The sequence below is a fragment of the Astatotilapia calliptera genome, chromosome 2 (genome assembly GCF_964374335.1).
Source record: "Astatotilapia calliptera chromosome 2, fAstCal68.1, whole genome shotgun sequence".
NCBI classification, from domain to species: Eukaryota; Metazoa; Chordata; class Actinopteri; order Cichliformes; family Cichlidae; genus Astatotilapia; species Astatotilapia calliptera.
Genome location: NC_137423.1, coordinates 34,959,820 through 35,440,914, shown reverse-complemented (window position 1 = coordinate 35,440,914; position 481,095 = coordinate 34,959,820). Strand labels below are relative to the sequence as shown.

General features: G+C 39.8%; 21 protein-coding genes, 1 long non-coding RNA gene and 1 other non-coding gene across 59 annotated transcripts; 14 read left to right on the top strand and 9 right to left on the bottom strand.

The window, feature by feature from the left end:
* Positions 1–16,293: 16,293 nt before the first annotated feature.
* bcorl1 (BCL6 corepressor-like 1) lies at positions 16,294–51,039 on the bottom strand. 5 transcript variants are annotated; one of them, XR_003269994.2, is made up of 13 exons: positions 35,495–35,726; positions 31,107–31,192; positions 28,395–31,004; positions 28,004–28,133; positions 27,313–27,777; positions 24,987–25,174; positions 24,541–24,807; positions 24,276–24,442; positions 23,641–23,786; positions 20,326–20,403; positions 18,994–19,165; positions 17,460–18,043; positions 16,294–16,999 (listed from the first exon to the last, which is right to left on the bottom strand). XR_003269994.2 is itself a non-coding variant. In XM_026145432.2 (12 exons), exons 2-12 carry the CDS (start codon positions 31,110–31,112, stop codon positions 17,698–17,700), a joined length of 4,575 nt encoding a protein of 1,524 aa, XP_026001217.1. In that variant the 5' UTR covers positions 31,113–31,192; positions 50,901–51,039; the 3' UTR covers positions 16,294–17,697. The 5 variants fall into 5 exon arrangements, 4 of the variants coding, with proteins under 4 accessions (XP_026001217.1, XP_026001201.1, XP_026001209.1 ...); XM_026145432.2 differs by lacking the exon at positions 35,495–35,726 and adding an exon at positions 50,901–51,039 and having other exon boundaries at positions 16,294–18,043; XM_026145416.2 differs by lacking the exon at positions 35,495–35,726 and adding an exon at positions 39,139–39,967 and having other exon boundaries at positions 16,294–18,043.
* LOC145420535 (uncharacterized) lies at positions 46,611–48,241 on the top strand. The gene is made up of 2 exons (XR_013901861.1): positions 46,611–47,223; positions 47,597–48,241. It is a non-coding gene; the product is annotated as an uncharacterized LOC145420535 (long non-coding RNA).
* On the top strand, positions 47,106–47,178 carry trnav-uac (transfer RNA valine (anticodon UAC)). Its single transcript has one exon. It is a non-coding gene; the product is annotated as a tRNA-Val (tRNA).
* Positions 51,040–51,054: 15 nt separating the features above from the next.
* cstf2 (cleavage stimulation factor, 3' pre-RNA, subunit 2) lies at positions 51,055–66,595 on the top strand. Of its 6 annotated transcripts, none has more exons than XM_026145530.2 (14): positions 51,055–51,208; positions 51,457–51,535; positions 51,651–51,820; positions 51,909–52,045; positions 52,925–53,044; positions 53,176–53,292; positions 55,900–56,017; positions 58,208–58,267; positions 63,951–64,050; positions 64,595–64,791; positions 64,875–64,999; positions 65,584–65,667; positions 66,057–66,199; positions 66,321–66,595. In XM_026145530.2, the coding sequence occupies exons 1-13, from the start codon at positions 51,055–51,057 to the stop codon at positions 66,180–66,182; spliced, it is 1,587 nt and encodes a 528-aa protein (XP_026001315.2). In that variant the 3' UTR covers positions 66,183–66,199; positions 66,321–66,595. The 6 variants fall into 6 exon arrangements, with proteins under 6 accessions (XP_026001315.2, XP_026001308.2, XP_080164493.1 ...); XM_026145523.2 differs by having other exon boundaries at positions 66,057–66,209; XM_080308367.1 differs by lacking the exon at positions 58,208–58,267.
* nox1 (NADPH oxidase 1) lies at positions 66,055–74,926 on the bottom strand. The gene is made up of 13 exons (XM_026145500.2): positions 74,647–74,926; positions 74,375–74,470; positions 73,355–73,465; positions 72,591–72,675; positions 71,713–71,858; positions 71,137–71,330; positions 70,921–71,047; positions 70,748–70,840; positions 70,427–70,668; positions 68,849–69,011; positions 68,411–68,557; positions 68,171–68,295; positions 66,055–67,547 (listed from the first exon to the last, which is right to left on the bottom strand). The coding sequence occupies exons 1-13, from the start codon at positions 74,689–74,691 to the stop codon at positions 67,421–67,423; spliced, it is 1,701 nt and encodes a 566-aa protein (XP_026001285.1). The 5' UTR covers positions 74,692–74,926; the 3' UTR covers positions 66,055–67,420.
* Positions 74,927–75,063: 137 nt separating this feature from the next.
* Positions 75,064–87,142, bottom strand: xkrx (XK related X-linked). Its single transcript, XM_026145551.2, has 3 exons — positions 86,793–87,142; positions 80,490–80,749; positions 75,064–76,736 (listed from the first exon to the last, which is right to left on the bottom strand). The coding sequence occupies exons 1-3, from the start codon at positions 87,140–87,142 to the stop codon at positions 75,871–75,873; spliced, it is 1,476 nt and encodes a 491-aa protein (XP_026001336.2). The 3' UTR covers positions 75,064–75,870.
* A 445-nt stretch (positions 87,143–87,587) lies between these two features.
* On the top strand, positions 87,588–98,107 carry arl13a (ADP-ribosylation factor-like 13A). 3 transcript variants are annotated; one of them, XM_080308373.1, is made up of 10 exons: positions 87,588–87,722; positions 95,083–95,199; positions 95,375–95,445; positions 95,532–95,784; positions 95,918–96,023; positions 96,151–96,356; positions 96,433–96,541; positions 97,053–97,320; positions 97,408–97,524; positions 97,638–98,107. In XM_080308373.1, the coding sequence occupies exons 2-10, from the start codon at positions 95,141–95,143 to the stop codon at positions 97,691–97,693; spliced, it is 1,245 nt and encodes a 414-aa protein (XP_080164499.1). In that variant the 5' UTR covers positions 87,588–87,722; positions 95,083–95,140; the 3' UTR covers positions 97,694–98,107. The 3 variants fall into 3 exon arrangements, with proteins under 3 accessions (XP_080164499.1, XP_026001353.2, XP_026001344.2); XM_026145568.2 differs by lacking the exon at positions 87,588–87,722 and adding an exon at positions 89,163–89,181; XM_026145559.2 differs by lacking the exon at positions 87,588–87,722 and adding an exon at positions 92,705–93,358.
* A 2,760-nt stretch (positions 98,108–100,867) lies between these two features.
* tmem35 (transmembrane protein 35) lies at positions 100,868–103,447 on the top strand. The gene is made up of 2 exons (XM_026180582.2): positions 100,868–101,183; positions 102,120–103,447. Exons 1-2 carry the CDS (start codon positions 101,064–101,066, stop codon positions 102,483–102,485), a joined length of 486 nt encoding a protein of 161 aa, XP_026036367.1. The 5' UTR covers positions 100,868–101,063; the 3' UTR covers positions 102,486–103,447.
* Positions 103,448–105,601: 2,154 nt separating this feature from the next.
* On the top strand, positions 105,602–120,195 carry cenpi (centromere protein I). 2 transcript variants are annotated; one of them, XM_026145397.2, is made up of 20 exons: positions 105,602–105,882; positions 109,067–109,204; positions 109,691–109,809; positions 110,362–110,469; positions 110,649–110,697; positions 110,840–110,886; positions 111,113–111,202; positions 111,290–111,418; positions 111,752–111,895; positions 114,254–114,374; positions 114,642–114,736; positions 114,884–115,001; positions 115,250–115,314; positions 115,491–115,600; positions 117,410–117,545; positions 117,915–118,039; positions 118,510–118,558; positions 118,993–119,208; positions 119,555–119,596; positions 119,760–120,195. In XM_026145397.2, exons 1-20 carry the CDS (start codon positions 105,720–105,722, stop codon positions 119,892–119,894), a joined length of 2,199 nt encoding a protein of 732 aa, XP_026001182.2. In that variant the 5' UTR covers positions 105,602–105,719; the 3' UTR covers positions 119,895–120,195. The 2 variants fall into 2 exon arrangements, with proteins under 2 accessions (XP_026001182.2, XP_026001172.2); XM_026145387.2 differs by having other exon boundaries at positions 105,604–105,882; positions 118,990–119,208.
* A 335-nt stretch (positions 120,196–120,530) lies between these two features.
* drp2 (dystrophin related protein 2) lies at positions 120,531–296,556 on the top strand. 5 transcript variants are annotated; one of them, XM_080308321.1, is made up of 25 exons: positions 120,531–122,025; positions 183,933–184,104; positions 222,735–222,909; positions 241,781–241,937; positions 249,747–249,867; positions 250,433–250,544; positions 253,751–253,907; positions 256,148–256,294; positions 262,575–262,653; positions 264,498–264,558; positions 266,845–266,906; positions 267,419–267,493; positions 268,825–269,026; positions 272,504–272,589; positions 274,319–274,476; positions 276,476–276,642; positions 277,870–277,981; positions 278,828–278,964; positions 280,163–280,228; positions 286,124–286,189; positions 288,013–288,159; positions 290,095–290,347; positions 292,307–292,424; positions 292,603–292,689; positions 293,128–296,556. In XM_080308321.1, the coding sequence occupies exons 3-25, from the start codon at positions 222,863–222,865 to the stop codon at positions 293,145–293,147; spliced, it is 2,637 nt and encodes an 878-aa protein (XP_080164447.1). In that variant the 5' UTR covers positions 120,531–122,025; positions 183,933–184,104; positions 222,735–222,862; the 3' UTR covers positions 293,148–296,556. The 5 variants fall into 5 exon arrangements, with proteins under 5 accessions (XP_080164447.1, XP_080164438.1, XP_080164448.1 ...); XM_080308312.1 differs by having other exon boundaries at positions 292,304–292,424; XM_026145315.2 differs by lacking the exons at positions 120,531–122,025; positions 183,933–184,104 and adding an exon at positions 217,795–217,921 and having other exon boundaries at positions 292,304–292,424.
* LOC113008155 (uncharacterized) lies at positions 295,581–308,469 on the bottom strand. The gene is made up of 8 exons (XM_026145365.2): positions 308,240–308,469; positions 305,478–305,657; positions 304,919–305,107; positions 304,118–304,294; positions 303,359–303,500; positions 298,995–299,605; positions 298,168–298,309; positions 295,581–297,560 (listed from the first exon to the last, which is right to left on the bottom strand). The coding sequence occupies exons 1-8, from the start codon at positions 308,333–308,335 to the stop codon at positions 296,827–296,829; spliced, it is 2,271 nt and encodes a 756-aa protein (XP_026001150.2). The 5' UTR covers positions 308,336–308,469; the 3' UTR covers positions 295,581–296,826.
* Positions 308,470–314,114: 5,645 nt separating this feature from the next.
* On the bottom strand, positions 314,115–324,036 carry taf7 (TAF7 RNA polymerase II, TATA box binding protein (TBP)-associated factor). The gene is made up of 12 exons (XM_026145297.2): positions 323,468–324,036; positions 322,008–322,084; positions 321,834–321,912; positions 321,476–321,609; positions 321,172–321,292; positions 320,970–321,028; positions 320,330–320,402; positions 319,192–319,305; positions 316,845–317,039; positions 315,440–315,552; positions 314,778–314,837; positions 314,115–314,384 (listed from the first exon to the last, which is right to left on the bottom strand). The coding sequence occupies exons 1-12, from the start codon at positions 323,484–323,486 to the stop codon at positions 314,340–314,342; spliced, it is 1,089 nt and encodes a 362-aa protein (XP_026001082.1). The 5' UTR covers positions 323,487–324,036; the 3' UTR covers positions 314,115–314,339.
* Positions 324,037–324,499: 463 nt separating this feature from the next.
* Positions 324,500–338,215, top strand: slc9a6a (solute carrier family 9 member A6a). Its single transcript, XM_026145255.2, has 16 exons — positions 324,500–324,914; positions 326,246–326,439; positions 327,626–327,703; positions 327,902–327,978; positions 328,156–328,268; positions 329,247–329,352; positions 333,004–333,145; positions 334,217–334,322; positions 334,534–334,622; positions 334,985–335,098; positions 335,546–335,657; positions 335,799–335,952; positions 336,287–336,317; positions 336,419–336,504; positions 336,877–336,982; positions 337,275–338,215. The coding sequence occupies exons 1-16, from the start codon at positions 324,623–324,625 to the stop codon at positions 337,545–337,547; spliced, it is 2,073 nt and encodes a 690-aa protein (XP_026001040.1). The 5' UTR covers positions 324,500–324,622; the 3' UTR covers positions 337,548–338,215.
* A 5,455-nt stretch (positions 338,216–343,670) lies between these two features.
* Positions 343,671–356,018, top strand: fhl1a (four and a half LIM domains 1a). 2 transcript variants are annotated; one of them, XM_026145274.2, is made up of 6 exons: positions 343,671–343,770; positions 352,434–352,615; positions 353,579–353,756; positions 354,087–354,256; positions 354,343–354,529; positions 355,398–356,018. In XM_026145274.2, the coding sequence occupies exons 2-6, from the start codon at positions 352,460–352,462 to the stop codon at positions 355,550–355,552; spliced, it is 846 nt and encodes a 281-aa protein (XP_026001059.1). In that variant the 5' UTR covers positions 343,671–343,770; positions 352,434–352,459; the 3' UTR covers positions 355,553–356,018. The 2 variants fall into 2 exon arrangements, with proteins under 2 accessions (XP_026001059.1, XP_026001051.1); XM_026145266.2 differs by lacking the exon at positions 343,671–343,770 and adding an exon at positions 349,692–349,838.
* A 2,133-nt stretch (positions 356,019–358,151) lies between these two features.
* On the bottom strand, positions 358,152–386,265 carry map7d3 (MAP7 domain containing 3). Of its 15 annotated transcripts, none has more exons than XM_026145172.2 (20): positions 386,110–386,265; positions 374,287–374,388; positions 373,871–373,951; positions 373,304–373,467; positions 372,926–373,037; positions 372,400–372,483; positions 369,993–370,100; positions 369,155–369,256; positions 368,632–368,730; positions 366,746–366,871; positions 364,830–364,969; positions 362,743–362,870; positions 362,431–362,648; positions 360,924–361,053; positions 360,324–360,609; positions 360,068–360,121; positions 359,903–359,972; positions 359,568–359,715; positions 358,915–359,201; positions 358,152–358,828 (listed from the first exon to the last, which is right to left on the bottom strand). In XM_026145172.2, exons 1-20 carry the CDS (start codon positions 386,153–386,155, stop codon positions 358,821–358,823), a joined length of 2,493 nt encoding a protein of 830 aa, XP_026000957.1. In that variant the 5' UTR covers positions 386,156–386,265; the 3' UTR covers positions 358,152–358,820. The 15 variants fall into 15 exon arrangements, with proteins under 15 accessions (XP_026000957.1, XP_026000966.1, XP_080164392.1 ...); XM_026145181.2 differs by having other exon boundaries at positions 364,830–364,945; XM_080308266.1 differs by having other exon boundaries at positions 372,400–372,423.
* Positions 386,266–394,195: 7,930 nt separating this feature from the next.
* On the top strand, positions 394,196–406,169 carry adgrg4a (adhesion G protein-coupled receptor G4a). The gene is made up of 29 exons (XM_026180567.2): positions 394,196–394,431; positions 394,539–394,659; positions 394,895–395,515; positions 396,557–396,654; positions 396,733–396,791; positions 397,016–397,061; positions 397,256–397,293; positions 397,384–397,532; positions 397,751–397,795; positions 397,941–398,012; positions 398,360–398,442; positions 398,530–398,600; positions 398,691–398,718; positions 398,842–398,864; positions 399,009–399,151; positions 399,223–399,352; positions 400,123–400,229; positions 400,321–400,537; positions 400,647–400,812; positions 401,152–401,304; positions 402,267–402,401; positions 402,485–402,530; positions 402,697–402,800; positions 403,087–403,208; positions 403,739–404,007; positions 404,236–404,341; positions 404,631–404,911; positions 405,212–405,313; positions 405,422–406,169. The coding sequence occupies exons 2-29, from the start codon at positions 394,584–394,586 to the stop codon at positions 405,508–405,510; spliced, it is 3,579 nt and encodes a 1,192-aa protein (XP_026036352.1). The 5' UTR covers positions 394,196–394,431; positions 394,539–394,583; the 3' UTR covers positions 405,511–406,169.
* vgll1l (vestigial like family member 1-like) lies at positions 405,568–410,111 on the top strand. Its single transcript, XM_080308256.1, has 4 exons — positions 405,568–406,796; positions 407,538–407,740; positions 407,837–408,193; positions 409,238–410,111. Exons 2-4 carry the CDS (start codon positions 407,551–407,553, stop codon positions 409,273–409,275), a joined length of 585 nt encoding a protein of 194 aa, XP_080164382.1. The 5' UTR covers positions 405,568–406,796; positions 407,538–407,550; the 3' UTR covers positions 409,276–410,111.
* A 5,331-nt stretch (positions 410,112–415,442) lies between these two features.
* Positions 415,443–421,041, top strand: tmtops3a (teleost multiple tissue opsin 3a). The gene is made up of 4 exons (XM_026145146.2): positions 415,443–415,942; positions 416,519–416,847; positions 419,851–420,084; positions 420,702–421,041. The coding sequence occupies exons 1-4, from the start codon at positions 415,558–415,560 to the stop codon at positions 420,912–420,914; spliced, it is 1,161 nt and encodes a 386-aa protein (XP_026000931.2). The 5' UTR covers positions 415,443–415,557; the 3' UTR covers positions 420,915–421,041.
* A 1,733-nt stretch (positions 421,042–422,774) lies between these two features.
* Positions 422,775–424,479, top strand: cd40lg (CD40 ligand). Its single transcript, XM_026145161.2, has 4 exons — positions 422,775–423,195; positions 423,540–423,567; positions 423,667–423,768; positions 423,871–424,479. The coding sequence occupies exons 1-4, from the start codon at positions 422,833–422,835 to the stop codon at positions 424,236–424,238; spliced, it is 861 nt and encodes a 286-aa protein (XP_026000946.2). The 5' UTR covers positions 422,775–422,832; the 3' UTR covers positions 424,239–424,479.
* Positions 424,480–426,640: 2,161 nt separating this feature from the next.
* On the bottom strand, positions 426,641–452,874 carry arhgef6 (Rac/Cdc42 guanine nucleotide exchange factor (GEF) 6). 3 transcript variants are annotated; one of them, XM_026145098.2, is made up of 22 exons: positions 452,498–452,874; positions 451,351–451,434; positions 449,576–449,660; positions 446,230–446,345; positions 445,237–445,441; positions 444,018–444,070; positions 443,545–443,639; positions 443,289–443,384; positions 441,601–441,723; positions 439,299–439,437; positions 438,960–439,019; positions 436,796–436,942; positions 435,819–435,905; positions 435,286–435,367; positions 433,808–433,923; positions 433,452–433,631; positions 431,281–431,301; positions 429,548–429,641; positions 429,173–429,259; positions 428,954–429,053; positions 428,639–428,693; positions 426,641–428,144 (listed from the first exon to the last, which is right to left on the bottom strand). In XM_026145098.2, exons 1-22 carry the CDS (start codon positions 452,660–452,662, stop codon positions 428,022–428,024), a joined length of 2,313 nt encoding a protein of 770 aa, XP_026000883.1. In that variant the 5' UTR covers positions 452,663–452,874; the 3' UTR covers positions 426,641–428,021. The 3 variants fall into 3 exon arrangements, with proteins under 3 accessions (XP_026000883.1, XP_026000892.1, XP_026000901.1); XM_026145107.2 differs by lacking the exon at positions 431,281–431,301; XM_026145116.2 differs by lacking the exons at positions 426,641–428,144; positions 428,639–428,693; positions 428,954–429,053; positions 429,173–429,259; positions 431,281–431,301 and having other exon boundaries at positions 429,569–429,695.
* A 358-nt stretch (positions 452,875–453,232) lies between these two features.
* Positions 453,233–458,953, bottom strand: rbmx (RNA binding motif protein X-linked). 3 transcript variants are annotated; one of them, XR_013912216.1, is made up of 10 exons: positions 458,863–458,950; positions 458,414–458,539; positions 457,770–457,876; positions 457,519–457,684; positions 457,234–457,374; positions 456,913–457,030; positions 456,585–456,710; positions 456,412–456,503; positions 454,062–454,167; positions 453,233–453,359 (listed from the first exon to the last, which is right to left on the bottom strand). XR_013912216.1 is itself a non-coding variant. In XM_026145134.2 (9 exons), the coding sequence occupies exons 2-9, from the start codon at positions 458,520–458,522 to the stop codon at positions 455,349–455,351; spliced, it is 1,176 nt and encodes a 391-aa protein (XP_026000919.2). In that variant the 5' UTR covers positions 458,523–458,539; positions 458,649–458,953; the 3' UTR covers positions 455,049–455,348. The 3 variants fall into 3 exon arrangements, 2 of the variants coding, with proteins under 2 accessions (XP_026000919.2, XP_026000911.2); XM_026145134.2 differs by lacking the exons at positions 453,233–453,359; positions 454,062–454,167 and adding an exon at positions 455,049–455,665 and having other exon boundaries at positions 458,649–458,953; XM_026145126.2 differs by lacking the exons at positions 453,233–453,359; positions 454,062–454,167 and adding an exon at positions 455,049–455,665.
* Positions 458,954–463,943: 4,990 nt separating this feature from the next.
* On the top strand, positions 463,944–476,073 carry tm9sf5 (transmembrane 9 superfamily protein member 5). 2 transcript variants are annotated; one of them, XM_026145071.2, is made up of 18 exons: positions 463,944–464,257; positions 465,401–465,468; positions 465,575–465,668; positions 465,764–465,894; positions 466,068–466,197; positions 469,434–469,561; positions 469,716–469,830; positions 469,947–470,026; positions 470,132–470,237; positions 470,756–470,803; positions 471,153–471,285; positions 471,528–471,647; positions 471,755–471,812; positions 471,964–472,123; positions 472,205–472,356; positions 472,442–472,553; positions 472,657–472,828; positions 475,061–476,073. In XM_026145071.2, the coding sequence occupies exons 1-18, from the start codon at positions 464,117–464,119 to the stop codon at positions 475,126–475,128; spliced, it is 2,016 nt and encodes a 671-aa protein (XP_026000856.1). In that variant the 5' UTR covers positions 463,944–464,116; the 3' UTR covers positions 475,129–476,073. The 2 variants fall into 2 exon arrangements, with proteins under 2 accessions (XP_026000856.1, XP_026000862.1); XM_026145077.2 differs by lacking the exon at positions 470,756–470,803.
* A 573-nt stretch (positions 476,074–476,646) lies between these two features.
* gpr101 (G protein-coupled receptor 101) lies at positions 476,647–479,686 on the bottom strand. Its single transcript, XM_026145088.2, has one exon. It carries the CDS (start codon positions 479,545–479,547, stop codon positions 478,204–478,206), a length of 1,344 nt encoding a protein of 447 aa, XP_026000873.1. The 5' UTR covers positions 479,548–479,686; the 3' UTR covers positions 476,647–478,203.
* Between the last annotated feature and the right edge of the window lie 1,409 nt (positions 479,687–481,095).

Here is a 481,095-nt window from a genome sequence, read left to right as displayed (position 1 = left end):
CTTAGCAACAGCTCCACCAAGAGCAGCCAATCCAGTTGCAGAGACTCCCTCCCCCTCCCTCTTTTCTCTCTCAAAGGCACAGCAGTGATTAAGAGATTGTAATGTGGTGAGGGCCATCCAGGAAGCAATGGGTCCAACACACTGGCGCTCCTCTGGCGAGCAGCAGCGAGGACGCTGGGGTCAGGGAGTTTGCATGGAAAGTGCTGTGGCGAGAGGCTGCAGTTCTCCTCTGTCTCCTCTCACAATGGGCCTCACAGATGGCTGCGAATCAAAATGGCTGTGCTGGTCAGTGTGCCTCAGCCCACTCAGATAAACTGGGTTAACCCAACTGGTGACAGCTGGCCACATGGGGAATTAAAAAAAAAGAAATGCAACCTTTACACTGATCTAATTTATAACTAAGAAATAAATCCATGGGCATGTTTGCCTGTCTGTTCATTTATTTTTATTCTATTTCTAACTTTGCTTTAATTTGATGCTTGTAAAAATCCACTGTACACACCATCAAATGATTAGAGATTAGCTTTTAATATAATGGAGTTCTTAGCTGGTACACAGTAAACAGCTGGTGGAGACCGAAAACTGAGCTTTAAGAGTAGATATTGGAATTACAATGTCCAGTTATATACAGTTAGGTCCATAATTTGTTGGACAAAGACACAGTTTTCATAGTTTTACCTTTGTAACCCAAATCTGGAGGTTTTGCAAATGTTTTGAATTAACTGTTCAGGAGTTATTGCACAGCACTCCATTTTTAGAGGCTCAAAATTAATTGGACAAACTAATATATTAAATATGAGGACTGGTTTTAATTCTTGGATGAAAATCATTTGCAGACAATGACTACCCAATGTTTGAAATCCATGGACATGACCAATTGCTGTGCTTCCTCCATTGAGGTGCTCCTTTTCCTCTGCCCGGCTTCAGTTGTTGCTTGAATTTGGGTCTCTCGGCATTCACTTTTGTATTTAATGACTGAAAAGCTGTTCTACTGGCCTCAGATCAGGTGAGTGACTTAACTATTGAGTATTATCCCAGTTCTTTAATTGAAAAATTCCTGTTTTGCTCCGTGTGCTCCTGTGGTGGTGAACAGTAGCACCAACAAATTGGTGTCTTTTGCCTGGCAACAAATTAGTGATCTAACTGTGCAAACACAGCTACAGTAATGTTGCTCTGTGCCCATGCAGACTTCTGAATGTCTATATAAGCAAATGTTTGCTCAGAAGTTTGCTTGTTTTAACAGCTTTGCATGTGGCTACAAAACAAGTGTTACAGGTTTACACTATGCCGGCCACTTGGTTATGGTGTTCCATGTATGCCCTGCCTGCTAGCATCTTGCACCCTGCGGGTATGTGCAGGATTGTCTCAGGGGCATCTTTACACAGCCTGCACCTGGGGTCTTGCATCGTGTGGTAGACCCCAGCCTCTATGGATCTTGTCTTCAGAGCTTGTTCCTGTGCTGTCTTTGAGTCCAGCTCTGTCCAGCCACTGGTACATTGAAGATATTTATATTTAACCCACCCTCCATCATCCATCCTTTTAACCATTTATCTACTTATCCTGTTGTGGACAAGAGGCAGGGTACATCCTGGACATCACAGATTTTTCAGATTTTAAGGATTTAGCTTGTGAAATATTTTAATCTCTTAGGTAGGAGCAGGTCTTAAGTAACCTCTGACACCAGGGAAACTATCTTTTAGCACTCAAACTGTCTGAAACATATTCTATTTTAAAAAATCAAGGGTTTACTACACTAAATTATTTGTTTAGTCAGACATTTCTTCCTGTAAACTAGTGAAATCCTTGTAATGTTGTTTTCCAGCCAAACAAATCTCCAATGGTCTGAACCATGACACTGATATTCTGTAATACAGCTCGGACTGCAAAAGTCTCCCAGGTCACGTTAATGTCTTGAGAAACCCGAGAGCAAATGGTTGTGACCGCTGAGTACACTGCAGATTTCAAGATGCTCCACAGCGGTGATGAGGAAGTGCTGTTTCACCAGGCGGTGACACTTTATGCTTCACTGGCTGGGTTATATTTCAAATGTTAGATGGCTCTTTGTGTTATATAATCTGTTTTAATTCATCATAGTTGTGTCTATAAAAAGGAACCCCAGTGTAAATGTTCTTCAGATATCTGATATTTTTGGCACAGGTGGGGTGTTCCAACGTGTTTTTGGCAACGTGACCGGCAGACCTAGGGACATGGCAGTCATTTGGTGTTGAAAGGACTGCTTGGATGGCAGATCTCTGCCCAGCTCCGCTTGCCAGCATGAGGCTGCGTGACTGGAGACGTGGCAGCGGCTGCTGTCACTTCTCCCAGGAGCAATTTCTATTGCTCAACAGCTGTAAAACTCCAGTCTGACGCGAATAAAGAGCCAGACAGAGCAGGTCAATTTAACCTCACACAGGCACAGGAGCACCAATGATCACAAATATAGCCTTAGATCTGCTCTTACAGTACCATTATATACAATATCTCCCTGGCGCACCTACAACATGTTTGCTCTTATCACTTCCTTACCTGCATGTTGACGTTTTTATGGTGACAACATTGCTCCCTGAGCAAACACCTTAGCACATTCACTGTAATGTTTGCTTTAATAGGCCAGCACGTTTCAAAACCTCTGAGTTCTCACCAAGGAAGCATTTATTTAAGTCAAAGAAAAGGCCTCACACAGGCTCTCACCTTTCTATCAATGGTGGAAGAAACATTGTGATTTGCTCAAAAAGAACCCACGCTGTAGTTTTATTCTTCATGGGGGTTTTTTGTAATATATATGCAACTCTATTTTTAATTTTGCAATATGACCCACAGCATGCAGCTTCAAATGAACATAAAATAAAATAAAAGGCTGTAAAAATACGAGATGCAGATATGAAAATAAGTACGAGGTATCAAAGTATAAATATGAATCACACAAAATATCTTCACAATACAAGTATATTTACAATTATTACAAGCTTTTGAACCCCAAGTTAATCACACATCATTACTTTGAGTGCTCAGTAAGATTAGAAAAAGCACAATATAAATGCAATTATGTCACCAGGAGAAACTAACGAGAGGTTAAAAGCAGTGTTACCAGCATCTACAAATACTCTGCCGTTCAGGTTTGAACTCAGGTAGAGGTACAAAAAGTACAGAAAGTAAAAGTGTTCATCAGACAGCAGAAGGTGCGAGATTACTGCCGCTGAGACTTCAAGCTGAAATCAGTGTATTTATTGTTCCAGCAGGTTATAGGTTAACCTGCATCACGCCAGCTGATCTTGCACGTAACCCTGCAATAAAAAGGCAATCTCGGCGGCTATATCTACTGTCAGCATGTGACCCACGTCACAAACCTCGCTAAGATATCCACGAGGACATATTTTAACTCTGAGTTTAAAACATCAATGATAAATAAATGTGTGAAAAAGTGTTCAAATTAAAATTAAAGTGCGTATGCTGCACCTTAACTCAGGTGCTTGAGTCATTGAGACTACATTTGAAGAAGCCCTCCAGCATGTTTGCAGCTGGTCCCAAAGGTAACAGTTGCTTGTTATCCAAACAAGTTGGCTGTTGTTGATGCGATGCGGTTGTATGTTGCCTGCATGCAGCAGAATTACGGTTGCTAGGCATTGCCCTGACGTAAAATCGTCTCATGTGAAGCCCGCGTCGAGACCTACAATGCTCTGCCTTGTGCTGCAGAGATAATGTGAACCGGCACGTTCACTGATGTCATTAACATTTCTGCGTGTGCGACTTCTGCCTGACTGCACAAGAGGAGCGTGGTCGGAGAAAACATCCACGAGGGGGGAAAGCGGGCATCTCTAAAAAGTAACATTGTTCATAACTCACGACAGCGCTCTTGATCAAGTTTGCACGATGTTGAGCAAAAAGGAAGTTACCACAGTCGCAGTCGGTCAGTCATTCAAGGAGGTTTGTATGAAAGTGCAGCTTTGGAACCAGGCCACAGTCAACACTGTAACCACAGAACTGATTAACATGCACAAGGTCATGAAAAAACGTGACTTCTGTTGTTTACCTTTATGTTATCTTTGAACTGTTGTTAATTAGGATATCAGTGTTTTAATGTCTGAATATATTCACCTTCAGTTAATGGCTACGGCTTGTAGGCTCAAGACTATTTTCAGTTATATATTAGGCCCTGGTGCATTCAGGGACATTATTACTGGTTACACTGTTTGTTCAGCATCATGAATTTATGTCAAATGGAGACATCGGAGTTCCTCTGTAGTTGTTTTTTGTTGTTTGAAGACATTTTGTGTAACTTTGTGATCATTTTTCTGTGTTTTTGTGGATATGTGTGGCTGTTTTGTGTGTCATGGAAATCATTTTATGTCTATAGTTATAATACGTATTTTTTATTGTCATTTCACTTCTCTTTGTTGTTGTTTTTTTCATGTATCTTTAAAGTTATGTGTTGCTTTGTGGTTGCTCTATGTCACTTTAAGACATTTTGTGTCCCTATGTGGTTCTGTGTAACTTTGTTGCACATTTGTGTCTTATTTGTAGTCATTTTTGCGTAACCCTGCGGTTGTTTTTTCTCTTTGTGTTCCTTTTTTTTTTTAATAAAGTCATCATTTCACGATATTTTTTTTCTTTTTGTGGTCACTTTACATATTTTTTGAAGCTTTTTTCACATTTTTTCTGGCTGTAAAGTCAAAGTTGAAGTTTGTCGTTGTTTTCTGTAACTTTATGGTAGATTTGTTTGTCTGTTAAAAGGTTTTGTCTAACTTTGAAGTTATTTTGTGTCATGTGAAGTGGTTTTGCGTTTGTGGGTTTTTTGGGGGTCTCTTTGTGGTCATTTTTGGTGTTTTTTATTTTGTAAAGTCATTTTGTTGGTTGTGGTTGTTTTGTGTTTTTTGTGGGGATTTTTGTCTGTATAAAATCCTTTTCTGGTCTTTTTTGTGTAACTTTATGGGAGCCTTGTGTGTCCTTGAATAAGCTTTGAGTCACTTTTGTGGTTTTGTTTTATTTTGTGGTCAATTTCTTTAACTTTGTGGACGCTTTGTGTCTCTTTGAAGCCTTTTTGCTTTACTTTGGAGTCGTTTTGTATCTTTGAGGTCAGTTTTTGTGTCTGTGAACCTAGTGTGTCTTTTTGTGTCATACTGTGTGAATAACTTACAGAAATACTGGTTTTAGCAGTCTGTTCACGCAGACGTTTGGTCCAGAGACCTTTGGCCTAAACCCAAAAGCCCTGTTTAACAATCCATGCACAATGCTATCAAGACAGTTCTGGGAGAGAGTCACTGGGGACACGCTCTGATCCCAGTCCACACTAAATGAGATGAATTCAGTAAAATGGTGCTTTCACAGCCATCAGGTAACAAGATGGGTTAGGCAGGTTTACATTAGAGATGTATGGAGCCAAATGTACAAAACATGGCCACAAAATGGCAAATTGATGGTGTGATGCTCAAAAAGAGACGGGATGTGGGAACGCTGGAGCTGAAGCTTGTAGCCAGAGGCCTGAGGTGAAATAAGGACAGAGGACTGAGGATGGTGGCAGGCAGAGAGTTAGGGGAAGTGTGAATGGTAGACGGAAAGCTCACACTGATGAACCACAGAGCATGTTTATGACTCACATACACAAAAACAAAACAAGGCAAAAAGAGGACCACAAGATTCACAAGGAGGAGATGTGAAGTGTGTAAGACATTACAAACATTAACCACAGCTCTCTGATTTGTCAGCATGTGACGTTGGGAACACCATGTTCTTTAGGCGGAGGCTTACAGAAGTACCATCCACTTCCTGTTTTTTTCTTCAGCTGCATCGAAACCCTTGCGGTTGATCTGGTTAGATGCGTTTGCCGATTTGTAGGGCAAAATATCAACCTTTGTGTTGTTTGGGTTACGAACGCTGCTGCTGCTGGTGAAACTGACACACGAAGTGAAAATTCCTTAGAGCAGGTTAAAGATTGTTTTAGTTTTACTCGGAATACAGCTCTCATGGTGCTGCACTACTAAACCACATAGTAGACGCCACTCTGCCTTTTATCACTGATTCCCACAACATGATTAGTATGTGCCAGCCCTGCACAGAACACACTGGGAAGGATCGTATGAGGTTACATAAGAGCCAAGTGGGTGGGTGTCGAGTCCAGCTGGAGCAGCTTACAGCCTGACACAGAGTGTCTCTGTGAGTGAACAATCCCCTCCACCCGGCCGTGTCTGCTGCTCATACACGCTTATTACTCTGTCGCTTTATATGCTGCTTATGTAGGTCAATACAGGCTTCTGTCGTGCATATATGCATGTAATATCAGAAAACGTTTGCCAGCTTCCGTGTATCAGGCAGGTTTTAAGATGCTCTGGATGCTGTAGTAAGCTTCCTGTGATAGAATCAGACTGCGATATCAGTCAGATATCACAAACCACAGAAGCATAATCAGCAGAAATGTACTTAAGCATTTAAAAATAAAGCATTCGCTGGGCAAAATGTCCCTGTTTGTCTGTTCTGCATGAGACGTTTTATTCTGTGCAGCTATCAGATAAATGTAGAGAACTAAGTAAAAAGCAAAAAGTTCAGTATGTGCTTGTTTCAATGTGGTCAAGTAGAAGTGAAGAGAAGAAATGGAAAAACTACAGTGGGAAGGCTTTTTCCAGCTTTTGTCCGGTGCTCTGTTAAACAAAGAGTAGCTGAATGGATGGCTTAGCTTTGTACAAAAGGAGTTGAATGAGTGGGAAAAGAACTCCTCCTTACGCCCTTGAGTGTTTTACTTTGAAAGTCTTTGTATGCTTTCTGTAGATGATAAAGGTTTAACCATCAAGTGACTAAGCTAGGTCATTCATGATTCACATAAAGAGTCATATACTATTTTCATTTTGTGATTGCAAATATACTGCACCTTGCATTTTTTTTAATTAATTAATTTCACAGGAATAAACTCAGTGGTGTGGAAAGGATCATGGAAAGCTGTATGACCCTTGAAATATTAATAACATTTTCCATTACACTGTCATGTTTTATTGTGAAATATGGCTAGAGTACATGTCAGGGTAACATGCTGTTGTAGAAACTTTGAGGGGGACCCAAAATGCCCCAAAACACTTCAGTTGACAGAATCAGGTTAACCTGTTTTCCATAACAATGATTGAAAAGCAGAATTATTTCCCATTAGGTGTGAAAAAGACAAAGAAGTATTCCTCTGTCATTTTAGTCTCTTTAGTTACTAAATTAAATATATAAAATATAAAATATATAAAAGAGACAGTTACAGTAAATACAGCTGAGGAGTACAGTTTAGTCAGTCATAAAGGGCAGCGATAAGATTAAAGCTGCCACTTTATCCACCAATCAGAACTGCTCCAAGTCTAATCAGTTAATCAGAACGATCAGTATTTTAATAAATGTTACAGACTCTCATAGTGTGTGAGTCTCTAAACTGACCACCTAATGACTCCTGAGCAAAGCTGCACTAAAGCAGTATTCAACAGTTTAAACGTTTTAGCTTCAACTTTGGCTATGCACTCAAAAAACTGGACTTTGTGCTGCAATGTAGAAAATAGAGGCAGTTAACCTCTTAACCTCCATCAGGACATCACTGCCCTGTTTACAAATGCAGGACTTGTGGTACCAGGTCTGCGGTTGTCTGTATATACATTTAAAAAGAAGGATTCTGGGTAATCAGCCTAATCAGACTGCCACTAAAAAAGCGGTTTAAAACAGTTAAAAACAGCTAGTCTATGGGCTCCTCTTTCTTGTGCTGTTATAAGAGCAAAGTTCTAACAAAAATCTGAAACCACTGTCTGCGCGTATCATGTTGTGTTCTTTGATTTCTGATGTTTCTCCTGTTTGTGATCAAATCCATTGTAGCTCCTATTTGCATTCCTGTCCATTTTTTGAACCAATCAGCACTTGTCCTATAGTGTCAGCCACTCTGAGCTATGTGCCGCTGGGTTTTTGGACTACACAGACGCACAAGAGCATGTTTACCTAAGCTGAAGACCCCTTTCCATTGGCTCTGTATGAGCAAATAGCGATTGCAGTGCTTTATGTTAAGCAGCAGTCAAGTGCTAACAGGTTAAAACGTGGGCATAAACAGGAAAAGGAGCGACAGCTGAGTTCACCCATGAGACATCTTTTCAGAGCTTTCACATTGTGTATGATTTCACCACATAGAGAGACATGTGCAAAAAATAAATAAAAAAATACAAAAAAACCCCAACAAATATTAAAAAGGAAGCATGCAAAACACAGACAGTGATTGTACCTGTTATTGGTGTTAACACTGCCGGCTGTTCCCTATATTTGGGACAATGGCTCCTGATCACAGTAACACACCTCTTATCCTTTATATAACATTCAGATCCTTTTCATCTTCATGGTTTTCCCAAATTGAAACCACAGCACTCTAAGAGACAAAAGTTCTTTCAGTTTTTCACAAACAACCTCAAGGCTAAACATTACTCTTGTTACTCTTCCGAGGGTTTTTGCTCAAAAGGTGTCAATATGTCTGCTTAGAGGGTTGCCCTCTGACAAAAGACACATTTTAATGGCTATGGTGGAAAAGGTCATTCATCCAGAGTGAAAAGAGTCTATCCTTGCAAATTCCTCCTCATGGTCAGCACTGAGCATTTAATTTTGAAGATAGTTTCAATGCTCAAACCATTTGTTTGGTTTGGCAAATTTTTTTATACCATCTTGATTCAGCCCTTCTTTGAACTGAAGACCTCACATATTAAGAAAATATCAGTATCTATTATCTATTACTCAAAGTAAAGATATATTCTACAGTTATTGAGTCTTTCTCATGTCTCCAGTTTACTCTAATTATAAGTTAGGCAGGTGATAGCAATCCTGCCAGTGAGCTAAAAGAGCTGAGTTCTGTGAAGGTTGTGCATCCATCGCTGGTTCTTTTGAATTAAACTGGGGGTGGGACAACAGCATGGCTGTTTGTGTGAGTGTATTCACTGACATGAAGGCATCTATTGTCAGTGGAGCCGGTGCAAACCCATACATACCTCAGAAAACCCATGATCAGATTTCAAACATCAGTGTTTGTAACATGTGGCTGTTTTAAGCTAAAATTTTTCAGAATCTCAGCTGCTTTTGTTTTCTACAGAGAAACGTGACGTCAAATATGATGCAAACAACAGAAGTGCCTTTGTGTATTGAATTCATTTAAACTTGTAGCTATGAATACAGCGTGCAGTCTCTCAGGTTTACTCGGATGGCACTTTAGTTAGTTTTGAGATTGGTAAAATTAAATTAAGGGTTTTTATGAGTTAAAATAAGGAACGTCATCCAAGTGCAAGCAATATACAGTGTAACCCATTTGAAGTTTTTTCTGTTCTATTATAGGCTCTTCTGGTAACCTTTGTCTTCTATTTGTACTTTTGTCTTGCCAGTATGTGACTGTATTCTAATTTCCCTTTATAATGACACCTTCTGTACTGTTTCTAACAGCCTGTGGATTTATTTCCATGTAAAATCCGGAGGATGTTTGGTTTATACTCACCTCAGAGCCCCTTGTCTCAGTGCTTCTCTTTCACTCCCCCACAGGGCCTCAAGCAATACTAGCATACATGTCACTGATGGACTCCAACCCAAACTTAAGGACAGAGAACAAAAACCTGATCTGGCTTCAAAGAGTATTATGCTTGCTGAACAAAGGAAACTAAGGTCAGCTTCTATATTACGTATGAGGACTGCATTTAAAAGATGGACATCACCCGCTGGTTTGTGAAGTCCTACTTTTGAAACTCAAGCTGAGCATTTGGGCTGTCGCCATGACCATTTTTTAAAATCAGGTAAACCAAGGACACGTCACACATGTATGGTTTTCATAAACAAGCTAACCTGACCGAAATGATACCCTGCTTTGGTGATAGTTTTTACACTACTGTGTACCATAATTTACTAAATGAATGTGTTGTATTAAACATGATGAAGACCATAAAATAAACAGGTAAGTGTTTACTGTAGCATGGATCAAGGCAGCAGTATTTTCATATATTTCTAGCTAATGTTACTGCTAGCAAAATGTATATGCTAATTGGTTAGCTTGCTAAATAACTTCAAAACTTATAACTCAACTAGCTTACCAACTTATTTTTTACTGTATGCCAAACAGTTTGTATTTAGCCAACATTAATTATGTAAAGGTACCAATAAAAGGTATAATCACTGCAGCTCTCTATAGTGCAAGTGGAAAGATCCCATCTAGCTGTAACCTGTATACCATGTTTTTGTCATTGTCATTAGCTTTATTGTCATTTTACTAAATACATGTCTGGTGGAAAAAAAGAAAGTTCCAACCCTCATTTAATTGAATAAATATAAAATTAAAATCAATATGTTTGGTCTGGCATCAGGTTACTTAATGTTAACTAATACAGCGAGAAGGTTCTCATTTCTTTAACAACCATCTCGCAGGACATATCGAGTGGCTGTTCAAAAGATGGTAATCCATGGGTTGGAAGGATAGTGGTAAATCACCATCTCCGAGGAAAAAATGTGGTTGTAAAAAAAATCTTGATTGATTGTGATTGGAGATTGCTTAATCAACATCTGAACTTGTGACTAATAATAAAAGTTAAAATATTTCCACTTGAACAGTGATGCACCCATCATAAATGTGGGGGCAGCGTTGTGATCTGGAGTCACTCCAGTTGGTCAGGCGTAGGTTCAACGTTATGTGCCTGAAAAAATTAAGAATACCTGAATATACTGAATGTCCAGGTTTTCCATCAGTGGATTTCTTCTTCTCTAATAGACGTATTCCAGGGTGACAATGCCAGGATTTATTGGGCTCAGTTTGTGAAAGTGTGTTTCAACATCACTTTTCCATATGGATTGCCCATCACAGTCCAGAGCTTAAACCCATTAGAAATCCTAGGAATGTGCTGTCGAAGACTTTACGCTGGGATCCGACTCTTCCATCATCAATATAAGATCATGCTGTCATCAAATCTGAAGGAAGTCCAATGGCTTTGTTAGGTGAGGCAGTGTACTTGGATATATATACTACATTGGCCTCACAGTCATAGCGCAACATATATGGCATACAGCACAAGTAATACTGCAGCAGTACAGCACAGTATTGCAGATGTCTCAGTGCTTGCTCACGTAATGGTCACAGTGATTGTGATGTCGAGTTCATTTGTGGAGATTTGAGACTACCATTATCTACCATAAAACCACTGGACTGGCCAAATGATTGCCAGTACTCAATAAAATGCACGATAGCTCACTGGGAGTTTGCCAAAAGGTTTCTGAACTAATCTGATCTGATGAAATAAAGGATGAACTTTGTCCAACTTTTCAATGCTGTAAGAGACAGGGCAATAAGATGGACTCAGCAATACCGTCTACAGTCAAGCGAGGTGGTGGCGGCATCATGCTGTGAACATGTTTTACTCTGAACGGGCCTGAAAGAGTAGTCAGGACTATTAGTCACAGAGCAATTCCAAGTGGAAACCTTTACCACCATGCTGCGGATTTCAGGCTCAGGCTGAGATTAACATTTCAATAAGCTAACGACCTGAAGCATACCACCAAAAAGTACAGGTGTGGTTTTTGAAAAGCTCCTGGTTCATTCCTGATATTATTCTGTGTCTGGGGTGATAAGACTGCTGGTCATCCAAACCAGTACACCTACATAGGTCCTACTACCATCACCAAGTCACTAGGTGCAATAAACTTCATGTTAAATCCACACCTGTGGCCTACAACGCCACAAGAAATTAAATACAAAGAATACCTAGTAAAATATATTACATTCTTCTTACATCCAGTGACTTTGAGCACCTCCAGTATAAAAACATTCAACATTTACGATGCAGGAATTGACAGATCACATTTTATTTCATACTTTAGTCCTCGTTTCACAAGATGGAGAAATCTAGGCAGCGGTAAACTACCCTCTACTAACTAAAACTTTTGCAATGACTGTGCACTAACACTATTCTGACATAACTTCCAGAAGAAATGTGTGCCAAACTTGTATTAAGATTCCCAAGAAGACTCAATGCACTGCTGACAAAGGTGCTTTCACTGAGTTCCAAGTGAAGAGTCTGAATACAGATGTAGATTGCATAACTCTAAGGATTTATTCCTAACAAATCTGATGAAGAATTGTCTTATTTTAGTCTGTTGTCTACAGACTGAAAGACAAACACATTTTTTTGTATTTTAAGATGAATCTGAAACATAAACTGGGCAAAATGTGACACAATATTCAGGATGAGTCACCACACTGTAGTCTCCTGGCTTATTTGACCTTTATGTAGCTAAAAGTTCAAAGTTCATGGTTTCTAAATTGTAACCATATTTCATTAATACGTCTGGGTGACTGTGTTCCAGACGTGCATGCAGCCTGAAGTGTTGGCTGCATGCAGAAGCAGACTCAGATATCTGGACAAGGTCAATCTCTTTGCAACACAGCAAAGGGGCAATGCACGACAGTGCTATTTTCCCCATTGGATTATATTTAGAACCGCAGGGCTCAAAGCACTGAGTCGGGAATTAAACACCACTGGATGTCTTCACATCAGCGCACAGGACATTTAACACCTGTTCTTAGAGAGTCGTTTCAAAATAGGCCTACTACAATTTATCAGTACGCTTCAACACGGCCATATACAGACACACGGAGAAGACTCAGACTGCAGACAGTGAACACGTTAATTTAAATCCTACTGATCATAACAAAAGGCCTGGCTGTGCAGTCTCACGGGATGAAAGCAGGTTTGATCTGTCTTGAACACTAAAACAATCGCCAGATAATCAAAGCACCACTTGGACAGATTAAAACATTTATTCCTGCACCTTTAAGATTCTGGTCAGCAGTTTTGTTTTGTTTTGTTTTTTAAAGCAATCTTTTAAGGAACCTATTTCAATGGGGACCGAGAGAAAAGGAAGTATCGAGACAGAGCCTTACATGCAGACTCATTGAGAAGGACTTCCCTCTTGTGCCTTTTTGAAAGAGGGCTGTTACATAACCTGATGGAGGCACTGTTAACAGACAACAGATGTCCTCAGTGAACCCAAAGGGAGGCAAGACACTTTCATGGGAACTCATTTTCATTACAAATAATACACAGGAGGGCAAAATAATCACCAACCTGAAAAGGGGCATGCTGGCAGAAGGATCATGCTGTAATTTAAATTAAATAGAAAGACCACCCAGCCCCCTGACATTCACACAGTTAACTCGTAATCATGTACCTTTTCTGTCATGTCCCTTTGTGTTTCCATGTATAAACCTGGCCTTGCTTCCACTTTCCAAGTTTGTGAGTAGGTCTTGTCCTGACTTGCCCTCTTTTTTTATCCAATCAGTTTGCTGGTGCACAACGGGAGCCCAATGAGCATTAGGGGCATGGCAGGGGCTTGGTGAAGAAGGCGGACCTGAGGAGAGGCAGCTCCAGCATGATGCAAGGAGGCCTGATTTACAAGATTCCCCAATACTCCAGAAAGGCTCTGTGAAAGGATCACTTGGAATGCAGTGAGTCATCCAGATAAAGTTTCCATGACGTGACAAGTAAAACGGTTAAAAAGTCTAAATTCTGAAACTTCAATTTCAAACCCACAAAGCATTTTCTTTTCACTGGTGTCAGATTTCAGTCTTCATTTTTAAAAAGAACATTACCAGAAAAAACTTATAGTTATGAACGCACACAGAACGTGCTGTAAGTCTGGCAGCCGCCACATGCTGTCACTGCTGGGAGATAAAGCCCAGTCGCAGCAGTATTTGAACTACAGTAACCCTGTACAGGACTGTACAGGTTACAGTGCAGTTAGGACCATCTGTACCCAGAGGCCCTGCAAGGGGCTGCAACTGGCACGCTGAATATCAGTATAATAAAATATATCTGCACCGAGACTTGAAACGGAGTCCCATATGCTCCAGGCAAACATTCAGTTGCTGTATTATATTAGTTCTGATATTCTAATATTCTTATCAGTGCTGTAGCAAGAATAAATATGGCCCTTATTAACTAACCTTTGATTTCCATTCTTTCATTTTATTCAGATTTTTAAGAGTAAGTAGCTGTAATCTCATAAAGATTAAAGTGATGACTTGGATTAAATTAGATTTAATGGCTCTTTTATGTCAGTTTTAAGCATTTTTGCTGCTGCTTTTCAGTACTGCAGGGCTGATAATAGAAACATGTGCCCACTCCCTTATGGAAATGGAAGTTGTTGTTAGATCCATTTTATCTGGAGTTCAGTGACCCAGTGCAGGCGTTCCCATCATGAACAGCTACCCTACAGGCTAAGCAGAAGTTGTGGCACGTCTCGCACGATGCCACCTTCTGGTATTTTGGCTCAGCTGCGTCATAGCACAAGCACCACCATGTCCTCAAAAGCAGCGTTAGAAGAGATAAGATGTGGTTTAAAGAAGTTTCTGTCTGAAATGTACTGTTTTCATATGGTCCTGTGATCATGCTGAATGAGGAGGGAGCACAGACGTCGGCAGGATGGTTGTTTTCACAAAGGCTTCTTTTTGCTGTTGTGGTCTTAAGTTTGCATTCACTGATCATTTTTTTAAACAGTTTTTAGCTTTTTTCCGGGTGGAATGATTGTACAGCCGATATTGGGAAAACCAAGCTTGAAGGTGTTGATTTTGTAGCAGGAGCATCTTTCTTTGTCAGCACCTTCTCAGTACACAGATGTAAAACTTGCTTCACTCTGGACAGTGACGCTGGTGATCCAGCAATTTCCACTTCCAATTTCCTCTAATCCGAGGGTGACAGTTTGGGACGTCTTTCCAGATATTGGGAAAGTGATGACACATCAGAATAAAATGTACTTACGTACAATTGCTTGAACTGATGATCTTGGAATCTGCAGTTGTTTAGAAAGGTCTCCAAGAGATCTTCAATTCTCCAAGAGAATTAATCAATCAACCAATTGATTCCTAATTCAAAAACTTCTCAGAGCTTCACAGAGGCCTTGTCGAGTTAAAAGACAGTGGTGCTGAGGGTTCTACTATAATTAAAACATTTAAATGGGTTTATGTAACATTTGAACTTCTGTTGATGTGAGAAAAGCCCAAATAAAGTCAAACCTGCGCACCCAATCATTCCACCTTGATAACAGAGCATTTAAAATAAATCTTTAAAAGCTCAAAGTCCCACGATATTCATGCCCCTGATGACTGTTTGACAACTGCATCTAAGCCCTATGATTAAAAAACAAAAAGAAAAAAACACAACATATGCACACAAATCATAAAGTGCTAGTCAATCGAAATCTTACATTTAAATGTATTACTGGGAACAGCTTTAAGAGACAGTAGATTGCTGCTTTCAGCTTTAGTACTGACAGACTTGCTGACATTTGTTTATCAGCATCAAATGACTAAACCTGCAGCTCTGTTACAGACCAGGAATACTATTACAGCAACAGATCACCAGCAGGGTGACAAAGTCTTTCTACAAGCAAGTCAAAACAACCCCGGGAAATTATTCTGATCAGTTATCCAGTTAGATTTAGTTTTTAAAAGATTATTATTCGCCCCTGGAAGTTATACATCAACCGCTGTGTAAAAACCAAACAGCTTTTACACATTTTTCCATATTCTTTACTGTGATGTTGTTAATTTTTGGTGAAACATAGCTATAAATTGGTTGCCATATAGCATATACTGTATAAACAGAATAGGTGTATCCACACCTTTTTAGTCAATAATTTATTCTTTCCACCTAATTAAATTCTTTGTTGTCAGTTATTTATTTTTATGAGCATTTTTAAGTTGTTGTTGTTGTTGCAAAAACATGTTAATAGCCAGAAAAAAAATCATGATCACTGCAGCCCACAATGATGGGAACAACCATCACTGGACGGGTCAAAGAGCAGCCTGCTAGAAAGCATGCAGTCACTTATCCCTTCCCACACTGACACTTGTAAACAGAAGTTACCAGAACAAACTGAAGCTGAGGTCAGCTGAGTGGTTTACAGCTTTGAAACTATCCCTCACCGTTTGCTCAGCTGTCATTAAACTGTAAACTTGTTCATGATTTTGAGCACACAAATGACTTTTTAACAACTTAAAAGGTGACAATACAACAATTCAGCTACAGGATAATCTTAGGTGCAATAAATAAATACAAATGCTATATTAAGATACTACGAGGGCAGGCAGGGCTTTATTGTTTGCTGAACAAAGGGAGGAAAAGCTTATTACCGAGCTAAACTCAACTGTAAAGCAGGTGAAGCCCCTTTCTTGACTCAAAATTCTTATTAATATTGGTATTATTATCATTATTATTAGTCGCACCAGGAAATATGTCAAAATTGGACTTTATACATAAATTTGACATAAAAGACATTAAGTTGTGATTCACAATCATGCTTTATTCTTGTTTATTTCTTATAAAAGAATCAAATAAAAGGCTCTCTGAAGATCTCACACTTGTTGTATCCCATTTTCTTTAACTAAACTATACTTTTCTTTACACCTTAAGTCTCTTCATCTTAAATATCTTTTGTTAGTTTGTGACTTCAAACCAAAACTTCATTGATTGTCAACACAAAATCTAGTGTAGCACCAGTACAATAAAACTGTACTTTTGCTTTTTTTCGCTCTCTTTTTTTCTCCTTTGTTTTTGAAATACTGTTTTTGAATGAAGGAGGGAAATCTCAGAATAAAGGGATCCTAATAATAAGTACATTTCAGAATGAAGCACCAACCATAGAAAGTATTTTTCATAGATAGGGTTGTCAGATACACAAGAGATCAAATATATTAATGACTATTAAATTAAGCACAACAAACAGTGTAAATAAAACACTGCAACACAAAGCACTCTGGGAGCTGGAAACACCATATTGGGAAGTTGGGGGACCGTCGTGGCTCCTCTGGACTCCAGAGATGGTAGAAAGTTTCCTCTGAGAGAGATCCACAGGATTCTGTATTAGGACGCGTAGAGAAGACTACTGTCTGTCCAGTTCTGTAAACAAACTCTGCGCCTCAATGTCCGAAACAGCCTTATTTGATACTGCAACCAGGGACCGGAACAGCTTTCGTGGGCCTGCCTCACTATGTGAAATGCACAGGAAAAAAAATCAACACTTTAAATTATCAGGTCCATTCAGAAATGATCTCGAGGACACCGGAAGTGAAAAATGGAAAGGAGGCTCTGAGCAGGTGATTAGGTCTGAATGTTATGTGCCACGATCTCTTCTCTGCAGGTCTCCAGATCTCTCAGGTTGACAGAGAAACCATCTGGGCCAATGGCCTCCCTGACTTAAGCGTCTTAGCTGTACGCAAGACTTCACCAAGATAAAAGCCTTGGATTATCTCCCGTCGAAAAATATCGCTTTCCCTCAGGAACAAACTAAAACAAAAAAGTCCTAAACATTATCCGTCCTCTGCCACAAGAATACATTTATAGAATCAAATGTGTTTACCCTGATGGCAAGATATACATATACACTACCATGTACATACATAATTAATAAAAAGGTTTACTCAATAGTTCTCATGTATTCAAATATACCTATAGATAGGAACCTGAAAGCTGCTATCCAGCATCGACAACTCCTGTGTGCAGGTCCTTCAGATGACTTCTGCCAAAGGTCAGAGGTCATCGGTGGAGTGTCAGTCGTTACTGTAGCTGGAGATAAAATCTTTGACCCTCGTTACAACGGACGGAGAGGTTTCCACTGAGCTGCTGCCTGGAGGGAAGGCTGACAAAATGACAGTTTGCGTGGTGCTGGGGCGCAGCTCAAGAGAGGCTATCGGCTGTGAGGCTTCCCTGTGTTTGTCACTACCTCTTCCTCTTCCTCCTCCTCGTCCTCTTGTAGGATGTGAATCGAGGAACCCAGTAGTCTCTGGAGCTCCGGTACACAACGCACCAGATCCACAAGTCCGTCTTCGTCCTCCTCTTCTTTCTCTTCCTCCTTAGTTTTGCTTTTGTAGGGAGAAACCAAAGCGGAGCTCACCTGGCTGACCGATACCTGCCTCCAGAGCTCAGCGTGCGACAAACTCACCACCTCCAAGTGTGGATACCGCGCCCGGAAAATCCGCGCAGACATCTTCAGGCGCTTCAGGACATCCGTCAGCAGGAACCAGTTGCAAAAACTGCAAAAGCAAAACATCAGACATCAGCTGAAGGTGGCATGCACAACACGAGAGCTGGCAGTTTAGGTGTAAGCGTCGTCAAATGAACAAACATGAAACTACAGTCCAGTTTTTTGTCCAGACAGACAACAAAAGCAACAATATATTAATGCACCACAGAGACACTTATTAAGTATCATATCGTTTCAAGTGTCACAAAGCAGTGGCATAACCTGAAAAAAATATGGTTGCCCCAAAATGATGGGAAATATCCAACTTTGCCCGCTTGCACACTGGTTAAGAATCCTTCCAAAAAGTCCTGGATCCAGATCAGCTTCAAAACCAAATCATTACTAAGCTGGGCCAAGCCCCAACTCTGGTAAATGCCCCATGTAAATCCCTCAAATTTCTGAGTAATCCTACAAAAATGCAACAAACTGAACTAAACCCATAACCTATTTGCCAAAGGTAACACATGCTGAGGCAATGACCTGATCTATTAAGGTTTTCTTTGCAGAAATAACATCTCCCCATACTAGCATCACCATCTGATAGTAATTAAAGTACCTGACCAATGAAACGGAAGCTTAAATATTGTGTTTTTGAAGACAAAAAAGCAGAAATATTTCATATCATCCTGTACTTGTTCCCCTTTACACGCAGGAACAATAACAACTCATGACATTAAAGATGTTGGGTTGGAACATCATGCAGATATCTTTAGTACATTTCCAATAAATGTTTATGTACCAGAAGCTGAAGCAACTGCTGTTTACTTATAAGTCTTAACCATCAGTATCTGCTATCATCATAGCCTATCTGCCCTAAATTGCTGTAATTCTTAGGCATATTGCAGAGCGGTGACCAAATTTAGATGACATTTGAGTGGCCTGATATTGTATCACCCCCCAAAAATCTGATTTATTACCGTGTGGTTTGTCGCCAGTAAACTCTCATCGTTATGAACTTACCCCTGTGTTAATGACACCTGCACGTGATAGCAGGGTAGCAGAGGCTCCGAGGAGAACTCGAACATAAGACAATCTTTGTCCGACTCTTGCTCGGTCTTCCCCGTTACATTCTCCTCCAACTCCTGGTTCTGCTCAGACAGCAGGAAGTCCCAGCACGGCTCCTGGTCAGTCTCTGTGAAGGGAAGAGTTCACTGAGGTGAGAAAGGGAGGAAGAGCGGACAAGCTGGCTGTTACTGTACTAATGAACGAGGTCTGCATGCCCTCTAGTGGGCAGTATATACCAACAGTTACACACATACAACTGGTGACATATAAAAATACACATAAACACACTTCATGGTGTCAGTCACAGCTTCAAATATAAAAGCAGATGAAAAAAAAGAAGAAATTTTTTTTATATATATATATATATATATACATATATATATACATACATACATATATATATATATATATATATATATATATATATATATATATATACATATACATACATATACATATACATACATATATATATATATATATATATATATATATATATATATATATATATATATATATATATATATATATATATATATATATATATATATATATATATATATATATATATATATATATATATATACACATATACACACACACACACACATATATATACGCGCCAGTTAGAAGACAGTTGGCTTAAAGGGAGAGGAGCTAAAACAGCTTTTTTTCCAGGCAGGATGAAGCACATGTTCAGTCAATGAATAGAAACACTGAACTGGAAATGAACATAAAAGTCTCCTTTAAACCTGTATGGAAACAAAATACAAACCTCTACAGTGGATATATAAAGTGCACAATGACAACTATAATATCCATGCTGCCATTGACTGGCAGATTTTGATAAAATGACTGAAATAGCTGGCATTACTCAATGAAAAACAAAAAAAACTAAAAGTTAACAAACCGCTGCAGTTATAAAACCTGATTATCTTTTGTGACTCAGACTGTTCAGAAGCTGTAGACCACTTTGTCTTTAGTCTCCTTCAGTCCTTCCATGCAACTCTAATCCTGCTTTCCTTCCACTAGATAACAGGCTCCCTGTGGCTGTTTACAACAAAACACGGATGCTAATACTCAAAGCTAACACCCCCTCCACGTGCCAGTGGTCAAGCTGGAGCCCAGTCTATAAACTGGCTTCCATTCCCTGTGACTCAGGAGCAGCATAGGAATGCAATTTCAATTACTTTTATGCCACCATGCTTACAAATTAAAGCTGGGTATTTGATTGATCAATGGGCTGACATTCAGCAGACTGACAGGTTCAGCGTGAAGGTTACTCACCGAACAGCGAGCTGCTGTAGAAATCCCAGGGTAAACTAGGATCCTGTTCATTGCGGCCTTCCAGGTCTGTGAAATATTCTGGAGAAAAGAAAAAATACGTGGTATTATTTTTTTTTTATGACTCTGGCTGTTTGCATGTTATGACTTCTACGTGGAAATATGTAGATGAAGGCTGATGCTAGTGCTTGTTCTGGACCAAGCAAAACGTACAATGGTATAAGGGTGAAAGAAAAGTGGACTAAATTAAGACCATCAGCAAAGAAAACAAAGTTAGAGCTTGTGCATGTGATACGGTCCATTGTGTAGCTCTGTGCAGCTACCAGTGCAAGGAGAAAACAGGCCATCAGAGCTGCATGTCTGTCTTTCTGTACCAACTACTGAGCCTTCATCTCTCTGTTTATCTGTAGCCACTTTCACACATGCACTGCAGCAGAGCTGCTTGATTATGGCAAATATAAACACAGTTATTTTAGTCAAAACTGAGATCACAATTATTTAACACCACTAGTCACAGACTTACAGAAAAAACTCAATAAAAATAACCAAGTTGTCTTCTTTACTGTGGCTTTCATTAAATTTTAACACGAATTCTACAAAAAATTATTTGATAAAACACAACGAAAGAGATATGAGCTGAACTAAACAAGCCACAGCCTGGTGGAGTGTAATTGTGAGCTCGTAGAGAGCAACAAAATTAAAAGTTTGGCGAACTGAAAGACGAAACAAAGACGGGGACCTCTAACTTCACTGTGAAATAGAATGCAAACAATTTACCCTGATTATTTTTAATAATTGTGAGAACCCAAAATTGTAAGTAATCTTGTGTCTATGACAATCAAAGTGCCCTAATAAATGAGATCGGACAATAAATGGTGTTTGCTCGGTAGGCAGGGGTGATGTCTGACAGTCTGAATTCACAGCGAGTGAAAATGCGTCATGTGGCCTGCCTCGTGCATGCTCATCTGAGCTGCCACCCTTCACCTCAACCAGACAGTACAGTGAGAACGTGGCTGACATCATCCATCTCCTGTTGTGTGGTGCAACTCTGGATAATATCCGCACTCTATTCTCTCAACACTGTTGATGTGTAAAAACTGCCTGGAGATGCACGTACGACGTGAGACTAATATGCTACCCAGATTCAGCAGCAAGCAAACACTGACTTATGTGAATTATTTATTGTTTAACCTGGCAAAGTGCTGAAAAGACACCTTTAGCATTGCATGAAAGTGGTCATGTTTATTAGGGGTGCAACAATACTCGTATCGATATTGAACCGTTCGATACTGTGCTTTCGGTTCGGTACGCATATGTATGAACAATACAACATTTTTTATTTATTTTATCAACTTACGATGCTGTCTGTGTTGAGCGCTCAGTGGATCTGCGTTCGACTACTCCGCCTAGGCTGCACTGTCGAGTGCAGATCCACTGAGCGCAGCGCAAGCTGGCAAGACAGAAGCTAAGCTCGTTGCAACATGGCAACTGCCTCAACGCTACCCGAAATTGAACCTCCCCCACCCTCATTCAGATCTGGCGTTTGGAACTATCTTGGTTTTCATGTGAAGCATGACCCTGATGGTAAGCGAGTCATGGACTAAAGTAAAACAGTATGTCGGATGTGCCACGCAATGCTCAATTTGTGGGAACTAGTGCGTCAGCGCAGTTAGCTTGTGTTGACACCGTCCAACCCCCCACGGTAACTTCTTAACGGAGATTTGCCGCGTTATGGCGTTAATGTCATTTCAACGGGATTAACGCTGACAGCACTAGTGGGAACACAACGAATATGACTGCACATTTACTCCGACATCATCCTAGTGCAAAGACAAGTGGAAGCAGACAAAAACAACAAGCAAGCATGCTACAAACTTTGCCCGACTCATTTAGACAGCCGTTAGCACAGGATTCTCCTTATGTGACCTGATATGTTTAATATGCTGCTGAGAATATAGCCCAGAAGAAGCGTATAGTATAGCTTTTATTTTGGAAAGAGACGTTTCTCTGTAATAAACTCTCTTTTCCAAAGATGAGTGATTCCTCAATCAGATTTCAGCAACATTAAATTTAAAAACTGTACTTTTGAGTTAAAATATATATTTATAATTTTAATAAATGATAAATTAAAAAGGCATGAACATTTTTTGTATCGAAAAAAATATCGAACCGTGATACCAAAGTATCGAACTGAACCGAACCGTGAATTTTGTGTATCGTTGCACCCCTAATGTTTATAACAAGCTGGCTTTGGTTTTTTTTCTTGCAGCCACACAAAGCAGTAACTTTGGATGGGGAACAGTTTCTGAGGAAAGCAGATTTTAACTGATTCCAGGGAGGCAACTTACAGCAATCATATGTCATCCTTCCAAATGCTTATTTATAAAAATGAATTAAAAGCTTACGGCACAAAAAATGATTTGTTCAGAAAAGTTTTTCTTCTGTTTTTACAGAACAGCAATCTATTAAAAAGTCCTTCCAAATTTAACAGACATGTCAGAGCTCATCACCGCAGCTTTTTACTTAAATTCTCCTTGTTACTTAAAAAAACAACAACAAAAAAACCCCTAAGGATCCTGGTTCTTATAACAAACACACAGTGATGTCTCCTAATTGTTTTCTAACATCCAAACACACAAACACTCTCTTGGATGTGTTGTGGTTCAGCATCTTGCCCAAGGATACTTCAGCACATTACCAGGAAAAGTCAGGCAGGCATCTGTCCACAGGTTTGTAGATGACCCACTCAGCCACCTGAGCCACAGCCACACCCATATGTTGCTGATTTTCTCCAACTCACAAGTGCACTGGACTGTTATCTAATGTCATATCTGCTTTGTGTGATATCAGTTGACAAACCATTCCTAACAGGATTAAGCATAAATCAATCAACACCTAATCAGTCACAAGACATATTTGATGAGCTCAGTTTGTTTCAGTTTAGTAGTACACAACCAAATTCAACTGGAAGACAACAAAAACAATGATTTAAACAACTGTCAGGCTCTTTGTGGATGTGGAAGAAGATTTGACTGAAATTCTTATGTATTCTTCATGTAACCTGTATTGTTCAATTCTCAAAAGCGATGCAGTGGGAGTGGGCGCAGAGTTTACTAATGTGTTGACACACTGCTTGATGGATGACTGTAAAGTTACAACTTCAATGATTTATTTTCCCGTCTCATTCTAAATAGCTTTATGAAAGCATTTGCTGTGTCACCAAATGTTTGTTGATGATTAAAAAAAATGAATTTAACAAAGAATAAACTGTTAATCTCTTGTCCAGTGGTGTAAAGGTGAATAAGAAGGGTGAACTACCTGTGAGGAACTTCTTCATGCTTGCACTATGTGCCAATTTGACTGGTGTATGTCCAGAGTAGGTCGCCAGAGTTGGGTCTGCACCGTGGTTCAGAAGCAACCAGACTATTGGTAAGTTATCACTTGCTACTGCATCGTGAAGTGGGCTGAGGGGAAGAACAGACAAAACACAAAAGACTTTTAGCATTTGCACAACTTTACATTACACAGAAAATATTGAAGACTGTAGGACAATGACATCTAACTTTAGTTATACATGCTGTTTCCAGGGGTCATGCTTAGATTTATTACAAAGGTTACACATATGACAAGTAACTCAAGAAGAGTCCTGCTAGAAGAAACTTTTGCAATGAAAGACCTCTGGGCAGATATTTTGAAGCATTATCTAAATAGTTTAACTTCAATGGTCATGAGGACATAAAAATGTCATGTAGACAATCCCCAGTTTAATCTTAAAAAATTACTAATATGCCCCAAATTAAGTCTTTAAAAAGCTTATCTTTAAATAGGTTTTTAAGAAACTTCCACCACCATCTTTTCTGTGGTTGAATCTCATTTCAAGATTTTTCAAGTAACACATCTCTCTGTTATAAAGTCTCTGATGAAAGCCACTGTCATGCTGCCTGAAGCCTCACCGTGTTCCATCCTGAGCACTACAATTGACATCTGCACCATTGTTCAGCAGCATCTGGACAATCTGAGTCCAGCCCCGGGAGGACGCCTCATGGAGAGCTGTGTAACCGGCATTATCACGCCGATTGACCTCCCGGATGTCCTTTTCAAGACAATACTGGACTACGTCCTGCAGAACACCGGAAGGAAAGATAAACTGTCAGATTATCATGCATTTTTTCCACTGATGTCAAAATTCCTGTTACCAGTAAACGTGTCGGGTTGTACCTGATAGCCCAAGCGCGCAGCACGTTGCAGCAACGTCTCCCCTGCATTTTTATTGACAATCAGCCGGCGAACCTCTGGCGGAACGGGCCTTTTGGTCAGAGAATCTGGACCGCTGCTTCTTCCTGACGAGCTTTTCTTTTTAGATGGAGAGGATGGCAAACTTTTTGGAGCTGGTGATGGGCTAACTGGTACTTTTGCATCAGCTCCATCATCATCCAAGGTGAGGGAGGCGCTACTCTTGCCCAAACTGCAGCGTTTGGTCTTATTCTAAAACACAGATTTACTGATTAGAGAACTTCCAGCTGCCATCACAAACGTGAGAAACATAGATTTCAATCAGGCCACAGGGGGGCACTGTAAGCTTGTATATCCATTGTACCTTGTTTCTATCAACTATGCATGATCTGTGATGGGCTATCCTCCCACAAGCAGCATCGGCAGCTTACCTTCGGCTCATCACTGTCACATAGGTGTTTGCTTTTGCACTTCCTCTTCCCTGAAGGCTTATCATTGCACTCTGGAGATTCTTCACTCTCCTGGTAGCGAACCGATCCTGAGCGAGTGACTGACGGTCTCTTGGGAAGAGGCTCTGGACTGGGGGCAGCGGGACTCGGACAATGTTCCACCTGTGGAACTGAAATGGCAAATTAGACCTGCCGTTATACTGAGTGGTAGACAGGAGATACACCAACAATCCTAATCTTTACACACCACTCATTTATCAACACTGCACTGATGCAGCTTTGTGCTCATCCCCATCTGCCAAGCCTAACATGGAGAATGGAATAATTTAGGTGCTGATATCAGACTGTCTGGTACTTCCGGAAGCTTAGCCATCTTATCCACGTAAACAAGAAAACTGCTGTTTGCCAGCTACTCTACCCTGATTTTACAATCTTATGCTCAAATCTGCCATGTCCTAGCTTTTTCTCTACATATACACTCACGATGCATGTCATTTCCACACTAACAGATAGATGATGTGGATCTTCTGAGAGAAATATATAGATATAGACAGACAGACCCCAAGCTGGTCTCTGTATTATTGTGAGGTTTTACCTTACAATATAATATAAAACACCTTGATTTGGTGCTATAGATAAAACTGAATTTAATTGAATAGAACATATATTAAACATAGGAAAAATTTAAAATAATGACATCTGTAAATACATAAATAAATAATACCTGTGAGTCAAAATCTCAAGATTCAGACAGTCTTTTCTACTTTTTCCTCAGTGGGACAGAGCTGCTCGATGAAGTTCAACTTTTTAACCATAATTTATTTGTGTAATTTCTTCAGAAAAACCAAACCAAGGTGATTCCTAACAGCTGATGGTTTTGCTACTCACCAAAGCCTCTCTTTCCATCATCTTGCCTGGAGCTGAACTAAACATGCCACAGATTAATTGCACAGTCCTACTGTATCATGTCAGCGAGAGGGAATATCATTATTAACATCATCCTCCCAGGCGCTCAGCTCTAGCTGTGAGCACAGATTCTCACCCTCACCTGCCTGCTCTCTACATCTTTGGTTTTCGAGGGGCAGCCAATCAGAAGAAAGTTATTGCAAAGGTAGCGGAGCTAAAACATCTTATTACTGCGAAAAAACAGCCAGAGACGCAATGTGAGCGGGTCCCAAGCAAAACCTTTGTGAACCTAAGTACTGAAGTGACTACCTATCACACGGTATTAAATACGTTAGACGGTTACCTTGGCAACCGTAGACTGGAATGTCTGCTAGCGACCAGCTGTCAGCGACAACGCAGTGCGCAACAAGCATGGACACAGCTTGAGTCTCCAAGCTAAGTGACAGTTTGGAGTCATTCATTCTTAAATTCATTAAACAGAAATTTCTTTCATGAACAATCTCAGAACTCAGGGAAAACCAGCATCGTCACCTGTGAGTAACTAAGTTATCTACGAATATGTGTATTTTATTTAACATTTACCTTAAATGCCATAACATCTGGAGGATTTTGGCTTTTTAAAGCTTTACTCAGCTCTATTTTGACCAAATAAATATGGAATTATAATGGAAGAAAAACATCAAAGCAACATGAATTGGTCATTTTTGTTACTTCTGTACTAAAACCAACCATCAGAAAAGATTAAAGTGAATACACAGCAAACTAGTTTTTTGTTGCTAAATTTATATGTATATGTATACTGACTACTTCACAGAGTAGAACAGAGCTTTACATTATTGTCTGTACCGATTCATTCATCAGATTTTTTTTTTTAAAGAATGAATAATCACTTAGTCTATGAAACGTCAGAAAAGATGACAAATACTCGTCACGAGCCAACAGAGCCAAATGTTTTGTCGCTTTTTATGGTCAGCAGCCAAAAAAGGATTAATGTATAATGGTATTAAAAGAGAATGATTCAGGCTTTTTTGTGAGGCTGTTTCTAACTAATGTTTGATGTGCTTGAAGGACTAAAAAACAAGTAACAATAATTTTTATTTTCAATTACACTTCTGACTATTTTCACTGATGTTTTTGAAAAATAAATGAATTAAAACAATTAATAATTTAAATAGCTGAAAATCAATTTTTTAGCAATTAAGTAGTCAGTTGATTAACTGATTAGATGCCTACTTACTACCGGTCATTTAGTGAGCTTTGGATTGCATAAAAATATTCAACAGCTGCTGTATTCAAATGTTGAACTTCATTGATTCTCAAGTCATTCTCTTTTAATACTGTAATATGTGAATCTTTTTCTTTTTTAACCTTCTGACCAGGATAACTTTTAACTGATCTCTACCTTCTGGGACTCCAGCGTCCTTTATCAGAGAGTTCGATTCTTCGAGGTGTTCTCCATCTTCCAGCTTGTCTTTCTCTGTGATGTAGTCCCCAGTCTGATACTTCTTATTACGACATCGCCGACGTTTCTTACGAGATGGCGTATCGCCCTCAGCGCCAGATGTTTTTCCCTTGCCCTGTAGCGTACGTTCCGGCAGAGGATTTGATCGAGGCCTCCCTCTCGGACGGCGAACAGGTTGGGGCAGAGTCAGAGAGGGCGAAGGGGATATTGGGGGAGGAGGCATTGGCGGGGGTGGAGGGGAGGGCGTCGCAAAGCCCCAGAGGTCAAGTCGAGCGTCATCAACTCGCCGCCGCCTTCGCCTCAGTCTTGGGAAGGAGCACTCTGTGGCTTCGGCCTCCTTGGTGGATACGGCGGGACTAATGAGAGACGCTGAAGTCTCCAAAGTCTGAGGACTGCTATCTGGAACTGATTAAATCACATCTGATTGTCACATTCACACCAGACTCTATGCTGAGAGTAAGACTGAGACACTGACTGCAGGTTACTTAGCTCTAAAACTGAAACTGAACCCAGAGTAATCAAACCATATACTACAACAAAACTTTTTTTAACTAAATAAAAGTATCATTAAATTTACATTTTTGTAAAAAATGTAAAAGCTATAGGATTAAGGAAGAAACAAAGACTCTACCTGATTTGTTGCAGGTTTGCTGCTCGGCCTTGCTGGGACTGATCTTTTCCCTTGGAATCGCCTCTTTAGTTGGAGGGGAAGGTTTTCCCGCTGACAGACTCTGCTCCAGCACAGGTGCACATTGTTTCTTCTGCAGAAATACACAGGGGACAGAGTGAGCACGCTCTATTGGAGGTTATTGATCATGAGCCTCTCGTGGTGACAGAGAGGATGCAAGAGACTCACAATAAGCCCTCGAAAGTGAAACCATCAGTCATAACTTAATAATATGAAAGGGAGCTCTGAATAGCCTTTTCGCTCTTTAAACTCTTAAAAGACGATTGCTACCTTAAATATTTCTTCAAATTTAACCAAAGAGAAATAATGAGAGTAATAGGAATTAATAATTTACCTTCTTTTTAGGGGACACTTTGGTTGGAGTATTTTCTGTCTCTTGCTTTTTCCTTCTTGCAGCCTTCTGTAATGCATCTGTTGGAGATTTCTCTTTTGCTGGCTTCTTAGGACTGTTCTTCTTTTGTTTGACGGCAGCAGCTTTTGCTTTGGTTGGCGACTCCTCTTTGGTTCCGTTTGTTTTCTTCTCAAACTTGTCGCCTCCCCCTGCACACTGGCCTGTAAGAATAGATGCAGCCATGCCCTCCAATTTGTCACCAGGAGGACTGTCTGACGGCCCACTTTCTTTCCTCAATATCTCCCCCTCTAACACCTGGGCTAGTTTACTCTCCATCCTGTTCCCATTTGTTGATGCACTGCTCCCGTAGAGATGAGACTGGCCTGCGGGCTTTGAGGAGCCTTGCTTCACCTGAAGTCCCATGTGCTCTCCCTGACTGGTGTGCATGTCAGTGTTATTCTCCAAAAGCTCAGCGGCATTTGCCTTGTCATGTCTTTTCATAGCTTGAGTGAAATCCCCTTGAGATGGTGCACTAGGCCACTTTTCCACAGACCAGCATGGTGGGTATTCAAAAGTAGAGGTATGCTTAGATTGTATGTCTTGATTTCCCGTGAGTGTATTCAGACCATCAGCTTTTCGTGATGCAACAGGCGATGCTTGGGAATTACCTTCATCCGTCAGTGTTGTTGTATCAAGAGCTTGCTGCTTTACAATGGACGCAAGGTTAGACAGAGGAGACTTCATTCTCTCCCACTTATCATCCTCAAGTTTGGACGGGCTGTGATGGGCACTTGGAAACTTACAACTGTCTGTAACTGCGGTGCCCTTAGTCTTTGGAGATCCTTGTGTGATTTTTCGATGATTAGAAGAAGCTTGATGTGATGATGTGAGATGAGATGCCTGCTGCCAAGCTGGACTGACAAGGGGAGCAGAGTATGGTACCGCTGTTTTGCCAGGCCCACATTTCTGAGGAATTTGAGCATTGGTTGAGCTTAACAACGCAGTGGTTAGGGCTCCTTTTGAGGGACAGTTCTTAGTTATGGTTGTGCTGGTGTTTTTAACATGCTTGACACTGTGAGTGTGTTGGTTACCCTTCATCAGACAGGATGGCTTCTTTCCTCCTGTGGCCAGATGTTCTCCCTGGTCAATTATAGATATAAACTCCTGCTTTGCAAAACTCTGAAATTCATCCACAAACGTCCCTTTTCCATCTTTGCCCCTTAGAGTAGAAGCCAATATTGGACTAGCAACTCCCACATATGTACCAGGGATGTTTTTTATTGAATCTTGTGAAGATCCCTTACCCCAGGCTGGTTTGACCTCTGGGATCTGGTGATTCTGAGACCTATTTAATTGCTTTTGATGAGATCCATTTCGGTGGGTGTTTGGTAAGATGGGGTATTGCAGAGCGGAGCCGTAATTTGCAGAATGAGTCTTCTTTGAATTCAGAAATTCTCTCTGATTTGACTCATTATTGTGGGATTCCATCATAGTAACAGGAGGGTCATTTAAGCATTTAGGGCGTTTTGATTTGGCGGACAAATCAAGAGGTACATCTCTTGATTCAACTGAGCAGACTGTGTGGTCGTCTGTTGCAGGAGGTGTGGTTTTTAGAGAGCCCATGGTTGTCTTATCTATGCTGTTGCTTTTCTCTACATGGTTCAGCATTCTGCTCTGTGAGGCGATGTTGGCCAGAGCAGAGCCACAGCAAATGGCAGCAGTCGGAGACAAGGTGTAGTGAGTGGGTGCAGCTGAAGTTAATGATGGATGTTGCAATGGTAGGGCAATAGCTGGTGAGGCTACCACAGAAGCTAAAGATTTATGTTCTCCAACAGATTTAGCATTCTTACTTGATGCGTGGTTAGATCTGAGTTTTGAGGTCGACGTGCCCGTCTTTTTCTCTGCAGCCGGAGTCCGGGCCACAGACAACGGGTAGGGATAGGTCCGCATGAGAGGTGGCCCAGCAACACCTGAGCTTTGAGGCTGGCTTTCTTTCTGAAACTGCGTGGCTGGGGCTTCTCTCAATGCTGCAATCTGACCTAATGCTGGTGGAAGATTCATTTTACAAAGTGGAGAGGAAAAATTTGCTGTGGGAAGGAAGGCAACAGGCTGGGCTGGTTTAAACATGGCAGAGCACTGAAACCCAGGTGGGACACTTTGCACAGATTGTGTTTGTGAATGGGATTTCTTATTGGATGTCACATTGCTGTGACAGGGGCTGAGTGAATCCTCCTGGCTAACTTTTACACCACTCGACCACTGAGGAGTGGGGAAGACCCCAGAACCATCAGCTTTGAGCTTAGAGGTTTCTGCTCTTTTGTCTGTTCTCTTTTCTGAGCTGGTGAGGACCAAGCCGGACATTGGTGCATTGTTGGGCAGTTGCGGTGGAGAAAGTTCGGGGCTGTGGTTGTAGTTGTCCGGGCAGGCTTTTACAGTCTTACAGTCTTTTGTTGGAGTTGTCTTATTTTGCTGACTGAGAGCAACATCTCCTCTGAACTCAGGGGGGAGCGTCTGGGGGGGATTTCCCACCATGCTAGCAGACGCTTTATTTGGAGCACTGATCTCTCTGCTCACCGTGCCTCCATCCCCTACATTCATTAGTGTGGGATCCACCTGAGTAATAAGAAAAGTTCATGAGGCTGGTGTTAATTAGATAAGAGGACAGGATGCGCTATTCAAGCAATACAACTTCAGCAGAAAAAAAAAGCCAATTACCTGCATAGGTGTTTCTTTAGCACAACATGCCTTAGGGGGTATCTGCGTCAGTCAGGTGAGAGTTCTCCTTCAAATACAGTGATATGCTGCAAAACACACAAGAGAAAAAACATAAAACCACTTGCTGTGATTACTTTAGCACCGTTCTCCTTTCAGCTACAGAAAATATCTGTTCGACTAAACCTTCGAGAAGAAGAAATAAGTAACTAACTTTGGGCAACTGAAAACTTCCTTTCTTTAAGATATGCTTGGAGTTCAGCTGTGTTACAATTTCCTAAGAACAAGGAGACAATCTAGAGCAGCAGAGAGAAGTGTGGTAAACTGATGGCACGTATTCGTTGTGTTATTCCCTTTGATTTTATTTTGTTGCACATAGGGGATGTGGAAAGCTGCCAGTGCTCATCCATTTGAAATGTGAACTCTCTTCACTAAAAGAACATTGTACATTCACTGCGTAAAATGAGATCTAATGCATTAATTGAAGCATAGAAGGATTAGGATCCAATGAACCCTTGGCAGAGACACGTAAGAAACTACCACAAATGATGTCTTGATGCATTCTCGATCATCCAGGAAAGTAAATCTCCAAAAGTTGATTCTGTTCATCTGGACGTAGCGTTTTGTGGGAGAAACGTTTCGTCACTCATCCAAGTGACGTCAAAATCAAATTCTCACGACCATTGATCAACAACCACTGACCAAAACCCACTGATCAAAGACCACTGATCAAAGACCATAAGTACCATTCACAGAGAGTTGGGGAATGGCTGGGCCAGGACTCTGCAGTCTATTTACACCTACAGGCCAGTGGACACTCTTTCAATGATGAGGATGTTCACATCCTGGACAGGGAGGAACGCTGGTTTGAGTGCGGAATCAAGGAGGCCATTTACGTGAAAAGGGAAAGACCATCTCTGAATCGAGGAGGGGGCCTGAGGGTACATCTTTCGCCATCTTACAATGCTGTGATTGCAGCCATTCCCCAACTCTCGGTGAATGGTACTCATGGCCATTGATCAGTGGTCTTTGATCAGTGGGTTTTGGTCAGTGGTTGTTGATCAATGGTCATGAGAATTTGCATAATTATGATTAAGGAACTGACCTCTCAGCCCATTGTTCCTTCAGTGGGCTGGTTTCAGTCATTATGCAAATGTACTGTTTATAAGGCTGGGGAAACCTGCAGTCAGCTGAGACTGAAGAAGTCACTTGGATGAGTGACGAAACGTTTCTCCCACTGAAAACGCTACGTCCAGATGAACAGAATCAACTTTTGGAGGAGTACCACAAATGATCACCTCTTTCATGTTCCATTTCATTTCTGCAAGTTAACCTTAAATATGATGTACTCCTGAAACTTTTTATGTTGGAAATTAAAGGAGATGGTTTTAATCCTTCTGACAACCTCCCTGCCACAGAGTCCATAACATACAAAATATCACATCATACAAAAAAGAAAATTATGAGAAACCATCAAAGTTTTTTTGAGCCAAAAAGTTGAATCGTGTTCAAATAATTATTACTGTCTTCAGTAATAAAAATGGGCATAACAATTTCTACGTCTACATGTTCACTGGAGGTTCTCGCTCAAGCTTGTGACTTTACAAAATCGTCCTGGTTGAACACAGAGGAGGTTTCCCCTTCAGCAGGTGTACACAATAGGAACAATAATACCGAGCCACATCTCTCAGGTGTTTTCAGTCTCATTGCCACAAAACCAAGCACCTCGCCATGCAAACTGCCTTTACAAACATTTGTCAAAAAATAGGTTGTTCTAAAGAGTTCAATTAATTTGAGAGTGGTACTGTAATAGGATGCCATCACTGCAACGAATGTGAAATTTCTTCCCTCCTAGACAATTCACAGTCAACTGTAAGTGGTATTATTGCAAAGTGCAACTCGGCCACCATGTACAACTACACTATGCAATATGTCATCAACACTCTACTCACTCAGTAACTGCAGAGCTCAAAACCTCCTTATTTGACATTAACATCAGCACAAAAACTGTGCCAGAAGCTTCATTAATAAGCAAAAATATCTATTACACTTGAGAACATCAAGGGACAATTAGCAAAAAAAGCGAAAATTATGTAGGATAACATGTGCTAACTTTAATGCAGCCTGGGCATACACGCGCATTAGGGGAAAATGTGCAAAAAATAAATATCAATGCTAGATTAGACCTGGAATCAGCGAAATCTCAATATTACAAGATTGGGATTAAAAAAAACATGAATGGGATACCCCTGGTTTTTACTGCAGGAGCCCAGTGAGAAATGCTTTTAACAGTCACTTCAAATAGAGGCTCTTCCTAAGGCGACCCAGGGCCTGTCCCCAGCAGGCTCATTCAGTAATCCATGAGGCAATCAGCTGTTACTGCTCAAATGATCTTTTGTTAGAGCCGACATCAGTGTGTGTGTTTTGTGTTGATTAAGTCATGCACACCCACGAGTGACAAGAAACGAGCAAAGGTTTTTGCATGTGCGCATATAGTTAATGATTATGCATAACTGGACCAGTTACTGGCATGCAGCCTTAAATGCTCAACAGCCAGATTTAATGACCAGACAATCCCACTCACTGCTTTTCTATTGAAAACTCGCACAAGACAAGTTAAAAAGCACTGATGGCCATACACACGATTAGGAATTATAATTAAAGCGTGAATCAACTTCATATCATATAAGTACACAGCTTACACTGGGGACACACGCTGGAACTGACCCTAGTATTTACTGTAGATAGAGGTGAGCGCAGACGAGCGCATCTGCAAGCAAATGAGACGACTACAAAAGGGACTGTGCAACAAGAAAATCTGTGCCAAAGCTTTGGGGGGAAATGCTTCACCCTTGAATCAGTGAAACATAACGAAGATGATGCACATAATGACTGACAAGCCAATCTCTGCTGGAATCTGCGAGCACGACTGAAAAAAGGGAAATCCAGCGATGCAGATGCCGCTGTGTGCAGCGACGGTCTGCATACATTACCGTACAACAGTTGCTTACAGCTACTTTGTCTTTGTGCTGCGATCGCGGTCGACTCCGCCACTAAACATTTGAATTCATCCGCTCTGATGTAGGCCAGTAAATATATGCAGCAGTCCGCGCATACGCACACAGACAGCCTCACACACACACCGTGGACAACACAAAGTCGAGCCTGGGAGAAAAGAGAGAAAGAAAGAAAAAGCCTTTGAGGAAAAACAGCCGCGAAGAAGCCAAATTGTTCCGATGTAGCCTACTTCCACCCGGTCAGCTCGCTGCCCAGCCCACGTACACGGCACAAAAGACACACGTTCCCAATGTCACATCTGAAAAGTGCACAATAACAACACATGCCCACTGAAGCGTTAGGGAACCCCGAAAACAACACGTTTACCTCTGCTATAATTATCAGCAAGAAAAAACTCTGGAGAGCTCCGGGTCGCTCCCTCCTCTCGCTCTCGCTGGAGATGGCGAGCAGTCACCATAATGAGAGAATGGCAACTGGCTCTCAGGTGATCGGTCCATCCGCACAAAAACACGGGCGCAAACTGAGCAGACAGGCTGTCTGCGTCTCTGAACCTCGTCTAAATAACCCGGAGAGGATGGGATGGAAAGGTCCAGAGATGAAAGACAGATGTTTGAGGAAAATATAGCAAAGTGACACGAGAGATTCCGCTCCTGTCTAGTGGCTGCCTGGGCTACGACGTAGGAGCACACAATGTGTCACATCTCCCCCTGATAAGGTAAGTGAACATCAATGCGAAGACGCGGGGAGAACAACGGGAGAGCCAAACAAACTAAACTCCTGGCCCGTTTCATCAGCCTACAAAGTAACCCTGCCGGTAGACGTTTTTACAAACAAATAATCCGTTTCTGCCGCTGATAGCACAGAAAACTGGAGGCGCAGACTTACTGGCAGATAAGTGTGTGTGGGGGGGAAGAAAAGTAACCAGCAGGAGAACGACCATAGGGGTGGGTGGCACAACTTATTGTGCAGCTGGAGTGGCCATGAAAAGGGGGCAAACAATATAGTTAACTCCGCTGACCACCACTACCACCACCACCTCCAGCAACGTTAGGTTTCCAGCTTCCCTGCGCAGCGGATTCTCCGCGAAGCCCTCGCAGCTCTCCCGGCGGTTTGCATGTTGAGGCAAGCTACTGTTATTTATCCCCGACCTAATGCGAAGTGCTCCCGTCCCTCTTATCGGCCCTTTAGCGGACCGACTGAGCCACTTCGGCGTGGAAAGGCATTCATCAGAGCCCCCGACCCACCGAGCCTGTCCTCTGCTCTCCTCTCCGGCCCCTTTCGGGCTTTCTCTTTCTACGCAAAATACTGAATAGTCCCCAAGACAATCAGCTGTAGGGATAAAAAGATTTCTAATGACACAAACAGTTACGAACCTGCTCGTCCAGATGGCATGTGAACCACCGTGCAGGCACGACTGTGATACGGCCGTGTCCAGCCTTTCGCCTCTACAGTCCGCGGCTGCTCACTGATCTCGACGGTTTTCGGTCCTAAAAGTCCGAGGGGCTGGGGGAGGGAGGAGGGGAGGGTAGGAGAGGGGGGGTCGCCAAGACGGTCCGTTCCGTATCTCCAGTCTCCAGTCTGGTGTGAGAGAGAGCGAGAGAGGGGGTGGGGGGGAGCAGAAGGGTGCACGGTGACAGCATGGGAGATGTAGTGCTCGGCTATCCACGCCCAGGATTAAACGCTGGAGAGGCAGGGAGCGGTGAGGACTGCAGGTACCGGCATGCAACGCGAGCTCCAGCCGCTCAAGGGGAATGGGGGGGATCGCGACCAAAAGAGTGTAACGGTGCGCTAAACTGAAAAGGCTTATCGGGGTAACGAAGTAATAAACCTCGTTTAAAAAACAAAAACATTTTATTCAAACCCACAACAACAACAAATTTAGCCCCGAGTATCGCTGGATGTCCGTGCGCGCCTGGGTGTCAGCGGGTCAATTAACAGTCAGCTGTGGGTGATGGTTTCTAAACGGCCACAATATGAATTAAAAAAAAAGAGTGGGAGAGGTTTGGGTCCGTTGCAGGGGAATTAACGCGAGGAAGAAAGACTCCGGGGTGTTGGAGGCTCTCCAGTTACATGCTGTAGGCTGCAGACTGGCGGACTATAGCTGGGTGAAGATGTGGAGGGGAAAGCTTTACTTTTTTCCTTTTTTATTTTACTGGATTCTTTTGAAATAGATACGCATGAAACCTATGATCCTCACATACATTTTTTCGTTATTTGTGACGATACCATGCATCCAACCTTACCAGTGAATGAGATTAAGCTTCCAGCACTGACCTCTGTCAGCTCAGCTCAAACCCAACTTTTTCTTGCAAGCTCTTTTGGAAATTTTACACCTGTGTTTTCATCGTGTTTAATCGAACTGATTTTAAACTATCTGCATAACTATTTTCACATTGCTTTACAAACCAAAAGTGATGTTATTAAAGTGCTGAGTTAGGATTATTCACATCAACAATTTGCTCGCAGATGCTTGCTCTCTTTCATAGAAAACACCAAGAACACAACTCATTCTTCTTTGCAAATTTACTTCCTTTTTGCCATGCACAGTCACCACATGTATTATGCTGAAAACATCCCAACTGAAGCATGTGATTTTTATTATTATTAATATTTTATGTGACACTTGGAATGAGCCAGTCCAGGCCTCATGCTGTGAAGCAATTCTATAAACACGGCCGCTAATAAACATTTATAATGAATATATGAACAAACAGAGTGCCATTCCCTCAGCGGTGCCTCTTCAGTTCCCTGTCATTCACCTCTTGCAGTGCTGTGTGTCAAAATCACATTTCCTGTTACTATCAGGTCAGCTCAGGTTTTAACTGGATAGAGAGAAGTGGTTTTAAGACAAGTTCAAGGCATAACTACAATATGGATGAGGCTTGGGTTTTGAATGTTAATGTTAGCCCTCAGATTTCTTCTCTGTATAAAAATCCAGACAGCTGACCCAATGCACAAGGACAAGAGCCTACAACCTACTGACAACAATCCAAACATGCTTAATATAGAAGCCACACTGTGTTTAACACAACCGAAGAGGGTCAGGATACAAAACAAGACACGTTATTGCAAAGGTAATATCATCTACAACCTTCTCTAGAAGGTTGTGTGCCTCATTTGTAATAGAACAAAATCCCCATTCGTTTACAACCATTTGTAGCCTGTTGTGAATTGGAACAAGTTCACACTGAAACATGAGCAGCCTCCTCCTTCTCTGACTGCAGGGAGCTGGATATCTGTCGACCACCAGCTCATGTGTGCAGTTATGAACTGAATGACAACACATCTGCAGCTTCCATTCAAACAAAGGCAAACAAACAAACAAACAAAAAAAACCTTAAAGTTTCAACCCAGCCTGTGGAGCAGGAGGTTTACACTTGGTCCTGCCCGATTCTCTCCCCTCAAAAGATAAACAACCACAGGATATTTAGCCCTCTCACTCCATAATCACATTTTGGCTCAGTAGTTAAGCGGTACAGGTTACCCTGCTGTAATTAGGCCACTTGTCTTACCTGAATCCTGAAAGCAGCGCAGGCCTGCTGTTTACAAGGGTATCCGCTCCTTTAGGCCAACAAATTTCCTACTTTTCTCAATACTTGCGATGGTGAGGAAATAACCGTGCATGCATACACACGGGGGGACCCTGACATCGTCGCGCCACTGAAAAAGAGTTTGTTTACTACCATGCACGATCTGTGTCGGATCCTGACCAGCACGGCGGTGCAGGACAAACGATCGCGTCCATCCGCCGAGAGCACCGCGAGCAGAAACTACTTCGCTGCTGCTCTCCTATCGCGGAGTGGATCGGTGTGTGAGAGCCTCTAACATGCCCTTCGCCATTCGCTCAGTAATGGCTGCGTGCAGGCAGCCAAATCGTTGACAGATGGCCAAACGTGAAATTGGGAAACAAAAAAAACGCCGATCAGTAAAAAAGAAAGAAGGAAAAACGGAGGAAGAACGCCGAAGAGGACCGAGCATAAAGCACGAGTATCACAAAGTCGCCTGCTGACACATCGCATTGTGTCTGAGTCGGGGTAACCCGGAGACCTCAACGACCGCGCAAGAGCTATCCCGGTAGTGGCCGGCCGCTCGGCGCTTCACCAATTATAGACGAGTTTGGTTCACGGGCTGCACATCGGACATCTGAGGGCTTCAAAAAAAAAAAAAAAAACTTGTTATACGTGCATTTGTAAATCAGTCGAGCAGGGATGTAGCAGTCCGCACATGCACTATGACAACTGCGATATAGATGAAGGCACGTTGTTTATATCGAAGGCCCGATCTCTTTTTATGAAAGAATACACCGTCTTCAAAGTGGGCATTCACAGTCATCTATCTGTGAGTCATATTGGAGATTATCGACCCTACCTATTTAGGCCGCCATGCTCTCCAGCAGCGACGAGGATGTCCCGTCTGAGTTGGTGGTTCACCTGGTCAGTGTTGAATGTCGAGGCTGGGAGGATGGAAGAATAACGCGCTTGAGTGAAAATCAAGCGCATTATTCTTCCATCTTGGTCTAAGTAATGAATTATTCCACAGCGAACGAAAGGAGGAAGGCAGCCGATCACAGAAACAGTCAGGGTGATGTTCTTATTTTCCAGGTTAATGGATGGCCCGATGCGCCGTCCACATCGCCTTTTAAATCTGCCTGAAATTAAAACATATCTCTTTGCCTTCAGTTACCGTGTCCGCGTTTGGGTAACCGACTGCATCCACTGCCGGCACGCTTGGACTGCACACTCAGATGTCATCTCGACACACAAGTTGGCTTGTCCATAGGCTACATGTGACACGATCCTACATAATGCCGTGGGATAACAGCGAAACATCTCCGCAACTACAGGCTCCGGTAGCGGCTCCCGCAAGACAGCGACAACTAGAAAATGCAGATATCCAGGTCAAAGTTTGGCAGAGTTTTGCTCGCCCTCAATAGCATTGTGCAATGCCCCCTTTAATGCCCCCTGCTCGCCCGTAACGCCTTTGTTATTAGTAATCGCATGGTATTGCACCGTCTTACCTTGCGCTCCGAGCCGTCTACAGCCACAAAGCCTTCACACACAGCGCAACAAGCTATTGTTGTCTCCACGGTGGCTTCGCTGCGGGTCCGGGGATGTGATTTTGAAGTAGAATGAATACAGTATGTAATTTTGGCTTGTCCTCGCGATCTTCCCTTATTGCCAGTTTTCGGTCTGCAGCAGCTGGAGATGAAAATCGCGCACCCTGGGTCCTAGCGCCGGGTAAAGCCCTACAGGTGAATAACAAACACGCTGGGTGCTCGGTGGGCTTGAATCTTTAAATGAACGATCCTCGGCGAGTCAGACATACAGTCCTTATAAAGCAGCTTCTCACAGCAGATTTAGATGTTCTGCTTAGAGGTCACTTAAAAAAAGAAAAGAAAAAGGTGTGATCTAAATTTTGATTAAGCGTGTCTTCAAGTCCAATTAAGCTGCCCACGCATTACTTTAACATTCTAATGATGGTTTAGCGTCAGACCCGTGCAGCCCAATTAATCACGGCACGCTGCAGTCTCCTACGAGGCCATCCAGCTCACTGCAGATGTGCAAAAAGAAGTAAAAAGCCAAAAATCAAAGTGACCAGTTTTCACTGTAAAGGTTCATTCATTGTTTGTTAAAACGTAGCCACTTACATGAAGTGTAAATACATTTTCTTTGCCACTGCTGCACAGTTTACCCAATAAGTTTTTACATGTTTAGCAGTGGAGACAAAATGGTTAGAAACTACCTTTACTGGTGGGCTTTATATTTGCTGATATTAGCTCACAGCAGATATACCGCAACTGCAATTTCAGATGCTAAATACTGAATACTGTTTATGTCGTGTCACTGTTTCATGGTCTGTCCATCATTTAAAACATCCTATATTGCTCGGGCTGTAGCTTTACCATTCTGTGTGGTGCTGTAAAATAAAGGTATTGAGTAATACCTTTTCTAGAGCGGGTGTTAATATGAATCTGCTAAGGCAGGAAGCTTTGGACACGAGTTAGACAGCCTATATATATTTCCTGTGTGAATGAAATATCGTAGTTCAGATGCAGTCTCTAAACAACAGCACTTGAGGGCAGTGAGTGTTATGATGAATCTGCAAACTGATACAGCATAATACTAAAAAGGTTAAGGGCATACCATATTATTCTAACTGTAACTGTTTAACTCCACGCTGGGTGGCATTTGTTGCATGCCACACCTCCCTCTCTCTGCCAGTTCACTGTCTCTGGATTGTGAACAGATGAAGTAACAAAACCAAAAAAAAAAAAGAACCAAAATATGCACAAGCAAGATGGAGGGCCTGTGTCCTAAATGTCACCCACACAGGCTAATAAAGAGTCTGACATCATCTGTAGATATGACGGCCAAAGGTTTTGCTTTACAAACCAAACCTGTGGATAAATATATTGTTGAGTTACTAATGAATCACTTTAAAAGTCTTGAAAGAAGCTCACAGAGGCTAATTAAAAACAGAAATAGCTTGTTCTCTTGGCAACATGACAGACAAGACAGAATAAATATTACAACAGCACAAATATAGATGTTAGAAAAATAAAGTTTAAAAAGCAAGTGAGTGAGATTCACATAACACAATGTCTATTTTATTTCAGTTAACAAATTCATTTTAGTTAAATTCATTTAAAGCATTTTGCTGCATTGCTATGCCTGGACCTCCCAAAGGGCCAGAAAGGTCGGGACACCCAGGCAACTTATTAGAGGCTGTAAAAGTAGCTTAAGTCAGTGAACAAATCATCACTGCTGTTAAAGTACCACATTTTCCAGGATACAAACCTTCAACGGATCAAAACTTAACCAGTAGGTAAAGCGCTAAAAGCAAACACAAGCGAAAATGGATGGATTGAATGTGTGTTAGTGGAAGTTTATGATATAGGGCCCGTGGTCTATTTGCCAAATGAGGCTTGTCTGCAGATTTAGGGAGGAGACATACTTCTTTTTCTTGAAGAGAGGAACTGGGGAGCAGTACCTGAGATCTTTCATAAAGGATCTGACCGAGCAAAACTGTCAGAGATGCTATAAAAGCCTCATCAGACAACTGCTACACACACTGCACAGTAGGACAGCTGTCTGTGCCAGTAATGGCCACTGCTTCCACTGAATTCATGTTCACACAATTATCTATTTAGGGGACTGACTGCAGGCTAACCTGAGCTGGTTATTTTTTAGACACCATCATATCGGTTAAATTGTAAGCCCAAATACAAAATGACATACATGCTTACTGCACATGAAAGCTTTAGGATTTCACAGTTTAGATTTTATCTGCCCAGATTTTGAGATATCTGACTGATAATGGACAGTCTGGATGATCTAAAGACCTTGCTGTGAGCAGTTGTCACTGAAAATACACAACTTCACACTGATGGACAGAGTCTATGGAAACTGCTGACAGTGACATCTAAGAATTATCCAGAGTAAGTGGGACACTGCAGCTGATTTTTTAAAAACACATTTTATATTAATATGCATCATTTTGGGATGGGGGACCTAAAACTTAACAAGAAACACTAGCACAACATCCGCAACCCACAACACTAGGGCTAAATGAAATGTTCTTGAGCAATTCTGACAACCAGCCAGATGTTCATGTGGCATGTGATCAATTTAAGGTGTTTCATGAGGAGAAAAGACAAATAGACAGACAAGAACATAAAAGGAAGATGATTCAGAATGAGAAAACCGTAGATGTCGCTTATAGATATGGCACAAACCTTCGACTGAGACATAGACGGCTCTGCAGGTCACACTCTCCAGGGCTCCGGGTCTACAGTCACTGGAATCATGCGTAAGTCCGAGAAGATGACCATCAAAATGGCCACAGGCATCTAACAGCAAATGACATTGCTTGTAAAACTGGGAACACGCTGCAGAGATTAAAGTCCAACTGAAACAGCAATTTAGTTCCAGTGACTGATTTTCAAGATGGTACAACATCTGCATTGGTCTGCACCAAATCAGGCCGTCTACTCTTGATGGCGGGTACACATTATTGTGTAGAAGAAGATTAGGAGTAAATTCTTTCACCCACTTGAAGCTTACATTTTTCTAATCAGTTATGATTGACTCAAAGCATCACAAACCTTTTATACAAGACAGCTGTCACTCTGTTAACAGACCGGTCTGCAGCGTAGCACTACACGCTTCGCTATAAATCACACAAGTGCACTGCATCAAATAATTATCAGTTTCAGTTTCACCTCTATGTGTCCACATTCTCTCTGTTTATCACAAGTGCATTTGTGATTTCAGTTTTTTATGGCCGGCCTCTTTCTGTTGTTAGAACACATCATCATAAAGGAAGAGCTTCATCCACACATCCATGCATTCTCCTAACTATTTATCCAATTCAGGGTCACTGGGAAGCTGTAGCCTATACCAGCTGTCACTGGGAGAGAGGTGAGGTATACCAAGGTCACATCACCAGTCTATCATAGGGCTAACATAGAGACAGATAATCATTCATGCTCACATTCCGACCTACAATAATCACCAAGTATGTGGACTTTGTGAGGAAGCCGGAGTCCATAACAGAACCCACACAGACAGAAGATACTCTCCCCAGAAAGGAAGGCTCTATATAGCTGCCAGATTCAAGCCTAGGACCTTGTTGCTGTAAGGGGGGGGAGAATAGTTTCATTGCCATGCTGTCTTCAATACAAATATATCCAAAATGCATTGTTTTCAGTCCTGTGTTAAAGGCATGCTTTGGAATATTTGACCACAAGTGACACTACGGAGCAATATTCCACAACAAGACGCCCTGTGGAGATTTCTTGTAAACAAACAAAATATATATTTTTTTACATTTAACATTAACACTAAGCCAATTTTAAAGCATTTCAAATCGAGCACTGTTTTGATCCATATCTGCTCACTGGCAAACATATTCCAATCTTTTGTTTATTTCAGGACTCAGATTGCTCTCTCGCTTTGTACTAAGGCCCCTGGTTTGAACCTTATGGTCGGCTGCGGCCTTTGTGTGTGAAGTTTGCATGCTTTTCCTGTGGCAATGTGGGTTTCCCCTGGGTATTCTGGTTTCCACTCACTGTGAAAGTGTTTTTACCTGTCTCTGATCTAGCCCAAAGTCAGATAGGATAAGGTCCAGCCAGTCATCCTTGTCCTAAGTGCTTGAGAAAAAAGCTACTGGCCTTCTTTTTATAACGTTCATGAAGACATTCTGATCTGAAAGGCTTCTTTAGTTCTAAAAGGTGATATGATTCCCAGGTATTTAACCTTAACTGAAGTTGTCACCTTGGAGGTGATACTGACCCACCCAGTCATCCAGTGAGTCTTTAGGGTGACATGAGCCAAGGTGTGAATTCTCTGTGAGACAGTGCCACAACCTGCCATTGTGTGAGTCATTAAGGTCACATGGGTCAAGGTGTGAATGGGAGTTGAATTGCCTCGGAAGGGATCGTAAGACTGCATTATAAAAGGGCTGATAGTTTGTGGCATCGGTCAGTTTCAGACGTATGCAGATAGCCCCCTTTACCTCTCACTCCCGCTGTTTGTCTTCTCTGCCCAGAATTTGAACATTTGTATCCTGAAAGGAGCGTCCCTAACAGGGGTTTCCTTGGCAGAGAGTACTGATGATTTAAACCTTCTCTTACTGTGATCACATTACTTGTAAATATAAATCTAAAATTACAACACAGACCTTACTTTTAACTTCTGTGTATCTTAATTTATTTATTTTTAGAAAATTTTGCTGGTGCAACTCTCGGCAATAATCCAAATTTTTTTTTTTAAGTTGCAGTTTATTACAAGTCCAAGAAATGGCATTTGGAACTGCCTAGCATCAATAGTGGACATGTAAGTACATGCAGATATGTCCTCATTTGACAAAAAACTTGGTCCCAAACCTTGATCCTGTTTCATTCCACGCACTATTAAGGTGATTGACAGCTGGTGAAGTTAAAATTCAAGCCAAAAAAGAAGCAATTTTAAATAATCTTTACAAATGTGCTACAAAGAAAACAATGCTTTCAGTATCTCTGTTTGACACCAGAAACACAAAATGTCCTTTAAAATGAACATAGCTCTAAGATAATTCAATCTGATCTATAAATGGAAATTAATATAAGACTTAATTTCAAAATTGTACATAGGTGAGATAAGCCAATTCCTATATACAGAGTACATAGGAAATGGCTTAGCTGACCCTTTTGCCCAGCATTTTAAACATCTGTAACTGCTTAAGTAGAGGACATATCCACATAAAATTTTCAGGGATGACTAACACATTTGACGTCTGTTAAAAACTGAAACCAAATCTGTTTGACGACAATTTCGTCCTATGAATAACTATGAGCATCGATTCCACTAGATACATTATAGCTTCAATAACAAAACTGCATCAATTGAATGTTCATGGTCCAGAGTAACAGAGCCCAGCAATGGTGCCCTGGATGTTCTATCACTTGAGAAAACTTTGAAAAGTGCATCATATAATGTGGGATAAATAGCTATAACAACTCACAGCATTTTTTAACAGTCATGAATTTGGAGCCTCTGGTGTACTTCTAGGGTCTTTGACTCAGAAAGTATGCATATTGTGAAGGTAAAAATTTGGATTAATTCAGTAAATTAAATCATTCCGAAGCACGGTACTGTGAAAGAATGTTTGTGGGGTCTAAACACTGAGTAAAGCTGTTTTAATGCATCCATTTAACTCGCTGATGAATTTTAGCATCGCTATTGCCCCAGTTAGAGTCAACACACTTTCTGGATTCCTCCATCAGCTGATGAGGAGGTCATCCAAATGAGTGAAGATGTAGTGAATGGCTACGGATAGTTAATGGATCCTCACCACCTTCTGCAGCACTTGTTGGACACGCAGCTGAACACTTTCTCTGTTGCACTCTGCTGCCACAAGGACACGTACAAAAGGTCTTCACCAAATCATCAGATTTAAGGCACTTATTATATTATATTTACATTTATTGAGCTCTTAACTTATTGTTTTTTCTATTTAAAACTTTTCAAGCTATTTTCTTTTGTGATACTGTACACATGTTACTGAGCTAAGTTGCTTTTCATGTTTTAGCTGCTTTAACACAGTGATTTCTCATTTGGGGGATAAAGATTTTTTTTTTAAATCTTACATACATACTTTAAAAAAAACCCTGCTCATTGTAAAGAGGTCAGGTAGGAAATTGTGTAGAAAATTAATATTTATAAGACTGAAATTGTTTGAAAATGACTATTTAAAAACTGTTAAATAGTCTAGGCTACAAGGTGTTTAGATGAATAACTCTATTTACTTTACAAGAGAGTTTAAACATAAAAAAACAATTTTTATTAAAAAGTTCTTTTATGAAAGGTAATTCTGCTATCTTATTTGAGTTTTGTGTCATACTTTAAGTTTCTATCAGACAAAGATAATACACTGGGATTCAGGGAACTGAGCAGAAAATGTAAGCAATTTAAGCTTTTCAGTGTTTTTAACAAAATAATTTAAAATATCTCCTTAGCAATTTAACTTTTAACTTCCAAGTTTACTTTGTGATACTGTATGGCCTGTCTAGCGTCATACACAGATACCATTTGGTCAAATGAAGTCTGTGGCACAGATCTAGCATGTCTTGCATTTTGATCCTGCCCACATATGAATCTATATGATTAATTCTGGCCTGCTGTGTTGGATCAGTGAGAATACAAGCTCTGGCTGGCTCTCAAGGTGTGCTATTGTACCCCACATGATAAACAGACGCAGCTGTCATCCCCACGTTGTTCAGCCAGCCTGACTCCCCTTCCCTCATTGGCACCGAAGAAAGCTGGAGTCAAAACAGCTAAAAATGGAAGAATGAGATGCTGAGGCGATTTCAAGAGGCCAGCGAAAGGAAAACCTCTGGAACAAATAACTTATAGTGTGCATGATTGAAGATCAAGTCATTGCAAAGAACATAAATATGAATACATATTTCAGACCCCACAGGAGCATAAAAAAAACAGGAGGGACCGGCCATTTGAACAGAAGCCTGATTGAGGAGCCTCACCAATCAGCAGCAAACACACTTATCACAATTTAGCAAGAGGATGAGAGCGCTTAGGAATTTATATTTGAACCCTCTGATGGGCACCTCTGGAGCTCTTGAGATGAATAATGCACAATAGATACAACAGATACAGATAAGCAGGACAGCGTTAAAAAAGCTAGATTGCTTCTGCTGGACATGTTTAAATACCCTGCTTGTTGCTGCTCTCTGCCTCGTTATTCTGCTTGTCTAAATGTCACATACAGCCATGTGTAATGATTAAACCTGCTAAGTAGTGTAAATATTACAGCATTAAATGTGTGTTTTTAACACATGGCCAAGGTAAATAATAACTTTCAGTGTTAGTCTTTGATCTAACATCGTGCCTGCTTCCTCTTTTCACAATACACTGAAGTACAGTTACAGTGTTCAGCTATGTGGCAAAAGAGGTTTTCAAGACTGGAATCACATGTTTGAGCAACAAACACACTTGAGCCATGCTAGCCGGATAAGCCAAGAGTGCTTCCTAAGCTAGAAACGCTAATCCTGACTTGGTATGTTGTTAGTTCATGCAGTCGGAAGGCTGGACACACGGACAAATGGAGGCGACACGCCCCGCTCGATTATTTCCAGCTCACAAGTAGCACCTCGGTGCTAGCTACCATAACGTGTGATCGGTCAAACAAGCAAAAAGAAAAGGGGGGCTCCACTGGCGCTGGAACTAAAAACAGCAGCAGCTAGGTTAGATTAGGACGTAGTTAGGTTAGTATCCGAGCGAGATGACTTACTGGGAGAGACTGACACTCATCGTCACTTTGTCTAAAAAGCAGCGAAGCACAGGGAACCGCTTGAAAGAGCAGCGAATACCAGCGGACTCTCGAAGCGGCTTTCCTACATCATATTGGAAAAACAAGCAATTATTAGCCACGTTAGATGTATCGCGTATTCTTTATTATGCTACACTTCGGAAAGGACAATCAGCTGGTTCCATAGTGTAGCGGTTATCACGTCTGCTTTACACGCAGAAGGTCCTGGGTTCGAGCCCCAGTGGAACCAGGAATAATTTTCTGCTTCGAAACTGAGTGGAAGCCTCTGCAGTAGGTAGGTTACTATGCTGATAAATTATTAAAATGAAACTAATGTACACTTACTCTATACTTCTAAAACTTTGCAAATATACAAACTTCAGGCTGGACTCCACTTAAAAATACATAGCAATATTCTCTGAATGGCAAAAAAGCATATATGAAGCAAGGGTAACAGGACAACCTGTCTAAAGACTAACAGGTTGTCCTGTTACTCTTTGAAAACAGGTAGATCTTCTATACGTCTGTCATTCTGGCCTAATGTGTCCACTTGTTGGCCGTGATATGACCGAGTTGAGTGTGTAAGTTTCTTGTTGGTGTGAGATTATTTACACTCTAATGGTGAAAAATACTGGTTTGAAAGGCTACCTGTAAATTTTCTTTTTAAGGCCCCAACAGGCCCAACAGAAATATGATTCTGCAGTGTCTGGATGAATAAGTGATGGGCAAGAGGAAGCTACACACCACTAGTGGATGGTTTTGTGCCGTGGTCTAACAAGAATCATGTTTCTAAATGTAAATAACAGCAGAAAGCTGGGGATCAACTTCAGAAGGAAGATGAAGACTACATGGCCTGTGTCTATCCTGGGGTAAGATGTTGGCGTGGTGGACGACTACAAGTAACACATCGACAACAGGCTGAACTAGAAGAGGCTGTATACAAGAAGAGGGTGAGCAGGCACTGGCTGGAAGGTGGACACTTCTAAAACTGCGGTGGACAGGAGGTCACTTAACAAACTGCTTTCTATCTGGGATAATTCTAACCACCCTCTACAAGACTTACTGGAGAACCTTCTCTACCAGACCAATTCAGCTCTGCTGCCACGAGGACAGAAATGGAAAACCCTTCATACCGCAGGCAATAACTACAGTACAACACGTGTAAAGCAGAAAATCATCTGAATGTTCTGTATGCTCATTTAGACATTTTATTTGAATCCTATGTGGTAACAAAACTTTATTTACTGAATTTTAGAATTTTACTTTTGCTTTGTTGATTCTGAAATGCTTAATTATTATAATTTTTAATGCTATTATCATTGTTGCTGTTTTTATTATTGAAGTGGTGTAACAAAAGAATTTCCCACACCTGAGATAAATATAGTATATTTTATCTTATTGTTATCTTTTAACAGCATTAATTTAGTAATTAGTATTGTGATTCTGCAAACACATACCTACAAAAACTCCCATTAACTCCCATTTCTCAAGACCATATTTTCAGTGTCCTAAACTGAATCAATCATCCTTTTGGCAAAACAAGTTTCACCTACTTAGACACAATTTGCAGATCCTATTTAACTGTATTTCAAAATGATAAACATGCGATCACTCCCTAAACACATTTTTCCACAGTGATTCGCATGCAATGCATAACTTCTAATAACACGAGGCAGAAGTAGATATCAATACAGCACAGACGTCATTTATCAAACACAACGCAAAATTTTTCTGAGGTAATTAAACTGCAACAAGACAGTTTAGAGGACTCAGAAAGCAAGCGAGAGCTGAAGGTTGATACCAATAACTGGTGAAAGCAATGTGACGTAAAGGAGGAAGAAGTAGGACGATGCGGAAGAACAATATCAAAAATAGTAATTTAAGTAGAACTGTGAGACCATGGTTTGACATTAAATGACAGCCCATATGAAAAGAAACTTCTAGACTTCATTAGACTTCCACTCACATCATTAGGTACAATGTTTCAGCTGTTCGTTAACACAAATATTTAACTGGCAAATCATATGACACCAACTCTTTGCAAATCAAAACAACCTGCTGAAGTTCAAACAAAGTATCAGAATGGGGAAGTAAAGTGCTTTAAGTGACTCTGATTGTAACTCTGACACTCTGGTTGTTGGTGCCAGACAGGCTTTTCCTTCAGAAACTGCTAATCCACTGGGATTTTTCCACAGAATATATCTACAGAGTTTACAGAGAATGATCCAATAGAGAGGAAATACCCAGTGAGTGGCAGTTCTCTAAGTGATGTTGATGCCAGACGTCACAGGAGAGTGACCCGGCAGCATTAGGCTGATAGGAAGGCAACAGCAACTCAAATAACCACTCATTACAATCCAGGTATGCAGAAGAGCATCTATGAAAGTTTTTCCATATTTCCCACACTTACAGGTTTTAAATCATCAAACAAATTTTAAAATTAGACAAAGATAACCTGAGTAAATACAGACATTTAATGATGATTTCATGTATTTTAAAAAAAAGCTATCCAAACCTAAGTGGCCCTACGTGAAAAGTAATTGCTTGTTAAACCACTTGACAGCAACAACTGCAATCAAGCATTTGCAATAACTGGCGATGAGTCTTTTACATCGCTGTGGAGGAATTTTGGCCCTATCTTATTTGCAGAATTGTTTTAATTCAGTGACACTGGAGTTTTGAGCATTACTGGGCTGTTCACAGTCATGTCAAAGCATCTCAATGTGATTGGATAGCCAGACCTTGATAAGGTGACTTCAAAATCTTAATTTAGCTTCTTTTTTTTTGAGCCACTCAGAGGTGGAGGTGTGCTTGAGGTTCAGGGCACAAACCGACTGCAGGACATTTTCCTTCAGGATTTTCTGTTACAGAGATGAATTCATGGCTCCATCAATTACAGCATCCTGAAGCAGCAAAGTGGCTCCAGACCATCACTTTAACAGCACCAAAAAAGTTCAACTTTTGTTGTCTTTTGGCAGCCTTTGTGTTCTTTTTGGTCATTAATGGTCTTTCCTATTGTTGAATCATGAACACCGACCTTAACTGAGGCAAGTGATGCCTGCAATTCTTTACATGTTTTTCTGGGTTCTTTTGTGATCTCTGGGATGAGTCAACAATGTGCTCTTGGAGTAAATTTGGTAGGTTGCTCTGGTTAAGGTTCACCACTGTTCCAAGTTGTCTCCATTTGTGGGTAATGGCTGTCACTGTAGTTTGCTGGATCCTGAATCCCTAGAAACTAGTTTGCAACATCTTTGTAATAGATGCCAATGACTTTGTTTCCCTTCAGTTCTTGAGTTTCTTTAGATTGTGGCATGATGTGTTGCTTTTTGAGATCCTTTAGCTTCTTTCGCTTTATCAGACAGCTTCTATATAAGTGACTTCTTCATTCAACAGGTCTGGGAGTAATAAGGACTGTGTGTGAACTAGTGTAATTGAACTCAGGTTTAAAAAAAAATTGTGGCTATTTACAGTTCATTCATGATTTCACAGGAAGTGCAGTACCTTTTTCACACAGAGGCAGGTAGGTTTGGGTAGTTTACCCCTCCCCCCAACAACAATGGCTTGTCTCCCACGCTGGGAGTTTTGTTTTTCTCTGGGTTGTTGCACTTATTACTATTTTAATTATACTTTTTAATTAATGAAATAACAGGATAAAAATAATATTCAACAGTTTAAAGTATCTAAGGCTGCTTTTGCATTCTCTTACTGTAACCCATTAATTAATAATAACAATTAATAATGGCAACAGGTGTGTGATTATCCAGGTGCACCAGAAATTATACGTTACGACAGTTTTACTACATAAAATAAAATGGAAATAAAACAAAATAAAATAGTTGAACAAATAATAATTAATAATCGCTGACAATAAAGCCTCGCTATTCAGTTAGCCAGGTGTTGCCAGTTTACTATCAACAGTCCTATAATAACCCTCAACCGTTATAAAGTAAGCAGTTTTTAAGAATCACTCACCAAACCTCCTTCTTCTTTGCCTACAAACAAGTGCTAATACTTATAAATAAAAACCTTTTTCAATACGTTAGGAATGGTTGCGCTGCTGGGATTTTAATTTGGCCTTTCCCCCACCCACCGCCCTGCCCCCCTTTCTTTCTTTCTTTTTTTTTTTATGAACGGATGTTGTCTCCTTCTAGTTTCCGGTGTAACATTAAATTCTGTCCCCAAAATGGCGAACGTATCTGTTGCCAACGCCGCTGCTGCGGCCGCAGCTGCAGCCGCGAATAGAGACCCAGCCGTTGACCGGTCACTACGATCGGTGTTCGGTAAGTTTGTTGCTTTTAGGTCGCTGTGTTTGGGTAAGTTTATCCTCTGGGTGCTCAGGAAGAATGTAAGGAAGCGGGTTGTGAATCAAAACTTGCTAACATGGATGTCAGGCTAGTGTTGCTGTTAGCTGAACACCGCGCGAGGGAAAGTTAAAAAGAAATAGCAAGCAAAGGAGCCTCGAATTACAAATCCTTCTTCTGTTTATTGTCATACTAACACTAAATATTGTGTGTATTAATTGTTTTAGTGGGAAATATTCCGTATGAAGCCACAGAAGAACAGCTGAAAGACATCTTCTCTGAAGTCGGACTTGTTGTCAGTTTCAGGTGAGTGAAGGAACGCGCTAGACCTGGTCCTCTCTGAACTAAGATGTTTTATAGGGTTTTAATAAGTCCTTTTAGACAGTCTTAAATGTGGATTGTTCCCTTTTCTTGTACTCAGGTTAGTGTATGACAGGGAGACAGGAAAGCCAAAGGGATATGGTTTCTGTGAATACCAAGACCAGGAGACTGCCCTCAGTGCCATGCGAAACTTGAATGGGAGAGAGTTTAGTGGTCGGGCTCTCCGTGTTGACAACGCAGCCAGTGAGAAGAACAAGGAAGAGCTGAAAAGTAAGTTTTTAATTTCCTCTCGAGTTTGTTTAGGTAAGCTTCTGGTCATAATCTGTTTCAATACCCAAGCTATTTTTGTCTTGCACAGGTTTGGGAACAGGAGCCCCCATTATTGAGTCTCCTTATGGAGACAGCATCCAGCCAGAGGAGGCCCCAGAGTCCATCAGCAGAGCAGTAGCCAGTCTGCCACCTGAGCAGATGTTTGAACTCATGAAACAAATGAAGGTAGGGTGTGTCCCCCCCCCCTATACACTTATAACCATCTCCAGAGAGGTGATTGAGGTTTCTTTACTGTACTCTCGGTGAGAGGTGAACTTATCAATAGTAGAATCATCTGCCAAATGGGTAGTCTGTGGTGCATTTAAGAATTAATTTGATGACTTTATGTTCAGCTCTATGTAAAACGTTATGGTCTCCTGTACACAGCCAAATTTAATAAAACCTCTCGCGTTTGAGCGTTTAATAAATGCATGAAACAACAGTGAGTCTTTTAAAGTAAAAAATTAGTTTTCCCAAATGACATCATCTAAAACTGTATGTATGAGGCTCCTTACTCTTTTTTTTTTCTTTTTTTTTTATTGTCAGTAGTAAGGATGGTGACAAATGTTTCACACAGTCTGAATCACCTCCAGCTTAACTGTATGCAGATGCTCCACCTTCCCTTTCATTAACAGAGGCTGTGCTGTGCAGCCTGCCACTCTCAGCTCTGCCAGTGAAGCCTCGTCTTTGTACAGCTGGTAGTCTGCTTCATTAAGCCCAAAGAAACGCCACACTGCAGACGTCTTTTGCTTTACTCAGAAAGTCATTTGTTTCACCAAAAGCTTGTGTCAGTAGGAACGCTCCAGATGCTGATTGGAGTCAGTGGCTCCAGATTTAATAGTAGTGGTATTTCTGCAGATTGTGGTCTAATGCCTGTTTGTTAGGGAGTTATGTCTGAGTCATGAGTGGGTAGTAAAAAGTGGTGGTGGGATTAAAAACTAGAGTGTTTTTTCTTTGTTTGTTTGTTTTTTAAGTCTTTTAGGATGTAGTCAGAGATTTTTCTAGTAGTTTCTAAAATCAGATCCCTTTGGTTTCAAAAAAATGTTTTTCTCTCTCTCCCTCCAGCTGTGTGTGCAGAACAGTCCTCAGGAGGCACGGAACATGCTGCTGCAGAACCCTCAGCTGGCCTACGCTCTGCTGCAGGCCCAAGTGGTCATGCGGATTGTTGATCCTGAGATAGCCTTGGTGAGAATGAAGAGATGAGTCACAGTCAGAAGACAGTTGTTCTCGACTCAGTAAATGTTTATTCTGTCCTGCATTTTAAAGCCAAAGCAAGCAGTATTTTTTTTTTTATGTTCCCCTCACTCCTTGTATAGAAAATGCTCCATCGTCAAACAACAGTCCAGCCTCTGATTCCCAGTGGACAGGGCGGAGGAGCACCGACAGTCACTTCTCCACCTACACAGCCGACCATGCCCGTGTCTCAACCTGTGGTAAGCAGAACATATCTTTTGTCATATTACTGTGTATTCTCTTCAACAAAATGTTCCCATTGTGTGTCCTGAAAAATGTGCACGCATGCAAGGGTTGCTGGGATGGCTGTAGCCCAGGAGGTAGAGCAGTAACCTTTTACTAATCAAAAGGTTAGAAGTTCAGTCTGGCTTCTCCAGTCTCCAGCCTGCATGGCTAGTATCCTCTGGCAAGATACTGAGCCACAAGTTGGTCTCTGATGCATTCATTGATGTATGAATGTGTGAATGTTAGATAGAAAGCAATTAGGTGTTGAAAAAGTGCTTGTATGAATGGGCAAATAAGGCATGTTGTATAAAGTGCTTTGCCTAGAAAAGCATTGTATATGAACCAGTTAATTTACCATGGAGTGAATAAATACTGGTGAAAGGATCACAAAGTCTGGCCCACCAAAAGTCCTGGTCTGGCTTCAGGAAGTGTTAAAATGTGCGGGGTGAAAAGTTTAAAATATTTCTAGATCTCAACAAGTAGTTTGCTTGAGGTGTTTAAGTCTGTCCCAGCTGAGAGTGGGTGATAGGCCGGGTACATCCCGGACACGCACCAAGTCTATCACCGGGCTAACACAGAAAGACCATAATTCACGCTCACACTAACACCTACAGCCAGTTTAGAATCATCAGTTAACCTACGATACAATTCATTTTGCTTATGAAGTTTCCAAACTGAGGAACGTAGTCCGTGGTGATCCGAATTCTCAAAATGATAAGGAACGGCTTCAGTGCTTCTTTTATTACCCCCTTTAGTAGATCATACGCTGAAGCAACCTTTATGAAAGGAAAGTAGATCAATTTTATCTCATAAGTCATAGCGAAGGACCATCTGAGCGTTCCTGAAAAACGATCAACATAACTGATAAAGTAGGCCTGATCATGCAAATGTTATTTGTAAGTGCATTTTCCATTTCCATAACCTGATGATATGTTTTTAATTTTTCTGTTAAACCCACTGGTTGTCTGTGAATAGGAGTTGGTTTGCATGAGAAGTGCAGATTTATATGTTCTCTAAATCCTGATCATACGCTGCATTAATTGATCTCAGTGCATTTGTTGTTTTGCCAGCTTTTAGGATTATCATCAATGAATTTTCTCTTAGAGCCACCTTGGATAAGTGCTGGATACAGGGAATTTCATAGAAATCCTAAACAAGGAGGAGGGGATGAGTTGGATCAGTCTCCAGTAGGAAAAATAAGAAAATAAGATGCTTTTCATTTTATAGGCTTTAAAGTTCCAGCACCTGTAATGATATGATGTTTTTTCCCAGTGGTTCTTCTTCAACAATATAAGAACACTCTGGGGTGAAGTAAAATGTGCATTTTTAATACATCTTTTGGACATTGTAGTTTCAACACTGCACCATCACATTGTTAAAGAGCCTAATGTATGTGCATTTGGATTCTCTGAGCACCACGCTTCTCCATTTCTAAGTCCTTATAACTTCCCCTTCACACCTCGTAGCGTTTTCACCGAGGTTAGAGAAAGGTGATTAGGAAAAGGACACAGGAGGTTATATGAGGGGATGTGGGAGGAAACAAGAGAAACCGTGCAGGGAGAACACAAACTCCACACAGAAAGGCCCCAGATGACTTGAAGGTTTGAACCAAGAATCTTATTGTTGTGAGGCAACCGTGGCAACGTCTGCACCACCATGTGGCATGGCAGTTTGTGGGTTAGTCCATTAATACATTTTAGAACAAGAATTTTCTGCTTTGGTTTAAAAAGAAAGTCACATCCACACAAGCGCTGTATTGAAAAAAACAAAACAAAACCAGTGTCCATTACTGTCAAGCAGCAGACGGCGATATAACCATTAACCGTGTAGAAATGTTGGCCAATCAGATGCCTTGGGGCAACAATAACACAGGGTAGATTATGATACCAAAAAGGAGATAAAGGCACACACCTTTGACGGTGCAAGAGAAGATTTTTGGTTTCCTTGTTTACGCAGAAACTGAGATTTGTTTGAGATTTGTTAATTTTTCAGTGACCTAAAATGGCTCTATGTGTGGGGAAACGCCCAAAGCGCATAGAAAAAGCTACGTTTTTATAAAATACCTGTGTCGGTGTGGTCAGGGTGGAATTATAGAAAGGTACATGTAAAGTTGTTGTTCCTTTGTAGATCCACTGTGAGCTGTAAATTTTAATAGCAGCAGTCTAACTCTGAAAACACCAATATCAATAAATGTGACTATACTTTGTGCTGTAGGAGAGGAGGTCCGGCCCATTTGTTGTCAAACAGTGTGAACATGGCCCATTAACTAAAATGAGTTTGACACCCCTGCTGTAAGCAGTGCCTGATGGCAGTGCTACTGCTTGTAGATTGGATGTTTTGCTACAAGGTTTGTCCAGAGCTGGCAGGAGTTCCAGCTCCATGCTTGAATTCATTCGTCTGATCTCAAACGACTTTGAAATGGAGCAAACATGCAGACAGAAATGTAACATAAATGTCACTTAACATGTTTTTGTCCTCAATGAGGGGATCAAGCACCATATGTTCTCTTCTTTATAGATACAGTTTCAGGAGATATTATTTCCATTCATTTCTTAATCATTTTTATTTTGTTATGTCCTCAGCCTGGAATGCATGTCAATGGAGCGCCCCAGATGATGCAGCCCCCTAACATGGGAGTTGTCCCTGGACCCATGCCTGTACCAGGACCTGGGCCTGGACCGGGACCAGTTGGACCTCCAGGTAATCATCAGACCACATGCACGCTTGAAATGGCAAAAGTTGTGAAATTGGTTGTGGTAGTGTGACTCTGGCCACTTGTAGTATAAAGTTACACAAACAAACCATAAATACAGGGCAGGTATCTATCTCTAAGACATTAACTTTATAAAATCATTAAACATTCGATAATCTAGAATTGTTACAAATGTTCCAAGCATGTAAATGAATAAGCTGCATGAAGGCATGTCTTAAATTTGAAAACCTGTCATATTTTATTAGCTGTTTTCTTTGGCGTATAAAACAATCACCAATAATGCTAATGTTTGTCGGTAGACAGCAGTAATTGAAAAGCAGTTTTTCAGTGCAGTGTTTCCAATTAGACAAAAGTGGATTCAAAAAGTATTTACCCCCTTTCTGTTTTTGCATACATTTTAATTTAAAGTGGATACAATTAGCATTATTTCTAGATTGGTCTTTGTAAAACGGTAATCTCAAAAGCTGAGATCTGTCGTTTATATTAGTTATCGCATGATTACTGTGGCAGTCATACTGTAGCCGGTAATTACTATTACCACACATCCACATGTGAATACGTAGAATGTGAAGAATTTTGGTACCCAAAGCTTTCTGGTGTCCAGTTGTTATTAGAGGGTTTTTGTTCAGTCACCACTCCATGTGGTGAGTAGATTGGTTCAGGATTCAGAGGAGCACTCTGTGTGCCTCATGATGATTTAGCCTTATATTTGCTTTTTAAAATTCATCTCCATTCATAATCTGACACAGCCAGCACATGTAATGGGAAGTCGTGGCCTGGATATCTGTTATCTCGAGATCAGCTGGCTAATCCGGAAGCCTGAAACATTGACCCCAGACATTAGCTGATGGGTTCCCAGATTCTGTGCGTCTTATTTGCTTTAATTATTCTTGAGGTGTGTCTTTTTCTGTGTTTTTTAAAGTGGTTCGTTTTCATGTGTTTTGGCCTTCGTCCACATGCAAACACAGTTTTTGGTCTGAAAGTGACCTTTGGGAAATGCCTTCCTTTGTTTCATTGATGCGCAGAGTTTTTGGCACGTGATGTCAGAGACTGTGGTCTTACCTTTTTTATTTACATTAATTAAAAAAAGGACATTTACGTTTATTTACACATGAAGTGTCCAACAGGTTCTCACTGGCCAAAGTTTGTGGCCCACAAACTCTGGGGCAGTGAGAACCGCTGGTGGGGCTTAGAGCCACCACAGATAGAGCATGCACGACCAAGGGCAAAATATAAACTGGAGTTAACTTTAGGTTGAGTTTGTTGATTGTGAAATGTTGGCCATGTTTTTTTTTGTTAATAGCAATTCACCAAATTGAAAAATATCTACAAAATCTAAAATTTGTGAAACTGCACAGTGAGGACTTTTTTCCCACCTTCTGAAGTGGGGCAGCCAAAACTGTGTTGTGTTTACATGCTTTTGACAGCACCCAAACACATTTACATGTGGCCTGCGTCTAGAACTTGATTTGAAGTCCATCTATAGCATGGATTAGAAAGGCACACCTGTTTTTACTGGATCCTGAAATCCAAACTGTTTGCTAGGATGAGGGGAAAAAAAGATAAGACATGAGGTCGATTTAACTCTCTATAGACCACTGTGATAAAATTGTTCCAAGGCATTGATTGAAAACAGGGGTTTCTTCTGTGTAACACAACAAGAAGAGCCTCATTATTTGAGGTGACCACGAACCCAACAATCAGTTTGCATTTCCGCCCAGAGAGTTCAGGTTTTGTCTCATCAGACCAGAAAATCTTTTCCTTCATGCTGATGGAGTCCTTTTAAATGCAGTTCCATGCAACTCTAGTGGAAGATTAAATCTACATGACAATTTCTTGCAAAAAAGGAAGGGGATCCGAATACTTACAGAATCCACTTGCGTCCAAACTTTGCACGTGTCATGGCTCATTTGGATCAGCAGGTGTCACCACAGTCATATAAATAGTGGAGGTTTATCCACAACGATATACGCCATGTGTCCTCGTTATCGTCTTCTCTTTTTGTGTTTTATCTTAAATCTTGGATGTATGCCATCTTGATGATTTTGTAAAAGTTCCCTCTTCTTCACCCTTCTGTACCTTTATTTGTGCATGAGATGATTTCACGAGCGTGCTAAAATGGTGCTTTGCCCTCTTGAGTCTTGTCTCCTGTTCTTCTCACTTTAATGCTGGCTCAGGAAACCTTCAGCATTCTCCCACAGGATCGTCTGGTCAAGCTGCTATCGAGCGGCCTCAAGGTATCACTGTACCTCCTCGGTTCTCCAGTCAGGTCGCAGCCCTGCTAAGCAGTGACACTTTTCAAATATACAGCATATATTTTTGACAGCATTTCCGCTGTAAATAAAAATGACTCATCACACATGCAGCCTTTAGAGAAGTTCATAAGTCTGTGTATATAATTATTACAATCTCAGAGCACTACCACAGCTACACAGGAATATACCAGGTCATGAGTACAATCAATGTTTAGTTTTTTGTTGTTGTAAAGATATGCACAGTTGGGCTGATCAGCTCCAGGTAGCAGCTGGGGCCAGTTTGTGCAGATGGTGCAGGTGTTCAGCCTTCAGCCTACTTGTCAGCCTGCACGGGGGAGCTTGATGGATATCATGACAAGGAGTACTGATGCGATTTCATGGAGCATTTATGTGATACAAAAGGAAGTTTAGACCGCCTCATAGTGACCTGCAGGTGCATCTGACGTCCCAGTTTATTGTTCCTACAACCATGTAATTAATGTTGTTCCAGGATCGTCATCACAGCCGCTTCAAAGTGTAAAATGCAACATTGCACGTGTAAAGAGGAGACTGGGGCGGATCAGTGGATCCATCTCACTTGGGATACCTGGGTTTATGTGCTGTTTGAATTTTTTATGAGTTATTATATTTATTTATTTATTTAATCTCTCTCTCTCTGTTGTAGTTTGGTTACTTTTAGGCACCAGAACAGTGCTGAAAGTTTCAGTAAAAGTTGTTTGGGTTACATTTTCACTAACTATAAAAATCTGCAGAAACCCCTGAAGACAAATGTGTCAACAAATCCTAGTTGACAGCTTTGTGACACACCCCGCCCACATTATGTGAATTGTTTTTTTTATTCTTTTTGTCTGCTTTCTGGAAGCCTAACTTAAACTAATGACGTCACGGCAGTGTAATGGGGAATTTATATTTGTAGTCCTCGAGCAACATTAATCATGATGTTGTAGGAACAACAGTAACACGGGAATATCAGATAGCGGTACAAGTTCAGGTGTAATTGCAAGGCGGGTCATCTGAGTTTGGATCTAAACACTGGTCAGACAGGGTACACGGCCAGGTAATGGCTACAGAGTAAGACCTTGAATCCTAAAGGGTGTTATCTGATTTCCACAGAACTGCAGCTTCTTCTGTACTTCTTGTCCTCGACATGTTTTTAGCTAGTTTTATATGTCTCCTTCGTTTTTCTGCTTCTCTGTTCGAAATTTAACAGAATACAAATGAAGTTAAAACCTTTCAGTCACTACTTTATTTGGGCGATTACAGAGTGATCAGCAGATTCTGCTGTTTGAGATTTGGCAAAGTTGGAAGGAGACTTGAGCTCCCGTTGATCCAGACTGATGGATGTCAGAGGAGATCTCCTGCTCGACACTTGCGCGATCTTAGTTTTTGAGGGGGTGGCGGGACATTTTTCTTTTCTTCCCAAAAGGCCCGCTTATTCTAATTTTCTCTATTTATGTTACATTTTTAGCCGTGGCGCTGTTGCTATGGCAGTGTGGGTAAATTTGGGTCAGCGAGCCAGTGGCGTGGTGTTTCTCATCCATACACCTGTGTGCTTGCAGATATCTGATTTGATTTTAATTATCAAACGAGATCTGTTTCTAAAATTGTAATAAATGATATTCACTGACTGCTGACTTTTACAGAGCTACCACTCGTTTCTGTAGAGTTGAGCCTGAAGGGTAACGAGTTCAGATGTGAGATGTTTATTATTGATAGAGACGGTTTATGGATGTTGCTAAAGATAAAGATGAAAGCGGTGAAATATCTCATACAGTGAGAGCTCTCTGTGTTAGCAGCATTCATTATTTGAAAAGGCACGTGTCATTTGCACTAATGGAAAGAGACTACTTGGCCTTCTTTTTACTCCAGGATCAGCTTAGTCACTTGATAATGACATGAAATTGCTGGCTTTGCTTTCAAGCTGGACGGTACGGTATAACAATGAAGCTGCTTTGCTACTCTCTTGATTGGCTTTTGTTTGTGTTTGTCAGCATCACTTATCGCTTATGAAGTGAGGCTGAAGCCAGTTCAGTTTAAAAAAACAAACCAAAAATCCACATTTTTAACAGGCTGTGCTGTAGTTTATAGCTTTTACTGCACTGGAGAGTGACTGGAGTGATGTCACCATTTGTATCCCAACGATACAAAGAGACACGCTTCCATGCAGTCCTCCAAGAATCCTCACTGCATGTCTCTGGAACCAGATGATGTAAGCAACTGGCGAATATTGATTGGCTGACAAGTGGGCGTAATAGAGAAGGGAACAATAGTGGAGTTGATCTAGAATGGGAGAATGACGAAATTTAAAAAACTTCAAAGATCCAGGAAATAAAGCATGATAAGCACAGGCGATGGTTGATTTGGACACTCTTCATTGGGTTTAACTACCTGTTTTACTTCAGCTCCTTGAATGTTGGTCAGTCAGATGTAGCGCAGAGCTCAGTTCAAACATACAAGTACCCTCAGACCGGTTGTAGCACATACTTTGTACACTGCCTCCATCTGAGAACAGAGCTCACTGCAGGCAAAGGGGCAGCACCTGGAGTGGAGCAGACGGCATACACGCCACCTTTGCAAGACCATAAATTCTGCTTGAGACGATTCGAGCCCCAGCTGGGGCCTTTCTGTGTTGCATGTCCTCTCTGTGCCTCTGGGTGCTCCAGGCACGGTCCAAAAGCATGCATCGGCTGTAGAAGTGAAGTAGATAAAGAGCTTTACATGTATAGAATAAAGTGTTTTATTAACATATAGTTATGCATGATTCATAGTCTGCTGTACTTGGTCAGTTAGACTAGAAAATTTATAAATACAATTAAACTGGATTACATTACAAGCGCACCCTTGTGTGCGCACCTCCCCCTTCACACATCAAGCACGGTTTAGTCGAAATATGAGAACTGCTCATTCAAACCAGCGCAGACACGGCGTTGCTCTTACTCGGGTGCCCAGCAATAATCTTGACATGTTTGAAGGTGAATATATGACCAGTTGCTGTTGTTCTATATAATATAAACACATTACATACGTGTATACAGAGCTTCACAGTTAACAATGCTGTATGTGAGGAACTAGTTGGCAGAGGTGGGACCAAGTCATTGTTTTGCAAGTCTCAAGTAAGTCTCAAGTCTTTATCCTCAAGTCTCAAGTCAAGTCTCAAGTAATGTCAGGCAAGTCAGAGTCGAGTCTCAAGTCACTGGTGTAAAAGTCCGAGTCAAGTCACAAGTCTGAAACTTTGAATTTCAAGTCCTTTCGAGTCTTTAAAAAAAAAAAAAAAAACGAAAAAATAATGTTGCAGTTATGCTAAATGTAAATATTAGACCATGTAATTTTAAAATCTGTGTTTTTCTCAACACATGACAAAATAGTGAACTTAGAAAATATACACAAATTGTGAAATTGCACCTCTTTAAAATGCAGCTCAATTAAACCTAGCTCCAAGAATAATTTTCACCGACAGTTCTGAGATAAGCTGCATGTTATTCTTGGATGCGGTTGTAGGACCAGCTTTAAAATCGCATGACAAAAATATCATACACATTAAAAAAAAACTGTATCACCAACGTAGCCTGGACAACATTTGCTAGTTAGATGAAGTCAGTTATCTCATCTTAGCATATTTATATGCATATTTATAATCATACGGTTCTTGGAGTGAGTGCATACACTCATGAAGTTTAGTAACTTCAGGTCACTGCAACAAGCCCAGGTACAGTTTACCGACGGATGGGTGCAGGACCTTGAAATGCACCGTGTAGAACGAAAGACCATCGTACGTATCATAAGTTTACCAGTCTCACAAATCGTCGTCATAAATACACATTCGTTAACCGTTTATTAATAGGACCTTTGAGCTCAACGGTAATTAATTAGTAGTGGAAATAATTTCTGGTAGCATCACAGAAATGTAGCAGTGACAATAATATTGTATGCTGTAATCGTACTGGGCAATTAGTGATACAAAAAACCTGTTTTATCCTGTGAATAAAAGTATATGTTTTTGTCAGTGTACCATAATAACAGAAGCGAAACGCAATATTGTGTCAGGACAATTCACTATTTATGCACAATAAACAAAGGAGCATAGCGCGACAATTTCTGTTCAGCGCCAGACTTGCTTGTAACCTATATCACCAATTATGTTATGAAAATGACGTATTAACTACTAAAAAACACTGACCTTCGTGTAAATGCTTGGAGCAGACTAACCTGTGAGCTGGAGTGTTCTGGGACGTTATATTTGATCTTTGAATGGCTGCAATCCAGGCCATCCGTCGCCTCTTTGTTACTTCGGAAACATGACTTGAACAATTTCTCTTCAACGACGTAATCCGATAACAACCGATCTCTTTACCCGTCGGCTTCCCGTGGCTGTCATGCGACCGGCTATTGCAGTTAATAATACAACAGCTTCTTGACATTTTTGTGTTTCTTTTTATTGCTGTATAACTGATTTTAATTGAAAGCCTGCGTGCGCTAGTACCGCTTGCCACGAGTTCCCAGAATCCTTTGCGGTTCTACCCGTGAATGACGTCACATTTTCAATCTCTATATAATATGCATGTTAAATTTTATATTTGGGGTAAAATATCAAGTCTTTTCAAGTAAACCGGTTCAAGTCCAATTCAAGTCCCAGGTCATTGGTGTAAAAGTCCAAGTCAAGTCACAAGTCTTAGAACATTTTTTCAAGTCAAGTCTAAAGTCATAAAATTAATGACTCGAGTCTGACTCGAGTCCAAGTCATGTGACTCGAGTCCACACCTCTGCTAGTTGGCACTGCTTGACATCTGGAATACCATCTGCTTAGCTGTCATGACACTCTTCTACAAGTGCCACTGAGAGGACTGTAAACAATGGAGTTGGTGCTGCTCTGCTGCACAAACACAGTAGCGTTACACTGACAAGGAGCCCAGATGATCTTTATCTTATCAGTTTCTTCTAAATTCGTTTTCCTTAGAGTAAATCAGAAGACGTTAACTTTCCCAGATCAACAGAAAAAGATCTATTCATTTGTGATGAATATATTTCTGCTTAAGTGCAGTAAATTAGCCTAATTTGCACTGAGCTAACTGATGGCATCATTATAGGTTGTTGCCTTAATGCTGTAACGCCGTATAAATGGAATATGAGACATCCATTGTTCTTGATCTTTTCTATGCATGCCTCTGTTCGCCATGCTTTCATGGCCAAATAATGTCAGACTTAGAAGACACAAGTAGGCGAACACTCTCAAACGTGTGGGAGCAGAGTTTTTCTTCTTCTTGTTTTGTGTTTATATAAATTTGCTTTCAAATCTTTAGATCTGCATATTAATGCTGATGAGACCACAATGCTCTACCCTTCCTCCTCTTTGTGTGTGTGTGTGTGTGTGTGTCCCTGATGTATCTGTGTGTTGTGACCTTGTTCTGTGGCAGTTTGCTGTGGCCTTTGTGCAGTTTGAGCTAACTGTGTAGGTTTTTTTCTTCTGAGCAAACACTCATCTTTTTAGGAGTGTGCGTGGTTCTTCTTAACTGGAATTTCAGCTTTGAAAGTCATTCGATATGATGACACATCTCCATTTCTTTTCACTAATTAACTGGCAGATGTTTCGTGTATCATCTGTATTGTGTGTGTGTGTGTGTGTGTGTGTGTGTGTGTTGTGGTTAAATTTATGAATTCTTCCTCTAAGGACCAGGTGGTATCCCCCCAAGAGGCCTGCTGGGAGATGGTCCCAATGACCCCAGAGGAGGAACTCTGCTGTCTGTCACTGGAGAGGTCATAGACCCCAAGTAAGACATCCCATTTTACCTTAACGATACATTTGGGTGTGACTTTTAGGAGTGTCTGTTCCAGTCATTGATGTTGCAAGACTAAAGTCTTTATTTTGTCCTGGCTGATTTGGGGGAAATGTAATGTTAAAGAAAGGTAAACAACAACTGAAACGCAAGTCTGGTCTCTGGCTGCACAAAACAGCAGGACATGGAAGATGGATGTGTCAGCTTGTCAACAGAGATGCTCACTGTGTCTGCTGCCGTCTGCTTTAATAATTCCCCAGGTGGAAAAATATAAATTAAAAGATGTATATTTTGTTGGTTTCTTTTTCACGATTCACTAACAAATGCATCTAATTTCCTGTGACTGGTTTTCTGATGATAAAGCCCTACTCTACTCTACTACTGACCAGAAATACTACTATATAGTAAAATCTTTGCTTAATATCGTTTGAGTTTTAATGCTAGACTATATCAAAGACCACTTTATGGTCTAAAAACTATGACTTGTGCTGCGTTAGTTTTAAAAATGTTTAACTTCTCTTATTTTGTGTGCGTTTAGCCGGGGTTACATGGGACCTCCACCCCCCCACCAAGTTCCGCCTGTACACATGCCACAGTTGGGAGTTGCACCCCCTCCAGATATGAGGCCTCCAATGGACATGAGAGGCCCACCCATGGGTGAACCACGGAACATGATGGTTGACCCCAGGGCGGCCCCCATGATGGAGCCACGGGGACCCCCTATGGAAGCCAGAGGTACCTGCCCCTATGAGGCGTCATAGTTTGCGAAAGTCTCGTACTTTGAGGGTAAATTCATCTAATTATGTGTCCTTACACAGGCCGTGATCCAAGGGCAATGGATGCTCGTGTTCCAGTTACGGGTCAGAGGGTTCCCATAGCACCAGGAATGCAAGGCCCTGTCCCTCATGCAATGGGTCCGAATGCTCCGCCACCTGCAAGACCGGTACGTTTGCATCTCTGCATGTCTGTGTCAGCTGTGTGTTTTGGTTTAACTGGAATTGGCCAGGATAGGCATGGTTAGAAGTCAGAGGGTTAGCTCAGGTTTTTGGAGCGTTTTGGAGACAAACTTAAAGAGACAGGGCTGAGATGTCAAATGGAGGGAGAGTGGACAGGATTTCTAGAAAAAGATGAATTCCTCAGGAGGTTCATGGATGTAGTGACAGAGGAGGATGCTAAAGCCTGGGTGAGATGGATATTGAAGATCTGCTGTTGCGATCCTTAAAGGGAACTACCGAAAGAAGACCACTCGTGCGTGTGTGTGTGTGTGTGTGTGTGTGTGTGTCTGTCTTGATATTGTTATGACATCAGTTGTACGATTTGCGTTACTTCATTCTTATTTTAATTTTTTCCCATGTTTTCATCTATACTTCAGGGCATTCAGGGAGTCAGAATGCTCTAAATTGTTTCATAGGCAGCTTTTACAAAAGCACGAAAATCTGCAAAATACAAGAGAAATCTGTGCTGTCTGGATAATCATTGATGGGTGAAGAACTGTGATCTTACAGTAACACTGTATTTGATCTGCAGGGTGCTGGTATTTCTGGGGTTCCTCCATCAGGAGGAGGCTTCAGTCCAGGTCAGAATCAGGTTTCCACACAGGATCAAGAGAAGGTGAGTGTCACTCTTTGTCACTGCTGCATTTTTATCAGTCAGGATGATGAGTCGGTTAAAAATATCTCGGTATAATTACTTCTGAAGTATTTTATACCAACCGAGTTGCAGGTACATGCAGGTAACATGTAAAATGACCTGTTTTTATTATCAGCTTGCTGAAAGCCTCCTTTCTGCATTCCTGATCATTGATTGCCTTACCTGAGAACAGTAACTATTGTTATTCTGGAACAATAGCTGGCAAAGTATAAACGCTTTTGGCAAAGCTGTATGATTTCTGTGTTATCGAACACTATCATTAGACTGTTGTTCTAGACTGTTCTGTTCAGCTTGTTGGCCAGAAAAACACGTTTAACATCCTCAGCAACATTTTCATTTTCCTCTTTCAGGCTGCCCTCATCATGCAGGTCTTGCAGTTGACTCCAGAACAGATCGCAATGTTGCCGCCGGAGCAGCGGCAGAGCATCCTTATCCTCAAAGAGCAGATTCAGAAGACGGCGAGTGGGGCCCCTTGATGGTCTGACTGATTAAAGTACTGAAAAGTCAGAGCTTCTTTCTTTCCAGTCGCAAATAAAACCTTAGCGCTAGAGTCAAAGGTTTTTGAAATGTTGTGACATCCTCCTTTTTTCCCCCCCCCCATTTCATCATGTCAGAATTTCCTGTCTGCCCCACTCGGACCAGGCTGCAAAGTGTGAACAGATCTGAAGATATCCCATCTTAGTCTGGAATATTGTACCTGTTCTTTTTGTTTTAAATCATAATGTTTGTTTTGTGTAACATTGATTCACGTGGAGGCAAGAAAAAGTCACTTTCTATGGTGAATGTTGAACTTGAATAAAAGCTCGAGCAAGAATGTCACGTTTTTCCCCTAGAAAAGCCAACTGTTGTTATGTTGTAGCTGTTTTGTGAATAAAACAACAAAAACACACCAATTGCCTTTATTTTCTTTTATTCATGAGAAATTATTTACAAGAAAAACAGCAGGTGAATTGTTTTCTTCCACATCTTTAGAGGATCATTGACCACTAACTTTAATGACTGGCATGGTTTTATCTTTCACGTTTTTCTGATAAGGAAACGCTCGAATACAGGAGGTCGTAATTGCGCCTCATATTTTTCCAGTAAACCTGTTTCCTGGTAAACTCCTGCCAAGAAAAATATTTTTTTTTGTGTCCTGTTACATGCATGCATTCAAACAATGGGTTATATACAGTAGAAACCGTGCATCAGCCGTGTAATCAGTTGTCTTGAGTGGAAGATAAACGATTATAAGATCATAATGAATAGTAAATATACTCCATTTGTGAGTATTTTGTAAAGTAAAAGTTTTTCACGTTCTGTCAACACCTTCATATTCAGTAGATCTAAGAACCAAGGTCCTCATCTTAATAACAGCATAAATCGTCCCTGTAACTTTAGTCAAGTACTACAATAATGCAGCCTAATATGACACAAATATATACATATATATATAATATATATATGTAGCCTCAGTGATTCCTTACTTCACAATGGTAAAAATGGGGCAAATCCCTGAGCACCACTGATTAAAATGACCCAACATGCCTCTGTACTCCCTTCAGAGTAGATGGAGGAAGGTCTGTAAACACTCGTCCTGTCACGCTGGTTTTCCTCGATGTTTTGACATTTCTCTTCTGAAGCGAGACAAAGTTCCAACTGATTGTTATCCTTTGAATATGTAAACGTGCGCTTCCTGTTTTTCTCTCGTTTGCTTATTTATTTATTTTTTTGCTCAGAAGTTCTCCTTGTTGAAGTAAAATCTGGTCTTGCGAGGATCCACGTCTGAGTATTTGGCACATTTCTTCTCCAGGACTTTCCCCAGAGCTTCAGGGCCGCACAAGAAAGTTCCCACAATGGACCTAAAACACACAGAAAAATAAAACAAAGCTGCTTTATCATTCAAACTTTTATTCCATTCATTTATTTTACAGCTATGAAAACGTGCTCGTTTTCAGATTCTACATGCTGTTACAATCAATAAAACACACAGTGGATTCAGCCTCCTGCAGTTTTTGTGTAGTTGAGGTTGTAGGCTTTATATTTAAGCAGTTTAAAAGGTCAAAGTCTATTAATTCAGACTTAATAATCCATAATGACAAAATTAAACTTTTTTAGTCTTTCCCTCAAGTGTAATGCACAATATATTAAATATTATTTCATTATTAAGATGACATTTGAGACAATATCATCTTTACATTAATATTATTAGACCCAACATATTGAAATAAGCAGATTTCACTGTGCGAGAATTTATAAAATCATTATCTTTATTATCAGTGAAATGAAAAAGTAGGTAGTTCAGGCCATATAAATGCAACAGAGTTGAGCTATTTTAGTTAACTGGAGAAATATACAGAACTAATGGCATTTTCGCTCTGAAATATTTACATTTTCAAAGCTTTAAGGTAACTTTTGAAAAGTTCTTGTTCTTCTGAGTCTTTTTAAGCACTTGTTTGAATCCAGAGAATTTTTTTAAGCTTACGTGGGGTTCTCTTTGCGGACTTGTTCAAACTCCTTGTCCCAGATGGGCCGGCCATAGTGAGTCTTCTGTTTGAGCCCAGTGACTACATCAGTGTCCTTATCAAAGTGAACCATAACGTGAGTAGCCTGTGGAGGGAGAGAAAAAAAACCCCCACTGAGCTTGAGATGAAATGACATCAAACTGCGGTTGTGGACTTTGGTCTGAGGGTGGAGTAGGTTGATGACTGATTCACACACGTACGTGACTCTGATCCCATCCAGTCAAGTAGAGTTTATAGGTGAGGAAATCCCCCATGCCTCTCTCCTCCATCTCTTTCTCCAGCACCTGTAGAAGGTCGGCAAACCACTCAAAGGCGTGCGTTTCCCGACAGAGCCAGTAGAAATAAATCTGAAACCAGGAAGCAAATGCATGTTAAACAATGACTCATCCTCTGGCATGGGTGTGCTGTTTCAAACACAAGCGTCTTTATTTACAGGACAATTGAAGGCCCTGTGTTAGGTTTGAATAGAAGAAGTGAGCTGGTTTGATCTCACACAAACATAAGGTCAAAAGCATTTAGTAACTAACACTAAGGTTATTGTTGTCCCAACCTTGGGGATAAAGAAATAATCTTTATATGAATTGGTTTCATCCATTTCATAATAAACAGGCTGATGGGGAGCAGTTGGGTTAAGTTACCTTCCTGGTGCGCAGTTTAGGATCAGAGTCTTTGAACTTGTACCAGATGGACTTGAGGATGGAGGCAAATGGAGTGACGCCGATGCCAGCACCGATCAGCATGCTGACCTCGTAGTCGAACACATCCTCGCTGGCTGTGCCAAAAGGTCCATCCACGCCCAACCTGAGGGAAAAAAGAATTTTTTTTAACAAGAAAAATAAACTACAGGTTTTGAGACGTCTTCAAAGAGCTAGTTGTAGGTCGTCAAGAAACGAGTTGCTGGATGTGACTTTGGACGTCAGTATCAGTTTGTAAAGGTTTTGATTTTTTTGCAGTTTCCTGTGGCGCACTCCAAGGCTCCCACTTAGGCTTGTTATAGTTTAAATATACATGTATTGTTGCTTATTGCTACGCTATAATCTTCAGTTTTTGTTTGTTTGTTTGGAGGATGTACTATTTTGAATGGCAACACAATTTTTCCAGTTACATAACAGAATGGCAAATTTTTTTTAGCAATAATCAAAAACAATTAAAGTACTAGTAGTACTCGTTAAACCAACTCTTTGGTGTAACTAGGGAATTTGTCTGAAACATGAGTGTCATTTATGACTGTGTCAAAATTCACAAATTCATTTGCAATATGCATTTATTAGCATCTGTCTTTGTTATATTAGCTAACTAACATGACAATCATAGCCATAAGTGAGCCTTGCAACACACGAGTCATGTCAGACTTAGCAGTCCCATTTAATTAAAGCCCTTTATTTCAGACCAAATTTCATTGTAAAGTTGATGTTGCTATGTCGTGCACTTATTGTGCATTTTTGTGGGCGACTCTGTCCGTCTCACCTAAGTTTCAAACTGCATTCCTGAACTTTGGAGACGACTGCTGGGAAATCGGTTTTTAAATTTGTATAAGTAGGTAATCTGGATAAATGCCACATACCAATCCACACCCTTTTTAACCTCAGCTAAATTGCAGTGGCTGTTTCTTTTTATGCATGCACAATACTCATTCATACAAAGAGTGAAACTGTAATCTCACTGCAAAGATTTCAAAAATACCGTTTGATCCTTGGCTCTAAAAGACAACACTGTAACAAAGTGCAAACTGGAATCTGGTACAATAAAAACCCTTGAAAAAAGCTGCAATGTTGATCTTGTGAGAAAACTTAGTTACCATGGATCTCATTACAGTGAATAAACGTTCCATATATGTGGGTTAGTTGGCTTAACAGCCTCCATTAAAGTATCTGGAAACATGAAATTTGATTTCTCCTAAAAATGTTTAATAATGGCATCAGTCCGGATACTTTGTACACAGTTATGCACGCTTACACTGTATACAAGTTGAAGCTGGGATCACCTGATGCAATCCGAGTTTGTTATCTTGCTCAGAGATGCTTTGACATTTGGACTCTTTCTTCAGAGTCACGTATTTGCGTGTTGTTACAGTTTTAGACAAAAACAATAGTTTTGATTTTACCCAGAAAAATTAGAAGCTTAAAAAAAACAAAACAAATTACAGGTAGTAATAGTTACCTCCTCATGAAACATCTACAGTAACAGATTGGATAAGGTCAGATTGTTTGACTCACTTGGGTCCCTCTGCTCCCTCTGGTACCTTCTTCATGATTTCAATGAGTTTGTCGGTCCAGTCGCCTGCCGAGCGGATGTGGACGCTGAAGAAATCCTCCTCGGGCGCAGACGTCATGGTGAACGGGTGCCACTCCAGCTGTGAGATGGCTGGGCAGTTGACGAAGACATACTGACCCACCTCCATTTTGAAACCATTCTTTATCAGCTGCAGCTCCAGCACTTTAGAGGGTCGCATGACAATCTGAAGACAAAGCACATGGATTAGGATCACATGCAAAAAAAGTGGAAGAAGCAGCAGGTGAAATGTGAGTCTAGCATACCTTCTTGTATTGTACTCTCTGCATGTAACGAATGAAACGAACCAGGCGCTCACAGAGATAAATAACCATCGGGCCAATCACATACATCCAGGTCTGAATAAAACCAAGAAGAGGTTAACGAGGTTTCACTGATGAAGGTTTTAATTTACTACTCTCTGTACAAAAGGACAAACCTGTGGAAACCCTCCTGCAAACTGAGGGATGGGACACTCAGGAATCTGTCCCCAGTCATCAGGGTGATCTTTACAGAAAGTTGTGTTGTGTGGTGGATTTGTCCTCTGCTGGCTCCTCACAATGCGCCTGCAGGTGCAAATTGCACAAATGAAACCTGCTTGCAAAAATAACAACACGCAAGCCAAAGTCAACAAAGGCTGAAGCCTGTCTCGTACCCGGCTCCGTGGAAGACGAGACCAGCGAAGAAGATGATGAAGAGGTGGTGCGTGTACCAGAACACTTCAAAGTAGCTGCGTCTGATGACCTCCATGGAGGAGGTGATGATGAGGATGAGCGCGAGAGTGATGACGACACCAGTGAGGCCGGCGATGGTGGTGAAGGCAAAGTAGGTGGGAATCTGCTGAGGATCCTGAGACACAAGCAGACGCGTGAGCTTTCAGGTCTTGGTCACAGTGTTCACATGTCCAGCTGATCCATTAGCAGAGCAGAACTCCCCTTTAAGTTTGCAAGCGGCACATTTATAAGTTGCTTTATTTAAATTGTATTATTATTTTGTCTTCATTAGACACAGTAAAAGGGTCTCAGGTCAAAAATGAACCTGGGTTACCTACATTAAGTCATGAGACACGCGGTCATCTGCTCCACCTGTGAGCGAAAGCGGCACCCCCACATTTTGCAGTTTGATAAATGATAAGTATGAGTCCTGTTATTTGTTTTATGCAAAGCTCTGTATTTGTTGAGAGATGCGTTTCATTTCATGTCAGTTTCGGAGAAATCCGTAGATGACTTACAAGGTTGGTTATACGGACTGGATTCAGGTAGGTGGTGTTTTCTGTGTCAGCCAGATCGGACAGAGCGGTGCTGAGCTCGTCGTCAAGACCTTGTCTACTGTTGTTGTACCGCTCCAGGTTGAACAAGTGAGCGATCGTATGAACAGCTGTGACAAGACACAGAGGAGACACGTCACGGCTGCTTTATGTAGTTTTGTATTTGTTTGCAAAAAAAAAAAAAAGTGTTTTTAACAAGTTGATCAAAGGAAACAGTTCAAGCTTTCTGAGTTTCAAATATTTGCAGTCGCTCGTTTGAGAAAAGGTTTTTGTTATCATATGTTCTTAGTCATTTCCCTGTAACTTGTCTTGCCAAAATTAATTCCAGATCTTTACATATCACTTGTTGACTTGTTGTGTGTGTTGTGTGTGTGGCTGCGTGATTGAGGGAAGGAAGGGAGAAAAATTAATCTTTCTGTCAGTTTTACTGTAACTTCACAATAGACTGAGATACGTGTTACTGTGAGACTTGAGTAAACATGTGCTTATCACTCATGTAGGCACATTTGCAGAGTGTGGCGAATAGTTAACCACACCCATGCACGGGTGTCATTTTCTTTTCAAAAACACATTTTTGAAAAGAAAATGAGAAGTTTGTCTCTTTGTCTTTTATTGTTGGAGCATAATTCATGTCGCTATGACTATAGCACAACTATAGCACCTGAAAAACAAAACAAAAATAGACAGAAACAACATTGAAATGTCATCTTTAAACGGAAGAATATTGCCAGATTTTATTCCAATATCTACTTAAAAGAGACATAAGATACATAAGGAGGAACAGACGCACAATTTCACCTTACATTGCGTTTACTATATAAATTAAATTCACCATTACATACCTGTCATCAGAGCGATCATGTATGCCACCAGCTTGTGGAAAGTCAAATTCTTGTCCAATTGTTTCCTCATTGTTCTGCTGCAACGCTGAAAAGACAAAGAAAGAAAGGGAGTGAATGGCAAAACATGGGAGTGACATTCTTACAAAACAGAAAGCTACTCAACCTGATGAGTTATCCTTTCTCTGTAATAATCTCAGCGAGCAGTAAAAAGTAACTTAAGCTCTAAGCACAAAGCAAATTGAACCTTACATAGTTTGACAGCATGAGAAACCTGCACAAGCATGCAGAGAACATGCAAACTCATCACAAAACAGACATGAGATGTCAGGGGTTTGATTCCAGGACGCCTTACGAGTGCACCACATTGTTATGCTGGTTAATGGTGTCTGAGGTTGTGGGTGGCCACCTGACCAGTTTTGGGGGTTTATTTTTGCAGCCAGCACAGATGGTACCTTCCCAAAGAAAAACGTACTATAGCCTACGAACTATTAGACTTAATCGTTACTATATACAATAATGGACTTCTATACATTTTACATCAGATGAAAACTTTGGTTGTTAGATTCAGATAATTATTTATTAAAAGCTAGACATGAGAATAACAAAAAAAAAAAAAAAAAAGAGTATTTCTTTGTACCCCCCCTTCCCTGTTAATGCAGATTACATTTTTACATAGCCAATCCAGTAATTTAGGTCAGTATCGGACCGATGTCGATACATAATATCGGATCGGTCCATCCTTAATGAAAGCATGAGGAACTTACCACAAAAGAGCCTCGGAGCAGAGACAGCAGGTTCCTGCACACTGGGAGGAGGATGAGCATGCAGTTAAAGTTGAGAACAGCTGCAGGAGCTCTGGCCCAAGGCAAAGCAGACTAAAATAAAAAGCATCTTCATATGAGCATCATTTCACAAAAATCACAGAGGGTAATAGTCATTGCATTTTTTAATATACTTAAGTTCCTATTTCCATTTAAAGGCGTTACCCTCCACCACATTTGCCTTATTGCTGGACCTGGCCTCTCACTGTTGCTAAAAAAAAAAAAGTCTGCTGTCAGTTAGAGAAATTTCCCCCTTAAATTTTACACATTGCTTATTTAAATAACCATTTGGGGTCCAACGATATTGAATTTTTAATATGGCAACATTCTAAGAAGTACTTCTGTGTGATTGCATGGGGCTTGAACACATCAAGTTGCAGTTTACATGAATTAAAATACATTCGGTGTGTAATAAAGACATTTATGCAAAAAGAAGAATATTTTGCCTCCACATCTCACAACTTATGGGCAGATCAAGGTACATGCTTCTGAGTCATATGGGGTTTTAATTAATACACTGTATTTAAAAATCAGTTGAGATCGAAGTTACAAACAAACGTACTTTTATTGCTATATTATATGTTTCTCTGACAGTTTAGCTTAATCTCTTGGAGATGAACGGTTGAAGACACGTTCAAAAACCATCATCTTTACAAGAATGGGACAGACAACACTCTCCAAACGACGCACTATACATAAAGGGGAAAACATATATATACAAATAGTCTATGTGTGACTTAAAGTCGCTTTTCTTCTATATTATTGCAATTCGTACTTGTCAGGGTTGATGCAGTTTAACATAGTTTCGACACAGAGCATTTAAGTTAAAAGCTCAACACCATTGCTGTTCTCAGCTATTTACATCCCCGTTCGTCTGAACTTAAGTTCACTTAAAGAAGAGAAGCAGTAATTGTTTTTGGTAAAAGTAATGAACCGAGCATCATAACAAAGATCTTTACTCACCCCTAAAAGATGACGCGTGTAGAAGAACTGCGGCCCCAAGTCGTAGAAGAAATAAAAATACACAAAAAGGAAGATGTTGATGGCCATCCACACAAACTGCAAACATAACCAGAACAATGTTTCCATCACACAATGGTTGCAAGCATTGAAAAAATGTATTTGAAATACGTGACTTTGCGCGCAAAAGCTGTGCGTAAATGTCCCACATCTGCGTTTACAAAACCCCTCCGTTGAAAACTGAAATCGCAAACGTGTGAATATGAAAAACTTACCAGTATGAAGGCTGAAAAGCCGTAGTTGACAATGCAGTTCGCCATGTTCAGCTCTTTATCTCGACTCGAGCAGCTTCACTGCATCCTTTAAGCTGCTGGCACTTTTATTTCATCCCTGCTTGTCTGGACTCCTCCTTCATTTACAGGTGTGTGATGGTGATGAGACAAGGAAACAAAAGCAGCAGAGGCTGAAATTGCGCTGTTCAGGAAGTTTTCCTGAGTCTTGCTGATCGCATTCCTACCTCCCGGAAACTGGATCAACTGTCATGGATGGCAGGAATGAGGAAGTATATGTTGCACAATACGATATATCTCACTTCGCTGATCGGCTATGCAAGTTGTTCTATGGCAAGAAAAGGTGTACTGCTGTATATGTAAATGTAATAAAAGAAAAATAAACAAAAGCAAGCCTGAATATTCAGATATAATTTTATTTATTGTTCAAGTAACACAGTAGTAGCAGTGAAGGCACTGTTTTAACAGGACAAAACATTAAAAAATAAGAATGACTTTTAAAGCACTTCAATAAAATAGAAGCTCATCAGTGTCAGTCTCCTTAATGCAACATCAAAAATAAGGCTAGTTCTCAGTTTCCTGTGTGTTACACAAGACACAAAAATATTCTCATAGGCTTTTAGACATCTGTAATTTTCTGTTTCACAACACAAAGCCCCCCCTCCTTTTCTTTTTAAACAAAAGCCAGCCACAGTGGACAATGAACAAGACGAGGTATTCATCACAGCAGTTGGTATGAGGAAGATAAATTCATCTTCTGACCTTTACTTGTCATCCTCCTGTTAGTGTGTTTTTACTTTTTTTCCCTGTTAATAAGTCTCCTACTTCAGATGCAAACCTGTGCAAAAGGGCCTTCATGCTATGAAAACCCTGAGATTAAGTAAACAGTGTGGTCTCCTGGTCGATGTTTGGGACACTCCACTTGGCACGTTTCCCCTCACACCTGGCTCAGGCGGCCCTCTCAACAGCGGCCTTTGTGTGTCGCTGCATATCTCGGCACGCTACATTATTTCGTGTACCGACCTTTGTGGGGCCCTCAGTGTATGGGACACCAGGAGTCACCCTAAATACCTTACAGAACGAGAAGTTTGAACTGAAGAGAAAAAGGCAAAAGTTTGTTCTCTGACATGCCACCTCACTTTCTCTGAAAAAACACACATATTAGCTACTCCAGACTTTGTTCAGCGATGCACCTTTATATTAGATTACTTAGGCCGCCTCCATCATATCGTCAACAATAGCCATCTCCCGCTCTCCAAGCTGGCTGGTGAGGTCAGGAGGTTGTGAACCCTGAGTGTCCAGCAGCTCCACCGGCTCCTCCGCCCCAACCACCATGGTGGCTGACGTAGAGTACGAGTGTGCCGGCTTCCCTCGACTCCCCTGCTCTCCACGCCTTTTTTTATGGCAGCAGACGCAGTGCAGGCAGTCGTGGACGTTGTACTTGAAGAGGCGTCTGAAAGGGTGGAAAAACTGGTAGAAGAGCAGCATGAAGAGCACAGCCAGGCTGTAGCAGACCAGCAGCTGGACCACCAACAGCGGGGCGCACACATACTCATAAAAGTCTGACTTGAAGAAGTACCAGAGCGTGATGAGGAGGAAGTTCTCAATAAAGCGCCCACAGTAGTACATGGCCAGGCGGCCCCATTGCTGCCTTTTCTCGATGAGCTCTTGATGGGTGAGGTCAAGCTGCACCGCCGACCAGCAGAAGATGTTTATGCAGGCGTACAGCAACGTGAACATGCACAGCACCACCACAGTGTCCAGCTTAGAAAAGTTGTTCTCCACATTCTCAGTTAGAGAGCCTTTCCTGGCCCAGAACTCAACCCAGGGGAGGAAGAAGAAGAAAAGAAGGTTAACCATGCCGACAAGGATCATCCAATGAGTGAGTGCCGTGCTGAAGAGGACCAGTGCCGTGACCCGGGTAGCAATCTCCAAGCCTCTCCAGACAATCATGCACAGGTAAGCACAGGGGCGCAGCTGTAATTTGTAGTCATCGAATCTGATCTGGATGGCCAGAACGCTGCACACGAGGGCCCCGTAGGTGATGGAGATCAGGGTGATGACCATCAGCACCACTGGAAACACAGACACAAGTGACCTGTTAGACTTCTCAAAAATCACAAGAAACTATAAACTGTTACAAAGTAGGTTTATTAACAGTTTGGGCACAGAGAACATGATTTATTCACTTAAAAGGATCAGAATTTAACAGACGTACAGCAGGGTCTGACACCGCATCAAAATTTCATGTCAACCTGGAAATTCTCAGGAAGTTCATTGACACGAAAATAAGAAATATACTGCAGAGTCTGCAGTGCAATAACTAGAGCATTGCAAAGAGGGAAGCATCAGGTGTTAGAACTAAGTGAAGGTGTCAGAGATCGATCGGTTATTGCAAGGAAAGAGGGGCTCAGCATTAATCTAGTCTTTGTAGGAGCTGAATTTGTTGGCTCCAAATCGAAAGTGTTCACACCATCACTGAAAAAAAAAAAAAGCACAAGAGCGCCTTCATCAGAAAAACAGTGATTTTCTCAACAAAGAAAAACTTCAATCAGTAAAAGTTCATTGGAGAAATGCTCTCTGATACTGCTCTCTGAGACGAGCAGCATCAAGATGGGAAACCAAATCTAATGGTCAGCTGAGACAAAGCAGCATTTCATTGTGAATGATGGAGAAAAGTTCATGCTGCTGATAAAATGTGAGATTTGTTGAAGTAGCAGAAAAAGAACCGGAGAATGGTGGTGAAACATGATGGGGTAAAGCCTTCACTGGATTTAGGGAGATCAACACCAGTCTTTCAAGCAGACATCCATTCATCAGAGACCTGCTTCATTCTCTCGAATGCATTTTTTGGGGAAAGGATTCCCACTAAAGCAGGATAATGAGCACAAAACTTTGAAGGACTACTTGAAATCACTGTTAAGTCACTTGACTTGAACTCCCTCAGAATATTTATGGGACACTAAGAGTGAAAAAGGCAACTTTTCCAGAAATATCCAGATGGATTATCAGGTTTTCCAGAAATGTGTCAAGTCCAAGAAACAACTAAGAAGCACTTATATATTCTGAAGGTCACGATGTAGCTTGCAATTCTGCCAATTCAACAAGATGATATTAGCATTTGAGTTAAAAACAAACAAACTGTTCTTTAACTGCACCAGCAGCATGGCAGGAGGGGAGGAGAAGTTGGGCTGTTGGCCTGGGTATCATTCTCTTCCACTCTGAACAATCTCAACTACTTTTAGATGGACAGAGGGAAAAAAAAAGTCTTTCCTCTAGTGCCATCATCAGGTCAAAATTTCAAGTTGTCCTAAAAGCAGTGCAAAGACTGACGTGTTAACAAGCTAAACAGTGAGAATGTGCTTTCTTACATGCTCCGTAGACCTTCTGTGTTGTCTGTCTGTGGCTTATTTACTGCTCTTGCACATAATATACCTCCTACTTCCAGAACATCATGAAAAAAATGTTTTAATTGCAAAACACAGGTTGAATTTTAGTTATTTTTAGTTTGTTAATTTTAGCCACAGGACATCTATACTTTGCCACACATACCTAAAAATAATGTTTAATAAAACAAAATTAAATTTTATTATTTTTTTTAGTCACTATTCTTTGGTAAAGGGCAAAATAATATAATCATGTCCAGATGTTTTGGCAGAGGCAGATGAGAAACTGGGACTACTGTGGACGGCTGCACAAGTTAAGGACGTCCACAACAGTCCCAATTTCTCGTGTGGCCCCTCAGGAGCAACGTGGTGACAATCTGAACACTTTCCAACATGATAGTGATGTCTAAAGGGCTCAGAGATGATCAATTAACATTCTGAATTAATGACTAGTAACCTCCCCACATCTTCATCTGCTTAAGAATCCATGGTCGTTTCTTAAAAAGCAAGTGGAAAGGCAGACGCCTACAAATTGATCAGCTCTCAGTCCTGATAAAACTTGAATCGGAATCAATTAGAATTTAGCACAGAAGCTTAAATCCACCATGCAAAAGAGAACTGCATAAATTGTAAAGAAGGACCAACATTGACTCTTTGCATAAATGTAGAAGTCTACAAACCTATGACTTGCTTATGAATGTTCTTCACTTTATTATAAAATCATGTAAAAATAAAAATGGAAACGGCAAAGTGTCAAAAAAGAAGAAACGAGCACAGACAACAGACTGCACACCTCCAGCTTCTCAGCAGCTTTACATTTGCCGTTTTTACGCTTAAGCAGTGTGCAGAAAAAAATCTAGATCTCAATTATTCACAGAAAACAAACAACAACATTTATGCCTGAAAACATGCCTGAAGCTGTAAATAAAAAAAACCCAGAACACCAGTTTGCTTTGGGTCCCAGGAGTTCTTTAAAAACTATTACACCACATCTGCTTGTAAGCACAGATGTCACCAAGCTTAAAGTTAGAGCATCCGTTTTATATTTGCATATTTTCAATTGTGTAAAATTAGAAAGTAAAAAAAGTTTAAATATACATTGTTAAGAATACATGCCCCAAAGCAACAAAAGTCAGTACACGTTTGAACTATTGCGGTTTAAATCTTGTTTTTTTCCGCCCCCTCCACACTTCTCATCTCTACCTTTTACTTTTTAATGCAAACCCCGTCCTGCTTGGCGTGGAAGTGTAGTTCTTTAACACCGATTTCTATTATTTATCAGGCAATGTTGTTTCCAGTTTGTGTTTTTCTGTCATTTTAGTTTGAAAAACCCAAAATGTTTTCTAAACTTAAGCCAGACAACGCGTCCGGGTCAAAGTTTGACTTGACAATTTTTTCAAGGTGCTTTGGATCACTGTCATGCCTGATCCTTCTCCTTCTGCCAGATTTGTTTTAAAAATGGCAGCAATCCTGTGAGCCAGCATTTTTACACATTCACAGACATTTACGGCGCCATCCATGAATATCATTAACGTAACATCTTTTGCACTTTAACGGCTCCTTACCGTCCAACACCCACCTCTGTGGGTTGACAGCCGACACGATAAGCTAAAATCTGAGCCTAACAAATCCATCTTAACCTCATCTGACAAAAGAACGCACTCTCAATATTCTGCAGACATCAGTTCAGATTATTTTGCGAAGTTTTCCAATAATATTTTGTGTCAAAATGCAAGCAACGGGCATTTTGTGCATAAAAGGTCGACTCTTTGTGGTTTCTTTCACCACGTCTGAGCTGTCACAGAAACTCAGATTTACACAGAGCTTTTGCTTTTTTGAAATCTCAGAGACAGACTGCACCACTCTCAAGATTCATCCAAGTATTTCCAGAAACACAGCCAACGTGTATCAGATTACTCATGCCATGACTGGTTCTATGCGGTTTGATTCATTTATCCATTTATTTTTAGCTGCTAAACAAACTTCCTGCATGTTTCTCTCTCTTTATGAAGTCGTACAACAACTTTTTTTCAAACTCTGCTGGCATCCTCCTCCGCAGGGTGTCTGCACAGGCGTCTTCCTCAAGGAGCTCAGTTACAACACACACTGAATTACAAAGTCTTGGCTGGCTTGGGAAAACCTTGCCATACTCGACAACTTATCTACAGATATTGTAATTACTAAAGGTGATACAACTGTTAACAATGTGACATTTAAATAACATTTTATAGCTCTGCTGTAAATCTCCCAGTATTTGTGGACTGCATTTACATAAACTAACACTGGCAGTTTCTTTGATACACTATCAAATCAAAGTGATGACTCATAGTTATAAAGAGCTGCCAACCTGAATGATTTTCATCATTTTAATATTATTAAGATTTTCTTTTAAAGATACCCTCATACTGGAATAATCATCTGAAACCCCCCCGTGATTCTTACTTCTTGTAGGGAGGATGTATTTCTCCTGGATGGTGGCGTACAGCTGGAGCGTCAGCTGCGGCGTGGAGCCCAGAAAAGCCTGGATGACCGCGGTGCGTTTGAAGGCATTCCTGTGCGTGGCCAGGATGCGCTCCGTTTGGCCAATTTCCCACTCCATCTCTGTCCCCGTTCCCTTCTTCAGCTTGATCTTTCTGGAGATGGTGACATAAGGCTCTTCCTTTTTACCTGCCTTAAAATAGATCACCAGAGCCTCAAAACACCTGAGGAAGAGAGAGAGGCGTGTGTGAGAGTGAGCGAAGTAATGTTTTCACACCAACAGAGGGCAGTGCGATGTTGGGTTTAACTTAGAGGACGCCACGCTGGTATGTTGTGATGTCTGTGTTGTGGAATCAGCACATGAGAGTGTGAGCGCTGAAGGGCAGCAGAGGATCCAAATCAGACGTGTGAGAGGAAAGAAGGGAAAGGATTGGGGCTCATGTGTCGGGAATTTGTTTTTAAAGGTTGGGACATTACGGCACTGACACAACACTGCTCTTATGCATGTCACAGAAGAATGAGCAAGCCTTTGTTTGCAAATCACAGCTATAAATGCACACAGCACTGAGAGTCCAGCAGGGGGCACTCAGCAGGAGGACTACCCTGCTCCACAAGGCCTGGATGGATTACCAGAAAGTCTCAGGGTGTGGTTCCCTTAAGGTTTGCAAGGTAAATGCTCTCAGTGTTTGGTCACAGAGGGGGGGGAAAAAAGCAGTATTCATAAAGAGGGGAAAACAGGTTTTGCACTGAAAAGGATTTCTGTGGAAAATGTATAGCTGCTTGCTTCAAATAAAGCCTCTGAATGCTCAACAAACGTCATGAAAAGGAAAAATAAACTGAATGTGGACTTAGGTGATATAGCCAAAGTGCAAGTATGCCAACACTGTAATAATATTCATTTGAAATAACCAGGAACGGACAGCGCTGTACATCTGTATTCAAAACACAGCCCTCTGAGTATTCCCACCGGAGCACTAAATCTCACATCACTCTATTGGAATGCCTTTTCCGACACTGTTGCTTCAGCTGCTTTTTTCTAGGAAAGCTGTAGTGTTTATGTGATCCACTGTTCAATGCCTGAACTGTGTTTGACCCACACTTAGATGGCAAGTAGGAAAAAAGATCGCATAGTCACTCAGCCTCACACAAGCACACGCATACTTTATTCTTTATGCTGGCAGTCACAGGAAAGCCACTTGACTTTCATGTACAGGATTTGCCACAGCGTTACGGAGAAGACACAATCTGATATCATTTCCTGGAACTCTGGCAGTACAGTAGACTCGGGATGCAAAATGATGGCACTGAACCTGAGCCAGTCTCCACTTAGGAGTCTGTAAAACGACCAAGAGGCAGGCTGAATTTCACTTAGAGAAAGGAAAAAAACAACAACAGCATGACATACAAATGAACCTGCAAAGAGGATCAATACCCCGACTTCAACAGAAGCATCTTATAGATTTATAGAAGGAAACATTGGTTGCTGCTCTGTATTTGCAGTCTAAACATGCAATCTGTCCCCTCAGTGTACAAATACAGCAGCACTGCGGGCCACATACCCCACGAAAGAAGAGGAACTGCCTTTAAAAAACACAAGGTCGTGCAACTCAAGAAATGCTGACATTCCTGACTATATAGGGAAGAAGAGCATTCAGGAAGTTCTTTCAGTAAGTCTTTAGCAACATCCTCCTGTTTTGGTCACTTGGGATTATGCCATCAGCTTCAGTGGCAAAGCCTCCTCAGACTGTTAAGGTTGAGACACATAAGACGCTCAGCATGTTTCAACTAGTCCTGGTTGACAAAAAAGCAATTATGTGTTGTGTATCCCTGGTTTGGTTTCATACACTTAAAGAGACAAGTCAAGACAAGTTTCTCATTAGATAACGTCTTTGTTTTACGTTGACTGTCAGAGTATTTTCAGATGCATGCACCAGTAATACAAGGCTCTGAAAAAAATGGACCATCTATACAGTTATCTGTGAACATCAAGGGTTGAGATTCCTCTCTTGACAGCAGATATGGTATGTCTGACGGTGTGGCCACGAGATCAGCAATTACGCCATCCCTAAGTCACACAGGAAGCCTCCCATCTGAGCCAAGAAGCACCAGAGGTGATTTATTCACAGCAGCGCGGTCCATAATGATGCAGAACAGGATGAGCTGTACTGCAGAAACAATCATGGTGTCTGTTTTCCGGCCTCACTGCTGCACTACCGGCAGGCATCAGATACACAATGGATGATAACTGAAAAGCATTAGACATGCAGTCAGCAGAAAACTGCTTCAAAGGCCATTTTGAATCACTGGCATGAGCAAAGCTTTTTTAGGTGGAGGTGAGATGTGTGCTGGATAGACAGCAACTTATACAGCTGACAGACCCAGCTGTTTTTTGTTAAGGTCGGCAGCAGGACCATCCTTGATATTTTCTCCTTTTAATCAGTCACTCTAAGCTCCTTTAAAACACAATCTGAAACTGTTAACATGATCAGGACCCATTTATTAAAGCGCCAAATGTGAAATTATCTATGCCTATTAATTAGAAGGTCCCAATCATGGTTTTTCCCCCTTTTATGTTTTATGCGTACAGTCTACTATAACTTTTGTGCATAACTCACAGTTCTAATATCCTTTAGATGTAATACTTTAAACCAGATTGTTATTTAAAACAATGTCTTCTTCTGATTGGTTCCTTTCATAATCCAGCTACAGGGGTGTTTGAAGTTATTTAGCTGTGACGTGGAAGCAACAACAAACACTTCCTGGCCACTTTGCTAGGTACACCTGTTCAACTGCTTTAAAAATGCAAATGCAAAAACACACAAGGCAGCAGCTCAGTGCATTTAGGAATGTAGATATGACCAGGATGACCTGCTGAAGTTCAAACCAAGCATCAGAATGTGAAAGAAAGGTGATTTAAGTGACTTTGAATGTGGCATGGTTGTTGGTGCCAGGCAGGCTGGTCTGAGTATCTCGGAAACTGCTGATCTACTGGAATTTTCCCCAAACAAACATCTCTAGGGTTTACAGAGGATTGTCTGAAGAAGAGAAAATATGCAGTAAGCATCAGTTCTCTCGCCAAAAAGCCTTTGCTGATTCCAGACAACAGGGGACAATGGCGAGACTGCTTTAAGCTAACAGGAAGGCAGCAGTAACTCAAATTCAACAAAAGGAATGCAGAAGAACATCTCTGAACATGAATCAGATAGGCTACAGCAGCAGAAGACCACACTGGGTGCCGCTTCTGCCAGCTAAGAACCGAAAGTTGAGGCTAGCGTTCACACAGGCTTAACAAAAATCAGACAAGAGAAGATTAGAAAAAGTCTGTCTGGTCCGACCAGTCTGATCATGTCTGCAGCGCCTTTTCAGATGGCAGGGTCAGAATTTGGTGTTAACAACATGAAAGCATCAATCCATCCGACCTTGTGTTATAGTTCAGGCTTCTGCTGCTGCTGGTGGTGATGCAATGGTGTGGGGGATAATGTTTTGGCAGACTTTGGGACTCTTAGTGCCAACTGAGCATCAAGCAAACCAACAGCCTGACTCTGTACTAGTGCTGACCACAGCTACTCCGTTCTGGACACAGTGTGCCCGTCTTCTGATAGCAGCCTCCATAATGGAGGCTTCTCTATCGTCCAGCTCACTCAAGAGAATCAATAAGTCATTAATTAAGATTGTTTTGTCAGGTTACTAAAGCTTGAGTTCATCACCAAGACTCAAAAACACCACATTTGGAGACACATAGTGTGTTGACTGTTTGTCTTAAAGACAGTGTAAAGTTTTTTGTGCAACTTGTAAAAAGTACAGTACTTGAGTAAATGTAGTTAAATTTTTACCAATGTTAAGTTGTGCTTCCTGCTGCTAACATCTCCCAATATCATTCTGTATTACTCTTTCGTGTGGCTTTATCTCTTATATATGTTAATAATTAGATACTAGTGGCTGGATGCCAGATACTGTGGCCTTACTTCATTTACAGTAAGAACCACTGCTCTATTTTGCAATCCAGCATGCAAGTAGATACTCTTTATATGTCGCTGCTACATTGTTATGATTTGCGATGCAATTTTCACTTACTAAAACTGGTAAAACAGGAACAACGTGAGTCTTGAATTCTTTTACCATATTTGAACACTACACTACATAATATAAGCTTAGATCAATAGTGTTGTCTCAGCACTTGAGATTTCCTGACTTTTGATTGGCATTACAAAGCATTGCCTGTGACTGTCATTTATTTATAATTTAATCACAATCTGTTTTTAAATATGTAAATTATGCTCAAATATATTTAAACTGGGATTTTTTTAGGCTTTGCTGAAAGCTGAGCCATAAATTAAGGCAACTTTTAGCCGTGCCTCCTTCTGCAAACTGTTCTTTCCAGGGCACCTAATCTGCAACAGAAGACAAAAGGGTACACGCCCTATAGTTTCACTGTAAATGCACGTCATTACGTCTGAGCACTCCAGAGACAAATCAAAGTTCAGGGAGAGAAACAGGGACGGAAGCATAGGTTTGAAGTTCATGCATGTTTCCTTTCATACATGGTACGCCTCCACCTGTGTTTTCTTACATCAGTCAACATGTGCCAAACAGGTATCTCAGCTCAGATCAACGGACATGGAAGTGCAAGCTGAGCATATTTAAACAGAACTCCTCCCTCTAAAAACGAACTAGCTTTATCAAAGCTAGCATACACTCATTGTTGCTTGACTGAAATGTATGCACTGGTGTTATTTTTTCCTAGATGTGCTCATTTGTCTCACCTACAAGAATAGAATAAAGCATGCGTTATTTCAAGAAACCTTTGCAGCAACATCCAAAACCCCTTTCCTCTTTCTCTTGCCTGACTGGTCTGCAGCACAGAGACCTTTGGATGCCATTAACATAAGATGAGGTCATACTATCGAGTGGCATCAAGTCATAAGTGTGAAACATGTGCTACAAAGGCATGAGTAAGTGTTGTGCAGTCATTTGACAGAGTGACCACAACCGTCGAGCGGTTGGCCATCAGGGAGACTTTCATTTAAAAAAGGCGACGGATATCATCGGACAAGCTGTTTGTTCTGAAGTCTATTACTAGTCAACACACTGAAGGATGTGGGAGGTTGTGATGTTCACTCATCTAGCCTCTTCGTCACAATGGACGCGCTTTCCATCTGGAGTGTGATTCGGTTACCAAACCTGCAAATCTTTATTCAGTGCAAAAACACTGGTTCAACCATAGTGCTGCAAGAGTGAACAGCAAGGGACTGACATCAGTAGATGTGGATATATTTAAGCGTGGCCAGATTAGAGTTCATTACAGCTTTGCAGAGTCAAAGATGACTTCCTGTCGTGTTTGATGAAATGTCAAAAAACAGATATTACAAGAAAAAAGGCAGCTTAAACTCATCTGAGAGGGTAGATTATATCTGCCTTACAACCACAGGAGATTATGAGCTATCAAAAATGACTGATAGTCCTATGCAGTTTTCAGTTTACTGGGTACGCGAGCAAAAGCTAATGAAATTTTCCAACGTTTGCAACTGTTAGACTTGTTAGATTTAATTAAAGTGGCAGTTTGTTTGTAGTTCATGAAGGTACTGAACCCTAACCGGTGTTACTTTTCATTTATATCATGCATCTTACGTCTTTAAGCAACTTGTCTCCATAGTTTTCTCCTGCTGCAGAGTCATTCCAGCTCTCAGAGGTTGCTGCCAGGCTTTAATGCATTCTGCAGAACTTGTCAATTTGTAGACCATTAACTGTCCTGCACTGTTCATGGAAACTGGAAGTTGCATGCCCACTTAGGACTTAAGGAGAACTAATGAGATTCAACATGCAAGTTTCCTCTGTTAACTGCTTTGTCTCGAACATGTCAGCAATCAGTGAAAAACCGCTCTTGTTTTTTCAGTTTTAAAAGTCGTACGGTGTTTATATACTGCACTGCAGATAAAGAAACATCAAGTCTGTAAAAATCTGTAACATTATTGCTAAAACATATATTTAACTGTCTGTTTATGTGCTACTTGTCACCGTTTCATGCAGTCAGCAGTGGCTGACATCTAGTGAACTTCCCTACAGTGTAAAATCAAAAATGGAATGACTGGAAATTAAACTGGATTCATGGGTACTGGGGGTGTTTTCTTCTGCTTTTAAATGCCCCTAAAATGGTAATTTATCACAGACGAACCTTATTATTGTGGGTAAAAAGGTGTAATAACAAAAATGACAAGCAGTAAAGTATCCTGATTTCAAGCGCACACACTGGCCACGTTTCCCAATTACCTGATAACCGGGCCCAGCAGCAGCAGGTGCAGGAAGAGGACCAGAGGACGGTCCCGACCCAGGTCTCTGTGGATGAAAGTTAAGGCTAGCTGAATGAGCACAGCGGGCACCAGCATGAAGACGATGGTGAAGCTCATCCAGATCACATCCTCGGTGTGATGGTACATGCTGCAGAGCACGGCGGCCGTGATGAACTCAGCGCAGTAGAGCACGGTGGCCAGCACGACGCTGAGGGGAGGACGGGCCCGGCTGTGATTGACCACCAACATGACCCCGTTCTCCGCCACAGAGGAGCACTGCTCCACGTCCGAGATCTCCCCGTCCTGCTCCCCCATGGCCACTTCGCACATAGTAATTTTGATGTTTACGCCACTGAAGTCAGAGTGCCACTTTAATAGGAACCTGCCTCCAAAATATTTCCTTTGATGCGCTGTCCCTCCAAACTTTCCTCATTACGTATAACTTGACTATCCGACTGCAGGCATTCACTCATCCCCGACTCCCCCCGGAGGCTTTTGTATTCTGTTTTCCTGTCGTCGTCGTCGTCGTCGTCTTATATTGCGTTTCGGTGTCTCCGCGTTTGGCCAAATGGAAATCACCTCACTGTCCGTTTGTGCAGCGTCAGTGTGCAGGATTGGCAAAGTTCAGCCCAGTCATACACCCTCACAATAACTCCAACCGCCCGACGATCGTCTAAACTCGGCGGTGATCTGAAGCGTTCCGATCGCTCGTACTTGTTCCTGGTTAAACAGAGAGGACTTGGCTCCGGGCTGGAGGTTTTTTGAGTGCCTCCGTGTTGGCGTGTGGCTGTTGTCGGGTCATGTTTTCAGTGTTTCATGCAACAGCTGCGTCAAGTCAGGCCGAAACTCAGAGAGGCACCGGAAATGATGGGTGGCAGCTTTCAAAATAAATAAGACGAGCTCATTGAAGGTAAGATGGGGTTATAGGTAAACTCCCCCAAATATGGGCAATACACGGGTACAAGGAAGACTATTCAACATGCTGAGTGTGTGCACAAATGAGTACACGAGGTGGAAGGAAAGGAAATGAGAAGTGGTGACATATACTCATATTAAAAACAGTGTTGGGGAGCAACGGAATACATGTACCGCCTTACGTATTTAAAATACAAAATATGAGTAACTGTATTCCGTTACAGTTACCGTTTAAAAAGGTGGTATTTAGAATACAGTTACTTTGTTGAAATAAATGGATTACACGGTGGTATTTTCCTGTTTCATATTGTTGCGGGTCAGGACTGTTTGGGTTTTGTTTGACAGTTATGTGCCGTTGTTCCAGGCAGGGCGGCAGCGTTATGGTTGCCGTGGTTACAGGGTGACGCTCTCTCTGCGACTGTGTGTTTCCTGGGTGAGAGAGGCCTTTTTGTTGTTGTTGTTGTTGTTGTTGTTGTGCTAAGCTAATAGGCAGAATGCTACAGGCATAGCCCTAAAGAATGTAGCCTCGTGGGCAGTGTAGTCCGTGTTGCAGGGAGAATGGACTGCGACACGTTATGTGTCTGTGAGTGCGAGGACGAAGAAGAAGGAGAGTGGAAAAGTATGAGCTGTCATCGAGCAGAAACGGGAGCTGGAAGCATGTAAATATAATAATAACCACTGCAGCCAAGAAGAGAGCCTGACGAGCCCAGTTGTAAGTAAGCTATTAAGACTCGACTGTACGCTGTGTTCGTGTTTTCCTCTGAAACAATAAGTTCCGTTGGAGCAGCCTTTCAACGCCTCTCTCTGTCTCTGGCTAGAAAAGTTGACCCAGACAACAAAGTAAAGCTAGTTTTCGGCTACTAGCCCAACTCGAACCGAGTATTAGCCAGAAGTCCTTTACTACGGTTCGGAGCCGCGGACCTTCAGTAATAGTAATAAATCACACAGCAATAGTACATTCATGTAGTTGTAAAAAGCATGAAAATATAGTATGTAATCCAAAGTATTCAGAATACATTACTCTCATTGAGTAACGTAATGGAATACGTTACAAAATACATTTTGGGGCATGTAATCTGTAATCTGTAGTGGAATACATTTTAAAAGTAACCTTCCCAACACTGTTAAAAAATATAGGCTACACACACACAATATGGGAATATTATAAAGATTATTTGTAATTGTTAAAGTGCAGTTTACTCTGTCAATGAAATACAGTATGGTTCACGATTAATCAAACGAGTATGTACCTAATTAGTAGATATCAGAGATAAGAAACTTTTAATGATAGTCAGCCTTTGTGTAAAATATAGCAAAACAAAGGAGATAGAAGTTTTAAAAAGTGTTTAAGGTTTAATTTCAGTGGGCAAACATGTGGCTGGCTGCATAGGAAAACTCCCACTGGCACTAGAGCTACTACAACTGAAGGAGGAGTGCATCAGTGTTCATCTTCAGTAAGTACTAATAATCTGTTAGAAAATGTTATACAAACCCTAACAATTGTTGTGTTTTATTCTCAGACTAACCTCTCCTCTCTCACACACAGAGGTAAAACAGTGAGAAACAGCACTACACTTTTATTGCATAGAGTATACAAATGGAAAAACACTGTGAGGGCGAGAGCACAGAGATCATTTTCACTTCCATTTTTAGTTGCCACATGCAGGCCGGGCTTGGTTCTATTGTAGTAACCTTCAGGCCTGAGAGTGGAGCAGGCACACAAACAGCTGCAGGGAACTCCTAAAACTGCACTCAGTCTCACAGAGATATTTCCCCCCTATGTAACTGTTAGTTAGAAGGGCACTCATTAGTCAATGCGCTCTGCAGTACAAGTGGGAACCATTTGGTTGTTTGCTCATCTATTCACGCAAACAAGGGTTATCACTGTTCAAGGAGCATGAGAAAGCCACAAGCTGGAGTGAACTGCCTGACACCTCCACTCAACCACACATTTAGGTTTCAGTGTGGGGGTTCATTTCAGTTAGTATCTGAGCCTTTTTCTGGGATTTTCACCTTTTCTGATCAATTAGATTAAAAAGCTGGTGGACCAAAAGCTTTTAAATAAGCCCCCACCCTCCTTTTTTATTTTGCTGAACTAGAAAAGAAAAGAAGCTCAGTTTACACCATTGTGGTTATAGCATTGTGCCATAATTTCCTCTTCTCTACAAAAAAAACAAACAAAAAACCAGAGGAAGTTTTTCCAGTTTTTCAACACAGCTCACCCAAACGTGACCTCTTCTCGTCTAATCAGCTGCCCTGTAACTAATCATGCCTGGCATTGCGAAAGGGACCTAACATTACATTACCGTGTTATTGGTCAGTCAGGTCAGGAAAAGGGTGCGCCGCTGGTTGTCTGTTTACAGTTTTTTAACAGTCACCCTGGGTCTGTCCAAATGTGTACATAAGAAAGAGCAATGCAATCCCAAGCATACATTCATTAATACACTGATTACTTTCCAAAATATCTAACAGTTCGCTCGACAGTTTTTCAAACCAGAATGTGAAAAGCAGCCTAATGTAAGCTGAGAAGCAGTAGCAATATTGGAAGTTGGGGGTCTTTGAAACATGATAGCAGTGTGGACAACAGGAGGAGATAGGGGTGTGGTGCTGAACTGCTGCTGTTTATCACTGTGTGCGTGTGTGTATGTGTGTGTCAGCTGACGCAGGGCTGTGGTCAGAGCTTTGGATGAGTTTACTCAGCAGAGGGAGGCAGTGGCTGATTGGAAGTCGGTTTAATGACATAATGAGATAAAGCTCTCACAGAAGCCACTGATCCCAGTCTCTGAAAGAAGCCATTACATATTTATTTGCTCACAAATTAAATCATGGCTGCAGAAACCCCACCTCTTTCACTCACCCTTAACTATGTGTGGGTTTTTCGCTGAGCATCGGGCTTTGGGGGAATCTTTAAGGTGACTTGTTTTGAGATTAATTTATAGTATTGAAGGCTTTTACCTGCACTGAGGAATTTTTCATAACTAATTCCGCCAAAGAGTTTTATCTACTAAAGACAAAGAACAAAATTTGGTTGTCATTTACTCATTCACACTTTTGTTTACAAATGGTCAGAAACAACAAGAAAATATATCGATTTGATTAAAACAAGACAACACAGCCTTTAATATACTCGGAGTGATTGTGCTTGTGTGGATTCTGAGCCAATGCTGAGCCAGGAAAAACTCTGGATTTAGATTGTATGGTGCACAGCAGTCACAGGCAACAATAATAGATCCGGTGTCTATGACGCCATCTAGCGGATGATGTTACACACAAACTGTATCGGGCGGCTTAATTAGGGTATTAATACCATTATGTAATATATTCAGATGATGCTTTCCTAATGTTAGAATGAATGGCTGTTACATAAATAAATATGTAAACAAACTTGACTTTGCTGTTTTTTAAAAAGAAAAAAAAAACATAAATAAAATAACACGTTATTTATTTCCTCCTAATTATTCACACTCAATACATTTTTTATCTTTATCTGTTTGCTGTTGTTGTGCTCTTTGAGAAATGGAATAAATTAAGACAAAAAGATCTCAAAAGTCACAAGTAATATCCCAGCCGACATGGTAAAAAGTCACCCTAAAAATAAAAGAAAGAAAATGAAAAACAAAATCATATGCACAATATTATGCACACAGATATGCATAAAGGAGCATACATCCGCTAATAATTGTTGCATTTTTTATTATCCAGCCTCATCTACAGTTCCCCTTTAATTCCCTAGAATATTTTCCCATGTATTCCTTTTATAAATAGAATCATGGTCACTATAATTTGGCTTTAAAAAGTAGAAAAAATCCCTCTTTAATGTCAAAGTAAAAAGAAAGACTTCTACATTAATTTCACTTAAAATAACATTTATCATGTAAAGTAACTGGCTGCAGAAATATTCACCCCTTTCCAGTATAGCCATATTTTTCCACAATAGAAGCATTAACCTCACACGTGTGAACGCCAGTTTTGCTCTATTTTTGCATGGGGATCAGGTGTGAATAACTCTTTTTGATTTGATTGAAAACATTCATCTTGTTGTTTTTAAACCATTTCTGCATAGCTGTGTAGCTTTTGCTGAATAAAAGCTAATGATTCTTAGTTCCCTCGGAGACTCAATCAGACGGTCCTCCAGGATTTCCCTCTACTTTTACAAGCCTTTGAATGCCTGCTGCTGCCACCGCCCTGTTTCACAGTGGAGATGGTGTGCATGGCTTGATGTGCACCAAAACATAGCATCTAGTCTGAAGGCTAAACAACCTTCTTCCAGTCAACAGCGGAGTCTCCCACATGCCCTTGGATGAATGCGAGATTTGGGTCTTTCTTTGCAACGAAGAGATTTTTCTACCTTTTTTTTAAGCACTAGCAAATAATTTTCTAGGCACTTCTGACTGGTCATAGGTGTCCTGTCTTGGTGGCCTCCCTCACCACTCTTCTTCTTGCACAGTCACTCAGTTTTAGGAGGATGACCTGCTCTAGGCTGACTTACACATGTGCCGCTTTACATTTCCATTACCTGAGCTCCAGGGAATGTTCAGTGACTTGGATTTTTTTTGTACCCATTCCTTGAATTATACTTTTCAATAACTTTTTCTTTGAGTTGCTTTAGGTCTTCTTTTATGTTCATGGTGTAACTGTAGCCAGAAATATTGATTAACCAGTGACTGGACCTTCCAGACATGGGTGCCTTTGTACTAAAATCACTTGAGACACATTCACTGCACTTAGGTGATATCCATTTCACAAATTGTGCAGTTGCTGCAACCATCTGGCTGGACCGCTTTTGAATTAGATCGGTCACTTTAAAAGAGGGGAAATATTTATGCAGTAACTTATTTTACATGATATATTTTTATTTAATTGTATAAATCTGTTTTTACTTTCACATTAAAGAGAATTTTTTTCAGGTAAGTTCTTGTCATAAAAGCTAAAAGATATCAAAGGAGAGCCAAAAAAGGAGAAAACATCCAAATGGCATTTTATGTTTTCCTGATAAACCTTCAGTAGGGTTCCCAAGGATGTTATTTTTACAAGACCCAAGCAATAAAAACATTGCTGCCTATAAAGCACCCTCTCCTAGTGCACTTGCACCCCCAATAGCTGCCTATCCCACTAGGACACCCCCAGGCATCCTCTGTCCAAGCACTGATGGGTCTGATCTGCTCTCAAGCCACAAGGAGGCACAACACAATATTAGGTGGCTGTAATCTTTCTGTTTTAATTGTAAATTCAGTGTGACACTAAACGGCCCTCATAGTGTCATTATCTCACTGAGAGACTGAGATTGTGCAGCCTAAATCCATCTCTGCTACCACTTTCTGTCTTGACCAAGAAAAGGAGATCACAGCACGCCACAGATCACACCACTCGACAAATTTAGTTTTCCGGGGGTGGATATAAGCGCCTTCATTTGGTCGAGTTCCAGAAGGACCACGCCATCCAATGGGATTAGAAGTTGGTTCAGAGAGCTCTGGGATTGGTTGAAAAGCCAATACAACATTTTCCAGATTGCACCTCCCACATGGGGTGACCAAAGGCTTAGTGTGAGCCTGATTAGTTCTGTAGCCGATGGGTACAAGATGTCAGTGAAGACGAGCACCCAAACAAATGCATGGACATAGACATACTTCTGTGAGTATTCATTGAGCAGAAGGCTAAATCTTTCAAATTTGCAACTTTTATATGTAGTGGTGTCAGCTAATAGCTCCTGCTGAATTTAAAATGCTTTTCTGTGAGTTATAGAGTCACTGCATTTTACCAGGCATGTGACACTGTTGGTGTTTGTATGAAAAATGATTTTTTTCAGGGCAGTTTTTCCCATGTAGAAAAAATATCAGTCATAACTGCTGCTTTGTTTTAGTGGGGAATCCAAATTGATTAACCGTTCTTTTATGGTAGATTAAAACTTTTCATAAAAAGTTGTTTTTTTAAATCTTTTGTTCTGATTATTTGGGATTTTTATCAAATTAGATAAAACTGTTTCTTATTTTCCATTGTTAGTAGTCCAGTTTCTTCTTTATTTATGCCTCTTAAAATGATAAAACTTAACTGATGTTTTGTATTTTATAAACAATTTAATGTTATGTTTTGTGCGCTACATGGGTGTGATGCCTAAAATGTACTGAAGTCATTGAAATTAATACATGCAACATGCACATTTAGTACCCTGGATTGGTGATTCCCTTGTGTTTCAAAACTACTCATGACTAACTAATCTGGTTTAAATGTCTAAAACAATGAGATATGAAAACCAGTCCTCTTTACACCATAGCAGAAACAGGGGCGGCCTCTTCTACAGCCAGTACAAACATGGGGCAGCTTGTTAACAACACTGTAAAAGCAGGCCATTCTAAACTGGCTTTAGCAGATTACAGGACCTGAACAGATGCACTTGACAAAGGAAGATCTGCTTGTGTGTGTGTTTTTAGCACATGCCCTACCTCAGATGCACCTGCTGTGTGTTTATTGGGAAGTTTCAGGATGACTGGATGACTGCTCATGCATCCAATGACATGTTAGAGAGCTTCTATGAGGCAAACACACATTCAGTGGCATAAAGACAATATCAAGAGAAGTTACTGAGAAACATCATGCAATACTTGCTTGTAATGGCCTATCTCAGGGGTACTTGGAGAGGCTTGAGCCCATATGTTAGATATGTTAGCAATTAAGAAAGTATTTGTGAAGAGTGTGGCTGTTGAGAAATCCTTGATGTAGTTCTGATAGATCATCGGTTCCAGAAGGAAAAGAAAAAAAAAGCTTTCAAAATTAGATTAGCTATTATGGTGGACTAACTGGTGTTAGTGGTGGGATTCTCAGAACTGTGATGCCCAGGAGGCTAAATGAGAGGACGACATGGATAAGTTGCATCATAATGGACATTTTAGTTGGAGTAGAGAGCATGGTGTTTCATGTTTTCAATTATGACTTGGTTTACGGTTGTTTACCTGTTAATGAGGGGGCTGTTATATGTCTTCACATCAAATTTAGGAAATTTTATCTGCTTCAGTGGACAGAAGAGTTTATGTTAAAGACAAATGTGCCTGCAGTCTTGCTTTTTGCAACTATCATGCATAGACATGAACTGTTTAAAGTAGTGCATTCTTTCCTTCTCATGAAGGGCCATATAAAATTCCAATGAGGGCTTCTACTGGCCCGGAAGCCGCGCCCTGGATAACCCTGGGCAGTGAATGCACTGTCGCGAGTGACCATCTGTAAACGTCTCCTAAGTCCACAGGAGACAGACACAAAGCATCTTTGCGATGGATCTGGCCTCGTTCCCAAGTGACTCAACCTTCCAGCCTTATCTGCGTATGTGTGTGTGAGTCACACTGAGATTTACCATCTGTCTGCAGGTACCAGTTCCAGAAAAGATGGTGGCCACTGTGCACACCTTGCTCACCTCAAGTAAACATGTTCAACCTGATGAGCAACTGCTGCAACTGGGTCTCCAAAATACAGGAGCCAATCAGGTACAGATATTACACTTTCGCAATCTTCCTGCTGAACTTACTAAAAATAAAACGCTTCCTCTCTCAATCACTCGAGGAGATTATTTTTAGACATTCTTGTAGCATCAGCTCATTGATTGTTCCTAAAATCCACAGAAGTCATCTTAAGCTAATATCAATATGCATTCGTCTGCAGGAAAGTGACCATTCTTGTGGTTGGTCTTGACAAAGCGGGAAAAACATCCTCCATCAGAGGCATGCTAAGAGGTATGCATGTGGCTTTACCAAGGGTTCAACCTCAAGTGTTTATTTCAGAAATACAACAAGTAACCACCTGTGTTTCCCCCCTTCAGTCGCCAATGTTGTCGAATCAGGATCCACACATGGCTGCATTAGACATGAGCTGAGGGTGGAGAATTACCTGGTCACACTCTTGGATGTTGGAGGATCAGCAGAGTCCCGTGGCACCTGGAGGGAGCTCTATGGAGAGGCTCATGGCATCATCTTTGTTGTGGACTCTGGTGACAGGCAGAGGATAAAGGAAGTCAGGGAGGTTCTTTCGGACCTGTTGAAGCAGCCGAGGGTAGCAGGAAAACCTCTACTAGTGTAATTACACTCTGTTTTATATGTCTGAATTTTACATCAGATCTCAAATCATGTGCAAACAATGCCCCCTGGTGGCTCACATGTAAAAATACAGAACAAAATATTAATTGTGACACTTCTCTTTTGCTTTCAGATTGGCCAACAAACAGGATAAAATGAATGCTTTGCTGGGTAGTGAATTGATTGAGATATTGTCTTTAGAGAAGTTGGTCAACCAGAGCCGCTCTCTGTGCCATATTGTAAGTAATATTTCAAAATGATCTAATCAGGCTTAAATCTTATTTAATAAAATATAGACAGCGCTGCATTAAAGGGGGACTCCTTAGATGTGCAAAGAAACTGAGCTTTCTTTCTGTTTCCACTCAGGAGCCTTGTTCAGCCTTAATGGACCTGCGGCGCTGGTCAGACAGAAAGACTCTGCGAGGTCTTCGCTGGTTGCTGCGAGCTGTTTGTCTGGATTATCCAGAGCTGTGTGCTCGTGTAGCTCAGGACAGCAAAAGGCCTCTGGAGCCAAGAGAGAGGGAGAGGAATGGAAAAGCAGAGAAAGTGCAAAGAAAAACCAAGGTCGAACGGTAAGAAAGGCCTTCAGAGCTCAAATATTGCAGATAAAGGCATTAATGTTTTAACATGAATTTGTTATTACCTCAGAATAAGATCCAGCAAGTCAGATCTGCGCAAGGTTCATCGGCCCAAAGACAAGGAGAAAAAACCCAAGAGCGAAGGAAAGCTGCAACCCATTCGGAATATGCTGCAAAAGGTCAGAAAAATGTCTTGCATTCTTTATAAAACCTTATAAAATGTAATGCGATCAGCAGCTAGGCCATAAATTCTTCATAGAATAATGATGGTACCATCGCAAATAATGATGGTGATTCTCAAAGAAACACACTAAAACTTGTATAAGCAAAAACTCCTAAATTTGTTTCTGTGGCATATCTGTTGTATTGGGTTGTATTAAACCGCACATGTAGATGCTGTCTGTCTTCATGTGTTTGCTCTACTATGATTTTATCTGTTGCATTAAATGTTCTGTTTTAAATTCATTTCAATAGGGCTACGATTAATGATTAATCTGCCAATTCTATTGATGATAAGTCTAAATGTCGGGATGCACAATTCGTTTAATAGTCTGCATTTTCAGAAATACAGAAAAATGCCCACCTCAGCTTTGGAGAACAAATTCTCCCATTCTCTTCTTTTGAATTTTCATTTTGGTGATGTGGCAGGTGTATAAACTGCACTTTGCTTTAAATTAAATCTATTTCCAGGACACTTCGCTGAAAAAGAAGCTAAAGACAAAGAAGAAGAAGAAGACAGTTAAGGTGAAGGAAGGTGAAAAAGATGAGGGACCGCCGAACGAAGAGGAAGAGGACGGTGACGCCAATGAAGGAGAGCAAGATAACTCTGGTCACAGAGACAAAGCCAGCAGTGCTCTGATCCCTCCAAAAAAGGACAAACTTAAATGCAAAACAAAGGTGAAAGAAGAGACGCTGGATGTGCCAGAATCACCAGAGAATGACGAGAAACCACTGAAAGGTTCCCAAAAGCAGTGATTGGATTACACTCAGTTTTAGTGGTTAGCTGTTTAAGAATCTCAAATCTACTTTTTTGTCTTCTGTCTAGTTAAAGGAGAAAAGAAGAAGAAGAAGAGAGTTGTGAAAGTGAAAAGAAAAAACAAGATCAACACAGAGGAGATGCCAGCAGCTTATTCGCAGCCCGTGGACCTTTCTGCAACCTTTGGTGAGCCTCATCCACTTCTTCCACCCAACAATAAAACACACTAACCACACTTTGGACTCTGACAGCATGAAATCGCAGTTTTAATATTATAAGTTCAACCTGTCTCCTGACAGATCTTTACCGGAAAGCAATACTAGCTCTGAAAGAGCGTCAGGATCAGGGACAGTGAGAGTGAATCGTGCGTGTGTCCTGCCACCTGAGTGTGAGGATGTGGGTCCACAGCAGACGTACACAACACATTGCATCCCTTCACACACACACTACTATTTCTGTATCTCTTTCCATATTGTAGACTTTCAACCTGATTCCTGAACCTTTGGAGGGAATTTGCAGACTCCGAAGTGTAGTGAAGGGCAGGTCTGAAGAGTTGTGCTTTGATAAAATAATATCACATTGTAAAAATAAAATGTGTTAAATATAAACTTGTGTACACGGCCAATACATCTAAGAGGATTTTGTTTATATACATTTTTGCAGTTTTGAATGAAAAGAAAACTGGATTTTTAAACTGTTTGTCTGTTTTGTTTTTTGTAATTATTGTTTAAACATTTTCCCATAATAAACAGTGTACTGGGGAACGTTCTGCATATTGTTGAGTGGATCACTTGCATAATACACTAGTATATATTATATAATAAACATTTGTTAATACATTTGCATAATTTCAGGAAACTGGCTCGTGCTGGGCAGCGGCTGCACAATCCTCCTCTGTTTTCTCCCACAGTCCAGAAACATTCACGTGATGTTAACTGGTGTGAAGATAAGGTGGTTGAACGGCTTAAATGTAGTATAAGGTGCTGAATCTGTACTTTTAGGTGTCGTTTGATAATTAGTCATGCATTTTTCCACCTTTCTTCCATCTGGAGAAACTGTTTACCAGATTGCTCGACAGATTTGAGACTTAGCTCTGCAGTTTCTGGCTTTGGCAGAATGATTTGTGAGTTTCATCCATATCAGCTGCACTTCAATAGCTTTCAGCAAAACCTACTAAAGGAACAAAAGATGTAGATAATTGTGATTTGTTCGGTGGTCCTGATCATCAGTTATGATGAAGCTTGTGGTTTCTTCATTTCTTACTGATAAATTTTGGACCTTTTCATATTAAACTGGTGAAAGTGCTGTCCTAAAATATGTCACAGCATTATTACTGCAAGGAGAAAAGTATAATAAATCCAATCAAATATGATGAAATAAGCTGAACAGCTCTCATAGAAATATGGGTGTTCGCTTAAGGAGTGGTTGAATGGTAAATTAAATACATTATAGACTCACATTTTACATTAAACAGATATTTCTTTTGTCTTTTATAAAAACCTGCTCAATTTGTAAGAGAAACTAGTGACTATATAAAAGGGATATTTAGGGAAGCTTTTCTTTTTAGGATCCTAAAATACCACCCGGTGCTCTGATCATCAAATGCCAAAGTCTGGCGACATTAGCAACATATGCTTTATTTTTCATTTAATTGTAACTCAATCTTTAAAATCTACAAAAATCCTATTTCTAAAGCTGTGCAGACAAAAGAAAATTGCCAATTAACGCAGGAGGAAATGGCTGCAAAATCCACTTAATAAGTGAAAGAGCTGTGTCAACATTTCATGTCTAATTTCTTTAACATGTGCAAATATGATGTGTGAAAACATGAATTTGCATTAGCAGCCATGTCCTCCACAGGAGGCAGGACTGTCGCGCTTCCACAGCTGCTCGCAGTTTGCGGATCGCTGAGTGCAGCTTTCACTGACAGCCTGTCAATGGTTCACTCACTGAAAGCTGATGTTAAACCAATCATCAGATTGCAATGATACCACATTTTCATAGTGGAATTTATTTTCCTTTTGTCTGGTGGTGGGGGGTGGGGGTGGGGGCAGTATCAGAGATGCCAGTGGCGTCAACAAACTAATACACAAGGGTGGATTCATTATTGCCCAGAATCCGGAGGCATTTCAGTCAGTGAGCGACAGGAGGTCACTCGACAAACTGCTCTCCATCATGGACTCATCTCATCTCGTTCCATACAGAAGGGAGCAGAGCACCTTCTCGCACAGACTCATTCAACCCTGCTGCCTTAGTTCCTACTACTCCCTATGAAACTCTACAACTGCTCTCCTTTTTGTCCGTTGTGTGACCAGTGATCCCCGTTTTTACTCTTTACACCCATGACTGCAGTCCAGCCTATACCAGTAACACCATCAGCACATTACCAAATGATAACACAGTTTGTGGACACATCTCAGATAGTGACAAGTCTACCAAAAGAGATAAGATCCTGAAATTGTTAGTTTGGATTTCAGCAAACAACCTGACACTGAACACCAGGAAAACAAAGCAAATCATCTTTGACATCGGGAAGATGTCAGTGCAGACCAGCTCCCTGTCTACATCAGTGGTGACTGTGAGGGCTTATGCTGGTCTGTCCTGGACTACAAAGACCTCAGCAGTCACCAAAAAGATGTACAATTGTATAAGTCCTTTAGATGTGACCTTCACCAAGGTCAGGAAGAATATCTGGCACCCAGATATGAGAGAAAATTTGTCAGGATATTCAGGAGCAACCCAGCGACCAGCAAGGCTCAAGCCTGTTATGAAATGGAAATTGCTGGAACACCAGTGTCACTATTGACAGTGAAGCAAGGTTTTCTTCACCATGGGCTGAGAGGGTGCCAACCATGAAAGAAGCCCCTGCTACATCTTCAAGCTCGACTGAAATTTGGAGGATGGATTTGGAATGGATAAAGCAGGCCAACTTTAAGCTTCTCAACCTGAACCCTGTTAAACCCTACTGAATTTGTGGACTGCACTTATAAGCTGGGCCCATGCCAGGAAACCCACCAATTTAAATAAACTTCAAATTCTCCCAAGAGGAGTGGTCAAATATCCAACCAGAACTATGTCAGAGGCTAGTTGATGGCTCCCACAAGCATCTAGTTGAGGTGCAACTTATTAAGGGACATTCAAGCAAATATCAGTGGTGATGCAGATTTACATTTGAGCCACTTCAAATCTGTGCACCCATTTGTTGTTTTTTAAAATCATTAAAGGCGCATGCTGCATAACCATTCACACTCTGGAAATAATTGAAAGCACAAAATTACCATGTCATTCATGCCCATGATAATGCATGCAAACATTTATCTCAGCATATAGCACAGAAGTGGGTTTTATATGTTACCTCTTTTCGTTAAAATCGCAGAGAGGCACAAAACTCATATATAAAGTTGTTGTTAAGCAACTTGAACCCAGAGCTTTTATCTTGGCTGTGAGCTAATGCCATAATTCAGCACTATGAGTGTTTCACGTAGGATGCGTGTCCCTTCCCTTTAATCTTATTCTTAAACTAAGATGAGAAGTGGGTCTTCTGCCTGCTCCGCATCCAGCAGCTCCCTTCCTGCTGCTGCTGGATGCTGAGCAGGCAGGGACCCCGGTCGCCATTTTTATGGTAGATCCAGAAGCCCATCCCCCTCGCGCATCTTCACTGGGAAACGTTCCGACTTTCATTCAGCTCAGCGGGAAGCGCCCGGCCGCATGCACGGTACTGAAAAATGGCTTCACCAAGGACAATAACCATTGTGGCTCTTTCTTTTGCTCTGGGTTTATTTTTCGTGTTTATGGGGACCATTAAGCTCACCCCGAGACTAAGCAAAGATGCATACGACGAAATGGTGAGTAGCGTTGAGTCTTACCCGTGAAGTGTCCGCATCTTTGGGGGGGGGGGTAAAGGCCATTGTTCTGCGGTGACTACAGACTCAATGTGTAGGGAAGCTGACCTAAATAGTAAAAGGACGGGAAAATGAGTGTTTTAGATGCTGGGTTGCTCTTTTAATAGGCCTGTCTGTTGCTTGTTTTCCCAGTGGAGAGTCCTGTACGGTTATACAAATGACCTGCTATTATTGCCTGCAACAATACTTTTAGCACGCATGCTAAGCCACCGTGTTTTAGGATAAGACTCAAATTATTTTAGCAGTCATCCCTGTAAACAGATAGCATACATAAAATAGTTTAAAACGGGCCTATCCTTAGCTGAATATGGATGAATAATGAATGAATGAAAGCACTTCCTTTTTCTTTCTTCTTAAAACATGCTGTAATTCAGCTTAAAGATACAAAGAAGCATGCGGGATAATTAACAGTTTTGGAAGTGAGAGATTGGCCTTTATAACCTAAAATGTCTTGTAGCTCCCATGGATGGATGGATAGATAAGATAGATAGAGAAGCAACTTAGCAGTTGGAGAGCAATGGTGGCGCATTCGAGCAATTTCTGTGAGATGCACCTGCGGGTGCTGATGTTGAACTATCCTGTGGAAGATCATCGATGGCATGCCTGTTGGTTTAATTACTGCATTCCCAAGCTCACTGAATATCATAATTGGATGAGTTTGCAGGTTTTCTTGAGCAGTGAGCAATAGTGAGCAATAGGCTGGAGAGTCATTGTGCAGCCACAGTGATGATAAACTGTCATCTAGATGTTGTACCTGCTGACCTGAGTGTGGTGACTCCACCTGGTCCTTACATGGCCTCACTAAAGGACATTCATAGCAGCCTGTAGGCCAAAGTTACACACTATAGGTATTCATGAAGATTTCTTTTTTCTTTCTAGAAAAGGGCATACAAGAGTTATGCCAAAGCATTGCCGGGCCTGAAGAAGATCGGGATCAGCTCAGTCCTGCTACGTAAGATCATTGGCTCTCTGGAGGTGGGCTGTGGGGTGGTTCTCACCCTTGTACCAGGCCGGCCAAAGGACGTAGCCAACTTCTTGCTGCTGCTTGTCATGCTGGCTGTGCTCTTCTTTCACCAGCTAGTAGGAGACCCCCTGAAACGGTACGCCCACGCTCTAGTCTTTGGTATTCTGCTCACCTGCCGATTGCTCATTGCTCGCCAGAGTGATGACCGGCCAGAAAGAGAGGACAGCAGAGAGGAACAGCACATCAACGATCAGGAAAAGAACAAGGTCAAGCAGTCTTAAGGTCTTTCCTCTTGGTCTATGGATTGTAGTCATTCAAATTTTGAAGGAAACATTCACTCCTAGTAATAATACTACACACACACACATCCTCTGTCCCATCCAGCTGCTGACTGATGACTCTCACCTACTCCTCTACACTCTTACTGTGAAACTGAGAACTCCTGACCCATCCATCCTCTACATAACCGTGGACAATCGTACCTTTGGAAACTGATGAGCTCAGCTCATTGTCACGTTTATCCATCCCTGTTTCCCTATTTATTTCAGTCCTACACTGTGTTCAATGTTTTACTCTACTAAGAATCTCTGTTATGTTTTAGGTTGATTTGAGAATGCTGTTTTTCATTGAAGAATCTTTGTTGTTTTTCTTTCTAATTTGTTTTTATATTGTAGGTAGGAGAGGTTAATGATGAATTTCAAGCATGTTTAATTTGGTCAAATTTACAGAGTTTAAACTAAAAAAGGCACTGATAAGGGGAATTTTGGACTTGCTGTACTTTTTTAATTCGTCTTACATATCCAGGTCTGATGTTGATGCAGTGTTACCCAGTGACTCCTTCAGTTAAAAAAACAACCTATAAATCCTTTTTCATTTTTCATCTCAGTAGACTTTTGCAGAAGTACGCATGAAATCTTCTCAAAGTAAAATAAGCTGAATATCATCCTTTCAGTTCTGTTATTACACTGAAGTTGTTTAGCTGGGAATGATGGTGCTCGCTGCCTCAGACGTCGGCAGCCTGCTTGTACTGCAGAACACAACCAAATCAGAAGAGTATTTTCTCATTGAAACTCAATTTTACCATTTGTAATTCACAGTTGGAAGTCTTAAATTCTAATCACGGGTTTGTTTCTTCTTCTCTAAAGATATGAAAATAATTCCTACTGCGGTTGAAAATACTGTCAATTTTGAGACTCACAATATTTCTGTAAATGATATACTTAAAATAAAGAATTGGAGCTCAGCCTGACTAGTGCATTTCATTCCATTAAAGTTAACTAAAAATACCTTAAATATGAATCACGAGCTGCCCCCCCCCCCCCCCCCCCCCCCCGCCTTGTTATATAACTTCAGCCAGTCCCTGTCAAAGTAATTCCTTCATATTAGCACATATCCTACATACTACCTAGAAAAGTACTGTGTGCAACAGCTCTGCAAGAGAAGTCTTGGTCATTTTATTCTGTCCATTACACATAGATTGGTTTATTATAAAATGCTGCTTAACTCAGGCTGGCATTAAGTTATTATTGTCAGAAGGGACTGACTTTCGCACCTTTTTTTGTTTATGTGAATTTTCTCATAAGATGACTCCTGATGGCCTAAACTCAAAGCTGTGTCTGACACAGCAAAAAAAAAAAAAAGCCCTCATATGAGCAACAATCAAACAGGCTCACTGTACAGACTGGCTCTGATGGTTGTTTGTCTTAAGCCACTTTTCCTCCTGCTGAGCATGAAAGCTGGATGGGATATTTGTTACAGTTTGGATGAATGTTATAAGAAGAAGACACGCTTTAAAAATCATGCATTATGCATTCCCCAAAGGGCAAATTATGACAGATGTTTGCAGAACAGCTTTGTCCACATGAAAAGAGAAATTTGTTTGTGAGTTGTAGCTGAGATTTCTGGCATACTGAAGAAAATATTAGGTAAATGAAATATAATATGATCTCTGGAAAACTAATTCAATCCCTGCAAAATGGCATAGGCATCTTAGATCCTTTGCCCTGCGTGTTCTTAGATATGGACATGTCTTTTACAGGCATATTTACTAACATAGATACATATAACTATGGAAAAAAAAAATTCAGGATAGACATAGCATTTTGGGTTTTGCTGCTGAATTAAAGGAGGGCATTATTTTCTCTTGCAAAAGATGTTTTTCTAAAGGGGATAAATAAGGAGGCACTGAAGCACCACACTTTCACAAGCTGTTATCGTGGTTGCCACATTGATATTTTGGGATGAGCTACAATCTTTGTTCCAAAAGTTCATACGAAGTCCCACTTGATGTTTGTCGACTGTGCTTTTGATTTAAATTGTAAATGACAGATTTAAAAAAGAAATTCCATTTGACAAGGCTGATTTCTGCAAGGCTTGATCTGAAGATTTTCTGTGCCAGTTTTGGAAAAGACTGGAAAAAGGGCGAGTTATCAAAAATATTCTAACCAATCCATAAAGTCCAATATGGCTGTTACATTAATTAGTTAAGCATCAATATTCCATGGAAATTATGCCACAGAATATATGTGAGATGATCTATAGTGTAATGGTTTACAGATTTGCCTAAAACAATCAAAAGATGCCAAGTTTGATACAGGGAGGAGAAATAAATCCCTCTGGAGTTGAGTCAAGAAGGGCATTAAAATAGCTTTGTTCTACAAAAAAAAAAGATTGTATACATCTGGGATATTGTCCTCCCACTGTAGACTGCATTCGACTAAGGATCTGGCGTCTATATGTAGGAAGACTCAGAAGTGTTGGTATTTAATTTTGGACAAAGCGTTTGAAGGCTACAGGATTCAAGAATGGCTGGCAAGATATGAGGTGCTAAAATGTAACTTCATTAATGAAGTGAGATTTTTTGCTGTGAGCACCAAAGTAAATTAAAAGACTGATATAGCCTATATATCAGCTATTTCTAGGTTGATATGAAGGCTTCTAACCCTCCTTAAGTTCATTATCTGTAATTAATCTGTAATTTGTAGTTCTTTATAAGTGTCATATGAATGTAAACTGCATTTTCACAAAAAATGTGCTTTACAAACATATAACGGATTGAAAACAGAGTGAGCAGTAGTGGCTTGCTATGCATACAGTTAGGGTAAACACACAGCATTATTTTTGCTTTCTCAAAATAGGGTCCAGTTTTTTTAGGCCTGCGGCTCTTAAATAAATGCAACCCATAGATACCTGAGTAATTTTAGAGTGTCAGCTTCTTTGTTCACAGAGTGTTTAAGATATCTGACCGGTCCCTTTGTATTCTGTTCATCACTTTATTAAAAATGTAAAACATTTATTATGAAGAACAAATCTACACCAGTGACTATGAGGCACAGAATAACGATGGGCACTCAGCGAGGTGGAAGACGAAAGGACTACAACTCCCGCGAAGCAACAGAACGGGAAGCCCAGACTGCGCAAGCGCAGGGCAAACGGTCGCGCGGATGATTTGAGTTTTGTTTGAATGGCCGAAGACGAAGGGGGTTACCGTGTTTTTAAGTTTTGGCAATGTAGAGATGGCAGCAACGCAAAATCTGTCGGATTCAGACCAATCGTCTGTAAGCGACCAATCTGCGTCCAGTCGGAGCGGTAACAGAAGTATAAGAGTTGCAGAAAAGGAGAGGAGGAAGAACGAGGCGGAGGACCCGTTTGTTTTAGCTCTGAAATACTTCTCTGACGGTACGTCTAAATATAAACCTCCGCCCAACAACAGGCTGTGGCGTTACTGTTACTAACTATACAGTGTTTAACCTCAGCAGAAAACAGATGGAGAAAATCCAACGAGGCCTGAAAAAAAAAGTGTATGATTTCGTTACTTTTGTATTTAATGTGGCGTGTAACGCAGCTAGCTAGCATACGCCTCCCCTGTATTAGCATTGGGACCCCGGGGAAGCCAAAATACCAGCGTCTTTGGCTATTAGGTAACAGGCATTGTGTCGTGCCAAAACACAAAGGGGTCAGCAAGCTCGCTTAAACCTCTCACTTGATTGCATGGATATTCTTTTAAAACAAGAAAGAATGAGGAAAATACTCTAATACGTCTGTGGGACTCGTATTATCTCGAAGCTCTACTTCAAGCAATTTTAAGTCAGTCATAGTCGTTGTGAGCTAAACAAATTAAAATATGTATTTCACTGGATTTGATTAAAGTCTCTACTCATCACCCAAAGTTTGTTACTGTATGTTTTGCAGTAATATAATCTAATCTTTTATTTTGAAAAAACGTCTTCCCACTTCCCCTAAGCAGGTTTTGGTTCGGTGTAGTTATGCCATATTTAGAAGTTAATTGACTGCTGCTCATGTCAATGAAGATGGCCTTGATGTTTATATGTGGTGCACATATAGTTCTTTATTAGGGTACGCGTGTTGTCTAATCAGGTAATACAGCTCTGGAATATTTTCCACTTTTATGAATCTCCTGCAGTTCAGTTTTTAAGGAGGTTGCCAGAAAGCTGATTGTCTTACTTACTGGGATCACAGTGGGCTTTGGAATTCTGCATATTTTAAAGCGCTTCTAATATTTTATGTTAACATATGTAAAAGGGAGCATTTGGAGTAGAGCTTTAGGATTTTGAAGCGACTTGGATTCATCCTGAAATCATGGACGAAAAGTTGATACATGACCTGAGAGGTTTCGCTGAATTGAGATGGAAAAATAGTCACTCTTACTATCCATCTCATCCAATCATTTCCTTAACAACTTGCCCCTTTCCGTGTCATAGCTGACAGCGAGTGAGTCACAACTGTATCACAGGGCTATTATTCTTACATTCTCAGTGAAAACATAGATTAATTTGTTCTAAAAGATTTATGTGGTTAAACCAACCATCCATCGGGGCATCTATCGATTTATCGTCTGCTTACCCAATTCATTGTCACGGGGCCTGAAGCCTATCCCTGGTGTCATAAGGTGACAGGTGTGGTACACCCTGGACAGACCACCAGTTTGCTACAGGGTTAATGCATTAAATCAATAACCCAGACAAATATAGTAGATTGATAGCTTTCTTTTGAACTAAGTATTTCAAAATCTGTTGACTTATGTGGAGGATTTCCTTCAAATAGGTGGTTAGAAGAGTCTTATAGTAATTTTAAACAACCTAAGATGTAAATATTCAACTAAAATATCACTTGCAGCCAATGGAGTGGTGATGTAACTTGTAGTTACTGACGGGTAATCATCATTATTTTTAAACAAGCAGGTAAGCAATCTTCTGTCAGACCTAGTATTAAGCCAGCATTGAAAACACAAACATTCCAGTATTTACATGAACAGGAAAGTATAGACCTACGGCAGTCACAAGTAACTTTAACTGGGTAAAAAGGCTTTCAACACACTACATTATGCTTTACTACATGTCAGAAATTTGATTAACTTCATCATTTTTAATAATTGAGCACAACCTTTATTATAGTCTTTTAGCCGATTAGACATTAGTGTAGCATTTCTTAACCAGAAAGAATATGTGGAGCTGCAGTTCTTTCCAGTACAAGTGGATTTCCCATGATTTGGTTTTTGCATGACTTTGAACATTTGTGGTGCATGACAACAGGACTGAAAAACTGTGTTGTATTGAATTTTGAACCATCTCATGTGATTTTCAAGAGTCTTTATATTTCTTTAATTGTGCTCTTTTGACTCTTTGCTTTATTTTTCCCTCCAGAAATTAGTATCTCTCATAAATATTTAGATATGAGTTAATTATTCATCCAGGATTCTCTTCCATATCTTCACCATCTGTGTTCTTATTCTTGTTATTTTATGTTAGTTCTATTTAGTGCTAGTGATGAAGTGGTTAAAGGCACTGTTAGTGATGCATTCCTGAATTACTTGCCTACAGTGACCCTGGTTCCTGCAACTTATTAAACATCTTAAAAGGCATTGGATGCATTAATTAATTAACTTGGCATAAAAGGATTCAAGGATGAAATGATTCAAGAGACTGACATCACTTGGATGTTTTATTTTAGATCATTTTAGTTGTTTTTGTCTTCACATTTTTAATGTATTTTTTGTTATTTTCTTGAAAATGCAGAAAAAGGAATGTACCACACACCTTCTGATTAAATACTTTAGCATGTAAGCAATAAAGCATCAAACATTGTCTAGCATCAGCCAACTAATTTGTTATTACTTTTAACTAATCTGACAAATATTTTCACCCTGGAGCTGTGTTGTATCTAAATAACCCCCAATGTCCTTGTAACCAGGAAAAGTCTAAATTATTTCTGTGATTTGACTCTAGATGACAGCAGCGCTGTGGTGTGTTTTTGTTATTCTTAATGAGAAGCCAGCAAATGCGTGAATATTTGATGATGGATTTAACACTGAGCTAAATTGCGAAAACAGACAGTTTTTATGTCGCAGTGAGTAAACATGTAATAAACTGTTTTTCTGGGGGGTCTGATGAAGCAAACTGTTTATATCAGCTCATACCCTGTCATCCGATATCAAAGTTGCTGACTTATTCTAGTGTGTGAAACTGTTTTGTTTATGTTTTTGTTTTGTTTTGTTTGCTTCTCAGCTCATTAACACATTCCATTTTAAGGCCCTGCAAGTCACTTCTTTACATAAAACTGTTTACATCCATCTATCCATTCTCTTCCGCTGGTCCTTATGAGGGTAGGCTGGAGCCTATCCCAGCTACCATAGGGCGAGAGGCAGGGTACACCCTGGACAGATTGACAGTCTGTCGCATGGCTAACGCATCGAGACGGACAACCTTTCATACTCACATTCATACTTATGGGCAATTTAGAATCATGTCTTTCCTGAAGTCTTTTAGGAAATATCAGTGTAAGTGTTTTTTCCATTTATATAAATGTACACATTTTAATACAATGTCACCTCTCCTCCGTGTAGTTGAAGCAGGGACTCCTGTTCTGGGGAATGATGAGCTGGAGAAGAACCTGGTGCAAGTGGAAAAGGTGGCCTATAGTCAGGGACTTCCCCCAGAAGCAGTTTCTATTATGCTGGAGTTTGCCATGAGCCTCCGTATGGGTAAGACTGTCTTTGCATCAGCCTCAAACTGGGTAAATTGGGGAATTTCCAGCAGGGAGGATGGGCTTGTGTAACAGAATTATAGAGAGCAGGAGTCTGTCAGATTGAGGACCTAGCAAATGTACTTTTGGTTACACTTTTCACACTTAACTGAAGACACACTTAATTGAAAACAACAATTCACCAAACCTGCCAGTCTTTGTACTGTCAATAGAAAAAGAGAGCATAAGCACAACAGATCTATTGTAGTCTTCCACAATATAATATTGTGAAGGTTAATTGAAAAGATCTATATAGTAATATAATATTAATTGTATAGTTTATAAAGAATTATTATTTCTAATCGATGTGATGTGAGTTTCATTCTTTTAATTGTACAGTCATTTGGACAGTGTGAAAAAATGTGTGGTAATGTCTTTGATATTACGTCGTTCTGCACTCTTTAAGGCTTCTTTTGATAAATTTTGCTCTGAATTTTCTGTGCAGGGACTTCTCCATGTGTCCGGGTGCTCAAGTGTCTGATTCCTGCCTCTGTGGTGCCACAGGAGGCTGTTGTTCGAGCAGTGGTTTGGCTCAGCGTTGGCAAGATGCCCATCAGCACTCAAGTAAGTGCACGTAAAATATTTGCACTAAAGGAAATATTATAACTTCCAATCCTTCTTTAGGGATTCAGTTAACTTTTGGGGCAGTAAAACTTTGTTTGATGTGCCTAAAGCTTCTTCTCATTTTCTGTTCATTAATTATTGTCTGGAGGAATATTTGTCCAGGGAACGCGTGAGTCTGGCTGTGTTGCAGCTCTGTTTGAGCTCCAGTCGTGTCTGTTTAGTATAATGATTGTAAATCCACCAAGTCCAACTTTTCAGCTCTGCCACACTAAAATTAGCACAAGGTATATTTTGGGATTCCAAAGAGCAGCTGAAAAGCGCAGGAAGTGAGATGTAGGAGCAGTTAAGAGATACCAGCCAATTTTCAAAATAAAATGCAACTCAGGCTCAAATACTCCACTTCTGAAGTTCTTCTGGTGTGTTTTGAAGTTCAGACTTGTTTAGTTTTATGCCTTGTTTATTCCTGGGGTCACACTGAAGACATAATTTCATTGTTCTATTTGATAAGAGTGTGACATTAACGACCATCAAACTTACTTCTCTTCCATGCAGGTTCTTTTCATAAAGTGGGTATTGACTGTATTTGATATGATTGATGCAAAGGACCAGCTACGAGCAATTTATGGCTTCATCTTCAACTTTGTCACAGATGAAAATCTGGTAAGTGCTGGCGATCTTTATAATAATGGGTTGAAATGACTGTTTAGACAAATCCGATGGCATTTACACATGTCAGGCACGCTTTTCACTAAGCTGGACTGTGTTTTTAACAGCTGGCAAGATAAATAGTTATGTTTTAAAGGTGTGAATTGATTAATCATGTTGTCAAAATTTTTCAGTGTCCTTTCATCTGCCATCTCTTGTACCTTTTGACCCGAAAGGAAAGCGGTAAGCCAAATACTTTTATCCTTGAAATCAGATCCCTATACTATGAAAATACTATTCTCCCTTTTTTCAGTTTACTTCTTTGTTTCACCTTTTTCCTCATCACTTTTCTGAGGTTTTTTAACATCTCATTTTGTCGCGGTAGTGCGAGTCTTCAGAGTCAGGAAGCTACTGGAACTACAATCTAAACTGGTAAGCATCCTGCAGTTTTGATGTCGTCATTAATCAAGTGAATTTCATTATTTCCTTCCTCAGTGTGAGAATCATTTTGGAATTTAATTGCAGAAATGCAACGGCACAATTTTCCCATAAACAGTTACCCTCCAGTTGCCCATGTCGCGCATCTCATTATGAAAGAAACAAAAAATGTGATGCAGAGTACAAAGATGGGACTGATTGTTTATTGTTTTCTTCTCAGGGAAGACAGCCTTTCCTCCTGCACCTACTGTCACTTTACAAAGTGTTTTGCCCTGAACTGGTGACACTCTCCATTCCATCACGGATGAAGGTTTGTACCTAAAACATACTTGCTCTTGGAATACGACCATTCTCTGGAAAACAAAGCAAACATGGTGGTTTTCATCTTTTGTTGCAGAGTGGGTTTAGGAACCACATTTCTCCCTGGCAATCAGCATTGATTGCTGTCCAGAAGAGGAACGGTTTGCAAGGCGCTTCCAGCATGAGTCTGGTCACAAACAAGGATAAAACCAACCCAAGAAAAAGGGTATGCATCTTTTAATTGGGTTTGTAGCCAACCGTCAGCTACTGCTGCTGCCTGACAGTACCTTCCCAGCTTTTCATTTGTTGGAGGTTCACATTAGTGTGTACTTTATTTGTGCCAGCAAAAAAAATTGGCATATTTTCATTCAGATGTACACTGCAGATCATTTTCTTGATTACTTTGTACATTTTCTTGTGCTGCCTGATGCTTTTTTCCCTTCCGTTCATTATCATTGTGTTTTGAACTGTTAGTCAAAGGAGATACATAATTATTTGTATTCAAGCAGTTTATCATGATTTTAACTCCTTTGCTTTTTACTTTCTGCTTCTTTCTTAGAAACACTGCCACCTGGAATTTCCTGCTTTGATTCCTGCACTGAACAAAGAAGCTCAGTCTGAGCAGTCCTCCAGCAGAAGGATGGTCCCACTGGTGGAGCTCCACTCTTTTGCTCAGCTGTTGGAAAATATGCATCGTATAGAGGTAATTTCTCCTGTGATAAATCTCAGAGTTCTGCATCTGTCAAGTGCCGACACTCTTTCGCTGTGTTGCTTCCTCTTATCTAGTTCAATTTTACAGATCAGCTGTAAATCATTTCAGCAACAGAATATAATGTATTCTAGTTGGCCACTGAAGTGTCCCAGTAAATCAGATGCAGCAGGAAAATGAGAATCCCTTCTTCCTAACTACCAAGAAACACCAGCAGTGATGACAGCTGTCAAAGGAACACTGCGGTCTCAGGATGGCCTAATAGTGAAGCAAAAGACAAATCTATGATCTAAACTACTAACATGGAATTAAGAGAAAAGAGAATATATAATGAAAATTACTTTTTCACTTTTAGAACAAGTACACTGGCTACTTGAATGGATGGCAAGAACTTGTGGCTTAAACGGGTTTTATACGTTTTGTGTCTGCTTGGGTCCCTATCATGTAAATTTCGTCATTGAAGAGTGAGTGCAAGGAACTCACCTGTGGAGAACTGATATTATAACTCGTCAACTATGCATGCGCCCAGGCAGCAAGTTTAAAGTGGACTTGGACGAAGTAAAACAGGAGAGAATACTCTGTCGTGAGGACTCCAGCTGTCTGTGGCTTTAAACAGGCTTTTTCATAAGGAATATATATGTAAAGATGCAGCATCTCATACTGAGCCCCCACAGCAGGTTCACAAGAAAGGCAAAAGAGAAGGAGAAGTCCTTTTAAGGGGTCTCATAACAGGCGTATAACAAAAATACCAACTTCCTCAGGTGACTACTTACATTACAGAAGTTTTTTTTTGTATTAGGAATTTTCTTTTATGTTTAAATATGCAAACTGGGCATTGCCAGTTAAATTATGCGTGTAAATTGGCAAGAAATCCCGATCTTGGATCAAATCACATTTAAGTCACCAGTTCAGCAGGCTTTGAGTGACTCAGTAAAAACTTTGGGCGCATAGATATCAAATTGGAAAGTTTGGATATGCTACTGAAGTGAGGATTTTTGGATCAGAGTACAAGTATTTATAGAATGTTATACAATTATAATGTACTAGTAAAATAAATTCTTTACTTAAACATACACTTGAAGCGTCACCATTTGATTACATACACAAAATCCAACATTATTACTTTGCTTAAACAGCAGAGAAAGTGCAGTAAAAATATCTAAATGTGTATTTTGGGCTTTTATTTTCACAAGTGGGAAAGAAGACATGTTATTGATGCAAAATGGCACAACACCTCAAGTCTGACTGGTCCATAAGAATTTTTTTCCCTTTAGTAGCTGTGTTTAAATTGTGATATATCCTCTGGGCCACAGGGTGGCGCTGTGTTACTGTTGTATTTGTATGAGTTTATTGTGCTTGGCCATTAAAAACTTTGACCTAGAGAAACCACAGCGTAAGTGGCCTGTGGCTGTTTATTATATTAGAGCACAAACTGACTTCATGAGCAGAGTGCTTGTCATTTGTTTTTTAAACAGGCTGTTGCTTTTTTATTTTTACAGATATCATCAGCGTGTTATTTGTCCTTTATGAGTAATGAAAGCAAGGGATGTTAGTGGAGATGTATCCGAGTAATGCATTGGACAAAGTTGCAAAGCAAATGGTCATTTAGAGAGGCCTCTCCATAAATGTCTATTTGCCCTGCAGATTCAGTGACCTGATAAACCAATGTAAGTCATTTTAAAAGGATTGCAGGGTTTTATGCGTCATGCTACATAAATTCACCTCTTTCACTGCCCACAAAGCAAACGTGGACAATAAGGCTTGGAGGGCGTTGGTGCCAAATGTGTTTATGGCAGGGAGAGTGGTGCTTTGCCACGTGTTAGGAAAGACAGATGAGTACAATCAATTTCCCTCATAAAACTATTCGGTTACGGCATTGACAAAGGATCATTGATTATTTCCCTCACGGCCGGCGTTCTTGTTGTCAAAAGCAGAATGGTGCTTTTTCAGTTTAACGATACAGTTGCTCCATAATTACTGAAGAGCTGAGTTGTGTCCATTTACAGTCTGTCTTTCTCTCATTCTAATTCGTGTATTAAATTGACAAAGTCCCCATATTGAGAGGCAGCTGTTCAGCCACAATAAGGGACTGTATAAACTATCCAGTGTGGTGGAAGAAGTGTCCCAGTACTGCCATTATGGGGATTACCAGATACCGAGGAACTGGCTTAAAATTAGATTGGTGGCCAACCCTGTGATAAGGACACGATCATCTGTTGGTTCTTACACTCTTATTTATTTCAGCTTCTGTGTTTGTTTATTTGTTTTTTGCTTCTGTGTACCTGTTGTCTTTATGTGTCTTTCTGGTTATTTTAGTTTCTTAATCATAATTTTGCTTTGTGTTTCCACCAGCTGCCTGCTCAGATGGGCTCGCTGCTGGGTTCCAGTCTGGCGCTGCAGTACCTGGACTGTGTGCAGGATGAGTCTGCCCTCCTTCGCCTCAATTTCTGGTTAGGCTACGCTTTTCACGAAGGTAAGTCGGGAACGCACACTACACACTACATAACTGCTGTGACATGTTCTTTCTAGAAGTTAGAGGAAAAGCAGAGCTGACCTTGAGCTGAACCCCAACATAACTTTGTTGCCATGTTAAAGGGATTCTTTTACAGAAGGGTTTAAAGACATATGAGAATATGTCTCCGTGTGAAGATGCAGTGCATCTGAAATCTCCTGCTGTCCTCTTTGTAGTGCTCTGAATTTTTCACGCAGTAAATACCCTTTTTGACTGTATTTTTTAAAGAGTTTTTATTCTGTGGCGATGGAGGACCCAGTCAGACTTCAGAAGAAGCTCTCCAGTTTTTGAACAAGTTGCTGTCTGCACAGCACTTTCTGCAGGTGAGCCCCTGATAGCGACGTCCACAGCTCACTGACATCGTCATTATTTCTGATGCTCATTAACCTGGCGCCACACGCGTACCTGATACGTGCTGTGTACCAACGCTGAGCCAAAGATTTATTTCACATCATAATTTTCTCCAACAGGAGGGCTTTTCCAGTTCAGAGGTTTTCCTCTATAAATTTCTGAATGTTTGGGACGGCTCACTACTCCGTCCGCAGATCCTCGGCCTGCTGAGCAACATTCCGGTTGTTCCAAGTTCCCGTGAGTGTTGCCTCCACAGATCACTGCTTTCTATGACCGTCTTTCTTCACAGCTCAATTTTCTCTCCTTATGTCTGTCAACGTACACTTACATAACACAGGTTTTCTCTCTGATCTTGTCGTGCACTTGAATAAAATCACAGTCATGTTCTCATCTTAGCAAGCTGTCATTTTGTCCTTTATGTAGGGAACTGTAACGCATTGAATTGTACGTCAGGTACAATAGTGACCTTTTGTCTCCCCCTTCAGAGATCAGAAGGCTTCTGTTTGAGCCTCTCATGCAGCTTTTCTTCACATCCTCGCTGTTTTTCAAGGTAGGCTTTTCTTTCGCAGACACAAACAGATCAAACTTGCTCCCATTACTGTTCAAAGTTATTAGGAAAAAAAATGCAGTAGTGAAAAACAGCGCAACAAAGCCCTTGAGTAGTTCAGTGTTTAACAAGCTGCATAATTGGTTCTTTTTCTCTCTTTCGTGTTTGTATCTCTGCAGTGTGGACTGATGGAGTGTCTTAACAATATGCTGTTGAAGTGGTTGACCTGGCACTCCATTTATGCTCTGGAAGACGACCTGGACATCAGCCTCAACAGCCACACGTCCATGTGAGTTTCACATCTGTTCAGTTATATTTAGTTCCATGTATATAGCGTGTTTTCTGAGCAATAGTCACTTCAAGGGAAGTAAACCTGGATGATTTAGCAATCTGACGTTAGCATGCAGTAGAAAGTAGGGAGGAAGACAGAGTCCTGCAGCAGAATCGTATGTATGAGTGTGTCAGTGCCTCGCTGCAACACTCCATGAAGCACATCAAACTCCACTCTCTGTGTTCCCCCGTGGGGCTCAGTCAGCTCACCGCGCTCATCCATAGTACTGTCCAAACACCTCACATTCTCCACGATGATCGCTGGAACAGCTCCTGCTCTGAGACCCCGTTGTTTTCTCCGTAGCTTCTCCAGGATTACAGGCTTTGCTCGTGGAAGTAAAAACTGTCAGCACGACCAACAGCTGAAGACAAGGCAGAGGAAAATACAAACACCAGGAACAGCAAACAGAACAAAACACAAACTACAGGAGAGTGCAGACAGAAGTTAATGGCTTACAATAGTGAGAAATTCGTAGAGGAAAGAAAAGAGAGGTACCGAAACAAAACACTCAGTACATCATGGGAGGTTCCGCCTGAGCCTGTAGGAGTATAAGCAGTGGATGGTTCGGTTTAAACCATAACTATAGGCTTTATCAGAAAGGAAAGTTCGAAATTATTAAGAGGTCTTTAAAATATGATGATGTAATTTGATCATTCAAGGCTTTGTATGTAAATGATTTTGAATGTAATCCTAGATTTGGAAAGCCTTTAGAACAACCTGATGATATGGAATTATAGATTTTCAGCCTAGAAGTTAAAAAAAAAAATCCATGATATAGTTTTTCACTGTTGCTTTGAGATGGGATTTTTTGAATATTGGTAGAACTGTAAAGAGAAAGAAGCCAGACCTCAAGCTTAAGTTTATTAGGGAGTGAATGACACATCCTGCAGGCCAAGTAATGTAATACATAGCGGATATCTGGTTAGACACCCATGTTCTGAGAACTTAAAGTGCCAAATATGATAACCTAATTATAAAATTACATCTGCTTCCTGCTTTCTTGATGCTTGAAACTTGTACTTTGTGTCACGAAATGCTTTCTCATAGAAGTTGGCTTTTTATTTATTGTGCCTTAATTGACTAATTACTTTTCCCCAAGGACAAAACAGTAGTTTTAATTTTGATTATTGGCAAATTAAGTTAAATGTCAAGTCTCTTGTTGCAACTTTTTTTTTTTAATTTTTGATTACGTTAAATCTTGAAAGACAACTGACATTTGTATATGTTGCAACTATTTATCTTGAATTGAATCCATCTGTTATCCACTGGCAGCTAAAGCAAATCAGTCTTTATTGTATGTTTTCCCTTTGGGTTTTGAGCTCGTTTATACAAGTCCTTTATTTGAAATTTGTTTGGGAACAAGTGGCACCTTAATATTCCAGGGAAACGATTTTCTAGCTTCCAAATTGAAGGGTGGCGTACGAGTCAATTATGTTTAAATGCCTGAGCTTCATCACTTGTTTAATCCTGCAATAAATGCCTTCAGTCAGTGGAAAGATCCATTTTACTCAGTGCCATTTCCAAGTTCACCTGTGGTATTTACCCAGTGTACAACTCATTGAAGAAATCATTGATCACGCATTGTGTTTGTATCTGTTTGATTCAGTGTTTGTCATTTGTGTTTGCAGTGAGCTGCTTTGGATAGATTCCTGTGTTTTTATATGAAAAACTGCAACAAAGTTTCAAAGGACATGAGTTAAAGGCTGTCACAGGTGTCATTTAACATCCGTTTTGGGTAAAGTGACTCTCTTTTGCCCTGTGTTCCAGAAACATGACTCTGTCGGGGTTTAAGGATTCGGTGATGGAGCTGATTCACTTTGTGGGTCGACTGGCCTCTGTGGGCCTTCAGCTTGAAGGCTGTCACTGTCTCCTCCTCAGCTTCGTCCTGGACTTCTATGAGACGGTAAAAAGAAGAAGAAGCTGGAGTTAATGATTTTATCTGTTTTGTCATAATCTGTGTTTGCGATTTGTTATTGTCTCTATATAGTGACACAAAAAATAAAACATCCTCGAGATGTTTCACCACCCCTACCTTGCAGAATGATGGTATTTGTAGGGTCTGACACCTTAAAAACACAAGCCCAGTCTTATTTAGCAAAATGCAAGTAGAGGGAGAGAACATGAGATTCCCTGAACAGCTTTAAAGATCAACTTGTAGCAGAGCACACTCTTTCTAAAAGGTTCAGCGGGGATGCATATTCTATGTCTGAGCCTCTGCTTTAACGTTTTTAATCTCTGTGGGTGTTTGTTACATGTTTTTCTCCTCCCGCAGGTTTGTGACACATTTCTGAAGTATGGCCTCCCTCTCATAGTGATGCCTCCAGCTGGAGTCTTTTACCCAGCCCTGTTTGCCACTGACCCCGTCAGCGTGGACCGACTGGCCTACATCATGCACAGGTGGGTGCTCAGCACCTCTATGGGAAGCTGCCATAAGCTTATCTTAATGCATACATTAGCAATGCCCTAAATGTAGTATGTCATATGCTGCTTATACATATTTGATAAAGGGACTGAATTGGAATCAAATGGCTTAATTGAACTTGCATGTTAAGGCATTATTAATGATGGAGGCCAGGGGGCAATACCCTAAAGCCCAGATTCTTTCCTTACGTGGAATTCTAGTATCATTTATAACTCCAGGCTTTAATAACACACGTCCTTATAGCCTAACTAATTGAGTACACCCTGGGGTTTTAAAATAATTTTACCAAAGCTAAGAGTAAAAAGCCGTGACTCCAAAATTAAAACGTAATTGCACGGTGTGTTTTGACTGACCATAGAGAACTGGCTGTTGTGCAGTGATTTATGATCACAGAGGCCACTGGTCCATTGCTTTTATTTATTTATTTTTCTTCTATTTTCATCAGGTACAAAGTGAACTTGACATCAGCCAAGAGCCAAGAGAAAGTGACAGAGGTAAAGATTGATGCTTATTGTTTTTGTTATGTGAAAATGAACATGTGAACAATATTATACATTAATTTTCTGCTTTAATGTTTTAGTCGATGCTCTCTCTGTGTTTTGCCCCTTCATTCACTTTCGTAGATTTAATAGTAAAGCTCCTTAGGAGTCTACAAGCATCTACTTAAACCTGGTGACTTTAATATCTTCTCAGATGTGAACTTAAAGTTGTCCTTTATTACAGCAGTCACTGTGAGCTGCGAATTTGAAAGTACATGTCAGTCAAGCCAGTATGTGTGCCTGAAAATGTCATTGGCAGCCTTTATTAAGTAAAACAGCCTTGGTAAATGGTATTCAGATTAATCATCGCAGCATCAGATCTCTGTAGTTCGGCTATACTCTTACTCCACTTTCTTAGTTTCTCCTTTTGGAAATGTGCTTCTCAGCAGGCCTTTCACATCAGCCGCCAGACTTTCCGTGAGTTCAACCACTACGTCGTCATCATGGTCAACTGCCTGTGGAACTCCAGAATGTTTTATCCAGGGATGGGCGTACAGCTGGGAGAGGAGCTGCTTCTCAAGAGTAACGTGCCACAGTACGGGTCGAGCTTCGACCTCGTCCACCATCCTGCCTTCATGAGCTACGCGGTCAACTTTCACCAGAAGGTGAGTGCGCGTCATTTGTCTTGATTTGGATTGAATCCTACATTCTACAGTAAAACCCATGCTTATTTTCATACCGCACAGGGAATTTGAATCAGCAGGCAGCGCGGTTATTCATCTTACAGACCAGCTAAATGTGGTGTTAATGTATCTTTCACAGATGATGCATTAATACAGAAGGAGATTTTATTATTAATGAGTGCAGCGTGAGATGGGGTTTTTCATCAAGTTTAATAATATCCGCACCTTTTTTATTTTTTGGTTGGGTCCAACTGCATCATCCAGCAGTGATCCTGTGAGATTCGCGAAGGCTGGCTGTCGATAAATATTAATGTTCTCTTTTCATCAGTGTTGGCCGGGGAAAAAGGACATGGACCTCAATTCCATAAAGGTATGAGAGGTTCCTTTTCATTTCCCTGCATTTATAATAAAGTTCAGGTGTAGTTTGATGTGCATCGGTCATGTTTCATAGATTAATAGAGACATCTTTGATCACACAAATCTTCAGATGTCTGCAATCTGACCTGACATGTTTCTGTGTGTGTGTGTTTCAGCACTCCAAGCCATGGAATTGGTACCTGGAGTATTTGTTCACTCAGGGCTATGACGGCCTTAAACATTTTGTTCAGAGTAACATCAGCTGGCAGCTGAAAGCAGACGATGGTCAGGTTGACGCACAGCGGAGGTAGAAGCTGAACCCGGCAGAGAAGAAAAAAAGCACCAACTCGCTTCTTATATCCCCCCTTTTTAAAAAAAGACTTGTACATATTTTTCCCCTCGCCTCTTCCAAGTGTGCGAGTCGTTTTTATGTAAATACATTTATCTGTCCTTATTGTCTTGTACATTTAACAATGATGGCATAATGTGTTTTTTTTTCCCCCTTGTACAGCTTGTCAGCTGCAAACCTATTAATTGCACTCTTGAAAAATAAATAAGTGTAAGACTTTTCCTTTTTTATGCAAATAAATAACACCTGTTGTTTCTAAAGAACACAGCACTCACAGTTCATAGTTTATTTTAAAATAATTTAAATCCCTGAGTTTTGCTTCTTTCTCGTGAATTCTAGTCCACCATTATAAAATGGTATTTGTCTAATTTCGGTGCGAGCCAACCTGGATCATACCCTACTTGTATTTTTTTTTAAATGCTTTAAAACAAAACAAAAGCACTACGTGGACTTGAAGTTTCTTCTTTTTTTATTTTATCCTAAGTCAGAATCTTGAATGTTTAACTTCTGTTGTGCACGTGTGTGTATATTGTCCACATTTCTTCATTTCAGGATAATTTTGAAGTTTATTGAAGAAAATACTTTCTAAAAGCAATTGAAAAAAACTCCCACATACTCAGTGCTGAATTCTTTTTTTTTTTTTCTTTTTATTTCAGTTTTTTGGTTATACCCTATGAAGGTTGGATAGAACCCAGTTTGCAGGATAATTTAAAAGATTCAGAGAACTGCCTGAGCTCAAGTGGACCCTTGGGAAAATTTTTTCGAACTGAGCACAGTGTATCTTGGTTATGCAACAAATTATTAATTTCATCATTTGTTGAGGAAATGAAAGCTCACTGACTCAAACCCCGTGGTTGCATCCTTGGAGTGCTGTGCATGGTGCAGTGTGTTGCGCTCTCCAGTACTTTATATTTTCTTTCATTTTTTTCTTGTACCTTTACAGACCACACACTGATATAAACATGGCCAAAGTTTTGAATAATAAGGTCAGTTTATATGAAAATAATCCCTAAATGCTAAGTTTATCTATGGTTTGTTCTACAGAATGTTTAGAGAGGAATACCCTTTTTTTAAGGTAGATTCTTGGCCTTTATTGCAATAACATAAAAAAATCTGGGCAAAGGATCGAGCAAGGTAAATTCAAACCAGGTGTCCGAATTAGCCTTTGCCATATGGGTCACCTGCGCTACCAAATGAGCTAAACCGGCATCCAAGTGGGGATATATTTACTGTGACCCTCTCAGGCACACAGCAAACTCCAACTACAGAAGCCCCGCCCACCTGCTGTTCAAATCTTCTGTTTGACAGGGGCAGCCAATCAGAGAAAAGTTGGTTTAAAGGGTGACTAGCGTTTATTTTGAACTGTTGATCATGCAAAGCTAATCTGTTGGTTTCCAAGAATAAAATATAAGGCTGGAAATGAGCATAGTAGTTCTCCATTAATGTTAGAAGTGCGCCATCCTTTCCGTACTTATGGACCTATAACAGAAAGGTTTATGCTCATTGTTTGCTGATATTTTGTGGCTGACATAACCCAGAACTGGGTTGGAAGGAAAAACCGAAAGTCGGAATTTTGTTTCACATCTTCCAGGCTTGACTGAAGTTTTGGGTTTGCTGTAAAATGATGAAGAGTTGCGGAGCTGTGCGCGCGCTCTCTCAACCTTGAGCTAAATGACTTCCTGAGCTCTCTTTGGACGGCTCCCATTCAGCTCCCACCGATCCCCCACCTCAGCTCCAACAACGCAAGTTTTCTATTACAGTTTCATTTTATTCGCAGCTTATAATCTTTACTGCGATAGTTAAACCGGGCGCCTGGAAGCCTCCCTGCGTGTGCCGTGTCGCTGATGTGAACGAGCGGAGCCACCTTAAAGCAGCCCTCTGATGTCAGCGTCAGAGGCACAGTCTCCGCCGCCGGTACAGCGCTGCGCTGCTCCGCCGTTTCAAATCTTCTGCGCTGCTGCTCTCCTCACTTTCTTCAGCTCATGTCGCGGCTGCATCCACCGGAGTAGCTCATTTATTTCAGCGTCTTCTTCGCCAGCAGCTGAGCCGTGTCAGTCCAAGCTGAGCCAAATCCTCGCTCCAGGGAGAGAAAGGTAAGATTGTTGTTCAAGGGTTCTTCTTCTTCTTAAGTGATTACTGCAGGAAATGTGTTCAACCGGTTACCCTCACATTCAGAGCAAACAGAGGAACGCGGTGTTGACAGTAACTGGCTTCTTAAATTGCCTTTGGGTTACTCTTGTGCGTGTTGAGATGGAAACTGGCTGTGCTGCTGCAGTTGAGTACTGGCCATCGTCCTGGTCGCAGTCTGCCAGATGTATTTTTAAAACCAGACATCTGTGTGATGGATGAGGTTTGCCGGATGAGCTTCAGGGCTACAACCTGTGTATGCACCGTGTACGCGCTCTTCTGACCGGTGGAGCTGCCAGATCAAAAGGTGTCGGGCGTTTAGGCAACCTCTACTGTTCTTTCGACTTTTCTCGCCTCTTCTTCTTTTGAATGAATGAATGAATGAGGCTGTGCACAGACCACATTTTTATCAATTCATTAACTGCGAAGGAAAGGAAGTAATTTCAAAGACAGTGATTAAGTGTGCGCTCAGCGCTTGTTTTGTGGAGCTCACAGGAAAAGAGCCTGTCAGATCCCTCTCCTCTTCCCCTGCAAGTTGCCTCTCGAGTGTCGCTTTCTGCAGGGAAAAAGAAAGAAAGAAAAATTTATAGGGCTTTTCTGCCTCATCAGTTTGTATGGGTGGAGACTGACGTGTGATGGCAGGCTGAGGTGTTGAGCCGGATTTGAACTCTGGATGTCGCGAGTAATTATGGTTACAATTACACGGTGTGCGTCTTAAGCCCCGAGACTCCTTTCAGGGCCCCAGAATGCAACACAGTGTGGGATAATTTAGGGAATATATTTGGAGGAGAGGAAGGTAATCCTGTGCGCTTCCGTGGACGTGACAGCAGCAGCAGCAGCCTATATTTAAACCCAAATGTCAACCAAATGAAATCCCCACTAACTAAATGACATCTGAACCCGCTCTTACTCCCGAGCTGACTGACAGGTGTCAACACAAACTATGCTAAAGTTTATTTTTTCGATTTTATGACACGTTTGGCATATTTTGGCCTCAATTTTAGTTTTCATTTATGGATATTCTGCATTATTACTGACTGACATTGCCTCAAAAATCTGCCATATTATCACTGCTCCTGTGTCCACATTCTGGCTGTGATGGCTATTCTAAGAATCAGTTAAATATAAAAAAAAGAATCTTGGTTTTCAACATCAAAAGCCTTGCTCTCCCTCATTCTTACAAGGCCCGTGATATTTTCTTTTATTCCTTTCCTTTCATCTGTGATCATAAAGCCCGGTAACTCTTATTCATGGCCCAGTCCAGGTTGAAACTGAATGTCTCTCTGAGCTTTAAATGGTTTATTTTGCTGGTAAAGAAAAAGAGCCGCACAATATTTCTCTCCCAAAAGGGCTTGGAGTGACGTCCTATCTCAAAGAGGAATTTCATCTTAAAATGGCTTTAATGTTGTCATTCTGCAGGACCTTCCAGCTATATCAATCTGCATTCACTTGGAGCATTTTTATGGTCAGTAACCTTCCTGTACTTACACTGAAAGAGCATTTTCCTCCAAGCACAAAGGCTATCAGAAGCCCATCAGATGTTTTTTTTCTTTCCCGAAATCCAATTTGATTTGATGACAGGATTGCACAGCTTTTGATCTTGAGCACAGCTGCAAAACATCTGTAATATTAAAAAATAAATCCACGTAGCGGGTTTAATAATGGTAGCATGTGCCCTAGCAGCTCACATATCGTGTGCTTCTCTTTTGTAGTCAGATTTGGCAGAACTCTTAAGGCTCCACGCAGTGATGAGCTATAATTGTGAAAGACTCTAAAAGGACTATGAGCGTGTTCTATTTTCAGCGCCTTTCTTCTTCTACATGCCTGCTGGTCATGTTTCATGTTATGCATTTTCCACACTCTCCCTCAAGCTGTTTTCAGCGGAATATAGATGAAATCATTCAGCGTCTTCCTGTTTTAATGTCATTTATTCATTCTGGAGAGGACGGCGCCACTGCCGCTGTGTCAGATAATGTAAAGGTTGGGGTTCCCAACCTTTTATGTCTGCTACGCACTCGCAGCCCTGTCAGCTGAAGTACTTCTGAAGTACCTCTTCCCTGACACCAGCCGTCATGTTGCATGCAAATATGTGGATTTGAATTCATGTCAAACAATTGGTTTGGCCACATTTACAACCGCTTGGCTGTACAGTCTCTTGGAAAGCTATCTTATTCAATCAGTGAATCACGACTGTTACAGTTGTTAATCCATTTGGGATGCTTTTAGTAGCGTTTAGAAACATTTATGCATTCGTTTTTAGACATCAAACAGAAACAATTTTCATTACTTTTGGGGAATTTTTTGAGACATTTGACTTTTATCCTTTTTAGAAGTCTACATTAACAGGTTTGGTAAATGGCCTGCATTTGTATAGCGCTTTTCTAGTCCATAGGACCCCAAAGCGCTTTACACTACATTCAGTCATTCACCCATTCACACACACATTCACACACTGGCGATAGCAAGCTACATTGTAGCCACAGCTGCCCTGGGGCGCACTGACAGAGGCGAGGCTGCCGGACACAGGCGCCACCGGGTCCTCTGACCACCACCAGGTTTGACACTCTCAACAGCATGTGATGGATAAATTGTAAAAGGTTGTAAATTCTTTTATTTCCATACATCCATGCTCAGTAGCACACCAACCCTGGCTGGGAATTAGCATTTTTCCCTTCTGATTTGTACAACTTTTCACAGTTTTGGGAGGGTGCAAGGTTAATCCAAAATCAAAGTGGAAAGCTGATGCCTTTCATGGTTTGTTTAAATCTCCTCTCATGAATCCTAAGAATGCATTTCGGGATTGCATTATTTATAATGTTATGTAGGAAGCAAACTGTGTTAAAGATTGTCTCGGGCGTGTTTTTTATTCTCTCTCCTTTTTTAATTCAGGAGAGTGATCTGAAAATGTCATCCTCTGTTAAAGTCTGCCCCGGGTCTCCAGTAACTCTAGCAGAGCGTTAAGAATTAGCAACCTACCAAGTGCTGTAGTGACATTGCATATTCTTATCCAGAAGATTTTTCTTTGTTTACAATGAACAAGGGACTGTAGGTCAGATTCAGATGCTGTGATCATGAATAATCAGTCTGGTCTCGTATTTTCTTCCTACAAAGAGGAACATTGAGATGAATTTACAGGTTGAGACCTCAATAGTACCTCGTGGAGTTGAATTGGACAGAGTGCTTTTGTGATTTTATTAGCACTGACCACATTTCTGACCTTATTGATATCACCTTGCTCTCCAGTGGGCAAGATGAGGACCTCAGTGATTTGTTTTCCATGCAGCCAGACTGAATATCTTTAGCAATGGCACTTTTGTGACTAAATTTTTCAGTATTTAAAGTGACATTAATGTGGGCTGCCTTTCATTTTTACATAAGTATAATTAGCAATAATGTACTGTAATCCCATTGGAATCTGCACACAGATACCATAGCTGCAGACATAAGGGCTCATTTTCCTCCAGTCAGATGAAACCATTTCATACTACTCCTTCTTGCACAGCATGAAAAACAGCTTTGACTAAACAACAAAAATCCATTCAGTTTGCAGTTTGTAAATTACATTTGTGTCTTCTTTTTTCAGTTTAAGGTTTTCGTTTGCATGCGGAGAACATGTGAGACTATCTGACTGGAAGAGATGTCATCTGTGACAGTATAGAAGAAGAAGAAGGCGAATATACTCAGTAAGAAGTGGCACCTTGATCGCCACTTCTGCGTCTTCTTCTTTAGGGCAGCTTTGTTAGCTGACAGCACTGTTAAAATTAAGTGCAGTGAAATTGTAGTACATTCCTACAATGAAAATGCAAATCCAACACTGAACTGATCCTAACAACAATAACTGTCTGTGTAGCTGAGTCTTAGTCGTAGACTTGCAACAGTTGCCAGGCTCCTGTCTATTGAGTGTTAAGTTAATTAATCATTGATCATTGTTTTTGACTGAATACTTTGAATGCCGTGCTAAACTTCCTTAGTGGTTGGATACCACAGCATGACCAAAATTTCTGTGACTGTGGGCAATGAATTTGGTGTGTCTCCTGCCACCCTCAGACACTGTGCAAACGAGCTGGCCCCAGTGTTTTCTGGCATTTTCAACTTCTCACTGCAGGCATGTCATGTGCCTGCCTGCTTCAAGTCCTCCACCATAATCCCTGTCCCCAAGAAACCTAGGATCACTGGACTAAACGACTACAGACCCGTGGCTCTGACATCTGTGGTCATGAAGTCATTTGAGCGCCTAGTTCTCTCCCATCTCAAGACCCTCACGGCCCCCCTCCTGGACCCCCTGCAGTTTGCATATAGAGCCAACAGGTCTGTAGACGACGCCATCAACATGGCCCTACACTTCATCCTGCAGCATCTGGACTCCCCAGGAACCTACGCCAGGATCCTGTTTGTGGACTTCAGCTCTGCCTTCAACACCATCCTTCCAGACCATCTCCGAGGCAAGCTTTCCCAGATGAATGTGCCTGATCCCATCTGCCGGTGGATCACTGACTTCCTGACGGACAGGAAGCAGCATGTGAGGCTGGGAAAGAATGTCTCGGACTCCCGGACCATCAGCACCGGCTCCCCTCAGGGCTGTGTTCTTTCTCCTCTGCTCTTCTCCCTGTACACCAACTGCTGCACCTCCACCCACCAGTCTGTCAAGCTAATCAAGTTTGCAGATGACACCACCGTTATCGGACTCATCTCGGACGGGGATGAGTCTGCCTACAGGAGGGAGGTTGAACGTCTGGTGTCCTGGTGCAGCCACAACAACCTGGTGCTGAATGCCCAGAAGACAGTGGAGATTATTGTGGACTTCAGGAAGCACACAGCTCCACTCCCCCCCATCATCCTGACTGACACCCCCATCACCTCTGTGGACTCATTCCACTTCCTGGGTACCACCATCACCCAGGACCTGAAGTGGGAGCCCACCATCACTTCCGTCATTAAGAAAGCCCAGCAGAGGATGTACTTCCTGAGGCAGCTGAAGAAATTCAACCTGCCAACACGGACGATGATGCAGTTCTACACTGCAATCATCGAGTCCATCCTCACCTCCTCCATCACCGTGTGGTACGCTGGAGCCACTATCAGGGACAAACAGAGACTGCAGCGTGTTGTGCGCTCTGCTGAGAAGGTGATTGGCTGCAGACTCCCATCTCTGCAGGACCTGTACACCTCCAGGACATTGCGGCGTGCAGCTCGGATCTCAGCTGACCCTTCTCACCCTGGACACAGTCTGTTTGACCTGCTCCCCTCAGGCAGGAGGCTCCGGTCCATTCGCACCAGAACCTCTTGCCACAAGAACAGTTTCTTCCCCTCTGCTGTTGAACACATGAACAATAACCGTATGACTGTTCCCACCACTAACACATGACCCTACGCTGTGTTCACTGCATCATTCCATGTTTGGCACTGATCACCACCTGCACTCATGTATATATCATGTATATATCTATCCACTTAGCACTTTTAATTCTTATTCTTATTTTTATATTTTTATGACACTATGTTTGCACTGAAGCACCGCAGCAATTTCCTAATGTTGTAAACCTGCTCAACATTTGGCAATAAAACCCTTTCTGATTCTGATTCTGATTCTGATTTGCAGCCTTGGTTTCCTTGAAAAGGGGAGACCAGATCTGCAACCTTCAAAGTAACTTTGGTGCGTCTAGGCGACGATGAAATGGTGATAAGTTTGATGTCATTTTGCAATTACATGACATCTTTTTGTAATAATGTAATAATTGGAATACATGAGTCTACTATTGCAAAGAGACATGTCACAGGTAAGTTGTACTAATCCGTGCAGACCGACTTGGAAATGATTGCAGTTTGTTGCTTTGATATGTTACATGTCAGTATTTTGCAAACCTTTGTCAACCTGTCTGAGAGCGACTGCCGTCGGTTCAAGTCAGATTGCGATTGGAGACAGGTTTCCTCCTACCGGGCGACCTGTGCTGTCTCCTTGCAATTGAAAGTGGACGCTCAGAGGTCGAGGTTGTCGCACAATCAATTTTTGGGTGACTGAACCTTGTCCTTCACTGTCAAAATGAAGGAGAAGTTGATTATTATGGTGAGCAACCATCCTTGTTGTGACAGAGGCAAAGTTACCCCCTAAATGTCGGGCACACCCACCGTTTGTTTTAGCACAATATGCACATGTGAACGCTGCTTAAATGCATCTGACAGTGATTTCACAAAGTATTGAATCTCACTGCAACAAGGTAAGAAAAAAGGATTTTCAGCAGGTGTTAAGATCTCAAAGACAGCAGGATGCCAAAGACAGGGTGGAGAAGTCAGAAAGTATTAAGAGACAGACTGACATGTTTTTGCCTCTGATGTTTGTATGATATTTGTTGACAGTAAAGGAACTGAAAATAGTCTATTGGCACCACATCGCTTCTTTTTTTGTGACACTGTAAAGTAAAAACAAAGAAACAGGTGTAATTCTATTTTTCAGACATTTAATTAGGTAGAAAATTGCAAAATAACAGACAGATCCATCATCAGTCTTTAAAACCTTCAATAAACAGTTGAAAATGACATTTATTGGGCTCACATAACAATGCCAAGCATATTCAAATTGAGCAGTGTGTATACACAATTCTTGTCCAAGAAATAAAAGTGCCAGCAGTCACACTGAAACACCTCAGGCCCTGCTGGAATAAAAATATCTCAGCAGCCTGTCAAGTGGCTGTCTCTCCTGAGACCCAGACGGAATGATAGCTGTTGTACACCTAGGAGCATCATCATCCCGAGCTATGTGGCCGTAGGACAGGTGTGCTCAGTCAGGCAGGCTGCAGCAGTCCCGTCATCTCCCTGCACTGCTCCATCATCCCCGTCCTGCGCTGAGAGATGGCAAAACGGACAAATGGGGAAGAATGGGGATAGAAAAGCAATTTGCTGACTCCATAAATTCCTGCGCCTGTGGTAACTATCCTTGGCCATGGTGACTGCGAGCTATTATTTAGAATCTGGTAACCGATGCTTTCCTATTAACATTAAATGGGTTGGTGTCTGTGGGGTGTCTCCCATGACACGTTTATGCTGGTTATTTACTGCCTGCCACTGCAGGCCTTGCTCTTGGAGCTGCTTTGAGGGCCAGCTCACAGCCAGGCCCCGTGTGGCAAGTCATCTGTAATATGGCACGATGGGTGAGGGAGGGAATGGCCGACCAGTTGCTTCATTTAATTTGCAGAGAATGTTGTGCCGGATTTTTCAATTTGCATAGGTGCAATATTGTGCGAGCTGCTAAATTTCTCTCTGTGGTATTCTGGTTTATGCCATCCTGGTGGCAAGGCTGCAGGGGCAGCAGTGTAAGTCAGTCACTTTGTTATAGTCTGAAATATCTTGACACATTCTGGATGTATTGAATGAAATTTGGAATCGAGAATCTCTGACTTATTATCCAGTTACGCTGCAGGTTAAATTTGTCACACACCCTGTGAGATATCGTAAAATGTGCTTGATGGATTGGCACAAAATTGAATGCAGACATCTGTGGTTCTCAGATGATACATCTAGTTACTCTAACTCTAGCATATACAGTATGTGCTATGTAGTGGTGTTTTTCCTTGAAACTGGATTAGCTTCTTTTTTTAAAGGAAATTATATAAAAAATAATTTTCAGTTATTTTACTTTACGACCAAATTACTGCAAACTAAACTAGATCTTATGTTGCAGTTGCATTTTGATGTCAGCTGCAAACATGTTTTGTGCCTGCAGCTTGCATGGTTATAGCTCTACTGCACAGGAAATATCACAGGCAGATGGTACAAACCCCTGAAAACATACTCAGAACTACCCTTGTGGTAATTCCTTCTACAATAGGTGTCCACTGATACCTGGTGAGGCTGCCTGTCTGCTATGCAGGCTTGTGCCAAAATTCCCTTGGGTACACACAACCCCAAGTTGCTTCCAAGTTGCTCCCAGTGGCACTCTGCGTGGCACAGCTGCCAGAACTGAGTGTATGACATGATATAAATGATGCAGTTCTCTCAGCTGCACAGCTAGTTTGCACACCCGAAGCCCCGAGTCATCTCTTATGAGGAGCTCAATTATGTAGCGAGGAGTTTTTTGCAGGAGTTTGTGAATAGGTGACTGCAAAACAAACTGTAAAGCGCCTTGTAGGACCTAGTTGAGGTTTAAAGACACTATACAAGCGCACGCAATTTAAGATTTAGGCTCCGCACAGACAGACCGACTAGGAAATAAAGTATTAAAAACAGCAAAGCTTGCATAGTCAGAAAATGTTATATGTAAATGAAACAAATAATAATACGTCATATTACAAAAAAGATTCCGCCTGTGTGTCGTGTTGTGTGTCAGCATCATTATTGAGAGGATGCTGGGAATCTCTATTCAATGCACAGCTTTAGAGTCGCCTCGCTCACTAGCTTCAGACTTGCGTTTAATACATTTCATGGTAAATTTACAGTGAAAAATCCACATTGTTAAAAGATAATTAAACAGTTTTGGGAGAGTTCAAAATGCGAAGGTGACATCTTAATCTTTTCAGCCTTTCCACCAGAGATGCTGGCTTTGGTTATCCCGCTTTTTATATGCATTTGTCAGCGTGCAGGGCAGGAGTTTGTTGTTTGTTGCCCAGCGACAACTCCAATGATTTAATGATCTTTTCCTGCTAAAGTGTATCATTTAAATGCAAAGCTCCATCTAATCTTTTTCAAAAAGACTGAAATAACGGCTCTTCAGGATGGATCTTCAGACTGTAGTAGACACTCTGGTCAATAACATAACTTCAGCAGTCTCCTCCAGCTGCTACCCTCTAATTGGAGTTAATGGCTCCTGCACTGAGTGCAACATACTTCTTGTGGCTGCTGCAGAGTGTGCTTCGCCACTTGCAGCTTCTTTCCCAAGCTGTGTTAAATAACTTATGTGCTTCCTTACAGTTTCCAGTAAATTTTATTCTCAGGTGGAGTGATCACTCTTGTGTCAGCTCTGGTTAGGGTAACGTGGCGCCGCCGCTCGTCTGGTCACACTTCATATTCTGCTTATGCGCTTCTAATTGGAGCCGACAAGTTCTGATGTTCTGATCGGTGCTTGGCAGTGTGACCCTCTTTTGGGCTTTATTCTCTTCTGCAACCCATGTTGGCTTCCCTCAGCTCACTCCAGAACATTCACGGAGGACATGAATGGGGATGCATTATGGGTGTGTGTTGGGTATTCTGGCACTGACGGCCACTACATCAAATTTGAAACACGCACACTGTGACTTGCAGAAATAGATCATCTTCGCCTGTGTTAATTTTAGCACTTTTCACTCATCAAAAGAAACATAATACTTGTGACTCATGCAACAGCACTGGAGGCAGATTTATCTGCAATTTGTCAGTGAAACTGGATGCCATTTGTAATTTGCATGTGAGTAGTTTGTTTGTGAAACAGGCCCCTGGCCTACACCTCAATCGGGTCTGGTATTTTTTTTTTATTTTTTATCCCTTATTTTTAGATTCAGGAAATAGGATTGACTGAGCTGGGTGACAGTCATTTCATGTCATTTTGCAGACATAATGGCATATTTATGGCAATTTGAAAACCCTCTTTACCATACACAAGGTGGTGAACTCATTCGAAATGACTCATGATGTTCGCCCTCCTTAGTCTAACCTTCAGGCTGTGAAAAGGAGGGAAAACGTAGTGCTAGAGATGATTCTTATTCAGTTCTTCCACTCCGTCTTTTCACTGCATGTTTTCTATGTGTTGTTCTCAGGTAGCTTATGTTCAATATACCGAATGAGCTCACAGTCTGAAGAAATTAAACATTATGAGGCGTTTTTCTTCAAAAGGTTTGACATTTATTTTATTTTGTTTTAATCTGTGAATTTATATTTATCTGTATAAGTATTAGAGGGAATATATTTCTTCATTTCTTTCAGTAAACCTCTGTTTAAATGTTTTTTTTATCACTTTGTTGTGACAACATTTTTACTCTCCTCCATCACATAATTACTGTGCAAAAAGTCTTGAGTCGCCCTTCATTTCTTCTTATTTCTCAAGAAAAATTGGAAATACCTGCAGCAATTTACTGTAACATATGCAAACATGCATGGAAATAAAGCAAAGAATGCAATTATTTTTTACAGTTAACTTGAGCTTGAAATTGAATATTCGGTATGAACACCTTTATTCTTTAACACAGTCTGAACTGTCTTCGGCAAACTTTACTGTAATTTCTTTAAGTAGTCTTTAAATAATAGTGCTCCAGGTTTCTTGAAGGACATTCAAAGCTCTTCTTTGGATGTTGGCTGCTTTTTGTTCTATTCTCTGTAAAGATGATCCCACACTGCTTCAACAGTCTGGGCTCTGGCGAGGTCAGTCCATGACTGATAGTGTAGCAGGCATGCTTTTACTGCACTGGCTCTTCGATTGGGATCATCGTCATGCTGAAAAATTAAGCTGTTGGCAATAAGAATCTTTCCAGATGGTAGATCGACATCTGACAATACTTTTCTTTGTTCGTAATTTCAACAATTTAGAAACGATCCCCATCACCACTGACTCTAACGAAGACTCAAATGACGACTGTTTCAATATACCTTTCATCTACGTAGATGCTTTTTCAGGCCTGACACTTTTTTCTCAGTATTTATTTTTAAGGAGACACTGCACATCATTCTGAAACATGGAAAGTTTTTGGCTAATAGCACTTTGTTGGTGCAACAATACTATTTTATGCTATATTTATATGTTATCTTTGATATCTTTAATAGATTCAGATTCAAAACATGGGAACAAATGATGTGTTTTTGCAACAGGCTGCTAGTTACAAAGTGCCTGCAGATACAATTTAAAATAGTTTCTTTGCTAAGGTATGTATAGATGCAGCACTGGTTCAGCCCTGGAGTTCGGTGTCTTTTTTATGCTTGAATCATTTATAGATTGATGTTAAGTGGCTAAACAAAGCGAAAAACACATTCCTCTGAAAATGGTCAGGTACAAAGACTGTAGCAAAATATTCATTGTCCAAAGAAAAGCTTTGAAACCCTTCATAAAGCCTGTTTCTTAAGACCGTTTTAAAAAAAGCACCAGAAAGTCTGGCTCTTTAGAAACAAAATATAAAGAAATAAAAATGTGGCTGAAGACTTTTGTTAATCATGTGGGCCAAGCCCCCCTTATCAGTGATGCTCTCTCCTTTTCAATCAGCTACAGGGTCTCCTCAAGTACACGCAGGAATCGCTCATTTGATTGTGTTGCATTGATGTTTAAATATCATTAAAATGAAATGTCTAAGATTTCTTAGTTGTCTGCTCTGCGTCATGAGGAGCATTTAACGCAGAGGTGAGTCACACACAGTAAAGCAGTGCATTCTGCCGAATGTGATCACTAGTTCATTCTGACTGCTGAAATGGAAATTGAGCAGCAACGCATCTGAGAACTTTACCGTCATTTTCATTTGCTGGTGGAAACTCATCAGCGTAATGAGGCTGAAAGACAAACCGCATGGTGTAACTGGACAAACTGAGGGAATCATTTTTAGAATGTGCAAATTGTAATTATGCTAGTCGTAAAGGTTTTCAAAGAGTGAGGCCTGGTTGTAACGGGGGAAAAAACGAGCCCAGAAATGTTCACGTGAAACTCGTGAGACTGATTTATTTATTTAAAATTAGCCTTTAACAAAGAAAAAGAAGATCCAGGTGAGTTAAAGTGAAATAAAGGTGATCATGATACTCCTTCCCTTCAGAATAAAATCAAAATAAATCCCAAAATGAAAAGTCAAAGCTGTTGATGTCATCGATAAAGCCTCGGCAGGGAATACAGTTTAAAATGACCAGTGTGGTACATGTACAAGTTGAGCCCATTTTCACATTACCTCGGCGCAGATTTCCCCTCAAAGAGGTAAACGATTGCATAACCCAAAAATCCATACTTTTCTCTTTTGTAGTCTTTTCACTTCCACCCCACCAGCAGACAGCCTTCTGTTTTTGTGCTGAGTTCCACCTGTTTGTTTATTATTGTATTCCAGGAACATGTAATAACACGAGTTTTTATGTTTATTCTAACACTCCGCTGAGATAATTAATCATTTTTTCAAGACACCAAAGGCCGATGCAGACACGCTCAGCTGTAAGGCGGCTCCTTCATCATGGATCAGTGTGTGCATTTGGAGGAAAAAAAACACATTGCGTGTACGTTCTACTCGAATATAATGACAGTGCTATGAATCTGTGCAGAGCTGAGCTTTGATGGAGTGACACGGCTGCTCAGATTTTATACAATACAGATTCATATTGTACAGAAGGTAATAGATAATAGAGCAAAAACTACTTTGTGTACATGATGAAATCCCCCAGAAATCACCCTTGACTCTTTAAACTCGCGTTTCACCTTGAAAATAATTACTCTTCTCTAAAACTGTGCTTACCTGATTAGTTAAAAGTGTTGTCTTGGCTCTGACTCGTCTCCCATTTTTGAAATTTTTATTTAAAAGCTACAGATTTAAAAAAAAAAAAGAAAAAGTCGGAAGAGTTCGGGAAGTTCAAAAGCCTCTGTGTCTCGAAAAGCCAATGAAATGTGGTTTCCTCTTAAAATGGATCAGAAAATAACCTAATGACTGTCTACATTATGCACAGTCCAGAGACTAGTGTGGCTCCTGCTGTTGAAGTTTAATTGAGCGCCTTGGGAATGCTTCCCTTTACTAAATGATGAAACAGGAATTTGACTTCTTCTCAGACAATAAAGCACCAGTGTCTCTATCCCATTTCAAGTGAGTAGGATAGGGTACTACAAATTTTGCATGCAAGCGTGGGTGTGTTCTGTATGTGTGCTTCAAGCACAGAGTGGCCGGTCGATACCGCTTTGGATCCTGAGAATTTGAGATCATTTCTCAAACCTGCGTATTTTCCCTCTATAAGACTAATGGCAGTCTCTTAGGCTTTATGATTTATCAAACAGAAAAGGTCACTACAGCGAGCTGCAATTAATTCTGTCTGCTTTTATTTGGAGTGCTCGCTCCTGTAGTGACAGATATCATTACATGGGCTGTCTTCAGAGTGAGGCTTCAGGAAGGGATGGCAGGTATATAAAGACAGCGCAGTTCTATATTGGGCCTAAGCGACTGCATATGTTCAGTTCTATGTTCAACTGAAATTACATTTTTAAAGAAACTGCTTTGAAGAAAAGTTACAGTGTTCGTGTTTACCATTAGAATCTGGTGTACTAATATAAGCAGGCTACAGCTGTGGTGAGCTGGGATTTTATTAGTTTTACTGGAGGTTGTTCAAATATTAGACCTGATGGTGGAACTAGAGAACAAGTTGTTCTAAGAATTCATCATAAGGACATAAATATGCATGCAGAACTGGACCAAAATAACATTATATACCACTTTTACATTAATACAGTTCTTCCTCTGTGGCTTTTTGATAACCAGCCCACATTTCAGGTAATAATGAAAGTTGCACAATGATGCTAGCAGTTGGCATAATTTCCGTAGGAAGTACTGCATGCATCTGCAGGCTGCATATCTTTTGTGTTTTTCTTGCAGTACCCTCTCTCATAGTTGAAATCAGTGGCTTTAACTTTGGCTCCAACAAGTTGTGCCATGTCATCGCTGTGGGAAATTTCCTTTTTTTGATAGAAGAGCATTGCACTGGTTCTACTGTGGATTGGATACATCATTGGAAAAAGGATATCCTTTCGTGCCTGGCACCATACCATTATATGGCATAGCCTTTGGGAACCATAAAGGACTGCAATATTGATCTCTGTAAGACTTGTTGAGATATGTTGGTTAAGACTACAATGGTGGGCTGTTCCTAAAGTTATGTCACCAGCATGGATGAACATTGAATTTTACATATGACAAATGGTAAAATAAGTATATATTTGTGCATGCAAAATAACAAAAACAAAACAAACAAAAAAACACGGAAGAGTTGAGCTTACCTAAAACACAGAATACGTCTTGAGTGTGAATGTTCATAATTAAAAGTTAAGTCAATTAAATGCCTGTTGTGGATTTTCTCCCCTCGGCAAATCCAGCAGCTTCTTTTCCTTTTGCAGTTCTGTTTTCGGAAAAGGTTTTCCATCTCAGATTAGGCACCTTGCCTTAGGCAGTGTTTATTTTTGTGATATTTATACTGCATTATGGCAAAATTTCAAGATTTTCCAACATGTTTCATAAAATGGTTTATAATCCTTCTTAATCAGTTCCCAAATCATTTTGTTTGCCTTTTTTTGGTTCTGTTTTGAACATCAGTACTCTTTCTCATGCACTTAAAAATGTCTCACCAATCTGTCTTATGTGCTGATAGCTGTATCACACAGTTCCTATGGAAACTGCAGTGTTAAGAGTTCACTCTTATTGGTATGCAAAACAATCCAATAGGCAGAGAAATCTTGCAAAGCTGCAGAACTCTTTGCCCGGGCAGAAAATTCTTCTTCATGACAAACCTTGCTTTTTTGGCACAAGGCAGCAGGGCATTGAACTGAAGGTAGCTAGTCTTTTAAAGCTTTTTTCCCCTTTTGTGCTTTTTTCTTCAAGATCCAGCAGCTTTGGAACAAACTTTGACTAAACTACAGTAATTTGGATATCTGATCATTTTACTGGCTTGACCTTTCAAATTTCCTCCAATCATGTTGACCTTTCCATGTGCCAGCACAAGCCTCTCGTCTTATCATATTAAATGCTGACATATACTCCAGACATCCTTGTTCACGTCACCAAATTTGCACCAAAATTATTTCGTGACTATGTCTGTGAAATTAGCATGCACTCCTACTACCTTGCTTTTTTTTTAACCCCAGTTTGACTGGTTCAGTACCAGGACAAGATGTATAGAATGAGAGGAAATGCTGATAGTGCCTCTTTATTTTTAGATTCAGTCTCCCGTTGATGCTCACTGTTAGCAAGGAAGCAGTGAGTCATGCTAAAACCAATGGATGTGAACTGCCAAGCCACAGGGGCTTGGCAGTATATATTGTTTGGTAGCATTAAAACCGCTCTTTACCCCACCAGATACAATATGTCGTTCTGATCAGTAAACATCCAGCTGGCGGATCCTTTGCCGGTGTTTTGCCGTGGTGTGACTCTGGTTGGCTTCGTTTGGCTTTCTGCATCACAGATTAGTTGGAGCAGGATGTTCGCTAAACACTTCATACACCCACTCAGTCATCAAAGCAGTACATTCTTATTTCTCACGGTGAAGCATATTTTCTGCTTACCAACCAGGAGTCTGGAGACATGCATGTATTGCTGATGCATTTGAACACCCAAAATGCAAATTTTAGTGAACCTATGTTTTGAGCTTTTACTGTCCTCTGATTTTATTGGGTCATTCTTAGGCTTTTTTTTCTTTACCGGTGCTGGGCGGGTCCATGTGTCTGCTCAGGGCTGCTGGAGTCATGAAGAACAACGATGTGCTATATACCGAAAGTGCTGAAAGTGAAGAAAATATACAGCAAACTGCACATGGTATTGACCATACCATGTGCAGTTTGCTGTATATTTTCTTTGACTTATGAGTTGCGTATTTGCTTAGTCTTGTGTTGAGTATTGTTAATTTGAAGTAACTATTTAACTGTTTTTTTTTTCTTTTTTCAACCTGGTCTGACAACCAGTATTTAAAGTCACCTTTGTTTGTTGTGTGTTAGATCAGTTTTATGTTGTTCAGCAGTTAGCTTGGAGTTCTGTTAAGTTGCAATTTGGCTTCTGATCAAAGTCGCGTATTGTTCATTTTTTTTGTATATTTTTGCATCTTTGGGTAAATAAAACCCACTTTTTTCAAAATCCCCACCGTGTCCTCATGTCTTACCAGTCCCTCACATATCTCTTAGTTTTAATTATTGTAACTCAAGCTAATTTTGTAAATTGTAAATTCTTTGTGGGCCAAACTTGCACAAACTTGTGTTTCCAGGTAAAAAAGGTGCACATGTGCACCACTTCCAGAGTTTTCAGTGAATAGTACTGTTGTCTCACAGCAGGAAGGGTCTGGTTTTGAACCTGCCTTTGTTCTTCCATTGCCTGGTGGACATACAGTAGGTACAGATGTAGATGGAGAGTAAGATGGGAAAAGCACTCTGCATATCCTAGCCCATTTCCAAGTCTATGATTTTTAAAAAATATATAAATAATATTCAGCACTCAATGATTAATGTAGATAATTGTTGTCACAGGTTCAGGACCACTTACCGTTGGGTAAACCATAAGGGTAGAAATAAGGCTCATCTGTCAAGTAGGATCTCCAAGGAACAAATGTACCTCTAAGGGTACGATAGGGCACGTTATTTTAAAACAATATGGCTAAAATATGAAAAAAATATACTTATTCCAACTGTGTGAGTAAAGTTTCTCCATATGTTATATGACTCTCAGTTAAACCTGAAAGTCACTTGGGTAATCATCAGTGCAAAATATATTTAGCACTGCGTTATCTGCTTCTTTGAAGCTACTAAGTATGCCTCCCAATGCTCCAGTCACCAAGCTTTATATTCTGTGTAATGCAGTTACAAGTGTGTAGGAGCTGAAGATGGTGGTGAACACAGTGTGCAGCATAAATCAATAGAAAGATTAAATTCTGGTGTAATTGTTTGTGAATTCACAAGTATCATGTATTTTGTTGTCAGCAACAGTCGAATTTACGTCCCTGCCCGACCTCTTCTCGTGTCTAGAATGGCCAAAGCTTATGGTTAGCAGTCTGAGCTTTAAGCTCTACTAAAATGACAAAACAGGATTTCTTAGAAATTGCCCCACGTGTCAGTAAAGGAGAATAGAGAACTTAACTGCACTTGTGGAGAAAAATGAAGTAGGTGGACTTTTTTTTTTGTTTAATGACAGTTCAAATAGACAAGTGAGAAACCAGCTCAAAGGAGCAAAAAAGAAACTTTGTGGGGTGAGGGAGACAGCTAGGTCATAACACAGGAAGGACGACAGGAAAAAGGTGGGAACAGGAACTGGTTACAGGCAGGAAGGCTAGAGCGTTATGACAAGCTGGCGTCACTGACAGTGTGGCGATGTGGCAGGGAGCAGGTGGAAATGGGTGGTATAAATACTGAAGAGGTGATTGGGGAATGAGGAACAGATGAGCAGGTGGGTGGAAATCAGGTGAGTGAGACTGGCCAGGGAGAGCCAGAGACAGAGACAGCCATGCACCAGAAACAAAAGCTGAAATAATTAAATGTGCAACAGAGTAAGAATAACTCTTTTGAGCTTGAGCTTCGCTGTTCATACCTGCAGTGGCCAAAACGTAGAAAAAAACGTGCATACGCTGGTGGATTCAGATGTAAATAACATTACAGAAGAAGAATGAGGAGGTAAGGGTCGTAGTTTCCGGTTACTGTGCAGGAATGGTTGCCAGACTTTATTGCCTTCAGATCATCATCTTCTTCTGTGTGAATTAGTTATGTAACAGCTAGATTGCCACTTATTTAAAATGTGGAATCTCTGTAAAGATCCAACACATCACTGCCAAAATATTCTGGGCTTTAGGGAGATTCTGATTACTTTGTAGTCTTTCAAGTCTGAAAGTTAAACAAAATTTTCATCCCAGAAATAATTCCAACATGAAGAGGCAGAATGAACAAAGAAAGTTTGCTGGACAACTTAAATTAAACTCTAGATAAACTTACAAAAGATTACTCCTCCAGAGATGTAGTCTGCAGAATCTATTATTAAATATTCAAAATATATTCACTATCTTTAAGTTCGAGACCGCTGACATCGGAAGAAATATCTGCAAGCTAATTTCCAATTTTCAAATATTTGTCTGCGGTCTAAACAAACTCCCCACAGACTGCTTTTTACTTGCTGGAGTGATTAACGTATTAATCTGAGCTAGTTATGCAACAATTTGTCATCACTGATTGAAATTACATGGAGCGATCAGAAAACACTCCACAGTCTCTGGTAATTATGTAGCCACCTCAGCGAGAAAGATGTGTGTGTGTGTGTATGTGTGTGTGTTTCCTTTTAAGCCTTGGCTTATGATAGAAAATGCCTTGGTTACACTTCTGGATGAAATTGGATTTGAAGAATGCACGCAATGAAAGAAGTTTCGAAGTTTTGGACTAGAGAATAATTTCCAAAAGAAAAAACTACTCCAGTGTTATGAGTCACATACAAGAATAATGAAAAAAAGACAAGGTATTTAAAGGCATTTTCTGAAGAGTATTGAATAATGAGAGCATGCTTATTTTTCAGTTGGAGGAGAATAGCATCATGCTGTGTCCTATGTAAAGACTATTTATAATTAGATAATGTAGCTATTTGTTAGTGCTAAGTTGTTTTAAAAGTATTCCCATTGTACAAGCTGCTCAGTTTACACAACACTGTTCAAATATCTTGAGCCAAATCTAATTTCTTTATATTTTGCTTCCAAGGAGACAGACTTTTATTGTAATTTTTTAAAATATAAAGAAAGCAGTAGCAGTAGGTCACTAAAAAGGCATCTAACTCCAGGGATGAACCAGTGTTGAGGCTACACATAACAGACGACTTAGCAAAGACACACTTTTAACTCATACATTTGGGCATTGTTGCAAAAACATAAAATTTTTTCCTATTTCTTTGCTGTTTATCCTGAGGAAAAAACTGCATTTTTGCACCAACAAGGTAAGTCCCAAAGAGCTGTTAGCTGAAAATTTGTCGAGTGATGATTTCAAATTTTGAATCTTTTCTTTGAATCATCATTAATATTTACAGAAGAGGTCAGGAGAGAGGGTCAACTGAGTGCCTACAGCAATCTGTAAAACACACTGGAGTTTCTGTTGTGGTTTGGGGCTGTTGGAGATCTGGTCAGAATTGACTGAATTATTTTTTTGAATTGAAATTGAAATTTTTTTTAAATTTTATTTCAGTCAACAACAACAACAGATTATAACATGAATGCACAGAAGTATCTTCAGCTCTTTATATACAATTTTTAGCATGACAAGCATCCCAAACACAATGCCAATGCAATAAAAGCACACCACACAATCAAACACTATCAATCATCAGCTGGCCTCTGAAAATCCAGACTGTCAACATTTTTAAGCAGTGCAGAATAATCATCTTGGAAGAGAATGAAACAAAAGGAGGCCAACATCCAAATAAGAGTTGTGAATGTCCTTCAAGAAGCCCAACAAACAGTTTTTGAAGACTAAAAGAAATGGCAGGAAAGCTTGTCTAAGAGAGTTCAGGTTGTGCTGAAGATTAAAGGGGGTCATACCAAATATCGACTGTCAAATTTAAGTATACTGTTTCCCCAAGCATGTTTGTGCATGACAGCACTTTGCCTATTTCCCATTTTCCTTTTAAAATATACAGAAATGACAGTTGCAGAGTACCATACATTCTTGTGTGAAAGACAGTCGATTGTCCTTAAAATACCTGTCTACTTTTTATAAATGCTCAGTAGAGGCACTAAAGGTGTTGTTTTTTTTTAGCTTAATCGCTAACACCTCTTGGCGGTACTTTGGCACTTGACAGACAGATATGTGGTATTGATCCTCTCACCTAACCCTCTACAAGAACACAAATGGCTGCATTTGAAAACTGTCACACTGTGTAACCACAAAGTCGACCTAGTTCATCACCTGAAAAGAAATGAACCAGCAAAGAGTGGCAGAGAAGAACCGAGGACAAAAAGGCATCCTTGGATTTGTCTTTAAGTTAATGTGGTGTCACAAGCTTTTCTCCAGTTTTTTAAAGCGTCTATTCTAACGCAACTCATCAAAAAAAGCAAACGTTTTATTTATGAGACTAATTTCTGAACACCTTGTAGTCTAAGTCTTTCAGAAGATTTAATTTGAAACACTGTTTTCGTTAGTAAACTGATACAAAAATCCATCTCTTACCTTGCACTGCAGCATCAGCCCACGGAGGTTGACTACCATAAGTCTAATAACCATCCTTCCAATCAAATACAGACACAAGGTAGTGGCTTTTAGCTACAATGCTGCACAGATCCAGAATAAATGTTCAGAAAATGTCACACAGGACTGACCTATTAATCTTTTTAACTTTTAATTAAAAAGCAACATTTAAACATTCCCATCAGTCTTCTTTCTGTTGTTTGACTTTTACCTGTCATTTAATAAAATTCATACCTGTAACTTTCTAGTTGCCAAGTCTTATGCAAATAAATGTGGTGCATATGTGCCTCATCTTGCCTTGTGTGAGGAACTTGAGTACCCCTGCAAACTATGAGATTTGTGCACAGTTAGACCTGGCCCAGGAGCTTCTTCTTGTGAGGCAGTAGTGTTATTTCAGTCCAGTTACTGGTTAAGATAAAGTATTCAAAGTTTCAACTCTCTGTCTAATAGATTGGCAGAACTAAGCGAGTGCTTCAAAGAGTCATTTGTTCTTAGAGCTCAGTCTATATGCAAATGAGCCTGAAGAATAAAAGACACGAACTTTAGATTGCTGCAAAGATCAATCAGCAGTGTTTAATCAGCTGAGTAGTGCAGGGCTGCAGATAGATGCATAGATGACAGACTGAAGCAGGTGCTGAGCTAGAAGGACACTGACCTCCATTGGAACTGACTGTTTATCTAAGGCTGTCTTGACTGCTATTATTCTGAATGCCAGACTTGTGTTTGCTGTGTACTCCAGAGCCTGATTTCGTCTTCCATAGATACAGCCTTAACATCAAAACTTATCTGTGGAATTCAGACTGACAGTCCTTATCCCTGTACTCTTTCATGCCGTTATTCAAAACACAAGAGATTTGGTGAGGCTTGTTTCATTCTAGCTCTTTAATATGGTTCTGAGAGGAAATTCAAAGAATCAGGCTAGTGTCTTTTTTTTTTTCATCATTTTGAGTAAGGGTTAGTTTTTCATCTGTAGAGAGGGAACAAAAAGAAAAAGATACAAAGAAAAGACAGAGGGACAACCCTGGAATTATGCTTCTTGGGAGATGAGACGGCGTTTGGTTCTGCCTGTGGGACTGTGTGTGCTACATCTCGTTAGTCTAAAATGCAGCTGGGAGTTTGCAAATGTTGTCATGGGAAAACTCAAGTGCATCGTGGGAAGCCTTAGGCGGTCCAGGTGAAAGATAAAGTGCAAAATAAGGACATCCAGGAGGTGAAATTAAAAGGAATTCCACAGTTGACCGTGTTAGTTATTATTATTATTATTGCATTCAGCATACACATTTATAAACTTTTAATTACATTTGGATTAGTTCTACACTTCAGAGAACAGCTGAAAAACACAATGCCACTTTTCATTATTATGGAAATTGTTATTTGGATCCATATCTCACAGTCTGGTGGAGGGAGGATTTTGTGGAAATGAATGCAGCAAATGAAGAACAATGCTGTAGCTGGTGTTCAGTTTTTAAAGTTTTCATGGTCTCATACACCTACTGGAAATAATGCCTCAGTATTAACACAAAGAGCATAAGTAGTAATATATATATATATATATAATATATGGTATATTTTTGTTTATCACTCAGAGTAAAAAAAAAAAGAAGGAAAAAAAAAACCTTTGACCTTTTGTGACTCTACCAGATACTCAAACAACCCGAGAAAAGAACAGGTCATGAAGGGTGGCAGTTATGCGCACTTGTGGAAGGAAATTATGCATCCCTCCAGGAACAGTAGCATTTTACTGGAATCACCCTGTAAAAATCTCTTTTGAAAAGCTGATGCCAGAGGGATGATAACTGATGGGCTCCAGCCAGTTTTCCAATTCAGATTCAGATGGAAAAATGCTAATTTCATTATTTCATGTAGTACACTTGAGCAGACCTTTCCTCTTGCTCTCAGATTGTCATGGAAAATTCTTAATCTGGTTCATCTAATTTATCTTTGTTTTGGAGTTCATGCAGCTGTTCCCAACAAGCTCAAGAGTAAATGACATGTTTGCCTTTCGTCTCTACAATGACTCCAGACTGAATCTCTCCTGTTTGCTGATAACACTGTTTTTAAAGCTTTTTATTAGTAGAAGCTCTGATTAGGATCTGCAGTGTGACACTATGACGTCATAAACACTTCAGTAGAGGTTGAAGGTGAGAAGTTAATAGGGTTTACAAAATGAGAAGAGATGATTGAATCTTTGGACTGTTGGGGGAGGGGCAGCGTACAACCTGAATAGAAAGAAAGCAATCATTCATGCTCACATACAGGTCATTTAAAACCATCAATAAACCAAGCATGCATGTCTTTGGTATGGTAACAGCTTTATTGCTTACATTTCTCGAGAAGCATTAAAAAAACAAAAAAACAAAAAAAAAAAAAACGGGCACTAGCTAGTCTATGTCTCACAAAAGAAACCAGGAGGACGCAGTTATGATGGAGAACACAACAAGAACACGAGCAAACTGAGGGGTTAAATACTCAAGAGGAAATGAGGCCAGAATGGAGACACCTGGGGAGAAACACAGTGAACTGAACCCAGCTAATGAGGCAAGGGAAGCAAAACTGAACATAATGCACATGAGATAAGAGACTATCAAAATAGAACAGGAAGCATAAACACTAAGAGACAAAGACTAGAAGACTAAACAATGTAAACTAGAAGGCAATCATAATAACTCAGAACTGGATAGATAAACAGGAGAAAAAAACTTGGAACCACGACGGACATATTACAAAGAGCATTTCATTCGAAACTGTAATAATCTGAGTAACATAACTCTTTAACGTATGCACAAAAGGCATTGTAGGAGCCTAGATGCAGTTTGTGGAGTTTATATGATTCAAACTATAAAGTTATGGCTCACTTGCTTAGTGTTGTATTATATTGGACGTAATACTTACAGATTGACATATTACGAATAATGGAATAAGTTTCAAGTTTGATTTCTTGTGCTTAAAATGTATACTTTTATTTTGATAGTCTGGCAGAGCCAGGAAGTTAGGCGAGAGGAGAGTGGAGCCACACAGATTTTTGACCTCTCAATCTCAATGCGTCCGTTTTGAACTGAACTGAAGTTTTGATCACTCTGGCTTCAGTTACTGTGTACCTGTTTGGACATTCGTAAGTAAATATTTAAAAACTGTACCAAGGACTCTTGTCGATTTTTGGAAAAAAGGAAAAGAGCGACTAAGTGGAGCGTCGAGCTAAGGCTTCATTCACTGGAAAGCTATGGGCATTATGTTATTCACTCAATATTTTTATTATATTATAGTGAGATTGTGACCTTACCTTATTTAAAGTCTATATTGCATTATCTACAGCTGTGACGTTAACCTTTTAGTTGCGATATTGCTGTTGAGAGCCTCAGCGCCCTTTATTACTGTTCCAAAGTGAACAGCAGCATCAAAATGGATTAATTGAAAATCTAAATTTTAAATTTGATCTTGTAAACAGGTGTTCTTCAACCACATTGAAGAGGAAAACCCTTATCTCTAATCTCCTAAAAAGTGTGTTTCCAGTTAACTAAAATGTTGCTACATTTCTCTCAAAAATATTACCTTACGTTTAGCCATTATTTAGACCAACATAAGACACACATGCTATCCTTAGGAAATTGCACATAAGACTACCATAAACAAGTGTAGGGTTCTACTCCGATTTGGGAATATGTCTATTAGAGCTTTTGTCTTTTATCACGTTGCACGTGATTTTCGACCTCTGAACACCTTTGTTACACCGACATTTGTGTGGTTCCATCCACACGTCTGTCTGACAGCCTCAAATGGAGAGAGCAGTGTTATTATTATCGCAGAGTCCTGTAAAATTTAAAGGTCGTCCCCTGCACTGCAGTTACAAATTAAATTTCATTTAGTGGTTTCTGGTATATCTCTTTCATATCCCATTCCCTTTGTGTTTACCTCTTTATCACACAAAGAGGGACTAAACACAGAGAAGTGTTTTTTTTTATAATCCTGTAATCTCCAAAGCAGATATGTCAAGAAATGACAAAATAGGCAGAATCAGAGGTTTTTATTTTATTTTATTTTATTTTTTGTACAAAGCAACGGGATGCACCACACATCTTTTCAACTCGGTGTAGAGGAGGTGGAGCACAGTTGAGAGTGAACTGCTTGACCCAACAGGCATTTCTTGGGCGGTGAATGAAATGAAAACTGTCAGAGAAAAAGGTGTTATTTAGGTATTTGTATTCCCAGTGAATACAATAGCAGAATGAGCTCTTGCCTGCAGTATTTGAGATTTTAACCCACAAGTCAAAAATGCACACACATCTCAATTTTGAGCTGCTGGCTGTTATTTCTTCTTCTTCTTTTTTTTTCTCTTTTACTTCAGTTCTGGTTCAGAATGAAACAGGCACAACTCTTTTGTTCGGTTAGTTGCTTTTAGAACAAGCCTTTGTCAGAGTGACTGTAATTAAATGAACTCAAACCTTTTTCTGGGTCTGATTATTAAGCATTGTGCTTAACCTGTTAGCAATCAGCCATACTGTTCACTAATAATAACCACCCTGATGAAAGCTTCAACAACTGAATAATATGTGATGCCTTCCAGTGAATTTGTTTTTCTTACCTTTTCTAATCACATATCTCGGTGACAACCACTTCATCATCAAGGTAAGAAGATGCTTTCAGTTAACCTTAACATTTTTTCTTGCTTAGTCTTCATGTAAATGCTTGAAGAAAGTGTTGAGTGTGGGAGGCATAAAGGAACAGGAGGAGGTTGATGCAAGGTCACGAGGGGGGTGCGTGTGCCCTTATCAAAGTCTTGTCTCATACCTGGGTAGAACTGTAGAGATGAAGCTTCGATTGTGGTGAGTGCTTCCCATGTGGCCTTTTCATCCCCCCACCGCGTCTTTTCCCCATTTCCTCCTCCCAGTGGTCTGTGATAAAATAGCCTTAGGCAGGGCTGGCTAATTAGACCTGACATCGCACCATAACTTACTCTCACGGCTCCTCTGGACACTTTTTACTCATGCAGATATTCATAGACAGAAACACACAGACTTAAAACACGGACACGCGGCTGTCTTAAGAGGTTGTTTGTGTACACGCACGCTCACACGAACAAACACCTTCCCGTGTTTCCGTGAGGCTGTCAGGCCCCATGCTGCACTCATCTGAGTGTTAAACCTGCGAACGTCCCCATTTTCACTCCCTTATCTGTCGTTAAGTCTTATGACATACAGAGAGGGCCATGGGTGGGAACGAGGGGGTGAATGTCAGATCTCTAACCTCAGAGGCAGCACGGCATGTCTCAAGGCGCGGATGTACTAAAAAAGAACTAGTTTGAAATGAGATCAACTAATTTGCTGTCCAACTAAGCGAGAAAACACACTAAAGGTTTAAAGGTTTCCTAAACACCCACATTTGAGAACAGGGTGAGATTCAAAGATCATGTAGGGGAATTGTGTTGTTCCTTTTGCACTGGGTTGTTGACATTAAGAGAAAAGAAATAGCCGTGTAAAGAACATAATTTCTTTCTTGCATCTACACATCCATAGTGAATGTTAGACTGTCAATCACAGTTGCAGCAGTCACAGTTCTGACTTTGGTGACTGTGTAAGAGAGAGGCTGAGATAATGCTGAAGTATCTGATCAGTGTGTTGGAAGGACTGACGTCTGTGAAGCGTTATACACATTATATACATCCAATGACAGTTGGATACTTTTTCATCAATAAAATAGTGAATTAATTCATTAGTTATTGTCATTGTCTAAATATTATTTTAATGAGTTCAGCTGGTTATAATTTGCACTTTTGTTGAGAATTATAATAACATCCAAAAGATGAAAATCAGTCACGTTATCTGATGTTTCTGTTTTTCTGTCACCCCTCTCTTTTGCCTTCAGAGCTACTTTTGTGTCATAGATTCAACAAAGTTTTGGAAACTTTCCTCAGAGATTTTGGTCAGTGTTGACATGATAACATCACACAGTTGCTGCAGATCTGTGATGTGAATGTCCTGTTCCATTACCTCCCAAAGGTGCACTGTTGGATTGAAACCTGGTGGCTGTGGATGCCATTTGTGTATAGAAAAGTGAATATCCTGTTAAAGAAGCCAGAGGTGATGTGAGCTTTGTGATATAGCAGGTGTGGTCATATAGAACATGGTCAGCAACAATACTCAGGTGGACTGTGGCATTTCAACAATGTTCAGTTCACTAATCAGACCAGGAAATGTTTTTGCACTGTTCTGTTGTCACATTTTAGTGAGCCCCTGCAAACTGTGCCCTCGTGATCTTAGCTGACCGAGCGTGTTCTTCTGCTGCTGTAGCCCATCTGATTTAAGACTGGAGATGTTGTGCAGTTGTTGGTGTGACCATTCTCTGTGACATCTATAAAGCATTTTCCGTCCAGAGAACTACCAAGCACAGGATATTTTCTGCTTTTACAACAATTTTCTGTAAACCCTAGAGATGGTTGTGTGAATATCTGAAATACTCGCTCCAGCCCATCAATACCAACAACATTCAACCGCATTCAAAGTCACTTAAATCCACTTTATTGCCTATTATGATCCTCACTTCTTCAGGTCGTCTTGACCATGTCTACTTGTGCAGTTGACCAGGTGTACAGAGAGAGTACAGTTCACTATAAATCTGAAAGTGGAATTAATTAATTAATTGTAGTTTTGTTGAAGAATCCCATAGCTGACTGCAAAAGTATCAGTGGTATGTATATAATTTCTTTTTTCTGTATTGTATTCGAGCATGAGACTAAAATATAATACTAGTTATTGTTTTTTAACTTAATGATAGGTAGTCGCAGTGAAATTGACCTGCCTTAAACTGTCTTCAGTGCCTTGTCTTTAACATTTTTAAATCTAGTATCATTTATGCGGTAATTCAGATATTGAAAACGAGCCAGAAGGTGTCTGCAGATATCAATTTAAGGTTATTACAATTAGGAAGGGAAACCTATGTGAAAGTTGATCTATAGAGTAGCTGTCACGGCTTCTCAGTCCTCCTGTGTGGCTCTGCCAGTTTCTGTCTTGCTCTCTCTCTTTTGATCTGTTGTTTCTCCAGCGTGATTTGAAAGATAGCTCATGCTACATATCACGTAACAAGAATAATTACTCGTTCCATAAATATATTTTGTGAATGCCGACGAAGTGGATAATTGCTATATAAAGTAAGAGACCAGCTGGGTTAGAAGTGAACAGAGGCTCACTCTTATGTTAGTTTGTGTGTGGGCGAGAGGTAACTGAAATGTTCGGCCTGTAGCGATGAGGGCAGAGTTGTTGTGACAGGCCGTGTGGAGGACTGAAGTTTATTTGAATCAGCCACTGTGGGGAGGGCTGTGTATTTGTGTGTGTGTGTGATACTGCAGGGACTTACCATACCGTAAATATTATCATCACTGCATGCGACTGCTTGAGTTAGGTGATGTTCTTTTAAAACATGACTAGGTTTTCTTGTTGTCATTGACACTAATGGCTTCTGATTTGCGTAGTAAGGAGGTGGATGATCCACAGCAGTGCTTTGATACGCACCCGCCCTGCTGTGTCTCCTGCTATGTTTATATTTCAGATTCCAGTATAGCTAGGATTATTGTGGATTATAAAGAAACCGAGAAAGCGTAATTAACGTAGTATTTAAATCTATTAAATAGTAATACTGAATTAAGTCTAGTTTTTTCCCCAAAATCATTTAAATCTTAATTAAGAAGGTAATTCATGCTTTTTTGGAAATGCTCTGAAATATTTTGGACTCGTACACCTTTTAAGTGACACTCCGCTGAGTGCTCTACAGTATTTTAAGGCCACACTTTGCTACTTGAACACAGGGCCGGGCAACACTTTTTCCTGAGGGCCATACCGACTTAGATAACACTGGCAATACTGGTTACATAAAAGGGAAATCCACCTAACTGCTTTACGGACATTTAATTTAACCCACTTCTTAACAATTGTCTAGCACACATTTTATTTTTAAATTCAATTAAGTAGCAGTGTAGACACTATAGTCATGCCCCTTGAGATTATTTAGCATAATTCTCTCTCTCATGGATTGAGAGGTCTACTATTTTTCCCATGTGTGACTAATTGGACTGGAATAAGTGAGCCCGTGGTGGGAATCAACGTGTTTATGATTGTTTCAAATGGCCAATGAAGACTGAAAAGCAGACTGACCCAGAAAAGGAGGGCGATTAGTATTGTTTAAATATGGGAAAGCACGTTGTGCCGACTCAGCACATGATGAGGTACACTGCCCAAGTTTCACTTTATGAACCAGTATATCTTTTAAATACGAAAATTGCTACAAATGTCCGTCTTTTAAGCTATTTTATCAGCAACATTCATCTTAGACTTCTGGGTTTTGCTGCTATTTCTTGCTACATCAAGACAGTATACACACTCAGTAAGACATCAAATGCACTCAGAAAATGCCAAAGCAGCAGGAGTGCTGCTGGAATTAGTAAATGTAATGTAATAACTGAATTTTAAATTATATTCCTTCAGGCTACTGAAAACATAATCACATTTTACAGATTATTGTGTTACTAACCAGCACTGACCATGAAACATCAACAAACATTTAAAGCATTTAAAAGTTTTTAAAACTTTTCTTCAAACTGGCATTTAAAGCACTCTATGATTAAATAAAAACATGACACATGGCAATCAACTTGGTTTTGGCTTCTTGTTAGTCAACCATACATAACATTATCTCTTTTTATATATGAACTGAGTCAGTCTTTGCTAGACTTGCTTCTAAACAGTTATTGTGAAAACAGTTATTTGGTCCTATTTCTGCTCAGCAAATGTTAAGCAGCCATGTCTAAGCGGCGCATAATAAGGCGCTGGAGCGTTGTATATTCTTGCATGACAAAAAACCCTCTTCATAATATCTGTGACCTCTCTTCTGCCAGCTGCCAATGCGTCAGTGCTATAGCTATTGATTTGTAAAGCACAGGGTAAATCACTGCAAAAAATGCTTTTCAGCATTGATTTTTAACTGCGCCACAACTAGTATCTGCAAAAATACTGTCACTTATTACAGTTACAGTTACTAACTCATAGCCTAAAGCAGAGGTGTGGACTCGAGTCACATGACTTGGACTCGAGTCAGACTCGAGTCATTAATTTTATGACTTTAGACTTGACTTGAAAAAATGTTCTAAGACTTGTGACTTGACTTGGACTTTTACACCAATGACTTGGGACTTGAATTGGACTTGAACCGGTTTACTTGAAAAGACTTGATATTTCACCCCAAATATAAAATTTAACATGCATATTATATAGAGATTGAAAATGTGACGTCATTCACGGGTAGAACCGCAAAGGATTCTGGGAACTCGTGGCAAGCGGTACTAGCGCACGCAGGCTTTCAATTAAAATCAGTTATACAGCGATAAAAAGAAACACAAAAATGTCAAGAAGCCGTTGTATTATTAACTGCAATAGCCGGTGAAGGAAACTGTTTCCAGGGCCTACTCCGTGGATCGGCTTCCTCCGAGGCGTGGACGTCTATCAGCAGAGAATGTACCTTCACCTATCAGCAGAGAATGTCCCTTAGTCTGTAACACAGTCAAATATATTCTCAAGTAATATTCAAGCATGCCATTCAGCGTGTTAGTACGAGCTCGGGAGCAGCTTGGGAGAACAAGAAAACAGAGACTGCTTTAGATTGTCTTCCCAAAGTGACTCAACTTTATTCACAAGTACAACAGTTTATATAGAGGGTAAAATTCATGAGACAGCAGATTATCAGTTTAAACCAGTACAGACCAAGATAAGGCAGCGTCTTCCTGCCCTTGGGTGAAGAAGCATCCTTTGTGTAGTTTATTAGTTCAGCTACAATTGTGATTATCTCAGCGACATATTTTCAAGGCACAAAACGAAGAGTTCTTACATTAGTGAAATCTGAAACAAACCATTTGGCCTTCAACAGGCGTCTAAAAGATTAAGAAACTAATGTAGCTGAGGGAGTGATCTCTGTGGTATTTCAACCTTGTACCAGCCTGTGATTCTCACACATCAATTCTTGGGTCAAAGAGAAAAACACTGAAACAAAGGGGCCTTATTGAATGACAGAGTTTTCCTGCATAATGTCACTATAAAACAATATCCAGTAAATGCTCCCATGGTACTAAAATACCTAACAGCCGGTCGCATGACAGCCACGGGAAGCCGACGGGTAAAGAGATCGGTTGTTATCGGATTACGTCGTTGAAGAGAAATTGTTCGAGCCATGTTTCCGAAGTAACAAAGAGGCGACTGGATTGCAGCCATTCAAAGCCCAAATATAACGTCCCAGAACACTCCAGCTCACAGGTTAGTCTGCTCCAAGCATTTACACAAAGGTCAGTCTGCTGTTGTAGTTAATGGGTCATTTTTCTTAACATAACTGGTGATATAGGTTACAAGCAAGTCTGGCGCTGAACAGAAATTGTCGCGCTATGCTCCTTTGTTTATTGTGCATAAATAGTGAATTGTCCTGACACAATATTGCGTTTCGCTTCTGTTATTATGGTACACTGACAAAAACATATACTTTTATTCACAGGATAAAACAGGTTTTTTGTATCACTAATTGCCCAGTACGATTACAGCATACAGTATTATTGTCACTGCTACATTTCTGTGATGGGTACCAGAAATTATTTCCACTACTAATTAATTACCGTTGAGCTTAAAGGTCCTATTAATAAACGGTTAACGAATGTGTATTTATGAAGACGATTTGTGAGACTGGTAAACTTATGATACGTACGATGGTCTTTCGTTCTACACGGTGCATTTCAAGGTCCTGCACCCATCCGTCGGTAAACTGTACCTGGGCTTGTTGCAGTGACCGGAAGTTACTAAACTTCATGAGTGTATGCACTCACTCCAAGAAGCGTATAATTATAAATATGCATATAAATATGCTAAGATGAGATAGCTGACTTCATCTAACTAGCAAATGTTTTCCAGGCTACGTTGGTGATAGTTTTTTTTAATGTGTATGATATTTTTGTCATGCGATTTTAAAGCTGGTCCTACAACCGCATCCAAGAATAACATGCAGCTTATCTCAGAACTGTCGGTGAAAATTATTCTTGGAGCTAAGTTTAATTGAGCTGCATTTTAAAGAGGTGCAATTTCACAATTTGTGTATATTTTCTAAGTTCACTATTTTGTATGTGTTGAGAAAAACACAGATTTTAAAATTACATGGTCTAATATTTACATTTAGCATAACTGCAACATTATTTTTTCGTTTGTTTTTTTTAAAGACTCGAAAGGACTTGAAATTCAAAGTTTCAGACTTGTGACTTGACTCGGACTTTTACACCAGTGACTTGAGACTCGACTCTGACTTGCCTGACATTACTTGAGACTTGACTTGAGACTTGAGGATAAAGACTTGAGACTTACTTGAGACTTGCAAAACAATGACTTGGTCCCACCTCTGGCCTAAAGACAATGGAAGCCAAATAGGCCAAAAAAGCAAGTGTGTGAGAGTATGATTGTTCTATGAGCGTTTGGGGTAAATTTGCTGTATTGAGGACCGGCAGTGCCGTCCGTTCTTTCATCATAGCAGGATACCTAATGAGTGTGACAGTGGGCATGCCATTGATTCCTGCTGCGCTAGCTTCAAAGCCCCAATCAAGACAACAAGGGGGAGAGTAAAGAAGACACCTACGGCACCATCTGCCGCTGCAGGATGCCGAGAGGCAACAAAGGAGGCAGGGAGGTTGCTACAGACAAGGAGAAAGGGGAGAGAGTGGGGGTGGCTTCTGCTCCCAGTGATAAAGGTGCATCTCCTGTGGTCTGTATCTGTGCAGGAGGCTGACACCTGATTGAATAATGTGCTTGCTTGTTGCCGCTCGGTGGAGGTGCTGGCTGCCTGAGCTTGAGGCTGTGTATACATGTGTTTGCATATTTGTATGTATATACAGGAGAAAAATGATAAAGTGGTATTCTCCTGCTCACGCTTGTTTGCAGTTTTGCTTCTCTCTGTGTGAGTGTGCTTGTGTTTGTGAGGTCACTATGCAAATTTACACCAGTCTGAAGGATTTCCAAGCACAGCTCAGCCATGGTCAGCAACTCTGTTCATGGCAGGACTTCCCGATATGCTGAATATAATTAAACTGTGGCATGTAGGGGGGGGGAGAAAAAAAATTCAAGTGTTTTTAAATGAAACTAAATGTTCTAATTACATCTTATGCTTTTAAATACAACAGTGGGGATTTAATTAGAGGGAGAGACGTCCCAGTCTGTGCCATCCACAGGGAATGCTCCGTAGAACTTGAAAGCAATTTGTTCCTCCTTCCTTCATTCCACAACCCTGAAACGGCTTTGATAGTGCAGTGAAATTAATGTTTGGAATAAATGTTGGTAGAATTGAATAAAGGCACCCCTCCACCCCCACTTCCCCCCGCCCCGTTGTCCATTTTCCTCTCTTACACACACTTTTCCATTTGTATGACTTCACCACCTCCACATCCTCCACCACCCCCAACCCCCCCCCCCCCCCCCCCCCACACACACACACCTTCCCCTCCTCATTCGGTCAATACATCAAAATGTGTCATTAGGTTTGTGGATGCCTGCTCTCCTTCGCAGATTAGTCTCTGCTGTGTGAAAATGACGAGGCATTGTTCAGCATTTTTTTGGCCTGGGGTGAAGATGAGTTTGGAGTTCAATTTTCATAAGCGCCAAACCCTGACATCTCACAGAGCTGTGAATGAGCAATAGCAGCCTATGGGGAGTTGCCAGGCAATGAGGGGCTGCAGTCTGCTCGGTGCAGTGCTTCCTATTTACAAAAAAGCTCCTTTCTTATTGAGACCTTTGAAGTGAGATATACTGGCTCATCAAATATGAATGTCATACCCCTGCTGCAGTAGAATTGCATTTGTCATTAGGAAATTAAACTTAATTTACAGCTTGCTCATTTGCTCTGCTGGGATGTGACTTTGGGATTCACTCCAGGAGAAGCGATCAATTGGCAAACATCTTGAACAGGGAATAGAAAAGAAACAAAAGATAATCTGCACATGGCTGCAGGGTGAAGCAGAAATACACAGCAAATAAAATGTTCATGTTGTCTTAATGCAATTACTTCACTGAATATTCTACCCACCCTAAAGCTATCAAGGCTCAGTTCATTTCAGTTACTCTACATTATACATTCACATCATTTCATTATGCAGGACTATTTAAATATACAGTTATGTGAAAAAGAAAGTACAGCTTCTTTCGGTTGCAACTTCATGCGTTAGGAAATAGTAATAGCAGCTAGGTGCTGCTAATCAAATGCACTTGAATAACTGTTCATCAGCATGCGTGAGCACCACTGGAAAAGCAGATGTTTTATGAGTGTTGCGGTCTGGAATGTTCAGATGTGTTTTAACACAATGCCAAGACTGCTAAAAACCCCAAGAGCTACATCTCATGCCTCAGTTAGCATGTTAAATGTTAAAGTTCATGACAATACAAATAGAACAGGAGTAAACAAGTTTGGCTTCGTTGGAAGTTTTCTTCTCTTTAAAAAAGGAACATAGCAGCATGGCTTGTTTGCCACGTTGCATCTGGACAAACCACAAGACTTGGAAAAAGACACAGCATGTCAACGCAACCCAATACTAACAGTCAAACACAATAGTGGAGGGGTGATGATTTGGCCTGAACACTGCCCTTTGTCCTGCTGCTGGAATAGGCTCTAGGCGCCCACAACCCTGAACCAGATAAGCAAACAAAAATGGCTCATACAAAAAACCTTATGAGCCATTTTTAAAAGGTGTACTTTCTTTTTCATGTGACTATAATATAAAAATGAATCATCACCTCATAGTATGCATACCCAATCTGGCAAAACTTCACTGCAAATGCAAGTATATTTTTCTTATTTTATATATAGAATTTGGGTTTTCTTTTCTCACTTTGCTTCCATAACGTCTCGCGCATTTTACAAAGTGTTACTCCATAATGATCATCACTTGCATCTACTCTTTGCAAAAGTGCCAGATCATTATATAACAATGCTTTGTGTATATTCTCAACATTGATACGACTGTGAAAAGACTAAAAGTGAAACAAAAATAATGAAACAAAAATAATGACTACACTAAATTCCTTGTGACTGTTTCTGTCAAGGTTTAAAGAATGTGATTTTCTTTTAAAGTTTCCCTCTGGCTCAATAAATAACACATTAAATGGACTGGAGACGGGATGAGATCTGTTCCAGAGGCTGTTTGCTTTCCTGACAGGATAAGTCATGAAAGCGTGATCTTTATTCTCTTGAAGGGTCATGCACTAGCCTTTTGATACCATATTTCGTTCTTTTCCCAACCTCCCCACAGAAGGCTTGGGCCAGTTTTCTTTTTTTGTTTGAAAGTCTTATTTCTGACAAAGTCAAGCTTCATACCATCAAGAAATGTATGAACCATGACTGCGCTATCAAAGGAAACTAGAAGGACTTGCTTGATGGTCTGTCTTTGCTTGCACTCCTGCTAAAAATGGTTCCTTGTGAATAAAATGACATATCCTTGGCCGTTATCCCATCCTCCCTCTAAAGAATCAGGATGTTCTCCACAGGGTTGCAAGGAGAGCCTGCCGTGCAAGCTAATTCATCAGATGCTGTAACTGTGTTGACTAAAAATGTCGCCTTGTATGTTCTGGCATTCTCTCTCCACTCAGCACGTTATGGCACCATAAGCTGCCACTAATGAGCGATTCACTGACTTGTGTGCAGTGCGCCACACAAAACAACAATAATGGAATAATGAGAAATAAAAGAAGAGTGTGTGTGGGGGGATGGTAATGCCGGAGGCTGTGAAAATGGAAGTTAAGTGCTGACCTTGGTGGCCTAATGGCTCTAAATAGCATCTGAATGTCAGTGTGGTCCAGGGAAGGGCAGCTCTTGCCCAAGGGTAATGGGTAAGGTGGAGCTTTAAAGTTGTCAAAGGGAAGCAAGGCGCTGTTAGATGGATTAGGAAGATGGGATAGCTGCATGGCGATGGTGTGGTAATGCTCTTGTTCCCCATGAGAGTAACTAGATCACTATTCAGTCTCAGCAAAGAACATGAAGCTGGCAGAAATCTAGAATTTCCCTGAGTGAATGTAAAATGAGATGTGGGCTACAAAGTGCTGTTAATGTATAATCTCTTTTGGGTTGGGGATAGACGGATGTGTCAGGTTTATGTTGGGTTCTTGGTTCTTTACACAGACAAGACATCGTTGTTGTTTTTTTATTAGTTTCTTTGTTTCTTTGTCTCAATAAGGAGAGAACATTTGAAGGAAATGAACATGATTTATTGATATACAGAATTCAATTATGCTATTTGGTGATAGGAATTAGAGCAAGACCCCCCTGAATCTAGGCACTGGTGGTGGGGAAGATGGAGACTTTGATGAAGTGATTTGCGTGAGGCGGTGGTGGGTTGCATGAAGGAGTCTGCAAGGGACAATGACAGATGAGCAGTGTGATTTAAAGTACACAGATTCGGAGCTTAATTGGTTTGATGAAGGCTGGCAGAAAGATGATAGACTATAGCAATGACGTCAGCATTGAGTTTTACACTGTGGGGAAGTGTTGTACTGAATAGACTAGCAGCCAAGCACTTGAAAGCAGACAGATGAGGGAAGGAGTGAACATATGCATGAGCTTTGTTAAAAACAGCAGATGCAGGAAAAGGTCTTTTTTGGCAAATACCAGTTTCTGTAGGATATAGAGTACAATGCACAGTGATGTCAGCGTCTAGCTGGACTTGTTTTTTCTTTTGTAGGATACATGTTCTCAAGTTTAGCTTTAAGTACTAACAAATATAGTGTCAGTTTCTTTTTAACTCTTTTAACTGCTTCTTTCTTTTTTTACTCTTTTCATTTTCAGATACCATATTTGCTTTGCTCTAGACTCTAGACTTTGAATTTGCTCTATATTTTTGAGTAATATAGAAAATCATTATAGAGTGATTTTTGAAAAAATGAGACGGAAAAAGGGCAATGGGAAAAGGTCTGCCGAAAGTGAGCAGACGTGCCTAATGCTGTTATCAAACTGTTTTTAAGAAATGTCAAGCTGTGTGGTGGAACCATAATAATGGTGGTGCCGTGTATCCAGTGCTGCCTGACCCCACTCTTAAAATCTGAACAAAATCAGTGCGTTTGCATGACTTTGTATCAGTGTTGACTTAAAATGACAAAGATTCACTCGAGCTGCTTGGAACAAATTGGTTAGGCCCTGCCCAACAGAAATCATGGAGGCAATGGCTGATTGAAGATGAATACTAAGTGCATGCCTGGATCATCAAGTTAAAAACCCCTAGGCACTCACCAGCCCGGATACATATACACACAACACCTTTACAAGGATACCATGTTTAATGTGTACATACTCTCCCTGACAATCTTCTACTTTTCCACCTTTCAGTGTCACTTGTCAGTACCACTTCTCTCCCTCTATCTGTTGCACCCGTTTACAACCTCAAGTGTTGTAACAATATATGATTGTTGGAAAAATAATTAATGTGCAAGTAGAGCTTGGAGAGCTTTTCTCAGGAAAAGTACTCTTTCTGAATGTATCTACTTAGAAAAGGAATCCATTTTTTTAATCCAATAAAAAAGCTATTTTGTGCTTTTCATTTGGCAACCCTGTTTCTGTTATAAATTGCATGTCGCACACCTAAATGGAGATTTCTTTAACAAAAACGCGTTTGTTGAGGTGAAGCAAATAATCCAAAAGCTGACAAAGAACATAAATTTACAGAATGAACACACGAGGAAAAGGAAACAGAAAACAGAAGATGATGCAACAAAGATTGAAAGCAAACTGAGGCTTTAAATAGACTCATTATGTAATCAGGGAGATGGGAAACACTACAGTAAGATTTTGTAGCTGAAATTAATTAAGGCAACAAAGGAAGTATAAGTAAAAGCAAATCACAAGAGACAGAGAAGTAACAAAAGAAAACAGGAAGACTTAACAAGATATAATATTGTGCTATAACACTGTTATGATCATATATGGTTTCAAAATCAAAGGTTTTAGGGCAGTGGTTCTTAACCTGGGTTCGATCGAACCCTAGGGGTTCGGTGAGTCGGTCTCAGGGGTTCGGCAGAGCCTTCGCCATGACATGCATGGCTCATTTTGTGCACCAGTAAAAAAAATCACATTTTATTTTTCACTAAAGAGGGGTTCAGTGAATGCGCATATGAAGCTGGTGGGGTTCGGTACCTCCAACAAGGTTAAGAACCACTGTTTTAGGGAATTAAATTGTGTTTTTTTTGCTATTTTTTTTTCTCATTTACTTCTTGGGTGGGCCTCCAACTGTGTGTGAGCCTCTTGGCACATGCTCAGGCTGCCCATTGGATAATCTGGCCCGCTGATAACCCTGTCTGATAAAATAGTCTTAATTAAGTGGCTGACTTACTCAGTGACTTAATAGACTCATCCAGCTTACATTTCTCTTCATAGTTTTTTTAATTTTTTTATTTATCTACTTTTTTACAATAACAAAATTATTTTGAACATTGTTATAAACCCAGCAACCTACTACACCCATGGTGTCACAGCGTCACTAATCTCATGTGAAGGTTATTTAAAAGCAGCTAGATGGTAATAAATATGGATCAGCTAAAAATATTTGTTCCCCCTTCTTTGGTAGCTACACCACAGGGTTATGTAGGAGATGAAGCTTCTATAAAAGTAGTAATATTGAAAGCTTCATTTCTTTCCTCATACCTAATTCCTTTAAAAAATACTCGAACACTCGTACTTGAACAACAGATCCAGGGTGATTAATTCTTCATTCTTTATATTTTTGTTGTTTAAGACTGTTTAAGAATCACAAATGGCACATAAAGGACATATTACATACTCCAGAGACAGTCCATGAATATTCATATCCAAACTTCAAGATGTACACACCTATGGTTATTACACTTTCGCTTTTTAGGGAGTTTAGTGAACATTGTGAGGCTCATAAAAACAGTTTCCTCATATCATTGCTGTTTTTACTGAACTGCCTGCCTGTCTTAATGAGCCACTGGGTGCCGAGGTACTGGATGAGGGTGGCATGAAAAGCAGTTGGGACTCTGAGGCAACTTTTCAAAGTGCCCTTTAATTTAGCAATCTTTTCTTTTGGTCCCCAGAAAGGCTGCCAAGGGATGAGGTCTACCAACCAGGGTTTTTGAATTCATTCTGTGCTCGGCTGGTGGAATTGATGACACTGGATACACCACGAAGCTTCCAGATGTGAGCTCTTAATCAAAATGAAAGCTCACAAGATCAGTAAAACTCAATGAGGTGGAGGCCTGTGATTCACACTAAATAATCCATCTCATTTTCCCATGCATGAGGCTATAAAAGCAAGCATTTATTTGCCAGTGATGTCTTTTTATTCATCAATAAAGAGCATGAGTGGAACATGGAAATGAAGTGAGCTACATTCATTGACAGAAATTGAGTGGGGTGTGGATGAGAGGGCGACAGGTGCGGGGCTCTAGTGCCATTGTGTCAGATCCTCTTCACACGCCTAATAGACCTAATCAGTAGCATTTAGAGCAGTGATGTGCCCACAGCTTGAATCATTCAATAACCAAAACATGATCAGATTTTTAGCAGGACTGCTTCAGCCACACATGCCAGGCAATTTGTTTGAAGTGTGTGTGTGTGGGTGTTCGATGCCGGAGTTTTTGTTGGCTATTTCTGTTCCACTGTTCAGTTAGGCTTGGTTGTATTTGGGACATTGATGAAAAGGATGGGGACAAAACGTGGCTTTTTCCTATCTGAAGGCATTGTCTGTGTCATTGGGCTTTCAGAGTGTTTTATCAGCAGAGCACAAAATGGTTGTGTGAAATTTGCTGTGCAGGCTTTAGTAAATTGGCAGTAGAAGAAGTCCATTCTTCTCAAGATGTATAGCTCACGGGCCTGGAATTTCCTTCATTCTTACTTTGCTGGCTACGTATTTCTTATTTAAATTAAAGAGGACTATTGATGTGGATCTTATTGAGCCTTTGGTCACAGAAGGGGTTTTTCATGCTTTATGTCTGTCTTTCTTCTCTCTGATACTAGATGACTTTGAAGTGTGACATTAAAATGAAAATCTTCCACCGGAATCTCACTTTTAAGCACAATATTGTCTCATCTTAAATATGATGGCTAATTTATTGCTTAGATGATCTGTTAGGCACATATATGTTGAAATAGGGTTAGTGCAGTTTAGCTATTTTTTAATGATTAAGAAATATAAATGACTGGAAACAGTTCCTCGCTTCTTTGGATACTACGCATTTATCTGCCCCCCCCCCCCCCCCCCCCCACCCCCCACCCCCCACTCCCATTTCTGCTTTCAAGGAGTCAGACTTTCTTGAATGTTTTAAAGGAGTCTTGAGCAATAGTTTTGCAGGCTTACTGACATAGACATTGGCTGTTTTTTTTCAGTCTGAACTTGACCATTTTCAGAGGAATTATTATTAGTACTATTATTATTATTATTTTGCTAAGCCTCTTGGCAACACTAACCTATGAAGCACTGAGGCAAAACTGAAGTGAAAGTCAGGCTGTCACAAAATCATGATTTGTTTCAATTTCTTTGTTGAATCTACAAAAAAACAAAAAAAAAAACAAATAGTATTTTTCACACCAATAATGTGATTCCCAAATTGGTGAATGAGCTGTCACAGCTCAAAAACTTTAGAGAAATAGGAAGTGGCACGACTAAAAAATAAACTATCTACAGAAGATTAGTAGTATCTATAAGTAATTTAGTTAAGAAACAGGAAAAAATCCAGCAAAGACCTGACAGAGGACCTGAGAGATGCATCTGGTTCAGTTGGTCCATCTACTGTGGATCTACTCATCAGAAATGGTCTCAGTGGAAGGGTGGTTGTCACGAGGTCATTCTTGAGGAAGGGAAACAAAAGGGAAAAAAGGCTGAGGTATGCCAAACTATACAACGGACTGATGTCTACAGAGTCCAGACCTCAGCATTATTTAGATGGTTTAGGATCATCTTGAAATGAAAAAGCAACCAACCTCCAAAAGAAGAGCTTCGAAATGTCTTTCATGAAGTCTGGAGAAATATTCCTTCAGTCTATAATTAAAGACAGTTTTGCCTAAGAGAGTTCAGGTTGTGTTGGAGAATAAAGGTTGTCACAAATGCACAAACTGTTTTTGTCTTCTTTTCTGTGTTACATTCATATCTTTGTACATTTAAGACATTTTTTGCAGTTATTTCTATTGTTCCTAGATGAGTAGCTCAAGACTCTTCTGCAGTAAAGTATGACAGCAATGCCAGGTGGCTCTTTATCTGCGAACAAATTTTATTACAAAATACACTCTCATAACTATGTCTAGGTTGGATTGTGATGGGGCTAATTTAACTGATTCAAATATTTCTATGTGCTCATATAATAGTTAGAATAATTACCATTTAGCAATATAAATATTAGGCTACAGAACCACACACCAACACGAAGCCCTATCCTAATGAAGACATACAAACAATATTTTTTTTCAGTTTTTACATATGAACACAAAGCAAAGAAGCAGTTGTTTCTATCCTGGATATAGTTTACACTTTACTTTTATTTTTATTGCAAGGAAGGACACAAGGACATTTATCTCCTCCTGCACATGACTTGTAATCAGCTGACTGTGTTAATAAAACATGGACCCAACACTGCTAATAAGCAAAGTTACACTGCAGCGGAAATGGTTCACTGCACCCTGCTGCGAACAATATGCCAATATCATATTGGCATACGCTAAAAGGAACAAAAGTATTAGGCCACCTGTGTACTAATACCTTTGCCAGTATAATGTATCAAAGTTTCTATTGGCCCAGAGATAATGTTTGAAGGAGTTATAGAAATCATATTCTTGTTGCATTGGTATAAATGTCCCCATCTGTATAGACGCACTTTTTAATGATACAACACAAATTTACAAGCTTGTTTGTGGCCCCCTTGGCTATGACTACAAGGCCCACTTTGAGAACCTGTTTCCCCTTGTTTCTGCTTATTATGTGAAGCTAAGCTGTCCCCTGATTTTTAACTTAACTATATTTGTCAGTCATCTGTTATATCCATCCATAGAGTTTTGAATACTTGGTTGATGTTGCGCTTCTTACATCTCATTACACAGGTGTAAAAGCAGTGTACAGAGGACATAAAGACTGACAAGGACAGGTAGCAATTTTCCAGTGGTTGAGCTTGTTGCTTACCAGGTGACAGATGAATTGTGTTTTTCTGCAGCAGGCGTGATGACTTGAGGGTTCAAGTAAAATGCTGAACTGTCATAGAAGATATGAACTTAATAAAATGCTTGCAAGAAAGGTTAGGGGTTTTTTTTTTTTTTTGCTGCAAAGATTCTGGTTAAGCGGCATTCTTTATTCTGACTGATGCATTTTTTTTAAGTAAAAATAAAAGCTCAGTAATGTAGTATTGTTACAGTGCATGAAGGCAGATACACTGCTCTGTGTTGTGGGCTCCCTTGTTTATGGCCTTTTTTTTTATTACTCCAAATTGATCTCTGCATAGTTGCTTTCTGCCTGAAAATCAATGCCCTGATTGGACTTGCTTTTCTTTCATTAACCTTGGCTAATTTCATTTCTCAAAATAAAGCTCCTAAATATCATTCATCTTGAAATGTCACCTTGTTTTGTAGGGAGGTGTCGGGGATGCTGGAGGGTTTAGAGGTAACAGAGGGAGCCATGTTTCTGTCAACATAACTCAGCCACATTAAGCTTAGCGCTGCCACGGTTTGCCACTGAACTCTGGCATTTCAAGGACCTAAGCAAGGAATGGGAAGCGTTGGTAAACATATGATGGACGTCAGGAGACAACAACCTTGTGATTTGTGGAAGTCAGCCCCCAGGAAGTCTCGTAACATCAGTGCTTTAGTGGCAACTAGCACAGTTAGCACAAGGACAAGGTTAGCTGAGATCTGTTTGTCCTCGTGACAGGTTCAGGCAGGAGGTGGTGGAAAGGGAGTGCAGCATCCTGATAAGGAGCAGCTCTTTTCAAATTCAGCATGACAGCCATGGTTGGATTTAAACATTAGAAAGTAAACACAAGAGATGGATTGTGGAACCCACATAGCAGGAAATCTGTGTGATTTTTTTTTTTTTAAAGAAAAGTGTGTATGTGTGTGTAGCTGTCCAAAAATTTACATTTTAAGATTGCCCCAATTTTATAATCTCTGTGTGTTGACTGTACAGTGTACTTTGTACACTCACTGGGCACATCATTAGGTACAGTAGTGCGGTGCTCTGAACGGATAATTGGAGGTGAGCTTCCCTCCCTCCAAGACATCTACAGGAAGCGCTGCCTGAGGAAAGCGGGGAGGATCATCAAGGACTCCAGTCACCCCAGCCATAAACTGTTCAGACTGCTTCCATCAGGAAGGAGGTTCTGCAGCATCCGGTCCCGTACCAGCAGACTGAGAGACAGCTTCTTCCATCAGGCCATCAGACTGCTGAACACGTCATAGACACCTCAGCTTCACTACTGGAACTTCAACATTATGCACTCCACACTGTATATAAATGCCACTTGTTTTGCACATATTCAACTCTGTATATTCTATATATTTTATTATTATTATTATTATTATTTTTTTTACTATTTACTATTTCATTTGTAAAAATGTGTATACACACACACACACACACACACACACACACGTAGGAAAATATTTAGTATACACATCCAGAAATGCATACACTATTATATATTGTACATATATTTATTAGTTTCAGGTTGGCCATTCTTGTATTTTGCTCGTTTGTGTTGTTGTGTTTGCACATCTCTGTTGCTTGTGGGGCTCGCACACAAGAATTTCACTCGCATGTGCTGTGCCAGTGTGCCTGCACATGTGATGTGACAATAAAAGTGATTTGATTTGATTTGATTTGACACCTTGCTAGTACTGCATTGGACCAACTTTAATTTTTAGAATTGCCTTAATTCCTTGTGGCATAGTTTCAACAAGCTGCTGTAAATGTTGCATTATTGAATTGAATCTGGTGACTGTGGAGGCCACAGTGAACTCATAGTCATGTTCAAGAAAAGAGTTTGAGATGAGTGAGCTTTGTGACGAGGTTTGTTATGGACATGGTCAGCAGCAGCAATACGCAGGTAGGGTGTGGTGTTAAAATGATGCTCACTTAGTAAGTAAGTAAGTAAGTAAAATTTTATTTATATAGCACATTTCTAGATAGAGATCACAAAGTGCTTTACAAGATATAACAGATTAAAAAGACAAAATACAAACAAAGTTAGCAAAAGGCAGTTTTAAAAAGATGTGTTTTTAGCTGTTTTTTAAAAGTAATCAATGAATCAGCGGATCGTAAGTCCAGAGGAAGGGAATTCCACAGTCTGGCGGCCACAGTAGCAAAAGCTCTATCACCCCTAGTTTTCAGTCTCGTATACTGAATGACAAGTAGGCCCTGACTACTCGACCTCAGAGACCTACTAGGGGCATAGGGCTGTAAAAGTTCAATGATATATGGTGGTGCTTGTTGTTGAAGAGCCTTGAAAGTTAAAACCAAAATCTTAAGCTGGACTCTAAAGTCAACAGGAAGCCAATGTAACTGCATGAGCAACGGTGTTATATGTGAAAATTTAGAAGCTTTCGTCAAAAGTCTTGCTGCAGCATTCTGAACGATCTGCAGACGCTCCAAAGAACCTTTATTTAAACAAGTAAACAGGGAATTGCAATAGTCCAGTCGTGAAGAGATAAAAGCATGAATAACAATCTCCAGTTCGGTATAGGATATAATAGAGCTCAATTTAGAAATATTTCTTAAATGATAAAAGCAAGACCGAACAAGAGATTTAACATGACTATCTAACGTAAGAGCAGGATCAAGGATAATCCCTAAGTTCCTGACAGATGGTTTTACAAACGTTGAAAGAGGACCAAGAGCATTTATTATACTGGGTATATGTCTATCTGGGGCACATAAGAGGACTTCGGTTTTACTTTCATTTAGTTGGAGGAAGTTTTCAGCCATCCAGCCTTTAATGGTTTCCAAGCACACATTTAAAAGCCGCAGCTTAGAAGCCTCTTCCGGTTTAAAAGATATATAGAGTTGGATATCGTCTACATAACAATGGTAACAAATATCCTCAAAAGGGCTCAAAATGTGCTGAAGAGGGAGTAAATAAACTAAAAACAGTAATGGCCCTAGCACAGAGCCTTGTGGCACACCAAAAGACAGGGACGCAGAAGATGATCTATACTTAGAAACTGCCACAGAAGAATATCGTTCAGAGAGATACGAGGAGAACCATTTCAATGCAGTCCCAGAGACACCAACCCAGTGTTTCAGCCTGTTAAGTAAAATATAGTGGTCAACAGTATCAAAGGCCGCCGTAAGATCCAACATTAAGAGAACAGAACATTTACCTGCATCGCTTTGTAACAAAATGTCATTAGAAACTCTAAGAAGGGCTGTTTCAGTGGAATGAACTTTACGAAAGCCAGATTGAAATTTGTCGAAAATACTATATTTATCTAAAACTGCTGTAAGCTGCTTAGCCACGATCTTCTCTAGAATCTTAGCAATTAACGGAATTTTTGAGATCGGTCTATAATTGCTAGTGAGAGATGGGTCCAGCATAGGCTTTTTTAACAAGGGATGTATAACAGCAGTTTTAAAATAGGCAGGGACTATGCCCGAGGCCAAGGAGGTATTAATTATAGTAAGAATACAGGGACCAGTAGAGTAAAAGACATTTTTAAATAATGATGCAGGTAAAAAATCAAGAGAGCAAGAGGATAATTTTGTTGCACTAACTATTTTTCCCAGCTCTGGTAGTGAAACAGGTGAAAAACCTTCTAAAACAACAGGCCGAGCTGGCGTGGGAACAGACAGCGCAGACGCTGAAAAAGACAGGTTTTTCCTTATGTTGCTAATTTTTTCTAAAAAGAAAGCAAGAAAAGTTTCACAATCTTCAACAAAAGAAATAATAGCAGCAGGTGGAGCAGGAGTAATAATATTAGTAATAGTATCAAATAAAACTTTAGGATTACCTCTGCTCCTTGCAACCAACTGAGAAGTACTAAGAAGCCCTGTGCATGCCAAGAAAATGTCCCCACCCATCACGCCTGAAGCATTGATACGGTGCAGGATAGATACATGTTTTTGTGTAGTTTATGCCAAATTCTGACCCATCCATCCAAATTCTGCAGCAGAAATTGAAACTCATCAGACCAGAAAAGAGTTTTTGCCTGCTATTGTAAAATTTTTGTGAGCTCGTGTGAATTGGAGACTAAATTTTCTGCTCTTAGTTGACAGGAGTGTTGCCTGGTGTGCTCTTCTGCTGCTGTAACTCGTCTGCTTCAATGCTGGATGTTTTGTACACTCACAGATGCTTTATTGCATACTTTGGTTTTAATGAGTGGCTATTTAAGTTACTGTTGCCTTCCTGGTAGCCTGAAGTGTACTGGCCATTCTCCTCTGATCTCTGGCATCAACACAGCGTTTTCACCTAGAAAGCTGCAGCTCAATGGATATTTTCACCTCTTTAGTTAATTCTGTACAAAACTTAGAGATAGATATGTGGAAAACATGTAACAAATATACCACAAAACCATTTAAATCACCTTTCTTCCACAATTTGATGCTTGGTTTGAACTTCAGCAGGGCATCTTGAACATCTGTGTCTACTTGTGCAGTTAAACAGGTGTGCTGAGTGTTGAATTTTTGGATGGATCGATGGATTTCTCTTGCTGACTGCAATAATATTCATGGCATACATGCAACGTTTTGGTTTTGTATCCCAAAAAAGTTATGTGAAAAGGACCGCAACTTATTAAAGAATGAAACTAAAATATAATACCGGTTACTTTTTCCTGAAAGATTGGTAGGTAGTGAACATCCCCTTCTTAAAATTGTCTTCACTGCTTTGTCTTTATCTGATTTAAAAAAAAATAGTTATAAAAATTAGCTATAAGCTAAAAATAAAATATTGAAAAGGATCCAGAAAAGTGTAATATGTATGTAACCTGATCTGTTAAGTACCTGCTGCTTGTTGTTAAACGCCTTCCTCAGAGGCAACTGTGATAGTAAAAAGGAGTCAATTTAACATATTAACATTTTTATTACTTTGCCCTCTTCTTAGACTATGAGGGATATTCAACAATGTTCAGAGGGACCATACTGATGTATGAAAGAAGGGGCTACAATGACAAAAATTATCCTGGTTTTTAATTTTAGCATCCCATTTCTAAAAGAAAAAGACTTGAAGGGCATAATAAGTGGTGCGTGTCTCTGTATGTGCGTGTGTGTCAGCGGGAGTTGTAAAAGTTGTAAAAGGGCCTCCTACTTGTCTGGGCTAAATCTCGGTAAGACGAAAGTTAGAAAAATGACTGCAAAGTATTCCTCTGTGCTTGTTTTGAGGCTGTTTTAGTTCAACAGTTTTGCTAACAATTAGATCAGTTTATTTTGCATCCCCCTCTCTGCCCTTCACTGATGAGGAGGAGGCTCTCTCTGGCCTGCATTAATCTGACACATAGTATAACACCACTCCTCTTAGATCATTTTCACTCATTTTATTGCAAACTGTGGAGGAGGAAGATGACTGATATTCGACAACTAATTCCTGGAATCTGGACAAGCACTTCACACTTGCTTGTTTTCTCTCTCTGGGGTTGCGGAGGCTTTCTCTGGCCTGCATAAATCAAGCTCTTCTTGTTATTATATTGTGACCACGAGTATAAATTAAGATTGCTTGCTCTTGCACAGCAAACATGAACAGAAGACACAGAAAGGGAGCTTAATTTCACTTGCAAGGATAATTAACATTAATAATAAGTGGTTTACTGACATATTTCTCCTGCATATGTGGGTGATGTGGCTACTGTGGAGTGGTGCTAAAATCAAGTGTGAAAAATAAGAACAGTGCAGATGGTTTGGCATTTGCACTTGAATTCTATTTTACACATATCAAGTGGTGAATATTTGCATTTTTGAGCTACTGTTTAAGGTTGTAACACTTAGCACTTAAAGTAATATATTAAATTAAAAAGATCTGATTGTGTTTGTTTATTTATTTTTTTTGCCTTTTGGGTTCATCATAAACTATCCATATATACCTAAGATCTTAGTGACAATATCAATAATGTTTAATATTTTATCTTAACCATGTCTGTGTGATGCACAGTATGCAAATGACAACTGTAGTATGAACTGGAGCCAAACAGACTTCCTTTGCAAACATTTGTGAAACAATGGGTCATTTTAACAAACTCGCTGAATTCGAGTGCGGTATTGTGACAGGATGCCGCTGTTGCAGAAAGCCAGTTTGTGATGATTGCAAAGTGGAATCGATGAGGAACCACAACAACCCTGAAGTTACAGAGCAGGTCACTGAGCGTTGAGGCACATTTTGTGTAAAAGTCTCTGCTGACTCAATAACCGCACAGCTCCAAACCTCCTCTGGCATTAAAATCAACAGAAAAACTCTGTGCTCAGAGCCTAACGGCATTGGTCTCCATGGCCAGGCAGCTCCTGTAAATTTAGCAGGTGATCAATCCTTTGGTCGTCTTCATATTCACACAATCACAATTACAGCAGAATGGGCCTATCATATCCCCTCGTACAAACCTAGAAATAATGATCATAGCACTTCTACAAAAATTAAAATTCATTTGTCTTCATTTCATTGTGACCATTAGAATCAGACAGATGCAATGCGCCACAGTTATCAGGCGTCCATTTATTAAAATATAAAACACATTTATGCTATTTACTTGTAAATGATTATCCTGACTTGTTGGATGTTGGGATTAATTGATTGGGTTCTCTGTTCCTTTATGCTTCCAGTATAAACACCCTAAACCTGTGCTATATTAAAGAGTTCCCTTTGTGTCATGCTTGGTCATCTGAGTACCAGATAACCAAGCATGTTTGTGTAGGTCCTCAGTCATCCAGGTCATGGAAGTCTAGATAACTCATAGATAACTAGAAAAAGAGGGCAACTGGTCTTCTTTAAGTTCTAAATCAGGGGTCCCCAATCCCAGTCCACGAGGGCCGGTGTCCCTGCAGGTTTTAGATCTCACCCTGGGTCAACACACCTGAATCACATGATTAGTTCATTACCAGGCCTCTGGAGAACTTCAAGACATGTTGAGGAGGTCATTTATCCATTGAAATCAGCTGTGATGGATCAAGGAGACATCTAAAACCTGCAGGGACACCGGCCCTCGTGGACTGGGATTGGGGACCCCTGTTCTAAATCAACCTAAATAAGTACCTACTGTAAATCAGGTATTTAACTCCTTGTTGAAGTCGTCCCTTTGGGCGCGCTGCTGATCATGTGAGTCATCACATGAGCCAAGGTGTGAAAAAATCTGTGGTTCATTACCATAAGTGTAGTGACGTGACCTATTGAGCTCATCTGATTTGTTTTTAGATCTGATCTCTTGGATTTCTCCACAAACTTAAAGAAGTCCAGTTGCTTTCTTTTTTCCAGCCAACTGTAGTTACAATATCTAAAAAGTTTCTCTCTGCTATTTTAGAAGATGGCAGTGATCGGCAGTAGTAATGTCAAGAACCTTTTGATAAGACTTGATCCTGACACATATCAAAACTATACTGAAGTGGAGGATGTGGTATGGAGGATAAACTTAAGTAAATCACCTGATGTTGACAACATTACAGCAGAACTTTAAAAAAAAACTGAGAAAAAAATTCCTTGTGCATCTGGCAAGTTATAGAAAACTACACAATGTTCTACGAATCGAAAACTATAGTTAACTATCATTGTCCTAAAGAAAAATAAATTTAAGACTTTGCCAGAATTGCAGATTAATCAGCTTTATCTGTGATGCAGAGTAATTCTTTGGATTATCCTGAGTAGGCTGAAGAAGGTAGATTTAATTCTTTCAGAAGAACAGCCAAATTTAGACCAAAACAGAGGTATCACTAAGCAGATTCCCAGCATCTTTCTTGGAAAATATTGGAAAAAAGGAGATGTGACACGAAAAGATATTCATTGCCTCTTAACTTCTTTTAATTTTATTTAATTTAATAACGTTTTTGATAACTATTGTCCTTGATGTAAATATGTACAAATTGTGTATGTTTCTGTTCTGTGTCTTGTGTACTGTTTGTTTGTATATGTGTCTTTCTTGCTGCTGTTACACCCAAATTTCCCCTTGCGGGACAATTAAAGGATTAATCTATTCTATTCTATTTCACCAATTCTCCATTGGAAGATTACCCATATGCAGCCTATTCCTCACTGATAACGCTGACATTATGGGAATAAATAGAATAAAACTTACTACCAGGCTGCAAAAGGTAGTTAGTGTGTATGGAATAAAGCCAAAGGCAAAAACAACTGATTTTAGTCAAAAGCCAAAATAAATAGGAACCATCAGTCATCTGGTTAAATGTGCAGAAACTGGAAGAGATGTAGGACAGGGTTGTGTTTAATAAAAACACAAATTTTAATTGTCTGTCTTTCATGTTAGGTTAATGCCTCTCTTGTGAATGAAAGTCCGGCGTTCTGTGTCAGGGGTGGTTAATACCTTTTCACAACCTTGAAGTTAACACCCTTACCTTTGGCCTTGCTAAATTAAGGTCACCAACCCTTCAGTGATAGCACTCAACCTTGAAAATGGACGTAAGTCATGAGGTGAAAAATCACCTAATATGGATGTAATTCTCGCGGATACTTGGCTGAGTTGACAGAAACTGCAGAGTGGGGTGATAACTCCCTGTGGGTTCAATCACAATAAGCAACATATTATAACATAATTTAAGTAATATTCATTTGTGCAATTATGATTGTTCTAAGATGAAAGCGTGAAGCATTGCACAATAGTGTTTTAGCTTTATGCATAAGGAAGAGAGTCACTATTAAAGGTTTCTGGAAGGAGCTACAATATATTTTTTATATGTTTTGTTTTGGGGTTTTTAATGGGTCAACTTAGCAGATGTGTTCCCTGTGGTGTCCCTGTTTCCTGCAGCTTGGGACATGGGTGGAAGATAATAGCAATGGTGAAGTAATGTTGTGCTTGTCTTGGGATTATGGCAAGGTCGCTGTGGATGGTTTTTATTCTATGGAAATTGTTAATTTTTCTTAGTCCACGTGCACCTAAAATTCAATATTAACCCCATCCATGATGGTCAATATGGCCTAAAGATACCATGTTGTAATCAATCGGTGAGAACACGATAACAATCTACCAGAGTCAACAGAAAGCCTATTACAGCATGTTGGATGATTGTAAAACCAGATAACAACTTGCAGAGAAAGGAGTGATTATCTGGATGTGGCATGATGCTAACCTGCAGGGTAATAGACCTGGATGACCCTTCCAGGACTGTAAGATAACCTCTCATGAAGCCAGGGACATCCCCTGAAAATGAAAGCCCTCTCATTGATTAAACAATGGAAGCTTCTATGGGCTCTTCATAAAAAATGCAATTATATCTAATGGCTTTTACTGTGCAGTAGTGAATAATGCCGATGTAAGAGGCTCGACTGTGCCAGGATTTGTGTGATACAATGTTAGAACTCACCTTAAAACCTTTTTTATCCCAATAAATGTGGAGGAAGGTTATGGATGCGATGAATGGTTGGTTAATGGAGGGAGGGGGGTGAATGCGTGTATGAGCTGATACCAGAACAGTGCCCGAGGGGAACAGTTTCCAGAAGCTTGCAATAAGAGAGGAATTCTAAATAGGGCAAATTCACAAGTTATAGAGAATAATAAACATTCTTCATGTGGAAATCGCTTGAAGAATTGTCTTTTAAACCACACTTTTTTTGGTCCAAGAGAGAGTTACAAGCAGAGTTCATGAGTGGGGTTCACTGGATGTATGTGTCAAGCTTGCATGGTTGCTCAGTAAAATTGCTATTCTGTCTCTGTTTATACAGGGCACTGTTAATGCAGATGAAAACAGATGTAATGGTCATATTTGTTGGCCATTTCAATGAAGACGAGTGCTACAACATAGGTATCATCATAATTATTCATAAGTAGCTGTAAAGTTTTGTGGTTGTGTCTCCCAAGTGCAGGAAAAAAAAGTTATTTAAGATGGGCAGTCACCATGAGGGAGCTTGTTATGGCCGCTGTGCCCCTTCAGCTACATCTTGGTACCGCGACAGGGTTCATTACCAGAGAAGATGGCGTGCAAGTAATCTCAACACTTAGCCCTCAAGAGAGCCCCATTCACTAGAAACTCAGGGGCACAAATTTCACATCTGACTGGATACATGGGTACTGTATAATGCCCTCCCATTCGGAAACTGAAATCATTCAAAGTGTAGTTTTGCAGTGGAGCCAGGGCCCGGTCAACATATTCCCAAAGGCTTGCTGAAAAGAGGCGACAACTGAAGTAATAACTGCACATGTGAAATATTACTACAAGCTGTACTGCACAACCAACCTCTAGATGCTACATGCTAGTTCATAACACAGAATAATTTATCCATGATTGGTGTTGTTGCAATACTTAAATCTTTGCTTAATAGATCTTTGCCCCAAAATTGAGGTATAATTCTGCGGTTTTCTCATATTTTTTTACTGAATTAGCTCTTCATCACATATTAATTTTCAGATACTAAGTTTATGATAATTGCATTTTTAAAATAACACTAATCAAACACAGCAGTGTGCCTGTTTGCCATATTAAAAAGCTATGCTGTTACGAACAGACTTTTTTTTATTGTTAAATGAGAAACAGATTAAAACGAGAACTTATTACCAAGGAAAACCTATTGAAGCACAGCAGGACCGCCAGCTTACTGGAGCTGCAGATGGTTGGAAACACACATTCAGTCCTGCTGCCTCTTTGTCGTCACTGTTGTCTTTATATAAAAGATGGCCATTGCCTCTGAGGCTGAAAGGTAAAGCCATTGTGGAAGTGCTATAAACGTGCAGTCTTTCTCAAGGTAAGCATGGCACGACTCTACAGCTCACTTGACTGATGACCTTTAAGGGTGTGGCTACATTATGGTTGATTTTGGTGCTGTGTGATCATGCAGCGTCTCCTGGTTTCTCATTTGTAGGGTCTGGTTTCAAAAACCCAAGATGGTAAGGACTTCAAATGGTCATGTCTGTTGTTTATATACAGTCTATGATGCTTACAGTTTCCGCATATGTTGTCTTGTGCAGTTTTGCATTCCATAGAAATATTTTTCTGGCACTACATAGAACATAGTTTTGCATTTTAAGATGACTGACTGCAGCGCTGCAATCACGGTATGCTTGAGTAACTGTATCAAAGCTGGAATAAACTTTCTGCTGGGGATCCAGCGGCTCAGTGTGTTAAGCACAACCCGACACTCTAAGGGTTATGATTCTGATTCATGCCGCAGCCAGCCATGCTGAAGTGTGTGCACCATACTGCCATTATTCATCAGCTTATGTACCTCGGGGACAAGCCCCTGCAGCACTTACACTAAAGTATGCGGCTCCAGCAGAATTAAGAAACTCTGAGACTTTCTTGCCTTTACCTTTAGCCAAGTCTTGGTCATTCTTGAGCATGAATAATGGAGTGTGAGCAAAGTGAGAGTGAGGTGGTAGCAAGGGCACAGAAATGGAGAGGACACACTCATAGATGGCCTCTCTTTGTGTTTGTGCTTCCTCTACTGGGCACCAAGCTGTTGCTCTGGGGTGGGCAGATACTGTATTTATTCCACCTGTATTCCACTTTTAAAGCTCTGTTAAAGACGAGTAAGAACGGGCAGAGGTGATCTCTTTAAAGAAATCCCGTACATGTCAATAAAGTGCTACATCATGTCTGTTTGAAATGTGAAAATTTCAGGTGTTGTGGTTGTGTTGTGAAAGGCTGATTGCGTAGGCGGATCCAGCCACATGCAGTGGGGTTTTGCTTTCTCTTATTGTTCTGCATTTCTGTTGCCTGGCAAGACTGACAACTTGGCAACTACAGAAATTGATTGAAGTTGAAGCTGGAGAGGTAATTTTCACACTTCGGTGCCACATGGAAACAAAAGAGCACAATTCTGGGAGCTCTACTTAAGCACACTGCAGACACAGGTGTTTACTATGCTCACAATTTTACTCGCAACTAAACTAAAATGGGACTGCAGGAAATGTCATGTGCAGCCACTTGATTGTATAGCCACAAGTATCTGATTACACATGCACACACTGAGTGAATGTTGAACATCTATTTCCAGACCTATGGGCAGTAAGATTCTGCTATAACTGCAGCCACAGATGGAAGGATTTGTTCCCCTTCAAATTCAAAAGCATTGGCCCGACACTGATTCTGGATGGTTCAGGTATTGAACTGGTGCTGAAAACCTTGACTGGCCAGCACAGAAATAAAAAAATAATCTTTATGGACCTTCTTTATGGTGCCAGCAAGTTGGAAACATCTTTTTTTTTTAATGGAATTACTTAGAAGAGCCATAAAACTTTCCTTGACTGAAACAAAAAGGGCCAGATCAAGAAAAAAGACCACAAGACTGCTTTGATGGCTATTTTAGTGCATCTTTCTATTCTTATTGCTTATAAGTTTGTTGCAGTTGTTGTAGTTTTGGTTTTTTTTACTTTGCTTTATTTACTCTTTTTATCAAGTCGAAGGAGAGGATTGCACAGCAGTTCTCAATACTCTAAAAGAAACTATTTAACTGCCCTGCTAGGGATGAATACAGTTAACTGCAGTTCAATAAATGTAGTTCACTTAAACTGGAAAAAAAAAGCTTTGGAAAAACGATAATGTTTTCAAGCCATGATCCAGAAGACAAACCTGCACTGCTGGCACTATTAAGTTTAGCTCAGCAGAAAAAAAGTTAGTTGGCAATAATGTTATCTTAACTATACATTATAGTGAAGCTACAGTCATTACAATACAGTAGACTTGGAGGTCAGCTAAGTGGCTCCGTTTTTATTGTTTTTGGCTGGTCTGTGTGCAGTGTAACTGTAATACAACATAGCTCTAGACTAGTAAGTATGCAGAGATTACGTTACCATTTTCACACATGAACTTCAGGCAATTTCAGGAGAATCTGGTGAGGACATTGTCCCAGTTACCCTTCCTCACATGCAGTACCCAACGTAAGATTGTGCTCCTCAGACAGGTTCTCACTGCTAGAAATACTCCACTTGTAGGTTTGCAGGTGTAAGAACTCATAACATGCACTGGCTCGCTTTGAATTCAGCAGAAAATTACATTCACCATGCTCACACAGACTTTGTTGCTGGGAATTGGAAGGGTGAAGACTGTTTAATATCTGATTTGACTGAGTCAGACATTTGCATACTTGCATATAGCTCCTCTGATCAGTGTTTAGAGAAATTCTGCACTATGGTGTGTGTGAAAGTGACCCTTTTGATCTATATATTGGTAAGGATATCTTTTTCCCCTCCAAATTCTGACTGCAGGGACATGCTATGGGAATACTGACATGCTTGTAAATGAGTGTGAATGACAGTCAGTCCTCCCAGCTTTTCATATCTCATTCCACCCACTTGATGGGAAATATTGGACTAAAACTCCTGCTGTGCTCTTGGGATGTCTTGTTGAGTGTTTTCAGTGTTTATCTGTCTTACTCTCTGTCTCAGCATAAAGGATATCCGGCTTATTCATCTGTCATTCAGTTTTTCCTCTGATTCTACATTTTGTAGTTCAATATTCCTGTATTTTTGTCCACCGGCCCAATACTTCATAAAAGAAAGGTTTTATCTTTCTTCTTTCTTTCTCCCCCCACTGTATTATGCTGTACCGTGTTTACATGTATAAACATCCCATTCTCCTTGTTGAAAGGCACTGTGTTATTGCTGGTGACCAAAAAAAACAGATTTTAATTAAGTTTGATATAATTAGTTCCATCCATGTGGACATCTCAACATTTACGTTCATCTCTCTCAAACATGAATGCAACATTTGAAGGGTGCACAATTATTTCCAATCAAAAATCCCTCGTTGTCCAACTAGCATGATGAATGGGTGAATAAAACTGTAGATCGTAAACTGTGTCAAATTCTAAGGTTGAATTCCACTTCACTGTCCTATTTATATTGACAAGCAGCCACTGAAGCTACACTACTAAACACTCATGCCCCTATATTGGTAAGGGCAAGCTGGCAGGAGCATGTGTGAAAATGGCCCAAGGCAGTGAGTGCCCCTTACCCACCTTGAAGAGTGAGACGCTTTGACAACTCGAAGGCCTGAACGCACTGAATCCCCTTTGAAATGTTGTTGTTTGAGGCGGCTAAACGCTGAGGGTCAGTGGGGTGGCCACAGGGGAAGTGAAGAAGAAACAGAAAGGGAATGTTAGTATTCAGTAACACATCGTGTTAGTGTCAGCGCTGTACTTCTGTGAATGAGTGACAGAGCTGCACTTAAGGTCTAACCATCACTCTGTCTGGCTGTCTGTTTATCTAGCTCGCTGTCAGTACGTATCCGTCATTGACACAAGATTTGGCTCGACCACTTTCATGACGCAAAAAATATCTGGAGTACAGGAAACATACACTTACAGGCAGAGATGGGCAGTAATCTGATTACTTTTTTCAGGTAACGAGTAAAGTAAGGGATTACTGTTGCAAAAACGGTAATTAGATTACCGCTACTTTCCCGTAGGAACGCTGTGTTACTGCGTTACTAAAACTGTGATTTTTTTGCGAGAATGTGTCATGACAGTGACGTTAGCAAGTGCAACGTTCGTGACAACAGCTGTGTGCAGATCAACAGTGGATCATATATCGATTGTGGGAGAGAGTATGAGCGTGCAGCGTTTAAAGCGTGGAAGTACTGACCTTACTTTGAGTTTGATTCCATAAAAAGTGACAAAAACATTAGTGTCCGTTGTGCGTGGGAAGAAAACTTCTTTTTACAGCGAAAAAAACCCTAAACTTCCAAGCAAGCACTGAGTGCGCAATGACGTAATGGGAAACTCACAGAGAAACTCGCGGATTCTTCCACTGACCGCTGCGGCACACCTGCACCAGGGCAAACCTCCGCCTACGCCACTCCTGCTTTACAGGTGAAAATAGAGCAACAGGCCTGCTAGTCCTTTGATGTTATTTATTTTCTGCTGTGTTTTACTTGCATCTATTTGAAAGACTGAGTGTAAACACAAAAAATATATATATATTTTATGTGCTGGAATGTGCAGAAAATAGGTTTAAATGTTAAACAAATTTCTTCCAGTCAGAGAATGTTGCATATAATTACATTTTTGCTTGATGCATAAAGTTAAAAGGTTAAAACTGATAAAACAAGATTTAAAAAGAGACTTTTCCATTTGATTACATTTTGTATGATGGATTATGCAGAAAAAGTAGAATTGGGCTGAAAGATCTATCGCTTTATCACCTATTCAGGTTGTAAATCGTGTTTTTAAAAAGTAACTAAGTAACTAAGTAATTAATTACTTTTGAAAATAAGTAATCAGTAAAGTAACAGGATTACTTTTTTGGGGGAGTAATCGGTAATTAGTTACTGATTACTTTTTTCAAGTAACTTGACCAACACTGCTTACAGGACAGTTTTCAAAGGAGCTGGCATGCGAAAGGTGGGGCCAGGTTTCACAAAGAGCTCACCCGAAACCCTGGCTGATTGGGACCCACACCCAGTTTCACACCTTGGCTCAGGCGATTAGAGGATCATCAGGAGGTCCTTTTGTCCCTCTGTGGGGGAAACTCCCACTAGGTTTATATCTGGGACTCTCCACCATTTGACCTTAGAACTGAAGAAGCTTCTCGGATGAGAGGTGAAACGTCTTCAAGCAACTTAAAGAAGTCCAGACGCTTTTCTTTGCAAGCTCCTTTGACTACAATGACCTGGATGACTGAGAACCTTCACAGACATACAGGACAGTTTGTTAGGTGTACCTATTCAGCTGCTCATTAACATGGAATTCTCATCAACCAATCACGTGGCAGCAAGTAGACATGGTCATGAAAACTTGAAGTTCAAACTGAGCATCAGAATGGGGAAGGAAAGGTGATTTAAAGAGACCTTGAATGTGGCGTGGTCGTTAATGCCAGACGGTTTATCTTAGCAAACAAACACAATGATGGCTAACATTATTATAAAGCTTAACAGTGTAACTTTAAGCCCCTCTATGGTTCTATAAGAGAACTAAGTGTTCTACCCACCAAAGATAAGATGCTTTATGGAATTATAAGATAGGGCAGGTTGCCATTTTGCAAAGAACCTCTTCATGCTACTTTTAACTGTATGTGTAATCTTTTCCGTTTTTAAAAAAAGACAGAACATCTCTGAGCCACTGAATTTTCTGGATTTCCAATAGCAGAACATGTCTCGCCAACAATGAAGTAATTGATAAAATAAATCAATGTTTATTTGTCCACTGGGAGCCCAACTATTGGAATCTGAGGAGAAATTGAAGAGTTAGTTGTAGTAGGCGTGTGGTCTTCTGGGCATTTTTGCGACATAGCTCTCTCAAAATAGAAATAAAACACAAGTAAAGTTACAGAAAGGAGCACTACACTTGTCAAATACATGAATATTGTTTCTAACCATGTCGATTTAATTCAATTTTATTTATATAGTGCCGATTCAAGTTTAAATAATCTTGTTTCTTTAACATGACAGTACGTCCACTACTCACATGGCCTCCACAGGCACCAGATTTCAATCCAACAGAGTACATTTGGATGTGTCAAAATGGGAGATTCACATCATGGATGTGTAGCATATGTGGGATGTTATCATTATCAATATGGACCAGAGTGTTTTCCAGTTTGAAGACAAAAGTGGGTCCAACTTGATACTAACAAAGTGTACCTGTAACAAAGTAGCTGCTAAATCTATGAATGCTTTTATATCGGTCTGTTCTACTGTTTTAAGTGTCATTGTTGATTTTGAGGTTTTTATCACATTTTTTGTTTTTAAATAAGTTTGAAAAAGTCAAATTCAAATGCAATCATGATTCCACACATCTCTGTTTCTGCAAATGTTAAGAACTGGGGCGCTAAAGAAGAAGTCTAACAGTTTTGGGAAGTCTGCAGTTTTCTCAGTATGCTGCACAGATCTGATGTTTTTGTCTGCCAGTGTTTTTCCAGTGAAGTGGGAGTGTGAGTGACAGATAAATCATATGCTTCATGTATGTCCACATTAATTTTCAATGTCTGTTTCCATTGCACTTTTTCACATTTTGTTTTTATTGCTAAACCAACTTACCCACCTCTGCCAAGTGAAAAAGCTGCCGTATTTTCATGATTGGATACTGGACTTTGCTGTGGGCTGAAAAAGCTGTGTACAGTCTTTCTGCCCCGAGCCAAGCGTTTGCTCTCAATAGCTCAAAAAGGACTCAGGACTGTTCTACTATGAAAATGGCAGGTGCTTCAGGACTGTTTCTCAGGTCGCTCCACATAAATTTCTCTGTTGTTTATGCATCGAATGATCTTATTTACATACCACTCTTGACTCTTTTTAAAAATAAATAAAGTTAATGTCCAAACCTGCTAAAAAGATTAGCACATGCATATGCAAGAAATAAAGAGATATGCAGAGGTTCCCTTTGAAAATTGACTCAATTGATTGGAAAAATTAAAAAAATATATTTTTAAAGTATGCAGCTGCTGGCACCAAAGTGCTGTTGAGAGAAAGCTAGTAATTACATACAGGTCATGGTGATGAAAAAGTCTATCAAAAAATACATGAATAAATACATACATATACTGCAAATATCTTTTGCTGTCTAAATTTGTACACGATATCTTTCCAGCAGCCTTCTTATTGGGTTTGTAGGACACGCATTTTATGAATGAAAGGGTTAGTCAGCCACATGGGGTTTTTATCCACAATCGTAAATAGCTGTCTAGTTACAGCAATAGATTAAAAAAAAGATCTCTAAAGGCTGTGATCTGGGTTATGATCTGCTGCCCTAGTTCTTGTCCGAGTCCTATTAAATATTTTACAGATTATATATAGTTGATACTGTTTCCATTCCATACTCTAAGAAAAATACCCTATTATTTGGTCACCAGCTGTGTTAAATTAAGTGGCTGGTTGAAAAATCAGATGGTAATTTAAAGTAACACATGGATGAACAGGAAATGTATTATTGGTTGACCTGGACATGATCAAACATAGTGATTCAAACATGGTGAACGTTGAAACAAAAGGCAATGACAGTATTTTCTTTTGCTAATTTTCCAACACTGCGGTGACGGGTAGCTGATAGTGTCGACCTTCCAGAGTGCTTTTGTAACAGCATGGTGGCTGTATTTGCTTAGCAACAAAGGTTAGCTCAGCTTAAAAAAATATATAAATGCTTATTTATATTTTTATTTTAAAGAACACTGGGTCAAAGTGGCACTTCTGCACAGCACAATGCCTACTATGGTTACTCTCTCACTGTGAGAAGCGAGAATGGCATCAGGGAATTTATTTTCCATGTCCAGCATGAAGAGAAAGTGCTGTAGGCCATACCAGCATTAGCTCACAGAACCATGGTAAACCTTGTGGTGAATGACCAAGCCTACCCTAAAAGCTATCAGCTAAAGAGGTGTAATTGTATTAAGTCATGACATTTGCTTTTTTTATGTTTAGCTTTTCAAGCGTATTTACCAATAACAAGAATAAGATGTCTAATGAGGTGCATTAGGTAAATTAAGTTTTTAGATAAAAGTTCCTTATCTATGTGTCCACTAAGGCTGTTGGGAGGGTGGCATTCATCCTGGATGCATCGCTTGTCTATTGTAGGGCATACAGAGAGGGAGACAACCATCCACACTCATATCTATGTGCAATTTAAAATCACCAGTTAACCTAAGAAACACAGGTTCCATTGTGTGGTGGTTTACACATTTGCCTTACCAGCAAAAGATCCCTAGAATGGCATCTGCCAAATCAAATATGCAGCGCTACCTTCTGTGGCGTCTGTTTGTGATAAAGGGAGCAGCAGAAAGGTTAACGAAAAAACAAAAGATACTAATATGGATGCCTTTGGATTGTGGGGGGGGGACTGAAGCACCCCGAGAAAACAGATAAACTCTACCAGCTCCAGCCGACTGATTGTTTTCCTTGCTGTGATGTGCCAGTGTTTACCACTCAATGGTAAAAATAAATAAATAAAAATTATACACAAAAACATGTGAAAATTGCCTCAAGGCATAGGTCTGGCAGAGGGTCAACTAAATCAGGCAACCCACTGAGCTTGAAACCCTGCATTTCTTTATATGGAGTTTCTCTATTTTCATTGTTTGGTTTTGTTTTTGTATTTTTATATAGGAAGGATGAAGCAAAATAAAACTTACTTTTACTTATGCTGCTTACAAAATCTATCATGTGCAGTATTAGCACTGTTTTCCATCTCCAGTATTAAGAAGGCTCAGTGATTTCTTATGGTTTAATGTTCTAATTCATAAAGCGATTATTTGTTGTGAGGGGTCTGTTTTTGCCATTTATGCTGTTATGGTTTCATGGCTTCGTTTTTTATTCAGTTAAAAGTGGCACAGGTGTTGTTATCCAGGCTTTTTCTCAGTGGCAAAAGCAGATGTCCTTGTAGATTTAGCTGAATAATATGTGGATGTCTGTGTGTATCTTATATCTCTGTAGTTCGAGATATTTGACATTTTCAGATCTGATTAACCTTTCTCTCTTTTTGCTGTTGTCTTTACATTTCATTAACATTTAACAGTTTCACAGTTGAGGAGAGGAATACTGCGGTAATAGCTCGGTATAGTTTTAAATGCTGTATTGTCAGGGTTTATTTGTGCACACATGGATGCATGTATCGAACATTTTATTTATTCCACGCTGTGTTTATTCTGTCTAGCTGGTCCTGCTGTAACTACATGGATATCCGTGACACTGTTTAATCGTATTAATATCCCCACGTTATTGCATTTCTTTATTAGCAAACAAAGATAGTTAATTTATTGAGATTCAGAGTCTGATGTAGCCGTTGTGCTGGATTATGGCTGTCTTATTGGAAAATGAAAACTGTCTCTCACATTGTCTCTAGCAGTTGTTGGTGCACTTATTTCATGTAGCTTTCATTTTGACACCCTTCAGGATGCTGCGCAGAAATTTAGCATATTGAGTCTATTAAACCAATGAAATATTCTGTCACTCAAGCGAATATAAACAAACACGCCTTCCTACACAAACACATAGTGGCTACAGTGCAGCCATCAATGCTGTAGATGTACTACAGGCACAGAAACAGTCTAAAGGAATATTCTGCTTCCTCATATAAAACTATAATGTGAATTATGAATGCCACTTACTTCTTTGAAAATAGTTCAGCTCATTCCCTTTCTGCCTGCTGCTTGCTTCCAGCTTGGAATTAAACTTTCATATCTGTTTTGAACTGTTAGGGAGTGCGCTCTTTCTTCTGCCAACCTCTGCACTGAACCCTCGCTAGATTTATTGGAAATGTGACACACCTCTAAGGCAACCTGTTTGCTGACAAAATTTCTCAAAATGTGTTCCTGTTATTTTTTTTCTTTTTCTTTTTTGGTGAAGCTGCTTCTATGTCTCTCTGTACTCAGTCAAACGGGTAAAGCAAACTAATGTGGTGTTTATTGCTAGTCACTATATGAGGCTCAGAATTAGAGAAAATACTACAGTTAATGTTAACACTCCTATCTAACCTGAGGCCATGATAGAGTTCCTTTGCAGGGTAGTTTTGTGGCAGAGTCGAAAATGAAATCTCTTGGAAGAGAGGGGATACTTATTGGCATTCCGTGTGCAACGCCTTGCTCCCTGTTTCTTGCCAGTGGCCAGCACCCAGTGTCTCAGTAGTCCTATATTCCAGACCCGAGTGTGCTCTCTGCCGATAATAAACAACCGAACAACCACGCTGGAGTCATAGAGGTTTACTGACTTACAATCCGACCACCTTGCTCTGTCTATCTCGCTCAACGGTTGGGTGCAACCTTTGCTTTATGTTCAGTGTTGACATGTTTTAAAACCCCTGCTGTTTCTGCTTTGCTCCCAGGTCTGAATGTCATTGGGCTTGTTTAAAAAAAAAAAAGAGAGGGGGGTGGGACTGGTTAGACTGAGGGAGGGACGGGATCTTTGGCATTTGGCCCAATGTCAATAAAGGATTAAACTCCAAAAGACATCTGTTAAATGATGTGTCTTTTTTCAGCTTCTTATCAAATCTCCTTCTGTCCACTGGGGAGCAGTTTCTGACCCTGTCTCATGTATTGTAGGTTTCACCCGTGTGAGGAGATTGCTGCTGCTGCTGCTGCTTCTGTCCTTCCTCCACACCCAGGCCTCCCCCCCTCCTCCCTCTTCACCAGAGCAGGGCAGCCACGGAAGGCTTGGCTCGATTTCAGGGAGGCTCAGATCCTGCAGCCACGTCAATCACGTCTTCACCGCTGGGTAACTATCAAGCATGCTATGAAACTACTGCTGCCTTTGAATTTTTCTGGCATGAGAAGCACAGACATTTGAGATTATGTAGTCTTGTTTTTGGAATTGTTTTTTATGCTTGTTTGTTACTTCTGGAGTCGGTCATGTGTGCATTTCTCATGTAAAGAGGCATTTTCTCCATCCAAGCGTGCAATAAACACACACACTTGCTCTCAACCGCACAAACAGAGATGCCAGAGGGTACAGGAGATATCTTTAGGCGGTTGATAATTTATTTATTTGTTTTTTTTAATTTAATCCTATTGACTAGTTTGACGGGGTGCCATGGTGATGCACTGTCACAGCAACAAGGTTCTGGGTTTAAGCCTGATGGTTAACTGGGCCTTTTTGTGTGGACTTTCTATGTTCTTCTTGTGTTTTTTCAGGGTACTCTGGCTTCTTCCTGCAGTACAGAGGTGCATAGTAGGTAGGTTAACTGGTAATTCTGAATTGGCCGTAAATGTGAGCGTGAGCCTACAGGTTAGGCTGTGTCCTTGTGTTACAGTAGCTCTGGGAGGGACTGGCACTTTGTCTAGGGGTTACATTGCCTCTTGCCCAACGGCAGCTGGCACAGGCTTTAGGTGCTTGCAACCCTCTACAGCAGGGTTATTAACCATGCAGCACACTGAATAGCTTTCCAAAGTGTAACAATTGTAAAGAAGAAGGGAGAAGCCTTGGAATATTTCACTGTATTTTGCAAAAGGTAGCACTATTTTGCCAGTTGTCAAGAGTGGTTGTCTGAATTGTTGATTTCATGTAGGCCAGAGGTTTGAATCATTGTCAATTTAACAACCTTCTGTCCAGCCGGTACCTCATAGGTTTAAAACAGAAATTCTTCTATAGATACTGAAGTTGTTGCTGCAGGGCAGTGATTTAACTGAAAAATGACATAGGCACTAAACAACCTTGCTTTTCTACAGGAATATAACAAGAATGCAACTAGTTGGCAACCATTTGTGTCGTGTCCCCTGTTTCTGTCGTATTTCAATCTCGTGTGACTAAATAATTAGTAAAATTGCTCATGGCCTGCCATGCCACACCAAAGTTAGATTACTAAACCAAGAGCTTTGTGCAACCATTAATTTGATAGATGACAGCAGTATTTGTCCGTGATTATAGAAAACTGACACTTACGAATGTTTTATAGGTTATTATATGGGTGGCTGTAGCTCAGGTGGCAGAGCAGGTCAGCCACTAACCAGAAGGTCGGTGGTTCGATCCCAGGCTGCCTCCTAGCTGCATGCCAAATATCCTTGGGCAAGATACTAACCCCGTGTTTGCCTACTGGTGGTGGTCAGGCAGCCTCGCCGGACAACTGTCAGTGTGCCCCAGGGCAGCTGTGGCTACCATGTAGCTGCCATCACCAGTGTGTGAATGTGTGTGGGTGAATGACTGAATGTAGTGTAAAGCACTTTGGGGTCCTTAGGGACTGAGTAAAGCGCTATACAAATGCAGGCCATTTATTATGCAGTGGTGGCCATAGACTACTACAGTCGTCACATTGTCTTTGGACAATATATTAGTGCTCTGTTTATAGCTTGCTCTGTTAGAAAAAAAAATTTGGATACATATTTATGTCACAGTTATACTTTAGTAATTTTCGGCTAGTGTCCACTGAGTTCTGAGGTCTGCTGGTGACCTCGCTACCCTGTCTCAGTTGACACGTTGAACTAGTTCTGCATAATACGTCTCTAAACTTCCATTTTTGCCCATTATTTTAACTTTCTAAATTCAGATTTGTACATATTCTACTGAATTCTTCAGGTAAATAGTGAAAAAAAAAAAAGACAAATGAATGCACATTTCCAATGTGTGGTGTTATGCAAATGTTGGGTGCATCAAGACGAACAGCTGGCTGAGCTAATTCTCCAGGTGGGTGCCGTTAAACCATTATACACAAATTAAATGTAGTTAAAAAAAGAAGATGAATGGACATGGAGTTTGTTAATAGTTTAATGCATCTGTTCTCATCTCCTTTTTTGTTTCCATTTCCCCCTTTTTCATCACAGTTTTTAAAATTTTGTTGCCTTCTCCTCAACTCCAGAAAACCTTTAAATTACCTGAGTGAAATTATGTACCTGTAGGTTTAGCCTACTTACTACACATAAATTGGACTCACACTAGAAACATGTAATCTATGCATCCTTTTATTTTCCTTCTTGCTTTCCACGAAGCTCTACTATATGCATTTGATAACCGTGTCCACCTACACTCAGTTATTGAAGGCCCATCGTTCCAGACTTAAATAAATGGGTCTTAGGTTTCTGCCGTGCAGTCACCCTCCAGAGCCAGTTCAATCACTGTCTAACCAGGAGTTACATCCTTTCCCTGCCCTTATCTCTAACTCCAAATTACGGAGTTTCAGCCCAGTTGTCACATCAGAGAGTCACAGGAGGACGTCAGGGAACCAGGGGCCAGCTTAGACAAGGTTATAAAAGACAGAAAAAAGGCAGAAGGTGGTTTGTAAATACACAATGAGGATTATGCGGACGTAGCGCCAGCCCACTGCCCTGCCTTGGCAGGGAAATAGTTCACTCAGTCATCCAACTGGTGTGCCATGAGGGAATATTGCCTTGCTTTGGCTGCTGCACATAAGAGATGTGGTTTTAGAGTTACAGCCTGCTATCTTGCTAAAAGACATTTGAGAAAGGGTTTACTGCTATACTTTGTCAGCGATGGAAATTTTGCTCGCTTTTTCTCCCCCCCTCTCTTATCTGCGGGCTGCTGCATTATAGTCTGAGTCCATGATTGGCATTCTGCAAGTGTGGTCCGCTACTTTGATTAAAAAAAAGAAGTAAAATAAAAATATGTCAGCTATACATATAAGCTTCTGTCCCAACGTGTCAGCTGCTGAAATTACCCTGTCTCCACGTTTCTGCTCTCTTGTGTCACATTGTGCATAAAAATGAGCTAATGGGGGAGCACCCAGACTGCTCTATCCCGATGCTAATGAACAACAAAGTAGCATGAACAGTAGTCATCAACATGTTTTCCTGAGGTTTACACCTGAAATTCCAATATTTTCCCACCTACTACCACATTACCCATTGTTGTATAATTTTCTTTTTCATATCAAGATAATAAACCAAAAGCATAGGATTCTTCCTCTTTAATGGGCTAAAGAGGTCACATTAGTGCTTTAAGGGTTTTAAAATAACAGCGTAACCACAGATAAGCACCCGAAGCAGCACTACAGAGCTCAGTGTTAACATCACATACTGTTGCTGTGGCTCCCTGCTAATCTATGTTCAAGGCAGCTTAGCCTATTTGCCACCATGAATGTCCCAGAGTGTGTCACAGTCTCAAAGACCCACCACACTGGCTTCTGGGAGCATCGCGTTCCCTTTTCTTTTTTTCCACCTTTCCACTCTCCATCACTCTTTAATTCCACTCTTCTTCTCCCCTGTCACAGTTTGATCTTCTTATCTTTACTTTGATTCAAATCTTCTGCGGCCCTCTTTCATTTTCTTGTTCTCAGCCCTTTCTTAAGGTCCTGCATGTTGTGATGAGCCTGAGGCTGCTGGGCGTCTGTGGTGTCCTCCAGAGGCATGGCTCCTGAGCAGAGGAGCAGGTTTGAGGATGAGTGAATGTGGCACTCCGCTATCATCCTCTCCCTCTTCTCACTAGTCTCCCTTTTGCTGTCACATCTCCCACTCCTCCTCTTCACTCCTTTATTTCCCATTTCACTTAGCATGTACTATCTCTCCCTGACTCTCTTTGCCTGTCGCCTCTGAGAATGATGCGTATGAGGGTGGCGGAGAAACAGATATAGCTTCCCGACAGAATTGTCTTTACTTGTTCTTCTGGTGCGTGTATGTGCTTGTAAGTTGTACTGAATTGTAAATGGGTAAATGGGTGGTTGTTCATCTTAATGCTGGTATGGGAATATGTGGGAGGGAAGGGTATGCTGTTTATGTTTACTGCATCTCAGCATTCCCATTCCAGGAACAAAGAATTGCTGTGTGTAAACTGGGTGGAAGGGTGGGTGGGTGGTGAGGTGTGGGTCATTGTCTGTGAAGAAGATGCTTTACACACACGCACCTTATGGTGGCCCAGAGTGCACACCACAACAAGTTTGACAAAACAGGATAACAAGATGTAAGAAACCACAGCAAAAATGATCAGAATGAAAATGCATTTAACAAAACACATCAACACGCAGCAAAAACTGAAAATGCAAAAATCACACAGAGAGAGAACAAAACAGTAAAACTGAAAGTACAACAAAGATAACCCACTTCATTTAGAGAATAGTAGAAATGTACCATTTAAAAAATTAAAAGGGAAACTGTTAATTAAACTAATTAAATTAAACACATAGCACCATATGAATATGCCAAATCTATAGACAAGGGACCAGATTAGCTGCACCCAGACCTTTCAGGTTTCTGTTTGTACTCTGCTTATAATCTAAGTTCTATTGACCACTAATATTTGAGCAGGCTTTGGTTGGGTAGAGGTAAACAGTGTAGGTTTAAAAATTTGACAATCTCAAAATCGTCAGCTGTCAGTGATTTATCTTCTTGTTAGCTGTTTTGTGCATTAGTAAACAATAATCAGTGGCTGGAACAAGGAGTCTTGATCCAGATATTTGCTGGCTACACTGAAAGCCCCTAAAACATGGACCTTTGCCACAAGGGGCTAAGTCAGCAGATTAACATACAAACATACATTCTAATTTGTTAATATTCTCTCACCAGTCAGTTAGCTACAACTTGCTACTATTGGGTTGGGGCCTCTTTAATATTTAGAAGACCCTTCGTTGTCTGTGAAGGTTCTCAGTCATCCAGGTCATCGTAGTCTAAGGAGCTTGGAAAGAAAAGCGTCTGGACTTCTTTAGGTTTCTTGAAGACATTTCACCTCTCATCCAAGAAGCTTTTTCAGTTATAAGAGCAATTGGTGGAGAATCCCACATTTTAAGCCCTATGGGAGTGTCCCCAAGAGGGTCATGGACCCCCTACTGATCCTCTACCTCATACGAGCCAAGGTGTGGCCCAGGATGTGAGTGGGCATTAAAGCATCTGGGAAGGGATCTCAAAACTGGATTAAAGATGGCAGACAGTTGGTGTCGTTGGTGTCCCGGGCATCCTGGGCCATTTGACCTCAGTCAATCACATGATAGGGTGGGGCTAGGTTTCACAAGGGGCTCATGCGAAACCTTGGCTGATTGTGACCCACAACCGTTTTCACACCTGATTAGATAGAGGATCAATAGGGGGTCCGTCACCCTCTTGGGGAAAAACTGCAGACAGATGACTGAAAAACTCAGTGTCATGTTCCCCGTGTCTGCCCGGCTGACTCAGGTTGGCTACATACGTTTCTTGTTTACATCTACCTCTCTCACGCTTGCCGTGTCTTGCCGGGGCGGAGCTCATTGTGGGCTCCATTTCCCTTGGAGCCCTTGGTGTGCAAGGTTGCTGGTGTGCTGTGTTTTGTGAAGTCCCTCGTGTGTGAAGAGCTCCTTTTCCGGATTCCCCTGTGCCCTGGATTCCCCCTGCCCTCTCACTTGTATATATTCGCAGCTGGTGTTGTATAGCAATAAACGGAACTTTTAGCTGCCTCGTCTGCGCCTGAGTCCATCCCACATCGTGACACAGAGAATTCAACTCAGTCGCATCAACAACCATGCCATCTTTCTACCCCTTTCTGATACTCAGTTTAAAATTGGGCAGGTCATCTTGACCTTTGTGTCTACATGTCTACATATGTTGGGTTTCTGTTAGATGAGTTGCTAATTAAATATTTCGATTAATGAGCACCGTACCTAATAAAATGGCCAGTGAGTGAATGTTCTGAATGTTGTGCTTTTACTCGTATTTTTGTCTTATCCCTTTTTTTATTGCTTAGTTTAGCACTTTTAAGTTAAACTGCAATTATATCTGAAAGTGTGTGTGTGTGTGTGTGTGTGTGTGTGTGTACAGTCTGCCTGGTGTGCACTCACACAAGCTAGCAGACATGCACTTGTGTAAAATTAAATCCACGTCAGCAGGCAGCCATTCAGATAAGATTAACAGGACCTGACGTTTTCTTCGTTGGAGACATATGCTTGCTCCAATTCCCTCAGAATATTTCCCCTTGCCTTCGTCTTCAGTCCAAATTGCATTTCATCTCAGTTCGAGGACATTTCTCCCCACTTACCCTGTCTGCCCACAGCAAGACCTGTTCTCACTATTAATTTGATTTCTGATATTGTTATTACAGAGCAGCATGATTAGGAGTGCATGAGTTAGATAAAAGCCTTGTTTTATGCCATATTGAAGCCAATTAGCATTAGTGTACACTTTCACCTCAGCAGACAGATGACTGTAAATGCTGATTTTATGAATGCAGACTAGCTCGCTGCTAGGGACATTGTGTAAAGGAAAAGGCCGTTTGTTTGCCATTCCAGGTTCAATGTTTACGACCCCTCTTTTAAAAAAAAATTCTATCATGCTAGAGGAAATTAAAAATTCATCTGCCTCCTGTGTGATGGATTTCTCTAAGAATCACTGGCTGCTGTGTCAATTAACTCTTAAACTACAATATTATGACTTGAGCCTTGAGTAAAGAATTGCACACAAGTGTTAAATTAACGTCAGTTTGAGCAGGCATTATACATGTAATGCTGCACATAGTTGAAGAAAGGGATTTATATAAAAGTGAGGAATGAGGGGCCGTGTTATGGGTTAGTGAGTAACACCTACATAGATGTGAACATCATTTATACATAAGCGCAGAGGCTGTCACATGGATGTCACTGAGGGCTATAGTGAGGAAATGTGATTATCATTTATGCATAAGCACCATTATTGTGTGGGAACAGTGCACTGCAGAAAGTAATAACATCGGTATCTTAAAGCAGCCGAAGCAGGTAGAGCTGTTTCATCCGTCTTCTGCCAGGGCTGCTTTAAAGCAAACTGCCTCACTAGTTGGCTAGCATGTTTGTGTGGTCTTGAGCTAAATGTATAGCTTTAGTAGAAAGAGACAGTGTGTTGGAAAATAAAGTTCTGGCTGAAGAGATTTAATGCACTTGTAGTTAAGCATTTTCCCCCACTATATTATATGGGGAAAACGAGTTTTTGTTCACTGCATTTAAATGCTCTTATTATAGTAGTTACTTTTTAAGATTTACATTTACACACAAAAATAATTAATTAAGTCGAACCCTTTCAGAAAAAAAGCTGTATTTTCTTGTCGTTGTCACAAAGGCCTTTTCATGCCTGTGGTTATTAGCTGTTGCATCAAAGAGGCTTTCTGTATAAAGTCATCAAATGGTTTTATTCACTTTCAACTGGCGATGCCTTTTAGCAGCTGTTATAAAGATGTGATTAAACAAGGTGTGAGGTGATGTAAACAACAAGGAAGGGTTCAGATTGAAAAACAGATTTAAACATAGATTATGATGCTTCCTGTTGCCCTGTTTAAATGTTGGAATTTTTAATGCTTAGAGAAACTCTAGGTGCCTAATCTTTAATTCAGTTAGGACCACAGTCAAAGGAAGATGAAAAAGAAGAAGTTATTTTATCTGCTAAATTTTATATTCTCCATTGGCAAATGTAGAACACATATGATGATACATGGAGAGGTTGAGTATCCTCTACAGAACAGATCAGGCATCAAGTACAACAGATGGGACGCTCATTAAATCAAGTTACATTAAAGCAACTTAACTACTGTACCCTACATGTGGATGAGTTTATTGCAACGGGGGCTGCGCTTGACTCTGAACTGATGCTGTGGCCATTTCATATGGTCATTGTTGAAGACATTATGACATTGTGACAAAGTACCCTTAACATATTCTAGTTTTTCTTAAATTCATTTAAATTGTTTTAAGTATAATTTAATCTTAAATAACAAAAATCATTTGATTTGACTTTAAAAAAATCTCGGTGTTATTCTGGAGTGCAGATATGCTATATTTTAATATATCCTTTGGAACATTAGTTGACGCTAGTGAACCTCATTAATCTTCTCAAGCCCCTTAGGTTTCTCTTTTGACTTTTTGAATGGACTTAGCCCTCAGCTGGGAACTACAGAGCTAAACATGACAATCCTATAAAGCATTTAAAACAACCTTTTACTTAACAGACAGAATCCTTGGCTTAGTTTAATGCTTGCCGATGTGGTAAATTTGCTTTTGTAAGACCTATCAATGCTGTCGTCACACTGACAGGAATTAATTATGGTATCCCATAATTTATCCATGTAGCAGATGGGGAAGCAACACATATTGAATCTTGGCTTTCATACAGGCACGACCATTACTGTGTGAGCTGTGTGAGACAGAGTGGAGGTAACTGAGAAGTAGCTGAGTGTTGTGTGTTTGTGATGCTGTCACTCTGATGTGTTATAAGCCATTAGCAGAGCTACGAAACGGTAGCTCAGAGGAACAAGTCATTGATCTTTTGTGTCTGCATTTGTTGATTGTGTGCACCTGTAAAATGTAGCTTCAACTTTGGTAGATGTCAGGTAATATGATTGCGGGTGGTGGTTCATACTTGCACGTGTTTGTGTGCAAACTGTGCTGTGCAGCACAGCCTTCATTTAGGATTCTGCAGACATAGTCACAACTTTCCTGCTAATCCCGGAGCACTGTAATTGTCAGGGTGAGGGATGTAAGGTCTTCATGTTGGCATCTATTGGTCCTAATACAGCACTGAATTGCCCTTCATTAGGAGGAAGTTAATCCCTGCTTATAGTGGTGGAGATGGACACTAAGAGCACGCCGCAGAAGTCGATACATTCATTACTTTACAGCCCCTCTGCTGTGGAAGGGCATTTGTATGAGCCGACGAGGACACATAATTTGTTTTTAACTAAAGTGTAATAGAGAAGTGACATATTTATAAGACGCCATGATTTTTGCTATATAGAGTCATATAGAATATATGTGTATTTTGTCTTTTCATTTACTAATAAATATTAATAAATGAGTCCAACATGCACTCAGGTTAAAGAAACCTCAACATGATATTCACAATCATCGGATGCATGTGGGTATTCTATAAACCTGAGAAAACATTAAAGATTTAGGTGTAGCAGACATACAGAGGTCACACAAATCACCACAGGATTGCATATCTGTGTCCATTAAAGAGAGAACATGTATATTTTTAAATGATTTGTAAAATATATGTTACTGTTACTATTAAAAACATCACAATTTTGGCTTTTTAAGCGTCATCAGCCTGACGACGGATAGGTTGAAATGCCTAATATCATTAGATTGGTTTACAGTTTACAGTTAAACAACACATAAAAGCTTCTGTAGCTACACTTTACATCGTTATGAAGCCATCTGTCTAATTTTCTATACATTTTCATTCCTGTATAGTAATGCTGGCATCGCGCCACCTCACCAGGAATAGAAGTGCATGCTATTAAGAAATGTAGCAATTCATAACTTCACTCTCATTTTCACACTTTGCAGAGTGACCCATTACATAGTCCGGCATATGACCAGCTCTTAATAAGAGCTTTTCCAGTTCAACCATGTGTCAGAACATGAAGAAGCATCTCCAAAGGCTGAGGAGAATAAGGCTGTCACCTCGTTGAACAGGAGGCAACGATGGACCAAAGTTCCATTCATTATTATATCATCATATTCCACATATTCAAGTTTCATACCATATATACAGGATTTTAGCGCATACGTTCAAGGCTTTTAAGGACATCATGATATTAAATACAGTTAAAATATTTGTAGTGGAGTGAGGATGATGAGTTCAGTGTCTCAGTTCAGCTCAGCCTGAGGAAAGCGTTGAAGTGTGGCAGTACACAGCAGATACTTGTGTATTGCTTGCCAGGCTGGAGCAGGGTTTTAGCATTATCTTTCAGCATCCTCTTGGCTCTACACAATGCCCTCTCACCAGTATCACTAATGCTCAATAGATGGGTGCCAATGATGTTCAGGGCAGTTTTATTAATCTACAGCAGATCCTTTGATCTCGGGCGGTATGCTTCCCTTAACTTTGTTTGATGTTTTCAACTATGAACTATTGTTCCTCTTTAGAAGTTCAAAAGAACTTGGCAGTTAGTGTCTCAAGTTTCCTTAGTACATAACAATAACTATATTGATCATATCAGAAATATTGTAATATTTTAAAAGTTTTTAATAGACGTTAGCCTTTGAGGCTTATGAGGGGTCTGAAAATTATATTAGCACCAGTTCTATTTAATTTTCACCAGTGGAAAAGGAGCATTTTCTACATAAAAAAGACAGTTTTGTATTCTGTAGTAAAAAATTTTGTCTGTTTTTTTTGTGTTTTTGTTTTTGTTTTCAGTTGTTAAAGTCTTAATCTGGTTTGTAAAGTAAACATCTCATCTCTCGCAAGAGCGTTATGAAATGCAACTAAAAATATATTTAATTAAATATATTCATAAGTAAATAAATATAGCGCTTTCACATCATTTGAGGGCTTCATTTGATTATATATATACATGTTAAAGTGCTTGTCTAATTCCCACACAGTGACTGGCAAGAATGGGAAAAGATGATCAGCAATGTCTGAACGTATGTGTATATCCTGCAGGAATCTGAAAGACTCTAGTTTCTGCTAAAGCTGAGTATCAGGTGGAAGAAAGAGACACATGTTTCATCACTAATTAATTTGCATGAGATTTTCTCCTCAAACTGACAGAATATTTTTACTCTCGTTCGGTTCCAGCACTCTCACCATTCATTAACTCCACATTTGAATTCCACTTGTACACAAATTTTATCCACTGCATTTCGCCTACAGTCACACACAAGGTAGCTCTAAAATTCAGCTGAGAGTACCAAGCCAAAGGAAGTGTCCCTATCCAGATTATCTACTTACAAAGCATAAGGGTAGCTTAATGCCATCTTACTGAAAGTGCACTTAAAGATGCCATAAAAGAATAATTACAGAAGGTATAGTTGTTGTTTTTTTCAGACTTCACTGAGCAGCCTTGGATTTGCCACCCTGTAAGGTAATGCGTCAAGGATCTGAGTGGCATCACACTGTGGACAAATGGCTCAGATGTGGCAGACCTTACTCACATTATCAAAAAGGCAGAGTCATAAATAACACCACATTTGGCGGATGACGGCTCAGCTTGACTCCCTCTAATGTCTGACTGAGCGGTGGATGCGGGGCACCGGGGCGGCAGTGAAAGATCACATGTATCTATCAAATGCAGTAAAATTAGGTAAATAGCTTTGCAGGCCACTTTTCACTTTGCCAGTGGAAAGATGTGCCACTAGAATTTTTACTCGTCCCCATGAAGGATGACAGGAAGCATCTGAGCAGCAGAGTGGAAAAACGCATCCTGGCTCACAGGCTCACGCCATTTTAAGAAGTTCTGTGTTGGTGCGTGTGATGGCAGCAGGAGTTATGTGGCTCTGTGAAATAGAACAAACAAGTTAATAAAATTCCCCTGGCTATCTTTTATACAGCAGTGTGCTGAAGTTGACAGGCATGAGCTGATATGTGTGGCGTTGGCTGTTGTTGGTGTCGGGGGTATCTTAGAGCCCCTGTGGATTCCATCTACTCCCAGCTGTGGACCTGCTTCCACTGCTGAACTGAGGTGGACCATGGGTTGCTGTGTCACGGTGGGGTCAGGTGAGCAGACGGCGTGGGTGCCTGTGATTGAGAGCTCTGTCACAGCACCTGCAGTCACCGCCTCTGACAAACCTCCCGGGGCATGAATAATGTACGCAGTTGGCCTGAGTGATGGTTTGTGTAATAATGGCAGGCAGAATGGCGTGACCAGAAACCCCAGTAATGGCCAATGTCTTAACCAGCCTGCCAGCCAACATACACACGCTTACCTACCACGGGGGAGATGTATTTAATTTACAGTCTGCTGTTGGAGGGTCTCCTGAGTGCTGCTTTTTTTTTAGAATGAAACTGTTTTGCTTTCCTTTAAAATTTTAATTTTTTATGTAGGTTTCGAAACATAACCACATTGCTCAGGTGAATTGGATCTTACACACTTATTACATTTAATGAAGTGAAGCCCAAAAACAGACTCCTGGGACATGGCAGATTTAGGAAAGGCTTGCTTTACTCAAATGCCATTCAGCACATGTGAATGCATCTTTTGGGAGCTATGTACCTCGTGCAGTATTCTCAAAAGAAAGGGGTTTCATACAAGTCTTATGGCATCTAACGTGGTTATAGCTGTGCAGCTGCACAGGAGGTAGTAAGCTTGCACTCACAGTAGGGACAAGAAACAGTGAAGACAAGGATCAGAGTCTGTCCTTAAAGCCATTTATGGTGTTTCAGTTACTTCACCTCTTCAAAAACTTCTCACACACACACAGTAGTGACATATGTCGCTTCACTTTCCCCCCCAACTTTCATAATGAACAGTGTTGTGTTTTAAAACAAATGAGCCTTTATTCTAGTATTATGTCTTCTCCTTTTACAAAGCAGACATTTTGGCTCGTCACTAAGGCAAAGGTGTTATAAAAGACGCCTCTCATTGTCCCAAATGTCCATGACAGTGTGACAATGTTGAACATTCGCTGCAGCAATTAAATTAAAGTTAAGTTCAATTGAATCCTATTTTTATTCTGTTAATTCACTACAATACTCGCTGTACGCCGCTTTATAGTGTAAGGTAAAATCTTTACTATGTAGAGAGAAATTCAGCGATTCCTTTTGAGCGGCAACTATGTGACAGTTGAGAGAGCGAGAGAAAAAAAATCCTTTTCACAGGAAGATATCAGGGTCAGGCAGAGTGGCCCTCTGCCTTTTACTGATGAGGGGAAAAATGAAGATGGAGCAGAAGGTCATAGAGGGATAACAAACAAGAATGAAGCCATTATTCATATCATTATTTACACTGAACCTGAGTACATGTACCTTTTTCACATCAGATATTTTAACTTGGCAAATTAGGAAGAGCACAGGTTTAATTAATGAGAAAAACTAAGGCTTCTATTTTAGTATTGCAGCTGAGGGATTTTATCCTATTCACCCTTTAAAGTCTAAACCATTAAATAATTGCCAGGAAATTCTAATCTTTTGAAAATAGAGCCATTATTGTGAACCTTCTGATGAAATTACATTTTAATTTTCATTTATTAGTTTTAATTTGTATCATATTTGCTATATCTGGCTTTTTTTTGTAATTTATTTTTAAAAAATGTACTGTTTGTTTGTGTTTTGAGAACACTGATGATATAGCAGTTTAAAAAACTCTATCGATCAAATATGCTTTTAAAGGGTTAAAAAAAAGCGAATTTATGTTCAAAGTTGTGTTTGCTTACACTCATCGTGGGCATGAATGTCATGATAATTTGGGGCTTTTAATGATTTCTTTGAAGTGTTCCTTTTCCACAATAAAATGATTGTACATCTTTAATGACTAGCCTATTAACTTCTCGCTGATCATGATCAGAGATGGGCAGTAACGCGTTACTGTAATCTGATTACTTTTTTCAAGTAACGAGTAAAGTAAGGGATTACTATTGCAAAATCGGTAATTAGATTACCGTTACTTTCCCGTAGGAACGCTGCGTTACTGCGTTACTAAAACCGTGATTCTTTTTGCGAGAATGTCTCATGACAGTGACGTAAGCAAGTGCGACGTTGGTGACAGCAGCTGTGTGCAGATCAACAATGGATAATATATCGAGTGCGGGAGAGAGTATGAGCGTGCAGCGTTTAAAGTGTGGAAGTACTGACCTTACTTTGAGTTTGATTCCATAAAAAGTGACAAAAACATTAGCGTCCATCGTGCGTGGGAAGAAAACTTCTTTTTACAGCGAAAAAAACCCCTAAACTTCCGAGCAAGCACCGAGTAGCTACGACGTGATGGGAAACTCACAGAGACACTCGCGCGGATTCTTCAACTGACCGCAGCACACCTACACCAGGGTAACCCTCCGCCTACCCTGCTCCTGCTTTACAGGTGAAAATAGAGCAAAAGGACCGCTGAGTCTTTGACTTTATTTATTTTCTGCTGTGTTTTACTTGCATCTGTTTGAAAGAGTGAGTGAAAACACAAAAAATATTTTATTTTATGTGCTGGAATGTGTAGAAAATAGGTTTAAATGTTAAACTAATTTATTCAAGTCAGAGAATGTTGCATATAATTAAATGTTTTGCTTGATGCATAAAGTTAAAAGATTAAAACTGATAAAACAAGTTAAAAAAAGAGACTTTTCCATTTGATTACATTTTGTATGATGGATTATGTAGAAAAAGTAGAATTGGGCTGAAAGATCTATCGCTTTATCACCTCTTCAGGTTGTAAATCGTGTTTTTAAAAAGTAACTAAGTAACTAAGTAATTAATTACTTTTGAAAATAAGTAATCAGTAAAGTAACGGGATTACTTTTTGGGGGGAGTAATCAGTAATTAATTACTGATTACTTTTTTCAAGTAACTTGACCAACACTGATCATGATTGACTACAACTGGTAGTTTTTCTTCCCCAGCATAAAAACGATTTGTTTGACAGCACTCGCTCTATGGACCACAACTCAGAACAATTGGAAAATCCAAATATTTCAGCAAAGACATAAAAAGGAAACGAGTTTAGTTCAGGAGACAGAAACCTGATCTACTTTTTTTGCTTAGTTTTGTTGCTGTAGAGACTGCTGGGGACTTCCTGTGATGTACTAAGCATTTCTTTTTCACTCACCTCTTTTTACTCTCTATGTTTATAAACCATTTTCCATATAATTGTTAGTTATTAATAAACTCTGGCTCTCTTCCACAGTGTTTCTTTTGTCGAAGTCTCATTTTACTTTTCATTTTCTTTGCTTCCTTTCACCCCCAACCACCGCAGCAGATGGCGGCCCACCCCAATCCTGGTTCTGATGGAGGTTTCTTCCTGTTGAAAGAGAGTTTTTCCTTCCTACTGTTGCCAAGTGCTTGCTCACGGGAGTCCTATGATTGATTTTCTGATTTACATTATAAAGCTGCGTGAGGTGACTGCTGTTGTGCTTTGACGCTAAATAAATACAAATTTAAAAATTGAAATCGAATGCTTAAAAGCCAATTTAAATGAACTCTATCAATTCTGCTAAGAAGAGTGGTTAAATATCCAGCCAAAAGCTTGTTGCTTACTATCAAACACATCTTGCTAAAGGATATTTAACTAAATTTTAGTGGAGATGTATGCATATATATATATCAGCCTATATGTATAATGTTGACCCTATATGGATTAAAATACATTAAAACTTGTGCACCCAATTCTTATTTTCTAAAGTAATTAAAGATGCTGTACATTTATTCAACCCTGGAAAAAGAACAGTTCAAAGAAATTATTAAAAGCAAAATTACTATGACATTCATACCCATGATGAGTGCATACAAATTTGTTTCCACAACCGTAGCTGCAATTTATAATTTATAATTTTAAATTGCTTGAAGGCAAATATAACAATATCACTTACTTTGTAAGGGAGCAGTTGTGTATGTATGTATGTAGCTGCTTATCTACAGAAGGGAAAAACTTACAAGTGAGCCGCTCTGTGCTGCTGCAAAGGTATAGTGTGGTGTAGTGGTAATAAATTCTGTGAAACACCCAGACAATAACAGCAAAACCGAGTGTCTGTGTCAGAGCAAGAGGGAGATAGAGAGCAATGTGAGTCACACAGTCAAGCGGTATGCTTCACTGATGTGAACAATGACCCTAAAAACAATATTAAGAGACTGGAAACAGCCAGTGCATTGACTCCAGAACACTCTGTTGTTGTGTCTGGGGTGAAGGTGTGGTTCAGGTGTGGTTTGAAGTTTCCTTTATTCTTGCTGTCACCAGTACAGTGTTTGAGGAGAGGTTCAGAACTGTTGCACTGAGGTTGCAACATAGATTTTGCTAGTTGAATATGAAGTGCCTTGCATTGCCTGGTTTTCTTTTCACTCTCCTCCTTTATCTATTGTCTTTAAAAGAGTCTTTATCTAACTGAGCTGTTTTCCTGGAAGCGTTCATCTGTTTCTTCAGAGAATGTGCATCCTCCGTTGGGGCTTGCCCTCCTTGATTACTGCTAAACTGTTTCCCTGCTCAAATCCCCATCTCAAATCCACTATTTTCTTGTTGTTTTCCTCCCTGCTTTCTCATCGACTCCCCTATGTACCTCATCACCTGTCACTCATTGTCCTATCACTTTTCCGTCTTTATATTTCCTCTCTGGGTAGCAAGCAGTTGTGTAGGTGTCAGGTAGTTGTGACAACTTCAGGCTAATGGGAATAAAAAGGAAAAGAGAGAGACAAGAAAACACAGCCATCCTCCTAACATCACCAGTTTTTTCCTGATATTGAATAAAAGAGTAGGAGGTAACGAGGGAGAAGAAAAAGGAAGTTGCACATTTTACTGGAAAAAGGGAGCGTCTTTTTCTAGGGTGCGGATGGGGTACCAAACACCGACTTGATGGCAGCACTGTGATCTTCAAAGCTTTTCTCCCCCAGTCTCTTCTCACTCCCTTGCTACCATGTTTTCTCACTTGAGAGAGGGTATACACTGGCTGGGGGCAGGCATGAAGCTATTGCAGCATCAAAGTTTTGTTCGTATATCTCAGGACTACAAACTCATTCTATATGCTGTACTCTGTTGCAAACGATATCCCCTGCCCCTGCACTTAAATAACCACTTCTGTCATTACTATATTAGCAAAAGAGAATTTTTACCCATTTTCTGTGAATGGCATGATGGGGACGGTTTATCCATAGGTTGATTCATAAAAGTGTACAATAGCCACACTACATCTCTTTCACTTCTTCATGGCTCAAACCTGTCTCCCTCAGGCCAGTCTATACGCCGAGTCGCTCTTCACTTCCATTTCACCCATGTTTGGTCCATAAAAGCTTGACATGGCGCAGTGGACAATGCTCACGTCTGAAGCAGGACCACTACTGCGATTTTTCCGAGAGGGGACTTGCTTTGATGGGGTTTTGCTATTTTTGTGCTCCACAAATACCTTCCATGTCCTGTTTTCTGCTTTTGAAAATCCCTTCAATTTAATCCAGTTACTACTCTCTGCAGGGGGAAAAATGGGGGGGAAAATGACACAGCATTTCTCATGGTGGTGTCGCTCAATATTTATTTAATCAAGATGAAACATTGTTCTGGGCCTGAATACAAATGTTAATTACATGCGTGTGGTAATATCTTAATTCACGATCATGACAGAGTGATGGTATTGTTTACCCAGCAAGGTGCCTAAGGGAGGCCTTTCAGGATGGTTTATGAGTCTGGTTAGACACTTGATGAAAGACTTGCTTTCCACTGGGGCTCAATCCTCACTCGAGCACAAAAAAAGGCACAGTGAGCTCTAAGTCTTACTTCCATCATCTCTGGCTGCAGTATGTGTGGCACTTCAAATATTTATAAGGCTCAAATTAGGCTGAAGGAATATGAAAATGCAGGTTTTACAAATACAACATTCCTGGCACATTTATTCATTGATTATAGGTTGACTTGCAGGCAGAGAAACTGGTAAAAGCACACTGAAGCTGAAAAATGTTTACAGGGCAGCACCTGTGCTGCTGAAACTATTCGAGCAACTCAGAAAAGTCATCAACCTGTCATTTCTCCTAGCTCAGCAGCACTTAATCTGCTCCAATAGCTGTCACACAAGAAACTTTAATGAGCGTTTTGAATACAAAAATCAAACAGAAACTGCATGTTCATATGTGGAGCGTTTCTCCTAATGGAATCAGTTGCCACTGTTATATATTGCATAAAAAGCTGGAGTGGATAAAGAGAAGCTACCTCAGTGGACGCCATGTCCCATGTGAGTTTTTTGTTCAGGTTGCACTTGGAAGCAGACCATTATTATTTCATGAGATCTTGTCAGTGTCAACCCCAATGCTCTCTGTGTGTTCTGATTTCAGGGTGAGCTGAAACTAAGAGGGCAAAGTGTGCTGCTCAGAGAAGAGCAGCAAATGTATACAGACATTTTGACAAGTGATTGGATCTGCAGTGTCAGGCTGTAGATCAAATGTGTCCCTGTGCCATGTGTGCTATAGACTGGTGGGAGGTATAGATGAAAGCTGGCACCTCAGTGCTGCTTCAGTCATCCAGGCAGGATACCGCAAATTCAGCAGTGGCTTTCTATTTATCAGCCCCACTGATTGATCACAACGTTTTCATATAAAATCATCATCTAGTCAGATGTCAGATTTTTAATATAGTTTGCTGAATGCAAATTTCCACAGATCAAAACAAGAGCAAAGTAAATTTGACGAATCAGCCAAGCAAGATGAATGGCTCTACAGGTGACTGTAAGAGTAGGTACACCACTTTAGAGCGGACTGATATATGCCGTCAACAATTAAGGTGCACATGCACATACCTCTTCAAAAATTTCCTCTCCTCATTCACTTTTCTTACACATCCATTAAAGATTTAAAATCTTTCAAAATGCAACTATGAGGGTGGCTGAGCAATACAGTCAGAAATAACAGGCTGTTCAAAGGATCGCCAGCCCGGTCTCTTTTTATTCCCTTTTCCTCACAGCAGTGGATTATTGTACCACATTTACTGTCTACATGGCCATTAACTCTTCCCACTCCAAGGCATAACAATTACAACAACAGCTCAGTCTATTATTCAAAGAAAATGGTAATAAGTTAACACAGAGAAAATAAGCTTAGCTATATTTAGGGAAGTGTGATAGATTGGTGACCTGCACAAGGTGTGCCCTGCCTCTCGCCCTATGGTAGCTGGGATAGGCTTCTTCCCAACCCTGACCATAAAAAGGACTAGTTTGGCAAAAACCGTGTCCCAATTGGATGGAGGCCAAGTGCCGTCTTGAAAAGAGGTGAGAAACAAACAAATTAATCAGATACTAATGTTCAAACCAGCATCTTCAGTCACACTCTCTTTAGGATTTCATGACCGATGTGACAGCAGTATCCATTAGTCATGAAGTTAAAAGCTCTGTGTAGTTTGTTTAGAGGTCATATGCCTTTCCATGACCACGACTGTATGATTCGAATGATGAAAAGTCTGTGACAAGTCCGATTAATAAGACTTATCAATAATGTCTAAAACTGGTAAATCCCAAATTAAAGTTCACTTCCAGCTATTTGCAATTTTTTTTAAAATCCAGAGATTATTACCTGTAGCATCAGATAGTAGAAGAATCCACCCACAAGCATTTCCAAAGTGAGAGATGAACAGATAAAGCAGCTTTAATTAGCTGTTATTAATTGGCCCCTAAACTAATTGGCGATTTTAAACTGACTGTAGGTGTGAAAGTGAGTGTAAATGGTTGCCTGTCTCTATGCGTAACCAGGTGACAGACTGGAAACATCTCCCCCTCCTCTCACCCAATGACAGCTGAGACGGGGCATTAACCCCCTGTGAATAAGAGACGGAGGGCTGGATAGATGCATACCCCCACCAAGGGGATTAATCCGTCCCATAATAATTAATAAAAAAAATCAGTTATTCATTAAAATAACAAAAACAGAAAAAGCAAAACACAGAACATATGTTTTCATAACTGAATAAAAAGTTTCAAAATGAAATGTCAGTTGATTTTCATTTGAGTTTCCACGTTCTCTTTGTGCCTGCATGGGTTGTGTCTATGGCTACTCCAGCTTCCTCTCACGGTCTGCATGGGATTAGTGATGATCCCTAAACTGGCCGTAGGTGTGAGTGTGGAAATAAATGGTTGTCTTTCTCTCTGTTAGCCCTGTGTTAGACTGGGGATCTGTCTAGGAGGTACCTCGATTCAGCTCTCTGCATCTCTGAACTGGATAAGCAGAAGAAGATGGATGAATGTTTAATAATTTGACTACAGTGGGTTTTGTCATCTCAAATTATCAAAGCAGCTATGAAAATGTAACCGCTTGATGTATCGTCATTTCTTGCACAATACATAATACTAATGTACTGAGTACTTATTCTGTCAATACTGTGGGAGTGTCTTAATGAATGAACCTACTTGTGAAGCCAGCAGAATGAATTTCATAGTATAACAGACTGCTGCAGCACAACAGGGAGTACAGAGATGGTTTGATACAGCGAGTGAGAAAGACAGACCAAAAACTCTCAGGAAGAACAAATAAACCCAGGTGGCACACATTAGGGTGAAGCAAGTAATCACACAAGGGCAGGATGTGGAGGAGCTGAGAAGAGAGACGTGAGTGCTAACATATTACAGAAAAATAAAATAAAATGTTTCATAACTCATTTAAAAATGAAAAACAATTACACATATTGTAAAGTTTTACGCAAGATGGTATTTTTTTTTACCGAACCACCCAATTAGTGTTAATTGGACAGAAAGGATTGAGATATAATCTATTTCCTCCATTAGTGAGATCGAACATCCATCAGCATGTGAAAAAAGCAGCTTAATGACATGTTTATCTTGTCTCATATTTAGGTTGGTGGAAAGGCTTCATTAGCAATGTGTGTGTGTGTGTGTGTGTCTGCCAGCCTGACATCTGACACCTTTGAGATTTTACTCTCCCCTAGTTGTAGCAGAAACTGGTTGTATGTGCAGTTTATCATTATAACAAAACGTAGGACAAAGGGCTCATTCAGTGTTACCTTTCTTTTTTTTATGTGACTGTATCATCGCTAGCCTTAAAGGTCAGTCCAGTTCTTTCCATCCAGCTCGCTGCCTACTGACCCTCACTGAAAGGACAGAGTGTTTGGGAATGTGTTTGTTCGGCCTACTCGTGCTTTTCTTTTCCAACCTTTTTTGCATTCCTATCCGGTGTGTAATGAAGATGTTGTGTGCGTCTAAAACAGGATTCAGTCTCCTGGGTAGAATCGCTGAAATAATCAAAGAAGGTCTTTATGAGGAGACCTTGAATTAAGGGCATCAGAAACGTAAAAAGAAAGTGGGGGTATGTTAATACAGGTCTCAAAGTTTCACAGCAGATGAGTGCTACCTGAATATTTTAAAATCTCTCCTATCATTAGCTCTTTGTTAGTCCATTGAAATCCACCCTAGATTCAACTAATGGAGACACACTGCACTCTCTTTTTCTTTTCTCCCACCCTACTTACCTCTAATCAGCGCCATACAGTGCCTGGTTATTGATTTTACTCACATCTGACTTGCGATTTAGGTTAGATTTAGGTTAGATTTAGGTTAGGTTTTGAGGAACTGAAATGTTCAGTTACTCATTTAAGTTAAGCTCTTGGCTCTTTCTTTGTCACTCGTTCTGTATCCCAATCTCATTCCACAGTTTTCCTTTTAGTCTGTCCTGTTTTGGAGCATGTAAATGATTCTCGAAACACATTTTTAAAATAAGTTTATTTGTGTTCAGTGAGAAGAAAACAAACATGGCCCTGTTTACGCAAACAGCTGCTTTCATACTGGATTCACGCCTGTCCCAATTACATAGTTAGTCAGCCGCAGAGTTTATGTCCCAGTGTTGTGTCACACAGGCGAAACATCAGTGCTGCATTTTCTATTTCTGTTGTAATGTTTGTTAAATCTGAATGTCTCCCGTGTGCTCTGTGTCTCCTCCTCTGTTTGGCAAAGTATTCTGCTGCTCCTTCACAGCTGAACTGTTATAGTCTATACTGCAGATATTCAGTGGAATTCATTGTCACCTTTTTAATGGACAGAGAGCTGTCAAAAGGATTTCAGTCTCCATAGCTCCCTTGGCAAAAAAAGAAGTGACAAGGTTGACAGGCCAGTGACTGTGGACAGTTGAGCAGAGAGCCAAACGTCACACAGAACCTGTCAAAAGCCATTTCCTGCTGTTATAATGAGATTCATGCATTCAAATTAGCCTCAGTGGAGTTCTGAATCCATTAAACCTCATTCCCTGTTGATATGTGCTTTCTACTGCCTTTATTACTGCGGATGTTCATCATTAGCACAGTTATTCACATTGGCACAGGTGCTGTTAATATTCAGTAATTATACCTCCTGATATATACAAAAAAGAGAACTTTTTTAGCATAAAAAAAAAAACAAATTCATGATTCTGGCTTGAAACTCGATCTTTTATACCTTATATCTACATCTACATTTAAGATAAACACAGATTCAATAAGATAATCATGAAACTGAAAATAAGTTTGTGAAAAAAAAATATTTTGTATGAATTCTTTAGAACAAAAACAAGCTTAATGCCAGTTTTGACAAGTTAAATCCTCAATAATGATAGAAAAGCACAGTGCAAACATTCACACATGCTTGTAACCTGCAACCTGGTAACCACAGACTTTAATACCTAAACATATTTGTACTTTAGTGCTTCAAGTACGTTTACCTCTTAATGAAAGATCAATTTCAACAGTATTCAGAAATATTAACCATTCAACAACTCATATAACATTCTGGAAAGAGCAAATCATCTATGTGACCATTTGCAAAGGAATGGTGTGTATAAAGATTTTCAGTCAGGATTTTAGGATTTACCACAGAAGTAGCACTGGTTACTATACTTCTTACCTTCTTGATCTAACTTTTTAACCCATTATTGTAGTGTACCTAACTTCATGTATTTGTAGGCAAATATGTAGCAGCGCGCAGACCTTTGGCTGGGAATGGAACAGGACCAGTTGGGGTGGAGACCTCTGGTGAAGCAGTAGCCAGAGGTCTCCCAGCCTGCTCTGGATGCTGTGCCTGCGGCTGTGCAGGGTGCTCAGCTGCCTCCACTAGCAGTTGGGGCTGGTGAAGAGCCCTGGATGGGGTTCAGGTACTGGCTGAACACCAGCTGTCTCCACCCGAGGGACCAACAAGTGATGGTGCTGACATCACCAAACTCACTCTCAGATTTCGTATATGGGAAAAAAAAGTTTTTTCCTGAGTCAATAGTCTAGAAAACACAAGGCTCAGGGTTAAACTGGGAAGACTTAGAAACACAAAATTCAACTTCATCTCGAGTTAGCTTGGCAACAAGTGGAATATCTGTGGCAGCCTCGACAGGCTGAGACGGCCGTCAGTGTAGTGCTCCCTGTGCGGGGATGGAGGTTCAAAGCTGAGAAGTCTTTTTGCCAGGTTGCAATAAGTTTGCATACCAAACTGCAGATCTTTTGCCTTAATTTCTCCTTCTCCCCCTCATGAAAAGGGATCAGCCACCGCCCATTAAAATTAGCAGCTGGTTCTGAAACTCTTCAAAATTCACAAAAACAAAGTCTGTGTATTCTCTGTATTCCATTCTGGTCAGAGTCTACTGTCAAGATCTATGGCTGCAGATCGTGGGAGGTGAAAAGAGGCTCCAATTCAGACGACACAGGAGAACAGGAAATAGTTAACACAAAGCGAGCCGTTTATTTAATCTGAACATAAAGATACGAAATAAACTAAAATGCAACAAATAACCTAAACTGAAAAAACTGGGAAACACAAGAGTTGATGAGCAGAGACTCAGATGAGGGACAAGGGAAAGCTGGGATCACATATATACAAGGGGAGGAATAGAGGGGTGGAGACCACTGGGAAACACAGCGGGAACAAATAAGACATAAAGAAGTAAGGGAACAAACCTGAATGTAATGTGAGAGAGAAAGGATTATCAAAATAAACAGAAAGTAGCACAAACATGCGAACTTGACACTAATATGGAAATAAGCAAACATGGGAACACACGACAGACTGGGGAGACGAGGATGAAACACAAAGAGAGGAACATGGAAACCGGTAAGGGAGACAAAACACGGGGACATGACTAAGACAGAGTGAGAGATACAGGAGAGAGGGAGAGCAGGGGACACGGAGAGAGAGGGAGCGCACGACACAAGAAGATACATGGAGACAAGACGGTGAGGACAAGATAGAAAGAGAACCATTGTAGGAAACTAAACAACCTAAAATAACCAGAACTCCACAAGACAAAGCACCGGTTCAAAAACCTAGAACTCTGACACTGTCATTTTTTACATACTTCCCTTATGCAATATTATTAGGAAAAACTGCATACATTCCCACTACTATGTACACGATACTCAGTTATATTTATCAGATGACTGTGATAAATTAACGTTCACATTCACACCTGCATACAGTTTCAAATCACTGGAGTAACAGAAAAAAGAAACAATCCACGCCTCGGTCGTCCGGTTATTGAACCCAGGACTCTATTGCTGTGAGGCAACAGTACCAAACACCATCCATCCCTTCAACTTGCATAAATGTATAGGACTGCTTTCAGCTATGCTTTTGCTAAATTGAGAAAAACCCTGTCACAGAGCAATGCTGAAAATGTAGTTCATAAATGTGTTACTTTCAGGATAGAATGACTTATTATCAGATTGTCCTTAAAGCTAAAACAAGAGAGAAAAATGTCCAACTGAAGGAAGAAGAATCCTTCCTTCTTCTTACATGCTTAAGTTTTTTCTTAACTTTTGTCTAATTATTCCCATATTTTGTACATGGTCAATTAAAAAATCCTCTTTAGCATCACACTGATCTGGTACATTGTTTAAACCTCTATGAGCCTGGTTCTAGTGGGTTTCTCTTCCCATTAAAAATGAAGTTCTTCTTTTACACTGCCACAAAATTCTTGTTTATAAGGGATCATCTTAATCTTTGGGTTTTTTCTTTAATGTTGTAATACAATACAAAACACATGCCTGTAAAAGGTATATGCCTCCTAATAATCAGTAGTCTGCACACAATCCTCCACAATGTCACAGCAACACGGTTTTGTGACTATATAAAAAAGAAGATTGAAATATTCCATTTACGTACTTTAAGTATTTAAATCCTTGTTATGACACTGACATTGTACCTCTGCTTAATTTTAAAAACGGTCTTTGATGTGCTGGATTGGAGGAGTGTATCAAAGTAAATCAGGCCAGAAGACTCAGTCAAACAGGTTACCAAGTACCAGCGGGATTAATGAGATTCAGAATTTAATTCTGGTCATGAAGGAGCCTTACAGAAGAAGAACCACTAGTGCAGCTCTCCATTAATCAGGCTTTTATAATAGACTGGCTAGACAGGAGTCATTCTTCACTAAAAGGCACATGCCGACTGGTCGGGAGTTTGCCAAAAGGCACCTGAACAGCTCTCAGACCATGAGAAACACAACCCTTTATAGCCGGGGTGGGTAATTAATTTTCCCCACAGGCCCACACAAGAAACTGGGACTGTTGTGGAGGACCACATCAATAAACAAACTCAGTTTGGTGCAATATGAATTTTCTCTCTTTATCAGGTTATTTGTGTGGCCCTCCTCAGCAGTCCCAGTTTCTCACATTTCTCTTTTGGGAAAATTAATTGGCCACCACTCATCTGGACTCATGAAAGGGCAATCTATTGTCAGCGAGGACTCGTGCTGTGGGGATTTTTTCTTTTCTTTTGACTGAGACTGAAATATTAGTCAGGAGAAGATCTGCACTTGACTTTTTGCTTGCTTTCGAAGGTCAGCTTACATTTGATTTGCAAATAAATATAAATATAAAGCAAAACAAAAAACAAAATCAGAATAAGCGGATTCTTGGAATTCCCATTTATAATGTGCTTTGTGATAGACTTCACTGCTTTCTGGAACAATCCTACTAAGAACTGCCCTGCATTTTACTTATGCCAAAATGGCCATAGAGTCAAGAGCTGATGGTGATGCAAAATAATAATAAAAGAACAACTGAAGAACCTCTGGAAAGGTCTCAAACTGAATGTGACAGTGAATTTCTATTTCTGTATATGCATATTTTAAAACTTTGATTCTGAACTTAGACTATCGTGAATTTGGCTTTTTGGATCTTTGCATGAATGCGCGTCATTTGAAATGATTTTGTTGAACAAACAGAGGAGAAGATGAGGAGCACGGGGAATGAGTCAAACAGAATAAAACAACTGTTGGCCTAAGTGTCTTGGCACTAATACAGAAAAAAGAAATACAATATTCAGACCCTCTCAGCTCGATCCACTTACTGGGTGTAATGAGAAACATGTCAGAATAGATAAAAGGAAATACTTCTTTGTTAAGTGACATATTTGAACAAGAGCCCAGCTTGTATTAAACCGAATACAAAGTCGTTATTGGTAAAATGAGGAGTGCAAATGCATCACTTGGGACCAAAATAATGCAAAATCAGATTAGTCAAGGTCAGCGGTACCCACCTTGTGAAAACACAATTAAAATTTGTATTTTGATAGTAATTTTGTTTGGAATGTTTCTGCTTTTTGTGTCATTCTAATTATGTAAAACTAGATACCTTAGTTTAAGAAAATTCCAGTTAAATCCAGAAACCTTGACATTTATTTTGCTTTATTTTTAAGCTGTTGTTTGCTGCTGTGCGAGAAGAAAAGAGAATAAATGGATGGAGGACATAATAGAAATGTATTACCAGGTAGCAGCTGAGATAAGACGTATATTCTGTATAAACAGTATGTACAGTATTTTATATTAGCAGTAAAGGAGCAGTGATATATGTTTTTAAAACAGAAAACTTTGACATGCGAGCATTTTGCTTTATGTTTCAGCTTCCTCTGTTTCTATGGATTTTCTTGCAATAGATTATTTTCTCTCACAGTGGAAGAAACTCATCTTAATTAGCGGGGATTTCATTTGGGGTTTGCTAAATTACCTCCTTTCTGAACCAGGCGTTGCCTCTCCACACATCACTGCATGGTGGGAAGCAATGACGGGGTTGACTTTTAATCAGCTTTGCTTACACAGTAATTGTAAGGCAGTACAAGAACTGCGTTGTGGTAATTTCCTTTGATTAAGTCTAAACACAGCAGATGCACTTGTTAAAGAATGGGTATTTCTAACGCTGCCTTAATTTATTGACTTTTTTTTGGGCACAAAACTCCTAACTTACAGCTGGGGACAAAATGTGATGGAATGATTTAATGTCTTGGCTAAATGCTTTTTGACATTATTATAAATTGGCTGACTATAGGATTTTTCTAAAATACTGTCTGACATGTTCTAAATCTCTTTAGGGACACTCAACTTTACTGCTTTGTTTCCCTGCAATGCATCTTGTCATACAGTATTAATCTCCATAAAGTAGATGTAGTAGTACGGATGCATATGCAGTTTCTGTTTTTTATAGTCCACATGGCCAATCATGTTTGAGCACAGTTGTTTGCTTTAACATAAAAAGTACAGGTGGAGAGCAAAATAATCATAACTGCCACCCTAATGTAGTCTTTTGTCTTGTTTTAAAGTAATTATTTGTGAACAATGACTTGTGAACAAACATGGAGATCTAAGCCTGGATATCCACTGGCTGCACCAGCATCCCTGAAAAATTGTCCCTTAGTTTGCATGGAGAACACAGACTTGTCTGCAAGCACTTGCCATTTTCTCTCTGTACTGTATTGAACTGGGAAGTTTGCCTTCAAAGTAAAATCTTTGCCTTTTGAAATGTGTTGGCTGCAGCTATAATGGCCCAACTTTTACTTTGAAGGCAAATATTCTCTGTGTCTGATTGGGTTGCGCTTTTCATAGTTTCATTGCTGCTCGGTGAGTTTTTGAATGCTCTCATGACCGTCATGCTTACTGCTGGTGACTGAATCAATCTTCTACAGACCAGCGCAATTGCAAGTAATGGTTAAAAACCACTGAATCGTCTTTAGCCCTGTGTGAATGGTGTTTTAGTAATTAATTTCACCACACTTGCAACCGGTTGGGGAATACACATTTTTCCCTTGAGATCAGTGGTTGCTAGATGATTGCTGACTCCTCTCTAGGATTGTGTGACAGGTCTAAAGCTTAATTAAATCCTAATGCTTTGTATTTAAACTGGCTTTTGTTTTTACATCTGTCTGCTTGGTCTAAAAGCTGTTCTTCTGCTCTTTTAGCCACTGTAACAGTGTAATCACTTTAGTTTGCCAAAGGTGCGCTTGAAGTAATTTACGAGGATAAAATATTCAAACCTCTTAAGTTAATCACCATTTATGGTTTTGCTTAAGTAATGAGCTCTAACATCCATAAAATGAAGTCAAGTCCACTTTCTAAATCCTTCACCTATGATTTCAAACCCTGTGGCCCTCTGTTTTTAATTGCTAACTTTGATTTATAACTGCTTGTCATTTTCTGAAAAAGGAGCTAAAGTCTTTGTTTGATAGAGGATGACATATCTCAGCTGTCACCCCCATCTTTACAATAGACCCGAGACTTAAATCTTAACGTTATTACACTCGATCATAAACATAATTGAACAGATGAATCTCAAGTTGGATATTTGCATGAAATGTGCGCACAGATTGGAGTGAAATGAACCGTATGTGAAATTGCATATGGTTTTTCAGGTTTCATTAAAGGTTACACAGCTTTAAATACAATTTTCTTGGAAAAAGAGCAGGAGAAGCAACAATGATTGTATAAAAAAACAAAGGCCTTCACAGTGTGCTCATTAAGAATGCTGTCAGTGGAATCAGGAAAAGAGCTGAGTAAAGTGGACATTTGCTTCTGATCTATTTCTTGCTGGTGTAGCTGTTTGAAGTTGAGGCCACTCTGGGCACACAGCGAAAATAACTCAATCACTTCCAATAAGTTTTGTTTGCTATTGAGATGTCTCGTTCTCAAAAGAGGACTCAAAAGCATAATGATATGTCAATTATTTTAGTAAGTTTCCAAAACAAATCAAATTCTGAAATGTGCGGTAACATCTTAAAAGAAGATAAAATAGAGTCACGGGGGTTTTGAAGGAAGTCTTTTTGTTTGTTTGTTTGCTTGTTTTTGTTTTTTGCTGGTAGTCTTTCTAATCATTAGATGGGCATGAAACTCTCTTTGTTAAATCATCAGTAAGAGATCTGCTTTGATGAAAAGTCAAAAGTTCTAGGCTCCTTACATGCAGACTTCTAAGAGTATTGTCTGCTTGTAATGTGAACGCCTTTGCTCATTGTTGAACCTACAGAGACTCATCATCAGTGGATTCTGCAGATGTATAATGCCTCTCAGTGCATTCTTTTGTTTAATGGCTCACAGTGTAGTTTCTAGACAAATTCAACTATTTTCAGCAGAAAGCTTTGATAAACACACGGTACTTATGAGCACCTAACAACAAACAGACTGAACTGGAAAATACAATAATAGTAACAATAAAAAATTACTTTGTTATAACTTATAATAAATCTTACATGCTCAGAAGGTAAACTGAAAGAGAAAAGCAATAAGAGAGAAAAAGAATAAATAGGAATAAATTAAGATAAAGTGGAGAAAGCAAAACACAAGTTGGCAGTAAACATAATAATTTCCAACATAAGAAGAGAAACAGCTACAATAAAAATATCTATAATAGAAACAACAAACAAGACAGCTGGACAATGATAAACAGACAACAAAAGAGTATAATATACAACATGACATAAAGGCAAGTTTATATATACACTGTATGTGTTTTCAGAGGTCATTCAAGTGAAGTTTCTAATTCTAGCTCATAGAGACCATCGTGGTAAATGTATAAACACTTTTTAAATTCAAGCCTTAACTGTGGACTTACCAGAAAGACTGCATATGAACATCTAAAACAGAACATAAGGTTAATGTCTTTTTAGACAACAGGGCCAGAAACACAAATCACACCAAATACTAATTGGTGGGAATTTGTCCACACTAGTTTTCCTAATATGGCTTCTGTGTTGATGAGCCTGCAGCACTTCAAATAAACCTTACTGTTTTGCATTTGTGTGGTGCCAAAACAAAAAGCAATAATAAATAGCGCTTAGATCCATCCATCAATCTATTTTCTTCCATTTATCCAATTCAGGGAGTTTTGGAGTCTATCTCAGCCGTCACAGGATGAAAGGCAGGTTACACCCTGAAGAGCAGCAGGAGTATGCAGCCACCCATGGGGAAAACATGCAAACTCCACAGAGAAAGACCCCGGCTGGCTGTTGGATTCAAACTTAGGACCCTCTTGCTGTGAGGAAACAGGACAAACCACTGCACCACTATGCTTCCCTAGCTTGTGCTTGATTTTTATATTTTTATACCTTGTATTTTACTGACAATAGAACAAAAGAAACTTATTCAATTTTAATTTCAAACTTTGAAATGGAGAAATGTTGTTTTCTTGGAAAACAGGTGCTCGTTTTGAATCTTATGCTAGCAACACCTAGATCACCTCTTAGACTGCCATCCACTAAAAATCCAATATCAGAGTGATATTTCAGATATTCATTTGGCACTCTAGGAGCACTTCAGTCACCACATACAAATAAATGAAAACCATCATCACCTGATGTTACAGTCGACAAAATAAGCATCTTGTAAAGTGCTCGAATGATACTTTCCCTCTTCCGCCTTCAGTAATAATGATGTTAATGTCCCTAGCCCCTAGTATTTTTCACTGCCAAACTCTTGCTTCAAATCCATCTTGAAAGGACAAAGAAAGCAATGGCACCATGTAAATATAATTAAGTGTGTTGATGGCATGTTTGCTCCAGGGGGAAATTACTTTGTCATTGAAAAGATAATAAAGTACGAAGGGTAATGAAATATCTGGTTAGAGGGCAAAACACTGCTAGCATGACAATGTGTAGTCATGATGGGCCAAAGCAGGAAGGCGGCAGGAGGAGGGCAAGTGAAAGTCTTTTTTGCTCCTGCTGTTCTTCTGGTTTGCTTCCAATCACAAATCACTGTGCCACATGTCTGCAGACAAAAAAGAGTCAAGCCTGGAAAGAGTGTGATGATGTATCATGGGGAAAGGTGGTAATTTTACTCAGGCCTGTGATCATGAAGGGTATAGTTAATGTAGTTGGAAGTCTTCTGTGTGTGTGTGGATGTAGACAAAATGCAATAGTGAATTTGTGATTGTGTGTTTGCTGTGTCACTGGAGCTCCTCCAGTGTCTCCAGCAGTGTGTGACGAGCAGCTGTGAGGAGAAGCTCAACTCGCCCCTCCTGCTTCACCAGCAGAGAGGGACTGAGAGCTGGAAGGTTTGTGTGTTTGTGTGTGTGTGTGTGTGTGTCCTCCGCTTTCTTCTAACTGGTAGCTGTTGAGGGGCTGTGGGACAGCGGGGCAGAGCAGCAGGGAGGCAGTGGTCCAACCTCCACTAACCCCCATCAGGCACAAAGCCAAGAGCCTGCAACTGAAACAAGTCAAGACACACATCAACATGCATCTGCGCACACACTCACAGAAATGCACATGTAGTCTTGCATCCACTCGTATTTGCATGCTATTTAGCAGCAAGACTCCCGGACACTGATACTCTGAGTTATTGTTGGCTTGGCATTTATTTGTTGAAGTTAAATCAGTGCTCGGCACATTTAGTGAAGCCACAGCCACAGAGTTCTGGGTGTCTGTATCAGCTTTTGCCAGGTCTTTTGGATAGTGCATAATGGCTTTATCACTTCTGTTAAGTGTCGTAATTGTGGGTGTGAAAGCGTTGGAAATCGTTGTTGGCTTTAGCCTGCTGACAGAAGGATATGTTCACAACTACAGTACAAAACTAGTTCCACTTCAGTACAATCCATCTGTCACAGCTGAGGTATATTTTAATATGAATAATTTCTCATTTCTAAGAACGAAACCTTAATGGTGCTCTGGTTAGACCTTAGTCTCACTGCATGAGTCTGGAGAGATTTAAATTGCAGACTGGTTGGTTTTCAGATGTTTTATACCTTCTATCCTCACTGCTTTTTTCCTGAAATATTGGACCTCTTCAAGCTTTTATAAATGCTTAAGCAGAAGCAATCGGAAAAGGAAACAAATTTTGCACAACTTCAAGACCAAGGCAATGGTTATCAACTTTAGCAACACAGCTGACATCCCAGCTAGAAAATCCAAAGCAGCTGGAGCGATAAAGTACCCAGCTGACTTTATATGGAAGATAAAAAAGCGTTTTATGCTGCATAAATCCTCAAATATACACTGCCTTTGTTGTGTCTTCTATAGTACAGAAGTCAGGTCTCTGCTTTGCGATAGATGAAAAGCTGAGCACGGGAAACAGGGTATGCTACAGCAAATAAGAGTATAGTGGAGGTATCCAAGAAATGTTTCTGATACTCAAGATAAAAAGAAACTCAGTTCTTAGAGGAAGGCTTGCAGTCTGAACACGAAGTAATAGATGGTGAGGACAAACACAGATTAAAACTCATCTTGCTTTTCCCCGAGGAAAAAAAGAGGTGATGATTTTAGTTAGTTAGCATGTCAGTAGATGATTCTTGTGGTCACTTTAAGGAAAATTTAGAGACAAAAAACATTTATGTACAGAAAATAATGCCCCACTCAACACATGCTCATGGCTGCAGCAAAATTTGCTCTTTGCAGATAACACTGATTCATCCAGAGGAACTGTGATTTTATCACAAGCATGTAGCTTAAAACCTATAGGCATGCACTGTGATTGAAATCTCACAAGAATCCAGCTACCTTATAAAGTAACAGCTCTTAATCCTGATGTGTCAGTAGTGCTCGTGCATGAACTGTCACACCTAGAAAGAGGTAACAAATATTCAGCACTGCAGGTTTGACTGTACTACACCAATATTTCAGACAGATTTCTTTATTACAAGAGATAAAATACCTTGAGACTTCCATGTTAAATTAATGAAGTAAACTGGTGACAGTAATGTTCAGCAAGACTTATATTCTATTGCAGGGGTGTCAGACTTGTTTTAGTGTGTTCAGCATTTTACAAAACAGCCTGGAAAATAAGTCCAGTTTCAACGTGCATCAGTTTTATGGATTTAGTCATTCTAATATCAAAGAAATGCTACTGCTGTGAATCAATGAAGCGCATTTGCATACTGTAGCTTCTCGGATTTACCACCTTACACACAATACAAAGCTTTGACCATTTGGCCGACCCATTTCCATACCTTTGACAGTCCTGGTCTACAGCTCTGCTAGTAGCTCTGCGAGGCTGCACTCAAACTTACTGGTGCTTTGAGCTAATTGCTTGCATGCTAAAATGCTGATTTTTAGATTGTGACATATTTATGTTTAATGTCTAACATTTTCTCATATGCAGTAAATTTAAATTACAGCAGAGGCTGATAGTAAAATTAGGCTGTTGTTAGTTTGGCTGATGTTACGTCATAAACCATGTTAATGGTACGAGAGTGACTTGATGATGTGCTAAATGAAAAGTCAGGTCATCAGTGTGAACAAAATTCATTTTGAGAGAAACATGACCACACTATATGGCAATCTATGCAATATTTGTCTAGGCCTATTATGCAAAACATAAACTATTAACAGCAAACCAACATTAATGCTTAATTGAAACTTGAAAAAAAAAGTTATTATGCTGGCGAGCAAACATTTCACAACTCTCAGCCTAGTTGTTGAGATGTTGCTTGCTCCGAAGCCACGGCACTACCTTGGCTAAGGATCCAAACAAAGAAAAGCAACATCAAAAGCTTCAGAATTAAAAATTTATGAAAAAGTTTTATGAAATATTTACCTTTACTTGCTCTTCATCTTCATTCTCTGTATGTGCTAATATTTCTTCTTGTATTTTTCCTTTTCGTTGTGCCACAAAAGGCCCTGTTTTAGTTCCTTTGACCCTTGATCTTTATTACAAACTAAGAAATGCAAGTCTCGGCTGTTGGAATTTTATTTAAATTTTTCTCTGACTACAAACTGTTCCCCTAACTACTAGTGCATGTTTTTGTGCAGTGATCAGAGTGTGTGTGGGTCGAAGGACATCAGGCAGATGGCCTTTTCTTCCTGTTGGTGGTGAGCAGTGGGGGCTATGTAGGTGTAAGAAGGAATGTGCAAGGACAGAGACGTCTTTGACCAGGACCAAAGTTTCTGCTTATTAGTTCACACATCTCTCCCCATGCCTGTGCCTCTCTCCTTGTTTTCCTACCTCCAGTTCTCTTCCTGGATCTTTCTTTCATCTGCATCCCAAACTTATCTCTGCACTCTCTGCCATGCCAACCAACAGACTGGGTAAATAATGTCAATGCTCGGTTACCCGTGGTGGCGGGTTTAACAACGTGAATCTGAGCCTTCATTTAGAACCACGCAGGAAGTCATATTATTCAGGTAGGTGCTGCACATTGTTAAAGAACTGTATTAATTGGCAAAGCTCCAGTAATGAAAGTAAATCCTTGTTATCTTATTGCTTCTCGGCATATCTGAACTAAGTCTTGATTCCTTCAGATTAATATCAACATGTAGACTTGGTGTAGCAGCACAGTGGCTTTGATCCTCTCAAGCTTTATCTGCACAGTTGAACTGTCTTTTCTCCTTTGCTTTGTGAAATCCAGCAAAGCTTTGTGTGCTATCTTTTATCATCTTCAGCTCCTTTGATTTTGCATTCACATATTGTCTGGAAAATGTTATTACAGGTTGGCTCGGCTTGAGTGGTCAGAGAAAAGAACAAAAGGCAGATATGCTGTCTGTACTGTTAACATAATTGGGGCAGTTTTTAAAGTGTTGAGATGTGATTGCTGTTGGAAACGGTCATGAAACGAAAAAAGAGAGAGATGAGTGTTGTAGCCATAGCAGCAAGACGAATATTGTTTGTGTCACTTTGTGGCATGTCAGTGAAATCTCAGCTGGTTTTTCAGCATCTTAGGAAAACATGCAGTACATATGCTTGACTGAGCAACGCCACATCCAATCAAGGCCATAAATAATGCATGTTTAAAGCTTGACTCATGTTTTTGAAGTTTAAAGCGAGAGACAGAACCACCTAATGTCTTGCACTGTGGGCTGATACATGCCTGCCTAATGCAAATGTGTGCCTATGAGACTGAAATAACATAGATATTTGCATTAAATGACTTATGTAGACATCACTTATCTTTTGTTGTCATTTATAATTTAATTTGCTGCAGAAAAAAACCGATAAACTTGCTTAAAAATAATATGTAATACATTTTGTAAATAGAATATTCCAGGTGCAATGATGCATGACCTTGTGTCTTTATATGATCCTGGCAGCTGCATGAGAAAAGGCTGCAGAAGAGAGAACTGAGGTCCCCGTCTGTCACTCAGTTTGTGCCTCACTCCTGAACCAAACCTCTCTCAGAGCTATCTTTCACCCTTGGGGTATTCCCTTGATGTCTGCAGTGGCGTGGTTGATGGCCGTCATTGTTCAACTCCATTTCACATTTTGACAATTCAGCTTTCCAAGGCAAACAAACAACCATGTTTCTCTTCTGCAACGTGTGTCTTCTGTTTACTCATTTGCATTCATTTTTATTCACAAATGGTGAAGTGAAGTGAATCAAATCTGTCTGTAGAATAGAAAGGCTTTATTATGTGTTCTTATTTTTAAAAGGTGCGCTGGAGATCCTAGTGGGGTCTTTGCAGTGCAAACACTATATGCAAAGTCACACGTGACCCCTGATTACCAGCAAAGGGAAAGAGACACTGAGCCAGGAGGGAGTGGGAGAGATGTGCCGGGTAGTGCTGATTCACACAAGTTTCACCTACACTAACGGGAGCTGTCTGAGGAAAGAAAAGGAAGGGAAGGAAGTGGAGAGATAACAGGAGACGGTAGTGAGGATGAGATGGTTATTATGATTCATATGAAATAGGAAAAAAAACCTACAGCCAATCTGAAGTTGGATGGCCTGCCGAACAGACTGGAAAGGTAGAGAGAAGAGTATATCTGCAGAGGATAGAAAGGAGAATAAATATGCAGGCAGAGGAGTGTAAGGATAAAGAAAGGAGATGAGTGGGCTGAAAGCAAGTCTATTCTTCCGTCTCACCGGGGAGTCATTCACTGAAATGTTGAAAGTGCAGCAAAAGTTCCTTCCTGGTTCATACTGGGCTCAATTAAGCTTGAAAGAGAAATGCTCTGCAACCCGGGATGCAACTCCACCGCTGACCGCCACCTAAACCACAAGGCACTGGTCCTAAGGGCACATGGAGCCCCATGTTTCTCTTTCAAATTGCGCCTGGCCGGGCCCCATGTGCCAAGCTCCAGTCACCAGGTGTTTTCCCTCGAGCCTAGCTGAGGTAGATTAGGCATTTAGCTAGGCCTTCTGGGCGCCTCCTGGTGAGGTGTTTTGTGTATGTCTACCTAGAAGGAGGCCCCAGAGCAGACCCAGTACTAAAGGAGAGATTACTTCTATGGGCTAGTTTGGGAACACCCCAGTGTCCCCCCAGAAGTGGCCGGGGAGAAAGAGGTCTGGGTATCTCTGCTTAGACTGCAGCCGCTGCAGCAGAGAGGAATGGGTAGATATCTTATTAAATATCTTAATTCTTTTGAATATTAATAACGATTATAAATCTTAAACAGTTGTCCTTGAATGAGGACAACTATTTAATATAAGCTGTTTAAACATAACCTGCTTTCACACAAAAGAGCAGGAGAATAATTTCACAACACTGTCTGAGGTTATCCTTTCTCACATAGAAAGGTTTGGGCGAGGGAGTAGCCTGGCTAAAGTGTGCAGGAGGCAGGAGACAGGAGACAGCCACTCACAAGCTGGGAATTCACCAAGACTATAACCTTGGTTTTTCTGACACCGATGCAATCAAACATTACATCGACCTCGTACTCTGGAGCTGGCAGGTTAATGTTAGAGACGACTGGATTGGACTTTTGTGTTCTCACTTGCATCTCTGCAGAATAATCTTTAGAAAAGGGTCATCGTGCAGTGAATATATGACATGGGACAGATTTATTGATTCTCTGAGTCTCTGTAATGTAGTAGAGGGATGAAACACCATTCTTTCAAAATAAATTCCCTAATTTGATGTTTTGATGGTAGTGTAAGAGAGCATTTGTCACAGGTGTTCTGCTGTGTTGAGAGTTGGTGACTGTGAAGGCCTTAGCATATGATTCACACCATTTTCACACTCATCAGACCATTCAGAGACCACTTGAGACCTGGGGATGCTCAAAGAGACCATTCCCATCAGGATAGAGATGTCTCATCACAGGATAAAGGTGATCACCCAGAAAAACTTTGTATTGACACAGCAATCCTTCTTTCCAAGCTTTCGAATAGACCAATTTTATCATCAACATCACGGGAGGTTCTGAGCTTAATTTCTTGATTACTTTGTCTCTACTTTGTACACTTATATTTAGAATAAAAGCATGCATTGACTTTTTTCCTATAAAGTGAGATGAATAACCTTTGAAATTTCATGAATCATCCATAAAATATCAGAAAATAATGGAATTACCAACTCCATTATCAGTTTCAAATGTCTTGTCTTACAAACTTTGACAAAATCCCCCCAAAAGGGAAAATGAAACAAGCCAACAGTAAAAACAAAAAAACAAATGATTCAGTTATTAAAAATAACAATAAATGATCTTTTTTTTTTAATATGTCAAACACAAGAACTAAAGCTCAATATAAATAAATGAATACAAGACCAAAGATTGGACCTGGCAGGCCAGCATGCAGACCAAGAATCACCTGTGTCGTCTGAAGTCTTTTATGTGTTGTTTTTACAGTCTTTACAGTCCCAGCTAGTTTCAAAAGTAGACATGGTGATAGCTTAATCTGCTTGAGTCGACCACTGAACCTTTAGTGGTTTAAGACTTATTTTGATAGGTGCATATTTGTGTGAGTACTGAGTGCAGTATTTTGTCCCTTTGCTGCTTTAGATGGATGGCTGACTGCTCCAGTGAGTGTTAAAGGTTGGGTTCTTCTGTGGGAGAGATATGATCAACCAGTTTCAAAACAATCTGATAAGAGCCTTCTGACCAACACAGGGGACGCTGCCGGTCATGGTGTGTGAGCGTGTATTTCTGTGTGTGTTATAAAGGCTGAGGGTGTAAGCTCAGATGCCCAGCTGCTGCAAAGGTAAAGGTTGTGAAATGAACACAAGAGACAGGAAGCCTCAGACAGCCCAGTGACCGAACATGAGATTTATCATGACCTGCGAACCTGGAAAAGCTTGTCCTGCTCCGAATGCCACTTATTACTCTGTGTGTGTGTGTGTATTTGTCCGTATGATAGGCCGTGTGTGCTTGTGTGTGTGGACTAACTCCTTGATATTTTTCCCCCTAGCTCCATCAAGAGGATTGCACCTCTTCATATCTAGCCTTGAATACCCCCTCACTCTAAAAGTCTGTGAAAAAGAGGCTTTTTGTCTACGTTTGTTTCCTGAGTTTAATGGATTGGAATAATGGGATAAAACTGCTGGTGTCTCATGAATCAGGTTTTCTGTCTCACAGACCGGACAGGGTTATTGCATATGGCCCCGATTTGTTGACCATGCTTTTGTGTGTGTCGTGCTTCGCATTTTGGGATATTGTTTATTAATGGGTACATAGTCCTTACTGCTTTTAACGATGATGCGCCCTATAAGTTCTAGACTTTATGTGGTCGTGATTGAATAGCATGCAATTGCTGCTTGGCAGATAGTTTGACAAATCTGCTCTCAACAGTCGACATTTTTTGTCTTGGATTCATTATTCACTTTCATGTTAAGAATTAATGTGTCTTGTCTTAGAAGTGACAAAACTCTGTGATTTTATTCCGATAGATTTTATTTTTTAAGACCGTCAAAAAATGGTTGGGAATTGGGTTTATAGCTTTAAAAACATGTTTTTATAGGTTGCTGTGTCTGTATATATGGCTTTCATGTTTGTGAAACAGATCCAGGCTTGTCAGACTCCAAAACATATCAGTTTAATATTGTGAAGAAAGAATTTAACGCATTGGAAAGCCATCACTGTAGCACCGAATCTTTTATCTTTTGTTTCTTTCTCAACTAATGTTATGCCACAACAAAAGTTGAGGGTTTAGTTTTTTTGGTTTTTTTTTTTACCTCAATGGTTTTAAATATAAGAGCAGAACACCATCTATCAGCAATCAATTCAAATTTGTCCAAACTGTAATACTCACCTGTGTGTGTCCTGCTGTGTGTGTGTTTTTAGCTGCGGGGCGGCCTTCGTGGCCGGGATGCCACTGTGTGCCATGCCAGTCCACAGTGGACGGTGAGGGGCAGGAGGAGGGCACTGAGTGTAGGAGACTGAGAGGGGGTGGCCCGAATCAAACAGGAGAAATGAACCTCTGCTGGAATGAGATCAAACGCAAATCGCACAATATCCGGTAAGTTAGCACTCACGCTGGTTTTCACAGAGGTCAAAGCCATTTGGAAAAGCCTGGAACCATCTGTATGGATGATTGTCTCAAAGAAGAATGCCGTATGTACCTGGGAACAGAGGCTGACTGCAGACTTTTTGGGTGAAATGAACCCGTCTTGATTGCTCGCAGTTGACATTCTCAGCTCTATGGTAACAAAATTGCTGATTGCCCTTCTGTATCTGCTAGTTTTTCTCAAAAGATATAAACATGCTTTTTTCAAGGCGCAGATGATTGTAAGCTGCATCCAATCAGCTTTTTTGTTATGGAACTGTTTCACCATCATCACAGTCCAAACACATCTTGGCATGCTGAGATTCACTCAGTTTAACTTAATGTTTCTAAAGCCAGTTATTTCTATTGAAGCACTGATGGAAAGAACGAAAAAGGCAAAGCTTATTCCTGTCCTCTTTATAAGCACTTTAGAGATGCACACTGAAGTAATAATGTAATGTTGGAGTGGCTTTTGGCTTTACAACATCTATACATAGAATTTGTTTGTGCAGCATCTATTAATAATAACCCAGAGTTTTAAAGTCGCACCCTTATTTATGGCTGTTGTCATTTTGTGGTTATATCCCTGTGGGGAAAACAACAAGTTCACATGCAGCCCGTCACACAGTAGCACCGGAGCTAATGTGATATCCATTTACACTGTTCTTTGCTTGTTTCCCATTTTCCACCTAATGATTCTTCATGTTGCTATTCACTGTGTTCAGGTAATTAAAAGCATTGTCTGATAATGTGCTGTCACACAATAACACATTTCACGTCTCTTTCCAGTCAGCTTATTAATTATTCATATAATATAGGTTAATGCTGCCATTGCACAAGTTGTACTTGAGAGATGTGCCAGTGAAAAACAGTTATGTTCATGCTTTGATGCTTAATTGGAAACTGTCCGGGCTTGCTGTATGATTTTTATATCTTCCATTCAACTGGCATCCTGTTTAGACAATTGGCCCCTTAATTGCTTACTTGACCCTGATGTATCTAAGAAGGGGGAGGGGGAGGTTAAGGAAGGATAGTTGTTAAATTGGGTAGGACAGTTTCCCCTGCAGTCCTGTGTAATGAGATCACTATGGATGGCCTGCAGTGGCTGTTTATATCCGAGCAACACTCTGACTTCATCAGGCTGAGAGAGGAAGAGAGGAATACAGGACGACGTCGATGCGGGGAGGAGGAGAGAGATAGAGAACGGGTATTAAATCTTCACACGAGAGAGATGCTATGTAGGAAAAGGGGAGTGGCAAGAGGGAAAGAATGAATGAATGAGGAAGAGCTTTGCCGAAGAGCTGTCTAACCTTGAGGGTGAGTGCTGTCCAGATGAAACGCCTGACTGCGTTCAGTGCCAGCGGCTGGACAAGAGCAGACAACTGGCTTTATAATGGCCTGTCTGGCACTGATTGACAGGTGGTTGAGGCTTTGTTCTAATAAAGTCACGAGAGCTTCCTTCTTTTGTTTAAAGTCTCCTGCATTATCCTTTATAGTATACTGTACCTAGACTGAACTAATTGAAACTTTCCCTGTTGTACTGCAGTATTATTTTCTGAAGTCTGGCTAACAGCTCAGTGAGGTTGTAATTAAGCACTGTAGTGCTTTGAGCTAAGTGCTCTCAGTGACAAATGTGCGCCTTTGCAGTTGAGGTAAGCAGGTGGAAGGTTAACAGGTTTTCCAAAGTAAGCATACTGGCCTTTCCTTTATTCCATTGGAGAAAATACATTTAAACATGCCTAAAATGCCATATAGGCGCATTTTCAGTTAAAAGGAACGACAGAGTCTGTATTACGTGAGACTGCGTTTGTACAAACACAGCTGGCTTTTGAACAGGATGCTGGGATTTGAATCTCATCACAGATCAGGTTTCAGCTTGAATCATTTCCACTCACTGTGTGGTAAGGATTATGAAATGATTATGATTTTGATTAAAATACGTCTTTTTAAAACTTTGAGGGTGGTAGACAACTCTTTTTTTTCACCCATGATTTCTAAGATGCCGATGTCTCTAAAGATGATACTGCCAGTACACATATTATTCTATTTTTATATTTCACACGCAGCATCTGCGTTGGCCAACTTGTTGATAACAGCTTGAGGTTACAACCTTTTCCTTGGAAGGGAGGTTATTTCTTGTGAATCACTGGATCTGTTGTGCTTCACTTTGCCTTTGTTGTTACTGCTTCTTTTTATTGCTTTTCCTTTCGGGTATGTTCTTTTCCTTGTCTTTCTTTCTTTCTGTTTTCCCTCCGTTGTCTCCCTCACTCGCATTAGCATTGCCTGTTTAGTTCTGTGTTCAGTTTCGTCCAGCTGCTCTCCTCGTGTTCTTTTCAGTCCATCCTTTTTGCTTGCCTATGTGCATCTCCGGTGCTCCTAGTTTTCTGTTTTGCTTTCCTTTGCAGCTCCTTCTAGGTTTTCATATTTGGATTTGTGTGCATTAACTAACCTTTTCTTCTGTGTTTGAGTCCCTAAACTTTGTGACACAGGAAAGTAAATTCGCTGCTTATAGAAATTGAAAATGGCATTGCTATCCAGGTATTTGAAGTGATGGTAGAGCTACTTGATTGACAGTAGATGACTTCAGTTCATTCTCATCAAACCATTTAATACATTTTCAGATATTTCTGTTAGATCAAAGTCAACACCTGACCAACACAGACACCCTTACAGCGATGCCCCAAACTCCTGAGTAGACGGGGAAAAGCAGCTTTTCAAAATTTGCTGATTGCCCTGTATGCTCAGAGAATTAAACAAATTAAGATAAGGAGTAAACAGTGTAACAAAATGCATTCTCTAACAGACGGCAGTGGCACTGTGAATTTATCAGCATGACACAGTGTCGCTCAGCTAATTGGACTCAGTGCTGATAACAGAAGGTTAGGGGTTTGATCACTTTTTTGGCGTCTTACATAGAAAATTGGCAAAATCATTACACCATGAGCCACTCCACTCACACTCACCCTCACCAGCTGTGTAGCATGTGCTATTGACTACAAAATAGCACTTTGATGCCTTTGGCAAAATATGTAGACATGCTGTTTTTATTGCTTATATCAAGTTGTGGTTTAATGTCTTATGCAGCACTGAGATAATAGCCCCAAACAAGTGGACCACAGCATTGTATTGCACTGTGTCTATCATAATCACTGCTAACTGATTATGAATACATATATAAAAGAGACATTTATTACTCCAACCATATTGGTGAGACTATTCAGCCATCTGTAACTATTATATAAGAAAATACAGTATGAGAGTGTAGGAGGTTTCAGTGAATTTATGCTATTTTTCTCAGACTGGTTTATAAAGGGATCAGTTGTTCTTTTAGCTCTTTTGTAATTTATTCAGTGGACAATCAGAGAATTATCTTTGATTCCTTTTTCATTTCTCAGTTGTGTCCATTCGACTGGATGCCTTTAATAAATTTGAAAAATCGAGAAAAGGGGGCTTATTTTGCCTTTATTGAGCCATGATATCGCTGAATGAAGCATCTTTTAAAACTGTGAGAGAGAAAAAATGCTAGGCTTGTGCAGCTGTCACATTCCATCTGTCTTTGTAGTTGAACGATCCATTTCAAAGTGAAAATTAATCCAACTAATCCGTGTGTGTTTCTGAAGCTATTATGTCTGTTTGTGATGGTGCTTCTACAGCACTTTGAAAGAAATGGTAATAATGGGCATGTGTGTAATTGACTGACTCTCCTTATATCTTATACTTTATCAGGGTTCTCAGAGGATGAATCTGACTGGCTTTTGGCTTTTACTCTATGCCACTATCCTGTTTATAGCTGTTAGTGAGTGCAGTTCTATTCAGTCCCATTAAACCTGGTTCAGACATCCATGTTTGATTCAGACTATTTACAGACGATAAAATGGGTTGCTAGAATAGCTGTATACTTTGAATGATTGCTTTTTGTCTATTTAAAACCTCTTAGTCTTACTCATCTGCCCCACTGCAAGATTGCTGGCAATCTGACCAAGGCAACAAGTCCTCCAAGTAAACAGTCTTATTAGTTTTTGTTCCTACCATTGAGTGGAGTGTTTCCATTTAATAGAGTGTACACAGTTTACCTTAAAAGGCTGTTGAAATAGAGGTGGAACAAAACAACACCCAACTTTTGATTAGGTTTGAGTTTCATCTCACAGCCCTTGCTGTTCACGTATGTTTTCACTAATTGTTTGGATAAATTTAGACCTGAAATCCACTCGATTATCGGATTAGGGTTGGAGAAGTTGGAGAGTCAAAGAAACTGAATTGCTGGTTAAATCAGGATTGGATGTTGAACTGCTGACCTTATGAGAAAAGACAACGGGCTTAACAATCTTAGCCATGAACAGTGACAATTTCTAATGATTCTTTCAGAACAGGAACAAAATAATGTGTAATGTGACATGGCACTAAGAATCTCCTCAGCCGTGGCATTTATCAATTTAAATGTCATTAGGTGGCACATCAACCTTTTTCCCTTATCAAGATTTTTGTAAAGAGTGAAAAAGATTCATGGATTTAACAGTTTTGGAAAACAAAGGAAGCTTAACATTTAAATGTTCTGCCCATTTTATGTTTGTGTGATTTATTTTACCTAAAATCTTAGAGTTTGTGCAAAAGTCACTGGTTTAAATAGAATTATTTAACATGGCTTCTAGAAGCATCTTAACTATACCACATAACCCCTTCTGTAGAACCAGCTCCCAGTTTGGATTTGGGAGACAGACACCCTCTCTACTTTTAACATTAAAGGCTTAAAGTGTTCCTTTTTGATACAGCATATAGTTAGGGCCGGATCAGGTGACCCTGGACCCTCCCTTAGTTGCACTGCAATAGACACAGGCTGCTGGAGGCTTCCCATAATGGACTGAGTGTTCTTTCTTCACTCACCTTTTTTCACTCTCTGTGTTTATACACCACTCTGCATTAAATCTTAAGTTCTTATTAGTCTCTGGCTCTCTTCCACAATGTGTCTTTTGTCTTGTTTTCCTGCCCTCACCTCATTCTAGTTGTGGCAGATGACTGCGCCTCCCTGAGCCTGGTTACTGTTTCTTCCTGGTAGGAGGGAGTTTTTACTTTTACTACGCCCTCTCTATTGAGTTCAACTGAAAAGTGTAATAACAATTAAATAACACCTGTTTTCGTGAACAAACTAGTTGGTCATTTTAGTGTGGGAGGACAGTTTCAATCATGGCGTTTTTCCAGTGAGGCTGGAGCTACCGCGTCCTATTTTTGCATACTGTTGTAGTCAGACAAAAATAGGCTGTTGCTGAATCATCACAGTTCACTTGCAGGTATGACTTTGCTTCCTCCAAACAGACTTTCTGCCATAGTTTAGTTGATTAGTGTTAACCATATTGATAACAATAACAAGCATTGTTAAGGTTCAGGCTGTGGCACGTAGGGACATGCCCACTGTTATTCACTGCAGGGAATGCCCACAGGGGTTCGTGTGGGTAGCTCAGTGGCATGCTATGAATTTATTTGCCGCATGGCTCAGATAACTGCAGAGAGCCAACCACCTACGCTCAGCGTCTGTCTGAGGGCAAAGGGAGACCTCTGAGTCTGTTTTTGTCTCCATCTTTGTTATTATGACAACACCTCTATCTCTATTCACATCTATCACGTCTACCAGTGTCCTCCTAATTCAAGATATCTTTTATTTCCATTTACTTTGAATTTTTGTACATTTTCCTCTTGCAGATCTCACCTTGTTCTGCTGGTGCTATATTTTTTCTTGTACTATCCTCCACCTCCACATCATCCTATGCTTACTAGCAATTCTAGAGACGGTCCGCCTTTGGTTATTTGTGCCCCACTTTTCCTACATCACCCACAGGAAAAGCTACAGTATGATCCCCGCAGGGCTTATTTAGCTCCAATTACATGTTAATGATAATTAAATTGTTCAAGGCTGGGTGAAAACCTATTCTTCTGTAGTTGCTAGTGACAGGGCCTGATGTATGTGGCACTCTTTTGGGAATTTTAGCCATCAATCATTTAGTCACTCGAAGGAGTGGATTTTGTTTTTACTGCTGCCTGAGAATCATATTGAGATCTAGGAGTTTATTTCAAGAAAAGGCTGCATTCTTCTAAAGTGCTTTGTATATATTTGCTCAGACTCACTATGTCCTTGTAATACTGATGGATGAGGTTTAAGCCACGAGGCTAACTGCTGTAAATGTGGCCCAGATTTCAGGGGTTTTAATTTTACTATTTGTAAGCCTTTTCCGTGTCTTAATCAATTACTAAATCAATTCTATAATAATTTAAAGAGTCCTAACACACTCCTTCCCTCTCTTTCCTTGAGAGACTCCCATTGATGTCACGCATATCATGCTGCTCAAAGCGTATCTGGTGGCAAGGCTGAAAAAACAAACTTTGATACACTTTAATGATAAAACAAATCATTGGGGAAATGGGATCCCCATGAATAATATGGCAAGTTACCACATAGTGTGTGTGTGTGTGTGTGTGTGTGTGTAGGTGTGTGTGTGTGTGTGTGTGTGTGTACAAACATTAATCCCAAGCTGTAAACAGCTTCAAATTAAGCAAGAGTGAGTAGAGCACGGAACTATATCTTCTCACCAGTCATTTGATGCAGAACAAATCAGAAGTGTTTTGTGCAGATTAGAGACAATGTTGGACATTTTGGACTGCTGCAGTGTTTGACTAGCTGTAAAAATAATGAGGCTTTGTGCTCACCCTGTACAGAGGTAAGCTGAATGGTTTATATGAAGCAAATCAAATCCACAAATTGGGAGAAACACCGTCTTTGGGAGTTAGAAGACAATGAGGGATTTGGATGTGTATTTATTTATTTTTACATTAGCCCTGGTTGCATTCATTCTCCCATAGTAAGAGCTGCTTTGGGGTCAAATGTGGATCAGCGAGCTAAAGATTTTTCTATTACACCAAAAAAAATAAATAATAATAATTGTTGTAATTATAGCAGTTGGATACAAATTATAAATATAGCTAAGAATTTAGGTTCTTATAAAGTAGTTACTGTTTCCTACTGGAGTGCAAATGGAAGAAATTATTAATATCAGAAATAAGAGTTTGGCTTTTTAGAGGAGGGAAGAAATAAATTATGATGTAGTCAAAGCAATAATATGACATACGTCTATTCACTCTTAAATTCCACAAAACAGTAAAGTTTTGGTCACATCTTTCCCAAAGTTTGCTTGTAACAAATGTATTGTCAGTTATTCATATCACCTGATAAATCCCATCCACTGTAATATAATGACTGCAAGCTTTTTTGGGGACTTCCCATGTAAGCAGTGGAAATCTAGATATTTGACACTCAACTGCAGAACTATATTTTAATTTACCAGTGAAGGGAGCGTTTTCATCTGCATGATCTTTTGGGTGTCTGTGGATATCTACTAATTGGAAGGTTGGTGGTTCAATCCCCGGTTTCTGCAGTCTGCATGTCAAAGTATCCTTGGGTAAGATACTGAACCCCAAGCTGCTGTCAAATGAGCTCATCAGAGTGTGAATGTTAGATAGAAAGCACTTAGGCATAGAAAAAATGGTTGTATATGAATGGATGAATGAGAAATGTTGTATAAAGCGCTTTGAATGCTTGAATAGAGTAGAAAAGTGCTATATAGGAACCGGTCCATTTAAACATTTACTTTAAAAATTCAAGTATAACTAAACATGAGCAGATGCATATGAGAATCATTTTAAATGTTGGATACACGTTTTACTGTCACTGACCACACTTATTGTGGGTGCTGTCACTCTTTCTGTAACATTCAACTTACCAAATACTTGATCTTGTCCACTGTAAGAACAATGAGAAAGGCAGTTGATTCTAGGTGTCACCAAAACATAACAAGTGTGGCTTGTATTTTAAATCATATCACCTCTCTGTAGTGTCTTTTCTTCTTCCTTATGGATCTAGTTTAAGCTTTGTTGTTGTGCACAATCATTTGTTTAAAACAACTAATTACCTCATATTTTAGCTTCTAAAGGATTAAAAAAATGAATATACAGCATGCATTCATTTAGTTTGTCATTACCTTGCTTAGTGATAAATAAAAAGCTGTTAGTTGAGTAAGTTTCACTGTATGATCTAATTTTTCTTTCTTTTGTCATCTTAGACTGCATTGAGTACTGTGATGAATTAGGACTCAGTAATACCAGGAAAAAAAAAATAAAGGTGTTGCTTTACTGTAACAACTAGAAACCATGAGCTATCCTTGCAAGTGCGCTGTTTAGTTTAAAATTTAGTTGTCTAACGTACTGCTTTGATGTATAAAAGTATAATAGTAAAAGTATTTGCTTTAAAAGTTCATACCAGTTTTGACTCTTTATCTTCATTTAAAAGGTCTGGAAACTGCAAAGAGAGGCAAGTGACAGAGCAGGTATCTTCTACACTCTTTAGAAATATGGAAATATAGAAATTAGTAGAGGCCAGTTGAGTACAGTGAAGTCACTGTCATGTTCAAGAAACCAATTTGAGATGGTAAATTAGTAGTTTCCGAAGTACTCATACCAACCAGTCTGTGTACAACCATGCCATGCCAAAGTCACGTATATAACCTTTCTTTCCCATCCTGATGCTGAACTTTAGCAGATAACATGTCTTCGTCACAAAATATATTGTTCCTGCCATGTGATTGGCTAAAGATATTTGTCTACAAATAGTTGAATAGGTGTACCTAATGAAGTAGCCAGTGAGTTTTTATGACAGTTGTAATGTTCCACATATTGGGCACTTTTAAAGAAGACCTACTTTTTTATCTACCTTCCTAAAACACTGAAAAACAAACAAAACATTAATAAACACAGTTTCTCATTACGAAAGGTAACAACACAAACACAAATTCTTCTAGTGTCCCTGCAGCAGGACAATATTAGTAAAAATGGTTGTAATGATTATTATTATTTGCTGAAGGAGGTGTTTATTTAAGTGGCTATGTCATACCAGCTTTTCTGATATGGCTCTGCAGCTTCCCAAACGTTATTAGTTTGATTCAGCAGAGACACCAGCAATACACTGACTGCACAGTGCTTTAGCGAGGCAGTGTGATGAATGGCTGATGACTACCCCCTCTTCAGTCCTACTCTTAGAATGTTTCTAAAGCAGATAATGTAGTTGTTTAAATCTCTGAGTATTGAAAGTTCCATAATTTGCTACTTTACTAAAATATGTTAACAGTTTCGCACTTCTGTCAGCTTCTTGTTCTGCTTGCTCTTCCGCAACAAGCTATCTATATTGAATGAAAGGGGAAGTAGTGATATTTAGGCAATGCAACTAACCAACGAAGGACGGATCCACTCTGGAGTCCCAGCACCTCTCCATGTGGCTTATTGTTAAAATTTGACAGATTAAAAACAGGAAGAAAAAAAAATTCCGCAGAGTCTCATAAGCATAAAATAGTGATAAGTATGCTGATCCATGTCTGGATGAATGAACATAAACACATTAACTTCCACAATCAGTAAAACGAAATAATGTTTCTGGGGGAAAACATCTGCTCTGCAGGCTCACACCAATATGCACAGAATAAATCTGGAAAATATATCACTGGTTTTCCTTTTTGTCTTGACACTGAACATATACACTCAGGTGTTAAAGAGGAGTGGGATTGTATGACCATTTCAGCAGTGATCTCTCGTGCTTCTTATTTGTCATCTTTTATTTCTTTCAAGTGTCTCAGCTTCTCCTAACACCTTTTACACCTTCCCTACTCTGTGCTGTGCTAATGATACATCCTGGGTATCTGCTGGGGGGAAAAAGCAACCTTATTTGTATTCATATGTACCCACTCAACCCTTGTCTGTATATCCATGTCTGTGCATTTGCATTTGCATTGAAATTCCGCCCGGTTTTCATTCACATCTTTACATACCAGTGCAATGTCAAATTGCTCTCTGTAATATGCGAAGCATTATAGCAAGATACATTTATAATACCATATCTTTATTTTCTACAGTATTTTCTACTGTACATATTGTAGGCATCTAGCAGAACCCACTGAGACTATATTGACATATTGTATTATAATTATGATGTGGAAATGTGCATGATTCATATAGGACATTCTGAATGTAGATAATTATAGCAGTGAGTCACTGATTAAGATGGTTTAGTTTCTGTTCTTAAAGGTAAAGAAGGAAAAGAAAGTAGAGAAAACTATCTTCTCTGTTGAAGTAACCAAATAGATTGCTTTATATGTCTAAATATTCCTCAAGTTGAGAATTGCTACTAAGGAACAGCGTCAGTATTTTTGGTTTCTTTTCTTTTTTTATTAATGTTTGTTTTGTCGCTCAGAGCTCGAAGCATGCACAGTTTCCTCTATTAACTCATGCCGCTGTGAGGAATTTGTTACAGGAATGTGTTCCCCATGGCTGTTATATTTTTTATATATTCAAATGCATACAGTATTTCCAATTGTGGAAAATGGCTTCAGTAGGTGCTCTGCTCATGTCATTCGTCACGTCTGTTCCCCACAAATATCAGTAAGATTGCTCTTGGAAGAAATCCTTTAGGCTAGGAATCAGTAAAACTCCTCCGCCACAGGAGGAGTCTCTGAATGCATCATGCATGACACGATCTACCCCTACAGAGTACAAAATCAAAAAGGGAAAGAGGAGGGAGAAGCTTGGGAAAAGCTGGTAAACATGAACATGCTGTTAGCAGTGTACTTTTATGACAGCATATAATTTATTGATATTGACAGTCACAACTTTAAATTACCTACTGTTGTGATTTTCAAATGCTTTGCAGTGTGAGAAACTTATTTTTGTGCTCAAAATAGGCTCTATGCCAGTATGGTAATCCAGCTCCAAAGATTTTGGTCTATGGATTACACTGGGATATGTGCACATGTGTGTCTCTATATAGTTCATAAAATATATGGAGACACACTAGTTCTTATTTGTTTACATAAAATTACAACTAGTGTGTCTCTATATGGAATAGGTTTTTATCCAAATTTTCCCAAAGGGTTTTTTAACACAGCAAGACATTGTCAGCGGGCTGGGTCTGTGATCCAGCATTCTGAGTTTATTTTGTATTTTTGATTGTTAAATTGAAATCATGTGAAGTTCTTCTGTTATTATTTTAGTTTACGTTTAGTCGAGTTTTGGTCCAGTTATGTTTCTTCTATGTCTCCTTGTGTCTTTTGAGTCTCCCCGTGTATTTCATGTCTGCATGTTGCATGTTCTATTTGTCAAGCTCATGTTGTCTTGTCTACGTCCCTTTTCTTGTTCCTGTTTTATTGTGAAGAGTCTGATGTTCCATGTTCAGTGTGTTTAGTTGTACTTCCCCTGTGGCGTTCAGGTTCATTTGTGTCAGCTGTTTTCCCCAGGTGTTCTCACTTCCCTCATTACCCTCCTGTGTATTCAAGTCATCTGTCTCCCTTTGTTCATTGTCGGTTCGTCTGTTTTTCTCCCTCTACGTCACGTCAGGTCTCTCGTGATTCTGTTCATGTTCAGGTCCATGTTCATGTTTTCTCGTCATAGTTTCTCGCATGCACCTGCTCAGGTTCGTGTTCATGTTTCTCCTGTCATAGTTGTTCATAGTTATTTCCAGTTTAGGTTTTAGTTCTTGCTCCTGTTTGCCTTGCTTTTCTTTTGTTTTCATGTTTTTACAGCCAAATAAATGGCTCCCTTTTTGTTTAAACTTCACTGCCATCTCTCCCTTGTCTGCTTTTTGGGTCCACACTGCAAATATATCAGCTGCTCAGCCGTGACAGAGGTTTTCAACAAATAATTTGTAAACATGCAAAAATTGTTGTTGTTTTTTTAAAAAAAGCACAAATTGTACATTGTATTTTCATAGAATAACATTGTTTTTCCAGAAAAAACAAAAATTAACAGCGTTAATATTATTCACCCCCTATTCAGCAGAAACCACTGCTCTCCAAAAGTATACTTTAACTTCATTTAGTTTAAAGCTAGTAAAATCAAGATAAAACTTAGGGTTATCTTCCAATTTATGCACAGTCTAAAAACTTCAAGGATTTGAGCCATCACTTGAAAAAACATTGTGCTGAAAATAAAATTGTCAGATTTAGTAAGCTATGGTTTTTAGGACTCAAGTGCAGGATCCAGAAGAACCCTTGGTCCAAGAAGAGGCTGACCGTGGGCAGGCAGGTGATCTAGGAGCACTTCTGGAAAACAGTGAATTGTGATCCAAGGCAGCAGGAAATAAGCAGCGTCCTCATGTAAGTGCACATGAGACTAACGGCAGTTAATTGCATCTGATGATTTGCAGGAGATCCCAAGAGGAGAGACAACCTCTAGCTCCACCTCAACAGGTGGAGGATAATAGCTGCTTTCCAAAAACAAACTGCAAACCCACGGAACCAGGCCTCATATGAAAATACATCAGTTTAGGCTTGAGGAAAATGAATGCTGATGCTCACAAAGCAGGAGATGAATATACAAAGTTATCACAGCATTTATAAGTGTCAAGAACTGGAGTGAAAACGTCATCAAGAAATTCTTAGAGTGTCACAAAGTACAGAACATAGAAGCCTGGCAGAGAAAGAAAGCAAAAGATTTCAAAGACTCTGGAGTGAAAACCAGTGAGAGATGTGTCCAAAGACCCCAGAACAACTGCCAAGACACTCATGGATGCCTTAGCCAAGTTGGGAACTGTGGTCTCAAAGAAGACAATCACTAGAATCGTGCACAGTAATATATAGTGAGGTTACAGACCAAGAAAAACTTTTGCAGAACAGACAATGGAGAAAGATTATGGATACTGGAAGTGAGTTCTGTAGTCAGATGAGACTAAACTAAAGCTCTTTGGCCACAGAGATGCTGCTTATGGTTGAAGAAAGAAGGGAGAGGCACATAACCCAAAGAAGACTGTCTCAACAGTGAAACATGGCGGTGGGAGTATTATGCTGTGGGATGCTTCAGTGCAACTAGAACTGGGAATCTCATTAAAGTGCAAAGGATGAAGAAAGAAGCTTATGTGAAGATTTTAAAAGAAAACCTCCAGCAGTCAGCAGATAACTGTTAGCAAAAAGAATATAGAATTGACTATTAGCATCAGGAGGGGCTAACAATTTTGACTCTGCCAGGATATATATATAAAAAAAAAGACAATATGACATGTTAAAAAACCCCACACTGGCATAACTATGCTCACTGTACATTTACTTATTTGAGACAGGTTGCATTTTATTGCAAATGTCGGCAACAAAACATGCTACAAGATTTAGTCTAAAAACATAGCCTACTATTTTTAAAATATGTGCACTTTTCTGAGGAAAGACAATTAGAGACTGCAATTGGAGGCAAAAAGTAGTTGAACAGCAAGAAAGTAGTTTCTGCTCCAACAGGAGGAAAATTAATTTTAAATGTTAGCAATAGACCATTAGAGTTCTGTTCAAATCCATTTTTGTACTAATGATATGAAAGAGCCCCAGCCATTTATTGCTGCTTCTTGAATTACTTATCCAAATGTTGCAATGTCTTTTATCTGAACATTTAATTTTTCATTAATTTCTTATAGTTGTGTTTTGGCTTTTCATTCCACAAAGACATGAAGATTGGAAAAACAAACAAGCAAAAAAAAAAAGACAAACCATAAGTTCTGATTGGTCATTTTAGTGATCCTTCTCATTTTTCTTGATCAGGTCATAAATTTATATTTTGCTAATGTGACAGATTGAGCCACTTACCAGCCAAAGGTTTTGTGTAGTTAGATATATGGGAGTGGCTTAAGAGTTGGGAGTTTGCCTTGTAATCGGAAGGTTGCCAGTTCGAGCCCCGGCTTGGACAGTCTCGGTCGTTGTGTCCTTGGGCAAGACACTTCACCCGTTGCCTACTGGTGGTGGTCAGAGGGCCCGGTGGCACCAGTGTCCGGCAGCCTTGCCTCTGTCAGTGCGCCCCAGGGTGGCTGTGGCTACAATGTAGCTGCCATCACCAGTGTGTGAGGCACCAGCGCTTTGGGGTCCTTAGGGACTAGAAAAGTGCTATACGTTGTGTTGTGATGTGTCATATCGTGTCGTGTTGTGTTATATGTAGTGCCGACGTAGGACAGTTTTCCAATTTCATTGTACTACTGTACTATGTATGACTGTGCAATGACAATAAAGAGTTATCTTATCTTATCATACAAATACAGGCCATTTACCATTTGAAACATTCAAAGACTCACTTTTTTTGGCAGCAAACTGAAAGTACCCAAAGGACGACTTGGTTCGTTGGTGGAAAGCTTTCTAATGTGCTGATTATCTGCAACATTTAATTATGACAGAGTGGGTTGAAAACAAAAAAAAGGTTAATCCTTTATTGTATGAAGGTAAAAACAATCAAATTGAGTATAAAGCAGAATTCAAAACCAAAAGGAGATTTGGGGAAAAAAAAATAATTCTTTATACATAATTGAACAAAATGCAGTGGTTGTATCAACAGGGCTCATCACATTGGCAGCTCTCTTGCAATGTCTTTGCAATTGAGAAAGAATGAGATGAGGGGGCTGTGCTCAAAGCTTCTCTGGGCCCCGAGGCAACACGCTAGCACGCTACTCTCTTCTAAATCAGGAGAAACACTGAGCATATCCTCCTATGCATGAATTAATCATCAAACCAAGCACTATGTTTCTCTCTGTAATCTTTCTCACCGATTAGGGAATTGGAGTTTTGTTTGACCATATTATTTACTTTCGATGCTAAATCTCAATAAATATTGACACACACCATTAATTTTCATGTAACACATTATTTCACCTGGTAGAACACTGACTTACACTGAAAGGTTAACCAAGGAGCAATGCAATCTTATATTTACACCCAGAACATTGTGATTGGCATTCTTCTCCAGAGCCACCACAGCGATGAGCTGATAATGATGCAGTGTCGTTTTCAAGGACACGGGGATGTTGATTGTTACCTCAGCTGCTGTAGCAAGAATCTGTTTATTCATATTCACAACAAAGATCAGTCTCTCTAATGTTGGGTGGCATATTTTATCTCTTATGAATCCATCGCATGACGCTAATCCAGGAAATGAAAAGGTCTGCATTCTTCACTATGACAATATCTGGTATTTTGAGTACCAGTCTCAATTCAGACCAGAGTATCTCATCGTGTGTGCTCGTGCAACTGGCTGCCTTTCAATCATTAGACTGTTGTTTGTGATGCCAGCAGATGACTCTGTACGTTGAGCGTGTGCCGTGTCAAGGGCAGACACAGGAAGCAGTCTGCCATGCACTCAAGCATTGCCATTAGCCCATTTGTATCGATTATTTCTGGCATTGCCATCAAGCCTGTTGGCTATTTTTGAGCAGCTTGAGACAGGCATAGATACAGGCCTATGCACAGCACAAACACGAACAGACCCACAGAATGTTTTTGTTTTTGGTTAATTTTCTCCCTTTGTTCTTCAATGTGAAAAAAAGTTTTCTCTGCGCAATCCTGTAGGAAACTAGGTGCACGCCTACTGCTTCCTTAGGAATTTAGAGGGTACTACTACTGGCAGCCAGATGCTACTAAGGGAAAAAATGTGACCACTTCTGCAAAAGCAGACGTTTTAGGCAGTTTTCTGGTCTCAGCCATTCAGGTGTGTGTTGATTGAATGCCGCAATCTTCCCAGGAGTAGACATCTCAACAAAAGCTTTCCCCACATACAATGGTCAGACAAATTACAAACAAAAGAAAACAAATGAGCAAATACTAAAAACCGCATATCACCACAAAGATGCCATATCGTCTATCAAAACCTAGACTGAATAAGTTTGGATAAAGTAAGAACAGCTCACCCACCAAACCTTTTCCTCTTTTGGTCCTTTCTTCCCTCTTTTTGGACACATACAGGCAAAATCCCTGGCATCTCCTTATCCAGTGCAGCAGAGGCTGACCCACAAAAAAACCTAAATGAATATCATGATGTTTCCAGTTGAGATAAAATAACTTCAGTCAGCCTCACGTACTGGCAAACCTTAAGCCTGGGCTCCCTGTAGCTTAGCAGGGCAGGAGTTGTTCTTGGCAGCCCTCACCATGTGACAGCGATTACATTCCAGCACAGCGCTCTATTTGTTTCACCCTCGGTGTGTGTAATGGAAAGCAGTGATCAGCGAATGCGCTCTGAGCTGTGTATGTGCGTGTTTCTTCGTGCCTGTTCTGATTGCTTGTGTGAATGTCTGCTGCATAGTTCGAAGCATTTTGAAGCTTCTCTGCAAAAGTGTCAGGGTCATCTTTTGATGGATGACCTTACTTAGATATATCCGAGGCCCTGGTTTGCTCTTACTTGAAACAGAAAACTCATTCCATTCATGCTGAGTGATTGTATGTGTGTATTTTTGGTATGGTTGTGTGTGTGTCCTCACGCCTGTTATGGACTGACAGCCTCTTCTGCAGGGGCCATGGAAAAACAGCTCCTCTCTGATTCAATTACCACAGCGAGTACAGCTGGAGGGGCAACAAGAGGCTAGGGGACATCATGGTCTGGTTCACACAGGTTTTCTGACACAGGGTTGAACAAAGAGGCCTATCAGTTCTGAAACGTGCACTTACAAGCTTGATTTCACCTTTCTGTCTTTTTCTCCTTAAAGTCTCGAAGCTTTCCCCACATGCGATTTCTGAAACTGCCATCGCTGACCTGACACCTAATCCCTTATGTGTCAGAGCCCATCTATGCTGAATTCAATTTGGATAATATTGCCTTACAGTCCTTTTTTCAGTCAGTAATATGGAATCGGCGATGGTGGCATGCTGTTGGTTCAGGTTGAAAGATTATAGATAAGTATTTGCTTAAACTCCATTTAGCAGCATGTAATTAACTAACTTTGTGTCTTGCAGAAGTTCATCTCTGGTGGTTTTCTATTTAATTGCAGCTAAAATCTTAAAGATTTTGCTTTGATTTCACATAAATTGTCATCTGAATCAAGTTAGGTTTTTGCAAAGTCCTCTCTCATTTACAGATGTGAGCAGTAACACGTCTTTTTCACTCTTGCTTTCACTCCCACTCATCATCTTTGATGTGACAGTGCTGGCAAATTGTGATGTGCAGGAATAATGATATTTGAGTGCTGGCTTCTGGTGTGTAATTGAAACACGAGGAAGCTTTCACATTGCCCCCACACTGCCGGCGCCAACTGTGCTACAAAAGCAGTACTTCCCTCAGATATCTCTTATGCTGCTGGCAGGTGGCGAACAGATAACTTCCTTCTGTCATGTGAACCTAGTTCACTTCAGCCTGGAAAATACTGTCATCTACAACTCTGTGCCTCTCACCTTGCACCGCTACCATGTGGGATTCTACATAAAAGACATTGCATGCATCTTTGATTAAAAGAAATAGAATAGTCCAGTATTGCATCTCATTTAGCAGCAGTTACAGAATTTTCAGATTTACCATAAAAATCTCAAGTCATTTTTGACATAGTAAATCTTCTCTGATTTCAGACAAAAGTAGACCAAAAACGTAGCTACTATCCTTGTTCCAACTTTTACTGACTCAAAAGACTGAAAAAGTGTTGCTATCAACTTTTTGTAACACATACATTTAAAATATCCCCTTGCTTCATAGATTAAAAGACTGCAAAAAAAGAACAAAAGTATTTATATTTAGCAAATATAATAAAGAAAATGTAGCATTGTACTGTCATTTCACCATCACCCTGTCCATGGATCCAGTAATGCTGTCATTGTACTTGAAATTAAGGCATTCATTTATACAGATTTTTGTGTGTTCACGTTGGAAGTACAGTGTTACATATAGTGCTACTCTATACTCGATCATATGTGTCTACCAATATGTTTAAAGTCTCTTTCTCTTTCTTGCTGATAAACACTTAAAAGGTGCTAAAGTATTTTAACTCTGCATTTTTATGTCCATGTTTTCCTGGTGGCAGTCTTTCCTCCTGGCCTTTTGCAGGCAAGATGCTTCACACCTTGGCATATTGTTGCTACCTCTGTGTATAAGTTGTCTTTTAAATTATCACATGCTACCTCTCTCTAGCTTAGATAACCAAACATTACCATCTGAAGCTTACTTCAGAATTGATAAACCCAAGCTAACAAAAGATGCCCGTGTTAAATCTTTAGATTATGAATAATTCAAGATTGTTTAAAGGTATGTTGTCTGAGCTTGTTTTAGAATTAACTAAGTTTTTGACTTATTCATCATCTAAACACAGTTTTGACTCTCGTTCTCAAATAAAAATTAAACATAGAGCAACACATTTGTGGGAACATTCTTTGACCTTTTTTAACCTCTCCGCTTCACACCAAACCAGAATGAGTGCCATTTAAGACCTACCACTTAGTTCTTTTATTCAAATGTTAGTGGGTTGTTATCTTGCTGTAGGATGTACACCTGACCAACCAGTCTGTCTTCCTTTATTACTTGCCCTTTGCTCACCATTCTCGTAGCTATAAAAAGTACTTCCTGCAGTATTGTCCTGATAATGTATTCCATCTGGTGGGAACAACAAAATAATCAGCATAAATTGGGCCATCTGTGGGAACTGTTTGAAAACCTTTTAAGGATTAATTCATATCACTGCTGCAAAAAAGCTACAATTTTCTTTATCCTTGAAAAAGCAAATTTCTCATGAAATATATTTTCATTTCACCTTGGACAGTGTGCTACTTACCTTTAGACTCTTAAGGTTGGACTTCAAATGGAAAAATACCTGGGTGACTACTGGAAAAATAACATGGCATGCAGGTGATATTAAGAGTCATTACTGAACTGCAAATTCAAGTGACACTGCTAATGAGTGGTTTAGAAGTTATCTAAGAAAACATGTAAACATGTTGCTATTGTGCAAAATAGGCTGCAGTGACCAACTGTCATCTGCAGCATTTATTTGGTGAGTTGGAAAATCCTACTGTTTGCTAAAGCAATGTGTTGCTGTGTGTGCTGGCAGGGTGCGGCTAGAGGCTTTCTCCGACAACAGCGGGAAGCTGCAGCTCTCCCTGCAGGAGATCATAGAATGGCTGACGGCCAAGGACGAGGAGCTGTCGGAGCAGCTGCCCATAGGAGGTGATGTGGGAGCTGTCCAGCACCAGAGGGAGTTCCACCAGGTAACGTGGATAATTCCTTTTCAGTACCCAGTTTACAAGATGTGGTTATTCTCAAAAGGAAAATTAGATACACAGCTTATTCATACTGAAAAATTAGCCAAAGAAAACCATATATGTATATAAAATACAACAGAAACTAAAATGCATAAATGCATTCTTTGATTATATGTGATAGAGGGGATAAGATTCTTGCTATATTAAAGGATTTTCTTCTCAATTTTAAAAGCCATATATCTATGTCCATATTAGACAATATGAAATTATACTGGGAGCATGCTCGAGGTCATGTGCTGATAGTTCATTAACCAAAAAGTCTCCATGCTGATGTTGCCTCATGTAGAACACTAAACCCCCCAAATGCCCCTGTTGTGTCAGTATGGATAAATCACTTTGATCAGTATAAAGTCTAGAAAACGCCTAAATAAATGCAGCCCATTTACCTGTGTGATGTGTGGTTTTTGGGGCAGTGTCTGCACTTTTTTCTTTTACTTGATAAAAGCTAAAATAGTCCAGATTTGAATCAGGGGAATATTCTGGATTTGAATCTTCAGCAGAGCAGTAATAAAAGCACAAGGATAAGCATGCTTGGAGTTTGCAGATAACAAGTCTCTATTCTGCCAGCTTTTGCAGATATCCGAGATATCGATCAAACCGGCATCTATTGTCCAGTTTGAATCAATACTAGATAACTGAAACTTTCTCCAAGTTTAGCTGTCGTTGATACTATTGATGGAGGCATTGATGGAGTACACTGCAGGATGCTCGGATCTCCAAAAGACAGCTGGCGAATACACAAAGAAACGGGTTTACTAACTAAGTGAAATAATAATGAAAGAAATTCAAACTTTGAAACCCTCCAATCAAATGCAAGCTATACCAGCTCACTTTTTTTTGGTTCACTCAGGAACAGCTTAAACAAACTGCTCCAACTAACCAGGTTAATCTAAGGAATGAGCCTGCTCTTTTTCAACTTGACTGAACCACAGCCGCAACTACTATGTTTTTGTAACACACAAATGATATGATATGATTCCTGACATCCACACATATGTATGTGAAACAAGTAAAAGTACCTAATTATAATATTTTTAAAGCTGGAACCTTTACAATTTTGATGTTGTTGCTTAAAAATCAAACTGAGATGGTTAATTAATTACATAGATTGAACAATAGAGCTCAAGCTATTTAGAGGTTTTGTGACTTGTGTGTTTGTCCATCTTTAAGTCATGTTCACAATTCCAGATCACAAATTACATCCACGGCTGGGATTCAGGGGATTAATTGTAGCAGGACAAAGCGCTGCACTTTAAAACCATGATTTTAAAAGATTTTAGAGACTTTTGGGCAAATAAACAGATTCATTAACACTGAGCCACCTAAGGATTAGGCCTCATTCTTTGTGGGTTATGTGTACCACTTAATGGTGATGTGTTTGTTGAATACAAGCAACAAACAAGCATTACCAGTTTAAAGCTGATGGAATTGGTAGCTAATTTAAGTTTTCTTTTTGTCAGTAACAAAGTTTAAGGCTTTAGGGAACATTGACAACATGTCGTCCTCTCAGATAATTCTCTCACGGTTCAGTGATTTGAACTGGCCTGTAAATCTTTCAAGGTCTTGTGTGGAAAGAGGGCCAAAAAACCCAGGAGCTAACAGAATTATAAGTGATCAATTGAACAAGTCAGTTTAGACCAGTGAATGTTTTCATACTTGTACTGAATGTAAAGATGCTCATAATTTAACTTTGGCTATTGGCTGAAAACTGATTCTGCAGGACTCAGGAGCTCTTGTGACAGGAGTTAAGCTAATTAGAGTGCAGTATGATTATATAAGCTTAATTTGTCGTGTATAGCTTTACATCTTCCCAGGTCATGTACAGTATCTGTCCAGCTACTTTTGTTCATATATGTATATGTGTGTGTGTGTGTATATATATATATATATACTATTTCCTCCTCAGAAGGGAAATTAAAAATGATATAGGAAGTTATCGAGCAATGTACAATGATCGCTCCCTTTAAAAGAGTCTATTCTTATAGAGGAGTGAAAAAAGGACCACTTCCAAAGAACTGTGGCTGAGATCTCATTAGTCATTTCTTCTCAGGCCTCTTACCCATCTTCATCACCATCTAAAGACACATGGGAATGAGGTGCTTTAATCTAATTGGCTACTCCATTTCTCTTTTAAGGCCCTGCACATCCACTTAGTGGTCTTTTTCAAGGAAGAAGTTAGGTTGGTTATAGCCTATAACATCTCATCACATCTCGTCATAACCCAACCTATAACTTATAGGTTAGGTTATGATGAGATGTTGTCAAAGTTAGTCCACCATAGAACTTTGCAGCAAAACTAGGAGAACTGCTGTTTTAATCAATCAGTGTTCAGATCTGATAACAGCATTCAGAATAGGAAGTCTGATTCATACATTGAGAATTCAATTACTTCCAAGAAATTTGTGCTATCATTAGATTTTCCCGCAGTAGTGAGGTAAATCTGCCGAAATTTGTGTGTGACTTTAATGAGCAGTCATCCGGTGACTTTCTCAGTTTTCCATAAACTTGCTGGCGCTCACTGCCCTGTGTGTGTCTGTTTCACACAGCAACAGTTAACACGTGCAGCAATATTTCTGGCCAGTGTATGTCCTTGCCTCACCCTGCACAAAACATGTACTCTGACTCTTAAGGTTATCGCTCTTAGATGTATATGCAGTTATTTAAAACACAGCATCATACATCTACATTTATGTTTCTGTCAGGTTGTCACGCTGTCATTTATGTTACTTAATTACCTATAATTGGAAAGCTGGGTCTGTAATTATAGTGCATTAGATTTACCACTAAGTGCATTTCTCTTAACCAACAAAGTTTTAACTGTGATGCTGATCAAAGACAACCTTCCAACATATAAGTGGTGATTAAATATATTATTTAGAAAATACATCAAAAGGAAGAGAAATTTCACATGCATTAAATCTCTTTCAGCTCAGGGTTGCAGAGGGTGATGGACCCACTTGACTTTGGGTGAGAGGCAGGGTATTTGCAGGACAAGCCATCACAACATCACTGATCTAAAACAGAGATTATTAAAAGGTGAAGTTGCTGCACGTTATCACACCTGCAACAACTGAAAATCATCAGTTAACATAACACATATGTGGTATGTCTTTGAGTGCGTATGCATTTCATGTTTGATGGTGTTAGCATAAAAAGGTACTTCACCATAATATCTTAACAGCTGATTTGGACTTTTACAAACAAATCAAGTATAATAAGTTGAATTTCTGTGTTTAGACTACATTGTTGCCATACTTACCTTACATGCATCCAGTTTCCAAGCTCTATTACATCAGACTTGTTCGATTTAACAAGCCAGCATAATGAGTGCAAGTTTCAATATTTTGTCAGTGAATTTTTATTGACGAGATCAAAAGAAAAAATGGATTTCCTGTGTGTTAATGATACCCACTGGTGGCACAACCATAGAAATCCCAGGATGTCTTTAAGGGAGGGAAATCTTTCAACTGAAATCTTTTTAACTTGACATGTCTTATAGCCCTGTGTGCAGTGTGTTAGTGGAAACTCATAAAGTTGGTACAGACAGGAACTGCCTAGCAGGCAGCTCTCCCTTTCTTTCTCCCTCCCTTTCTGTGTGTGTGTGTGTGCGTGTGTGTGTGTGTGTGTGTGTGTGTGTGTGTGTGTGTGTGTGTGTGTCATCCATTAGAACAAAATGATTTTGATTATTATTTAAGTCAAATAATGCAATCAAATATTCAAGGCTTTATAATATACTTTAAGGAGTGTGTGTGGAGGGTATAAAACCATTCATTTTTACTCTCTTCGGATTTCTTTGTGATAGCAAGTATTTGGAAAAACATCAACTATGATCTCCTGGATATTTTTTTTCATTTCCCACTAAATCGCCTTAGCCCTTACTCGGCAGTGATATATCTTGTGAAGTGGTAGTGATGTAGCCACATGCACACATACACGCAGACACCTACAGTAGCCTCCGCTCGCACAAACTTGTAATTGGTTCTGTAACTACAGCATAGTTTCCCATTCCACCCTTTTTCCAATTTTCCATGCTGCCAGTTTGTGCAGTGCGTCTGAAAGGCCACTTGACATAGGTTTGTGGCTCCTGCTTCACACCACTTCAACTCCCATCTCAACTGGTACACTGTGAAATCAGACTCCCAATTAGCAGGCCGGCAATAACAATAAAAAACAAAACAAAAGACACCTTTAAACTCCACATTTATCTGTGCTATGCTCTCCCCCGGGTTTCTCTTCATTCTCTTTTCTCCCTGTCCCTTTTCTTAGTCACTCTTATGTGTATTTTCTCCTACCCCTCGACAGGTTTTTATAACCCCAACTGTATTTTTTTCTCTTTCTTTAATTACCACTTACATGGGGGTTTATACCCATAAGGAAAATAAAGCTTTTGCATTTTCTCGAACAAATTGCATGTTTATGTGATTTATAATTAATTCTTATAATTGTGTTACATCAGAAAAAGCTAAAAGGGTCATGTTGGGTTCATGTCTCATGAATAAATCATGAGACATGGGAGATCCATCTCTTATAAGACATACATTACAATTACAATATATTACAACATTGTAAAATACAACATTTACTATAATCTATTTTTAGTATATCCTTACTAGGATGTAATGTACAATTTTTCCTTTCCTCTCCTCTCCTTTCTGCTCCTCTCCTCTCTCCTCGAATGTCCCATTTTCAGCACAGCATGCCTTTATAATCTGTGATGCCTCTGCTTCCCGAGCGTCTGGTCGTTCTAAAACTTTTCCGACAAAGCAGAGAGGGAAATTGCATTTCGGTTTTCTATAGAGAATTAAAGCGTTTTAAGAAATGTGAATTATTGATCTTAAGTGGATTTATTCTGATGTTGTTGTGTGTGAGTGGAGTTCTCACTGTATTACACTTGTGTATGTGTGTCTCTACATCTGCATGAGCCCTGGCTTGGGAGCATATTTGCTGTGTGTATATTTGGGGCAGTGACAGAGGGGTAAGATACGTATTGGGGGAAATAGTGTATGGCTGTGCGTGCTTCGGTGTTGGAACGACTGAGCAATTTGGCATTGGAAAGGATTTTGTGTGTCTGCAGCAGCTGCAAAAGGAAAATGAAATGAAAATTCATCTACTTCTGTGTTGTCAGAAGCACATAGAAAAGGAGCATCCGGGATGAGTAAAGGGAGTCAAAATGTTTAGACCAAGTCAATGAAGTTATTTCCTCCCCCTGACTTGTTCTCCGCCATGCATTATGTATCTTAATCTGATCTGAAGGCTTCGCTCTTAATGTTCCTTCAACCAAAGATGAAGCCTCTGAGTGTGAAATTTAGCTGGAATTAAAGTTTTAACATGACAGCTGGCTCAGGGAATCCATGGCTCAGCTCCTCTTTGGGCAGCAAAGCAGCTAAAGAGACGACGGAAAGAATAGAGAGCTAGAGAGGATGAAAAGTGGGTAAAGGAAAGGAAGGAGGCGAGGCGAGAATGAAAGGTTAAGGAGGGAATTTGCGCTTGGAGAAAGAGTGTGAGAGAGGAAGAGGAAAAAGACAGAAAGCAGGTTTTCTTCAAGACTGTTGCACTGGGAATCTTATCTCTTGCTGCAGCTCCCCGTCGTGCCACACTTTTGCATGTTTGCATGGTGGCGGCCGGTGTTTGCTGGTGTTTCATTTGGGGCTCTCTGTTTCACTCTACTCGCTGCCTGTTATCAGGCCTGCCGGGCTCTGGTCCTGGGGATTTTCATAGACACTGAAACACTGTCTCTGCAGTGGCTCACAGCACTGCTAATTCCAGCTAGTAATGTAGATTTTTAGCTGAAAATGTAATCTCTTTATACCGTAAGAGGATTGAGAACATTGGCTTCACCTAAATAAATTACTCTGAAGAGAGGAAATATCCCTGGCATTAATTCTCACACCTGCGCTATGTTTTAAACAGAACAAAGATTAGTGCAGAAGAATGGAGAAGGTTGACACGTTGGCTTTCTTTGAGGCCCCAGGAAGGCTCTGGCTATCTCCTCAGTAATAGTGAAGGTGTGTATATGTGTTTGCGCTTTCTTACACACTGGACTCCTTGTCTGTAATTTGCATAGTGAGTACTGTTGAATGTGACCCAGTGGAGCTGAGCTCTTGAGCTAATTGGCTCTTCTGTGCTTGAAGGGCAGATGACCAGTGCACCCAGTAGAGTCCTATGCGCCCTGGGCTCTCATCACAAGCAGAGAGCCGTGTAACTTCACTGGAACGTGTGTGTGTGTGTGTGTGTGTATGTGTGTTTATGTGTGTTTAGTGATTGTGTTAAGTAACCCATGCATTTGAGCAAGTTAATTTTATGTACGCCATTTAGTGTTTCTTAAATAGGTTAGCTAAACAATCTGTGTGGCATGTTGTAATCTTTAAGGAAGGTTATGCAATCTCTGAAGGAAAAAATAAAATATTTATTCTCACCAAGTGAAAAATTCATAGACGTCAAACACACCCTTGCTCTAACCAGTATACTCAGAGGGTTTCTTGCTACATTTTCACTTGTTCCACTGGTGATTTCACAGAGAGAAACTTTCATAAAGTCTTATCTCTAGCATCCAGATTTCAGATATGTTTAAATAACTTTGCTCATAGTTACCCTGTTATTGAGTATCTTAAGTAAATCCAAATGAATTTGATTTAAAATAAATAAATAGAGTCGGTTTTGCTGATATTTTGATATTAGGCTTGGGTAGACTTGTCAGCTGGTGATTATTACTATGTAAACTTCTTTCTATTTTGTGGTTTGGATGATTTTTATGGCATATAAAAGTTGTTTGACTCAGTCCTCGGTCTGGTATTACTAATAGATTATAGTTACTTAAGGATAGTGCTGTGTACCTCGACTAGTTTTCTGTTACTTTTTCCACACACTGGAAGGCACAACCAAGTGACTGAGATAGTGTACAGGAACATTTGTGGTGCATGTGTTTTAGAAGTCCCCAATTCCCAATGGGAGACCATGAAAGTGATTGCGTACAACAGGGCGAAGGTCCTGTGGGACTTCAAGGTCCAGACAGACAAGCAGCTGTTGGCCAGTGAACCAGACATAGAAGTGGTTGACAATGAGAAGAAGACTGCAGTTGTAAGAGACGCAATTGTAGCTGACAGCAACATGAGAAAGAAGGAGCACGAGAAAATAGAGAAGTACCAGGAGCTGAAGGAGCAACTAGACTGACTACACTGGTTGTATTTCAGATCAAAGTGAGAGACATTAGGGTACAAACTGCTGTCATTTACAGCCACAGTAGATTCTCCCTTTTCCTCCTCACACTAGTGAAATAATAATTAATGGCACTGACAACAACACAGTATACAGTATTACTGTAAGTGTGGTAAAAGCTTACCAACAACTGTTACACTAAACCAGTGACCTTCTAGCTCCTCGGGTAAAATCTATGAGTGAACATGATGAAAGTGAAAGTAAATCAACAACCATTGTCATCGCTGGATGTTTTTGAGTCATGTCAATTCACTCTGATCACAGTTTAAAGTTTAAGTAAAAACCATTCGCAAAGATAGAAAACTGTGATACACCTCTAAACCGCCTGCTGTTTGCTTCCTTGATGCTAGCTCTGCTGAGAGCAGCTACTGTCACATGGCAAAGTAAACACAGAACAACATAGACCTGAACTGAACAGATGAACCATGCATCTGCTCATTGTCTCTGATGCCTAACACCACTGGACCAATATCCAATCTATCTCTACTTTTTACTAAGCCAGAAAAAGTTTGACATTACAACTTCTCTGTATCCCTGCAGGCATTCATGGAGGATGTCAAGTCCCGTGGGCCATTTATCTACTCTGTCTTGGAGTCTGCCCAGGCATTTCTGGCTCAGCACCCCTTCCAGGAGCCCGAGGAGACCCTGACCGATGGAAAAGGTCTGCTCCCTCCATCGGCTGTGCCAACTGCTGCTCCAGCCAAAATGTCATACTCATACACCCCCCCTTAGTTGAGTTCCTTTGGTAGGACCCATGCAGGTGAAACGTTCCATTAGTAGTTATTAGCAGTGATCCGTCCTCTCGTGTCACACTGAGTTTAGGGAAAATGTGTGGGTCAGGACCAATTAGCTCTAGTTCACCACCTCTAAAGTACCATCTGCTCAGATCAATAATACAGCATGCTCCTCTGGTTCTCCACGGTTACATCCTCTTTGTAGTGTTTGGCTCTCACCTCTGGCTGCTCATTGAGGGAATACTCTAGCAATCAACCTTACTGTGTTCCCCAACATGAGTGGCCCCCTGCCTTTCTCTTTCCCTGTTTCTATTCATCGAGTTGATATGCCATCCTTCTTAAATCATTACTCTTCTCTTGGCTGACTTCTAACCCCCCGTTCTTCTCTTCACCCTGTTATTTCTCCGTATGCTCCCGTTTATTACTTCTTCTTTTGCACCTTTATGCTGTTACCTCCGCATGACCCCATCAAACCTCTTCCATCTTCCACAGAGGTGTCTCCACGCCGGCGGATCTTGAATGTGAGCCGCTCTGTGTGGAAGCAGGCGAACGTAGCCAGTGACCTGTGGGAAAAACTGACAGCACGTTGTGTGGACCGCCACAGGTCAGACTCTTTTATTTGTAATATATATATAAAATATCTTGTTCTGATAAAGGGTGGTTTCTGAACTGGTGAAAAGAAACCATACTCGGATTGTTTACTATAGTTTATCAGGATTATTTAATTGCGAATTTGAAATACTTGTGCTTTAGTATTCCCACTGGATGGCACCTTCTGCTTCCACCAAAATCCAGGGTAAAATTTACTTTACTGCATTTATCTGACAGCTTGTCATATTTCAGATATCTAGGAGTTGCTAGAAAATTTACCAAAGATACATTTAGTCTCTGAACTTAGTTCTGTTTAAATAATTGATTAAGCCCCCCAAGAGATTAAAGAAAGATTAGAGGAATTCAAGATAGCGTAGTAGAACTGTTTTTTTGTGTTTTTTTTGTGGGGTTTTTTTGGCTTAATCCTTACCCGATACAGTAGTAAAAGCCTTCTTACACATTCCATAATTCAATCAATATAATGTTGCTCACAATGGCCAGTTTTTAGTATGAAGAGCACATTTTGCTGATAATTCATATATATTTCTATTCAAGTACGCTGTAGATTTACTGGGTTATTATCCGTCCCTTCATTTATTCCACCACTGGGACTCTGTACTCTTTGTCTGTCATAATTTTTAATCAAGTTGAGTACAAGGAAAATTATTTTTAGATCTTTCTTCAGAATATAAGTATTTGTGTCCTCTGCAGGCCTTGCCAATACAATTTTAGTAATTAGTGTTTTTAAATTAAACTAGTAATGACAAAACATCAGTAAATAAAACAAATTCTGTGGTCTCTGTGCCTGTGAAACTATTGGACAACTTGTTATTCATTACTTTATTTTTCTTTTAGTCATGAAGAGTGACTAAAGCTCGCTTATGATTAAATATAAGAGGTGTGGCATATGTGATTATTCTTTTTGCTTTTGTGAGTCCGTGCAGTATACTCTGTAGTCTATGTATAATGAACAAGACAGATAAAGACAGAGATAATGGAATGGAGTTAATGGGAAAAGGAAAAAGAAATGCATATTTGTCATAATTATATTACAGTTTCTCAGAATTACTTAAGCAGATTGGTTGAAACCATTTCCTATTTCTCAAATAATCAAAAAAAAAAAAACAATTTTCAAACTACATTCACAAAACCTCCGACACTTCTGGGAACACCAAACATCAAATAATAAAATTGTTTCATTAAAAAAACAAAGCAAAACAAACAAAAAACAAAACCAAAAGAGATAAAAGAGAAGTAGATATCATGTAGTGCAAGTATTACCACAGAAAACTGAGTGATATGTTAAGTTTATTTTTCAAGCAAATTGGCATAAACTCTAAGTCTTAATCAGGGTCCACAGACCATATCTAGCAAGTGTTCTTGGCTTTTGTTTTTTGTCATCATAGCCATGCGGCAATTACTTTCTTTCTTTTTTTAAAAATAATTTAATCGATGCTGAAAACAATAGTCTGTAAAAACAGCATGGAACATTCATTACAATACATTGTTCAGGGCATACTGTGCAATCTGCAAAAATACAATCTACATGTAATATACAGCAAATATTCGAGATTGTGATAGTTGAAGATTGTTAGTACACTTCATCTGAACCGCCTCTTTAACTGCTTATTAATGCACTTAACTGAGTGTATTTGGACATGGTCAAGATAACCTTCAGAAATTTAATTTAAGCATCAGAGGAAATGGGGAAGAGAGGTGATTTAAGTGATCTGGCACCAGATCTGGTGGGTGGTCTTAGTATTTTAGAAACTGCTGATCTACTGTGATTTTCCCACACAACCATCTCTAGTGTTTACAAAGAATCATTAGAAAAAGATAAGTTGTTTTGTTGATAACAGAGGTCAGAAGAGAATGGACAGACTGGCTTAAATTGAGTGGAAGGCAATAATAACTCAAATAGCCATTTGTTATAACCAAGCTATGCAGAACATTTCCTTTAGGACCGTACTGTAAACGTCTTCTGATGTTAAACATAGCACGTTACACCCAGTGCTGGTAACTAATGAATTGGCCTGTGAGTATATAATTGTATGGAGTTTTAAATATGAAATATAAACATGGAAAAGGAAAAATTAATTTTTCAAGACGGTTTTTTCCACATTTTTCTTCCTTTCGTCTTAGATGATTTCTACCCATTCTTGGTGTCAATTTACTCTGCTATTGGGTAAATTAGATCATTTCTGAATTTCTGAATCATGTTTAAGAAATTAAATCTGTCTTGTATTTGTGGTTAACCTTTGTCAGCTGTTAAAGATTAAAGTTTTAGAAAATTACTGTGTTTAGAAATTTAGCAATAAGAGAAAATGAGCTCTACAAATTAAGTTGAAGTAGGTAAAAAATGAAATGGAAAAGGTTCAAAGAGCAATTAAATTGGTAAATGGATTGATTCTTATATAGCGCTTTTCTACTCTCACGGAGTACTCAAAGCGCTCTATACAACATGCCTCATTCACCCAATCACACCCAATCTCACAAGCACTTTATCTACACTTAGTGCTTTCTAACGACATTCATACACATTCATACTCCGATGGATGCATCGGAGAGCAAGTTGGGGTTAGTATCTTGCCCAAGGATACTTGACTGGAGGAGCCAGGGATCAAACCACCAACCTTCTGATCAGTAGGTGATCTGCTCTACCTCCTGAGCTACAGCCACTGTGTTTGTTTAAAAGAATGAGATTGTGGTGTATATTTATAATAAAACTTTTTTATTTTATCAAAAAATAAGATCATACATCCATACAAGAGAACAATGCCTGTGTGTGTTTTATGGTTTTAAAGCCAAGAGTTGTTTCTTCCCATGACTGTGTGTGTGTGCCTCCACAGCAGGTTTATGTAGCAATATATTTCATGTAATACAATTACCATAACCTGATTACAAAATGTGGCAGCTATAATCCATTACAGAAACAATTATGAAAACACATTTATCAAGGTTTGAAGTCGTGAAAATTCAGAGCTCACTTTTCTCTATATCGAAACTTGTTTTTGCACAAAAGCCATTTAGAACTGGTGGAATGAAATATATATTTATATACACTGCCTTATTGAAATGACAGCCTGTAAATTTGGATAAATGGGTTGTTTCAGTGCATGCTCCATGGATTTTGATTGATTTATTTCCTCACACTGATTCCAGATTTTAATTGATCGGGTAGTTAACTTTAAAAAGTTGCATTTTCTACAAAACCTCCAGACATATGGAAAGGACTTTGGAGCGTCTTCTTCAGATCCAGGCTGCAATGGAAGAGCTTGCAGGGGCCTTGGAGCAGGCAGAGGGGGTGAGGGATGCCTGGGAGCCTGTTGGAGACCTCTTCATTGACTCTCTACAGGACCACATAGATGCTACCAAGGTACCGATCTGCAGTACACTCTCGGCTCTTTTTTTTCTCTTATCTCTCCCTCACTAATCTAAATTGGGTTTACCTGTAGAGTAAACTAATTGTCTCCTTCGAGATTATCGCCTCTGGCTATCTCTGAAAAAGCACACATTGCAACATGTCTCAAACAAACATCAAAAAAATGACATCCGGCTTTTTTTTTTTTTTTCTCAATTCTAAAAACCACAATTATGCGATCCTCCTGCATAAACAGGTGATCTGTTTCAAGCTGTGTTCCTTTAAAGTGATTGTTTTTTGTTGCCTGCATGCACATTCCTGCCAGAAAGGCTGTAATCTGACAGATGATGACAAGGCCCTTCAAAATGACACTGCGATGTGGCAGGAGTTACAAATCTCAGCTGAATAGATGTTGTTAAACAAATGACAGGTCATTGGTTCTGTTGCCGCTGCCTGTAATTGTGCGGCGCTATTCATTAGAAGCGAGGGCACTTCACAATAATCATGTCACTGTTTGGACTCCTGTCACAGCCAGCACATGTTCAGCTCAGTCTTTAGGGCAGGCTTGTCAGTTGGCGTCATCTGTACTCCTTTACTCCCTTGTGCTTACACATGGGTGCATGCATATACAAAAACAGACACATGGATGCACACAGGATGCAATTATAAAAGTACACTAGACACTTTTGCATTCAAATGTAGAGTAGATCTGCAGCATCTACTCTACATTCCACACATCCTAAAATTACATTTTTTTTAGTCTTGTTTCATCTGATCAACACTCAAAATCCAAATATAACTTTTATATTATATACAGACTAACTGATAAAAAGATTTTAATAACTCTTCTTGCATGAAAAAGAAATACTTACATAATTTGTAAAAGTAAAAATAAAATATCAGATTTTATTTATGTATTTATTTATTTATTTTTTACTGTTTTTCATATTTCCAATGATTTTTATTAACTCTTCATTTTTGCTGGGGTAGCATATTTTGAGAGGTTCAGGGATTAATTTTCTGACATCAAAAGAAGCAATTGAGCACATTCTGCATGGGAAATGATTGGTCAACAAAATAAAAACACTGGCTTGTGAGCAGATTGCCCATAGTTTTCATGGAAGGTATTGACTTGTCTGCAAATGTGAAGAAACTGTGAGGGTGAAGAAAACTGAAAATGAACCATTTCCCTTCAAAGTAAAAGTTTAACTTACAGCTGCAATCACCATGTTTCACTGTGAAAAGTGACGAGTGCTTGTAGACAAGTAGTTGTACTTCAGAGAGGCAAAGAACACGCGGATAGTGGTGAAAATGATGTTTCAGTTATTACTCGCGTTGATCTTCAGCATTAGCTAACTTTCACAGGTTTAGTGTTCATCATTATTGTTACTGTAGCAGAATGATTCCGTTTGACTGAATACATTCATCCCACTGAAATATGATAAATGAATTATTTTATTGCAGTTGGGGAAAAAAATAAATGAAGCAAATGTGAACTATGAAAATGCCTGGACTATTTTGTTTATATAGCACATTGAAAACAACAGAAGTTGACCCAAAGTACTTTCTGGCCAAGTTTATTTCCACTCCAGAGCTACAAAAAACAGTGTTTCAAAACACATGAAAAAGTGTGAAATGTGTGCTTTATTGTTTTAACTAATTAACGGTGGAAAGCAACAATCATGGTCATGAAAATGTATTGGGATTTAGAAAATTAATGGTGCTTTCGTTTCATATGCTCTGCTCTCCCCTATGTAAGCTACCTTTAGGATAGTGGCCTTGTATCTACTTGGTATCATATCAAAACCAGATTTTGAAATATTGCACAGTACTGCGACCAACAATGCAAAATGCACGGGACACTGGCATGCATATACTCACATTCCATCTTAGTTATTTTACAAATTTTCTGGTTTTCTCAGTTTACACACTATAAAAAGGGGCTGGTTCAGTTTCAGTACTGTTCTCTCGTCTGATCTTAAGACATTCAAACATGGCTTTCTGCCAAATTCTTTCTAAAACAGACCAGAAAGCTATAACGGATCAACTTTCCATTGATTTTTTTTTAAATTTAATTTAAATGTAGTTGGTCCAGACTGGATGTTTCTGGATTGCGCTATAATTCTATCTATGTCTGATGTTGTTCAATATTTTGTATTTAATCTGTTTCCCCCCTCTCTTTTCCCACTACTCCTGTTTACGTCCAACTCCCTGTGGTCCTCTGTTTTTCTTGTCCTCGCTCATGCTCCATCCAGTTATTTAAGGAGGAACTGACCCAGGTGAAAGAGGGCATGAAGCACATCAATGATCTAGCCCACCAGCTGGCAATCTCCGACGTCCATTTATCGATGGAGAATGCCCGTGCTCTGGAGCATCTCAACAGCAGATGGAAAGTGCTTCAGGTAGAGTTCACTACTGGGTCCATAGTGCCTGTTTGACTCTGTCAGCAGCAGGTTGTGCAGCAGTCACATTCAAGAGGACATAAGAGAGTGATTCCATGTGCAATGTTTGGACTTTTAATGGTGTCTATACTTCTGGCTTCCAACTGTTTTATGTTTTACACATCTTTTGAGCACAGCGGTGTGCTTTTGGACATTGATGAGGGGCCGTGTGCGTGATGAAGAGTTTTCATACCATTTAAGAGGAAGATCAGAGTATGTTTGCAGGCTGAAAGGTCAATGATGTATCTCTCACTTAACTCACAGAACGGTTGAAGCCACTGGATAACAACATCACAAGATTGGTAATTTTAAAGAAAGAGTATAAAATTTTAGAACATATGTTTGTTTGGGAAAATTTATCAGATTAGATCAAATCTAAGTGAAAAAACTGGATAGAGAAATATAGCTATTTGATTAGTTAAAAAATCCACAGCCAGAGTACAGTGTCATTATACATTACTGTTTGTGTGTGAGTCTCATAGAAAAGTTGCCTTAAAATTATTAAGCTGGTTGGATGTGTTGGTAAATGTATTTTGAGCTTTAGAGGCAGTCTATTTAGCTGTTTTCACCGTCTGTATACAAAGTTATGGCTTATTGCTTATAAATCTCAAGGAAAATAAAACATTCTTAAGGTCAAAATGTAGAATATTTATAGAATGTGTTAAATGAAACCAAGTTGCGCTTGAAGTTTTGATTTCTTCTTCGTTATTTTTGCAGTGACGTTGGTTTTTGTCTTTTCTTTTCCCACAGAATAAAAATCAGTTTCAAAACTCGTACTAATAGTATAGAAACTTGGCTGAGTGAATGTTGGATTTGCATTGGGAGCATGTAAATGTATCAAATCCCAGCAGCCTTGACATACTAATCACAATATTAACCTGCTTTATGAACATCTGTTGTTTTTCCAATGGCATTTCATTCCTGTGATGAGCTCGTTTTTTCATTGTTTCCCTCTCTTTCTCTTTTTAAGGGAGCTCAAACTAAGGAAATGAGCAGGAATGTAGATACATTTGTTATTAAATATGTTTAATGGTCACAGTTATTTAGAGTCATTCCTAACCTTCATAAGCTTAAGAGCCCTAAACCATTACAATTGAAGACATAACAATAGGAAAAAAGTAATGAGTACCTCCTACCCACTTGGAGGAGGTTAAAAAACCTTAAGAAGCTTTAAAACCTTAGGGGGACTTCATAAAACATGTATTGTTTCTTTCATTTTTAGTGTACAATTTTTTCATTAACAGTGACTTTGTGTGAAATCAATCATAAAACAAGAAGAAGAAAAAAAGTAAAACAACACTCCTGCTGTAAAATACTGACTAATTTGTGGAGTTGTTTCTCCTCTCCGTTTCCTGTTTTATATATTATTCCCTTCTTGTTGAAATACAGCCTTTTTTTTAATCACAGGTTTCATATCTTGTATTTTTTTATATTAATTATATAGCAGCCAGGTGTTGCTAATCAAAAGCACATGATTAGCAGCACTTCATGAAATGTGACCACCTCTATAACAGCAGAGGTTTTGACAGTTTCCTGGTCTGTGGCGCTCCTGTGCGTGTTAACTAAATGCCAGAGGTGGGCATCCCAGCACTACCAGTCCAAGCTCAGTACCTGGGCGCCTTGCAGGCACTGAGTTGCATATGACCTCCTCTGTATAGCCAAGGATTCTTGAGTCAAATGTGTCAAAATCATGTCATGCAGCAGGACAATGTTCCCAAGAACAGCAGCAAATTTGCATTATCGTGATTTTTAATCATTTTCATCCATTCTTTTGCATAAGCCCAGTCAAAGTCCAGACCTCGACCTGATTGAGATGCTGTGCTTAAAGGAGCTGTGCATAAACAAATACCTGCAAACTTAAATGAACTGAAACGACATTATAAGGAAGAATGTAAAACAATACGGAACATTTCTGTTTTTAAATTATATATTTTACCAGACTTTTGTCCTCACTTGATCGCAAATATTTGCCGCGATTTTCACATTTGGAGAAATCTATAATTTTATTCACTCTAATGCTCCATTTCACTCTAGCTGTCTGTCAGTGGTGTCACAGCCTTTACCCAAGCCAGCCATCAAGCTAATGTGTACTAATGGTATTCTATATTATTATAACAATATTCTGCATGGTTATAGTTATTTTAGTGCCATTGTGGTAGAATGGATTCATAGCATAAATCTGCAGAATATAATGTGATAAAATCACGTCAGTGTAGGGCACAATTGGTAAGAAATGTACCAATGACAACAGAGTCTGTCTTGACTGCATACAACAGCTTTATCCATCTGGTGGTGTTTCTAATAGGAAAAGTGTGCAGTGAGTGTACATCAGTGCACCAATGAGATGAACATATATTTAAACCCATGCACTTAAATGAAGAGGGTAATTCATCAGTGCCATGAAAGCACTTACTCTTAACCCCCTTTAAAAAATTGAACTGAACTTGGCTTCCTCTCAGTGCTTAGCAGAATGCTTAGTTGATGCATTATCGACTGTGCATTACTTTAACTGCAGTGTTTTTCAAGCACAGGCTTTACCCACCATCAGTAACCTAGTAACACTCCTGCAAGCACAACAAAACTCTCAGCCTTCACTGCATCTCTTGTGAGAACATCCCCTTCCCATTAGATAACTGTCATGACACCTCTTCCACACCCTGACATGATGATTGCCACTCCAGCCTTGTTTCCTCGTGAGGTGTCTCCACTCTGAGCATGATGATTTTCAGTGTCTGTTAAACTATTCTTAGAAGTTAATTCCTAGCACCCACTTTGCACGCTCGCTGTGACTTGTCTCAGTGTGACTTTCAGATTGCGTCTGTAGCTCTGAGCACTTCATGGACAGAACAAAACAAAACAGAACAGACCACTATAGAGAAGCCGTGCCTTTGATTTGTCAGCAAGAGATTTTTTTTTCCAGGCTCTCTGTGGGACTGAAAGAAATAACAAATAAACAATAATAATGCAGCCCTGTAAGAATCATGTGTCAGTGCTTTCTAAAGATTTTCTCAATAACTAGCCTGAAAACTTGTAGGTAGATGCTCTATGGCAATAGTTGTCTGTCAGTTAGTCCACCCACCATGTTGGTACAGAAATATCTCGTCAAAATAAGTTCAACTTCCATGATTTTTTTTCTCTTTTATTGTACAGTAATATAGGGTGAATATGATTTTTCTGAATGATTTTTTTCCCTTTCATGCACCTTAATGTAGCATTTCCACAACTACTCAATGGTTTTCCACTTGTTTAAATGATGCTTACAATACTATAGACTGTCACTGAAATGCTTTCAAGCAACCCCCTATTCTAATTCTAAGCATGTAATCCTAAATATGGTTAAATTTTAAATGTGTTATCAGTGAACAATGAGACTCAGAACCAAACTGATTAGGTGGGTAGATGACACAACAAAGCTTCAAAAATAGCTCTCCGGAAAAATGTGAACTTCTTTGCAGAAATGTTTTAATGTAGAGAATATACTCCCTAGAATCAGTAATACAAGCAGTGGATGTGTGGGTGTAAGACAAAGCTTGTACTTTGTTATCGGGTACCATGTCATTGTGATATGTCTTTTTAGTGGTGAACTAATTAAGTTCACTGGCCTTTGCTTGCAAACCAGTAAGATACTCCCACAGAGTCTTTATTTCTATACATTAGTAACCTACACCACTTCTGCTGTAGTTGTATTTTTCTTTGATAAGAGTTAATGAGAGAAATTTAGATGATTGTTTAAAACATTCACACGTGCTGAAAACCCCAGTCATCCATTGTCACAGCTAGCATTAGCCTAGTGACAGGAATAAAACAAGCGGCTAAAGGGAGAGATGAGGTCCACACAAAGCAGCTTTTTTCACCCTCAATAAACATGCAAAAAACATGCTGAAAGTGCTAACTCTGACAGGTGGCATTAGATTGCAGCAGTGCCCAGTACTGTTAACTCACAACCATTTACAGACTATTGATGGTTTACCCTCCAGCCGCGCTATTCAGATTGGGTTGCCTAATCTACAAAAGCAATTAAATATTCACATTATACTGCTTTATGCCGCATCACTGCAAATGCTTTACCAGTCTGTTTGGCTATTACCCACATCAGTCTACCCCTACTCATAAACACCATCCCTAGATACCAGAACTCTTCCACAAAATCCCTCCCTTTCCCACTTAGAGGTGCTAATTCTCATCACTCATCACCAATCACTTTCCACTTGGCTCCAAACTGTCCCAGTACAAGTGGGAGGTTATGGCTTGATGAAGCTGACAGGAACCACAACATGTACAAAAATTAAAGATGGTGTGAGACCACTGGAAATCTTCAAATCCTGCTCAGACCCAAAGAGAAAGTCGTCATAACCAGAATTTAAACACCAGCAGTTTAATTAATTGCTTACACTGAGATTTTACAGTTAAAAAAAATTAAGTTTCCCCCTGCTGGCACAGCCAAACCTAACAAGCTTACTCCAGAACCAACCATCAATAATCATACCTAAGTGTATGTAGCCATTTCTTAAACATGGTGTTCAAAAATGACCAAAAAGTACAAAATCAAATGCAAATCTACAATGTGTTTCCTCTCTACTCATTTAAGAAGCATTGTTGAGTATTATTGCATTCTTATATTAGATTCTTACATTACATTACATTCTTATTCAATTTGGTATATGAAGAAAGAGCTGGGTTTGGCTTATCTTGCTCCTAATTTATGTCCATAAATTGTAAAAGGAGTCTCCATGCAAAAGTTCTTTCACAGCAACTATTCCTGCTACGTATATCTTTGAAGCAGCTATGTGCCGCACAGTTTGTGTGCCCTCTGGTCTTTGATTTAGGTGGTAAATGAAGGTAGATGAAAGCTTATCTGATGTACAGTGTGGTAAACAGATTTTGAGTATCCATAGACACCAGCAGATATTCATCTCCCAGATTTTAGATTTCCTTCAGATTTTCTGTGATTGTAGTAGGGCCCAAGCAACATTTGAAGAGAGAGATGTTAAAAATGAGAGAAAATCATTTCAATCTTGTTTGAGCTGCCTAGCTTGTACTTTAGTTGATCTGCTGTCTTTCTGCATTCACAGTATAAAAATAAGGGAGTTGAGATGCGCAGATGTGGTATCTTGGTGAGGACTAACAATCCTGCAGGGTCTTTAGCGAACAATATAAAGTACCTATTCATGTGATTTGGTGCTTTAAAAATAAAAACTGAATTCAATTCAATTAATTTGAAATGAATGGAGAAACCTCCTCCTTTGTCTCGCTCTCTGGAGTCACGTTTTGCTGTCTTAATTAAAATGATAAATTTTTAATCCCAGCAACATCCTGTACCCTGTTTATTTTGGCTGGACTGACGCTAGCAAAATTTGATTTGCTAATATTTGTCGATCATGGATAATTTAGTCATTTGTCTTCCTTATGGCAACCCAAATTGCCTGTACAGCAAATAGATTTTACAACACAGAACAGTTGGCAGTTGTATCTCTTCGGCACATTGACAGTGCTCTATATTAGTCCCAACCAATTTAAATCACACAGGGGAGCAATGATATGTGTACATATCACCGGGAGATGTTAACTTAATATATATCTATCTTTACAAATTATATCCCACTGCAGGTGCATCTTTTTGGAGTCTAACAGTCTCCCACTCGTTTCTTTTTCTCAATTTATCTGTCTACCTCACACAGAGTGGATTACCTCCCATTGTTTGAGGATGCGTTTCAACATCCAGCTGACAACGATTCAAGTGCCAAATCCAATATATTTCAAATAAACCAGGATTAGGCAGACTAAATCCCATTTGGTGGGGAACATAACTGATGAAATGTTTTTACAAAGGCAGTGGCAAACTTAATTTTGTCAACTCCACGGTCTCCGTGATTATTTACCCAGCACACGTGAGCTCTTGCACCCATCTATCTCTCTCACTCATGTCATCCTCTTTTCCTCCTTTTCCCCCCAGCTGCACTGACACTGCATCCAGAAGCTACTGCTCTTGTTTCAACAAAACATATTATTTTCTAATATCAGTCTACATTTCCTACCTCGTGCTCTTCAAAGGCTCTCAAAGTCCTTCAAGAGGAGCAGCAGATAAAAAAAGACATAATTTATATTCCGCGGTTAACTAATGGAGGAGAAGCAGGTGGTCTGTGTGTGTGCGTTTCTATTGTGGGGATTTTGTGGTGCAGGGACGAACAGCACGGTTCCCTTTGATTTGACTTTGCATGTGTGTGTTTGCGTGTGTCCTCAGGGTTCCATAGAGGAGCGGCTGAAGCAGCTCCAGGATGCACATAGAGACTTTGGCCCCGGATCGCAGCACTTCCTTTCCAGTAAGAGCCATTTTCTGCTATTTGAAGTTGGTGCTTCATGTTGCACCATTCTGTACCACCCTGTGCCGAGGCAGAGAAAAGAAGCCTAGGTGTATTACAGTTTAATGGTGATAAGACTATTAATTGCTGTGTTTGTGTGTGTGCCCGCACTGGGCTGTGTGTGCATTTGGGTTAGAGGTGGAGCTGGGAGGCTTTTGTGCATCTGTCTTTATCATCTCTAGCACGCTGCTGTGACGAGCATTCCCGGTGAAGCTCATCACAAGAGTCATTGCTCTCATTTGAGCAGGGATACATATTTGTGAATTCTGTCTTTTCTTTTACCTACTGCTCTTCAAAGACTACAAAGGAGTAGCAGGAAGGTAGGGGTGGGGGTGGGGCTGTAGGGGGCTGAAAAATTGGATTTACCTTGCCTAGTTTAAACTGATGAAGTGAAGAGGCTGAATGATGCAGGGATCTCTCTGTGCAAGTGCATCTGAAGTGTTGGCGTGTACTTGTGTGTCTCCAGTGTCCTCACCAACCCCATCCAGATTTACTGCTGTCACGCTGGATCAGAGATGCCACACTGGGGCTTATATAGCACTACTTCACTGCCAGCTCAGCCCACTATGCCCTGCAGAGATGTCTGGGTTTATGTCTATGTGGTTTTATGCACCAACATGCCTATATTTCAGCTTGTTTCATATTCCATATAGGACATGGATATGCATATATATGCACACAATTTCTATTGACACAAAACTGTTAAGTATTAAGAATATTCAAAATAATTTACTTTGTGATTCTGAAGAAAAAAGCTGTATTGTATCTAGTAGAGTCACTTAATATATTTTAGTTGCTAGCAGTACGACCCAATTTCTGAAGTGGTGTGATACACGAATAAGTGAAACTTTCCCCAAAAGCAGATATTTGAAAAAATAGGTTTGGCGAATAATGATGTAATATTTACACTTATGTCAAGACGAGTATATTTAGTCTTCATAGTACAATTAGGCCCTATAGTGGAATATTTATAGTCTGATATTAGTACTTTTACTTCAGCTGTGGTGTGTATCTGTGTGTACTGTGATCAGCTCAAACATTAAAACCACCTGCCTGGTGTAGTTCCCCCCTGTGCTGCCAAAAACGGCTCTGACGCACTGAGGCGTGGACTCAGTCCTGAGATGTGTCTGGCATGGAGAAGTTGGCAGTGAGTCCTTTGGGTCTTTTAAGGTGCAGCTGCCTCCGTGTATCAGGCCTGTTCTAGCGATTACAATGTGATCTGGGAAGCTTTGAGATGGAAGCCGTTCAAAAGTTTTGCAGGTTGTTAGGAGCACTGCTACTGTGCTGTTGCTTTGGAAGGGTTGTTAGGGTGAGTGGTAGATGTCCAACTAACTACCAAGATGATAAATTATTGACTTCACCTATGTGCTAGTGTTTTTAATGTGATTTTAATGTTTGGTGTGTTTTATAGATACAGAGCACACAGGTCTGCATTGTCCCATGTCATTAAACAGTGATGGGCAGTGACATGGAGTGTAATTTGGTATTGTCTTTGCACCCTCTTTGATTCTTTGCTGAATCTCCTGTGGTTCAGTTTGGGGGGACCGTTAAATGCTACAGTCATCCCGTGTCACCGTCTTCTCTACCTCCAGTATTCTATTACGCCGTGCCAAACAAACCAATACTCTGTGGAAATCCCACACAATAGACTTGTCTCTTTGGCTGTACTGTGCCTGTTTAGCTCTGTTAAGAAGGCCTGAATGGATATGGTGTCTGGACATGCTGACAGGGACACTGTGCACAATGGCTGTTCATGCATGACATCCCTATTTCAAAATTGATTTTGTCTCTCTGTATTTGTACAGGTTCGGTGCAGATACCATGGGAGCGTGCTATCTCCCCAAACAAAGTGCCCTACTACATCAAGTAAGTGCAACTTCACGGTCAGTGTCTGTGTTGTCGGAGCAAATGTACTTTTTCCACGGCAGATTAAGTCGTTAGATCAAAATTGGGCTCATTTGCTATTTTTCAAAGCTGGTAGACATATTGCATTTTTACCTGTGGTGCAGTATTTTTACGTCTGGTCTTATAGGTATGGCCAAATGTTCTGTGCTCACTTTTTACAGAACACTAATCACAGAAGCCTTAGTCAGTGCTGTCTATTTACAATGCTAGAGGAGTTTATTAAAGCAAGATGAATGCATCGTCAGACAAAAACAGACAAAGGCTTTGCAATTCTATTGACAAGAGAAAGTTAGAAAGAAAAAATATGGAGACACTTGCAGATCAAATGTCATTCACTATTATGTAGAGACAAGGCATTAAATATATCTCTAACAATGGCAGAACATGCTTTTTGCAGTTTCTGGTGATAATTTCTTAAGAATAGCTGACCAAAGACTCTTACATGGCAGGAATACACAGGTTTACACACTGATCCCTCAGTCCATAGCCAGGGACTGGGAATCACCCAAACTGCATCTCAAACTACAACTAATCTGGTAGAAAATAATTGTAGCATTAAGTTATTTAACAGTTGGTGTCTCGAAGTAAACTGTTTCTATATAAAGCCCCTGTTACTGGATGTTCTTTGCTTTGTATCTTCTTATTTTTTATAGTTGAGATCTCACAGTGAGAGAAAGGGCAGTTGAATATGTAGTAGCAAACTGTAGTAGCAGATGTAGCAAACTAATAAAGTCTGTGAAACATGGAGTACCTGCATCATAGTTCAATGATTACACTGAATTTTCATACTGATTTTATTTCCATTATCGTGCTCATGTTAGATGTTTCCTTTAATGGACGTTTTTTTGTTTTTGTTGATGTTGGGTTTTTGTTTTTTGCTTGTTTCAGTTGTATCTGCTCCAGCTACGTCAGTGTCAGTCAACATGAAAGCTGCAATAGAAAATCACTTAATGCTTGTCATGTCAATCACATACTCAAGCTATGCCTATCTCCTCTTCACTTGTCATTATTTTTGTGGTAGAGAAATAAGCTGGGGGGAAAAAAGCCATCGGCCATACGCCCAGACCCAGGCCCCTTTGAATCACTGAAGGAAATAGAGAGATGTGGGTGGCATTAAGAGGTCTTAACTGCAAAAACCAACCAATGCCTAGAGATTTTTTTCCTATAATAAACTCTCTTATAACACACAGTGTTCCTCTTGAGAACGATTGTAGAGAGAGAAACTAGTTTTTCTGCGTCAATTTGGGAAAATGTATCCATTGTACAAGCAAATCCATCACGTGGAGTATAATAAACCTTCATTAGATTAGAAACAAATGCTTCCCATTAGCCAAATATTTGTTAAAGAGTGGATCAACTCTAAATGATTAAGTCGAAATTCTGTTGTGCCACTGGGAGCCCTGTTTGCCTAAGAACTCATTTATCTGTTTACCTCATCAATACTGTTTATCTTTGGAGCGTTATAGATTTCATAATTGAACCGTGGATATGTTTGTTCAGGAGTGTGTTCATACACTATTGTATATGTATTGCAAACATTGGTACAGTTTGTTCTCCTAAAAGTATTTGTCTTCTTAATCATTTGAAACAAAGCTTCATGGGTTTTGCTTTAGTTCACTAGTCAGTTCTTTATGGGCTATATTACTATTCCAGTGGGAGTGGAAGTAGCATCTGAGTAGCACTCCACTGGGTACCAATCAGTGAGTGCTCGCACAGGTAAAACGATGAGCACTGCCCTAAAAGCCTCCTGGGTCCTGGGCTGGCAGGCTTCCTCATTTGGAGTTTCCCATTTATATTCCTGTGCTTGTTCTTTCTATTGAATCTCTTTTATAGATGCTAAATTTTCTACATTTAAATGTTCCCATCGAGCTAGTCTTGGGAGAGAAAAGTGTAAATGTATTTTCTTTATGCAGATATGAGTTGGATTTTATATTGTTTTTCTGAGGAAAGTCTTTAAAGCTACTGTGATTGGGTCTCCATGAGAGCTGTAGTGTAACAAAACTTTTGATGTCTGCTCTTTCCAATCCTACAATCTTTTGTCTTATCCTAAATAATGGTCACTGTATTCTGCCCTCTGTTTCTCCTCTTTATCTCTTACTTATTACTCGTTCATCTCACTCCTTTTGCTGTCTGCCACACCTGCCAGACTCTACCCCTTTGGCTCATTTGTGCTCCATTTTTACCTCTCTGGCCTGAAAATGAGTACCTCGATTCTTTGCCTTCCTAATGAAATCTTCTTTCCATCAGCCATCAGGCCCAGACGACATGCTGGGACCATCCAAAGATGACAGAACTGTATCAAGCGTTGGGTGAGTAAGGAGACAATTAAAACACCCTCTTGCTCATTCGTCCAGGAACCCCACTGGGCTGCAGCAGAACCAGTAACACGGCACCACCGGGCTTCAGCTTTGAAGGTCCTGTCATATAGCTCATTAAGGGACCTTTATTTCAAACACCTTAGGGACTACATCTCTACTGTCATTAACCTGCGAGGCCCAATTTGCCAGCTCTGTGATTGCTTCTTGCTTAGCCTTTAATTAATTGTGATTAAACGACATCATGTATTTTACCATTAATCTGATGTGACACGGCGAGCTTGCAGGGGAGATAGGCCCGCTGTCAGATACACGTGTTCAGCTTAGAAAAAGGCATGCATGCACACAGACAGATAATAATATTATCACAGTAAACTACTAATGATTTCTGCAGTGGTGTGATAAACAGGGGGGACACATGATGTCTAATTTCTCAATGGTATAGCGGAGTCATGCAGGATGAGTTTGTTTTCTCTAATCTTTCTATCCATCTCTCCTTCTATTAGCGGATCTGAACAACATCAAATTCTCAGCATACAGAACAGCAATGAAGCTGCGGCGGGTTCAGAAAGCTCTGAGACGTACGTACAGTATTTCATCGACGCTATTTTCTGTCTGCTGTGCTGAAATGGCTGGTTAAGTGATATACAGTTATCCTGCACCATCACTAATCCACCGTGACAAGCTCTCTTCAGGAATGAGATATAATGATTAGCTGCGGCATGTTTCTTTATTCGGTTGTCGAAAGCATCAGCGCTCTTTTGTACCCTACATAGAAATGTGGTTGAAAATATTCTTTGCATTTTCCTATACTGTCAGCTTTGAAATGCAGCAATTAAAAGTACTGAAAAACTCAAGAGCCACAAGAAGAACTACTCTACTGCCAGATTCCTTCCTCATTTTCATCACGACCTGAATCGTTAGCATTCTGGGTAATTAGCTATTAATTGGTCCATTTGAGTTACATAATAGGAGGCAATTAGTTTTTGCTGCATGGTTGAAGCTTGATTGTATGCCACTTCAGGGTCAATACCTCCAACATGGCCTTTCTTTCTTGCTTTCTTTTTCTTCTTCCCTACATCGCATCCATTTCCAGCATTGGTGTAGTACTCGAACTCCCCTGACCACAGACCTTCTCGTATTTGGTATCCCTAAAAGTGCCCAGTTTCACACCTATTCAGTTATTCATGTTCAGCCTGTTTTTCTACCTTCTCTACCTTCATTTACCACTCCCTTTCAACCTTCTTTCCCTTCTAGATCCCACGTTCCTGTAATAAGAACTCACCATGCATGGAGCACTCTAAAAACCCCCTTTCAGTCACGTTCCCACTTCCTTTCTCTTGCCTGCTCTCTTATCTCTCACTCCTCGGGTCTACTAGTTGATATCGTTACAGAACTTAATTGCCAGGCTGCACTGATAACTGCAGAATTCTCGCTCTTTTTTCTCTCTGCACACGTCTTGAATGATTGAGTAGTGCTGCATAAGAAATACATTTTAAGCTGATTCCCTCCCAACCTTTAAAATACTACTGTTATCTCACTCTGTTCTACCACATTACTGTGCTATCCAATTATACCTGGCATCAACGGACACCCTTTTAACTCCACTCTTAGGGATGGGCCATCAAATTAGTTTAGAAGAGCGAAATCAAATTTGTGTCACTGCTCTTGAAACATCTGGTAGGGCTTAAGTGGGCAAAAAGGGTGAATAAGCACTGCTGTCACCCATGCTCTCGTTTGCTGAGGTGTGGATGATGATCCCGCTGTGACTGTATGTGTGTTTGAAAGTGAATGTGGGGTCATGTGTCGTTATATGTGGATGTTTAGGCTTTAGCTCATGTACACATGCTTGTAAACATAACACAATATTGTGCCATATTTATGTCTCTAAATAAATATGTGTTCTTTTTAGTGGATTTAGTGGCACTGAGTAGCCTTGTGGAGATGTTCCGGGAGCAGGAGCTGCAGCAGGCAGATCATGTGATGGATGTGGTTGAGGTGATTCATGGCCTGACAGCTTTGTATGAGAAGCTGGAGGAAGAGAGGTCCGTCCTGGTTAACATTCCACTTTGTGTTGATATGTGTCTTAACTGGCTGCTCAACGTCTATGACAGGTGAGTAGGTTGAAAAAATCAAAAGTGAAATATATATTAAAACTTACTTGTGTTAAGAACTGCAGCAGGTATCTGTGTCTGTATTTCAGCTTCGCTCTTATAAACCAGTGGCTTATCAAGTAGACACAACCAGCAGACATACTTTGTAGTTGGACAAGTTTAAATCCAGCATTAATCTGCCTTTAATGTTTTATCACTGATTTCTATTTCTCTGTTATATTTATACTGATTAATCTGAGTAAAGGGTTTTATAGGGTTGTCTCCGGTTCTGTTCATAATTTTTATGGACAGGATTTCTAGGCGCAGCCAAGTGGCGGAGGGCTTTCACTTTGGTGGCCTCAGAATCTCATCTCTGCTTTTTGCGGATGATGTGGTTCTGTTGGCTTCATCGGGTGAGGGCCTCCAGCTCGCACTGGAACGGTTCGCAGCCGAGTGTGAAGCAGCGGGAATGAGGATCAGCACCTCCAAATCTGAGGCCATGGTTCTCAGCCGGAAAAGGGTGGAGTGCCCACTCCGGGTCGGGGATGAGTTCCTGCCCCAAGTGGAGGAGTTCAAGTATCTCGGGGCCTTGTTCGCGAGTGATGGGAGAAGGGAGCCGGAGATCGACAGACGGATTGGGGCTGCAGCTGCAGTAATGCGGACGCTGCACCGGTCCGTCGTGGTGAAGAGGGAGCTGAGTGTAAAAGCGAAGCTCTCAATTTACCGGTCGATCTACGTCCCTACCCTCACCTATGGCCACGAGCTGTGGGTAGTGACCGAAAGAACGAGATCGCGGATACAAGTGGCAGAAATGAGCTTCCTCCGAAGGGTGGCTGGCCTCTCCCTTAGAGATAGGGTGAGAAGTTCGGCCATCCGGGAGGGGCTCAGAGTAGAGCAGCTGCTGCTCCACATCGAAAGGAGCCAGCTGAGGTGGTTCGGGCATTTGACAAGGATGCCTCCTGGGCGAGGTGTTCGGGGCATGTCCCACCGGGAGGAGGCCCCGGGGCAGACCCAGGACACGCTGGAGAGATTATATCTCTCGGCTGGCCTGGGAACGCCTTGGTGTTCCCCCGGATAAGCTAGAGGAGGTGGCTAGGGAGAGGGAGGTCTGGGCCTCTCTGCTTAGGCTGTTGCCCCCGCGACCCGGCCCGGATAAAGCGGATGAAGATGGATGGATGGAAGGTGGATATCAGGGATTTCAAAGAGAAACTGCCCAATTTGAAAGCATTAATGAAAATATAATTTTTTTAAAAAGTTCTTAGGAATGGAGTTAAAAGAAGTGAGCTTACAAAACGAATACGAGACCACACCTGACTCTCCAACCAAACTGTCAGTAGTGCCGCTGCCTCGTGGGTAATGCTGGTAGCAGGTATTAACAAGGAAGAATAATGTATGGAGGGAAAAGGTCAGTATTCATGCAGTGTAAAGCCAAAGCAGTGCAGCATTTTTATTATAAATGACACATTCATTTCTGTCATATAATGCTCATAAAGTTTCATATTATACCCACAGTTCAGGATATTTTAAGTCAGTGCCAAGCTCATATAAACAAAACATCAACAGTGAAGTATCAGTATCCTTACAATATAGGCACTGGTTGCTCGAAGCACAATGTTGCTGAATGTCCGTGAATGAGGCAAAACTGTGGCTTTTATATTGACTATATGGGGCTCTATGGATTTAATTCACATAGCAACTGTAAATCACTTAGATTGTTGAATGTTTTTTATTTTCCATCTGGAATATCAGCTGCTCTCTAGTGGATCCTTGCTTACAACTACTTGATGCTTTATGTAATTCTTAATGAGTAGGATAGTATTAAAGGCTTGAAATGGGTCTAGGATGACCATAATATCAGGATTTTGCAGAACCAGGTCTCATTCAGCACTACTGTTATTGCATCAGGTCACTAGACTTAATAACATTGATCAAATTAAATAAATATGGTACACACTGCATGCACAGTCACTGTTTGTGATGTCATAACTTACTAAAAAATCTATTTTGAACAATTTGTCATTGTCATAAACAAGAGTCTGTTTGCACATTGATGTAACCACAGACATCTGTAAACAGCTACATCGTGACAAAGCCTCCAATAACACTGTCCAGGCAGAGAGCCATTCATCTCCTCTGAGACACAGTCGAAACAAATCCTCTTTGACACAAACACTCACCCATCTTTGTTCCTGATTGACCATTTTCTGCTGTTCTCCGAAGAGAAACCCCTTAGAGCAGCCTCTGAAATCCAGGGATAACCCCACGAGGACTGTAAATGCAGTCTGTAGCTCTTAACTACTTGCTGCTAATGAGAGACAATCAGGGACTTTACCTTCTGAATAAATTCCGGTAATTGCTTTTTGTTTTCCAATAGATAGCAGCGGGGAATGTGAATGAGGTGTGTGTGTGTGTTTGCGTGACCATTTTTACAGCCGTTTTCTTTCAGTGAAATGTGTCCTACAGTATATCGCAGCATACATGTGTCCTCTAGAGACATGCCGCACTAGCAAGGTGAGTAGGAGTGAAGTGTCGCCTGAAGAGCAGCGCTGGGGTACATATTGAAGATGGCATGTGGTACACAGCAGAAAATGTGTGAGAGGAGTTGACAGCCAGTTGTACCCATGTGCTCTAATTTCAGCCCTCAATCTAATAGGGGAATGAATACTCCATTTGACTGTAGTGGTCTAGCCTGAAAAAATCTCTCTACCTCACATTTTGACCCGTTGGTGAATTAGAAGCTTAGTCCCGTGTCTGTCCCTGTTTCTAGCACATCTATAGCATCAATGTTTACTTCTGAGAATTCTCCATTCTTGATTCAATTTCATACATCATTGATTTGAAGTTCTCCGATGAATTTGATGTTCTTGATTTCTCACTTAGCGTTTCAAATGTTAATTTGATAAGCCCGGTTTGTGCCAATGGTGCTCAGCTCGGCACTAAATTCTTTCCGGCTGCGAACAGTGTTGTTGTGTTGGCCCCTCAGATCAAAGTATGGTAGCTTATACTCAATTTTTATTTTTAAAATTTCAAACTGAGAAAAAAGGTGGACACACCATTGTCCACGTCGATGGTCTCGCTACTTGCAATTGATTATTGGCTATTATTTCAGCTTGGGGCAGCACTTTTGAGGCTCACTGAATGTGAGTGTGATTTATGAATGTGTTTACGCTATAAGCGTGCACGTCTCTGAGTGACATTGTGTTGTTATGAGCTTGTTATTGCTCTTCTTGGCATAAACCGATGGACACGATACTTTACCGAGTCCCAGTAGTGCCTTTAGTTACTCTGATTATGTTCTAATACAATTTCACACTACTGCACTGACCTACACTCCACTTCTTTTGACCCGTGTAATTCCTCCACACTTTGTCCCTCCCAGCAGGGCTCAAGCAACGTATGAATTTATTATCATGACCCAGTGCGCCATGATTTGAGATTATTCACCATTCAGAAACTGTCACATTTGAACACTTTTTTTTTTCGCTTTCCTTTCTGCAGTGCTCGAAATGGCAAAATGCGAGTTCTCAGCTTCAAGATGGGATTGGTGACCTTGTGCAATGCAGACGTCCAAGAGAAGTACAAATGTAAGTCTGATGCTCGCTCATGTGCCTAATGCATCTCCTCAACTGCAAACAATGAGCCAAAACAAAACCGGCCTGATTGCCAGTATTACATAAAGACATCCACTTACTCTAATGGAGGAAATGACTCTGCTTCCATTATGGAGAAGGCATTTTTACTTGTACAAAGTACATCAGGAGCCTTAAAAGGATTGCTGGCCAAAGACACCATTCATGCACACTCTCATGGCTCTCATTCATTTTTTCACAGGTCAATTAGGAAAGATCTTAGGATTTTTCTGCATCTTTTTTTTTTTTTTTACCATAAATTAAGCTGTAATATTTTATTAGTGCAGGTCAGGAGGTGGAGCAGGTCATCTGCTAATCAGACGGTTGGTTATCTATAGATAGGTAGGTAGGTAGATAGATAGATACTGAAACTGTTAGTTAACCTTTACGTATTGGTAAAATAGTGAGGGAGCATTTGAACTAACAATGGTTGGAGCTGGAGCAGCTTGTAGTTGATACATGATTTGAAAAAAAAAAATGCTCACACTCTCCTATGCCAAGATTATTTATGCCTGGCATACCATCTGTGTCAGGTCTAAGACTGAAAGATAACAGATTTTCCTTCAGTGGTCCCAGAGGTGAGTTAGGCCCCCCTTTTCTTGGTTAAAGGGGTTCAACCAGTCCATATTTGTCACTAAATTCCTATTTTCAAAATAATTGATAGATAAAAGTAAATATAAATAAATAATAAATGCAAATTCCATCAACCTTGACAAATAAATTCTGGAAAGCATCCTACTTGTGATTACTACTGAGTCCTCAACCTTCTAGTAACAGAAATACAACTTTATTGTACTTTTTCAGCATTCTTAAGTGTTATGTTTAATTTATGTTACCTCGATTATGTCCTTTGACATTTGTATCAGTGTAAAAAACAAAAATCAAAGGTCAGGAAATACAGCATCAAAAGTACAGACGCTGGCTGCAGTGGACACTTTTTCATTGTTTTTACCCCTGATCTGTAAAACCTAATGGGGTGCTGTCATCAGCCATCTTTGTCCCATGCAGCAAACCCAGTTTTACTACAAAGTTTGCAACATTTGCAGGCTGCACACTTAATATCCTGTATTCTCTATAAATCATGTAAAAAATAAAACAAACAAACTCTTTTTTTAATTAAACAGCTCAGTGTTTGACTTTGACTTCAACACACCAGAGTTCTAATTATGAGGGTGTACATGGTGCTGGCTGTTTAACATGTGCCTTTATTTAGTCCTCTTGCCCAGGTGTTATGGGCAAGAGGGATCCATGGTACGCCTGTACTGGCATTGTGCCTGTCAGCATTCATCTCCTCAGCGACAGGCTGACTCCCAGCTAGCTTCGTAAAGATCTCATTCAAAACCCTGGCAGGACTCTACTTATGCAGGTCTTTCATCTCCAAGCTGACCAGCCAGACCACTAATACCAATTCTGTCTCTCTCTGTATGTCATGAAAGTAAACATTATTCCACAGTGCTTTGTTTGGAAACCTTATATCTGAAATGTGAGGTCCATTGGTAATAAAGTTTTTCATCTATTCCATATTTTATTGCTCAGCGTGTATGCTCTTATTTTAAATGAAGTATGCCATTTCTTTTAATTACCCTAATGTGCTTTCATTTGAGATTTAATTCATAATTTACATTTTGAGACAGCGCTGCTGTATAATCAGTTTAAATAATTCTAATTAATAAACATTTTGCAGACTTATTCCGCCAGGTGTCTGCTCCAGGAGGTTTAACAGACCAGCGTCACCTCAGCCTGCTGCTCCACGAAGCCATTCAGATCCCCCGCCAGTTGGGTGAAGTTGCTGCTTTTGGGGGCAGCAATGTGGAGCCAAGTGTCCGTAGCTGCTTCCGCATGGTGAGGACACGCTCGCATGCATGCACGCTCAAGGAAATCCAGAGAAAAGCAACAAAGCATGCACAGTTTGCTGATACATAAACATGTGTTGGAGGAGATGTCAATTCAAATCCTGCTGCTGTGGCCTTTGTGTGGATAATTTTTTGTTCATACCTCAACATATTCACACACTGTAACATAAGTGCTAGTTTCAATTTTTGAAACAATACCTTAATTGCTACCATGAGGAATTTGAAAGACACCTTGAAAACTTAATTGTAATGCAATCATTTTTTAAAACCACTTATTAATCTCCAGGAAAATAATTAAAGACCTCTAATTATTCCGAATTGAATTTGTCTACACCAAAGCGGCATTACAAATAGAGAAAAATGAATGCCAAAATTAAACATTTGCTGGTGGATGAGTTCCATAAAAACCCACATATAAAAATAAAACCGTGTCACGACTCACATCAGAAGCTGCCAGATTTGCAAAGTTGTGTTTTACTGACATTAGCACATTTTTAATTCCTACAAAGAAAAAGATTCTCCGTGCACATCTATAGTAAGTAGACACATTAATCTGCTGTGCCGAAAAAAGCCAGAAACTACACCAAACACATTATTACAGGGTCAGGGTTAGACAATACGTGATGTGACTAGCACATCAAGTAGCAAGAAGATGCTTTGTGTCTTTTACATGTTCTAAATTTGTCTGAATTTGCATACGTGGTGTAGGTTTCAAGAGCTTTAAGGCATGACATTCAATTTGGGACCTCAGGTAATTACTGAGTTATTAGGAAGAGGACAGTTTTTGTTTTTTTTCCTGAATGATGGCCTTTTAATTCCCTCATTTTCAAAGCAGGTTCTAATTATACACGCTCTATTCTGGCCCATGCTTGCTGTATCAGCTACGGCTGATTAAAATCAATTCCTTTCTCTACTTGCTCCATGCCAGGGCATTTAGTTGTAGCTAAAATATGAATTTAATGTGAATTTGGGGGTGACCCATTTGCCTGTTTACCACTTGACTTTGAAAGTGAGGTAGATCACTTTGTGGGGCATCACTTTTCGTATATAAACACAGGCTTCTACACAATAGAAGTGTTTGCTGAAGGTGTTACTTTATGTGTAAGTTTATGGGAAAAACTCTTTCCGTAACAATTTTCATATCCTGCCAAAAGTGATGTATTGTAGAAGTCCATGTTGTTTAATTGCCACATTGTGAGGCGTTCTCGTGGATAACTGGATGTTTATCACTCTATTTTCCCTGCTGGTATTTAAAACATCCCATCTGCTGTGTGCCTCTTTGCGATGCAGCGGCATGCACAGCATAGTCAGCGCCAGTTCCAGGTGTTCGGTATGCAAGGGGCTGCTATTTGACCTCCCACATGGAGCAAAGCTGGCTACTAACAGAGAGAAGCTCCTTCATCCCCTGGAGACTCTACACCTCTGTACACCTCACAGTCTGTGTGATCAGTGCACATACACGCACACATTTATTATGTTACCCTGCCTGAGCAGTGGAGGGAGCCCCAGGGAAATCAACCTCTTAATGCATCTCTGATGCAGACTTAATGAGAATTTAGCACATCATGGATTTTAAGCGCTTGGCGAGTCATTCTTTTATTAGGTTGACTTCCTTTTTATCCCACTTTCTGGAATTCCCAACAAGCTATCTGCTGGAGAGACAGAGAACCCACAAACATGCAGTGTACACAGAAACTAAATTTATGTCTCTTTTACTGTGGCTCTATAACTGTTTAGGTTGTTGCATAAAAGCGAAAGATATCTCAAAGCGGTTTACCTTTTCTTTCATGCTCTTTGTCCCGCTCTTATCTTTTCTATTCTCTTTGAGTCCTTATTTTCAGCAAAACAATACTCCTTGTGCGAGTAGGTTAGCAAAGGAAACATACTTTCTTCTTTAATTACTTTACATATCTCACTTGCTGCTGGTCTATATTTGGATTGTTTACAGTCTTCTGCGCTTCTTTCCTCCCCTAATCTTCCTTTTTCAGGCCCCAGGGAAACCCGCTATTGAGGTGTCTCACTTCCTGGAGTGGATGAGCCTTGAGCCGCAGTCCATGGTTTGGCTGCCTGTGCTTCACCGAGTGGCTGCTGCAGAGTCAACAAAGCACCAGGCCAAATGCTACGTCTGCAAGCAATGTCCCATAAAGGGCTTCAGGTAGGCAAGTGTTATGTGCAAAGATGTACTGCATAAAATGATAAATATGGATCTGAAGTGATATGGGCTAATTAAAAGGAAATCAAAATCAATCAGTCAACTGCAGCATAGCAATGAGAAACATACAGCGCATGCTATAAGACAAATAGTCAACCAACAATCCAAATAATAAGTAGGAAACATAAAGCAAAGACTCAAGAATGAACCTGGTTCTGCTAGAGCGCATCATATCGACCACCTTATACATTATTTAGAAAGAGCTGTTTTTCAGCTGCCTATGAAAAACTAGGATATAAGCAGTAAACTGTGCGACGGCCCACCATCTACACTTCCTGCTTCTCGCAGTTTACTTCCAGCAGCAGCCTGGGTGGGTTGTCAGAGAAGTGGCTGCACCTGAGAAGTGGGAGTATCCAAGTGCTCTTCCAGTCTTTGTCTGTGCAGCTTCCGCTTCTTCATGATGTTCCTGATTTGATAGGATATGTTGGTTCTAGCATCCTTGCCCAACAACCTGTGCAACAACCATACACCACCGACACCAAAAACTTTAACACCAAACTATATTGAACTCTGCTTTGTGAGCCTGCATGTGCCTCTGATATATCTAAAATAATCACCCTAGGATCTTTTTGCACTTTATTACCTACAAATTCTAAACTTGAGTTTATTACAGAATTAAAAGTCCATTTCAGAATGGAAATGCTGGAAAATCTAGTTTATAATAAAAATGATGAGAGATAATGAGGAAAAGCTGCACACTCCATTGCAGATACTATAGTATTAGCATCACGCTTGAAGGTTTCTGAACAAAACTGGCCCAAAAAATTAATATAATGCAGGATGTCGTTTGAAGTCTCTCTGAGTATTAATATTGTTTATTTTCATCAAATGTTGTGAAGAATATAAGTGATGTATGTGCACGTCTATATGTAATAATAGCAGTTACTATTTCACATTCATGCACAAAGCACAAAACTGAAAGCAATTTGAATGCGTCATTCGTCTTATTTAGATAAGATTAGACACACAAACCATTATTTTCTCTGCACTCGTTTTTTGGGGGGTTTTTGTCACTTTGAAGAAAAACCCCCAAAAGGTCTCAGCGTGACGGTGTAAACAGATTTATGTCCCAACAGCAGGATAACACAACTACACACACTGAGCCACTCTACTCTGTCTGGTTCTCTTGCAAACATCAGTTGAGCCTCTCTTTTATATTGATCTTGACAGGTATCGCAGTCTGAAGCAGTTCAATGTGGACATCTGCCAGACATGTTTTCTAACCGGGCGCACAACCAAGGGAAAGAAGCTGCACTACCCCATCATGGAGTACTATACACCAGTAAGACAAACATTAGCTAGTGCTCTTACGGAATACAAATTCAAGTTCCTAGTGATGGATAGAGCCCAGCTGTACTCCAACGAAAAGGGAAAAAAATGTACTCCTGTCTCCTGATTTCTGCTGCCAGACATGGATTAGGCACCTTTCCACTGTACGGACTCTATCATCTATAATACTGTTACATATCCTTATAGTTATCTGTAGTATGCAGAGACTGAGCACTACTCAGCAGCAATATCCTTTTGACTTGAACGGTGCACATAAAGTGGGATTTGGAGCACAAAACTCCAATAAGACCAAAGTCTTAAACAAGTGCATGTACATTGTCCAAAGTCGAGTTCATTCTAAATGAGTAGCTGTTGCACTGTTGCTGGAGTGCTGGAGTGTACTGAGATGGTGCCAGATTAAATCTTTAATCAATTCCAAGCTGCAAAATATGGCAAGGGGCCATCCGTACAATGTGTTTTTTTTCTCAGTGGACAATATTTTATGTTTGCTAGCTGCAGTTTTTTCCCCACCAGCTAGGCAGGCAGGCGCCCATAGATTTCTACACTGATTGAGAGAGTAGGAAAGAGAATCAGAGAGGGGGGAAAAAAGAGGCGAGAGTTTAGACAAAATATAAAGGATCGACAGAGAACAGCAGTAGAAACTGAATGAAAAAGCACAGTGTGGAAAAAAGTTGGTAAAGTCAAAACAAACCGGCTTCAAGGCAGACTGGATACATTTTAAATGAGGTAATGTTGGAGAACGCAACATTTCCAAGAAAACTAAAGTTGTATAAATTGTCTCCCACCCATCACCTCAACTTTACCCACTTACCCCATGTGCACCTAAATCACACTACAGACAACCTCAGGAGAAAAGATGAGGGACTTTGCCAAGACTCTGAAGAACAAGTTCAGATCAAAGCAGTACTTCACGAAGCACCCGCAGAGAGGTTACCTGCCAGTGCAGTCAGTGCTGGAAGCTGATACCTCAGAGACGTGAGTCCTGCACATAAACACACACAGAACACAGTCATCTCTCTCCTGTCATCTGTCCCTCACTGACTCACTGTTACACCCATACATACTCCTGCTGTTGCAGGCTAATTATCATGCTGACTCACTCAGATGGGTTAAAGAGAAAGCTCTGTGTTCAGGATTAAAATAATGTTAGTCCTGTGATCTCATTCTGGCTCGGGAGCACTGTTCACATGACTGAGTCTCATTTAAAGTGGGAAACAGGCAATGAGACTAGCATCCATTAGATCATCGTGAAGCATTGCTTCAGGCTACGATGTACCCAGGATGATTTACACAATTATGGGTCCAGGTTTTGGCCCATTTTTATGGTCATCTTTTATGACTATTTTATAAATGTCCAACAAATAAGGATAAAGGAATATCTGTCCTGCCAACTAACAATGAGCTAGAGCTAAAGATTCAGTATATGGTTATAATAGGAGCTTATTAAAAAGGTATGGTCCTGACCTTGCGACATTAAGCCTGCCCTCGTCAGACAAAGTGAAGACCATTAAATTGCCTTTTTCCAGCTAAGATCTCAGTCATATGATAAAGTGCTTTTGGTTGAAGATTACATCTCGGCAATGTCATTTTGCAGCAGCATATAATTATAATACATAAAAACATACTAATCCATAAATTTGCCTAGGGCACAAAATGGAAAAATAATTGGAAACAATGCTTGACCTTCATATTTAGAGATGAAATATATTCAACGAATAAATGCAGCAGCTTTCATTACGTGTCAGGAAGGGCTTTTTTTCTGTACCCCTCAATTTAGGGCAGCATTATGATCAACATCATGCTGTGCCTTCACATACTCAAGATTCTTAGTGCATAAAGCCATTTTGTTAAAAAGAGCTTACTATACAGATGTCCTCGCTCCTAATCTTCTGATCAACTCATTACTTATGCAGCCCACTCACAAGCCAGAGATGATGGCTTTCAAAACCATCACACATTCTTCCTGTAAAATCACCGGACCTCTGTCAGAATCCCTTTGTGCTTCCCTAAATAAAGTTTTTCCTGAAGTCTCTTTGGTTTGTTGCAGTGGTAGTAGTAGTAGTAGTAGAATGCTAATTTTTCAGTTTTGCTTTTCTGCAGCCACACGTTCATGTTTTGAAAGAGTTAAAAATTGCATCTGTGAAGTATTGACGGTGGCGCCTTTTGTTCCCAGACCGTGCTCCTCGCCCAAGCTGCCCCATGCAGACACACACAGCAGGATTGAACATTATGCCAGCAGGTATGTGGCTTTCTGCACTGTGCTATCTATCAAATCATTACTACAGAGTCTTCTTTCCATTCTCCAAATCAACCACCCCCTTCCCGCCCACCCCCTTACATACATTCACTCCACCCCACTTTTCCCTCTTCTTCTCCCCTTTCTGTTCTCTCACCCTTTAGTCTTTGCCACACTCTAATTGAGGTATTGATTTGTCTGCGTTGTGCACTGTACTCCAGCTAGGATAGAGGCTGTATTACCCAGCGGTTTCCTTCACTCTTATGCGCCACACAAACACAGTGAAGTTTGTGACCATTGTGTGTACGTGTGTGTGTGTACGTGTGTGTAGAGGTCAGCAGGGCTCAGCGTGCCTAGCAGCTTGTCACTTACTGGGGCAGTGAGCCCATTGGTCACCTGGGAGCTGTCGGTGTGGCTTAGTGTCTGTTTGACAGCATACAGGGCACACCACTGGACTCCCACACTCCTGGCAGCTCTGCCCACAGTGCAGTGTGCATGCACGTGTGTGTGTGCGTGTATATGTGTGTGTGTTTTGGTAAGTGTGCCACTGTGTATTGTTTCCCCTAGGCTCTTACACACAACTGCTTCACACACTGCCAAAACATAGGGAATATGCACCAAAGAGAAAGCAAGTACAATTGTCCTCTTTACCCCCTTTATCTCTTCCCTTTTCCCTCCTCCTATATCTTCTTTGCCCCTTTTTTTCCTTTTGCTATCTGCAATCTCTCTCTTCTTTTGTCTCCCACCCTATTTTGCTGCTTTTTATAGGTATCTAACCCCTTTTCTCTTATTCTTTAACATATTTTCTATTTTGTCATCTTGGATTCAATAATTTGTTTTCAGTCATGCTACAATTTTCTGAAAAGGCTGTTCAGTCATATTGGTCTCAAGTAGTTTCATTCTGTAATTGTAGCTGCCACTATCACAGAAATAAACAACAAATAAAGAAAGTGGGAAAAGCGGTCATGTACCTCAGACAACAATCTAATTTGGTAAAAGTAAGACACATTTATTTGCAAATTTTCAATCTCCTGAGAATATTTTAGAAAAATGTGCACAGTTGGAAACATTTTCTCAGAAGCAAACATTGTTTCATTGTACCATAATAATTTCGCATGTCTTTAAACTATATATGTTTCTCATGTCTGTTTTCTGCATATAAAATAATGACTTTGGGCTCCTCACCAGCAATGGAGTCCCAAAATAGTTAAATGATTTATCTTTCAAATTAATAAATGGTGTCTCATATTGATGAGACACTATAATGTGGTTCAGTAGTACACAACGCACATTGTCTCCATACTTACTTAATCATTTTGTGGCAAATATTCAGCAAGGAAACATTCTTCAGTGATTTTGATCCATATTGACATGATAGGATCACACGTCACCAGCTCTACCACACCCCTAAGATGATCTATGACTGAGATCTGGTGGCTGTGAAGGTCATTTGAGTACAGTGAACTCATTGTCAGCAGTACTAAGATAATACCTAGTATGGTTGTGTGTAACTAGCAGTTCTTTAGAGTTATTGCTGTCTTTATAACATCTCAAAGAGGTCTATTCATTCTTCTCTGACCTCTGATATCAACAAGGCATGTTTGCCCAGAGAGCTGCCACTCACTGGATATTTTTCTTACTTTCAGACCATTCTCTTTAAACCCTAGAGATGGTTGCGTGGGGAAAATCCAAGTATATCAGCAGTTTCTGCAATACTTACACCAGCCTATCTGGCATCAACAACCATACCACGTTCAAAGTCACTTAAATCACCTTTCATCCCCATTGTGGTGCTTGGTTTCAGCACAGAGGCACTAAAAGCTGCATAACACTTTCAATACATGTGCAACACTCATTACTAGCATCAATTTGTTTATTTGCAATAGTAAAACAAAAACCTTTCTACAAATTATTCCTAAATGTGTTCAACAGTGAATACAATTCTTTACACAGATGTTTATATGTCTAACTCTATATCCACACAAATGGGTCAAGCTGTTATGCTGTTATCATTATCTTATCAACCATTTAATATTACACACCAGGTGTTTTTCAGTGTTGTAACATGAACGTTTTAAGTGTAGGTTTATTGGTAAGCACTAAAAAACTGATTGCTGTATAGCTTTGTACAATTTAGTTTTACTGAGTTCAAATCCGAGAGGTGTTTTTGCCCAACTTGCCATCTCGAGCCCTTTGTTAGCTCTGGTGAATTACATACTAATGCGGGGGGTTTTCAGCTTTTTCCATCCACATGTATTGATGGGATCTGAGCAAGAAAAATGAACCCCAAACTGTTTTAAAGGTCTCCTGTTATGTTTTTGTCTGTGCATGAGTGAATGGGCAAAAGGAAAAAATGAATGAATTATAAGGGATGATAAACGCTTCTAAATCGATGGTGCTACAGTTCGACAGAAGAAAAAAGACAGCAGTGAGCTGACTCATATGTTCTCACTGAGAACTATCAAAAAAAAACAAGTAGACAGAACTTATGTATGGCAATAGTGACTGTTTTATTCATACATTAGCAACAAGATTGCTCCTTTCCTTCTCCTTTCTTTCTACCTGTAAATAATATATAAGGCAGGTGTGTTGGGAGTGATATACATGGTAATTCATGCCATGCACGTATACAGATGTCTTCAGCAAGACGAGCAACGGCAACGCCAGTGGTTTCAATGCTCAGGCCATTGCATTCACTGCATATGTTTGGGACTGTGCATGAATGAATGGGCAAATGAGAATGCAATGAATTATAAAGAATTGCAAATGGCTCTAAATGAGAATAGGCAGTCGCACATTTATTCACAAAAAGGAGAACTGTGTAAGCCCACTCGTATGTTCCAGCATCATCTGAGCACCATCATAATAAGAGTAGACACGCTTTATTGTGGTGGTGTTATTTTATTTGTACTCTGGCAGCAAGAGGAGATCTTTATTTCATTCTCCGTTACCTTTTTTTTTACTTCCTTCCTTACTTTTACTGTCAGTTAATGTAAGATAAAAGGGGGAAATTGTTCTTATTTGAGTTCTTTGAATTTTCAGTTTCAAGTTTGGATAAAATCTCTGTCAGTTCAGTTTGTCTAATATTTTTCCTTTATGATGGCATATTGTGTGTGTGTGTGTGGGGGGGGGGGGGGGGGGGGGGATTGGGTTTATCTAGGCACAAACCCTGCTGGAACACAAAACCACCAACTGCACGGCAAAACAAGACAAGAGTGCGCTCTTTCATCAGCATATAAATGATTATATGTTTCTAAGCACAAATGACAACCTTAAAAACATGGCCAGGGACTGCAGATGAAGATTTGCCCATGGCTTACTCTACTACAATAAACATAGAAATAAACAAAATTCTGAAAAAAAGCAAAATGATAAAAACACAATCCATGCCGCATATTCTACAGTCATCTCAGAGGAAGAGTACTTGAAGTTTCAGGTTAGAACAGTCAGTAAAAAACACAGTGCATCTGCTTCCTCCTCTCGCACGTCCTCTCTCACTCTCAATTCAATTTCATGCAATTTCATAGCACAGGAAAGTGCAATAAACAATATGAACAGTAATATAACAATATGAATGTTAATATAAGATTAAGATTTCAATATTAGTGCATATCTTGTGTATGAGTGTGTGGAGGCGTGGATTGCCATTAAGTTCCCCTCTGGTTGTAACTCGTTTTTACATACTGTGCAACAGACATGAGGTCTGTCGCTTTCGCTAAGGATTATTTCTAGTTTTCAGTAGTTATTAAACTGTTAAAATCTGTTAATATTGATATGAGGACTTTATTTCTTTCATTATCGCCACTGCTGTGATGAAAGCAGTGGGATCTTTAATAAAAAAAAAACTTGTTACATTAAAAAAAGAAAGTAAGATAAGATTTTTCTAAACCATAGTATCCCTCTTCTCCAGCCCTTGGCCCTTTGCTCACATTTCTTATTTCTTATTTTTTTACATTAATTCATGAGGCTAGAACACATGTAAGTGCAAGAAACTTGAACAATACTGTCTCCTATTTCTTTTTGCTCTTTCTTGTCTCCTTTGCTGCTGTTCCTGACTGAAGCTTGAGGTCTGCGGCGGTTTTGTGATGAATAGTGTTGCGGGCTGAATTACGAGCGGTCGGGTTCACAGGCTGGGCCTCCTGTAACAGGCCATGGATAAATCCTGCATTTCTCAGTATTATGGTCTCATAGAAAACTGGAGAGAAATGGAATCTTATGTGGATGCACCTGACAACCTCTACATCATTCATCCCCACTTCTACCATCCCTCACTCCTTCACCTGACCACACACTGCGAAAGATGACTCAGCATGTAGCGTGTCGGTGTGTGAAGAAGATTATTTTAATGTGGCAAATCTGTGTGTATTTATGTGGGCAGGCACAAGACTCGTAGCACATTTGCATCAGTGGGCTGCTTCTTCATGATGATTAATATCCTGACTTGAAGGACAAAGCTAAAGAGGTTAAAGCTGCAGCGACGCTTGCGGTGCAAATAACAACTTTGTTGTTTGACCGCCGATTTCAACCCACCCTTTAATCATGGATCGCTATTATAAGTCATTACCCTCTGATATTCAGCAGACTGCAGCTGCTTGTGATGAATTGACTTTCTGGTGTTTCCACTTTCATGCAGCCAGCTCATGCATGCATCTTATTTATATCACATCTTCCTACATATTTTATAATGTGTGGGAAAGAGTGGATACAATTGTATTTTAAAGTGTGTGCTGCTTGTAAGAGATGAAGATGGGGCACAAAGCACCTATTTTTTGTTAATTTTTTGAGCTACTTATTTTCTTATGCTGATGTGTACAATATGGAACATTAATAAACCATTTAAAAATTATTGATTGTTGTAAATGTGTTATGGAAGGCAAGAAGTCATTTTTATAAACGTTTCTATGCAGTACTATAGGTGTATATTAAAAATAGTATCACACTGAGCTTACAGTAAACATTCTATCTATCAATGATGTTTTTGGTATTATTAATTTTCTAAGCAGAATGCATGTTAACCATTATATTTTAATTATTGATTTCAATCAACGACATATAGCGATGGTAGCAACCTGTCATGCACAGTCCTGCTCTTTCTTTTTCCCCAGAAAATGCTGTTCAGAATCTTGCAGTACTCAAAGACATGTTAGCCTGTTAATTGCACAGTAGGTACACTCACCTACCTGTTGGGTCTACCTGCCCCTGCCTTGTCCATCTTGCTGTGATTTCTGTAGGACCCAATTTTCTTATGTATTCCATTAAAAATAAGAAAACAAATTTTCTTTTCATTTTTTGCCCTGCCACAACACATTTTATTTGGTGTTGTAGTAAAACAGCTTACAGAGCAGCATGTACAGTGTAGCTGACAGTCAGCAGGATATAATGCAGAAGGGAAGCGCTGTCCTTGGTGCTGAAAAACCACAGAGCACCTGACACACTGTGGCCTTACACACACCGCTGATGCTGTCTGTGGTGCTGGACAGTAGCACGTTTCTAAAAGGTTTTTTTATTGCCTATATGCGAGTAGACAATGTACAATAAAGTTTTATGCATGCTCCTTGTGGATATTTTTATAGCTTTTACTCTACTCTATTTTTGCCACTCTGCAGTCTTGTTAGTCAAATGCCCCTGCGCACCTTACTATCCAGGCTAGAGGTCCCACATGCACAGCTTAAAATAAGTTTTGATTATTTGTTTAAAGCTTGTGTTTGATGAAATATATTTTTTCTCAGTGTGTGTGGCAATAAACATAATGTCTTGCTTTTCCTTTTTCATTAAGTTTACTGATCTCACTCAATATTTCTCTTTTGGGTGTTTGTGTACCTGTGTCAACTGCGTGTATATTTGACATCCTGTCCTTGGTGTGCGTGTGTGTGCGTTTGTGTGTTTGTATACATACAGATTGGCGGAAATGGAGAGCCAGAATTGTTCATTCTTCACGGATAGTCTGTCTCCTGATGAAAGCCTGTGAGTATGCCACCACCCCCACCCTACAAACCCTGTCGTTACAAGCACAGCCTTTCACAGGGATTATGTGTGCGTTTTGTGTGTACACTCTTTTCTCGCGATGCTTCGACTGTCTCTGCGTTTGTTTGTGTGCACAGACTTGTACATGTATGTTCAGCTCTTTGGGTAAAATTGGGTAACCGCATAAATAGTCAGCCACATAATGAAAATGACCCACAGCAAGCAGTGTGCACACACTTTCTATTCATCATACACATGCCCGCTGCGATTAAGGTCTGTGGCTGTGTGTAGATACACAAAGCGTATGTGTGAGTGCCTGCAGAAGCTGGCTGAGTGGCTGGCAGTGGCGGGGTTACAGCAGTGAGAGGAATAAGGATGTTTGATGTGAATGAGGCAGCCAGTCCTCATTGTGGAAAGCTGAGAAAGTGCCACATGGAGAGAGTGGTTAGGGTTGTTTGAGATCATGATTTTCTGTGTGTCCATGTCTTATTTTGTTGACATCGCTGTGGGCTGTCAGCCATTTCCTCCTTCTCTGAGATGGTTCTGCTTTAAAGTTAAGGTTGTAGCTTTGCCACATACACACTTTAGAGGTCTGTGTAATGTGTGTGAGTGCAGTGTGAAGTGTTCTTATTGTACCTTTCCACATGTGTTTTGTGTTAGTCTGCTCTCAGAGAGTGATGTGACTGATGATACATTAAGAGCTTGTTTTAAACTCAGAGAGAAGTAAAAGACTTGGAAGCCAAAAACTTTTCAGTACTGATATTTCTGCTTATCAAACCTGCGTTCATTGTCTTTGTTGCTATGTGCATGCATCTAGTGTGTTGCTTGGATGGAGCTGTGTCACACAAATGTATATACATGCATATAGTTTTTGCATCTACACTCTGTCTCTGGATTATTCTGTGCCTGTGTGTTTGTATGCATGGCATTTCACTTCTTCCCCTTATGTGCAGCTGTGTTGCTTCCAGCTTTTGTGCCCTTGTATCTTCTTGTTCTTATTCTGCACACCCGTCCTTCTGTCTGTCAATGCTTCATTTTTTTTTTTTTACTTTTTTCCTGCTGCACGGCTCTGTGCTATCGGTGCTTCCAGCTGGTGTGTGCTTGGCATCCTGCTGTTTACTGTCCTGAACCACCGTTCCTGCATGCTCGGCCTTTACCTCCACCTGTATATATTAATCGCAGTTTAATGTTGTCAGGTAACAGGCATGCAAGTCAACTAAGCCCAAGCACATATGAGTTGGGTCATTTAGACCCACATTGTCTCATCAATGCACCTGAAGGTTAAGTATCAGAGTATCAGAGTAACTCAGCTCAGGCGTCATGTCTTTCCTTGATATGAATGCCTCTCATTTAACTTTGGCTGTACAAAGTGGTTTGCCTGGGCAATAGCATTATTGCAACATAAACTGACAACAACACATATCCATTTATCGTTTAATAGCCCTAGGTATGTTATCATAGATTTGAACATTACGTTTTTGTTCCAGTGTCAATAAAATGTTATTGGACATTAATATCTGAGCAATATATTGTGCAGCTTAAGATGTACCTTCCATTTTTAATAAATGTGAGTAGGTGTTAAATGGTCTGGTGAGCAAGTTTTATTGCAGAACATTTAATGTTTGGACTGGGAACCTGGCACACTGCTCCAAGCCGCTGTATCCTGTCTGGTTTCATTGTGTCTCGTCCTGTTATGCCTTCCTGTCTTGCTTGCCTTGCTTTGCTTTGGCCTGTCTGCTCTCCCATGCTCTTGGTTCTGCTTTGTGCTGCTGGTGGCTGTGTGCTGGTGGCTCAGTGTGCTGTCTCCTGTGTGGGGGACTCAGGGATGAAGATCAGTACCTCCTGCGTCACTCCAGCCCAGCCTTGGACCATGACTCACCCTGTGGACAGCACATGCTGCTGGCACATTTGGAACACCAGGATAAGGAGCAGCTCCAGTGCACCCTGGCCCGCCTGGAGAACGAGAACAGGTCTGTAGCCAGGAAATAAAGCTGTTAGAACTTTCTCGTCATTCTTTAGAATTCATGTGTTTTCAAGCACAATAAATCCTCCAGAATCCCATCTTTTAGACATATTTCAACACCAGTTGCATCACATCCAAACACGGAATTTTAAACATTTGAAACGGTGTTTGATCTGATTTGCTTTTAGATATGATCGAGGCTAAGATAAAAATAACGTTTGCTGCAGAAACCTTAAAGTTTGGCTTAACGTTCAGTGTTTATAAGTAAAGCTCCCCAGAAGCATTTTACACAAGTATGTTTGCGTGTTTATTTAGAGGTATTACACTCGGTTCAGTATGTCTGCTGTCATTTGCAAACCTCCTGCAGTGAATAAACACATTCATACTCTAAATCCTTTGAACTGCCTGAAGAAAACGAAAAAAAGCAGCATTTTCTGTGCGCATACCTGAGCGTTAAGCTTGTAAAACCGCATATTGGTAACATGGAACCACTCATATGTCAACCTTCAGTTTGTCCTGCACAAGAAAAACAAAGAGTCTATTATGAATTGTTTGGCTTTAAGTGTAAAACATATCTAAAACACAAGATGTTAATGCTTTTGAATTAGATTTTAGTTACTACAGGGGCAGATATTTTCCATAAATGAAGCAAATTAATTATTCCTTTCCACTTAATTGGTTACCAGAGGCATCCTTTAGTTGAATGACTCATATGAATACATTTCCCTTGTCCTCAGTTTGGTTGTGACCTTTCTAGACACACAGCAAAACACAGCTACACACACACTTGTGCCCTTTGGGTGTCTGAAACCTTGACCTAGTTCAGTTTTTGTGTCTCTTGTTATAGTGTGCTCTGTTGTCCTTATTAATGACTAAAGTGGTTGCTTTAGCTTATTTTATAGGCTGTTTAGTGGTTTTTCTGATGCTTATAACAGAACAATAAATTAGCAAAAAAAAATTAAGAACTTATTTTGGGTCTCTTTAACCCAAAAAAACCCCAACCTTTTTTTAGCTTTATAAAGAGATGGACATGTGCTTGTATCTAATATAATATAGAATTTACCTGAAATTTTATGATTTTTAATGTAGTGGTACAACCACCTATATTCAAGAACCATCACTTAAATGATCAATTCAGTTCAGTTCAGTTCTGTTTTATTTATATAGTGCCAAAAGTAAAGACCCTACAAGAATACAAAGGAAAACAGAAAAACCCAAGCACTTCCCACTGGCGATAGTGGGAAGAAAAAACATCCTTTTTAACAGGAAGATTTAATATGTATGAAAACATGAATTTCAATAAATGACTGTGAATCAGTTTTTGGAAAAAAAAATACAAAATTGCATTTACATGTAATTCAGTGATAGCCTGTAAAATATGAAATATGTTTCATATACCTTATCTGGGTATATGAATGCCATGGCGAGCTGCTCAACCTCTGACCATCCACCATTCATTAGAACAGCTACCCTGACTTTCTGGTTTTTGTTTTTATTTTATGTATTTATTACATTTTCTTTTCCAAAGAGATAGTTACAGATAATTCTGCAATTAAATAGACCAGTATGTTGTGACGATCATTTTCCAGCAGCCAAATCAATTAACAATGCATCACAAGTCTATAAACAGTTTTAATAGCGAATCACCACACAAAGCCACTGAATATTCACAGCACCATACAAATATGTGATATGAAAGGCTTCTATTAAAAATGAAGATTGCACTCCATGTGGTTAGTCATCAATAATACATTAGGATCCTGCAGTACTGATTGTTTAATGTGTTGGTATTTAGTAAATCATTCAAATTATTTGTCTCATAAATACAAATGTCAGGTTATAATGCGTTTCTGTTTGTGTCAGTATAATTCTCTAAGTTGATGTTTTGCTTGCTGCACCAACAAATTGCCTTGACTGTTCTCCTCCATCTGTTGGTCCTCAGGGTGCTGCAGAGCGAGTACAGGCGGCTTAAGTGGAAACACGAAGAGGCGGCATCAGTTCCCATGTTGACTGAGGCTGGAGAAGGAGGTCTCGGTTCACCCACAGCGGAAGGGCAGCAGGACGAGGAGCTCTTGGCTGAAGCACGGGTCCTCCGGCAACACAAGACTCGCCTGGAGACCCGTATGCAGATCCTGGAGGACCACAACAAACAGCTCGAGTCCCAGCTGCGCCGGCTCAGGGAGCTACTGCTACAGGTCAGCGGTACACCTCTGAGGGAGACCTGGAAAGGACATGAACAGTTCCTACAATGGATTTTATTTATTTAAAAACAATACTTGTATGTTTTTATGTGTACTTCTAAGTCTACCAACTAGGTTTTACAGGCAAATACTTTAGGTGCAGATCTTTAAAAAAAAAATTATATTAGACAAAGATTATCGCTGTAAATGTAAAATAAATTAATTTAGAAAAAAAGCTATTCAAACCTACCAGGCCACACGTGAAAAACAAATTGCCCTCCTTAAATCAAGAATTAATTGTGATTAACCACATTTTTTGGAAAGCTGCGCTCAGTTGAACTATAGCCACGCCCAGGTCTCATTACTGACAGACCTGTTGAATCACAAAAAGCTTAAACAGAATCTGTCTAACAGACTGAAGTGAAGATCTTTGGGAACATATTCTGTGTGCTGATGAGACAAAAGCTGAATTTTGTGGAAGGCCCGGGAATTCTGTTCTCTACCAGAAAATCCCAGAAGAGAATGTCCTGCCAGCTCAAGTTCAGTTGGGTTATGTAGCAGGATAATAATCAGAAACACACTAACAAGTCCACATCTGAATGGTTAAAAAAGAAAAATTGAAGGTTTTGGAGTGGACTTGTCAAATTCCCAACTTAAATCAGACTAAGATGTTTGGCATGATCTCAAACAGGCCGTTCATGCTTGAAAATCCTCCAGCGTGTGTGAATTAAAACAAATCTGCAAAGACGAGTGGTTTGCAGCGATGTGAAAGACTCATTGCCAGGTATCACCAGCACTTGATTGCAGTTCTTGCTGCCAAGAGTGGCACAACCAGTTATTAGGTTTAGGGGACAATTAGGTAGGTTTGGATATTTTGGATAGAGGACAAATATTTTGGCACAGCACTGTATAGTTCTTGCAGATTTCTGTAGCTGCAGTTTAAAAAAAGGGGCACAGAGGGAAATTTAACCTCACCAGTTTTCAATATTTGTATTCCTCACAGACAGCACAGATAGCAAAGTTCTTGAAATACACTTATAAAAGTACAAAAAGGCACACATTTAAAAGAAGGAATGGGAGTACAAAGAAGTACAGTATGGAAGGAGTTAAGAAAGAGGATAAGCCTTAATACACTCTGGAGCATCATATAAAAGGATTTACTGCGGTGTAAAGGAAAGGTGTGGCAAAGAGATAGGCGAGTGGGAGCTGACACTCACAGTTACTGGTTACTATAATGGCAATGTGTAAATTGTTGTTAGTGGGAGTATCTAAACTGCACACTCAGGCCACAGAATAAAGAGAAAATGAAGGGAATAAATGACAGTAGGAGAAAGAACAAGAACGGGATCTGCATCTTCAGGTTAAAGAGAGCAAGAGGCACATATTCCTGGGTTAAAAACATAAAGGGAGGGAAAAAAGCTATTTGAATTCTTTTCTCTGTGGACCTATATCACAGTTTCATTTCCTCAGAAAATAAAATCTGTAGAATCTGCAGTCTGTAGTCTCTAGAAGTATATGTATGAATCCCTCCCAGTCTCTACAGAGACTCCTGTTTTGCAGCAGCTACTGAACTTACTCACCTCTGGAGTATTGCCACAGTGTTGCTAAAAACAATACGAACCATGGGAATGTTGCATATAAGATCTTCGAAAGTTACACTATCCCCCTTTGATTCTGAATTGAGGCATCCATTGTGGTGTCAGTCTGTTTTCTGCAATGCTTGTCTGTGCAGTGCAACTCCCTTTGGCTTTTACCTACCTATCAAAGCACAAATCACAGTAACCTGATGAACAGCTGTTGGGCAAAATTGCCTTTTTAAATATTTTTTCTCTGAGTTCTCATTTGAGGACTGCCGGCTGCCATTAAACATCACATTCATTGCTATCTGAAAGGCAAAATGACTCTGATGTCTGAAATATGATAGATATGAGGGGTTATTTAGAAAGAATGGTAATAAGTCTCTCCCAAAAGCAGCCCAAAGATGATTCAGAGGCCAATGGATCAGAACCATCAACCCTGTCTTCTCCTGTGTCTGGAGGAGGACACCATGGGGAGCCAGCTAGCAGAGAGACTACAGACACTGAAGCAGCAGGTCAGTGGCATGCAGCCAGGCTAAGATGAGGGCTTGACATATGCATGCATGCTAAATGTAAAACCTTATCTTTTCACTGAGAAGTAACATTTTCTGTGGCGGCTTGAATCCGTGTGTGTGTGTGTGTGTGTGTGTGTGTGTGTGTGTGTGTGTGTGTGTGTGTGTGTGTGTGTGGCAGGAGATGATTTGGAGCATGAGCAGGACACGGTGCTGCAGCTCCAGGAGGTCATTGAGCAGCTGAGAAACGTCTTCCCTTCAGAACCTGGTGAGTTTGTTTCAGCTACATGGATCTTTGCTGCTGTAGCACTCCACACTTCAGAGACAGCTTCTTTGCTCCCCCCATGGCCCTTGGGACCATGAGAGATGGAGAGGAGAGCAAATATGTACTAGTGTGGATCGATAGAAGGGGAGGGGGTAGGGATGGAAAGATTGAATGGCAGAGAGGAGAAGTAAGATAAGAGGGCGACTGCAGCAGAGAAAGACAGAGCGTGTCACTGTCACACACTTTGCCACAGTGCCCCACTGCATTTAAAATGCAATTTGCTGGGCAATCCAAAGCCTGCAATTTGAACAAAGAAAGGGATTATAATAATTATAGCCTTCTTAGTTATAACCAAGAACATTTCCTTGGTCCTTTGCATGTGCTCCTAAACTTGTTAACCCTTTTCTTTTCTTTAAATTCTCTTTTATATCCTAATTTCAGGCACCACATCACACATCTAACCCTGAGTGTGCCTGGAGGAGCAGAAAGAAAGCCTGAAAGAACGCCTGATGGCAGAGGGAGGAGCTCTATGCAGCTGAGGTCAGGCCACAGTACACCAGGCCATGTGACCACTGCAGCGGCAATGATACTTAGAGCTAACCCTCTACTGGAATTTTGTGCACTAAAAGCCTTTTTCATGCAAACTGCTAAAGGCTCACGCTGATGTCCTTTTGGCCAGGCTGTGCTTCATAGCTTCAGTGGCGCAGCCTGACACCATGTTAACGAGCCAAAGGAAACTAATGTTAGCAGCAGGTCAGGGAGAGACTAAAGTGATGGAAAATGCCCAGCCAAGACACTGTGTTTACCAGTATTTGTGTAGTCATTCAGAGGTGGGAAGCTTTATATCAGTCTGCAGCACAAATCAGACCTTCCGTGAAAAGAACCTCAAAAAAATGCAAAAAGGGAAAAGGAAGGACATCCATTGTTTCTATCAAAATGCCTGTATCTTCAGTGTGTGTTTCCCCCCCCTCCTGAATGTGTTGTCATGGTTGTTATTTTTGTATTTTGAAACAAGGAGGTGAGCTAAAGCTTAACCGTGTAAGCTAGATCAGGGCTGGGCTGACTACATTTTATGTGGCTGCGTGGTGCAGACTGTCAAGGAGCTGACAGCACCCACAACGGGCTTATTTACTTTTTCAGAATGACACATTATCAGTTAAATCCATGACTTATTTGAGACAGCCAAAGTGCCCGCTAGCACAGCGCCTCTGTATGCACACACTGTGTTCCTCTAATCCTGTCTCACTGCTTGTCGCACTCATTGCTTGCCTCTCCTAAGTGAGCCCTTTACACCCATAGAGCACTAACTGCACTCAGTGTATGTGCACACACGTATGCTGCTACACACGCACCCCTATTTGCAATAGCCCCCACGCATCCACCCACATTATGCACAAATAACCAAATGGCTCCCTGCATGATCGATAACATGTGCTGTGATGTATCGCCAGAAATACACCATAGGCCAATTTCATAAAAATGGAGATCTATTTCATCTTGAAGGATATAAACAATTTCTCAGTGGTAAGCCAATTTGTTTTGTGAATGGGATTGTGTTTTGTTTAGGAAATGTCTGCTGATAAATATCAGCATGCATGCCACTGCTCTGAGATCTTAGGGTTCTCCTGCTATGTGCAGACAGAAGGAAGGAGCTCCTAAAAGTTAAAGCTCCCCCACCCCTCGATATGCTAATTCCAAAAACTACAGGGGGGGTATAAGGCACACCAAGATAACTCAGTCCCACACCAGCTCCGTTCTTAATAATCCCTTCATTCCATGTAGATTTGAAAAGAACAGTAGCTACTGACTCTGCATGTGTCATTTCCCCTCATGTTAATGCATACTTAATTGCTTTTAGATTTACAAAAGGATGTGTCGTTGATTTAGTTTCACCCTCATCGTATCAAGCTCATAGGGTGCATTTTGTTCTAAACATAGCACAGTCAATTAATGCCTTAAAACCGAGCTGAATCCATAAAAGACAAGAGTTAGTCTTTCTCCACGTTTTCTTTCTTTTTTCATTATGCTTTAAATTCAGGGAAGGAGGTTGCGTCAGGAGTGTGTTTGTGCACTAGTGTCTGTCAGTCCCGGACAGACCTGTGGTTGATTGGAAGTGACAGCTGGAATGGATCACAGCATGTGAGCATCCATAGGGTGAAACCGGTTAAATAAGGCTTGTATGAGTGAACCCATGGTGCCGGGTATGCTTGGAGGGAGTAAAGATCTAAGAGACAAGAGAGGAAAGGCATAAAAAAAACAATCCATTTATTGCTTGAGGGCTGGTGGGAGAGATCCACTTTGATGTGCCTGCCACAGCAAAATCTCCAGAAGCAGGACTAAAGTTTGCCTGAAACAATGAAGCTGTGGTTCTGTGTGTTTCTCCGTACTCAAACCACCCCATTCTCATATACATTGAAGAATCCATGCTAAACTTAAAAAATATCATTCTGACCCCACATACATGAGTTTAAAACCCATGTGCTGCATTCATTATGGGATCTTCCTCCAGGCACATAGCACTCACATTTGACACCATCCTCCTCAGCACTCGTTGCCTGTTAGTTTTGATACCGTTGCTAGGGAACTGCCCCCAAGGACAAAGCTCCACAGGTTTGCAAGTTGGAAACGTGATGTGCCATTCATAATACAAATGCTAATAGCCTTAAGGGAAGCAAGAGAGGCCCTTGGTTCCCAAACACAGCTCTCCTTTTCTTCACGTCCACCTCCACTGAAGCCTGCCACTGTTAAGCTGCTGAAGATAGTCATTACTATTTGTTGAACCCATCTCTGCATCAGCACTGCTTGAGAATTTGTTTTGTTAAAGCTCTCGCAACTCAGAACAAAGAGCAGCTGCACAGCTCGTGGGAGAAAAAAAAAAGCCATGACAAGCGATGTTTATTCATAGACATTTATCTATTGGTATTTACACATCTCATTACACAGTGATGATTATCCATTGCTCTCAGTTGCTCCATACGTTTCTATGTGGGTACACAAGATGATGGCGCAGTGACAGGTTGTGAAAAAGAAGGGGAGACAACCCCCCCAGTAGGACTGCACATCAACAGTTGTCATGTTTATTTTAACACCATATAGTGGCGAAAGAATGACACAAACATATACGCACATAGACTAGGTAGTTATACTACAGGGTTACATTGCAATTCACAGTTTGTCCCAACATTTCACTCTGCTGCTGCTCGACACCGCCATCCAAATAAATGATGATGCGTGACTGTGTGATCATCTGAGGTCTCATCCGTGTGCACATTTCTTTACTCCTAGTGGCTTCCTGTTTTGCCCCACACACACTAACACACACTGCTCCCTGTGGCATGACTGAAGCTGGGTGAAAAAAGGTTCTCTACATAAGCCGGAGTCACCCCCAGAGGACACCGCTATCACTGCTCAGACTTCTGTTACTGCATGTAGCTTGCCAACATGCTCCACGGGCCCTGTCATTAATCTGCCGCCTCAGTGTCAGACCCTCCCTCCTGTGTTTACCAACACGCATCTAAATATGTAACAAGGACACATGCGCTTGTATGTCACGCAACATATATAAGTTTGTTACTCTAACACACTCGGTTTTTTTTCTGATGAAATGAGGTTTCTTTTCTTCTTTGTGTGTTCTTTTAAATCACCATTAATATACCTCATTAATCATAATGTTTGACTTCTTTAACACTTTTGATTTCCTGTTTTATTGTCCAGAACTCAAAACACTTCTTTTCGTCTTTTCTCTGGAGTTTTTAATCTGTATTAAAAAAAAAAGGGTTTCTGAAGAAAGGCTTTTTACTGTAATAACAAGTGGGTTACTGGCTGCTTTCTACTCTTTGTGTACAGAAATAAAAGTTTGTATTTGGCAAACTCCTTGTCTGCTCGTGTTATTGTTTTTTTTGTTTATTTCATGTGACTGCAGTTATCCCTTTGAGATTTGAATAATGAAAGTTAACTCAGAATGGTGCCAAATACAGGCTGTTTTATATTAATTTTTCTTTTTGTGTTTATATTTGGATTTGTGTATGTCCCATTGTGAGGCTTGTGTGCTTGTCATTTTTTTTCTGACTCTGTTATTCAGTCTGCCCTCGACTTCTACCTTAAACCTTTGCTTCAGCGCAGAAAAAACGGCTCATTGGTCTATTCTGATGCAGTGCCACCCTTTTCTGTTTTAGCCCTGTTGGCTTTGTTCCCTGAGTTTGTTCTCTTTGGCTGTGGTGCAGCACTTGATTGACATTTTACCTTCTTTCTCGCCTTATCGCGCACTGATCTCTTGCTCGCTGCATTATCTTTGCCGGAGCTGGCGGGCGCAGGATCTCTATCTTTATCTATTGCTTGATTATCTGGTACACCCAGCCCAGCTTCATGAACCACGGCCTTCTCTATACTTTCATTATCTAACCCCTCTCCACTCGCTCTCCCACGCTCTGGCTCTTTATTACCCTGCTCTGCTTTCACATCTGGATTTTTCCCTGTTTCTGCACCATCCACCCCCTCTGTCTCGACAGGGGTGCATTTCTCTGAGCTTTCCATCTCCTGGCTCTTAGTGTCTTCAGTCTTCTTATCTACATTAATATCTGCTTTAGCTTTTCCTTCTGTGGCTTTTGGAGGAAATTTGACGTTCTTCTTTCTGGCTGCACTCGTGGGCTTGGTCCCACCAGGCCCCCACTTCTCCTGTGTTGTATCCCAGTAAGTCTTGTTCTGACTGGCATGCATAGAACGCATGCTCTGGCCCAGCTTCCTCAGTTCCTGCTGCACAAAGGGTTTAAACTTCTGGTCCAGTTTCTCCACCGTATCAAAGTCTCTTCGAGCTTCATCCTCATTGCACAAAGCAGCATGAGCCCGAGCCCTCTGGTACACTGCCTTGAAATTACCTATTGAGAAAAGAGAGCGAATAAGTATAAATGGCAATACTATTGACTCGTAAACACCACAAGAGGCAACAGGAGGTAAGAATGATTTGGTAGGCCGGCAAGAGTAAAACTGGAAAGCCGTAAAAGTTGAAGATAAAATGAATACCACAGGAGTTAACTACACTGAATGCCAGCGGTGAGACAGGAGATGTAGTAGGAGGTGAACGCACGAGAGGAGTAAATGAACGGGAAAGAAACGCATAAAACAACCTTTTCAGATCGCCCTAACTGTTAATAATTCATCATAGCACAAACAAAAAGAAAACAATGAATTCATTTTTGACTGTGATGTCCATGGGTGGGAGCTGAGGGAACAAAAGATAGACACAGCTTTGCGGTTGTGAATGTTTGGTTTCTTCTTTCCCTGGTAAACACAAAGATCAAGGCTTGTTGCACTGTGAAGGCGAGTGTTTGCTGAGGGCTGGCAGGAGAACTTGAAATTTTTTAGCTTAAAAATGATAGGTTTTTTGGGGTTGTTTTTTTTTTTTCTGTACGCACTAAACCGGGGTATATTTATATACTCAAGTATCTATTTCTATACCAAACTCAATTTTCACTCTAATATTACCTTTGTGTTTCTTCAGCAGCTTGGTGTTGAGCTCCACAACTTGCTGGTATTGTTTTAGCTCCAGCATGCACTGGCTGAAATTAAGAGTCAAAGGAAGACGCACTTTCTCCAGCGAATCCCAGTCCTCACCCTGTTGATCCACCTGCAGAGAAAAGAGAGTGGACATGAAAGCCGGGTAGGTGGGAGGGTGAGGGCAAAGGAGGTGGTAGTGATAGATGGCGAGAGAAATGTTGAAAAGATGAAACAAAGGTAGGGGCAAATATATAAAGCGTTGGGAGGCACGACGAAAAAGCTCGGATGTGGAAAATGATACCGGGAGGAGGCAGAGGAATTTAGAATGAGGAGAAATAAAGATGGAAGTGGGTGGGTTGAGGACAGCGGAGAGTTTGTTGTGTGTGAAAGGCATGAGGGAGTTAGACACAGAGGTGTGGCAGAAAGGAGAGTTTAAGAAAGAGAAAAGAAGAGCAGGCAAGCAGTGTGACAGTGATATCTCTGTGGATAGCTGTTATTTTCAGAGCACTTTCTCTGCTCTTCACTTTGCCAGCGTACCTACAATGCCACAGCTGCTCTTCAGTAAAAAAGCAACAATGACAGATGATTACAGTTTACAAGCCACAGTGAGTCGCGGTCCTTTAGCAAGACTACTCTCTGGCATGTTCGACTATTCATCACACTGAGTGGATTGAACCGGTGGCTGTTAATGTGGTATGTCCATCTGGGTACTGTCATCGCAACAAAAAGCTCTATTTTACATTCAATTGCCTGGAAAAGACAACACAATTACTTGAACGCTTTTACAAACCCTCACTTAATCACCAATTACTTACTTTATTTTGAAGGCAGTCCACATATTCTATAGCCTCCTTGAACTTTCCAGAAGCTTCTTGAAAGTGGTTCTCTTTAATGAGGAAATTTCCCTCATTCTGCAGCAACATGACCAGTCGTAACATCTGCTGCCAGTCCTTGCCTTCTGTTTTATTGCAAGTGTTTAAATTCACTGCTTCTTCTTTGGTAACTGTTCCCTCAGTCAGTGCAACCTTATTTTCCCCGAGGTTCTCTTTGTGAACTTCTGCATATTCAGGGGGAGATTCTTCGGAACCACCTCCCACTTTATCATTTGCCGCTGTTGTCACACTTTCGAGATGTTCTTGTTTTCCCTCTTCTATCTCTCCTGTCTGCTTCTCCTCCTCCTCATCATTCCTCTCTGCCTCCCCCACTTCTTTTGCGTTTTCATTTTTCTCTAGCTTGTTCCAGTATTGCTCCTTCTCCTCCCAATATTTCTCCTTCATGCGCTCCGACAGGGCCTTCAGCTCTCGATGGATGAGGGACGCCAAAGTGATGTCAAGTTGAGCCACCATGTTGAAGTCTCTCCGGGCCTCCTTTTCATTCCACACAGCAGTGTGGGCTTTGGCTCTTTTGTAGTAGCCTTTGACACAGTCTACGAAACAGAAAAGGCAAGAAACAACAACACAGTGAAATAATAACTGCAAAAAAACGTAAATCAATCTGATATGCACGTTGAAGCACAGGTGGTTATTTATAAGCTTTTAGGACAGAGAGTAGGTGTGACCTGTTAGTTCTCATCTAAACTAAATCTGCAAAACTCTAATAAACCCTAAAAAAAAAATAATTCTGGAAAGCTTATTTGCTTTCCAGAGTTGAATGAGATATGGTGCAACTAATGAAAAGCTGAAGCTACATCTAGTGGGTTAGCTGAGCTTCATACAAAGACTAGAAACAGAGAAAAACAGCAAGCTTGGCTCTGCCCCATCCACTTCTACAGCTCACTAACAACCCCATTGTGTATTTGTGAGAAAAAAGACTAAAAAATGTAGTTTTATTAGATCAAACAACCAAAATACAGCGCATTAATTAGGTAGCTTTAGAAATGACTGTGGAGTGACCTTTGAATCGAGTCAGGCTAAATGTTTCCCCCTTATTAGAGTGTTTGTGCTAAACTAGCTGGCTGTACGTTTTATTTAAAGAACCTCGTCTATGAAAATCATATTTTTGAAAGTCAGTATGGCTTCCCCAGAACTGCAGTGTTCCAATGACAAACTCAAAAACAGAGATTCAGAATGTACTGCGCATTTGCTGCTCATCCTTTGCACCCTTGTAAGTTGTTCTTTTTATAACACTAATAGTTTTAACATTTGATACTTATATGTTAAACTTCTCTTTCAGTCTTTTTCAGAGTGTCATGCTCCATGTGAGGCTGACCTTGTGTAATTTACGAAATGCTTCAATCTTGTGTGTTGAGGCAGTGTTTCATAAATAGCAAACAGCGGAATCCAATCTTGGTGGGTCTAAGAGTTTGGTAGCGTGAAAGCTAATGTTGTCAGTGTAGACTTATTTCATTTAAGCTCAGTGTAGCTGCTGCTGTGCAGCATTGCCATGTTAGGAGGATGTCAAGATGCTGAAAATTGTTGTACTTTAGGGGAAAATAATCATCCACGTAATATCTAAAAGGACAAATAGGCATGGAAGTGTAAACACAGGCCTGTTATTTTACTCTCCTTTGATATTCTCTAGACTGAGTACACCTAAAAATCTCAGACTTACAAAGCATCATTATGAGACCTTACTATAAGTGCACTAAAAGCTTCCCAGCGAGTATTAAATTGCCTAAATTATTTGTTTTGTTTAGTTTTTAAAACCTAGCACCTAGTCTTTGTTTTCTATGCTTGAGGTTGTGTGTGTGTGTGTGTGTGTGTGTGTGTGTGTGTGTGTGTGTGTGTGTGTGTGTGTGTGTGTGTGTGTGTGTGTGTGTGTGTGTGTGTGTGTGTGTGTGTTTTCCAGGAATTTTTCTCTCCCCTGACCCAGCAGAGCAGCAGCCTCACTGTACAGCATATCTCCTGCTTTACAAATTGAACACTGGGTTTTTCCTCCTGTGCTTAACAAAACACTCAGTTTTGAAGTTTGGACCACCACTGTGCACAGGGAGTGTGCAGGGGGCAGATGGAGGTAGTAGTAGCTGATGGAGGAGGCAGGAAAGAATTTGCATATTCACAGATCTACACATATTAAATGAGACAAAGGTGTTGAGTTACAGCTAAGCCAAATCAAGGCATAACAGTGTTTTTTGTTTTGTTTTTTCATGCGAAATAAGATGAACAGAGATGGGTTTTGTTTTTTTTCAAGCATTTAATTAAAGACCACAAAGTGAATAACTGCATTTCCCAAATTGGAAAGTGCAGACATGTGGAAACACCATGCGAACACATTGCAATGCCCCTGTTTGTGTTTAGTTTAGATAGACACATATAATTGAATTTTCCTGTTTCTCTGCATTTAATTTCCCTCTACGCTAAATCTTCGTTCAGCCAGCAGTTAAACAGATTTCACTGTCGCCTCTGGCAAAGCAGAGACAGTGCAGTGATCCTTTTCTAAAGAACAAATGGGTTGAAGGGATGAATCAGCAGCCGAGTGGCTGACAGGAACTCATGCAGACAACGTGATACTGATGACAGGAGGAACAACAACAGCACGAAGAATGCAAGCAGAGTGGTGAGCAAAAGGAGACGGAAGTGTGAAATGAAACTAAGACACAGCTAGAAAAGGACTGGAGAAATGAAACTGAGGACAATAAGAGAGGAGAAGAGTAGAAGAAAGTGTATCAATGCTTGTGTGGGGGCTACATGCTTCTAAGCTTCATAAAGAGCCCTGCAGCTTTGTGACAAGTGCTCAAACTGGGTCGGGAAGCCCAGAAAATCCTGCCCACCATATCCATGCTAAACTTTTGTGCTCAGTTTACACATCTCCTTCTATTGCCCCACATAGTGTTGTGTTTGCATCATTTCAAAAGACATTACATGGCATACACTACTTTCCAAAAGACTTACAGTATCTTTTCCTTACAACCTAGTCTTCTCCTTACACCATGAGTACTTTTTTTGTCCTTAAAGGAAAGGTAAGTCACCATAATGTGATAAACAGATTTATAGCCCCACATCACAAATAATGCAAAAGTCAAATACACAACACTGGGGAAGTGGAAACCCCAGACTGGGGAGAAGAGAGTAAAATAAAGACTGCCTCAACATGGGCATAATTCATGAGGCTCTGAAGTGAAGGCTGTGCCAGCATAAGAGGCTCCTCTAGGATTTTGAGCAGCCATGGGTATAACACTGCAATTCCCGGGACTGCTGCAGCTTTAAAATTGTCATTAACAAGAAACAGTTGCAACATGCAGTAAAACCAGTGCAGGCATCAGATTCTCACCTGGCAGCTTTTTACAAGATTTTGAAATGACTGTTTTTGTTAAGCCTGAATCGAGAGGTGCAAATTAAACTGATAATGATGACGGTTATAAAGAGTGAATTGATATTATCCCAACTTAGTTTATGAGACTAAAAAAATAACACCAGGAGGGATCTATGTGAAGGCCATCTGGGTTTCCTTCAGATTTAAAATTCATGCATCAGAGTGGCATCAATCTTCCTCTGTCTTGTCAAGAAAGCAAATAGCCAAATGTATCAAAATGTCAAAATTCCTATAAGTCAGTTACAAACGAAAATGTTAATTATTTCTAGAAAAGTCAAGAATACAATAATGCGTGCAGTTATGTCGATGTTATAGGACATTCTCGAGGATATTCTGGTCAAGCTTGCTCTGAATCACTTTGCATGAATGACACTTAGACTTGCAGGTAGAATTTTTATAAAGAAAACAAACCTCTTCACTGACATGTATACGCAAAAACAGCTCTAAAGTCTTAAAAATAGAAAAAGATTTCTGTCAAATGTAAGATTTCTTTATTTTTACAGCTCTGGAAAGAATAAAAGATTTGGAATCATTTTAAATAGTAATGGCTCTCATGCGTAAATTATGCTAGCCCAGCTAACAAAGGCAAGATAGCAAGAATTGGAGCTTATCCCTCCCCCTTTCAAAGTTTGGGCACAGCAGTACCCTGGAGGTTAGAGAACTATGAGCATATGGTATCATTGCTGGTTCAAATCTCTGGAGGGAAAGAGTGAATAACAGCCGTGCACTGCTGAACTACTTCTGTGCACAGGATTAAGCTTGCTGATGCAACCGTGCAAATGTGAATCTAGGTGACAGGAAATATATAAAAGTGTGCCCTGTTGATTCTCCTGAAAAAAGTCAAATTAAAGATGTTTCTTAACCAGAAATGATGAGAATAATCAGAATAAACCCTCACAATTCTTCTTTCTCCAGCATGTTTCTTTACCTTTGTGTTTCTGCAGCAGCTCATCCATGTGCTCTATGACTTCATAGTACTCCTCCAGCTCCAGCATACACTGGCAGTAGTTCAGCTCCAGGGGGACAATCATTCGACCTAGGTTAATGTAGTCTATATCACCTGGCATCTCCTACACAAGAATGCAGATTTAAAAGAAAAACAACATGTTCATTCAACACTTGCTTAGTAGTTATACGGTGCACATGAAAAGTATTCTCAGTTCTCCACTTGTTCCACATTTTGTCATGTTACAGCCTTATTCAAAAATCAATTATAAGAATTCAGTACATTTAATTATCATTTTTACTTTACCAATCGTTTAAGGCCAGCTATCTGTAAGCCACAACATGAAACCTTCAAATATGTCTAAAACTGTTGTGTGTTCACTTTAACATAACTTTTCTTCTCCCTAGAGCATTGCGCTATCCTCACACCCCACCACCCACCTTCTCTGCTCTTATCTAAGACAGGTCTCCTTTTTTTTTTCTGCTGCCTGCCTCCCACCCGGCTGCATGTAATCAGGGACACCATGAAGCAGAGCAAAACAGGAAAACAGGAATGTCCCACTGGAAAAGAAGGAGCTGCATGTCCCAAAAACCCCAAATCCTGAAGAGACCTCAGAATTCACAAGCTTCCCCAGTACTCATTTTGCATGCCCCTCCCCACACAAACACACAGACAGATTCACACAAACAACACACACACCCTGCCTACATCCCACCTTTCTTCCAACCGCTCTTCACTCACCCTAGACTGGACAGTTTTTAGCAGCAGGACAGCTTCTTTGTACTTGCTGGCAGCATCTCTGTATTTCTTCTGTTGGACCAGAGCATTGCCCTGCATGTGGAGAACTGGCACTGTCTGCAGCTTTTCATCCTTTTCCATCATCCACGACTCTCTGTGGTAGGACATGGGGTCTCCTACCTGCATAGGAGAAGAAGATAAATGATGCAAGTGAATTTTAAACAGGTACTAAGCATGCGTGATAAATTTGTCTATTTTATTACAGTTATTTAAAGCTACAGTTAGTAGTTATTTCAGTCCACCAATAGCAATAATAATTGTTTAACTTTAAACTTTGCTTATATACTTTCAATTTGTGATAATGAAACTTTTACTTAGGTAAAGGATCCATTTTTGGAGACTGAAGAAGTCATTTTGATGAGTTGCAAAACATTTCTCCCACTGAAACGCTAGGTCCAGATAAATAGAATCAACTTTTTGGAATTTCTTTACTTGGATCATTGAGCATGCATCAAGACATTTCATAAAGTATCTACATTTTTCCACTGCTGAAGATTTGTCAGCTGATGTGAAACAGAAATAATGTTAATGCACTGCCAGCAATACTGGACTCGCTAATTAGTCTCAAGCTTGTTTGGGAAAATATAATATTTCAAAGCTGAATGTTTTAGACAGAGAGGCACTTTAGTCAGTGCTGTCAGTAAATTTTAGAAAAGCGTAAGCTGGTGTAGCGTAAGCTAAAAAGTGGGAGAAGCTGTTCATTCTCTTCTTCCGCTATTCACTGTCACTGTCACAGATGCTTACCTGCAGCAGCTCCATAATAAATATGAGCGGCTGAGGAGTCCGCATCAGCTCATCCAGCTCCGGGAAACCCGTGGAGTGATAGTGGAACAGGTTTCCCATTCCGCACATGTGTCTCTGACCCTCCAGAGGGTCTTTCCCTTGAGCGATCAGTCTCATTCCCTTGGACACAATGGGGTACAAGCCTGTGTGCTGTGAAATTAGCACATCAACAAAATCATGCACGCAACATCTAGAATAAAACACAGAAGCACTTAATCATGCTAACCCTCTGGTTCTGGCAGCCCGTGCCAATCAGCCGTACAAGAAAAAACACAAGAAGTCGCACAATTTTACTTGCAAATTACATTTTCCTCCAGAAGGAAAAACAGAAAAAAATTGCACAAAGAGATTGCTTTGTTTATGTTTATATTACTGAGCATGTTGGAGGCTACAGAACGTTGATTCATGTGCATTATAATGAGGAGTAAAAGCTTCCCTTTCCCAGTCATGAACACTTATTACATCCTCTCAGGGGCCGGATATCTCAGAATGTGTGCGTGCGGTTTGTAATCCAACTCACAATGGCATCACACCAGAACTCAGCCACCTCTCCAACACGCATGGACGTCAACAGGGTCTCCCAGACTTCCATCTTAAACATCTTTCCGACAAAGATCTCTGCCGGTCTGCCAGCTAGTCGGCTGTCATCAATGACTGTCCTCTCGAAGTTGTCCAACAGTGTCTGGAAGTGGAAAACCAGCTTGGAAAGTGGGAACAGGGAGAGTACAAGAGATTAATGGCACAAACTACAGTCAGTGGAGACTTCACTAGACATATAAAGTGGCCACTGATTTTTCAACAAAATATTTAATATACAGTGTGGTGAAAAACATTTAGCCCTTCCCTGATTTCTTAGCTTTTTGCATTTTTGTAACATTTGCATATTTCATGAAAAATCAAGTTGTTTACAAAACAAGACAAAGATAAGCTGCTTGAGTATAAAATACAGTTTTGATGATGATTTTATTTATTAAAGGGGTAAAAGCTATCTAAACTTAACTGGGTGGAAAATTAATTGTCCTCTCTTGTTAAATCAGGAATTAGTTCCGATTAACTTTTTTTTTCCACTTTCACACCCAGCCTGACTGCTGCCTTTTGAATTGAGAAATAGAAGCAATCTGACAAAGTAAAAAAGTCGAAAAGAGCCCAAAAACGTAAGAACAGACGAAAAACAAAGTCCCTGACATCTACGTCATTTCTAACGCTTTGAGACTCCACAATGGGAGCCATTATCCACAAATAGAGAAAACTTGGAACAGAGGTGAACCTTTAAGCAGTGGCCAGCCTACAGAAATTACTTCAAGAGCATCAACTAATCCAGGAGCTCATAAAAGAACCCAGAACAACATCTGAAGGACTGCAGGCCTCACTTGCCACAGTTAAAGTGTTCATGATTCAACAATAAGAAAGACGGGGGAACAATGGCATCCATGGGAGAGTTTCAAGGTGAAAACCATTGCTGACCAGAAAGAACACGAAGGCTCGTCTCACCATTTGCTATAAAACTTCTTAACTGAAGACATCCTGAAGACTTTTATAAATATATTATGTCCCATTGCACCTGGATGACTTGCTGTAATTCATTGAACCATACATTTTTTTCTCTTTCAGAAAATCTTAAAGGAGAATGTCCAGCCATCATTTTGTCCCAAGCAAACATGGGTTATCCAGCAGGACAATGAGGAATTCCACCTCTGAATGGCTCAATAACAACAATATGAAGGTTTTTGAGAGGCCATAAGTTAACTCATTCACTGCCATTGACGTCTATAGACGTAAGTTGAACTGAAGCCCACCAGCAGTAAAAGTAGACCTGCAAGGAGGTGCAGGGTTTGCACACGTAAGGGATTGCGCAGTGAGACAAAAATGTGGTGCAAGTCTTGTTGTGTTTCACTGCCAGCCATTTGAAAATGGCTGGCAGTGAATGAGTTAAGACATAAATCCATACTTTGAGATGACCTCAGAACACCTCTAATGTGGCTGAATTACAACAGTTCTGCAAAGAAGAGTGGGACAGAAATTCTCCACAGAGATATGAAAGACTCATTGCCAGTTGTCACAGACGCTTGGTTACAATTCTTGCTGCCAACCAATTTCTAGTTTTAGGGGGCAATTACTTTTCCACATAAGCCTAGGTTTGGATACGTTTTTTCTCTTGACAAACTGAATCATCATTTAAAAACAATATTAAAATTAATTTGACCACCTGAAACATGTAAATGTGACAAATATGTAAAAATTATATATATATCAGAAATACGTTTTCACAGCACTATACAGAAATAATAATTTTAAAAAATATCTTTGTCTGCAAATACTTACATCACCACCTAAATCTTGAAAGTTTTCTTAAATAATTTCCTGCAGTCAATATAAAGGATCTACCACATCTTCTCAAAGCCTATTGATTGTCCTTTTCTAGTGAATGTTAATTTGTTCCATTGATTGCAAGCTTTAAAAGCCCATTAAATCAGTGGCTAAAACAAAAATAGTTTTGAATTACAACAAGAAAACTAAAAAGCCCCCTTTGTCATTTCCAAATAAAAACAAAATCCAATTTAACTTGAAAATTATTTTCTTGTATATTTTGTAAATATAATTTACAGTAAGTACTTTTAAACTGAATGACATACATGATATATTTCAGACATCATCTGTTTGCGTGTATCTAAGAGTCGTCAAGGTTTTAGCATCACCCTGACTTAAAAATAATGTTGGATCTGTGTAACCTTATTTATAGCCTGACAGATTGCGTGTAATCGCAACAGTCTGATAACTGTGTGAACAAATGGGAATCACCTCACTGGGGAGGGAACGCACACATCCACACACGCGCGCACAGGTAAATGGAAATTCATGCTGGCATTGTCATGGAAAATATTTGTCACAGTGTCCAGGCTCGGTGCCATATGGCTGGATGTGACTAGGAAGGGAAAAAGTCGGAAACCAGCAGATCAGTGGAAGCACAGAAACAAAGATACAGTGCCAAAAAACATGTTGCAATTTGGTTGACCAAATGTTTGCTCTGTGTGCATGAGCCAGATACAGAATAAATTTTCTAACTTCATGAATAATTCAACAGAATCTAATTGAAGTGGGCATTGCAACACACAGCTAAAAATAGACACCCAAGATAGAAATCCCCCCCCCCCCCCCCCCCCCCCCCGTGGAACATGAATTACTCCACAATGGTTATTATTGTACACACAACCAGTGTCATCAACACTGCGTGATAACCTACCCTAACGATTAGGTTATCACGTTAACTGCAATTTAGAATACCTTTGTCCCAGGTGGAAAGTGAGGCAACGGTCCACTGCCTCCTGCCAGAATTTTCTTCCTGACACCTGGATAGTTGAGAAGGTATGTCTCCTCCATTGCCACGCTGGGAAACAGAAAAGTGTGTTTTCGAAATGTCTTTCTCCCTCTAGCTGTGTTCTTTTGACTTTCTGATTAGCCTAGTGGCAAGAGTCTTGGCTAGTTTGCTGCTCTCTGACAGATGGTAGGATTAGACAGGGTTTGGAGATGGCCACTTTAATCTGAGGAGCTAATCCCTTGCCTACTCCGGTGATTGGTGGGGGCAATCCCTGTTGGAAGGAGAAGGGAGAGGCGGGGATGACCGCTGAATCATGTGGATGAGAAAGGCCGAGATCGGTCTGGAACAAGTAAAGATCATTCTGGAGGAAGAGTGCTCTGATGACGCAGTGATGTCCTAAAGATGCAGCTGTCCCTCAGCTGGGAGGCAGAGGGTGTAGAGAGAGCATCCTTCCAACTAAATCTGGCCTTAGGCTCCAAAGTATTTAAATACTTTTATTGTTAATCAAACTTTTTTTTTTTAGATTAGATTGTTCTGCTACTTTTATTTATATTTATATTTAACTTCATTATCATTTATTTATCTGGGCAAAAGTCTAATTGAGATCAAAATCTCTTTGCCAAGAGAGACCATGAGAGCACAGGAAATTACAACCAGTACAACACATAAACATGTAACAAAGAAACAAATACAATATTTTGCACAGACAAGTGCAAAATATTGCACTTGTCTGTGCAATATTCTGTTCTAAATTTGGGGACAAACGTTTTTATATTACTGTAAGAGTGTATGACGTATTGGTTGAGGTTGAGGTTTTTACACATATAGAAACGCAGATAAGAAGGCACCAGTCCAAGCAGAGATTTATAGATAAAAGCCAACCAATGGGAAAGTCTGCAGATATAAAGAGATGGCTATTTAGTTGCCCCGGTGTGGGCGATTGTGGCTCAAGAGTTGGGAGTTCGCCTTGTAATTGGAAGGTTGCTGGTTCGAGCCCCGGCTTGGACAGTCTCGGTCGTTGTGTCCTTGGGCAAGACACTTCACGTGTTGCCTACTGGTGGTGGTCAGAGGGCCCGGTGGCGCCAGTGTTTGGCAGCCTCACCTCTGTCAGTGCGCCCCAGGGTGGCTGTGGCTACAATGTAGCTGCCATCACCAGTGTGTGAATGGGTGGATGACTGGATATGCAAAGCGCTTTGGGGTCCTTAGGGACTAGTAAAGCGCTATATAAATACAGGCCATTTACCAAACAGATAACAGTGATGTAAATGATTTCCACAGCCAGTGCAGTATTTAAGCTCTTCGGGTACTGGTCAGGTGCAATCATAAAAAGAAGATCACCACAACATAATAAAGGTAAAAAGATGTAAAATGTTGCATAAATCACTTTAGGTTTCATCTTGGACGCAAACCTTTAAATGCGAGTAGTAAATGCTCATTTCTGATCTTTAATGATACCTGGAGACTTGTAAGATGTGGCCATTTCACTTTGAGCCCCTTGAATGTTTTGATCTTTAGGGTAGAAAACAACTCCGTCCATCCACTTCTCCTTTTCAGGGTCATGGGGGTCACTGGAGCCTATCCCAGCTATCTAAAGGTGAGAGGCAGGGTACATCCTGGACTGGTCACGAGTCTGTAACAAGGCTAACACACAGAGAGACAGACAACCATTTACACTCACCTTTTCACACCTATGGGCAATTTAGATTTTTCAATTAACACATGGTATTGAACTCAGGACCTTCTTACTGTGAGGCAACAGTGCTAACCACCATGCTACCACGCTCTTTAAGCTTAAAATACATTAAAGTGTGTGACATAGTACTGATTCTGAGCCAATAAACAAAACTTGTAGCTGAGATAGACTATTCACGCACATATATAGGACATCTATTTCAAGGACACAATAACATTCTGTAGTACACTCTTGAGTCAGATGAAAACCAAGCCCCTATTGTTGCTCATAACCGGTAGTTTCACCCTCTTACTTGAGCAAACCTGTCTCAGGCTTGATTGGTACCTTCTCCCTTGAGGCGACTGAAGCGCCTTGAGGCGACTTTTGTTGTGATTTGGCGCTATATAAATAAAATTGAATTGAATTGAATTGAATTGAAGAGGTTCAGCTCTTTCAACAGATGTTCAGTGGGATTAAAACTGGGATTCATAGCAGGGCACCACATAAAGGTCACCTTCTCAACCCGTGTGGAGAGCTTTTAAATGTATACTTTGGGTCTTTTATACGATTGGAGGAGCCATGACCTGCAAGTGAGACTGAGCTTTGACAATAGATATGTTCCACCTTGATACTTGATGCACTGTGCCGTGCAATGTTCGATGTGATTTGTGCACAAGCCCGTAACATGTCTTTTACTAAAAAGGAGGCAATTCATTTTTCATAGTGAAGATTGTGTCCTTTTCATGAAACTTCATTTCAGATTCTGTTTTCCCTCTGTGAACCCAGAGCTGATGTAACTTACCAAAAAGCTCTTAATCATGTTTCATCTGTAAAATGACTTTCAGAAATACTGGCTTGTCAACATGAGCTTTTCTGTTTTCTCTTTTAAAAGCGGGGTCATCGTGGGTCTCTCCCCATACACCTGCTTTGATCTCGCCGGCTTGTTATATGTGTTTCGACTCTGACTTTATTTGGTTCTTCTTCCTTTTTGTTAACATGTTAAATCTTTCAGTTGATTTTTGTCTGTTGTGGTCGTTTCTCATGAGGTTAGCAATGGTCCCGCAGACGTTGAGCCTCCGAATAATATTACAAATTGTTATCATAAAAACATCAATATGCCTTGAGATGGCCATGCAGCCTTTACCTCGATTTCTTATGGTGCACACAACACCGAAAAACATCCATTTGGAGACTTGAACTATTCTGTTAAACACAGTCCCAGATAGCCTGTATTAAACCTGCACTTGTATTGGCTTTTGCTACGGGTTAAAGTTAGGCCAGTCTGGTGTGCTGACAGGCAGCTTTGTTAAAAAAAAAAAGAGAGTTGTCAGACACATAATATATATGTGAAGATCTACAGGAAGATATTTGTGTTCACCCTCCCTTCACTTCCAGCTCCAACAACTTTTGTCAACGTGCTGCAGTGGAAGATTTGTGATCTTGTGATTTGTGAATAATTACGCACACCCCACTTTTTAGTTATTTATTTGTAAAAAATGTTTGGAATCATGTATGATTTCTGTTCCACTTCTCACGTGTACACCACTTTGTGTTGGTCTTTCACGTGGAATTCCAATAAAATTGATTCATGTTTGTGGCTGTAATGTGACAAAATGTGTGAAAGTTCAAGGGGGACGTTCAAATCCTTGTTAGCCCATATCACATGAAAAGAAAAAGGCCCAGATATCCTAAACTAGACTTTATATATATTATGTAAGGTGTGGATATATAAATATATGTACATATACTCTGTATATATGTTTATGGACAGGTATGCAATGTAGTGACAACTAATATTGCATAATACTGCACATAAAAGCTACTACTAATATGGTGTATTGTAGGCTGCAGGTACCGTACTTTGTTGTTGAGTCTGACAACGATTGGAAGGAAAGACCTTCTCCTGGTTCTCTCCTGTCTCCTGAATCTCTCCTGGTTGGGGGTTGGCGGAGGGTATGTTTGCACAACAAAAGTAGGAGAACAATGGAGCTGTAGGCCTCTCAGCGGGGTGCTAGGAGGTGTTAGGTTCAGGGGAATTTACGCAAATTTACGCAGGGTCAGTAAATCTAGTAGTAGGGACTTACACCAGGAAAAAAAAGGGTCAGTAATTCTAGTGTTAAAGGTACTTTACAACAAAAAAGCTCAAATTTAGCAGTCAAAGTCTTTGCTACTTCTATATCTACGTCCATGAAAATATAAACACAAACAAATTTTAAAGAAGAAAACCAATTCCAGTGACATTAAAGGTATACGTAAACTATCCTGGCATGACTTAAACCCAAATCCCTCAGTGGAAAGTACAGTGGGGCAAAAAAGTATTTAGTCAGCCACCGATTGTGCAAGTTCCCCCACTTAAAATGATGACAGAGGTCAGTAATTTGCACCAGAGGTACACTTCAACTGTGAGAGACAGAATGTGAAAAAAAAATCCATGAATCCACATGGTAGGATTTGTAAAGAATTTATTCGTAAATTAGGGTGGAAAATAAGTATTTGGTCACCTCAAACAAGGAAAATCTCTGGCTCTCACAGACCTGTAACGTCTTCTGTAAGAAGCTTTTCTGTCCCCCACTCGTTACCTGTATGAATGGCACCTGTTTGAACTCATCATCTGTATAAAAGACACCTGTCCACAGCCTCAAACAGTCAGACTCCAAACTCCGCCATGGCCAAGACCAAAGAGCTTTCGAAGGACACCAGGAAAAGTATTGTAGAGCTGCACCAGACTGGGAAGAGTGAATCTACAATAGGCAAGCAGCTTGGTGTGAAAAAATCAACTGTGGGAGCAATCATCAGAAAATGGAAGACATACAAGACCACTGATAATCTCCCTCGATCTGGGGCTCCACGCAAGATCTCATCCCGTGGGGTCAAAATGATCATGAGAACGGTGAGCAAAGATCCCAGAACCACACGGGGGGACCTGGTGAATGACCTGCAGAGAGCTGGGACCAAAGTAACAAAGGTCACCATCAGTAACACACTACAACGGCAGGGAATCAAATCCCGCAGTGCCAGACGTGTTCCGCTGCTGAAGCCAGTGCATGTCCAGGCCCGTCTGAAGTTTGCCAGAGAGCACATGGATGATACAGCAGAGGATTGGGAGAATGTCATGTGGTCAGATGAAACCAAAGTAGAACTTTTTGGTATAAACTCAACTCGTCGTGTTTGGAGGAAGAAGAATACTGAGTTGCATCCCAAGAACACCATACCTACTGTGAAGCATGGGGGTGGAAACATCATGCTATGGGGCTGTTTTTCTGCCAAGGGGACAGGACGACTGATCCGTGTTAAGGACAGAATGAATGGGGCCATGTATCCTGAGATTTTGAGCCAAAACCTCCTTCCATCAGTGAGAACTTTGAAGATGAAACGAGGCTGGGTCTTCCAACATGACAATGATCCAAAACACACCGCCCGGGCAACAAAGGAGTGGCTCCGTAAGAAGCATTTGAAAGTCCTGGAGTGGCCTAGCCAGTCTCCAGACCTCAACCCCATAGAAAATCTGTGGCGGGAGTTGAAAGTCCGTGTTGCTCGGCGACAGCCCCAAAACATCACTGCTCTCGAGAAGATCTGCATGGAGGAATGGGCCAAAATACCAGCTACTGTGTGGAAACCTGGTAAAGACCTATAGTAAACGTTTGACCTCTGTTATTGCCAACAAAGGTTATGTTACAAAGTATTGAGTTGTATTTTTGTTATTGACCAAATACTTATTTTCCACCCTGATTTACGAATAAATTCTTTACAAATCCTACCATGTGAATTCATGGATTTTTTTTTCACATTCTGTCTCTCACAGTTGAAGTGTACCTCTGGTGCAAATTACTGACCTCTGTCATCATTTTAGGTGGGGGAACTTGCACAATTGGTGGCTGACTAAATACTTTTTTGCCCCACTGTATATTACATAAAAGTTAAGCAGTAAGAGCTGTTTGCAGTAGAGCTCCAAACAGCTCTAAGCTGCCAAATCAGGTGTGTTTGAACCAAAATCCACCACGACCATGCTGCTCATTAGTACCAATGATGTAGGAATATATAAACAAAAATAAATACATTTTGTAACTTTATTTTTCTGACGGGTAATAAAATAAATGTTGACCTGCAGTAAACATTGGCTAGAGACAATTTGTCTTTAAGACAATAAACACCCAGACAACATTAACCACTGAGGTGGAACAGTTTAATCACATAGTAACTACAAACGCATTTTGTCAACTTAAAAACACAAACTTTGAGTGAACCAATCTGTGTGCTGTGTAATAGGAAAATCACAAATTTAAAGGAATGACACAGCAACTTCCAATAAAAATTCTCTTCTCCCTGGATGAAGGCTTTTCTCCTCCTTGTCTTTCCTGTATGCCAGAAGATGACATGTGACTGCCCCCTGGTGGTCACTTCTCTATCAGTGAGTCCAGCTGCTCCTGCAGGGAGGCCAGCTGTTGGAGCAGAAAATAGAGGGCGTGATTGATGCCCAGCAGCACCGTGGTGTAATTGGAGGGTAAGTGGATGATGATTAACATGTCTTTTCACATTAATTTGCTGCAGTCATTTGTCAATACAAACAACGACCCTAGACAGTGGGTGGCCACTATGCCATAGCTACAAAAAGGACTCCCCTGGTAGCTGCTGTCAAATTAAATTGCGCTTGATTGGTTTTCAACTTTGCTATTAGGCATGAAAAATGTTGGGTTGAAAAAGAATAGCAAACACAACACCATCCGCCGACATGATATTTGACATTCATTCAAGAGAAATTCATGCAAAGTGCTGAAGGCTGTAGAAAGCTCACAGTGAGCACTGATCCTTGGCTTTTACAAAAAGGTTCTTACCTGCTCCATCTCCCGCTCCTCCTGCTGAATAATCTCATCCAACAAGGCTTGGAAACGGTTCTGTAAGAGCAGAGAGGCAAACAAGGTTTGTTTGAGTCGACATGCTGAGCCTCATTAAATTGTGATGGCTTTAAATGTGTGTCGGCCTGGGCTGCTCGTGTCAGTATCTCCTCTCTGACAGAAAGGCCACTTGGAATGCCAGTCAGAGGCAGCTGACCTTTTCCATGTGACTGTGATAATAACGACTGGAGATGGGGCTCTGACGGTCCCAAAACACTGAGCAATGAGAGCGTTAAATGGCAACGTAGGAAGGGTCGTGTCTGCTCATGTTTCACTCATTGTAAATTCTCCACTAAAGAGTGCTGGGCATAAGAATGAACTTTCAGCTCCTTTTTTGTGCATGGAAAAACCTACAGAGAAAAAGGCTAGCAGCAGAGATGCAAGATTCTGGGTTTTAAAATAACCATTTAAAAAAATAATGTCCTCCAACAATGTGTGAAATCAGCTGTTATTTAGGTTTCCCGCCACCTTTGAGAGAATCTATGCTGCATGAACAATTTTGCCTCCAAGCTCATCTGCATGTTCTTGTTTACGTCTCTGTACATGCAGACCTAGTTTTTGGATGAACGGGTGAAAAAAGTGTGAGTGTTTTCAGTGCTTACTTTGAGGGCCTGGTTTTCCACTTTCATGATGAGCTCCTCCTGCTGTTTCTTGCGGGCACGAGTTTCCTGAAGCTTGGCCTTAATGTTGTTGATCTGCACCTGGTACTCCATAACTGCAGGACACAGTGGGAGGTTCATGTGTGAGGGCTGTCATAAAAACACTTATGTGCTGCAAAGAGGAGGCAAAAAAGGTTGGAGGGCGAAGATGATGTGACATAATTTGAGACACTACACTTGCCACGGGGACAAGATATGCAGCTTAGCTTGCTGAACCATAAGGATGCTTCCAGTTCAGTTTGACAAATTATCCATAATGGGAACAATCAGTTGACTTAAAAGGACACGAATCAGCAGGATGCAGTTCTATAAAGACACAACTAAATCAGTCTGCTTTGTGCACCACACAGAGTTCTCATCAAATCCACCATGTCTCACAGAAACCCGTGGCTCCACCACCAATCAACCATCTTATAACTAATTGTATCCATTCACCGTTTTCCCCTGGCTCCAAATTCTGACAAAGCTGTTGTAATGCAAACTATCTAACAATAAGGAGGCCATGTGAATCCATTCATTCAACTTTTACAGCTATGCATGGATGCCATCATCATGCATGGCCTGGCTCCAACATATTGAGAAGGGCTCCGCCAAGATGCTACAGTTGAGCTGGCCAGCAGTGCTGCCTGACTGACAGTTCTATGTATCTAGCTAAGGAGGTATTGTGCTGTCAAACTGGACAGCTCCCTGAGCCTCCTGCTGAGCCACAACACCTGTCAGACTGGTTAGTTGAAGAGGAGAGCTGAGAGCTGTCAGAATGAGCATCTCTGTGGGTGAGGGCGCAGCACGTGTATTTAAGTAAGGCTATTTATTTGAATGTGTGTGATGAGCTAGAAAATTCCACTTCGATTAAAAGTTCAGACACCTTGCTCAGGTTATTTTTGACCTCTACTTCGACAAGTATCTCTGGGCAGCCAAGCCCACTTTCTTGGCTGTGACTGCTGCAACTGAAAAATGAACAACTGTTGGTATACAGAGGAAGTCGGCTAAGAGAAAGAGAATTATCTCTGTGGTGTAAACTGCAAGCACGGCATGAAAGATTGCATAATTCTAATGCGGCACTTACTTCACATCCACCTGGGTGCACACACACACACACTCTCTTTACTGCATAATGTATAAAGAATCACATATAATAATCACATCTATCTCTCCTGTGTTTAGTTGTTAAGTTGTTTTCATAAAATAAAAAAAATAAAAAATCTGATTAGGGATGCTGGTGAGAGATTTTTAACAACAAAATGTAATTTATATCAGTTGGACTGCAGCTAGTGATGATTTTATTTATGAGTTAATGCAGCAATGAAAACTATATACGATGACTTGTATATAGTTTTCTGCCTCATACCTATCTGGTTGTTTCTATCACTTTCATTCTGTGCAGAATCGGACTCATTAAGTTTGTCCTGGAGCTGCTGGACCAGATCATCCTCTGTGTCCATGATATTCAGGTCCTCATCTTCATGCCGGTCCCCTTCGTCCTCCTCGTCCTCACTTGAACTGCTGATGTCATTGAAGATCTCCCTCAGTTCATCATGCTGGACTGGTGATGCAGAAAGCACATTAGCGTTAGAAACGCAAACACAAAGATGGAAACAGCGAGAATTTAGAGCACTTGCTCTGGGATTAATCTAGGTCACAGAGCCAACAGTCTACTGGAGCTTTAAAACTGGGCTTATATGACAGGAAGGAATAAATGTGGAGTCCAAACAACCAGCCTGCTCTTCTCTTACATGGCAAAAATAACTCTGCTCCAACACTTGGCAGTACAGTAGAAGTCACTCAAGCATGAACCACTAGATAGTTTAGCCACATACCTCAAGGTATGGGAAGGAATGAAAGGAGGAAATAAAATGAAATGAGGTAAAAAGGTTAGGGAAATGTTTTGTTCATAATTGCTTGTTACAGCAGCACTAATTTGTTCATGACTGTTTTATGGACAATCTGATTAGCTTTATGGATAGATCATTTCGTATGCATGTGTAGGGCTGTTCGATATAACGATATATATCGGATGACGATATAAAAACATCTATCGTTTCATTTTACGCTATCGTTTGTTTCGTGGTGTCGCAAAATAAACTGTTTACGGCAATATTTTTTCATCGTTTTGATGTTACTGTAGTGGCTATATTCATTTCTTAAAGTTCTCTCTTTCTCTTAAGCTGGGCAGACACTGTGCGATTTTTTTCAGTCGCGTTATTCAGCTCCTGCTCAAACTGTACGATTGACTTGCAGGGGTTAGAAGTTGGTAGGTCATGATGCAGGGTGTCACACTATACAGCCGATGCTGTGATGCGACCCGAGTGCTCACACTGTGCGTCCATAAAAATGAAGGTTATAACAGAAAATCTGACGCTCGCTCTCCCTCTCCGTCTTTCACTCACACAAACACGCACAGCACCACCATCAACTTTGCTAAATTGCTAATGAAAAACATTGATCAGGCAGCTGTGATTGAGCAGCAATGTCCATCCAACTATTTTCATGGTTGTTGTGGTTATGATCATTTTGTGAGGCCATAGTTCTACAAGTTGTGCCTCCATCGCTTGTGTCCAGATCACACGCTGCACTGCTGTGCTACTCCGTCTTTTTCACCAACATTTATGTGTTTGCGCGTGCACAGTGTGAGCAGCTACGGCGACACCCTCACGACGGTCGTGAGGATTTCAAAGAGGTTTGAAATCCTCACGACCAAGCGATTGATGATCGGGAGCTGGTCGTGAGGTGTTAATCGCTTCTCGTTATCCCACGTATACTACACGATGCACGATGAAGGGCCAAAATCGGGGCGATCACTAAAACGGTCGCACGACTGAAAAATCGGCTCAAAATGGGCCAAAAATCGCACAGTGTGAGCCCAGCTTTATATTTAATATAACCACACCACGAACGATTTTATGCGTTGTCGTTAGCAACAACGACAGTAAAACCATCGCGTGTCCGCTTGTTTATTTTCCACATAAACCTTTCACAATAAAGCTCAAGATCCTGTTGAGACTTTTCAAAATAAACCGAATCACGTGAAAGAGTATGCAGTGTTTACGAATGGGAAGCAAAAAAGAGCCGCCAGGTGCTAAAAAACAAACAAACCTTAGACTCAAACGTTAGAACAGGCTTTTCCCCGCAGCACGCTGTGTAATAAATACTCACAAAGAAAACGGCGGCCGTTACAACTTATGTCTAAAAATGTATAATTTCATGCATCGGTTAAAACACTCGACTCCAGGTACACGAGCTGGAAACACTTCACGCAAGTCGAGCTGCCCGAGATTCACAGAATTTACAGAAACTGTTACATTTTTGTGATTTATATCATTATCGGGACGATACATGTCTTATATCGGGATATGAGATTTTGGTCATATTGCACAGCCCTATGCATGTGTACATATGTCTCTTCCAGAGTAAAGAAAAGTTTAGGAATTGCATCCTAATTACACGATGTGTTCACTAGTATTCTGAGTCTTAATGATTCAGATAACCATTTTTAAATGTTCATCCCAATTATAATGCTATTATTAAAAAAACTAAATCAATCAAGCTTTATTGCGCGTGTTCATATAGGTCAGCTAAAAGGCCTGGGTAGCAGAACATGTTCTCTTTTTTAGCTGAATTGAGAAGCTGGCTGAGCATTATAACAGAGTGTACCACATCTTATTTCACACGACTTTTTAAAATTAAGTTTTATTTACCAGAGGACCCATGACCCATCTTGTGTCCTGAGGTCCCAGGTGAGGAATCCAGGTTGGCCAGAGAGCTGTGTTGATCTGCTTCCTTGGACTCATCCTCTGCGATAACCTCCCATCCTGATAACTAGGTTAAGGGTTGGCACACCTTCTGCAGATTCCTTTAACCTTCAGAGGGCCTAAACTAAAGTAAAAGACTTGTGGTCTTTTGAATAATCCTACTTCAAAAAAAGACCTGAAGGGTCAAATTAGATGCAGAGAAACTGTCTCAGTTTTAACATTCATTAGTGCCATGTTTATCTCCCCAGCTGTATGCAAGCACTAAAATTAAAATAAGAATCTTTGCTTCACTGTGACCAACTAAGCAATGATAATCATCAGTCCATCTCAATTAACACACAGCAAGCAGCCACTCAAGGCAGCCTCGCTATGCTCTTATTCTGTCAGGCAAGTTTAGGGTTTCATTAAAGCACTAATAGCTTCCTCACACAGTGCATATCTCTCGCAAAGGCATCAGGGAAAGTCAAATCAGGTGAACCATGTAACCATGCAGGAGTCAGGAAAGCCACTTGGGCCTAACTTCAACATATTTTACATGGTAAATTAAACAGAGATTATGTTTGACCTAAAAGACAAAGAGTGGTAATTATGTGACGCTTCTGAAAAACTGACTAGATTTCACGTTACAAGTAATGGCCAGCTGATTCTGCCTTACTCTGAAGTACTTTTAAAGATGTAATACACACTATTGTTTTGATGGTTTATATACACCATAGGTGTCAAACTCTGGCCCGCGGGCCAAATCTGGCCCGCAGCCTAATTACATTTGGCCCGCAAAGCCATGCCAAATTACTATTAGAGCTGGCCTACTGGTATTATACAGCTAATATATATATTGTTTAGTATTAAGCTTTGCTTGTTCCATATTCAGTTTTTCAGCAAAATGTGTTTGAGTCCATAAGAAAAGATTAATTCTTATATCTGGAGGAATAAATATATTTCAATAAATATTAACGTTAGCCCGCGACTTTGTTCCAGTTTTGAATTTTGGCCCACTGTGTATTTGAGTTTGACACCCCTGATATACACCGTTACTATTGTCCTAAGATGGACGTGCAGAATGTTTAGGTGTCAAAAAGGATACGGACGCTGACAGCGTCAGCATCTGTGCTCAGCAATCTCTTCACTTCCTTTTCCACATCAGGAGATTCAATGTACTGCAAGAGACAGAGAGATCGAGTTACTTGTAGTATTAGCTGCATCTCTCTTGCCTTATCTTACACACACACACACACACACACACACACACACACACACACACACACACACACACACACACACACACACACACACACACACACACACACACACACACACACACACACACACACACACCAAGGTAGCAGCTGGCCACATGCCAGGAAGTACATTAGCGATTAAAAACAGAAGGGGCCAAATCAATATGGCTCAGCTCTGCACCTTCAGGAAGATTTATTCAGAAGACAAAGTAGACAAAGTGTAGTGCTCCAGCTCCACTCGCTTTCACTTTGATCAAAGCAATAGTGAAATAGCTTTTTTGCATGCCTTTGGGGGAAACTAAGATGGAAAGGCTTTATTTATATGTAAATCTTAGTTTTCACTTTTACCATAGTTCCTGTTTTATGAAATGTAAATGTCTTGTTGGAAGAGAGCCAAGGAAAAAGATGGATCATCAAACGAGATGCTAAGGAGATGGATGGGACACGGGAGGGGATTGCTGTAGGGAAAATGAAAAATGTCAGAACCTTTTTTTTCGCAGTCTTCCGAAATCTCCTCTTGCGCGTGTTCTTCAGAGGGCAGGTGACTAAAGAGCAAAACAATGGGATTAGCGAAGCCAAAAATCAGTCCACTACCCAAGGAGGGGACATTATGTTTCCTGAACTGCTGATATGCCAAGTTTTCAATATAAACAAGTCAAAAAGCTGCTGTCTGTATATAATTACTTACTGCCGTGATTCCAAACAAATTTCTTGTCCTTGTCTTTATCCTTCTTTTTGGTCTTGGGGTCAGTGCCAGTTGGCTCTTCCAAAGGGGGGTAAAGGTCTCCATCTAGTGTACACACGAGCATCTAACCCGTGGATGGGAAAAATGAATGCAAAATACCATGCTGATTAATCTGTACTGCACTGCACTGTAACTGGGGAAAATAAATTTACATAACACGTATCTAAAATCCAAAATGTACTTTTATTTTAAACCAATAAAATAATGGAAAACTGTAAAAATTATTTATTTCCAGTCTCTTGCTTACCTGGCAGACATCTGCGGTCTTGTAAAACGTCTTCTTGTCCACCGTTTTGAGTGACTCAATCATGCAGGGGAGATCAACCAGTTTGCAGGCCAAAGGAACACGGTCTACTCTAACTATGCCATGACGGCCATCAGCTACAAATAAGAGGGACAAATGACTGTTAAGGGGACATGTGGGTGACAATTCTTTAACTAGATCCATTAGTATGCTACAATCATTGTTACATTTAAATAACAAAAAGAATGAAACTGGTATAGAAATATGTACAACGTTCAAAATTCTGGACCCGACTGTAAATGAATAACAAGACAGGGAGACAGCGTTAATTAAACCAGTGCCAAGATTGTGAGCAGCTTACGGTGCAACTCAATGGTGAGTCTGTCCTTCATGTTCATACTGCTAGACTGTGCAATCCTTCTTACTGTTGAGGCATACTCCTGCAAAAGAAAGAAAAATGAAGCCAGATCATATTGGTGGTGATAAAACTGGATTTCCATCAAACAATGAATTTCTGCAAGTGCAAAAGTCTCACCGAAGGAAGCCTGAGGACAAACTGGCTCTCCAGCTCATAAGGGGCATCCTCCTTACTCTTGGAACCGACCTTCCCAACTAAAATCAAAACACATCACCATAATGAAAGTGTTAAAATATGTCTTGCTTGCTATATGCTGACAAACTACAAAGTTTGTCATTCTACTTTAACATTAAAATATACAGTACATTATGGAACTCATTTTTCCTATTTTGAAGTAAGAAGTAATATAGTATCTAATATCTTAATCTCTGGCTCTCTTCCACTGTCTTTTTTTTCACAGTGTCAGATGGACGCCACTCCTGAAGCCTGATTCTGCTGGAGGTTTCTTCCTGTTAAAAAGGAGTTTTTCCTTTGTCTTCTCACTGAATGCTTACTCATAGCATTCCGTTTGATTGCTGTGGGTTTCTCTGTATTATTGTAGGGTCTTTACCTTACAATATAAAACTCCTTGAGGCAACTGTTGTTGTGATTTGGCGCTATACAAATGAAAGTCAGTTCAATTGAATCATTGGCTGGACGGACTCGTCTGTGGACCATTTAAAGCATTTTCAGTACCTTAGCTGGGCATTTTCTCTTACATACATTATATCTCAGGGGCAAAAACTACACTCCACCACATTTTTTGACAGCTTTAATTACTGATCACTTTATAGTCTTTCATGTTCTTCCCGTGGAAAGAAATCTCCAAGTTTGGTGATTTTATATGCATTATTTTACTTTGAGTGTTCTTTGTTTTGCTTTTTTTTAAACTTGTGGAAAATTGTCTTTAATGGTGTGAGGTTTTCACTGGGCAGCAACACTAGAAATACACACTAGTGTACAAACACTCGTATATAAACACTAACTACTATCTTAAGTACCTACAACAGTAAAGTTTATTTCAGTGCTGACAAAAAAGGAAATTATAATGTAATAAGCTAAAAATGTAAATAGCCAAACCATTTTTATTTCTCACAGTGCGTATATGCAAACCAACAAACGTTATTATTAGTTCAATATAACATTTAGTTTATTATATTATACTATGAATGAATAAATGAACGAAAAAATAACCAACGTTCCAACCAAATGTACTCTGAATCTCTTTTCAAATTCTATCACGAATGTCTTTACATCAAAAGTAAAACACAGATAATTACAGCTAATTAAGGTTACTTGTGCATCTTACATTAATGACGTCTACCACACTGTGGAACAATAACACTATAGGAGATTATACACAATGTTCAAAAGACAGGAACGATAAACGCTAATTTGCGAACACAGTTGTTAAAATTTGCCACCGACAACATGTTTTGTTTCATCATCACCATTATTGTTACTATCATTGAGTTATATCAGCTTCATCTTAATAACCGACAACGAAAAGTGTTTCCTTACCTCGCAAAAGTGGAGGCTACGAGGCTAACAGCTAGTTATCTTTAGCATAAGGATAAGGGCAGAGGATTTTAACGTACCTTTCAGTTTAGATGTCATCGTCGTTTAGAAGTTTAGATGGTGCAGCTGTATAAATATATTTCAATGCTAAACACGCATAAACATGACGATTCTGACTGACAAAAACGAGACTTCTTAGCTACACAGTGATAGCATAATCACGAGCGAAAACAAGAGTGTTGCTTAGGGCTTTGCCACTTTCAATACCTCCTCGGAAATTTGTGTTTTCTTAATCTTGGCTGTACAACTCGTATGTCTGAGCATTAAATTACAAATTATAGGCATATTTCAGTTAATAATTAAGTAATTATAATATATATGTGTGCATATTTTTGTACTGCCATGTTATTAAATAAGGACTAACAGTGAAAGTTAGTTAGTTTGTTTTTCAGCGCATGACAGTAAAATATAAAAATTCCGATAATTTGGAACGTCCCACGCGACCATCTGTATCACGAGACTTGTCAATCGTACTTTTAAAAAAACAAAAAAATAACGAATATTCTTTATCCAATATAGTTAAATGTATCTATAAATATTTAAAATTATTATTTGATGTTCGTATCGTTACGCTAAATGGTCTGTCAGTAAAAGAGTAGGAAGGAAGTAGGAAAGAGGAAATACCACAGGAAATATGCGGCTATTTTTTATTTAAAGTTATTCTATTAAGAATTAAACTGTAATTAAACCGTAATCTAAAATAAACGCTAAGTTCGTTATTATATTTGGTTTACTATTATTATTATTATTTTTTTTTTTAATACGACACAAATCGATAGCCTAAAGGACTGTTGGACTCACTTCCCGGTAAACACGCTATCGTCAAATATTTCATAATAAAAGATTTCGGGGAAAACTATCAGCGCTAATAAGAAGCAAACTTCCAAGAAAACTGCCAGATAGACATTTTTATTTATCTAGAAGGTTTTCTTTTTGCGGTATTAAATTTTTCCACTGGCGTTGATTTTAGCCATCCACGGTACGGTGGTGTGCTTTTAATTTGAAACATAAAATTACACTTTCTGGAAAAATTACTTTTCCCTTCCGGGCCGGAATTGGTTTCTCTTTTGCTGTCGTCTTTCTGTTGTCCACTCCCCTTCGTTTATGAATAATATTTGCACAAGTTTATTTTTTACCTTCGGCGACGTTGCAGCATTTGGCCGCCGAAAGCCGAAATGGTGTTTAAAGTGACTGTCAGCAGTGCCCGGAGGGCAACAAGGACGCTGTGGCTGCTCGCGCTAGTAAGCCTGCCTGTTTGCATCAGTGTTTGCCGAGCATCATCACCTCAGGAAGACAGTGCCATGGAGAACATCGTTACTGAGAAAAAGGCTGAGGAGAGCCACAGACAAGACAGCGCTGACCTGCTGATCTTTATCCTGCTCCTCACCCTCACCATCCTGACCATCTGGTTGTTCAAACATCGGCGGTTCAGGTTTCTCCACGAAACCGGGCTGGCAATGATTTATGGTAAGATGGTTCATCGTGACAGAGAGACGTCATCCGAGCTGTTACACTCATTGTGTCCTAATAGTTAGATTTTGAACAGACGAGTGTCAACACCAGGCTTGATAAGTTCGCCCCTTTTAACACATTTATGCTGCAGGACTGTTCCGGTTTATGTTGTGATTGAGCAAGCGTAATTTAACGACAGTGGACGCCTCTTTTACACTGCTTAATCTTAGAAATTACATCTCAGCACCTAAGCAGTTTCGACAAATACTGTCTTATGAATCCTACTGAATTTTAGTTCTTAAATAACTTGTTTTTGCTTTTGCTTTTTCGTGCAAGTCACAAGTGATTATTTGGACAAATGCCAATCATGAGTGTGTAACTGGACTTTGCTTCCACTTCTGTATATTGAATTTCAGGAGTATTGTTAGAAATCTTCCAACCTGTAGAAGAGGAAGTGGTCGTGCCACCGTAGAATCATTTACATTTTGCCTCACAACCCAGCTGCTTCACATCTAACAGATAATTAATAACTTCTGCTTGGCTGTGCAGAGCTTTTAGAGTCTAGACATTCACAAATTACTCATTTTTAGTTTTTATGAAGGCTCCATAGGGCGGATAGTAACATTATGCTATTATTTTTGCTGTGACATTACTGTCTACTACATGGTTACCAAACCATGCATTACTACCAATAGTAACAGATGTTTGATCTGAGCATTTTAGGTCAAGATCAGATCACAAATCCAAAATTTGATCAAAATAGCTGGAAAGATGATTGTCATCCTGCCTCCATTTTCTCTCCATGAGATATTTAAAGAGTCGGTGATAAAGAAGGGACGGAAAATCACTACAGATATAAATCCCATCTTTTATAAAGAATATGAGTCCTCTGGAAAAAAGGTACAGGATACCAGACATGTTGTGATTTTTGTGTTATTTTGTGTGACATATTCCCCTCGGTTGTCCAAGACAAATTTCTCCCACTGGAGACAATATGGCCTAATCTAATCTAAACTAATTGAAATTCTAATTTGCTGGTACAGTATCTGATAGGGTAATTTATTTTCACATGGATGTGTTAAGACTTTAATTTGAGATCCAGAGCTGTTAGGTACGTGTGTGATGTTCAGAGTAGACCTTTGTTTAAAAATATTTTTTTGTACAAATGAATCCCACTGAAACATTTAATACCATCTGTAGCATCAGGTAGCCTGAAACTACACTCGCCATCCGTTTCTGTGGCGACGTGCCATAAACTGTTAAAAATCCTGTATTAATCAACTCTTCTCTCTCTCCTGTTTTTTTTTTTTTTTTTTTGTCTTTCGTTTTTATGAGTTTTTCCCCAGGCTTAATTGTTGGAGTGATTTTGCGTTATGGCATCATTCATGTTCCTCTGGATGTTGGCAACATCACCTTGAATTGCCAGGTCAATGCCAGCCCTGCCACTCTGCTGGTCAATGTAAGCGGCAAGTTCTACGAGTACACATTGAAAGGGGAGATCAGTGGCAACGACATGAAGGATAATGAGATGCTGCGCAAGGTATACTGTGTCGTGTTATTATTTGAATTTGATGTCTACATACAAGCAGTTGTGTTACAGAGATGGGTAATTATTTTCCTAAGGGACTATGTAAAACTGGGACTGTTGTGGAGGACGGTGCCAGTAAATTGAACTCAGTATTAATTTTATCTGTGTATAAGTTATTGGTACAGCCCTCCACAAGAGTCCCAGTTTCTCCTGTATCCCCTTGAGAAGCTTCATTGCCCACCCCTGAGCTGGAGCAATCAGATGATTTAATCATCAGCAAAGACATAATTATCAGTTATTTTACACTGAAATGATAGCAGATGTTTAAATCTGCAAGCACCGATGATCAAAACCAGCTACCCTTCTGATATTTTAAATACAACATAACTAACCAATGCAAGAGAGAAATCATAGGTTAATTTGTAATGGGATTAAATGGTGGTTTTAGTTTTTTGTAAGCTGAATGATTTGTATTTCTCTTTATGTAATACAAATTCTTTATTATCAATATTAAGTAGCTATTTCAATTTTAAAACAATAGCTCTACATCTAGATCAAATCAGTTTGAAGACTATTAAACAGGGCCTGAAATGTTCTGTTAAAATAACTGGCAGAATGCCTTTATTAGTGATACAGAATGTAAAAGAAACCATAAAAGTACTTGTTTTACGGTTGTCATGTGCTGGGGTGTGTTTGTCACTTTGTACTTTGTCAGTTAAACAGCTGCACAATTACATACAAGCAGTATTCTTGACGCTATTCTAACCACCAAACAAGTAAACAATCTGCTGAACAGGTTTAATCTATTTAAGTCATAATCTCACGCTCAGAAATTGAGGATTGTTTTCCAAACATGAATACATCTAATCCATTGTCAGAGATTGAATCCACATACTGATTTTAATGTAGCACTGCTCTAGATTTAGCATCTAAAAATGGCATTAGCCTTAGTGTGTGTATATGTATGTGGCTAGAAGCTGTCCTCGTTCTGTAACATGCCATTTTACTATTATAGTAGTTTTTTTGTTTATTGTCCTGGAAGCTGTGTCATGATGCCCCATATGGGTCATTTTTGATTAACTGATATTTTAGTCAATCCAAAAATGCAACAGCATAGAAAGAAATATTAATGAAAACAACTTGTTAATTTTCTTTTGATGCAGATCTGTAATTTTGTTCTGTGTTTTGTATAACTCAGGTGACCTTTGACCCTGAAGTGTTCTTCAATATTCTTCTACCGCCTATCATCTTCCATGCTGGCTACAGCTTAAAAAGGGTACAGTATATCATATAAAAAGTCAACATTTATTAAATACATATTTTCAGTATGTATTTGGCTCTTAATTAAATAACTTCATGTCCATTTGTGGTCTCTTTATAGACCGCAGGGGTTTACGTATTCATCAAGATGAATAATTTATTTTATAGTATTTATGCATTTGATTGCTGATCTGGTAACTCTTCTGTCTTTCAGAGACATTTTTTTCGGAACATGGGATCCATCCTGGCTTACGCCTTTCTCGGGACAGTCATTTCCTGTTTTATTATTGGGTAAGAGACTTAATTTGCAATTATTACAAAAAATATTTTATTATTAAAAAAAAAAGCAAAAACATGAAAGCCATTCATCCTTGTGATTTTACAACCCTTGTGCAACTATGCACATTTAAAGTTATTGTTGTTTATGATGATGGACAAAACCACCTGCTCTTCCTTTTCTTCCATCAGGTTGCTGATGTATGGCTGTGTGACGCTAATGAAGCAGGTGGGCCAGCTGAATGGAGACTTTTTCTTCACGGATTGCCTGTTTTTTGGGGCCATTGTCTCTGCCACAGACCCTGGTACATATGATTTTTCTCAGATTTAAAAGTTTTCTTCTACTAACTCAAAGCACATTGTTACATATATTAACTAAAGTAGTGTGCAAAAGGCCTTTCTACCACCACACCGCATCCAGTAAAAGTGACATTTTCAGCTGAATGTTTTTATGTTTGTTCAGCACCTTGAGACTGAGCCATGAATAAGTAAAGTAAAAAATGTATGTAATTCAAAGAATGAACCGGTTTTGTGTCGACATTACTTAACAAGGAGTCCACATACTGTTATTCAAAGCCTCATAAGAAATGGTAGGGGAATAGAGATAAAAGTTGAGGCATGCCAACTGGACTGAAATCATTACCAAAAAAGTCTTATTGGGTGATGAATTCAGATTTGAATTTTTTTAAGTTGTAGCCATTGTCAGTCTGTATGGAGGAGGTCAGGAGAGAGGTGCAAAAGTGAGTGAGTCTGATCTGTCTGATTGGCCAGGACTTAATTTTTCAGCATAACATGGATCACAAGCACACTGCCAGTGCTGTACAAGCATACTTGGATAGAAAAACTCACAATAGAACACTGTCATGGATTAACCTCCCCAGAGCCAGAACCTCAACATTATTGAGGCAGTGTGGCATCATCTTTTCAGAGAATTGAACAAAATCAGCCAACATCCAAAAGAAGAGCTTTAAATATCCTTCAGGAAACCTGGAGAAGTATTCTTGAAGACTGTTTAGAGAAAAGACAAGAAGGCTTTGCCTAAGAGAGTTCAAGCTTTAAATAATAAAGTTGGTCTTACCAATTAAAGCTCATTAAAATTGTACAAAATCTGTTTTTTCCCTTATATACTATATTTCCATGTATGTTTGTAGATGTTGCAATAAATTGCTGCACCCATATTCCAAGCAAAATGTAAAGAAATAAAGGTGGCTCAAGACTTTTGCACAACATTGTATAGCAGCGTTTGGAAGTGAATTTTGACGTATGTTCTCTGTGCCTCACAGTGACAGTCCTGGCCATCTTTAATGAGCTGCAGGTGGACGTGGATCTCTACGCATTACTGTTTGGAGAGAGTGTGCTTAACGATGCCGTGGCCGTGGTTCTGTCCTCGTAAGTTGTCTCCCTTTTTTTTCTTTTTTCGTTTCTTTTTTTGTTGATGGACCTGTGACCTTTTACTAACCTGGTATCAGCTCCCAATAACACCTTGTTAAATGTGAAACAGGTTTGTTAAACTAACACTTGACTTGGTTTTTGTCCCCCGCCACATGGAACTGCTGTAATTTCCACAGAATTGTAAATTTAAAGCGCAGGCAGACTGGAGGGGCCCGGCCCTGTGGAGACACTCAGACCGGCCCGTTGAACGGGTGCACTAAGTAGAGCATGGCATTGTGTGCTTTTGCAGTGCCTTGAGATAAACATGACAAATCACTGGCCATTTGTTTTTAAGACTCTGGCTATTCAACCAGAGATGCAGAACATTGCATTATTTATTCTTTTTTTTCTGTTATTGGTTAAATGTTTTTGATGTTATGAGTCAGCTAAGAGCACATTCCTATTTTCTTTGAAGATACTGTGGGAGCCAAGGGAAAGGCAGAAAGCCAGAATGCTTATAGACAAAATGCCTGGTGATTTGTTCTGCGAGTGTGGGGGCTGTGAAGAGAGAGGGTGAACAAATGTGATTTTACTGCGACACTTGGTTCAAATAGCTATTTATTATACAGCTATTTATTCAAAGATCTGAATCTCTTATTTGGAAATAAACGTTTGCCAAGTTCAGCACATTTGAGCACAAAACTACTTCAGCATAATGTTAAAAAATATATATGTGTATATTAGGGGTGCAATGATACTCGTATCGATATTGAACCGTTCGATACAGTGCTTTCGGTTCGGTACGCATATGTATTGAACAATACAAAATTTGTAATTTATTTTATCAACTTTCCTTCTGACGATGCTGTCTGTGTTGAGCGCTCAGTGAATCTGCGTTCGACTACTCCGCCTAGGCTGCACTGTCGAGCGCAGATCCACTGAGCGCTCAACACAGACAGCATCGTCAGAAGGAAGAGCGCAGGGCAAGCTAGCAAGACAGAAGTTAAGCTCTCCTTGCAACATGGCAAAATGAACCTCCCCCACCCTCATTCAGATCTGGCGTTTGGAATTATTTTGGTTTTCGTATGACCCTGAAGGTAAGCGCGTCATGGACTAAAGTAAAACAGTATGTTGGATGTGCCACGCAATGCTCAATTACATGGGTGGGAACTAGTGTGTTAGCGCAGTTAGCTCGTTAACGTGTTGGCCGTCTAGCCCCATGCACGGGGCGATCAGGGGTAGCTCATTAACGGAGATTTGCCTTGTCGTAGCGTTAAGGTCATTTCAACGAGATTAACGCTGACAGCACTAGTGGGAACACAACGAATATGACTGCACGTTTACGCTGACATCATCCTAGTGCAAAGACAAGTGGAAGCAGACAAAAGCAACAAGCATGCATGCTACAAACTTTACCCGAGTCATTTAGACAGCCGTTAGCACATGATTCTCCTTATGGGGACCTGATATGTTTAATATTGTGGCGAGCTCAGACAAGGTGGAGACGGAGGTGTCGTTTGGTCTTGCTTCCCGTGAGCTAGCCAGGGAGCACAGCCGTTTATTGACATCTGCAGAAGAACACTGCCGCTAGCTAACTGCTCAGCGCGGCAACCGCACAGCAACAACAACAACACACAGGGCGCCCTCTGACCCCGGAAGGACACCGTCGCAGCGAGAGGGCGTCACCCGTTACTATGGCAACACAAACAAAACATAACTGTACAAACAGAACCCCGAACAGCCCTGACCCGCTACATAGCCCCCACCTAAGGGGTCAGTCGTCCCCGACGACCCGATTACCCCACACAAAGTCCTGCAAATGTCCAGGTGCCTTCTTTTGGCGCACCGGCCGGTCACGACCGGCGGGGGAAAAGTCACTCGGGTCAGAACATGGGGTGCTACCATCATCCCACTTCTGACACGATTGTGGCGAGCTCAGACAAGGAGGAGACGGAGGTGTCGTTTGGTCTTGCTTCCCGTGAGCTAGCCAGGGAGCACAGCCGTTTATTGACATCTGCAGAAGAACACTGCCGCTAGCTAACTGCTCAGCGCGGCAACCGCACAGCAACAACAACAACACACAGGGCGCCCTCTGACCCCGGAAGGACACACCGTCGCAGCGAGAGGGCGTCACTCGTCACTATGGCAACATAAACAAAACATAACTGTACAAACAGAACCCCGAACAGCCCTGCCCCGCTACAATATGCTGCTGAGAATATAGCCCAGAAGAAGCGTATAGTATAGCTTTTATTTTGGAAATAGACATTTCTCTGTAATAAACTCTCTTTTCCAAAGATGAGTGATTCCTCAATCAGATACAGGGCTCGCAAAATCGCTAGCCCGACGTCCTGGGGCTAGCGATTTTTCCAGTCGGGCTACCAAAATCTATCTCTGCCCTGCCCGTCGGGCTATCATAGGAAGGAAAAATATATGTCAATGCTTTTGCATTCTTTCGGAAATGTAGCTGGGTAATTATGTCATTGGCATCGATGAGCCACTGTCAATATGTGACATATTGAAATCGCGTTTGAATTTGCGCTTGTTTTTTGCTTTCACTTTGCAATCGCGCGAACTGTGTATAGAGAGCGACAGCACTGATCTGTGAGTGATGATAATTTGCGCACCAATTCCTCTGACATCGTCTTATCAATCGTTAGCTTACTATGCAAACATGACAAGTGAAATCTACCGCAGCAAGCTTAAACATGTGAGAGGTTGATCGCCTTTTATATGGACGCAAACGCGCGTTGCAACTTCTTATCTGGTGTGCGTCTTTTATTTTGACAGCGAATGCGGACCACTTATGTGCACCTGTGTAAATAACATAATGTTCTGCCGGGTGTGTTGTTGGTTTTCTCTCGATTTCTGAGTCGACAAGCGCCTTTGTTACTGGGACCAGTCATTTTAAGAAAGGCCCCCATTAGAACCCATGAGAAATGCAAGAAATGCATTATTGCTCAGTCTGCAATATGTTTCCCAGAACAAACACCAATTGCAAATAACATACTAAAAACAAACCTGAAAATCTGTTTAAAACAGCGTACTATGTTGCAAAGAGTGAACTACCACTGGCACAATTTAGCAGTCTTTGCAAACTTCAAAAAGCAAATGGCCTCGATCTTGGTTCCACTTGTCTCTTACCCGTGACTTCAGTGGAAATTTCAAATTCAGGATCTGACACAGACTGATCCATGTCCTACACAGTTCTTACAAGTTCATAGAAATTTCTGTTCAATTAGAACCAAGTATTTGAGTTGATGATTGTAATTTTTATACAATGTTGTAATTTGTTTTTCAACAATTTTTTGATTGTTTTGTTTCCTTTACAATATTATACTTTAATGTATAATATTGTAAAGGAAACAAAACATCAATCAAAAAATTGCTCTCTTTTTTTATTCGGGCTACTTAAATTTATTTTGGGCTACCAAAAACTGAAGAGTCCCTGCCCGAAGGGCTACCAGGGATTTTGAAATTTTGAGAGCCCTGAGAGATATTTATTTTTTAAATTACTTTTGTTTCAGCAACATTAAATTTAAATTTACACTACCCTGTGTTGTGGTGACTAATGCAGGCATTAACTTGTATATGGTACACTTATAAATATTTGCCCTGCCATTGCATAAATACTTGCCATTAAATGTTTGTATTTTGTGTTCATATCAGCTCTATAGTAGCATATCAACCAGAAGGAGACAACAGCCACACCTTTGAGGTTATGGCGATGTTGAAGTCTTTTGGGATTTTCCTGGGAGTTTTCAGCGGCTCATTTGCACTAGGAGTTGCCACTGGAATCGTCACCGCTCTCATATCTTTTTTCGTTTGTTTGGTTGTAGCATTTATTTAGATAAGTTACATGTTGTTGTAGCAGTGCTTAAACAGCAAACAGACTCTTAATGAGCATACGCACATGTGCCATAAATATCAAGAAACTCCTAATAGTGTATTTCATTCAAACCAAGTACATAAAAAGTGCAATCAAATTCAGTTCCAAAATACAAAAAGGGACATGAAGGTTCTTTCAATTTATTTTGGCATTTTAAACTCAACCTGTAAAGTTTTTGTTCAGACCGGACCTTTGTCCTTTGGAATAAAGCATCAATATTTTATCACTTCATTCTGTTTGTTCCCTTGCTAAAGTTAGCGTATGAATTTTGTGTCACAGCCAAAGACTTGTTTTATAAGGTCACAGTCACCATTAACCAAAGAAATTTATTCTCGTGTCCATTTTATTAAGGACATAAAGGGGAAGATTTAACTACACCAAAGCCTTAGTGTTAGCTGGCCAGCATCTATGTCATTTTTTTTACATTCTGAGCGGGGCTACATGAATGTTTTTGTGATAGTCTACGTCAGGGTAGGGGAACTCCAGACCTCAAGGGCCAGTGTCCTGCAGGTTTTAGATATCACCCTGGGTCAACACACCTGAATCAAATGACTAGTTCATTACCAGGCCTCTGGGAGGAGGAATTTAGCCATTTAAATCAGCTGTGTTGGCTCAAGGACACAGCCTGCAGGACACCGGCCCTCGAGGCCTGGAGTACATGTTTTCAATTCTAAAATGGTTAGCTTCTTAACACTGAAACATTATCATCAGTATCTCAGTTATACCATGCACTAAATTAGTTTGTGTGAAATACTATATGAAAATGTAGAATAAATGCAAAAAAAGCTGATTAAAATGATTGTGTAACGTTATTCTGACATTAACCTCATTAGAAGCCAACAGTTTCAGACTTCAAATGGAAAGCAGAACTTTATTGGTTCTCTTATTTGTTTTTTTTAATGTCTTAGAATTGAATTATTTGTAAAAAGGTCAACATGAATGGATTTAGCAATATCTGAGTATGTCGTTAAATTCTTTGACTGTGGTGTCCACGTGACTAAATTTACCAAGCTGCGAGACTTCCAGCTGTTGGAAACAGCTCTGTTCTTTCTCATGTCATGGAGCACATTCTTACTGGCTGAGGCTTGTGGTTTCACAGGTAACACACACACAGATCCACACATTCTACGTGTATGACATACTGTAATTACCAGAATATCAAAAACAAAAAATGAGATTAGTAATTTAGATAATACCGTAATAGTAATTGTGTCCAGCTGGAAGCTTTATGCATCAGAGCATATAGAAATCAGTGCGTATTGATCCCATCTTTATTCTGTGTGTCTCCGTCCCCCTTTGGTGTGCTGCAGGTGTGGTAGCAGTACTCTTCTGTGGAATCACTCAGGCCCATTACACCTACAACAATCTGTCTCCTGAGTCTCAGGACAGAACCAAACAGGTCACTACTTATTCAGTTCTTTTTTTAGATGCTTTAAGTATTGCGTTTTCCTTGTTTTGTTTTGTTTTATGGTGAAGTAGGGTGATGGAGACTCAAAATTAAACAAAAACTGCAGATTGCTTTATCAGTTATCTGCTATTGTAGGTTTGTTGAACAGGTAAAGACACAAAAATCAAAACTTTTCTATGTCTATATGACATAGCGAATAAAAAAGCGGCATTTTAAGTTTAATTACAATCAGTCATGCAATCCAAGTTTAACAGCATTTATTGGAAACTCTAGCTTTTTCTTTTATTGTATACATCTATCTATACTTGGATATCAGCTGTCATGTAAAGCATGCTGTTTCTTTTCTTTTGCAGCTGTTTGAACTTTTAAATTTCCTGGCAGAGAACTTCATTTTCTCCTACATGGGATTGACCCTTTTCACGTTCCAAAACCATGTCTTCAATCCGATGTTCATCGTTGGAGCTTTTGTATCTTTTTACATGGCCCTGCCAAGTTCACATAAGCCATGTTAATCCTTGGCTTGAAGCATTATCTACAGCAGTGGGAGACAGATGGAAAGGTGACCATGCAAGGAGTAGCGAGAGTGCAGGCAGATGAGTTTATATAGCATCACAGTGGACAAGACAGGTGAAGAAGAGAGTGTAGGCAGGGTGGAGTGGCTGGAGACTAGCGTCCAGGGTGATTTGAGACAGAAGGATAGACCGATCTCAGAGGAGGTTAATGGATGAAGTGAAGGAGGACATGCAGAGGGTTGGTATAACAGAAGAAAATGCTAGGGATAGGGTAAGATTGAGGCAGATGATTCACTCCCTAAAGGGAACAAAAGAAGTTTATTACAACTAACCACCAAGTAGTAAATAGGCAGGAGACAGCACACCTCATTTGCTTTTGTCCTTAACCATGTTCTTACCCAGGTAGCATTATTCATAGGAAGAGCCGCTAACATTTACCCTCTCTCCTTCCTTCTTAATCTGGGACGACGCAACAAGATCAGATCCAACTTCCAGCACATGATGATGTTTGCAGGTTAGTGGTGTACGGATAAGGATGTTTATTATGTGCCGTCTTAAGCAAAGCGCTTTCCTTTATTAACAGAGTGAAATATAACCAACAGAGATGCTTATTATCTCATCTTGTATACAACATTCTCCATGCTCTGCTTTTCAGGCCTGCGAGGTGCAATGACCTTTGCACTGTCCATCAGGGACACTGCAACATATGCTCGTCAGATGATGTTTTCCACCACTCTGCTCGTGGTCTTCTTCACTGTATGGATTTGTGGGGGTGGTACCACTCAGATGCTGTCCTGCCAGCGCATACGGTATGCCTATCCTTCCTCTGCAAAGTCCAGACTGGATTTGCAGTTAGCATTTGTTTTAACAGTGGGGAAATTTCACAAATAAGTCTGATGCTTGTCTATAAATATTTTGACTTTATGATGCCGGGTGTTTAACTCATCTAGTTATCCTGTCAGGCAAGTATTCGAACAATTATTGAACGTCTTGAAGAATGTGCTGCTCTGTCTTGTCTTTTTTTAATAAGCAGATTTCCTGCTGGTGAACTTGTAAAACGGGGGAAACATGCTTCACAGCACTGTTCTGCTCTGACAGCTTACGACTGCAGCTGATTTACACGTGTTTCTTTTTCTTTAACAGTGTGGGAGTGGACTCGGATCAAGATAACTCTGTGAGTGTGGCACTTATAAACGTGTTGTAGTTATGTAATTGGTGGAAAGTAACTGTAAAGGAAACCAAGACACCTAAACAGTGTTGTCTGTCTTTGTCCAGATGAGTGTTGGTGAAGGTTCAGAGAGAAGGAGCACCAAACAAGAAAGTGCCTGGCTTTTCAGAATTTGGTACAACTTCGACCACAAGTATCCTTTGCTTAATTAGTGTTATTAATATCAAGAAATAATTTTCAAATAAACCATACATGTAGTGTTTTGAATATGTGATAACTCATTAATGACTTCACTTCAACTTACCAGCAGCAGAGGGAGCCCCACTTACAGACTTAACTTCACATTAGGTCATCTTTTGGCTCTGAAATATGAAGGTCAGACTGTTCTATGCATTTAAAATAAATTACCTTATGAAATTACTTTAATTTGGAACATTTTCTTCTGAGGACTGGGATTCATTAAGCATTCATCACACCGTACCAGGAGCTTTCTTTTTGTGTCTAATAGCGGTCTTTTAGTGCTTATTTCACGCGCATTATGTCCTTGACTCGAGCCTCCCTCCAGCTACCTGAAGCCCATCCTGACTCACAGCGGCCCCCCTCTCACAGCCACGCTGCCTCCCTGCTGCGGCCCCCTCGCTCGCTTCCTCACCAGCCCTCAGGCCTTTGAGGTCAGACGCTGGTTTATACAAGAGCTATTTCTGACTGAACTGTGTTGTTTTTTTGTTTTTTTTTAATCCCATATTACCAGATGGAAAACGGTCATGAATCAGCGGTTCAGTTTTCATTTTCAATTTTCATTGTCTCATTGGATGGATAAGGAAACACAAAGCATGGGACAAAATTATAATTGTATTGGTTGAACACAATTTCATCCAATAGCTATGGAGTGCTAAAGTCACATCCTTTTTTCCCCAAATTTGTTGTGTTTCTTTGAACAATTTGTGTTTCTTCTTCCTGCAGAACGAATGCCAGCTGAAGGATGACGACTCTGACCTCATCCTGAGAGACGGTGACATCAACCTAACATATGGCGACATCACAGTCAGTACAGACGCCAGTGGCGCCCACACTAGCGGCGGCCCGGCCTTTGCTGGCGCTGCCACCTCTGATGACTTGGACAGAGAGTTAGCATACGGAGATCACGAGCTGGTGATGAGAGGCACGCGCCTGGTGCTGCCCATGGACGACTCGGAGCCGCCCTTCACAGAGCCCCACCACCGCATGCGGATGTGAAAGTAGTCTTTGAATACAGACCCAGACAACCATCCGACGCACCCTGACCCGAGCCATTGAGCAAAAGACCAGTACCTGAGTCTCCTCCTATCACCTCTCTCTGCTTTTTTTCCCTTTTCTCTAGCACTTTTGTTCCATCCTTCTTGCCACATTTTCTCACATATTCTATGGGGCAAATCATCGTCTCTACCTCATTGTCTTTCTGCTTATTTCCACACCTTTCTGCCATTACTGTAATATAGTCATATTTATTTGCAGTTTTTTTCTTCATAAATCAGTTTTAAATCATTTCAGCTTAAATTTCTGTGTCACCTTACTGTAGCATTGCACAGAGATCTAGCAGCATGTGTCAGTGTGTAAATGCAACCACTAGCTAACTTGTCGGTGTAAAGTATATCCCAAGAGTACTATAACTTTTATATGCATGCTGAGGATGCTAGTTGTTTTCTTAGTTTGGGAGATTGAGGGCTTTTGTGTTGAATGTTGCTGCCTTCTCTCTGTGGGTCAGAGGCAAGCTGACCCAGTGGACAACGTTACTGTAAATTTGGTTACAATCAAGTGCCTGGGAATTGTAGTTTTTGGCAGCCCAGTACTGGATTAGTTCTGTTAAGCAGAGCTGATTCAATATGGTCAGTCATTCACTTTTCCATTGTTAAAAAAAAAAGATAAAAAAATGCTCAACATAAAACAAAGACCTCTGTCCATAAGGTAGCAATATACTTAGTGCGTGTTTGGGCTGTCAGTCTGTGTGCTATTTGCTTGTAAATAGTGTGTAACAATGTGATGCCAGTGTTGCAGTGTAACCAGGCAGTGAACATGTGGATCTCTCCCAATGACCTTTGACTGTGACATAGAGGGAGACTTTACACCTTATTTTAGAGGCTGCTGTCGTTCATGGCAGGACGAAGGGCTGTTGTTTCGAGATCCAAATGAGATGAGGCGAGAACGCTTAGTGCCATTTCTGTCCTGCATTTTTACATTTTATGAAATCTGAATGCAGATGACCTTAAAGTGTTTTGTATTCTTTTTGCAACAGAGGTTTGTGAGCTGAATCACCTTTTTCATATCCATTTTCTAGTCTATATTTTCTCATTCAATGAACCTGAACAACACATCTAGATACATGAATCTGAGACTAAATTATCTGCTACAGTGGTATTAAGAGCGTACAACTGATATTGTGCTTAATGAGAACTATCTATCTGCTTTTGGTAGGGCTGCGAACAGCAATTCATTCATCTGCCAGCAGTTGTTTAATAAATTATTTGGTGTAAAAAAAATTTAAAAAAAATGAGAGTAGTGAACAATGCGCATCAGAGTTGCACAGACCTTAAAGAGTGTTTCAGGAAAAAATATGATTTAGGTAAATTTTTTATTCATGAAGATCAATGTGATGTGAGTTGCCTATTTTTTTTGAATAATGAGCCGTAAAGATTAAAGATATCTGCCTTCTGTCAAATATAACCAAACACAATTCTAGTCTTGTGGTGTCCAAAACATCGAGAAACACAGAAATGCTCCTTTTACATCATTACTTGAAATTAAATCTACAAACTGTCTTTGAGCTGTTTAATTTAGGATGTATTTTAATTAAACTACATCCAGGCACGAGCCTCTAGTAACAGGTAAATGCACTCCTCCTTTAGTTAAGTACATGAAACTGTCCACAATGCAGTTTTCTTTTTTAAAGCTGGTCATGATTTCCAGAAAGAGACGTGCTTCTGAGTTTTGAGCAGTTTAGTTTCATTATATAAGAGAGAAGGTGCACCTCTCTAAATCTGGGCTACTGACACCCCAAAAAGTCGAGGTGTCACTACAAGCCAGAAGAAAAACTATAATTATTTGATTTTTTTTTTTTTTTTTTTTTTTTTTTTTTGGACAAATTACATCTTTCTACTTATTTCATTTGTGTTTTTTTTTTTGTCTGATTATCTGATTAAAAATGTAACGCAAGTCTTCAGAATCTGTAGATAACATTACCTTTGTTCAACAGCACGACTTAGATCATTCATTTGGTATTAAAATGAATGCGGTACAATTATTTTATTTACTGGCAGAACAGTTAATCAATCAACCGTTGCAGCTGTGAATTTATTGATTGTGTTGTATGAAATTATTTTCAAAAGACAAGCCCACAGGATTAATCAGTCCGTCCACATGTCAGCAGATATTTTCAGTGGCACTGTGGTAGTTTGTTATTATGCAGACTGCCAGAACAGAGCAACAATAGCTGTTTAAATGCTGGATGTTTCTGTCTGCTGTACACAGTAGAGTTTTTGATGTGTAATGGTTGACCATGAACACAGAGGCACATAAAGAGAAACATGCAGTGTATCAAAGGTACTCCTGGCCGGATGTGTTACATTTGACTTTGTAGCCTTGTGTCAGTGTTCGCTGTTGGGGCTATTTCAGTGCGTGGACAAGAAGAACGGAAGGTGTCGTCAGCTCCTTTGGGTGCGGAGTACAGCAGCTGTTAATGTGAGTTTAACAGGAAGTGTTGATAGCACATCACCGTGGCAACACTGTGTTGATGCAGACTGAAGCTAGACAACATTTGGTGACTTGAAGCAATCATGGCGTTTTTTCTTTTTCTTTTCTTTTTTTTCTCAAAGTTGTTGTTTTGGCCTCCTAGTGATCCAAAGAGAAAAAAATACTGTGTGTATGCAAAATGGATCTTTGAGGAGGATGATGTGGTTAAAGAGTGAGAAGAAGGGGTGACTGGGGGGCTTGTTAGGCTCTTGTTGTTGAGCGTTCATGTGTTGGGATGATACGGAGGTACAAGGAAGAGAAGGCATGCTAGATATCGCTTTTCCTTCCACAGTTATCTTCTGCTGTGCAGGAACTTCTTATTTCTTCTTTTTTTATCAGTTATGTCTCTAAACTCCACATTTTCTAATATGATTTGTTGATCTCACAGTTTTGTTTTGTTTTGTTTTTTATATGTGTAAGTGTGTTTCTGAATATTTTTTTTTTTTCTGAAAAAGGGACACAGTGAATAAAAAAGAATGATTTGCACTTATTACACATGTTGCGCTGTTCTATTCTGTTTATTTTTTTCTACTCTTGTTTTTATCTTAGTTACTTTTATATTACTTACACTGAAAGGTTGTGGGATTTGCAAATTCATGTCAGTGAATTCATCTTAAGTTGTTTTCTGTGCTACTTTATGAAGGAATATTCCCACATTGCTCCATCTTATTGCTTCGCCATTCAGGTACTTTGTGTGTAAGTTGCTGCTTGAATGCCGTTGCCATGACTTGTGCACAGGCATGATTCATTTATCCTCTGCTGTTATGGACTCTTTGGCGTAGTGGGAACCAAAAGTGAAAAATTATACAAGGAATATTGTGATCCACTGTTCTTTGAGACATTAAAAGATGTGAAATCTGCAAAAAGTAAAAGAGGTTTTGGTGTTTTCCTACTGCTCTGCCAGTACGTGTTCTGTCTCTGCTCTCTGAATGGTGACCTGTGATATGCTTTGATCATTGGAAATCTTGTCTGAAGTAGCTGACCAAAGAAGCCTGCTGTGCTCCGTGTTCTCAGACAGTCCACTCTATCTTTCTACCGCAAACTCTCTCTGTGTGTGTGTGTGTGTGTGTGTGTGTGTGTGTGTGTCACTGCCTGCATGTGGATGAGGATTTGAATGTGTGGGTATATGTGCAAGAGAGAGACAGGAGAGAGGCATTGTGATCTCTCCTGTCTGTGTTGCAGGTACTGACTGTTTACATCTGTGTAAATATACTCTCACCTGTTCATTTGCGTGCAACGGTCAATAAACAGAAGCCTGTGCTTTTGATTAAAGCCCTCACTGTAATGGCCTCCTCTTTTACTGTTCATTTATTTATTGTGGATGTCTGGGCTTTAAAAGAATGAAGCCGTGAACTCTTGAGATCATCCCATCCTGAGAAACATGAAATGAGTTTAGTGCCAGAAGTGATTTCATTTGAGTTGAATGAATCAGAGAAGGGATTTTCTTACAGTGTAATAATCGGTTTATAATATTAATTACGTTAGAAGTCTGACAGGTAGTCTGAGCTGGCATCCAATGTGATTTCAGATATTTTAGAGAGGAATAAAATTTGGCTTCAAGCTGACTTAATAATCCACATTTTAAAACATTATGTAGTTTGCATTCCCAACTCTAGAGTCAGGGTTGCAAGATGGTAGAAAAATATGCATTGTTTTAGTTTTCTTGCCTCTGGACGTTATTAAAAAATAACTTAAGAGTACAGGAATCTACTGCTTACAGCTTGTAGACATACACAGCCTCTTACAAGGAGACAACTCTATTTTAAGCAACTATAATTTAAAAGTTTGAAGAGCACATTAATTATTTCCTTAAACCCAAATCTGGGGTAGATTAAAGGGTTGGATTTTATACTGAGCCTTAGTTAAAAGCCTCCTTAACCTTTAATCCAGTGTGATACTATCCATCAAATTCTCTTTTGCTTATCCCATTCAGGGTTGTGGGGGTGCTGGAGCCTACCAAGGCCCAAACTGGAAGATGGTAGATTCATACCCAGGCAACAGTGAGGCGACAGAGCTAACCATCATGCCACCGCTGCCAGTGTGATATTAAGTTTCTGAGATGGGCTTTAAAATCCAGGTCACCTTCATGTTCTTGTTCAATGATCTCCATTTTTTTCCCAGTTTGATCATATTTTGATATTCATTACATGTAACTGATGACCTGTATTGATTCATTAGTCTTAGGTAGGATAGAGCTAAAGGCAAAAAACAAAACAAAATACTAACAATTTTTTAAAGAAAAGTGGTGTGAGTGTAAAGTCTGGATCTTAACCTGCCAGGAATGATGGCGTTTAACTCTCCTGGGGCATGATTTGTGCCAGATATCAGGTAACGTGCTCCTAATATGGGAACAACTCCCTCCAGTGTGCTCAAGAATGTCTGTACCCTGGATTTACACTCTACAGAGGAAATGGTAATTTTACAGGACCACTTTGGTTCAGGCTTGACTTGAGTGCTGTTTACATTTCACACATTCCTCACATGAGTCGGCGTATTTGATTTTTGAAGACAAATAACTGCAAATTACTATTCTTTTATTTTATTAAAAAAATCATAGTAAATTATATAACAATATCAGAGAAAGTTTGATGCTCTGCAGAAGACATTTTTTCTCCCTGTGCACCATTGAATTCATACATTTATGACAAGGTTTGCAAGGACCTGCACAACCTGAACACATGGCTCTGATCAATGTTGTAGCTCTTGTGTCACAACAGTTGCTGTGTTCTTACAGTAATGTGACGTGTTTGCAGTTAGCGGCTTATTATTAAGTAGGCACGCATGCAGATGCATATGGCTGGAAATAAATAGATATAATGGGTTTTTTGGCGTCGGCAATGAGCTGAATGAATGAATCTGTATTTATGCCAGGTGTTTGACTAACCATGACAGCCATTAAAACGACAAGTAGGACCTTCTGACCATTAAGTCCTTCCGCCAAATCTTCGCCGACTTTACAAACAAATGGATCATCAGTCATCTTTTTCACAGGCCTGGTGTTTCTCAGTGGATGGATATGGATGAAGTTCAAGCGATGATTGGCGGTTACGGCTATAAAAGGTGCCATCTGTGTTACATAAGAGCAGCACCTTTTCAGCATTTAATCATCACTTTGTAATTGTGCTGGAAGAACCTTGGGGCTTAAGCTTGCAAGCTGCAAGTATTTACTTTGAGTTTTAGAATGAGTCATCTTGATGTTATTCGTCTATTCGTTACCAAAGAAGGAGGCAAGTGAGACCAGCACAGAAGTGGGACAAAAAGTGTGTGAAGTTAACAAGTCAGGCTATTTTTTTTTTTTTTTTTTTTTTTTTTTGTAGGATGAAAAAATGAAAATAAATGTAGCGAGCGTTAATAATTTCATACCACAGGTTTCCTGTAGCGCAGACCTGCCGTGACACTCACTAATGAATGTAAAAGTGTCAGTGCTCGTTGATGCAGATAAATGATAAACGATTCGTTTGTCTTGACTGCAGGACCGACGAGAACTTCGCTAAGAGGGCTTGTAAATTCCTGGCTGAGGTCATTGTTTATGAGCGCTTACAGAGGTTTGGCTGATGTCCTCAAGCTTTTTTTCTTCCTTTGCTCCCCCTGTCTTTAAAGCCTCGTCGCCTCAGCAGATTTCACCTCTCGGCCAAACCCACTGGACGCACTGCTGGCGTAGAGTGAAAGGCGCTCATCTTTACGCGTTGCAAAGGTGAGTCCAAACCGCAGTACATTATTAGGTAGCTGCTAAAGTTCGCTTTAGTTTATGTGAAACAAGGAGCGATTTATCACAAGGATGTTTGTGCCAAAAACTTACTTACTTAAAATGCGTAATTGTTACTTTTCTTCCTTATCGGACGGACATTTCAGACATTTAAGTTAATGACGCAAAGGGTCGGTGTGGAAATAGGTAACATGCTTGAATTACTCTGAAATCAGCTCCTTAATTTCACGCACTATGACACGCAACAGGTGATGCGCTTTGTTTGGGGCGTCAGTCCGCATATATTTAAATGAAGAAGAAAATGTTCTTTTATGTATGCCGTATGTTTATAGATATATGCTTATGCTTACTTTTATTAGCAAATGAACTAATTCTAAGGTAATCTGTGAGGAACTCTTATATACTATATAATATCTGGATATAACTCATTTACACTAATAAGAATAGTTGCAAGAATATTGCTTTGGATTGGAAATCTAGTAGCAGTTTGTACTGACATATATGTGCTACAGATAAGTTTTTGTTTGTATAATGAAGAGCAAAACCCAAAGGTATGATGTGTGGCCATAAACTGTTACAACATAAACCAGCTTACCATCTCCTCCCTTCCCGTTTGGGCAGCTGCCAAACCAAATGCATGATGTCATTAAAGAGACCTGGAGATTACAGCTTTTTCTTTGGAACACTGGACCTTTTTGTGTTTCCAGTATGACTTCACCATCCTTCAAAATCCATAAAAACGTTGTACTTAGATGGGACATAAATTAACCCAGTTTCAAACTGAAAAGACTTTTTCACATGGTTATATGTTCCTCCTGTCTAAGTCTTTTTTCTTTTTTTAACTTTTAGTAAAATCAGCATAAAAGCAGTGTACACATCCAAGCAGAGAGTGACAGATTATTCATTTATAAAGCCTGATATGTGATATATGATTGATATACATTTAAAGTGCTATGTCTCAGTGCCTCTGAGGGTACCTTTCCATCAACATCTGCCACACTTAGACAACTGGGGTGGGGGGTGGGGGCATTAAGCCAGCAGTTTATCCTGACAGAGACATACTTTAGTTAAGAGGGAAGTTCCATCATTTCTTTCAGACAGAGTGAAGAGAGAGACAAACAAAGAGGTTGTGCCTGAGTGCCGATGACTAAGTTGTTGAAACGCATGAAACGGCGCTCTCACCAGCCCAGAACCTAAATAGGCAATGCTGCTTGTTTATCTGTGTGGGCCGACCCCGCTGAGAGGAAGTAATATCCTCTCTGTGCTCTGTGTAGATGTACTAGTCCTCCTTTATTTTCCTTCTTTAGCCACACAAAAAACAAACAGAAAATCGCTGAGAAAAATATGATTGGGATTCTTTATCATTTAGAAAGGACAGATCATGTTGTTATACGGTCTTTTATATACAAGTTCTTTTTTTTGTTGTTGTTGTTTTTTTGTTTTTGTTTTTAAATATTATCCATACAAAACAGTTCATGATTTAAAAAAACATTGAAATGTATGCATGATTTGCATGCCTTTAAATAAATAATTTAACATTTTTGAATTCTTTTATATACAAGTTCAATATCAACACAAAAAGAGCAAATTTGCACTGCTTGATATTAAAGTTATGTGCAATTAAGTGCACGAGTGTGCAAAATGTGCCAGTTTACAGTCATTACACAAGCATGATGTGGGACTGAGTTCAGCAGATTCAAATAGCTATATTTATGTTCTGTATATGCTTTTATACAACTGCTATAGCCGTCGGTTAAATGCAGCTGAGTGAAAAGTCGTGCACTTTGGAAAGTATGACTTTAGTTCATGTTAATTCAGCAATCATTATCATTCAACAAATAATTATGATGACATACATCATGGTGTGATTTGGCCTGTAGAAGTAGGTTAAAGACTATGAAATTTAAAAAATAAATGGTACCCTTTCACTCTTTGACATTATTTTGTACATACAAGTATAACATTGTTTTACTCTGACAACCAGAACGCTGACCGAACCACAGAAACTGACAGGGGATATTTCACCTTTACTTTTTATCATTAATTAAATATTGAATCCATTGTCAAGTACATAACTGGATTTCTTCTTCTCTGTAAACTATCGCTCCTTGCATCAGCAGAAAGAAATAAGTTCTTTATGTTTAGAGGCTTGAGCCATGTGAGAGCAATGAGCACCAGGGAAACGAACTTTTAGCTTTAGTCTGAAAGTTATAGTGCGTGACTGTGTGCGTGTTAGCAACACTCACATCTAAGATGTATTAGTTTAACGGGTGTTACTGTGTTGATCGACCGTCCCTTGTGGCCTTTTCGTTAGAATATATTTGACCTCGGCGTGTTTGGGTCTTGCAGTCTCATCCTGACCTTATGTCCATCTTGTAACACGGCTCCGTACATGAACAAATGGTTGGTGTGCTATGTCGCTGTGTGTGTGTTTCTGTGTGTGTGTTTGGTGATTCACTGTTCCCCTGACAAAGATAGTGTGGCTCAGGCTGTCTGCCCACTAACCAGATTTGGAGGGTGACTGAGACACTGAGATGTCCAGGACACGAGGTCATGTTGAGAAATGAGCTCTCAGACAAATAGACAAGGGTTTTGTTGCTGTTGGTAACAATGAGAATGAGGGTGGCTGCCTATGTCAGTCACCCCAAATGACTTGCTATTATTCAGGAAGTACAGGCCAGATTTCCTGTTTCTCAGCGCTGCCAGCTTAGAGAGGTGTTAGATAATGAGCTTGAAACCTCCACCTAAAAATTCATCAAATTCATTGCGTCTTACAACAGGAGCAGTTTCAAAAGTACACACACTGTGTGAGAGGGCATATTACTGCCTGGATTACTGTCTGTTTCCATTAGCATTGTGAATGACTTTACAGCCTCTGTCCTCCTTTTTTCTCTAAATATAAAAATGGCAAATTTATTACATCACCAACCAGGATTTTCTTATTTGGAACATATTTTAGTGAGTCAGCTGACCAGGGGTTGTTTGGGTTTCCCAAAAAAGGATAAGTAGCAGCCAGGTACTTGAATCAAATGCACTTGAATCACTGATCGTCAGTAAATGTGAGCACATCTATAACAGCAGAGATTTTGGTAGTTTGCTGTTCTGGAGCGTTCAGTTGTGTCTTAATGGAATGCCTAGGAGGAAAGACATCAGCAATGATCTCAAAGAAGCAATTGTTACTGCCTGTCAGTCTAGGAAGGGTTACGGGGTCATTTCCATACTGCCAGGCTTTGGGATGCTCAGAGAAACTGCAAAAAAACACCAAAAACCGAAGTGCTACGCCTCAGATGCTGTTAGCATGTTAGGTTTGAAAAGCTGAATCTGAACAGGCTACAAGACTTATAGAACAATGCCCTTTGGACAGGCGGTACTAAATTGGAGATGTGTGGCCATAATGCAGAACACCATGTCTGGAGGAAACCAAAAAGCATGTCAGCACAAATACCTCATACCAACTGTCGAGCAAGGTGGCAGAGGGTGACGTTTTAGGTTGTCAGCCATCTGTCTGACAGCTGACTTTTGACCTAAATGGGGGCAGGCAGCAGGCCAACGATCCCAAGCAGAGGAACAAATATGCAGCCGAATGACTGAAAAACAAAAGAATCATGGTGTTGCAAAAGCCTAGTCAAAGTCCAGACCTCAACCGGACTGAAATGCTGCGGCGAGACCTTAAAAGACCTGCAAATGAACTGAAGCAACGTTGTACAGAAAAGTGGGACAAAATTCCTCCACAATGATGTGAGAGATTGATAAAGTCATGCAGAAAACAATTACTTTAACTTATTGCAGGCAGTTCTGCAAGTTAATGAAACGTGGATGTACACTGTGTCATGTGTTGTTCTTCATTTGAGGTTTTACCTATGTAAGGAAATTTAAATTTTAATATCTGGATGAGGTAATTTTTCTATTATGTCCTGATGTATAAAACCTTCTAAATGACAGAGTGTGTACCTTAATATTGGACCTCTACTGGTTAAAAAATAATAAGAGAAAGACAAAAAAAGAAAAATCCACCGTTTACCACGCCATCATAATTACTCCATTATCAGTTATCCAGTTTATCAAACTGTTAGACTGTGACCTTTCCAGTTTGCCCCACCCCTTATGATCAAAATTCACATGAAGTCAAGGCAACGATGAGAGGAATGCATCGCAGTGCAGACAAAGAGATAAAGACCAAGATAGATGATCCAAACAAACTAAAGGAGAAAAAGGATGTGGGGCAAAATTATCTGGTTACAGACATAATAATCTGAAACAAGACTTAAAGTTAAGTATGCAAACAAACTGAGAAGTAACAGATTTCCTGAGCAGACCATCTCCTGGAGATTTTTATAGGCTGGAGAGTCATGGCGCCTCTCGACATATTGATTAGTCTTTGTGGGTTTGCAGTAATTGCGTGACAGATTATAAAAGAGAACAAATGTAATATTGTGTTCTATGGTAATGGACCAAATCGAATCTGTAATTACAACCAGATGCCCTTTAAACAGTGTGGCACAAGCACACAGACACACACTCACTAGTTTGTGTGTATATTTAGATGTGTTTTGTGAGCAACATAGGACATTTTCTTTTCTATACACTAGTTAGGGAGTAAATAGAGAGTTTTATGGTTCCCAACTCATTAGATTTTACTTTCTGTTAGTCTGTGGGCTTTCAGTTTCCTTTAATTTTCATCGTGGTCTCATATTTCTGGCTTTAAACTTGTCTGAGTCTAAAAGCTTGAATGAATCAGAAGAAAGTGCTCTCTGTAGTTCTGCATTTGAGCTGACAAGATGATGAGAAAACAAGATGATGGTGACCATAATGTTTCTGGTATTAGTAGAAACAGTGGAAGTTAACTGAATGTAAGGAAGCTTATTTCCTACATAACATTAGGTCAAACACTAGAACACAACTTTACTGTTTTAATTTACTCATAATGCTTTTATATCTTTGTTTTAGGAAACAGCATACAGGTAGTTTCTTTAAAATTGTTATAAAAATATGTTGTAGACGACCTGCAAAACAACGGGCTAACATAGTGGAACATTTTGATACAGGTATTTACCTCAAGGAGTTTTCATAGACCATCTCAGAGCTAAAGTAATGTGAACATATTAGTTATATTTGATATACTGATTGATCCGGTGGTCAAATAGCTCCAAATAAATGATAATGTTGTTCCATATCTGCTGTTTGCTAACCAGAAGGGGGTTTTTTTCTACTCATGACTTGGGAACCTGTCTGTTGTTCCTGTAAAATAATATCTAATCATTTTGGCCTCATGTTTTGTTAATAATAACAAATGTTTCTGTTTCAGTTGTTGGTCTGGGTTAAGTATTGTAACTGCATGAGGAGAATTTGTTTTTGGCAACAGTATTAGTGAGGAATGTGTGGGTGTTTCCTCTGGATTTAAATACAATATTCTTTCCTGAAATCTGAATCAACGAGATAACAGAGAAAGAATTCAGCACTCTTGGCTTCATTTTTTTTCTATTCTTCAAACTCCACTAGTTTTTTCCATAGTATCCACTCATGAATATATAAGAGGAGATCTTTATATAACTCTCCACTAAACAGCTGCCCTCCTCATCTCAATCAATATCAACTTGTTCCTCTTGTGAGTCATCCCTTTGAATCATCCCACATATCAGCTGTACATCTTCTGAAGAGTCTTACAAAACATTTAAAGTCAGGGCAGTGGGAGTATCTGTTATCCCTCACGGTCATCATTCAAACCCCCCAGGCTGTGTTTTCCTTTTTTTTTCACCTGCTGATGTTACAGCAGAGGAATCCAATCTGAATCACCTAATCTCTGCATCATACTCTCTCTCTCTCTCATCCATCTATTCTCTAATGCATTCCCTAAAAAGGACAGGAGGGGTGAAGGTTGGATTTGGATTTGGGGTCGGGTCACAAAGGGGTATATACAGCCCCCATTTCTTAACAAGATGTGTGGTCTCCAGGTTCGACCCTCTGTGGATGCTACTGACCCTGTTTTGTCTTCCTTTTCTTTTCTTGTTCTTCTTTTCGGCCTTTCTGGAACGCAAACATGACATACAGACACTCAGGTAAAAACTTTTTGCCTGTTTTTTTTGGTTTTTCTAATCTGATGCAAAATGTTTTTGTAACAGGTAAGAAGAACAGGTCTGTTTTCAGATAATGAAGTCAGTGTGTTTTCTTCTGATTGTTTTCAGAAAAACGGAGCAGGTCCACTGAGATTTTCTCGATGTGTGAAACAACCTCACCTGTAATATGAATACGGGCTATTTTTAAATGATCAGTTTTAACATCTTCAGGTGGTTTAATGAAAAACTTCACTGAAGTTCTGATACAGATATAACATTTCCCTTTGGATCAAAACAAAACCAGGGAAAGCATGTATAAAAAAACACAAAACAACTTGAATTCAAGGAACTTTTTTTCACTTCAGAAGGTGGATGAGTAAATTAACACCACAATTAAAGCTCAAATATTCCCTGTACTTTATTTATTTTAGATGAAATGTTAAAAAAAAAAAATATATATATATATATATATATATATATATATATATATATATATATATATATATATCTCCACAGAAAAAGCATTTAATAAATGTTAGTCAATTGTACTATGTGATAAGTATGCCAGTTTATTTTACCTGAAGCTGATGCAGATGAACACAACAGCCTGCAATGAATTTTACCTTCTGCATGAATATAATATTCAGTATTTATTGAAACAGTGTTTAAAAGGCCATGATTCAACTCACAATGCTCATTTTAGAGGACGGGTTCGTGATTGTTAAATAGCTTATCTATCTATCTATCTATCTATCTATCTATCTGTCTGTCTGTCTGTCTGTCTGTCTATATATAATTTTGTATTTTTCTGCAGTAAAATAACTTAATAGACCCAATAACTCCTCATTAGATTGTATCATCATGAAAAGGCCATGTTGTACTATGGATTTGTGGTTTAATATTACAATGTGTGGATGTTCAATTATGTAGTGACTGTTTAAAAGTGTTCAGGGGCCTATTTTGAAATTTTGGAAATTGTTATTGCCATGCACCTTTACCTCTATAACACTTTCACATGAAGATGGGAACACTTTCAGTTTTCTTTAAGGAATGTTAAAGAACAGAACACTTCAACAGATATTATTTCGGCTGATATTCAGTCTGTCCAGTGTTTGACTCACTTCTTGAAGTGATCTCACTGTGACCTTTCCCACTAAAGAAGACTCCTCCCCGAAGGGAGCACAGTGGTATAGACCTCTCCCACCACAGCTGAGCATCATTGTACATCACGGCTGTTTGACAGGGGGCAGCTGTCACGCTGTTTGCAACAGCAGATTAAAGTACTGGGAATGTGTCAGCTGGAGCCACAATAGCTGCATAGTCCCAGCAGTCATCAGTCTCCATCCATCTACATTTGTCCACTTTGGAAGGTCAATGGACTTTAAATAGAGTGTCCAAGTCTAAAATAGATCTCCGGGCTTGCTGGGCTTAGTAATGTGTACTGTGTGTGATTTGACAAGGTTGACTGTGTTGGACTGAAGGGGGTTTTGCCATGAAATGCTACAAGGGGGTGAGTTTAGGTGGAGTAAGGCGTGTCACTGCTCAGTCCCCAGTCCAGTCTTTATCCCTTGAGCACAGCTGCAGAACAGAGCACACCACATACCTCGCATCGCTTTCACGTGGCTTTTATTTTTATTTTTTTAACCACATCTTACTTAAATAGCTCCCTGCATAAATGTTTTCTTTGCTCCTATGGTTACTGGGACAATTGTCATACCCTGCATTGTTTCCTCCATAGCTGCTGTTGCATCGGATTAAAATGATATCTGTGTATCCAAATAAATCAATTTTTCTAAAGTTCACAGACTGTTCAGCTACCCTTTCTGGCTTCCAGATAAGCTTTTAAAGTGATCTAGATAGTGCTTATTTGTCCACACTATGCATAACTATTTATTCCAGAAAATTACTCACGCTGGATGTCAACTGTGACAGGAATGCAGGAATGTTGACCGATAAAGTAGCAAAGCCACTCTGACACAAAGTTTACAATATCATCTAATAAAGTGATCTGACCAAAACGCAAGACAAAAGATCGAATGTGGGCCGGGGCTCTGGGGAGACAGCTTTGAGGTGGAGGGGGTGAAGGGAATGCGTCTAAAAATAAGCTTTCCAGGGAGAGCTTGATAAAAAAAAGTCTACAGGCCAGGAAACCTGCAATCAACAAGTAGACATCTGTGGGCTGCTTTTTTCCCTCACTCACACTTCTCTCATCAGTTTGGTATGCTGCTGTTAGAGCCACATGTCATAGTGTCTCAATGGGAAAGCAGAAAAAACATATACATCTTTCCACTGAAGACTAAATATAAATTCAGCATCTATTTTTTTAGGTTAAGAGGTCAGATGTATATATGCATATATGTGGGTGGAATTTATTGTTGCTTATATTCAACCTGTCAATATAAGCAACTTCAAACTTTCTGAGCTGCTACTATAAGGGGTTCAGAATGCTTCATATGTTGATTCCATGCTGTAGAAAATGCAACAGTGCCCCCTGCTGGTGCTACAAGGAAACATCCAGCCATGTAGGCAGACCTAAACGTGGAGAGCAGATTCTCTGTACACATTCAGTGACACTCTCCTCCTCTCGTCTCCTCACAGGTCCCAGGAGTTATCTAACCTCCACCATGACTGATCGCTTTGACTGCTACTACTGCCGTGACAATCTGCATGGCAAGAAGTATGTGAAGAAGGATGACAAGCACGTGTGCACCAAGTGCTTTGATAAGCTCTGCGCCAATACGTGCGCAGAGTGCAAACGCCCCATTGGTGCTGACTCCAAGGTGAAAATAGTGTGGATGGAAAAGAATGATTTTTTTTTTTGTTTAAGCTTTGAGTGTAATGTAAAGATTTCTTACACAAATTAATATATCCTAAATGCTATTATACTTAATATTTGTACTTTTATTTGGTTAAGTGCAAAGATCCTAAAATGGATTAGGGTTTCGGAAGCTTTCTAGATATTCCTCGCAGATTCCAAGGACAAAATAAAAACATTTTAAAGGTCATTTTGTAGAGAAAGGAGACTTCTGATCTGCGTATAGGCCATTTTCACATCAGCCATGCTGAGTAGACCCTGGGTGGCAGCTATCTAAATTTTAAAATGCCTTTTGTAGATGTAAATCGTCATTGAGGCTTTTGAATAAACGTGACTGAAGTGCAGACTGTCAGCTTTAATTCAAGGCTTTTAACTAAATTATAAACAGTTTAGGTGTAACAGCCAATTTTATTCACAGGGTCTTAAAGTAACTGGACAAATTAAAATAACCTGACATACGGGATTGTTCCTAATAACTTCCTCAAAATCCTTTGAAGGCAATATTTGCTTGACGTTGCTGCTTGTCCAAATAATTGTGGACCTAACTGTATGTACTATATGTTCAGAGTGCTCTCTGGCTGTAACTTGAGGTCTGGCTATTATAAAGCACCGACTTCTGCCTTGAAAATGCTCTTAGTACTCGGTCACAGGCAGTTAACTGTGTGAAAAGATGTGTCATTCCTAATAATGGAGCTTATATACCTCATTGTGCATTTCCACCCTCTCAGACCTCTAACTCCTTCATGGCTCACCACATCCTACTTCACTTCATTACCACTTTTATGCCAGTCACATAGGTTTGTTCTCTATTCGGCCCCTGAGCCTCAGTCCACATGATGAGTAAACAAACTCCATTTTAATGAGGTCTGCATCAGGACTTAGTGAGGGCACCTCTGCTCACCTCCCCACCCCTGCTTTTCCCCCTCAGGAGCTGCACCACAAGAACCGCTACTGGCATGAGGACTGTTTCCGCTGTGCCAAGTGCTACAAGTCACTGGCCAGTGAGGCATTCAGCGCTCGGGATGATGGGAAGATAATGTGTGGCAAGTGTGGCTCCCGAGAGGATGGCAATCGCTGCCAGGGCTGCTACAAGGTGGTCATGCCAGGTGGGTTTGCACCATATACACACCTTTTCTCTCTGAAAAGTTTTCATGACATTATTTCTGTGGGTAATAATTTTTCTATAGAACATTATTTTGCGCATACAACAACAACACTTTAATAAACACGGCAAAAGTTATAGGATGTAATGAATTCTTTCATTTTAAAAATTCCCTCGGATACAACAAGGTAGCATGAACCTTGATAGTAATGATAGTACATATGATAATATCAGACAGGGCACTGATATATATATATACATAATGTCCCTCCTCGTTATAGACTAAGCAAATTTTCAGCCCAGATAATTCGTTTTCAATCATCTTGTTATTCAGGATCTCAGAACGTGGAGTACAAGAACAAGGTGTGGCATGAGGAATGCTTCACCTGCATTGAGTGCAAGCAGCCAATCCGCACACAGAGTTTCCTGGCCAAGGGTGAGGACATCTACTGTTCTCCCTGCCACGAAAAGAAGTTTGCCAAGAAATGCTTCCACTGCAAGCAGGTACAAGCACAGACTTTATCATTCTCTACATTTAGTTATCATCCCGTTGTGTTTGACATCAGAATCAAAATATCTGCCTTTCCAAGCCCATCACCTCTGGAGGGATCAGCTACCAGGACCAGCCATGGCACTCCGAGTGTTTCGTGTGCAAAACCTGCCATAAATCTCTGGCAGGAACTCGCTTCACTTCTCATGAGGACAACATTTACTGCGTGGACTGCTACAAGACTGATGTGGCCAAGAAGTGCCATGGCTGCAAGAACCCAATAACAGGTCAGGGAAGCATCATCATTTGTTTTGTTGTCTACATAATGTGCGCTGGGATTCATTTTAAAAAAATGATCTAAAATGTTTTGCGTACTTTCTTCGTGTTGTTTCTCACTCATTTAAGACCAACGTTGTTTGGAGTAAGGTTTAGAAGTACTGTGTTATATAGTTAGACATTTATTGTATCTGAGAGCAAGAAAAGGGCAACACTTTGTTTTCATCTCTGGCAGACAACCATTTAAATTACTTCCAATAAACTTTCAGCACAACTTCAATTTGTTCAGGCAGCACACAGCAGGTCAGCTGAACAAGCAAAAATATTACAATTTGTCTTATGGCAGGCATAATAAATGACTAATGCATGAATAAGCACTTGGATTTAAATGGAGATTAGTGCCAATGATAGGGAGCTTTTCCCTCCTTACGCAATTTCCCCTTTTAAATTTAATCCTTTAGCTCTTACATGTTGTTTTGGTCTCAAACGGTAAGATCATGTATTACATGTTTTGGCCTTTATGCTTTATGTCAGGGGTGTCAAACTCAAATACACAGTGGGCCAAAATTCAAAACTGGAACAAAGTCGCGGGCTAACGTTAATATTTATTGAAATATATTTATTCCTCCAGATATAAGAATGAATCTTTTCTTATGGACTCAAACACATTTTGCTAAAAAACTGAATATGGAACAAGCAAAGCTTAATACTAAACAATATATATATATTAGCTGTATAATACCAGTAGGCCAGCTCTGATAGTAATTTGATATGGCTTCGCGGGCCAAATTTGGCCCGCGGGCCAGAGTTTGACACCTATGCTTTATGTTAACATCCTTTTTTTTGTATTAAAAAACACCCTCATGTGTCTCTGTGCAGGGTTTGGCCACGGCACCAATGTGGTCAACTATGAGGGATTGTCCTGGCATGAGTACTGCTTCAACTGCAAGAAGTGCTCCCTCTCCTTGGCCAACAAGCGCTTTGTCATCAATGGAGAGCACATTTATTGCCCCGACTGTGCTAAGAAGCTGTAAAATGTGCAAACTGTTGTGCATCTGAGAATTTGATGATGTGGAGTTAACACCTAAACTGACTTTTTGACAAAAATTTGCAAGGTTGCCAAACTACAGGCTGTGTCAATTAACTTGCATTTATCCATGTAAACATAACTGCAGCTTGTTTCAGAGTCAGGGATTGGATACTAACATGACGTATTTTCTTTGTGGGTTTGTGATGTGCACTATATATCTAATACAGGATTTTGTAGAGCCTATTGAGACAAAAGTCTTTTCAGTGGCTTACTGGAATCTTTTGGGGGGGAAAATGCTTTTAATATGCTTCCTGCTGCTAATACATACCAGCTTTGATTAATAGTCTGTTACATCTCTGAATGCACAAATAGAAAACGAGAAAACTGTTTAGATGAACCCATACTGAAATATAAAGTGCTCATGTATTCTTAATGAGTGACATTAAATGCAAAACATGAATAAAAACAAACTGATATGAAGCCCCATTTTTCCTCTTCACAGCAAGAAATGGAAACATATTTTTTCAAGGCTTTATTGTTTTAACAGTCAGTATCTCAGTAAACTTTAGATATATTTACAGTACAAATGTAATATGTGGACAGGGCATTGTTAGTAAAACGTCTAGAGAAATATTCATATTCACAAAGTTGCCCTTGTTGAGTAGAATGATTGTCGAGGCCGAGGTAAGGAGAAGCTTTCTTAGTTGACTGTGAAACAATAAAAAAACCCAAAACAAACAACCCACACTAAATCTTAATCTAAGGCACCGTTCTAACCTAACATTATAGATGATGTTGAGGACTACGTGCTGTGAGCTCTGCATCCATACCCTGTAACATGCAGACACCGTATGTGTTCAAGCAGCAACTATAACCACTCCTTAGGTGTATTCAGGAAAGCAAAGTGGAGTATGAAAGATCTAAGGCTCAGGTTATGAATGAGGCTAAAACATCTGGATGGGAATAAGTGACAGAACTACATAAATGACTTTTTCTTTATGAAAGTTTACACAGCTCCCCCAGGAGTCTGTAAAGTCCTCAGATACGTGCTTTGTTTAAAGAAGGGTAACTTGTGACAGTGCAAAAAGTCTCATGCGTCCTAGAAGAATAACATAAGATGGCTAAAAGCGCGTAAGCTCAGAGACGTGGTAAATATTGCAGGACGGTTTATGGAGTCTGTTACATTCTTTGAGCTTATTAATCAAAGCTGAAAAGCTAAAAAGCTCAGACTCCTTATATGTACAGAGAGAGTTTAGTAAGCCAGCAGAGAAAAAGGCAAAAGTTCAAGGTCTCAAACCTCGTGCTTGGACTTTTCAAGCATCAAGAAATTCAACATTTCATGAATAACAAAGAACCAGACAACCAGCCTGACCCACGTCAGGTTTTGTCGGGTGGAAGTGCCCTCCTTATTCTACAGTAGAACAATTGAATCCTGAGCAGACGCACCTGCAACGACCAATCAACACCCCTACATCCTTTTGCGTGACATTAATTGCATTTTGATGACAGTAAAAGCACTGAGAGGCACATCTATGACTCATATCATGGGTTTAGATGTGTTTGTAAGGACAAAAATGGCTCTGTCTGTCATCCAAATCTCAACTGGTTTAGTCTTTTTTGTAGGCAAAATTTAGAATTAGCGCTTGCAGATACAGAGCTGAAACTTAGGAAACAAAGTAGATTGCCACCCAGTTTTGTTGAGCTCTTGTGAAAGGGGACATAAAGGTTGCCAGGTAGGCCAAACAGAACCTGGCAACCCCGTCACACGGCACCAGTCAAACTGAAACCGAATAGTCATTTACACAGACTCTTGAATTCTCCACAACCTGAGCCACTCCATCCTAAACATGGCTTCATTTGCCTAATACTGATTATTTACACAATATAATAACACTTAAATATATGTAGAAATGCATTTTCATATAGAAACCAACAGCCAAAATTGTATACTACAAAAATAGTTGAAATGCATTTTGTCATATGTAGCAGCTAGTTTGACAGGATATTTAGATGGTGGTTAGTTGGAAAGAAGTGGAACTGATGATGAAGCACACAGAAGAATGAATCACAAAGCGGGAACTAAAGCTCAAGTTAAAACCGGATCATTGAAAGCCTGATTCCTAGTTTCAGTTTAGTAACAAACACCATGTCAAGAAGCTCAGAAGCAGCTAAAAATAAACTACTGGATTTCACCTCTGTCTTGTGACAGTCTGTTACAGGTATGGTTATTCAAACAGTTGGAGGAGTCGCCACAAATGACACTAAAACCGGACCCAGCTAGGACTCTTGTAAAGTACAATATTAGTAAACTTGTATTCTATATACAAATGCAAAAAAAAAAGAAAAAAAAGGAAAACCTAAACCAACCGTGAGCTTCAAACAAGTGCAAAAAGTTTACTGAACATGTGGATCTACACATGGTTCGCCTTCAAATGCAACTGCTGTGCTGCTGAAGCCCTCTAGTGGCCAAAGAAGGAAAGGGGGGGAAAAAATCAAGGAGGGGGATGAAATGGCAAAAGCCCAGTCAAGTAATGTATTAACACAGCCAATCCCGAGGTTAGCAGGGACTGCTAACCTGTGCATGCAAGAAAAAAAAAAAATTGTTTTAAAAAATTAGAAAGGAGGGAAAAAAAATTGTAAGGCCATGTTGCTGCAAAAAGTAGACTGTCAAGTAAATTTAGATCAGTCACATGGAGAACCTGTGATGCCACCTCCACCAAACCCCAACAAAACAGAACGTATAACAATTTCTTCCATTAATTAAGAATAATTCACAAAATCTATTGTGCATGTGTCCTGGAATATTCTCACAAGAAGAAAAAAAGACTAAACATTTGATAACAATAATTACAATATCAAAGAAGCCAAAATTAATAAATTATAACAACGCACCCCTGACAAAAGCAAACACTTTAAAAAAAAAAAAAAAATCATCAAAACTGAACAAAATTGAGAAAAAAAAAAAAAATCTGGAGAACTAAAAACCACAAGAGGAAGAGGAAAAAGACCCAGGGTAAGCATGTGGAAAGAACAGACAGCATTTCCCTGAAGCACAATTATTAATATATACTTTCAATACATAGTTTCCTCATCATGTAGGGTGCAAACGTAGCACTTGGGTGGTCTTTCCACTTCACCTTGTGCTCCTCCCTCTGGAAAAGGAGGAGAAAGGGGAGAAAGCTGCTTGGAATTGACAGAATTTTTAAGGAGGTCAACTGGACAGGAACTTTAGGAGTGCAGCAATAAGAGGCTTCTCAGCGACGCCGCAGACGTCAAATCTCTGGAGGGACATAAAACACGAGAGTTCTTGTCAGTTGTTAAGTTAGACAATGGCAGCATCGGAGTCATCAGCGACTGACAGCTCACCTGGCAGGGCTTCTAAGGGTTGACTGGAGGAATGCAGCGTGCTGATGGGGGTTTCATTGTCTTCAAAGGCTACTCTGGTTCCATCTGAGCTCCCGTCACAATTGATCAAGACATTGTTACAGTCCCCCGCCTCAAGGAGGGGTCGAGACTTGGAGTGGCCGTTAAGGTCAATGAGCTCCTCAAAGCTCCATTGGTTGGATTTTCCATTGACTGTGGAGACCAACTTGGTAGAGTCTTGCTCATTCGTGAACTCAGAACCCTCGACAAGGCGACCCTCAGGTACTGGACTGAAGAAGGGGAACCAAGGGAGAGTAAGAGATTATTATAGGTTTTTGTATTTTAATAGAAATACATCTGAACTAAAATCTGATTCTTAAGAGAGAAAAAAAGATCTGAAATGTAATGTATTTTATGTATTTCTCTGTAAAATGTTAGAAGCCAAACTGTAAAATATGAGATGGGAGTCTTTGGCTTCACTAACATACCGAAACAGTTTAATAATGTGAGAAAATCTTGTCCCACCTCTGACATGTTAGCTAACTTGTAATACCGAGGTATTTTGTGAGGAAGAAAAGTGCCAACTATTTGAGGCAGTTTTAGATGACTAAACGTAACTCAGTTTGTGGGTTTTGTTGGTTTCTCTACAGTTGTACCTTTCTGCCTGAGTCTCATCTGTGCTTGTGCCATTGTTATTCTCCTTGTCTGTCTCTGATGTCTCGTCCGTGTGGCCCAGAGGCTCTTCTCGCTCTGTTGCAGGCTCACCGGAGGACAGACAGCTCTCATCTTTGTCAATCTCTGTTACTGTATTAGGGCGACAATGAAAACACAGATTAGATATGTCACAAGTCGCATAGAAATATATGTAATTTTACTCAAGCAATATGTAAGTACATTGAAAGTAAGAAGATACATTCGCAGTTACAGACAAATAATGAAAGTCGCTCAGCATATTTAGATTCTTAGCTGAAAAAGACTGGAGAACTCTTACTTTTAGTTTCATAGTTTATCTGGTCCATTTCCTCATCTTCATTCTCCTGTGTGCATTTATCATCATCTCTCTACACAGGAGACAAATGTTAACCGACCTTGATTGTGAAGGAATTTTCCAAAAATCACAAATACGACCAAATGGGTTGACTGAATGTGAGCTCACCTTTAAATCATTTTGGTCCCCTTTTCTAGTTCTCTTCATTATTTCTTCAATTCTCTGTAACAGAAAGAAGTTAGGTTAGAAATTAATTTCTAGTAATTACTTTGCCAATGTGATCTGGACTCTTGGGTAAAGGAGAGACTGATGGTTAAAAAACTGACTCTCGATGTAACTTCTTGTCAAAACAAAATTATTTAATGACACGTCGATGAATCAAGGCCCAAAACAAAAATTTAAAAAGTTGATGCACCCATCATACCTTCTTCCTCTCCATACGCTCCTGTTGGTTCTGCTGCATAATGCGGTCTCTCTCCTGACGAACTCTTTCTGCCTCCTCCTGGGCTTTGGCCTCGGCCTCCTCGCGTTCCCTTTGGAGCTCAGCCTGCCTTTGTGCTTCCTCCTCTGCCAGCCTAATCCGTTCCTCCTCTGCTAGGCGAGCCTCTTCCTCTTCCCTAAGTTTTCTCTCCTCTGCAAGCTGCTTTTCCTCCTCCAGACGTTTCAATCGAGCCTCTTCTGCTAATCGTGCCTCTTCTTCTTTTCTCAACCTAAGATAGTCAAAAATGGCACCTCTTAATTTAACGTATCCTGACAAATGAAAATTATTCGTATTCATTACCAGTATGCCTCAGCCTGTTTCATTAGCTAAAACAATGCAAATCGCACATGTGGCTATAAAATACAAGCAGCTCCAAACTACTGTTGTTATTAAACAACTTTGTTGTCAATGGTATTACGCTGTGGTCATAAATGAGGTTACTCTGTCATATATAGACAAACAACACACAATAAAAACAATAATTTATGATGATAACTTGTGGAACAAACAAGAACACAGTTCCAGCAGCTCAAATAACCTTACCTCTCCTCTTCCTCCTTCTGTAGCCTAAGCTTCTCCTCTCTCTCTTTCTGCTCTCGCATCAGTCTACGGTTTTCTGCCAGGATCTTGGCAGCCTCAGCAGCCGAGTTGGTGCCTGACGTAGCCTTTGAGTCTGACAGGTGGAAAAGACAAATGCAGAGGTTGAGGACTTTCTGTCAGCTACTTTGTCAATGCTGTACGGGCCTGATTTACCTCAACTTTAACCTTTCTTCTCAAATCAAGCTCTGGCAGCACATCATCCCTACCATCACCGACCTTCATCAGCACATGGTAAAGTCCCATCCCCTCATCAGGTATACCTTTGCCCTCAAGTATCAGACCATGTCCATTATCATACCCCTGATTCATACTGGATGCCTTTTGAGGCCTGGACTACACTCTTGAATACTCTCTCAGCGAGGATTCGCACTGCTACTTCTATTGTGACTTCCAGACAGTCCTGAAAACCAGCAGCTCACAAAGCTCACAAAGAATTTGTCATCACAGAAAAGACAGAAGCAGAACAGTGAAGAAAGTGTCTTGATAAAGTTCAACTTGAATCCCAGAGTATCCCTTTGCTTTGAGTGAAGTACTCTCCTCAGGAATTCATACATGAGGTTAGACAACAAAGGTTAACACATCAAGCCATTTATCCATTTATGTTTTGGGTGTATTGGGTGTGTTAAGCCATAGTAAGCAATGTGACAAATCTATCAGCTGGACTGTTGAATAAACCCATCCTTCCATTTTCTTAACTGCTCATAAAACAGCCATTGGGGAGCCTATCTCAGCAGACACAGGGTAAACGCCGTTCATACACTCCTAAAAATAAATGTGCAACCTAAACTGGACCATGCTTTTAGAGCTTTTAACACACAGTGGATATCTGGTTGCATGTAAATCCATATGAAAACGATTTTCCCTGCCAGGAGGTGGCAGAAGAAACAGCAAATCCAAATGTCTAAAGCATGCGACTCCAGGTGATAAACGCTACCTTTTCTGCTTCACCGAGATTTATTGCAATATGTAAACACAATCACAATAATGGTGTGTCTACTAAAATAAAATGACATGTTATAAAACCATGTTCAGTGATTGTGATTCCCTTGTGCTTAAAGCACAAATTCTGTTTGCAGTTTCCTCTGAATGCAGTCAATGAAGCATGTGCCAATAACTACGTGCAGGACAAACAGTCTTTTTGCAGAAGCAACATTTTTGAAAAAAAGGGATATGTCATTATGACCTGGAGGTAATCACCTGGAACTAGACGTGCTGCAGTACATTAGCCGAAAACACTTTAACTTAGTGACTTAAGACTTAGCTTGGTTTACAAAGATATCATCTTGTCCTGCTTTACTGGCTGAAATGAAATGTATGTCTGAATACAGTGAACAAACATCCTGGTTTGCAGGATAATGAACAGTCTTGGCAAATACTGCTACTGACTGCCAGGTGACAATAGCTGTTAAGTCACAGTACATAAAGCAATCTTTCTCTGTTAACTGCTCACCATCTTTGTCTTTGGTCTTGCTGGAATCAGAGGACTGTTGAGCCACAGCTTGAACAGGACATAGATCTTTGGACTTGGAGTTCCTCTTTCGTAAGGTTGGTGGTCCTGCTGGAGCGAGAGGCTTCTGGATGGGTGGGGGTTTGGTTGATGCAGGCTGAGGAGACGGTGGGCGTTGTTTCATTGCGCCTGGAGAGGCTGGGCGCATCTTAGGGCTTTGCCTGCAGAAGAAATTGTGTGTGCCATCTTATTTTCTGACTTAAAACCAAATGAAAATGCATGTGTTTCATAACAAATCCTGTGCAGGAGTCTTACTTGGGTGCTGAAGGCGAAGGAGTCCTCTTCGGACCTGGACTGGGGGCAGGCGATGGCGAACGGTGCCGACCTGGAGTGGATGGGGAGGCAGGACGTTGCCCCACAGGTGATGTTAACTTCTTATCTTTCTGTAATTTCACCAAAAAAAAGGACACAAGTGGAGACAGTATTAATGAAACCACTCTCAAATAGGGTTATTCCAAGAACGTAAAACCAATTCCCACAAAATCCTTTGTGTATTATGAAATATTTATAGAACATATTGAAAAACAAAGCACTTTAGTGATGACTTTAACTGATTCCCCCCCAAAAAAGCTTTTACTTTGTAACAAACTCCTCACCGTATTCTTTCACTACAAATCTTTGTAGATTACTTTTGCTGCAGGTCTTGAAAATTAACTTTAAAACAATTACTGGTTTGTATTGAGATGTAATACAAATAGAAGTCTTTGAATTCCAATTATCCACATTATCCATTCAGTACATCTTAAGGAGAGATGATAACATGATGGTGAGAAAAGTCAGAGGCTTCTGACATTGGGTCCCACGGTCTGGGTGGGGTCTGCTTTGCATGGCCTGATTTGTCCATAATCGGGCCACTGTGAATCCCTTTGTTTCATACTATGACAATGAAGCCCTTCACAACCACAGCGAAGGCGGAAGAAAGCCAGGTTGAGAAAGAACCAGGCACGGCAGACCAACAAGTGAGACCATACAGATAAGACCCTCAAGCATCAGCAGTATGAAATTTTGCCCATGTTTAAATGAGTGACCAGCAAAGTCCAAAGAGCAGCTGCATGAGTAACATTTCCCTATGGTTAGCATCCTGCAGAAGTACTTTGACAGGCAAATGTAGCAGGATATATGCATATACAGTGACATGAAAAAGCATTTTTTGCATATTTGTCTTACTTAAATGTTTTAGATCAAACAAATTCTAATACTAGACAGAGATCACTGGTTAGTTATCCAAACCTAACTGGCTCTATGTGGAAAAAGTAACCCACCCTCCTTTAAATGATGAGATGACTGTAATTAATCACATTTATGGAAACCTGAGTTTATTTTCTCTAACTACACCCAGGCATGCTTAATGTCAGAGCTGCTGAACCAAGAAATCATTTAAATAGAAACTGTCTAACAAAATAAAGTGGGCTAATAAATTTCGAAAAGCAACACACAGTGCTGCGATCTAAAGAAACAGCCGAGAAAGAAAGTTATTGACAACTATCAGTCTGGAAAGGGTTGCAAAGTCATTTCTAAGGCTTTGGGACTCCGGTGAACCACAGCAAGAGCCATTATCCACAAATAAAGAAACCTCTACACCTTCCCAAGAGTGTGCGACCTATCACAAATACTCCAAATGTGCATTGACGACTCACTAATACATCAGGAAGGGGGCAATTTATTTCCCATGCCACTCTGTTTGTTGCACAAATTTTAATGTAGGAAAGTTTTCATTTTCTGTCAACTCCCTGCAGCTTCTGGATACAACATGAACAAATATGAACACCAAGCACAGCACAGACTACATAAAACCTACCACCACCACAGTAGAACAAACACTGACACTGCACACACAAATATCACACAGATTTATTAGTACACTAAACACACAGTCACTGTAGATAGCACTACTTGCTGTGCTCCCTCTTGCTACAATGCTACTAAAAAAGAGTAAGCTACTGAAACTTTTTCTGTCCATGATTTCCAAACAAAATTTAACAACTTTCCCACAGAAATAAAACCATAGCTTTGCTACACATGTTTTTTTTAATTATGTAATATAATCAAAACTCCATTAAATTATTTCAAGCACATCTTCTATGAGCAGAATAACATACACTGTCGTTCTTATAGTCACAACCAAATGCGTAACCTAAATGTGTCTATGATCACTCGGAAATTTCGATATGGATTAGGAGATGCCAGCTAAAGCCCTACATCCAGGTTACTCCATCAGCAAATCCAAAGTGATACTAAACAAATCGAACATTATTTTTCAGTTTTCTGACATGAGAACATTTTTAAAATTGAGATCAACGATTAAAAGCTAAGTTCAGTTATTAAAACGAAGGTGTTCATACCATCGAAGGGTCCAGGGCTCCATCGGCTGACACAGATGTGGTCATGCTGCTCTTCTGTCGGTCGCTGCTGCGGCTGCGCACTGGACCACGGGGTGGGTGCAATGGGCTGGCAGAGGCTGAGCGAGGACACAGGTGACACTCTGGTAAAGGACACAGTCATCGCAGGACCATGGGAGCACAACCAATGGGAGGAGTGATAAGCGACCAAATTGGGCAGCAAAGCAGCAAAAAGCAAAAGGAGTGAATGATTAAGAAAAGAGGGGGAATACAGAGGTAAGGTTGGGGAAAGAAGGAATGAGGAAGGGAGAATGATGGATGGAAGAAATGAAAGGTTTTTGTAAGGAGAGAGAGCACAAAAAAAACAAAGCCACTTGTTAGATATAGCTCATTACGCAGGGAATAGCTTAATTTCTGAAACTCCGGACGGGCTGGAAATTACTGGAGACACATAACAAGCAGGGAGCAACAATGTGGCGAAAAACCCAAACACCCTGCAGCTTCTGAATACAACATGAACAAATCTAAACACCGGGCACCATAAGCACAGCACAACACACATTATGTAAAACCTACCACCACCAAAGTAGAACACACACTGACACTGCACACACACAAAAATCACACAGATTTATTAGTACGTTAAACACATAGTGAATGTAAATAGCACTGCTTGCTGTGTTCGAGTACAGTAACTAGAGTATGAGTAATATGTCTTTCTTTTGTCATGCTGTAACTGTTCCTAATCAGAGAGAGACCGACCTTTCAAGTTTCAGGACAGGACTGAGAAATAACTATAACACTGTAATGGCAAAGGCTCTAACACACTGTCTTTAGCAATTAGGTTAAGTCTAGCCTGCAGTTAGAAGAGGAAATGGTGCTGTGCACTAGCTTGCTGTGTCAGATTGAGGGATTAACCATCATAATCCCAAGACCCAAAGAACTCTCCCTGCCACAGCCTGTTCACTAAATTCATTCAGAGTTTATACTGCGCCGCAGCAATGACTATGAAACCTACCCTGTAATGAGCTGCTGCTAATGTGGATGAGTCATGCTTCTACTGGGGCTATACTTAGCAGAGGATCTATACCTTCTAACAGGTTTGTAATGGCCACTCAATACTCAATAAACGCCACAGCCTAAAACCAACACTAGAAATGCAGCTGCAGCTTTGAAGTGCTTTACAGTACACTCCCCTTCCTACCTATAAAAACACACAGTCAACCAGGGCAAAAGAGGTATTCATTACTGTGGTTGTATGTTAATCATTGCAGGCTGTCAACCACTATAGAGCAATTGATCATTACCACCACAGCAAAAAACTTATTCACATTAAGGCATGTCAGTCATCGAGGGCGACATAAAAACCCACACAGGATGCTTTAAAGCATCCACAATATCAACACATATTATGCCTCACTATGAGAACTCATGGAAAGGCACAACAGACCTACTTTGATGTAACAAGAACCAATAGGTAAGCAGCTTAGAGTAAATCTCCTAGTGTGGACCCTGAAGCTACTCTGAGGCAGAGAAATGCTCCTGACCAAGACTGCCCTGCACAGCCCAGCTCAGCACACAACAACTGATTGTATCAGATTTGGAAATGCATGTAAACTAAACGTGTGTGTGAGTATGTCAGTTTATTTGTTAGAATGTAAATACACTTTCTCATGCTATTTATTATAATTAATTACTGTGCACACGTTAACATTTGATCACTACAACTGCAGTCAAAACTCTGAAGCGACCAATCACTTTGAAAAGTCCAAAAGTGCATCTGGGCAGTGGAATGAAATTATCTAGTTAACTGATAATGGGAATACCTAGGTTGACTTTTTACTGATGAAACGAGAGGGTAACCAGGTCTGTCCCTGGCCAACTTTCCTCTCTTTCAGGGTCTCCTAAGCGGAGGTTACCTGGGGCATCTGTTCCTTCAGCGGACAGGGCGGCAGCGCTCTTGCTCCTAGCTAGTGAGGCCTGGGTGGGTGTGAGCAGGCGACTAAGGACCCCTCCATCCACAGTAGTGGCCAGTGGCCTGCGAGCTACACGTCCGAAAAAAACAGATCACCGGAAAAAAGCAAGAGAATGTAAAGGCCAAGATAGAAAGAGTGGATGAGAATGGGGAATAAAAGTAAAGAAACAAAGTTCACCATGTGATTTAACAAGAGAATCAACATACAGAACCAAAGGTAATGGCTCTCGTCTTAGATAGGTTCCTTATAAACTGTCTTTATACTTTCATAAATATAGAGTTAAAGAAGGATACTCAATAAAAGACAGTACATAAGGTGACCGTGGAAAAGTACTGAGACTGATAAAAGAGTTTGCCTGGTAGGTGATTAGTGAAAAGCTCATCAAAGTAATGGTTCCTTAGGATTTGCTGAAGGGAAAAACAAATTATGAAATGACTTTAAAGCAATCAGAAGAATAATACTGGGTAAGAAGAAGAGAAGAATAAACAAAAGAACAGTGACCATGTCTATTACAGTGCTACATCTAATGCTGTGCAATGTTCTCTATTGTGGAAAGAGAAAAAACGGTCCAAATTATTCCTGCAAAGAAAGAGGATGACTACAGCCCTTCTAAAAGCACACTAGCTAAGACACTAAGAAAATTCCCCATTAAGGCTGCTGCTGATACTTAAAAAAAAAAAAAAAAAAAAAAAATGCAACTGAGAAATATTTGGAGCTTATAATAGGTTGTTTCTGCTACATGTACCTAAATGTTAGCTCTTCAAAAGGAGATTCTAGATTCTCACTTCCTTTTATAGCCCCTTCCTGAGGAGACATGTGTTGTTGACAGACCTGATTTTTGTTAATCATTTAGTGGCTGCCCGTTGGGGCTGGCGACATGACTTCCTGCCGTTTCCTACTCTACATCCAGGTCATAATTTCTGTAGTTATTTTTGTAATAAGGGTAGAATTATGAAAAAAAAAACCTATTTAAACTCAAAAATGCTGATTCAGTATGGAAGACAGCTTATGTGTTGTGCTACTGCTCAGATTAAACACACAGAACATACATGAATAGAGGACAAGAGCGTTTTTCTTTAGTTTCATACATACAAAGAGACTGGTTTGGCTACGGAACAAATAAAAGCACTGGTTGTTAATAGCAACACACAGAGTACAGTGATTTGCTTAGGTCATTTGTGTGCTCTGTGGCTGCTATGTTGGGATGGCACGGACACACACCGCAATGAAGCACGAGTGACTTAAATCCACCTATGACGTCATGTCGGAGGGAGAAAACAATCAACACTTTGTGACAACAAAACAATACACAGTGTTAGTCCAAGCAGAGCACACAACAGACACTTCCTTAGTGAACACTTGAAAAAATGAAAAGATAAAAAAATAAAATACAAAGGGGGTTAAAACAAGATTCACTTCCAGTGAGAAATGTGACGTAGAGCAGCATCAGCTAGGTCAAGACAGCAAAAAGGTTAAAGGACTGATGGAACAAGCATAACATTCCCAGAAAATCAAAGACAACTGGCAGTGTAGAGAAAACTGCATCTGACATGGGTGTAAATGAGCATTTAGGTAAATGAGAACATGAATGGAAAAAAAGGCCATATGCAGCAAGAAGATCCAGCATAAAAAAAAAAACCTTGAACTTCATAAGTCTGAAAGGAGATAAATGAGATTTATTATCCCTAAAAGCTCTTAGCAGCAGTCAGCGTTGTTAAGGATTTAAAAATACAAGAGGATTCAGAATGATGAAGTAGCATCAGAGCCACATGCTTATTATTTAAAGAAAGATGCATGAGTGTTGCATGCTGATTGTTCATGCTAGCCACCTTGATCATCCGTTGTCCCCTTATCAGGCTTTGCAGGGGTCTGTGCTCTGCCCAGACTTACTCGCGTAAGGGAGGAACTTCTCTTCTTCACAGAACGGCCTGGGAACATGAGAGTGGAGTTATAGCCAAGCAGGCACTGGGGGAGTCAACAAGGAAACCCTTAAGAAAGTCTACAAGTCATGTGCACTTTGTTTTGCTTTATGTGAGTCACCGGGTTAAGGCTGACAGCAGCTGATGCCCCAGTTTAAGAGATGAAGCCTTGATACAAAGACGAGCTTCAACTTTTCCATCTGATCACACTAGCTCATTCTCCCTAAATCAGAGCTGACTATTGTAATACTACTTTTAGCCTCTTTAAGTGTTTCAACAAAATAACAAGCAATAAGCAAATCTTCAGTGTGCGTGTCATGCATAAGACACAGCTGAGTATTTAATAAATAATGCATTATTTCGACAAATTGTGTATTTAACACAATATTGGTTATTAAAGTATCATGCGAGATGAAGAGGGGATCTTTTGCACCTGTCTGTTCCACCTGAAGCTTTTTGTCGTCTTCCTTACTGGCCTGATCAGCATTGGCATTGCTAGGTAACCGGTTACAAGATGAACTCCTTGGCTTAACACCTGAGGGACAATGATGAAATAACCCAAAGGTGAAATAACGAGACTAGCTTGTAACTGGTACACAACATTTTGGAATTAATTCATATATTGTATTCAGAGTGGTGGCATAATTTATTATGAAACAAGCTGAGAAGTAAAGAGAAACCAGTTATGCTGAAAAGGAAAATAAAAATGACACTGTCAGCCTGAAGAGGCTGTGAAGAGATGTGATTCACCCATCTGCATTGATTGTTTCCTGTAGAAATCAAATACCCGTTTCATGATTTTTTTTTGTACACTTCTACTATATTCTATGTGAATCAAAACAGGATTGAGTATATTGTAACAGAAGAGTGACAGCTCTCTATAATACAAGAGAATATTCATGAACATCATCGTTTGGTGCTCAGCAGCCCTTAAAACTATTTACTGATTAATGAATCCGAAGAGATGCAGTGAATGTATGCAGAAGAACTGGGCAGTATCTGGAATCAGGAATGAGAAACAGATTAAAGCAGTTTTACCAATCCCTCTCTGCATCAGTGAGTCTGTTAAACCCTGGATATGAAAAAGGAGAGGGGTCAGAGTTCATTCAGTTTGTTCCATTTCAGAAATGGTACAATACCTGAAAAAGCTCATTCATAAATATTCTCACACACACACACAAAAACAAAACACTTTTGTTGGTTAAGTTGCAGCACTGGGTAGGATGGAAGCAGGGAGGAAGGAGGGGAGGGAGGGAGGCGAGGAGACTTACGTTTGTCAGGTGATTTGAGGAGGGTGGTAGATGAGGAGGATAGGCGTTTGCTCATGCCAGCCTCAGGCGGCTGTTTCAGGTTTGTGGTGGATGTGGAGCGCTTGTCCACTAAGAGGGAGGAGGAAAGACAGACAAGGGAGGCGGGATTTAAACCGGAGGCAAAAGGGAGGGAATTTAGGTTTACAAAAGGGAGTAAAATGATCTGCTGTATTTCAATACCTCCAACAGGCAAAGGGCTATAAGTTAATACACCTGAAATAAAAGGACACAAACTATATTTGTCTTTGGGGATGAATTTTCCTATTAACTTAATTGATCATGCTATCGTGCTACTAACAAAATGGGCATTCAGCAACACACCGAATCGACAACAGTACATGCCATAAGCATAAATATCAAAACACAGCCACTGTGATTTGAGAATCAGACATTGCTGTTAGTTAGTAAACAAAAAATGTTTATGTTGAATCCCTCCAAGAGCAGAGCATAAACATATTGTCTGTGCCAGATACAATAGTGCTTTCTTGGAATACCATTCAAAGAGAAATTATTGCAAAGTCACCCATGTGATCTTGAAATGCACAACAATAGGAATGAGCAATTACAGCCAGAATTCAGGAATAAAATGGCTTTTACATTTAAAATCCTTAAATATTAAAAACGATTTGCATTCATGTCCTTACTTCAGGCTAGAGCTGGGCGATAGAACGATAACGATATGTATCGCGATATAACTTTTACTCGATAGAGAAATTAAGCTATCGCGATAGACCTCGCCGCTCTTGTCCTCTTAAAAAAAAAAAAAAAAGGTCAGCCAATCCAAATTCAGTAGCGCAGAGCCGAACCAATCACAGCCGCAGCGTCACGTCGCGTGACTTGTTAGGTACAGCACAAGTGCCAAGCCGCACGTGTGTTTGTTTGGGAAGCAGGCAGCGGGTAATGGAGGAAATGAGTGTGCCGACTAGAAAAATCAACCGAGCGTGACCGAAGAGAAAACAGATGATGGTTCCAATGCCGGAGAGATTGTCGAACGGAAGAGCCATAGAAGTTCCGTAGTGTGAAGGTATTTCGGCTATTTCAAGTCTGACAAAAACAGAGTAGCGTGCACTGTAAATTGTGCCGAAAGCAAGTCTGGAAATACAATAAACTGGTGCATGCGTCACACTGTGCGCCACGTTATTGTTTCGGTGAAATGAATTTCTACAAGACTGTTACTGTTAATTCTACTCTCTGCAGTGTTTAAATGCTTACATATACACACAGTTACTGTCCCTCCACATACGACTCGGTTCTGCTTCTATGCCCCAGCTTTGTTTACTTTTTCCCACCGAGGCTTCTAGACATTTCTGCACGGTTAGGAATCTAGCGCCACCTGCTGCTTTGGCATGTTCATAGCAGCGTTTTCCTTCATTTCTGCCTTTATGTGTGTACAGGATTTTTTTTTAAAACGAAAACAGAAAATCTCCGTTTTCAAAAATACGTGTGGACGTAGCCTCAGTCTCTGACTGGAAGCGCTAATTCGTCATTCGGCTTTTGTCAGACTAAAGTAACTGTTAAAACTGTTTGAAAAGCTCAGCTATACAACAAGGAGAGATTGAGAATTTCCTTTTAGTTCTCAGTTTATTTGATATTGACAAAAGTTAGTCAGTTTTGTCTGTTCTTCTGTAAAACAAACTAAGATTTATTTTTAGAATTAATACTTTGTTTCTAAGTGGAATTGACAATTTAGTCTGTTTCGTTTGTTCTATTTTGAAACTTAAACGCTTTAGCGGCTGCCTTTTGTGTAGTTTGTAATATTTGCCTTTATTTATCTGAAAAAGTCTCATGTTCCTTAAGTACATCTACCCTGTTGAACTTATTATGGGAAATAAATATTTAAATAAAAACAAGCTGCTGATTATTTCACATTTTACTTGTGAGCAACGGCACATTTAAATCTTACAAATATAGTTATTTGGCTTATATCGTGATAGATATCGTTATCGCCTGAAATGAAAAAAACATATCGTGATATGAAAAAATCTCATATCGCCCAGCTCTACTTCAGGCCTGTGGGTTTTTTTAAAAAATATAGATATTCTAGTTCTTATGATTATAAGCTGTGTCCTTAAGGCAGCTTCAGAGCATTAAGGATAGGTTGACTGCCTTTGCAAAAAATGTATTGGGTATATAAAAATTTGTTGATTAGTTACAATGTCAAAAACAACAATGGAAAAAGTGACCAGTAACCAAACCTATAGCTCAAAGGCTCTAAAGAAAAAAATATTAGTAAAATAACAAACAAAAAACTGCATGAGGTTGGTGGAAACAAAGGTGTTGGGAGGAAGCATTGCCAGTGCATTTGGAGAGCCAGTGACTACCCATGCTGTGAAGCTACACCAGTGAATTAAATATTAACAAACAAAACCTTGATGACTCCTTGGTGGCTTTTCTGGTGAGGGAGAGGAGATAACTATAGTTACTGGAGATGAGGCACTGGCATCAGAATCTCCTGTGGGAAAAGACAGCTCTCAGGAAAGAGCGATAAAACATATGACATCATGACATATCCTTCAAATAAGTGAAAGAGATGAAGGTTAGAAATGGCTGATAGTCATCATCCTTCACTTGACACCCACTGTTCAGATTATCATCTGAACACCAGACTATCATCACATACACCGGACTGGTTTGATTTTCTGGCGGACACGGTAAAATGAGGGCTGAGAGGCTGTCTGAGAGGGCTTTGATCAGACAACAAGCAAGAATGCTGTGATGTGGGTAAACTAACTGCCTACGACTCAACTGGTTTTATCTGTTGTTTGCATTAGCTGCTGGAAAATAAATAAATAAATAAAACTGCAATGAACAGCTTTCAGATTTAGGCCAAATTTCATCCCAGCTGTGGTGTAGCACACAATACACTGTGAACTATCAAGGACGAACTAAAGTACCTGTTCGTCCATCTGAGTCTGTGGACAGTCCTCCCCAAGACCATCTTTTCTGCCTCTGCTCGACTTGCTGACTACGCTCCAACGTCCGCCTCATCACTGCCTCATAGTGCTCCTGAGGAGGGAAAAAATGCAAGTCATTTGCAGCTGACTAACATTTGAGCCTAAAACAAAACAAACAGAAGATGATCTGTAGCTTTCATAACTGTATTACAATTCATGGGCAACTGCGCGGTGATGGTCCTTTAAAAATATGAAGAAAAACAGTGTAAGCTGTGTTCTTATGTAAATTAGATTCTTTTAGTCACAAATGTCAGCTGAGCAGCAGTGAGCGCTGCTGAGTAGATCACATTACTCTGCTTCCACCCGTGTTGAAGCTACCTTTTCTTCTTCCTGTTTCTGCTTCCTCTTCTGCTCCACAGCCAATCTTTTCTGCTCCTCCTTCCTTCGCTGTTCCTCAACCTTTTTCTGACGCTCTTCCATCTGACGCTCCACTTGCAGCTTGGCCTTGCGCTCCCGCTCCATGATCTGAGATTCTCGTAAAGCTGGCAATATGAGCATGCAGTACAAAGAAATCACTCGTCAGTATGTTGTTGTTTTTTTGTTTGTTTGTTTTTTGTAGCTTGCCTCCACCAGTGTGTGAATGCGAGTGAATGAATAGTGGCATTGTAAAGCGCTTTGGGTGCCTTGAAAAGCGCTATATAAATCCAATCCATTATTATTATTATTATTTGTACTGAATTAACATATTAGTAAGACCAAACTAAGTAAATGAAAGATTTCTATTGGTGGGTTGCAGCTAACAGCTATATCCAATTGTTAGGTATTTTTGTTTAAAATGAATAAAACCATTGCTCATTTAATAAACTCAATATCAGATTATTTGAGTATTTACTATAGTTCTTTGGCTAAAATATCTTAATCCCAAAACTGGGGTTATCCTCTTACCCTGTTGTCTCTCTGCCTCCTCACGTCTCTCTTTTGCCACCCGCAGTCTGTCGTCTGTTCTAAGTGTGGCACCGTCAAGTACTGCAGGCACACGTGCATATGTGGTTTATAGGTAAAGCATGTGCATGAATACTTACACATATAACTTGATGGTGGATTACAATGCAGCATAGCGTAACAAAGGCTTTGTATCAGGCAGGCAGATGTGTGCATGTGACTCATTAATGAGCTTTGTCAACTGTTACGGTAATAAGGTGATGACTAAGATTTACCTGCATTAAGCCACACTGAGAGGATGGCAGAAAAGCATTGGGAGTTGCATCTAATGTTTCAGATTATGGACGACAATAACCTCACGAGAGGGTAATATCTGTAATAACCAGTTTGATTCTGTGTCAAGATGTAGTGTCATTTACCTGGCCTGCACCCCTGAGGTTTAGCTGGTGTGTTATTTGTAGGTCCTGGGCTGTTTCCCGCCAAGCTGCGCCTTTCCTCGGCTTGTGCCTGTGCAGCTGCAGCTGAATGAGAGAACAAACAAGTCCTTTTACACAGCTTGTTCAAGGCAGGAATAATGTGCCACTATTTTGCCTATTCTGCATAAAGTGTATGCAAGGCAGAAAGAGGTAGCAATGCAACACTGTTGCGCTTTTAAAGCCAACAGTAGACACAGTAACAGCACCAATCTGATGTCTGCATAAAAGGTAGACTCACAATGTCGTGCTATACTTCCACCATCTCTGATTCCACATTGAGAATTGTGGGAGAATTATGCTGGTGTGGTGAGATTTGGGCCGAATAAGTGCATCGTTCACTACCATTTTAAAGATGGCCTTTTACAAAAGGGAGTGGCCACTTTTAATCTGTCAATTCCAGTTTGGATCATGGATATAAAAACTCCAGATTCAGAAATTCAAATGATTTGATTTGTATCAATTAGGGCTGCCACGATTAGTCGACTAGTCACGATTACATCGACTATCAAAATCGTCGACGACTGATTTAATAGTTGACGCGTTGTTTGAAGCTTTGTAAGATCATAAAAGACGCAGGAATAAGTAGTAGGATTTAACAGTGTAATAACGGACTGAAACAGAAGATGGCAACACTGCATGTACAAGGATGCCAGCTGCTGTTAAACCCCAAAGAAGAAGAAGCTCTGTCCCAGAATTCATAGCGCAGCCCAGCTCAGTTTCCAACAATGGCGGCAGCTGGTTAGTTTTAATATTACTCTTATTATTCTTTCTGGGTCACAAAATAAACTTTTAACATATTTTCAGGCGAGAATGTAGCTGTGTAAACCTCAAATATCTGCTCAGTTTATCAAGACACCGCATATTTTCAAAAGCGCGCCGACGTTTTCGGAGATGTCTGTTACCCACTAGCTCAATAGCTAGCTGGGGGCAAAGTCACTAGAGCCGTGAGAACACCGGACTCCCGTCAAATCGTTTTCAAACCCACCGCCGTCTTTCGCTACTCAGGTTAAATATATATAAGTCACTTAGATAACTTCAAAATGTCATTATTTGGCTTTTTTTAGTATTTTATTTGTTCCTGAGTAAATCGGTTTGGCTGAGATTAAAGTTATAGTTTTTGCACAGCTGAATAAACGTCAAGAAGACAACTGGTTATCAGAAGTGTGAGATGCTCGAGAATATACTCCGGTGTCCTGTTATTGTCTTTACGCTGTCTAGACTCTACTGACTCCTTTAAAAAGCAGCTGAAGACATTTTTATACAAACGGGCTTTTAACTAATCTAATTAATTTTAACTTGTATGTCTGATCTTACTGTAAAGCACTTTGTGATTTTTATCTGTGAAATGTGCTATATAAATAAATTTTACTTACTACTTACTTTTTACTTATATTTTAGATAGCAAGGAGTTTATTAAACTTCACCGAAACAATCTGCAAATTTCATTAAAATGTAATAAACTATCATCTTGTCTTTATGTTTAGTTAGCACAAACCTTAAACACTTAAAGCTGTAAGCTAATGATAGTTATATAAGAGCAGATGCTGCCGGTGCAATAAGCTGTACGTTTTACTCCAATGGATGATGATCTGATTAGTCGACTAATCGCAAAAATAATCGGTGACTAGTCGACTATCAAAATAATCGTTTGTGGCAGCCCAGTATCAATTAAAAGACAGTGTGATGAGGGACCAAAAGACTAATGTTATACAAATTGTATTTGTTTCCACGACACACACAAAGAAAACAAACAAACAAAAAAAACCCCACACTTGTATTCCTAATCACTTATCCAGCAACAGGAAACTCTGGACATGTCAGCAGTACCTTGCAGGGAATACGGCTTCCACTGGTAAACATCCAAATGTTTGTTAAATACCAGTTACGTTTTGGCTAAGATTTGGCACTTATCTCTCAAAAGATGTTCAAATAACAGAACAGTTTTTGGTTGCTTTGTCTTAGTCTGTTCGGAGGTCTATTTTAGATAGCAAAGGGTCCTTGACCAAGACACTGATCTAAAAGTTGAGCTTGATGGCATGCAAGCACCTTACAAGGGGGCAATACTAAGGCCCAAAGCACAGCAAGTACAGTCTGTTTAAACCATTAGTTCAAACCAAAACAATTTGAATAAGTTGTTTTTTGTTCTGTTTTGTTTGCTTTCCATATGAATGGTAAATCTGGAGAGATCTAATAGATCTGAAGCTATACAACAATCCAGTTATTCAACCATGTTTGTGGTCAGCTGTGTAGTTATTCATACAGTGCTTTCTGTGACAAGCTTCAATGATAAAGTAGAATAAAGCCCTTGTTAGCTTCCTGGTATACAGCATGTGCGCCCACAGGTGTACAAAATTTCATAAGTATAAAAATATCCAGAAAACATAAAACCAACTGATGACTAATTTCCACATGTACCCAAAAACACAATCATTGCTTTAACAGTTGATGTGCGTGCAGTCTGTCCTATAAAGAGTCTAACTCCAAGAGAAGATCAGCTCTCCCATCAAACTATCGCAGGGTCAATAGTCCTTTCTTCAGCCAAAACTATTCATAAAAAATAAAAAAAAAGTATGGTTAAAGGACAGAAAGTCAGGAAGGAAGCACATGAAGGACATGATCAAGCTTTATGAGCTGTGGTATCAGTTACCAGTTTCTTCCCTTCTTGTTGGCATTATATAAATGCTGACAAAGAGCAAAATGATAGTCCTGTGACTGTGAAAGCATCTCACCGTCTCCATTGCAACTAAGCAATCCTATTGTTAATCTTAAAAATATATATTTTCTATTATGAAAACAACTTTTCATATGCTTTTTAAAAAAGATCCAGAAAAGACTCTCTCTCCAGGTTTTAACACAAGCAATTTATCTCATATGACTAATGTCATAATAAAGTTAAAATGCTGGAGATATTAGGAAAGCTCTGGAGATTTCTTGTTGCAAAGGAGCTCCTTAAGTACTAACAAACTGGGACCTTATAAAAATGATTGTCCAAGTGGTGCAATAGGATAAATAGAGCCAATAATTGTTTAAGGAAGCAACACTGTTGTCGCACAAAGGTATTCTAAGTGACTGAAGAAAAAATGTTCTTGATCTTGTTAGACTGCTCATGCGAAAAGCATAGTACTTTTTCTTTGAATTAAAAAAACAAAAAACAAAAAAACAATGATACCATCAAGCAAATCCAGTATTTATTTTCCCATGTTAACATGAATCATGTGTCCTTATTCTAAATCTATTTTCATTTAGTTGGTGGATAAAGCAAGATGCTGGTCTTTACCGTCTTCTATGTATTACAAATAGTAATTTAAAAGCACAATTTTTCAATTATTAACTGCCGGCTGCTACCCAGATGAATGCATGGGTTAAGGAACCCATTGTCAAGTTTAATGCTACTCAGATTGCTTCACACTCAAAACCTCCATGACTGAATCACTGGGATGTTTGTAAACAGCTGTTACAAGATGCACTGCCCGTCCTACACAGAGCTTTGCAAACCTACGTCTACATGCTGTAGCTATCATGTGGCGTACTGTCAAAATACTTGGAACAACCGGTAATGTGGGCTACTCTCAGTTGTCTTTGTGCTGTTGTTGGCCCTGTTGTTTAACCCTATGCTGCTGAGAAGACAGAAGTCATAAGATACAATGAACTATTCGGTACTGATACTGAAGTAAAACTGGTTGTTAAAAAAGAATGAAAACTGTCCCCTGCATGCATTATCTGTGCTTTCCATGTGTTCTTTTTTATCTTTGATGTGTTTTTGCTTTTCTTCCTCTTTGTGATCAACTCAGCTATTATTCTCTTTCCAGGTTTAGACAACTTTTGAACCAATCAGTATTTGAGCTATGCAAAGCATCATCATGACAGGCCACGCACCAGCACCTCAAACAGTCTATGCTCACTGAATTCTCACAACCCTCATAATCCCACATTATTTGCCACCAGGGTAACATATACTATAGACAGCTTTAAAAGAAGCAGCCCCAGAGAGATTGAATTTAAGAAAACAAAGCTTTTCACCAGGTTGCTATGAGCAAACCACTCACCCACCATAGACACTGAATGGTTTTCCGAGTGTAGCATGTTCTCCTTGTATAGAAATCAACTCTACAAGTATTACCTTACTCTGTAAGGCAGAGAAGACAATGGACCCTTCTTACACAATGCAACAGTGCCAAATTTAGCAGTAAGAACTGTTGACTTACTAGAAATTGTTTACCCCAGTGAAGCAAAGGAAATTAGACCTGTCAGGTTAACTATTCATGCACCAATTATCCAAACGGCAACCTCAATGCTCTCCAGTCAGAGACGTTTATGAAGGGTCGAAGTGTACAGCTGGATGTTTACAAGTCACTTCACTTTTGTACTCAGACTCTCCTCTTCATTCCATTTGGAGAAATCAATAAATGACGAAAGATTTGACTGCACTTTAAACAGTTTTGCTGTCACACAACACGTAGCAGATTACTCGTAAATAGACAGAGGATTCATAAATTACTTATCAGTCACTATTTTTTTGTCATTAGGCAACAAATACTTGGCAATCATACAATTCCACAAGGAATACAGTAATAGAAAATCTTTATTAAAGTTATAGGAGTTTACATTATATGTTTGGTTACTAGTGTCTAAAATATGGATGACTGGACACTGATGAAACCTCTATAACTCTACAATCAACATATTTTTCCCCTATTAGAGTGAAAAATCAGAAAAAAACAATGGGGTACACCGTCACAAGATAAGATAGATATTACGTTACAGACAGCAAGGACAGGTGAAGTGCTTCTCATTCATGCTTATGCCTGTATCAAGGATCGTACTGACTCAGAAATTAGATGAGTCATAGCTACAACAAAGAGAAACAAACCAAGCCTGAAGACTCACTCAGGACTCAGTGTCAAATCATATCAAATTTGTAATTTGCAATTTAAAGTGTTTTTATTAACAGTTAATGAAATGGTGGTGATATAACAAACTGCAGCAGAATAAGGATACGTTTATAAAGCGGGTGATGAAATGCTATATTTATATAAAACAATGTAAACAATTTAGCTGCTAATCCAAGCATGAAGTTTGACCTTGGTCATTCTGTAGTAGGTTTCATACTTCAAGATTGTAATTTCAGGAAACTGTATTGTCTGCAAAGAGGGAAGTATGACAGAAAGTGCAAACTGAGGAGGCAGCAGCTGTTAAGCTAAAAAAAATAAATAAATAAATAAATAAATAAAAGAAGTCTACTAGTGTGCAGCATAATCACCTGTAAAATAAATTTTTACTGGGTTTTTGGCTTCCACAGTCACAGTAGTAGTGACTGTAGTTTTAAGGAATAAGCAAAATATATATAAATACATCCAAGCAAGAGATGCATCTTGGAATAAAATGAGACAAATCTCTGCTATCAGACACATTCATGTGTTGATTAAAGTGCTTTCATGAGATTGCGAGAAGAGACACTGTTTTCCCAACAGACCTCAAGAGAGCCAGGTGTGCTCATAGAAATGAAAAGAGCCAATCAGAGGCACTCACTCATCCCTCCATCACTATGGAGATTTGCACACATTAACATACATCATCCCTGCTACACCACGATTCAGCAAAACCTTAAAGACATGAGACGGAGCATGTTTTTTTTCCTCGCTCAGAATGTGAGGCAGTAAAAGCAGTCGCCCCGTGACGAGTCTGCATTGGGTTACAGAAATATTTGCATGATATTTCTGAACCCATCTAAATGGATGGCACATAAATCCTACATAACCAAGTAAGCTACTGGACTCATCTTTAGCATTCATTGTCAAAGTATAACTATCATCATTATTATCATTATTATTATCATCATTCTTATTATTGTAATACATGAGTATTGATGGCAATCAACAAACATGTAAACAACTTGATTAAAATATTTTTGGAGTCCTTCTTGTAAGTTTAAACTTTTCTAACAGTCACCGGGGAAGCATTTTAAACATATCGAATCTTGTGAGCCAGGGTTTACAAGCTCATTTAGTCATAGATTCACTTACTTTAATGCAAAGTATGTATGTATGTGTATATATATATATATATATATATATTTTTTTTTTTTATATATACACAATCCTCTTTACACTATCTGAAATGCTTTGTTGTAACTCTTTGAACTTTCAAATCTCTTTGCAATTTGAGAGTTCAAATGTTGATAATGTATCAGTGTTTTCTGGGATGACCATTATCAGGCCAAAACCAGAAGAATGTTGATGAGCTGTCTCAAACGGCACATGCAAGAGATAAAAGCTGTGGATGACTGCTTGTTCAAACTCTGTTTGATAGATTATATATTTTCAGAGTGATGTTTTCCTCAATTGTTTGGAGAGGAATTGATAACTGCAGATGTTCTGAGCAAGAATCACCGGTAGCTGAAAATGTGGGACAAAAAAACAAAACAAAACAAAAAAAACAACCAACAAGCAAAAAAACTGCAGATAATATTCAATCTCCAAAACAGCAATCATAAAGTCTAAAGTTGTGAATTTTAGCTGGTAATTAATCTAACGCTTAACACTTAGGGGGTGGGGGGATAGAGCCTATCCCAGCTGTCAGAAGCAGGATATGCCCTGGATAGATCACCAATCTGTTGCCGGGTTAACACAGACAACCACTCACACTCACACCAGTTAACCGATCCCTATGCATGTCTTTAGGCTGTGGGAGAACATGCAAACTCCACACAGAAAGACAACATGCTGGCTTCAAACCTTGCTGTAACATAACACTACCAGCCACCACTCCACTGCACTGCCTACTCTGTAACATATTACAAACATTTAATATAAATCTGCACTTCTGTTGTGATGCTGAATCTCTAGCATTAGAAAGAGCAGATATACTTGTCGACTGAATATGATTTGCCTTCTTCTGATGGATTATTGTGGCATCAGTAAAGACCACCAGGGGGGCTGATAATGACCCAGCTCTGCAGCCCAAACAAAACATGAAACAGGAAACAGGCCAGTCAGCCTTGTATCATAACAGTCAGAGGCAAATGCTAGTTCTCTTAACAACAAGAATACTCATAAGTAGAGCAGGGCGATATGGCCAAAAATATTTATCACGATATATATTTGAAAATTTGCGATAACGATATAACCAACGATATAATTGATGCGAGACAAAATACAACTCCACAACATTACTAGCGCAAAAAAACAATCTTCCATTTATTTTCACTTAAACAAGAAGCTGGTTTTTATGTACATTAAAGCTTTATAAAAATGTAACAGTGCAAATGCAAATTCCTTGCTGAAAGTTTAACCAAAAGGCATTTCCAGTAGAAATGGGCTGACACATCCTGAAGCATAACCATGTATAATATCCACTGAAGTTAAAAAGAGGTGCTTTGCAACATTAAACTGCAGTGTGCAGTACGTATTTTTCGGACCATAAGGTGCACAGGATTATAAGGCACATTAAGCGAAACAAAGCAGTCAGATAAATCAAACTTTATTAAACTCATTCTTCTTGCTTCCTCCACTTCTGTACCATTGATTCATTAATGGTGAATTCTCTGGCAGCTGCTCTATTCCCATGTTGTTGCAGTATATTAATGACTAACCTCGTATTGTGGATGGATTATCTCAGTTGTTCTCCTGACTGAAGTTTGGTCCGTTTACAGCATCCTGCCATGCGATTGCATTTGTCTCTAACTATCAGGAACTTTAACGTTAACTTTTATAAGTGGAAAAGTGTTAGTGTTCGTCCTCCAGCTTCACTGTTTATGTTATGCTAACATAGCTGTGTCGCTAGCGATCACGTAGCACATCATTATATACCAGCTAGCCCAACTTCAGTAACCCTACAAACGTCACTGCTGTTTAGTTTCCTGTCTTCATTTATGTTGGAAGTGATAGCAGAGCTGTACGTTTGATTTTTTTCAGAAATCTCTCAGTCAGAACATGCAATATCATGCTTAGGTAACTAGCGAAACTAGCGAGCTAACTTCCGCTAGCTTCCTGCTAACTTCTAACTCCGTTAAATGTAATAACTTTTGTTTTCATGGATGCCTGGAAGTTAAACTTTATAGTTACACCTGGTAAAGCAGCAATGCTGATCGTTTTATTAAAGATGAAAGAATTTATACAGTTTTTAACTCTAAGTGATGCTGCAGTGTTGTTTGACCTGAAGCATACGGAGTTTAGGACCCAGATTACTCCCAGATTTAAGAGCATCTTAGTCCGACAAATATGACAATAACAACGGCCGCTTGCATGTTCTGCAAAAAAATGTGCTTTGTTGTGTATCTGACGGACAAACACCAAACCAGTTCCACATCACGGAAGTTGCACCATTTTTACAAACCAATTCTGGTTCATCTGTTTCACTCAACAATCGGCCATGTGCGTATGAAAACAAAGGCACTGCGCATGCGCGTTTTACTCCCATTCTATCGCGATATTTCATTTTCCTATCGTTGCCTAACATTATACCGGTATTACCGTGAACGGTATAATATGGCCCAGCCCTACTCATAAGACGTTTTTACAACTTCCATTACATATTAGTATAGTGGACACACAAGAGTCAGATCAGTGGATCAGGGTTTTCTTTCCATGGTTCCTTTCAACTGCACTCTTTATTGTGCCCTGCAGCATGGTGCAACTAAATAGCTTGCTGCACAGGAAGTGCCTACGTTGCTAAATATAAGGGTGGATTAACATTTGATATTGACTACATGGCCTTGTAATTCCAATTGATCACTATCAGATGCAAATATGCAGGCAAACATGAACCTGAACCACTGATTACTTTATTTTTTTCAATTAATTTTATTTTTTCACAAATTCAGAAAATTATCATATTTGACTGAAAGGTTACCAACACAATGAGCCAACCAACACAAAATTTCAGGATGGATGACACAGCTGATAGATGCCTAAGAAACACGCACAAACACACTAAATCTTCTATGGGATTACCAAGACCTACTCATGTAAAGGTAAGCCCAGGCTATTTGTAGTACCAGCAGGATGATGATGACAACTTTCCAAGAGAGTCTCCTGCTCTAAGTGGACCATTTTGTCTTGCACAGAAAAAATAAACATCAACAAATGTAATCATTCTCACATCCACTATTTTTAATAATTATATACTGCTCATATCCTATAGTGTTGTGTTATTTTTCAGTCCTATAGGGTTAAGCTAAAAAAAAAAAAAAAAAAAAAAGCAGAAAATATAAATATATACATTCTCTAGATTTCTAATTAAACCCCAAGAAGTACAGCCAAGTCGACCACACTTTAAACTATACAGTTTAGAAGACTTATTGAACCAAAACATTCTTGGTGCCAAGAGTGTGGAACTAATCTTCATGACTATTTGAGGAGTGACTATCCACATCCGCACCATTGATGTGCAGACATTGAAAGCAAAGAGCATGTGTTAGCTTTTTGAAGTCTATACATTTTGTTATTTTTCCTCCTTTGATAAGCAAAAATATGTTTATTATTAGATAAATTAATCCATGACTTTTTGTAATTTTTCTGTGGTGGAAGAGCCAAAATCCCTGAATATCTGACATTTACTTGTTGTGTAACATCTCTTGAACCCATTATTCATGCGTTTGGTCTTTGTTGCTGTGTGTAGGTCGAGAACCATGTTGAAATAACCTCTGACATGTTGCCCAAAGACACAAAAACTTTCTATTCAAAGACTTTCAAGAGGGGACAATTTGGAAATTTGTCCGTAAGCTATCCCAGCTCACCAAAGCTGGTAGAGAATCTGTCTTTGTGGAGATGGAAATATTAGTGTTAGATAACATAAAATGAAGTACCAACGATATATAAACATACAAACTAACGCCTCATGAATTAAACTACCCTGGGGTTAGTCTAAGGTTAGTTATAGTCTACACAAATTAGCATGTTTTGCTATTCAAATCATTTGGTACGTGCATACATGAGTGTGGAAAATGTAACACATCCTCTCAATCATTTTAAGAGGTAAAAATCAAAAGATGGGGCACTTCTGCTACACAACCAGAGTTAAGTGTACAAATCCAAGAAGCTACACATCAAAATTGAGGGTGGTTCATTTCCTCCTTTGGTTAAATCTAACCCAGTTCAGAAATACTTCTCATGCTTTTAATTCTGCTGCAGCATGTGTTAAGCCAGGATCCGGACAACCTTGCAGTGTTACTTGCAGCAGTGTGATCTCGCTTCATAATAGCAGGGTACTTTTCTCCTTTCTCACATTCTTGTGGAAATGACCATGTACATGAGCTAGATTCCTAGCATTATTTTATTATTGTCAGTCCTCCACTTTGACTGAAAGCTGAAGGACTTTTGCTGAAGACATGTTTTAACTCCTCATAAAGCCTAGGACACAAACGCATACCTCTAAACTTGGTAGAAATATTCATTAAAAGAAAAAAAAAAACAACCAAAAAAACCCACCACAGAACTGAGGGCCAGACTGAAAACACTGAATGGAAAAATGAAAGAAAACAGGAAGAAGAACGGCACTAGAATGTGATCCATTTGTTGCCAGGAGTAAAACATGCCTACACCCAATCTGGGTATGTAGAAAATCCATTTTTACGCTAAAACAGTTTGGTTTTTTTTAAACAGGAAAAAAAAAAAAGGCTTGACTGCTCAGCCAGCCATAACAAACCATGCATTGATACAGGCAGATACAAACACAGTAAACATCCACGTCCAAATCTGGATGGCCCCACTGATAGACTTCAGCTTGTACATAGTGCAATCTCCAAAAGGCCAATGTGCATTTTGCTTAACAGAACAGTGGGCGACACATGGCTGCTGGTCCAACCAAAACTATAGTATCAGTGCATCTAAGCATTTAAGGAAAAACAGCTACACAGTCCTGAGAGAGCTCAGGGCTCAGCGTTTGACAGTGCAGCTTTATCTGAAATTCAGGTCAGACATTGTTATAGTTGCCCTCCCTGGAGCGCTAAGGGGGTTATGCCATATGTCAGCAAATAAGCATGAATGTGGGACAATGAATGTGGGAGAGGGAAGAGATCACTTAACATAAGATAAGATGAGTTTCAAGCAGGAAGCTACAAAACTGCTGATACACTATGAACCGCCTGATCCACGGGTGGAGAAAATAAATTGCCTGCTGGTTTCTGTACTGGGCATCAAATCAGCTCGCCGCTATTAGAAAATGCATGACCCGATCAGAAAAAGCTTCCTGACAAAGATCAACAGAAGACCACGTTTGGCAGGATTCTCGGAGCGAAGAGCAACGACATCCAAACCAGTACTATTTTTACCAGTTACACAGAAGCTAGCTTAGTTTACAAAGAATTTAGAGAACGCCTATCTACTCCGATAAACTCACATAAAACCACTTTCCTGTACAACGTTATTAATTTGCGTGAAAGGTGACAATGCAGAAGTAGTGGCATATCAACCGGGTCTCAGGCTGCAAGACGTATAGTTGCAGCTTTAGCTGAACGTTAACTGCACGCATTTAACTTACAGCGAGTTAGAACAGTCCATTTGCTTCCCTTAAAAGTTATCAGCACAACCATCAGCTAACAAAATCAACCAAACGTGTAACTTTTAATGTGGGAAGAAGTTGCAGATATTTTCCGCGTCCATACTCGGCTCATAACCGGGCAGCGAGCTAACGTTACTAGCTAGAAAAGCTGACCGCTCAAACAACCCGGTCAGAGGCGGCAGTTGACTGCAAATGTTAGAAAGTGAGTGCAACACCTTAAGACACAAGCGGTTCACAAATAGACACAACTGCCAACATATTTCTTACCCATTTGGGCTCTCAAGCCCTTGAGAGTCGAAGCACCCTCCGCCATTTCTATGAAGTTTTCCTTCTGTCTGTTTTTTTTTTTTCTAAAGCAAAGGCGCGTAACCCAGCGCAGCCGGTAGGACTCGGACACCACGGGGACGTGGACATCAAAGATAGGGCGAACAAATCAGGATATCTCACTTTGAACAGAGTCGTAACAAAAAGTGACTTCCGATGTAGTCAGCGATATGCAAGTATCTTTACCACTCTACGTTATTCTACCTACAAGATAATGAATCTAGTCCTGTTGTCCACTTTGAATATCGTTATGGACCCTATAATATATTTGTTTTAACTCCAACTGCCCTCTTGGCCAAAAAAACCAAACTTTTTTTTTAATGTCAATGAAACATTTTAGTGTCAGTGAGACGTTTTACCTGGATAAATGAAGGATATATAAAACTCACTTTGGCAAAAAAACTGATTACAGGTTCTACCCTGAGACAGGATTGTTGCTTGTGGTTCAGAATAACTTGATATAATTCATGACAGATAGTTTAGACATATCTTTCATAGATTATAGGCCAACACCTCATTTACAACCGTTTAAATACATACTCTAATGAATAATATCAAGTCAGTTTGAGTCAGAAACAACATTTCTGTTGCAAGATAAAAGCTGAAGTATACAGGTAAAAAGTCGCATTGAAGATAAAAAGGTATTTTTTAAGACAAATCCAGAGGACATCAGAGACTGCAACACATATAACATCACAGTTCTATCCACATCATTGAAATGGGGCAAACTGTTTACCAAACAAAGCTATTAGACGTATAAAGATAATTAAAAAAAACAGAGAGAGAAACATCGGAAATCACTTGTTGGCACAACAGAACCAACAAAAGAAGAAGGGACACGATATTAAAAATGCTCTGGTAAGGACAACCAATGAGATTGGACGGTAACTTTATAACGTTGATGGTTTTAGAGTTTATTTTAAAAAATAATATTTAGTGCCTCATCTTTTCACCAGACGATCGTGGTGTGGAGGCGGGGGCTGTGGGGCGCCAATACTTATAGATTACGTTTCCAATTACAGATGCGAGGACGTCACCTAGCGTTCGTATGGGTACTTGCTGCATGCTGATAAATGTAAAGTTTATCCACAAGAGCTGGTGAGAATTCCAAGGTATTCAGGTATTAGGTTTTAGAGGCAATAACTAAAATAGCGACCAATTGAATGAAAGAGAAAAAGTCCCCGTTAAGCATAGTTTGTTAATGATGTAGAATATTTTATCCAGATTTTGGAGTTTCTTGTTGTTTTCAGATTAGAAAAAAAAGACTTCAAACTTGACTGAAGTTGTGTTTACCATTTGCTTTTGAGATGGATTTGGAGAGTAGTGATGGAAAAGATTGAATACTCACCCAAACTAATGCTCCGAAGACTCTGAAGATCTAGAGATCTGGGAAGCTGGTAAGTTGGCAAACTTCTCCCAGTGAGCGAATAACACAATTTCTCAGGGCTCTCAGTTCTTTCACTTACCGTGAACACTGCATCCTCTGTCCTGGTCTGTCTCACATGCTTTAGCCAGAGGGCTGCTCATCATTTTACATGGTAAACAGGAAATAACACTGCACGTAGGGTGCCTTTGCAGTGACCTGGATATCTAACACTCAACTGAGAAATAAATACTTTTCTCACTGCGTTGTTACAGTACATGATCTATTAAATATATATATTCGACTGAAGACGAGAACCTCAGAAAAGTCGGTAATCTGGTATGATTTTATTCCCATTAATACATCAATGCATCATTTCACTCAAAAAATGTTCCTTTAATTAAATGTCATGCTTTTATGTCTCAATGGTAGGTGTTAGATTGACTGAATGATCTGGTGAGAGTCCTGCAAAAAAGAGCAGAAAGTCTCTACAACACTTGCCACCCTCTGGATCTTTAAGACATTATTGTTTTACCACAGCTCTGTGTATCCTCTTGACAACTTCAGAATTAGGCAAGAGTGCAGCAGCCTGGGCCAACTGGGGCAGCAATGTGTAGGTGGAGGTCCGCAGGTACTGAAAAAGTTCCTGGAAGCCTTGGATATGAGGGATGATCTGCGGTGGAACACCCAAAGACTGTGCCAATCTCCTTAGAGCTTTGATGTTGTCAGCAGAGTCAAGCAGGATAGACAAGTCCTGAACTGAGTCGTAGTCGAGCATCTCAATCCTCTGTCCTGCACAACATCAGCACAGTACAAGTAAAATCAGTGGCGTACCATACTGAACTCATCCTGATAGAAAACTTTAAAAACTTTTTAAAAAGGACCCTTTTTCAAATACATATATACATCCCCCTCTTGACCCTGCAGCAGTCTTTAGCCTTCAAGCTCAGGTCCTGAGACCTGGGAGCTTGAGTGTCCTGTGCAGTATCTTTGCTGTTCCTAGGACTGTGTTCTTCTGGACAGAGATCTCAGTTGTTGTTCCCTGGATGTGCTAAAGCCACTTGCCTTGCTTGGGAGTCACTGCAACAAGTGCTCCGATTACCACTGGGGCCATTGTTGCCATCACCCTCCACATCTTCTCTGGATTGTCTCAGGGGTATCTTTACACAGCCTTCATCTGGAGTCTTGCCTGGTGTGATAGACCCTAGCCTTTTTGGATGTTTTGCTGAGAGCTTGTTCCTGTGCTGCCATGATTAGTGTCTCTATGCTGTCTTTCAGTCCAGCTTTGTCCAGTTACTGATACGATTTCTGGATGTCAGCCACTTCCTCTATCTGCCGGTGGTACGTACAGTGCAGGGCCCTGTCTTTCCACTATGGTTCTTCTCCTTTCTCTTCTGATTTCTCAGGTTTCTGCTGCCTGAGGTATTCACTAAGTATCCTGTTCGTTGTGGCCATCTTCCTGATGGACTCATGGATGTTTGTTGTCTGATCCTGGACAGTGGTTCTGACACTCACCAGTCCTCAGCAGCCTTCCTTTTGCTTAGAGACAATCCAGTACATAACAGCAGGGTGCAAGATGCTAACAGGCATGGCATTCATGGAACGCCATAACCAAGTGGCTGGCATAGTATACAGAAACATCTGTGCCGAGTATGGCCTTTAAGTCCCGAGGTCAAAATGGGACACACACCCTTGGGTGGTCACGAATGTCCAAGCTAAGATCCTGTGGGACTTCCAGATATAGATGGAGAAACTGGTAATGGCTAACTGTCCAGACACAGTAATGGTGGACAAACAGAGGAAGATGTCCACAGTAATAGATGTAGCTATACTGAATGATAGCAATATCAGGAAGAAGGAACACGAGAGGTTTAAAAAACCCTAAGAGCTGAGAGAAGAATTCAAGAAGATGTGGGGGGTGAAGTGGTAATCGGAGCACTCAGTGCAGTAACTGCTCCAGCAGATCCCAGGAACAACAGGGAATTAAAAAATAAACAAATAAAATAAAATATATAAAATATATATATGCAGCTGTAATGGCTGGTTTGGGACGTACATACCTTCAGCGATCTCCCATATGTCCTGCAATTGTCGTTCCATCTGATAGTGACATAATAAAAGCGACAGAGTAGAAAAGTAGTAATGTGATAGTCACCCAATTTATACATGTGTGAAATACATTGACATATAACTCTGTTTTATTACTGAAATGTTTTGAATGAATAAAAAAGGAGCATCAATCTTTGTTGTCATTATCAAGTAAGAAAAAAAATAAAGTGTTAGCCAGATGTTTGTGTTTTTCTGTTTTACATCATTATAAATTCAATCATTTGGATTGTGAGATTCTGAGTCAATATACTGAATTCAATCAAACTTTAATCTCAAAGTGATTAACTGACAGTGTCAGTCTTGATTACTGTATGTGTCATTATACTGTGTTTCTCTTGCATATATCATGCAGTGGTATTATACATACACAAAGCTGTGATTCTCTGTTAATGGGTCCTGATCTGCTCATTAACCTGCTATCATTACTATTTGGAATATTTTATTTTAAAGGCATTTTTTTTTTTAATCTTCTGGGAAATTGTTTGCAGTATCTTAGGCTTTGGTTCCAGAAAAGAAAAAAAGTCATTTCTGGTAAGTAATTTTCTGTGTCTTGTTCTTTATTTCTTGGAAGAAGAAAGAAGTCCCCGTGGCATAAATCTCAGTAAATCAGGAAACAAAACCAAAGTTTTCTTCATGGTTAGGTAACACTTTGACTATCAAAAAACTAAACTAAACTAAACTAAACTAAAAAAAATGATTTTGTACATGAAATATACATAAAATATATAGTATATAACTTCCTACATTTCAAGTTCCTATAGTTTGGCATTGCTAAAGGTGGACTCTAGGTGTGATAGTGATGTAGCTATAGGTATAAACTGTACCTCCTGTGTGATGAGGCTTTGCTGTTCTTGTGTAATACTGTCTGTATTCTGACTGGAAGGCTTGATGTTGGTGGTGACATTAATCACAATAGAAGTAGGATGCACCCAATTCTCATGGCTCACGGAGTACAGACCTCTAGGTTTATAATAAACAATGACAACAATGATTATATCTGGACTGATACAGATAAATGAAAGGCATGGATGTTATAATATTCACAAAGCACCTTGTTGGATTTTCAGCTGAAACTATCTGTGAGGGCGCCTCTTCTGGCTGTGCTGCTCTGTCTGTATGGGTGAACAAAGGTGTGTGCTGAAGGTCGGCAGCAGATAATATTCCTTCAGGCTTGGAAGCATATACAGGAACTTGCTCTAAAAATTGCAACAAGTGCATATGATCCCATGTTAGTTGAGTAAACAAGAGATAGGTGGGGAGAAGTAGCAGAAACCCGAAACATGATCTGGCTTACTGAATTTTTCAGCAGTCAGGTGTAAACCCCAAAGAAGCAAAGCAAGAAGGAAAATCAAGGAAGCTGTTGCTGAAACAATCAGGACCACTGAAAACGTTTCTTCTTTGACTCCTTAGGGGGAAAAAAGGCAGTCAGGTAAAAGTGACTACAAGACTAATAAAAAAGTTATTCATGATATGAAGTAACTCACTCTTCTCTTCTGGGTCTCTGAAATGTTCTTTAGGTGAGTTGGTGGTGCTCTCTGTAAAAGAACCACAGATAACCTTTCCTTAACCATATCTCTGAACAATCACCACTCAACAAAACTGTTAACATATACTGCTATGCTGTCTGTTTCGGGACCTTACCTGCTTTAAAACCTTTCGATGTCAATAGCAAACACTCTGTATGGATTGTGTCATGACTATAACAAGGTAAGCACAGCAGCTCCACTTCCCCAGTCATGCTCCTGAGTTCATAATACCTGCACAAACAACCCAATGATATGCTTAACACAATATCTAATTTGACTTATGTTTATTTTGATACTGTGCGAATAATTCACCCCGGGAGGCAGTGTCCACACAGGCTGTCACTGGTAGGTGAGCATGCCGTCTCCTCAAGGCGGTTCAGCAGGCTGCACTGGGTGCATGTTCTGCAGGGAGTCACACCTGTTTCTGTACTGAACTTTCTTTCTTCACATGGAATACAGACGCCTTCCCCACCATCTCCAAAACCACAGTCCTGAAAATCACATGTGTTATAGACCTGGAGTGAAGTAGCACATCTAGAAAACAAGCAGTAGCTTAAACAGGAGTGTGTGTGCTACCTCTGAGAGCTCTTCTCCAGGCACACATGCAGGGCATGCAACACAAGTGCCGTTAGGGTGTAAGAACTCTGTCTGATCACAGATGGGCTCAGACTGCACGAGCCCACAGCAAACCTGAAGAAACACACATTTAAAATTGTGAGTAGTGAAAGAGCTTAGAGGCTTTACAAAAGTAACGGCATACTGTTAAAATACAGAAGGAAAATGTGAAGAAGTTAATATGTACTGTAAGCATTTTGCACTTGTTTTTCTATAAAACCTAGCACTTTCAGGACTAAATGACTCCACAGGTCCAGATGTCCCAATAAGCAAAAGAAATGGTCTTGAGAAACAAGTCTCCTTGTTTCTGGAGGACTTTTGGCAATAAGTGCTTTTCACTCATTTTGAGTCCAGCCCTTGTAGGATTTTGAGATTTTTTATAGGTTCATGGCTCCTTTTGGTTTTGATCATTGTTTCTCTTGAAACAATACAACAAAAGTCGTATTGTTTATATTTTTGTTGTTGCCAGTGAGTATCTTCTGTATCTGTTTGTATTTTGTCACATCCTATATCCAAGGTTTGGGTTGGGTCTCTTAAGCAGTATTTAGTCAATTCCCTTTTGTGTTTCCTCTCCTAGTCTAATCTGTTTTGTCCCTCAGTGTCTCATGTGTCAAGTATTAGTATTTTTGCACCAACCAGATGATTGCCAAAGAGCTGTTAATCAAAAACTTTGCAAATTTGAGGGACAGGACAAATGGAGGGCAAAAACAAAGAAGAAATGACAGGCCTTAAAAAAAACTACCTATAGAAACAATGTGGAATAATCTTGACAGAGAATGGAATAAAGATCAAGTACAATAAAAAGAGCTTCAAGCAGCCTGGAGAAGTATTCTTAAAGTCTACTAAAAGGGAATTACAAGAAAGCTTGAGAGTTCAGACTGTGCTGAAGAATAAAGCCAGTCATACAAAATATTGACTTTTAACCTCATTAGAATTCTATAAATTCGTTTCTTATCACAGAATATAGAAGGAGGATTAAAGTGTTAAAGTTGAGAAACCTCTTAAAGGAAAAATATCAGACTTACCAAGAGCAGAACAGCATAGAAACAAGCCTCAACCAGGCAAATGTCCATGATCTTCTCTGTTAAGCACCTTCCTGATACACAAAAATCTCAGCCATAAGAAGTATATGGTTTTCTGACTGTTAGAATCTAAAGTGCATAACTTACAATATAAGGACAATGTCACATGGTGATTTAAAAAACAGTCAACAATTATAAGATATAAAAACTTACTTCAAGTGATCAGTAAGGTTCAGGCTATATATCTCTGGTAGAATAATCACTTATTTAAAGATGGTATAAGCAAGGCTGTGGTCTGTCTCTCAGTAAGTTTCCCCTCAGCTCAGCATAGGGTATGTTTGGAAAAGATGTTTGGGAATCCCCGTCATTTTACATCACTCGTGACGCAGGAGAGCTTCCAAACCTGACCAGTGAATAGAAGCCCCTCACCTGAACACCTGACGTCACATCTTGCCTTCTTAAATTCCCTCTGGGGAACCCACTTGGCTTGTCTGGAGGGTAAGAGGAGGGAGGGGAATTAAAATGAATGAATAAGAGCTTTGTTAAGAGACATTTAAAAGAAAGGTATTGTTTTTGTTTGAAAGAGTTTCCAGGCTGGAATGAAATCTTGAATATTACTACCGCACCCATCGTGCAGAAGGTAAGACTTAGGTTGTGAATTATGCAAGGATTACTAATAAGTCATATCAAACTATGTAATAGTGATACAGTTTTTGACCACTTGGTGGCAGTATGAACACACACGCACACGCAATGCCATCAATTTAAAGTCCATTCTTGTTCAAGCAGTTTCACCGGCATGGCAGGATATTATGGAATAAAAAGAATATGATCATTCATGGAAAAAAAGACAATATTGACATATACAGATTATTTAAATTGTTTAGGCTTAAAGGAAAGCTGTACTGTGAACTTCACGTGTGTCTGCCTGAGCACGTGTCACACAGAAAAGCTAATTAGGTTTGTTTGAAGAGTTATCACTAGAAGAGAATTGTAAAGTACACGTACAATAACATCAAACACGCATTTATGCACAGGCACACAGATACACACACGAACATACTCACATAATTAACCTGGAAATATTCTGGTTGTACAAGAAATTAAAAATGACAACAATATGTTTTGTGTCTATAAAACAAATCTCCTGCGTTAGAAACACAGTCTCCGTATCCATCAGAACAGTTCACAGAAATATTCACTCACATGTGGAAATCAGTTTATGAAGGAACCCTTAAAATAAAAGTATTATGTATTTAGACAGAAGGAATCTCCTCAGCACGTTCACACAAAACAAGAATGTTAAATGAAAACTGTTCCTGACTTTCTTTTTGACCTCTGAGTTTTGTCAGCATATCACTTAAACTCGGTGCTCATATCGAACAAAAGGGAAATAAATGTGCTTAGAAAAAACACTTATTTTGCACACGTTTCATGTGGGCATGGGTTTTAAATTGCTTTGTTTGGTAGTCATGTTTATTGCCTGCGATTAATGAGTAACTCGGCGAAATACGGGGAATTGGGTGTGGAGGTCTAATGGAGTCAAAAGTGACGTTGCCCAGCAGTCTGAGGGCTCTGCTTGCTTAAAACTAGTTCATCTTTAGGTTTCAACCACGTCAAGGAGCCCATGGTAAGTTTTCCGTCACACATGTATGTTTATTGGTAGGATTTGTTTTGTTTATTTTGGGAGTTGTTTTTTTTTAAGGTGAATGAATGAATGTTACTGTCGCCCTTCAGCAGATGACCACTTGACTCGCACAGAAACCGTTTTCGTCTGCTGCCATGAACTCAATCAAAAGTCTGTCTTCTCTGGCCATCTGTTTCTGTATATTTATGTCAGCTTGTCCTCTGGGTTCAAGTAAGAGAAAAAAAAATTCAAAATATTGTATATTGTGTCATAAAATAATATGTGTATAAACAAAATAATTAAAAAATGTATTTCGTCTTTTGGGAAAGTTGATATTTAAACTTAAATAAAAATGAACTGTGAGTGATTAGGGGGGGGGGGATTTAATTTACTATATATCTTCTGTATTCTGTCTTTTTATATTTTTTTTCCATCTCTGTAATTTCTTCCCATGTCTTAATCTCAGCAGCCTTTGCTAGTACCAGCCTGTGGGGTAAAAAGCTGGTGTTTCAAGTCCAACCGTGTTTGTGGCAGTTACACTCGGGGGTTCCGGTACCAGCCCTCAGGGAGCTCAGTGTGTGCATGAGTTTACGTCGCACCATTTCAGCAGACTGGACAGGTTTTGAATACAAAGCTCCAGGAAACAGAGAGACGGAGCTGGGTCTTGGAGGCAAAAATGGAAAACTATTCGTAAAGTTGTTCGGACATGAGTGGCAATATGAAAATAATCTTACAGTGAATGAGTGGCACTCTGTCTGTCTTACCTGGTCGGGGCAAGCTCAGCGACTAAGGATCTCCATCAACAGTACCTTTCTGATTGAAATATGTCTAACAACAAGCCAGCAACTGTCCAAAAACGGCACTCTCACTCTTGGTGTGTCTCATTATGTAAACGCAAATGGTGAAATCCAACCGGAGACTGGCACTAACTTGGTAGGTGAGATAGCTCTGTTTCGGATGTGGGCCAGAGAATGGAGCCTTGAAGAACTGAAAAACCTGAACTGTACAGATGGGGATTTGGTGAGCTGGGACCTAAAGCAGTGGACCTATAGCTGCCCCCCTGAGCCCAGCATCAACCTACACTGTGGTAAATACATTATGGGCTTTTATTTTTGCATTTCACAGTCATCTAGTTTGGACTATGCACAGTTTTCTAGCTAACAGGGAACTTCCCAGCAACATAAGCAAGCCTAAAATTCATATTCTGAAATATATTCTTATGAAACATGACTCACAAGTTTAAAGATAATGTTTTCTCAGTGTAACTTTCTTAAGATATTTTCAGTCTTCAGATGATAAAATATTTTTTGGGAAACTTTCCTCTGTGTGTTTTACATTATTTCATATGCAGCACTTTGAGCTGTTGTGTTGTGGAGATTTTGGAGCAAGACATTATGGGAAAATATATCAGTCTGCCCATCTGTAAACTCTTAGAGTGGTGTTCAGATAGCCTTGATGATGCATTCATGGTCCTCAGTCGGTTTTGGTGTCTTAGGCTGAAATGTCAAAGATGGCATTTATTTATTCTGGGACTTTTCACCTTACAAGATAAAAATTCCAGTTTTTCACCTGCTGGCCTGTTAAAGATTAGTCTCTGTGGAGTTTGTTTGTTTTCCTAAGCCTGCATGGGTTCTTTCCAGGTGCTCTGGCTTCCTCCCACATTCCAAAGACATGCATGTTGGGTTAATTTTAAAATGGCTATTGGTGAATGTGAGCTCAAATCTTTGTCCGTCGCTCTATGTTAGAGTTGTGATAGCATCGTGTGCAGGATGTACCTCCGCTCTCACTCAAAATCTGCTGGGCTAGGCTGGGTCCTTATAGCAAATATGAAAATGGGTGGATGATATTCCAAATGTTGGATATTTTAAATAAAGTTTAGTAAACAGAAAATTATCCACAAGGCATTGTGAGATTGCTCATGACAAAGTTAATAACAGTTTGAACTTATTAAAAATGTTTTTTCCTAAGATTCTGATATTGTTGAAATGTTTTGATAAGTCTTAAACTAACTTACATAACACTACATTAAAATTATGTATTATTTAAATGAGAGGGGGGATAATATTGCAGTTAGTAAACTATTTAAGATAATAACAGTTCATTTGTTCTTCTTTCTATATTTTTTTAGCATGGTCATTCTACACAGTCAAAATGGAGACGTGCATATTTAACACGTTAAACCCGGGAAATCTTTTGTTGTCACTGGAGGAAATCTCTAAAATCTGGGTAAGAAAAACTTGCCTGAATGCAAATACCCAGATTTGTCTATCACAGTAATTGACTGTCTCTGTCCTCTTTTACCAGTTGGAAAGCATTTTCCACAAAAACACATCTATCCATAGCATCTTAGTGTCATCCCCTTGGTAAGATGTTTTTTCAAAGCTAATCTTTCTCTCAGTACACCTAAAAACGCAGAACGCAAAACTACTAAATAAATAAATGACATACAAGTATCTCAAATTTGTGTTTGAGCATGGCCCTTTAGTTTAATAATAGAAATGCTTTCATTCTAAATGTTTGCTAATTATAACAGCTGTTCTTGACTCTCCTGTCTCTAATTTCTGTTCTCTCTGTTCCCATCCAGCAGTAGCTGCCCCATAGTTAATGATTCTGCTACTCTAGACAAAGACCAGGTACAATTTGATTTTCAGTGGAAAGAATCAGTAATGTTCTCCAAAAATAAACTAATTAATGAATAAATGAAAGTCTTTATTTTTCTAAGGAAGCAATCGTCCTACACAAACCCTGATATCTGTCATGAGACAAATAAGCAAATGAAACCACATAACTTTCCACTAAAGTTCTGAAAAATTTCTGTTATTTTCAGGAATTGGAACTGTTATCAAACACAATCTGTGACAGCTGGTAAGATTTAATAAAAACCTCGAAAAAACAAGAGAGAATCACAAATTACACGGCTGCAAACAAGCTCATGTATTTTGGATTTATTTCTAGCTTCAGCTGTGAAGTGCACATACATGTGAATCCTCCTGCTGATGTTGAAGTGGTTCAGACAGAGATTACAGCATTGCTTAGTTTGCGCTCCCCTTTAAACTTCCTTAATCTGTCAGTTCAGGGCAACGACATTGTTGTACTTCCTGTAGGTGAGTATACTCTGCATAGTTCGCTCACACACACATGCATGTAAAATAACCTTCTTTTGTACTTTAGTGCACTACTGGATTAGCCTAAAATATAATAATGTATGAACTTTCCACGTGTTTATATTTCACACCCACAGGCATAATTAGAACCAGTGCACATTCCTGCAATTCTAAATACATCTAATTGTACTTAAAGCTTTCTTTCTTTTTCCTTTCAGAGCAATTCTCCAATTCGACAGAACCTGCACCAACTGTCAGCTCCGGTATCGATACACCTGCCTGTAAAAATCTAACAATTAGAAGTGCATTGTCTAAATCTATTGCAGGAAATATGTTTTGTCATGTGAAGCAAAGTCTGCAAGACATTCCCCACAAGCTTTGTTATAAACATGTCACTTAAATTTGCAGAGACAACGCCAACTCTCAGTCCATCAGTTCATCCAACGACCAGAGAGCCTTTGCATGTCAATGACACTGCTGGTCAGTTCACTGCACGACTCACATAAATCACATTTATGAATTCGATTTGTTTCTTCAGTAAACAGGTTCAACTGTTTACTTTGTTATATCACAAAATGTCCATTCAAATAAATCACTGAATGAAATCAGATGATGGGCGATCTGCACAAGGACCCTGTTAAACAATAAAATGTTCACATCAATGTTCATGTAGATTCCCACAGATTAAATTCCTTTCTTTCAACAAAGTATTGAGAGAGTTTAAGAGGTGTTTTTTTAAAGTTTAGTTTCACAAGTAATCATAATAGTTACAGTTTTTCAAACACATTGTAGAATTAACTGTTTAACTGTTTTCCCTCCTGCTGTAGAACCAGATCAATTCTTTAGAGTTGATTTGGTCTTAAATATGACTGGAAACCCTTTGGATCCAAAGGATATCATTGAGAAATGGGTAAAACACTAATATAATTGCACTTGAAAGATACTTAGAAAAAAAAGCAAAACAGTTTAAACAAATTTCTTTTGTTTTTGGCAAAAGGTGAAAAAGCAGCTAGAGGTGAATAACACGATGAGTGTACTGAATCTTGACATAAAAGAGAATGCTGTCAGGTGGGTGGCAATAGAACTTCATTTTTATTGCACATTTTAGACCCTTTTAACATGTTTGCCATACAAATATGTCTGTCTAATATTTTATAGAAACATGGAGCATTATTTCAATTTAATGGTGAGTACGCGCTCAACTATAGAAGCAAGAGAGGGCCTATAAAGTAAAGTGGTGTATAATCCATTTTAATATTAGACAAGAACGACTCCATTTACGTTTAGCTGTCTCTGTTTCTTTCTTTAGATTTCTCAGGACCAACCAAAACAGTAAGTGACAATGAATATGGAAGAAAGAGATATATTTATGTCTGGTTTTCTGTAATACTGTAATTCAACTTCATTTATATTCAAATTCAGAAATACTTGTTAAAATCGGTGTCTCTAACTACTAACTGCATATTTCATTATCAGATATTACTGTGCCTTCCATGTTCAGGAATGCAACAAAAACACTGTGGCAGAAATTGAAATCCTAATTCAAGCTGCCTTGGTGTCAAAGTATCAAAATCACTCCATTATTATCCAAACTGTGGAAGTGATGATCAGACATATAGGTGAGCTATATTTCTGGTACAAACAAAAACCTAGGTAAGTTATGGAAGACTAACAGTATTTTTTTTTTCAGTGCCAAAAAACTGTTCAGAAGACACTAGCTTCACAATCTATGGAAAATACATATGGCCTGAAACATTTCCACAAAGAATCCAAGTAATGGGATGCATCACGCCAACATCAGAGAGAGCTTTCAGACTCTGGTAAGACATCATCATATTCCTAATCGGCAGATTTAATATTTGACCAGAGGCAATGACGCTTTAATAGCACTGTTTATCAGACTGTTAGACTGCTTTATTGCTATATAAGAGATAATTACACAATATCCCCCATATAATAACAAAGTAGGCTAATATTTGTTTATCAATGAGACAAGCTTTAGACAAGCTATGAAACATCAATTTATCTTGATAATGAAATATGGGGAAAAATAGGGTGTTATTTCTATTTTCTTTTAACTCGTTAAGATCTCTGTGATCTTTGTCAGAACTGCACACAGACAGTTCAGCAAGATGAGGAAAGCTTCTCATATAATGCCCTGTTCCAGCTACTCCACCCACACCATGTGCAATTCTGACCCCACAGACGTAAAACTGACGGATCCCTGCCAGCCCACAGCTCAATCTGAAAAAAAAAATCAATTTCCTTTAAGTTGATTATTAGTGTAATGACAAACCTCAGTTTTTTATGCTTCAATGATTGCATTATCACGACACGGAAATGACTGTGTAATAGGGGTAATCAATTTTATGATCTCTTAGTGAAACATTAAGATTACGCTAACGTTTATTAAAATCATTATTGGCCCAGGACAGGGTTGTTTTTTCTTCTTCTTTCTTTTTTCTTCCAGAAGCCAAGATATAGATACAGTGCGACTTTGTGCAACAACTTCAATTAGATCAGACCATAAAGATGTTTGATGTTCTCTTTTTATTATTTCCTCCTCCCTTCAATTCTCTGGTCTGTTTAGTAAGTTAGACATTGAAACTGACACGACCAGATGGGCTGATCCTAACATGAAGAACTGCCACCAACATCTATCAATATCGGACCTTAACAATATCACTGTCACTCCTGGTAAGAGGATCGACGTGCAGTCTGTTTTTATTCCCATTTCTTCACAACTTCAACACAAGCCAAAAAACCCTCTGGTGTTGATGATTTCCAGGTAATGCGGCTGAGGTTGTGGTGGTGATTCAGGACCTTGTAGTTATTCAGTTAGGCAATAGCTCGGAGCTCTCGCCTTCTCACCTGGAATCTGTGGTGGAAAAGCTCAGTGAAGTAGTCGATGAAAGCATCGTTAACTCTGCGGTTGGAGCCAACATCGTCACTATTGTTTCTGATATTCTGCTTTCCAACACTGATGTTACTCCGGTTTCAAACACGTAAGGAAAAATGAAAGTGTGACTCCTGCCCAAGTTTGATGAGCTGTGCATTTCTGAATCCAGTTCTTATTTACATGCTAATCTAAATTCTTTTCTTCCTTGCAAAAAGTTTCCTCAATCTGACAGACAGGATGGCGGATAATATGATATTCCAAGGTGAATCTGCTAATTTAACCGCTCCCCCACTGGGATTTTCCATGATCAATGTGGATCCAGAGGAATTCAGTGGTCTCACCTTTGGTGCATCAATTGTTTCACCAACTAAGAGCCCTGAGGTGAGAGGTTGGAAATGCTCTAATGAAGAGGGAAGTGAATTTGACATATTAGAAATTTCCCTTAATTACAGAAGTTATAAAATATGTTAAAGTAAATGAAGTGCTATATTTGTATTAACTCAATGCGAAAAACAAAAACAGTTTCCACCTGACTGCTTATAGGATAGATTTAGTTGCAATAATGCCCTTGAAAACACAGGTGATTGTTCTGGCAAACAGATATTGTGGCCTCAAGCAGTCATGGCAGATTGGGTTTTAACAGGAAAAGCTCCATGATCCATACAGGCAGTTTTAAAGCAGTGTGCAGCAATGTGACCCTGTTTTATTTTTCTTTCTCAGATGTTTGTCGACCAGGGCTTTGTGAATAAACCACATCCCACAGCAAATGCAACAATCTCTTTGCCTTCTGCACTCAATGATTTTTTCCCTACTGGAGGGAGAAATACAACTCGTGTTCAGTTTCAGTTTTATGGAACACACGAGCTTTTTCAGGTACTGTATTCTTCCCGTGCTATTTGTTACATTGTTTGTTAATTGTTGTTCTTGTTATTCTTTCTTCTTCAAAAATCTACAGTTTATTAGGTGTAATATTTACAACTTCGACTTTGGAAAGGTTGCTTTGTTTTTGAAATCTCTATAAATCCATAAAGCTGGAGCGAGGAGAAAATAAACCTAGCGTTGCATAAAAACACATAACACAACCACTCACAACTGTAACTAACTAGAGAAAATCAAAAAAAATATATCTGGCTTACTGTAATAGGGTAAATTTGAGGTTTCACAGGGATATTAAGTGCCACATAACTTCTTGGCTGGATGCAGTGACCCCCTGTGGTGCCAGACAACCATTTTTTTCTTTACCATCACATAAGAGAGATAGCTAGATTCTGCTATCTTTGGATAGGGTCAGATTAGTTATTTCCCTTTTACACTTTTCATACTAACTTTATCCACGGGTTCTCGACTTGATGTTTACCCTACAAACACATTATCAGTTTAATCTACAGTATAGCTTATTTTGCAGGCTTAGCTTGATTCTACAGAACACTACCCCCCCCCCCCCCCCCCCCCCCCCCTCCCACACACACACAAGTGGGAAGTGCAATCGGATGCAGTTTTACTGGTGCATGGTGGACCTGCATGGCTCTGTCATCCTGGGTAAAACTGGCATGATCTGGTTGGAACTGGAATCAAAATAACAGCAGTTCCTTTTACTGGACAGCAGGAAGGTGTTAAGTTGTGAAACCAGTTGAGTTCATACACATATTGTTAGAGTAAACCAGTTGAAAGCACATGATCTCAGTGGCAGAACTCTACATATTTCTATATTTACAAATTAAATTAAGAATTTAGTACATCTTCAATGGCCTTTACAAAACCATGGCCCCACTGTTGTTGCTTACTACGATTCATTAATCTGGTTGTTGATGTGCTGGCCATTTTATTTTAAATAGGACCTGGACATAAACAATGCGCAGAGCAACTGGACGTTGAACTCATATGTAGTATCTGCCAGCATCAATGACAGCAAAATCATGAACCTGGAAGATCGAGTAGTGGTGACCTTCAGTCATCAAATTCCTACAAAGGTGACAAACAAGTGCTGTTCAGTTTGTGAGTGATATGAAAGTGTATGGGACTCTAATATCATTCTACTTCTCGATATTTACAGCCACGGGACAAAGTACAATGCATGTTTTGGGATTTTTATAAGAATGGTGAGTCAAAAATTCTTTATTATTGGATTTAGTTGATTGACTGTAACTCCAAACCCCTAAATTTAATAAAGCTTTCAAAACTTTTGAAGCTGTGCATCTGTTGATAAAAAGATTTGTGTTTGTGTGCATGTGTGGGTGAATCTTTGCTGGTGTGTGTGTGTGTCAGGTGGGCGGGGTGGTTGGAACAGCAGCGGCTGTGAAACCGAGAGTATTTCTCCATATCAGACCAGTTGTCTCTGTGATCACCTCACACATTTTGCTGTGCTCCTGGTGAGTCATTGGTCTGTTTTTTGTTTTATAGATTTAACTAGAAAACAAACTCCTACAGGCGCCAACATACTGTGTGCAATCTGGTCAGTGCTGGCTGCATGGGTATTTTTCTGCCAGCAATGTGAGATAGTGGTATTAAAGTCACCATGTGTAAAAATAAAGTTGTTGTCATATTATTAGTTTTCCAATAGCTGTGAGAGGTAAAGCCCTGCTCTCCGTGCCTGTGTCTTCTTGATGCCACTGTAGGCGATGCCAGCGTTTAGGTTTTGTACTTTTTGTGTTTCAGAATGTCGAAAGAACTCCTTTCAGTAAGGTTAATGAACAGATTCTGACAGTGGTATCATATATTGGATGTGGTATATCCTCCATCTTTCTGGGCCTCACTCTACTCACCTACCTTATTTTTGAGTAAGTCACTGATACTGATGCTACAACTACTGACTTTGCATTGAAATAGATTTGAGCATATGAAAAGTCTATGGCCACCTACATTTGTGGTCAGAAGTTTCCATACACTGATCGTGGGCACAGATTTCATGGTATTTTGGGCCTTCTAATTATTTCTTTGAAGTGCTTTTTTTTCCAGGGTGAAATGATTGTACAGCGTACATCTTTGATGACTTTACAAAACAACACCAATGTGAGTGATTCTGAAGGTTCTACAATGTCGAATTCAAGACATATCAGCTTCTTGTTATTGATCATGATTGGCTGGTAGTTCTTAAACTTGTGGTGTACAGTCATTCCAAAGAAATCATTAAAAGCCCAGAAGTTACCCAAATTAACATAACAGTCGTGCTCATAATGAGTGTATGGAAATGTCTGTATATACTGAAATCATGTAGATAAGAAAATCTGTAGTACACAGTGATAATTTTGGAGTGACTTTTAAAGCATCAGTCTGCACTGTGGTCTCATTATCCATTTATTTACTACAGGAAGCTGCGACAAGATTACCCATCTAAGATACTCATCAACCTGTCATCTGCACTGCAGGGGCTGAGCATGCTCTTCCTTCTAAACACTTGGCTCTCATCTTTCTCCAATTATGCTCTTTGTATTGCTACTGCTGCAACGCTCCACTATTTCATGTTGGCCTCCTTCACGTGGATGGGCCTGGAAGCTGTGCACATGTATCTCGCATTGGTCAAAGTCTTCAACACATATATCCCCTCTTATATCCTCAAGTTCTGTATTATAGGATGGGGTAAGGAAACATTTCTATGTGCCCCTTTCTGTAGAAACAAAATTGCTCTGCCAGGTGGCTTTAACTGACACATTGGGTACATTAATGGATCGTGATTCTAATCTTAAATTAGATCAAAATAATAAAATGTGTTTATTGTGAAAGGAGTTACAGTTGTTGGAATTGTAGAGGACATATTAAAATAATTGGGATGGACAAACAGAATAAAGTTGAATTGTTTTCTCACAGGTATTCCTGCAGTAATAGTGAGCCTGGTGCTGGTCATAGATAAAGATGCCTACGGCAGTCTTGCTGATGAAGAAATTGAAATGGTCCTTGATTCCACTGAAGCATTGTAAATACTGCAGTTCCGCAATATTACTGATATGAATACTGGATTAGAAATGTAATTAGTCTAATAAACAAATCAAGAGAGTGCTAATTTGCACTGGTTAGTTTGTATGGATGAATGCAAAATATAAAAATAATGACGCTGCTGTGTCCAATTTATTATGTGCGTTTGAGTTGATGAACTAGTCGTCTCACAGTAGAAGCTTGGCTAAGTTAATGGCATTGATGGGATTGCTATAGCTCACTGTTTAAATTGCATTTTGACTTATCTAATTCTCCCTCTCTTCCTACAGCTGTTGGATACAGAATGACATTGTCTTCTTTGTGACAGTGGTGGCATTTATTGGTCTGACCTTGTTGTGCAACATGTCTGTCTTCATCATGGTTCTGATCCAAATTAAACGGATTGGGGCAAATAAGCTTGCCGCAAACAGCCAGGGCTCTGTGCTGGACTTGAAGGCGGTTGCCAGTCTCACGGTTCTGTTAGGCCTCACGTGGTCAATTGGCTTTTTTTCATTTGGGCCTGCCAGAGTAGTCCTGGTGTACCTGTTCGTTTTCCTCAACAGTTTGCAGGGTAAGACTGAGTTGTAGTTGCTATTAACTTGATACTAGCTGCACAAGTGTAACTAATTTCCATTGCTTCTGTAAGCATTTTTCCTAAATTCCAGTGATTTTATAATTTTGTTAGGGTTTTCTCATCTCACAAAGATTTTTCTTTTTAGAATTAGTACAAGTGTTAAGAAATCCTTAAGAGTGTTGTCAAGGCTAAGAGAAAAAGATGAACTAAAACACAAATTTATATCATTTTTAATGTCAAACTGAGTGCAATTGAACGTCACTGTTATTCTTCTTTTGTTTTGTTTTTTTCATCAAGGCTTCTTTGTGTTTTTGTTCCACTGCCTGATGAAGGAAAATGTGAGGAAACAGTGGAGAATCCACCTGTGCTGTGGACGTTTTAGACTCCGTGAATACTCAGGTAGCAGTTCATTTTGACATATAACAACACTGCAGCATAATAGCCACATGGTTGATAGGAAGCATTTTCAAGATGCAGTTTTTTGTATTTCTTGCCTTCCGTGTTCAGACTGGAGCCGCTCTGTGACAGTCGGTGACCGATGCAAAAAGAAGAATCTCGTTAACTCGGATTCGGTCACTTCTGGCAGCTCTCAGTAGGTTTCTGGCTCCTCAGCAGCAGCAGCAGTAAACCAACACCAGGGGGCATGAGTGGACATCTGGATGAATTCTTCAAAGTTTTCCGTTGTTGAATTACAAACAGAAAGCAAAAGGTTCAAAGACAAACTCCCCAGTGCAACTAATGTGCAGGGAAAGCTGAAATATGTCTCAGCTTCACGGAGAAAATGGGTCCAAAGCCATCACTTAAACTCGGTCATGAAAATTAAGCACTGCTTTGATGCAGAAAGTAAAAATCCATTAGAAATCAGTAAACGTGTAAAAGCCGTAAAATTCATTTTAAAGGTTAAAATGATTCATTTTCACATCCATGCATTGTAGTGCTGTTTAAGAAATCTTTCTTTGTAACAAAGCAAAATGTAATGTTCTGCACACTCGATTATTATCCATTTAAATGTCATGCAAATATTGGAGCGTAAAAGTCGTTTTTAAGGTTAATTTCAATAGGATTGTAATGTAATAGGGATTTAGCTGACTTCTTAGAGTATATTTTCTGATATCCTATACAGGATTTGTCACGGCTTACCACTGTATAATGACAGTTTAGCTCTGTGCATGCAAGACGAGATTTAACCTATGACGTAATTTTATTCTTTAACTAAAATGAAATAAAACTGAGCACGTCTCCTTGTTTAAATAAATAGAAATGGCTATGATTTAGTTTAGCTTGTACACAGATTGTGTACATAGTTTAAACATTGCGTTCTGATGATAGTCTTGTGTTTCTCTGACAGTCGAAATGGCAGCACGAACTAAACTTACACAGATTTTGCTTTTATTTTTAGAGGGCAGAGAGCTCCATCTAAGTGATCTATGAAATTCACTGGTATGATTTGAAAAATGAATTAAAGTTAGATTTTTCTGCTGCCTGATGTGTTAACTGGGAAACCTAAAGCTCAGGTCACTTACAAGCTACAGTTAAACTCAAAACCCTTTTTGAAACTTGGACTGCATAATGTTTTAATAGCTTGTCGTTCAGGTTCTGAGGAAACCTGCTCGATAGCATTCTGTTCATAGCTCTGTGTGTTCATGAGTGCTCACACGCCCACCCAGGCTACCACATCCAGTAACTTTAGAGGCTCTGCGAGGGGAACGTTTTGTCTTAAGCAGAAAAGAAAAAGACCAAACGCCTGGCGTTGGTTCTTGGAATCAAATAGACAAAAGCCAAACGACATTTTTTTTTTTCCAATTGCTGCTCATCATTACTTTGATCAACCAGTCAATGCTAGGCTGCAGTCCTTGCTCACCTTTGGTCATCATCAGGTCAGGTAAGAGAAAGAAGTTACTAAAAATATAAGTGAAACGTTTTTATTAGTTCAGTCTTCTTACATGGAAGTTATTCTTCCTGTTCTCACAACAGGTTGAATGAGGTTTTTATACTGTATGTTTATCTCAATCTTTGATACTTTTAAGCTACACTGACTGACTTTTTTTTTAACAACCCATATGCATTATTAAGCATTTCAGCCCCCTGATTTTGACATTTTTGATTGCACATGTATAGTTTATATATTTCTTACTACCAAGTATCATATCAAGTGATATGTGTTTTTGTTTTAATTTTTATTATTATTATTGTCATTCAGTGCATTGATTTTGTTTTGGTGCATTACTTGTTATCATTTATGAACCCTAAATTTTAAATTTAGGTGTCCTTTCCAATCTTGCTATTTGTGTTGAATGTTTTTACATGTTAATCATCATCACAGCAGTGCGTGGTGTGAGTCATAGGGCAGCAGGAGGACCTTTTGGCCTTTTTATTTCTGTGATCTTAATATTAAATAAGCGTGCTTGTGGTTTAAAAAAATGAGCAGATAGGATGTAATATATCTGTCAGTGTTAAGTATATAATGTACGTGAATGTAATAAAATAAATAAAGTGAAAATAGGTTTTTAAGCTTTACAATGATACTAACATATATAAGCTTTTTCATTCTCTAAACGCTCATAAGGTTTTGAGTTCCTTTTGTTTGTAAATAAATCAAAATTATGTATTATCTGTTCACCAGTCACAGCTGACCCATGGAGAGCAGAACAGACAGTCCGATCGCTGTTAGCGTGGAGCAGCACTCCAACTTCGTCATCCTGACATACTTCCAGGGGGACATTAACAGCATGGTGGATGCTCACTTCAACCGTGCTCTCAAGAAAGATTACAGTGCTAAGGAATCAGCAATAAAGACAAAGAAACACTCTAAAACTATTAAACTGGGTGAGAGTATAAACTTAACACTACATGGCCTCACTCTAACAGCAGAGTCAGCCAGTTTTATCTTCATTCTTTGACTGTCTGTCTTTGTCCCTACAGAGGACACAGCAAGCGCTTGTCAGGGCATTGCTATTGACTCCTACTCAATGTCACAGGTCTCCCCTGCATCACGTCTGCTGACCATCACCACTCCAAACAATACTTCTAGCTCCTGGTCTACATTCCCTACCAGGGCAGGAGAGGGCCCAGGGTTGTCATCAATTGCATACTCCCTGTCCCCAGATGGGTTAAGTCTCACTGGTCAGCAGTATGCCTCATCCCTCCTCAATCTACTGCACAGCGACCGGGGTGAAATGGGACCAGTTGCCTCCAGTTCCAAGCCCGAGCTCCTTCCCAGCTGGACAATACCTCAAGGGTTTAGAGAGTCTGTGGACCCTGCTGTAGCCTTTGAACCTGGTAATTCTGCAGCTGTAAACCAGAATGTTTACAAAAGCTTCCACACAGGAAAATGATAGAAATCCTTCTTGGATAGAGAATTGTCTTAGAATAAGGTTAAAAAAAATCCCTAAGAGGTTCAAAAAAAAAAATATAAGGAAGTATAAAAGTAAATTCAGAGAAAGACAGGTTGCAATAATAATTAGTTAGAGTAGCCAATTAAAAACTTAAAAATTACTGCACTCACAGGAGCAATTAAATACTTTGAATTGACATACTTAATGTTTTCTGATTAGAGGATTTAAGATTTTCACTTATTTAAGATGATTGTAATGGCTGTAAACTGTCTTCTGTGGTTCAGAAGGAGATTTCAAGTCTCTTTATGATCAGTGCAGTTTTGTGGCATCTTTGCATTATTTTCATGATCTATTCCAAATTGCACTGTTCCATTCTTTTTTAACAGGTTCCAGTATTTTGGATTTTGGCATGTATTCAGGAATATAAGTAAAAATACTTCATTTCACTAGTTTCCCCCAGTCCCTCAACTTAAAATGTAAAGCTTACATGCTTGAATGGCATTTGGGCTATTTTATAACCGAGAAAAAAGCGACAGCCAAAACAAAACAAGAAAAATGAAGTTAACACATTAAATCAGTATCATTAGTATTCTTAAATTATCTCTGATACAGTTGAATTCACAGGAAAGGAAGCATGCTTTATATTCCCATAACAGAACACCTGATCCACATTTAATACGAATTATTTATTAAGAAGGTGACTACTGTGGAGGTCTGCAGATGTGCCAGAGATTATTATAGAGGTTATTATACTACAAAAGTCTAATTGTTTTTGGAGTTTTTTAAACCCCAAAAAGCTGACACTTAATATTATAGCTTCCTTACTTGTAGCACTTAAGAGTTTTGTGCACTTTATTATAAAAATTGCTTCTCTGTTAAAAATAAAACACATATAAATTTATCACATTATATATTGCAGCAACATTTTACTGAACATACTTCATTTTGCACATCCTTTAGAACTAAGCATTTGTCCTCCGTTTTTCAGGACGGCATCTGGAAAAGAAGGACTTGCACTGGTACTGAAGGGAAAACAGCTTCATCTACTCTGTGAACCTGTGGCTCTGTAAAGCTACCTGTCTTTCTGTAGCCGTTTGTACTTGTTCGACGGGCCTGCAAGGATCATCTGAGAACGAACTGAGAGGAAAAAGCTGTGCGAAATGACCTCAGTGCCTTAGCATGTAGTAACTGGAATAATCTTTCTAAAAAAGAACAGTCTCTGACAAACTGGTTCTTCAAGTCCGTCATTCCAGAGCACTGTATGTGCTGCTGCTCTGTTTGTGGTGGAGTTGAATGAAGGCTTTCTCTTTCATTTGTTTGCGGGCATACTTCAGTAAATAGGCCAGTATTAAGAATGAACATGTTGTAAATGTAAGATTTTGACATAACTTCTAATTAATCAATTAAAGTTTGTTTGGATTGGACCTTTAGTTGAAGTGAAAATATTTTATGTACATAGGAACAGACGAATGAAGGATAATGTACTGTAATAATTACATATTTTCTGTAATACTGTCAAGGTAAGGTGTCTGATGGTGTAACAAGAAATCAGATTTACACAGTAGACAAATAAAACTCTCAGATATCATCCAATGTTAAACAGACATAATATTTTCATTCTGGTTTGAAAAATAACGATCATGCAACAGATAATCGTGTAAAATGAACAATGCTGACACCTTTTGGCATGTTTTATGGCTTTTGCAAGAGCATTTACCCAAATAATGAACTTAAACTTTGATTCTTTAAAGAACATTTGTTATTATATTTGTGTTGTTTTACTTAAATATAAGTTGTATGACTTTTAATTACAACTACTACAGCTACTTGTACTTTAATAAATGATGTGAATATTTCTTCAACTGCTGCTTCTGATTTACTTAAACATTAGTTCATATCACAAAAAGTATTATCCATCCATCCCCTTTATCCTTATGAGGGCTGTGGGGGGACTGGAGCCTATCCCAGCTGTCTCGGTGCGAGAGGCAGGGTGCACCCTGCACAGGTCACCAGTCTGTCGCAGGGCTAACACATAGACACAGACAACCATTCGCACTCACACCTATGGGCAATTTACAGTTTCCAGTTAACCTGTCCCCACTAACTGCATGTCTTTGGACTGTGGGAGGAAGCCAGAGTACCCAGAGATAACCCACACACACACAGGGTCACATGCAAACTCCACAGAAAAGACCCCGGCCTGATGGTGGAATTGAACTCAGGACCTTCTTGCTGTGAGGCAACAGTGCTAACCCCACGAGAAGTGCCACGAATATCAAAAATGAAACCAAAAGCATGGCTCAATAAATAAATGTAAAGACTTTTACTCAGAAAAACCAGGCAAATAAATTACAAACAGAAAAAATAAAAACATTTAGAGCAGGTCATGGCAAGACCTTTTTTTTTAGCATTTACAGATGGATGGAAATGTAAAATGAGGCCAAAGGCAAAAATATATCACCAGTGGGGTGCTATGTGTATGTTCCTCGAGGAAGGTGCATGTTTCTTTAGGGTCCCCAGTAGCCTGTCTGCCTAAAATTCAAAGTATAGTATACATATCTACATATAGTTCCAGGTATGCAGGCCAAGATTTTTGATTTTCTTAGATTTTTCTTTAATGTTTTAGAAATTATACATTTTTACATAAATTCCTTTTATTTATCAGTTTAGTGCAAGAACACCTCAGGTATGAAAAAACAACTGTGAGTGGAGAGCAGGGAAACTTATTTGAGCAGAAAAGGCCTGCAGGTCGGAGTGGCATGGTCTGACAAAACCAGAAGGAATGAAAGAAGGTCAGAAACCATTTACAGTCATTGTGCTTCTTAATAAATAAATAAGTGAGACAACAAAGGTTTCATTTCATACTGCCTTACATACAGTGAAAAGTCATTATGGATACCACAGAGATTTCATTATTAATAACAATGACATGAATAATTGTCATCCAAAGTTAAACCCACATTCAATACAAACGTAAATCTGCTGCTATTTTATTACTGAAGAGAGATCCACTCCTGTGTGAAGTCTGCAGAATAAGCGCCGAATTAGAGCTAAATCAGACTGCCTTTCACAATTCACTGTGTTCTTGAAATCATGTATCAGCAGAAAGTGTCAAAAAGAGATGAGTTTCACATTAATCTTCACAGCAGGGTAGTATGGCAGGAATCATCACATTTATAATAATGACATCTTTTTGTCACGGTGCACTGGAGTAGGATGGATGAGGATGTTTTAGTTTCTTACTTATTTTGTCATCCTATTGTGCGAATTTTGACTTTAAAAAAAGAAATTTTATATGCGTCATGTGTCATTTTCTGAGAGCTTTAATTTGACTTTTGACCATTTTCAGCGATAAGTTCAGCATTACTGCTGCCGTTTTACATCCGTTTCCATATAGACTAACTATGTTTCTTTGAAAACACTTATTTATATGCAGCACATGATAACTCTGAGTGGAATATGTTTAGTGTCAGCTCACCAACTGGTTTTTCTAATAGAGATGACAGTATATTTAACTGTTGACATTTTTCATGGTCACAGATGGAGGACGAGCTGTCTCCACATTATGAGGCTGGTCTAATGATGATGCTGAGTTATTATTAGTTTCTTTCCATCTGCTACTTCAATACAGCATGAATGGGTTACCAAATGGGCCTTCTGGGCACTGTTCCAACAGGCACAACCAGGTGCAGGTATTGGAGGATGAGGTAACTTTCAGGTGTCTGTACTCAGAGGTCTAACATCTTATAATTAAAGCTACTGGCCAACACCTTTATGTGACATTTAACATTCATAGAGCAGGAACATGTTGCAGCTATCACTAGAAAATAAGCACATAATAAACTTGTTTACGGCGGTTGAGCTGTAAAAGCAGCCTTACGGGGGTCTGTAGGCGAGCAAACCTGCCTGCTTATGGAAATTGATAGAATCACATTGGGTGGAAGCAAAGAATACTGTGTGAGCAGAACCAGCCGGTATCACAACTTCCACGCATACTACTTTCAGCTCCAGGCAAAGTTTGTAAACCACATAGTAAGTATAAAGTATTGCATAATGACGACTTTTTTATTTTCACACTGTGTAACACCATTATAATGCTAAGCTTCTGTCAGTTGATTTCGATGTGTTCACTATACAGTTTTTTTTTCTAAATTTCAATATGCAAATGAAATTGATTTTTGACTGCATGAAATTAAAAATGTTTGGATAAATCCCATCTAAGCTACCACAAGGTGCAGTTAACTCTAAATGTACTTGTCTCTCTATAAAACAGCTTCCAGACCTGTTAATTGGCTGTGCATTGAGAGATACAACACACATTTGAGATGTGATATATTCATATGGAGTTACCTTAAATATAGTGGGTAATATGTAACATTTAAGAAATCAGGTTAGATTACTGACAGTTATAAAGAACTTAAGGTTTTATAAGCTTTAGATTTATATAAGATTTATATTTGTTTTGCAATATAAAACAGATGGGAAAATGTTCTACTGTAAAGATGTTGTTTGCTCACAATGCAGTATGGGGTATTTAAAGAACATATAGTTCATGTGAAAATTAAAAATATTGGTCTCCAACACTGACAAAATTCTGCAGTGTTTCAAGTCAATTACAGTGAAGTGTGCAAAGAGAATTCTTAAATGCTCACTTTCTTTTAAGACTGACAGTCTCTTAAAAACAAGAAGCAGGTGTGAAAAGAACTATAGAGGTTCAGATTGGAAGGGCTTCTTGTTAACAATTTAAGGATCTTTCTGGTATCTTTAAAAACACTGCAGAAAGAAGATTGGCAGCAGGTGTGAAGGGGGAAGAGCAGACAATTTGTGCCTCACCAGGGGGTCGGCGTGGATTCAGAAACCATGCAGGCTTGAAACCGTAATCCTCCTTTTTCTCTTGTGTCAAGCATAATCAGGCCAATCTAAGGCCTATGTTTGGGGGCCGGTGTTGGTAAGGCAATTGGCTCTGAAGTGATTACTGCCCACTGAGCTTTCGACAAGCCCGTGATGCTGATTGCAGAGTTGCAGAGAAGAGGGGCATAAGGAGTTTACGGTTGCTGCATGTGAGCTAATGGAACCAGTGACCTGCAGCATTTGAGATTTACCCTGCGTGATGGTGGCTGAATGATATGTATCAGTCAGATGTCAGTTGTGATTTCACTTAGGTGTGCTGTTTTTTTTTAACACTTGCAGCTCTCTTCTCAGCATGTAAACATGCACACTGTCACACACACACACCAGGCAGCATCAGATAAAAATGTTAATCATTGTATTTAACGCATTATTTTAATGTGTTTTGTCTGTTTATTAAAAAACACAGCGTGATTTTAAAATGCATGTTTATATTCAGGATGATCAGAGAATATACACTTCTACCTGTAAACCCACTGTTCAAACTAGTCCAGTGCATTATTGCACATTTTGGTATCGATCCAATACCGGGTAAATACATCGCCAGTATTGTCGATACTAATAATAATACCGATACTTTTATCTTATAAAGGCAACTTATGTAGGGGAGAGTGGTGTGTCATGACTTCCGAGATTAATCATCAATTTTCAAATTCTTAACAGTTTAATGATGACTAAATCACTGTTAACACAACAAAACAACCCTTTTCGTGTATTTTGAAACTGGGGTTTTTCGAGACCTTGAATGGAAATGTGGCTGTCTCTACAGGATCATTGGATCATTTCTGTTGTTTAAATTTATACAGGGTATAATTAAAATAACCTTACAAGGAACAAACGACTCATAAGAAAGAGGGACCGGAGAAACGGACCTGCACGAAGGCCAAGTATTGCATAAATAAGGATGATTTTGAACTGTGAATCCAGCAGAGCTTGTTTTGTGTAACCTAATAATATGTGTAGCTAGAAAGAAGCACAGGAGGTTTTCTTTAAAAACCATATACTGATGTTTTTGCACATTTCAGACCCCAGAACATATATAGATAGAATGACATACCAGATGTTTTGTATTGTTTTAAGTTTATTTCTGTACTTAGGTACCGGCTTTTGCTCGTTACCAGTTATTTCCTCTATAGAAATTATACACGAAGGTTCGTTATGTGCTTCTGAATCTCTCTGAACTGTTAAAAACAGCAAGATGGAGACAGATAACTCTCAGATCTCTTACTTACTCTTGGCACACTTTAACGCAACACAAGTTCCTTGTTCGGACCCCATGTGACTTCCCTAACCAATCAGAAGGCAGGAAATCCTAGCCTGAGGGAAATGAGGGAAAATCAACTTGGTAGATTCAATACACAATTATTAGTGTTTTGAAAGTGCACAAGTAAAAGTACAAACATTAAATAAGTAAACATATGAATGAAATGTAAATATAATTTGCTTTGTAAACATCATTAACACATTTGTTTATCAATTGAAATATACATTTATTTCTACACTTTACAGAAATATATGTTTTTAGTCATGTGATGCTTTTGAAAGCATTAAAACCATTAGCAACAGATTGCAACAAAAGACCTTTAAAAGCACACTTTTAAAAGAAAAATTATATAGTTTCAGGTCGATAGTAAATTCAAAGGATACTGTGAGGCACGGGATTACAGAGAGTCGGTGAGAGCATTTGACATCGATTAATGGAATTTAAATGGGGTGCGCTAGGATGGTCAGAAGGTATTATTGAACTGGTAAAGGAAGGTGCAAAAAGAAAATGCTGAACAAGTGTGAAACTTTCTTTGTGGCGACTTTCTGTGTGCCCTACAGTTTGCAGAAGTCTGGCACAGGAAGCAACAATGAATACGAAACGCACAGCTTAGCAAAATCGTGCAACAAAGTCTGGTTTCCTGGAGCGGAACGCCAAAGCAATTTATTCCAAGCTGTCCATAAAATTAGAACGTTATTTTGGACAATCATTTATATCCGCCATGAAAAACGATCAAACCCAATGGAAATACGGGTAATTACGCGAGTCTGAATCACGTTTCACAAGCTCAGCACAGCGTCCTAAAAGGCATTGTGATTGCGACTGGGGAGCTGTAACTTTGGGTGATTTATTCCATTTAAACAGGCAATGTTAACCAAAAGGGCTGATTATATTAAACTAGGGAGACTCTTAGAAAGAAAGAAAAAACAACAACAACAAACAGTCTGTGTGGCAGAGGGAGAGAATGGGGGTAGTTGCATATATTGGAGTGCAAGAATTGCACGTCTTAGGTCTCTTCACACTCTCATACTTGTGTTACACCAGCTCCCACTGCGCGTAAAGCTGCGGTCCACCGGGACTTTGTTATCTTGTGTGTGTCCAGCTGTTCGTCAGCCTTTATCTCCGGTGTCACTGCCATGGTCGTGTACGTACACGACTGGAATTTCAGTACCACTGACAGCTCCCTCTCCAGCTCCAGCATCAATACAGACAAAGCGCTTTGGGGCTCCACGGTTCCCCACAGCCCCGGTGGGCTGAGCCGGACCGGCCATACGGTGGTGGCAGTATGCCTCGGCTTTATTTTAGTGGCAGGAATCCTCAGCAACTTTCTCATTCTGCTCATTTTCGCAAAGTTTCGGTCCCTCTGGACGCCCATCAATCTCATCCTGTTGAACATCAGCCTAAGTGACATTCTCGTGTGCGTTTTCGGGACACCGTTCAGTTTTGCTGCCAGCCTGCACGGGAGGTGGCTAATTGGAGAGTACGGCTGTAAGTGGTATGGATTTGCCAATTCCCTCTTTGGTGAGTAACTGCATGAGGAGTAGTATTTTTCCCTGTTTACCCTTTAAACTCAAATAATTATGACCGCGGTGTCTCGTTTCAGAAGTAGTGGGAGAGCAGAGTAAATGATGTCATTTATTCTAGAAACATAAAAATGTAATAAACTTAAATTAGAAGCACTTCAAACCTCTGAGTTTTAAGGCTTTCAAACGAAATTAATAATTACAGGGGGAAACAGATCTTTGTTAATTAGCTTGACTTTAATTAAGTTAAAGAACTCTATAGGAAAATACAGGAACACCTGTGTCTTAAGAAATACTTTCCCCCCCTTTGCTGCTGGGGTTGCATTTACTTTCTCCTTTTTAAGTATAATATAAAATATATAATCTTTTACACAGCTGCTTTACATAAAGCCAATAACCTACTTTTCTCCACAATTATGGACAGTACCATCATTATAGACTCTACAACATGCAAAACGTGGCTTTATGAAGGGATCGTAAAAGCTTTAACCAGCCTGAGGTGCTGCAAGGGCAAGTGGCCTCTGATGATTAAATCTAAAGTACTCTTTTCATTTCTCCACTCCTGCTTCAACAGGGATTGTGTCCCTTGTGTCCTTGTCTCTTCTATCGTATGAGCGCTACACCACCATTCTCCATTCCTCTCAGGTTGATGTCTCAGACTTCAGAAAGGCCTGGCTGTTTGTTGGAGGCTCTTGGTTCTACTCTCTCTTTTGGACATTGCCTCCCCTCCTCGGTTGGAGCAGCTATGGACCAGAGGGTCCTGGTACCACTTGCTCCGTCCAGTGGCACCTCCGCTCACCCTCCAGCATCTTGTATGTGTTGTGTCTCTTCATCTTCTGTCTGCTGCTGCCCCTTCTGCTCATGCTATATTCTTATGGAAGAATCCTGATGGCCATTAGGAGGGTGAGTTCAGAGATACATGAAGAGTTTCACCACATCTTTTGGGACGATCACACAAGACAAAGAGAAAACCATGCAACCACGTACAGTGCTACCATGTCATTTTTAGTTGTTTATTTATGTGTAAGTAAATCATAAGTCATCTGTATATTCATCAGAATTTTATGATTTATAATAGTAAGATAACGAATCCGAAAGCAGATGGCAGAACAGAGTTCAAATTACATTCATCGAAATTTACACGAGTGTGAAATCTGCTTTTGCTTATGTCTACCACATTTTGTCTATTTTTTCACAGTAACTACCCTGAAGGACTAAGATCTTGAATACTGGAATTCTTGTGACATAAGGTCGGATTTTAGAGGTTAACAAGAGGCTGAGTTCTATTAAAATTTGATCATGAGTTTTTGAGGTAATTCCAAGGAAAATCAAGTTGGATAAGCTAGCAATTCATCAATGAGGAGAAAGAAGGGACCATGTATAAGGGGCAAGTGTTGGGTTGAATCTGTCTTTGTCTTTACTGTCTTAAGGACAGTAAAACCAAGCCCAGTTTATAGCGACCCATGCCTTTAGGTCACCGTATCACCATCTTTGTTATGGATACATATAGATAAATAACTGGTAATTAAGAGTTTCTTGTTAGTGTTGGGTTCTTCCCACTCCTTGCTTGTACTGCTTCTATCACCAAATGCTCTAGAAGGTTTTTGTAGATCATGGTACCAACTTGTTGCTATTGGATACCTGTCATTATATAAGCACTTCCGTTTTTTAAGCTTGATGCACCCAAGAGGCTGAGCAGAAAGCGGCTTTGCAGACTTGATCACTGTAGCAGCGAACTGGGGCTCAGCTGCATCAACTCAGAGCCCAACCATCAGCTATTTTTAGAGAGTTGGCAATCTGTCTGAGGAACCGTCTCCTGGCTTCTCAAAACTTGAACCAACAGATCAGAAAGAGAAGCGCCATATGCATCAGCACTGTCGGTGTGGGTCAAACCTGTGTCTTTTCTATATTCTTAACTAACAGCATCCCATTTAAAGAGCGAGAAGTCATGTTGCATCAACATATTTTATGTTGTAGTTCAGTCCCAAAGGAATGGAATTCAATTCATTTTTTTATATACAGAGACCAAGTTCATAACAATAGTTTCCTTATATATCAAGGTAAACAGAGTCATAGTGTCGGCATTAGAGGAAAAAACAACAACAATCTTCTGAGTATGAGCAAGCAAAAGTGACAAAGAAGAACTCAGGGTGAGATGATCATCTATTCCCACTGCATGAGAGGTAAGGGAAAGGAGAAGATAAAAGAGAAGCACATAGAGATACAAAGACAAATCAAACTGTGGCAGGCAGTAGGGAAAACCATTTCACCATCATAATCAGCAGGTAGCTCGATTTAGGAGAGAGAACGGAGAATAGAAGGTCAGTCATGCAGAAGTGACCACAGTTATTACATGAGGGAGGTTTGTTCAGACAGAGCAGTGAGGGCCATGATCTAATCCTATATAGCAAGAGGTGTAATTGAGTGTATGAGAGATAAGCAGTAATTTGACAGATGGGGTAGATTTTCTTCTCTGTGAGGCCTCTTTCACAAGCCAGACATGCTCATTTATTCATAAATCACCATGACAAGCATCACGGTGGTAATTACATACGGAGGTGGGCACATGAAATCAATACTGACCGGTGAGATGCTGCTGTAACCACTTGCTTTATGATTTATCTGAAAAACAAAACAAAACAAAAACAAATGTGATGAAACGTATCTGGGCATGTAATGTGGTCATACTGCTTCTGACCAAGATCTAAAAACATGGCATCTGTTTTTAGCCCCTTCTGATTATCACACATCGGACATATTCTGCTGATCCAGCAGTCATTCATAACAGGTTGTCATTATACCTAGAATCTGATTGATTTAGGATTTTTAAGACTAATACCTATACTGATATTTGGACATGTAACAATTTGGTATTCCAAAATTTCAGTCTTTTTTTTCTCTTTCAGACATACACAACACAAACAGGTTCCTCTAACATTTGCTGTATGTATTTATTTGCTCATTTATGCTTTGTCCACTATAGTGTTTGTGGCATTTTACACACACGTGCCAACAAGGAAGTTACAGAGCGCCCTGAGGTGGACAAACCATGCAACGTTAACACGCATAATGTGGTCAAAGCATCTCATAAAAAATATATTAAAAAGTTAAAAAATCATAGAAATTATAAATTTATATATTTATGATATCTCCCAAAACTATCTGTTGGGCTTCAACTATAGCTAAGGGTTAAACTGATACTATTTTTGAACAAATCAAACACATATAATTAATATTATATTATGATATTATGGGGATCATGGGATCCTCACTGATCCTCTTGAAGTCTGACCAATATACTGGAAACAAAGTATCCTTGATATCTTTTCATATGCATACTATTTTCTGAGTGTATTCATTTTGTTTTTATGAAATATCCTTTAAAATTGATATTTGAATTTTTGTGAGCAATACAACCATCACTTACAGCTCACTAACTTGCTGTGCGCTTTAAACTTCACTTCGCTGCTTTTAAGAAGTGGAGCTGGTTCAAGTAACGGTTCTTGTTGACTTGTTATTAATGTTTATATTATACCGTATATTTGGATTTTAAAAAAACACTTTCAGTGAAGATTTATTCTTCACTTGAGTAGGAAATCACCTGTGTACTGTCAACTCTTCATAATACCACATGAGGGCACCAAAGACACAGATTTTTAAATGCTACATACTGCAGCGCAAAGTGTGGATTTTAGTAATCAGTTGATAGATAGCTTATGTAAGCAAATTATTCACACAAAATAAAATGTGTTGGGACTGAAATAAAAGAGCATATGCAAGAGGCACGAAAAGCCTATTAGTGGACCTGAAAAAGCCTAAGATTCTTAGAGACACAAGCAAAACACATGAATTTTCTGGTGTCTTTACATCTATACCTCTTATTCTCCTTCTCTCTCACATCTCCAGGTGGGAAAGATCAATCTTCTGGCAGCTCAGCGCAGAGAACGCCACATTTCGCTGATGGTTTTCTCTATGGTGTCCTGCTACATGCTGTGCTGGATGCCCTATGGCATCGTGGCACTGATGGCCACCTTTGGTGGGTCGGGGCAGGTGACTCCCATCACTAGTGTGATTCCTTCCATCCTGGCCAAGTTCAGCACTGTTGTCAACCCTGTTATCTATGTTTTCTTCAACAAACAGGTGAGAGTGAGGACATAACTGATAGACTGATAGGACTGCTGAGAAATGTCTGTATTTCAAATATCACTGCATACAATATACTAAAAGTATCTTGTCTAGACCAGTTTGTTATAAAAATGGAGTGGCATTGTGTCACTGACAGAGTTGAACACAATAGTTTTAACTGCAGCTCAGTTTCTGCAGCACCCAAGATGATATATGTTTTCAGTGTTTCTAATGAGACTCCTGAAGAGAATCTTTTTAAGATATTAAATTCAGAACCATTAATTGAAAAGCATTTTCGTTACTACTTTTTTATTTCAATGCCATGATTCTGATTATCCCATAATAGATAACATAGATAATACAGGGGTGTCATTTATTGTAAAGTAGGTCGATCCTTTGTCAAACTGATTATATGACGATGTTGCACGAACTTACACAATACTTCATTTTAGGGTCTAGTTTTCAAGGGTTAAATGTAAACCGTGGTTAAATGTATCCTAAATATAATGAACTGAACTTTCCAGGGAGATTTACCAGTGTTAAACTGAGCGCTCGACATGTCCTTTGATCTGCAAATCACTACTTATTGCGACTGACCATTCTATTCCATTCTCCACTATACTTTTGCACAGTTTTATAGATGTGTTTTGGCCTTCATGAAGTGCAAAGGAGAACCTGAGATTGTACAAGGAGAAGAGCACCGAACTCCGAGGACACAGTTGTCAGAATATTTCCATGTCCATAGGAAAGCTTCCCTCAGCTCCCCACAAGTCCAGATCCCCAGCGGCCCCAGAAACACTGTGCTCTGCAGCCGACATGTAGTTTATGTTCACTACACTCCATAAAAAAATTGTTTTTTTCAAATGACTGACTGAGAGTATTAAAATACCTTGTTGATATTAGAAGTCAGAGGAGAATGGTCAGACTGCTTTAAGGTGATAGGAAGGTACCAGTAACCATCATTACAACAAAAGAAAGTAGAAGAGCATCTGTAAATGCACAGCACATTGGACCTTACAGCAGATTGACTTCAGCAGTAGAAGATCACACAAGGTGCCACTGCTGTCATCTAAGAAGAGGAAACTAAGGCTACAGAACTGTACAACAGAAGATTGGAAAAATCTTGTCATCTGGTCTGATGAGTCTCGATTTCTGCTGCGACATTCAGTTGACGGAGTCATAATTTAGCAAAAACAGCAAACACATGGATCAATCCTGTGCTGGTGAAATAGTGATGTGGGAGATATTTTCTTGGCGTAATTCGGGATCAGCTGAGCAGGCTGCGCCTCAAATAACTGAAGCACTTCGAAAGTAAAAGGAGGTCTAACCTGGTCCTAGCAGTGTATATGAGTGCATGAGTGAATGAATGTCTTTAAAATTTTACACAAAATAAAATCATATTCCAATTTTCTTCAGTTTTTCCTCCGGACCGTTGACACACAAAAAACATGTGAAGACTCTGTACTGACATCATTTTAAAGTTAAAAATATTTTTTGAACCACTAGAGGAGGCAGTGGGCCGTTGTAAAGGATTTCTAAAACATTGAACACATTTCTTGTTTAGACAGCTGCATAAAAATAATCGTAACACTTTGTAGATGGTATATTACTGTATATTATTATTATTATTATTATTTTAAGTTTTTTTTTTTTAAATTGCAGTCTTTTTATGAAATAAAGATCCAGCTTTTATCAAGAAACACTTGTACTGCGCACACTGGCAAATTTAACCTCCCCCTGATATTATTCACATTTACATGAGTCCAAAATGGAAAATAATTAGTGTGTATAAAACTGTGATAAAAGTCCCTGGGTAACTTTAACTCATATTAGGCTTTTAATCACGATCATTTATTGTAGTTGGTGTAAAAACTCTTTATTGTATATTTCCAGCCACTTGTTTTGGAGATGAAACATTCACTGTCTAATAGCGACTTACACAGGGACACGCTGCACTGTGCTGTATGCAGAACTCTGTAAGCAACTGTATGAACCCCACATTAAACAGTTTTCACTTTAGCTTAACCAACATGTGTGGGCTAAAAAAAAAAAAAAAAAGAGTCAATGGTTGGTCTCATTCCAGACAAATCCGCTACCACAACTAAGCACATTTCACTTATCCTGCGGTCGTTAACAGTGTTGTATATCTAAATGGACACGCCATGGTGTGAACTGTAGCCAGTAAACTCTCAACAGATTAGACTAAGTTTGAGTTTGGTCTGTGCATTCAGTTCGTCAACATGAATTAAAGTTAGGTTGAGGTTAAAAATTAACCAAAATTAACCACGATGATCCTGTGGTTACACAGCTAACTTTAATCTTTACTCCGGTGAACAATAGCACTAGTCTTTTGAAGGAATAGCTCAGTATACATAATGCCTTAGATATAGTGTTACGTTTGTCTGCTTCTGACATTTAGGCTGACCAGATAATTTCCAGATATAGATGTGAAAATAAATGGTGTGAAAATACTACTGAACTCTTAATATAGATCTTTGTGTCTCTGTGTGACTATGTGTGTGTGCCATGTGATATACAAGTACTTTAAAATACCTTTTAATGTTATAACAGCTTATATACAAAATTGAAACAGTTTATAGGGATTTGGTTTTGTGGGCCAAAAAAGTGAAAGTAGTGCCAGCTAAGTGCACAGGTTCACATAACAATCACATTACAATGTGCAGCATTATAGACATGCTATAGCTGACACAAAGGAAAATGCAGTGAGGGTTTTTTTTTTTTTTAAACCAACATGCACACCACATGTATTCACCAAGTGACATTGCAAAGACATCTGCATGTCAAAGTACTGAGACCTTCCAGGAAGTAGTCAGACATAAACTCAGATGCTTGAGAGAGGAGCAGTTCAAAAGCGCATGGGATGTCACGGACGTCAGGCCTCTGCAGCTGTCACCGCTCCGCTCTATCATGATCAACACTTACCAGACCAGCCTGGCTCCACCACCGGTGCCTCCACGCAGCAGGTCCCAGCCGGTCCTCATCCCAGCTTCACTTCCATCGCAGGGCCACAACAAGGTTCTCGTCCGGTTCTTGGTTGGCGTAGTGGCGCTGCATTTATTGCTTTCACTTGCAGGATTCTTCTACCTGTACTACCATGAACATATGGTAAATCATTTTTTTTCTCATTCACTTTGGACCCATTGTATAAAACTGACAGCTTAAACAAAACCAAAATTAACAGTTAAACTCAAAATTCTGTTTTCTTCTTATTACATTTTAACATGACTATATACTAAAATAATTCAGCTTTATTTTAAAACAGGGAAGTTAAGTATGCAGAATTGGTTAGATCTTTTGGTTCACACATTTTTTATGCTGTGTGTAGTTTTACCTGGCTAATTTGACTGCATTTAAAAGATAGGAAATGCTGGCGAGGTGTGCTTATGAAAACCTCCCTTCAGTAAGTTCTTTTACCCATTTCTGATGTTCTACTTTTTTCTTCCCTACAGGAAAAACATTTCTCAGCAGAAGATAGAGGTATATTCAGTTCAATCAATAAATTTTATATATTAAATAGAAAATAAAAAGATGTAATGGCATTAATTTCTTTAAAAATTTGTTCTCTCTTTTTCTAAGATGGATTGCCCTCATCTCAAAAGCAGGAAATGGACAAACAGGACACCTTCTATAAAGCCTTAGCACGCATGGCAGTTAAGCGAGCTGAAGGAAAGAAAACACGTAAGAATATTACCCATTTTTTTCTTTCAAATAAAAAAATGCAGTGACAAGTTATCAAAAATCTATTAATGAGTGTTTAATTAAACTTCTTTATCTCTCCAGCGGGTTGTCTTCAGTGGGACACGATGCACTCTGTTCTTAGAGGCATCAACTATTATGAACAGATTTGGCTGACTATTCCAGAGACTGGTTTTTACTACGTCTACTCCAGAGTGACCTTCTCCAAGGGCGATTCTACGATCCCACTAGCCAGCAAGGTCAAGCTGAGGAAGAACGAGGCAGATGAAAGTGAGGATGTAATGAAGGCCTACTGCTACCTGGAGAGCACAAAGAATCCTCACATGTGCACAGCCGCTCAGGGAGATCTGATCCTACTGGAGAAAGGAAACCAACTGAGTCTCTGGGTACAAGACCTCTCACTGGTGGACTATGAAGAAGGCGCAACAAGCTTTGGGATATACAAACTATAAGACTCATACATGGACACATGAATAGAAAAAAGCTGAAGAATGGGATCTCGTGGATTTATCTACAAAAACACTTTTGAATTGGCTGGCTCAAACATCTTCGTGGATTAGTTTGGATTTGAGAGACATAATTTATTACACCAGATATTTTTTTTTAGTTATTTTTGTTTTTGTATTGATTAGTAAAATGTTGTATTTATTGATGTAAATAGATTGTGAAATGAAACTAATATTTAATCTGAAACATTTATACTCTTCTCAGTTTTTCTTGCATCAACCTCACATCAGGAACGAGTTACATTTAAAGGACACGCACACATTACACTGAAACATCCAGACTAATGAACCACAGGCTTAGTGGTTTAAAGATGAAGGTGCCGAGGTTCTACGTGTATGAGTTACATTATCCCACCATGAGGTATATTTTCAAAACATTTTAAGTGGTCATAAGGAAACACCTTCGGGAATAAGTCCTAAAAACTGAATTTCCTTAATGTAATGATGGTTACTTTAACAGGTGTAAAAACACCAAGATTCATCACCAGTAAAACCCCTGATGCTTATCATGTTCTAGGTTAGTGTGCACCACTATGGTTTTCAATTTCTAGGACACAAACAAACCACAAAGAGAAGCTGCAGTTTCTCACATCGCCAAATGGGACCACTTAAGGTACAGGCTACCCACCAATTTCAGTGGTAAGAGAGGAAGCAAAGGACCGGTGGTTTAAGCAGAATTTCCAGTCTGCTGCATATTTATCATTTAAATTACCCCCCATGCAGCCAGTAGTTATTTTGATAAATGGGGTATGAACCTTCAGACTCTCAAAACATGCGGTGTACAATTCAAAAATCCAAAGTTCCCCACTTCAGTTTGAAATACAGTAATTCTTAAGGAAAACCATTAAATATAAAATACAGTTCAGACCATCCAAAGACCATTTAGCTTTTAGAGTTCAAACCTGAAGACTATTGCTCTCCAGTTCCGGGTGATTTTACTCTAACCTGTCTGGTGACTACGTTTTTTTTTTTTTGTTTGTTTGGTTTTTTCAACTGTAACCTGTCTAGTGTAAGTTCTTTTTTTAATACTGTAAATGATGAGTAATATAAAATTCTACCAAACACCCTCAACACCTTAGACATAACAAAACCTACCACATTGTCACTGTCACAGTGGAGTACAAGAGCATGGAAAGTGTGAATCTCTATGGAGGTGTACAAAGTTGCAGAGGAGGTACATTCTTAGAGAATGTCATCTATTCTAGTCACTCATTCCATCCTGTTTCTCACTACCGCATCTGAGCAACATGCACACTCCTGAACCACACACATGATGAACACAGCATGGAAAAGCCTCTCTCTGTGGATTTCCAGTGTGAATGAAGGAACGCTGTTCGTGCCGTTAGTAGAAATCTTAAGGAGTTTTCCGTTACTCACTTGGATAAATCAATACCAAATGCTGAGCTCCACGTATTATATTAAAGTTTTAATAAAAGAATGATCATACCAAACATAAAGTACAGGGTATCTAGAAAAAAAAAAGCATTACAATACTTGCAACAACAATAATTGCATAGAACAGTCTTTCAAAAACAAAAACACACAGTGGTCTGGAGAAAAGATTTCAGATAAACGGGTTAAAAATTGGATTTCAACCCCTTTCCACCAGTAAGTACTCACTGAGACTATTGGGAATTTGAAACTACAGTATGCGGTGCTTATGAGAGCAGTTTTTACAGAAAGAGCGGTAATGTTACTCTCAGCAGCGAACGTGACGAGACGGACTCACACATCTGTACAGGAAGCAGCAGTAATGCCGGATAAAATCTAGATGCTATCAGTGTCCCAATTCAAATAATACAGGTCAGCTTCAGCACCTGAGCAGGCATGACCCCGCAGCCATGCTCAAGCTAGACCGTGACCCTGTTACTGATGTACCAGTGCTGCCCTGTATCATACACAGTGCTTCAGTCTCTGTAAAGAGGCGCACGAGATCTATGCGAACAGCACTTCACATACAGTAATACGATAGGATACATTTTCATTTTTAATAAGTTTAAATTTGATCACCATCAAGAGACTTCATTAAATAAAGGAAAATGAAATATAATGAATACTTAACTTGAACTTTTTTTGGTCAATAAATTGTATTTTTTTATTGCAATTTCTCCAACTTGGGCCCACCATGCTGGGACCAACCCAGAGGGTCAGTTAGTAAAGCAGTCACTTATTGCATTTCAGAAGCATCTACTGCCTCTCTGCAGTGCAGTAAGATAAGGAAACAGTGTTGACGGTGCACACGCTAAAACCACATAAGGAAATGTACCGTTGAGAGTCCTCAAGAGGCTGTTTTCTTTTTAGACACACTAAGAGCTTGAGCCATTTATTACAGCACACCACCCATGATATTTCACTATGCAATATTTAGTTTATTCACCCCTTCAGGAGGCACTTAAAAAAAAACAAAAAAACCCAACAAATAGCTGAGCTTTACTCTACACCGACAAATTGTCTCCATTTCCTCTCTCCATCAGCTCAACAGGAACCCACAAGGATACCATAGAAGCTGCAAAACAAAAACATCTAAATTCTCAAGGCGTGCTCTTTTACGAAAGTAATCTTTCCTCCTATGTGATACAAAAAAAAATTTATTTTCCCTCAGCTTAAAGCCGGGGGATTTTTTTTTTCCTGCCTGTACATATCAGTGTAGTTTATTCAAAGACAGACATAAAGGCAGCAGAACAATATCTAAAAAGCCAACACCACAATGAAATGCTTGGGTGAACAATAAATAGCTATGCAATTTATATGTTAAAAGGATTCTTGGATATATTTCAGTACGAAGAGTAAGGGTAACATCTTTGTTATTATTTGTGTACTCTTGTATAATAAAAGATACATAGTAAGATCTTTTCTATTTTAATATGCAGCTGCATCCCTGATAGCTTTGGACTATATATCTGAATTTCTCGATTATCACATTTGTGATGCAGAATTCACACTGATACATGTACATTCATGCAGTTTTTAAATAAACGATGACGGGCTCCATTTTAAAACTAAGATTACGAAGATGAGCTAACCTGATTGTTTGCCTAAAAAGCAGCCTGGAAATGTGTAATGCGAATGTCTAGAATAATACACACACAAAAAACAAATCACACATACAAAAGAGAGATTCTCCCCCCCCCCAAAAAAAAAAAAAAAAAAAAAAAAAAAAAAACTATTTTCCCCATAGGGACCCTTACGCCAAATAAAATACAACAATGACAAAGTGAAAAGAATAAAATCAGTCCCCGTGATAACAGAGGTGCATGCAAGAGAACACCCATTAAAATTAATGGCTTCATACTCCTTTTCTATTTCCAAATGAAGCAAAAGAAATGGTGGCAAACTCTCTCTGTCCTTGTCTGAAATTCTTCCATTTGCTGGGGAGTGTTCACAGTGCCAGTCACCAAGGGGGGGGGGGGGGGGGGGGGGGGGGGGGATTGCTTGTTTCATCTTGGTTCAGCTGAGCTGCTTCAGAAAGAAGCACGTGTACAGTCTCGTCTAGGTCAGGAAGAAAGAAATCGAGCTCCAGAACCCCTGAGAGCAAGTCCAAGTCCTGCTCTGTGTGATTGAAATGTGATAACACAACATAGATACACAAATACACACTCGTGCACGCACGTGCACACACACACACACACACACGTGTGACGCTTTCTGCCCCCCCGCAAGCGTTGTTGCAGAAATGTTGACACATACATGCACAGCCACAAACGAATGCTGATGATTGGATGGTTGTGCTCAGTGGGCGCCGTCATCCCAGCCACAATCGTTCTTCTGCTTAGCCAGTTTACGTACAAGTCTCTCAAGCTCCTTGCGAGACTTCTGCTCCTCCTCCAGAAACTGCTTCATCCACTTATTCTCCTGCCACACATTGTGTAAAATAACAAAGTTAAGATATATCAGAGCCTTTCAAGCATGCGTTTCACAATTTTTGAGGACATTTCAATTCAGTTCACTTCTTACTCACTGCCAAACACCACCCCAAAACACCAAACCTTTCAATATTTTATTGAGGATATACGTCTAAATAGCGAGCAGTCAATTTTTGAACATGAGAGTCTCCTTCGTGCTTGAGTGTTTGCACTCATTTCTTTCATCTCGTCTGCTCTCGGTTTCACCATGTATGCGTAAAAGCCCCACCTCCCCACACATGGAGCAGAACTTCAGTTGGAAAAAACGAAATGATTTCATTACCAGAATTAAACGCTGAAAGTGACTGATTATATATATGTCCAAATGACCAAACAAACTCAATCTGATACACAAAAGAGAAAAGCAATCAGGAAAGGAAACAGAGTGACTGCTTCCCCTAGACAACCTACATTCTTGCATTAGTGATCTCCAATCTCACTCACCTTTTTAAGCTCATGAACCTCATCCTTTAAAGCGTACACGGCATCAACCAGACTCCTGAAAAAAAGGGTAGTATAGTGTTTGTGTCATACTTCAAGATATGATATGCACGCTTTAAACACCCTCTCCATCTCAAAGAAAGCTAATTATTTTGCACTTCAAACACATATGTATGTACATCTATACCCACACATATACGGTTGATAGACAGCATCTCAACAGGTTAAATGGGATTAACATCAAAACTCTGAATCTATCTGCAAAAAAAAGTACATCTGAATACACATAAAAAGAGTACTAAGTAATACTATTCTTACTTTTCCTCAATAACCGTCTGCCCGTTGCTCTTCATTTCCTCCACAATGATCTTCTCTTCCTCTGGCAGGAGCACCTGAGGAACACACTCTTTCCGTACCGCTGTATAAACACACACACACACACACACACAAAATAATGATAAAGCTAAAATCATTAGAGCATAACTCTAAAAAGGCACTACAGACGCAATTCATCCACATCATTCTGCAAATACACACCCGTGGTGCTCTGATGCAGGCTGGCTCCCGTGCAATATGCCTCAATTACCCTCAGAATCTGAGCATCCTCCTCTAGAGCAACTGTACCTGTAAAAACCAGAGATTGCCATTATTACACAGCACTCTGCTGAAATGAATGCAAATGACATTAGAGGTGTAAGGTAAGAGGTTTGTTCTGTGTGTGCTCTTCTTCATTGTTCATTTTAAGATAAAGCAGCGCTGCAGAAGCCCCAAGTCTGCTCTAGTGATTTCTAAACCATATATGTTACATTATTTCTGAGCAACATCATTAAAAGAACATAACTTCTTGTTTAAAAGCTTGTTTTGAGCAATGCTTTACACCTCCCATTCCCTAATATAAAGCAAGACACTTACTTTTTCTCATGTGAATGTCATCATCAGAGGTCTTGCGCTCTTTCCTCCTATTTCCTGGCAAGAACCTCATAGGCCGTGGGCTCTTGCTGGTATCCTGGAGGTGGTCGACAATAAACTAAGTACATCTCTGTACACAAAATCCCTCCTCCTACACACACAGAGCAACACACTTCTGAAAGCCAGTGGTCCAAACCAACCAGAATGCAAGCTTAAAGGGATGTGCATCCCATGTGAATAAACATCAGTAAACACACATACACCACACACAGAAGTCCATCAACAAACACAGCAGCAAGCATGTAATGATGACCAAGACCAAATTAGCCAGTGATCTGTGTTAATATGTACCTTGCCTACCAGAGTTTTACAAAAAAAATAATAAATACTATGACTTATTTCATCACCTTTTTTTTAATCTACATCTTTACCCACATCCCACTGCAGCAAAGGCAGAAGAAAAATACTTTCAATATAAAAGCTTTATCTGTGGTCTGCATCAATTAGAAAACCATGAGAAAGGATCTTATCTAAATGATTTAAACCATGTGGTTTTATGAGCTGCTGACTTTGGGGTCAAAATGATGGTTTCACTAAACACATGAAAAGTTGCGCTTTGATGACTAATTAACGTGTTAAAAACGATTCCTAAGTCACGGTGAGGGTGATGTACTTGTACCATTACATACAGGTGCTGCAAAATGACTTGAGAACATCTTATGATGTCATTTGCCCCGTGTCCTTGGCTGGAACTGAAAAGTTGGTCGAACACGCAACTGGAAACAGTTGATTCATGGGACATCCCTAAACTTCGCTGAAACGATTTTCTCATAAGAATCAGGAGGACGGAGTGACTCCTGATTGTCACCACCTGTCTTTTGAAACCACTGAAGAGGCCACAGGACTTACAATAATGCAGGTGCACGGTGTAAAGGTTGTTTCCCTATATTGGTTTTGTGTGCGGGGAAGTCATTTCCCAAAGTTGAAGGAAAGGTAGATTCAGGTGCTGTTCCATTAGCAACTCGGCAATTACTCAAGCGCAGAATGACCTCACACGTAAAAGGTTATGAAGTATATGTATAAGAAGCTATTTTGGCTAACGTGTTAAACAACTGCTTGATCTGACTGACTAAGCTGAGCTTTTCCGCTCATTTAGAAGTTGGTGTTTAAACTTGTGCACCTGTCTGGATCAAAAACAAAAAAACACTATATCATTATGCATGAAGAACATAGTTTCCTTCCACCAGGTTTTCCATTAAATGAAATTGAACTTCAGTGAAGTGGGATGTCATCTAAGCCATAAAAGCATACTTAGTCTGCTGATAATTTAAATGTGGAAACATATTCATGGCTGAATGACTGTAGAACTCAATATGCTCTGTGCCTACAAGTCCAAAAATAGCTTCCCTAGTACAATTTTCTTCTATTGCTCCTTCAGAGAAGGATTTCAAAAGATAGCTGATGCCGTACATGACGACTAGAAGACAAATAGCAGGTTTGCGGCACCACAGAAACAGGAAACTAACAGATGATAGCAAGAGAGGGGTGATGCAGAGAGAGCAATGACATGCTAGCTCAACACTGGAGATAACACACACACACACACACACACACACACACACACACACACACACACACACACACACACACACACACACAGGCAACCCCATCCCACCTTTCTGAGCCCACATCCTCCCACACACAGAGAATAGAAACACAGTGAGGTCTAACCTTACCTTCATGATATAAGACATCCTCTACAGAAGGCAGAATGGAGAAAGAGAGAAAGGGGAAAATGTGCATGAAAAATACAATGAGAGGAGGATGCGCTAGTGAGAGTTAACGATGAACATTTTTAAAAACCCGTCTGCCATTCACCTATTCTTCGTCTGTGCAGAATAGGGTGATTTTGGTTTCGTATAAAGAGAGACGTATAAAGAAAAGAGAAAACTGACAGAAAGCCAGCAATGCATTCAGGACATGTGCATGCAATCTCTATAAGATAAATAGACCCAGATGGCTGCAAGCATGCTGCTTGCTCCCGTCTTCAAGTTTGTTGTCAAGAAGGCATAAACACATATTTAAAATACAAGCTATTAAACAAGACACATGTTAGTTTGCAGATATCACATGTGATACACTGATATCTATTCAACACATTACCAGAGTCAAGTCTAACTGAAACTTTTAAAACTGCTGACTTGATACTTTTGTGAAAAGCGTACACCACCCACATAAGACCACACCGTAAACATCACATCGCTCATAGACAAGTAGCTCATAACCACTGATGCAGTCATCATTCTTAAATGCCAGGCACCCTTGGTGACCTTGCTGCCATTACTGGAAAATATTTCCTCAGAACAACACCTTGACTGCCCATATTTCAGGAACAATTTCAGTAGTTTCAATTTTGTTCCCCTTCTTGCAACTAAAGCTAAAATGATGCTCGCTGCTTGCCTTTGAAAGGCCACTTTAGCTAACTCACACCCTGCACTGTTAATGTCACAGCCATTACCACATTTTCAGAGCCTGTGACCACATACCTTTAAGCTGTACGCTCCAAACCATATTTTGTTGCGCTGATGAACAGCATTAATGTGAGTTACTGCATAGCAATACCACAGTTCCTTCGATTAATGGTATCAGTCTATAACCACTAAATGATTATTTAGAACAACATATTACCAAAATATAAGTTCACTATGTCTCACAAAAAGTAGTATTCAGATAAGACCGATCAACTACTTTATCCAATTGCAATAATCTTAGTAGGAGTCTCAATTCAGAAGAGAGTCCCACATCTCTTCTGGTCCATCAATTTTAAATTAATAATAAAAAAAATTAAAAAAACAGAGCTAAATTCCCAAATAACAGATGTGTATATGTTAACTAGTTGAATGAGAACAAAGAAGCAGCTGTTTGGAACACTTTAGTATTGCAACACCTCAGTACTTCCTGTGTCCGGTGACATTTTCTGGCATCGTTGTATTTTTACTCAGTTGTATATAGCATTCGTATTCTATTTTTATCTTATTGTATATTTTTATTCTATTTTATTCCACTGTATATAGTATATTATTTTATTCTATTCTGTACAGCTGTGTACTGTATTTATTCTTATTGTATTCTAATTTTTGCGTCATAACTTTTGCACTGTCCACTTCCTGCTGTGACAAAACAAATTTCCCACGTGTGGGACTAATAAAGGTTATCTTATCTTATCTTATCTTATCTTATTTGAGCCATAATTAGTGCTGACACTAGAGTGGAGGACAGGATGCTTTGATTTAACCCATATGATGCTTTACTAGTAAAATAATAAATAAATGAATGAATCTATAACTCTAAGTCAAGATAATACTCTATGTCTTTTAAAACTAACTGAAGTGAACCCAGTGCCTCCAAAAACAGCATCCGGTGAAGTGCACAGTAAAGCGAGGATTTCACACATTTTCTCCGTCCTATTAATTGTAGGAATTTTTCATAAAATGAAAGTTAACTTACAAACATGGACCATAACTCATACACGCACACCTCTACTTTGTGCTTCAATTTTAGTTTGTACATCTGAAAAATGTAACATACCAGACAAAAATGGAGACTACTGAGCTCTCTCGTATGTTTATATTTAGTTTATTTAAAGTTCGTGTGCTTTATTTGTTTTTTAATATTTATTACGTGTCTAGTTTTTATGGCTCGAATTTCATTAGCATTTAGTGCGTGATGTAATGGAAGGCTTAAGCTAAAACACATCACTGTAAGACTTGACAAGTTACCAACAAACACGGATACAGCGGTGGGCAAGCAGAGGAAGGGGACTTCTGCTATTGGTACAGTTTTCTGGCAATGTATCGAATGACTGATACTAAGAGACTGGTGTGGGCTTGTTTGTGCAACTTTCTACCTCTTTGTAGCCCAGAGCAGCTGAAGGTTTGAGGGGAGGTGCGGGCCGCAGACAGCTGAGAGACCAGGGCTTGCTAATCTTTGGTGGTTCCAGGGGGCCACGACTGACGCTGCTGAAGCTGCCCTGGTGATGTGGGTGAGTGGTGGCGCTGATCATGCTCACTGGTTTACCATCTGCGTTCTGCATTGAACCAGACAAAAGGAAGCAAAGCAAATACTTGAGAATTACTGTGCATGTGTGGTGAAACATGAGTCTGCCGTTTGTCACTTTTTGGTTTTCACACCTGGGAACTGTGTAGGATTCACTTTTGGTACTGTTTTGAATTTATGTATACGTGTGTCTGTCTCTGTCCTAACCTTTGAAATGGTGCTGGCAGGGCTTCCGCCTTTGGTAAAAGGTTGAAGGTGCTCTAGCCATTCCTGTAACTCCTGGGCACTGCTGCAGAACACTGTAATGCGTTCAATCATGCTTCCTGCAGCAAATAAGACAACACGCAATAAATGAAGAGCTGCTTTCCATCACAGGTGTTACATACAGCGTTTACATAGACTCATGATGGGCATGAATGTCCTCAGAACAATGAGAAAGGTTAAGTGACTCAGTGAAGCTCTAAGGAGAACTGCTGATTTACAAAGTCGCCAAGGTCGGGAGAAAGACCCAGACTGTCAGTCTCAGGTGGGGTCTTCAGGAACAGCCCAGGAACCACCAATGCTCAGGCCTGCCATGAACAGGGAACTCTTTATATCGCCATGGACTGAAAGGGTGCCAACCTAGAAAAGAAACCGCTGCCTGGAAAAACCGACGTTTTTTCTGGGCAGCGACTACAATTTCCACTGCTACCCACATGAACAAGCCAAATGTCTTCTGGATCAAAGTTTTATGGTATGATGGGAAAACGATTGCATTATTCGGCCACAATGATAAGAGGTATGTACCAACTGTAGTTACCAACTGTCAAGCATGGTGGTGGTAGCATCAAGGTGCACTGAGAAACTTGGTAAAGGACATTTAACCAAATATTAGTAGGGGTGTATGTATATTTTTGCCCCTGTTCGGATTGGAGAAAATCTAAAATAAATTAAAAATTGTACAATTATTCTTTCTTTTAAAGTAATTAAAGGTTTATGCTAAATAATCATTCCACCCAGGATAAAGAACAATTCACAGAAATCATCTAATGCCCCAAATTACCATGACATTCACGTCCATGATGAGTGTATGTAAACTTCTGACCACAACTGTACGATTCATGAGACCAACGTATGTCACAGCCAGAGCAGTACCACCCATACTTTATATTTTAGCAATAATCAAAGCATGTTTTGAAAAACCTTATGGTTCTAATATTGGAAGTCAAGCCACTGAAAATATGAGGTTTCACATTTACAAACAATCACATTTATAACATTTCACATCGTTATACAGAAAACAGCTTTCTTTAAAAAAGAAAAAGAAAAAGAAGAGTGGAATAATGGATGGATGGATGCATTCCAGCTTTGGATGTATGGCTTTTTTTTAAAGGAGGCCAGACTGACTTCACCATTGGGCTAATTTTTTGTCACACGGACAAAAACCCTGCTTTGTACAAATACAATGAACTAATGAAAGCATGAATACTTTACAGAGGAAAAGTGTTTTCCTGAATCACTTCAAATGTTAAATGTTAAACAATTCAATGAATTGGTTGGTCAAATAGTTTATTATTATGTAAGAACAATATCACTGTCCTCTCAAATCTTTTTTTTCTCTTTATTTTTGTCCTAAAATTTGAGATTTCAAAACAGGATAAGTGGAAGGAAATGGAGGGATGGCTGGTTGGATTTTAGATGCAAACCTGTGATGTCAAAGGCAAAGTGGGAAATGTCTCCTTCTTCCGCGTGCCTCGTTACTGTGGTACCTGTTAGAGGCAGTCTTCCCTGAATGGAGGAAAACCAAAGAGAGAGGAACACTCAAGTGTAAACAAACTAAAAGATGCAGTACTGTGTATGTCGTGACCAGAAAAAAAAAAAGGTTAATCAAGGAAAATCAGGACTGGATAACATTAGGGACAACTGACGTTTAATGAAACACATATGTAACATGTATATATAAAGAAAATTTTGAAACTGAGCAACTTCAAATCTTTCTTCAATTTATTCTAAGATAGTATCTACTTCATGCTTTAGACAGTGTTTCCACAACTGATGGAATAGAATGAAAAAGGAAAACTGTGCATATTTAGGATTTATATTTAATACTCTATTTATTTATTGCATAGGCTGCTGTTTGCAGCTGACTGAATACATTAAGTTTGACTAAACACTAAATCAGCCACAAGTTTGTGCGCGTTTTCAAAGCGTTTCTCTAGATGGGAGGTAAACGACATACCTGATAAATAAAGCCACTCATCCGGGGACTGGCAGACAGCATTACTAACACATTCGGGAAAAGCATAAGGTAACGCTCCTCTTTTTCCTAAAAGAGAGACACAGTAATTATTTTTGCAAACCTATTGTGAAGGTTGGAAAATGCATTTTCAACAACAACATTGATCGGTTATGTTTTTTTTGGTGTTCTTTTTCTTGAGTTATTCAAGGTAAACCAAAGTGATTCATTGCACTTCTTTGCAAGAAGCAAGCCGTTTCAGGTTTCCCTCCTAATGTGACAAAAAAAAGTGAGCATATTTTAGCTCTGGTTGCAGCAGGCCAGTTTGGGAAAACACTTGCTTGTTATATGAATGGAAATTCAAATGAGCTATGAAACAAATATGGTAATTGTTATGCTGGTTGGAAAGCGGTTGGCAGTGATTAAAAAAAAAAAAAGGGGAGGGTGAATCCAAATGTGTATCTTGGGCTTTCTTCCAACCACGGACTACGAATCGACCCCTACACAGAAACCACACATGAAAGAGGAGACGGCTTTTGGGTCTGCCTATGGCCTACTTAGGTTTCAGTTCTCATACTTGAGGGGGGTAATAATTTAGCAACAAAGGGGAACAGATTTCCGCACCTACAGTTCCTGAAAACTAGAAACTTAGTTTGTTTTAAAGATTGCTACACTGCTGGATCTCAACAGGAAAAGAGAAAAATGTACTACAGATAAATTATCTTTTAATTAACAACAACTATTTGTTGTTATGAGAGAGCTGTAAAGGAGCCAGGCAGCTTAATTAATTAACTGATATGATTTTTCTTAAATGCCACAAGGACTGGCTTTCAGAAATGGGAAAATACTACCAAACCTCTGATTGTACACATATTCTAAACTGACAAAAGGATATTTTGTATTTTGTATTATTGCAGCAGTTCCACTATAGTTTGGCTGAATGAGCTTTTTCTCATTTAGGAAAACCTCATATCTCTCACCTCACTGCAGCCATTTCTCACATGGACCAGGGACGTGTAGGCCACTTGACCAAGACTCTTCATGCTTTCTCCCTCCCAGCCCCGCACAGGTTCTGACAAGATCTGCAGCTCCAGGTTCTTGCGCTTCCGCAGATCCTGGCACTGTGTCTTAAGCACACAAGCACACACAAGATTACAAAACTATGCAACATGCTGGTGAAAATAAATCTGATATTTTTCTGGACCCTTTTTTCTTGCCTTTTATTACTACTGAGTAACAAGCAACAGGATAATCTCTCCCCCCTGTGGATATGGCTTTGAAAATGTAACCATTGCCATGTACGCAAAAGGCATAAAAACTAGCATGCAACATAAAGTAGTACATTTTTCAGGTGCTGTGCAGGGGTTCTCCCTCTTCAAGCAGAAAAAAGTGACAATGCAACATTATCACTTTCCACTGCACGTCAATCAAAAATTAGGGTTTTTTTTGTTTGTTTTTTTAAAGAGCACTGTAAATTAGCATAGCATTTCTAAAGTACCAGAGATCCTAACCACACTCAAAACACACAAAGAAACGTCAGACTTGCAAATTACAACGGAGAGTGATAAGTGATGCCTTTTTTTGTTTCCCCAGTTTCCTGTGTAGAAGAAACGAGTGAGTCACTTTATCTGCTCTTATGAGGAAGTCAAAGCAATACCGGGGAATTTGTGTCTCAGGGTGGCGTTCGCTCAGGTATAGTGCGGTTGCTCGTTTCTAATCCAGCTCTTTTAAGATGGCATTTCAGTTCCCACCCACCTTAGGAACAATACGATCACTCAACTTAAAGCAGAAAAAAAGGATCACTGCATTGTTTCTGGTTTTTTCCCCCCTATCAGAGCTCTGTTTGATTATGAGGAATTGTGCTAAACTACACTGTTGAATGAAATGAAAACATGTAAACACGAAATTGAAAGCGTGATAACATTATTTACCAAGAGCGTCATTTCCACCATTAACTAGTTCCTTATTAGCGTGCGTATTAGCAGCACAATGGCTTTTATGCATCACCATTTTCTACAACTAGTAACCATTTTCCCTCAGTTACCATCCAAGTCCTGTTTAATAACAATATGTAAGGATAATAAGCTTTACTTTGTATAAGCCTCATTACAGAAGATTGCACTGTAACATAAGCAGTCACTCCCTATTATCTGCAGCTGATCTGTTTTTGTTCAAAAGAAACCACAAGTGTTAGTTTCCAAATAACTGTATCGAGCTTTTTTAACTCAGAATACAGTTTTCATTATTTTATAAAACTGCCTACTCTTTACACCAAGATCCGACGCTGAAGCACACAGCTACTGAAATGACTTCACCAATTATTCAGCTATTCTTAGTAAATGGATTACACCTTGAAAAAACTGCAGATTTATGCATTTGTCATTAACTGCCTTAGCGAAACCTAAATTGGCGAATAACGTGCAGGCAAGACCTCACTATAATTACTACTGCTGGGCACTATTAACACTAGCACACTTAAGCAGTGGTCCCAACCCCTGGGCCACAGACTGGTAACGGTCCGTGAGTCGTTTGGTACCAGGTTGAGGCTCGGGTGTTAAATTTATGGTTTTCAGGGTTTTTTATCGTTTTTATCGTTAACTTGGTTTTCCTGGGTCTTTTCCCGTGTGTTATGAATAAAATAATTTTTTGCTACCGGTACTGGTTTTATTTTGTTGTATTTATCCGCGACACCTTAAAGGCCGGTCCGTGAAAATATTGTCAGACATAAACCGGTCCGTGGCGCAAAAAAGGTTGGGGACCGCCACACTAAAGGATTAATGAGTGCTTTATAATGACTAAAAAGGTTGAAAATGTACTCATAAATCCTACAGTACATTAATTTCACTAAAACATACTATGATTGACTTAAATAGTTGATGTGCAATGTATGTGCAATGTGCTGTTAAATGTTAAGTATTGATGTATTGATGACAATTAATTACTATTCAAGATTATTATTCTGGGAAAAAATGACATTTTAATAAATATAATCCATATTATTAATTTTATGCAAAATGTATTTTTTTGGATAGTAAGGGTGGTAAGGTAGCACGGTCCTGTAAGGAGGAAATCCAGGAGCTTCAAAGTCTGTCATGACATTATCCAGGCTTCCTCTGCAAGTTCACTTCGATCCTTCTGACTTACCAAAAGGCTCCTAAACGCCGCTGTTGCCTTTACAATGTCAGTGTAGTCAGGGTGGGCTTCCTGCGGTGCAAATGAACATTACAGGTTTAAACATAACAGTCTTTATCCTAAAGGAATACAAGAGCACATACAGGTATACTGTGCAACACAAAGGGAATTCAAGGACTGAAAAAAATCATTTAATGCAAGTTGTTTAATTTATGAAAATACATAGTGTAACTTTAATGGTAGTTTAGCTTCTGTAAGTAAAGCAAGTGAATAAAACAGTAAAAAAATATTGTATTTATACTTGTATATAATTTCAGTATGCTTTTTATATGTCTATGCTCTCTCCTTTACCTCCACATGTCTCTCTAGCTCCTGTAGCAGGGTAGGGTATTTTTCAAGCCTCATGAAGGGCTTACTGAGGCTGGTGGTCAGGGTCATGACTCCTCCAGTACTTGCTCCATGACTCTCCATGAACTTCTCAAGTTCCTCACTAAGAAAACACACACACACAATTTATAGACAATATTTTATTTGGGGGGGGGGGGGGGGGGGGGAGTGTGTCCAGGGATGAAGTACGGGGGGGGGGGGGGGGGGGGGGGACGAAAAATCAAAGATTACGGGTAACAAGAAAAATCACAAGTTTTTGAGTCTAGATTGCATGCAAGCTGTAAGCCAGGTATTTATAAATTATTATATAAACCTTCATTTTTACTATATTATAAATTGTAAGATAGGCTTTAAAATTATAACATAACCATGTATTTCTTGCTGTGCTGAACTGCAAAACGTAGGAGTGAAATTTTGTATTTTTAATAACACAACGTTACCATATACAACACACATTAACCACATTATCAAAAGCTCTCACTTTCATAGAACTGTCCCACCAGTAAAATGAAACAAAGTGTGCAGAAAAGCTCAAAGAATTAGTCATTTTAACACAAATACATCCATGTTTCATTAAAGTGACAAATGACTCGACAGAGTTCAGAAATCTACACTAAACAGTGGAAACACTGCTGAGAAACAATAGGAGTATCCTCATAAAACAACACCATGTGATAAGCTTTGAGTATATTAATTGTCACGCTATTCGGTTGTTAACGAGATCAGCAACTCGATTGGAAATGCAAACGACAACCTCGGACAACAGCACCTCTTCCTGTTTCCTTAAATAGAGAAATAAAGAAATAAATATAAATAAAAGTTAAGCTATATTTTTGCCTGGTAACAGGTTTCTATATGCTACAATTTTTTGAGCTGTGGTAGTCATCATATATTTAGATTTTTTTTTAAAAATGTAATATTTGTATTATGTTCATGTTTTGTGATGGTATATTGATGAAATCAAAAGTAACAACATATTACCGCACACTGCCCTTTATTTGTTACAGCAAAGCGAGCCGATCGCACTGCGGAAAAACAGTAACCCAAGTGTATCACATTTGTGGTGCATGTGAGATTTTCACATGCACCATCTTTGATGGTCAAATATTTCACAGACAGTGCAAATCAGGTCAACATTGGTTTGGTGCAAATCTACGTCGTTAGCTGCAACATGATCGCTTCAAACGTGGTTTGAAGAGATCGTCATTCATGAGTTTCCACGATCCAAAACATAAATCTGCAGCAGCACTAACTGGTACAAAAGGGTAAATGAGAATGTGACAAAAAAGGCTCCTGCAACTGAAATGCAAATGTGCTTACTGTGAAAAGCGCTCTGTGCGCCTGTCCCCATAACCACAACGCTATACACAGTATCCTGTCAACAGTTGACTTCCTGTGTGTAATTCAACTTAATCTTCAGCTCGCAGTGCAGAAATAGACTAGACGCCTTAACATTACCCAAGGCGGTACTGTTTAAACTGCATCATGGAACTTTCATTATTATTACTATACACATAAGAGAAGCCCTTACTCAATAAGAATAATGAATTTTTGTAGCAACTGAACTCCCAGAAACATCAGGAGACAACACGCACGTTTGACACAAACACTTCTTTACCTTTACTGACACCTTGTGGCTCAAAGTAAAACGGCATGAGATCATTAAAATGGTGCGCAGTGCCCCCAGAAATTAAACATAAACAAACCACATATTATTTTCTCCCATATCATATTAACCCATATGGAAAAAAAGAGGTGAAGGAGCTTTACTGTATCAAACTTCAACTTTAGAGTGCACTTCAAAGGTCAGTTTAAGACAGCACAGCATTCATATCCAAACAATGACAGATTATATTAAACCTAGGATATTCCCTTCTTTGACTGCAAAAACTACATAATTTGCTGGGCCTTGGAGATGTCAAACTATGCAGTACTTAAAGAAAAAAGGCAAAAGAAATAAAAACAACTGTCACCTGCAGAAATTTGTTTAGTTTTCCCCAGGAAAGTATTTCATTCAGCTTTAGGTCAACTTTTGGCTTTTTAAAAGGGGTTTCATGGGATATATTATTGTCTAAGGAATGCCACTAACATTTATTAAAAATGCAAAACAATGTTTAGCTAAAATAATCAAAATTCAATCATTGGAGAGGATTGGTTACAAATCTTCACCACTGGTTTCTTTTCGCTTTGAAATTAAAAGGCGAGACTTCTCTCTGGCATGTCTCTACATGGCTGACTCTGGTGTTTTGTGTGCAGGGGGGCTGACCTGTGGTCGGTGAGGATGCAGACAGCTGAAGGGTGGCTGGAACAGTAAGCCAGGTACAAAGCCTTGATCTGACACATTAGGTTTAGATAGCAGGCCGCCACTCGCTGCTGTCCCTCTGGGACCCTGCAAAGTCAGAGAAACAGAGCCAAAGTCAGAGAGGTGAAAAGAGCGGGGGGGGGGGGAAAGCAGGATCGTTGTTAAAGAAAAGAAAGACACAGAAACAAAAGATGGCACAATAAATAAAATAAAAGAAGCGAGCATCTGTTTTTTCCCTAATTTTGTTTAATTTTAGCGATAGCTCTCCAGGCTTTCAGAAATTATGTCACAGTGTTTCTTTGGACACTGGCTGTTTTTTCACTCAGAGGCAACTAACTCAAGGACTGAACCAGCATCGTCTCTACGACACAGACAGGTTGGTAAATAACAAGTTAAAATGCTATTTTATCGACTAGCAGCCTGTCGCAAGCACACTTCACTTGTTCTAGTTTCTTGCTGAATCTATGAAAAATACCAAAGATGATGGAGTTGATACACATAAAATAGCATTTTTACAACAACAGGGCAATACCCAAAGAGCTACAGTATTAGCTGAAAACTTGGTATATCTCAGCATAGTGTACAGTGTGTCCTTATGAAATTAGAGGAAACTGTACTTTTGAATGACAAAAGTGTTTAAAAAACAAAACAAACAAAAACAAAAAAACCCCACACGCAAACATCTACAGAACATGAACTCAATCTGAAAACCATGTCCTTAAGAAACGGGAAAAAATCAGACAAAGACCTGACAACATCTGGGAGATACACCTGGACCTTCAGTTGAGAAGAGTGGCTATCAAGAAGCAATTTTTAAGAAAGGGAAAAGAGCAGAAAAGTCTGAGGTATACCAAATTCCACAAGAACTGAACTGAAAATCAGTGACAACAGGTCTGAAGGAATCCAAATTTGAAATTTTTGGTTGAAATTGTCCTTATTTACAAAGGAAAGACACAACAGTGAGTGTCCAGAGCCATATGTAAATCATGGCGGACGCTCGGCCATGGTTTAGCTTCATTCCTTGAGCATTACCCCAAATGCATCGCCAGCTGTCATCTTTTCTGTCCTCTTTATAGAGCAACATCCAAAGAAGAGCCTCGAATCTCCTCCAAGAAGCCTGGAGAACTATTCCTAAAGACTACTTTCCACATTTCAGTGTATCACCACCTCTATCTTCCGTTTTTGCAGTAAATTATAAACAAATTAGAGGTGGTTTAAGTCTGTAAATATAAGATTAAAGCATTAAGCCCAACTTATTTCATTAGAAATATTTCAGAGGTGTTTGGACTGCACAATCTATGCGGCTCTAAAACTTCTTCACCACCAGTGCATAAACAAATCAAAAGGAATTTTTCAAATATGTGTTGTTTCAAGATGATATTTGTACCAGAAAGAAAGAAATAGGAAGAGATGTCTGGGAGGAAGGAAGTGATTGCAAAAATATTATCAAGTATGTTTGTGCAGCGTAAGGAATGAGATGAAACTTTTAACTAGTAATGTTTTACAGATGTGTTTCGCTATGTTTTACAGAGCAATCACAGGAGTAGGGTCCATTGTGGTCCAAATGTTGCTCTTTACTAAGAGTGGTGTAAAAGTAGTTAAATGTAACCAATGAAAGACTTTTTCACACATCTGCATCCAGAATTACTTACTTAGTACATTCCTCCAAAGCCAAACAAAGTCCCTGCTGGAAGCTATTGATATCCTCCAGATTTCCACACAAGGTGGCACTGTCTGCACTGCTGAGCCTAAACACAGAAGTTTTTTTAGAATTCACTGCAATTTCGACAAATTCAAAAATACTGGCACACATGTAAACATTTCTCACATTAAGCACAGTTGTAATAAATGCATGCAGCTTTTTATCCTATCATAATCCTGTCACATCTGCTGTTTTATTGCCCTTACTTGTCACTGGATTGAAGGGGTCGTAGGTAACAGTTCAACACTGTTTGTAATTCTTTGAGAAACTCTCGCTCGTGTTCTAAGATGTCCTGTACCACCTGGAGAAGCAGCACAGTGAGCAGAATATTTAACATCTCACACACACAAACGAAATCAATGACACAAATATTAAAAAACTAAACAAACTAAAACCTAAAGAAAGTCTGACTGGCAGTATTCAAAAAAAACGCACAAAGTTGAAGCTGAATCCCATAACCTTCCAGATCTTAATTTATTCTGGTGAAGTAAATCACTTTCGATCAATGATTAACATCCGTCAGCACCAAGAAAATGTACATTCTGACTTTAACTCCATTAAACATCTAAGATACAACATTTACTATTCCCAAATATTAAGATAAGCTCTGCATAAAATACCTTTTAACCAAAGTCTTACAAAGAAAACGAACTCATTGTCCTGCATAGCTCCTACTTACCACACTGTAGTAGTTCTTAGTCAGCTGAGTTCCTTTAGGTGACAATGGTTTTTCTATAGAGAGAAAAGCAATAAGGATTTTTAAGCTTCATAGAATTACTTGATTATAACCATCAAAAAAGATATTAAATGCATTTATATATTTTGAGGGGAAGAAGGGGGAAATAATTATATATGTCCTATTAAAAAAAAGAAGTTGCCATTAAATACTTAAATACATAAACTACAACCTCTTTGTCTAACTTCCAAGACAGATTTTTCCCCCTCGTATTTCCATATTTATTCTAAGATGTATAGTATAGTATAGTATTTATTTTATTGTCATTGTCAAGAACAATGAAATTGCGTTTGGGGCTTCCATACAACCCAAAAAAAGAAGAAAATAATAAATACCCCTTAAAACCCAAGTGTACATATTTAACCCAGTGTGACTCCAATGCAATAAGACAATCCTTAGCAATAATGTTCGTAGAAATTCAGACAAAGACCTGAGAAACATGACAAAATACAACAATGCACCCATTCAATATTATTGTACTGTGAGATATGATATCAGATATGATAGTTATCTATTTAAGAAAGGGGGGGGGGGGGGGGGGCAGGAGGGGGAAGAGAATAAAGATATGATGCACCAATGCAGACCAGTTGCAAATCATATCAAATACTTTGTGGTATATATTGTCAGCTTTTGTGTAACTGCGCTATTCTATCACAGTGTTTCTGAAAAAAGAAAAATAACAATGCCAATACAATACCATCAGGACACTTTCAGATATGCCAAATATGGTCATAATCTCAACTTCTCTTCCTGCACTATAGTGCTGAATGGCCAGAAAAGTGCGTTTGCAGAAGAATATGGTGAAACGGTTGATCTTTTGGATATAACATTTCATTTCTCGTTATTATTTTAGCACAAGATATTTGTGTAAAATGTTCTGATAGTTAACATATGAATCAATTTATCTTGAGTCTAAGTAAATGTTAAGGCTAACCTTGAAAGAAAAAAAAAAGTTTAGCAGAATGGGATGACTGGCAACGAAAAAGAAGGTGACAGCTGTCTACAGCAAGGAAGTGTAACACAGCACTAAATGCAAATTACAGAAACCAAGAAAAATTTCATTTTTGCATTTTGTCCCAAAATAACAAACTCATAACACCATTATACGGCTACATCTCTGGAAAAAGTAATTTCACGGTCCAGACAGAGCAGCGAAACTCACCACAGGGTTTGATCTCCCGGACGTAGTTACTTGGAAACCAGCCCGTTTTGCCGTTGAGCGTGCCCTCCCACCATCCTCCCTCCTCCTGGCGTGTCACAAGGATCACTTCACCTTTATTGAATGACAGCTCATCCTCATTGTTCTGCTTGAAGTTGAAGCGAGCCTTTACCATCAGCTGCCCACCTCCACCGTTCTCAGACATTTCCTGTTGAGAAAGGTCGTCACAGCCCGAAAGCAAGACATCCAAATGCATCAGCAGGTTTCGATTATACGTTTCAGGTACCTGACAAATGGCTGGTTTGTTTTCAAACAATTCAGTTGTTATTTCAAAATTTGTCTTAAAAAATTTAATCAAGAAATCTACGGCTCTAATTTTATATTTCTGCGTTTTGTGATTATTGTTAAAATTGTACCATTAGCAGCCAAGGACCCAGCCACACAGCCACAGAATGAATCAAGTACATCTGCCAATACAATGATTCATCTACACTTCATGGTAGGCATTAATAAAAATATACACTCTGACTAAACTCATACGCCGATGTAGCGATGTTGCTTGCAGTTAGTTTAAACCAGTTACAAGCCTTCAAATACCTTTATGAGTGTGCCTGTCCCCACACCCCTCCTCTGCGACTGACTGGTCAAGATGCGCTTGATACATAACACGCTTGCTGACTGTGACTGTGTCTGGCAGGAGGTTATTTCGCCAGGAGGTAATAGTACAATCCAACCACAAATGTGGGCAGAGAAATGGACAATGAGAATACTACTAATACTTTTTAAAGTAACCACCTAACTAAATAATGCAAAACAAACGGACAATTAGCTACATGTAAAGTAAATGTATAATGAATTTTCCACACATCTTTATTTTCTCGCTTTATGTAATTATTTCTTTAGTATGATGGGTGCAGTCATCTGTGCTAAACATCCACTATATGAGCTGCAAACAATATATTTGTTTAAATAACAAAAAAAAAAGTGAGACTGTACCACTGATTTGGATTGTCTCCGCAGAGAGCCTTTGGATTTGGCAGAAGACAGCGTGTGTGAAGACGCCTGACTAGGAGAGGGGGTACCGGACTGAGGACATCTCTCAGCAGCACAATCTACAAGCACACACACAGGAAATACAAAGCCTCATACGTCAGTTACCTTTATGTTTAAAATTATGACTCTCTCGTGCACACAGTTCATGCAGGTACACATACTTCCATGGGCTGTCAGCCTGATGATAATTCAAGAGCGTGGCCCATCGCTTTGTGCAGCCCCAGGACATTGAACGCACACGGTCCACAAATTTAGAGTTTCTCACAGAATAATGTGATTTAGCCAAAACTGACACACTGTTCCAAAAAAAGATCAAGCAGCTGAAAAATCACAAAGCAACTTAAAAAAAAACCAAAAACAAATGTACGTATATCCAAGTGGGCATTCAGTCCAGCAAATATGTCTGCTTGAAGAGAAAATCAAGCTCAAGTTTATGTTGCTGACACCGAACCCCTCTAGGCTGTCATCGCTGAGCCACTGCAGCAGAGGAACTGTGATTTAGGGTCAGTAGCTGCCAGTTGTCCCACAGCATGACTGCAGCTCTAGAAATGGGCTGACCGAGGTATCAATTTTGTTGTCAGTATTGACTTGAAAAGTGACACATGGTGGTACTGCAAACCTCTTCTAAGCTAACAAGCAGAAACACTTACTGAAGACTGCCTATCAAATGCCAACTGGATGCTAGCCAAATCCACCATCTAATCCTTTAGGAAAAAAATCAGAGAAGAATGGAAAATAAAGTGAGGGGACTATTTAGCCTTTGTAACCTCAAATTCAGATCAAATAAAGAGTTCAGCTTTGAGGCTATAAAACTGGCGAGCGCTTAAGTGCACTTTCACTAGCAGGAAGAAAATGTGACGCTTTTTACGTAAACTGCATAACATCTTTTGAAGGGAAAAGGCTACCGATTCACTATTATTTTCCATATGCAAATATGTCCGGGTGCCACACACTAAAGCCTAAGAAATATGAGGAAAATGGCACTGAAGGCAGTGGCAGGTGGGGCTCATGGAGTCTGCATGCCACTCGTCACACACAGAGAAGCCTAACAAGCCCGTCTGTCAGCTAAGCTCTGTGGCTGCCACTGTTACTTCAGTATGCATACAATATTCAAAGCAGTTAATCTAAACAAACACAAACTCTGGGCGCAGGAACACAAACGACAGGAGCTGACCTCAGAAGAGGACATAAAGCAATAATACAGAGGACCACTTGTATTCAATATCAACTAAATAATCAACTTCAAGTCAAGCTCAAATACAAGGATGGAAGAACAGCTGCTGGGCATTGCTAGCCTGTAAAACATTTGCATATCAATTACATCTGAGCACTGAGAGACGCTTCTGTTCCACATTTTACACAGTGGCATGCATCCTGCTTTTGTTTAAGTGCATTCAAGACTCTGGTCGTCCAAAAAGAAACTCCTTGAAAGTGTTAATATTCCACCAAAGGAAGGTAGGGGTTGGGGATGGTCACGAGAAATGAACAAAGCATCTGATTTTTCCAGGTGAACAATAATGTGATCAAGGCCAAAAGCCTAAAAGAGTCAGCCACACAAAAAAAGTTGTTCTTGACACAACAAGTACTGCTCAAGCTTCAACCTGTTCAGCATGTATGATCTTTTCTGCACCGCGGAAGTAGGTGAAGTTGGGCCAGGAGCCTCTGCTCTATTCCGGCATCGCTTCATCACTGGGAACAACGATGATGTCCAAGTAACATCTGCCTTAGGTGGTTATAATCCCCACATGACCACTTTTTGAACCTAATGTCAACTATGAAATCAAGGATCGCCTCAAAATTTGTATTTTTTTGCCAAAAGATACTTTGCAACAACTGATGTAAAATTACCTCGTCTGAAAGTATCAGAAAATAAATGATTTCAGAAAACCTTCATATCCTTAAACCACCTTGTTTTTGCAACATTCATGACTGCGTGGAACAGCGTTCTCGATGGACCACAGTGAAGCCACAATGAGTCCAAAACTTAACGGTAAAAAAAATGCATTTACATCACAGGGCAGCAAATTAGCAGCACAATGTACTGACTTTGTTCATGAACTAACTGACAAAATAATCGAGCTAGTGCAGGCTGAATGCCTCTGTCCTGAACAATCATCAAACTGTAGCTGAGAATAAGGTTGAGGGTCTTTGGGGACTGGAAAAAGCTGAATAGGACACAACATGTCCTCAAGCTGTTGGCGCTGAGAAGTAAAGGGAACGACTTAAGTAGAAAAACATCTTTGTAACACAATGGAGAAAAGAAAGTGGCTTTCTCGAGTGAACAATTTTTTCATCACTATGTATGTATGTATGTCCTCAAACCACTATGCTGAATAACTTGATATAACAAATTACAGACAGCAAATTCACATCAATTCACAGAGAACAAAATCAAATAAGCCAAATGAAGTTGAAGGAAATGGCCCAAAACTTGATGATGGTGCAGTTGTGTTAACTGTATTTAAGTGTATCAGTTCAGACGCATTACTATAAAAACAAAACAAAACAAAAAAAGACTGGACATTAACACATGCATGTTCTCAATGACATGTGTAACAAAGCATACAGAGGTGGCAGACTTGTTCTAAAAGTTGCTGACTGAATAATTCTAAGGTTCTCCGACAGCTGTTAGCCGGATACTGAAGCGAGATTGTTATTAACTCGTCAGTCGCCCCAAACAGGGACTCTTGAGTAAAGTAATTAGCCCCAAATTGCTGTAGGAATGCTGCAATGCGCACTACTTTGTGCTGTGTCCTTACTGAAGAAATGCATTTGAGGAAGGGATGCATGTGTGTCTGAAAGCAACACTACAGTACTCAGTTACATAAGAAAACAGAAAAAAAGAGAGCAGGGTGTTTTTTGGGGGGGTGTATTAGGCCAAGGATTCACATGAGTAAATATGGCACACAGCGTGACACAAACACAAACTGTCACGCCAGCTGCCCACCTATACTACAACCAATCATGATATCGAAGGGCTCCGTGGATACAACTGGTAAATTAAGGCAGAAGAACACCAGTCTCATCAGGACACATATACAAGACATGACATCTTACCGGACTACTTTTCACATAAAGCTACACGTGCTTTCGCTTCATTATCTCAGCTCCATTATTATAGGAATTATTTAAATCAAGTGACAATAGAGTGTACCGAAAAAGCATCCAATTCTTTCTTTTCATAACATTAGAAGAATTTATGTAGACTAATGGCCCTTTTCTGCTGTCAGTGAGGATGAAACATTAACAATCTCCAGCATTCAAGATCAGAAAGAAGGTAAATTCTTACCTTGTGTTGCAAAGTTGACTGCCAGCAAAGTATTTAGGACCTTGCCAAAATTGTCACCAGTGTATAACCACTCTGGTTCAAACACCTGGATGGAAAATTTCAAAAGGTCAAAATTAGATCTTTTCTTCCCCTTCCCCCTCTGATTAAATAGATCTGAGTAGGAATGCTTTTTTAGTGCATACATCCACAGCTAGAGAGACAGAGACACTCACTCCAGGTTATTGCACAAACAATGGAAAGAGACACACATAATGAAATGCACACAGGGATTTGAATAAGCCTCTAACAAGACAGACAAAAACTGACATGTTGAGTATGACCCATATTCTGTGTCTTAGCGGTTTGTAATAAAACAGGCAGCGTTGCAGGCACACACAGATGCTCACTCGCACACTGCTGCTCGGTCAGTCTCAGGCAGCTATCTTCTTTCCTCCAGTGGATAAGGTTTCACATTTTAAATAAAACATCTTAAATATAGTGTTTGAGTAGTATAACCTGCATCATGAGTCGTGTACAACATCTTTAAGTGTGATCATTACATCGCTTAATGTGGGACGAGCCTTAGGGTCGATGTAACTAACAAGACTTGCGCTACAAGTTGAAAAAAAGATAAGGAAAAAACATAACATTACCTTTACAAATACTGGCTTTACATCACCAAAAGCAAAACAAACCGTTGGTCATCACGATAACTGTTGCCAGCATTCACAAAAGTTTTGGCAGGGGTCAGTAGTTTCAGTGAAAATGTATTTATGAGCGTAAAAATCAGAGCAAATAAATCTTCACGTAGAGTTAATAACACAGAACAAATATTGGAGAGCCCCAACAGTAATTGATGCTTCCTCTTTCTGCATCTCGGAGCAGAAGTGAAAGCAGAATTACTGCTTTCTCCAGTCACAGGACAAACAGGCATTATCAGCTATAGCAAAAAGGGATGAAAAGTCCTCTTAACATGATCACATCACTGACCAAAGGATGGGCGAGGTTTGCCATAATGCCACACAGACATCCCCTGGCTGCTACATTTAATAGCGCCTCTCCAAAAACTTCTGCCCATGAGCTACTGGCTGGCTGCAAAAGGTCTAATTATGGGCTAGGGCACAGTTGGTGGATAAAAGCAAAGGGGACCTCCCAGACATAACAAGCCAGCTGGGCAGACCTACTGAACCACTTGACTTTGCAGTCAGCCAGCCTTGCTGACTCAATTGGCCATTTTAAAGAAACCAAGCGTTGTAATTCAATACCAAAAAATATTATTTTTAAAGCTGGAAGAGACATTAACGTCCAGTGTGGTGGTAACAAACAGGCTGGTACAGAGACAGAGTAACCTCCCAACATCTGGAAAAGATACACCACTTTTCAATATTAGGGAATGCACTGAGCGAAACAGCACTGCTTTGGGGATTTTTGACCTGCAGCAAAACTAACCATTAAGTCACGAGTGCATGCAGGAGAAAATTTATTAACAAGGAAGTAAATGCTGTTCAAAACTAAGTTGTACCAGTTTGAAAACAGACAGTGAAGTCATGCGGGCCAGCACTTCACTTCCTGACTGATTAGTGGGAGTGAGTGACAGCATGTCTGTTTATATGTCTCACTCCACATGGACGTGAGGGGAAAGCATATGCCAGCAGGGTAAGCAGATCACAACACAAGCAAGAGTGTGTTCACATCTTGCAGTAGACAGGAGATAACGGCAGAGTGAGCTCAGTGTATTTCAACAAAACATGCCTCTGAATATAAAACTTGACAGACCACACATTGAGATAACTTACCTCCACTTTCAAGGACGAGCATCCTTTTAAAAACTCCTTGATGTTGGAAATGCAGTCTGCTTCAGTTCTCGGGTCCTGGCAATACTGAGTACACGAAATAAATATATAAACACATACCTCGGCTTAGTATGTCAAAGAGGCATCTGACACACTTATCAAACGCTCAAGGCCAAAGCTACAAATCACTTCGGTACACACTGAGCCCCGCAGTAAGTAAGAGAGATGCCGCAATCCGACTGTGGCAACCTAAAGTTAAGAAAATAACTGTAGATTCTTCCTGCGTCTCCTTCATGCATATATAACCATTACCACCACAAAACCGCCGTCAAAATAGCCTTACTCAAGCAACTTCCGCTCATTTTACAGTTTCAAAATAAAATCCCCACCGACGAAAAAAAAGCTGACGTTTGTAATTTTTTAAGCAAACTTCTAACAGTTCCCGTGAGACCAATGTAGTACTGCCACAGAGAATGTATGTAAAACTAGGGTGATCGGTCTGCCATTCAAAGGAGAAGTTACTACTTCCGATTTTGTTTCGGGCTCGCGTTGTCGCCGCTTTGCGCTTTTTTTTCTTTTCTTTTTTTTTTTCTTCAAAGGGGAGGTCGCACCGGGAAGAGCAGCCGCTCAGGAGGAAGTGACGAACTGTCTTTGCAACTGTTATTTATCACTATCAACTTTGCCATCTATAACAGTGAACACAAGTTGTGATAAAATTTATCACCTTTAAAAAAGGACACAAACAGTGTGGCGAACCTCTCCGTTTGTTCTGGACAGTACGGCCTATGTGCAATGTTTAGCGCACACTTGCTACTCAATTTGCCCTGTTTTGGTGGGTGTCCACACTGACTCGCACCTCTCAAGAATGCGGAACATTTCTGTCGCTTCACAGGAAACCATATCGTGTATTCACAAGTCTGAAACTCTCTAACTGTTGTTGTCGTTTTTGAGGCGACACCTATCGCACAAAACGGTCACAGGCGGCTGTTCAAACTTCATGGTTCGAGTTCAGTGAGCTACAAAATCGCAAAGGCCTGCTGGAGGGAGAAGTTCTCGTCGGTATCACTTTAATCAAACCCCTCCCTTCTTTTCACCGTCGACGGATCTTTTGGCATTTGTTGACTCGAGTTAGCTTAAATCAATAACTCACCTTGGGAGTGAAGCCAGGTACGAGGCGCTCCGAGAGCTTGCACAGGACGACTCCATCCTTGAGCGAGGTTTTCAAAAACTCCTCCGGATCCGCTATGTTCTTTTTAGGCGAGCTAAGCACTCCTAATGATATCAACCACGTTACAGTCTGCTCCTCTGGATTCATAGCTCCACGAAATGACCATTGCCTAAGCCTGCATTGCTTTTAATTTAAAAAAGAAAAAAGCTGGCGTCCTGTTCCGTATCAATATGCAACTCACATCCGCACTTCTGCTAGAAGTTAAAAAAAAAAAAAAAAGAGGCGGAGGGGGAACGACGACGCTGTTTCTACACGCAAAACTGATGATCACCCCTACTGGCAAATAGGCACCTCAACAATAGTTTTTTTTTCCCGTCTTCCCCCTCTGCAAAGTAGCACATGCTAGTAGAGGGCAATCATATTACATACTGAAATGCTGCAAGGCTCAGAAAACCGATATATGCAAATTGCATACTGATAACTCAGAAGAGGCAACTATTTAAGTCTAATATAATAAAGAGTAATAACTTCAACATAATTGGGTCAAATTTTTTTCAAATATGGAAAATGGGTCATCTGCCACAGGAAGCCTTATATGGGGGAAAATGTGATATTTGCAGATAATGAGTGTCTTGGCTAAAAAAAAAGAAAAAAAAAAGTTTAATCATGTCATGGCCAAAATCTTAAATTTCAGGACAACAAAACAGCAAACGGAAAACCTCTTCAAAGCTTTTATTGAAAACAGTACAAAGTTCATTTGATGGCTGTACATTTCTCCCACTTTCAATGCGTTGCTCAATACGAAGATTCAGCCCGACCTCTGAACAGAAAGCTGTGCCAGCATCTGAAAGACAGCAAAAGAAATAAAAAGTTAAATTTAACAACAATATCATTTGTCCAACAAACTTGGGAGTTTTTTGCATAATTTCAGATTATTTTTTACAAATTATACACACACAATAATATACACAGCAGCCATAACAGGACTTTCAGGAAGTAATCTAAAAAGAAAATAGTACAGAGTCACAACAGGACTCAACCAACTTAGTTTTGTTTGTTGCATTTAGTGGGCCAAACAGGAACTTCCTCATAGCACCGCATAAAAAAAGGTTCAAATGTTTTGTACAGAAGTATATTTGATATCTCAAATTATTTTCCTCCTAGCATCTTAAAAACAAACTAAATTCTTTTGGCATATCAAACCATTTTCAAAAACACAGGTTGGTATCAAAGTGCCCTGCATAACTCTACTTTCTAGGATTCTCTAAATTCCCATTTTACATTAATAAGTTACAGAAAATAATGCAAGTAAAAGAAAACAAACATACCTAACATGCAGAAAATACAAAAAGGTATTAAAATAATCATAATGCCCACTGTAGTCAATTACTGAAGATTTTACTTTACATCATTAGTGATGCTGACAGGCTCACATGGATTTTAAAACACATTGTGTTCATCATTTGGGGCAAAATTGCTGTAAAATGTCTCAGCAGTAAAAGTTGTCCACCCCATCTTAATTGTGTACAGGTAGATAAAGACTTACTAGTCTGTTAGACATGGTTATGCGGATGCACTGTAGCTCAACTAGTCCAGGACTTGAAGACATTCAGATATGTTGAAAGGGCAATTGCCTTGAAGCAATGTTCATCCTGCAATGAGATTATCATATTAGTATGGGGCTTTTTTCTTAATTATGTATTATGAGGTAATTGAAAATGATATTGTTGTCCTTGGTCCAACTGTACATTCGTTTCATTGTTTTCCGGTTTGGCAGTTAGGATGATGGTGCTCTTCCAACGGTCTCCATTGTTTGAATTGGCATGCTCAAGGAAATGATTTTGATACCAAGTCTTTAAATTAAAGATTGCTTTGAGGTGTTTATAGAGGAAAAAAAAAATACTAAATATTACCCCATGATGTAAAAATGCACGGTTGCCAATCATTTTACTGATGTCGGATGACTGGTTGGGCAAAAAGGAGCCTTGGGGCTCAGTTGGTAAAATGGGTGTTAAAAGCATTCACGGGTGAAAAGGGAAGAAACTTCTTGGCATGTTGCTGCACTTTTGACAATTTTGAGTGACGAAAATGGACTACAACGAAAAGGTTCATTTCAGTCGACTTCCTTTTTTCCTTTTGTCCCTTGAAGCCAAGTTTCCTTGAATATCGCCCTTTGACTGGAGAGTGCAATACAGGACAATGAGAAACTCATTTACAGATGAGAAACAAAGAGTTTTGCTTTGCTTACCAGCTGTTGACTATCAGTCGAGTTGCATTTGGTCGTTGCATGCCATCAAATGGCTCTAGGGTGATGAATCCATTTCCAAGGAACTACATTGGAACATTTTGACAGTAACATTTGCCTAACCGTGAAAACAGTAGCGTCCAGTTGGAAGTACATTTGTGGCAAGAATGAACGCATCTCATTCCAATATTTAGCAGACTCACCTAAGTTTTACAGAGGACCTTTTTAAGGAGATCATGTTGTTACGTAACATTTGTTACGGTCTGTTGTTGAAAAATCGAGAAAAAGTTATGGTACAACTAAAACCTTTATTAGATTAGGAAAGCCATACTTATAGGGCATTGCAGATTTCAACAGCACTGAAAGTACAAAAAACTAACACTCACTTGGTAACTGTACTGACATAAGCAAGAGAAAAAAAACTTTTACACATAAAAGAAAAAAGAAAATTGGGAAAGTCAAGACACAGTTCAAAACTAAGCTTCAGATTCCACAAATTTAGACATGGCTAGTTTGTCCTTCCTCCAAAACACGTTTTAAGTGTGCATGGAGACTAACGTTTGGTTTAATGACATTTCCAAGTCCAGTTCAGTATCTGCTGCGAGCCATTCCTCTATCGACTCGACTGCCACCACGGCCACCACGTGGCCCTCCACGACTTGAGCTGTTGTACGAGTCACGAGGAGGGTAGCCTCTCTCGGCAGGGGGAGCTGGGCCCCTATCCTGTCTGCCCATTCGCTCACCACGGCTAGGTGGATATGGGTCACTCCGACTGTTGGGGTAACTGTCACGACTGCCATAGCCATCCCGGGAACTGCTGCCATAGTCATCATAACGACTGCTTCCACTGCTCCCACCATAGGATGGTGGGGGGCCCCTTGAAGGTGGGGCGCTGCGAGAGTTACCTGCAGGGTCAATGGTTCAGGTAATTGGCAAAGTTCAATTTATACATTTTTCTTTGCACGGTCAAGTGCTATTTTTTTTTGCCAATAGAATTCATTCTGTGACAAAAAATAAATAAAATTTAATGGATGGCATATTTAAAATGTTCCACCCTTTTAATACTTAACATGGATATTTTGTTGATATGCGCAGTAATATATCCAAGCACAGAACAAATAGGTAGTGGTACCCATTTCAGCATGCCTTTGATTTGAGTAGCCATTTTTCCATTTAGAGATCCAAGTGTAGGTTAGGGTGAGGTTTTCAGTTGTCTTGATGGTTTTTGAAGATTACTCCTTGAGGGAGTACTTTGCTGGACAACACATAACGGGCAACGGATGTTTCCAAGGATTTTTGAGGTTCCTTATGGTTGCAAAAACTTTGAGGTGCATCACATACACATGATATTGCCAAACTCATATTCTCCTGATGAATGCAGGGGTAATGCAGACTTTGGTATGTAGACACTTTTGTTTTTTCAGTGGAGATGCCAATGGTAAAATATTGCTAGTAGTATGAAAATATACAACTTGGATTGTAGGTCAGGGAAAGAAAAAAATAAATTACCATGTGGTTTCCTCTGAGGATGCAAAAAAAAACTGCAGTATCTTGTGATAGGACAAGGCAGGTTTGGTTGAATATTTGCGCACTTCTTCTTTGTGCCACAGCGATTACACATTGTCATTTCACTCATGGAGTTATGTCTTACCGTAACCATCATATGAGTCCCGGTAGGAGCCACCACTAGGACGGTCCATATAGCTTCTTGGCTCCCTGCCTCCTCCATAACCATCACGGTCACTGCAAAAAGCAATTGTCACTTAACAACCAAGGAAGATCTGACCTCAGGTTTTTACTTTTTGTATCAATCCAGGCTCATACCCGTATCCTCTTGACATTGAGCCGTAGTCATCGCGGGAAGAGGAATTAGAATATTCTCTATAGGAATAATCTCTGGAAGGTGGCCCATAGTCCCTAGAATCTCTGGAGTAATCCCGACTGGAGTAGCTGTGAAAGATTACAATACACCTCAATACTGTTTCCTGAGCATACATTTGTGTTAAATACGTGGACTTTTTAAACAGAAAATTCAAATATAAAAGATGACCACAATAGCTCTAAGTAACAGCAACTATCAGCATGTTACAGTATATCAATCTTGAGGTTTGCCATGTATGGTCACACTAGTGTGTATTACGAAAATACCAACCTGTCTTTTGAGTTGTAATGGTCATCTCTGGGTGATGGATAATCATCCCTTCTGGACATCATCGAGTCTCTGCGAGGTGGAGGTGGACCATAGGGATCTCTGTCCCTTGACATGGGAGCTGGAACACATAATGAGAAACTGAGAAGATTAATTACCAAATTAACATGAGACAGAAGTATCCCATCTAGTTATTTGCAAGAGAAACAGAAACTAGATACTAAATTAAATCTAGAGACTAAAATCTGTGCAATTAACTTTTTTTTTGGTAATTTCTTCCACATCACTTCCTGCATTTAAATATTGCAGAGTACAAGCACTTACGTCTGCTCATGGGACCAGATGGGGCAGACCTCTTGGGTGGGGGACCTCCATTTCGAATAGGGGGCCCTCGTTTCATTGGAGGGGGGCCTCTGGATGACATCCCTTTAAAGAAGGGTTCTACACTTCCTGAATCATAGTAGTCTTTTAAACAAACAAGAAATGCACATATTAATATACTACATTCAAAAGCTGCAACAAAAATCCATCCAGAGATTATTATATCATTACACAGATTCTTTCAATTTACAAACTGAGCAGACCCAAAAAAATAACTAAATAAATTACCTCTTGATGGGGGGCCTCTCATTCCACCAGGACCTCCCCTTGAACCACGTGGACCTCTGGGTGGCCCGCGACTGCGAGAGTGCATGGGTGGAGGTCCGCGCCTGCCAGCACTCTCAAACTGAGGTTTTGTAGCTTGCTCAACCTTGATAGGCTTGCCATCAAGAGACTGGTAGAAGAGTTACAAGTATAAATCATATTTTTTAGCTGATTCTTTTTTATTTTTATTACAGCCAATTCGAGTCATCACTTACCTTTCCATTCATTTCGCGTGCTGCATCCTTTGCATCAGCAGGACTTTCAAAAGTTACAAATGCAAAGCCTCTTGATTTGTTTGTTTCACGATCCTTCATCAAAAGAACTGAAATAAAGGAATTGATGATCAGAAGTGAGCTTGTGTTTTTCAATTAGCCAAGTTAAATACAAAAGTGACTCATTTTAACAGTTTAAATTAGATAAAGGCACACTTCTATGACACCCCATAATCGAAAGTGACTAATTTCGGTTTCTTTGTGTCCCTTTCATGGTTCATAGGTTTTTTTATTTCCCTCAGCAAGACTATACGGCCATTTACAGTAAATACAGTATTATACATTAGAGTTTGGAAGAACAGGCTTTCTTTTAAATGAAGTGGAAAAAATGTCACAAACTATGTGGATAACGTAGAAGATGGTAAAACTGCAAAGTTAGTGTATTAAAAAGGGGTTATTCAGATTTCCCTACGCTGTAACAGTAAATTTAAATATACACACAGATGAATAAAAATTTGTTCCATTATTTCGCTACCACCCATTTGCCAGAATAAAGGCGCCAAACAGCAAACACTGAGCAATTTTAGAAGTACTTTATCCAGGATATGCACTGAACATGATATGGCCAAAAGGGGTTCCATTCCCACCTTCCACAATCCTGCCATATTTGCTGAAGTACTGCTCCAAGGCCTTTTCGGTGGTCTCCGTATTCAGTCCGCCGATGAAGAGCTTCCCTGGTCGGTCGGCCTCCGCCATGCTCCGAAGTCTGCTACCTAAAAGGAAAGAAAGACCATACATTTAACTTAAAAATGAGCATCAACCCTGAAACAAAAAGGAACGCTGTATCCTGAAATAAACAGCCACACATTACTTTGGAATTACCTTTCTGCTGCCAAAAGTAGGGAGCTACTGAATGCGCAAAATGGCGATAAAAATGCTACCGATTTCAGCTGCTTCTTTAGCCCGTTAGCTAATAAGTATTTCGCTACTAACAAAAGACTCTGCTTCACGTCTACCAACAAGCTACTTTAAAAGCAAATATAAAAAAAATTACAGCTTAAATTTTAGCATGCATACACACAACTAACTGCATTACCCCGCGACTTTATCAAAGCTACAGCGACGATAAAAATGGTTCCTCTCTCCGCCTTCTCACCCTTCTTCTTCATTTCCGTTTCCCGTAGACCAGTTGACCCCAATTGTGATGCTGCCGCCTAGAGTCCAGAAGCATTACTCCATATTCTACAATGCCATGTCATTCTACATGTTCAAAACTACTCGCACTTAAAAATATATATTGCATAATTTGAGCAGTTCAGTCAGAATTCGTCATAGTACATAAACCGTATTAGGTTACAAATGATCTTCTTATGGCCTCTGACACTAGACTAGTCTCTTTGCTTATCCTGCTAGAACTCAGTGCAATATTTGTAACTCTTGAATATAATATTTTACTACAGCGATTAGTCAGTGCTGTAGGTATTAAAGGAACTGCACTGAAGTGATTGTAATCATATCTATCTAATAGATCCCGATTTTTAAATGTAAATGTGGAATCTTCTTTGCACACTAAGGTTACATATGGACCAATTCTAATTACATTTCCTTGCTTTCCTTATTAGAATGCATTGCATACACTTTCACTGTAATGCAGTTTAATCTTCACTTTATTTATCCTTGAAGCCTGATGAACAGCAACAATTAGTTAAACTGCTGGAATGTCATAAAGACATAAAAGCTGGGATGACCACTAGTTTACTGCTTCTAAATTTAGATAAAACTGATGATTACACTATAGGCCATACAATTAGAAACATCCCGTCTCAGAGTGTTGCTGAAAAAATGGACATTTATCACTTCTAGGCTGGACAATTGTAATTTGTTATTATCAAGTCTAAAACCTCCCTAAAGAGCCTTCAGTTGATCAAGAATGCTGTAGCAACAGTGCTAATAGGCACTAGAAACAGAAACCATATTTATCCTATATGAGCTTCTCTTCACTGGCTCTGTTAAATCCAGAATCCAATTTGAAATCCTTCTCCTTACATACAAGGTCTTGACTCATCAGGCCCCATCTTATCTTAAAGACCTCATAGCACCATATTGTCCCTCTATTGCAGCACAACTAAGGGAGGATTCAGGGTCACCTGGTCCAGCCCTAACTATGTGCTTTAGCAAAAAGGAAAGTTTTAAGCCTAATCTTAAAAGTAGAGATAGTGTCTGTCTCCCGAATCCAAACTGGAAGCTAGTTCCACAGAAGAGGAGCCTGAAAACTGAAGGCTCTGCCTCCCATTCTACTTTTAAATACTCTAGGAACAACAAGTAAGCCTGCAGTGCGAGAGTGAAGTGCTCTAATAGGGTGATATGGTACTACAAGGTCATTAAGATAAGATGGGGCCTGATTATTTAATACCTTGTTTGTGAGGAGCAGGATTTGGAATTAAATTCTGGATTTAACAGGAAGCCAATGAAGGGAAGCCAATACTGGAGAAACATGCTCTCTCTTTCTACTTCCTGTCAGTACTCTTGCTACAGCATTTTGGATTAACTGAAGGCTTTTAACCATTAGTTATTTTTAAACTATGCACTGAATCATTAGTTTATTTTTAAAATATGACTCTCTTCCACTCTCTTCCACAACTGGTCACAGCATGTGGCTGCCCCTCCCTGGGCCTGGTTCTGCCAGAGCCTGGTTCTGCCTGGAGTTTCTTTCTGTTTCACCTTGTGGTGACTGTTGTGATTTGGCACTATTTAAATTTTAAAAAAAAATTAAAATATCATTATGAACACATGAGTTAATAGTTGGCAAGCAAATTTTATAATATAATGATAAGCTACATTTAAGGGTATTAGTAATTTTCTTAATCATTAGAAAGCCAGCTGGTTGAATTGATATATCTGTGTAGGTATAGAGATGTCTAAGAGAGAGAGCAGTGGATTTTTTTAATCATGGGATGCCTGAGGAATGGAGAAGTGTACAAATTTTCAATAACAATGTGTAAGGACTATCAGGAGGGGCAAAAACACATGTGACAGTGATACACAACATGTATGAGCACACCAAAACAGTGGTATATAATAGATAGGTCTTAAGAAACTATACAAACAATGAGTGCAAAACTGCATATGTTTATATGACCTGAATGATATAACAGTGGGTCATTTCACAGTGTTCATCAGAGTGACAGCCTGGGGAATAAACTGTTTCTGTGGTAGCTGGTTTTGGCAAACAACACTGTAGCGCCTGCCTGAAGGCAGCAGTTGAAAGAGTTTGTCTGGGAGTGTCCTGCTTCGTGGCTGAGTGGAACCAGACACACAGGACAGACTGGATGATGGCTGTGTAGACAAAATAATTGTAGTTGTATTGTAATTGGCGACTATTCCCATTTTATAATGCACTAGGTTTTTCTTGAATATACTATCTTTTGTATGTAAAATTAAATTGTTAAAAAAAGGATGTTGAATTAAAAGATGTTGTCTCATACAAGTTATTTAAATCAAATTGAATTACAAAACTGCAGATAATTCAGTCAGTCCCATATTAACTTATCCCTGTTTAGAATGTGCCAATTGGGAAGAACAGTCACCTCAAGGTGCTTTATACTTAAGGTTCCTTAAGATCCTACATTTTTTGAGAAAACCCCAACAATCCAATAACATACTATGAGCAAGCATATTTCAACAATCACAAGGACGAATTCCCTTTCAGCAGGAAAGCAGAACCAGCAGAACCAGCAGAGCCAGTGGAACCAGCAGAGCCAGCTCAGGGAGGTGCAGCCATCTGCTGCAACCGATTGGCAAGAAAAACCATGAGTAACAATAAATGTTCATGTTTTTATAGATGCTTGCTTGGTAAAAACATTAAAATTTTATGTGTTTAAAAAGCAAATGCTTCCATATTGTTTTCTAACTATAAAGAATGTTTATGTTCAATAAAGTTGCAGTTACAGTGCCCTTTTTAATAGGGGACTTGAACAGCATTAAGAGCTTAAAAAAGGAGGAATGTTTTAAGTTTGTTAAAATGTTTCACCTCTCATAATGTTTCTTCAGTTCAGCTATGAACTGAATAGCGAAGCTTTCATAAAACCAATGCAGTACAGGGTGGGCCATTTATATGGATACACTGTAATAAAATGGGAATGGTTGGTGATATTAAAGTCCTGTTTGTGGCACATTAGTATATGTGAGGGGGCAAACTCCTCAAGATGGGTGGTGGCCATTTAGAAGTCGGCCATCTTGGATACAACTTTTGTTTTTTCAATAGGAAGAGGGCCATGTGACACATCAAACTTATTGGTAATGTCACAAGAAAAACAATGGTGTGCTTGGTTTCAACGTAACTTTATTCTTTCATGAGTTATTTACAAGTTTCTGACCACTTATAAAATGTGTTCAATGTGCTGCCCATTGTGTTGCATTGTCAATGCAACCCTCTTCTCCCACTCTTCACACACTGATAGCAACACCGCAGGAGAAATGCCAGCACAGGCATCCAGTATCCATAGTTTCAGGTGCTGCACATCTCGTATCTTCACACCATAGACAATTGCCTTCAGATGACCCCAAAGATAAAAGTCTAAGGGGGTCAGATCGGGAGACCAATCCACTTTCCAGGAAACTGTTCATCTAGGAAAGCTCGGACCTGGCACCCATAATGTGGTGGTGCACCATCTTGCTGGAAAAACTCAGGGAACGTGCCAGCTTCAGTGCATAAAGCGGGAAACACATCATCATGTAGCAATTTCAGATATCTAGTGGCCTTGAGGTTTCCATTGATGAAGAATGGACCCACTATCGTTGTACCCCATATACCACACCAAACCGCTCATTTTTGTTGTTCCAACAGTCTTGGAGGGATCCATCCAATGTGGGTTAGTGTCAGACCAATAGCGGTGGTTTTGTTTGTTAACTTCACCATTCACATAAAAGTTTGCCTGATCACTGAACGAAATCTTCTGCGTGAACTGAGGGCCCTGTTCCAATTTGTTTTGTCCATTCTGCAAATTCTGTGCGCCGATCTGGGTCATCCTCGTTGAGATGCTGCAGTAGCTGGAGTTTGTAAGGGTGCCATTTGTGAGTAGCTAATATCCGCCGAAGGGATGTTCGACTAATGCCACTCTCCAGTGACATGCGGCGAGTGCTACGCTGTGGGCTCTTGCTGAATGAAGCTAGGACAGCCACTGATGTTTCTTCATTAGTGACAGTTTTCTTGCGTCCACATTTTGGCAAATCCAACACTGAACCAGTTTCACGAAACTTAGCACGCAGTTTGCTAACTGTAGCATGGGAGATGGGTGGTCTTGTAGGGTGTCTTGCATTGAAATGACCCGGTTACTGCGTTCACCAGATATCAACACAATTTCGATCCGCTCCTCACGTGTTAACCTCTTCGACATGTCAATGGCTGTGAACAAAGATAAATTTGTAAATAACTCATGAAAGAATAAAGTTACATTGAAACTAAACACCATTGTTTTTCTTGTGACATTACCAATAAGTTTGATGTGTCACATGGCCCTCTTCCTACTGAAAAAACAAAAGTTGTATCCAAAATGGCCAACTTCTAAATGGCCACCACCCATCTTGAGGAGTTTGCCCCCTCACATATACTAATGTGCCACAAACAGGACTTTAATATCACCAACCATTCCCATTTTATTACGGTGTATATGTATGTATCCATATAAATGGCCCACCCTGTAGAATGCATTTGCCCGTTCCGGGTTTAGCTTGCAGTTATTTATACTTTACATTTAAAATGAACCTTTGCTTTCTCGGTATTGTTTCAAACGCATTTTCTCTTGCTGTTGGTTCTCTTATAGCTTACATTATGGATTATAAGTATGTCATTTTCCAACTTTTACGAATGCTTGATTGAAAACAAGGACTGCTATGAGTTATCAATAAGCAACGTCAGTCTTAATTCCACGGTGTCATTGACTTCCGATTTTCTCCTGTTAAATTAAAAGCATAAAAAGCGCATTAACGTATGGAATTGTACTTTTAATTTGTTTTTATTCAAAATAAAGTAACCTAAAACATACCCCTGGCATATATACACCAGTTATTAATTCTTTAAATCTTTAGAGGTAACAGCTTAATTATTATATACATTTATTTTGAGGGTAAAATATTTTAACATCCGGTATACGTCTTGTGACTTCCGCATAGCTTGACAGAGGTGGACGTAAGCGCCGTGCTGGTTGTTCCAGACCGTTCAGCTCAGTTGCTGTTTCTGCAAGCCAGGGACCTAGCATATAGCTCGTCGTTGCTAGCAGCCGTTACGTTTCTTTCGAAGAAGAAACCCCAAGTAGCAAACAAAATCTTCGAAGAACCGTGTCCGCAATAAAATGAGGATGCGGATACATTTTAGTTTTGCGCTTGTTTGTTTGTTAGCCCTATATATCCGTTCATTCTCGGCGTTCTATCTTCCGGGTTTAGCCCCAGTGAGTTTTTGTGATGAAGAATCCAAAGCTGGTGAAGACTGCCAGGTATGGTTGATTCCTACGACTCAAATTGTTATGTAACGTAGTAAATGTGATGATGAATTGGTATTTAGCGTTTTCTATATCAGTCTCCTAATCTTACCTACTCATGCTAGTTGGACAGCCCTCTCCTAGGCCTCGGCTATTGCCTGGAACAGGAGCGTAGGCAAATATTCTGGCGCATTGTTAATTGTTTTTTTTTTTATTTGCGCTGACTGCTAGTGCCAACTAAATAAAATTCTTTCTGACTGGAATTACTGTTTTTACCAGTCTAGCATGAGACTTAGCACAATCGGGCTGGTTCAATTACTGAATGATAACCTGACGATGTCCAGTTGCGATGAAATAAAAGCCGTTATACACCTGAATTACAGGAAGTACCTGAACGTTTGACCCTCTTAGTCAGAGGGGGCTGGTGGCTCTGTTATGCATTTACAGGCATTTTACAAGCGCAATTTCGGGCAACTAGTGTGTTAAGGAAGGGTGAGTGTAAATCAATACATACATGTACATAGAACGCCTTCAACTTGTAGTTTTGTTAGAATAACAGTGCCAATATCCATAGGGATTACAAGGCTTCGGGTATTACTGAATGGAAAAACTTTATAGACGATTGACGTCCTCCAGTAGAGTCCAGATTCTTTTACAATCAATAATAAGTGGCTTTTAACCTGTTCTGACACCCAGTATTGGTCCAACACATTACATTAAGACAGTTTTTTTTCCTCCCACAAATGCTTTGTCATGTACCACAAATTGGTACATATTTATTAAAAACCATGCATGTATTAACTGCCTAACTATTCAGCACTCATAACAAGGACTTTGGTTGTTTTTTGCTCACAAATTGGCTTGTAAGGCAGCTTTGTTAAATTTAAATAAAGAAAAGGAATTAAAGAAGGGTGGCTATGGATTCCCCAGCTCCTCTACTCTGCATATCAGAGTATCCTTGGTCTAGAAACTGGACTCTGAGTTCTCCTTGATGCATCAGTTGGTGTGTGTGGCATAGGCATAGATTAAGTGCGTATGGTGCATGTGTATGATTGGATAAATGAGACTTGTTATAGAAAGCGCTTTGAGTGCTCAAATTCAGTAGAAAGGTGCTATAGAATTACCAATCCACAAGTGTTTCTTTCTTTTTTTTAACAGACAGATATTCAGCTGTTTGTCAATCGCCTAGACTCAGTGGAATCAGTTCTGCCTTATGAGTATGACGTGTAAGTAGCATTTAATGTTTTTTTTTCTCTTAATTGCATTTGACTGGCCTTTTTTGTCTCATTGTGATCCTTTCTATGTGTGTGACAATCTGAAACTTCGTTAAAGGTTTGACTTTTGCAAAGATGTCAAAGAATTAAGGCCTTCTGAGAACCTTGGACAGGTACTGTTTGGTGAACGAATTGAGTCTTCACCATACAAGGTGGGTGTTATCAGGAACAGTGTGAATTAACTCTTGTTTGTTTACTATATCCTGTTGATGTAACATGACCCTGATCTTCTTTTTTTTCTCCCCAGTTTAAATTTAATCAAGGTTTTAAATGCAAGCTGGTGTGCTCCACAAAAACCTACAAGCAAGGAAATAAGGATGATATAGCTAAACTGGACTTTATTAAAATGGGAATGCAGCTGAACTATCAGCACCACTGGTTAGTAGTAGTACCACACTGTAGTACCACGCTTTCTTTTTTGTGTATGCTTTGTGTTTTGCAGTACTTGCTTGTACAATGGATGAAAATGTTAATAAACTGTATGCATCAAGGTTGAAGTTAACCCCATTTTTTTCTTCTTTTTTCTTTCTTTCTTCTTTTTTCTTTTACAGGATCATTGACAACATGCCAGTTACTTGGTGCTATGATGTGGAAGATGGTCAGAAGTACTGCAATCCAGGTTTCCCCATTGGCTGCCTTGTTGCAGGAGATGGCAGGGCTAAGGATGCATGTGTGATCAATGTGAGTTTCTGGCTTTAAATAATTGTGATGTGGATACAGAACATATCACTGGACAAAAACAAGAAGGAATGTAAATTATGGTTATTATCAGTAAAGGAATGTAAGCAAAGGTGTGACAGAACATTTATAATGTAACACACACAACACCCAGTCTATCTTACCTTCTGTCAATCAGCCACTTCATTGATTTGAGCTTCACTCAGACTTACTGGCAACACGAATGGGCGGTAAGGTGCTCATTTTGACAGCAAGTGTTGATTTAGTTTTAGTCACAGACTTTTGACTAAAAATTTATTTTGTTTTTGTCATTCTTTTAGTTTGAGTCTAGTTTTAGTTGGTTAAATATCATAAGATTATAATAGACTAAATCTAAAATTTATTCATTTGGCTAAATAATAAAGTTTAAAAGTTTGTGTTTTTACTGGTGAGTTGCACCACATGGTTTACAAAATGTCTTGTTTTCCTTGACATTGAATGCAACATGTGTCCATATATCTACTCTTCTCCCAAGTGTTGCCATTTTGTTGCATTTTCATGAGAAACATTGAGCAGTTGTAGCAGTTGAGTAGTTGTACTACTACTATTTTGTTTTTGTGTCAATACATTTCAACATAGTTTTTGTCCTTGTGCATTAGTTTTTATTTAGTTATTGTGTTGTTTTAATCAGGAAACAAAAAAAAAGCCGCTGACAAAAGACAAAAGGGACTCAGATGCTGTTCTGGTTGACTGAATATTTAAGTAAGAAAAGACTTGTTTCACTCAGCACTTATCAGAGAAGTTGTCTTGACCTTTATTCACCTTCCACAAAAGAAGACTAACCAGCTCTGTTTGATTAGCAGGACTTGTAACAGAGAGAAAGAATGACATCCTATGAGTATTAGGTTAGGTATTGTTATTTGGCACCAGTTTACATGTCAAAGTATCCTTAGGCAAGATACTGAACCCTAAGTTGCTTGCGTCCATTGGAGTGTGTATGTGTGTAAATTAGTGCTGTCAGGGTTAATCTTGTTAAAATGACATTAATGCGGCAAATCTCCGTTAGCAAGTTACCGCGGATCACTCCAGGGTTCGTATGGGTGCTTGAAATACTTGAATTCTAATGTTGTCTTTTCAAGGTTTGAAAAGTGCTTGAATTTCAGATGTGGTGCTTAAAAGTACTTGAAAGTGTAACTGTACTTTTAAGCACCACAAACAACTATCTGATTGAATAGTTTTCTTATCAGATAGAGAAATGAAATGAGTCGCAAAATGTAAAAGCAAAATTTCCCCGCCTGGGCTGCCTTGCGCCTCTGTCTGTTTCAACGTGTAACCCCGCCCCTCCCTCGGCCAGTCGGGGATGAGTGCGCTAACATACTGTAGGTTGCTGTTTTAATGTGTTTGATGGAAAACGACAAGAGCGGAGTTTGCGCTCTCCAGTCGCATGATAGGTGAGTCCTATCAAACTCGCTGGAGAAATGATTTAAATATACTGAGTGTGATGCAGTATGGCAGCACTATTATATAAAATGCTGTGAACTTAGCTAACATTACTTAGCAGTGATATTAGTTAATTTACTCGAATGAAAGCTTTAAACATTAGCCTGATACATAACTAGCCAACTTAAGGCTTTCTGATTAACCCTCTGGGGTTGACGGACCCAGAGTCTCCATTTCAACTTGGGTCAAACATGCGGACTTCAAACTATATACCAGTTTTTAAATTGTGTTGATAGGCCACGTAAAACCGATGTTTTTTGTTTTTAATAAAACAGTGGCGTTTACTCTGGGAAGAAACGGTAAAAACTGTGTTTTCTAAGGAGAGCGCAAGCAAACACGCTTTGCTTGTGAGTGAGAAAAGAAAAAACACTCCTATTGGTGGAAAAATGTACCATGTCGACCAATCAAAAAAATTATATGGCAACATGTGGCATCTGGTTGTTTGGGAAGAGGGGGAAGTTTTAGGAGTGAGCGAAAGAGAGAGAGCGAGAGAGTTTTGATACATGAGAAATTTGTGACGTTTACAGTGTTTGGAGTCTCAAGTTAGTGTGTTGTCTTGTGTAGTTAGTGTGTAGTGTAGTCATTGTTTTGTGTGTCAGTTCTACTAGTGAATTTCACAGTTGCTGCAAAAAAGCCACCAAAGGCAGATTGCAGTGTAAACGCTGAGTGACACACCTGCTGTCAGACCTGCAGGTTTATCCCTGTGCTGTTCTCATCTGTGTTATAGTGACACAAACTTTTTTTGGAGCTGCATAAATAATTTTTGTGCCTTCTTATTTGATGCAGAACAACTGATTGTTCTGTAAATAGTTTTAAATGGTTATATAAAAAACGTCTGAGCCTTGGCTGCATTTTTAGGTAAATAGTACCATATAACTTTGTTGTTTGCAAAACTTGTGCGTATTTTTAAAAATGTACAATTTCTATTTGCATTTCAAGTTATGAAAATCATTCGTTAAACATGTGTGTGGTTTTTACAGTCAAAAATATCACTTTCTACTTGTATTTTAAATTTTGTCTGAATTTATATAAATTGTGCTGATGCAGTTTGTCAAAATGAGAAAATAACAGATTGGCAAGATAAACAGTTTTTAAAGGTGAAATATAGAGGCCAAATCAAAAGTAGTCAAAAACGGCCAATTATACCCTGGACACCAGCTTTTTTGAGTATTTGAAATAATGGTAAAATGAGGGACCGATCCATATGGTCACAAAGAATAGCCACTTGTTTCTGTGCTACCAAAGTTCCCCGGCTTTCATTCAAAATGTGTTTATCGTCAGCACCTACACATTAAACTACTTAAACATTATAAATGTCTTCAAGCTCACACTGAGGCCTGTGGGGCACAATCAGCCACTGAGACAGTACACACATTTATATGTGTATTTGCATACGAATATTTCATACTTTAAGGCTGCCTGTTTATTTAAGGGAGATACAAAATACATTGGGATTGTACATAATAATATCACAGATGATAAATTCAATAGATTTTAAGTAGATGCTTGTGCATTCTTAAAGTCTTATGTTGAATTGAACTATGATGTGCTGGAAAAGCTTGAAAAGGGACCTTGAAGGTTTATAAAAAGTGCTTGAATTTGACCCTGAAAAAGGTGTATGAACCCTGTCACTCCGTGCGTTCGTCTTTGTAATTGTTAATTTAAGAAAATTACATTTATATTTAATATTAATAAAAATAATTAATTTGATACATTTGCAGTTATGATCATAATCATATTTATAATCCTATTTATTTCAGTCTGAGTTCAACAAGAAGAACACATTTTACGTCTTCAATCATGTGGACATCAAGATCAAGTACCACAGCGGCAAACAAGAGGGATGGACAGGAGCTCGACTGGTTGCTGCAACTCTGGAGCCAAAGAGGTAAAGCTGCGTTTGTAGTAGATGTGATAGCACCGAATTTTGAGCTAGTCTACATTGACGTTGCAGCTGAATGACAACAAAACCAACCACACTATGTCATGAATGACATTCAGTATTAATCTGACATGATGCTGTTTTGTTTTGTACACAACAGTATCAAACATACAGATGAGAAAAACCTAAATTGTGATGGAGGCAACCCAATGGAGGTCCCTGCAGAGTTTAATGGTGATGTGTCAATTATTTACACCTACGCTGTGACATTTGAGGTAGGCCTCCTAACTTTAATACTGATTACATGTAACTAATATATACAGATTTCTTTGCAACTATGAGTGGGGGAAAAAAAGAAAACTAAAATTGTGATTTAATTTCCCCCCAACAGGAAGACAATACTATCAAATGGGCATCTAGGTGGGACTACATCCTGGTCTCCATGCCTCACACCAACATCCAGTGGTTTAGGTCTGAAGATGTGTTTTACATTGTTTACCCAAAAATATTTCTCTCAGACTCTCCTGCTCGTGATGCCTGTTTGCTAACGTGGGGTATATCTTGTTGTTTTTCCAGTATCATGAACTCCTTGGTCATTGTGCTGTTCCTGTCTGGAATGGTTGCCATGATCATGCTGAGAACTCTGCACAAGGACATTGCCAGATACAACCAGGTGGACCAGGTAAAGACACTAAAGTCTCTGTCTTATTGGTGCAGCATATATGTGAGCTGCAGTTGTTAGTATTAACCTCAAAGAGACCAGATGTTATTTTATTAGGTAATTTAACTATAATCAGTTCTTGTTTTAAAGTAAAAAGTAAACTATATTAAGTGAGAATGAAACTTTAGCAATATCAATGAAAACTTTGTCTTTCTAAGGCAACAGCCTGCTCTAAGGAGCAGCTTTGTTTCTATCTTGGTGTCTGTGCGCTGTTGTGTATATTCTACTCCACAATTTTATTAGCATTTATAAGGTTACTTAATGGTTGTGGTTCTAGTTCATAATGAAATATTTACATTTTATCTAAAACATTTAAGTGACGAGCATTAGACTCTGAAATCTTATGGCTAGTAGTAACACGGTGCCTACAAATCATCTTCATCAAAGTTATATGGCTAATAATTAATTCTGAAATGTAAGCTACCACTCAGTCTAATAAGATAAATCCAGAATTATAAATATTTTGTTACATTTCACAGGGAGACTTGATAAAGGTTCCATCGACCAAGGAAAAATCTACTCTATATGTAAGCTTGTCGAGATCTGTTTTAAACAAAACATTTAGGGTGCTGGGTGTGTGTCATTGCAGAAACATTCGACCAAAATATAAAATGTGGTGTGGGAACTGTACGTTAAAACTTCTATAAAATGCAGGTTTAAAGAAATAGGCAAATAATTTAGAATTTACTGCGCTTTTTTTCCTTCTACACCTCATTTTAAAGCTTTTGGTAAAAACCTTCTTAATCTTTACCTCTTTCACTTTTTTTTTCAGTATTTAGTAGTTGGTAAATCTTAAGCTTTTTATCATTTAAGTTCATTTAAATGAAGTATCAAATACCTAATTAATTGTATATTTTTGCATATTGACCTTCCCAGGAGGATGCACAGGAGGAATCTGGTTGGAAGCAGGTGCATGGGGATGTTTTCCGTCCCCCTAGGAAAGGGATGTTGCTGTCTGTTTTCCTTGGACAGGGAACGCAGATCTTCATCATGACTTTCATTACTCTCTGTAAGGACTATTTCACATTTCACCCTAAATATCCTTAACAAAGACCCCATCAACATATATTTACCTTTAAGCATCCAGCAATAATAATCATAACAAAGACTCTGTCAAGCCAAAGTTGGATTGTAGAGTCTAAAGTAATGGGGCAGCTGATAGAAGTGAAGTTTTCTGATACTTTTGCATTTCAATTACAATTGTGATTCTATGTATGGATGACTGCACTGATGAATGTTTGTTTACTGTAGTCCTCGCCTGTCTGGGTTTCCTGTCACCGGCCAACAGAGGGGCTCTCATGACTTGTGCAGTGGTACTCTGGGTTCTCCTGGGTACACCTGCTGGTTATGTGTCAGCACGTCTTTACAAAAGTAAGAGTCCAGTGATGACTTTCAATCATTAGAGTCCATATATACAGGATAACAAAACTTTGTGATTCTTACCATGAAATTCTCATTCTTTTTTCTTTTCTTTTCAGCTTTCGGAGGTGAAAAGTGGAAGACAAACGTATTGCTAACTGCACTCTTGTGCCCAGGGTATGTTTACTCTTATTTGTTTATCTGCTACTCATTAGTCTCAGTCGCACTTCAGCTCTGTCCTTGAGTGTTGCGGTTAATCTCCTTTTATTTACCTTGTGAACTGCTATTATTCCTCTCATGTGTATCTTTGTCCACTTCCCCTCCCTAGAATTGTATTTGCAGACTTCTTCTTGATGAATCTGATCCTATGGGGGGAGGGCTCCTCAGCTGCAATCCCCTTTGGTACTCTGGTTGCCATTTTGGCCCTGTGGTTTGGAATCTCTGTACCCCTCACCTTTGTTGGTGCCTACTTTGGATTCAAGAAACCAGTGAGTTAACCTGCTTAATTATTCTTATGCAATCAGTTAAAACTGATTGGTAACTAAATGTGTCAATTTGCTTCTGTGCAGGCAATTGAGCAACCAGTGCGAACAAACCAAATCCCCCGTCAAATACCTGAGCAGTCCTTCTTCACCAAACCCATCCCTGGTATAGTGATGGGTGGCATCCTCCCCTTTGGCTGCATCTTCATTCAGCTTTTCTTCATTCTCAACAGCATTTGGTACAAAAACAGGAATTCTCTCTCCGGATTTTGCTTTTGTGCCACAATTTTCCATATATTCATTAATATGTTGTGTTTGTTTCAGGTCTCATCAGATGTACTACATGTTTGGATTCCTGTTCCTGGTTTTCATCATTCTGCTCATCACCTGCTCTGAGGCAACAATTCTGCTCTGCTACTTCCACCTTTGTGCTGAGGTACCTGAATTTTGTGTGTCCCCCAGGTTCTGGCTTTAGTTGACGTGTCATTATTACATTATTACTGAATTCTAACAAGTCATTCTTTGTCCTATGTGTTAAGGACTACCACTGGTGGTGGCGATCCTTCCTGACCAGCGGCTTTACAGCAGTCTATCTGTTTATCTATGCTGTACACTACTTCTTCTCAAAGCTGCAAATCATTGGAATGGCCAGTACTATACTCTACTTTGGATACACGATGATTATGGTCCTGATCTTCTTCCTCTTCACAGGTGTGGTCTTTACTTTTCAAAAATGAGCTCTTTTAGGAGCTACTGTTAGTATCTAGTTACCTTGGCATATAGATGATTTTAAAATAAAGGGCTCGCATAATGCTCCAAATACTATGGCCACTGAAGGGGAAAACAGTTGTGTTTACAATGTTTAACTGAGACTTGAAAAACGAACACAATGTCTTTACTTGGTTCATTAGATTCCTCTATGTCAGTGGGTTAATTACTTTAAGCACTTGCACCCTGTTAAAATGCTTTAGCTTAACTTGCAGAAATACAGCCTTTTGTCATGTCCAAATTGTCAGGAAAAACTACTACTGGCTGTAAAAGGCTGATAGGATATTGTTGTCATTTTCCCGGGTGGACAGTGTGGACACATGAATTTGTGAAGAGGATAACTCAGCTAGATGACATGGGATTTTATAATTCTATGGGTGCATCGACAATAAATCTTGGACTAATTTAAGTCTCAGTAACCTCAATACAAAGTCTTATCACACTGCAGCTTGTAGTCAGGACTTAATTACAGAGAGAGTTTAGATACTGCTGCACATATGTTAATTGCACTGAACATCCTTTTTCTAAAAAAAAAAAGCTTATCTGATCTTTATTTCTGACGAATGAAAAAGCTCTGAGAGCTAATCGCACGTCTTTGGTGGAAAGAGGTGTGTCATTTATACATGCGAAGTTCAATGTTTGTTCTCTGGGTCAGAGATTACAATTTGCATCAGTCACCTGTAAAAGGAGGATTCAACATCCTGTTCATATAATATTTATTCCAGGCAGCTGTACTACTACTGTGCAACCTTTGTTTACTTGTCATATATTGAGTGTCGGCTTCTTTCCTTTTATTGTTACTGGCTGTAGAGAAGCACAGTGTTAAATCCTGTTAAATAACAGTTATTTGCAATGGCCCAATCAGAATAATTTTATTTTTAGTCTCTCTGAAGTGTAATGAAAATCAGAGACTGGGAGGAGTCCCTCTTGGTCAGATCTAGTTTTGCAGATTTATTTGGGTCAGTTTTTGTCTCTATGGTTTTCCAGTTTGACAAGATGGAGCCCACTTTTCTCAGGGGGTTTCTTTTATTTTTGTTCTTTTGTTATGCAGATCAAGACCACATTCATGCATTGTCATGGATTGTGATACATTTGTCCACACTCACTGACCTTCTTTGTTAATATAGTTTTCTCTACTCTGGGCTTGTCTAGTTCTATTTAGGGTTTACACAATTTATGTACCGAACCCATGATCACACTGCTAAGATAAATAGAACATTTTTAAGACTTCACATAAAGATTGACGTATGTTGATATAGTAGTAAGTCTTTGATGTCATCAAATTTTCTTGCGCTTTAACTGAAATCAAAGTAAGAGTGTGTGTAGAAAGAGGAACATATTAAATACTAGATAACCAGGAAATACACGCCTAGTCTGTTGGCTGCCTAAAGATATCCGGCTCGCCATGTGTCGAATGATGACATAGTTTTCTGGTGTTATACTGTCAGTCGGTCAGATAAAAGTAAGACTGCAGCTTTGCTTGTCACTGCAACACTGTTTGACAATGTTTTAAGGCAGAGCTGTAAGTCCCAAGGGGATAAGATGTCAAGATTATCACCAAGAAGTAATCCAAGGATTCAAGGGGAAAAACAGTTTCCCTCCTTACTTCCAGTTTTGATCCAAATAATGCTAATCCCTACTATATCCCTTTTTAAAAACTTTTTATTTTCTTGTCTGGCTTTCACCTCATCCCAACTTTGATCTCTGCTTAATTCGGGATTGGACTGCGTGGCCCTCATTGAGTAGTCAGATAGGACTTTTATACCCAGTTGATGTGGGATTTTTACCAGTCTGCCTTATCAGCATTTCAGAGCTCATGCAAATATGCTCTTTCGTTGACAAAATTAAGCACTGATGCTGGTTTTGCATTGGAAATTGCAGACCCAATACTGAAAATCTCTTATTTTCTACCTTTTAGTGGATGAAATTTGTTGGGCAGTGACACCAACTGGCTGTCTTGTATGCATTTTTGCATTTGCTAAAATCTTCTAAAAATATTGTTGTCTTTCACTGACTTTGTATTTTATTCATGATGAATGATGCAAGAATTGTAGTTATAGAGGCGGGTAACTATTTATTATTTATTATATTTAAGTTACTATTACAATTGCACCATTGTCTACAGATGGTCTCTGTATAACACTTTGTTCATTCTAACCTGTCTTTTATTCTCAGGTACAATTGGCTTCTTCGCCTGCTTCTGGTTTGTAAATAAGATCTACAGCGTGGTCAAAGTGGACTGACTGAAGAACTCTGTGAAAGGACTAACTCCTAGATGCGACAGCACTGGCCTCCCCAATGCTGGTTTTGTGACAAAGGCCTGAGGTCTGATTCGACCTGAACTGAAAAACCATCACTTATCATAGAAAACCCCCCTGATGAGCAGAGCCCGTCCTCTTTTTGTGCTTTAAACCTCTGTTGCTATTTTCTTTTTAAAAATATATATAATTTCGCATTTACTGTTGACTTGTAATAATTTGAATGGCGCCTTGAAAATCAGCCTGGGTTCCAATGATCTAGCTGTCATAGTGAGCAATGTGTGTGTGGGAATGTTTTTACTTTAATTTTCTAAGGAAGGTAAAATGTTATGTATTTATCTGTTCTATTCCCTTACGGCTAAAATTCATTTTTTTTTTCTTTACCTGTACTTTAATGATTAAAAAAATGTGTGTACATATACTGTATAGAGAGTGAGGGAGAGAATGCAAGTTAAAGATTGTCACCATTATGGAACCTTCTTTGGGAGTTATATTTTTCTTTTCTTTCTTTTCTCTGGTTTGTTTTAAAAGTAAAAATATCAGCCTGTATTGTAGTTTAGAAATTATATAAAACACTCACAGTGCTATGATACATGTTCATCTTCTTGGAGTTTGAGTTTGTATAAATCAGAGGGTACTCTTGGTTACGACGCACATCTGTATCATAGAGCTATGTGCTGCAGTGTGTTGCATATTAGGCTCCCGATTTGTTTCTCAACAGTAGACATGGTCACCTAGTTAATCATAAAGTAGTCCATGACTTTACTGGTCAGGTGCATTATGCACTTTCGAGATGTACCTCTTTAGATTTTAATAGGTGGTTTGCTGAACTGTTAACTACATAAAAACACTGCTGCTTTTTGCTTCAAGCAGTGTGGCACCATCACCCAAGGTGATAACATTTTACAAATAAACGCAGTGAATTCCAAACCAAGGTCATGCTTTTCTCTTTTAGCCTTTAGAACACCTAAAACAATTCCTACCACAAACAGTGTTTCTTACTATTTGTGTATTGATATAAGTCTAGTAATATTTATCGTTCAGCTGATTCGTTTTCTTGGCTGGAGCAAAATCAAAAGGCAAAATAATGTGCTTGGGGGAACGCTGTAAAAGAGATAATTATTGATGCAGTGCAATGTGCTACTCTTAGCCCTGCCCTAGCTCCTCAGTCACAGATAGTGATTGAATATTTTATAAAAAAAAATCTAATCATAAATTTCTTATTTTAAAACAAAATATTGTGCAAAACATGTAACCTCAAATTGTGAAACATGTACTTAAGTAAGGGTTTAAAAATTGAACACTTCTTAAGTCCAACAAGGTTTGTAGATTTAGTCTTAAATTCTGTTATTAACCCACTCAAAAGTCAGCAGATTATAAAGAGATCCAGGAAGGAATGCAAATAGCTCAATGTGCTTTTTAAGATCCTTCTCAAACCTAAAGCCAGCCTGATACTCAAGCATTTTTTGGTATGTTGCATGTAAAGTCATGCTTTTGTACGCATTACATATAATGTACTTTTATTAAACAACAGACAATGTTTGATGTTAAATAATGAAAATGAAAATATTACAAAAGCACAATAGAAATCACAAAAATATGCACTTTTCAAAGGCTATTAAACATTTTATCTTATATTTTAGTATACTTAAACACACACTGTCCTTTACAGAGCCTCTAACAAACTCGTTACCCAAGTTTGATTGTCAACTTTTAATACTGTAGTTTGAATTTGCTCAGTAACCTGTTAAATAGTTCAAGGTGAAGTACATTACAGATCTCAGAAACTACGACAGTCTAGTGATAAGAATACACCAGGAGCACATTGTGCCAAATCTTTTTTTTCTTTTCATTTTCTGAGAAGGTACCTAGAAACTTGGCACTAGACACTTAAATAAATGCACATAATATGGTGATGGATCATAGCAAACTTCTAACTTAATGATTTACCTTTCTCTGAGAGGAGTCGTGGCAAGCATCCGTGGCTTTAGGCACACAGTTTCTTTTCCTTTAGAAATACTTTATCATGAGGTATCATCACAAGTCTACAAGTGCTCAATGGAATATAAGAAATCTGTTAAAGATCTTGCAACATGCATGTTTTTATCACACAAAAATACTCGCCCCTTTCCCCACGCCAACATTTGAAAGGCATCAAACACCGAGTCCAAATATTAAGTGGTATGAAATAAAAGGAAAATTTCCACATCAGTTACGCTGTAGATAAAAGAAACAAAGGACTAAGACAAACGTGAATGTGTGGCCATCCCATGAGAGAAAGGGAATCACCAACACTTGTAAGCTCTCACTGACAGGCACAATAAATCACTTTTCTAATTGTTTTTTCAAAAGGCGCTTTGCGACTAAGAGCAGTCACTGTGATAGGGACTTTAACACATATTCTCCCACCCGAGGTTCAAGGTGGGATCTATTCCTTTTTTTTCCTACAAGCAATACCCTGAGTTGGAAAATTACAAGCAAAATTTGCTTGCAGACAAGGTCCGCTATCCTGCACCTCCAGCAGGACACAAAAAGTTTAAAGGAGACAATTGTGTGGATACAGCAGATTTACACGCCATCAGAGACATCTGATAATTAGAGTGGTCCGAACATAAGAGCAACTTCCTATTTTACACGTGCAGATTGAGAATAATTTGAATTTAGACTGATTTAAATGCCCATTTTAAATAACAGTAGTGAGTTCACTCTCGCAAGCATTATTATGTTTGCAAGAATGATGGATTGCACAAACTTTAACAGCTGCACACAGTCTTTATGTGGCACATGTGGTAACGCTTAAAAATGCATTTACATATGAAACACAATAACTCTTTCCTACAATTTGTTCTTTTACACATTAACACAACAACTACTGTGCCTAGGTTTTTCCCAGTAGCAATAACTTAACAGAGATTTTAACAAAGTGGTAAAATATCATATGTTGGTGATAAATGATGATACTTCTGTTTGTAATTCCAGCGACCTGCTGAGAACTATGAACATGCTGCATGACAGCGTCCTAAAGTAAGAGCAACTATGGTCTGTCTGATGCATGGCAGTTTATGTGCTTTGTTTGCTGTTGACTGTAAGTTCCTTCTCAGAGCTGATACTGGTAGAGGTGGTCTCCTTACGACTGTCTCTCGACTTCCTCTCAAAAGTGGGAGAGGACGATGTTGTGCACTCTTCCCATGTCCGCAGGGGGACGATTCGAGCAGCCAAGCTGGGCAGGTGAGGGTGAGCGGTGGAGCGTCCCTCAGTCGTAGTGAAGCAGCTTTCCACAGCAGAGCTCTGGTTGGGACGGCCCTGCTTGCAGAACAACCCACAGAGTAAAGCCAGAAATTCCTTTCTTACACTACGGTGCATGTAGCCATAAATATAAGGATGTAGGCAGCACTGTAAAAAGAAGAGTACAAGGGCAAGGGAGGATAACCATGAGGGTATAGCTGCTCTGGTGAACATAGATATAGTATTCAGAATGGTGTAAGGACCCATGCTGAAGATGTATGAAGCCATGATCACAAAAACCACACGGGCTGCCTTGCAGTGGTAGTGAAAACGCCTGTGTCTAACTCGAACTGGGTATCTTCTGGCTGAGTAAGGTCCCTCCGGTGAACTGGGCTGCTGGGGCTGGCATCGCTGCTGTGGGCTGCTAGGTGCCTGGAAGTCCTGCGGGCAGGGTTGAGAGTAGGACTGTGTCTGTATGGGGTGTACAAGAGCGTTCTGCCTCCGGGCTGCCCTGAAAACCATCCAGTAACATCCGAGCATGATGAGCACAGGAAGCCAGAAAGAAAAGGTAGACACCACAGCAGAGTAGGACAGACTAGAAGACCACACCACTGAGCAGATATTGTGATGTTGGTCAAAGTCTATGGTCCCCCAGCCATAGAGAGGAGGTGTGCTCTGCAGGAAACTGAGCACCCAGGTGCAGATGATCAGGTTGGTGCCCAAGTGAGGGGTCATGCGAGTGGGATAAGAAAGAGGGTGAATAATTGCCAGGTAGCGATCCACAGACACAACTATAATGGTGTTAACCCCTGCAAATGCAAACAAGTGCATGAGCACCACCAGGGCCTGGCACAGCCGAGCATCCAGAGGCCACACACTTGGCATGGTAGCTGCAATAGCAAAGGGCATGACTAATATAGTCTGAAGTAGGTCTGCCAGGAGGAGGTTGAGGACAAAGCGGTTGGCCACATGAAGGAGCTGAGGCTTCCTTTGGAACACCAGCAGAACAATCACATTCCCAAACAAAGACACGCAGACAATCAGAGATATGAGCACCATCTTCACCACACTGTTAACAATGGAGGACCAGACCGGGCCCTGATTGGAGCTGGTGAAACCAAGCTGCCCAGGAACATCAGTGACATTTGTGCCCACATCAGGCTGCTGAGAACTTGACATTGTTCATGTGACGCCCAGCAGAGTGTTAACATAAAGTCAGGTTAGTCCCATCCTAAACAGGAGAGAAAAGCAGCTGTGGGGTGCTTTGATCTTTAGGGAGTGAGAACAATAAGCTGCTGTAGCAGGTAGTCTTAGTCAGTGATTTTCAGGTGCACACTGTCCTGAAATACATTTCATCTAACGTGACATATCATCCATAACATGTGAAAATAGTCCAGAAGACTCATCCACGAGTAGCTGGAAATGGTCAGCACTGATTTGCTTTTCATCATGATCAGTGATTAATCCCTCAACATTTCACCCATCGAACAGGCCATATTCCTCTTGCAGCGCACATCTGCAGAATGAAAAACAGAAGGGAAAAAAAGAGATAAATGCCACCGTTCAAACCCTTTGCATCGACGGCGAATTGTCCGGGTAGTGGCAAATATCGCGTTCTGCTAATCTGGAATTGATGTCTAATAACGTGAAATGATCAGTGATGCGATATTTTTGCTCGAGGATGCTCACTCCCCTGCGATCGGTCTTCATCGCTTTGCTCCCATTTCAGCCTGAGCTCCAGTCAATGGCAGCGAGCTTTCACGGCTCAGCTAACATACGCTGCGTGTCTTCACCCAGCGGGGGTCTCTCATCCAGACGAGCATATCTTTCCGTTGCTGCTCTTTTCGGATTTCATGGCAGATCAAACATTTATTATGTTATCAGCTTTGATTCTTCCTCAACAGTCTTAGGCTACTTACGGTCGAGTCCTGTCTCCGAGGTGTCAGAAAATACAAGGACACCTGCACAGAAATCTCCCCCCCCCCGCTGGAGCCTGTCACCGACCCCCTCCCATCCGTTTTCCCTCTTTTGTTATGAGGGTGCAAATGCGTTTCAGCATTCCCGTGCAACAGTTTTTAATACATGGTAGAATCGCAAATATTATCCTAGTTAAAAAAAAAAAAACAAGTCTTCAGGATGTAAATGCACCCCCTCCGAAATGAAAAAAAAAAATCAAATAAAAAAAACAAAAACAAGAATAACTCGTGTATTTGTTGCTTTGTTCTGTTGCAAAAACTGGTTAATGAAAAATATGAATGGTGTAGTTACACGTTATCAAGGTCTCAGTCAGTCCTTCAGATCTCCTAGGTAACAAGTGATTCAATCAGATGGCTGCTTGTGTGAGCTTCACATGATAGGATAGCTGTCCGAGGAGATAACAGAATAGGACCTCCGCTGCGGGCATTCCTCCAGAGCATTTGGAATTATACTTTTCAAGGGTGTCCATATTTTAACACTCTAGCTATGGCCTGTGGTGAAATACACACTAGGTAGGCTACACACTGTAATTCAGATTCATATTTTGTACCGTCTTTTGGTAATTACAGTGCTGAGTATGGCACTAGCTTACTTGTTATGCTTTTTGATTATATTACATTCTGCCCCATGACAGCTGTAATAGTCTCCAGCTTCCTGCAACCCTGAATTGGACAAGTGGAAGAAAATGGATGTCTGGCTGGCTGGATACATTGCAGTAAACTGAAGCATTGGCTGGCCCAGTCTGCATGG

Bases quoted from the DNA above. Each gene is read 5' to 3' on its own strand.
- bcorl1 (XM_026145432.2), bottom strand. The intron at 27,778-28,003 runs GTAGAGTCTTTG...TGATTTAATCAG, and splicing joins GCAAACCTGCAACAAATCAG to TTCCAGATAGCAGTCCTCAG. The intron at 25,175-27,312 runs GTAGAGATCAGT...TTGCCATTTCAG, and splicing joins GGACGCTGGAGTCCCAGAAG to TTCCACAGGTGGAACATTGT.
- cstf2 (XM_026145530.2), top strand. From the start codon at position 51,055: ATGAACGGATGTTGTCTCCTTCTAGTTTCCGGTGTAACATTAAATTCT. The intron at 51,536-51,650 runs GTGAGTGAAGGA...TCTTGTACTCAG, and splicing joins GGACTTGTTGTCAGTTTCAG to GTTAGTGTATGACAGGGAGA. The intron at 65,668-66,056 runs GTGAGTGTCACT...TTCCTCTTTCAG, and splicing joins CCACACAGGATCAAGAGAAG to GCTGCCCTCATCATGCAGGT.
- nox1 (XM_026145500.2), bottom strand. From the start codon at position 74,691: ATGGCGAACTGCATTGTCAACTACGGCTTTTCAGCCTTCATACTG. The intron at 74,471-74,646 runs GTAAGTTTTTCA...TTATGTTTGCAG, and splicing joins GCTTTTCAGCCTTCATACTG to TTTGTGTGGATGGCCATCAA. The intron at 71,859-72,590 runs GTATGTAATGGT...GTCTTGTCACAG, and splicing joins CATGATCGCTCTGATGACAG to CTGTTCATACGATCGCTCAC.
- xkrx (XM_026145551.2), bottom strand. From the start codon at position 87,142: ATGTGCGAAGTGGCCATGGGGGAGCAGGACGGGGAGATCTCGGACGTG. The intron at 80,750-86,792 runs GTAATTGGGAAA...TCTCTTCCTCAG, and splicing joins CTGCTGGGCCCGGTTATCAG to GTGTTTTGAGGCTCTGGTGA. The intron at 76,737-80,489 runs GTAAGAATCACG...CTGTGTTTCCAG, and splicing joins ATACATCCTCCCTACAAGAA to TGGTGCTGATGGTCATCACC.
- arl13a (XM_026145559.2), top strand. From the start codon at position 93,339: ATGGACATAGACATACTTCT. The intron at 95,446-95,531 runs GTATGCATGTGG...TCCCCCCTTCAG, and splicing joins CATCAGAGGCATGCTAAGAG to TCGCCAATGTTGTCGAATCA. The intron at 97,321-97,407 runs GTTCCCAAAAGC...TCTTCTGTCTAG, and splicing joins TGACGAGAAACCACTGAAAG to TTAAAGGAGAAAAGAAGAAG.
- tmem35 (XM_026180582.2), top strand. From the start codon at position 101,064: ATGGCTTCACCAAGGACAATAACCATTGTGGCTCTTTCTTTTGCTCTG. The intron at 101,184-102,119 runs GTGAGTAGCGTT...TTTTCTTTCTAG, and splicing joins AAGATGCATACGACGAAATG to AAAAGGGCATACAAGAGTTA.
- cenpi (XM_026145387.2), top strand. From the start codon at position 105,720: ATGGCAGCAACGCAAAATCTGTCGGATTCAGACCAATCGTCTGTAAGC. The intron at 111,203-111,289 runs GTTTGTACCTAA...CTTTTGTTGCAG, and splicing joins CCATTCCATCACGGATGAAG to AGTGGGTTTAGGAACCACAT. The intron at 118,559-118,989 runs GTAAAGATTGAT...TGTGCTTCTCAG, and splicing joins GCCAAGAGAAAGTGACAGAG to CAGGCCTTTCACATCAGCCG.
- drp2 (XM_080308312.1), top strand. From the start codon at position 222,863: ATGAACCTCTGCTGGAATGAGATCAAACGCAAATCGCACAATATCCG. The intron at 241,938-249,746 runs GTAACGTGGATA...GTATCCCTGCAG, and splicing joins ACCAGAGGGAGTTCCACCAG to GCATTCATGGAGGATGTCAA. The intron at 272,590-274,318 runs GTAAGTCTGATG...AACATTTTGCAG, and splicing joins CGTCCAAGAGAAGTACAAAT to ACTTATTCCGCCAGGTGTCT.
- LOC113008155 (XM_026145365.2), bottom strand. From the start codon at position 308,335: ATGGAGGAGACATACCTTCTCAACTATCCAGGTGTCAGGAAGAAAATT. The intron at 305,108-305,477 runs GTGAGTTGGATT...CTAATTTCACAG, and splicing joins AGTTCTGGTGTGATGCCATT to CACACAGGCTTGTACCCCAT. The intron at 299,606-303,358 runs GTAAAGAAACAT...TCTGTTTCGTAG, and splicing joins GCTGCTGCAGAAACACAAAG to ACTGTGTCAAAGGCTACTAC.
- taf7 (XM_026145297.2), bottom strand. The intron at 321,913-322,007 runs GTGAGACTTTTG...TTTCTTTTGCAG, and splicing joins TTGTCCTCAGGCTTCCTTCG to GAGTATGCCTCAACAGTAAG. The intron at 320,403-320,969 runs GTTCTGACATTT...TGTCTCTTGCAG, and splicing joins GGAAGACTGCGAAAAAAAAG to TACATTGAATCTCCTGATGT.
- slc9a6a (XM_026145255.2), top strand. From the start codon at position 324,623: ATGGTGTTTAAAGTGACTGTCAGCAGTGCCCGGAGGGCAACAAGGACG. The intron at 327,979-328,155 runs GTAAGAGACTTA...TTCTTCCATCAG, and splicing joins ATTTCCTGTTTTATTATTGG to GTTGCTGATGTATGGCTGTG. The intron at 336,983-337,274 runs GTCAGACGCTGG...TTCTTCCTGCAG, and splicing joins CCAGCCCTCAGGCCTTTGAG to AACGAATGCCAGCTGAAGGA.
- fhl1a (XM_026145266.2), top strand. The intron at 353,757-354,086 runs GTGGGTTTGCAC...CTTGTTATTCAG, and splicing joins CTACAAGGTGGTCATGCCAG to GATCTCAGAACGTGGAGTAC. The intron at 354,530-355,397 runs GTCAGGGAAGCA...GTCTCTGTGCAG, and splicing joins CTGCAAGAACCCAATAACAG to GGTTTGGCCACGGCACCAAT.
- map7d3 (XM_026145172.2), bottom strand. From the start codon at position 386,155: ATGGCGGAGGGTGCTTCGACTCTCAAGGGCTTGAGAGCCCAAATGG. The intron at 370,101-372,399 runs GTTTTGTTTGTT...CCTCCCTCTTAG, and splicing joins GCCACCAAGGAGTCATCAAG to TGGACAAGCGCTCCACATCC. The intron at 362,871-364,829 runs GTATGAACACCT...GTGAAATTACAG, and splicing joins GAGCCCTGGACCCTTCGATG to AAAGATAAGAAGTTAACATC.
- adgrg4a (XM_026180567.2), top strand. From the start codon at position 394,584: ATGAACTCAATCAAAAGTCTGTCTTCTCTGGCCATCTGTTTCTGTATA. The intron at 397,796-397,940 runs GTATCGATACAC...TTAAATTTGCAG, and splicing joins TGCACCAACTGTCAGCTCCG to AGACAACGCCAACTCTCAGT. The intron at 402,402-402,484 runs GTGACAAACAAG...CGATATTTACAG, and splicing joins GTCATCAAATTCCTACAAAG to CCACGGGACAAAGTACAATG.
- vgll1l (XM_080308256.1), top strand. From the start codon at position 407,551: ATGGAGAGCAGAACAGACAGTCCGATCGCTGTTAGCGTGGAGCAGCAC. The intron at 407,741-407,836 runs GTGAGAGTATAA...TTGTCCCTACAG, and splicing joins CTCTAAAACTATTAAACTGG to AGGACACAGCAAGCGCTTGT. The intron at 408,194-409,237 runs GTAATTCTGCAG...TCCGTTTTTCAG, and splicing joins TGCTGTAGCCTTTGAACCTG to GACGGCATCTGGAAAAGAAG.
- tmtops3a (XM_026145146.2), top strand. From the start codon at position 415,558: ATGGTCGTGTACGTACACGACTGGAATTTCAGTACCACTGACAGCTCC. The intron at 415,943-416,518 runs GTGAGTAACTGC...CTGCTTCAACAG, and splicing joins ATTTGCCAATTCCCTCTTTG to GGATTGTGTCCCTTGTGTCC. The intron at 416,848-419,850 runs GTGAGTTCAGAG...TCACATCTCCAG, and splicing joins TCCTGATGGCCATTAGGAGG to GTGGGAAAGATCAATCTTCT.
- cd40lg (XM_026145161.2), top strand. From the start codon at position 422,833: ATGTATTCACCAAGTGACATTGCAAAGACATCTGCATGTCAAAGTACT. The intron at 423,568-423,666 runs GTATATTCAGTT...TCTTTTTCTAAG, and splicing joins TTTCTCAGCAGAAGATAGAG to ATGGATTGCCCTCATCTCAA. The intron at 423,769-423,870 runs GTAAGAATATTA...TTATCTCTCCAG, and splicing joins AGCTGAAGGAAAGAAAACAC to CGGGTTGTCTTCAGTGGGAC.
- arhgef6 (XM_026145098.2), bottom strand. From the start codon at position 452,662: ATGAATCCAGAGGAGCAGACTGTAACGTGGTTGATATCATTAGGAGTG. The intron at 449,661-451,350 runs GTAAGTTATCTC...TTTTCCATCCAG, and splicing joins GCTCGTCCTTGAAAGTGGAG to GTGTTTGAACCAGAGTGGTT. The intron at 445,442-446,229 runs GTACAGTCTCAC...CTTTCTCAACAG, and splicing joins GGAGACAATCCAAATCAGTG to GAAATGTCTGAGAACGGTGG.
- rbmx (XM_026145126.2), bottom strand. From the start codon at position 458,935: ATGAAGAAGAAGGGTGAGAAGGCGGAGAGAGGAACCATTTTTATCGTC. The intron at 457,375-457,518 runs GTAATTTATTTA...TTTGTTTAAAAG, and splicing joins GAGAGGCCCCCCATCAAGAG to ACTACTATGATTCAGGAAGT. The intron at 456,711-456,912 runs GTTGGTATTTTC...AATCTTTCACAG, and splicing joins CATTACAACTCAAAAGACAG to CTACTCCAGTCGGGATTACT.
- tm9sf5 (XM_026145071.2), top strand. From the start codon at position 464,117: ATGAGGATGCGGATACATTTTAGTTTTGCGCTTGTTTGTTTGTTAGCC. The intron at 471,286-471,527 runs GTAAGGACTATT...TGTTTACTGTAG, and splicing joins CATGACTTTCATTACTCTCT to TCCTCGCCTGTCTGGGTTTC. The intron at 472,554-472,656 runs GTACCTGAATTT...CTATGTGTTAAG, and splicing joins ACTTCCACCTTTGTGCTGAG to GACTACCACTGGTGGTGGCG.
- gpr101 (XM_026145088.2), bottom strand. From the start codon at position 479,547: ATGTCAAGTTCTCAGCAGCCTGATGTGGGCACAAATGTCACTGATGTT.